The sequence below is a fragment of the Podarcis raffonei genome, chromosome 12, assembly GCF_027172205.1.
Source record: "Podarcis raffonei isolate rPodRaf1 chromosome 12, rPodRaf1.pri, whole genome shotgun sequence".
Taxonomy (NCBI): domain Eukaryota; kingdom Metazoa; phylum Chordata; class Lepidosauria; order Squamata; family Lacertidae; genus Podarcis; species Podarcis raffonei.
This window is the reverse complement of record NC_070613.1, coordinates 20,681,947-21,223,491: the sequence shown is the minus strand read 5'-3', so window position 1 is coordinate 21,223,491 and position 541,545 is coordinate 20,681,947. Positions and strand designations below refer to the sequence as shown.

Below are 541,545 nucleotides of genomic sequence, written 5' to 3'. Positions count from 1 at the left end.
AAGGCAAAACACCATTCAGTTTGTTAGGGGTTGTAAGTAGACAAGTGTTCCTGCTTTTTCTCGCTTCTACTCCATTTGGTATAGATCCAGATTCTCCTGAAAACCATTAGTCTTTGTTGGGATTCACAACGGTTAGGGAAATATGAATTGGTTTATTTCCTGCTGGTTACTTTGGGCAGAAGAGAGAGAAATGGATTCTTCAATAATTTCACCTATTTTGAAACAAATGGAAATATTGAATGCTGCTAGCATTCCAGTTTCTGCACCAGTGATTTATAATTGACTGGTAGGTTCTCTGCACAGAGGGGAAGAGACAGTGACTCCCATTTTCAAACCAGGTGTTTTCTCAGAAGCTACTTAAGGTATGTGCTGCCAGCAAGCCCTTCTACCACTCTTTAGGCATACACACAACCATTTAAAAAGCAGCTCTTCACTTTCCATTCCATTGGTATGCGTGTGAGTGGGTGCTTTTTCTTTCTTTTACAGTGTACATTTGAAAGTTGCTGGAAGAAGAGGTGTTCAATTGCTGAAACTGAAAATCCCCTTTAAAATGTAGATTCTGCTTTCATTAACATACTTCTACAAAAAAGGGGGGAGGAAGCAAGACCAAAGGGGGCGACTGAGCCACAGTCAACCAGAGACAAACTCAGGAGATGACTTTTAGGAAGCTACGATCTCCCTTTGCTCCTGTTCCCTATCTGTCAACTGGGGAATATTAATGACCTAGATCAGCCTTGGCCAGTCTGGCCCCCTCCAGATGTTTTGGACTTTGACTCCTGTCAGCCCCTGCCAGCATGTGATGGAGGATGCTAGGTTGCCAAAGGCTGGCCTACATTGCAGGACTGCTGTGGCAATGAGTGCACCTTGCATACTGGAAGTCGGAATATGTTTTATTTGCAGTTTTTTATGTTTGTATTGATGTCTTTTATTCCTGTATGACTAGTTCAGCCATGCCCATTAGTATTTTTTTATGAATTGCTAAATAAACACAAATATAAAAATGACCGTTTAAAGTGGGAACCTCAGTCCAAGCAACATTTGGTTTACTTCCAGTGAAAGATAAATCTATTGGGGGAGGAGAATGTACAAGATTCTCTTGCACTGGAGCCCATGTTCCTCTTTTACTTTTATGTGCTTGTCAACTGGAAGCTTGAAACAAACTCAAGCCAGACCTGCCCTTTCATAAACACGAGTCTTGTTTCCCCGTCCAGGCAGTTTTAAAAGGAAACCAAGAGACTGCCTGCTTCACTGAACACAAGACTTAAACTAGCTTCAGGATACAGGAAGGTGGAATGTGTGCTATTGATGCCCTGCAAATCCAGCATTGCCTGAGGTCTGCAAGAGTGGCTTTCTCCCAATTGAAGTGCAGAGTGTTTGAGGACTGGGACATTCGCAGGGAAACCAAAATGCTTGTTTACAAAGCTATTGTACTACCATCCTTACTGTATGCTTGTGAAACATGGACCACTTACAAACACCATCTCCAACTTTTCAAAAGATTCCATCAATGGTGTCTCTAAAAAATCTTACACATCACTTGGGAAGACAGGCAAACTAATATCAGTGTACTGGATGAAGCAAAGATCACCATTGTTGAAGCAATGATTCTTCAACATCAGCTTTGTTGGACCGGTCATGTTGTGTGGATGCCTGATTATTGTCTTCCAAAGCAACTACTCTATTCCGAACTTAAAAATGGAAAGCGTAATGCTGGTGGTCAATAAAAGAGGTTTAAAGACTGTCTCAGAAATGTAGTATAAACACCGACAACTGGGAAACACTGGCCTGCGAGCGCTCCAGTTGGAGAACAGCCTTTACCAAAGGTGTCGTGGGCTTTGAAGACACTCAAACTCAGCACGCAAGGGAGAAACATGCTAAGAGGAAGGCACGCTTGGCAAATCCACACCATGATCAGTTCCCACCCGGGAACCATTTTCCCCACTGTGGAAGGACTTGTGGGTCCAGAATTGGCCTCCACAGTCACTTACAGACTCATTGTTAAAACCGTGTTTATGGAAGACAATCTTACTCGGCTAAGAGTGATCACCAAAGAAAGAAGAAGAAGAAGAATTCAGAGAACAAAGGAAGAGAGGCTGCTGGCAGCTTTAATATCTGCCTTCCCCAAGAGGTGTCTTCATGGGGGGGGAGCGTTGTCCCCTAACTTCAAATATTCAGATAACTCAACCAACAGCATGTTAGCATCCACACTGTCTGGAGCCTGCACCCTTGTTTCATGTGCATTCTTAACTTTTTGCAGCTCCTGAAATCATCTGTTATATTGCACTGCCAATCTCCATGAACCTGGCATGGTTCATAAATGAAAGGACCCTCTGCTTTGAGGCTGCTGATTAGTCTTACTGTTAAATTGGAGAACTGAGCAATAGCTTCAAGAGGCCCTTGATTTTGAGGGAATGTGCTCATGCTTTCTATATTCACAAGTTTTGCAGAACATTACAGGGCATTGTCAAACAGATCCCCCCAAATTCCACAGTGACTCCTATTTCCAGCTCAAAACAAGAGCCCAAAATAAATGTATACATTTTGGAAACTGATACCCTGAAACAGGGACCTGGTGTGTTTGCCATGTGTACTTCGCTGGCTTGCAGTCACCCCAGAGATGGTCCTTAATGCCTCCAGCATAGCTTGCTGGAGAGACTAATACATTTGTCTCTGCAGTTCATTAACTCACAAATGTGTTCTTCAGTCAGCCAGCTGAGGTCCCTCTTCGTACCACCTGTTTAGTGACATGCTGAGCCAAAAGCTACTTTGGGAGAATAAGGGCAGGCAGGAGGCAAGAAAGAAAGGTTCTCTGTTTCTCTCTCTCTCATTCTGTCTCTTACAGAGGCCTCAGCAGTGCTAGATTATATGGAGAGCACACCTGACTATATCTGTGTTATGGTCCTACTGCTGATTTCACAGTGCCCATACAAGTGCACAGTCCTGACCCCACACTTGTGCCATAAGGCTCCCAACTTCCACTGCCAGCCAAGTTCATCAGCTCTCTCTGAATTCTGTGATCTTTCAGTGAAAGCCATTATCTGGTTTGGGATGCTCCAGAAACAAAGCCCAATGGAACTAAGATGTATTGTGCCTTTCGTTTCTCTTTTCACATACTTCCACATTTTTCTAGAGCAGGGCAGCCTAACAGATGTCATTGGGTTACAGCTCTCATCATCCATGGCCATTGGCCATGGTGCCAGGGCTGATGGGCGCTGTATTCCAGCAACATCTGCAGGGCCACAGGTTAGCCATTCCTGCTCTGGAATGTTCATAGTACCACATTTTCCTCCCATTATTTGGGGTGTATTTAGTTCCAGCTCATCTGTAAAGGTTACAGGGGTACCAGAACCTGACGTGGAATTGAAGAAAATGAATATAATTCATGGGGAGCCTTAGTAGTTCTTCTGTTCAGTGCACTTTTGCCCATCTGCCAGACAAGATGTTGGGGGTGAAGGAGCTCAGGAGCAGTCACCATGGTAAGAGGGACAGAGAGAGAAAGGGAAGGTGAACCAGGGGTCTAGCCATGGTTTAGGAGATGGGGACCTAAGAGCTAGTCTTACATGGTACAACCAGCCATATGGGTGTTGTTTTGAACCAGGGTTGGGGAACCTTTTTCAGCCTGAGGGCACATTCCCTGAACCTGCAATTTCCTGGGGACCCAGCAGCAAAGAGTAGCAGGGGCTAGAGGCAGAAGTGGAGGACATAAAAGATGCGACTCTCATATCTGTACAGTAGGCTGCATTCCAGCCATGCAAAAGTCAGAGGTTGATGCACACCCAGGCATTATCACAGATCAAGGATGTGTTCCAGCCGGGCTTGAACCATCCAACTTTTTGCTCTCACTGCAAGCTGACTTTGTACTCTTCTCAGTTTCTCTCTAGCTGGGCACGGCTGTGGTGGGATGGTGTTGAACATTTCAGGAACCAGAAATGTTCAGAGAGTTGCTTTATTCATTGTCCCCAAAGGTCTGTGGTAGGAGAGTCACAGCCCAAAGGCTGCTCAAATATGACTGCTACTTACACCTCCCCTAGCTTCTTCCTAGCTGTCCCTGCTTTATGGATTGTTCTGGTGGGTTGCTATTTGCAGGCAGAGACTACTGGTGACACTCTGAAGGTTATGATTCACCACGGAATCTTTAATAACTGGGGCATATGTGATGTGTGAGTGAGTTTGTTTCCTGGCACCTCCTTTTGTTGGGAGACGGCTCTGCCACAGTCTCCATCCCCTTCACGATGACGCAGAAGACTTGAAGAATCCATTTCCAGAGGAGCAGCAGGTTGCAGCAAAAACAACAGAGTCTTGTGCACACCTTAAAGACTGACAAATCCATTACGGCATCAGCTTTTGCGACTCAAGCCCACTTCATCAGATGCTAGTCCGTTGTGGCATCTACACTGCTGCGGTAGGCAGGGTGGAATCCAATGTGTTTTCCCCAATAGGCAAGGTCACTTCCAGACAGAGCCGCCTGAAATCCGAACGCGATCAGAGGATCCCTCTCACTTTTCCATGCTGATCCTGAAGCAGCATCCCAGCACCGATCTCGAATGTCTTCCCTTCCGAATGTCTGAATTCCCCGTCTGAGCGCACGAGCCGGAGTCCTCAGCCACCACGTCTCCTATACCTCTGCGCTGTCCCTGCGAGGCAGTTCTTCCCGCGAGGGGTCAGCGCGTTTGTCGCCAGAGCCCGAGTCGGCCAGCGCTGCCCTTTCCGCCGCCTGGAAGGGAGTCGTGATCAGACGCACAGGCAGCGCGTCCCTTCGCCATCCGCGCCACAAGTCCCGGGGCTAAAGAGGCGATCATCTGGCGGAGCGCAAATAAATGCACCCCGCCGCCTGCCCGCCTCCTCTGTCCGCTTGGCTGTGAAAGCGAAGGGCGAGCGGATCAGCACCATGGAGAGCGCCTAGCGCAGCCGCTCGCTCGTCTCCCGCCCACCCAGCCAGCCAGCCAGCGCCGGTGTCTGTCTGGAGCGCACAGCCAGAGCGCCACGCTCAGCTGCTTCTCCCGGCGCCGTCGTCGCCGCCATCGCCACCCGCCTTGCCCGGCCCTCTCGCCCAGCCACAACCCCGCCACACGCTCATTCACACACACACGCGCGCGCGCTCCCTCCCTCCCCCGCCCTCCCCGCGTCTCTCTGTCTTTCGCACACACAGCCCCGGCGCGCTCGCTGCACTTCACCGGCTCCTCGCAAGCACCGCAGATGGCAACTCCCGGCGCGGGTTTTTGGTCCTTCGGGTCTGAAGATGGATCCGGAGACCCTGAGAACCCCGGTCCAGGTAGGAGCCCCCACTCACTCACTCACACAGTCACCCCCCAGAAAGACCACGACGCATCTTTCAGCGCCTGCCTCCTGTGCAAAGTTGCCAGCCCAGATCCTGGAAGGGCTGGCTTGACCCTGACCTGACTTTTTTTTCCATCCCCCACCGCTGCCACCGTCGTCTGGTTTTATAATCGTTCGTGCCTTTGGCCGCCTTGAGAAGATCGAGGGGGCCTCCCGTGCCTGCCTGGAGAAGGCGCCCCTCTAAGAAGGGATTCATTTGGAGGGGCCAAAATACCAGGACCTAAAGAAGACGCAGCGGGCCGCCTCACCTGCGCGCAGCGAGGGACCCGGAGCGCCCCTGGCCGGCTCGGAGAAAAGCAGCTCAGTGGAATATCTCTCAGGATGCTGCTACCCGGCTGGGACTCACCCAAACACAACTGGCCCTAAATAAAGGGAAGGAGCGGGGTGGGCAGAAGGGTGGACACAGGTTGCGTCGCTGAGAGGGGACGGGAGCGCTTTTCGCTTAGAAAGTGTCCTGGATTGCTGAAGGATCCATATGCTTGCATCGCCAAGACTGCTTGCGCGCATTTGTCCGCTTGCTTCATTCTAATGCGCCTCTTCCCATACGGAGGGCTTGGGGGCAGCTAGCAATACGTGCGCAGCTCAATCCTAAGCATCTTCTTACTCAGAAGTAAGGACCCTCTGATTTCATTGGGGCTTTCTGCTGTCTAAGTATGCGCAGGATTGCAGCCCTTACATTACCCATAACATAACCCATATACCATGCGCCATCCTAAGCAAGCTCCCGGCGAGGGGGAAGCATCATGTCTGGTCTGCAGTGACCCTGTTATGTGTGCTTGCGTGGGGGGCCATCTTCCTCATCGAATCCACACGAAACGACCCGTCTGATCCTATATTCTTGTTTCTCCCCCCTCAGCAAAAGCTTGGTGTCAAGCTGCCCAGAAGTTTACAGGAGGCATTTCAACCAAACTCTGTGGTAAGCGATGAGAAGGAAATGGGGGAACCAAATCGCAGGAAGACGCTTTAATAAAATAGGGCGGGGGAGGAAACAAAACAAAACAAAACAAAAAATACATTCCCTCTCCCACCCCACCCCCCCCGCGCGCGCACCCTCCCTTTTCCAAAGGATCCGAGGAGGACTTCCCAGAGTAAGTTGAAGACTCGCTGATGGGTCTATGGAGCCGCCTTGAACGAACTGTACTGGGTCCCCCACTCCGTGCTTTTGAGTCTCCTCTGTGCCACTTAGGCTTCGCCCTTTGTGTCTTTGTTAGCTTTGCTGTACGGAGATGGGGAGAAGCCCATGGAAACGGGGGCTGCGAAGGAGGACCCGAGCTCGGCCGCTAGGAAGGCCCCTTGCACCTGCAATAAAAAGCCCTGCGGTTGCCAGAAAGAGGATGTCAATTATGCGTTTTTACACGCATCAGGTAACCATATCCTAACTGGGGTGGGGGTGTCAGAATGGGGTCAGCCGGACTGAAGGCTTCGGAAGCCACTCATCAGCTGGTATATGTTCCAAAGGAGGAAGCCTTTTGGTGGAAAGCATAATAATCCTGGTTCATTAAATCCAATGGGAACTTTGCCATTGACAGAGGCTTGGTAAACATCTCTGTGCGACCACCCTGGCTTCCCCTTGCCAAGAGGATTTCGATTAGGCAGAGGCTGAGCAATGCATAAATACGTGTGTGTGTGTATACCAGGACACAATTGATTGTCCTTAGCATTCTAGGTTCTAAAGGCAATAAATGTCGTTATCCCACTTTAAAGCGTGTGTTCGGTGGTGATGTGTGAATGGGTGTGCGGCGAGAGGGAAATCCAGCAGTTGGAATCAGGTTGTTAATTCTGGAAACTCTTGCCAAAAAGCTTATTGACAGGATATGAATCTTTCTGCTTCATCAAATCCCTCCGAAACCTTCTACGCCGAGTGGCAATGTATTAAACCGATAAATGGCCTTCCTCGGAATCACAGGCGCTGGTTCGACATTCTCAATTAGTCAGCGCCTGGAAATATTGGAGACTGATAACGTAGATTCTTTTCCTAACTACCTTATGGTGGTTTCAGCACCACTTGGAGGGACAGCGACTAAGAACAATTTAAGCCTTAACTGCGGGGAGAGGCATATTGGTAATTGACGACATAAATGTCAGAATTAAGGAGAAATTAGTGGTGGGAACTCATTACAAGACATGGCATGCACGAAGTACAAAGATGTTTACTATTTTGAAAGCGAGGCAATTGCACCTTGATTTCTAAATTTTTCTTTTTCATTTAATCTGCTTTTTGGTAGATGACTCTTATTTTTATTTTTGTTTTTTAAAAAAGCTCAAATATCCAGTACAATTAGAAACATGAGTAGGAGCAATGAGATCTTTAACGGACCCATTTTCAAGTAATAAATCAACTTCTAAGTACGGGGTTTTGTTTACTAACAGAGACATAAAAGTACAGTATTTATATTACCAGGAAATGAACATTTGTAAAATAAAGCTTCATTGGCTTTTGTAGTCGTCTGTACCTCTGAATAATATTTAAAATAAAAGAGACCAATTTCGATGGTCCACCGTAAGTAGAAAAAGTGTCCCAAACCTAACTATGAAATCAATGTCGTATTTCACCGCTTTCCATCCTTTCAGATCTTCTGCCAGCCTCGGACGGAGAATTAGCTACTTTGTCTTTCCTACAAGATGTTATGGACATTTTGCTCCAGTACCTGGTGACAAATTTCGACAGATCAACCAAAGTTATTGATTTCCATTACCCAAACGAGCTACTTCAGGAATATAATTGGGATTTGGCAGATCAACCCCAGACTTTGGAAGAAATTCTGTCGAACTGCAGGATCGCGCTAAAATATGCCATTAAAACAGGTAACAGCTACCTTCGGGTGTTATAATGTAAAATGATTCTAGATTAAAGTCACAGGCGCCCCCCACCCCCACCCTCCGACTCTTTGTGCTTTTGGAATCGGGAGAGAAACCTGGTTGGTTTTCAGTATTTATTGTCTTGCGCTGAGGAGCAATGTCTGACGTTTGGAACAAACAAGCAGTAATTCCTGCGCTGAAAGAGGTAGAGAGGGGAGCTCTGTCTATTCGGTGCAGATCACTCATAGCTTCTTGGCTGAAAAGATACTACTAGCTGGTTTTGTTTTATGAGATCATGTAGCGATGGCTTGTGGTGGTGACAACAGGTTCTTGAATTAAAGACACACATTTTTGGCGTAGTGTAAATTACAGATTTCCTTATGACTGAGAGTAAAAGCCGTCTCAGAATTGTACAGTCGCTTCTTTTAGACGTCCTCGTCCATTTTTTTTATTTTAATGGAAATTGAGCCAGCAAGTGAAAAATAGTTTCTTCTTCTTTTATTATTATACCATCACTAAACATACCCAGGTCCATAAATGAGGTCCCGATCCTTCTTTCTTTCACGTTTAAAATCCTAGCAGGGACTTCCAGAGCGCAAATCTGGAGGCAAACCGGATTTACTCTACTACGGCCCTACTTGCTTACGTTGGAGTAAGCTACATTGAAAACAGAGAGGCTTACTTCTGAGTAGACATGGATAGGGTTGCGGTGTTATGCCACTTAACGGAAGGAGCTCCTCTAAAGGAAGGGTTGCAGCAGGTGGGTCAGTCAGTCTTCGTGAAGAAAGGAATACACCCAGATGGGCATGGGGAGCAATCTGGGCTGTTTGGGCAGAACCAACAGGGCAAGAAGCAGCGGGTAAATTGAGCTCTGGCGCCTGGAGCAAAGTCCTGACCCCTGATGGCAAGTCTGGGCATCCTGAGCGGCACTGAACTGATTCGTTCTCCTAAATGGACGGCGGCCCAATAAACAAGGTGAATTAAATGCCAAATGGCCTTTTCAGCTCCACTTTGTCGCCCGGTTCAAAAAGAGGTTGGAACCTGATTGCTGGAAACATGAGCTAATAATCCATTGTGTGTCGAAGAGATTTCTCTCTCCCCCGCCCTTCTCTCTCTCACGCACACATACACACACGTAAGAGGGTGGACAGCCATGAAGATACAAGCTTTGGGCTGCAATTCTACCCACGCTTACCTGGCTGGGGCTAAACCCACCTTGGAACCTAGTAGGACATTTCTGAATAAATAGGACCCAAATGATTCTCTCGCCGTTGATATCCCCACCCCACCCTCCGCCTATATATATATATATACTCAGAAGTAAATCCTATGGTATTCAACGGGCCTTACTTCCAAGTAAGTGTCCATAGGGTTGCAGCCTTTGACTACCCTACAGAATCAACAAACACGGAGTGTGAGGTTTGTATTGATTTTGCTTCGAGCTTCTTTTCTTTTCTATTATGGCATATTTCTGATGGGCTGGTTTCATGTGTGATTTTCATTGTGAGTGATGGTTTTTGCCTTCGATTCTTTCCCTCCCTCCCTCCCTCCCTGTACCTTTTAGGGCTTGATCGTGTTTTTTAATAATAATAATAATAATAATAATAATAATAATAATAATACTTCCTGTCAAGAAAACTCAGAGCCAGACGTCACGATTGGTTGCGTTAGCGTTTGACGTGCTGATTTACGACCTTGCCATCTATCAGCGGAGATGAGATTATTTCATGCCTTAAAGTGCCTCGTTTTGGATGCAATCCATAACACCAGTTAAAGGCGGCGCCTTAAAACGTGCCATTGGTTTCAGGGTGGTGTGGGTTGGCCTTTGGCAGTCGGATCCCAAACATAGTCTCTTGGAAGTAAGGCCCGTTTTTTTTCAGTGGGATTCATCCTCAAGCGTGTATCTGACCGGAGCCTTAACTTAATAACAAATCCAGAAACGTGACGGAGAAAGGGACGGCTAAGACAGCAATCTTATACCCGGGAATAAACCCTACTGAACTCAATGCTTGCTTCCGAATAGACATATCTAGATCCTTGGGGGGTAAGCCTCTTTGAAACCAGTGGAGCTTATTTCTGAGAAGACACGCGTTGAGCCTTATGTCTGCATGTGTGTATTTATAGGCATCGCTGTAAACACATTGGAAATTAATGGGTTAGGCGATACAGACGTGGGGGGGGTTCTAGTGTCGGACACACACGTGCACACATACACACATTTACGTATAAGTCTTGGGTATAGAGAGGGAGAAAGCGTAAACATTGCGCGCGTGTAGTCAAAACGCCGCGCAATCCAAGAGGCAGGATGCGACAAGGCGCGGCTTTTACGGAGTCGGGCTCTCGCGACCCCCCCCCCCCAAAGGAAAGTGACATTAAAGGCGATGGGACGTTGGCGAAATCATTGAAAGCAGCGAAGCCGGCAGAGTCTCGTTTGCCCATTCTGACCAATGTTCCCAAAGAAACGCGAGCAGATAATCGGAGCACGTCCAGAACATCATTTAACTGCCAGGGGGATGTACCGGGAGCTGAGCTCTCCCCCCGCCCGCCGGGTGTGGAGGATGTAACGGGAGAAGCGCTTCACAACGTCTTGGGGATGACAACCTCCCAATCGAAATGATTTGTTAGCCATTATCGATCATTTCCATCGCGCGCTCCTTAGTATATTATTTCGATTCCTTCAACGGGTGTAAATTCTTCCAAATGAGGTTCCTACCACAGCGTCCGCCCTTTCCCGGGATACCTAGAGAGAAGCGTGGCCGATTAAAAACCAGCAATTAGGAGTGTAATGTTGTCAAGTGACCGGAAAACCGAGCCGCGTATAAATTAAATGTATGACGCGCACACTACATATATAGGTATTATTACCTGACTCCAATTTAATCATTTTAAAACAGTGTCTATTCCATCTCCCTCTCATAGATATATAGATATAGATATAGATATATAGATATAGATATAGATATAGATATAGATATAGATATAGATGATTTTCCTTAGGAGCAGTTTTGGGAAAAAATGATTTAAATATTTTAAATTTGATTTTAGTAGTCCTTCTTGTAAAATTGGTGTCCCCTTCCTAATTATTTTGTTGAAAAGAAAGTGCACCTGTGAGTTTGCGTTTATTAGGAAGGAACCATCTTTCGGTTCATTCAGTGCCCAAAGCCCTCAACTTTACGGCCCTGAGGCTGAGCCATGTTTGTTTCGACCCGATTCGTTTATTAACTTCGGCTGAAATCCTAAACACGGTCCCTAAGGAGTCCTTTCCATTGAACTCAGGAACACTTAGTTCTGCGTAAACATGGATAAGATCCAGCTATTAAAAATACAAGATTAACAGACCCAAGATTTGCGACAATCAAATAGCAAATGCTATTTTGCGTATGACATTTCTGTCCACAAATCGGCCAAACCACCAGTAAACCCTGAATGTTCTTTGGTAAACCTTTTCTTTGAAAGAAAGGAGAGTCACTTCGGAATAAGTAAAGGATCCGACGGCTGTAAGGCTATAGAGCCGAGTTTCTTGGAAGGAAGCGCGGTTGAAATCAGTTTGAATGTCTTCCCAGTGGCTCCGAAATATTCTGTGTTTTGCGCAAGCAGGGAGAGGTCAAGTGTGTCTACGAAAGCGCAGCTCTCATTTGTAGTCAGTCGCTCTGGGATCGTACGGGCGATTGAGGATTGCGTCGATTGAGAGGGTGGGGCTGGGGTTGGTGGTCTTTTGTTCTCTTCCCATCTGGGTCTCTCTAATCCCACGGCTGCCAACCTGGCTACTCCGGTTTAAGCGTTTTGTGGATCGCAATCACGGTTGCGCGTATTAACATCCGTGCCTAAAGAAAGATGTATTAATTAGGAGTGGCTGTGGGGGGGGGACGACTTTTGCCACTGGGTATTGAATCTGATGCACACAGATGGATCTGTCGGATGTCTCCTGTACTTTAAGGCTGCGTTATAAAGCGAGTCGGTTCTGAAGGGTCGCGATCCGCGATTGGCGCCTCTCCAACGCTCCGAAATGAGAGCAGTTACCCGAGCGGCGATCGTCACATCCCATTTGCGCGTTTCCTTTCCTCAGCGCGTTTCCTAACGATCGCCTGTCCCAGAGGGGATCTTATTCATTAGAGCGCCTGGAGCAAGATGGAGCGGTCGGGCAGCCACTACCTGCCTGCTTGCGCCTCCAGGGAGCCTTTTCAGAAGGAACCTGTTATAGTGAGGATCGCGGTGCGCGGATATGGCAGGCGGGCCCGCCCGTGCGTGTTTTGGGGGAGGAGGGAGATGGCGAGGAAGAGAAACGAGCCAAGTAGGACGCGCGCAACCAGGGGTGGGAAAGGCAGAGAGACACTTTCTTGCAGGACTCTTCGCATTTCTTACTGCGAGCCAAGCAGCTTGTGGTGAGTCACAGAGCGACACTGCACGTGGGAATGGAGGAGCCGAGCATTCCATCCTAGGAGGAGGATGGGCAGGTGCGTTAGCAGAGGTACAAGGAGTCGGTTATACCGAGGAAGGACTGTGATCATATGTGTAAGTGTACACACAACATCTTAAAAAGCAGAGACATCACCTTGCCAACAAAGGTCCGTATAGTTAAAGCTATGGTTTTCCCAGTACTGATGTATGGAAGTGAGAGCTGGACCATAAAGAAGGCTAATCGCTGAAGAATTGATGCTTTTGAATTATGGTGCTGGAGGAGACTCTTGAGAGTCCCATGGACCGCAAGAAGATCAAACTTCTCCATTCTGAAGGAAATCAGCCCTGAGTGCTCACTGGAAGAACAGATCCTGAAGCTGAGGCTCCAATACTTTGGCCGCCTCATGAGAAGAGAAGACTCCCTGGAAAAGACCCTGATGCTGGGAAAGATTGAGGACACAAGGAGAAGGGGACGACAGAGGACGAGATGGCTGGACAGTGTTCTCGAAGCTACCAGTATGAGTTTGACCCAACTGCGGGAGGCAGTGGAAGACAGGAGTGCCTGGCGTGCTCTGGTCCATGGGGTCAGGAAGAGTCGGACACGACTAAACAACAACACACACAACGGGATGCACCGATGTGGCTGGCTCAGAGAGAGCGAAAAGACCCCTAAATGAGCGCAGCAGGGAGGGGATTGCACCAAGTCTATCTCTCCGATGTGCCACGTAGAAGGTTTGTTCGATTCTGTAGCAGAGAACGAGAGAAACACTCGAAAATATGATCCCCTGCGATACTAACATGGTTCAGTCGGTAGCGCGGGAGACTCTTAATCTATGATTCGACTCCACCCGCTTCTGGAAGGATCACTAAAGACCAAAAGCCTGGTTATGAGAGGAAAGTTTTTGCCTGGCGCCTAAAGGCTTAGGAGGAAACTCCATAGAATTCAATGAGATTTTATGCGCAGGATTACATTGCCAAGCGCTCCAGTCCGCTCCATCAGATGCATGAAGAGCCTGAAAATTCAATTTCAGAGGGATTGGTTTTCCAGCAATCAGGCTCGTGGCAGCTCAGTTACTCCGGAGTAAGGCCCTCTGAGTTTTCAATAGGTCTCGTCCCACCGCTGGTCTCAACTGGATTTAAATCGATCAAGATGTATTTCAGAGATTTACGTTGTTGTCCCACAAGCCCCATAAACTCAACCTACTCCTTGCCCATCGGTTGCGCTCTTCTTTGTTTAATGGGAAGTCAGGTGAGCTGAGTTCGATGGGGTTTTCTCCCTGGTAAGGGATTCCAGTTTTGTATTGCGCTTTCTTTGCAACCCTGAATTCGAAACTTGGGAAGGAAATACAAAAGCGACAACAGGACTCAATTGTGTAGGAAGCGATTGTAAATCGCCCCATCCCTTTTTTTATATTCTTTTAAAAATCGTCTGCCATTTGGGGTAAATTATGCCAATCAAAATGCTAGACTGGATTAGGAAAGGAATTGGCTGCTTGGCTGTAATTGGCCAGTGAAATCACGTGGACTGTTATTTCAGTTTCCCTATGGGACAAAACCGGGTTTGCGTCCCCTTCACCAGATGAACTTTAGAGCAGTGTTTGCGCGGCTGGACTCCAACTCCCATCAGCCCTAGCCAGCGTCACCAATAGGCAGGGAGGACGGAAAGTGTAGTTCATGGAAATTCAGCTACTCCCGATTTATAAAAGCCCTGAGTGGTTGCGTGAAGCAGAGTGGTTTCTTCATCCGGGTCTGTCTCTGGTTTGGCGGGGGACGGCTGTGAGCAGAGTTCGTACTAAATGCATTCTAAAGAGCAATCAATCCGATTTAAACCATGTATTGCGGGCTTTTGCTGTAAAGGGAAGGAGGGTGAGGGAGAAAAGCGGCAACATAAGCGGCAGATGCAGTGGGGGACGAGCAAGAACCAGAACAAGGCCTAGCACAGTGTGTGAACAGGCCCGCTGCACGTCCTTGGCAAATTGGACTCGCTTCGGAGTAAAGCACGCGTAGAATTGCTCCGTGGAATCGGTGTATGTCAAAAGCAGGAGATAAACATCAGGCCGCCAGGGGGCGCTGCTGTGAGCTTGGCTTTCTGAAATCGTTCTTTCGTGCTGCAAATTCCAAACCAAACATTCCTCTCGAGAAGGCTTGGCGTTGTCAGTTTGCCTGGTTCCCGCTTTCCAAGCAATGAAATTCCCATCCAAAGCTGTGAGGATGGTGGCTGCGTTTGATGTTGAAAAGTAATAGCCAGTAATGATAGCCCTACTACACATGAAGGTGTCTTGCTTCTGGTTCTGCAGAGCACGTTGGCTGAACTATGTTGTCCTTTGGCCTGTTCCAGGAAGGCAGTTTTAGTGGATGAGGAATAGCCAGTTCTGGTGAATTTTATCCCCCCACCCCCACCCTACATCAAGGATGGGGAACTTGTGGTCTTCCAGACAATGCTGGACTGCAGCTCCCATGACCACTGGCCATTGGCCATGCTGACTGGGGTTGATGGGAGTTGGAGTCCCAATAGCATATGGAGGACCACTGGTTCTCAGCCATGGTAAGATCACAGCCCCTTCTGGAGTTCATTTGAATTGGAAACTGCGGAGCTGCTCCCATATAATCCTATTTTTTCTTTCTCCTGCTTTATGGCTTGTGTTGCAGTACTTCCACATTTTGCCTTTCTGTTGTTGTCTTCTTCTTCTTCTTCTTCTTCTTCTTCCTGTATGTTTGAACTTTTCCCATCTATGAAAATCAACAAATAGATAGATAGATAGATGATAGATAGATAGATAGATAGATAAAGGTAAAGGGACCCCTGAGCATTAGGTCCAGTTGTGGCCGACTCTGGTGTTGCAGCGCTCATCTCGCTTTACTGGCCAAGGGAGCCGGCATACAGCTTCTGGGTCATGTGGCCAGCATGACTAAGCCACTTCTGGCAAACCAGAGCAGCACATGGAAATGCCGTTTACCTTCCCGCCGGAGCGGTTCCTATTTATCTACTTGCACTTTGATGTGCTTTCGAACTGCTAGGTTGGCAGGAGCTGGGACCGAACAACAGGAGCTCACCCTGTTGCGGGGATTCGAACCGCCAACCTACTGATCAGCAAGTCCTAGGGTCTGTGTTTTAACCCACAGCACCACCCGCGTCCCTAGATGATAGATAGATAGATAGATAGATAGATAGATAGATAGATATAGGTAATGGTCCTCAAACTTGGTACTGGATTTTAACCTGGAATCTAAAAAGAATGCATGTGAAAGTGATACGAATTTCCCATCTCCTGCTGTTCCAGTGTTGTTGCAGGGTCATTGTTGGCTAGGTGAAGTAAGGGCAAGTGAGGGCCCATAGAAGGGGTGGGGAAACTGTGGCCCTCCAGATATTGTTGGACCCAGCTCCCAGCATGTTCAGAGATCATGGAAGCTGTAGTCCAGCATCTGGAAGATGACATGTTCCTCACCCCCTCCTTACTGCCTCTGAAATAGATTATACTGGAAAATACACTTGCAGCACATTTCTATCCATTTTTACGCTGATGGTTTCTATTGTGGTCTTCTGTTAAACGGCTGCGTGCTGTTCTCACTGACAGAAGAAGAAGAGTTTGGATTTGATATCCCGCTTTATCACTACCCAAAGGAGTCTCAAAGCAGCTAACATTCTCCTTTCTCCCCCACAACAAACACTCTGTGAGGTTAGTGAGGCTGAGAGACTTCAAAGAAGTGTGACTGGCCCAAGGTCACCCAGCAGCTGCATGTGGAGGAGCGGAGACGCGAACCCAGTTCACCAGATTATGAGTCTACCGCTCTTAGCCACTACACCACACTGGCTCTCCACAGGTGGATCTGCAGGGGGACCAGGCCAGTGACTCATCTAGCCTGGCATCCTGTTCTCACAGTGGACAACCAGAATCCTGGGGGAAGCCCTCCATCAGGGCATGAACGCAACAGCTCTCTAGCTACCTTTGATTCCCAACAACTGATATTCAGATACAGTGGATTTTGGCTTTGATCGTGCTGGGAAGGGAAGAAGTCAGCCTGACCTTCCTGTGTGTGCAACCTTCCCTGTGCACAGTTATTAATGAAGGGAAAATGTGTAGGCTGCATATCAAGCAAATGTCTAGCTGGCCTGGGTTCCATGTCATGTAGGAGCACACCTTGTCGGACTGGGACCAGGGGGACCCACAGGGTCTCTCTCACTCTAATCTTCCTCACAGGGTCATTGGGTGGTTGCCAAACCATCTAGGCCACCTTGAACTTAAGGGCCAGTACGGTGTAGTGGTTAGTGTGTCAAATAGGACCTGGAAGACGAGAGTCCAAATCTCTCTCTCGATCATGATGCTCACAGGTGACCTTGAGCCAGTCACTGCCTCTCAGCCTAACCTGCCTCACGGGGCTGCTACAAGGATAAACACATCACCTCAAGCTCTTTGGAGAAGAGGTGGGACATAACTGTAATAATATAAAGCAAAATTCCTTGGTAGCTGACACGTGCCTTCCGCCTGGCATAGCATGGCCAAGGGCTAGGGAGGATGGGAGGGTTTCACATTGCCTACCCCTGCCTGGTGGAAGGAGACATATTGCTCGTATTATATTTTAAAAAACACAACAAAGAAAAAGGCCAAGTAGCAGAACCAGTGCTCTTCTGCAGCTGCTAGGCACTTCTATCCAGTCAACATCATTTAAGCGAAAGTAGCTGCCTCAGAAGGGTGAGGCAGAGACTCCATTTATAAGAGAATAATGAGTTTTGCTGCTGCTCCCCCCACCCCTAATTTCCCTCCTTTTGCTTCACCCACACAACCTGATTTCTGAGCCTTTGTGTGCCCGTACCATGAATGACGGACAGGGCTGAATTCTTTGTGTGGAGTGTGTGCCTGACTGATACAAGACTGCTGGAGACTGATAATTTCCCTCTTAGGTTTTTGTATGCCTTTCCTTAATAGCTCCACTGTATCTCCCACCTCACAGGCAGGCAGGCAGGCAGGCAGGCAGGCAGGCAGCGAGGCAGCGATGTTCTTTTTGCCTGGGTTGGAACAGGTGTTCCTGGCCTGCTTTCGTAATCATCAAATGCTATTGAAGCGCCTCTTAATCTTTCTCTCTCTTTGCTGGTATCGAAACCTAGATAGGGCTTTATTTCGGATGTAGCCAGGCAAGGGTGTTCCATGGCCCTACTGTGCTTTGGGAACATTTCTTTTATGTTTCAAAACCTCTCTGAAACGGCTGCGAAAGATCTGCAAATCAAAACAACGAGAAGCCCTGTAAATGGACTTATCAGGCCACTGACTATTTTCTCATGCATCACTCTGACACAGCAAAGATGTTGACTTGAATTGCATTTATTTGTTGTTGTTGTTTGTTTTTGTTTTTAAAATCACAATTACCAGGAGATTCAGGGCTTCATAACTGTGTGTTCTGACAAGGGAGAAATGATCTGTATTTTCTGGTGTCTGGGCAATCTGCGTGCCATCCTCAGCCCCTTCACTCACGGCGCAAAGCAGTCGGCAGAGAGTTCCATTTGCTCATTTTGCCCTGTCTCTTGTAATCATTAGAGGTTATTACAAGCCACAGCAAGCTCCTCAGCTCATAGGCCTGCTTCCGCCTCTGAAATATAGCGTTCATTGACAACATGTGGCATGTGAGCAAAGGTCTTCCAAAGGGCTGTTGCTACAAGGCACCGTGAAGATGACTTTAAAGAGGAGAAGGAAATGCAAACCTCGGTTTATCATTTCAAGCTTTTCTTGAGCTGTGGTTAGATAGAAAACTGCTTCCAGAAATCCATTTTTCTGCTCAGGTCCAGATTAAACATTTTGATAAGTATTTCGTAGAGCAGGATAAGTATTTTGTAGAGCAGGATCATAGCCCAGTTGCGCTCCCTGGTTTGCTCCTGGCAGTGTGCACATTTTTTTACACTGTGTGCCAAGAGTATCTAGAGACACCTCCCACCTGCCCATCGTCCTGCTTACATGCAGTCCAGAGGCTGGCCCTGCCTGTCAACTTCCTGCTCCTCCATCTCAGTGTTTCCCCTTGAAGAACTTAGCAGAGAAGTGGATGGGGACAAAACTGGAAAGAGTTGACTCCACCCATCTCTGGCTCTGGCTCCACCTACCATGCGGGTTCCCTTCCTACCAGTCCCAAGGATCACCACCCCTGAGAATAGCTTTGCAAATCTGCACCCTTTCCTGAGCAACAGGACATGAAGGTCAGCCTTGAAAGGGGCACTTTGTAGTGGAAGAGAAAGCACTACAGACTTGGTTGGCATCTGTCTGTCTTGGGAGACAATGGAGGAGTGCGCCTTTGTGGGTGAGGTCAAGCTGTTGGAAGGTTGCAGGCAGCACTTGCTGTGGCTGTAGAGACTGATATGGGAGAGACAAGTTTTGTTGCAGCTGGGGCAGATGAAGGCGTCCAGTTGTGCTGCTGCAGATGCACCATGGCGTTTCTTCTCGTAGGCAGAGAAGATTAGTCTAGCTGAAGTCTCATAGATATTAACTGGATGTCATTAGCTATACAGTAGGTATGCATGGGGTTGCCACTAGGTCACTAGCTTCCTCTGGATCAGGGCATAAGGTCTTTGTGGCAACCTGCCTATTCATAACAGCACAGGCATTACAGTTTCATTGTAATGTCTGTGTGCTGGTCCTGAGGGTTAACCATGAGGCAAGGTCCGAGTCCAGTCCGAGGTTGAAGGTGCAGTATGGAGGCAGCCTGTCAAAGCTGAAGCTGGGTGCAGGGCAGGGAATTGGGTGAGGTCAGGAGCTCCGGCAGGGAAACAGGACAGGTTTCAGGCAGGAACTGGCTACCAACAATGTTGCTCCGGCAACTTGGGACTGGGGCTGGCTGGTTTTTATCTGCCCTGAGACATAGGGCGGCCCCGGTCCACAGGTGACTCGCCTCTCCTAGCCTGGAAGCGAGCACTCCTCCTGCAGGAACTTAGTTCCCTCCACCTCTCTGCCCTGAGCCTCTGCAGCTCAGGAGAGGCTGGAGGGTTACTGGACCCAGAGGCAACCTCAGCTTCCCCTGACAGGGCTGAGAGTGGAGCACCTGCAGGCAATGGGTCCTCCATCACTTCAGGGGCCAGAGCAGACTCAGCTGGTGCCTGCACCTGAGGATCCAGCACAGGTGAGGACCCTTCAGGCTCATGCCCCAGCTCCGGCTCAGCTGGTTCTGGAGGTGGGGAATCCTGTGCAGGCTGGGATTCCTCAGGTTCAGCATCTGAGTCCGAATCCCAGGCCATCACAGCCTGTTTACTTCTCCCCCCCCCCTGCCAACTTACCTACCAAGACCTGGATTGCTCATTTTCAGTTCTCTTTTCACACTCTCTCTCTGCGCCTGAGCAAACCAGTTTTAGCCTCCTGTGTTTGCATGTGTGTTAAAGAACATTCCAAGGTGACTTTGACAAAAGACCAGCCTAATTGGCCAATTAATGTTCCCCATTAATGTTGAGGCTCAAGGGAGACCCACTTTGTGCAACAGAACAGCATGGTCGGGAAATAATACAGTTGTACTCCACAGAAGGTCAGGGGATATTTGTCAAGCACAAGTTCTGTACTAGCATATCATTCTTCCAACACTACCTGGTCAGCCATTTTCTGGCTGCCTCCTTACATATGATTTTTCAAATAGTGACAGGGAAGTAGGATGGAGCAGGGCCTTCCAATGCTGTGTGTGTATGCACGCCTGCACATGCATGAACATACCCCTTGCATTTTGGGAGGAACACTTGCATGCTGGGAAATACAAGGAAAGTAGGCTGACCACATATCCTGTTTTACAGAGGGCAGTCCTCTGTTTGAAGGCATCTTTTACCAGAAGGGAGAGGAGGGGCCCCCAGGGGCGTCACATGAGCTCATAGTGCCCGGGGTGGGCATGTGCGAGTGCTGGGGGCACACTGGGGGGGCACGGAGGGTGAAGGAACCCACCAGCCCAGAAACAAGCTCCCTTGGCCACGACGCCTCACAGGGTCACGGTCGATGGAGCTTGTTCTTCCACGTGCTGGCAAGCAAGGAGGCAATACAGGTACAAAGGACAGCTCCCAGGTAGCAGTCAAGTTGCCCTGGCAATAGGCAATCACAGGCTATAGGCAATCACATATCAACAAATTCAGGTCACACAGTTATAGTTGGTAGGTCTTGCACAACAGGTCCCCTGGAAAGTGTGGGATACCACTTGTCTTGATATAATGTTGTTTAACTTCCCTGCAAAAAAATCAGAATTAATGCTCATTAAGTATAGTGGTACCTTGGTTTACAACCATAATCCGTTCCTGAGGTCCGCTTTCGCCAATGGGGCCTCCCAAAAAAATTTGTTCGTAATCCAAAAAAAAAAAAGGGTTGTAATCCAAAAAAAAGGTTGCAAACCGAGACACGCACTTCTGGGTTTGACATGTTTGTAATCCAAAGCGTATGCAAACCAAGACGTATGCAAGCCAAGGTACCACTGTAGCCAACATCATCTAATCTCCCTAAAAACAAATCCAGTGGAATACTCAATGAACAGGTTGTCTGGAAGCGCCCTGTGTCCTGCTTGCTGTTTGTGTCAAGTTCTGCCTCCTCTCCAAGGACTGTGAATTTTAAAGGGCAGGAAGCATCCTGACTGGGATATGCCACATTGAGTAAGACAGGTCATGCTGATGGTTCCTTAGGTGTGTCTTCAGTAAGGGTTGCTGGGGATGGGAGGTGAAGACTTGGGACAGATGGTGTGGCACTTCTCAGAGGATTTGTGCTTGGCAGTTTAGACGATCAGCATGTCACTGAGTTCTTGGGGGGTTGGGGGTTTTTTTAATGGTTCATATATAGCTGATTTTAAAAGCTTGGAAGCTGGAGCTGTTCAGTCCCACCACCACCCATTCTGTCTCATTCACACAAACTAGCATTGCTTAAAAGAGTAAATAAAACACAAAGAGGTCTTATTGGCAAACATTTTTTTATTATTACAAAGATGTCTACAGATCCTAAGCCTACGTGGCAGACTTGAGTTTCTCAGGGCTGCATTCTACAGCAGATAGAGAGAGAGAGAGAGAGAAAGAGAGAGAGAGCACAAGGAACAGGAAGGGGTGGAGCTTGGGAGATTGAGAGGAAGCCACAAAGTGTGTTTTCCCCTATCTGTTAGTCTCAACCCTGCCCTCTGCTGGCTGGAGGCCTGCAGGGTTGCTTACAGCCAACAGGAGTCTCATCTGCTTGGTCCTGGTCCAGGAACAGTTAGGGTTTCTTCACATCAGGTCTGGTACTCAGGTTTTCTTTGGATAGAGTTATATGACTACAGGGGTTGAGTCACTGCTTATGTCAGGGAAGTGGGAACGGCTGAAAAGCCGAGAGGGGAGAGAGGCAAATACAGTGGTGCCTCGCAAAACGAAAAACTCGCGAGACGAAAGAGTTTTCCGTTTTTGAGTCGTTCCGCAAGACGAATTTCCCTATGGGCTTGCTTCGCAAGAAGAAAGCCCATAGGGAAATCTCCGCTGGCCTTCAGAAGAGGTCCTGGACCTCTTCTGAAGGCCGGCGGGGGGCAAAAGTCTTTGCTCCCCCCGCCTGCCTTCCCGGGACAGCGGAGATTTCTCCGCTGTCCCGGGGCGATCTGAAAATGCTGGCGGGCAGCAGCGAAGGCTTCGCTGCCGCCCGCCAGCATTTTAAAATCTTCCCGGGACAGCGGAGAAGTCTCCGCTGTCCTGGGGGCTTTTAAAATGCTGGCAGTCAGGAGGAAAGCCCTCCTGTCCCCGGAGCTTGCGGGGTGGGAGGTGGGGAGAAGGGCTTTTCTTCCCACCGCCAGCCTTCAGAACAGCCTTCTGAAGGCTGGCGGTGGGAAGAAAAGCCCTTGTCCCCCCCCCCCCAGCCTTCAGAAGAGGTCGGGGGACAGACTGTCCCCGGACCTGGTCTGAAGGCGGTTTCCATAGGAACGCATTGATTGATTTTCAATGCATTCCTATGGGAAACCATGCTTCGCAAGACGAAAAACTCGCAAGAAGAAAAAACTTGCGGAACGAATTAATTTCGTCTTGCGAGGCACCACTGTACAGAGAGCCTAAAGAGCTCATCAGCAGTCTCTCATCCGACTCAGAGGAGGAAATAGGGAGGGGGGAGCCGGTGCCCGGAACTAGCTTCTCCCAGATCAGAGGAAGTAGGAGGCGGGCTCTGCGGCGATGGGCCTGCTGGGTGAGGAGGAGTAAAAGATCGGCAGTCGAGACATCTGATTAAGCTAGGCATGGACGTGTTTTTTGAACTCTTGTAACTTCTTTGAACTTTTGGCAATAAATTTTCAAGACCGAAATGGCTGTGTGCCAGGAACGTTATCTCTGCTAGCTTTGGCAGCATAAACCCCTCACTGCTTAAGTCTAAGAATTTGACATCAGGCAAAACCAGTCAGTTCTCTCTGGCCGTTTGCCCTTTAAACGTCTCCTTTCTGCTTGTGGCACATTGAAGGCTGGATGGATTACATGGGTCAATGAGCTGGCAGGTATATGGTGCAAATGTAGGTAGACAAGAAGTTCAGCAATGTGGCATTCGTGTCTCATGCTTTGATCGCTTTTCCAGTGCAGTGAAATATACAGTTAACGTTTCAATAAAGTGATTAAGAAAACACGATTCACTGGAAACAAAAAATTCCATCCACTTTTTCAATGCTATGCAGGACATCCCAGATATTTCAATCAGCTTTCAACTGGACTGGATATGGTCGGATTGGCTGCAGACTGGCTAACTTCTACGGCCAACACTAATATGTAAGTATGTGAATTTGCTGGTGCTTTTAATTATGGGGTCTGTCTAAGCTTAGTATTGAGTCCAGATATCTTTTGAAAAAATTAGTCTGGCCATTACAATCACTGCAATCATGTTGTTTCCCATTGGAAAAAAAATACAGTTTCAAAACTTAGCAACTTTCAAGAAATGCAACAGAGAATTATTTTGTGTTTTACGTGAATAAATGTATTATTATTCTGCTTCTCCGCCAATGAGCATACAGCCTGTTTCTCTTCCCTGCCCCTTTAAACCTTACAACATCCTTGTAAGGTAGGTTAGACTAAGAGATAGTGTCTGTCTCAAGGTTGCTGCATGAGCTTCATTGCTGAGTGAGGATTAGAACATGGTTTTCCCTGGGCCAAGTCAAAACCTTTATTTCCTACATCACTAAGCCTCACTAGATAGAGGTAAATCTTTTTACAGTATTTCCTCTGGGATTGTGTGAACTGGTAACTTGTAGGTTTCAGTTCCTTAATCTGCCCTCTATTTACATCTCACACTTGTATCAGTCTTGTAATGCCTGTTGTTGTTAATTAAACTTATTCATCACTTCTTTCTAAGCGACTTGCAACAAATACATAAATAGCACATGCATTAAAAACCAGCACAAAGCAAAGCAGAGAAAAATCTAAAACACATTCATGTTTTTAAAAGGCAGGACTAAAACATCCCATTCCACTAAAGGAGGATATGTTATACAGTGGTACCTCGGTTTACGAACTTAATTCATTCCAGAAGTCCATTCTTACACCAAAAACATTCTTAAACCGAGGCGCGCTTTCCCCAATGAGGCTTCCTGCAGCTGGTGCCCATCCACCAGTCGGCTTCCATTCGTCTTCCAGGGCAAAGTTCGCTAGCCGGAACACCTACTTCCGGTTTTGCAGAGTGCATTGCTCGAATTGTTTGTTAACAGGATTGTTCTTAGGCTGAGGTACGACTGTAGTTAAATCATGTGGGGGGAGGGCATTCTGTTTATATCTTAACCAGGTCAATAAAATATGGGCATTGCTGTGTTTCAGGTTCACCTATGAAATTGCTCCAGTGTTTGTACTTTTGGAATATGTCACCTTAAGGAAAATGAGAGAAATCATTGGTTGGCCAGGAGGTGCTGGTGATGGGATATTTTCACCTGGTGAGTGATCTTTTTTAAATCTATTTTAAAAAACCTATTTATGTCTGAAATGTATGATGTACTTTGCAGTCTGCAAGATTCAGAAGGGCGCTCGTTCACTCATAATCCTGAGTATCCTTTCCTGGGTACATAAAAAATGCATATTTATGGCAGTCCAGAGACATGATTATTAAAGACATTAATATCTGTCCCTGCTGAATACTTCCTTCTGCTTTGTAAACAGCCAAAGTGGGGAAATTAATCAGAAGAGACATTTGCCCGGTTCTTCTGTTACATTAAATATTTTTGAAGTGTTCTGAAATGAAAGAAAGGAATTACAGCTATTTTATTTAATATTTACTAATGAGGTAGTGGTGCTCTCTTGAGCCCTTTAGTAAATAGGAATAGAAACACAAATAACAAGGAATATGTACTCTCTCTCCTGTCCTTAAATCCAAGTTGCCCTGTAAATTTGTGTTTGGTTATTTTGCTTCTCAGGCAAAAGCAGCCTCTCAAAATAGTTTGGGGCAGCCTTCTCCAACTAGTCTGCTGGGGGGAATCCTACACTATGTGAACCCTGCAGGTTGGGACAGCCAGTGTGCATATAGATATTGTTGGACTCCAACTCCCATAAGCGCCAACCAGCGAGGCTGATGGTCAAGGATGATGGGACTTGTACTCCAACAACATCTCAAAGGAATCATGTTGGTTATCTGCCATACAGGACTTGACATTTGACCAGAAGAAAGAGGTGTCCAGACACCTGGTCCCTCACCAGAGAAAGTCAGTTTCCCAATGGGACAGTTTCCCCCCATTCATTCCAATGGGAGAAGTACAGCTAACTAGGCTAGAATCAAACCCAGTGTATGTAGAGCCATTGGGCAAGCAGGATATTTCCAAAATAAATATGCAGCCACAGGCACTTGAAAGTATCTAAAACAAGGGTGGGGAATCTTTCTAAGTCCAAGGGCCATGTTTCCTTATGGGCAACCTTCTGAGGGTTGCATGGCAGTGCTGGGCAAGGAAAAGAAGCCACAGATGCAACTCTTACCTTAGTATGGTAGGCTACATTCCAGCCATGCAATAATGAAAGGTTTCCATGCACACACCACATCTCTCCATTCTCTGTCTAGGGAAGCAATAGGCATAATAAACGTGGGTGGCGCTGTGGTCTAAACCACTGAGCCTCTTGGGCTTTCCAGTCAGAAGGTCGGCGGTTCGAATCCCCACGACAGAGTGAGCTCCCATTGCTCTGTCCCAGCTCCTGCCAACCTAGCAGTTCAAAAGCATGCCAGTGCAAGTAGATAAATAGGTACCGCTGCAGCTGGAAGGTAAATGGCATTTCCATGCACTCTGGTTTCCGTCATGGTGTTCCATTGCACCAGAAGTGGTTTAGTCATGCTGGCCACATGACCCAGAAAGCTGTCTGTGGACAAACGCCAGCTCCCTTGGCCTGAAAGTGAGATGAGCATCGCACCCCATAGTTGCCTTTGAAAGACTTAACCGTCCAGGGGTCCTTTACCTTTACCTTTTTATCTATAATCTCAGTTCAGGAACACATAGCCTGGGGAGAGTCCCAAGGGCCAGACAGAGTGGTCTGGAGGGCTACTTTTCACTCCTGGGCCTGAGGTTCCCCAGCCCTGTTCTATAGTACAGACGAAGGTCCAATCTACTGTAGGAGGACTCAAGGACATGCTCAGTGGGTTTTCTCCGTGGTGGGTGGGAAATGGAGCAACGGGTTCCCTTACCTAAGATCAAGCCAGGCCCTCTGTATGAGAAATGTCTCTTGTTTTGAAAAAGTTGCATGACCAGTATAGTTTGTGCTTAAAGCTTTTGTCCCGTTATGAATAGAGGAAGTAACGATGTATTACTGTGGACTCCAGGTGGTGCCATATCTAACATGTATGCTATGTTGATTGCACGTTTCAAGATGTTCCCGGAAGTTAAAGAGAAAGGAATGGCAGCTATTCCAAGACTGGTTGCCTTCACATCAGAGCATGTAGGTGTTTTCTCTTTCAACCTTTTGCTAGCCTCACTTCTTTGCTGATTAAACCAGACTCCTTCAAACACCCTTTGGGGAAAGACATAGTCACTTTCCTACTGTAACATGAGAGTCCTCTGTTTATTTTTTGCATACAAATGAGTTATGAGCTATGACTCCCCTCCTTCTGAAATGTGCTGTGTCGGTTATGCTGGGAAGGTGTGTTTTTATGAAGCTGTCGGATCTCGTGGTGACCTCTTGTAGCTTCCATTTATGTCCATCTCATCCAGCCTCCCCCAACATGGCGCTATCCATGCTGACCACACTGGCTGGGACTGTTGCTGTAGTCCCAAACATCTGAAAGACACCAAGTTGGGGAAGAGTAGACTAATGTAACTCCTGTGGTGTCCAAGAAAAGGACAGCCATCTGAGAACATTTAGCAACATCAGCACTTCAGAGTTCAAAGCTCTTCCACATACGTTCTGTCAGCCCTTATTAAATTGCATTCGGTGGCTGACTAAACACCTAATCACCGAACAGTCAAGCTATAGATGTTTAAGGTCTCCACGCAGAACTTCCCATTCATTTCACCAGGGCTTGCAAACAGAGCCTCATTTGCACAGGAATAAGGGCTTGCTGGATTGTTCCCCTAGGTGCTGCTTCATGATTCTTTTACAGCTGAAGAAGCGAAGCTGCTGTAAACATTGCAAAAATAACCCATGTGCTTTTTCAGAGTCATTTTTCTGTGAAGAAAGGAGCAGCAGCCTTAGGAATTGGTACTGACAGTGTGATTTTGATCAGGTGTGATGACAGGTAAGCACAGCCTTATGAATGACAGCAGGAATAGCCATTCTTTGAAAGCAGCAGAAAGAATGATATTTTTTTTAAAAAAAATCAAATGGCCTGTTCATATAATATAGCCTTGCCCTGTGTTGGGCTAAGGAAGCTCTGCCACATACATGCTGGGCATTTTTAGGAGAGTTCAAAAAGTGGTTTATAGCAGGTTTGTTGAGCCAAGCTCATGGCCCCAGGGCTGTACCAGCAGAGTTATATATGTTGTGACCTGCACAATACATTTTTGGATTGCAGAAGGTCTGTCAAGCACCATGTGGACATTAGTTAGTGAACTGTGAGTTCAGGAGCAAGGGCCCTTGAGTACATCAAATGTACTAAAAAACCATAACTCTGCATTCAGTCTTTTGGTGTTTTCCACCCACTTCACTATGGATAAGTTGAGATTCACATAAACATTCAGATTTGCAAAAAAACAAAACAAAAGTATACATTATTATTAATAGTACTGTACTAAGAAACAGTACCTGTTTGCAAACCTCTTCAACTGACTCAAATTTAGTTAAGGGAGGCAGGTGATGGAGAGTGGAATGAATCGCTTTCCAAGTGGCTAGTTAGGTTTATAAATGTTGCGTAGAACTTTTCATAAATCACTATCTTATCTAAATTAACTAACCTGAGTAGCGGACAGAAAGAGCTAACAGCAAAGCCATGGTATTTTGATTATTTTTCCCCCTTTTCTATTGCAGAGGCAAAATGATCCCATCTGATCTTGAAAGGAGAATTGTTGAGGCAAAGCAAAAGGCAAGTAGATTTCCACCTACAGTCAGTAATCTGTAGGTGTATAGGAAAGCATGCCGTTTTGGGGAGTGAGGCAAGGGAATTGCCTATGGAATTTCAATCATTGTTTTAAAAGTTGAGTTGCCTTATAAATCTGCACACAAAGATTCCCCCCCCCCCTTGAAATGCGAGTTAATGATGAGTTGGACCAATGCACTGAAAGAAACCTGTCCAAAAAACAGACTATTCCGAAATAATGTAGGCATCACAAAGTGATTCACTGAGTGTGCATGTGCAAGAATGTTGGGTCACCCCAACTCTTTTGAGGTCTCTCCATGCTCTAGACCCTGTGACTGTAGGAGGTGCAGGCTCATTGTCAGAGAGCATCCATTTTTGCATGTAGAAAGTCCCACATTCATTCTCAACGATTTTAAAAAATTTGAACTGTCTGGTTTTCAACAAACTGTTTCTTACACCACCCAGCTGAGGCCAGAAGAGTGTAAGTCACTCGTTCAACAGAGTTCAGAATTGCAAAGTAAACCTAGCCTTTCCAGATGCTCATTTTTACTCCCTGCCAGGAAAAGCCTTATGCAGAAGCCAAACATCTGGACACATTTTGTCACCTTAGCAGTTTGCTGCCACCTGCAGGCAGAAGCATCAATGACATAAGCAAATTACAGTAAAAGGATGTCGATGGGTCGCAACATTGGGCTTATCCACACTTAACTTTTGCCCCACTTTTGCCAGGCATAGGTCTGGGCTTAAAACTGCATGTTTTAGCGTTTTGGGGGTTTTTTTGGTAGAGCTTTTTGTCCCAGAGTTTTCCCTACAAAAACCCGCTCTTTAGTGCTCAATTGAGTTTTAAGCAGATTGCCCTTTGCACTGATTGAGATTTAAAGAGCAAGTTTTCACAGGGAACGCTCTGGAGCAAAAGAAGAAGAAGAAGAATGTGCACTCAAACACATAGCTTTAAAGCTCGGACGGTTCCTTGAAAGAGCGGAGGAAAGGTCAGTGTGGAGAAGCCCATTTGCTAAGGGTATTATAGGACAGTGTGCAAATAAAATAAAATAAATAAAAGGTGTCAGTTTCAGTCCCTTCCAGCATCTCTAGATAGGATAGTAAATAGATAGTAAATAGCCCTGCCTGAAATTCTAGAGAGCTATTGCCAGTCCGTGTAGGAAGAGGAAGCCAAGATGTGCAAGTGGCAGTCTCTTATAACATCTAAGCTTTGCTTGGCAGCATAAATCAGGCATGTTTCTTAGATGTTGAGTCTGTGATTACTGGTATGCCTTGCCCTAATGATATTGTTTCACGCCGCCCCAATCTCTGCTGAGCAGTGCATGTGATTCCAAAGATCTCGGGTGCTTATCTAGGGTTCGTGTTTCCTTTTGGGAATGAGGCACAGCGGAGACTGTGGTGTCTTTAGGATATATGGTTTATTTACACACATATATACCACCTGAGCCTATGATGGAGGTGTGGATAGCATTACACCCCAAGGGGGTCTCTTGCTTCTCCCATAGGTGCAGCAGTCTTGGGTCTCAAAGACAGAAAATCAGTCATGCTCTCTGTCTCTTTGTTACAGCCTATCACAGCCAGCCAATATGATGTCCCCGCCCCCCGCCTTCTTCCTTCTCACAGCTAACAGACTCAAACAATTTCCCTGGCTTATCCCCTCCAACCCAAAACCCTACACCCTTTAATCCCCTTTGGTCTATGTCCTCTAACAGACACTGAAGGAGAGCCCCTACCCCTCCTGGTCTGGCATAGATTTCCCCCTCTTGAAGGCTTTCCTGGTGAGTTAATGACTCGGCCATTCTCAGCTTTGTTCCTCCACTGACCCACACTCTCAGGCTGGCTTGGCTTGTTAGCATTCAATGCATCCAGCAGGGTATGGCACAGTTTAATCAAACCTTGATTAATTCTAACTTTCACTAAATCTAGGAAAAACAAGGAGGATTTGGCACCCAGGAGTTTCAGGGATCCTTGCCTTCCCCCAAAACTTATAACAGTATTAAGCCTCTGTCCCACGCCACTTCCCAACAGACCTGTTGTGACTGAAAGACACTCAATTTCAGAAAATAGTCTCTATGTCTAAAGGAAATTTTCTCCGCTGGAACATTTTCCTGTTGTTGTTTTTGTTGTTGTTTCCTTCCTGCAGGGCTTTGTTCCTTTCCTCGTGAGTGCCACAGCAGGAACTACAGTCTATGGAGCATTTGATCCACTTATAGCTATTGCAGATATCTGTAAAAAGTACAAGATCTGGATGCATGTTGATGTGAGTACAGAATTACAGTCTAAAAGGGCTGAGCTACAAAACAGTAAGCTGGCAGAGCCAAAACCATGCTGTTTAAAGCGGAAATGCATTTCCTAGCAGAGTCTCTGAAGGATGTTGAGAACCCCAGATTCTAGAAGCTGACAAGGAGAGCAGGAAGGTCTGGGCCATCTCATTTTCTTTGTCCCTAGTTTTTGATATTCAAAGCTTTATTGCCTTGAGCTCTTGTGGTTAGTAGCAAGTAGTAGGGGCCATCCTATACGAATAATAATAATAATAATAATAATAATAATAATAATAATTTTTATTTATACCCCGCCCTCCCCAGCCAAGACCAGGCTCAGGGCGGCTAACACCAGGTAAAAACAATAGATTAAAATACAACTTAAAAACAAGATTAAGTACAACATTAAAATGCAGCCTCATTCCAGTAGAAACTCAAATCAAAAACTTTTTGGGGATGAAAACGTCAAATCTTCACCAAGGCCAACTATCCAGACTGGTCCTACGTGGGCCAGAAAAAAGCCAGGGAAGTCAGGGAATGTGACTGTTTATTTAAGAACATTAGAAAAGGCTACTAGATCTGGCCAAAGGCCCATCTAGGCCAGCATCCTGCTCTCACAGTGGCCAAACCCGCAAGCCGAATTTGTGTACAACAACACTTTCCCCACCCAAAAACTGGTATTTGAAAGCCTACTGCCTTCAACAGTCAGAGCTAGTTCAATCTAGGCAGATGTGTAACTTCTGCTAGGTTGCTAGGTCATGTGACCAAGTTGGAAAGGGTTTGGAACAGGTGTGAGTGCGCCCCTGCCCCACTGTGCCCCCATCACTCCCTTGTTGGGGGACTTGTCTTGGCCAGGGGTATAACATGGGGGTTCCATTTTTTCTGGGGGGCACTGACCTGCCAGTGTGAAGAGGATGCAATGGGCGTGCATGCCCCGGACACAGTGAAAACATGCTCTGTCACTGATCCTGGCCTCAGCTAAGCCAGCTGCAGACTTACACCTCTAACTGAGCTGGAATGAGGGACTTGAACTGGGTTAGCCCCAGTTAAGCCCAGACTCAGACAGAGATTCACCTGTTTCAAACTCCACTCATCCCAGAAGATCTAGGGTTTGGGATTGCTCCCTTGTTTGTTTGTTTTTTAAAAAAGCTGGGAAAGCAGCTTATGATTTATCAGGACTTCCTCCTCTTCCACCCACTGAGATCCAGTGTGGTGTGTGAGATCCAGTGTGGTGTAGTGGTTAAGAACGGTGGACTCGTGATTGGTGAACCGGGTTTGCTTCCCCGCTCCTCCACGTGCAGCTGCTGGGTGACCTTGGGCTAGTCACACTTCTCTGAAGTCTCTCAGCCTCACTCACCTCACAGAGTGTTTGTTGTGGGGGAGGAAGGGAAAGGAGAATGTTAGCCGCTTTGAGATTCCTTAAGGGGAGTGATAAAGCGGGATATCAAATCCCAACTCTGCACAAACATCCACACTTCTCCCTGACCATTGGTCCTGTTGACTAGGGCTGGCAAAGTCTAACAGCATCTGGAGGGCCACAGATTCCCCTCTGCTGTTACAGCACGACTTTTGTCTGCATGGAATTGACAAAATGCAAGGGGACAGTCACTTGAATTGAAGGGCTTAAGGTATTTCTTTCTTTTCTACAACCACTTAAACCAACGGCGTCATTGCATCATGTGGTTGTAAGTTTCAAATGTTTCATACACTTCCCCTGTTTTGAAATTTCCTCAACAATATTTTTTTGGCTGCTTCCCTGATCACACAAGGAGAACATTCAGAAGTGACTTGTGGGCTTGGATATTAGAGCCTTGAAATCCATACGACTGAGTACAGTTAATGCTTTTTTCTTTTCTTTTCCAGGGAGCGTGGGGTGGTGGGCTACTGATGTCAAGGAAACATAAATGGAAATTAAATGGTGTTGAAAGGTAGGGATTATGGACATGTCATTAAATATCACTTATGAGCTGCAGTGACTGATGGAAATATTATTAGACACTACTCATATGCTGTCTTGACTGCCACCAGAATTCCTGCAAATTTAAAACCAGTCAATATCCTCTTGTCAAATGTAGCTGCAGAAACTATTTTTCAAGTTCCAATCACTATTGAAATATTTGACCAAATCTTTGCAAAGCATAAGAGCCTGCTGCTGTTCCTTTTACGTTGTTGTTGTTGTTGTTGTTTATTAAATTTGTATACCGCCCTTCATTCAGAGATCACAGGGCAGTTCACAACATAATAAATACACAATAACAAATCAATAACCCCCCTCCCACAAACACGTTTAAAATATTTAGCCAAAGGCCTATTTAAAAAGAAACATTTTCACCTTGTGCCTGAAGATATGCAATGAAGGTACCAGGCGGGCATCCCTGAGGAGAACATTTCACAAATGGGGAGCCACAACAGAAAAGGCCCATTCTCATGTTGCCACCCTCCAGACCTTTTGAGGAGGAGGCACACAAAGAAGGGCCTCAGATGATGACTGCAGGATCTAGGTCTGTTCATATGGGGAGAGGCAATCCTTAAGGTATTGCGGTCCTGAGCCATTTAAGGCTTTATAGGTCAAAACCAGCACTTTAAATTGGGCCGGGAAACAAATTGGCAGCTAGTGCAGTTGGGCCAAGATTGGTGTAAGATGCTCAAACTGTGTGGCCCCGGTGAGCAACCTGGCTGCTGAATTCTGCTGATGTTTCCCAACCATCTTCAGAGGCAGCCCTGCGTATAATGTGTTGCAGTAATTTAACCTAAAGGTTACCAGATCATAGACAACAGAAGTTAGGCTATTCCTGCCCAGACAAGGGTGCAGCTGGGCCACCAGTCAAAGTTCCCTGTGACATCCAGACACAGGGAACTGTGGTTTGTTTGGTTAGTGAAAACAAGCCAGGATACCTATTCAGGGTACCACTCTCTCATTAACCATAGTTTTAACAACTATGGACTTAGAGAAAGACATCTACTGGAAAAGCTCTAAGCTGAAAAATCTCTGTCATTTCTAAGGAACATTATCTGTGCCAGTACATTTATATTAACTGTTATTGGATGTTTGTAAAAAGCCTGATTATGACATGAAATAGTGACTTTCTTTTTTAGCTGCTTGGCTTATTTTCAGCCTTACTGTTCTGGCCATACAAGAGCCGCCTTTTTATTTTGGTTTTTTCTGTTTGCATTTTACGCCTCTGTGAATGCAATCCGCCATTGCCGCACCTCATGCTAAAGTTTGGTTGCTGTTCTAGGGCCAATTCTGTGACATGGAACCCACACAAAATGATGGGAGTCCCGCTGCAGTGCTCTGCTCTGCTCGTTCGAGAAGAGGTATGTTTACATCCATATTGACATCTTTCGCCTGAAAAAGAATAATAATAAATCTGTAGTCAACCTGAAATCACAAAATAAAATTAAAAAATGGGTGCAGTGGTTGTTGCCTAGAAATGGGGATATCAGGAGGTGGAGTCAGGCTTAGGTCAGCAGTAAAACAAAAAGCACCCAATGGCAGTGAAGTTAACTCTTTATTCAGAGAAACAAAACAGCTTGGTCACAAGAACCCTTCTCAATAGTTCTTGCCCCAATGAGACAGCTGTAAGGACTGATGTTCTCCACCTTCTCCTGCTCTCCAAAGCTCCTCCTCCAGTTCCTTCCCCAACAGCGTAAGGCTCCTTCACCCTATCTTTCTTTTCCCAACTAGTATGGAATATTATGGGGGATTCCATGATGGGGGCACTATGCTACTTTAGCAGACGAGTGAATATGAGAAGCAAATGGGGTTTCCAAAAGGTTCCTAGCTTTCCTTACTGTGGATTTAAGAGCTCAGCAACACACAGTTGGTTACTAGGTGCTTCCATCTTCACAGCTGCCAGGGCAGGAAAAGCCAACATGGTGTCCTCCAGATGTTGTGGACTACAACTCCCATTATGCCTGACCGCTGGTTGTGCTGGCATGGGATGATAGGAGCTGGAACACAACAGTTTCTGGAGGGTGCCCCATTGGCTACCTCCAGCCTGGGGGTTGCATGGTAGGAGGTGAAGCAGAAAATAGTACATATATGTTTATAGAGTTGGCAAGAATATATTTATGTGATGATATTGCAAGCAAGTCTGGGCTATGTGTATGGAGCCTGGGCTGCCCTCTCAGCCTCACTGATGTGATCACAAGGAAAGCAGAACAATACATTTGGCACCAACTTGGTTGCAGGAATTTCCAGAAGGAGGCTGAAATATACTCAGAGTCGAGAGTGGATTTCATGCTCTTTATTCAGCTCATAGTGGTGAGGAGGAATGAAAGTTCCCCCAAAGTATCTGCTTTATATACATTATTTACACAATGGGCTGCACGTGATTGGCTAATTCCAGAATTCTCCTGTAGGCCAATCAGGTTGTGGATTCACTTCCATCTGGAGCTGGATTGGGTGGCTCCTGCAGACCAATCATACTGCTGCATTGTTCTAGGACCAATCAGACTGCTGCATTCTGAATCCTATTGTTCTAGGACCAACCGGACTGCTGCATTTTGTATCCTATTGTTCTAGGACCAATCAGACTGCTGCATTTTGGATCCTATTCCAGTCAGTACATAACAGAGGCGTACAAGACGTCATCCAACCCTCTTAGGGACTCCACTCCAGATTTGTGTAGAGCTCACTCCTAAGCCTTTTCTTCTCCCAAAGCTGTCCCACAAGCATGGACGAAAATAATGCTCTTGACTTCATAATATAGTCTAAAGATACAACTGATGCCCCCTTCTGCCAGCACTGGAGTCTGCATTCTTTCCTTAGGAAACCTTACAAAGTCAAAGTTACGAGGCTTTCACAAACACACATCAACTGTTCCTCGCAGCCCAGCCAAGGATGGGGAATTGTTTGCAAGTGCTTTCTTGAATCAGTAAAACTTCCATGTTATTCCACTTGCCCTTCAGAGTGTGTCTGCTTCTTTAAAGGGCCTGATGCAAAGCTGTAACCAAATGCACGCTTCCTACCTCTTTCAACAAGATAAGCACTACGACCTGTCATACGACACTGGAGACAAAGCCTTGCAATGTGGGCGCCATGTTGATGTCTTCAAGCTATGGCTGATGTGGAGGGCAAAGGTGAGTATTTTCAATGGAAGAGGGAGCGAGGGAGAAAAAGAGAGGGAAAAGTAGGTGTCTTATTTCCCTCAGAGAGGTACAATTCCCAGAGTTCCCTGGAAAGAGTGATAATACTATCATCATCATCATTTATTATTATTAGCAATACAGTGGTACCTCGGGTTACATACACTTCAGGTTACATATGCTTCAGGTTACACACTCTGTTAACCCAGAAATAGTGCTTCAGGTTAAGAACTTTGCTTCAGGATGAGAACAGAAATCGGGTGCGGCGGCAGCTGGAGGCCCCATTAGCTAAAGTGGTGCTTCAGGTTAAGAACAGTTTCAGGTTAAGTACGGACCTCCAGAATGAATTAAGTACTTAACCTGAGGTACCACTGTATTATTAAACTTACTGGCTTCTTTACAACTCTCAGCATCCTTAGCAAACTACAGTTCCCAGGATTCTTTAGGGGAAGCCATGACTGTTTAAAGTGGCCTGATGCTGCTTTAAATACATGGTATGATTAGGGCCTTTGCCATATAAAGTGACTGGTTGGGATTTTGTACTGAGGTATATATAGATGAGTCTGTAATTGTGAGCATTATTGGTTGAACAGCATAATGTTATATTGATAGGGGGGTTTTATTTCATTATAAATGCATTGTATTGCGTTTGAGTTCTGTTTTGTACACCGCTTTGCGATTCTTTTGAATGCAAAGCAATTAAGAATTTTGCTAAATACGTAAATGTTGGTTGCTAGGTTGCTAGGCAACTGCGGCTGAGCATTCCTACAAGAGCTGTCTCTGGGTAAGCCACTGCCCTCCCTAACACGAGCTTTCTGTGCGTGAAATAAATGAAAAGCACAAACCTGGGAGTGAACAAATGAATAATAATTGGCAATTCACCTTTCAGCCATGAGGAATTGAGTGCCGCTTTCAAGCTTCGAGCCTGTGACATCATGGAGCAGTTGCTGCACCTCGACTCCAGCCAATTTGGCAACCTAACAATTCTGTTTTAGCATAATCAGGCTAAAAGCTTTTGAGAACGACAAGAGGATTTTGTTGTATGAATTCTTAAAACTAGACATGGCAAAACTGTGACTAGAACACCTGCTTCCATTTTATGCAGCAATTAGGAGCGGGCGTAATATAGATGTGGGGAAACCAATTATAAATCTGTTGTTTTCTAGGGGCATATTTGTAAAGACTCTCCGAGGACCAGCTTATTTTGCAGTTTGGAAATATTGCCAAATATAATGCTTCCTGCTGAGTGGTTTCTGATTCCTCCCCCAAGATTTCCTTTAAGATGAACAAATCCATTTACTACAATGGCCTGCAGGAAACACACATTTCATGCAGCTGTTGATGTTTTTGCCACCCATTGTTGGCATCATCTTATAGCTAACCTTAACCAGGTTGCCACTGCTTTAAGTCAGGTGTGCATCATTTTTGATCCAACAAGGAAATGCACACCATGTCCCAGTTACAGAGGCCTTACATAAAGCTCCTGGTTTCTCTGTATGTGGATGCAAAAAGAGGAAATGAAGGAAATGATCCAGGACCTAGCAGCACCACAACACATGGCTGGTGGGTCACGAGTTATGTAGGCCCCACAGACTGAATGAAATCAAGGTGATTTAACTCATTGATTTTATCCACTCAGGAAAAGAAGAGGATGGTTTAAATCAAGTTTCACCCTGACTACATTCATATGCTGTATTTTTTGCTCTATAAGACGCACATTTTCCCCTCCAAAAAATTAAGGGGAAATGTGTGTGCGTCTTAGGGAGCGAATGCAGGCTCCTTGGCTTCAGCGATAGCAACGTGAAGCCTCCAAAGCGCAGTGGGAGTGCTGCTGCCACGCTCCGGAGGCTTCGTGTTGCTTTCGCTGAAGCCTGGAGAGCGAGAGGGGTCGGTGCGACCGACCCCTCTCAGTCTCCAGGCTTCAAAGATAGCCACCTGAAGCCTCCGGAGGCTTCGGGTTCCTTTCGCTGAAGGGTAGGTGCCCCTTCAGCTAAGGCGCAGCACCCCTTCAGCTAAGCGGGAGAAGAAATGGAAGGGGCTCCATTTCTCCTGTCGCTTCGCTGAAGGGGCGCTGCGCAGAGAGGGGGAGATAATTTTTTTCTTGTTCTCCCCCTCTAAAACAAGGTGCGTCCTATGGTCAGGTGCATCCTATAGAGCGAAAAATACGGTATTTCTCGAATTGTGAAATTAAGGGTTTATGTCCTGTGATCTCTGTACACAAGTAAGAACACAAAAGGGTGCATTCTAACTTTGCCTACTCAGAAGGAAGCCCTACTGGATTCAATAGGAAAACTTTGCCCAGAACTTTCCAGGAGCTTGAGCAATAATAAATGCAATATGCAGCCTGCTGCTTTTGCTACCTTTTAAGGAGGACCTTGAGCGAGGCCTCCTGAAGGGAGCAGAGAGGGTTTCAAGGTGGGAAGTGGTGCAGATACCCTCCCATTTGTCATCTTCAATTAGGTAGCCTATTTCTGATTCCCATACAATTCAGAGACCTCCAGCATCTCCTGCTAACAGATTGCTGTATATTAGAGAAGCAGCACCCTTCAGGTCATATGCTGATCTGTTGCATAAGGATTCGAACAAGGCAAGTGTTAGTTTCTTCTTAAAACAGTGCCTGCTGTGATGCTTTTTTTTTCCAGTGCATCCTCCAAAATCAGAAAAAAAAATATATTTTGTTCTCTTCTGTTTGTAAATTTCTTCAGAGGTTCTTGTAGCCAAGCGATATATACATTTAACAAACCTAACCCTCCGTTCCTCTCTCTTTCTTCCTTTGTTCCAAAGGGCACTGTAGGATTTGAAGCACACATTGACAAATGCCTGGAACTTGCAGAATACCTGTACAACAAAATAAAGAACAGAGAAGGCTTTGAGCTGGTGATTGAGGGAAAGGTGTGTGTGTGTTTATTTTAACATAGCTTTGAAAAGCAAATCCCTCCACACTTACTTAAGAGTAAGCATCTCCAATCATAGAAAGGCAGACTTCCAAGTAAAAGTGCACTGGGATTGCACTGCTCCAGAACATCTATTACTATACCGTTTTATAGATTGGGGATTTTATTAATTAAAAAGTCTGCCCTGTACTTGCTAATCATAGAGATCAGACTGTTACCAAGGGACTGTTTGTCAAGTAATCTTCCTGCCGAGTGTGCTAGAAGGAATCGACGTAAGCACTAGCAGAATGATTACCATGCTGATTTATGAATCAGTTGCAAGATCAGTGTAAGAAGCCCAGAGAGCACCTGAATTGACCAGAACATCAATCAGCCTTCCTGCCTAGCAGGAAGACAAGAGTGCAGGCTTCCCATAGGCATCTGGTTGGCACTTTGCCATTGGCCTAATCCAGCCAGCTCGTATTATGCTCTTAGGTTGTAAATCTAACCCAGTGAATACATATGTGTATTCCCTGTTACATAAAAAGGTAAAGGACCCCTGGACAGTTTAGTCCAGTCAAAGGTGACTATGGGGTTGTGGCGCTCATCTCACTTTCAGGCCAAGGGAGCCGGCGTTCGTCCACAGACAGCTTTCCACGTCATGTGACCAGCATGACTAAACTGCTTCTGGTGCAATGGAACACCGTGACAGAAACCAGAGCGCACGGAAACACCATTTACCTTCCTGCCGCAGCGGTACCTTTTTATCTACTTGCACTGGTGTGCTTTCTAACTGCTAGGTTGGCAGGAGCTGGGACAGAGCAATGGGAGCTCACCCCGTTGCATGGATTTGAACTGCTGACCTTCTGAGTACAGGCACCACAAGTAATACAGTCAAACCTCAGAACTCAAACAGCTCCGTTGCCGAATGTTTCAGTTCCTAGACTCTGAAAACCCAAAAGTGAGTGTTCCGGTTTTTGAACGTTCCTCGGAACTTGAACATCCAACGTGGCTTCCGCTATGCAAAAACCTAGCTGTCAACCAATCAGAAGCCGAACCTTGGAACGTGAACGTTTCGGAAGTCAAACGGTCTTCCAGAATGTATTACATTCAAGTTCCAAGGTTTGACTGTAGATCTAATTGATGTCAAACTATGGACACCTAGGGAATTAAAGGAATCCATAGGAAAACTCAAGTCTGCTCTTGAAACCCTAATATATCTCAGTCTCCTCTAACTGGCAGTGGCCCTCCAGGAAGAGATCTTTCCTACCCTTGCTGCCAGATCTTTTTAAGTGAAGACGCCAGGGACTGAAGCTCAGACATTGTGTGTTCAAAGCATATGCTCCCATCACCTTCTCCCAGTATCTATTATCCCTGCCATATTCCTTGGAACACATTAGGTTGGATCCAACATACTTGAGTTGCACTTAGGTCCCATTGAAATCTACAAGTTTCATAACCTGGAACATTTCAAAATCAAAGTTAGTCATGGCTATGTGAATACCCATTCATTTCAATGGGAAACAAGTTTAACTAGCATATTCTGAATCCAACCTGTTGCTACTGCTGAGTGCAGAAGGTAAGTAAACAGCACAACCCTATGCATGTTTACTGAGAAGCACTTCTCACTGGGTTTAATGGGGCTTATTCCCTAGGAATTTATACTGGAGACTGCAGCCTAAATTTATCAGTGGAGGAGCTGAGGTTCAAAAAGGTTGAGAAACAGCACCCTACTCAAGCTTGGGGTTGTTGGTTTTTTGCTCTTGATCTATTATCATAGGAAGAGCTATGTGTGGGAAAGGGGAATGCATGGACCTTGTGGCAATTGAGTTGCTTGTGCAATCTAAGATGTTATTTTCTTTCCATCAGCCTCAGCACACAAACGTTTGCTTCTGGTATGTGCCTCCCAGTTTACGAAATATGGAGGACAATGAAGAAAGAATGAACCGTCTTTCAAAGGTAAAAAGAAGACAATGTGCCCATTTCTGTTACAGAATGCACTTTCCCCCTTTTCAAATGAGACCAGACTAGTCTACATCTGCACATATATGCATTTGCGTATGAGCAGCAGTTTCGGTCTTTCCCATTCATACCTGTCAGCATTCCCTTCTGTGTTTGCCCCTGCTTTCTAATTTGTTGACTCAGTATCTCTGTATCAGGGAAACTGAATTTACAGACAAAAAGCACTGAGACTGGTGTTATTTGGGGGTAATATCATGTGGACTGCACAAATTAAATGGGAACGCTAACAGCTGCAAACACACAGTAAACTCCAGTGTGGACAATCCCTAAATAGCATTGGAGGCCAGATGTCCAGCATGAACTCAGATCCTTTGCAACTGAAGAGGGTCCCTGATGCAGTTATTGTACAAGGCTGCACAGTTTATGGGAGCTTGGGTTGGTTGCTGAGCCAAGTAGGACAAACGCTACACTGGTGTAAACCCAAGAAGTGGTAGCCTATGAAGGGAGAGACATAGAATGTGGCCATATATCAGAACACAGGTCAGCCAATAACGTTGAGCGGGAGGGGAGATCCACGGAATGTTGTGACATCAGAACACAGGTCAGCCAATGATGTGGCAGGGGAAGGGAGAGCAACAGAATGTTGCGATACAGGTGAGTTCTGCTGGATGCTATAGGGAGAGGACCGCATGTCTAGCTTACCCCTAAGAATATGCTCAGAACAGAGGCAGTAGAATATTAATTTTGTTTTTCATACTGTGTCTGTGAAGGTGGCTCCAGTTATTAAAGCCCGAATGATGGAGTATGGGACCACAATGGTCAGCTATCAGCCCCTGGGAGACAAGGTCAACTTTTTCCGCATGGTGATCTCCAATCCAGCAGCGGCTCACCAAGACATTGATTTCCTGATTGAGGAAATAGAGCGCCTTGGGCAAGATTTATAATTGTGTGGTCTTCCAGACCCTTCTGAAATGTCTCTCTAGGTAGACAATTAAGTTGTCACAAACTGTGGTGAATGTATTTGTAGTTTGTTCCAAAGTGAATCTATTTCTATATTGTGCCGTCAAAGTAGAGTACAATTTAACACTTAAGAACATTGCTCCTCTTTAAAAGTATTTTCCCCCCTCCCCGTTGAGTTTGTGAATATTTCCCAATTAGAAAATATAAAAAGGCTGCATTCAAACTAATCCAGAATAATGAAATGCTCATGATTCCACCCTCCAAATTTTAGTACAGTTAGTAAAAGCGATAGTTTGCATTAAACGTAGCCAAATTTGCCCCCAGACAGTCACAGAACACAGTGAGGGGCATTGTAAAGCATAAAACAAAAAATGCTTTCAAATAAAGAAATGTTGCCTTTTTTTTCTTGGTATATTAGAACAGAATTTCTAATTTACATACATTTCAGATGTATTTAACTACATATAATTTTACAAAAGAAATATATATATATATTATATATATTAAAAAGATCCTATTTTGTAAAATATAGATTTTTATTTTCTATGGGTTATGAAGACTGCAGGGGCAAAAAATAGTAATAGTAGATATTAAGATCCTTTATTTTCCTTCAGAGAAATTGCATTGAATGCTTATTTTGAGACAGAAGCCCACATAAATTATCCAACAGAAATGTCTCCGTTCTGCTTGTCACTTTACATCTCCAGAGTTTAGTACAAAAACCTACAAAAACCTCAAGAGATTACTGCAGCTCTTCAACAACAAAACAAGATCAATGACAGTGAAATTATAAAATCTTTACAATGTTTCTCTAGTGGCCTATCTAAGCAGACGCACAGTCATCTTAGAAAGTGCTACCCACGACTTAACATGGCGTTGTATTTGGAGTCTTCTCAATAATAATAATAAAAAGGTCAAAGTTCAGATCAGTTGCTTGTGCCATCAGCATTTTAATGAGCTACTTCTTAACATAAGTAGACCAAACCATAGGTCTTACCAGTGAGGGAGCCAAATTGCTGGGTTGACAGCTATGGGGTGAGGTAAATCTTGGAATCATATGGCCAAAATTCACCAAAGCAGCCAACCAGAATTCCTTTGTGCAATCCAACCTCTATACATAGATTCAACGCGAGGTGACATAGCTGCAGAAGCCCCTATAATTTTTGCCCTACCATTAGGCAGAGTGAGGCAGCCAGTTTCCGGTGCCATGAAAGGGCAGCAATTTGGTTTGTTGTTTCATTTATTATGGTTGCATTTTTCCCCAACCAGGGAGGCAAGAGAGAATTTGGGGTTTTTTCTGCCTCAGGTACCAAAATAACTTGACCAGTCATGGGTCCTACGCACCTTGACACTAACCTGGGGTTGGTGAGGCATCTGCTGCTTTGCCTCGGGCAACGAAAGATCTTGGACTGGGCTGTTGGTCCTTCAAGCCACTCCCTGCACTTATGCAGAGATGGAGGGTTGCAAGATATGAAGGAAATGCCTTCAAATACACATAAAGCACTTTAGCTTTACCTCTTTGCGGTTTCAGGCACTGTTCCTGCCTTCCCTAGCAAAACCCTCTTCTGATTATGAGGGCCATTTTTATGGCATATTGAAGGCCCACCAAGACTTTACACTTGCAAGTTAGGCCATATTGCAAGCAGGCAGGTTGGGGGTGGGAAGGAGGGAGGAAAATTCCATCTACCTGAATTTCTCACCTTGGAGTTGTCTCTACTTATAACACTGGCCAAGTTTTGGGTTTTAGCTTTAACTAGGATCAACATGGCCACATGGGTTTGTAAAGCAATATTGTTTTACGCTCTCTCAAAATACTTGAAGTAAACCAGTGCGATGTCGTCAGAACTGATTGAAAATATTAAATTTTTTTGGTACTGGCTCATTGTAGCATTGCAAAATAGAAGAGCAAGGAGATGAAGCTGTGTCTGTAATTTGTGTTGCCTTTTAAATTATATTGATAGCAAGGTTTTATTTTTATTTTTTTGTCACCTCGGACTGAGGCTGTGCACTTTAGACTTAAAACTGTACAGTGTTGCCAATCAAACATGTATCGCTGTATAAGCTTGTACAATATATTAACTGAGCCGTCCTTATTTGTGTGGTAGCGGTATTGAACCTTGATATTGTAAGAACTGCATCCGTTCTAGTTTCTCTATTGCTCACCTGCTTCAGATCACAATCTCTTCCACCCTAAGCTGATTCCTGTGAAACGATGTTTAACTCTAGACATTTAACGCTTAAGAGTTGGAAAGTGAAGAGCTCTGCCAATGAGATCCCTACTCAGATAACAGCAGAGACTATAGAAGCCTCTGTGCATAATGGCTTCTTCCTTCCATTCACTTCATTGGAGGAGAGCAGCCGCAGGATTGGGGAGGGCAGCCAGAGGATCTCCACGAATCAGGGCATTTGAGGACCACCCAGCAAGCTCTGCTGCTGTGCAATCTCCATTTAGTTGGTGCTACTGCGACTTCCACTGAATGAAACGGACAGTTGCATGGCAGTCAAACTTGGGATAATAGCTAGTTTGCAACACACCAGCCAAATGTTCCTGTTGCCCCAGGGGCAGGGAAGGTACAGGGAGCAATGGCAAAGAGGATTTATAGGCCTGGGTTACATCTTGCATGTGATTTTTTTTAAAAAAAAATTTACTTGTTTGCTTTGCTTAATAAAGCTAATTACGGTCCGTGTAGATATTACTTGTGTGTGCCGATCTGAGATCTTCAACTGGTGTTTTCATGTGGATAATCACCGGCAGGATTTTCTTTTCCATGTTAACTCTGTTTGTTGCATCTGGAGGGGGGGCGGGGGGGAGAACTACATGGCAACCTGTTCTTCTTGTATTTGATTAAAGTATTTTATCTGTGATGTCACTCAGAACCCAAATAAAAAGTGTAAAAATGTGGCTGACATGTCTCTGGGGGTTTCCACACACCCCTCCCTCCCTTTTCATTACCGACCTGGGAGATTGTAAGAAGCAGGAACATCTTTTGTGCCATCTCTCACCAAAGGTCAGGAGGACTAGGGAGCTTTATTCCAGCTGTCACCCGTTGTCAGGTTGTTGCTTCAGCACATTTTCTATTAAATGTGATAAGCACAGAAATAATGGGGGACTGTCACAGGCTCTTGAATCCCCTCTTATCTATATATACATAAAGTGGTTTACCTGTTTCATTATCTTATAAGGGGTGTGGGATCACAAATAAAAGAAAATGTGTTTTTTGTAAAGGAGAGGAAAACCTGTAGCTCATTTGGCAACTTATGTTTCTTTTAACAAGCAATCTCTTTCTCTCTCTCCTCTCTCTCTCTCTCTCTCTCTCTCTCTCTCTTTCTTTCTTTCTTTCTTTCTTTCTTTCTTTCTTTCTTTTCCTTCCTTCCTTCCTTGCTTCCTTCCTTCTTTCCGCCCTTCCTCTTATTGCCTTTCTTTCTTCCACTATCGATGGACTCATAATCTGGTGAACTGGGTTCGCTTCCCCGCTCCTCCACATGCAGCTGCTGGGTGACCTTGGGCCAGTCACACTTTTCTGAAGTCTCTCAGCCCCACTCACCTCACAGAGTGTTTGTTGTGGGGGAGGAAGGGGAAAAGGAGATTGTTAGCCACTTTGAGACTCCTTGGGGTAGTGATAAAGCGGGATATCAAATCCAAACTCTTCTTCCTCTTCCTCTTCCTCTTCCTCTTCTAGCCAGTCTCCCATTTGGTCCACAGCAATCTCCAGTAAGGTTCCAGAAGCCTTCAGCTCATTCAATGTAATGGACCCACTGAAAACCTTTTCCCCATTTTAATGCTTGTCTGCACGGTTGCCACTGTATCAGGGACTAGCTGGACAAAGAGGAGTGGTGGGAGGTACCAGCCAGGGGGATACCCAAGGGAAACACCAGAGGAGGAAGGCCCAGAGCCTGGGGATTGGTGGTGGGACACTGAGGAGAAGTCAGAGGAAGAAGATTGGGAGGAGGTACCTGATGCTGACGCGGGTGGCGCTGTGGGTAAAACCTCAGTGCCTAGGGCTTGCCGATCGCATGGTCGGTGGTTCGAATCCCCGCGGCGGGGTGCGCTCCCGTCGTTCGGTCCCAGCGCCTGCCAACCTAGCAGTTTGAAAGCACCTCCGGGTGCAAGTAGATAAATAGGGACCGCTTACCAGCGGGAAGGTAAACGGCGTTCCGTGTGCTGCGCTGGCTTGCCAGATGCAGCTTTGTCACACTGGCCACGTGACCCGGAAGTGTCTCCAGACAGCGCTGGCTCCCGGCCTATAGAGTGAGATGAGTGCACAACCCTAGAGTCTGGCAAGACTGGCCCGTATGGGCAGGGGTACCTTTACCTTTTACCTGATGCTGAAGGGGCAACAGGGAGCCGGGAGCAGGGAGCAGGGAGAACCAGTGACAGGGAGCAGTTCAGACTCTGAGGCTGAAGCAGAGGAGGGGAATCAAGAGGCTGCTGAAGAATCCTCTCCTGCTGCAACAAGCTAACAAGCTCCCCCCCGCCCCCGCCCCCCCCCCCGGTTTCCAAGAACACGCAGGATAGTGAGGAGAGTGGAACAGAGGTCAGAGAGGCTTGAGACTGCTTGGGAGATATCCTGGAGAGGAGGAGCCTTAGAATGGGTGGAAGGCAGGGACCTTCAGTCCTGGAAACTGCTCTATAGGGGCAAGACAGACTGGGACGTGTTGCTGTTTCCTTGAACTTCACTGACAACTGCCTCTGCTTCTATGTGCTGACCTGCCTCTGACTCCAGCCCTGACACACTGCTGGCATCCCTGTTCAGTGTTCACCATGAGGGCTAGGAACGTAGGAAGCTGCCTTACACTAAGGCCATTGGCCCATCTAGCTCGGTGCTGTCTACACTGCTTGCCAGTGACTCTCCAGGGTTTCAGGCAGGGGTGTCGCTCAGTCCTATCTGGAGATGCTGGGGACTGAACGTGGGGGTCTTCTCCATGCACAGCATATCTCCTACCGCTTAGCCTTGTGGTCAGGTTTATGTGGTCGGGTGCAGGAAATCTGTGGTTCTAAAACCATATGGAAATGTGAGCTGCATGAATGCCTCTCCCATCTCCTAGCTGTAAATATCCAAATATTAAAAATGGTTGGTAAAGCAGCTGGGGCAGCTAGCTTTCAAATATCTGAGTCGGGTTTTTGTTTTAAAGCAGATGCAAAGGCTTGGATTCTGTGCCCAAATTAAGCCAATTCCAATGCTATTATCCAAAGTGTGTGCACAGCCTTAATTAGCACCCTTCAGGATAAATGGGTAGGAATCGTTACAGCTGGTTTGAAATGGCTAGGAGGAAAGAGGGAGGGGGATCGAGAAGTATATAAATGGAAACATTAGCTGAGCACTGACTCACAGCATTCAATCTTCAAAGCTCACCATCTGTTTGCTCTCCCTTCTCCCAAATTCTCCAGCTGCCAAGTACAATAAAGAGGAAGGGAAACAAAGCAATGTTGACCACCAAGAGCAAGCAGAGGGGTACTGCAGCATGTGGGACAACCTGTAGGATCTCCTTTTATCTCAATCTCCATCATCAGATCATCTGTTTAAAAATGGGTAACCAGGTATCATCAGCTCAGCCTTCCCCTTATCTAGATAGGTGTGCATGCAGTATGCCTCTTAACCAGTGCTTTTTTTCAGCTGGAGAGTGCCAGAGTGCAGTTCCGGCACCTCTCAGGCTGGCACCATTGCAGGCAGGCCCTCCCCCTGCCCACTTTTTGCCTTTATGTACTTCTGAGACCATAAAGAAGGCTGATCGCCGAAGAATTGATGCTTTTGAATTATGGTGCTGGAGGAGACTCTTGAGAGTCCCATGGACTGCAAGAAGATCAAACCTATCCATTCTTAAGGAAATCAGCCCTGAGTGCTCACTGGAAGGACAGATCCTGAAGCTGAGGCTCCAATACTTTGGCCACCTCATGAGAAGAGAAGACTCCCTGGAAAAGACCCTGATGTTGGGAAAGATGGAGGGCACAAGGAGAAGGGGATGACAGAGGACGAGATAGTTGGATAGTGTTCTCGAAGCTACCAGCATGAGTTTGACCAAACTGCAGGAGGCAGTGGAAGACAGGAGTGCCTGGCGTGCTCTGGTCCATGGGGTCACGAAGAGTTGGACACGACTAAATGACTAAACAACAACAACAACTTCTGAGAAGCCCAAAATGAACATTTCAAGTCAAAACTCCACCTAGCTCCTAGCTGTTCCTAGCCACGATTGGTCAAGCTATGGGCAGGGTCAACTCACTTTTCCTTTTCTTCCATCCATCTCCCGTGAAGCAGGCTTTAAGCTTTCCAGACAGGCCTCAACCATTGCATGCTTCTGTGTTTGCACAAGGGCCATTCCAAGCTGCCCTAGCTATTTGCCTGAATCTTAGAGAATGAGGGAGGCAGAGGCACATTTATTTGACCTGCACCAGAACGAGGGGCTACCTATGAAAATGGTGGCATGTGGCCAGTCCTAGACCCCCTAAGCAAGTCTGACACCCTCAGGTGCGCTGGAGGACATTGTTCCATTCCCGATGTTGAAGAAATATTCAACAATTTTGGTTGGCATCTGTATGTGGAACTGGGGAGGTGGGTATCCTTCCCTTCAGGAAGAGAAATGTCTTGGATCAGGCCTGTGCATTGACCAGACTTTTCAATTCAGCAGTCTTACAGCATCAGGTGTCTGCACACCATGGCCTGGGGCTGAGGGTGTCCCTTTCAGAGAAAGCATAAACAACCTCCTAAATGAAGAATGTACCCTAAGGGTATATAAGCCTCCCAAACACCTTTACTAGTAAGAATCTCTAGGCCACAGAAATAGTGGTGCACTGGCCAGAGTTCCTGATCCATCTTCAGGAGTCACAACTGTTGCTAATAGGGTTCCCAGCAGCCAAAGACAGAAGGTTTGCAGGACAATGGGCTATTTCTCTGGGCTATTTAATAAAATATTTAGCCTTCACCCCATCTGTGTGTTTACTGTGCTCCTAATCCAATAAGAACCATCACACCTTTGGGCAATAGGAGGACCCAGGCAAGAAAAAGACTAACAGAGAGCAACATGTCGTTGGTATTTTCTACAATAATTCTGAACTGGAAATGCTGTGTGTGTTCTCTGAGAGTCTAGACCACATGATAGCTTAAACAGCCTCACAAATTATTCCCTGACAGGTAGATGATAAATCATAGCACTTACAAAAAATGGCAAGTGACTCCACGTCTCACTCTGTCCTTGTACAGAACCTCAGGCAGAGATGAATTATGAAGCTGCTGACAATATGGGTACCTTCCATGCTCTAGCTGGTATGCCTCCTGCTTCCTTCTCTCCAGCCTCCCTGCCAGCAACTCACACCACTTCAGAATAAAATGGAGTGCAAGCTGATGCAAACCCTTTATTTTGCACATGGTTTGTGCTTCAGATAATCCATACTTTCTCTTGGGGCTTGTTTGACCATACTGAATTCCCCATAATACAAGGCAAGTAATTTGTTATCACGGGACGCGGGTGGCGCTGTGGGTTAAACCACAGAGCCTAGGACTTGTTGATCAGAAGGTCAGCAGTTTGAATCCCCGCAACGGATGAGCTCCCGTTGCTCGGTCCCTGCTCCTGCCAACCTAGCAGTTTGAAAGCGCGTCAAAGTGCAAGTAGATAAATAGGTACCGCTCTGGTGGGAAGGTAAACGGTGTTTCCGTTTGCTGCTCTGGTTCGCCAGAAGCGGCTTAGTCATGCTGGCCACATGACCCGGAAATTGTACACCGGCTCCCTCGGCCAATAAAGCGAGATGAGCGCCGCAACCCCAGAGTCGGTCACGACTGGACCTAATGGTCAGGGGTCCCTTTACCTTTACCTTTTAATTTGTGATCAGGATTTCTTCACTCTGTTAATGGCTGAACTGGCAGAAATTCAAATATTCATATGTCACAGCTAAAGGCTTCATCCTTTAGTGGATGTTTGTCACCTTTTCCCCTGGCAAGGCTCCTGTAACTTTACTAGTTTAATTTTTACCTGACATGCAGCTGTTAAAGTTTCACCACCACAGCATATCCACGTGCATGACAGGAAGAGCATCACCTACTGCATTTCTGCCTGCCTTGCAGGGGTCCCTCAGACCTTGTGGGGGGCTGGAATTTATTTATTTATTTTGGGGGGTTGAACGAATTCCTATGCCCCACAAATAACCCAGAGATGCATTTTAAATAAAAGCACACATTCATGTAAAAACACCAGGCAGGCCCACAAATAACCCAGAGATGCATTTTAAATAAAAGGACACATTCTACTCATGTAAAAACACACTGTTTCCCGGACTGTCCGCGAGCTGGATTTAGAAGGCGATTGGGCCGGATCCGGCCCCCGGGCCTTAGTTTGCCTACCCATGTTTATATCTTTCCCTAGTATTGTCAGGTACATTGTAGCCAATTACCACAGACCAAAGGGAGTGCCATTATTTGAAACTTGCAGCCCCATACACTAAAAATCTTCCAGAAGTTTTTCTCTCACTAGATGCATGCAAATTTGAACACCTTTCCAGGAAATTTGTTCTCTGGTCTCATGCATATGCTTTTGACGATCTGCTGTCTTATATTCTGAGTGTCACAATGATGACAAAGATGATCAGTGGCAAAAAAAATACCCTGCAAAGTGAACAGGGTGTCATGTTAAGCAAACAGGTCAAACTTCCCCTCCCTTTGGAATAGTTTAGGTTTATTGAGTTGCTTCCAAAAACAAAAGTCTTGAAGTGATTGCAAGAAGAATAAAACACGTTAATAAAATCACAGGCCCGTTTAATTGTTTATAGCAACAGTCCCTCCTTGTGTAAAGCTAGAGAGACTGTGGGAGATCAAGGTGTTCTCCCCAAAGGAACAATCCCATATGGTCTAAAACACGTAACAATGTCTGTGCCAGATGTCCAAAAGGCCCAGTTAGAAGCCATTTACACCTCCATCAGAGCTATTAACACTTCAGAGTGACAAAGACATTAAACAGGGTCAGGGGAGGGGGAGAGCTGGGAAATAATCTCTCCTGGGATTTCTGGCATTAACCAGTGTTTTATAAGTACAGTGGTACCTTGGTTCTTAAACACCTTGGTTCCCAAATGCCGAAAACACGGAAGTAAGTGTTCCAGTTTTTGAGCTGAACATCCAATGTGGCTGTCGGCTATTGTTTCCGGGGCACCTGCACTAATCAGAAGTTGTGCCTTGGTTTTTGAACATTTCAGAAGTCAAAAGGACTTTCAAAACTGATTAAGTTTGGCACTTTTGTTTTTGCTATTTATTTTGCGTTTTTGTTTTTAAGGCTTTTTCACTTAATTTGTTTTTGTGACTGTGTGGAACCCAGTTCAGCTACTGATTAATTGATTATGTGACTGCGGAAACAGATAAAAGCCCCCCATCCAAACAATGACTATCATCAGTGCAGGTAAGAAAAGGAAAAAAAATTAATTTTCATCATCTACAATACTGTCTTATTTATTTTATAGTACAGTACATTGATTTTTGCTTTCATCTTATGGCTCAATGGTCTCGTTAAATAGTAAAATTCATGTTAAATTGCTCTTTTAGGGGTTGTTTTTAAAAGTCTGGAACAAATTAATCCAGTTTGCATTACTTTCTATGGGAAAGCACGCCTTGGTTTTGGAACGCTTTGGTTTTGGAATGGACTTCCGGAACGAATTAAGTTTGAGAACCAAGATACCATTGTATATCATGAAAATAAAGGAACAAGGTATACATCACACAGGACAAGTTACTTCCCCATGCAGCTCAAGAGCCCAAATGAGTCCAGTATTCTGGGACCGCATTAGATTTGGCTACCTAGGTCACCATCTTTTTGTTTGTCTGTTTCAAGGATACAGTGTGTACCTTCTATGCATTTGACAACAGCCTGGCACACAAAAAATGTAGGTGAGCCTTTTGGCTGATCTATGCTGAACTTTTAAAGTGCATTTGAAGCGCATTCTTGCCCTCAGAGAATTCTGAACATTGTATCATAGAATTACAGAACTAGAAGGGACCCCAAGGGGTCATCTAGTCCAACCCACCTGCAGAGCAGAAATCTTTTGCCCAACGTGGGACTTGAACCCGCAAGTCTCATGCTGTACTGACTGAGCTATTGGTTGCAGGGAAACTGTAACTCTGTGTGGGTTAAACTGCAGTGGCTGGAATGTGGGAAATGGGTGCAGGCCAAATTTGGAAGGTCAGAAGTTCATCATGCCAGAAAAAGAGCTTGGACCCCAGGAATGAATGAGGTGGGGGAAATGGCAGCCTCCCATCCTGTTACCCCAAAGGGTTGGCGGTGGGGTGGTCTTCTCAAGGCACCTTACAACTGCCCAGAGACAGAACCGTTTGACCAGTGATTTCAAGTATGTTTTCAGGTGTGTACAACATGCCATCTGGACATTAGTGTGGTGGTAGTGGTTAAATTGGGACGCGGGTGGCGCTGTAGGTTAAACCACAGAGCCTAGAACTTGCCGATCATAAGGTCGGTGGTTTGAATCCCCGCGACAGGGTACCTTTACCTTTACCTTTTTAGTGGTTAAATTAGGACCGAAGAGACATTAAAATCTCATCAGTTCTTCATCCTGAAAATTACTTTCAATTTCACTGAAGTGGGCACAATCCTGAAATTAGGGGCACATGTTCCCATTCTTAAATGCCTGAGAAAAGAGCCTTGTGGTTCCTCATTTTTCAAGGTGCATTTCTCTCCCTCTTTGTCAATGTCACTTTAAGAGACAAAGAAAATATTCTGCAGATCTCAGCAAGCCCCAGGGCTATGCTTTGTCATTCATTCTGCAACTTGACCTCTAAAGCTGAGTTGACTGTGGTAAGGGCCATTTTAACACCCATCCCTGAGATACATAATCCACAAACGGCTGCCTGTTCTGCTGTGGGAAGCTTCCTGCAGCAGCAATGCTAATAAAGTTGCCATTCCAATAAGTTTAATGAGAATGAACTAATAGGCTTTTAATGCTGTCACTCCCAGTCATAAGAGGTAAGTGGGTTGCGTGCCCTCTATACTGCCTAAGTGCCTAGCTGTCAGTGGCAATCCCAAAAATGCTACTGCAGCACTAAACTTGACACAACTTTATTGTAATTGGTAAAGATTGTGTGCTTGGTTTCTATCATTTGTCAACAGGGAGGGGAGCAAAAACATATAGGGCATGCACAGAATTGAAAAGGAGACTGCTGTGAAGCTGTAAACTTTTTTCAAAAATTGACAAGCAAGATTTGACTGTCACCTCTGATTGATTGATTGATTGATTGATTGATTGCCATTTATAGATCTCATCTTCCCTCCAAGCAGTGCCGGATTTACATATAAGCTAAACAAAAGCTATAGCTTTAATTTAAAAAATTAAAGAAAAAAAACCCTGGATGTACATTTCCAAAATATAAGATAAAAAACAAATAAAATAAAACCTACATACAGCAACAGTGTTTTGTGTTGTGTAGGCTCCTATGATGTAAGTAATGGGCCCCGCCTGCTAGCCTGCTCCCTAAAATATCACTGGTTTGCTCATTTCCATATATAGGGTGCCTAAATTCTGCTTGGACTGGTTGCATGGAAACATGTGCAAATGGCTTTAGATCATAGCTGTGAACTTTTCCCTTTTCTTGCGAGGAATCCTATTCGGAATAAGGGAATTTCCCTTTAAAAAAGGGAAACATTGACAGCTATGCTTTAGATACCTATTAGGTCCATAAATTACCATATAGCATATATTCAACACAAAAAACAGCGGCAATTTGTTGTTGACAAAGGACAGCTGGACATAGAAAGGGCCCCATTACCTTCTAGCTTAGGGCCTCATCAAACCTAAATCCAGCCCTGCCTCCAAGAAGCTCAATGTGGCACACATAGTTCTCCTCTTTCCCATTTTATAATAATAAGAAGAACAATAATGTTATTATTTATACCCCATCCACCTGGCTGGTTTCCCCCAGCCACTCTGGGCAGCTTCCAGCAAAATAATAAAATGTCAAACATTCAAAACTTCCAACAACCCTGTGAGGTAGGTTAGATTGAGATCACCCAATGAGCTTCATTACTGAGTGGGGGTTTAAATCTTAGTCCAATACTCTTATCTACTACCCTACCCCCTCAAGGAATTATAGAGAATATATATATATTCCAATTTATAATATACATTCACATCATAACACTCCACTTTATGTCCCTGCTGCCTCATGGCTTTCAAAATTAACCTTTTTGTCATTGCATTTTGTACGTTTTCCAATTCTAATTACACATATTATGAAATAGCTCAAAATTTAACTAAAAATATAGAAAGGTAGAGAATTTCTCATTACAAGTCTTCAGACAACCCTGCTAGTGATGTTTATTACTTACAATAATCTTTCAGATATCGTATAAATTTACTCCAGTCCTTTTGCAATGCTTGATCTTACTGGTTTCAGATTTTTTCCTGTCAGCTTCGCCAGTTCTGCAAAGCCCATCATCTTCATCTGCCGCTCTTCTTTCGTTGGTGCTTCTTGTTGTTTCCATTTTGGGGCTAAAAGAATTTTTGCCACAGTTGCTGCATACATAAACAGTCTTTTATCCTCCCTTGGTATCTCTTCACCCACTATACCCAATAAAAAGGCTTCTGGTAAAAGTAAATTCCTTTCACTTGCCCCCACCCCCCAAATCCCCTGAAAATATTTGGCAGACTTAATCCACTACGGAGGGACTCCTCAGTGTGTACATTTCATCCACTTTAGCCAGAAGGAAACGCTATAAACGTTTTGAGAGTATCCGTTATCATGAACTGGGAGCGCTAATCAAAGCAGAGAGAGCACAGAGGAACTCAGAAACAGATAAGAATTTCTAAAAAGCACAGATAGAGATAAAAGGCATGTCTTGGAGCCTGTGCACACCAAGACAAGTCCCTTACACTTGAAATCATGCTTAGTCATTCTGCTGCCAGTCAAAGGATTTCACTGTCAAGAGGCACAAGAATTCTCAGTCCTAATAAACAGGATGACCTTGGTTAAAGACACAGCTAAACCTTTTTCAGGCATGGGACAAAAGATCCCAGAAGGAGCCAGTGATAAGTAACATGATATTTGAGGAACTGACCCCAATCTTTGGGTAATGACCCGTATCGTGCACATTGCTACTACAGAAAGCTCAGGGAGACGGAGGAGGAGATTCCAGCATTGATAAAGGTAGTAAATGTAGCCTTGTACCCGAGAAAATAAATTGGTTACTATTGATTCAGCAAAACAGAGCTTCATCAAGTCTGCTTAAAAACCTGGAGGACACATAGGTGAAATTGAGAAAATTGGTGTTTTAATCTAACTAAACGTCACCCACTGAATATGAAAGCATCTTGGAGGATACACTAAAGCAGGGATGAGAAAACGGTGGCTCCTAGATGTTGTGAGACTACAATTCCCATGAGCTAGTGGTCAGGGATGATGGGAATGGTAGTCCAACAACATCTGGAAGGCCACAAATTCCCCATCCCTGCACTAATGAAAGCATGCATTCCACAACTGGTTCCAGCTGCAAACTTGATTGGTGGCAGAAGCTAGGCTGGCAAGCTGCTGTTTGAAATTTCACACAGTGCCCTGGAGCGACACTACACATAGACACTTTTTTTTTGGGCAAGCAACTTTCCCAATATAATGCATTTTTGTAAACATTCATTGGCTGGAGGACTGCGCCAGAAGATTCAGAGACGTGCATATTTCCAACGACAGCTATGTTTTGGTTTGCATATTAGTCCAAGGTAGCCTCCCTTGAAAATGCAAACAATGTCAAATCTTCCTCCCAGTTCAAATTTAGGTGATAAAACTTGTTGGAGGAGGTTTCCTACGAGAGACAGTGGCCCTAGCCTGTCCTACCTTACAGGGCAACCTGGAGAAAGTGTGTGTTTTTTCACTCACCTGGCTGTTATTCATCTCATTCAGGAAATGTTGCTATTGTGCCTTAAATGACAAAATATTGACATTTTAAAAAGAATTATTGGCTGCTACTGGAATGCCAGCATATCTTACACTGAGCTGTGAAGCCAGGCTGCGTTCAGCTCCAAGGGTCATGAAATGCAGGACAGAATTAGCAGGCCTCAAGCATAGAGAATTGGCATCATGCACCTATTCCAGCCTCTCAAAATAATGTTTTGCTGTTTCCCCATGGAAGAAAAATCAAACCAAATGCAGTTCTTAATGCCAATGTTCTTGGCATGGCTGGAAAAGATGTGTTGAATTTGGACACGGAGAGGTTTTTCACTATCAAATGTAAAATTCCAGGGAGACAGGAGCACATTTCCAGACTACAGCTTTTGGCAAAGAATTTGAAGCTCTTCTAGCATTGGAAGGTATTCACAGATGTTAAACATCTGTATAATGCAAGGCGAAATTGCTGGCACCCAAAGTGCAGGAAGGGTAATGTTACGTTTGTGTGTAGACATTGGAAGGAACCGATGCTCTTCAAAGGAATCCAGTTTTGCCCACTCACATATCGTTTGATTCATCTTTCATCTCAACCTCAAATAACAGCCAGTTTCTTAAACTATATTCCCTCCCCCATTATGTTCACTGATATTCCCCCTCCAGCCCGCAATCCTATAGCATAACATTGCAGTCCAGCATTTTGCAACTGAAAATAACCTACAACAAAACTGAATGGAACTTAGTGGTTTGTTTAGTGATGAAGAAGTAGAACTTTTATTTCACCCAAAGTTACACCAGGAATGTTGGAAGTTGCCTTATTATACTGAGTCAGAATATTCGTCCACTTGGTCCAGTATTGTCTACACAGGTTAATAGGTTTTCTGGAATATCTGTTTCTCCCAGCCTTGGAAATGCCAGCAACTGAATCTGGAACTTTTCATATGCAATAAGTTTGTCACTGTACCTGAGACTAATTCCATCTCCTATGTCCAGGGGCCTCTAAGCAGAAGGCAGTTTTCCCTGGGGAGATGTATGCAGCTGGGGGAAATGGAGTCCAAGATGCTGTCTGGTCCAGTTTTGAATTTTGGGTGCTAATTCTCAATCTAGTAACTTTCTAAAGTTATTAGGGATCATTCAGCAAATTACCACCAACAAAGAACCAATGAAAATAAGACATGGTTATATTCTTCTTTTATTTTATTTTATGAATGCCCCATATTAAAGAGATGCCTTTTTCTTCTTATGTCTTTGCAACAGAATTTCTTGTTGGCATCGACCTGTCTGGAGAGACCACAGAGGAGTGCACCTTTGGGGGTGAAGTCAAAATATAATTATTACTGCTGCTGATATTCTTGTTCTTATTCAAGGTTCTGGGCCAGCCTTTGCCAACCTGGCATCCTCCAAGCATTGTTGGACTACAACTCCCATCAGCCCCAACCAGCATGGGAGTTGTAGTCCAACCAAGGCTGGACAAGGCTGATCTGGACAGATGCATTTATGGAAGCTGGTTGAGCAATTCCAAAATATTCCACTTAACATTAGCATTCAATATGCTCCCAACTTTCACCCAGTCATTCAAAGGACTCATAATCCACTTTTTGAGAACATGCTTTACACGTTAAGCTCACAGCATACATAAAAATGCAAGCATTTTATTTAGCTGAGTTGTTCCATTGTCTCCTGTGGGACTTATTGTAGAAAAACTTGACAAAGGGCAGGAAAAGTGATGGAATCACAGTTCACATGGAAAATGCAAAAGGATTCCTGCGATGTGTTGCTGTGTACATTTCTCCCAAGCACTATGATTATTTTAAAGACGGGGTTGGGGTGGTTTTATGTGCGTATCACATAGATGAAAGCAACACAACAGTCTAATCCTAAGGCAAAGATCACAAGGCTATCACATCCATCTGCTGGCAATAACAGATGGCAATGCTAATTGTCGTTCAAGGAATTCATATTGTTCTAATTTTCTCAAGGGCAAACTAGGGAAGCAGACGTGAGGCTTTTCCGAAAGCCACGTTTTAACGCTAGTCAGAAAAGGGTTGCAGATTATTTCCAGTTGGTGTCGACAAGCCACCATGGGAAAGAAAATCATGGCACAGGCCTAGGGGACCTGAGGCTCATGTTGTCCAACCCCAACTTTCCTTCTGACTAAAAACACATCTTCCTAGATGAAATCAGCCAGGTATGAATATTCCGAAGAAACAAGGGCAGGGTCTGTCTCTAGCACAGCCCCAGGCAACCTGGTAACCTGGTGGCCTCCAGATGTTTTGCAGTCCCACTCCCATCAGCCCTAGCCAGTACAGCTGGAGGGAACCACATTAGCGAAAGCCAGTTTTGCAGCCCCATTCAGTTTCCTTTACCTTATTTTTCCTTCCCCCACGACATAATTTCCCCCAAGATATAGTGAAGTCATGAAATCCTCCACCAAGCACAAAACCTCATCAAGTTTTCTCTTTTTTTGCAGCCATCGTATATACTTAGTGAGCCAGACACAAGGCTTTTTAAAGGCCTCCTCCTAAAATGTATTCAAGGCCTTTCCTGCAGCCTCTCCTTGCCGTTCTTGTCTAAGCTGTTTGCATACATACAGACACACGCAATAGACATGCTGAAACATGGTCAAGGAAACAATATAGATCCCATAAAAATGTCAGTGACTGTGTTTCCAACACTTATTCATTCTCAGATAAATTCTGACAAACCAACAAAATTAATTAAAATATATTCTATAAATCAGCCCCAGCAAAACGAGAGATTAAGTATGGAGTTATAACTAAAAACTTATTTTAGCAAGTCTATCTGCACATTTAATTTAGTTATATGTACTTCTTTCTTAATTCTGCTGATTTTATCTCATATTTCTGCTTTATGTACACCTCTTAAGAGATTTCTTCATTAAGTGGTTTATAAATTTAAAGAGTGGGTTTCTTGTTCTCAAGCTGTACATATTGAGACTATATGAAATAACTAGGTAGAAAGATAAAGGTAAAGGACCCCTGGACAGTTAAGTCTAGTCAAAGGCGACTATGGGATTGCAGCGCTCATCTTGCTTTTCAGGCCGAGGGAGCCAGCGTTTGTCCACAGACAGCTTTCTGGGTCACGTGGCCAGCATGACTGAACCTCTTCTGGAGCAAGGGAACACCATGACAGAAGCCAGAGTGCACAGAAATGCTGTTTACCTTCTCGCCACAGTGGTACCTATTTATCTACTTGCACTGGCATGCTTTCGAACTGCTAGGTTGGCAGGAGTTGGGGCAATGGGAGCTCATCCCGTCGCGTGGGTTCAAACCACCAAGCTTCTGATTGGCAAGCCCAGAGACTCAGTGGTTTAGACCACAGCGCCAGCCGTGTCCCTTTTACCTTTACAAAATAACTAGAAGAGTTTTAACAATATAGAAGCCTAGGTAAAAAGTAATCAGGCAAGTAATTGTTTAGCTGGGTAGCTAAGCTGGGAAACTGTTGAAAGGCTGGAAAGGAAGGAAGGGAGATTTCTAGTGAATCTTTCCATGCAATCCTATGCACGTTTACTTAGAAGGAAGTTCCACTGTATTTGGTAGGGCTTGAACCACAGTAATAGTACAGTCCTGTACACGTTTACTCAGAAGGAAGTCCCATCAAGTTCAGTGAGTTTACACGTAAGAATCTGGGCAGAGAATTGCAGCCCAGTTGGGTTTAGTTACTGTTGCATTCCTGTACACATTTTCCTACACACACAGAACTCAATAGGGCTTGCTTCTGAGTAGACCTGTATAGGTTTGCAGTCCATGGAAATTATGAAACTACTCGTTGACAGCCCTGGTGAATGAGTTTGGTTTTTTCCTTTTTCTCAGCTTAAAATTATTTTGTGAGCTCCAACACCTCCAACCAAAGAGGAAAAATTATAATTCCTGTCATGCAAAATATTTAATCGTTGGCAATGCATAATAAGCCGAATCCAGCGAATAAAATAAATTAACTCAGAAGTCTGAATGAAATTGCCTCCCAAGAATTTTAATGCTCTTCCAAGCATGAAAATAAAACACATTTGCTTCAGGTACTTGTAACCACTTGGCACAAGATAAATGCATTTCCTCTCCCTCCCCGTTCTCCTTTCTTTCTTAATAAAACCAACAAAACATCTCCTTGACCAAACAAAACATTTTATAGTATATACTAAATCCTTGTCCAGTTTTGGCCTCCCAAAAGGAACGTGAGTTTTATTTGTGTCTGATGCAAAGCATCTGTAACTCTCTTTTGACGCCACCTGCTTTCCATCTATCAATATTCCCAGAAGGCTTTTATGCTGCTCTCAGGCGAGGGCCGCAGTCATGCAATTCAGATGCGATTACCAGCTTAAATCACTAGATGGGCCCTATTTGCTTTGAAGTGATTAGATGAAAGCTCCTCTGCATACATCACAGGGGTGTCTTTAGCTAGACTAGTTTGCAGCAATGAAGCAAGCAGGTGAAAGTCACCCTTAAATAGTGGCACAGGCGATGCACCTGTGTTGAGCAAATGCCATACCAGCAAGGACAGTTCCAAATATTACACAATTCCTATCCAGAAAGCATGCCTGTGGGATAATCAGCAGATAGAATGCAGGTCAAGGGACGTAGGGTCCCCTACGTCTTGTTGGGCTGTAAGTACTTACAAGAACAGCAGTGATGAATCCTTTGGTTGTGCTCCCATTGAGTCCAATGAGGCTCAGTTCCAGGTGAGCCTGCATAAGGTGACAGTATAATTCTGCACATTTCCATTCAGAAGAAAGTCTCCCTGTTTTCCATGGAGCTTATTTCCAAGCAAGTGTGTACAATACTTCCCCAACCTAGTGCCTTCCAGAAATTGTTCATCTACAGCTCCCATCATCCCTACTGGCCATCCCTATTGGTCCAACAATAGGCAGGAGAGCACAAGACTGGTGTATCAGGCAACTTAATAGGACCACTCTACAGACAACTTCTTCATATCAGGCCATTAGACAGTAAGTAAAGTTAAAAATCTTTTATTTGAATTAAATTTCCTCAATTCAATATATATATATATAAACAGATCAAGAGCTGTGCTTTTGCTTTTGGTTTTAGAATAATTAAAGTCGTATTTGGCTATAAAAAACAAACATAAATATAGTTTTCAGAACGTTCCATATTTTGCATAAATGCCCAGCACAAAGCACAAAACCAAGAAAACAACAGTCACAGTTTGCATACTTTAAATTAATATACTAGAAAAAGCCCCCATGTCGGCACACTTTAGCCAATATATAAAATTGTCTTAAAGCATAGAAAAGGTATCCCAATAAAATCTGTAAAATGTGACACAAGTAATTAGAGGATTAATATTATACCTTTTATAAAATGGCGAATGGATATAAATCAAACCTCTCTGTTATTTTGCATACAATTCCTGGCAGACCCTCCAAAGTCTGAGAGGAGAATTATGCAAGCAGAGAAGATTTGTGGGGGGGGGGGGTTGCCTTTTTTAATGGTCACAACTGTCCCTAGTGCAGCCTGTGTGGTTGCAGAGGGATTGCTTTGGTACGGCTAGGACCCAATAAACAACAGAAGAAATGTCTTGATCATAAGAGGATTTGATAACAGGACTAGATACCTAGACTAGTGGTTCCCAAATTGCCCCCACAGACTACCTGAGAATTGCTGAGGGTCTTGGCAGAAACCTTAACGATTTCCCTGCCTTTTGTAGCAATTACAATGCACTGGGCTTGATCCACTGTGATCCATTTTAAACTGTATTTTAATTGCTTCTTTTACTTCTTACATGTTGTGTTTTATTGTGTTGAATACCATAGTATACAGATTTTGAAACAATGCAATAACATAAGAAATCAAAGAAGCTGGGAATCACAAGTGGGGAGAGTGCTGTTGAACTTAGGTCCTGCTTGTGGTCTTCCAGTAAGCATCTACTTTGGCCTGATTCTGCAAGTCTCTTCTTATTTCCTGCATCAAGCAAGGGGCAGAGGAGGGTTTTAGGGAGCATGACCAGTTTGGTACACTGGGTGCCGAGCCTTGGAGGCGCCACAACTATGGTGTGGAATGGAGCGTGAGGGGTGGGGGAACTTTGGCATTGCACAGGATGCCACTGATATTTGAGACCGCAAGGTCCACAACTGCAAGGGGTTGGATTACATCAGGAGTAGGGAACCTGTGCAGCTTTCCAATGTCACTGGACTACAATTCCCATCATTCCTGAACACTGGCCATGCTGACTACAGCAGATGGGAGATGGAGTCCCCAGCCTTGGACTGGACATCTACAAAGCTCTTCCTAATTCTTACATTTCTATGATTGTATGAAGCATGGCTCCCAAGGTAATTGTATGGACTTACATGCAGGGTTGGCCCAAGACAATTTGATGCCTGAGGCAGAGCAGCAAATGGTGCCTCTCTTCCTGCCCCAACTCAGAGTACAAATATCCATCCCAGCCGTCAAAATACAATAATAATAAACTGAAGATCTAACAATTTGCTGCCTTTCGTAACACTCAAAAGGCATCAGCATCACTCTATTAATGTTTGAATGGGCAACTGCACATCCAAGGCATTGCTATGTCTCAGCTAGATATTAGTCCTATTGAAAATCAGCTGATTGGACTCCCTAGAAAAGTTCACCAACAGAGCAGAGGCAGCCAACAAACTGCCCTCTGGGTGTTCTCAGACTCCAGCTCCCATCAGCTCAGCCAACGATAAGGAACAATGGTTCCCCATCCCTGTATTCTGCGTTTTGTCTAACTGCAGTTCTGTCCCAACTGCAGCTGGAAAAAGGAGAAAATGCCCAACATGAGCTTACCCATCACCTTTCCCGATTCCTTCCATACTTTTTATCAACTGTCAGTTTCCTCCTGGGATAGATGAAACCCATAAAATGGACAAGCCGGTTCCATGCTGATGTGCAACGTGGTTGACCCTGCCACGCACACAGTCCAAAGAAACAGATATCATTGTACCATTATGAACTTCAAAGGAGGAGCGAAGCGCAATGCTGGTCCAGATGCTTCCTTCTGGCATTTGCCCTCCAACCTGCTGCGCAACTGAATGAGGCTGCCCATGGTCACCCAGGAGCTGATTTAGAGTCACCCGGAGCATATTACATGAGTGGATCAGCTTTATTGAAAACACAACACTGGCGACTCCCCTTTCAGTAAAGACAAAGTATTTCTGAGCAAGTTGCCCAGTAGAAACCAGACGGATCTGCTTCTCAATGGAGGAAACCTGAGTAAAATCCAGTAATTTGTTTCTGACAGCTCCTGTGGGCAGCCCCTTAATGGAGACCGAGGCTGAGAGAGCAGTGGAAACTGCAGATGGGATCCAGATGAGGCTCAGCGTACTAATTCCAGAGCTGTCTCCAAAATAACGAATGTTGCATTGTGCTGGCGAAAGGATCTCAAAGCTAATCAGATCCCCGGCTTCAACTTTGGTGGCCCCGGAGGCAGATATCGACGTGTCTCGATAATTGACGCCAGACTTGTGCACGGTCATTAGTTCTGCGTTAGTGCCGTTTCGGTTGAGATAAGACACCAGGGAAAGCCCTTCGCGGATGCAGGTGGGGCCCATGGAGTACAAGGCTTGGTGCAAAACGAACTTCACCACGCCCCTTTCCGTAAACTTGACGGCTCTGCCATCGTGGGACAAGGTTAGCATGTAAGGGTCGGAAAGGGAAACCAATCTGAAAGTTGGCCGGTAGTTCGTTTGGTAGTGCATCGCGGTGGACAGTTGCGCAGTCATGGCTACCGCCCCTGTATCGTGGGATAACCAAAGCAAACTGAGGGGCGTGTTGAGGTCGTAAACATTGAAGTCTTTACTTTGGTTGCAGAATTGATTGGGGCTCTTCAGAAACACCCAGAGAGCTTGGCCTGGCTCTACTTCCACCGCGCCGCTCACACTGACGCTCTGGAAGATTTTGCCTTCCGGCTGCTCGATGCGGACCGCGCTCAGCTCGCAGCCTTCTTCCTCCTGGCTGCTGACTTTCAAGGCAAGCTGGAGGAAATTCCTGCAGTTGTGTTTCACGGCAAAATTGAAGTCGGCCCACATTAGGCCGTGCTGCTTGAAGACCAGGCTGTTCTCTTCCACCGCGATGATGTCCCACTCGTGCTTCCCCTTTATCTTCAAGGTAACGCCAGGATAAATTTGAGAAGCGCCAGAATTTGCCATGGGTAAAATGGCATTCGCAGTCCAGGACTCGGAAAGCTTGTTCTCACTGGCTGTTGAGCAAACAGTGTCGCTGACAGTGGAGCAGGGGAGAACAACCGCCCTGTCTTCACACATTAAGCAAGCCTGGCACTCTTGCAGCTCTTTGTTAAAGAAATACTCTTCTCCGCACAATCCCAAGGCAGCTTCTTTTGCTGCAATTCCAAGGCATCGGAATCCTCCTGTCCACACACAGGGAAATACAGTTTCAGTCGCAGGCCCATGTGGCATTATTATTAGTCTACCATTATTATTATTATTATTATTATTATTATTATTATTATTTGCACTTATTAGTCATGCTGTTTTTTCTCTTTTACACAAAGTAACCTGAAGCAACTTACTATGTTTTCTGTTTTACAATTTAAGATACTCATTTTACATCCTTAAGTTATCAGTGACTTCCCTTCTTCTCTTTCAATGGTTCATTTTACATATAATAAATCCCTGCATATTTTACAGAAACATTTAGTATTTCATCATTGCATCCATCAGAACTTATTTACACTGTTGAATTTATCTTGATGCTGTTAGCATTTTCAGCTGTACACAATTATTTCCCATATAATCCATAAACGTTTCCCCATCTTCTTTAAACGTATGTTTTTCTTGTTCTCTTATTCTATATGTTAAGTCTTCAAGTTGTGCATAGTCTGTCAACTTAAGTTGCCATTGGGACCTCGCTCATTTTCCATTTGGGGGCTAACAAAACACGGGCCGCAGTAGTAGCATACATAAATAACCTTTTTTGACACCCAAAGCAACAAACAACCTGAAAATATTTATATCCTGTCTGTCCATGCTCTTAAGGCACCATACAATAAAAACATAATGTTGCAGAGGCAATATATACCCCAAGAGGGCGGTCTCTGATTTTAAAAACATTTATCCCCTTCTAAAACTGCTAGCACATTTGCAAAGCTAAGCAGGGGCCGGCGTGGTTTCAAATTAGATGGGGGACCGCATGATGAGATCCCTACATTGCAGGGGGTTGGACTAGATGACGCAACTCTACCACTCTATGCTTCTGTGTTGATTAAATTGCATGCAGTTCTATTGAACTATTGCCATTACTTACATACAAATATAACTGATAGACCCAATTTTTAATTTGCATGCAATAATTCTGAAGCACAATGGCTGGAGCTGATGGGAGTCCAAAAATAAAAAATAATTTAGAGGGTGTAGTGAGTCCTGTTGAAGCGGCTTGAAGGGGATGTTCAGGGAGTGGGATATATATGTAACTGAAAACTTGTATATCATCAAACTAAATTGGGAGGGGCTCCCCATATTTCATGACTAAGTATGGCTGCCACTAAATTATTTGCAATAATTCTATAAATGCGGCACTTGTAAAGAGATCATATTGAATTGAAATAATGCATTGCTACATAAGTGATTTTTTTCCCTAACAAAGAGTCTTAAAAGCTCTTACTCTTCAGCCCAACTCCACAATTTCCACTTGAAACTGCACCATGAGGGAACGTTCCTGCCTTCATGAATGGCTTCATTCACAGAAATGCAGCAACTTACCTGGAGTGTTCAGGCACTTGATCCTTTCTCCACAGATGTTTGGTGATTCAATGCACTCATCTCTATCCTATGAGTAACAGATAACAGAGTCAAGTTCAAATACTTAGCATTGCTCTGGGGCATCGTGCTGCTTGGAGCATGACCAGAGTGGCCAGGTCAGGGCTCATCGACTGAGGAGGGAGACCCAACGCAGGACACTTTGCCCAGGGGCCCATCAAACTTGGATGTGGACCTGATTGTAGAGGCTTATGGAAGTAAAATATAAATTGTCTGAAGGGCCGCAGCTCAGTGGTAGAGCATCTATCGGCCTTGCATGCAGAAGGTCCCAGATTCAATCCCTAATGGCATTTCCAGGTAGAACTGGAAATAATCCTGCCTGAAGACCAGGAGAGCTGCTGCTAATCGGTGTGGACAATATGGACCTAAATGGACTCAGCATAAGGCAACTTTCTATGTTAAATGTGTAATTTGTGCTGGAGCATACAGGCAAAAGTTAAAAGTGATAAGACTACAGCCATAATAAACGTCGTTTGCACAAAGAATAATGCAACGAAACCCAAAAGTATATAATACTGAAACATGGGTACAGTGGTACCTCAGGTTACAAACACCCCGGATTACAAACACTTTGGGTTACAGACTCCGCTAACCTGGAAGTAGTACCTCAGGTTAAGAACTTTACCTCAGGATGAGAACAGAAATCGTGTGGCAGCAGCGGGAGGCCCCATTAGCTAATGTGGTACCTCAGGTTAAGAACGGTTTCAGGTTAAGAACGGACCTCTGGAAGGAATTAAGTTCGTAACCAGAGGTACCACTGTATTTGTACTTTAATTTTAGTTGGTCTGTCTGTGACCTTTCAGTGGGGCTGTTCCTTTTTGGGGGAAAGGTACCATTGAGATTCCGAGCACAATGATCTTTCACCTGGCATATCCGATCAGCATTTGTAGAGCACTCAGACAGCTGGAAAAAGCCAGCAGGGCATAAGGTGCATTTTTCACACTGCGAGGGTGTCTTTTGGAAATTACAAAATTCGTCACTTTCACAAAGGCCACAGTCCATTAAAGGTTCCCCAACATCAATCACTTTGGCATCGACTTCTACTTTATGCATGGAGTAGGACTTCTGGAGATGGTTTCTGACTTGGTTCTGAAGGCCTTGGAGATTGGCTTCAAAATAATGTTGAATATTCTCTTGCAAACTCTGAAACGACATTTGCTTCACCGTGTCAAAAAGCATGCCATACTGGACCTTGATCAGATCCATTTGTTCATACATTTTCCTGTGTTGCTCTACGATTTCCCGCTGCTGAGCCACCAACATGCTCTGCTGCTCTGCAAGTTTTTGCTGTAAATCCACAATCACCGCCTGCTGGCTTTTTAGCAAGTCGACAAATTTCTCTTGTCCTTTCGTAAGCTGAAGCTGCAGCACAAGCGCATCCTCAGATGGAACCTCATTTTCCCCTAGAATACAAACAACCTGGCATTAAAACATAAATCCTTGGTGGTATTTCTCAAAACATCATCAAACGAGGTCACAAGAATGTGTGACAGGACTTGCTGGCGCATTCAGATGGGTGCAAGCAAATAGCATTCAAGGGCAGAAATAAAGCAAAGCTGGGTGTGTGTGTGTGTGTGTGGGTGTGTGTGGGTGTGTTTAATCCATATGGGGAAATGTCCTACCATTAAACCAAGATGATGTACCATATTTTTGATACCCAGAAGTCTTCATCAGGCACTATTTGCCTTATGAAGAATTCAGAATATTTTAAAGCTTGAATCATTTAGTTATGTATGTGTTTTTCTATTGGCCTTAGAATGTTGTTGTGCTATATTATTTGTTGCATGTTAAGTCCAGCCTCGCACCCAGAATCAGCACACAACATCCTTGGGCAGGTGACAGAGCTTCAGGGCCTGGCTCCGCCAGAGTGCTCAGCCTCCTTCAGAGGATGCAATCTCACCAGTTTGCGCGGTGTCGGGAAATGTGTGAGATGTCATGCAATGCATGTCAGAGACGTGCGCTGTGCGACGGTCACCCTCAGTCTTGGGAGCAACCTGACGCCTCTGCAGATGCCTGTGGGAAACCCACAAATGGGATTCGAGTGCAACAGCACTCTCCCCTCCTGTGGTTTCTTGCCACTGGTATTCTGAAGAATTACTACGGAAGCAGAGCATAGTCATCTTGGCTAGCAGTCAATGAAACATAGGGAAGCTGATCAGAAACACAGAGCTAAACTGTGTGTGTGTGTGTGTTTTTAATAAATTTTCTGTTTTACCATTTAGAATACTCATTTAAACATCCTTAAAATATCAATGACTTCCCTTCTTCATTTTGCATATCATAAGTCTCTGCATATTTTACATAAACTAAACCATTCAGTACTCCATTATTACATCCATCCAAACTTATTTACACTGTTGAATTTATCATAATGCTGCCAACATTTTCAAGTGTACACAAGTTCCCCCATATATTCAATAAACATTTTCCAATCTTCTATAAACACATGTTCTTCTTGTTCTCTTATTCTATATGTTAAGTCCGCATGCTGCACATATTCCATCAGCTTAAGTTGCCATTCCTCTTTAGTTGGAACCTCGCTCGTTTTCCATTTTAGAACTGGCCTAGTTTAGACACCACACCTACCTGGTTTGACATCACAGGTCAGCTGAACGCCCAGGGCAGCACCGCCTAGTTCTGAAGCTGTGTAGGCAAGGTCTTCCCCAATGAACTGGGCTGCCCTCTCAGTTGCTCTGACCAAGGTGGGCTCCTGGCAACCTTCCCCCTGGTTTGGAGGACATGGGATGGTCTGGACAGCTGGTCTGGACTTCTGGCGAATGTGCAGAGGCAGCCTGCACTCAATGCCTTTGCAGTCCCGAACGGTGCCATTGGGAGCGCCAGCACTGCAGTCTCCTCCTCCAGAGCAACTCTCTTCTGCGCCCCTCGTGGCGGCCAAGGCAGCATGTCCCAGGCTGCTGCCCCCTAGAGGCTGCTGCAGCTGCCCTTGCACAGGTGTGGTGGAGTGGGCAAAGGCACGAGAAGAATGCCTTGCCCTTCCTGAGCAGTGGGGGCCCTGGCAGTGTTGTCTGCTGGGCTGATGTTCGCTGTCACTGCTCCGGCTGCATGGGGGGCTCCGGCAGTGTGCAGCGCTGATGCATCCTCTTTCGCCAGCCAGAAGCCACAGGCAAACCCCTAGCCAGCAACAGAAAGCCCAGTGGAGCTGTCTCGCCAGCATCTCCAGCGTCACCTGCAAGAGAAAGAGAGCTTGGCAGTCCCTGGGGCAAGGAAAGAGAGACCAAGTCTGTGCTTTTAGGACATTGGCATACAGGTCCAATTTGCAGGTAGCACTCTGCCTTAATATGAACCAGCAAGTGTGCGGATTCCTGGAGTGAAGATCTCCAGTACTGATCACCTTACTCAGTCCGACTGCTGCAAGTCTACTCAGGTCTAAGCCATGATTTGGTTTAGCTTTATGTTCAAACTCAGGCTTACGTTCGTCTCCCCCAGAAAAACCACAGGTGGTAAATGAAAAGCAAACCCTGGTTATAACTTTCAGTTTTCCCCCAAAGCAATACAAACCTCAATCATGGAAGCAGCAGGAACTGGTGAGTAATACAGCAGCTATGAACCTGCATGTTTGCTCGTTCATGCTAAGGCATATTTTCGTTTAGCATGACGTGCATATTGGCTCAAAGAAAGAAAACAACAGCTTTTTAAAAAGATGCTGTCTGTTAGAAACTAGAAAGCAGTGGTGTGTTAAGACCGAATTCTCGGTCTGGATGGACCAAGTGCAAATCCCAGTGGGAAAGGCAACCATTGTTATCTCTACTACCTCTCAGGATTATTGCAAAGGCCCATGGGAAAAATGGTAGAAGTCACTGTGTCATAGTGGTTAGAGGGCCTTATGCCACACCAGCAGTGATGTCACAGGGTCACTGTCCAACTGAAGTGTGTGTCTAGAACAACTGCTTTTCCTACCCCACCCCAAGATGCGATAGCTGTGCTTGCTAGGGGCAAAACAACCATTTCTTCTGCCTTAGCAGTGATTTCCGAAACAACATTAACTAGGCTGATGAGCAGAGGCTGACCAATGTTTACAGATGCCCTAAAACAAAATCCAGATTCTTAGAATAGAGGAAGGGATATTGGACATACCATATTTATCCTGAGGAGAGAAATATCCATAAACAATACTGATATTAAAAACGGAGAACAACAACAAAACAGCAAAGCATAAAATGTTAGGAAAGCCATTGTTGTTAGTGGAAAAGGGTCCAGATAGGAACATAGGAGGCTGCCTTATACGGAGTCAGACCATTGGTCTACACTGTCAACACTAACTGACAGCATCTCCGCATTGTTTCAGCCTGGAGAACACTGGGAATTGAACCCAGAACCTTCAGCATGCAAGTCAGATGCTCTACCACTGAGCTATGGTCTTTCCCCCAAGGATTACGTCCACAAATGCAACTGACAAACTTCCTTAGAGAGGGAGCTCCACACAAGGGTGCCACCACAGAGAAGGCCCTCACCCCTCAAAATCCTAACAGGAAAATCCAGAAAAGGACCTTACTCCAGGGATGGGTGACCTCTCTGTCCCTTCAGTAGTACTCAGCTCCCATTAGCCCCAGGCATCATGGCTAATGTGGTCAGGGATGATGGGAGCTGCAGTTCAACAGGTTCCATATCCCTGCCTTAGTGGATTTCACTAACAACAGTCAGGTTTGGATGGAAGAAGACAGCTTTTAAATCTTGATCCTGGAACGGAATTAATTTTAAAGATGAGAAGCAGCACCTCTGTGCCCAGAAGCAAACTGTTGATCAATTGACAGTATTCCAAGGTATCCCTTCTGAAAGGCTCAAACTTCTCTTCTGGTGTTAAGGTGGGGTAGAGCTGGCAGGGAAGGGGTGGGGGAATCAAACATACATTTTAGACCGTGAATGTTTTAAATTTGCATTACAGGCAGAGTGAAACATAAAACCCAAAGGGAGTCTCGCAAATGTTGAAACCAAGTCAACAACCACAGCAGCGAAGGAACTTCCTCTCAGCCACCCAACCGCATCCTAAACATGTTCTTTGGAAGTTAAGCCCCACTGATTACTACAGGCCTCACATTCCTATACTTAGTAGGATATCACACGTTTCTATTCATCTGCCTTAGAAAAACAGAAAAGATCAGATGCAGCAGATCTGAGAACAGCCCATCTGCAAGAAGAATTCTCGTTAGGTTTTAATACCAAGCAATATTTTTTTTCTTATTGTTGTTATTTTTATTCTATTATCCTAACTACCTTTCCCATCAACCTTTCAAGAAAGCTCCAAAAGGGTTCGCTTAGCACAACTTCGTTGAATTCAGGGAAAATAACTTTATTCTGGCAGATCTATCCCCATTTGGAGAAGCAAAGCTGCAGTAAAAGTCTTTCTCCTTACAATATAGACACCCCCCACGCCTGGGCTGCGTACATTCGCCTATGAACTTTTAACTGACTGTTAAAGCATTTGATCCAACCAGTCTTACGGGAGCAAATGAGCTGCTTACCTTAAAAAACAAAAAAGGGCAGATGGAGCCGAAACCAGTAGCTTTGGGGAGATCCAATGTTCGGCTCTTTGGATCTGGACTGAGATGAATCAATGATCGCGTGAAGAAGGCAAAGTTTGTTTTGCCTCCACGGCGGGAAACTGACCTGCTCCTCAGAAACCCTGGAAGGGAATGTTAAAGTGCCACATTTCTTTTAGGCATCATTAGCATCGGGTTTCCCAGGACCCTCCCTTTAACTCTTTAAATCCCGCGCTGCCGCAGAGGCAGGAAAAGGTTCAAGAAGGAGGAGGCTCCGCCGTTCAGATGTGAGTTGTGATTGATTTAGTCTCCCTGGTTGCAGCAGCTTCAGGGGGGGGAGGAGGCAGAGCAACAATGGGAATCTGGTTACGGAATTAACTGGGGAGCGCGCAGGTCTTGACTGCAGGGAGAGGGCGAAGAACCGCGTTTGGGCGAAGATGAAAGGCTCCTCCTGTCACCCCCGAGTCAAAACAAAAAGTGACGCCGGTATTAGCGTCAAAGCCAATCAGCATCAGGAAGGGACTCAGCCCGCCTCGGCCGGCCACTCTGACCCCTGTCTAACAATATGTGCAACCAGTGCTGAATTTACGTATTGGCTAAACAAGTTATAACTTAGGGCCCCACTCTCTTGGGGACCCCCCAAAAAAATTAAAGAGGAAAAAAACCTGGATGTGCATTTCCAAAATATAAGATAAAAAGCAAATAAAATAAAACCTACATACAGCAACAGTGTGGCTAGCTGTGGGAAAGAATCTTCCCGGAAGTTCACACTAATGGGCCCTGCCTGCTAGCCTGCTCCCTAAAATATCACTGGTTTGCTCATTTCCATATATAGGGTACCTACATTCTGCATGGACTGACTGGTTGGTTTGCTCATTTCCATATATAGGGTGCCTACATTCTGCATGGTCTGGTTGCACGGCAACATGTGCAAATGGCTTTAGATACCTATTAGCTCCATAAATTACCATATAGCATATATTCAACACAGAAAACAGCGACAGTTTGTTGTTGACAAAGGACAGCTGGACATAGAAAGGGCCCCATTACCTTCACTAGCTTAGGGCCTCATCAAACCTAAATCCGGCCCTGTGTGCAACGTTGGTCTGCAAGTTAAAGAACCCAGATTTAGCCCTTGGTTTCTCCCTTTCAGACAGGGTTAAGTACCTGTGGCCTTCCAGAGGCAATTGGGATTTGTCCACAGTTCCGCATTATTTGGCTGTTAAGCCACTTCCTTCGGTTTAAAAGAGAAATCCACACACATACATAATAGGAATTTATATATCAGGAACCACTTTGGATTTTTCTGTTCCCACCAGTAGGTGTTCCCTTTTGAATTTTGTTCCCTATTATGCAGATTCAGTACCAACAGGGCATGCAAAGAGATAGGTGAGTGTGCACCTTGTTTTTTTTATTTTTAAACCCACTGTGCAGGTAGTGTTCAAAAGGACACAGTCAGGCAATTATAAATCCTCAGCACTCTCTTCAGTGTGGGTTACCTGTGCAGTATTCTGGTTTTCTGCAAATATGAGGAATCAATAGATAGCTATCTATGCAGGAATCTATTTATGCTCCTGCATCAGAAATACTTACCAGCACCTCTGGAAATGAAATGACATGAATTGCAAATTCTTAGCATACACTTCAGGTTCATGTTGCTGCTCAATATCTAGTGCAATCTTTTTTTTTTAATATGATTTGCTGGTGCAGTTTTCTGGTTTTGTGCAAATCTGAGGGATCAAAAACATTTATGTGCTTGAGTGCCATAAATAGTTACAAGTACTAAGGAAATGAAAGCACTGAGGATATACAGTGGTACCTCTGGTTACGAACTTAATTCGTTCTGGAGGTCTGTTCTTAACCTGAAACCATTCTTAACCTTAGGTACCACTTTAGCGCTCGATTTCTGTTCTCATCCTGAGGTAAAGTTCTTAACCCGAGTTACTACTTCCGGGTTAACGGAATCTGTAACCCAAAGTGTTTGTAACCCGAGGTATAACTGTAAATGGAATGGTGAGGAGGAGGAGAAAGTAAAAATTAACCCACCCACACCAAAACAAATAATCTACAACCCCAAGTGAAGCAGTTTGGAGCCTGATTTTCCCCAGTTTGTAGAATTATCCCTATATAAGGTAACCCCAAATTTATAGTGGGAAAGCACTGAGATTGGTGTTGTTTGAAGGTGGGCTTCCTCCTATCCGCCCTCACAATTGGCTGTGTGGGCTGGGGCTGATGGGAGTTTTGAGTCCCAGCAATATCTGGAGGGCCACAGGTTTCACATCCTGCAATGAAAGATCAGGTGGCTTGGAAAGACCTTTACCTGAGACCCTGATGAGATGCTACCAGTTAGAGTAGGTAAGACTGTACTAGGTTATGGTATTTGCAAAAGCATGCACGAATCTTTGCTATACTGTGATTGCTCTGTCCTCAGATATTTGCACATTTAAATCCATGTGCCAGTGTGAAACTTAATTCCATCTTTTCAGTTTCTCTCTAGTATTTGTATATATTGGATTATTTTTTATGTTCAAATCAATTGTACAAAAAGTAGATGGTTCAGTACATGACAGTACATGAATAAAACAAAACAGTAGAATGCTACAACATCCAGCATTCTGCCCTACTGAAGTACATAAAAGAGTACGTAATAGAAGAAGTGTGTTGCTACCATTTATAATTTAACTGAAAATGAACTTGAAAGATTCCTAGAGATAGATAGGCAGTTTTGCAATCCCGACTCTGATTTAAATCTCTGAGAGATTTGTAGTTGATCTACTGTAGGGAGCCATCTGGTCTATATTTTATTCAGCGTTTGAATCATAACACTATACTTTTATTGGCCGTGCAGAGTTAGCTCTGCAAATGCATTGTTTTATTCTCTGCCTGTTAAATATGAAGTTGGTGTTTCATTTTTGCTAGCAAAGTGTTATATTTGAAAGCTAGACATGTTTTAGTTCTCAGCAGTTCCCCTAAAGTGACACCAAAGCTACTCTGGACATCGTCAGCCTCAATTTCAACAAAAGGTTTATATTTCAGTGATTTCTCTCACATTTTGCAACTCACATTTGTATAAGTTATATATTTTTTGTACTCATGGGGTGATATTCAACGTTAGTCATACTCAGAGCCACTGAAATCAATGCACTTAAGTCATTTTAGTCTGAGTATGCCTAATGTCAGATATTTTCCTATACATTCTGCATTCCATTTGTGATACCAAAAACTAATAAATAATTTTTCCCCCAAAGTGATAAGTTTCATTCAGGCTTCTGAAAGAAACCAATACCAATACCAATGCTGTGTCCTTGGAACATCTTACTACTACCAGTGAGGTGAGCATTACACACAGTGGGAACTCAGCCGAACTCAGTTTGGGCACCTCTTAGCTGGGCTCCATTGCCATTCTAAGAGCACGAGGGTGGTGTTCACGGTGAGTTCCAACACTTCTTTTTCTAGAAAAATAGCACTGATTACACTCAAATTGCCACCAGCCGCTGATTTTCCTCAACTTTGAAATCAGATAAGGAGGCAAGGCAACACTTTTGTTAGCTAGAAAGCGCTGTCCTCTGCACAGAAATAAGTACCAATCAATTGCACTTGCTTTCTAGCGAGTGAGTTTAGGATTGCAGCCTTGATCATCTGAAGCTACTTGCTCACGCATTTAGGGAGTTGGAACAACACCTCACTTGCATTGCAGTTTCAACTTCAAAGGAAATGTCTTTCTGATTAAAATGGCCCTAGCTCAAATACCAGTAAAGAACAAAAGAAGTCTCTTGTTTTAGATATGAGTTGGAGCCATTCCAGTATTGGCGTTTTGTTTGGAATAAGCTGGTTGATACCAGCATACTCATGTGCAAAGCCAGAATCGTAGAAGTTCCCACCCATGATCAACTATTTCTTAGTTGACTTGCCACTAAAACCCAGATATCCTACTCCTGGATGAAATGCACTATTCTCTTTATATTTTTCCTCCAGTCTAGATTTTCCTTCTCATCTTGCTTCCATATGCTTGTGCAAAATGACTTTCATATACGCAACATAATTATTTTTGAACTTGGTTCCAATCATTTGGGCGTGTATTGACTCCATATGAATAGCAAAGTCTGGGCTGAGATCCCAGTTTCCCTAGAGGAATGTCGCATTTAAGAACTGAATAGAGGCTCAAGATAACCTAGGCAAAAAAGAAAAGGAAAAGAAGAGCACCAACTCAGAACCAACAATTATTATTAGTATTAGGACAGTTCTCATTGTGCAAATATGTATGATTAATCATAGATCATATCTGCACAAACTGGGATGTATACTGTACTAGTATACAGGAGTTTGAATGGTAGAGTTGGATTGTTTTTTGTCTCCATGGAGGAAGGCTGGTTGGAGAGAGGCTGAATAATCAAAGTGGTAGGCATTAATCAGCTTCTGTCCAAACATCTTTCCTCCACCCCAAATCACAGCCTGATGGGGTTGGTCTTCGCATGTAAACAGCATAGAGCAGCATGGGGGGGATGATTTATAGCTGCAAAATAAATCATCCACTGCAAGCTGATCTTTCATTGATGGTGGAAAAGATACAGGGACCCTATACCTTCCTTCTCTCTTTCCTCAGGGGATGAGAAACGATCACTCAAGGAGGCTTCAGAAGCCATCATACACACACACTGGGGGAAATCTGGATCTCAGTGGCAGAACACATGTTTTGTTCCAGGTTCAATCCCCAATAACTGCAAGCAGGTCTGAGATAGACCCCTGTCTGAAATCCTGTTGGCAGTCAGTGTAGAGTCTACACCAGGGTTTTCCAAACATGGGTCTCCAGCTGTTTTTGGACTACAACTCCCATCACCCCTAGCTAGCAGGACCAGTGGTCAGGGAAGATGGGAACTGTAGTCCAAAAAGAGCTGGAGACCCAAGTCTGGTCTACCAAATGGTCTACACTGTAGGCAATGCTGAAGGCTTGCCCTGTGTCTAGAATGCATGGGGGCCTGAGTGGTTTCCTGCTTCTCCCATGCTTTCTAGCCATGGGTCTGAGAGGTTTTGCCTCTACCCCACTGCTTTCCCTTGGGGAAACCTGCTCTTTAGTGTCAAATCAGAAGAAACAGCAATCCATGGGAAACTCGCTTGCTGTTTGTTCCAGTTCAGTGCTAAATCACAGGTTTCCACAGCAGAAAGCAGCGGGGCAAACAGAGGTGTGGCTGAGTCCTGAGCGAGGTAGATCAATGTCTAGTTCCTTATGAAGCAGCGTCTTATGTTCCTGGTACATAATTGTTATGCTGTTTTAATGGCCTTCGCTTTATTGTACATGGCAATTGTTATGTATTCAGTGGTCTGTGTTTGCCTGAGCTTGAGTCTGGACTAAGGATTCTGAGCCCCTGTTTTTCTGATTGAATACATGATATCCAGTCACAGAACATTTCAGGATTTGGGCCTCTGCCATTGGCCCTTAAACTCTGAGTCATGATTCACAGCTTGGAAGTTTAGGCAGCCAATCACGTTTGGAGTGGGAGTGGCCCAGGCTTTCAGAAATGTAAATAAGCAGTGGCTTTGCCCCTGTTGTCCAGCTCTGTTAGTTCAATAAAGGTTCTTGCTGTTAATCACTGTGTCTTTCCTCGTGGAACCCACCTACACTTCAGTAATTATGGATATTTAAATGTTTCAGTGAAGCTGTTTTATTTTAACAATGTGTGGATATGTATTTATAATCGGTTTGACACTTGTAAACTGCTTGGAAGCCATTTTGGCAAGTAAATTGTATATAAATTAATTAATAATGGACACATGCTATGTAACCCATTGCTGCCTTAAAAATCAACTAGCTTGTTATTTTTCTCAGTTTAGATAGAAGCTGGTTAGTGGTGGGAATGCAATAAAAGCACGGGATGTCATAACAGCAACAACAGGAAAGACACAAGATAGATATGGATTGTGGCTGGTATCGTGCATACATCACTTCCCACACCAGCGGTGGGAGCACACTAGATGCAGAGTGAAGGAGAGGGTGTACACAGCCACGTACACTTATACAGTGGTACCTCTGGTTACGTACTTAATTCGTTCTGGAGGCCTGTTCTTAACCTGAAACTGTTCTTAACCTGAAGCACCACTTTAGCTAATGGGGCCTCCTGCTGCCGCTGCACCGCCAGAGCATGATTTCTGTTCTCATCCTGAAGCAAAGTTCTTAACCTGAAGCAATATTTCTGGCTTAGCGGAGTCTGTAACCTGAAGCGTATGTAACGTGAGGTACCACTGTATAACACAAGGTGAAAAGTCAACAGTGAGAGGATGATTTTTAGAAGAAAACTGATGGCAAATGGTGCAGCAGCCTCTTTCCATCAGACCTTTCACCCCCAACTCAGAGCCTGCTAATACTGATTTGGGCTTTGCATCTTTGATTTTGCGTCTTGTTTACAACTTACTCCTCCTCCTTACTCTTCTCTCTCTCTTGGACCTCAAGATGAGTATCCTGTGAGAGAACAAAGGCACAAGCATGGCTGCCTTGTGCTTCTCTAGTCTAGTTAAACTAGAACTAGAAACTTTTCTACAATTTCTATAATGCAATAAACAACCTTATTATTCCCATACCTACAACCATCTCTGTGTTTGTGGATGCAACAGGTAAAGCCTACTCTCTAAACAAGATTCACTAGCCAAATATTGCTTACTCTGCATAAAAAAGGGTTTCAATAGGTAATTGACCCAGTTATCCCAATATTAGCCATGCTGTGCTGTGGGACAGAGCACTAAGGGTTGCCAAAGGTCAGCATTTGTCACACTTTTTACTACCTACCCATGAGACTCATGTTTCTTTCCCTGAAGTTTTGGGATAACCAGCCTCATATAACCAACATGCTTAAATCTAATCAACAAATTAAGGGGTTGATACCAGAAACTGTTGGAAGAAATAGGTGAACAAGCCTATTGTTCACCCCACTAGTCTATTTGAGAAGCTCAGTGTGTGAAGTGGTTTAAGCTGTTTTCTCCAGCTTAGCTTCATGGCTCTTACCAGCCACTTTTGAGTTCCTATAGCAATAATCTAGGAACTTTTATGGTTTAGGACACAAGTGGCGCTGTGGGTTAAACCACAGAGGCTAGGACTTGCCGATCAGAAGGTCAGTGGTTCGAATCCCCGTGACGGGGTGAGCTCCCATTGCTCAGTCCCTGCTCCTGCCAACCTAGCAGTTCGAAAGCACGTCAAAGTGCAAGTAGATAAACGCTCCGGCGTTTCCGTGCGCTGCTTGGAAGCAGAAGCAGCTTAGTCATGCTGGCCACATGACCCGGAAGCTGTACACTAGCTCTCTCGGCCAGTAAAGTGAGATGAGCGCTGCAACCCCAGAGTCGGTCACGACTGGACCTAACGGTCAGGGGTCCCTTTACCTTTACCTTTTAACTAAGCTAAGTTTCACTGCCTGTGCAACTTTTCTGACTTATGTAGGAGAAAGCACATGACCCAGACCTTTGAAGAGTTTTTAACTAAAGCCATTTTTAACGTACCAAATATGTGGCCTTTTCCTATGCTGGGGGAAGGGGGAAACTTTGGAAGGGACTTGGAAGGGTGTGTATTAAAGGTCTAACAGCCTATATTTCCATGCTTTATTTGCTGCATATTTTGTGATTTTAAATCTCTGCTGGGGTTCTCTCACCAAAAAGTACTTGCTCCAAACCTGGATCTTGGCATCTCCTTTCTCTCTATATTTTTGTACCAACAGAAACTCAAGTAACAAGCTATTCCCCCTGCCCTCCTGCTTCTAAATTTCAGTGACTTCATGATCTAGCCAGTGCTTTCTGTATACAGTATACAATTCCTATTACAGAAGTCAACATTCCTCATCTTTAATCCTCCCCTTTCATCTTATTCTTTAATATTTATTTCTACAGAGCCATTTTACAATGTAATGTAACTAAGACCTCATTAGAGTGAGACAACAGAATGGTACTTTCTAGTCAGCAAATTTATTGCTTCTTGATGAATGAGGTTTTTTCAACAGAACCATTGTTCTCCACAGTTTCAAAATGTCTAGAATATATATTTCCTACTTCTCTCCCCCACCCCAACTTTATTCATTACAGTATACTAATGGTTTTACGACTTGCAAAATGATATGTCACAATATCTCTTGAGGCTGCCTGTCACCTTTTTCGGCAGCTGTTTGTGCTGGGATGGGGAACTAAGAAAAATCAGTGAAGCAGTGACTCCATGTGGTGGTATACCTGCTTTGCAAAATAATAATAAAAAAGGCACCTAATCACAAACCACTTGAGAGCAAATTCACACAGCCTTTAGTACATGCCAATTTGAAATATGCATGCATGTTGCACAGCGCATTAGACTATTTATCATGAGCAAGTAGCCCCCATTCCTTCTGAATGAGGACCCCTTCAGATCTACTGCACAACTGATACTATGACACCGATATACAAGCATGTGGAGAAGTAATGTCATAGAATAGTAGAGATGGAAGGGGCCACAAGAGTCATTTAGTCCAGCCCCTGCAAAGCAGGAATCTTTTGCCTAAGGTGGGGCTTGAACCCAGGACTCTGAGATTAAGAGTCTCATGCTCTTAATTTATCCCCTCCCCCTTATCTGCAAGGTACATACAAGGTACACACATATATTCCGGGCAGGGAGGAGCAGAGCCTTTGAGGTGGTGGCAGCATGGGAAAGTTAAGTGATGTCAATTACATGAAAAGAACTTGCTGCCCAGGAGTTCTTTCCTTAAATTTATTTTGACTTTCTGCATTACTGTCACCAAAATCTTTGAAGACCAATTAATAGAACTACCTTTTGACCAGTAAAGATCAAGAAAGTCATCAGGGCCTATACTGGTGACTGGGAGTTGCCGCCGGGACCACATAACATGGGTCCTGAGAGATCTGCATTGGCTCCCAGTACGTTTCTGAGCACAATTCAAAGTGTTGGTGCTGACTTTTAAAGCCCTAAACGGCCTCGGTCCTGTATACCTGAAGGAGCGTCTCCACCCCCATCGTTCAGCCCGGACATTGAGATCCAGCGCCGAGGGCCTTCTGGCGGTTCCCTCATTGCGAGAAGTGAGGTTCCAGGGAACCAGAGGGCCTTCTCGGTAGTGGCGCCCGCCCTGTGGAACACCCTCCCTTCAGATGTGAAGGAAATAAGCAGCTATCTTATCTTTAAAAGACATCTGAAGGCAGCCTTGTTTAGGGAAGTTTTTAATATTTAATGCTGTATTGTTTTTAACACTTGATTGGGAGCCGCCCAGAGTAGCTGGGGAAACTCAGCCAGATGGGTGGGGTTTAATTAATTAATTAAGGGTCGGTTTCACATTCAGCTTGTGGCCCCAACAAATCCCACCCATTGTTTGCCAGATTTCTCCTAAACTGCAGTTCAGAACTAGCTCCAGCTCCTAATCCCAGGGGTAGGGAATGTTTTTCAACCTGAGGACCAAATTCCCTTGGAAGTAACCTTCTGGGGAGCACATCCCACAGGTGAAGGGAGCGAGAGGCAAAAGTGGGTGGGAAACAAGGTGATTCTCAGCTGTGTACTGTAGGCTACATTTCAGCTGTGCTAGAAGCCCGAGATTTTGGCATAGTCTACTCCCTCTCCCATCTGACTATCAAGGTATGCCACAGGCGTTATCCCTGGTCTAGGGCACACATTCACACCAAGTGAAAGCACTTGAGGTTAGCAGAACAGGGCTGATGCTGGTGTGGTCTGGAGAGGGAGCATAGCTTGGTGGGAGAGCCCTAGGGGTCAGACAGAGGACCACAATCTGCCCCCAGGTCAGAGGTTTTCCTATCACCAGCAGTCGGATGAATGTAAGTCAGCCTTCCTAATGTCTGCCCAGGATGGAGATACAGTGGTACCTCGGGTTAAGAACTTGATTTGTTCCAGAGGTCCGTTCTTAACCTGAAACTGTTCTTAACCTGAAGCACCACTTTAGCTAATGGAGCCTCCCACTGCCGCCGCACCGCTGGAGTCTGATTTCTGTTCTCATCCTGAAGCAAAGTTCTTAACTTGAGGTACTATTTCTGGGTTAATGGAGTCTGTAACCTGAAGCGTCTGTAACCCGAGGTACCACTGTAAAGATGTCAGTGGTATTTGACTCCCGGTAAGTTAGCAAAAATTTATAAAAGTTAAAGGTAAAGGGACCCCCTGACCGTTAGGTCCAGTTGTGGCCGACTCTGGGGTTGCGGTGCTCATCTCACTTTATTGGCCAAGGGAGCCGGCATACAGCTTCCGGGTGATGTGGCCAGCATGACTAAGCCGCTTCTGGCGAACCAGAGCAGCGCACGGAAACGCCGTTTACCTTCCCGCTAGAGTGGTACCTCTTTATCTACTTGCACTTTGACATGCTTTCGAACTGCTAGGTTGGCAGGAGCAGGGACCGAGCAATGGGAGCTCACCCCGTCACGGGGATTCGAACTGCCAACCTTCTGATCAGCAAGTCCTAGGCTCTGTGGTTTAACCCACAGCGCCACCCATGTCCCTTCCAAAAACTTATAAGACAAGTACAAATACCTGCTGGAAATGTAAAGAGAAAGAAGGTACCTTTTATCATATGTGGTGGTCATGTAAGGTAATGAAAGCTTTCTGGGAAATGATATATAATGAATTGAGGGGGGGATGTTTAAAATAATTTTCGTTTAAAAAAAACACAACCAGAAGCTTTTCTATTAGGAATTGCAGGTACCGACATCCTAAAGGAGCAGGAAAGACTTTTTATGTACGCGACAACAGCCTCACGGATGCTACTAGCCCAAAGATGGAAAGAAGGCAAAGTCCCCATGAGAGAGAAATGGCAAACTAAGCTGTTGGACTATGCCGAAATGGCAAAACTGACCAGAAAGCTCAGGAACCAAGAAGACAATAACTTTAAGAAAGAATGGGGAAAATTTATTATTTATTTAGGAGACCACTGTAAGCAGATGAAAACATTATCAGGATTTTAACATCACTTGTAATGTAACAAATACAATGGATAGCTTGGAAAGATATAAAATATGGGTTAGGTAATAATATGCAGCTGAAAATGCTGACAATGGAACCCATGGAGGGAATGGTGGGAAGTCAAGGGATTCAGAGAAAATTCTACATATGGTTATATACCCGTATTTTTCGCTCTATAACACGCACCCAACCATAACACGCACGTAGTTTTTAGAGGAGGAAAATCCGTAGGCATGCCACCCGTAGGCATTCCCTCCATAACACGCAAAGACATTTCCCCTTACTTTCTAGGAGGAAAAAGTGAGTGTTATGGTGCAAAAAATACGGTATTTGGTAATGTGATAACTTTTTATATGTAAAATCAAATAAAAAATATTTTTTAAAAAGATGGAGACAGCAGCCAGGATTCTGCAACACACAATGTGAATTCATTAATGTTATACAACAGGGTTTTAATTGTTGGATAAAGATTTTGTTGAGTGGTTTTATTGCACTGAACCTTTTGGAATCTTGTCTATAAAGCTTTGAGATCAAGATTCCCTGTTTCTGTGCTAATCCCGTCAAGGGGTGACATTTTTTTTTATCTCAAACCCTGTAACTTTGACACATGCAACATGTATTTTAGATGGCCGTGGTGACAGACTAGGGCAGGGAGTGGGGGACGGTAAGGCAGTAAGGACAAAAGAAAAATGAAAAGGGGTAGCAGTTAGCAGCCCCAGGTGCGTCCAAATGTTACAACACAATGCTGTGCCTATGTACCCAGATGCAAGTTCCATGGTGCTGAATGGGGTTTGCTTGGCAGATTGCAGCCAGGTTAAATCTAGCTTTGAACTTATTCAGTGGTTCAGATCCCAGTGCTGAATTGGCTTGATCTGGGGCTTCCAAGTCTCATTCAAATTGCATTCACTGGATAATACTTAGATGACCTATGTAAATTCATGTAAATGTGATTGCATCCAAGATGTTTCATATTAACTTCTTTCAAATGACTGTCAGACAATTTTTTTAAAAAAAACATGCACCAGGTAAAGTGATATCCTTTATTGGACCAAAACATCATAAAGAAAAATACCTTTCCCCCCTTTGTCATTCTGTGCTCTGTGAGAGATTCCGCTTCTTTGGTTGCTAATGAAAAAATCTGGGCCTTCTTGCAGGGGATTTACTTTAAGACCCCCATTACTCAGCGTCTATGTCCATGCACAATGAATGAAGTAGAGGACTTCATACACTTCTTTTTCTACTGCCCTATTTATGAGCTAATAAGAACTAAGCTCCTCCTCTTGATCCTGCCCACCATCACATCTAAGGAAGACTGTTTGAAATCACTTCTTGTGGACGCAAATCCCCAAATTTCACGTGGGGTGGCAATCTTTATAGTGCAGGCTTTGAAACTTAGGGCTACACTGACTGGGTAGTGTGTCCCAGACCTGGACCTGTTTTAATTCTTTGTATTACCTTTTTAACCTAATGTGCCGAGCCTATTTTGGGGCCATTATATGTTTTATATACATCTGCATTTTAGATTCCCGGCGCTGGCAACTAAATTTTTACATTATTGTTTTAGGGTAATTTAAATGTCACAATGCCAGTAATATCGTTTTGAATTTTGTTAGGTTGCTTCTCTCTAGCATTTTTGTCTTATCCTGCTATGGCTGTATGCTAATGCAATAAAGATTTGATGATGTTGATGATGAAAAAATCTGCAAGAATTTAAAGGCTTCCACTGCAAGGAGACATGCTCCATAATCTGATGGGCTCTCAAAGACCCTCTGTAAACAGTTTACATTTATCTTTGCTCCAAGCTGTGTGGTATTTATGGTTCAGGGTTTATTGTTTTAGTGTGGTTTCCATCCTAGCATGAGACTCCAGGACATTATTTTGGTCACGCGAAAAACAGATTAGAATTTCAGTGATTGACTTTAAGCTATCAAAAGCTTTTTCTTTATATAATTTATGTGCAGGCTAAAAAGTCCTGGCAATAATTGCATATCATTCACTTCAAATACTCCAGATGCTTTTGGGAATAAGCCAAAAAGCAGTTATTCTCCTTCTCTTCTAGATATATTTTTCTAATCAGATAGTTCAGCTGGGAGATTGTTTGGTTTGGCCTCTGGAAAGAGAAATAATAGTAAACTGGCAAGGGGACTATTTTTCTAAAAGAGGGCAATAAAGCATTTTGAATAAGTTTGTCCCAGTGGTATATCTCTCAGCTTTACTTCCCCATGTGCCTTTTTTATAACACCCCCAGAAGATGTATTAACATTTATTTGTTTGTTCAATCCAATTAATCCGAGTTAAGTAATTTGCTAACAGCCATTGTGACTTTGTTCCACTTTTGCAGGTGGTGTTCCTTTATTGGTGCTTTCCATTTGCATCACAGTTTGAAAGCAGGCTGTATACAAAACTCCCATTTTCCCTGCATCCATTGTGCTCCTACCGCTGCACATGTGATGCTAGGCACAAATCACATCTCTCCTGTGAAATACTGCCTTGTGATGCATCTTCCCTCAAACCAACTTTGATCTGATTTGAAAAAAATAAGTCATCTGATGCTACTGGTGTTTTTTTAAATGTTTTTATTGAAATATTTTCATGAATAGTAAGGGTACATACAATGTCTCTGATTTCAATTCCAAGAGTCCTTTCTACAGGTCGGTTACATTTGGTGTGAGACATTGATGTCAAAAACAAACAGACAAATAAAGAACCTATCCTCATGAAGTTGAAGCAAAACCTCTGCACATACACTAAGCAAAAGAATGAAATATCATTACCCCCTTTTTTCTCTCCCCAATTGTCTCCCCCCTAACCTCATATGATGATATTGTTTCCCGCCACTCCAAGCTCCGAGCGGTGCAAAATTCCAGGGGTTACAGTTGCTTACCCGGAATGAGGTACAGCAGAGACTGTAGTGTCCTTATGATAAATGGTTTATTTACACAGATATACAACCTATGATGGAGGAGTTCACAGCATTAACACCCCAAGATGATCTTGCTTCTCCCATAGCTACAACCTTGGATTCAAGTAGAAATCAGGCATGGCTCTGACTCCTGGTTTCCCAGCCTACTTCTTGCTTCCAGCTTCTAGCTCATATAACTCAACCCTCCACTCTGGCCTTTGTCTTTCTAACTATCAGTGAGTTGAGGGTGAGTTGATATTGTGTGCCTACGCATGCCTACTCTGGTGTCTGCTACGCTATCCTTACCCTTGCCACATAATTCCTCTGAACTGGGCTGTTGAAAAATGGACCTTCAGCATGTAGCAATCTGTGCAAATAGGCACACTTGCATTGTTTGAGCAGCTGGAAACAAAATGGCTAGGTTGTGCTAGGGGAGTGGGGAGCAAGCGAAAGTAGGGATGCAATGATAGGGACCACTCACTGAAACATCATCACACATATGATTACACACACACACACACACACACACACACACACATGTGCCAATGAGCTTCCACAGCTGCAGTGACTATGAATGTGTAACAAGTTATTTTTAGTTAATGGATTTTCCATGGTAAGAGGAAATCTGGATTAAGTGTAACAAAAAGTATAGGTATAACATCATGTGGACAGTGTGAAATATTTGGGTGCATGAGCAGTACTAATTCCACAATAAACCTCAGTCTGGAAGCACCTTAGGAGGTGATCAAAGATACCTTGATTTCCAGAGGCAAGCCCCCCGAAAATTTTTGTGCTAAGGTTGGATGAATGAAAGCCAGTTGGCAGAGTTTAATTTGAGCCATGTGATGTTAAGAGGAAGTTCCTTTGAATATGCTTAGGGTCTATTTCCCCTTCCCACTGTGTAACTGCAACTCATTGTTTTCATCTGGAATTTTTTCAATACTTCCATGTTAGAAAACGCAGTTTCCAGGCAAGCTTAAGCTCAGCCCAGCACTTCTCTTTTTATAAATCTGCTATTGCCTTCTTCACTGGATTAAAAAGCAGAGCTGAATGTAAAAGGAAACTTATCTGTGCAGAGGGTGGCATGCCATTTAAAGTGGGCCACTATCAGCCCATGCTTGTGTTCACAAATAATCCATGGCCGGGGTCACCTCACAGTTGCACTACATGTGTAAGAAGCAACACCCACTTTGAAATGTAAGAGTTTGTAAGTTCCCCACATCCACATGCATGGGGAATCCCCTTTAGAGAACAAAAAATCCCTCAAGATTTATGTTAATGTTACTGGAACACATCTGAGATATTAAAAATGCTAAAGAAGAAAAAAAAATTGGGGTAGTTCTCCCCATAGGTCAAACACTGCTTATCCTTCTGAAAGGCAGAGGTGTGAGTGTGACTGTATGATAGAGCAGGCTTCCTCAACCTCAGCCCTCCAGATGTTTTTGGCCTACAACTCCCATGATCCCTAGCTAGCAGGACCAGTGGTTAGGGATGATGGGAATTGTCGTCTCAAAACATCTGGAGAGCTGAGGTTGAGGAAGCCTGTGATAGAGGGAGAGATATGGAGATGGGAGACTAGAGACGTATGATGCATTGCAAGTGGAAAGTAACATTCCCTCCAGCATTTTGCAGATGGAAACTGGGTATTTGCATCACTTATTCTAACAGAGCAGGTGATGCAAGAATAACTAACTCCCCTGCCTGCACATAACCCCACCCCAATATATGGAACTGGCTGTAGTGTTAATAAGAGTTGCAATTTGAATGCACTTATTCCCACTCAGTTATTTAATTTTGGAGGGTCCGGGATAGAAGTTAAACCTAAATACTGGGTTTATGCTAAAAATGGGTTGTGTGAATAGATCCTGTGCAAACATCTCAAAACAGCTAAAATGATGCTTAAGGCATCTCCCAGACCCCCACCCCCTATGCTTGCCTCTTTCAGCAATCCATTCATGAGGAGGGCAGGTAGAATTCAAACAAAACAGGGAGAGAGAAAACAAAATTGGGCCACAAGTTACAAGCAGCCAGGCATGGAGTTATTTGGGCGAAGGTTACTTTTCACCCAGGAGGAATGTATGGTGGTTGAGAACAGCGCTTCCCCCTCACAATCCACATGCACCCGTGAGCCCTTTGGAGTGTCCGACATCCAGGAAGCGAGCAAGAATAAAACACGGTTGAGTCTTAACAGTAGTGGTTTTTGTTTTTAAGGGTGACTGCTGCTTGCTTCCTGAGAAGGTTCCTCCTTCCCTTCCTTCTTCTTTAAATCTAGAGAAGGCTTCCTTCCCCTCCTTTCGTTCCACGAGTCGCCCGGGGAAGTTTCCCTTCACCTCGGAGGCCAGCCCTTCCTCTCAGCCTCGTGCTTGTGAGAGGCCCAGCAGCGCCCACTTGGCCGCCCCGGAGCCACTTCCTTCGCCGGAGAGGAGCTGGCGGGAGCTGAGCAGAGGCGGGCTCGCCCCACGGGTTGCCTGCTTGCCTTGCCTGCGTGAGTCACCCGTGTAGTCCCTGCGCGCGCTTCCTTGACCCTTCTCGCCTCGCCTGGACGCCGGGCAGGCCAAGGAAAGCAGCCAAGGTAAGCCTCGGGGGGCTTCCGGGGCTTCTGTGGGGCGCATAGACTGGAACTGCATTTCCCCTCCCTCCTATCGCAGCAGAGTGGGTTGGGTTGGGTTTGGGGCAGTGAGCCCCTTGTTAGGAGGGGGGACATAAATGTTATTAGTCGTGGGGTCAAGGGCGAAGCTGAGAAGACTCGTTCCTAAAGCAGTGGTTCCCAACCCTTTTTTGACCATGCCCTACCTAAGCACCTCTAAAATCCTGATCCCCCCCCCCCCGTTTTATTGTACAGTGGTACTTCGGGTTACATACGCTTCAGGTTACAGGCGCTTCAGGTTACAGACTCCGCTAACCCAGAAATAGTACCTCGGGTTAAGAACTTTGCTTCAGGATGAGAACAGAAATCGTGCTCCAGCGTCCCGGCAGCTGCAGGAGGCTCCATTAGCTAAAGTGGTGCTTCAGGTTAAGAACGGTTTCAGGTTAAGAACGGACCTCCAGAACGAATTAAGTACTTAACCCAAGGTACCACTGTATTTTATTTAAATATTTTGTTGGAAGCCGCCCAGAGTGGCTCGGGAAACCCAGCCAGATGGGCAGGTTATGTATGTATGTATGTATGTATGTATGTATGTATGTATGTATAAACAAACAAACAAACAAACAAACAAAATTATTATTATTATTATTATTATTATTATTATTATTATTATTACTACTACTACTACTACTACTACTACTGTGACATGGGGACGTGGGTGGTGCTGTGGGTTAAACCACAGAGCCTAGGGCTTGCCAATCAGAAGGTCGGCGGTTCGAATCCCCATGACGGGGTGAGCTCCCGTTGCTCGGTCCCTGCTCCTGCCAACCTAACACTTCGAAAGCACGTCAAAGTGCAAGTAGATAAATAGGTACTGCTCCGGCGGGAAGGTAAATGGCGTTTCCATGCGCTGCTCTGGTTCGCCAGAAGCAGCTTAGTCATGTACGCTGGCTCCCTCAGCCAATAAAGCAAGATGAGCGCCGCAACCCCAGAGTCGGTCACGACTGGACCTAATGGTCAGGGGTCCCTTTACCTTTACTGTGACATAATTCTTATTATTCAAAAGGTAAACTCCAATTCACGTGGAGGAAACCTAAAAGGGCATTAACTGTTAATAACTCATTCTCAAATTACCCCCCTTAAAAATCAAATTGCCCTCCCCCCGTTGGAAACCATAGCCCTAAAGGCAGCTGGACCTAACAGGCAGAGAGGCTCTTTCCTTCACCAGAAAAAATGGATTTGAGTGAGGAGGAGCAGGAAATTAAAAGTCAGAAAAAGTTTGTGGCTGTCTCCTGCACCCTGTGAGTTTCCACCTTTCTTTTGGGGGAACAGGGGTTCATATACAATGTAATGCTCCGAGGGTGATTTTTTCTCCCTCATCCTTGGCTAGAGATGAAAACGAGCATTTTCCAGGATCATTCTAGACCATTCACTCAACAACCATCATGCTATTTTTTTAAAAAATTGAATACCGTATATATGAAAAATACACACCAAAAACAATGACAGTCTTTAAAAAGTCCGCTCCTTTCCCTAGGTCCACTAAAGAAAATTTATTGTAGGATAGAAATTTCTTTTTATCTGTGTCTTATAGGTACTGTGTCCAGAGAATATCAATAATATCAGTAACAGTATGCGGCTGCTGTTTTGTTTTATGGCATTGTGTGGTTGGGTGGATTTTCATTGATTTGGAAGGGTCTTATTGGGCATTGCAGGTCACCTTTTGAGGCTTGGCACAGGCTGTGTAACATATTTTAAACAAATAGATTTCTGGACATGTCTTGAGTGTTTTTCCTCAGGTGTACAGGGACAGTTTTTCTTTACCCCTCCTTTTTCCTCTCCCCCCCCCCCGCCTCCTGAAAACTCTGATAATTGGCTTTCAGTCAGCATTGCTAGGTGTTTCTGATTTTAAAAATTCAGTTGTGCTTAAGAATCTAATTTGAAAGTTGTTTGGGTATATAGGTGGAGAAGGGTTGAAAAGGCGGCTCAGTTTCCTCATAACAACCTCTCTTCTGAGGCTGGTTTGTAAAGATTTTGTATGCTCCTTTCTCTACCCCTCTCAGCATTCTCAGTTCTCTACAGTGGTTTTGCCAGCTCTGCAAAACTTCCTGCCACAGAAATTTGCAATCGCTGGTAGAGGCCGGAATAGCAAACCTTCTTGCGACACAAGGGGAAGAACCACAGTGTTGACTTACCACACCTAAAGTTTCTTTTAAAAAAAGCTGTGTAAAAAAGAACAAGCAGAGTTTTCTTATTATAAAGTGTTATAAGAAAAATACTGCTCATTTTACCTTATGGGGTATCGATGTGCCCATATAGAGTGCCTATCGGAAGGAGAAAATAACAGAGGCCATCGAGAGAATCTTGAGAAGCAAGGCAACAGGGTGCTCACAACCACACACAGGAGGCAGGAGGGACCCAGAACAATGGTGTGCAAGTCCTTATATCGACTTTTGAAATTGCCCACCCCGTAGCTCAAGACCACCCCCCAAAACATCATACCTACATCACAGGAGGCAGGCTACAGCAGAAATACATCACGGGGGCAGTCTACAACAGAAATGCTGTCTGGCAAGATACTGATACAGTGGAACCTCAGGTTGTGAATGTCATCCGTGCGGGAGGCACGTTCGCAACCTGCAGCGTTTGCAACCTGTTGCATTTGCGCACGTGCGGGTTGCAATTTGGCGTTTGTGCGCAAAGTGCAATTTAGTGCTTCTGCGCATGTGTGAGCACTGAAACCCAGAAGTAACCCGTTTCGGTATTTCCAGTTTCAGCGCGGTGCGCAACCCGAAATCACATAACCTGAAGCGTCTGTAACCTGAGGTACCACTGTAGTGGTCACTTGATTGCTTTACCTGGGCAGCCTGGCCATTCCTTTTGAGATGCTAAATAGTTCCTAAATCCAGGTCACAGACTCACCCTATTCATGCACAAATACACCTTTAAGACAGGATTTGTGAGCAAAGAGAAAATGGGGAGGCTTTTCCCATTTCCTTCCTCACTGCAGAGAATATTTGAGGTCACTGGAAGAGTCCAAATGGCTACAGGATTGCTCTCCTGTACTATTTCAGACATGTGGTTTATATACTTATGTATGTATTTGGACATAAAAATAAAAAAGGGACTGCCCCTTTTCCTTTGAGGGCATAAGAGCTATTCTCTTATTTCAGATCACCACAGAAACACTGTATTCAAGAGAACAACTACCGGTACTTCTACTCTACCCTGTTCCCATTATCTATGTAGCTATCTGTCTATCTAAGAAAATGTATATGTTGCTTGGTTGTAATAATACCTCTTGATGGTTTACAAAACACATGCTACACACATATAAACACAGCACACACAAACCCACATACAACTACCTCATATGTATAACTGTTCACAGATCGTATGTATATTGTAATAACAACCAGTTAAGTCAATTGTCCCACACTGATGAAGTTCAAGCAGAGCATCTAGCGAACAAACAATGTTTCCCCACCTTTTGCAAAAGTACACAATTGGAACTACCTGTATTGAAGACCTGGAAAAACCATTCAGCTATGGGGCACATCTGCATAGAAGTTTCCTGGACTGGTATCTAAAAGTCATAGGCATATAGAAAGACTGTCCATCTAGCAAACATTGTCCTCCTTCTGTTAAAAAAGTGCAGGTGCCAGGGATTGAATTTAAGACCTTCTGCAAGCAAAGCATGTGGCTTGTCACTGACCCACGAAGCTGGACTCAGTTCAGTTCACCAGTCATGTACTGTGTGAGAGAGACACAAATTTGCAGAACCTACTACCTGGCTTTTAGCACCTTGGTATTTTTCTATAAGATTGCTAACTCCAAAGAAAAATATTTTCATAGTCCTTTTCCACGAGGCATGGATTGTATTGGATTTAGAATGGAAAAGCATAAGCAACACTTGTGGCCTCAGTACAATTGAGTAAAGATATTACAAAACCTTGATTGCTTATTTCCTGCTTTGTCAGCGTTGAACATTATCCTGGAGCAGAAAAGAAAGAAGCTGGATTCTGTATTTTTCTCAAAAACTGCACTTGCATCCGGGGGCTTTCAGAGCTGAGCAGCCATCAGGCATTGAGAACGTGTTACAGACAAAGTACACTAAGGACAAATAGGCAGAAGTTTCACCACACTTGCTGGGAATATATACTGAAGTTTATCCAAAATAGCTAGCTTCCATTTTGCAGGCCAGATGTGATGTGCACATGCCTCAGTCTATGCTTACCTTTATGGCTCCTAAGAACTGTCTGAGACTAGAGATGCCTGCTTCTCTCTCTCCCTGCAACTTTCCCCTCTAGTGCTAGTCCTGACCGTGTACCATAGCCTTGGACCAGAAGTGCAGGAAGCTTGGGTCAGTTAATATCATTGCCCAGGATCAGTATTCCATGCATTCCAGATAAATGTTGTTGCTGCTTTGCATACTGATATGAAAATTGATGTTCAAAATAGAATTACCGTATTTTTCGCTCTATAAGAAGCACCAGACCATAAGACACACCAAGTTTTTGGAGGAGGAAAACAAGAAAAAAAATATTCTGAATCCCAGAAGCCAGAACAGCAAGAGGGATCGCTATGCAGTGAAAGCAGCAATCCCTCTTCCTGTTCTGGCTTCTGGGATAGCTGTGCAGCCTGCATTTGCTCCATAAGATGCACACACATTTCCCCTTACTTTTTAGGAGGGAAAAAGTGAGTCTTATAGAGCAAAAAATAGGGTAAATAATTGCCTACCTGGTGCTTGTATGAGGATGCCTTTCTTATTTTACTTTTCTGGAGAATTGTGTGTTTTTCAGTTCCTCCTTCCTTATTAGAATTGGAACAGAGGAACTGGTTTAAATAACCCCACACCCTTTTCACCTTTAGAAAAAGGAATGAGGTGGGGGATTTTTTAGGACTTAAGATACCTGAACCTAACTTAATTTTTGTGTGTTGGCATTCATCTGTCTCGAGAAACAATGGAAGAGTGCGCCTTTGGGGTAATTCAGACTCACTACTTTGTTGAAATTACAGAAAGGTAGCCGTGTTGGTCTGCCATAGTCAAAACAAAAAATTTTTTTCCTTCCAGTAGCACCTTAAAGACCAACTAAGTTAGTTCTTGGTATGAGCTTTCGTGTGCATGCACACTTCTTCAGATAAAAGTAGAAGTTGAAAGTAGAAACTGTTGAAAGTAGAACTGATGTGTATTCAGTGCACTCCTTTCTTATTAAACTTACCAAGGTTTACAGTGTTAAATGTTATCTTTCTTACACTGCAGTCCTGTGCATGTCTTCATGCAGGAAAGTATGTTGAGAACTGCACTCTCAAAAACCATTATACCCATGAACAGAGCTACTTGTGTCAAGCAGTATTTGTTTATTTATTTGTTCATTGTGTTTTTAGTCCATGATTCCTCCCCAAAGAGCTCAGGGTCATGTAAAGAGCCTCCCCGCCCCCCAACATTTTATTTCACAACAATATTGTGAGGTCTGTTGGTCTGACAGATAGAGATTAGCCCGAGGCCACCCAGTGAACTTCATAGCTCAGTGGGCATGTGAGCTTGAGCCATCCCTTTTAGGTCAACACACTAATAACTAGAATAATAAACCATGGGGCTTCTAATCTCTTGATGCATTTTGAACAAGAAAATCTGGTATTAGGGGAAGACTCTCTGTCTCTGTCTTGCACAAAGCCTCATCAGGCTTCAGAACTGCAAACTGGTTTGATGTTGCTTTTGCATTATCGTGTGTTTTATTGTATGCATTTAAAATTCGTTTTTTGCTGCAAGTTACCCCGCGAACCTGATTCTAGGGAGGCTTATTGATGCCTCAAACAAACCCACAGGATGATAGTGGTGATTCAGGGGGTGGTTAGCGGTTTGTTTTCTTCTTATTTTTATTATATATTTTGTGCTTTTTATCATGTAGTTTTCTGTTGGGAACTGCCCTGAGATCTACAGGTGAAGGGCGGTAAACTAATAATAATAATAATAATAATAATAATAATAATAATATCATTTCTAATTTAGCCTTTGTACTTTTCTGTGTTTTCCTGTGCTTCTAGGCAAAAATAAAATTAAAAACAACACCCTTTTTCTTAAGGTGAAAAGCTCCATTTTCACATGTAAATCTTGATATGCACCAGTGGTTTTTGATATTTCAGTTGCATGCAAAACTCAACAAAAATTTAAAAGGTGGGTTATCGTTAGGGGAAGAAAGAGTCTTGCTTGGCAGAATGTATTTCCGGTTTGTGTGTGTGTTTCTGACAGAACAGCAGACTTGAAAAGATATGGAAATGGTGCAATAACCATATAGAAAAATATAAATATGTAGAAAACAAAAGGAGACAACTTGTTTGACCTTGATTGTCTGAATATTGCATCGGATACAGACAAGGCCATATTCTAGTGCAGCTAAAAAATATAATCATTAATATACAGAACAGTTATTGAGTTAAAAAAAAGCATGTAACTACGGTATGTTGTAAATTGGATTGTCTTTCCTCTGCTGCTAAGCATATACTGTGTCAGGTTAATTTCCATTAATAAAGATAAAATGGGCCACATTTCAAAATGTTATGACTTTAGCATTGACTTCACTCTCAACCTATGACAGCATTAAGCAAAAATACTTTGTTGCATCAATTTGCAGAAGGAGCTTCTTATCATAAGGAATGATTATTTAGGGGGAAATAATTTCATTACTTATGAATAATATCAGTAATGTCCATATTCTAGTGTGAATTGCTTCTTTTTAGCTTTTTATTCTATTACATTCATTATTCGATTCAAGCAGGCCTTTCATATTCTGTAATCTGCATTTGCAATGTAATTGACAAATCCACTTGCTTTCATTTTCTCTTGGCAGAGCAGTAAAATTTAATACTGTCCTGTTCCTGTTACCTTTTGGGGGGGGTATGTGCTTTTAATTTGTATTTATTGCCTAGTAAAGACTGGGTTTGGGGTTGGTATGCTGGTTTAGCTATTTGACCCCTTACATTCCTTAAATCATAAGAACACCTGATCCTGACCATTGTCCAATGATTTGTTTAGCAAACAGACACTTCCAACAAATTTTTATCACAATTGTTTTCGTGCGTCAGTGAAAGGCTCTTCAGATAAAAAATCATAGCATTGTGTAGTGCTTCAATATACATTATTTGTGTATACAATACACAATATAGCCTTACAATCCCTAGGAGAAGGCCATAGTTCAATGGAAGAGCCTGTGTATGTGTGTCATATGCCCCATTGATGTGTCTCCTTCACTGTAAAATCTCATTTCCCAGTGCACATGACCACAAATCTGAAAATACAACCACAATATGAAAATACAACTAAAACCAAATTGCGCCACCTTGGCTTGCCCATATTCTATAGACATAGCCTCTGTACCTTTAATAAGTACACAAATCAACAGATGACTTTCCTTGGCATGGAAGTGTAATCTTTAAACTGGTCCTCTGGCCTGTGAGCGCTCCAGTTGGAGAACAGCCTTTACCAAAGGTGTCATGGGCTTTGAAGACACTCAAACTCAGCACGCAAGGGAGAAACATGCTAAGAGGAAGGCATGCTTGGCAAATCCACACCGTGATCAGTTCCCGTCCAGGAACCATTGTCCCCACTGTGGAAGGACGTGTGGATCCAGAATTGGCCTCCACAGTCACTTATGGACTCATTGTTAAAACCGTGTTTATGGAAGACAATCTTACTCGGCTACAAGTGATCGCCAAAGAAGAAGAAAAGAAGATTCTATAGACATAGCCTCTGTACCTTTAATAAGTGCAGAAATTAACAGATGACTTTTCCTTGGCATGGAAGTGTAATCTTTAAACTGGCCCTCATTTATATTTCTAGGACCCACCCCATTTTTGTGAGTATAAGTTTTAGGTTTATAAAACTGTTTTTAACATTGTGTTTTAACCTGCGCTGGGAATGTAGGGTGGAGGGCAGGTGATAAATTCATAATTAATTGCCGCAATAGCTGCACTTACGGATTTTTACTACATTAGTGCACCCTAAAGATAAGTTGCTCAAGGGGATCTTTTCTGTGTGTTTTTTCTTTCAGGAGATGGCTTTAAAGAAGGATTAAGGAAATTCATGGAGGATAAGGCTATCAGAGAGTACTAACTATGATAGCTGTCAGGGGCGGACCTTAGTAATAGGATGCCTTGTGCAAGGCCCAAATTTGATGCCCACTCCCAGCCAACAACTGCCTTCCCAAAGCCGGGTAAGGTGCCAGGCTTTAAGGAAGGAGGCGTGAAGACTCGGGCAAGGTCCTAGAGCCCTCCCTCCTCCTGGGAAGGGGCTGACTAGGCTTTGGGTAGGAGGAGGGCAAGCTATATAGGACCCTGTCAGAACCCTCACTCCTCCTTCCAATTGCAAGTGGTTACTACTAGGCTTTGGGAATGAGGCAGGAAGGCCCCACCTTGGCTTGGTGCCTGTGTGGGGGGAAACTGGTTGCACTGCCCTAAATCTGCCTCTGTAGTTGTCCAAGGTCAGAGGCGGCTTGCTAACTGACGGGAAGCAATAGCTAGAGATGGCTGTTATTGCCTTCACATCCTGCTTGCGGGCTTCCCCTAGGCATCTGTTTAGAAACGGCAGGAAATCTTACGCTGGACTAAATAGGCATTTGTTCTGATCCAGGCACTCTCTTCTTATGTAACGTGCGAGTCTAGGATTTAAAGGCAGGTGATTGCATTCCCTGAAAGTTTTGATAAGGGAGGGAAGTTAAAGAACTAAATTCCACTCATGAAACTTGTGTCCTTACAAGTTAACCAGAACTACATGTATGCATATTGGAAAACACTGCAGTTCATATAATCTGTACTAGATGACTTCCTACAGAATACATAGCAACATTTTCAGATATTTGGATTTTTGATCTTTTGTACAACAATGTGAAATGGCAGGTTCATGTGGATCACAGCATAGGATGGGGAATAGTCATTTGAGAGTGACTTTAACAGATTGGATTTTTTTAAAAAAATATTACCATTTCTAGTTAGCATACTTTTCCTGCCACAGCCTTGCTCCACCCCCCACCCCCCGCAACCCAGTGATAGAATTTTGACTGAGGTTGAGTCAGTTCTTGCCTCCCTAGTATCAGGTAATATATTTTCTAATTTCTGTGAACTAAACATAGAGCCTTATTCCTGTTCGCCCAATGACAACCAATGGACATTTTTGAGGAGCCTCATATTGCTTAACCAATTAAACTTTTTTTTTCTGACTTCAGTTTTCTCTTCAAGGAAATTTCTCAGAAATATAAGAATCTCGCCAGTTCAATCTGTCATGCTACTTTAGACAAATCACCACTGAGGTCTTCTGATAGGTCATGCTATGGAAAAGCATTGCAATTTTTTAGAGTCATCATATGATCAGCCAAGCACCCAGATCTTTCCGTGTTCTGAATACATTAGCAATAGCTGTTCCAAAATGGTTGCTAAGGACTGGACATTGCTTGGCATTATTTCTGTAGCCCCATGACCAAGCAAGAGAACAAGTCGGTTACACTTGAAAGCAGACTTACCTCTGAAGAATCTCTCAAGTAGAATGCCCAACAATAATATAGTATATATTAATATTTACCGTATATTAAGGTGGAGAGAATCTTCTGTCCTAGAGAACTCTCTGTGACATGTTTTATAAGGGGTGGTGCATTTGGTTATATTCAGCAATTTTGTTTTATTTTTCACCAGTCCATGGGTGTCTCATCACAAGTAAAAACACGTGAAGTGAACTTTCACATAGGAAGTTGCCTCATACCAGGTCACTCTATTGGTCTGTCTCGCCTGGCATTGTGTAGCTTTCTAGGATACTAGACAACGGTCTTTGCTATCCCCTTCTACCCAGTCTTTTTTAATGGGAGATGCTTTGGGTTGAACCTGGGACCTTCAGCCGTGGACACTTTGAGGCTGGGGAGTGGTGCCTAAATATAAGTCACAAAGGGAGGTGTTGTGGGTCAACTGGTGACGGTGATGGTGATTTGCATTTGTCATTCACTTCATTACAAAAAGTCTCAAAGCAACTTAGCAACGAAATAAAACAACAGACATACAAAATAAATTGAAAGCCATTAAAAATGATGTGCTGCACAAGGAGTGCCGAAGTTCTTCCGGTTTGCACAGTATGATGCAATTTTAGGCGCTCGCACAACCAAAAAGAAAAAAATTGTGTAAAATGGGCCTAAAGTTGACTTATTTTGTGTTCCTGTGGAATGGATACAAGTGGCTTTAATGAAGGTAATCACCGGTCATTGTGAGTCCTCCTGACTGCAAAACCCTACGCAGTTCATCATGCTGAAGATGTGTGCTTTATACTTTCACGCAAGGACAGTTACATAAAAGGACTCCCCCCCCCACCAGCTGCATTTGCCCTCCCTCCCCTTCCTTCTGTCAGATCTCAGGGAATAAAGGCTGCATTTCAAGATAAGACTGTGCACTGTTTAGTGCACCGGTGAGGATTTGAGGCTCCCTGCAGGGAGAACTGATGAGAGCAGTTAACTAACCGTTGATCCAGTGAGCCGCAGGAGGGGTGTGGGAGGATCCTGTCTACCAATCAAAGAGAGAGGCATAACTTTTTAATGGTTAAACAACAACAATGTGAACTTTTACTTCAAAGGGAGAGGGTAAACATCTTAGAAGTAGAAGCTTTTTTTGTTTTTTGTTTTGCCTTCTTTAGTCCTTGGGCTAGAAGCAAACTCTGGGAAGTGGCAGATGGAAGGACATTGCTTTGAACACATAGCTCTGCAATCCTAAGGGGGCAACCCCTTAATCTGCTTCCACTTTGATTAGATTACACAGATAAGAGGTAAACCGAAATTTGCCATAGGTTAAATTTGGGGGGGGGGGAGTGCTGTAGAGTAAGCAGTGTATTTTAAAACAACTTTATACTGTAAACTACCCTGTGAGCTTAGTATGAAGGGCAGTATATAGATTTAAATACTACTACTACTACTACTACTACTACTACTACTACTACTACTAGGTTATTAGCTATAAGTGAAAACAGTGGATAGGCATTTACTTGCACACCATTTAGATGGCAAGAGAGTTACTACAGCAGCCTATGAACACATGGAGGGCAAGAGCAGGGATAAAGGAATAGCAAATAAGTTGCCTTCCAAATGCTGTGGACTCCAACTACCATCAGCCCCAGTCAACCTGGCAATGGTCAGGGATGATGGGAATTGTAGTCCACAATGTTGGGAGGCTATTTCTGCTTTACATGATTTCTGATTATGAAAAAACAGCTATGCATTGTCTTCCTGAGTGATTGTTTCCTACCTGAACTGTTCTTTTAATTACTTTATTTATACAGCTATGGTTCATTTTAAATATAAGTATTGCTAATTAAACTTAACTGAAGGTGTTTCTTCAGTCCTTCCCCACCCCTATCGAACAGGAAGCACACAGAAACGTTAAAACAGATGTTGGGGCAAGCCTGTTGTTTTACAGCACTGACTGCAGAGGTGCTTTGTGCTACAATTGTATGCTGCGCTGCTCTGAATTAGAATACCCTCCAGACTATAGACAACTGTTCCTTTAAGATAGTTGAATATGGCAAAATTTTAGTGCAGAAACTGCTGAATATTCTCTCCCATGCCTCTCTTATCAGTCACGTGCAGGCCTCCTGAATCACAAGATTTAGGGGTTTTTTTGCTCAGTTAATCCCATGTAAAGCTAATTAATAATTTTGCTGTGCTGTTCCTGCCGGGGCAAAGCAGCTACAGCTGCAATATCAGGAGCTAACTGCATGTTATGTGTAAACTGGTATAATAGAGTAATCTGAAAAGAAAACAGCTTTGGTGCCAGTAATTTTGAGTGGATAAGCACTAAGGGGGAGTGGTGGTTAACCCTTTTTCTGTTCCTTTTCGGTTTGCCAGCTGCTTTCCTTAAAAAAAAAGGCTTTGGAGCTGCAAAACACATGACATGTAGTTACCCCCTCAGCACAGGTGATATTTGCAAATGAATTGAATAGTTTTGCTAATTTATTGGTGTTAAATAACAGTTAAGGAAGAAAAAAATCAATATTCGATAATGAGGCTTCCTGTATATCTGTTATGGAGCATTATCAATAATCATGTACCCATTAAAAAGTTTCATAGTATTCATAAGTATTCTTATTAATGTGTGGGGAATATAGCCAAGGGTCATTTACTGCAAGGCCATTCAGATAGTCTTTGCTTTATGAACACTAGGCATTTTAATTATTATTATTATTATTATTATTATTATTATTATTATTATTATTATTTGTTAAGCCAGTGACATCTCTTTCCATTTCATTCTATGCAAGAACTTTTATGATTTTTAAAAAATAAATTGGATGAATCTGTTTGGTAAATCGTGGCAGTTAAATCATGGAGTTAAATTAAGCCCCCTGCCTCCCTTTTAAAATTAGTTGCTATACAGCACAATCCTCTGCATGTTTACTTAGAAGTAAGTCCCATTGTGTTCAGTGGGTCTTAGTCCTTTGTAAGTGTTTATAAGTTTGCAGCATTACTAAGCTGGATAACTGGATATCTTACACTTTATGTTGGTCTGTTCATCTTAAGTTGGCTAAGGTTTTCTTTTATGTCACTTGCTATAATAAATTAAATGTGTGTAGGGGGAAATATGAGGTTCAGGCAGTTACAGCATAACCAGCAGCTTCATGCATGTGCTTTGGTGTTCAAATAAATTCTTGCAACACATTTCAAAAGCAATGTTGTACAAAGTTTCCTTTTGGATTCCCCCCCCCCTTTTACATGGAGACAAAGTCCATGTAGGGTGGAAGGAGAGTGGAGCGGCCCTTTTTTTCCTTCTCCTTAACACTTCACAACTATAGGTCATAACTTTGGCCGTGTCAATTAATTGTATTCGTAGTATAAAACTGGAAGAATGGCAGATGAAAGTGATGGACTATATGGAGTTGGCGGAAATGACTGGCAGAATCTGAGACCAGGGAGAAGAGTCGGTGGAAGAAGATTGGAAGAAATTTAAAGACTATTTGCAGAAATATTGTAAAATTAATAAATGTTAAAATGATGTTGGTTTGAAATTAAGTGGTCTTAGCAACAAGGTCAATAAGAATATGTAAAAATGGATTGATAACGGATGAAAATATAATGCTATAATATGTTGAGATATTGAGTTAAGTTAAAAGAAAGAGGGCAAGGATTTGCTGAGTTAACTATGTGAATGGGAATACAAAAAAGGGAGGTGCGAGGAGGTCAGGAAAATAAGCTAAGGAAAACTTAAAAATTTGAGAAACTGATTTGTTTTTATTCTTTTCTTTGTTCATTGTGTTTTATGTATTTTTGTATTTTTTGTATTTTCTTTTTTCTTTTTCTGTATTTTCTTTGTTTTGCAATTTTTGTCTTTTATAAAACTTTAATAAATATCTTTTAAAAAATAAAAATAAAACTGTGTATCAATAATCATTCACCTGCGCTGTGAATCTGCCTATTAAAGGTAAAGAGTTCTGCAAGTGCGGCTTTCTCCCTATTGAAGTGCAGAGTGTTTGAGGACCAGGACATTCGCAGGGAAACCAAAATGCTTGTTTACAAAGCTATGGTACTACCAACCTTACTATGTGCTTGTGAAACATGGACCACTTATAACCGCCATCTCCAACTCCTCGAAAGATTCCATCAATTTTTCGGTGTCTCCGAAAAATTTTAGAAATCACTTGGGAAGCAGGGGCCAGCTGTATTGTCCTGTTCCCCAGTTGTTCAGCCAATCCCAGCTCTGTGTAAGTCAGCTGATTAGGAGGACAGGGAAGCTTCCTTCATTAGAATTATGCATTGGCAAGGGAAGCTTCCTGTCCTCCTAATCAGCTGTCCCTTCCATTAGAAGCATCTTTAGTTTTTCCTGTTACGAATTGTTCAAAGATTTAAACCTGTTTACTCATTAACAGTCAGAAACTTGAGTCACCGAGATACTTAGTAGAGAACCACTTCCTTTTTTTAAAGACACTTCTGTACACTTCTGTGACACATTAGTGAAATAATGTGTCGGCTTCAGCTGTAGCAGCAGTTGCGACTGTTACTGGGCTGGGATAGCTTGATTGCATTATATCAGGCATTGGTAACTTCAAGAATGGATTACAGTACTGCATTGCATTCTATGTGGGGCTTCCCTTGCGGCTGAGCCAGAAACTGTAGCTAGTGCAGAATGCTGCAGCACAATTGCTGACAAGAGTCAGATTCTGTCAATATATTCCACCTCTGCTCAGTGATCTGAACTGGGTGCTGACCTGTTACTGGTCCAGGTTCAAAGTGTTGTTATTGGTATATAAAAACCTCAACAGCTTGAGACCAGTTTACTTGAAGGATCACCTTTGACCCAGATGTGCCTACTTGACCACTTTTGTCAAGTCTACCCAGACATGCAATTTTATTATGCATACTTGTTTTCAAATTACTTTAATATTAGTGGCATTACAAATGTTTTTGATAATTTTTTTTGTGTGTGTGTGTATTCGCTTTTTTTTAATGTTGATTTTATCTGTAATTTCATAACTATTCACACTATTTTATGTAAACTGCTTTAAAGATTTAGAATTAAACAGTCTACAAATTCTGTTAAATAAATAGATGGATTTTTGTTTTTAATAGAACGCAGCGTGGTTCTGTGGTCAGGTTTCAACTATCACTCTTGAAACTGCCACTCCCAGTGCTGCTCATTGGGTATTACCTCACCTCAGATTTTGAAATATTTTTCTAGCTCTGTCAACAATCCAGAATTCTTCCTGGTGGTAATGTTCAGGAAGAAGAAAAACCCTCCTTCCTGTATGTGCGAAATTCTGCACCCCTTTTCTTGACATGACTCCCGCTTCCAGTTTTTTGAAGAGAATTTGGAGCCTGGACAGAGGAAGTCTGTTCTTACTATTCAGCAGTGACTAGCCTCCAAGCTAACAGCAACTTCCATCAGCCCCAGTGAGCATGGCCAACGATGAGGGATGGTGGGAGCTATTCAACAATGCCTGGATGGGCACACGTTTCCCCGTCTGTACTGTGGTAGAATCAACACTGTTGGAAGGTGAAAGATTTCAAAATAGAATACAACCGGCTTGAACGAAGGAAAAAGTGGAATATGCCTATTCATTGTCAACAGCACCTCAACATGAAACAATAACAGCCCCCCTACCACCACTGCACCCATCTACAATGCAGATAGGGTGTGTAATAGACCATGGCATTGCACAAATTGGGTGGCTCGCTGTTGAGAAACAGATTTGCATTCATGCTAATGTAGCCATTGTAATGGCAGTCAAGAGTACTTCAGTAATACTACTAAGGGCTCATCCAGGGAGACCTCATGTTCAGGATCAAGAGCAGCTTCAGCACTTACTGATCTCCCACAGGGTAAATATTCAGGATGCTTCAGTCCATAATGGTTGCTGATGATCACCATTGTTAATAAAGACTGCAGCAGGACTAGCTGTTTGGCTCTCTCCATACTAATAGCATGGCTTCTCTGGGGACAAGGTACTTTTCTCCTCCCACACTCTTTGTTGTGTGCCGCGGTGCCAGATCAGAAAGAAGGACTGGGAGCTGTTGCCTAGATGAACCTTTGCTTTCTTGCGTCTTGCCTCCCATCAATCAGATTAAAAAGGAAACCGTACTGTACCATGTTCCCTCCCTGCCCCGACCTGCTGCTGCTTCACAGCTCCAGTTCGTCAAATTTATCTAATTCCTTCAGTGGAACAGGGGCATAATCCACAACGTTAGTCTTGTAAAAACAATATCAAATTCAAGGCATTGTTACATGTTATTAATAAACAAGATCTAGGAAAGCAGGCAACATGCCACATTATCAAATTCCCCTATTACAAATATACTTCGAAGCTCATGTTGCCATTTAATATAAATAACAACCCCCAAATATCTATAAAACCAACCTGCCTGAAGGGCATGCTTTTATTTGATGTCATGCTAATCAGTTTTGGTGTGCCAGAAATTACAGTTCCTGATGGTCCATCTGTTTTGTATTTATCTTATGTGATAAGTGGTGTTTATTTGATAAGAATCAATGCGATGAATGTTTATGAAACGAAACAATTTTTTTTGTCTCACTAAATCATAAAATCAATTGTTTTTGTCTCACTAAATCACACCCACGAGTGCCATAAAGTATATTCTGGCATTAATTTAACAATGAATACCTTGAAGTAGTGTTAGAAAGTGGAGACGCATTTTTCACGCTAGCTTTCAGATGTATAGTACAGTGGTACCTCAGGTTAAGTACTTAATTCATTCCGGAGGTCCGTTCTTAACCTGAAACTGTTCTTAACCTGAAGCACCACTTTAGCTAATGGGGCCTCCCGCTGCCGCTGCACTATTTCTGTTCTCATCCTGAAGCAAAGTTCTTAACCCGAGGTACTATTTCTGGGTTAGCGGAGTCTGTAACCTGAAGCGTATGTAACCTGAAGTGTATGTAACCCGAGGTACCACTGTACTGCACTTTCTATACTTCAGTAATCCTGCTGATTATTCATTGTGACTTAACAAACCTTTAGGTTAAGTATGCTCTGGGGTGATTATCTGGAAATGCTCCCGTATTGTTTAAAACTCATCTCAGTTTAAAACAGCCTTCACCAACCTAGTGCCTTCCAGATATTTTGGATTCCAGCCTTCCAAGTTGGCAAAGGCTGGTTTGGAACATGGTTGGTTCCTGTCCTATCGCATGAGATTGAGCCAAGCGCCATGCTCCAAATTCTGGAGGAATTTTTAAAAATATTGGTGATCTATATGTACAAGAAGCAAATTCTGTATGTGTGCCATGCTGTGGAGTGCTGTGGTCATTTGGAGAAGAAGAATGTTAGTTCTATCAGTTCTATCAGTTCCTCAGCACTTTGCTACCATTAGTACCTTAGCATGTATGACTGCATCTGCAGTGGTATACCTTGGTTCTCAAACGCCTTGGTACTCAAACAACTTGAAACCCAAACACTGCAAACCCATAAGTAAGTGTTCCGGTTTGCAAACTCTTTTCAGAAGTCAAATGTGCTCCATTTTGAGTGTTATGCTTCTGATTTGAGTGCCACACTTCCATTTTGAGTGCCACACTTCTGTGCTGAGGTCTGTCTGTTTTTGCTATTGATTTTGAGATCTGTTTTTGTTTTTTGTGACTGTGTGGAACCCAGTTCAGCTACTGATTGGTTGATTGTGTGACTGCACATTATTTATTGATTTCATTTTATGGATCAGTGGTCTCATTAGATAATAAAAGTCATGTTAAATTGCTGTTTTAGGGGTTGTTTTTAAAAGTCTGGAACAGATTAATCCATTTTGCATTACTTTCTATGGGAAAGCACGTCTTGGTTTTGGAACGCTTTGGTTTTGGAACAGACTTCCAGAACGGATTAAGTTTGAGAACCAAGGTACCACTGTATGTCTTTTTTTTTTTTGTAAACACCTTTCCAGGCAGAGGCAAAAGCGTGGGATGTAGTAGTTCAGAGGTAGGACTGTCTCCTCTAGTGTGGATTTGGAGAATGGGAAAATTCTATTAAAGAAACTAAGGCCAAGCCTAATATGTGCATTAAAGAATATGATTATTATGGCATGTTTCCACAAGTTACTGCATTGGGCCATTTTATTGGCTTATAGGAATCAAGCACCAGTGCTCAGAGTCTGTCCATTCTCTTGCATGGCTATAGTACTTGACCCAATTTCTGGTACTAACAGGAATTTATTAGCCTGTGAACACCTACCCAGCAGAGACAGAGACAGAGACAGGGGGGCAGTCCCAAAGGCTTGCTGAATGTTTCCGTGCCAGTTTTTGAGGCACTGTGCAGTGCATCATATTCTTCGTAATTTGGGGGATTTCGGTGAAACGTGACTGATTCTGACAGGCAACGGGCAGCCTAGCTGGCAAGAGGAGGATGCCGTTTTAGCCGCAGTGGTGCAAAACTTCAGTTATGCTGCTAAATTTAAGCAGCCTTTTAGAACGGAGCTGCCCAACTGATAACCTCATATTTATCTCATAAATATTAAACAGCTTGAACTGCATATTAGTCAGCTATGCCTAGCGGGGCTTGGCGGCTCTTTCTCTCCCTAGCAATTACCATATCAGGGCAGATCATTGGCCTGTTCCTTCGCCTACTGCTCATTTATGGTAATCGGAGGCATGTGGGGGCTGTGCTGCAAAAACGTTCTTGTTACAGGGGCAATAGTCATAAACTCATGGCTGAGGTTGTTTCTTTCCAGGAGAGAACGGGGTGATTCTGCTCCCTATTAATCAGAGACTGGTTAATTTTTCTTCACAATTGGCAATGCGTTAAAAAGCTGTTTGCTAGGAGAAGCTAATTAGAATCCTCAATTGCAGAGTGTTGAATAAATAGCTACCATTCATCAAGTAGGGGTGTTTTTTCCTTGCAGCATGGAATTATTCTGAGTCCCGTCCTGATCCATGTTTATTTTGAAGTCCATTTGATTTCAAAAGGGACTTACTTCCAAGAAACAAGCCTGAACTTGTTTTCCTGGATACTTTTTGAATTCTTTTTAAATAAACCAACTCAGCCACACTTCTGAACAGTGATTAATGATAAATAAGAACGGGTGATAAAACTAAAGTCAAACCTCAGGTGTCAAACGTAATCCGTTCTGGAAGCCCGTTCAGCTTCCAAAACGTTGGACAACCGAATCACGGCTTCCGATTGGTTGCAAGAGCTTCCTGCACTCAGCGGAAGTCGCATCAGACGTTCGGCTTCTGAAAAATGTTAAACTGGAGCATTTACTTCTGGGTTTTCAGCGTTCGGGAGCTGAATTGTTTGAAAACAGAGCTGAAAACAGAGCCGAGGTTTGACTGTATTTGCTATGAATTTTGCATGCCAACATTAACGTCCTCTTTTTCGTTTCATTTTACAAATGGGGAGGGGGGGTGAAATAATGAGAGTTGACTGTCATTTGATCACATGTATCATGCATGGCCAGATACACCAGGAAGCCAAGTTTGTAACTGCTGCTAGATTACAAAGCAGCATGGGAGGTGCTGGAATGAGTCAGAAGCAAAGCACCTGCAATTCTGTCCCCAGAATTGTGCATTTGCTTGTTCACAGTCTGACCTTGTGTAAAGTGTGAAGCAGGCCACTTTTGCACCTTATTTACAAAGAAAGTGAGAGTGCTTTTTTGCTACAGAATAAATGAATATATATATATATGGCTATGATTTCTTTGAGTGATAGCCCTAAGAGAAATGGGAATTAGTTTGGAATTGGCTAAATTTTATTGGGGGGAGGGGAATCAGGAATGATTTTGCCTGCTACTGAGTTTCCACCCGGCTGTATATTGAGTCATTCTCACATGTAACAGTAACAAGGTTATGACTTATGCAATCTTCCCCGTCACAATCATGTGTCTGGTGTGTGCTTTCTTCGGTACTTTAGTATTCTGCAGCCTTTGCTGTATTCCTTGCCTGCTAGGAGATAATTTTGCTCTTTGTTACTGTTTTGAGCAAGGCATGTTGGCTAGAAAGGGTACGCTCCACAAAGCAAGCTGGCTTTTATTTCTTTGACAGAATAGTGTAAGCATCAGAGGTGAATTGAAAAGATTGAATATTCTGTGGGAATTTCTCCATACATTGTTTGGGTGGTGGTCTCCAATGAATCAAACTTCTCCAATGGCCAATGAAGTCATGTTGGATCAAAAGGAAAGGGCTGAAATTACTCCAGGACATGCTTTACTGAACTCTGACGCTGGGGTGCCTTCAGATTGTCAGCATTTTGTGGGAGGGATTCAAGCGTACTGGGAAATTTAGGTTTGTGCATTTAGAATGGACTTAAGTGATCTGTTGCCTTCGTGCGACAAATCCACTTAAAAAAATAAATGGGCTTTTTGCTGTTAGGAAAGTGACTAAGAAATACATTGAAAGGCGTGTAATGAATGAACGATTTAAAGGAAGACATATAAACACCCCACATGCTAATTAGGATGAGTGCTCATTGATTTATAACCTTTCTACAAACAAATCAGAACAAATGTTCAATAAAGACTAAATAAAATCTAGTTTTGATGTAAGCTTTGTGTGAGCAAATCAGGATGACTGCTGAGTAAGTAGGATATTATTTCTTTGGAGTAGGAAAAAGACACTGTAAGACCAGTATAGGTGATTAGTGACCTACCTTAGAGGGGGGCTATATCTGAGAACAACTAGTCTTATCAGAATGCTTTGAAAATGAAATGGTTTATTTCAGTAATAATAATAGGAGAAAAGCTACAGTTAGTAGTAAAAGAATGAAACTTGAGGGTAACCTTTTTATGTTGCAGAAAAGTGTGTGACGTTTTTGGTAGGCCCTGAGGCTCCCTGCTCTCACCCTTGCCTGATTTTTGTTTTCCAGATGGAGGAAACATGTGAAGATATAGATCAGATGTTCAGCGATTTATTGGGAGAAATGGATTTGCTGACACAGGTATGTTATGCTTTCTTAGCTGATTTGGAGAACTGGTAAAAGAAAGTAAAAAAGAAGGAATAAAGAATCATTCTTCCTGTCTCCATTCATCATTGTTCTTTCTTACTAAATATAATTATTTCAACATACCAAGATTGAGTCCTCATCTGCTGCTCCCACGTTGCCCATGAAATAACCAGTATGAGAGACTTTTTGCAGCTGAAGCAAAACATCACAATGCCTGTTGTGCTAGACCAGCACACCTATCCACATTTTTAAAAAGAAAGGACACTACAGTCATACCTTGTAAGTCAAACAGCTTAGTTCCCGAACGTTGTGGCTCCTGAACTTCGCAAACCCGGAAGTGACTGTTCCAGTTTGTGAACTATTTTTGGAAGCCGAACGTCCGACAGGGCTTCCACGGCTTATAATTGGCTGCAGGAGCTTCCTGAAGCCAAACAGAAGCCATGCTTTAGTTTTTGAACGTTTTGAGTCAAATGGACTTCTGGAACGGATTCTGTTTGACTTCCAAGGTACGACTGTATAACTATCCCTGCATGCATTATGTGGGAATGGGGGATTGTATAGCAGAAACAGGTTACTATGTCGTTGGAGCACATATTTGCTCACTAAATTCTGCTTTCCCTCTTGTGGGGGGTGGGGAGACCTTGTATACAGGGGACCTTGTGTCTTTCATTTTCAGCCATTTGTCTGTTAAACCCTTCACCCAGCCCTCCACCAAGCTACTTTCCTTCCTGTAGGGGAGTTTAATTCCCTCCCTGGCCCACCTCTCTTCTGCTTCTGATTGCTGAGTCCTGCGGCTGCTTTTCCTTTAGAAAAAGAAACCTCTGGGAAATGGGTCGCATATATCCTTTGTAATGTCAAGTTGGCCTTTAGACTTCAGCGAAATGCTGGCAACGTAGCAAAATAAGAATCTATGGCACAAATTACATAAATTTTGAAAGTGTAACTTGAAGCACTTAACCTGCCACTTCGGTTTTATATATGAGTCCCTTGGCATAAAGCTTTATTTCTGATTTTTTTTTTATGGTGTTCAGATAGGTTCCGTCAGTTGTATTTTACTCTGTAGATTAGGAATTCTGCTGGAAGGAGCTTGCAAACCAATAAAATAAAATAAAATATTGTTCGTATCACCACGACCTCCACAGCAGTGCAAAATTCCAGGGCTCCAGGCTCCTACCCAAGGTTCATGTTTCCTTTGGAAATGAGGCACAGGGGAGACTGTGGTGTCTTTATGGCATAGGGTTTATGGACACAGATATATATAACCTGAGCCTGCCATGGAGGGGTTCAGAGCATTGCCACTCCAAAAGGGCCTTGCTTCTCCCATAGGCACACTCCTGGATTCAAAAGAGAAAATCAAACATGCTCCAAAATGTGGCTCTGACCCCCCCTCTCCAGCTTGCTGATCTTTTCCAGACTACAACATCACTGCAAAAACTCCATCCTAAACTTTCCTTTTGTCTTTCGAACTAACTGACCTTTGGTAGGGGGGGGCAGCACTGAGCCACTTCCATTTTCCCAGCTAATGACTCATCCTGACTTGTATTTTTACATGCAAGAATAAATATCTAGCACCTCAGAATTAGAAGGGGAGTCCAGGCACTCGACGAACTTGTAACATTATGATTTAATGGCAGAGTGTTGGCTATCAGAACAGTAACCCCAATTCACTACAGTGGTACCTCGGGTTACATACGCTTCAGGTTACAGACTCCGCTAACCCAGAAATAGTACCTCGGGTTAAGAACTTTGCTTCAGGATGAGAACAGAAATCGCGTGGCGCGGCAGCAGCAGGAGGCCCCATTAGCTAAAGTGGTGCTTCAGGTTAAGAACAGTTTCAGGTTAAGAACGGACCTCCGGAACGAATTAAGTATGTAACCAGAGGTACCACTATATTAAGTTTCTGGCTTCTTAATAATGGATTAGGTGTAAATGAGAAGATAGAATAGCTTGAAAACTAATAAATAACCTTTTCTATGTAGATATTGACACTGAGTCTGCTTTGTGACAGTGGCCACCATCACTGTTTCCCCAGTTTTGTCTCCCCACCTGCCCTCTAAGCTGCTATTTGTCTTGCTGGGGAAACAAACAGCTCTTTTGTGGAAGGTGGTTTAATCAGGGAAACAGCACAGGGGAAAGGATTTTTTAAACCCTGCAAGTGCCCTGGCAACTTAAGCTGTTGCTTTTAAAAAGATATATCAACATCAGGAGGTCCAATCATGGATCTTACATTTTTATTTTTTATTTTTTTGCCCTAAGACAAACTAGATAGTATGCGAAATGCATGACATTTCACTTGCTTGTGTTTTGTTAGTGACTTGGGGAGTTGGGGGGATGGTTGAACACAGCTGTGGAAGCGGGGAGGGGGAGAATGGTTTATAGTCAAAAGTTTCCTGCCCCCCTTATGTTGTTCTCACTGAATACATGATAAATAAACAACTCAAAACTCATTTCCCCCATGACATATGAAGCAGCCTTCAAATGTGTTTGATGTCAAAGGTGGGGTAAGTTATTCTGGAGAAAGCGATGTTAAGACTACACTTCCAATCACAAAGCAAACCTCTTTATTTAGAGAATAACCTGCGCAGTAGATAAGTTTCTGGTCTTAGGATACCTTGAATAACGTTTCTACCATGACTAATGCCATTGACAGTGATATTTCCCCCCTTTCTTCATCAGAGTTTGGGAGTAGAAACACTCCCACCTCCATCCAGCAAAGCAGCCAATGAGGAATTTAGTTTTGCAGTTGGTTTTAAAGATTTAAATGGTGAGTATTTGTATTTTGTATTACTATGATCTGTTTGTGGAGGGAGGGGGGAAACAGTATTTCGCAAAAAGCTAAATGGACACTTTTCTCTTTTGAAACAATTCATTACTTTTGAATGTGTAAAATGACTTTGGTCTAACTCTTGAAACAATGAAAGGTTAAATTTTCTCTTTCTTTCAAAAAAGCGATCCTGTAAATTTTACCAGAGCTATTATTTGCTTTTGACTATGGTACTCAGGTTATTATATTTCATTTCTCTATGCAAATCTTAGCCTGGCTTTTAATACTCGGATGTAAATTCCTCTAGTACAGTATTCCCAGGTGCTCTTTTAAAAACTTGCCTCTGCCACCTCCTTGGCTAGAAGCCATCCTTATTGTAATCTGTGGAACAGCATCTACTCGCACTAGCGGAGCAAGTTGATCAAGATCAGTACTGAAATGATGCCTGAGATATCTTGTATTTCCCGCCCCCTTAACAGAATCCTTAAACGCATTGGAAGATACCGATTTGGATGCTTTAATGTCTGATCTTGTAGCAGACATAAGTGAAGTGGAGAAAGCCACATTCCAAGAACAGAAAGATGCATCTCATTTCCAACATGCTGCCAAGACTCAGGCTCCAGCAAATGCTTCTGTCGCCACTTATGCCCAGTCAAGTTTCCCAAATATTGCCGTTACCCAGGTTGAGGATGATTTGCCGCCACCTCCCCCCGAACTAGCCTTTGGTTTTCCTCCTCCTCCACCACCTGCTCCAACCCAGCCTCCTGAACCACGCACTCAGGTGAGCAGAATCTGTCACGGCTTAAAATTAGCCGCTGTTTCTTCAATACGAAAGGAACTGAGTCAGCATGAGTCAGCTGCCTACAATGAATCGGCAAAGCCTGCATGACTCATGCAACCTTTCACCTACGTATATATAGAGTGGTCATTGATTGTATGTGGTGTGGGTTGGTTGGTAGCTGGTTGCGTTTGATATATATAAAGCTGTCGGTCATGGTTGGAGAAGACTTTTTTAAGAATAAAAGCAGCATTCTGCAAAGTACTCTTTCTCAAGGACTCTTTGTGTCAACTAGGATCCGAGGACCAGGCAAAGGAGATCAGAACCTTTTCCTTTTCAAACAGTAACAGAATCTCATTTCAAAACTCTGCTAGGCTCTTGTTTTAATGTAGCCCTTCACCAGCCTGGTGTCCTCCATATACTTTGGACAGTAAGTTCCATCAGCCATAGCCAGCCTATAATGAGAGTTGTCACCTGGTGGAGGGCACCAGGTTAGCAAAGGCTGTTTTAACGATTCTGCAGATGTTTTCCCTTGCACCAAAAGAGAGAACCTAGAATAGCAAAACGAAAAGCCCTTCTGTTTTAGAAGCAAAATCACTTTCTCCTGACCTTTTCAAGTACAATCCAACTACCCAGAAAGTTGAGACAGCCCCATGTGGAGAAGTATAGTGTTTTTTTAGTCCAGAGAGCTACCACGTCCCCTTTGTCTTTCTGGTTTTGCCTGAGATCACGAAGCAGAGAATTGAATAATATGGAAGTTTTCCTGCTGAAGAGGCAGACTACTTTTCTGTGTAAATTGAAATGTTAAGCTAAAACTGAGTTTGCACCTTCAGCAGGGTGAGAAACTTCAACGAATGGGTGTAAGAACATATCATCCTTGAATCAGACCAAAGACCTATTGAGTCCAGCAGGACCTGAGTGGGATAGCACTTTCCTGCTCCTATTCAGAGAGCTACCATCTCTGATATTGGAGGCAACATATAGCCATAACAAATGTTGGAAGACTCAGGACAGATTTAAAAAACAACAACTGTATTTTTCCATTTATAACATGTCCCCATGTATAAGACGACCCCTATTTTTGGGGACCCCAAATTAAGGAAATGGGGGGAGTTTGCCCAGAGTTGTGGGGCTTTGGGGGGGATTGCCAAAAATCGCTCACCAGCCACCAATCGCCCCAAAATTGCCGCAGCAGAATCCAATCAACAGCAGCCCTTGTTGTAGCCACCAATCACACACCAAATTGCTGCTGACAATCTCTGGCTCACAGCTACAACCAATTGCCCGTCCACCCTTTGCACTATCAGTGTATAAGATGACCCCAAAATTTTAACATTATTTTAGAATAAAAAACATTGTCTTATACACGGAAAACTACAGTACTCATTTACGCAGCACATAGTTTAACTAAGGAACTCATACAATTGTAGAGTTGGAAGGAACCCACGGACTATTTAGTCCAGCCCCTTGCAATGCAGGAATCTGCAGCTGTCCCTTACAAGGATTGCACCTGCAGCCTTGGTGTCATCAGCACCCTGCTCTAACCAACTGAGCTATCCAGGCTGGATTGTGGTGGTCACCAACCTGGATGGTTTTGAAAGAGGATTACACAAATTGATAGAGGAGAAAGCTATCAAAGGTCATGCCCTGCTTCTGAACACCAGTTGCTGGAATTCGCAGAAGGGCAGAGTGCTCTTGAGGTCAAATACTGTTTGCTGGTTTCCCACAGGCATCTGGTTGGGCACTGTGAGAACAGGATGCTGGTCTCTTCTTATGTTCTTGTGTGATGGCCTTAATGTCGGAAATTATAGCGGTCCGCAAAACGAGAAGAAACCAACCAACTAGAAGAGTGGTGTTCAACATAATGGGATGCTGTGCAAACCCATCCTGGAGCAGAAAGCGCCCAAAATTAAATTTTAAAAGGGAGAAGAAATGAAAATGTTCATGAAATGGAAAGGAGATAGAATGCTTCTTACTGGGGTGTGGTGTCTTTCAAAGGGGCTTTACAGTCTTTCTTCTTTCAGGAAGAACAAGAGGCGCAAGCAAAAGCGGACAAGATTAAGCTTGCATTAGAAAAACTGAAGGAAGCCAAAGTTAAAAAGGTAGCAGTCTCTATTTTATTTTATTTTTGCAAAAGTATTGACAGTCAAACCTTACGATTTTAAACAACCATTTTATACAGTCAAGTATTGGCTTGTTTCATGTACCTTCCCCTCCATTTTGTTTGTCTGTTGATTTGATGATTTGCCAATATGTCCAGATCACAAACCAGACTGGTCATACCTGTTTTCCACCAAGCTGTGGCTATTCCACTTCTGTTTACTGAAGGCGGTTTTTCCTTCATAAATATTTATTTCAGAACAGTTAAAGGACAGTAGCAATAAAATATACACAAAACAATTAAAAAAAACAAATAGATGTGTTTGATAACATTAAACACATTTAGAACAGGAGTGTTATCATGAAAAATAGCCGTACATGGGAACTGTAGCCCTAAGGACTGCTAATGACTTTTTAAAGAAACGAAAGTAGCTGCCCTTTCCATGAGGTGTAAAAATATGTCACCTTGGCTTAGATCCTACCCTCTTCAGTGAACACAACAGAGAAGTCTGTTTATGAAATCTGAATGGTCAGCCTCCTTCTGCAGCTGTAATGGCATGTGCAGCCGAGTAGAGCCGTGGAGCCTGACATCCGCGTTGCTGCTGTTTAAGTGGATGAGGCAGGTATGGGACTTGGTGGCAGTGAAGTTGGGGCTGCATGGGCTCACGGACAGGACAGCAAATTGACTCAGCCAACATGCCTGCACACCTTGTTGCTGTGCTGCCCTGCTCCACTCTGGCCCAGGTAAGCAGCAACAATGTCAGGCTCCAGAGCTCTGGCCCACTACTTGCCCCACGATTTCCCCAAAAACTCACTGTGCACCCACCCACCCAAAAAATCTGCTCCTAAGGTTGGAGGAACCTTGTGAATGGTTTCCGTGCTGTGATGGCTGCAGGTGGGTGGGAAGGTTAGCAGTACCGCACAGACACACGCTTTTGCTAAATAGAAGAGTAATTGAGAGTCTTAAGTCTTTGGGTTTTATTTAGAATATCACCAAGGTGCTACACTAAATGGATTTCCACTTGTGCAATTCTCCCCAAATCTGTTATAGGGGTTCCCCCAACCCTCTGGAGTAGAATATAAAAATGCTATCACCATATTTCTGGGCAATCCCAAATATTGGCCTGGCATTATTTCCACTACCCTTTACCTTTTCTTCTCAAGGAATTATGATAGTGTATTCAAAACAACCAAATATTCTGCACAAGTACCAAAGTACAAGTTACTACCAAAGTACAAGTTACTAAAGTGGAGGGACTTGGAAAGAATACAGTTAGTTTCTCAACACTCCTTGCTTTTTATAGTTTGAGCAAAATTCAACACTGCACTGCCAGAGCTGTTCGTGCAGAGATCTTATAATTAGAATTAGCAGAACTAAAGTAACATTTCCTGGCAAGGAACTGACTTTTTTATTTTCTTAGATGCAGACAGATAGTAGGACTGTGATTATTTAGGAAGCCTCAAGTCTCCTTCCAGTGAACACTTCTCTTTTCACTTTGTGGAAACAAGCGTTTTGATCATGAAGTAGTAGATAGGAACCTCTGTTTTACCAAGACCCAGTAATAATTGAGAACCATTGTAGCTGATCGTAGTAAACGCAAACATGAACAACATGTGCCAATTGCTTAACATGTGAAAAAATTGCTTAACATGGGGGGGGGAAATGCACAGCCTGTTGATTGTAGCTATTATAAAGTCAAAAGGTAGTTCTGGCTGAGAGCGAGAGACTAACTAGTCCAGGATAGCCCAGCTTGCTTCATAGCAGAATGAGGATTTAGACCTTTATTGCTAACACTCTAACCACTAGACCACATTAGAGCACCTGCTCCTTTCATTGTTGTGCAGCTGGAGGTATCTCAGCAAATGCAGCTTTTTTGTGGCAGAGTATTGGAGGGCTTTGAAAAGCTGGAAGTGCCCAAATTCCCATGTCTGCAAAACCATTAAAGGTTCAGTGTCTCTAATGCAGAAAGGTCAGTTACCCCTGAATTGGTGCATACCTGAACAACGGCTTCCTATTTCTTCCGACAGAATGCTTTAATATACAAGTGAGATTCTGTCCTGGTGAAAGGCAGGTACTATATTCTCTTAGACACAGCCCTTTCTTCTGCACAGTCTATGCCAATCCTAGACCTGTGTAGTCAGCCATGCGGGTCATCAGAAACAGTCACCAATTAACAAATCTCTCAAGCAGAGATCAGAAGATCTGGTAGGTGTTTTTTATCCCCGAAGTCAATATAAAATGAGATTAGGTGTTGAATTTCCAGCCAGTTATAACTGGATTCTAGATTAGGTCTGATCTGATGGGTTTGTTGTTCCTTCATTTTATATTAACCCACCCAGTATTATGTCCTCCTCTGAGAAGGTTCTAAAAGTAAACCACACAGAGAATGTGAGAAAATAATAATAATTTCAGGGAAACTACATAATGTTGCCAGCTGATGAGGAAAAACTAGTGCAGCCTGCTTCTGTGTCTTTAATAGTAGCCTGATTTGCTACCACCAGGAAGAGGAGCTTTTAACGAGAGGGGGAAATGCATTAAAACCTCCTAATTTTTGCTGAAGCTGATGCTGTTAAAGATGTAGGAGCAAGAGCTGGTAAAAATGTTGGCAACTCTGCTATCATGCAAACTGTATGTTTAATAATGTTTTAGAGAAACGATCTGTATATTTACATGACATTTCAGTTACTCTTTACTCAAAACATGAATTCTGTCTTGGAAAGGGGCAGGGAAGTAGAGCTGTTGACTTGGTAGTGTTCCCAAGACATAGTATGTCCCCCACCCCCCACCCCCAGGTCCAATTTTCTGATACATGATGGATTTGAATTGGCAATAATCTCTCAGATCAGCCCAGGCAGATTCTTGACCACAGTAGCCTTTTGGTCCACATTGAAATTAACTGCCTCATCTATTATTCTCTCTGCAGCTTGTTGTCAAGGTGCACATGAATGATAACAGTACGAAATCCCTGATGGTGGATGAACGGCAAGAGGCACGTGATGTATTGGACAATCTCTTTGAAAAAACCCACTGCGACTGTAATGTGGACTGGTGCCTTTATGAAATATACCCAGAGCTACAAATAGGTACGTTGCAAAGATTTTGGATCTTCTTACGCTATATTTTTAGAGCTTTACTAGAAAGCGTTTTGGTGATGCCACATCAGGCAACATTTTGCCGTTGTCATCCAGCGCCCATCTCTTTGTTTTGGTGGGTTCTTGTTTGTGTCCAATAGATCTGAGCTCCTAGTTTTGGTATGTCTTCTTTCCACTAATGGTGTGTGTCACACACTAGGGACGGTGCCCCCTCCCTTTACTCCTTGCCAAAGCCATCCCACTTCCCCGCTTTCCTTACACTTCACCTAGGCCACCCGTCTGCCTGCTCACCCATCTGGGTCTGCCCACCTCAGTCTCTGGTTGCCTGCTTATCACCCTCCAATGTGGTGCCATGCCCAAGCAGTTCTAAGAGCCCAGCCTGTCATAATGCTGTAGTTCACAGCGCCACCTACCTGTAGGTAGCAAACTGCTGCATCACGACAGCCTTACATGTTTATTATATGTAAGGATATATAAATATATACATGCAGGGGAGTGTTAAAAGAAAAAGTCTGAAATATCAAAGTACCTAGTGAAATCTAGGGAATTCCTTTGCAAACTTTTACAAACTGGGGAAAAAAGAAAATCTGGGAAGTTTTTCTGTTTTGGCAAAGATGCTTTCGTATGGTCTAGTCTATCATGGCTCTTGGGGTCTGAATATTATGGATAAGCAATTGCTTTGAACCATTTTTAAAAGGTAAAGGTAAAGAACCCCTGACAGTTAAGTCCAGTCGCAGATGACTCTGGGGTTGTGGCGCTTTCTCGCTTTACAGGCCAAGGGAGCCGGCGTTTATCCGCAGACAGTTTTTCTGGGTCATGTGGCCAGCATGACTAAGCCGCTTCTGGCACAAAAGAACACCGAAACCAGAGCAGGGCACGGAAACACCGTTTACCTTACTGATGGAGTGGTACCTATTTATCTACTTGCACTTTTTGTTGTGCTTTTGAACTGCTAGGTTCGCAGGAGCTAGGACCGAGCAACAGGAGCTCACCCCATTGCAGGGATTAGAACCGCCAACCTTCTGATCGGCAAGCCCAAGAGGCTCAGTGGTTTAGACCACAGCGCCACCCGCGTCGTTTTGAACCATTTTACTACATTTAAATATAGGAATGTGCTCTGATGAAGGAGCATGTGTGTAATAGATCTATCTGTCTTAACATTTCTGGTTTGGGTTTCCCTAGAAAGATTTTTTGAAGACCATGAAAATGTGATTGAAGTCTTATCACATTGGACCCGGGACACTGAGAATAAGATTCTGTTTTTGGAAAAAAAGGAAAAATACGCTGTGTTTAAAAACCCACAGGTAAAGTAACATAACTTAGGCAAGCTGGTGGATAGTAAGATTTTAGTTCATACAGTAATGACTAGATATTTTATTTGCTCTGCAGCCCAAGTGACAAAGATTGAAGGTGCGTCCAGTCTTGATATATCAAAGGGATCTTGAGTTGTGCTTCCTATGTATCAGAGCACAATATTGGTTACTAAACACTAAATAGTCATTCTCAAGAATAGTCACTAAAGGTCAAAACTGAAGTAACACCAAAGTGCATTTTAGCATCCAACAAGGAAAGGGAGATTTCGGTGGATTTCTTGATTTATCCATTTGGTGAGCCCCACTTCACTCATTCAGTGTGCCATGGGCTCTGGGAATCACTCTGTTCATGGGATAATTAGTTTTATTTTCCCAGGGAAATCGTGTTAAAAGGCTTTGCTCCATTTTACTCCAGTGACTCATTAAAATGGATGGTCACAAGCTTGTGTTGGAAGCTGCAACATCGTTAGTATGTACAACTCCACATCCTCAAAATATCTTTATAACGTGAAATTTAATTCACTTTGTAAAGTGACTGCTATGACAAATGGACTGCTCTTTGGGAAGATCAGTGTGTTTCCCAGACCTGGCTTAGCAGCATTGCAGAATAAACTTATCTCACACCAGCTGCTGCTGCTGTAATTATTTCTCTCAGTGCACCCCTGTTAATGCATCTTCACTGTAGAACTGGGGTGACCATGGGGTTTTGTATGAGGATGCAAACTCAAATTCCTGGAAAGCATAAGAAAACCAAACCATCCAACCCACATTTAGGGGGGATGCATAGTGACCTTGGAGGCCCGTGCTGCTTATGATAACATAGTCTTAATTGTGTGTGTTTGATAAAGTTTCATTTGGTATACAGCCTGCATGCAGAGCAATGGACCAAGGAATCCACCCCTCTTTCAGTTAATTAGCTGGACGTTGTGTGGTTAATAAGGAAGAGCCAGGTGCAGTCACTCAACAATGAAAATACAGATAATTACTACACAGCTGCCTCAATCACTATGCCCCAACCTTCCTGTGTACTGGTGGGTGAAGGATGAGCTGGAATAAGTAAATGGGCTAGCTTATTTATGCTTGCCATGACACATAAAGGAAAATAACAGCAGAAGGACATCAAATTCCGCTTTTAAAAAAATAAAATTCATTGCCTGCTTTTCATTCTAAAATAATCCCAAACCTGGGTACAACGCCAATAAAAATGGGGGGGGGGAATCATATAAACTTGTATTCAATTAACTTTTACTCAGAGTAAGCCCACTGAATAGTTGTGACCAACTTAGGCCCATTAATTTCAGTGGGTCTATCTACTCTGAGCAAAGGCTAGTTGACTACAACCAATAATTAACCAATAATCAGTAACACGATAAAGCATTGGTTTACAAATGTATTGTTTTATTTATTTATAAATGTTGTTGCTGCTTTTTACAATAAAATTATGAAGTGGGGTACAATACTGATAAAATGCAACAAAACATTCCCATCAGTAAAACACGCAAGAGCACATGCACAGTTAAATAGCTTTTTACAAAGTGCCGTGGCAAAGATTCAACCAAAAACCTGGGTGAATAAGTAGATTTTCCGTTGGTGCCAAAACGTTACATCTTGGCATAAACTCTTTCTGAGGGCCACTAGCAATTCTCTAGTTAAAGTAAAAGAACACAATGCACAATGCTTGTTTTGAGAATCACATTTTCATATAACGAAAAACAGTTGTCCGTGGGAATCACAGAAATGGAGACCGTTTTGCTCCCAACCAACAACTACCAATTGTTAAGTGGGAAAGCTGGTAGAAAAGAGAAACTAAACATTAGTTTTTAAGCTATACTTCTAATACTTAGGTTTGTGTTACAATCCCAGGAGAATCAACAAAATTGTTAAGCGACCTGCCTTTTCACAGAGATTTATTTATTTAATATATTTATACCCTCTCCATTAGTATATCTCATAACAAGATGGCTTACAAGAATGTATAGTCTCTCCTTTGCATGCATGCGTGTATAGGCAATATAATGCTCACCAGCATTTTTACGTTGTATAATTTGCAGCAGAACTAAGCTGCATATAGTGTCTGCTTTGTCAGAGAATATTTCTCCTCATAGTATTTTCAGAAAGGAACCACAGACGTGTGGTCTTCTTCAATGGTGCTATAGTCTATAGGAGATCACATGACAATATATCCACCTATATAACATGCAGCCTCATCCTTTGGCCCAGCCTGCTTATTGAAGGATGGTGAATGGCAAGCGTTTTCCCTTTTTAGCAATGGAAGAGTATCAAATAAGCAACAATGCATAGCAATGCTGAAAAATGAGACACAGGAAAAAACAACACATCTGTATTAATATGGGTTTGACAAGCAAGGTCATATGCTGTTGTCAAAAACTCCTGTCAATTATCCTTCTTGTTTACCAGTACCAAAATGTGGTCTATAGCAACTGAGTTAAAGATACAGGGTTTCCCCTTTAAATAAATACCAGATGCTCAAATATAAATTGCTTGTAGCCAGAGGAAGTTCTTAAAAAAAGAAAAAAAGGCTGTGAGCAGCTGTTTTGAGTTTGTTCCATGGTGAAAATAGCAAGATGAGAATTGGGTTTGTTCGTGCATATGCAAACATAAACAAATGCAAACAGCTTTGGTCGTCTTTTAAGGGGACATTAGGTGCAATGCATGTGTTTTCCGCGCAAGCCTCGCTGAAATTTTGGTTTCCTGTGCAAGTCTCAGTGTCCAAGAAGAGCATGATTGTTCTATGTATATGGTACTTCCCTGGAAGTTAATTCCCATTAAAATTTCAAGGACTTTCCCAAGTAAATGTGATTAGGGTCGGGCTTTGGCAGCATAGTTGTATGGGATTTACTCCTGGGAAAATCGGCATAGGATTGAAGTGTTAATGGCTTTCATATGTATCATGAATACACTGCTTATGTACAGAAATACCTTTCCCTCTCTTTCCATTGCGGAGACTCATATTCAAAATGGTCATGTGAAGTCACATAAATTTGTTTCCATGTTTAACTCAGACTTCTCACCTCTTGCGCTTCTTTGCCAAATTCCTCACCAGCCTTCACTGATCATAGTCTGTATAATGAAAGTAGTGATCATAGGATACAAGTAGTCCACTCTAATGAATGAGGAAACACACACTGAAAATTATTTTGCATAGAAAATGTGTGATAGAATGCAGGTGTTATTTTATTGCTAAGTTTTTTTAAAAAAACATCTGTTTTTTGCACCTTCCTGAGAGCTCTGATTGGCTATCTGACTTGTCCAAGGCCCTCACTTTTTCATCATAGTTGTCACCAGCTGCTCCTCCAGCTCCTCCCTGCTACCACCTGCTTGTTTGCTAGGCAAATGAACAGGCACACAGCGGTACCTACTGCTCCTGAGAGCTCTGATTGGCTGTCTGATTGGAAACTTTATATGGACTATGGCAGCTACTGGGACTTTGACGTGAAATGCAATTTGGTAGACACAGGTATAGCACCTGCTATTTGCACCTGTTGTTTTAGGTCTAGTGACCTTCCCAGTTTATGGACATTGCCTTATCATCATCACCCTTCTTTGCATTTTTAATTAGAATTTCTACTTGACCAATAAAGGGAAAAATGAAAGCAAGGAAATGAATGAAAAAAGCAAAGAGGCTTTACTGGAGGTAAGCAAAAGTTTGGGATAAGCAACACTGCATTTGGCTATGAAATGGATGGATGTCTTCCTAAGACCCCAAAAGCTATAGACGTTTTTTTAGCAAAAACAGAAAGCTCTAGCACAATAGGATTAAATGCACAATTCTCACAATGGAGGGGTGTGAGATGTGAGGTCCCCAAAGAATCAGTATTGACTTTGTAACTCTAAATCACAAATGATTTAGAGTTAAAGGTAAGCAGTGAGGTAAGCCAAGTTTGCTGATGACACCAGATTGTTTAAGGTGGTAAGAAGAACAACAACAAAGGATTAGGACATCCTTTCTAAAACTTGGGCCCCCAAATGTTGTTGCACTACAACTCCCATCATCCCTGACCACTGGTCCTGGTAGTTAGGGATGATAGGAGTTTGAGAAAGGCTGCCTTAGGAGATATTATTTTTGTATAGTTAATCTGCTAACCTGTGGCCAGTGTGCTGCTCTTGCTAACATGACTGCTTGTGGGCAGGCAGTAGCTTAGTGGCAGAACACTTGCTTTGCCTACAGAAACATCTGAAGTTCAGTCCTTGGAAAGGCTCTGAAATATCTCCATCCATTGTGCTGTTCCCCTGTGTGTAGTCCTTTTTTGAGTGCGCAAATCATTTGTGTACATAATCTCAATAGCCTTTGCGACCTACAAGGGGCCATAGCTCGGTGATAGGGGACATGTTCAGCCCCTGGCCTCTTTAGGTAAGGCTACGAAGGACTCCAGTCTGGAAGCCCCGGAAAGTGGCTACCAGCTCGTGCAGGCAGAACAGAGCTACCTGGCTCTGACGTTTCCTGCGTTCCGCTTCTGTTTTGTCTAACCCCATTTTCACTCCACAGGAAAGCTTCTGTGGCACATCTGTCATTGTACCAGAAGTTGAAGGGGCCCTTTATTTAAAAGAAGACGGGAAGAAGTCTTGGAAGAGACGTTATTTTCTCCTGCGAGCTTCTGGAATTTATTACGTACCCAAAGGAAAGACCAAGGTCAGGCAAGTCAAAGAAATCCTTTCAGGCAATAAAGCAATTCATGAAGGTGAAAGTAAAGAAATCCCAAGGTGACATTCTAAGGGCAGCATCTGGTGCACCTGAGAGGGGTCCTTCTTTGGGCTGCAACACTTGTGCAAATATTAGAATAGAGTTGCTGGGCTCCTTTGGGGCTACCCCCACCCCCACTCCCTCCAGGTTTGTTTTTCCAGTTAGATTAAAAAAACATTTCGTTTCTTTAAAACCCAGACATGAAAGGAAACCAAAAAGGCCAAATCTGTAGTTGCCCATTCAAAGTAAAAAGGTGCCATTACTTTTCGTCTAGTTCCCTATGGAAACGTATCTCAACAGTTTGCAAACATTCAGGGGGTTTTTTTGGCACGAGGCAAGCAGAAGAGTCTTGCCATTGTTCAAGGCAGGCTAAAGAGAAAGTTAGAGAAGTATCAAATTTGGCTTTGATAGCCTCTTTCCTTCCTTCCTTCCTTCCTTCCTTCCTTCCTTCCTTCCTTCCTTCCTTCCGCACATCTGCCATGCATTTTTTTCTACCAAAGATTGTTCTTTGTTTGGATAATAAAGGTAAAGGTAAAGGGACCCCTGACTATTAGGTCCAGTCGTGGCTGACTCTGGGGTTGCGGTGCTCATCTCGCTTTATTGGCCAAAGGAGCCAGCGTACAGCTTCCGGGTCATGTGCCCAGCATGACTAAGCCACTTCTGGCAAACCAGAGCAGCGTACAGAAACGCCGTTTACCTTCCCGCCGGAGCGGTACCTATTTATCTACTTGCACTTTGACATGCTTTCAAACTGCTAGGTTGGCAGGAGCAGGGACCGAGCAACGGGAGCTCACCCCGTCACGGTGATTCGAACCGCCAACCTTCTGATTGGCAAGTCCTAGGCTCTGTGGTTTAAAAGCGTCCCTAGGATGTAGCTTTTGAGGGGAGACAAGGAATCCCTTTTCTCTCTCCTTTTGTTTTGGTTCCACACCCCCCACAGAGGCTAAGGGATTCTCTGAATCTATGATTTTGGTATATTACTAACAAGCTTGAGCTTCCTATACTTACCACCCATGTGCCCCCTCCCGCAAATGCATAAGGGAGAGTAAAGAAGACTATAGCTGGAGGGAGGGTGGAAATCAGCTTAAATTGGTGGGGGGGTGGGGGGAGGTCCTCACTTCAGCAGATTTCCGTTCTTTTCACACACATTTTGTTGAAGTGAATGGGCACAGTCTGGCAGTATCACGTCAGAAAATTCACCTTGAATTGCCATCCAGAAATACATAAGGAAAGTGAACAGCAATTCATGGCTGGAGGGACATATCTCTGTTCTGCCAGTAACATGTGTGCATATATTCTTCACTTAAAACATCACAGAGCATGTTACAGTCTGGGACCTGTAAAGATGCAAATTCATTATTTGCACCTTTTACAGGGCTCCTCTTAATTCGGTTATGGAAGGGGTCATGAACAGTGCATGGCACTGAAATCCCACCCACTGACAACTTGCCCTGCCCTTCCTAGCTTCGTGTTCTTAAAGTCTACAAGCATGCTTTTCTCTCAGGTCCTAATGACCGGTTACCTGCAGCTATGCATAACTGAACTCCTAACACACCTTTCCCCCATCCTCAGTCCAGGAAAAGCTGGTTTGGGAGGAAGCCATTTGGAATGGATGGTGGGGGGGTTAACAGTATTAAAACACAAACAGAAGGCACAGGTGTGGTTCTGATAGTTATCAGGATAGCATCAGGTGTGGAGGGTGAGTTTAACCCTTGCTTCCTTGCTGCGGAGCTGAGAAAATTGCAAAGAACTTCAGAGAAGGGACTCTTGCTGCAGTCGCCATGGCTCTTCAGACCCGCCCCCAGCAGAGCTTCCATTTACAGTCTTTATAAATGTGCATGTTAGATGCGAATACCTATTTAATGCCGCATCTAGTTTGTCATCAGTTGGCTTAAAGCGTAGCCAAAGTCAGGAAGAATTCTGAGACTGTGTTCCATTTCCATTAAAGAAGCATCACATGAATGCCTGTCTTATGTGGTTTACTCACAGTCCCTTAGCTCGGAAATTGGGTGCACTACTGCACTAGTAAGAAAAACTTCGTTGCCATAGCAACCCGTTAAGAACAAGCAAGGACTATTTCACAGCACTAGACAAAAGGCTACTAGAGGTGAGAGGGAGATTTGCCCTTTTAATGCAGCCTGGAGCAGAATCACAGATCAACATTGCACTTGTATACAAATAAACCTTGAACATGACTGGAGAAAAATTCATTATTTTATAAAGATGCTTGAACCCATGCTGGCATTTTCCAGTGAACATGAATTATATATGTGGTTTTCTTGCACATGTGGGCATTGTATTTTACCCCTTAAAGTGACGATCCACCCAGTGTTTTAGCATTGGGGAGGCCACAGGGGCGGTTACCCTTGGTGCAAAATTATTAGGGGCGCAAAATTTCAACAACCGGTGTTGCCTCAATACAGACTGCGCCCTTAAGTATTTGAGCAGAAGAATGTGCTTTGAATGTGTTTTAAAGGTGGTGTGTTTACACAGCCATTATAGAAACATCTAAGGATACATTGGTTCCAGGGGATCACAGTAACTTGCGTACCCTTCTAAAAAGGAAACTAAAGTCAGATTGTGTTAGAATACGTGGGTAAGAAATCTGTTTAGGAAAGTTCATGGTACCGCATTAGGAAATAAAAAGGCTACACAGCAAATCAGTACACAAACTAGCTTCTGATAGTGCAGCTACTCATTTTTAACTTGAAAGCTCAGGAAAAGCCTCAAGTCTGATATTCTCTCTGTTGTTGTTAACACTTAAAAGTCTTTGCATTAAGAAACAGGATCAGACTAACGTGATGACCATGTTTAGTGGCATAATGTAATTTTGTATAATTTTTACCTTTTTTACCTTTACCTATAATAATTTATGGTGTGTTTGGCTTTAATTTTGTAGACATCTCGGGATTTGGCTTGCTTCATACAGTTTGAGAACGTAAATGTTTATTACGGTGTTCAGTACAAAGCAAAGTATAAGGCACCTACAGACCACTGTTTTGTCTTAAAGGTAGGTACAAAAGATCATGCATTCTGGAGTGGCTGTTGTAAGCATGTGTCACATTTGTAGTGCAATCCTGTTGTTCTGTAAAACTCTACTAGTTAGAGCCTAGAAATGGAAGTGAGATTTCTAGAGTTTCTGGATATAAACAATCTTTAGAGGGCAAAGGTAAGAGAGGGAAATAGCAGGGTTTCAACCTCATATGACTCTAGCCTGTTTGAATCTAATCAATGAAGGGCTTAAACCATAGAGTAAGCTGACCTGTCAGGCCTAAGCCTAAGCCTATGCCACTTCCTGCCTTGAGAGGAAAAGGTCACCAAGCCTTTATTATATTCCTCTTTTCCATGTGACTCAATATGTAAGGAGCTCTGCATGGCTTTAACCAGCCTTTTTTGTTTCCGACCAGATCGGAGTCTGAAACTAGTATTTTTTTCTTTGCCAATAGTTTAGAAACTTTTACCTTTTGTAATTAAATCATATTTTGGCTGCCTGTGCATCTTTTCTGACTGCTGCATGGAATAGCACATGAATCTGACCTTTGAAGATTTTTGTAGGTAAACCATTTTATGTCTTACCAAAGGTGTGGTCTATCTCTGTGCTGTGGGGTGTGGATTAGCTTGGGAAAAGCTTTTAAAAGGGGACATTTGGGCACTCAACAGAAGAGCACATTTTAAAGTTTTTACAGCTTATATTTCCATGCTTTTCTTTGCTTCATGTTTTGTGATTTTAAATCTCTGCTGGGGTTTTCTAATCAAACAGTACTTGCCCCAGACTTGGGTCTTGGCTTCCAGGATTGCAACACAAATTAGGTATGACAGTGTGAAATGGAGTTTTAGATGAACGTTGATTGGAAAAATGGCATGGTGGGAATGCTAAGTGCCCCCCCAAGCTCCATGATCCTGATTTGAATTATTGAAGTATAAAAGTTTCCCTCATGATACACTTCACATTACACACCAAGTTTCTTCAGTTTCCCAGGCTCCTAGCTGCTATTAACACTTTTTTTAAAATGCAGAGGATCTTTTGAACTGAATATCCTGCATCATGTCTAGTCTGGCTGGAAAGCCTGGCAGACTCCAGAACTGTTGAAATATTTGAATGATAAATCCCAATTTGCACTGATTTTAAATGAACAGTTATGCATGCCAGACACAGAGCTTTGAGGATTGGCTATGTACAGGCCTTGGCCTTGTTGCAATGAAGTCCTATTTATTTTAATGGAACTTCCAAGTATGTTTGTAGTCTGTCTTTTTTGCCAACAAACAACTAGGTGTTTGCCTCCCCATGTTCCACAGAAAAGCCTGCTAAAACTTAGGGCATGGTAGTACCTTGTCAGGAGCATTTGCTTTTGAGTTCAAGTTATGAGCACTATGCCATTACTTTTGGAAATTCAACGAGTCACTAGCATAAAATCTTAACCCCAAGGTTTTTTTTTAATAAAAAATATATTCACAGTTGACAGTAGCAAGGTAATCTAAATGTAAATTGGCTCGTTTAGTCAGTCTGTTGTGTCTGATACCAGGAGAATTTAATTATGCTTTATTGGCGCAGGTTTTGCATGAGTAACCTGAGAGTAATGGTGCATAATGTGGAATTAATCTAGGGTGAAAGAATTGGTGCCCTGGGAACAAGCTGGCACAATAGCATCATCATACCCTATTTCCACGCCTTAGTACCTGCCATTGCAGCCTATCCAGCTGGGCTTTGGTAATAATCTTTAGAGACATCTTTCAGATGGTGCTTTTGAGAATTGTGTTGCCATGTTCTTTAATGCTGGCCTTCTAGGGCTAGTCCATGTGATCTGGTACATATATTTCCATATATTTCGTAGTGTAATAAACTCAAAAACTGCATAAAGCTGAAATCCGGAGTTCGTCTTGTTGCTTCCCAGCCTGCTTCCCCTAGCAAACTGGTTGATGTGGTGCAAAGAAACAAACTGTCAGGGAACTGCCATCAGCTCAGAGGCGAGAAATAGAAGGGCAGTTGTGTTATAGGGAGCCTCCGAAAATCTTGCAAAGCAGTTCCTCTTCCGGGGAGGGGGAAAGCCCCACCTCTAGTGGGGAAGAGGTGCAAGGACCAGAGGATGCTAGTGAGAGCCTTAACACCGCTCCTGAGCAAGGCGGAGAGGGTGGAAGCACGTCTTTGCCATCGCCCATCCTGTGCAGTAGTCTGTGGCACAGAGAGGGGCGGAGACGGTTGGGGGTGACAAGACTTTTATGCTGGGGGAGGTACAAAAAAAGACCACTGCTAGCAATTGAGCCAGACATGAGCTTTGGGGCTCTTCACTGTAAATAGTTTGCACCAAAATAAAGCCTGTAAAACACAGGTCAGAGTCCTGCCTGGTTACTCTCGAGCAACCGCAACAGCACCTGACACAAACTGAGGTATTTGACTGGTGATAATATAATCACACATTCAAACAATGAGAGCTGTTCCAACATTCAATGAGAACTGTTCCAAGTTAATGTGCCAAGTTAATGGGAGGTCATGCCCACCATGTGCTTATGACCAGGACAGTAGTTTGTATTTATTATGTACTTGTTTATGTATTTCTTTCACAAAAAGCATACACAACTTGATTGTGAAAAACACCACCACCACCACCACCTCAAAGCAGTTTACCAAAGATAAAACAGTAAAATCAAAGGCTGGGCCCACAACCAGACTTTAAACATGCAAAAGCTAAAATAACGAAACAGATTAAAATTACCCCAACATTCTAAGCATCTGGGCAAGTTTGTCTAAATAAGAATGCTTCTATCAGGCACCAAAGAGTTTGTAGGCTTCTGCTTTGAAATGTAAAAGTTTAATGGCTATAATGGAAATAGCTACTTCTCCTAAAACGCTCCCTTCCATACATTAATCCAGTTCATACATATGGCTAAGAGTGAATACACAAGACACATATGCAGTTTCTCAGAGAGGAGATCCCAGCCACATCTTGGTGGTACTGCTGCAGAGCTTCTGAGAGATATGGCGTGGTTTAGCTGAGCATGTCACCTGAACTTGGGTCTCATGGTTTGTCTTGCTTCAAACAAACCATGATCTATAACCAAGGTTTCGTTCTTGGGTTTACTGCTTGTGGTTTGCCTGAAGGAGACAAACCACAAGCCCAGGTTTGGAGGACATGCTAAGCCAAACTATGGCTTAGGACTCAGGGGTCCCCAAACTTTTTTCAAATAGGGCCAGATTTGATGATCTGAACGTGCGTGAGGGCTGACCAAAGTTATTAAGCTTTTTTAAAAAGGATTTTCCCACAGGACATATTCTGCTACGGGGGCCGGATTAAATGATTAAATCGACCGGTGGGCCAGATTAGACGCCCAAAGCAGACTTTGGACATGCCTGGCTTACGTCAAAGCAACTGGAGAACGTGAGGGGGCAGGCACTCTCACACACTCAAGCTTTCACGCTAAGCCATGTAGCCACTGATTTGAAGCCCTTAAGACAGTGGAGCCCTGCCTCATGTTGTAATTGGCAACTAATAACTAATAAGAATGCTTCAGAGAGAAGACAAGAGAAAGGAACTGGAGGGCATAACTAAATATTACACACCAGCTCGGGCATCAAAAACCCTGCCAGCCTTTTTATTTCTTTAAAAAGAAAAGCTGCTTTCATGAGGGGAGTTTCAAGTGAAGATATTTGAATTTAAAGACACTTCAGAAAATCTGCATTGCTTCCATATGGAGCCTCTTAAAAATAATGAATATTATCTGGAATATTAAGGAAGACTGGCAAAGGTTAGGGTCATGGTAATGTTTGTTTTGGTTAAAAGAGATCTTTAAAAATTGAAAAGTATCTGATGCCATCTGCTGGATTTAACTGATACTTACAACGCATCAAAATTCTTAGTTCTCTGGCCCAATAGAAGATGGAAAAATCATTTCTAGAATGGAAGTACAGTACTCATCAGCATTGAGCTGACCAGTCTACTTAGCATGCGAACATTTTAGTTGCCCTACATTTTTCATGGTGCAAAAGATACATTTTGAAAAAACAATTGTTGCAACAGTGAACAAATAATTTGTCCTGATAAAATTACAGACTTTTGTCATGCTATGTAATAAAGTTTCACTTGATTATTCTAAAAAATCACACCACATTTTCGCTTGTGTGTGGGGTGCATTCCTGCCATAGTCTGAACAATTTATGTATTCAGTAAACATTTGCCATATGTTATAAAAGGAATAGATGTCATGGGCCAAATTGGGTCAAGGTTTTGTGTTTACCTTTGCTGCCATGTACTAGTGATTAGGTGGAACAGGTTTGTCATGAAACTCACCCTGGGATATTTTTTGTTAAAGGGTGGCACATAAATTAGCTAAATAGTAAATGAATTAAATACAGAACTCGGAACACATTGGGCTTCATGATCAGGTGTATTTTTATAGTCTACATTTTATGCAGATTTTCCAGTAAGCATTTTCCATTAAGAACTAAGCAGATTTTCCATTAAGCACTAACAAGGTTATACTTTGAAGTTAATGCATGACAACCTCAAAAATTAACACACATAGTAGGGAGGCGGTGAGGGGCAGGGATGGGTTTGTTGTTTTTTTAACGAGTGCAGAAAAAATACTGGGACCGGGGAAAATATGTATGCAAGCTGACACCAGATCCTAAACAGAGACAGAGAAATCCTAAATTGGGATGTGGAGCAGAGACTACTTCATATGCTTCTCAAAAAATTGCTTGCTTCTTGGAAACTGCAGATATGTTAATCTTCTAGTTTATACAACTGCCAGATGACAATCCTCAGTGGAGACCTCAATTTACACACTGAATGCTAAGCTCAGAACTGTGACATGCCTCACATTTACTTGGCTGGAAGTCATGTTGAAAGTAGGCCGTTTCAAGCTAAGCTTCCACCCAACAAATATCTCCTTACAAATGTGTTTATAATAAGCAGAATTTTGTTATTAAGCATTTTGTGACTTGTTCACAGATGTATGTCTAATTTGTTTCCTGCTAATGTAAGACCATCCTTTTTTCCACTTATTTTAATTTCAATCTATTTTAATGATAAAATTTATTATTATTATTATTATTATTATTATTATTATTATTATTATTATTAGCATCCCCAGATACAGAAGGAGTCTCAGTATATCAGATATTTGTGCTGTGATGACCGGCAGTCTCTACATCAGTGGGTAACTGGCATAAGAATTGCAAAGGTATGTAGTGCAAGATGTGCAGTCGTTTTTTTAAAACACACACACAAAAAATAGTTGTATAATTTGTTGATTTTCACAACGGACAAAAATAACTCTTGTTCCTTTCCAAGTAAAATTCGGGCACGCAATGGATAGACATTTGTGTAAATGTGAGATAATACAGATGCAAATGTAATTAGGTTGTGGGAGCCTAGAGAACTCTCATCAGCCATCTGAAAAATTATGAATAAGCTGTTCTAACTGCAGTAAGGAAAAAAAGACAAAGATAAGTAATGTGCTCACACATAGTTTATACCTGTGGATCAGGATTCCTTTCTGGTGAAGGTTGCTCTTCCCACTTGCAGCATGCATCAGCTCATGCATGGACTGCATTGCCAATGGGTGAATTCAGGTAATAATTTGCCAGCTGGTAACTCACCATGATGTGCAACCACCCAGCAAGCCAGTCTTCTGTATGATCATGCCAGATGTTACCACCCCTGTTTCACCACATTTCTGGTAAGGTGCAGAAGTGTAATAGCAAGACATTTCGTGTGGTAGGGTTAAGTCCTGGTTGGCCTAATGCACCAGCCTCCTCCGATCAGTGTTGTAAGCCACCCTGAATGAAGCATCAGAAGAGTGTGGTTGGAATTCTTACATAAGCAGATAAAATAGGATGGGCTAGGTCCACAAGTGAGTTCATCCAGCGTGTGAATTTAAGCCATTGTAAACCTAGGGATTCAAGGTTTAAATTGCCTCTTGCCAAATACAGTACTTAATAGAATGGGCTGTAGGTGATCTCTGAACCCAACAAATGGAAATGACTTTACAATCTAGACACTCATCTGCTCTGATGTGTTTAAACAAATCCTTGCGCCTGTAGTTTTATAGTACTGACATTTATATTAGATGCTATAGGCAGACCTAGTACCATTCACTGGAGAGTATCTCTGTGGAGGGTTGGTTGTATTAGTCAAAACATCAGGTAGCAGGAAAGTGTGCTTTTATTCCTTTGAAGGGGCATTGGTGGTAATATTCTGTATATAGGCTAAAGCATGTGCTTATTTTCTCAGTATGGAAAGACGTTGTATGATAACTACACCCGCGCAGTGCAGAAGGCTGGCTTAGCTTCTCGACTGACCAAGCTAGGGGATGTTCAATCTTCCACTGCTGCAATATCAGCTTCAAAAGGTATATGATATATGGTAAATGTTAAATTGTGTGTGTGCGCGTACATAAGTTATGGAAGAGCATCCTGCATGTTGGGTTTTCTGCAGATTGGCGTTTGTTCTGATTCAGCAGTAAGCAGTGCGTTTTCCTGGGGAAAAGGGTGGGACAAGAGAAAAACTTATTGGGCTCATGCCTTGAAATCACTGGAGAAGCGAAAAAGTAGATGAGCCTTCAGTGTAGACAATTCTGAGCTAGATGGAGCAGTAGGTCTGACTCTGTATAAAGTAGCTTCCCATGTTCTTAACATTTGGACATAGGTGTACTATAGTTCCCAAAGTGCACTATAGTTCTTCTGGATTGTATTTTAGTTATAGCATAACTTGGCCTCTTCAACTTTGGGTCTTCAGAAGTTGTTGCACTAAAACTCCCAGGATCCCTGACAATTGGCTAAGCTGGCTGGGGATGATAAATGTTAAAGAGTTGAACAACAGCTGGGCTCCCAAGGTTGAAGAATTCTCATTGAAACATATTCTTGTTTTGCCAATTCAACGTTTTCTAAAAAGGGAAACTAGAAGTTCAAGGGGGGGGAAGAGAGAGAAGCTGCTGCATATCCTAAACTGAAGAGTAAGATATGACACTCCTGGCCAACTGAACAAGTTCACATAATCCTCTGCAGAACAGTACAGTTCAAGCCACAAAGATTTCTTCTTGGCTTTGTTCCCTTACTTAGTTCGTCAGGAGTAGGGCACCTCTGCAGCTCCACAGAGAAGCATCAAAAACATACAAAACTATTCACAGGGTGCTTTAGTATCCTATGGAGATTAGTGTATTATTTCAATCGTGATTCAAAATAAGAATGATTTTTGCCTTTAATCACTAAAATTTGGTTTTGCAAGCCTGTTGTTTCTTTCTTTTTAACTGTGTATCCTAGGTAGTACTCATGCCAATGGACAGGTCCCCCAAAGCACGACCCTCGCTGCTGCAAATTCTTCAGAACCTGAGAAACCTGCTGAGATGCCAAAGGTACAAATTAAATTGAACGTATCATCATAAATTCAGCATTAACATAAATACATCTGTAGGCAGGAAGCCTAGAGGTCCACGCAAGGTCCATGCATCCTTGCAACTTGACTAGAAGTCTACGCACATTGGCTGCAGCCACCCACAGCCCTTGTAATGCACGAAAGGTACTTTACTTCTTTTGTCAATCTTGAAATCAAATAAATAAATAAAATGGCATGTAGGAAATAAAAAGCAATAGGAATACTATTAAAAATCAATATGAATATTTAGTGCAATGAAAATGTCATTCCCCATCTTCAACCACATCTACTTTAGACCACCTAAATGAAGCTCATGGAGCATTGGTGGCCCACAGACCCCAGTTTAGGAACCCTTGCTCTCCATCTGGCTTGTAGCACCTGTGCCAAAGTACCTGTAAATGAATTAGGAACTGGAGATGTGCAAAATATAAACTTCGAGTCACCTTTGGTGGTGCTGTGGTCTAAACCACAGAGCCTAGGGCTTGCCGATCAGAAGGTCGGCAATTCGAATCCCCGCGATGGGGTGAGTTCCTGTTTTTCGGTCCATGTTGCTGCCAACCTAGCAGTTCAAAAGCACGTCAAAATGCAAACAGATAAACAGGTACCGCTTTGGTGGGAAGGTAAACGGCGTTTCCGTGTGCTGTTCTGGTTCACCAGAAACGCTTAGTCATGCTGGCCACATGACCCGGAAGCTGTACGCCCGCTCCCTCAGCCAATAAAGCAAGATGAGCACTGCAACCCCAGAGTCGTTCACGACTGGACTTAATGGTCAGGAGTCCCTTTAACCTTTAAATAAGTTTGTTCCTTAAATAGCCTGCCTTGGTTACTTACTGAACTGAAACAGTTCATTCCACTTACCCATTTTGTGTGCATTTGCTCAATGTAAGGGAGACGAGGTTTTTTTGATCTACCTAGAAACCGTTCTATAGATGACTAGAAGCAGGAAGTGCTTAGAACTCAGTTAAAGGTTACCATGCAGACATAACTCTCTTAACAGCTACCAGCTGCCACCTGCAAATGAAAAGGAGAGCACATTCCTTACACTGCCAACGGGATTCTATTCATCTTAAGAACATAGTCTAGCAGCCACATGGTGAAGGCAAGCTCACCTAATATTCTGCCAGGGCAAACATTTACCTAACGAACTGCTAGCCTAGACGACACTTTCATTTAACTTGTGTGACAAACGCTTTGGAAAAGATCAAACATTTTATCTTTCTGTTCAGTTTGTGTACATTGTGCGGCCAGAGGTTAAGACATTCCAGTCATCTTTCATTATAAGAGAATGTGGAGGGAAAGTGGCTGTGATTGGTACAAAAGGGCAGGAAAATGTATGGAAGCCAGCTTGCTCCCAGTTCTTAGCAAAATGCATTCAAGGTTAAGCTCCAGTCACCAGCCTCCAGCAGACTATGTAAGTGCAGACCGGAGGAGATACAGTAGGTATTAACTACTCTGTGTACAGGCCTTTTTAGTGCTCCTATTTCCCCAATGGTTTCCCAGAGGCTAAAGAGAATGCAGTAAGCACTAAGCTTAATTCAGCAAAGCAATATATCAGTTGTAAGGGCTAAAGTAGCTGCATTCACACTATGTGAGCACTGCACTGTGTTTGCAAGCCAGGGAAATATAGCTGTGTGCAATGCCAGGTCAATGCAGGGCCAGAATGTAGGGCCAGCCCTATCATTTGGCAGAGTGGCCCAGCTGCCTCAGGCAGCAGAGGCTGTAGGTGTTGGTGATGACTAGTGGCAAAATGTTGAAAGGCAGGCTTGTCTGTGTCACACAGCCGCTGCTCCGCTGTTGTGGACACTGTAAATGTTCAGGTAAGATTCAGCTGCCAATCTGCTTAGCTTCTGTTCCGCTTCAAATGTTTATACCATTGAAATGAAAATTGGCAACTGATTCCTAGTCCTGGAACACTTGAGGAAAGACTGGATTTTCTATCAGGCTGCCAGGAGGTTGTCCTTCTGTTTAGACTCCTTGTAGCTTCACATTCACAACAGATAGTACCTACGCTAAATCTCCCTACATCAAATGGGTATTAGGAAATGGTAATATAATTTGAGGCACTGAGATTGTAATTAAACTTAAATGTCCATAGACAGGAGGGAGTTTTTCAGATTGTCTGGTTTTGCAAAAACCAATCCTTGTAGTTTTGGAAGGCATCTATTTTTACTGCTAAAGGGACACAAATGGAAATCCCAGTGTTATATATTCTCCCTGCTGCCTTGATACCAAGGAAGACATAATTCATGCTGGACCTGCAGTCTTTCTTTTACTATTCACCTCTCATTTTGAAAACTGCTTCCTTTGTTTTAACAGGTTACGAAACCAGACAGCACCACTGACACCAGGCGAGCGCCACCATCTCCCATGCCACAACCGAAACACCTCCGTAAACCTGGTGGGCTACACCCACCACCCCCTCCTCAAAGAAGATCTTCTGCTTTTACTGGTTCGTTGAACCTGCACCAAAATATGGAGAGAAGAAACACAATTGCCACATCAGATCCAGATGAATTTCCACCACCCCCTGAATCAATACTGCTTCCCACTGCGTTGGAGGACTTGCCGCCACCGCCGCCACCGCCTGAATACTATGAAGATCCTCCTGATTTCATTCCAGCCCCACCACCTGCCTTTGCTGTGGGCGCTGGCACTCCAGAACTGCCGCCGCCACCTCCTGCAGTCTCTGCCCCCACGATGCCTCCGCCTATCAGAAAGAAACCTCCACCTCCTCCTAAAAGACAGGAACAAAGTACTGGGCAGGCAGGAGGGCCTAGGCAAAGTGGGCTTCCTCCAAGGGGAGATGCAGGTGAACAAGGAGGAGACTTAATGTCCGATTTAATGAAAGCACTGCAAAAGAAGAGGGGTGAGACATCATGAAACAAGCAGTTTAAATGAAGATTAGTGTGCGGTTTTAGTTGGATCAGGGAGAGGGTGGCCCAGATAAATTGTCTACAGCTCTTCCTGGTGGTCCAAAGGAATATGTGCTAGAGAAAGGCATCCCAACATATCCCAAAGCAATGCATTTCCCCCCTACCCACCCCTGCAACTTGTTCCGAAATGGTGGCTTCCCATGTTCCTGGTTTGAGGCTGAAGACAACTAGAAGCATGGGAAGTGTCCCAAGGGAGAGGCAGATTCCCAAGGAGATTTTGATCTAGCAAAAAAGAGGAAAGAACCTTACAGCAAATTAAAGGCTGACTAATATTAATCAATTGAAGGTTTAATAGGCTATTTAATTGGATTTTCCCTGGGCATGTGTTCATGTAGATTGCACAATCTGTTCTTACCCTGTAAATGTATGGCAAATGTATGGGCAGGCATGACCTGATTTGCAAAAATAAGGAGACTGAAAACAGTACTACAACAGTTGCAGTGACAGCTGTCTCAACAATTCCACCCACCAGTTGATGTTGTTTAGTCGTTTAGCCGTGTCCGACTCTTCGTGACCCCATGGACCAGAGCACGCCAGGCACCTCTGTCCTCCACTACCTCCCGCAGTTTGGTCAAACTCATGCTGGTAACCTCGAAAACACTATCCAACCATCTCGTCCTCTGTCGCCCCCTTCTCCTTGTGCCCTCCATCTTTCCCAGCATCAGTGTCTTCTCCAGGGAGTCTTCTCTTCTCATGAGGTGGCCAAAGTACTGGAGCCTCAGCTTCACGACCTGTCCTTCCAGTGAGCACTCAGGGCTGATTTCCTTAAGAATGGATGCGTTTGATCTTCTTGCAGTCCATGGGACTCTCAAGAGTCTTCTCCAGCACCATAATTCAAAAGCATCAATTCTTCGGCGAGCAGCCTTCTTTATGGTCCAGCTCTCACTTCCATACATCATTACTGGGAAAACCATGGCTTTAACTATACGGACCTTTGTTGGCAAGGTGACGTCTCTACTTCTCAAGATGCTATCTAGGTATTCAGCCTTTTGATGAGGTGCTGCAGTCGAGGTTGCAGGACTGGGGAATAGTGGGATAGGAGAGGCCTCATTTTTAAAGTATCTTGATATTTTTACACCACTTGTCTTTAGGTGTTCTCTGTGTTTATATATCAGTTTTGCCAATCTCCGATCATGGAATGTAGCCACCGCCCTGGCAAGCAAGCCATCAAAATATAGATATTCCACTTTGTCCAACTCCGAGGGATTACTCAAAGTACCTGGCATGTATGCCTTAAGGAAGTTCAGTAAATGGACTTTGCGATCCTCTTGTGATATAAATCCTGGAGGCTTAGGATAGCTTGAAAAAACAAGCTTGTTTTGAAGCAACACCAGCTTCCAGTTCTTATTTGTTGGAATGCTCTCCTTATTGGATTTGGAGTTGTCTATGGTTAAAACGTAGGACCATGGGTCTTGGGGCAATAAATCTTGCTTAGAGCTTGGTGGTGGAGCATGCGCTGAAGGGTTTAGACAATCCAGAGCTTTATCAGCACAGACGTTTGGGGGCAAATCCTGTTTAACTGACTTCTTGGCTAAAGACTTCACCAGGTTCCCTCTAGTCCCAGAGGCTGACGGAGACAGCAGCCTAGTCAGACTCCTCTGCTTTTAACTAAGCTTTTAAGTAGTTTTTAGCCACTTCCTGGTTTTAAACTCTCAGTTCTTTTAATTTCGTGGCTGCTGTCACCATCTGCAGTGATCATGGAGCCCAAGAAAGTAAAATCTCTCACTGCCTCCATTTCTTCCCCTTCTATTTGCCAGGAGGTGATGGGACCAGTGGCCATGATCTTCGTTTTTTTGATGTTGAGCTTCAGACCATATTTTGCGCTCTCCTCTTTCACCCTCATTAAAAGGTTCTTTAATTCCTCCTCACTTTCTGCCATCAAGGTTGTGTCATCTGCATATCTGAGGTTGTTGATATTTCTTCCGGCAATCTTAATTCCAGTTTGGGATTCATCCAGCCCAGCCTTTCGCATGATGTATTCTGCATATAAATTAAATAAGCAGGGAGACAAAATACAGCCTTGTCGTACTCCTTTCCCAATTTTGAACCAATCCGTTGTTCCATATCCCGTTCTAACTGTAGCTTCTTGTCCCACATAGAGATTTCTCAGGAGACAGATGAGGTGATCAGGCACTCCCATTTCTTTAAGAACTTGCCATAGTTTGCTGTGGTTGACACAGTCAAAGGCTTTTGCATAGTCAATGAAGCAGAAGTAGATGTCTTTCTGGAACTCTCTAGCTTTCTCCATAATCCAGCGCATGTTTGCAATTTGGTCTCTGGTTCCTCTGCCTCTTCTAAATCCAGCTTGCACTTCTGGGAGTTCTCGGACCACATACTGCTTGAGCCTTCCTTGTAGAATTTTAAGCATAACCTTGCTAGCGTGTGAAATGAGTGCAATTGTGCGGTAGTTGGAACATTCTTTGGCACTGCCCTTCTTTGGGATTGGGATGTAGACTGATCTTCTCCAATCTTCTGGCCACTGCTGAGTTTTCCAAATTTGCTGGCATATTGAGTGTAGCACCTTACCAACCCCATACTTTTTAAAGAGCTAGTACTATTAGATACAGCAAGAACCAACCATTTGGATAACAGTGAACACTTCCACTTGAGGCTTTATTATTCACAGGTTGTCCTGACTATAATGTGCCACACCTGTTTCCTCAATTGTTTTGAAGTGAGAAATCCCAACCAAAATGCTGCTTTCAGCTGTCGTATCTGCAGGCTATGTCTCTGGTTATTTATCCAATATAACGCAAGGCCAAAGATACGCAAGTTTCAGTTCTTCTTCCCACAGCAACCAAGTTAGCAATTGTCTTTTAAGTGATGCCTAAAAATATTTCTCTCCTAAAGACTTTATGATGATCGGAATACATTAAGGCATTTATGAGTTCTTACGCCTCTTTCATCATTTATGATTCACCTTAATCTTCCAGTGTTCATTTTGACAGAGCTTGTTTTGACTGCCAGCTCCTGAATAAAATCCTCTTCAATGCCTCATAAAAGTGTCAAAGTTAATGAACGAGCAACACAGTTTGTTTCGAAGGCATGTAGCGCATGCATACGCAAAACATTCTTTGGAATGGCAATTGCTTTCCTTCTCTAAACATTCAGTTCAGGAGCACAACAGTTACGCCTAAAATTGGGAAACAGAAACGGACAGCATGGAGGCTAAATCCTACCCTTGGAGAGTTGTCAGTGGCCAATCCTCAAATGGCTTACCAGCAGAAACCAGATATTTCAACACAGTTGCAGAGACCCTAGGAAGAACCTTGGCTATAAGTGGTACTTGGATCAAAAGCTGTTCTTGAAATGAGAAAAGCGGTGCTTGATGCAGTTCAACTATTTGCCCTTACTGCCCTATGCTTTGTCAACTTAACTCTGTGTGTTTCTCAGATGGGTTGAGATTTTGTTGTTCTAACAAAATTAGAATCCTGGTTTCTAGATCCATTTATCATGTGCCAAGGTTATTTATGGGACCCTCAAGAGGCAGACTCTGCTGCCTTGGAGACTACAGAATTTGGGATGCCTCTTGTACAAAGCTGAATCGCGGACAGTCACAAACAATTCCTGTGATTGTGGCACAGCAAGAGCAAAGAGAGTTGGTTACGAGGAAATTAAAATGGCAAGCAGGAGGGAAGAGGAGCAAGTGCTTAACTCTGCTTCCAATAATTCCAGATAAGAATGGATGGATTTGCCTGTTTCCCGTCTGTCAGTTCTGCATGAAATGATTCAGAATTATGTTCCACCTTGTTTCTGTATCAATCTATTGATTTTAACTGCATGAAAATTGGCATGTTTGTATGCTTTTTACCCAGTAATACACATTTTTTTACACAGATTCGTACTATTTTTTGAGCTAAGAACTGTAGTACAGATTTGGCAGCACATGGAGGGGAGACTGTTCATATATATATATATATATATATATATATATATATATATGTCTTTAGCTTACAGAATTATAAAACATACCTCACAGTTTATCACATACACATTCTTATTGTGGACTTCCATCAGCACCTCTGATAATCCTCCATCTTAATCACTTCTTATGCCTTTCTTAACTTACTATTGCCATTAAATCTTTTAACATATCAACTCTCTTTTTCCATTTTTACAATATTTCTAATATTACTCCTCACAGAACTTCTTGCAAACCTGGTGGGGGGGACGGACTGTTCTAATCCATGTATTAGCCTGGGAAGGGTGTATCAGATCAATTCATTTAAAATGCAGACCAAATTAAATCCTTGACGTTACCAAGTTCAAGTGTGAGAAACAGAGACTGCAGGAATTGCTGGAGCCACTGATCTTTTGACCAGGAAATGCAGAAGGCAGCTAATTTTACATAGAAGTGGTTGGGCAACATTGTTCAGTAATCGGCCATACCAGGGGTATAGCCAAAACAGGATGATCTTGCAAGAGGAAGAGGAGAATTGAGCCACTGAATGACACAACAGGAATAGGAGCAGAGTGCATGATTGACTAAAATTCTAAATGTGTCCTTTTATCGTCGTTTGGTGTTACTTGAAGGCTATATCCCTTCATTTAATCTTGATCTCAGTTTCTTTTCATCAAGATGAACAACTGACTTTAATGTCTTTAGCCCAAGCGGGGGGGCGTTGTGCATAACCAGCTCTCTCAGCCATTGCCTGCCTCTGAAAGGGGTGTTGCAAAATCTGCTGCAAGAGGTGGACCTGAAAGTAAAACATTATTATTATTATTATTATTATTATTATTATTATTATTAAAAAGCATTATACATAGACAAAACTACAGAACAAACCCTGGCATCCCAACTGTACAATTCTATGATTATATACACTTTTCTACACAGGTTACAATTAAGCGGTTTTTTCACTCAACAGTTTGTAGAGTTTATGCTTCTATTCCTTGATGACTGTATCTTTAGTCTCTTGAGCATTAAAAGTTAAAGCAAGTTAGCAAGATACCTCAGAAAAGTCATTCCTTTCTGCCTTTTGCGCAGCTGACTCGGCCATCCAGTTTCTGAGCACGTACCTAGGATTTATACCTGTAGCCAAAAATAAGAATCTATTTGCACATATAAAGAATCAGCAGGGGCTTTTCTCTTGAGATTTATTATACTGACATCCACATCTTTTCTTAAGACCGATATAAGGAAGTAATTAAGGATCTGAAAGAAATGGACATTAAAACAGGAAGAAAAATTCATGCTTACAATTCCTTCACCACCCTGCTACTTTCAGAGTGCCTAGAATTAAGTGTGAAATTGCCTGTATTATCACAACACAACAACTTACAGCTGCACTAGTGCAGGAAAAGAGTGTTCCCAAGTTTTCCTGAATCTGAAATATTTAAAAGGTGACAATTTATGATAGGCTTCTTTCATCCTCAATCCTTATTTCTAGGTTATACAATTTTTATATAACTTTACTTTTCAAAAGTAGCACTGATTTCCCATTCTTAACAAGCAAAAGAATGCACCTTCTGTTTTCCCACCACTAGAAACTTGTCAAAGAAAGAGAAGTTCGAAGGTGGCCACTTTCAAATCCCTTTAAATTAAAACTTAACAAGTAAGGCACTCGAGAATGTTCACGGTGTATGTAACAAATGTTTGGGAGGAACGTAATCACAACCAAAGATTTGTTACAGCTCCTGGATGGGGTGAGGGGCTCTGAAACAGCCTTATTTTTTCTCTCCAACTTGTCCCAAACTGGTTAGGGTTAGAAGTCAGACAGCATTTGAAAATGAAACCACCCAATCTATCCACCAGAACAATAAATGCTCATCTACGAAGAGGTTTACAGTGAATTGTGGGATCAGTGGAGATTCTTGTAAACAGACCGAGACTTCAAGTGCGTGTCTGGTAATATTGGGCCAGATACCTACGCAAAGCCCAGAAGCCAGTCATGGGAGCAACCGCCCTCTGTTGCAATTGCTCCCTGTGATATGATGAATGCCTCTGATCTTGGAGGTATTCCAGGATCCTAGAGGTATCCTGAAGCTGATATGGAATGAAAAACCAATACAAGCCTGCAATCCTGGCAGATTAATGTCATTAATATACAACATTAATATATACCTGATGGTGCTTGCTCAACTATCTGTGTTTTAAGTCCTGTAATTCTTCAGGGCCAGCAGGGCAGATGAATGGATTTTGGAGATGAAAGACAAATCTGTTTCTTTTTATATCCAATATGGTAAGCAGCATTAGGAGGCACATATAGCTGTAGCATAATGATAGCTATATGAGGCTTTCCTTTTCAAAGCTATTTTCCCAAATGCTTCAAAGTGCTGCTCAAATCAACCAACCAACCAACCAACCAACCCTTATGTTTACCACCTTAGCCCATGGGAAATGATTAGTGCAGAAAATCTGGAGTTATTCAGGCTTAGGAGCTCGAGTGACAAAGTTATAAGGAGTCATGTACTGAGTGATCCATCCACTCCAGTGTACCTCATCCAGCAGTGCTCTCTAAGATGCCCGGCAAAACTCTTGCTAGATTAGTTTTTATAACCAAATCACTAAGCCCAGAAAACCAAACTGGTAGCAGTCTGGTTGTGAACACAGCAGAATAAAGATTGTGTGGGGAGTCTTTGGACTGCCATGTGTGGCTGGTCATCATCCCTGACCATTAGCCGTGTTTGCTGGGGATCATGGGAGTTGTAGTCCAACAAAATCTGGAAGGCAAACGGTGCCTCACGCCTGATCTACACTGGTGTGCCACAGAGGCAGGTTTCTTGTAAAATCGCTCACTTTCCCCAAATTGGCAATTATTTCTGTCTCAAGAGAGCCTAGAGGAAGGGGCTACTGGTTTTCAAGTCCCACCCCAGCAGAGTTAGCTCTAGGGAAACAAGTATATGGTATATGTGACATGTTAGGTCCCAGCCTGATACCTACTGCAAACATGGCATATTCTACATGGGTGTAAAGTGGGTGGGAACTCAGGAATGGGGGGGGGCATGTTTGCCCTCAGGGAATGGAAATCACAAGAGTCTAAGGTGCTTGGAAACCCAATGTAATGTCACATCAGTTAAACAACTATTGAAAGAAATATCTGGCCTACAGGAAGGGCATGTGACTTAATTGTTGAGAAGAAAATAAATTATTGACTCACTCACTCGTCATTCTTTTGCTTCGCTTGGAATCAGAATCACCTGGATTCCTATATTGTACACACAAAACAGGGTCATGAAGATTAGTTTGTGCCTCTTGCTCTGGGCTTGTTCAAACATATTGATCTCAGGTGGATAAACCATGGTTTATTAAACTGAGAATAAACATCAGGCCCATGCACTTCTCCTTTGTCTTTCCCCTTGTTCAGCAGCCTTAGTGCTTCCATTATTGTTTGTTTCAATCACATTCGGCATTACACCTGAACTGGAAAACCGTGGCTAAGGCTTGACATATTAACTAGGATACTTGATAAGGCTCTGATCTTAATAAATCATGGTTTATTAAGATTGTTACATCTGAACCACAGCCTCTGTCCCATGTCTACAATTCTGCATTTAACTGATACACTACTTGCTATTTTTCCAAGACAACATTAATAAAGTTATTCACAGAAATGCATCATTAATAAAGTATGGGGAAAATGAACTATGCAGGTTTCACAACAGTTTATATTCTTCATGACCAGAAACTGATGATCACGGAATATGCCCAATGCTTTTTTTCTTTAAAAATATTTAGGGGTACTCTCATTTTGGCTCAAGAAACCCAGCATTTTATAGTTCAAATCGGAAAAAATAAATACAGTAAATGGACAAAAGTACAAAGATTCACAAAATGTTTAGGGGTATGGGTACCCCTGTGTACCCCCAGAAAAAAAGCACTGAATATGCCTATGGAATCTACTGGTTTAAATATTCAGTCTATTTCATACACAAGTCTCAAAGTAATACATAAAACACTTAATACACAATGCACAGACTTGAACATGCACTTCCCACTGAAAGGCAACTCCAAAAACATGTACCAATTGTTGGGAAGGAAAATGCTCAAATTTGTAAATCTGGGCGGTTGGGGAGGGGAGAATCATGAGGGATGCTTTTCTTACAGATCCTTTTATATGGATTTGATGACTGGCATGGATAGACCAAAGGGTATTATCAGCAAAACCCTAAGTTGCCTTATAGACAGTCAGGCCATTGGTCAGTCTAGCACAGTACACTGACAATGCTACAAAACTACCATGATTTCAGACAGGAGTTATTGCAAGCCCAACCAAGAACTTCAAGAACACAGTGGGACAAGGGGAAGATTGGCCCCACTGGTATTATTTCTTTGCACTTCCCCACCTCCCATCCTAGCTCTTCAACATTCTCATATTACTACTAAGTTTGCTTAATTGAATTTCTTCTGCTTGCATTAATTGGGTTAGAATTTGTGTGTGTTTTTACCAGGGTTGGGAGAAATCAAAGGACCAACCCGTCAATAATGAGTATGATCATCTGATATAAAGATATCTGATGCATATATTTTTCAGTTTTACACATTCACTTAAAATAAATCAAAACTGCATTATTTTCACAGAGGAGAAACACATTTTAGGATTATTTTTTCTTCAATGCTAATATCTAGCCATTATAGAAAGATGAGTGCTGAGTTAGTGGCACAACTGTTCTGATCCTGATAAGGTATCTGGAAGGGGGAAGGGGGGATCCAGTGAAATTTGAAATTCCCTCCACCTGTAAGTGTCCAGAATTGCATTTCTTTACCTTTTTAACCTCAAGAGGTACAACACAACCCAGCTGGAAAAAAGCTTGTGTTTAGCCACATCTTGCAGAGCCCAAAATTCCTACATGGAAATAATTGATCACACACTATTACTTAACATCAATAATAATACACACATCACTTCCCAATATACGTATAACATGCAGCAGTTTGGGTAGCATATAGCAGTGATATACTCTCCACAAATATTTCTGGTGATCTACAACAGCACTGCACCAAGCTAAGGTAAAATCTGTTCCTTAAGCCAGGAACTGTGGTTTCTCTGTGTATTATAAGCTACAGGAATCATTTCACTAGGCAAAAATCACACACTAGCAAAAAATAGTTCCCCAGAATAAGTAATTTAAATATGTTGGAAACCTGCCTATAAATCAAATGAAGGCATACAAGACATACAAGAAGGCATCCCAGTTGTTTTGGGGTACTGTATATGAATGTCAAACATGCTGGTTTGGGAGGAAGCAAAACTTCTTGCAAGGAAGATGGATTGATTTATGATTCTTGCAATATCTGTGCTGGATTTTGGCCATTGATCCTCTCTGGAAATAAGAACTATCTGCAAGGGAACATAACTTGCCACTGGCAAATTCTTTCCACAAAAAAACAGAATAAGCTATGTTTATTTTTCTCTCAATATATAAAAAATCCTTGTTTGGGAACAGGTCATCTTTTAACCATGCAGGATATTACATCTGGCATCACAAAGCTTATCATCTGGGAGTAATCCTTAGGGCTAGTATTTTTATTGTATCCAGTGCTCCATCTTTCACACCACCAATGATAGTGACTTCCCTCAATTGCTCAAACAGAACATGTAGACAAAATATTCTTTATGCTTCTGGTGAACATGTCAGGCCATGTGTTGAAGTGAGTTTAGGCACATTCCCAGGTTGCAGAGACTTATATGAACCTCTACACTCTGTTGAGCTGCAGAAACTCGTGCTGGGACAATACGTGCCCCAACAGCCCACAGTTCAAGCTCCTCAACACTGAGGGATTACTCTGTTCTTGCTAATGGTGAGACTGTGCATTCCTTTGTAGAGTCCATCTAGCATGGAGGGGAATGTACAAATAGCTTTGCACTGGGCAAGTAGAATCAAGACAAGGTGAAGGCTCAATACCTTGTGGGACCAATCTATTCTAAACCTATTAATAGAAACAGACTACCAAAATACGGGATCAAGGTGAGATAACAAAAATAAGTTCTCAAACCCTTCAAAATCTTCGTAATAGCTGTCACTGCAAATGATGGTCCGTCCATCCCCCACCATTTGGCTTACCTATCAGATTCCTGCATGATGCGCTGCCATGGAAACAGGGACTGAAAAATGTCCACAGTGGAACATGCAGCTGTTTTACTAAGCTCAGCTATCCCTTTTCTTCCCAAAACAAACAAGCGGGCCCCAGTATCCAACCAGTCATTTTCACCCAGTCCTGAACATAATTTCAGTTTCAGTCTCCAACCAATCCTACTTTCACAATTGAATCTTAAAAGTATAATGAGCATTTTCTCTTAATGTCATTATGATGTATTCAAGTTTAAGGACCATTTCACATGTATCCTCAAATACTTTAGGAATGCTGATGCTCTTCAGCTGGTCTTCTGAAATCTCACTGAGCTCCCGAAAAGTCATTGTAAAATCCGCTTTTGTATCTTCCATGAGCTAATAAACATTAAAAGACTTCTGTCAGTTTCGGCTTTAGTTCTTCTGTCAAAGGGCAACTCAAATATTTAACCAAGGAAAGAAACTCACTTTTAGAAGGAATGCAATCAAATAGTTATCGTCCTGATTGTTGCCTAGGAGACCTAATTTTGCTTTGAATAGTTCTGTGAAGCTGCAAGTTAAGGAAATAAATGCATTAATATTACAAAACTAGAGACTCTTTGAAAATTAAGATGCTGACATCTTTTTAAAAGATGGGTTCCAACAATTACATACCGTTTATAATACTGTTCTGGGTATTCCTCAAGTATCTGAGAAGCCCTATTAAGAGAAAATGTGAAATGTTGCAGCAAAATAATTAGATTTGTATAAAACTCACAGATTATAATTCTGTTTTGTCATTCTTTTAAAGAAATCAGAAATTTTCTATTGTTATTCTGAAGGGAAACACATTACTTTGCAACTGAATTGCGCTTTTTTGTCTTTGCATATTTTCCAAACAATACATGAGATACATTTCACATTTAATTTGTTGTTGCCACTATTATATAATGAGTGAAGCTGTTACATTGCAAGATCGAGCACATGTAAGTCAGTAAATGTAAGACCTGGTGCTGCTTTTCTACATTAGTTTGAATCATATCACTTATGGGACTGCATGAGTATGTTTTGTTACTTGAAATTAAAAATCAATTTTTAAAAAGCAGATAGGGGAGTATTAACATGTTGACTGCTTATCACACCAGGTAGTGACATCTCATTATAATGAGGCCGCTTGGGCTTTTCTTCTTAGAAAAACCAATGCAGCATTTCAGCCACATAACGTATAACAATACTAGTGATCTAAAGACCTCTTTTCCTTTTGGCTCTCAAACCCACAGCCAACAACCTTTAGCATGAAAACTGCCTCCTGGATTTGCCTGGCTTTCTGATGTTTCTGTTTTGTCTTCCCAGATTGGCTGACAGCAGCAATTCTGGGGCCCAGTTTATGAAAAAAACTCTGTGATTATGTAGAGACCGTTTACCACCCATCATAAAGGCCATCTTTTATTTTCCTTTATTTATTTATTATTATTTTTTGCAAGCCTAGCATGGTCTAAATAATAATAATAATTTGGTTGAAAAAACAAACTCCCCACTTCCCAAAAGCCCTCCTTTTTTGTTTAGCACATATGGTCATTAAAGAATGTCTCATCTCACGAGCTCTTTTAAGCATGAAGACACTTTTAAGGATTACTTACAGCTGCTTTTGTCTGGGAGCCAATAAAGGGTTTAGAGCCTGTAACAGCTTGTTCAGATTAAACAGTCCGACGTTTGCCTGGTTTCCTATTTTATACCGTCTTTCATCATCAGATGTGTTTGGGACGAAATCTGAAACAAAGTAGTATTCAGAATAAACAACCAACCTTAACATATTTGAGTAAACTCGTATTTCGTGTTGATGCCAACTAACAAAAAGTCCTGTAGGCACTAAAATATTTTGCATAGAAGTCTCTAAACACCAGGATATTAGTTTACATTGGATTAGCCAAGGTCTGATATTTTCCAAAGAAAAGGATACATTGTCAGCATACAAGTTTAAAGATGGCAATGAGTTATTTTCTTATTTCAAATGCAGAAAACCAAAACCAAAACAGAAATCCTTCACAACAGCAGTTCTTACTCCCATCTCCTTGACCTTTCTCCTCCACTTCTTCCAATCCTATTAAATCCTTTTACTGCTCAAATCCGTATAAAGCCCAGAAATTAAAGAAACAATGCATTATAAGTGAATGCATACAGATCTAGTCAAATTCTGTAATTTTTAAAATATTTAATACTTTATATCCCCAAAATAATACTGCATTCACTTGGGCTATACATACCTGGGTCATAACAGTCCATAAAACCAAATGGACCATAATCTATAGTTATGGCTAACAGGCTGAAATTATCTGTATTGCACACACCTAAAAATTAAACAACATTTATTTATTTCAGGTATGCTTTTCCTCCATATTGGCACATAAGGCAGCTTACAACACAATATGCAATATAAAAAGAATACAAAATAAAAAACAAAAACTATCTATCTATCACTACACACACACAAAAGAAAAGCATGAATCCATAATAAAAACGGTCTCGAAACTGACCAACATTGTCATCTAAACAGCATGGTGTCATATCCCAGAAAATGCTGATTTCATATAAATGAAATGTGTGTTACCATCTGAAAGATTTCTCCAGGAATTACAGTCTAGAAACCAGGTTCATTCCTCCATTCCATAGTTAAGAGGTAGTTTACTATTACAATTAAACTGCCCAGAATGGCTGGGGCAACCCAGTCAAGATGTGGGGGCAGATTAAAAATAAATTATTATTATTATATAGTTCTACATGGAACGAGCAGTATGTTTTTTTGCAATGCACCTTAATTGAGGTACAATCCCATTTTCCAATAGATATTTTCTTCCAACCTTGCTAGAAAAGGACAATGTTGTATTTTCCTTAACTGTAAACAGCTTAAAGTTAGGGCCCCATTGAAATCAATGTGAAAAGATAAGTCAATATGAACTTAAATCCCACTAATGTCCATGGGCCCCAACCTACAACTAGCTTATGTTGGATCCGGTCCAATGTTTTTCTTAATTTAGTTTTATTCCGTGCAAATCTGGTTTATTCACATAATTAGTCAACCATTTTGACACCCTCCCAATGTGTGTCCCAAAATGGCTGAAAACAACTAATGAGTACACACACACGCACACTTCAGAAATGAGGAGCCAAGCCAGGCGCCAGGTTGTAAGAAAGGGCTGTAACTGCATGTAAAAGATCTCAGGTTCAATCCCTGGCTTCTCCAGATAAGGCTAGGAGAGACCTTTGTTGATGTCCTGGAGAGCAACTGCTAGTCAGTGTAGACCGTACTAGACGAATGATCTGACTCATTATAAAGAGGCTCATTATGTAGGTTTTTTTGGGGGGGATGGGAAAGACTACACCCTGTTTGTATTTTTTAACAGAACCTAAATATTTCATACCCTTCACTCACAAAGCAACAACACAGTACCGAAAACATATCTCACCATGAGCAAAGCCTACCGACATCCACAAGGCAATCAGACCTGCAGTCTCAGACACTACTCTAGAGAAGAAGGCCTGAAAACAAACACAATTTTACCATGAAAGTTGCTTTAAGAAAATTGTGCAGGGCCCAAGATGGGGAAACGTACAAATATATTTTTCAAGAGTGGTTTAGACACAACGTGGAGCTGTGTTGCCTTTCAGTTCTGCAGTCCCAGGTAAACTAAGAGAAGGTTTTTGCTTTTCATGGGGGAAGAAGGAGCTGAGACTGGGGGGTCATCTACACTTCCACGTGTCCCATGATTTCTAGGCTCAGGTCCAATAGGTTTTCCTTTTGTCCTGCAGCTTTCCTTGAAAAGACCTGCTGTTTACCACAGAATTGGAACAATTGTCAGCCAGGTTTCCTGTGTCTAGAAATCACAGGACAAATTGGGGTAGGGTAGCGGGAACAGGACAAAGAGAATGTGGATGCCCAAGACGAAGTTAAACAATCTCCGCCCCAGTGCTACTTCCACGTTCTTCAAAGGGCTAATTGGGATTTCTAATAAAAAAAATAAACAAGAAGAAACTGATCATGCTTTTCCCACATCATGTCTAGTTTGGCCCATAAACTGTAAACCTCCTGGATAAAGATGATGTCACTTTTGCATTCTTTATATGTTATTGCTAAATACATATTAAACAGAAATAATAGACAGCATACACCAAGTTCTGTTGCCTTTTTAATTTGAAGGCAAGTTTGGATTTGTCAATAAATCATAGATTACATATTCTTCTTTTGTTGTTGCCGTTGCTGTGTTCACAGAAACGCAAAGACTTACCAGATATCTGTTTGAATCATTCATGTCTATTGATGGAAAGTGCTCATCTATGATATGGTCTAACAGCATCCTAAATTACAAATGAAGAGTTTCTTCCATCAAAGACAATTTCGAAACAACACTGAAGGAATTACTCTGTTTAAGATTATATCTGATGCTTGGAAATATTCCTTTAGGTGCCTACGCCTACCTATAAAAGTTAAATTGGGTTGTAGGAAATACAGTGGTACTTCGGGTTACATAAACTTCAGGTTACAGACTCCGCTAACCCAGAAATATTACCTCGGGTTAAGAACTTTGCTTCAGGATGAGAACAGAAATCGTGCTCCGGCGGCATGGCGGCAGCGGGAGGCCCCATTAGCTAAAGTGGTGCTTCAGGTTAAGAACAGTTTCAGGTTAAGAACGGACCTCCTGAACGAATTAAGTACTTAACCCGAGGTACCACTGTATACACTCTTTAATAAGAAGCAATTTTTCTATAGCCAGATTGCAAGTCCATACTAAGTTTTTAGCCACATGTGGTTCCCTCAAGTGAGATTTTATATCTTATTGGGATGGAACAGCATGGTGGATTTGGAGACTTTTGAGAGTTAACACCCAGGTGGCTGCTAGCACTACTATTGAACTATCAACTAAATGTCTTGCATTTTCCCACTCCTTGTACAAGACTGGCACCTGAAAATCTGATGCTGGCTCTTGGAAATTTTCTAGCCTTCTACGTTTGAATCCATATACAGTTGAACAAATTGTTTTGGGTCAGGATCCAAGTGCTCAGTCTGTTCCACTTGGCTATGGGGGTTCTGGACTTGGATGTTTTTGAACTGCAGCATGACAAAAGACTTTTGAAACTGAGAGGAGCTGTAAAACACAACTGAAATGGCACTGAGTTGGAGGAGGGAGGGGGACGCCTGTGCTATTATAAAAAAAAAACCCAAAAACCCAGTGGATGAATGCGAGCCCTTTAGTATCTCATAAAAAAACCCCAATAATATCAGTGACTTCACAGGCCATACAAGAATTTGCAGTAGTTGTAAATGCTTATTTCAACACTGACTCATGGAAAACTTAGTATCAAGTATATGCAATGGCCTCTATACAGGGAAAGCTATTTGCCATACACATTTTTTACAATAACTCTGTATTGTGAAAGGCATTCCACAATTTAAAATGGAATTGCATGTTACCAGTGCCCATAAATTAATACTTTGGAGGGCTGCAAATCTATCCAACGCCTGCTTGCCTAAAAAGAGGGTGCAGGTACACGTGTGTGTGTGCGCGCCAAAGAACTGGTATCTAAAACTCTGAAGTTCTTTTCAACATTTATATTCGTCAGGATCCAAAGAGGCCTGTGTGTAAGTGCTAAGCATTTCCATACACTGCCCCACACAAGTTTGTGTATTCTAATATTCCCATATGGTGGCAGTCCCCTGTACATCATAGAATGCCTCTCTACAGAGTCCCCTAATCTTCTGGGCCAGATTTTCAGGAGATGCAGAAGCCTGTGTTAAGAAGGGGAAGGCTGAAAGGTCCCTGTGCATATGTAGCCTTTTAGAACCCCACTATTTTATTAAATTATCCAGAAGTAAAAACTGATGCAATAAATAAATACTTTCATTCTAACCTTAACAAATCCAGTTCTCCAGAATGAGCTAAAATTTCTAATGATCCTATTCGAAACCATGATTGGGCAACACGCAGAACTATAGCACCTGAAATACAAGTATATGCATGTCAATAAATAAAAATGCACTCTGTTCCAGAGCCCTAGATGTGCTTCCATTTGCATTCAGAACTTCTGTGCTTGTAGATTTGCCCACTCGCGTCAATGGATGGAGCCAGTACATGCTGTCTCTTTTAACTTTTGATTAATCACAGGTTAGCAATACATCTGAACTCTGTACTGTGGTTAATCTTAACTATGGCTTTGCCAAGTGATGACTTTCAAAGCTGACAAATATAAGAGAACAGTAGCATACAAAGAAGAAGCCAGCAAACAAAACAGTCTAAAACAGACAAGAATTTTGGATTATGGCTTGGTCAAGATCGGTTGGAACTGTTTTAAAAAGGATTTATAAGAAACTGGACATAGAAACTGGATGAATACTAATTTGTATTATTAGAAAATTACTGTGAGAGTCCTACTGTGCTGTCTGAGTGGTTAAAATCTTAGCGCTTGGCTTGGGAGGGAAATCTAGGTAAAGTGCCATCTTGCTGAAGGGGGGGGGGGGAGACTGGATTTTAAATCCAGCTGTGATTATTCTGGAGTGCATATGTTAAATATTTAGAATAAATGCTTTTATAGATAATTGTTAGGGAGGCAGGAGTTCCTTTTCCTTTTTAGCTTATAACAAGATTCCTTTATTGTGAATTAAGGAGGGTACACCCTGGAACAAGACATTTGGAGGTGGGAAGTATCTGCAAAAAAAGGCAGGGTGGGAAGGATCTCTCAGGGTGGGAGACTAGGAGACCCAGGTGAGAGCTGGGGGAATCTGCCTAGCTATGTGTGGATAAATGACATGAACTGTACAACATAACTGTGATAAAGGGTCTTCTTGGTTCTTCTTTCTTTTACTTTTTCCTATATAACTGTGTTTTGTCTTTTCTTATAAATGAGTTTGATACAATGACAGTATTCCAAATAGTAATCTGAAATGCAGGAGTTACCTCTTTCTTTCTTAACATTCCCATTGTAGAACCGATCCCTCCACACGTCATCGTCACTCACAACTAAACTGTGCAAAAAGAGAAAATGAGCCGTTAGAATGAAACACCTTAAAGTTGCTTGACATAAGAAGCAGTTTTAAACTGAGTCAGACCATTGGTCAATCTAGCTAGCATTGCCTTCACTGACTGGGAGCAGCTCTTCAGGGTTTCAAACCAGGAACATTCCCAGCCCTGCCTGGAGGTGCCAGTGGCTGAATCTGTGACCATCTGCATGCAAGGCAGATGCCCTATCAGTTTTCATTTCTTCATACAAGCCTACACACAGGAGAGACAGGATGGTGGAAATGTGGCGGCACAAAGAACCCTGTACCTCTGTGACTATGCAGAAAGCACTTCAACGTTGTTATTTTTTGCTTATCAAGCTATTATGGGTGTCTTCAATCCAGGCCATTCAAATAAAATTTGTTTGGCAACATATGGCAGAAGGAGAAGGAGCAAACCACAGGGAGATGGTACTACCTGCATTTGTGATTATTACTGCCTGTAGTGAAGCGAGGAAATTCTAGTAGACAAAACTTTGGTCAAGTAAGAAGCAAAGCATTATGGAAAAACCAAAGGCCAAAGGATTTATGGGGAATGCGTTCTTGTTGCTTTAAGTGGAGACTTGCTGTCTATGGGAGTGAGAATCCTTATCGTGGGCATCTGCAGGAAGGAACCTCTCCAAGTTGATTAGTGGTATTATAGCACCTGGTACCTAAAATGCTGTGTGGGTGTGAATGAGCCATCAACACTAATCACCCCCAGGAATGTGTATCTGCTAAGCCTCTGAGAAATTTAGGAAGGGACTCTTTGATCCAAGGTCCTGAGAACTAACAAGCTCAGCTGTCCCAAGCTATGATATCAGCCAACTAGCTGATTAGCCAATAACTGATTGGTTCAAAATTGGGAAAGGAGTACGCAAGGCTGTATATTGTCTCCCTGCTTATTTAACTTACCGTATTTTTCGCTCTATAGGATGCACTCCCCCCCCCTCCAAAAATTAAGGGGAAATGTGTGTGTGTCCTATGGAGCGAACGCAGGCTCCTTGGCTTCAGGGATAGCCGCCTGAAGCCTTCGGAGTGCAGCGCGAGTTCCCTCTGCGTTCCGGAGGCTTCAGGTTCCTTTCCCTGAAGCCAGGAGAGTCTGGTCTTTGAGCCCCACAAGCTCAGGAGCAGCAGGAAGGCGGCACGCCGCCTTTGCACTGCTCCCCGACCTGGTTTTGAGGCTGGCGGTGGGGGAAAGCAGTGCTTCCCCCCACCGCCAGCCCCACAAGCTCGGAGGGTAGCGGGAAGGCGGTGCGCAGCCTTTGCACTGCTTCCCGACCTGGTTTTGAGGCTGGCGGTTTGCTTGCCTAAGGCCTCCAAGTGAAGCTGTAAGGAAGATGGGACTTCAAGTTCTGGACCTTTCAAAACCAGTTCTCTAGCCGTAGAAGCACACTGGTAGATGCACCAGTTCATACATCTCGTAAGAACAGGTGCAGATAGAGGCAGATGCCACACAGATGCCTAAAAACAAATGCTAAAGTTTTGGGGAAAACATATTCCTTGCTCCCAGCTCCCAACATTTGCAGTGCTTAAGCATCCTATGATCGGTCTGGAGCACACCATGAATATTCATCACCCAACACCATGTGTGCTGCTTCACTCCACTGACTTCCTGTACTCTGTTCCAGAAACCCCAATCTTCAAAGCATGAAGGTTCCGCATACGAATGTTTTCCCTTCTAGCATCACTCTGTGAATGGAGCTTCCTGTTGGCAACACAGGAACACAGAGCTAATAGAGTGGGCCCATCTCCAGGGTGCTCTTGGATAAATTACATGCTCTTTCCCACACTTCTGCCAAGACTCAGCAAGAACGTTGTCAATTAACCGTAAGAGCTGAGATATGACGGCTTCCTATTGCCAGCAATCTAGTGATCAGCTGGGGTTATTTGAGTTAAATATTTATGAAAAGAAGTCTGGAAAGCTTTCTGGAGTACTGCCCTCCTTCCCCACACGGCCTTACCAGGACACCGAGAGTTTCAAAAACAGCAGGCTAAGCAACAAGGCCAAGCAATCTCCTGAACTCAGCGAACTTGGTACACCAAGTTCACGCTGGCTATTGTCTTTGAATCAAACAGCCTGTCACAGCATCATCCAAGAAGGGTTGTAACATTGCTATGAGCTTTCATGCTCATTCAGACAGCCTCATGGGTTTTGCATCAGTCACTGAGTTTGCAAGACCTTCTGCCGAAGCAATTAAGCAGGCTTTCCAATAGGTCATTTGTAAAGGGTCTCTTCTACAAGCAAAAAGTTGTTTCCTGATTGATGCTGGAGAGAGAGAGTTCTGCATGTTCTCAGCAAGCCAAAAACCTGCACAGGCAATCAGAAAGGGTCTTCATAACCACACACTGAATGCCCACCGAATGTCAGCAATATCACACACTTAACAATTCAGCAACAATAGCAAGGCATCTCACATGGTATAAGTGGAATATTAGAGGGAGTTGCAGTGAAGTAGCGTGGAGCTGCTGTTTGAGAACCCTTCTTAACTTTGTGAAAAGTGTAAAAGCTAAACAAAACGATGGTCACAAAATGGCAGTAAATGAATAAGTTGCGCTCCATCAGAAATTAAATCACACACTGTACCTGGCAGGTGAGCACAACACTCATACAAACAAAATCTACTTCATATTTACAAAGATTGAGGAGAAGGCAGATTGGATTTCTCGGGCACAAGCCAAAAAGCCCACAAGATACTGTAAAAAGTACATAAGTGGTCTCCTCCTGATGTAAGTGGAATCAAGTAAACATCAGATCAGGTTCTAAATAAAGTACAAACATGGATACAGTACCTAGCTGCTCTGCTTGTAGGAATTCCAAGATAATGCATAGCCTCACTTCCTAAGAATTCTCGAACAGAAGAGTGGAGCACAGCTCTGCCGTCCCCATTCCTATGAAGAGGAAAACAAGGAATATAAACACTACCCTTTCCTTTTGAATTAGGAAAAGAAAAAAGAAAATGCTTGAGTGGGCAAGGAATTCTGATATAGGGATGATTGAGGAACTTCATCTTGGAAACTTCCTATACGAAGGGATATGATCAACATCTCTGGATTAATGTGTGGATCAGCTTTCCACAGATTACACATTTCTCCAAATGCTGCAATGCATTTCATGAAAGTTTAAACACATCAAAACACATATTTAAAAATAATATTTATTTATTAGATTTATTAGATTTATTACCCGTCCTTCACTGCAAGGTCCCAGGGTGGATCACAACAATGAAGTATACAATTATAAAACAAATAAAACTATTACAACCACCAAACAAGAAAAGTGTATTAAGAAAACGAAAGCACATGCTATCTATTAAACAGTTTAAAACAAGGTTGTGGGTACGAGTCCTGTGTTGGGCAGGAGATTCCTGCATTGCAGGAGGTTGGACTAGATGACCCTCGTGGTTCCTTCCTACTCCATGATTCTATGTAATTCTATATAGAAAGCCAGTTAAAAACTGGGCTAAAGATCTCCTCTTAAGTAGGAAAAATAGGAAATACATGTTTATAAATGGATTTTGAGAGAACCTTTTAAAAAAAGTTTATAGATTAATGTGAAATTCTGGAAAAGGGAAAACTTGCAAAGATGGCATCAATTTACCTATCCTTAGTTACATGTAATGTTTGCCACCGTAGGCCCTGAGCGAATCTGAGCGATGCTCATGAAATGCAGGCCAGGAAAATCAAACCGCTGAAAGTCCAATTCACCCCAAAATTACCCTGCTTTGCACAATTTAGAAGACAGCATGTGGTACAAAACAGAACAGGGAGCTTGCAGAGAAGGAAGCATGGTAGTTCTTTTCATAAGCTAGGTTTCATAAGCTAACGTGAGAAGAGGAAAGAATCACAGGACAATCGCTTTGGGATTAAATAGGCCACAATTTTATTGATTACAGATGTAAGTAGGTCTTGGCATAGGCATTGGGTGTGTACCTGAAATCAGCAAATGCTTTGGCAACACTGTGGCCCACGCTGGGCTGCAACCGCCACTTACTGGTAAGCGGTCCTCATCATTTGAACTATCTTCCAGCTCCTGATGTTTTAATTTTGCCATGCTAGCCTAAACCTGTTCCAGCAAAAAACGTTTGGAAACTTCTTCCCAGGCATAGGCATCATATAAAGCAGGAATTTAAAAGCTGCATGTGAGTCCTTATTTCTACCAGAGAATAGCAGTTTCAGCTCTTAAAAAGATAGCAAGTGTGCAACTAACATCACCCTATGAAACATGTTCAAATGAAATCAGATGTAGACTATAAAGAACCTGCATACCTCCACAAATCCTCCAAAATCCTCAGGACTCCTACAGTTCTCTGCTCAGCATTAATGTGATTTCCCCTAATTACCAGGCAATGCAAGACAGTAAGAGCTCCCCAAAATTGGTATGATGTTACCTTCCGGTAGTTAACATTAAAAGTTATGCTGCCTTCTAGCTATCATGGTTAATGCTGACTAATGGACCTAGGCCCCATTAAATTATCTGGTCCTTCTTAAATAAATAGATAGGTTACAGCAGTGATCGTCAAAACATAAGGCAAAATTCTTTTGCTCCTGATAATTTGAACAAAGGGGTGCTACATGCTACAATTTTATGCAGACAGATAATCTTGTGCTTTGAGGTTGGGATGGTTTTTTAAGCTGGCCAAAGTCATTGAAATGAAAGGTTTCAATTTCAGAATTAAATTAAACAGAAACAAGACCAAGAGCTATCAAGGGTGAATACAGAATAATACACAAAACACATGACAAACCTAGAGTACGGAGTCCTTCCTGAACCTTTCAGCTGCAGCTCCCAGCTGTCACCAAACCTGCAAAAAACCATTGGCATTAGTAATATTAAGAACTGATACAGTGCAGTAGGTAAGGATGTGAGCCCAGAAGTCCCAGGTTTAAATCTTCCCTTAGCCATGAACACTATAAATCAGGGGCTGGGTAGGGCTGCCATACACCCTGATTTTCCAGGACATGTCTTGGAATTCGCCTCAACAAAGCTCAACGAATTTGGTTACCCTAAAAAAAAAAAAATCACCTGCCAATCACTTGGATGGATGGTGATGTCAGCTGATGAGGGTGGGTGTAAAGTGCGTGTCTGTGAGAAACCAGCACCTAATTCATTTGGAGCCAGGGCTTTGACAGCCATAAAACCTGATCCTTAACTTTAAATCAGAACAAACAGCAAACCACAGCATTTGTGTTTGGTCAGCAAGTTATTCCAGCCCAAGTATTTTAATTATCAGCAGTAATATTTCTTAATGTACTTTCTGAAAGATCAGTGCCAGCCATATATCATTTAGAGACCAACTATTCAAAAAGAAGAATGCAGTACCTGTTTGTATAAACACCAATCAAATGGGCTCTTCCGTCACCCAGCTGACCTGCCCAGCTACCAAACTAACAAGGAAAGAAGAAATTAAAAAATCCCAGTCACTATTCGGTATTATTTACAGCAGATTTATAACTGGAAAATCATTCCTAAATCTTCTGGTGATGGTGAGATTCAACATGTTAGAAAAACAAGTCCTGCAAATTTCCTAAAAGCATGCTTCAGAGACATAGAAACAGATTGGAGCGGTGTTAGCCAAGTTATATTTTGTTCTGTTCTATCATGACAGAGAAATATGGCAATAATAGGAATCAGAGATGGAATTCCTGAAATATTTGCAGACTGTAAGTCAAGGCAGAGGAGCTAAAGCTCAGGTAAGATAGAGCAAGTATTATTATTGACCTGATGGCCACCATATCTGTGGGCCAGAGGCAGAGATCCCAAGGCAATTTTTGCACCAGTGACAAGCTGTATAAAGTCCTCTGAGTCTGAGATGGATATATCCAGGTCCAAAATATCTTCCAAGACTTCCTGGAGGGAGAATGACAGCACAGAAATCACTTAGAATACAAAAGACATTCCTTATAGTTGGAAATGCCACTTAATTAGTGATTATATATATATATATATATATATATATATAATATAATATATAATATAATTATATATATCTATCTATCTATCTATCTATCTATCTATCTATCTATCCCCGGCTGCTACTCCTCCCTCCTCTCATAACACACATTCTATTTATCAAGAACACAGTGAGCTGAATCTATCTATTGTTTAGGGCAAGGCTAGCAACAGTTGGGCACTGTATTTAGTCACTGCAATAGGTTTGCAATTATGTGAGAAACTGGAGCACCTCCAGTGCTAAAGTTCAGTGTCCTCAGCTTCACTCATAGGATTACTGTGTGGGCTTAATGGAATGAGAATTGTAAAGCATGGCGTTTCCGTACGCTGCTCTGGTTCGCCAGAAGCAGCTTAGTCATGCTGGCCACATGACCCGGAAGCTGTACGCCGGCTCCCTCGGCCAATAAAGCGAGATGAGCGCCGCAACCCCAGAGTCGGCCACGACTGGACCTAATTGGTCAGGGGTCCTTATAATACACAAAAAAGTGATGCACCCAGACTCAAATGGAAATTCATGTCACATTTTCAGCACAACAGTTGCCAAAGAGCCATGTGGCAACTCCTCTCTGTACTCCACCAGCAGTGTAGTCTTTTTCTTTTCCTCTTAGTTGTAATTATAGTAAAAAAAGAAAAGCATCCTTTCTGTCAACAGCTTGTGGAATATGTAAATCAGGCCCCATAAAAATTAAGGAGATTGGGAGCGCACTCACTGGGCTCACACACACCCCTCTTCCCCTCTAATACAGACCTTTCCCCCTCCCCTTTTATTTTGGAAACAATGCTGATTAGCATCACACCTTTTCAAAAATCAGAGTTTACACATCTTTTTTTCACCTGTGGTTGCAAACTGGTTTGGTGCTAACTGTGGTGAAAACTCCAATGCAGGTGTCATGCTAAACAGCAAGGAAGAGAGGTGCAGTGCTTGTATGACAAGCATGTCCAACAGGTTGACTGCAATCTACCAGTCAAAAAAGAAAGAAAATAAAAATACGTAAAAATAATTTTTCCTCCCTCAAAAAAAAGAATCCGGGGACACTTTTTTTTTTAAAGAGGAAAAAAGTTTTTTAAAAAAATTATGTAAAAATATATTAAGAATACTATCTTCTCTTCTGTGGTCTCCTCTGCCGCGTGGCCTTCCTCTGGGCCCCAGCCTGCTCTCTTGGAGCGCTAGACGCCGTGGAGTAGGCTCAGTCGGACCTGGGCTCGGCCATGTGTCCTTGTCCTCCCGGTGCTCTCCTACCTCTCTTCCTCAGTGGCAGCAGCAGCAGCAAGGTCAGGGCTCCCCTCTTTTTTCTCCTTCCTCTTCCTCTTTCTTCCTTCCCCTTTCCTCTCCTCCTTCTCCCTGCGTCAGCTCCAGGGTTTTCCTGGCCCCGGAGTGCCGCTGGGCAGGTGGCCGGGGGCTCTCACTCCCAGCTTGTTTTGGGTCATGGGGGGTGGGGTGGTCAGCGGTTTCCCCCAGCTGACGCGCCGGGCATCCCCGGTTCCCCCTTGGCAGTGGCGACGGCAGTGGCAGTCTCAGCAGCCCGGAGCCAGCCTGGTAACGCAGTTGGCTCTGGCTGGCTTCAGGAGATACTCACTGCTCTGGCGCCTGCCATTTTGCCTCGCCGGTAGTCCCCATATGATGTGTCTTGTGCCGTTGAACTAATCACGCAACATTCATTTCCTACTAATAAATCTACAACACTTAAAATATAAATCCGGGAACATTAAATGAAATCAGGGGACATTCCGGGGACGGATTTTGTCCAGGGACTGATTTGTAAATCCGGGGACTGTCCCCGGGAAATGGAGACATCTGGTAACCATAACTTTGGGTCTTCCTCCCCCCAAAAAGCTCAACAACTTTGGTCAATCCAATGGGTAGATCACTGCCAGTTTTTTTTTATAGTGGGAGTAGATTGCAGTCTCTTGGGAGTTGGACATGCCTGTTGCATGAGAAGGGAAGGAGGCAGGAATAACACATGAACCCCGGAGGTGTTTCTGAGCTGGAATACATGCAGTACAAATCTTTCGTGTGTCATTGGAGCTTTGGACTTGAGTAAACTCAATAAATTACTCAGTTTGAAGCCTTGGGGCATTGATCTGAAGTGAAAAGGGAGGTGAGAAAGAACAAAAAAGGGTGGTGTTTGATCTGTTCTGTAAGATAAAGAATAATTACTTCCACACCTACGTCCTATGCACTGAGTTCCACCAGCGCAGAGGCGGGGGAATTTTAAGGGATCTTCGCAAATGTTCTAGAAAGTTTTCTGGCAAGGAGCTGAATGATGAATGTAGAAGTTCAATACGCCCAATGCAAACTGGGCCACAATATAATTCTATTCAATATGCTATGCAGCTTAAATTTTGTGTACTCAACAGATTCCTAATATTTTCTAAAAGTTGCAAATCAGCAACCTTGCATCACACAGTTAGAGGAATTCCAAATAAATAAAATGAAGCCTAACCTTTGAGACAGCTACAAGCAGAACTCTGGATTTAAATGGTGTAGGGTAGACAAATGAAAAAATGACGTCTCGCACTTCACGAATATAATTCTCTTGAATATGATCAATGGGAAGTGTGGCTAAAAGGAACAAGCAAAATATTTTCACATACCATTCCTGAGGACTAGCTGTATTAGTCATTTGACTAAAAACAACAGATTCCTGTTTGTGAACTGCATCTAATGATGTGGAGTTTTTGACAATGAAAACCAACAGAGTTTTAGCTACTGAATTACTGCTACTCGAAATATATATTAAAAAGTAGTGCTGTTGATTCAAACCCAGGGAAAGTGACGCACACTTAAATGCAGCAGTGGCTGCAAACTCATTTGCCACTAACAAGTGTCCCAGTCATCTGCTAAGTAGAACACCTGGCAGCACCCTTCCCCAAAGCTTGCATTTGCCCCGCTGTTTGGAAAAAGTAAGAAAAGAAAGTGTTTCTTATCTCCTCTGTACTCAGCAAATTAAAGAAGATCCTCTCTCCAGTTGCTGGAAGATTCGGGAGGTTGGCTGAGACCACAATAAATGACAGACTATGCCTACCTGAGCTTTTGGGAGCCGTATATAAATCACATTTGAATCAACAGGTCCCGAAAATAATTTTTTTCTTGTTCCGGTGAAACTTAAGCACAGCTAATTCTCTCTGGTGTTCAGCTATTATGTAATCAGGCAAAATGTTCATCCAGATAAGGTGACCTTTACAAGTAATTCTGCCCAGTTTTTCTTTTTAATATGCTGTATGCAAAATATTATATTAGTATGCCACTAGTTGAAAAGTACCTGTGAATTTTTCTGTGGAAAGTCTCCAGCCACCAAAATGAGATACTTTTCTTTTTCTTTCACAATAGTCTTGATCCCAGTTTGATTTGTTGATGTAATCATGCACATGGCTAAAACCACTTGCAGCGGTTATAGAGTCCACGAGGCAGCATCCAGACTGACACACCAGCATTAACCAAATGGGAAATGCCAGAGCTGCACCATACCTTGACATACTGAGTCCTAGAACTTTTCTTAATGAGGTCTCAACTTTCTAAAAAAAGAGAGAGATACAATTACAGTGAAACCACGGTTCTAGCACAAAACCTTTCGTATTCAGGAAAATAGCCCTTCAACACTTCCCTATATATATATATATTTTTAAGCCATTGAAAATTATTTCACATTATTTGGCAAAGGATGACCCTGGGAATTTTCTTTTTTAAAGTCTTTCTTTGTTTTCAATATTATAGAGGCAGCTATCCACCAGCAACTTTTGCTGGACTTGGGAGTGGGAAGGCCCGAGTTCAAACCCCCATTCTGCCATGAAGCTTGACTGGGTAATCCATTTTCTCTCAGTCTAACTCAACTCACAAGAGTCGTCGTGAGAACAAAATGAAGTAGGAAGAAAGCCATATACGTATGCATGCTGCCTTGGGAGAAACGGCAGAACATCAAAAAAGGAAATAAATATGGAATAAAAGTCCAACTTGTCCTCAAATATAAGAACAAGACAATGGGCCACAAAGGAAGAACCTTTAAAGGATGTTTGTAACTCTCCTCATTTCAAAACACAATTCAAAGTGTTGGTGCTGACCTTTAAAGCCCTAAACAGCCTCGGCCCTGTATACCTGAAGGAGCATCTCCACCCCCATCATTCAGCCTGAGGTCCAGCTACGAGGGCCTTCTGGCGGTTCCCTCACTGCGAGAAGTGAGGTTACAAGGAACCAGGCAGAGGGCCTTCTCGGTGGTGGCACCTGCCCTGTGGATGCCCTCCCACCAGATGTCAAGGAAATAAACCACCATCTGACTTTTAGAAGACATCTGAAGGCAGCCCTGTTTAGGGAAGTTTTCAGTGTTTAATTTTTTTTGTTTTTAATATCCTGTTGGAGCTGCCCAGAGTGACTGGGGAAACCCAGCCATGTGGTCCAGTCACGGATAACTCTGGGGTTGTGGCGCTCATCTCTCTTTATTGGCCGAGGGAGCCGGCGTACAGCTTCCGGGTCATGTGGCCAGCATGACTAAGCCGCTTCTGGCGAACCAGAGCAGCGCACGGAAACGCTGTTTACCTTCCCGTCTATTTATCTACTTGCACTTTGACGTGCTTTCAAACTGCTAGGTTGTAAGGAGCAGGGACCGAGCAGCGGGAGCTCACCCCGTCACGGGGATTCGAACCGCCGACCTTCTGATCCTAGGCTCTGTGATGCTCTCTGCACAACAAGGCAGGAGAAACTCAGTGAGCGAATCAGCACCTCCTGCCACCAAAGCACAGGAGCCCGAGGACCACTTCACCTGTGGGAAATAAATATGGAATACAAGTCCCTATTTGTCCTCAGATGTAAAGAACAAGGCAATGGCCACAAAGGAAGAACCTTTAAATGCCCGAGGGATGTAGGGGGCATCAACTTCACCTGTGGGACCTCTGCCTGGGCCGCACCTGCTTAAAGGCGCAGGAGGAAACGCGGCAAAACCAGAGGCGGCTCTTCTGGAGAGACACGCGGGAAGCAAGGCGGCCTTCCTCCTCCCCTTCTCTCTCTAAGCCGGGCTCCTTCTCGCACAGCAGGCGCGGCCCTCCGCCCTCTGCCCCGCCGGCCACTCCCTCAGGAGCGTCCCCCTCCTCGCTCCGGGGCTGCAGGCCGGGGCGGCGCCTGAGGGCGGCGTGGGCAGCCTTCCTCTCTCGCCCATCTCCCGCCGCGCTGCCTAGGCCGGGTATTTCCGCGTCCGGGTCGCCTCAGCTGCTCGGCGAGGGGAGGCGGCCCTTGAGCAGCGGCGGGAGAAGCAGGCCTGGCGCCGAGGACGACGCGGCCATGGCCTTGGGCTGGTGGCACCGCTGCTGCTGTCGCTGCGCCGGCTCTTCGCGGGCGGCGTGGCTCGCCGGTTCCGGGCGGGCCTTGGGCTCCTCCGCTAACGGCGCCGGAAGGCAGCGGCGGGCTGTGGGGCCGGCGGCGCCCGCGTGGAAGGCGGAGGTAAGTCGGCGGCGCGCCGGGGCGAATGGAGGTCACGTCGGAATGAATGTGAGGAAATGCTAGCGGGATCTCCGCGCTGTTTCGTTTTCAGGTTCAGGGAGGGGAGAGAAGATGCTTAAGGGTCCGTAAAATGACGAGGGAATAAAGGGAGAATATTGGGGTGGTTTTGGTGGTGGTGTTTTCACCTCTCCTCACACTCCATAAAATGATGGGCAGTAAATTCAGGACTGAGGAAAAGGACTTCCTGCTGCGTTTGCTGCGAGGAGGTGCAGGGATGATGGCCACCGGCTTGGAGGGCTTTGCAAGGGGATTTGGCAAATCCGCGGAGGATGCATCTGTCCGGGGCTACTGTCCAGGCGAGCTAAACTGCATTTGCATCTTCAGGGGTATCCCTCTCTAGAGCAGTGATAACAAACCCGTTTTTGGCCATGCCCCACCTAAGCATCTCTAAAATCTTGATCCCCCCCCCAATATATATTCAAAAAGTGAACTCCTATTCACACGGAGGAAGCCTAAAAGGCCATTCACTGTAAATAACTCATTCTCAAATTGCCCCCCTTAAAAATCAAATTGCCCCGAACCAAGGCTCTAGATATTTAAGGCAATGGGGTAGCTCTCTTGCCCTCCATACTCTGGGCTGCTTTGGTCACTGATGCTTGACCAGATGGACATTTTGGGTTGAGGCAGCATGGGATTTTCATGTACACAAAACCTTGGGAAAGATAGGGGCTGTTTTTTAAAAAAGAAAAGGTAGGGGTAGGGAGTTAAAAAAACGAGCACAAACCTGAGGGGATAGCTCAGTCTGCAGAGCTTGAGACTCTTAATCCCAGGGTTGTGGGTTTGAGCCCCACATTGGGCAAAAGATTCCAGGATTGCAAGGGGTTGGGTCTAGAGATGAATCTAGACCACGATGATCCTCGTGGCCCCTTCCAACTCTATATGGTTCTACAATTCTGAGGAATGTTTTTATTTCATTCATTTATGCTGTTGAGATAGCCACCAGCTTGGATGGCTTTAAAAGACTTACTGTATTTTTTGCTCCATAAGACACACTTTTTTCCTCCTAAAAAGTAAGGGGAAATGTGAGTGCGTCTTATGGAGCGAATGGCGCTTCTCAGGAGAGGCGCTGTGCAGAGAGGGAGAGCTGCGCAGCGCCTCTCCTGCGAAGCGGGAGGAGGAACGGAGCCCCTTCTGTTCCTCCTCCCGCTTTGCTGAAGGGGCGCTGGGCAGAGACAGTGGCCAGCACTGTCCCACAAGCAGTACATGAGCATCATAGCATCTCTAAAAACTAGGTTCGTCTTATGGTCGGGTGCGTCTTATAGAGCGAAAAATACGGTAAGAGGTTGGATGGCCATCTGTCATGGATGCTTTAGCTGAGATTCCTGCATTGCAAAGGGTTGAACTAGATAACTCTCAGGGTCCCTTCCAACTCTACAATTCAGTGATTAGACAAAATAACAGAGGCTAAGGCTATCACTGACTACCAGCTTGATTACTATTTCCTCCGCTGTTGAAAGCAGTATGCCTCTGAACGCCACTTGTTGAGAAACACAAGCGGGGAGAGTGTTGTCCTTGGGTCCTTCTTGCTAGCTTCCCATAGGTGTCTGCTTGGCCACCGTCAGAACAGGATGCAGGACTAGATTGGCCTTTGGCCTGATCCAGCAAGCTCTTCTTTTGTTCTTAATTTTGTTTAGAGAGAAGCAGCATAGCTGACTGGGATGTTCATGATACTTGCCAGGCACCAGATTTGGGAAGGCAACTCTTGGTTTTCTTTGTAAGGCTGTAATTAGCCTTCCTTGTGAGCATGAGGTTCCACACTTTCAGGTGAGACTTCAAAGACATGATAGCAAAATTAGTAACCTTGTTGATTTTTTAAAAATAAATAAATACTGATTTTACCATGACCTTCAACAGTTTCCCAGGGTGCCGTGTCATTTTGACCCAGAACTGTGGTTAATCTTAACTGTAAACAAGCTAGCTTCAGTAACTATGGATTGAAGTAGGCTTTTCAAAACCAACCATAGTTAAACCATAGTTATGTTAACCATAATTTGCAATTCCAGAAGTTAATCAAAAGTAGTGATTAAAGCTACAAACAGAAGTTAAAGCTTCTGAACTGTTCTTGGTCAAATGGGAGAGGGAAGGAAGAGTGTGTGAGCTCAAAGCTCATGCTTGATAATTGTCCGTATGAAATTTCTAGGTAGGAATCTATGAGGATTTAGAGCTTGGTGTCATCAGTAAACTGATGGCACGCAGGTAATCTGTTTCCCCAAATACCAGTGTTTCAGTGGGGTGTCTGATCCAGCAGTGGGATAAGTAAGAGCCAGTAGGCTATGCTCAGTGCAGATAACATGGATACATAGAACAGCTGGGCCATTCATCACCAATGTAAAGTCCCTTTCAGATGGCGGTCTTGGAATAGAAGCCTTTTATCTGTGCAATAGTTGGCTGCCTGTGCAATATTCAAGAAGTTGTTCAGTGGGGACAGGGAGTGAAATTATTGCCCCACAATTTGCTGTGCTTTTATGCAAGATGCATTATAAAGCCCTTCAGAATATTGGTAGCAGTGTGTGAGTGATAGATTTTGAGTTGTGAGAAGGAACAACAGTGAACAAGTCAATACTCATCCGTTGAATGGGCTTGGAGCTTGGGGGAAAGTACAATTCATTGGCTCTGTTCAGATGATTGTATCTTCATAAACCATGGAAATGAATGTTCGGGCCAAGCATTTCTTCTCCTTATACACCACTTTGCGTCAGAAGCGTTTAGTCATGCTGCCCACATGGCCTGAAAAGCTGTCTGAGAACAAACGCTGGCTCCCACGGCTTGAAAAGTGAGATGAGTGCTGCACCCCATAATCGCCTTTGACTGGACTTAACCATCCAGGGGTCCTTTACCTTTACCTTACACCACTTTGGCACTTCATTTGCATTCAGTCATAGTTTCCTGTTTGATTCAAACTGATGAACCCTTGTTGAATGTCAGTTATGTTGCTGATGTTATGAATAGGCTTTTAGGCTTTTAGGATTGTGCAGAATGGTTCTAAGTGATTGTTCCCAAGATCTCCAAGCATCTATCTTAAAAGAATCTTTGGGGAGCCCATGGTTCTAAAGCAGGTATGGGGAACCTGTGGCCCTCCAGATGTGTTTGGCCTCCAACTATCTTCAGCCCCCAGACAACATGTCAGGAATGATGGGGTTGTAGTCTTCAATATTTGGAGGCCATGAGGTTCCCAATGCCAGTTGTAAGGGCTGCTTTAAATAATTTTTTTAACTTAACCTTAAGTACACAAGAACATGCCTCTACTTAAAAAAAAACAAAAAACATGAATATCCTGCCTATTCTGCAAAGGCACTTGGCAGCAGCTAGTAACATAAAAGAGCTAAATATAATAATTAAAGGTATAAATCTAAACAAGCCACAAACAGCAAATTAACAAATAATAATACAGAAGAAAAAGCCACCCCCAATACAGCAGCTCAGAATCCCAAGTGCCCTCTGAAATGAAGCTGCTTGCTACCAAAGGCTGACAGCAAAGCTGGAAGGATGTTCTAGCACCTCAGTGTGGAAAAAGGCCTGCTCTAGATCAGGGCGGCTCAACTGTTCATACCAAGTGGGTCCTTTGACACAGAACCTGCAGGCCGTATGCTGCCTTGGTAGGGTGAGGCTCTGTCAGGGTCCTATAGCCTTCCTACCTGCTTCCCAAAGATGGGAAAGTACTAACTAGGCTTTGGAAAGGTGGAAGAAGGACTCTAGGACCCTATCAGAGCCCTCACACCTCCTTCCCAAAGCCTTGGGCCTCACTTATCTGGCTTTAGGAAGGCAGCATGAGAGCTGGGGTGGGCATCAAATGTTGCTGAGGGCCGCCAAAAAAGGCCACGAGGGCCACACATTGAACTACCCTGCTCTGGATGATCCCATGCACCTCATATGATGAGGGACCCATAGTAGAGTTCTGTGCTGTGAGCCTTTTGTGCTATTGAATTCTTGTCTGGGCCACCTCAGAGCTTGTGTAACAGCTTTCGGATTAGTCTCATAATAGAAACCACTTTGCATCAGAAAAAAGAGGTGTGGACTTAAACTAGTTTAAAGTAGTTTAGGGAAGGAATTGCAAAACTTTATGGTTTTGTTTTTATAACACTTTCCTTATAGAAGGAAATGCTGCAAGAATTCATGTGTAATAGAGTTCAATAAGGTTAGTTTGTGTGTGGTTTTCTGTTTTAGGTTTTGAGGTCTCACAGATGTATGGGCAGACAGGCTAGTAACTATTGCTGTCTTGTTTGCAAGGCACATATTAATGCAGCCTTGGAAACAAGACAACATTATCACTTGCCTTGGTTGCATGTAGGTTGAATTAATGCAACTCACTCTACATGGTGCTAACTTTCAACAATCCTTGCTTCAGAAGCTTCTGTTCACCCAGAATGTAGCTACAAACACAGGATCACATTGCACCTATCCTGAGACTGTTGCAATGGTTACCTGCTTGCTTTCAGGCATAATTCAAAGTGTTTGGTCATTATCTTTAAAACCCTAAATGACTTAAGTCCTATATAGATTGGGGATTGTTTCCTCCCATACTGTCCTGGATTCTCCCCAATATTGTCTCAACCTTTTCTCAGACTTTAAATGGGTAAGAAGCTCACTGGTGTGGAGCCAGGCACACAATTTTATCTGGTAAAACAAATGATTAGAGGTTTTGGGGCTGAAACAATCTCAATCCTAAGATCAGAAGTAGAGGATCTTTTCTGGGTCTGCAACCACAAGGGTGGAAGCACAGCTGAGTGGGACAAGAGAAAGGGCCTTCTCAGTGGTTGCACCCAGACTATGGAACACCTTGCCCTATGAAGTGTGGTTGGTCCCCTCTCACACTCCTCCACCCCTGCAGTTATTGAAAACCATTTTCTTCCAAGAGGCTCTTGCAAGTTAGACAATATTCTTACACTTCTTTTAACTGTTGGCACTGTCTTTTTGCAATCGTTCTGCATTGTTTTAATGAAATTATAATTTAGAATGCTGTAAGATGTCCTAAGTAGTGTAGAAGGCAGAATATAAATACTCAACTAAAATAAAATAAAAGTTAGGTGAAATGTGGTTTGTAAATGTATGCTCACTAATGTTTCATTTCTTTTTTCCTCTGGACAGAGACCTGATTTTCTTGGGAGAAGTTCGGCTCTATCCATTTTAAAAATTCGTAGTATATTTTGGCGGTAAGTTGAAGACCTTGCCATTGTATTGCACCATATATAGGAGTGGGTTTTAGGTAACCTGGGTGAATATTTTTAGAAGTCCTACAGTTATGGGTGCTATCATGAGCTATATAATGCTGTAAGTTGATAAAATATAACCAAAGCAGGTTCAGGGAAGCAATTTATACATTCAATAAACTAACTGGTATGGGATCAAGCTATTTCTCTCTTCCTCTTTGTTTAATACGACATAAGTGTTCATCTTCTATTTCATAACACTGATTTGATTTCAAATTCCTCCTTGCATATTGTAACGTCTTTGAGCTGGTTAGCTACCATATTTGGAGCATATCCTATTAAAAGGTCCTCCTGCACAAGCCTGCTAGGACAGCAACCTGCTTTGCCTTTGAACATGTAAAAGCTTCACCAAGCGACTTTACTCCTGTTTTTAAGTGGAAGCTGAAGAACCAGTGGCAAGGTATAGTAAATAAGTGCAGTAGGAATGTCAGGCCAATAACATGCTCCTTAAGTTGAAACAATACTTAGATTGAGGTAAAATGTGTCACTTCAGAATCAAGAGAAGGAAGTTTCCCTGGCTCAGCTACCGATTGGTAGGGATTCTTATCCCAGTGTTACATATTGAAGGGAAGGCCCCCATCAAGTGCACCAGTTGCAGTATTCACCTCATTCACCTCTTGCTGAAGAGTCCACATTTCTTAAGTGCACAGCAAGTCTTTCTGCATACCTAGTTGCGTGTTCCAAACATGTCTTCACTTCTGGGTGACAGAGTACAGGCTGTATCCGTGTTCCTGAGATTTATTGCCCAGCTGTCCTCTTCTGAATACTGTTTGAGTTATTGGGAACAAGCTGCTGCAAGAATTCTTCCACACTTGCCACAAGATTAGTGTGGGTACAATATGGGCCCACTGCTCCTGCACTATAAGCTTAAATAGGCTGGCTTGCATGCACAAGTTCCACGTAAACAAAATGAACTAGAGTGGTACCAGATACTCAATTACATATTGAGTGCCTTGATTGCAGCAAATATTCATTAGTCTATAATTACCATTTATGGTGTAGGGTGTAATAAAGCAAGACAATAAATCCATATCTTTTGACCACCAAACTAGATGTCTGGAAACTGACTGCTTTTAATGAAAGGGCTGGTGCTGTGCTATTTTTATTGTAATTATTTATGTGTACACACCAAAAAAGGGAAAAAAAACTATCACGCCATAGCTCTAGCACATAGTGCAGATGAAATCTTAAATGAGACCTCTGTTTTGTCCTGCCCCACCTTTGCTGCAATCTCAAATTTTTACTGTTTGAAAGCCTGTTGATAGCATTTTACAGGTTACAGCTGTCTAAAGGAGCTTGTAGAAATGTTCTGAAAGTAAGAAAAAATATTTCAGCCAAAACCTCAGCTTGTTAAACTACAATCTGCCCTCAACAAATTTATCTTACGCTCTCCCCCCACCAGAAGCCAATTAGGGGATTATCTCCCACCCCCCACCCCTTTTAAAACACTATTTTCTTTCCTGCCCTCTCCTATATCCACATTACAGCGTTTGTCTACTCAGAAGTGAAACCCATTAAGTTCAGTGGCTAATTTGAGTACCATCTAAGGAGAGGAGTGATGGGGTAATGTAACAGAGTGATGTTGAGGTGGCAGGTGCAGGGATAAAAGTTTAAGAAAGGAAAGGTTTAAAAAACCACTGTGAAATTTGGGTGGGACTCTGTTATGCATGAGAGCAGGCACAGAACTCGGGGACAATTTCCCTACCTCTGCTCTTGCAGCTGCCCAGTAGGAATGGGCATAGAGACATGAACACCAGTACAAGGTGCTGCAAAGGCTTTTGGGATATAGGGTGGCAAGTACAAAGTAGGTGAGAAGTTAGAAAACAAATCATCTGGGGCAACTTGTGATTTTAAGCATGGTTTGTTTAATAAACTATGCTTTAGCTTTGGCTTAGCATGACATGCAAATCAGGCCAGTATTTTGTATGCTCTGTAAAATGAAACACAAATCCAACCTGTATTTTACCTCTCTAAATTCTTTCAAATAATACTATCCCCAGGTTTCACCACACAACGCTGCGATTGTACAGCTGTGGTACAGCGGTTAGTGATGAAAAATATAAGGATCCTTTTAAACTGGGAAGCAAAGACTTGAATAATCTCTATGAAGATATTAAAAAGGTAAGGGCTCTTTGGTGTCTGGTGTGAAGGGCTGTAATCTCTCTTCCAAAGAGGCATAACATTGCATCAAACTATTTCCAGACTTACTGCTCAGCTTTAAAACTGCATTTTTGTTTGTTTACAGGAATTATGGGTATCTACTACAGAACTGAAGGAAATGTGTGAATATTACTTTGATGGCAAAGGGAAGGCTTTTCGACCAATGATTGTGGTGCTAATGGCTAGAGCATGCAATTTTCATCATAATAACTCCGGGTAAATACCTAACCTTTATTTTTAAAGTTCTTACAATTTCAAATCCACTTTCCTTGGCTCAAAAAAAAAAAAAGTCACCCCCTAGCAATAACAGCAGGAGTTAAGCAGCATGTTTGCAACTGCACAATTTATGCATTTTTCAATATCTTTCCCAAACTGTACACAGCATTGCAAAGGCTGCCACTGTCCCCCTTCTTCCCCTCAATTTCTTTCTAAAAACAAGAAAGGAAAAGGCCAGAATTCCATTAGCCCAATATATAAATATCTAGAGTTGTTGGCACAAAGTGTCCACAGCATTGAGCATAGTATGGGCAAACCTTTGCCCCAAATTGTAGTGTGGCAGAGGAGTTGCTCCCATTGTTTTTTGGCACACTCATATGTGACACATTAGGAAACTGGTATAAAAAGCGAGGGAAGGAGCAGCAGGCACAGCTCCAGGTGAGTCTAAAGTGGCCATATGGCAAGGAAAGGAAGTGTGGGATTTACAGTGGTATTGCTCGGAGTGGACCTACTGTAAGTAATAGACCCAACTTAGGCGCTGTGGTCTAAACCACAGAGCCTAGGGCTTGCTGATCGGAAGGTCGGCAGTTCGAATCCCCACAATGGGGTGAGCTCCCATTGCTCGGTCCCTGCTCCTGCCAACCTAGCAGTTCGAAAGCACGTCAAGTGCAAGTAGATAAATAGGCTCCGGTGGGAATGTAAATGATGTTTCCATGCACTGCTGGCCACATGACCCGGAAAAACTGTCTGCGGACAAACGTCTGCTCCCTCGACCTATAGAACAAGATGAGCGTGCAACCCCAGAGTCATCCGTGGCTGGACCTAATGGTCAAGGGTCCCTTTACCTTTAATCATGTTCATTAGTTTCAATGGGTCTTCTCTGAATAAAACTTAGCCCTTACAGCGCTGTCCTAACCATGTCAATTTGGGAGTAAGTCCCATAGAATTCAGCAGGGCTTACTCCCAAGTAAGTGGGGTAAGGATCACAGCCACAGGCTGACTTGATGCCCACTTTATAGCTTTTGGCCATAGAAAGGTTTTTGCTTTGTTTGTTTTTTTGGGGTTTTTTTTGCGTGGGTTTCAGTAGGACAAGTTAATATCTTGTCCCCTTAGTGCTGCCGTTGGTGCTCTGGGAAATTCACTGGCCAAGAGTTTTAAATTTCACTGACAAAATGTTCGAAGTGGATCTTTAGATAATCTAGCACTGGGTTCTGTTTCTGTTGTGGTCAGCTGGATTCTGCAGGGAAACTTTTAGCAGAGGTTGGTGGAGATAGCTGTCTCTTTGCTCCTGTCACCTGGAGGCATATTGCCATGGAACATGAGAGCTCCATTTTTTGCTTCCATCGCTAATATTCAACAATATATGCTGTCTCAGTCTTCCCCAGCCTGGTGCTCTCCAAAGTTTTGGACTGCAACTCCCATCAGCCCCAGCCCAAATGGCCATGCAAGCTGGGGCTAATGGAAGTGGTCATTAAAAATATCTGGAGGGTACCAGGTTGAGGAAAGCTGGTATATATAATCCCTTTTAAAAGCTAGTTTAGTTGCCAGCCCAACCTTCTGTAAAAAACTGATTTCCTGTGTTTTATGAATAAATAATTTCAAGTTTGCTTCATTAGCTTACCAAGTTCTTATGTTCCATATAAGAGGGAATAATTTATCTTCATGCGTTTTTCCTGCACCGCTGTGTATTTCTGTAAATTATTATTCAATTTATTACCCAGGTGCCCTTCTATAGGGAAGGAATGCTCTCCTGAGCCACCCCACCCCCCCAAAAAAATTCTTAGGGCAGGGGCCCCTCTGCTGATCTTAACACCCAAGACAGCCTGTAAGGAAGGTGGTCTGATGATGATGATGATCATAATAACTTCTGACTTCCCCATACCTGCTCATAAAAACCAACCGCCTGATGCCGCTGGAGAAGAATTGGATTAAGTTTGGATGAGGAAGTGAACTACAGAGACACTGAATTTCAAACGATTTGTCACAAATGCAGAACGAGTCATTGCTATCCAAAACTGCATTTTCCTGAACTGGTGAACGTGTCCTAGCGTGTTTGGTTTGCTCAGCTTCCGCTGTCTCTTTCACTCCGATTTTAGGGAAGTACAGGCAAGCCAGCGTTCTATAGCAGTAATTACAGAAATGATCCATACAGCTACTCTCCTTCACGATGACGTTATTGATGATGCAAATTCACGGAGAGGAAAACAAACAGTCAATCACATTTGGGGGGAAAGGAAGGTGAGTGTGTTTGTAGCGATGCAGTGATTTTTATTTTTATTTTGTATTTGGAGGGATGTTTACATGGGAAGTTGTAGGGAAAGTATACAGGCTGTGAGAATGACTAAAGCAAACGAGGCAGGTTTTATCTATTGCTTTTAAGATTAAATAATTACGGGTGTTTTTTATTTGCAACAGTTTATGTTAATTGCTTGCATGCTTTTGAATTGCACAGAACACTTGGCATGCAAAATTAAATACGTTTGTTCTGCATACGGCATAGTCTAGCCAAAGTTGAGCACTTCCTGAAATGAAGTGGCAAAAGTGTTCTGTGCACCCTGAGGCCTGCCTCCTAATTTGCCAACAAAAGCTGATCATATAAAAGGTCACATTCAGAGCTTTTAACTTTCCACATAGTTAAGCACTTTAAGCTCCCATTCATTCCAATAGGAGATATTTAAGCACATGTCTCTCACTATCCCATAGAGATCAATGGGACGTCAAAATGCTTAACTTTTACTGGGTAGAGCCCAAGCAATAATCTGGATATGATCATTCTCTGGGACAAACACAGCAGTAGTTCTAACCAAGCTTAAATATTTTGCAGCATAGTTTGAGATATTCTCCCAGGACCTTTTGACACTTAAGTCGGGTGTGTGTGCAAGAGGTGCCCCATCGTACTTTCCTGAAAATGGAATCTTTGAATTAGTCCCGAGAAGCAGGTTTAGCAGAAGGCTGGAAAAACAGGAAATTATCTGAAGAGAAGCTGATAAAATAACCCGTCTGGGCAAATACCTTGAATTCTTGGAGTGTCCCTTTCCTTATCTTGTGGGTGGAGTGATGGGGGGGGGGGGGAACCAATTTATCCAGGAGTGGGCAACACAGTTCCCTCCAGATGTTGTTGGACTGCAACTCCCAGTGGCCAGAAAATATGGCCAGTGATCAAGGGTGATGGAAACTGGTCCACCAACATCTGGAGGGCACCACATTGACACCATGCCCGATCCAGCACCTCCTTCTGCAGAATGTCCTCCCCACCCTTTGTCTTTTGGCCCCAGTTTGTTACAGCCCTGCTGCCCACTCACCTCTTCCACTTTCCTTGAATTCTTGAAACACGTGAGCTAGAATTATGGGTGGGAATTGCAGTAGTAGTGGGGAGACGAGACAAGATAACAGAGCAGGAAGGACAGTTCAGATATTTATGTGTTTAGGTTAATAAAAGGGGTTCTTTGAGCCGAGATCTTGCTGTGTTTGTGTCACAATCTTCCCTGATAGCCAGCGGGAAAGAAAGGAGCACATCTTAATGGTGCACCTGCTGGTTCCAATTTAATCTAATCCAGCAATGGTGCTTCATGTGCGTAACTGACACCGATGCTCTTTCAGGCCCCATTGACTTGGTAAGCACACCTGTTGATCTGGCTGGGCTGGGCCTCCTCATCTGCATACAGCTGGTTTGGAGGCATGAGAATGACGTGGACTTAGCCCTGTCCTTCAACTTCTGTAAGCGAAAGCAGCCATGGAAAATTATCTTTGTCTGAACAATTAAAAGCTGTACTTGGCATTTCAAGTAATAAATATGATGGCTGAAAGTTATTGTTCGTGGCAGCCTTGAAATTATTTAGCTGTTGGGGATATTTTATTGTTTCTTTTTGATTAAATGCTTGTATTGGTTTTTTTGTCTGCTGCTCTGGGCTCCTTTGGCAGAAAGGGCAGGATGACTTTTCAAATAAATAATAAAATCATCATATGCAGCAGCTGAGCTGACCTCTCTTTACACTGCTAGCGAGCATAATAGCAGACTCCTGACTTGGAGGTTCTGTTCTGTCCCTTGAGCAGCCATTGTGTGTGGTGCCTTCTACCATCTTGAACTGTTGGCCCAGCTATACCCATATCTGGACAGGGATAGCTTGGCTCCAGTGACCTATACTGTGGTAATCTCTAGGTTAATTACTGCAATGCACCCGCAGGTTGCCCTGGAAGGCTGTTTGGAAACCACAGTTGGTGCAGAGGGCAGTCGCCAGGCTGCTGCTGATGTGGACCATATCACACCAGTATTAGCACAACTGCAGCTGCTGCTTACACCTTTTTGGACCCAATTCAAAGTGCTAGTTTTAAGCTGTGAAGCAGCAGTGGAGCACCTCTTGCCCGCTGGCCAATCTTGGCACATCAGGCTTCCCCCCAGGCTTCTTTAGCCTGCCAGACTGTTAGAGGAACGGCACCCCCACCTTATTAGGACAGATAAGGGCAGGGTTTAAAATGAACTCTCAGAAGCTTCAAGTAGGCTCCTGATTGTTCCTCTGCTGGTGGGTGGCAAGAGTGTGTCGAAACCACTTCCTTTGCCTAGCACTGCTCTTTGAACTTTTGAAATTGGAAGTTGAAAAAGCAGTGTGCAGCAGCCTCCAAGGAACTCAGTTTCACTGTGTGTGCCTGTCCCGTCCTGGGAACAGGCATGGGCAGCCAAAGCAAGCATCCCTTTGGGAAGCAGCTACCTTTTAAAAGGATCAGCTATGCAGGCGATTCCCTGCGAGTAGCCGGTCCTTCCAGAAGGCGGGTTTCTTTCTCTGTCCTCCTGATCACCTGAGGAAAAACACCTGCCTTTTCAAAGTATTGTCAGGACAGTTCCCCTCCCCGCACCTGCTCCCATTTGAGCTTCCAGAGGATCAAACAGGAGTGTAGTCTGAAAGCCCTTTCCAATAGCAAAAGTCTTTCAAACAGCATTGAAGGTCCCAGCAATTGGGACTTCAAAGCACATCACTTGCCATCATAGTGACTGACAGGGGCAGCCCTGCCAGGGATAACAATCTGGCCCACTACCCAGAAAAGGTTCCCTACCCCTTTTATATAGCCTTATATGGCTTGGGACCAAAACATCTGACTGACTGCTTCTCCCATCAAGAATATAGCTGGATATTACAAGAGTTGTCTAGTGCCAAGAGAGGCTCAGAGGCGCAGCAACGTGGAGAGGCTTTTCAGTGGTGGCCCCCACACCTGTGAAATGCTCTTGCTATTCAGGCCTGCTTGGCACCGACACCGACATCTTTTTGGTGCCAGGGTAAGACTTCACTCTCATTCAGGTATCTGTAAAGGGAATACCTTTGAATAAATCCGGAGAAAAAAATAAATCACACAAAAATGACTGTAAATTGAAAACGCCTCTCTTCCCCCGCCCCTCCTGCTGCATTAAAGAGAAAACCGTTTCAGTATTGTATGTATGCTGCTTCTCTCTTAAAAGCAAATTCTTCCTTTCCAGGCAGTCCTAGCTGGGGATTTCATCCTTTCTGCAGCCTCTTTAGCATTAGCACGTATTGGAAGCGCAACCATTGTTTCTGTGATAACATGTGTGATTGAGGATCTGGTGCACGGTAAGGCATTTTAGCAAAATCTCTAGAAGCAACTAAGACATTTTTGTCTAGGCAGCAGCTGAATGACAGTGTTGGGCTCTTCATCTTTTTTTAGGCGAATTTCTTCAGATGGGTTCCAAAGAAAACGAAAACGAGAGATTTGCTCACTACCTCGAAAAGACCTTTAAGAAGACTGCGAGTCTTATAGCAAACAGCTGTAAAGCAGTATGTACGTTCCATCTTTCTTCTTGTTCATATACCATGATGCACCAGTGGGAAACTTGGGGGGGGGTGCAGCCTTTTCACAGCTTTCTCTTACTAGCTCTTCAGGCTTAAGGGGCCCAAAGTCCTGGAAGCCTCTCCAGTGTGTCTCATGCTGAAAGAAGTGAAGCACATCAGTAACTTAGCACTCTTTGCTTATCTCAGTCTCACAATATTAGGAAATGAGTCAAAGGAGGACACTAAAAAAACCGATGTCTTGATGGCTAGTGCCATTGGTCATTGGTGGCTGCTGTACTTTGCCATTCCTTGTTGTAATGTCATCTTTCTTTCTTTCTTTCTTTCTTTCTTTCTTTCTTTCTTTCTATGCATCTATTTTGGAAGACTTCCTAACTTAAAGTGCAGTTCTGAGCAGACATGAGTCCTGTTGAATTCAGTGGGGCTTATTCCCAAGTGGGTGGAGTTAGGACTGCAGCCTAAAACGTCCAAATAATATATTGCCAAAACTTCAATGGGTATAAAGCTGCATTTTAAATCCTGGTTTGGCTCTTCCTTTGTCACAATGGCTGATTTCCATATTGCTTTCAGATACTCATTTGTGCTGTTGCTTAAATTGTACCAGAGACACTTGAGCTAGGATGCAGAGTTCCCTAGTATTGTTCGTTCTTACTGCTATTAGCAGACCTCTAGGGTTGTTTAAGTGTATAGAGTGATGCACATTGGAACAAAAATGCCTGACTTCACCTATATGCATCGATGAGGTCTGTACATAAAGGAGTGACTAACCATGATAGTGATATTGAGTGGTGGATAGTTCATTGAAAACATCAGCTCTTGTGCAGCAGCTGTGAAAAAAAGTCAAGTATTGGGAACTATTAAGAAAGGGATTGATTGAAAATGATGCTGCGAGTTGTCACAGTGCCCCTATACTCTGGCCCCATCACAAGAGCAGTTCCCAATGATGTAACAGTGAAACCTTGTTCCCAGGATTCTGTTCAAAGTGGTCCAATATTGCTTTAAATGTATAGTCTAGTTCTATGTCCTAGATGTGTTAATTAATGCAACTGTTTGCATTGGGGGTGGGATTTAACATGATGTACCTGTCTTCTGAATATATTGCTTCCCAAGGGACATCAGACATGATCACTATAGCATCTCTCTCTCTCTCTCTCTCTCTCTCTCTCTCTCTCTCTCTCTCTCACACACACACACACACACACACACACACACACGTGAAGACCAGCTTGTAGCAGCTTCAGTGCAGATAATGGCTGCCTCAGGCAGACTTCACATGAAACAATCACCTATTTGACAGTCGTGTCCACTTTTTACATGGTGTTTTGCGAATTTAACTCTGCCCTTTTTGTGGAGAAGAAATTGCTCTCGAGTTGCTGGCAATTGCTGGGACCAGAGTTGCCTCAAATGACATGGCTGCCATTGCATTAGTAATTGGCAAACAATCAGTTTGCAGCCCATCATTCTGTATCTCGGAGACTCCAAGCCCTGTGCATGCAATGAAGTTTGGCCATGATGAATATTTGATATATCCAATCTAAATTCAGAGATATATATATATTTAATGCTGTAGTTCAGATGGGCCTTGTGTTCTTTTAAAGAGGTCTAGTTTGTACGTGCCTGGGTGTATAAACAGGGACTGGGGGTGGTCAACAGTGCAGCCTGTCTTCTCTCTTCAGTTGTTTACTGTTAATGTGCTGCATATACAAACAGTGGATGCTAATGAGATAATTCTTTTGTGTTTCCCTTTCAGGTTTCCATTCTAGGCTGCCCTGATCCAGAGGTGCATGAGATTGCATACCAATATGGAAGAAACCTCGGGATAGCATTTCAGGTACTATATAGCAGGCACGTCCAGCTCCCAAGAGACTGCGATCTACTCCCAGTATAAAAATTCTGGAAGTGATCTACCCATGGGGGGGGGGGAGCAGCCAAAGCGGTTGAGCTTTTTTAGGGAGGGGGAAAGCTTAGCTTTATGGGGGGGGGACATCACTCACCTAGAACGACGACGCAGCAGTGAAGACTACTTTCATTTTCTAACTTGTCAGCTAAATACCAATTTCAAACACCAGAAGAAAAGAGCAATAGCAGTGGGGAGGGGGAGGGACTTCCACTCCATTGCTCATCGCTGCTGCAGATCAATAGGGACCCCGTGATCGAACAAGATCATCCGGGGATCGACCGGTTGACCAGTTTGACATCCCTGGTATATAGAGATACTAAGGAAATAGGCTAAGAAACTAGCTTTCAGACTTGTGAGACAACAAATGACTGGGGCCAGTGCCATAAAGTAGTAAGATCAGCAAGCTTAGACTGTCCCCTGTTCAGCAGGCAGAAAAGAATTGAAAGCTGGATACCATTATTATAATTGTTATGAACTAATTCTAAGATCCTTGTTAACTGGTCTCAACGTGTGTCTGTTTGTTTGCAGTTGATAGATGACGTGCTGGATTTTACATCCTGTTCTGATCAGCTGGGAAAGCCAACGTCAGCAGACCTTAAGCTTGGTATAGCCACTGGTCCTGTCTTATTTGCTTGTCAGCAGGTAGGATTAATAAAGATACTGTCTTCACCCCAAGTTAAACTTGTACTGCTGGCTACTTGAGAGACATCTACAGTGGTACCTCGGGTTACAGACGCTTCAGGTTCCAGACTCCGCTAACCCAGAAATAGTACCTCGGGTTAAGAACTTTGCTTCAGGATGAGAATAGAAATCGCGTGGCAGCAGCACAGCGGCAGGCCCCATTAGCTAAAGTGGTACCTCAGGTTAAGAATGGACCTCCAGAATGAATTAAGTTCTTAACCCGAGGTACCACTATTTAAGGACGAGTAGGGGTGGAAGCGTTTCATGTTACCTTGTTCAAGCCATATGCCTGCCTTTTCATAAAAATGCTTGTGAGATGTTTATAGGTGAGAAAAGATAATAGGTAGTTCGTCTCTCCTATTGCTTGCTAAGCTCTTGCATTTTGGGGGAAGTTACATGTTTTTCTCCTTCTCAGTTTCCAGAAATTAATGCCATGATAATGAGGCGATTCAGTTTGCCAGGAGACATTGAACGTGCCCGGGAGTATGTATTACAGGTAAGACCAGACTAAAATAAACACTAGCTCATACACGTATCTAATACTGTTAGACAATAACGTTCAGTACAATAGATTTAGTTAATAGGAATTCATCTGGAATTAAGTTTTATGGTTATTTTTGAAGCCCTGATGTAGGATTCTAGCCTTTACTCTTAACACTTCATTTTACAAAGCACATTTATATTGGGTATCACCAATCAATGATATGTGTGGTTTTCTCCAACAACTTAAACACGAACTTCAGAAGTTTTAGTAAGCCCCGTGTTTTAATATTCGTTGTGAGCTATCTTGAGCAGGGTATAAATATTTCAATAAGGTGACTGTCTGCAAGAACAGATTTTCACCATTAACCTCCTATGGAGAACACGACCTGTTCACTTAAGTCAGAACACTTAATGCAGAAAATGTGAGCATGATACGTTCTGTCCAGTAAGCATTGGTGTAAATTAGTTTTTGTGCTTCTCCTTTCCGGTGCATTCAGCTCTGTTGTAATCTAGATGTATTTACTTGAAGCGTTAAGTACAGATAACCACCTTGGAGGAGTGTAGAGGTAATCGAGCACATTCAGACAGCGTATTTGCTTGTCCCTCAGCTTTTAAACTGCTTGGAGCATAGAAAAGCTGCCTTATGGCAAATCTGACCATTGGTCCATCTAACTTAACATTGTCTACACTGGCAGTGGCTCTCCAGGCTTGCTGGCAGCAGGTTTATCCCAGTTGGTTCTGGAGATGCAAAAGGTCCCAGATTCAATCCCTAGCATCGAACCTACAGAGCCCTTGAGCTCTGCAGAATGGTGGTTTTGGACAGTTCTAAAAACACCTTTGCTAAAATTTATGTTCTAGAATCAATTTCAAAATCTGACAGAAAAGAGGGAGCAAGAAAGATCCCATGGCCTCCTAACTTCTCCACTTAAAAGTCTTTGGGTGTTTTACTTTTTCTTTTTTAGAGTCATGGCGTGCAGCAAACAACCTACCTCGCCCAGCGCTACTGCCATAAAGCAATGACAGAGATCAGCAAGCTCAGACCATCCCCTGAAAGAGATGCCCTCATTCAACTAGCAGAAATAGTCATCGCCCGAGACAAATGACACAGCTGCCAGGATGAGTTGCAATGAAGGAGATATTTACCAGACTGTGCCTAAATCTACATGGTGAAACATCTTGGCTTGCTTCCAGTGCAGTTACCAAAATTTAAGTTATCCTCACTGAAATAAATATAACTAGGTTTATGAAGTAAAAATGTTTTATTGAAGGAAGCCATACAAAAATGATGAAACAAGATCAGTCTGTTAAACTGGTAGCAATGCCTTGTGCCTGTATTTTTAATGGGTGGGGGGTTCCTGTTTTTGTCATGGGCACTGTTTACATTGTTCAATATTGACACCCAAGGCCACAATGAATAAATACAATCAACGTGTTGAAAATCACTTTTGCAAAACGCCTTGGTGTGTGCTGGGAGTATAAGAAAGATACCTTAAGAATGATCTAATTGCCTATTAGTTTCAGAGTACCAAGAATATTAAAGGAGTATGGTTTATTATAAAAAGACTGCACATATTTTTTGTAAATAAACAGGTTATATACAATTTTAAGATGTTCCAATTTATAAAGGGAATACAGATAGGTTTTACGGATTGCTAACTGATCTCAGAAATAACAGATTAACAATTAGGAAAAGGCAAGAAAGCATTTAATATAGTTAGGTTTGTTTAAGGTAAGGCGGCAAGGGATGCTTCAGTATTTTATGCCACACTAGAAAACAACTGTAACCACTCGAACAGCCAGTAAACCTGCTCTTTCATCATTTAATTTTAATACCCATTAAGACAGTTCAGTCCAAATAAATCTTTACTACATACAGTAAAAAAAAAATCCCTTACTAAATCATAATCTGCCTTAGATTATCTAAGTAATACAAGTTTTGTACAAAGAGACCAAAAAAAGTCACCTGACGTTGTGCTCAAAATGGAGGTGTCAAAGTGCATGTGTTGCTTTCTTAGAAGAGCAAAGTAGGCTGTGACTGCTCATGTCCTTCCCTACGTGAGCGGATATGATTAGCTCCTTTCAGTAGGACACCTGGACCAGGATCATCTCTCCTGTAGTATCTGCCTCCACCTGGGCTCACATGCTGCTTGTATTTTGTGGATGGCTGTGGCAGCAACCGTCTTTAAATACAGTGATGTGGACAAGTCAGTAGCAAATCCCTTCAGTGCTACAACGTCATCTTAGCAGGACATGCAACCTTCCACGTTTTAAGTGAGGTGGCCGATAGGACAGTGATTTGTGATAAGTTTCCTCACAACTCTGCATGTTGTGGAATGTGTTAAGATCGGAGAACAAAACTTGGTAGCCTCATAACCAGGGCCAAGTGGCTTCATTTAATAACCACAGTCACCCTAGCTGGTAAAGGCAATCACCCCTAAGGAAGCTCCACTGCCAGAGTAAAAGACTACTGGGTGGAGGGAAGAATGCATTGTTAATTCCTGGTGTTGCAGCTGTAGTGCCAAAGATGCAATTAGATGGCATGACGTTGCCCATCTAATGCTAAATCAGCACTATCAGCCTGGACAGCTCTGGTCATATGTGGATAGCTGGGACTAGTCACAGATTTCTGTTGCGTGTCAGTCCCCAGCTAAGTCTAGCATCCAAGAACTATCAGAAGAGATGTTAATGCAATTTCCCAGGCCCAGGCCTCCTTTACTCTGCAAACTCCCCTATAAGCCTTTTAGCACTGTGATCCTCTGTTTAAAAGAGTAACAAGAGACATTAGTTGCAAGTATCTAGCAGTTATCACTCACTGTTGCAATGAATGAAGCCAAATAGTTTTGTGTAATTTTACGCATCATGAGCTTGCAGAAACTTGGTTTCCTATCTTGGAGGATGTTAAGTTTTGCACTTGCATCAAAATTGTCCCTGCTTATAAGGGGCGGGGGGATTTTTGCCAAGTCAATGTTTTAGTATTGCTTTGCAAGGCAAGCCAACAAATTAATGGACAAGACCTTTGGTTCACTTATGTATTTATGAATGGAAAAATTCAATGCAAATTTACTCATAAAAAACTCAGGTACAAATTACACATACATCATAAGACCACCCATCTTTGATTCATATGGACACCTGAGAGACTCAAATGGACTAATTGGAATAGGTTTTGTGAAAGAGTACTCCAGGCAAAAGATTACAACAAATTGGAAGCATCTTGGATTTTTTGGAGAGAAAAAAGTATAATTCAATACATAAGTTTGTATGCATGCTTTTAAACAAATACTATAGTTTGAGGATGAGCAAGAGTCTAAACAAAGGTAAATGACCAGCACTATCAGACTTTTCAATCAGATTTAATGTTAGTCTAACATAGTTGTTAGTTTACCATGCTGCACTGAAAAAAGAAAATAATGGCACAATTTGAATCATGAGTCATTAAATATTATATACCCTACTTCCCCAGAATATTTAGGCTGGTCATAAAAATCAACAATGCATAAGTAAATAAGCATAATCAGTAATAAACAGTTGCTCGTTTTACAAACTCTGCAGAGACAAATGCTTACAGATGAACATTCAATCATACCATTTAAATAGTATGGCCTGAAAGGATGGGCACATTTTAAAGAGCATTAAGACAATTGTTAACCTTTTAGTTACCCTTTGTAAATAATTATGGCATGATTGAATAAGACCTGACCTGAAGAGAGAACTTAATCCGCATAGTGCATGATTGACTCAACATAGTTTCCAGGAAACAGGCCAGTCACTCTGTTGCAAACTCCTTCATACCAGCCGTCATCATTCTTCTTTATAACATAAATGATTGCACCCTCCATGAATGACAGCTCATCATCCTTGTCCTTTGTGTAGTCATATATGGCAACAACTGGGAATTGGGGAGAGAGACAAAATTACTTTCCTGTAAGTGAGTCACAAAGGCACGTGAAGTTGGGGTAGGGGCTATATTGCTAATTCAGCCACTTCCAAATCTAACTTGCAAACCAAAATTACAAAAAGGGCAGGCGTATGATAATGGCAACATGAAAAAGACTAACCTGACATTTAAATTGAATCTTCTGTATTCTAATCATAATGCAATCTCTCTAATACAAAGTCCCAAATTCAATCCCCGGTACTGAAAACCTGTCTGATGCCTTGGGAAGTGGTGGCAAGTCAAAGGACATAGAATTGTAGAAATGGAAAGGTACCACAAGGGTCATCTAGTCCAACCCCCTGCAATGCAGGAACCTTTTGCCCAACATGGTTCTCAAACCCATGACCCTGAGATTAAGAGTCTCCTACCAACTGAACTAGGGACGCGGGTGGCGCTGTGGGTTAAACCTTGCTGATCAGAAGGTCGGTGGTTCAAATCCCTGCAACGGGGTGAGCTCCCATTGCTCGGTCCCTGCTCCTGCCAACCTAGCAGTTCGAAAGCACGTCAAAGTGCAAGTAGATAAATAGGTGCCGCTCCGCCGGGAAGGTAAACGGCGTTTCCGTGCGCTGCTCTGGTTCGCCAGAAGCGGCTTAGTCATGCTGGTCACATGACCCGGAAGCTGTACGCCAGCTCCCTCGGCCAATAAAGCGAGATGAGCACCGCAACCCTAGAGTCGGCCACGACTGGACCTAATGGTCAGGGGTCCCTTTACCTTTACCAACTGAACTATCTACCGAGCTACATTGGCAAACATGACGCAAGACAGTTTCATTTTGTTAGCTTGCGCCCAGTTCTCCAATCTGTTAAGGTCATTTTGAATTCTGATTCTGTCTTCTGCAGCATGAGCTAACCCTCCCAGTTTGGTGTCATCTGCAAATTTAATGAGCATCCCCTCAATTCCTTCAACCAAGTCATTTATAAAGACGTTAAACAACAATGGGCCCAGGACAACCCTGCAGCACCCCACTTGTCACTTTTTTCCAGGATGACAAGGAACCATTAATGAGTACTCTTTGGGTTCGGCCAGTCAAATCCACTTAACAGTTACCTCGTTCAACCCACATTTTACCAGCTTCCCCGCTGGTAAAATGGACTTTGTCAAAAGCCTTACTGAAATTTCCCTGATCCACCAAGTTTGTAATTCCATCAAAAGAAGAAATCAGATTGGTCTGGCATGACTAATTCTTGAAAAAAAACCATGCTGGGTCTTAGGAATCACAGCATCCTTTTCTAAATGCTCACAGGCCAACTGTTGAATTCTCTGTTCTAGCACCTTTCTTGGTATTGATGTCAAGCTCACTGGTTGTTAGTTACCTGGGTCTTCCTCCCCGCCCCCCCTTTGAAGATGGAGACAACATTTGCCCGCCTCCAGTCTGTTCTCCTCTCACCTGTTCTCCAAGAATTGTCAGAGATAATAGACAAAGGCTTCTGATCATGAAGTCAGTTTCTAAGCATGTGGAGATAAACATGCTTTGAAAACATCTTCAAACCTTTGCACTAATCAGACAAAGATCTAAAGAGTGGGTGCCTCTGCCCCCTTCTCCACTTAACCCTTAATGTGTTCAGACAAGCACCTAAGCACAGCTATGGTGACACATTTCAAACAGAACAGATTATTTAGATCTACTCCAATCTGGGTTCCAGCCTGGCCATGGGACTGAGCCACCCTTAAGTCACCCTGATGGATGACATCTGCAGAGAGCAGAGCTTCTTGAGCTCACTGCAGCTTTCAGTACCACTGACCATGATAACTTCCTGGACCTGCTCTGTGGAAAAGATATTGGGGACACTGTGCTGCAATAGTTCATGACCAAATCCAGAGGGCAGCACTGGGGGAGTGCTTTTCAGATCCCCGGCATTTATGCTATGGGGTGCCACAGGGCACTATTTTATCCCCAGATAGGAGACACTGTGGGTGATTGGTTCCCCCACCCAAGAAACTTATCCATTGTCTGCCCAAGACAAGACTGAAGTTCATCTGAAGGAACAGGTACACCGTTTGGGGGTGCTTCTGGAACCCGCTTTGTCACTGGGTGCCCAGGTAGCCTCAGCAGCTAGCTAGAAATGCCGTTTGTGGACTGGGAGAGCATGACCACAGTAGTTCAGGTGACTTAAAAAATGGATTGCTGCAATGCGTTCTACGCAGTGCTTCCCTTGGTATAACATCATCTCAGTAATTTGTATAAACAACCCTATAAGATAGGTCAATATTATTGTCCCCCATACTGCAGATTTGCAGATGGGGTGGAGAAGGGGGATATATTGAGGCTGTGAGAATAAGGCTTCATACAGGGATGCACGGCATGTTTGCAGCGAAATTGGGATTTGGAGGTTAAGCCTCTTGTTTTTAGCCTTGCTGTTAAAGGGCTGATCTGCTGCAGGCACAATAGTGTTCGCCCATTACCTTTCTCAATATAGCTTTTAGGTGCCCAAGCCGGATCGCCGTCTGCATACGGGTCATTGTACTGCACGACTGCAGCCTCCTCATCTTCATAATCCACAGGTGGCGGAGGTGGCGGCGGCGGGGAGTCATCAAACATGGGCATCTCATCGGGAGGCGGCGGCGGAGGTGGAGTTGGACTGTCAGCAACTAGAAAGTCAGTGGAAAAGAAGACCTCTGTTAGGTTTCGTGCAAATGGAAGTAAACACATGATCAGGGAACCACATCTTCTATCAGATGCTAACAGCATGCACTACCCGTAGCATGCACAGATTAGAAACAAAAGCTCTGCGTGTTAAAATGCTATGATAGATGGGCTTTGCAGGTTACTAGCAGCCAGGTAACAACAGGTGCCGTTTTCCACACAGACACTCCAAGGCATCATAAGCAGCACGCTAACGGAGAACAGGAAGGGTATTCACTCAATAGCTACACATTCCAAGGGCTGCTGAATATTGCAGCCCATTATCAAGCATATCGTGTGTGGGCTCAAGACAATTTTGTTATTTTTGCTCTGGGTTAGCAAAGTACCTGAAAAACAGAGAAAGAGCCATCGCTAAGAGTCCTGGCTTGGTTATATCCCCCTTTAGCATTCACTGATGTCGATAAGAAGAACAGAATCAAGGACGGAGTTAGAATCAAGAGCCTGACGCAGACCTTGGCGGTCATTTGTGCAGCATCTGCAAGGCATCATTTCATGCCTACCAGATGTTGTCCAGCATCTGCTTAAATACCTCCAGTGAAGCACCCATCTCCCAAGACAGGGTGTTCCACTGCTGAGCAAGTATCTTCTTGATAGGAGGTTTCTCTTACACTTTAGCTGAAATCTGCTACCCTACAGTTCCTACCCATTTGTTCTAGTCCTGCCTGCCCTATAGCGCACCAGAGAACAAGTCTGATCATCTTCTGTGCTCCAGCCCTTCGGGTATTTGAAGACCGCCATCACATCTGCCCCCTAATTTCCCTCTTCTCCAGGCTAGACATACACAGCTCTTTCAAAGTCCTCATAGGACTTGGGTTTCCAGACCCGTCACCCTCTTCTGGACCCACTCCAGTCTCCAGAAGAGAGGCCTGTCTCAGTAAACGTGCAAGATGAGCTCCTGCACTTTCATCCTCTAATAAGAAGGTGAATGGCTACCTACTCTCTATGGAGCCTCATTGCAGTGCTGCAGACTAACCCTGCAGGGAGAGAATCCTGCATATTCTCAATCATGTACCCCACCATGCACAAACAGATGCCATTCTGAGTAAGAGAATTTCACAACAAAGTGGCTGCGGCTCAGTTCTCACGTAACACTAAGCTTAATCATGGCTTAGCATGAGCGCACAAAGATTGGGGCTCCGGGTGACAAGATTGTGGGATATAAATAATTAATAATAATAATAATAATTTTTTTCCCCTGCCCAACTGCTGTTGTGCCAAATACTTCAGAATACCAGCTGCTAGAGGGTCACCGCTTCCATGCCTTGCTTGCGAGCATCCTGAAGGCATCTGGATGGGCAACAGGTGCTGGAACTGCAGGGCTCCAAAATCTAAACCCTGTTCAGAATCTGACTTCAGTAGGTAAGCAGTAGTATAAGCTGTTGTTGTTGTTGACAATAGGCCCATCGTTCCTCTGGGAACGTCTGCCGCAAAATCCACACTGAAATGGATGTGTTTGCTGCAATACAACAGCTTTTCCAATGCAAGACTAGACAACGTTCCCAACGGCTTACACCCCATAATTTATTGGTCCAATCCGTTTAGCACGAGAGACAGACATGCACATGAAACTGTAACATTTTCCGGACTGGATCCCTTTCATATGGAACTGGCACAGGGGGTTTAAAGAGAAACGATGCCCATTCCACAATTTTCTTTAGCTTAAGAACAAAATATAATGCTCATTCAGAATAGAGCATTCTTGGTTTTGTCCAGCTAATGAAAATCTTCATTACACAAAAGAGCCTCAGTATTGACATGTGCTTTTAAATCAGAACCTCCCTTTCCCTGAAAAAAAACCTTTTCAGCAGATACAGTGATATCACTAATGATACCTCTGCGTGTTTTACGAAACACCCCAAATTCAAGCTAGCATATAATGAAGAGAAACCAAATAAGGCATATAATAAACTGAAGTCTCAATGCCCCTTTCATTTAATTACTGAGATTTTAAGTGGTCAAATTTTTAAATGGCACTAATGCCAAATCGTTTTCCGTTCATTCATTCTTTTAAAATGTTGTAGCGGGGGAAATGCAAAACTAATTGCTTGGATTGATCTGAAATATGAAATGTATGCCCTGATATTCCATATCTCTAGAATGTCACTGAGCAGAACTCATTAGCCACAGTTAATTTAAGCTTCGTGAAGTGCACTCGTCACATCTGTATTTCATATAAGCCAATACAGGCTCCCTTTGCGGCTTCACGTGCTGGTTTCAGCTTTGGAATGCCCAGGAAAATTGTAATCCATCCAATCTCAACCCAGCAGTTGCATTATTGGCAAAACTAGGGCAGGGATGTCTCAAGATGCACAAAGTGTCAGCTGATGTAATTAATTCTAAACTATTTACCAGCTTGCTTAATGTTTGACTGTATTATTAGCATTGTATATTTATGGAATGTTTCTTGTGGGGTAGGATATGGTGATCACTTCTTATATTTATTTTAAAAACTGGAGTATAAAGTAATTTTAAAAAATGCACAAAGCATCTCACTATCACAACCCGCTTCTTTAAAAAAAAACACACCAAAAACCCCCTGGGGGATTATCAGTACTTCCTTCAACCAGGGTGGAACCTTTCGTTTATCATTTCCAGAAAGCGTTGACAGTATAGAAAAGCCTGGGGTGAGGGGGAAGAGAGGGATATGGTTCAGAGGGCTGCAATATGTTGAAGGGATTGGTGAAAACTGGAGAGGCCCACCCTTCAGTGAGCAGAAGTGTTTTCACTTGCCTAATGTCACCATAGGATGACACATCTGAGATATACCGTATTTTTCTGTGTACACGACGCCCCCATGTACAAGACGCCCCCTTTTTGGGGACTCAAATTTAAGAAAATGGGGGGAGGATTGCCCAGAGTTGTTGTGGGTCCAACACATCTTACATTGATGCCTTTTTGTGAGAGTCTCCCAAGTCAAAAATGTAAGTTTGGGGATTTCACCAGTTTGCAGGGGGAACTACCTTGACGACTTTGCAGCCTTCCCTGGTGGTGTTTCCCTTGTAGCTAATCTCATACCAACTCTCCAGACTGCATTTTGAACAAAAGAAAGCAGTTTCTTCTGGGGCAAGGGTAACCAGGTGCACACACACATATCCCTTTGAGAAAAGCCACAGTTCCAAAAATGTCATTAGTAATCATCATGCCAAAATAAATAAATGAAAACACCAGAAGAGAAGGCACTCCCCTTCAGTTCCATGTTGGCACTAAAATGAAAGATGGAGTTAGCATCTCACAGAGGAAAGAAAACAAATGAAACGACTCCCGCCCCCCCCCCCAAAAAAACACCCAATAAAGACCAAAGGAAAGAGCCTGACTGGCCAACCATGCATGCTAGGAGAGAGAAAGAGAACCGGCTCTACTCTTTGGAGAAGCTGAGCTGCCAAACTTACTGTTTTCCTGCACCCTGGCCACGAAGCCTGTGAGAGGTATCTGTGGAGTCAACTGAGGCATAGGGGGAGGGGGTGGAGCAATAGAAACTGGAAGCGACACACACGCCATAAACGGGGAAGTAAACACAGATACAGGAAAAGGAAAACAAAAACAAAAAGCAGCTGTCATTAACAATGGACCACAAAACAAGGTATGCAATGAACAACAGGAATGCACACAGCAGGACCTCCTTCAAAGCTTGCTTTCCCAGCAATACAACTGCTGAACGGCTGAACGGCATTTTTAGCCAATTTGCAACTCCATTAAGGGGCGGTGGGGGGCCTACTAGGGATGAGGCTAAAAGCCACACTTCCCGTTTCAGAGCTTTCACTTGTTGATTTGAACAAAACTCCTCTTCTTCCTGCTTTAAACCCAAAAGTCCTGACATCCTGCAGCAAAATCTTGCAGGAACTGGCAGAACATGAGGGGAAAGTGCAATTTGTGTTTTAGCAAGAGGACACTTTTCACAGTAAAATACCATGGGAAAGAGCTCGATAGGAGCTCTGCTTTGCAGCAAGCACTGAAATAAACAAGCCAGAAAACGGCAATGGTTACGCAGGTGATTTGTGTAAGGCTGAATATATTACGTTGTTTTATAATTTTATATTTTGAAGCAGTTTTGCGCTTCTCTTCAGGAAGGCTTTTAGGAAAGCAATTTGTTTTCAGAAGAGATGGCTTTTTTCTGCTGAACTGCAATTCAAGAAAATCCACAATTCAAGTGAACTAGCAAATAAACATGTCAGCATATCCCTAAAAATAAAATGACTTTGTCTCTGCCTTTCAGTCAAGCTTCATGGGACATATTTGTAAAGAGCTTCATTTATTATTGCATTCCAGGGGTATCAGAATGGTGCAGGATGAAGCTACCTGGTTTTCAGCTTCTTACAGCAAGGATTCTGTGCTCATCTGTTCAGCATCAACAGGCTGAATCACCAGTCACTTGCGGCTGACAAGGCAGTCAAAAAGCACAGAGAATCCTGAAGGCCAAGCAAAGGCCCATGTTTAAAATACGACAATGGCATGTTAAGCAAGCCAATAGCGCTGAATCTGTGTTTTGAGTCTTCTGCAGAGGGACCTTCAAATTTCCTTCCTTCCTTAGGCTCATGGGAAGGAGAAAAGAGGTAATTTAAAGGACTTGTGAGGATAGCCAACAAGGTTTGACTGCGTGTGTTGGCTGCCAGTCTTGCATGTGCATGACCGCAAGCCTCCACAAAGTCTGTTGCATCTACATCAGATGGAGACAGAAGTTCTATCTCATTAACAGCCATGCCACCAGTCCTTCAAAGTCCACTTCGCCAGGGCCTGAGCTGCACGCAGAATTAAGGGACCATTTCATCTTTGAAATGAGCTTTGAATACACACCCACCAGAGCAAGCTGTGTATCAAGATGTTGGTCTCAAGAGGAGTTAGATGGGACAGCAGGACGGGGCCAGAATTTTTAGGGGATGGGAACATTTTTATTTTAGCATTTCATCCAATCTAGATTCAAAGCATCTCAAAGGCCCCATATTCAGCACAGTAGTAGGACCGGGATTGCAATTTTGAAACAGGTTCTAGACTGCCAAGTACGCAGTAATTTTAAACAATGCTGGAATTCAGCATTCCTCTTTCGACAATTAAATCTGAGCACCGAGTTAACTTTGAAACAAGCTAGCCTCCCCTATGTGCCATTGTAACTGAAAGACACCATGATGGACTGTTTTGACGAGATCTCACTTCCAGTCCTGTCCCCCCCCCCCACCTCCTGAATTCTTTCTCCTCTCCCCACAAATGCTAGAAATTAGGTCTGTGCCTGGCATGAAAAATGCAGTCCAAGGGAACTGGGAAACCTGGAAGCTATACTGTCAAGACTGGGATGTTAAATCATTAAGTTTCAGAAAAGGATGAAAACAACTGACAAGTTAAAATTAGTGGCTAGAGGCTATGGTTTAAAGCACGGCACACTACTCATATATCAGCCTTGCGCCTGTATTTGAACAAAAGCTTGCAATACAAAAAAACACATACAAAAACAAGAATGCTAAAATGATTAGGACATTTCATGAGGATATTTCTGTCCTACTGAAAGCCGCCCGCTGAACGTGACAGGACCGTTTCTCTGTATTTTCACATACTTTACCTCTGAACATGGACAGGCAGCCAACTAACTAGTAGTGCAAATTTAATTCACCATGTCAACACAATGGGCTGGATCAGACAATAGGTCCCTCACCGCATGTTGCAGTACAATGGGTAGAAGGGAACAAAAGTGTTCCTGAACATCTGATGTGAACCACACGTACATGGGGACACTGCATTCAGCTGCAGCGCATACAATCCAATATGCAGAGACCCAAATTGCAAAGCTGATCTCCTCTACAAAATATGGTAATCAGTAGTCTGAATCGTGAACTATATGTGTTAGATTGCATGTGTCTATACCATATTCAAATGTAACATCTTCATATAAACAGGGAGGAACACTAAAGGTGGCTGTCTGAATGGGGAAAGGAGGCCTACTCTTCCAGGTTATGGGTCAGATTTCTAACCTGGCTCCCTGATAGTTTATAGTTGATCATAATAGGAACAAAAACACTATAGCTGAAGCTGGGGACAAGGAAAAGGTTAAAAGGGAGAGAAACTAAACAAGTTTTTAGGAAAGTCCTTCTAACACCATGGACGGTTATTCAGTGCTGAAGAAAAAAACACAAGTCACATTCACTCCTAGTTTAAAAACATATTTCTTTCAAACAAATTATTATCTAGCAAAATATACTGTGTGTATTTTCTAGGCCCAGTTCAGGTGTAACAATCTTGGTCTAATAAAACCATGGCTGGATCCTGAGATGTAATCATAAGAGATTAAACCACAGTTTTCTGGTTCAGATGGAACAGGAAACAGTGATTTACTAAACCACAACAGAAGTGTCAAAGCCAAACACAGAACAGATGAAAGAGAACAGAGAGACTATGATGGAGCGTGCAGACTTGTTTCATCTGAACCAGACCTTAGTCACCAAATTATAGATAAATCAAGAGAAATGCAAAGCTATCAAATCACAAAAGCGACCCCAGGAGTTCTGGGCTCTGTAGTAACCCAGCAGCTTACTTGAGTTTTGAGAATAGAGAGGACCGCCATTAACATGAGGCTGAGCAGAAAACGAGGCAGTCACAGAAGGATTCCGCCTAAATCCGCCAGAAGAGGCCGAAGAAGTGGTAGAGTTGTGTCGGGATATCTGCCTGGTCATAGTGCCATACTGGGAACCAGGAGCTGACCCAGGAGCAGCTGAAAAGCAGGCACCAAAAGGAACCAACAAAAAGAGATAAGCAAAAATGATAACACTTGGGGAGAGAGTGCAGAAAACCAGGAGGGAGCACGTACAAAGCCCACAGTACAGCAAACATATGGAACCCCAAGACCCCAGTGATGAAAATTGATGGAGCAGAAGATTTGGAAGGAGGCTACTTAATGTTGAAGGGGCAGGGCTGAAATTTACTCTTCTTTATTTATAGTTTTAACTTCTGAAAATGCACAATGCTATTAAACTCTGAAACTTCATTAAACTTGATCCTTATGGCTTCCAGAGCTACTGGAACCATTTAATATGCAGGATGTGCTGCAGATAGAATCCTGTTACCTACACTGAATTCAACAAGTATAAATGTATTGTTTTTTATATTATCTGGACAATAGTGGACATTATTTCTTCCATGCTGTTACAAGTATGACTAGTGTTCTGAAAAACAGTCTTCAATGGACTAGCCCTTGAACTCTTCTCGGCATAAAACAGAAGGCATGAGGTCCCACATAGAGTTGACATCATTAACACATCAGAGCCCTCAGTACAAATCCAAAATGTGTTTGATATCTCCCAGGTTTCAGATCAATAAACAAGGTAAAAACTTTGCCCAAGGGAAGTGCTATAAACAATGATTATCAGTTGTTATCTACTTAGCTATGCAAGTTTTCTCTCTTTGGTAAGGTAAAAGTCCACATTCACTAGTGAAACTTGTAACTCTCGTTTGCTAAAGCTGTCTTAATTAAGACAGTCAAACACACCATTACTTTGAACAGGTGTATGTGTGCCGTAAAGCATACCATTAGGTTATACAAACTCTATTTCACCTAGTATTAGAACATTTACCAATGTTATCTGGGTCAAAGCCTCTCAAGTTCATGACAAAGCAAAAAGCATCCTCCTGCTGCCTGCCTGTTACAGAGCAGCCTCCCCCAACCTGACGCTCTCCAAATGGTCTTTGCCCATTGCTACCATCAACCATGCTTGCTGGGGCTACGAAGAGCTGGAGTTCAATCGCATTTGGAGGGCAAAAGGGTGGGAAAGGCTGCAGTAAAGCAATCAGAATAACTGTATGAGTAGTGCCTGCATAACTAGTAGTTGTTTCAGCTTTTAACATTTGTGAAATCAAAGGCATGCTAAAGAGCAATGCTAATGCAACACAAATCATCAATGCCGTGTATTGTGCTATTTAATATCGAGTCCCAACCAAAACCATTATTCGGTTTATTAGGTAAAAGGTAAAGGGACCCCTGACCATTAGGTCCAGTCGTGACTGACTCTGGGGTTGCGGGCTCATCTCGCTTTATTGGCCAAGGGAGCCAGCGTACAGCTTCCGAGTCATGTAGCCAGCATGAGTAAGCCGCTTCTGGTGAACCAGAGCAGCGCACGGAAACGCCGTTTACCTTCCCGCCACAGTGGTACCTATTTATCTACTTGCACTTTGACGTGCTTTCGAACTTTTAGGTTGGCAGGAGCAGGGACCGAGCAATGGGAGCTCACCCCGTCGCGGGGATTCGAACCGCTGACCTTCTGACCAGCAAGTCCTAGGCTCTGTAGTTTAACCCACAGTGCCACCCGCGTCCCTTGTTTATTAGGTACACCTGGTTAAATCAAGGAGGCTCAATCTGTGGCCCTCCAGATGTTGTCAAACTATAACTCCCATCATCCCTGGCCAATGGCCCTGTTGGTGGGAACTGATGGGGTCTTGGATCCAAAAGCTTTCAGGGGGCCACATCTTCCCCTCCTTGGATTAAATTAAACATTTCAAGTTAACAAGTTTTAAAAGTTGCACTTTGAGAGTCAAATGCTGTGTGGTTTCAAGAAAGCACAAGACTACCTATGGCTAAGCCCCACTCTGGTGGTCCAATTTCAAGTTAATTTATAATGCATGCTAAATGTAGTAAAAAGCACTGCTCACCGCTTCAGGGCAAGCCATCAAAAAAAGGCAGGGTCACCCCAATGTGCTTTATGCACATATATCACATTTATGTGATATATCCAAGGACATAATAATGTGTGAAATTGACACATGGTCTACACATGAGTTACTTTTGAACACAAGACTGAAGTAGGATCTGTACCCCACTGAACTGGTTATATTTAATTATTCTGAATACCACAGTACCAATGTACAATTACCTTGGGAAAGTACTGCCTAATAGCATAATAGGCCAGGCATAGGCAAACTCGGGCCCTCCAGATGTTTGGGACTACAATTCCCATCATCCCTAGCTAACAGGACCAGTGGTCAGGGATGATGGGAATTGTAGTCCCAAACATCTGGAGGGCCAGAGTTTGCCTATGCCGGTAATAGGCAATACTAGGCTATTTGGAATAGGTGTCACTCACTATAAAGGCAAGCTCCTGTGTCTATATTTAAACTTTCAGAGGCTTTCACCACAGAAAAAAATTAGTTGGGGTTAGATTGGTTAAACCCCCAAGCTTCTATTATTGTAGCAGGACAAATGCACACAACACAACCCAGGATGTATACATTCATTAGTTAACAAAGGGGGAGTTGATTAAGTATTTTTGTTAAAGAACTGCAATAATGCCAGCTCTTCCAAGAGGTCTCACCTATCACACTGCCCATGACCAGAGGTGGGGGCACTGGTGGTGCTGGTGGAGCTTCAGGAGGAGGAGGAGGAGGAGGAGCAGATATGTGTGCTATTAAAATAGATTGCCAAGTCAGGCCTTGATCCAGAGCTTAACCTTTTGACTTATGGTGAAAATGCTGGGCAGATGAAGGTGCCCCATTTACAATGCTGTGTTGGCTGCTTGTGAAGTCACTGGGAGGCCGATTCAGCCAAGTGGAGGTCCATTTCCACTCCATCACGTGGCGAAGCATATTTTACCATGCCATCAGACAGAACTCATCAAAAACCAAGAGAGGAGGAAGGGCAGGATAAAGCGCCCCCTCCAGCATATGGCATCATATCTCTCTGCATGGTTACATGCACTCTGTGGTTGAGTTCCCAAGTGGACGCCATGACATCTAGCTTTCCCCCAACCGGGTGCCCTGTGGATATTTCTGGACTATAATTCCCACCATCCCAAAACGGCATGGCCAATGGTCAAGGATGATGGGAGCTGCATTCCCAAACATATGGAAGACACCAGGTTGGGGAAGGGAATACAGCTGCCTGCATCCATTCCACAACACTAAATGGCCTACAACTTTGAGAAGGCTATACAGCCATTTAAATCCATCTCACAATACTCAATAAGAGAGTCATTAGTCAATGGGGGCACAAAATATGACCCTTGGCCCAGATAATGGTCCCATGTCTGTGTAGACTTGCAATTCCTTACCCCCAGGCTGAATTAACATTTCATCTGACATTTGCATGGAAAGGGCTTATGCACATGCAAAAGAGGTATTCAAAAATTGTTTGTACACCCAAAAAGGAGGAAGCATACTGTAAATCAAGATGGCAAGACCAAGAACAATTCAGTAGCAGAAGTCATGAAATTCCAGCTTAGCTTTAGTTCCACATTTGTCTGATTCTGCTCAGATAAATGGTTTCCCCACCACAAGGAAGTAGTTTCCATTGAGAAGTAAGAGTGGTTGTTGTTGTTTAGTCCTTTAGTCGTGGTCCAACTCTTCGTGACCCCATGGACCAGAGCACGAGTGGTAGTCAGCTGAGTTTTACTAAGAGTAGACCCACTGAAATTCATGGACCTGACTTGGCTTACTCCAAGCAAAACTTAGTTGAATGCCATCCTAATACATTTCAATCCCCTCCAGCTTGTGCTTGGATCATCATGGTACCCCTACGTAAAAAAAAATTCAACATGATGACTCAGCTACCCTTTGAAAATTGAAGAAAACCTGCAGCATTTCCTCAAGGCCTCTTTTAAAAATAAACTACACCCACTGAATAGACGACTGAATTCTATCTGCTTCTCTGAGGAAATCTGAAAGCTTTTCTTTGATTATAATCTTTCTGTGTTTTCTGGTCCTAACATAGTCCACGTTCTCAGCCCTTCCTAGAAATCCAATTGAATGACAGGACAATCTACGTGGAACAAAGTATTCTCCACCTCAACCCACTTAATCATTTGAATTAGACAAACTGAGATAGCGTGAGAAAGAATAATAGTTGAGGAAGCTAATCTAAATTGTGAAGGAAGGTGGTTTATTGCATAAATCCACAATTTTTATGAGCCGAGTTCCCTATTGTGGACAAAACTGCATTTTACCATATTAATGCAATGTAATTTTTTTGGCATTCAACTCAGGGCTGGAGAACTTGTGGCCCTCCAGATGCTGTCGGACCACAACTCCCATCATCCCTGACTATTGGTCATGCCGGCAGGGGCCGATGGGAGTTGGGAGTCCAACAACAGCATCTGGAGGGTACCAGGTTGGGGGAGGCTGTGATATAACTATATGAGTAGTGCCTGGATAACTAGCACTGAATATTTATTTTGCTTTTATTTGAAGACACATTTCAGTAGCAGCCTACTGAAATCAACACCTGCGAATGCCCTTTATTGTGCTACTGAAGACTGGAGTCCTATGTTGTGCCTGTCTAGCAAGCCAGTGGGTCCTGGTGGTCCCTTCACTTACTTGCACAATTGAAAACTATTAACTTCATCCACCATCTGAATTAATCCCGTCTATTACATCGGATATTGTTTAAGGAAGAAGAAGAAGAAGAGTTTGGATTTGATATCCCGCCTTTCACTCCCCTTCAGGAGTCTCAAAGCGGCTAACATTCTCCTTTCCCTTCCTCCCCCACAACAAACACTCTGTGAGGTGAGTGGGGCTGAGAGACTTCAGAGAAGTGTGACTGGCCCAAGGTCACCCAGCAGCTGCATGTGGAGGAGCAGGGAAGCGAACCCGGTTCCCCAGATTACGTGACTACCGCTCTTAACCACTACACCACACTGGCTCTCGAAGGAGCTTCTTGGAAAATACCTTGGCCAATAGTCGGAGGCGAAGGTGTAGGCACGGCAATGGGAATGCCAATACTGCTGCTTCCGCTATTTTCTCGACTGCCACTTCCGCCGCTACTGCCACTGTTCAAAAAATAAAATAACAAAAGGTCCAAGCAGATAAATAGATGTCTTTCAAGAACAATTATTCTAATACATGTTATACTTGAAAACGAATCCAGGTCAATAGTGTGACAAATTACCTCCGTTTCACGACAAAGCCAAGAGCTATAAATTAAATCCGCCCCCCCCCCCAAAAAATAGGAAGGAGGGAGAGATCCTTGCCTCTTATTATCATATCAGCAGAGCAGAATGCACAAAATTCTAACAGATACAGATGTAATTAGCTAAGTCATTACGTACTCACACACATCCCCCGTTTCAGCTATCAGAGTATTTAATTAAAAAGTGTAAGCAACCGTTCTGAGAACTAAAGAACTGTTAGCCTAATATAATGTTCCTAAATGGTTACAGGCACCCTAAAGTAATTAAGGGTGATAAATTGCATGTTAAAGGTGTCAAAACATCAGCAATTTGCAACTCTGATGCCATGTACTCTGGAAAAGGTTTCCTTGTTCCCAAAATATCAGAGTGGCACTACACATTAGGACTGTTGTGAAAAAGCACTGGAAGAAGGTGAAGTGTTAGGAGTGTCGGTGAATTTTGTTTAACACTCTGTTCATTAAGCTGTCAGCCAACCTAATGAGAAAGAAAACATATCTCCTAAACACATCTGGTGGGGACAGTGGAGAACCGGGCTTATTTATAGATGTTTAACCCAACAGCAATTCACACCTAAGGACAGGTTTCTCTGGGTGAAACTATACTGGTAGTGATATAATGTGCATTCATCAACCTATCCATGACCCCAATTTATGACCCCAATGTTGTCTGAATAGGGATGCGAAAGGGACAGAGACCCTTTAGAGAAGCTGAGACCTTGATATTTGATCAGAGTAACTTGGTCCTTGTCCAATTTGTAGTTGGCAAAGAAGCAGTGGGTAGAGAACATCTAGGACCGGGCAGAGACTGTTGAGATGCCCTTGTTAAGTTTGCTGCTGCCAAAGGGTGTAACATTACTCCATTTATAGTACTGAAATGTTGTTTTTGCTGCATGCCGTTACATTTGCTATCACTTTCCTGTTTCATTATGGCTACTGTTATCAAATTGTTCTTGCAATGGTTGATTTTGTGATGTGTCACCGCTCTCACTGTTGTAGCAGCTTTGAGAAAATGTTTTGTTTGCGCAAAGGCGGCGTGCAAATAAAGTGACAGTGATGATGCTATCTGGGTGAACATGGTCTCAGTCTGGCCCTCCAGCTTTGCTACGTATTGGAGTAGTGCTGAAGTGTGCTTTTGGGTGAGTCAGAAGCTGGAGAAAATGACCCACATGGATGCAGACCAGTCAGATACAAAAAGAAGGAAGTTAAGCATGCTGCCGGCTAACTTGAGAGCCATTGAGACAACAGTACAAAAGAACAAATTAAAAATATACTACCCACTGCTTCCAATTATCCACAAACATCACAAGACAAAGCGGCAAGCAACAAGCATAAAAAATCAGTCTCTCTGTTTCTCTCTCTCTCTCTCTCTCTCTCTCTCACACACACACACACACACACACACAGAGAGCTACATGAAAGAGAAGAAATAAAGATTGCTACCATGATCAGAGATTATTCCCAGAAAAATTAGTGCTCTGCATGCCAAGGATCTTGAACCTGTTGCCATGGCTGCAGCTGAATCCCGTACCACAAACCACTTACATGACACTGAAGAGTCCATTTCCGCTGCCTCAAATAATGAATGTACAAAAAGACATTTATGCAACCGTTTTAAATAAGACAGTGTTTTAAGTGACTGCAGCCTCTCTCAAAATAGAACTATTGTCATTTTTCAAGCTCGGCAGCAAGTGCTGGGTTTATAAGCTACCATTACGCTGCTCCCCCCAAAAAAATCAAATCACACCCCGCTCATTACAATGACCATTGGTATGTCTTTAACCATTAATGCAGCATAAGCCACAGTGCTGAAAATTCTAACCTCTATTCCACTACAGCCAGCAGCTGTGCTCTATTCTTCTCCAAAGTTTTATTGACACTCACAGGAAGCCAATTTGGAATAAGAAGGTGGTTCTGTTCATTCACAAGAAACCTCTAATAAAAGTCTGGGAATGTAGACTGAAGAATGAGGGAATAAATTTTACATGCCATTTGTAGATAGTGGCCAAATTATATGTCCAGAAGAATCACATGGAATTTTACTACATCAAACTACAGGTGTGAGAAGCTCGGCATGTCTGAACCCTCCCCAATCAAACTATCATTATTTATTAGTAATTTATATTTAGTAATATGCAATTATTTGCATGTTTTAAACAGATTTTATATATGTCTATGGTTTTAATTCTATTCATGTTAAATTGCTTTTTAATGATTGGTTTTCCCCCTGCGTTTTTAACGATTCTTGTTTTTATCTGTAAGCTGTTTTGAGTCCCATCAGGGAAAAAGGTGGAGTATAAAAAAATAATAATTCAATAATTAATCGACACACTGCTTCATGCCAGAATAGACTTCTAAGTGGTTCTGACCAGTTAAACAAACATTAAAATGTGCATCAAAACACAGCAGTGATTAAAACAGGAGACTCAGGTCACAGGATGAAGGGAATGCCTGTGTACACAGGTGTGTCTTCAAAGACCAGCAGAATGCCAATACAGGTACAGATACGATCTCTCCTATTTCTGCAGAGAGTGCGTTCCAGCGCCAGCAGTGAAAAAGCTGGCTTCTATGGCTGATAGCTATCAGCCACAAGTCAATAATTATCAGACTGTGTCAAGACTAAACGGGTTCCATTTGTTGATCTTAATGCCCTTGCCAGGAAATGGATATTCCCTGCAGTGGAATCTGGGAAGGGGCTGACCTAAAATCCCCCAAGATGGACTGCTAGATTTCCAGAAACAGGGTTGTTGTTTTTTATAACACAGTGAAATATTTAAGCATGTAATCTGCCTACCACACCCACACACCCCAAGTCTGAAGTGGGATTTCTCATATTTCAATCGACTACTCGTAACCACGAGACTATATAATTATCTGTTTCTGCAGTTGTCCTAGAATTAACACTTTCTCTACCTAGAAACAGCAAAACACATTAAACTTGTTGCTTCACAGAAGCTTGACAGAAATCTGGTATGTGTGAGCCACACACACTAACTTACTAAGTGTGATCTCACATTATACCGTTAATTTCAGAGTTATAAGTATGACAGCACAACTATTTTCTACTCCTTAAACCATCTATCATCAAGAATTCTCCCTCTCAAAGTAAAAAAAAAAGGGGGGGGAGAATGAAATTGCTATTGGTGCATTTGTTAAAATGGTTAGCAAATATGAATTTTTATTTAGGAAATAGAGGAATGGTTAAGGTATAAAAACAAAAGGTCCTGAAGATCAAGCACTCGAAGAAGATTCGCTCTTGATCTTGTCTTTACATTTTAGGGTACGAAGTGATGGTGGTTATTCAGCAGTGTTACATTTGTTTTACATTTTTACCCTGCCATCCTTCCAGATGAGGCAACAGACATGTTGGTTCTAGGGCTGGGTGATATCTGGTTTTCAACATCACATGATATCACCAGCTAAACGTCACAGTATCTCGATATATTACAATGCATATCTGCGGTGGCAGAAGGTCCCGCCATATCTCCCTGCAGTGGCAGAGGGCCTTGCTGCGCCACCCGGTGGTGGTGGAGGGTACACCACTCTGCCCTGCAGCAGAGGGCATTAACGAGGCTCCCTGCGGCGGTAGAGGGCTTTAAAATGTAAGGAAGTAGTAGATTTAATAAAAATATTAAATAAACTTCCATATAATATATTTATTGTATTTTTAGCTAATTTAAGAGTAGTTTAAGTGATTTACTAGTCAAGTCGCATCTGCTTCCACACTCAGGGGTTTAAGTGGAATCTGTGCATGCATAAGCCCCATTCACTGAGTTCAACTAAACTGACTTCTACTTTCCTTCATTGAATTCAGTCAACTCTTCCCCCTCCTTGCTGCAAGTCCTGCAAGACCTGCTCTCTGTCTAGCCCATTTATAACTGGTCCAGTAAGACAGGGCCCTGACTGTCTCCTGACTGACTCCAGCTGCAAAGGCTGCTTCTGCTGTTAAGGGGTCATCAGCGTATTGATTAGGGGCAGGATCAAGATTTAGTTTTGGAGATGTCCTATTTTAGCTGCTGTCTGGATTATGTCCTTGTATTTTCATTGTCAAAACCTTGTTAGGAATTATTATCAATAGTTTGCTACATAGCACATAGGAGGATGGGTGATATTGTTATCAACAGGTGGGGCAGGGGAAGGCTCAAGATTCCTTAGGCTCACAGAAACACTTCAATATTTATTTGGATCCTGGTGATAGTCAGGATATAAGTCCTGTTTCAGTTTTCTCCCAAGCAGCTGTTCCTTAATTGTGGGCCGGAAGAGACCACGAGTGAATTCTAAAAACCAGGCTCACATATCAATGAGTTCCACGGGCTGTGCTGGAACCACAACTGAATACCCTTTTGTTGCAAACAAAGCAAACTTTAGAAACAGGAAGTGCTTTGAACTAAAAAGTCTTTGTTCCGTATCTCTTATCCTCCAACGTCTTTTATCATGCTTGGTTGGGATCAAGTTTCAGAACAAGCCACCTGCAGAGTCTTGAACTGTACCTGTGTGTTCTGGGCCTCTGGTTCAAGGATGCCGTTCTCCCAGGACTGTGCTGGCTTCCGAGCCTTGCAGGACTGGTCATGTAATCATTAGGGACTGTTGGTGGCTTAACAGGCTCCAAGGTCTTATAAGGTGTGTTCCGTCTGGCAAGATGAAACAAGACACAGAACAAAAGCGGGTGGGGAGAGAGAGAGGGAGGGAGGCTTATTAATTGACTAAGGAAACAAGTAGCTTAACAGTGTTTCTCAAGCTTGGGGGTCCCCCAGCTGTGGTTGGACTACAACTCCCATCATCCCTAGCTAGCAGGACCCATGGCCAACAAACTGAAGCTCAGTCTAGGTAAGACTAAAGCACTGTTAGTGGGAGTCTCCCTAGACCAGATAGCTGGGAGAGGCTGCTTAATGGAGTTACAGTCTATTTGAAGGAGCAGGGATATGGCTTGGGGGAACTTCTGGCTCCTTTGCTGTCACTTGAGACTCAGGTGGTGTAGAGTGGCTTCCATCGGCTTCGACTGGTGGCCTAGCCGCACCCCTATCTGGACAGGGATAGCCTAACGTCCGTTGTCTATGCTCCGGCAATCTCTACGTCTGATTATTGCAACGTATTATATGTGCCTACCCACATTTCTTACCCTTCAACGCAACTGAACCTAACTTTCCACCCCCCAAGCAATTCATTGCCTTCAAAGGCATCACAGAATTCTCCCTTCCTAGCATTAGAGTTCAATAAAATAAAGAGTTCCTTCCAACCCTGTCGGCGCTAAACAGCACTTATTGGTATTTCCTTAGATTTATAACCCTCACGCTCCTTTTTCGAGTTCCCAGCAACTGCTTGCTGCTCTGCGTAGGATTTATATACTCATCTAATCCTTTCTTGTGTCATCTACAGCGCATAATGCCTTTAATACCAGTGGCTAGTTTCTGTAAGAGATTGCCTTTTCTTAAACTTCCACCTACAACCTAAAGCAGGAAGTTTCTACTCTGCTGGGTGTCCAACTTGGCAACTTCTACTTTTTTAAAAAAGAAAAAGCTACATGCTTCATTAAATAATTTGTTTAAAATTCTGTTAAAAATAGCTCCTGTACTTTATGAGTAATCTAGCTTCCTAGATATATATATATTTTTAATCTAAGGAAAATTAAGCAAGCTCACGAATGAAAATTTCTCCTTTTTCTGTATTAAAAACCACTTCCACCCCAAATCAACAAGTCAACTATGCAGTGGGAAAACCATAGAGCCAGCTCTAAACCACAGGTGACTGTTAGATATTAAATATATTTGGATACTACTGTTCAATAATTCAGGTGGTTGTTGTTTTTTATATGCCACCAATCTGACTGAGTTACCCCAACCACTCTGGATGACTACCAGCAAATTATAAAACCACACTAAGACATCAAACATTAAAAACTTCCCCATATAGTGCTACCTTCAGATGTCTTCTAAAAGTCAGGTAGTTGCTTATTTCCTTGACATCTGATGGGAGGGCATTCCATAGGGCAGGTGCCACTACTGAGAAGGCCCTCTGCCTGGTTCCCTGTAGCTTCACTTCTCGCAGTGAGGAAACCACCAGAAGACCCTCAGAGCTGGATCTCAGTGTCCGGGCTGAACAATGGGGGGTAGAGATGCTCCTTCAGGTATACAGGACCGAAGCCATTTAGGACTTTTAAGGTCAGCACCAACACTGTTAAACTACTACTGATTCCATGCCAGGTTACTGGAGCATAAATTCTCTAGTCTGGCTTTCCATGTTTCCCAAAGATGGTGGCATTGTGCATTATTCTAACAACATTCTATATTCCTAGCAATAAACCTATGCCTATGCCTCTTCCACATGCATACACCTCATTCCAAAGCTGGAGCGTTGCTCATTTTTCCACGTTCAACATTTGACTTCTATCCAAGTCAGTCTTCCTCAGACTTTTTGAATCTGAATTTAAACTTCTTTTACCTTCTATATTTTTAAATTCTTATATATGGATGTTTCATGATAACCTATATTTGTAACACCTAGTAAAAGGTTTGGCAAAGAAGATTTTGTGTTTATTTCTTTAAAAATAGCTCAAAAACTTCAATTTTTTGGGAGATTTTGCAAAAAAAAATAATCTCATCAACTTTGCCCAAAAAAGAAAGAAAGAGAGCTCAACAACGTTTGTGTCTGGATTTTCATTTTTTGAAATATGGCAACCCTATCCAAGAGAGGGCTTTCAAGCAGACGCTGCTAATCTCCTTGAAGTTTATTTCTTAGTGTGTCTGAGAAATCACAGCACATCCCCACACCATTCCCTAGGGGTTTTTACCTTCCCAGAGCACCCCAACCTATAGTTTGAAGACCTAGGAATGAATGGTCTAAGACTGGACCAATATAGCAACTTATAGTGTAAAAAAAAGGATGCTCTGGTATGCTATAGACCTCATTCTGGCCCTTGCAGTAGAATGTGCTTGCTTGTAACAGGAATTCAGTTTCTCACCCTCTTCCCACAGCCTCAAGGCTATTACAGATCTTAGCAGGGCTCTGGAGGAGCCAGTCCTGTAAACAGAAAATACCCACCAGGCAAAAACAGATGGACTGATATAATGCCGATGTACCAATTCAATCCACTTAAGGTGTCAGACTGCATAAACAGAACATATTTCAGAGTGGGTGTTCTGTTCACGCATTGGAAACTTATTTTTTTTAAAAAAAATCCTCTTTGGCTGTAACAGGAATGAAATAGCAGTCATCCCTGCCACCCTGGGCCAGCTCTACTATGAGGCAAAGTGAGGCAGCTGCCTTAGGCAGCAGGTGCTGGGAGCAGAGGTGGTAGCAACATGTTGGAGTTACATGCACTCTCTAAACTAGCCTTCTGCACTCCTGTAAAATACCAGAGCTGAAGTAAGACCAGATACTGAAGTCTGCTAAGCTTCTGTATGTGCAACTGGGTGGGTGGGTGTGCCATTCCCCCCCCCCTTCGCCTCAGACAAATATCATTCACTGGCCCCAGCCTCCCTGCCCAGGTTGCAATCCTAAAGGTCACGCGCTAAGGAGATGGCTGTATTGAAACCTGTTGAACCTACTATAAGAAAATGCGCTTTTCGGATTGAGTCAGTTATTCAGTGTAGGCGGTAGTCGCATGGAATGATTCTCAGTCCAAAATATTAAAGGTGATATCCACTTAAATCATACCACTGTAATCAGGGAAACTTCTGAGTGCATTGATTCCATGGGTCTACTCTGAACATGATTTCAGTTGGATACCACCGTGGTATTTTTATAACAGAAGTGCAACTGTACAAGTTAAACAAACACTAGGAGACAGAGACCTCAAATGCTAGAAAACTGTTGACCCAAGCAATTAAAACTATGTTCTTTGTCAACCGAAAAGGAGAATGAAAGTCTTATTCTTACCCCAGAGTTCCCCGGCCCGACATAGGAGGACTTGGTGGTTTTTGTGTGGGCGGATTTGTTCTTGACAGAGTGCCAGTTCTCGCAGGCTGGTTATTTCCATGCTGAAAACCAGAATAATGCTTTAATTTCTTTGGACAGAAATAGCCCCAACTGTTATGTCGATGCAATGCTTGAATACACTAATATATGAAGTGAGGATTCCCAGACAGCTTTTAAACCACAGCTTCTTTTGCTGCATACGGGATTAAAACACAAGAAGAGAAATCCATGCCTAAGCTTTTTAATTCTAAGCCCCCCACCCCACTCCTTTTGCACATTTGCACCCACAGTGAATGAAACCTAAGCTGCGCTAAGCATAAATAACGGCTCATGAACCAAATCTCATTTTAGTGAACGTGTCAGATCCACTGAATTTATTTTGTATTCAAGATTTACATAGGCATGCAAGTGTTTCTGCGAAGCCTGATCTAAGGTGTAAGTCAATAAGAGATAAGCATCTACCTAATCAAAGCAAAGCACTATGTATGTTAGAGAAAAATTAAATTGTTATCTATGGATAAAATGCACTTTGTCAATATATCAGTGATATATTAACTGTCAGTCGGAGCTGAGGTTCAGCACATGTAAACAACCTATGAAGTTGGGGGAAGAGAAGAGAGGAGTATAGGGGAGAAAGAGAAGAGGGGAAAGGACTAGCTTTCAGGTGTAACGGCTCAGCAGCCTCTATTGTCATGGGACATTGTGGGTCAAATGAGAAATAACTCTTCTTACCTTGGCTTTTAGCCACTTACGTTGGCAAAAAGAAAAGGAGGAAGAAAAGTAAAAATTAATGGCAAAATCTCTTACTGTTCACATGGCAGGTTTAAGTACTAATGGCACAATTATTGGCAACATTTGTTTTCTTCACTGTAATCTACAACTGCAGGCCAGTTCAGAGAATAGCTTTCGTTTGCCACCATTGAGAAAGCAGACCAAGTTTCTACAAAAGGAGGAAGTTTTGTCCGTCTCAATTCAGCATTTTTTTAAATTTAAAAAAGTTTCCATCCCTCTAGCAATTGTGAAACGCTCTCCAGGTTGACACTTAGAACCATTCAATGCCTGCAAACACCTGAAGCAGGTGAAGGCAGATGGGGCTGGTGAATAATGCCCACCCCACCCCAAAAGACCAATATTTTGGTCCATGCCTGCTTGGTGCCTTAAAAAAATGGAACCCTAGCCTGTGAAGGTGGATTACATGAGATCACATACAAAAGAGAAAAAAATTGATCTTCCCATCCGGGACATAGCCAGCACACACAAAGATTAATTCTTCCACATAAAGCAATATGAAGTTGTGAATTTCCTGCATTGGCAATGGGGTGGACCAGATGATGTTTTAGGTCTCTTCCATCTCTTTCGATTCCCTTCAAGAAAGACGAATGGACTGCAAGTTATATATACCCAGGGAAATGGTAGTCATTCTGGTTGCATCACCGCTAGCATCCATTCACACAAAGAGATAATCAGCAGCTCTCTGCTAGCCTAGTTCACAGCAACCTCCCTGCATGCAGTTATGTACATTAATATGCAACAAGCTTGAGGATGTGGACTTTTTTTGGGTCAGAATTTCCAAATGCATCATAGACTTGTTGCAGCTGTATGCACACAAGACTATCCACACCAGCACTCTCTTTTCTGATTGGTAGTAGTTCTGAAGCTCAGGAAGAGAGGCTTTTCCAATTCCCAGAAAGAGGTCTTGGCTGGGCCTGTTGTTGCACAACATTTAACTAGAAATTCTAAGGATCAGGCTTGTGACTTTCTACCTGAAAGGCATGTTCTCTGCACCACTGAGTTATGGCTCCACCTTTATACCGTCTGCCCCTTTCACAATATGCTTTGCACACCCAATGTTGCATTTTTGACCTTTTGCTTCTGACGCTAGAGCCTTGGGGGGAATAAAGCCCAGCTAGGAGAAATGGGATGGCAAAAAAGAAAGCGAATGTCAGCACAGCCGAAGAGTCAGATCAGATATGAATTCACTGGGTAGCTGTGGTCAAGTAATTTCTTAGTCACACGTTACCCCTCTGTAAAATGAAAATTATTTATGACCTATCTCAGATGGAGGCTAGGAAGATGCATTAGGGCTGTGCAGCGTTTTGGATTCCCAGGACAGAGAGAACATGAAAAGAGGAGTATAAAAAGATATACCGTATTATTCCGTGTGTAAGACCATGTTTTTTTATTATAAAAAATGTTGAAATTGGGGGTCGTCTTATACACGGATAGTGCAGAAAGGGGAACGGATGACTGATGGCAGCTGTGAGTAGGAGATTGTCAGTGGCGATTGGGCGGGTAATTGGTGGCTGCAGCAAGGCCTGCTGGTGATTGGCTGCTGCTGTGGCAGTGATTGGCAGCGGCGGTCAGGCGGGCGAGCCAAAAAAAGCTGAACAACCCTGGGCAATCTCCCATTTCCTTAATTTGGGGTCTGAAAAAATAGGGGTAGTCTTATACACGTGGGTGTGTTATACACAGAAAAATACAGTATGTGGTGTGGAGAAAAAAGCTTCCATCTTCCCTCTTCCTCTCATATGACTAGAATCCAGTGTAATCTAATGAAGCTGATTGGTGGGAGATTCAGAACTGGCAAACAGAAGTACTATTTCAATCAGGGCACAGTTAGCCCACGGAATTTGATTCCACAAATTGTAGCGCTGGCCACTAGCTTAGAGAGCTTCAGTGATGCTTGCCCAGCATGGTGCGCTGGTCTTATTTAGCTGCTCACCAGGTCTTACAAAGGACCTTTGAACACAGAGTTTGATTTCAAGCAGGTTGTCTGATATTATTGTGACTCTAGGTGCCTGACAGGTTGATTTGTGGAGGGTGGAAGGGGAAAGGATAGGGGACAAAGTTCCCCGCATCTGATCTCAGGCTAAGTGTAGGGCTTTTTTCTGTCTAAGTGGATTTAGTGTAAGTATATTACACTTTAGTGTAAGTATTATATCAAAAAGCAATCTTCTATTCAGGCAATGTGCGCTTTTAAAAATTAGGATTAATATTAAAAAAGGCACACAGCTTTGTACACATTTGCATAAATATATCTCATGAAAGAGAACCCGAGGGAAATTCTTTAATCACAAACTAGTGCTGGATTGCAATGCCAGATTAAAGAAATCTCTTGTCTGCACAGGTAGGCAAGTTTTCCATAAGATGTGCAGTGTGTTTGCAATAAAATAATTTAAGGAGTTGTTTTCCCAGTGGGTGACATGCAATTTCTACAAGGAAGTGCTTTCTGCATAGGAAGTTGGTTCCTTCTAACGGTGCCTGGAAAATTAAGCTCTGTACCTTCCCCAAGTCCTCAAAGTACTTAAAATGGTAACTCAACAGCATCCCTTCCAATATGATCCTGTCTGAGTATTAAAATCTGCAAGGGGGGGGGGCTTTTTTCATTTTTCCACAGGTGAGGAAGCTGCATTGTGTGGTGACCCAAGACATGTCTTTCCTTGACTACTGCCCTAGCTATTGAGCTCCTGAAACACAACTGGAATAATCTCTGTTCATCTTATACACCAATTAAATACATTCATCCTCTCCCTGGGAAGAATGATAGATATTCTGTTGTATGTAATTCTTAATTACTGTTACAGCTTTCTTGATTGCTGTTACCCACCCTGGGCTCATGAAAGTGATGAAGGGTCAGATATAAATTAAGGCAATACATAAATAACAAATCCTTAAAGCATTCCATAAAAAGATAGCCCAGTATTACTCCTATATTGCAGATCAGGGACCTGGAGGCGAGAAAGAGTAGCTTGCAGAAAACCACCCCATGAGTTCATGGCAGGAGGTGAGATTTGGAGTAAGAAGCTTCCAGCTCAAGCTGAGTTCACTTTACTTCTCAATATGTGCTAGTAGTGTGATTGTGTTATCATCACCATCAGACAAACACACACACACAGAGCCATACCAATTTTTATATTTGACAGACAAACAATGAGCTCCTGAAACATTTTCCAATTCCAAAATTTGGTATGGGCTGGCTTGCAAAATCATCAGATCAGGAATCAAAGCAGCAGCAACAAGAGAAACTGGTGTAAAGAATATGCTCCATTATTAAGCACAAATTCTGTAGACACAGAAAATGGAAAACAGTAAGGAAGGCAGGGGGCATTTTTACACTTTGGTGTGTCATGAAAGGAGTGACAGAGTTGTCTCCACTCTGAAGCCCACTACTGGAAATCTGTGGAACTGAGTTCTGATCACCCTTTCACAAGACTCACAATAATATACATACAGTGACCTTTATAAAGAGCCAAAACCTTTCCTGCAAAACAAAAAGCAGCACTGTTCCAACATTTCTTCTTTTTCTTACAAATGAAAGGCATGTCAAGAACACTAGAGGAAGAGAACTGGTTATGTTGTCAGTTCTCTTCAATTTGAATTTAAACACACAGGGCTTTCCTTTTGCGGTCACTCCTAAATACAACTGCACAACCGCTTGCTTTCAACACACCTTTGAGAGGATTTAAGAGGCATTTAAGTGCATTCAAGGAAAACGTATTTCATAAATTGCTTTCGCGAGGGAAAGGAGCAGCTCCATCGAAGTCTGCCTGCTTCCTTGTTTCCCTCCTCCATTTTTGCATCACTGCATCTGTTCTCAGCTTGCCAGAGCTTTTAACAAACAGATGCTAAACACATAGCACTATCACAAACAATCACAGCTTCAAAATGCAGTGGTAGTAACATTTGGCTGGCACAGCACAGATGTGACTGAAAGGACTGCCTTTATTTTAGAGAAAAGATCTAATGATATATTCTTCCAGGAAGGACCAAAACAGGAGAAAGCAACTGATATTCTCAGAACTCAAATGAAGACTAGCATTCTGGCTGAAAATACAATTGGATTAATAAATTTATTTATACCCTTGTGATATGTAGACTTTCTTGTTCAGATGTAATGAGATGCAGCAAATCTCAAGTCCTCCCAATCCACTTCACCTCAGTCAGTTGGAGGAGTTTGCAAACCCTTTTTGTTGCTTTGGTCTAACCTTAGTTAAGCGATATGCCCTAACTGGGGAAAACTGCAGTTAGCCCCTAAAAAGCCAACTGTAAAGAACAGTTTAACTATGTCTGCTCCCACTAAACATAATTAAAATTAACCACAGTTTAAGGTTCACACAACACTAAACTGTGGTTAACTGGAACTGGAAGCGGAAGCTGTGCCAATTTCCTCCTTACGATCAATGAAACAGGAGGAAAGGGAAGACTGTTTCCTAGTTTTATTGCAGTACTGTATCAACAGAATGGTGTACTACCAAACAGATGCAGTAACTACTTAAGAGCTATTTTAGAAAATCTAGAATAGCAACTTAAAATATCATTTGGTACCCCAAATACTTGAGGAGGGCAGGGAAAAGAACTAAATTCTTACCTTTACACCATGACCCACGTCATCCAGCACTGTGTAGTCTATAGGTTTTCGAATATACCTTACAGGACGCTCCATGTTTGCTGGCGCAATGATTTTGTGTGTTCTGGATGTATTCTTATTGGTTGTCAAAATGCCGATCTCTCTACGGGCCACCTTCTCTTTATGTATGTCCACCGTCTACAAAGAGGAAAAGTCAGAAATTCATGCCTGTGATATAAAACTTAGCCAAACAATTTTCCCCGCTCATCATCATCATTTATTTTATTAAAAATGTAAAGCCAATATAAATGGTAATATTTGCAATGTTTTTGGACACCTCTGATCATAACCAAATTCTGCTTGATGGTTCCTGAGATCAAGCAATGGGTTTTCATCCTTCATTTCTTTACACCCTGTTTGATCTGAGACTTCAACCATTCAGGGCTTTTCTGCATTCAGTTGGTAAAATCTGGGTTGATCCCAATGGACACAGTAGGTTCCAAATATAATAGAGTAAAGGAAATAAACTGGATGTAGAATGGTGAGCAGTCATAAGATGCACTATTGTTCTAAAAATCAGTTGCTGAAATGGTCACGTACCGTATTTTTCGCACCATAGGGCGCACCGGACCATAGGGCGCACCCAGTTTTTAGGGGGGGAAAATCAAGAAAAAAAATATTTCCCCCCCAGCCCCAAAGAGCAGCGTACAGGCTGCGCACAACCTCTGCCTGCCGGAGGGGTTGCGCACAGCTATGGAGCAAGCCAATGCAGCGAGCGGGATGGATCCCGCTCGCTGTTTTGGCTTCCCCTTTAGCCCCGTGCAGCCTCTCCTTGCCAGGAGACGCTGCGGAGGGCTAAAGAATCCATAGCCCCGTGCAGCCTCTCGTTGCCGGAGGGGTTGCGCACAGCTATGGAGCAAGCCAAGGCAGGGGGCGGGATGGATCCCGCTCGCTGTTTTGGCTTCCCCTTTAGCCCCGTGCAGCCTCTCCCTCCCGGGAGAGGCTGCGTGGGGCTAAAGAATCCATAGCCCCGTGCAGCCTCTCCTTGCCGGGAGACGCTGCGCAGGGCTTTCCTGGCACACTTTAAAAGGGCTGCACAGCTTCTTCTGGCTTTCCTGGGAGGTGGGAGAAGCTACTGATGCGGCCAGTCAGTCCCTTCTCCCTCCTGGGGAAAAGCCTGCAAGAGCGCACAGAGCTTGGGGGCTTTTCCTGACTGCCTCCCCCCTGCATTCGCTCCATAGGACGCACACACATTTTCCCTTGCTTTTTAGGAGAGAAAAAGTGCGTCCTATGGTGCGAAAAATACGGTAATTGCAAGGAAGCTAGTATTTCCATGCTCAGATATCATTTCCCCCCACGCTGCCTTGTAATTACATGATTATATAGTACAGTTACACTTATACTTACAGCATCATACCTTTCAGCTTATGTAAAGTATACACATGGAAAGTGGGAAAAACAAACATCACAGGAAATAAATTCTTTGTTATAAGGACACAAACCAAGAAGTGAGCCACAGAACTGCGAGACAGTCAACTAACGGAGCTAAATGCTAAATTTCCAGAATTGGAAAAGCAAGAAGAGAGAATCTAGCACACAAGGAATTCAAAGAATCACCCTGGAAAGGCTCGAATCCTGACACCAAACACTAATCTCAAAATATAATTCAAACTATGTACCGTATTTTTCGCTCTATAGGACACACTTTTCCCCTTCTAATAAGTAAGGGAAAATGTGTGTGCGTCTTATGGAGCAAATGCAGGCTGCGCGGCTAAGCCCAAAGCCAGAACAGGGAGACGGAGTGCTGCGCAGCGCTCCGTCTTGCTGTTCAAGCTTGGGGATGGCTGGCAAAGCCTCCGCAGGGCTCTGCAGAGGCTTCAAAGGCTGTCCTCGAAGCCAGAACAGAGAGATGGAGCGCTGTGCAAAGTGGCTTACAACAGACCATAGGAAGGAAAACAAGTTTGAAGCTGAAACAAGTCTATAGGGCAAAGGAATTTCATAAAGAAATGCAACACAGCAAGGAAGCCTTCCTCACCCTCTAACTTGTTTGCAAGTAACAATAATCTTCCTTGCCCTTCACTGGGCCTCCACGTTCACCATCTCTCTCTATAGCTCTTTGCAATGAATGTGCCCCTATAAATCTGGTGCATCAATCACTTTGCATATCATTGGCACACATAAAACTGACCCCACAGCTCCTCTTCCAGTAAAAGTTGAGTTAACAAGATTTCATAGGCCACTTTTGGTGCACTGGGAATGTTTTTACCATAAACAGCTATTTTATTGCCTCTAATAATGGGAATATGTGGCCCACGGAAGGTTGTGTTTTTGCTTGTTTTTGCTTTAATCACGTTAGGGAGGGAATGCTACCACACTGCTACTTAATCAAGTCTTACTCAAACTTTACTATTCCAGGCTGCCATTTCAGTCAAAGAACTGCACAATTGTAGTATGTTTGGTTTTGATAAATACCTGTTTCAACGTAAACAGACAATATTTGTTTGTGTGCAAAAGAGAGAGAAGAGGCTTACATGAGGAGTAACACTGATGCAAACCAACAGGAGGATAAGGTAAAGGGACCCCTGACCATTAGGTCCAGTCGTGGCCCACTCTGGGGTTGCGGCGCTCATCTCGCTTTACTGGCCGAGGGAGCCGGCGTACAGCTTCTGGGTCATGTGGCCAGCATGACTAAGACGCTTCTGGCGAACCAGAGCAGCGCACGAAAACGCCGTTTACCTTCCCACCAGAGCGGTACCTATTTATCTACTTTTGCACTTTGACGTGCTTTCGAACTGCTAGGTTGGCAGGAGCAGGGACTGAGCAACAGGAGCTCACCCCGTCGCGGGGATTCGAACTGCTGACCTTCTGATCAGCAAGTCCTAGGCTCTGTGATTTAACCCACAGCGCCACCTGCATAGTTTGTTTATTAAATGACAAATTTCCCAGTTTTTGGTGGGGGCCTCATGGAGCACATGGAGTCAGTGGCATTCTTGCAACAGTGGGGCTGCTCTCATTAGGATGGGGTAGTTGTCATATCAGAGGTGCGGTCACTGCCATCCACATCTCACTATTGCCTCTCACTGCCCCATCCTTGTCTGGATATGCCAGGGGTCGGCAACCCGCGGCTCTTTTACACCTTTGCCGCGGCTCCGCAGATCCTCGGGGACCCTGAGCAGAAAAGCAGAAGCGCCAGAAAGAGGAGGGGGATGGAGCTGGGCAGCCGAGCCGGGCAAAGCAAGGCGGCGGCTGCTGGGATGGAGGAGGAGGCGGCCGGAGAAGGGCTGCTGCTGCTGCTGCTGCTTCTGCCGCCGGAGGGAAGTTCTGCCAGGTGGCTTCATGGCTCATAGCTTCGCCCGGGGTAGGACGGGCGGCGGCGAGGGGGACGCCTCGCCTGGAGGACGGTGAGGAAGCGGCCGAGCAGCTCACGGCGGCGCCTCTTCCCTCATGGTGCAGGGAGCGAGGAAGAAGAGGAGGAGGGCGGTGGCAGGAAGGCACGCCAGGGCGCAGCGGCGGTTCTCCCCTCAGGTGGACGCGGCTGCCACTGCCACCGCCGGCACCTGCCACACACAGGCGCGCTCCCTTTCGCCGTCGCGGCAGCCTGCCCGCCCTCAGGCCCCGCACGCAGCGCCCCGTGACGTCGAGAGCCGCCCAACCAGGCCACACTCTCCTCAGCCCCGCGCGCGAGGCACCTGAGGCGAGGGAGAGAGAGCGCGCGCTCGAGGGAAATGGCGGGGTGGGGTTTTTGTGTGTGTGTGTGTGTTTGTGAGGGGTGGCGGTGGTGCTTCGGGATCCTTTTCCGTGCCTTGCTTCTGAGTGGCCGCCGAGTTGAGGGAGAGCACCTGAGGTGAACCACAAAATGGGCCCGCCCTCCCTGTCAGGGAGGAAGGGGTGAATTATGTCAGTGACGAGGAGGGGGTCCAGAGGTAGTCAGCAGGTGCCGTGATGCAGCATCTCGGCCTGAGAGAGAGGCGGGGGAGCACGAGAGCAATTGCAGGGGGGGGCTGTTAGGCACCAAAATCCTGCATGCGGGATTTCCCCCGTTCTCTCGTGCCTATGCAATTCCTGCCCTTCTCCCTTCCCCCTCAAGACAAGCAAATGAAGAAGGGAAGAGTATTAGCTGACATGTCCCCGAATCCCATGGAAAGCACCACAGATTCCTTTGCTTACCAGCTCTTTTTATTTTAAGTTGGCTTCAAACCTGTAATTGTGTAGGTGTATGTATGTATACATATACACACATAAATATTCATATCTCTTCCCTCTCACCTTCCTTTCACCCAGTTTCTCTGGCACTGGTTTATAAATGCTGCTATGTAGAAATGATGAGAAAGTTGCACCAGCAGAAGGAATGGATATGTGCTGTTAGTAAAAAGAAAGGGAGTTGAACTGCAGGGAGGGACAGACACTTTTCTATGTATTAATTTGTATAATGCCCTCTATGCACATGGTGCTTTGCAAAAAATGGATATGAGATGTACCATACCCCTCTTTGCTATCTGAAATAGACTCAGGGAAAAGAGAGAGAATGGGGGGAAGGAGAAGAATGTGTGGTTATTTACATTTGGCTTGTTTTGCGGCTCCCAGTTTGTTTTTTTTCTTCGGAAACGGGTCCAAGTGGCTCTTTTTGTCTTAAAGGTTGCAGACCCCTGGGATATGCGAAGGATGTCTGTTGAGAGGACAGTCTCCACTCACTGGGGGACTTTGTTGAATTTCTAACCCAAGCAATCACTTAATTTAAAATTATAGGGTACAAAAAATTCAGGACTCATTTACTCCTGATCCCTGAACTACTACAACTCTGCATGCCAATTCAACCTGGAGTATCTAAGCAGACTGCACAGAACAACAACATTTGTTTAAAGGTATCAGGAGCCAGCCACAAAGAACTTGCATTCCCTCACCAACGCATACTCCCCTTGCTGGTATTTTTTTTAAAAATATTTTTTTCTATTGGTTTTACATAATTTTACAAGTTAACTTTAACCATTTCAAACATTAAAATAAAAGGTTCTTTCAAACCTTCGGACCTCCCTCCCTCCCTCCCTCCCTCCCTCCCTGGGTTCCATATTTAAAATAAAGTATTCTGCATCTTTTACCCTTATCCATGTATTATATATCCATAGTTACCATAAGTGATTCCACATTACAAGTGTCATTATATCCCTGCCAATGATTTTAACTGTTTACTGTGGTCTTTTAAATATATTGAAAAACCAGTCGTTTAGGAATACTTGATCTTCCTGGTTTCTGATCTTTCCCATCAGTTTCGCCATCTCTGTGTACATCAGTTTAGTCTGCCATTCTTCTCTGGTCGGTATCACCTTGCTAGTCTTAACCATGGTTACCAACTTTGAATCCTAGTTTCAAAACCTAGTCTTGGATCCAAAAGTGTGCATGTGTATATGCGTGTATCTAATTTCTGGTCTAGCAGCCCCTTGTGCCAAATGGAGCAGCAATCTGCCAACCTATGTGGGCAATCTTTTGGGGAGGCGCATAAGCGTTGCGGTAGGAAAACGGGTCTAGAAAGCTGCACTCCAACCTTTGTACCCCAGCCCTGGTTAAAAAGTGAAGCCAAAGAGGAGGAGATATACAATATCTCTCTCTCACACACACACACACACACACACACACACCATGCATGTACAGTGGTACCTCAGGTTAAGTACTTAATTCATTCCGGATGTCCGTTCTTAATAATAATAATAATAATAATAATAATAATAATAATAATTTATTATTTATACCCCGCCCATCTGGCTGGGCCTCCCCAGCCACTCTGGGCGGCTTCCATAAAAACCAAAAATACAGTAAAATATCACACGTTAAAAACTTCCCTGAACAGGGCTGCCTTAAGATGTCTTCTGAATGTCAGGTAGTTGTTTACCTCTTTGACATCTGCTGGAAGGGCATTCCACAGGGCGGGCGCCACTACCGAGAAGGCCCTCTGCCTGGTTCCCTGTAGCTTTGCTTCTCGCAATGAGGGAACCGCCAGAAGGCCCTCGGCGCTAGACCTCAGCGTCCGGGCAGAATGATGGGGGTGGAGACGCTCCTTCAGGTATACTGGACCGAGGCCGTTTAGGGCTTTAAAGGTCAGCACCAACACTTTGAATTGTGCTCGGAAACGTACTGGGAGCCAATGTAGGTCTTTCAAGACCGGTGTTATATGGTCTCGGCGGCCGCCCCCAGTCACCAGTCTAGCTGCTGCATTCTGGATTAGTTGTAGTTTCCGAGTCACCTTCAAAGGTAGCCCCACGTAGAGCGCATTGCAGTAATCCAAGCGGGAGATAACCAGAGCATGCACCACTCTGGCGAGACAGTCCGCAGGCAGATAGGGTCTCAGCCTACGTACCAGATGGAGCTGGTAAACAGCTGCCCTGGACACAGATTTGACCTGTGCCTCCATGGACAGCTGTGAGTCCAAAATGACTCCCAGGCTGCGCACCTGGTCCTTCAGGGGCACAGTTACCCCATTCAGGACCAGGGAATCCTCCACACCTGCCCGCCTCCTGTCCCCCAAAAACAGTACTTCTGTCTTGTCAGGATTCAACCTCAATCTGTTAGCCGCCATCCATCCTCCAACCGCCTCCAGACACTCACACAGGACCTTCACCGCCCTCACTGGTTCTGATTTAAAAGAGAGGTAGAGCTGGGTATCATCCGCATACTGATGAACACCCAGCCCAAACCTCCTGATGATCTCTCCCAGCGGCTGCATGGGAAGTACAGTTTCTTAACCTGAAACTGTACTTAACCTGAAGCATCACTTTAGATAATGGGGCTGCCTGCTGCTGCTGTGCCACCAGAGCACGATTTCTGTTCTCATCCTGAACCAAAGTTCTTAACCTGAAGCACTATTTCTGGGTTAGCGGAGTCTGTAACCTGAAGCGTATGTAACCTAAAGCGTATGTAACCTGAGGTACCACTGTAACACTTATCCTCACTACAACAATCAATTCCTTGAGATTCCCATTTTAGAGATGAGGAAACAGCAGACAGATTTCCTGGGGGAGAGCATCCCATTTTTTTCAATCCAGAACAGTGTTTCTGAGGCAGTGGGCCTCAGTGTCACAGTCTTCCCAGTGGTGCCTTCTACCTTGCAAGCCCTGCCCCCTAGCAAGCAATATCAGTAATTATGGGCTCATTATGCCAAACTCTCCCTCCATTTTGTGACTATCTATGCCCCACCATTTTGCAACTGTTGGGCCTCAGTCATCTTCAGCCCTATCAAGAGGGAAGATCAGGAACCACTGCTCTAGAAGACTCTTCTGTAGCATAAGACTACACCTGGAAGACTCTTAACTCTCATATCCCTTTACATGTTTGTATTATTATTTTTGTGGGGGGGGAGTGTTTAAAAATTATGTTCCAAAAGCCGCAGCCAGCACTTTCAACCGAAGTCTCGAATAGACCCACTTGTCCTTAAAGATTGCAATTTCCCTTTCTTCAGTTGAAAAGGGTACAAAAACACAGCCAAAAGAGCTAAGCACATGCTGTCAGAGTTAATTCAGCTTCAGCATTCAGAAAGGGCAATAGGACTTTGCATGTGCCCAAATGGTTCTTTGGTTTGGCACACTGCAGTGCCTGTGAAGTACAGCACTCTCTTTTCTTCCAGCCTCAGAGAAAATGATTTCATGATTGTTACCATGGAGCAGGGAAATGCCACTCAGGAGAGATGTCAGCAGGTTAAGAGTTTTTGCCGGCGAGAAAGTAAAACAATCTATCCAACCAACTTTGTACAGTCGCTGCCATTAACTGCACTTCCTATGTGTGCATATTCTTCTAGGAATAGTTAGAGACTGGGATACTGGGCCTCTGCTGAATTTTCAGGCGTTTCATTTTTTAAAAAAAATAAGCCTTTTAATATTTTTACCTGCAGCAATATCAGCAGCAAACACAGGCAGCATTCTGCCAAATCTACTTCCGTCTGCCAGGGTTTTAAACGAATGGATTCAAGGCACTCTGATCACTTACATTAAAAAATAAACTACTGAGTACTTGTAAGTACATAACAGAATGCAATATTAGCACATAACAGAATGCAAAAAAAAATGCATAGCAGGGGGTTGGACTAGATGACCCTTGGGTTCCCTTCGAACTCTGATTCTATGAAAATCAAAGAGAGCTGTTTGATTTCTTCATTCAATTCAAGCTTCTTCTTTTTTTAAGAATATGTAAGCTGAGCTTTTGTTAATTGCACTCCAGCTATGCTAGCTATAAGCACCAAAACAGAAACGGAATGCATGTACAGCTTGCAATCCTCAATACAGAGAAGTGAACTCAGTCAACAGGACTTGCTTCTGAGTGAAAACACATGCACAGGATAAAGCGAAGGGAAAGTGTCACTGCACAGAGCTTCATATCTGCTGGGTAACCAGCACAGCTGTAAAATGGAAGTATATATTGCTGCAACAACCTAAATTAGGAAGGAATGGATGAAGAAATATGATAACATCATCTCTCCCAAAGACACTCCCCGCACTCACTCAACCCAAAAGTGTTATGAAGAGATGGGGCCTGAGATCAGAATGCAACTGTTTACAGAGAACAGAAGAAATGCCAGCTTAGTTTTGCACAGCAACTTTCTCTCTAGCTTCTCTTAGCTGCCTTACAAAATCAGTTAAGATCAGTCTTTGCATAAATACAGCTGCTTTGCGTCAGCAGGTCACCAGCTCTCCAAGAGCTTGCACACTTCCCTAAGTCTGAAAAGCTGACATTTCTGCAGAACGTTAATAACAAACTGTTAATGTGCTACTTAATTTTCACAGCGTACTTAGAAAACGTCTAATATTAGAAACATTCAGTGGGGAATGGATATGGCCAAAAGAAATCTTCTTAAAATTGAGTTTACACAAGAGTTCTCCGGGTGTTCTGAGTGCAGTACAACATTTTACTTTGGATACAGAATTCAGCATTTTGAGAACCACATTTCTAAATTATGTCTGCCTGTGCAGAGAAGATTACCGTATTTTTCGCACGATTGGACGCACCGGACCATAGGGCGCACCTAGTTTTTTTGGGGGGAAATAAAGGGGGAAAAATTCCCTTTATTTCCCCCCCCCAAAAGCAGGTCAGGGAAACCGAACCAGGTCGAGGAACAGCGGGATAGTGGTGCTGCGCCTCCCTGCTGTCCCCCGAGCTTGTGGGGCTGGCTGATGTCTGCCTGGCGCGAGGGGCGCTCTGCTTCAGGGCGCCCCACCCGCCGGGCGGCAGGCTGCTATCCGCAGCTTGGAGAGCCTTGCAGGGAACTCCTGCAGGGCTCCCCACCCTGCGGATGTCTGCCCGGCGCGAGGGGCGCTCTGATTCAGGGCGCCCCGCCCGCCGGGCGGCAGGCTGCTATCCGCAGCTTGGGGAGCCTTGCAGGGAACTCCTGCAGGGCTCCCCACCCTGCGGATGTCTGCCCGGCGCGAGGGGCGCTCTGATTCAGGGTGCCCCGCCCGCCGGGCGGCAGGCTGCTATCCGCAGCTTGGGGAGCCTTGCAGGGAACTCCTGCAGGGCTCCCCACCCTGCGGATGTCTGCCCGGCGCGAGGGGCGCTCTGATTCAGGGCGCCCCACCCGCCGGGCGGCAGGCTGCTATCCGCAGCTTGGGGAGCCTTGCAGGGAACTCCTGCAGGGCTCCCCACCCTGCGGATGTCTGCCCGGCGCGAGGGGCGCTCTGATTCAGGGCGCCCCACCCGCCGGGCGGCAGGCTGCTATCCGCAGCTTGGGGAGCCTTGCAGGGAACTCCTGCAGGGCTCCCCACCCTGCGGATGTCTGCCCGGCGCGAGGGGCGCTCTGATTCAGGGCGCCCCACCCGCCGGGCGGCAGGCTGCTATCCGCAGCTTGGGGAGCCTTGCAGGGAACTCCTGCAGGGCTCCCCACCCTGCGGATGTGTTCCCGAAGCGCCGGGCGCTCTGCTTTCAGGGCGCCCGACGCTCCGGGAAGCAGGCTGCTATCCGCAGCCTAGACATCCCTGCGGGATCTCCCGCAGGGTTGCCTAGGCTGCGGATGAGTTCCCGAAGCGCCGGGCGCTCTGCTTTCAGGGCGCCCGATGCTCCGGGAAGCAGGCTGCTATCCGCAGCCTAGACATCCCTGCGGGATCTCCCGCAGGGTTGCCTAGGCTGCGGATGAGTTCCCGAAGCGCCGGGCGCTCTGCTTTCAGGGCGCCCGACGCTCCGGGAAGCAGGCTGCTATCCGCAGCCTAGACATCCCTGCGGGATCTCCCGCAGGGTTGCCTAGGCTGCGGATGAGTTCCCGAAGCGCCGGGCGCTCTGCTTTCAGGGCGCCCGACGCTCCGGGAAGCAGGCTGCTATCCGCAGCCTAGACATCCCTGCGGGATCTCCCGCAGGGTTGCCTAGGCTGCGGATGAGTTCCCGAAGCGCCGGGCGCTCTGCTTTCAGGGCGCCCGACGCTCCGGGAAGCAGGCTGCTATCCGCAGCCTAGACATCCCTGCGGGATCTCCCGCAGGGTTGCCTAGGCTGCGGATGAGTTCCCGAAGCGCCGGGCGCTCTGCTTTCAGGGCGCCCGACGCTCCGGGAAGCAGGCTGCTATCCGCAGCCTAGACATCCCTGCGGGATCTCCCGCAGGGTTGCCTAGGCTGCGGATGAGTTCCCGAAGCGCCGGGCGCTCTGCTTTCAGGGCGCCCGACGCTCCGGGAAGCAGGCTGCTATCCGCAGCCTAGACATCCCTGCGGGATCTCCCGCAGGGTTGCCTAGGCTGCGGATGAGTTCCCGAAGCGCCGGGCGCTCTGCTTTCAGGGCGCCCGACGCTCCGGGAAGCAGGCTGCTATCCGCAGCCTAGACACCCCTGTGGGATCTCCCGCAGGGTTGCCTAGGCTGCGGATGGGTTCCCGAAGCGCCGGGCGCTCTGCTTTCAGGGCGCCCGACGCTCCGGGAAGCAGGCTGCTATCCGCAGCCTAGACATCCCTGCGGGATCTCCCGCAGGGTTGCCTAGGCTGCGGATGAGTTCCCGAAGCGCCGGGCGCTCTGCTTTCAGGGCGCCCGACGCTCCGGGAAGCAGGCTGCTATCCGCAGCCTAGACACAGCTAGCGGAGCGCTAATCCCGAAGCTTGGGGCTGCGGAGCTCAGCGCGCCCCAAGCTTCTGGGTGCCGGCAAGGTCTAGACGGCTAGCGGAGACCTTGCCGGCACCCAGAAGCTTGGGGCGCGCTGAGCTCCGCACGCCCCAAGCTTCGGGATTAATGCAGCGCTCCGCTAGCCGTGGGAGAGCTGGGTCTCCCACGGCTAGCGGATAGCTTCCTGAAGCCTGGAGAGCGAGAGGGGTCGGTGCGCACCCACCCCTCTCACTTTCCAGGCTTCAGCGAAAGCCTGCATTCGCTCCATAGGACGCACACACATTTTCCCTTGCTTTTTAGGAGGGAAAAAGTGCGTCCTATGGTGCGAAAAATACGGTAGATTAGCGCCTTTAATCTTTAAGATTTGTAGAGAGCTTCACTTCCATGAGGTGGATTGAGGCACTCGCCGCAGGTGGCAGATGGGGGAGATCAAAGTGTTCACCCCTCAGTTTTAAGCCTGAATATGCCCAACATGGCTGTTCACCAGTTCCTGCCTGCCACCCCCTCCCTTCCCCCTGGCTATGGCAGTGTGGGTGCTCCCACCTTTGCTCTGAGGAAAGGGCCCTTCCTTCTACTCCATGAATTCTTCTTCCCTTCAGGCACTGAGTACTGACTGAAATACAGTGGAACCTTGGTTCTCGAACACCTTGGTACTTGAACATTTCAGCTCCCAAACGCCAAAAACCCAGAAGTAAGTGTTCCGGTTTCCGAACACTTTGCGGAAGCCGAACGTCCGATGCTGTTGTTTCCAGGACACCTGCGCCAATCAGAAGTCGCGCCTTGGTTTTCAAACGTTTCAGAAGTCGAACGAACTTCCGGGATGGATTATGTTCAAGAACCAAGGTACCACTGTATTCCAACAAGGTGGACAGTATGCAGAAGAAGAGCAACCAAGGATATAACTCACGCTAAAATGTAACATCATCTGCTAGCCTTTAAGGGGTCACAAAGCTCTTTGTCGTTTGCGATCCAAAAAAAGGAACTAGAATACTAAGTGAAATTTATTCCACTGGGCAATAAACTCAATGCATGTGTGCAGAAAGAATTTAACTGGCCTGTGACAAAAGCTACATCAGGAAGCACACATATTACGGCAGATAAAATACCAAGAATATCTTCCTGCTGTTCCCTGGCCGCATTGTTGAAATACTGGGAGAGCTCTGCTAAAGTTCAGCTGAGTACAAAGAAATGGAACTTTAAACATATGAAATGGGGAGGTCAGACACAGTGCTGTAAAGACAGATGGCTTTCTTGAAAGCAAGAGTGGTATCGTCTATGAACATGTCATAATCTGTCAACGTTGTGTGGCTGAAGCACGAAGACAGGAAAACAGGAAATGTGTCCTTTATTTCTAGCTCTGAAATCCTACACAGAGACAACTGCTCAACATCTCTACTGCCTTTGACTGGAATTAACTGCAGCACATCCAGATTTTTTCTGAACAGGATAGCATAGTGTTATTGTTGATTATTATTTATTGATTTATATACCATTTACATGCCAGAATGGCTTCTAAGCAGCATACAAGCATAGAATCGTGTTGTCCAGGAAACATATAGAGACATCCTTGTATGCCCAGTGTGCAAAATTTTGTATTTCCCATTCGAATGATATGTATTTTCACCTTTGATATACCCTTGTGAGATTACATACATACATAATTTTATTTGTATGCCACCTTTCCACAGTTCAAACCATGTAAGGCATCTTACAACATGGGGAAAAAAATATGTAACTGCAACATAGATGTAAACAACAAATAAAAAAACCTACACAACCAAACTGAACTATTTCCACATGAATTGCAACAAAATCCAAAATAAATATGCAAAAAACCAACAGCAACAATCTCCCTCAGTGAAACCCGGCAAACAACACCCAAGCCCAACAGCCTCAGCTTTTGTAGCTGGAGTCAGTCAGGGCCCTGCCCTCCCAGGCCAGCTGGGAAAAGGCCTGCAAGGTCTTCCAAGACTCAAAACCAAAGCTACTTAAATGTTAATAAGGAATTCAGTGACCCTCCTCTCTGGCACATCATCAGGATCAGAATGGCAACCACCATCAGTGCTGACACTGTAGTTGGGGGAACTCCCTCCTCTGAGAAACGTCTCATTCCCCTTGCCTTCTGTTGAAGTGTTGTGAAGACCCTTTTGTTCCAGAAGTCTTTCCAATACAAATGTACCCTTTAATCGTTGTTTACTATCATGTTACTACTCTTAAGACAGTGGTGTTTTGGGGGTGACTACTCACCATCATGAAATACTGCCACTTTTTCTTTTTGCAGCCCAGGGCAGCCATTTTGTGCTGCTACCCACAGTTCTTTTATCAAGATATGAGCACCAGCGCCTCATTTTTTTTTTACAAAAAAAAGCATTACTCTTTTTAAGTGATCATGGAAAGATCCTCTCTTCAAAGCCAGTGTACAAATGAACAAATACACATTCTGAGAGAAAGATTAAATGCAAACTTCTAAAGAAATCCAACTGCCTCCAGTTTCTTCTCCAGAAGTGAGACAGACTTTAACATTAAAGAACATTGAGGGACAGGTTCTGGGATGAAAAGAAAAGAAGAATATGCATACTGAGCATGCACAGCCCATTCAAGACACACGGAAACCCCCTCTGCCTGCGACAGAAGCATGTGTGCAGGAGAGAGAAAAATAAGGGAGGACACTGTATCTAATGGGCTTCCTCTTGTTTCAAATTTATCTGAACGGATCTCCGTCTGTGATCAGATTGCTCACCAGCTGTGTGTACTCCAGATGTGACTCCTACTCAGAGTAGATCCATTCAAAACTAACATAACTAACTTAGGTCCATTAATTTCAATGGAATTTCAGTTGCTGTGACTTAGCTCGATTCCAAGCCCATGTTTCTAATACTGCACTGGCCAGGATTTCTTACCTGGTATTAACTACATTAAGTATACAGAGGCAAAATGCACACAATGTGCCACAAGACTCCTGTTGCTTTCTCTGCAATGAACTAGCATGAGCACCACACTATAAGTGCACAGAAATGAAATTCAGCTAAATTTCTAGAGAATTCCCCCAAAGAACATTTTCACATATTCTAACACTGAGTACAGAAACAACTTTTCTGGAATAATTACTTTGGCATAGTCTCACAGTCTGCACCCTAAAATCTCAGACACCTTTTTTTTTTTAAGAAGTTAGGTTTACTCTGCTTCAACCCTTAAGACTGAATTCTGAGTTTTTGACAAGTTACAATGATGCATTAGGTCCACTGCTTTTGTTTATTAGGTATGGGAAAAATTAAATAAGGTTCTAAAAATAAAGTTAGAAAATATACAAAAAGGAAAAGAAAATCTGATCTCATGCACCAGGAAACTCACAACTGCGTATTAAATATGTATATCTGGCACTGAAATCCAATCACACGTTCAGGTAAAAGTTTAATTTCCTCTGGGTACACATTAATAGAGGAGCTCAAGGCCAGAAAAACGGTTTAAAAGAACAGTTTAAGAAAGAAAGTATTTTTGAAAATGGCACTCCATTGCTTTCTGAAAAGCTTTTTTCAAGCGTTCAGGAGAATAAATATGTATCTTAGTTCCTAACATACCATACATGACAACATTTAACTGAATGCATAATTGCATCCCCTGGATTAGGACATGGGAAGCCAGGGTTCAAATTCTCATTCAACTATGAAGCTCACTAGGAGACCATGGGTCAATTACAGTACCTCAGCATAACCTACCCCACACAGTTCTGGTGCAGATAAAATGAAGAGGGGGAGAACTAAGTACACCTTGAGGTATACTAAGTTGCTTGAGGTATAAAGGCAGTATTAGTACAGGGCTGCCCTGCGCCCAAAATTTCCTGGACATAGCTGAGATTTGTCCTCCCAAAATGACGTCCTGGCAGAATTTTCTGAAACTTGTTAAAAATGTCCAGGTAAACCCATGATATGGCAGCCCATATCAGAAGTGTTGAATTTTTGGCAAATATCCGGAAAAAATAGCTATAAAAAACTACAGTGGTACCTCGAGTTAAGAACTTAATTCATTCTGGAGGCCCGTTCTTAACCTGTTCTTAACCTGAAGCACCACTTTAGCTAATGGGGCCTCCCACTGCCGCTGCCGCACAATTTCTGTTCTCATCCTGAAGCAAAGTTCTTAAGCCAAGGTATTATTTCTGGGTTAGCAGAGTCTGTAACCTGAAGCGTCTGTAACCCGAGGTACCACTGTAGTCCCTCGCCTCTCACCTGGGTATGTGGTGATGAGGCTTATTCTGGGTGTGGAGGTGCCACTCTGCTCCACTGCAGACACACAGCTGCTATGTTAGTTTTCCCCAAGGGGCAATGTGCAGCACTGCGGAATTTAGAATGGCAGTCACCTGCTCAATGCAGATCTAAGCAGCATCCACACAGCTACACTAAGCACTGTAGCTGAGATAAATGCTTCATGGGGTAATGAGAATATGATTGACTGGTCAGAGCGGCCACTACTGCATCTGTGGAGGTCTGATGGCAGGAGTGACACTGGACAAGGGTTGGCACCACACAGGGGCATCTTAGCAGCACCACATCAACTTGCCCACTAAATTTGGGTGCAAACTTTGTCCCGATCTACAGGTTTGGAGCTGGTGCGGGGCTGGGATTTTTCTTTAGTCCTTCTGAGCTAAGGTTACCAGATTTTTTTCCAATGAAGCCGGGGACACTTTTCAACTTCAATGGATTTTGTATGGGGACTGATTTGTAAATCCGGGGACTGTCCCAGGGAAATGGGGACATCTGGTAACCTTATTCTGAGCACCTCAGAAGCACCATGCAGTGCTGGGAATATCCCATCCCAAGAAGGCCGCTTGCTGTTGTGTTTCAGTATGTGGTGTTTCCCAAAGTGACTGGAGCACCTCTCTAGCGCACATTGGAACAGTGTCTATTCCACCCCCTTACCCAGTTCCAAGATCACCAGAGGAGGCACCGTGGCAAGCACTGCAAGTGAAACTGTGGGCCCTGTTGTTTTTCTTTTTCTTTCATGAAGTCAGTGCTAGGTAAAAGGCTGCTATAAAAGTGTGAATGAGTCACTGAACAGTTCTTCCACTTGGCTTTTATCCCAGTAGATCAAGCCAGCCTACATGGGAGGGAAAAGCCTACAAAAAAGGTAAAGGTGACTATTTGCAACACGTCGGTTTTTAAGGACAGTTGAGTTCATGGCAAGCTTAGCCATGGTCAATTAATAGGTTACCCCTTTTTGCAACCGGGTAAACTTTTTTTGCTACTCCAGCTTCAAGCTCCTCGCTTTCTTCAAGGAACAAGAAGCTGAAGCCGCAGAATGGTTTCTGTTTTTAACAGTTTTCCAGCATTCATGACTAGAATACTAAAGTTATACTTGAACATGATGGACATGTTTTGCAAATCTATTAAAGACAAAGGTAACCAAAAGGCTTCTCAAGCAGTTGGGACTTTTCTTCCCCTCACTGCAGTGCTTCACAATGGGAACAGAACACCTTGTGTATGTTCTGTGAATAGTAGCTTGCATGCCAAAAAGCCACAGGCAACTTCTGTACGGAAACATATGCACAAATTGTAAAGAGAGTAGCAGGTGGCTGTAGAAGAAACCAACTCTGAGGATTGGGGGGGGGTGAGGGGGGGAAGGCCTCCTAAAAATAGGTTCAGGATAGTTACAGACCAAGAAACGACAACTGGGCACCTGAAATGATGGGCAAGAAATGTAATGGAGATTTCCCATTTTTTGTCAGTCAGATCTTATTTTTGCATTCAACCATCAGTCATTGCAAATAATGAAAAAATGAGGTTAACCAGGGTGTACAGAGCGACATGCTGCATATCATAGTCCAACTGAGAACATTTCCATGTTGAAATACTTGATTTTGAAAACACACTGCATTCCAGCTTAACTTTAACTTTAAACATGAAAGCCGTTTGCAGATTTGGGGCAGGATCCAATGGGGCCTATACCCAAATGTTTTGTAGTGAGGGGGACAGGGTAGCACTGAAGCCCCGGCGAGATATACATTCATGTAGCCTATGGCAATAACCAGTGTTGTACTTAGAATTAGCCAAATTGACAGATATAATAAGACAAAAACCAAAAAGTGAAGTAAAAAAAGAATGGGAGTGCCTAAATGAATACCTCAAAAGCCAAGGTTCGAGGGCAGAAATCTGGCTGAGCCTGGAATAACCTTGTGAAGTGAAAGGATATGAAAGAAGGATTTATATCTAGATGTTAGGATAGAGAGGATAAAGAAAACAGGAAAACAGGAAGACAGAATGAGAGATAAAGGAGGTGCTGTGGGATTGGTGAAGGTCAATGTCTTGTTGTTGTTTTAGTGTTTATAATATTAACTTGTAAGATATGGATTTGTTTGGTTGGTTTTTTTGGTTTGGTTTTTTGTCTTTTTTAGTTTTCGAATGTTGTTTTTTGTGTGTTGTGTATTGCTATCTTTTGATATCTTTCGTGTTGTTGTTGTTGTTGTGTGGAAAATACTAATAAAGTTCTTTTTTAAAAAAAAACCAGTGTTGTGCTTGGGAGTAAGCCCACTGACATAAGTATGACTTAGTTGGATTTCACCCTATATATAAAATTGTACTACTTATTATGGAAACTTTTCAGCTATTTTTTCCAAAGGAGGTAGAAGTAGCTGATTCAGTGATGAGGCCTGGAATGCCCTCAAGGAAAAGAGGCTTTACCCTCTCCCTCTAGGTACAACCCTGCTCATGTGCCACATTAATGCACCAAACATGCCTTTCCTTACACACCACCAGCAGCCATTAGAAATTGGCCTCCATAGGGCAGCTGCTTTCTCTGCATCTGATCATACAGGAAAACAGTGCACAGATTTGACCTTCTTTTTCTTTGCTGAAAGTCCCATTATATTAAGCAACCAGCAGTCACAAATCCCTTTCAATTAAATATAATGTACCGGTAAGCAAACACCCACCATGTTAATTGCCTAATTCCACATTTCCACTGATGGCATTGCTCTTATATTTTCCAAAAAAAAAACAACATAAAATGAGAAGGCCTAGGCTGCAAACATTCTCATCTCTATACATCTGCCAGGTTGAGAGGGTGGTGGTGATTTAAAGAGAGAAAACAAGTTGTTTCTGATCAATCAAGTTAACATGTTGCAGATCATTTCACACAGATTTTAGAAATGGGAGCAGCTTCTGCGTATGACGACAAAATTATGGTCCTGCAGCAGGCAGTACATGGGGCTCACATGAAGAACAGGTGTGACACACACACACACACACACACACACACACACACACACATCCCTTAAAGACCAATACATTTATAGCATAAGCTTTCATGGACTAGTGATTCCATGTAAGATACAGGAAAAGCACCTAGGTGGTGTCCGGATGTAGCCTGCTTCACTTTCTGCGAACCAAATCAAAACAAAAGAGTTCATAAAAGGAACTAAGACTAAGGGCTCATGCATTTCAACATCGCTTCAAACAAAAAACAGCTGTACAAACGCCTTAGTTATTGGCTTATTGTTCCAATACTACTGTTCTCAATAAACAAGGTCAAGTTTATTCTCAAACTACAAGCGCTGTAGAGCCAGCCAGAAAAACACAAGGACGTTTAATCCATAAAGCAAATGCAGCTGAAGACTTTGCATGTGGGTTTTTTTAAAGTGTTGAAGTAGGTTGAGCAGGTGCTGTACGCTGCGCATAAATACAGAGACAGAGTGGTCTCCCTTGCATATCTGATCCAAGCAGCCTATTTGGGCAGTTTCTACAGTGGGTGAGTGTTCAGCAGCCTTAGCTTTTGTAGGGACCCAGGAGACTTCAGAACTTTTTGCTATAATAGGGAGTAATAGGCACAGCAGACTAGCCTAAAATGGAAAGTCTAAAATCAGGAACCCCTACATTTGTATGCTGCCTTGCCATCAAAACTGAACTCAAGGCTACAACAAAAGAGAGCCCATGCATCCCTACTACTACTACAGTGGTACCTCGGGTTACATACGCTTCAGGTTACATAAGCTTCAGGTTACAGACTCCACTAACCCAGAAATAGTGCTTCAGGTTAAGAACTTTGCTTCAGGATGAGAACAGAAATCGTGCTCCAGCGGCGCGGCAGCAGCGGGAGGCCCCATTAGCTAAAGTGGTGCTTCAGGTTAAGAACAGTTTCAGGTTAAGAACAGACCTCCGGAACGAATTAAGTACTTAACCCGAGGTACCATTGTACTACTACTACTACTACTACTAAAAGGTAAAGGGACCCCTGACCATTAGGTCCAGTCGTGACCGACTCTGGGGTTGCGGCGCTCATCTCGCTTTATTGACCGAGGGAGCCAGCATACAGCTTCCGGGTCATGTGGCCAGCATGACTAAGACGCTTCTGGCAAACCAGAGCAACGCACGGGAATGCCGTTTACCTTCCCACTGGAGCGGTACCTATTTATCTACTTGCACTTTGATGTGCTTTCGAACTGCTAGGTTGGCAGGAGCAGGGACCGAGCAAAGGGAGCTCACTCCGTCGCGGGGATTCGAACTGCCGACCTTCTGATCGGCAAGTCCTAGGCTCTGTGCTTTAACCCACAGCACCACCCGCGTCCCACTACTACTACTACCACCAAAAATAAAAATTTTAAAAATCCAGCAGCCAAACCACTGACAGACCAACACACAAACAGAACCGAACAAACAAGGCAAAAACTACAATACATCAGTCACCCAGAGAGTGAACTATCTTTAACCTAAAGACATTCCACTCACTGCCTGGAGCATAAAAGAGAGTAATGATGGCACCAGGTGGGCCCCCTTTGGGAAACAGTTCCAGATTTCAGGGCACAACCAAAAAGGGGAGCTTGCTTCGACAACCACTTGCCTACTAGTCTCCACAGTTAATGGCACACGGAAGACAGCTCCCTGCGATTAAGTTTGCATATTCAAAATCAGAAGGGCAAAAGCAAGAGGGCTGTTTTTTCTCCATTTTCAAGTTTCATCCAAGTGTTTAGTAGAAAATAATAGCACAAGGTCAATGGGTATTCTCCATGTCCAAGACCCACACTCCATCATCGACCCAAAGAGGTGGTGAAAACCTTATTTCCATGCCGGCTTTCCATACGCAGGAAGGCAGACCATATGCCACTTTTGTTTTTTTGGAAGAACACAAAGTACTCTGAACACCATCTCATTCAGGGCTTCTACTGCTGCTCTCTATAAAAAGAAGCAGCATCCAGAACATTTTAATATTGCCACAATACAAAAGCCTACTTCATACAGCACCCAAATGTCATAAAGCCATTAATGGCAGATCCCACCAGTTACAAAAGAAAGGGGAAATAAGTGTATTCAAGAAATGAAGCGTAACATTCGACATCTCCTATCACTGAGGTAATACAAGCCGCAGTTTTCAAAATAGGGTAAGCAATCGTGCCCAGACGTTAGGACTACCACCAAGTACGCTGGATATGCAATAGGGAGAAAGAGACTCAATGGGATATGGCAGGTTTTTAAATTAATGCTTTTTATATGCCTTTAACAGTATCTGACCATTCAGTTTATAGTTTTGGTTTGCATTTGTTTTTTATTGGTCAAATGCCAACTTCTTTACTTGTTTAAAGCTAGTTCTTACCCAATGGTTACCACAAGGTCCCAGGGTAGGTTACAACCACATAATCATAAAATTTCTAAAAACCAATGGAACAATTTGAAACAAACCAAAGAATGCATATCAGAGAGTAGAGTTGATCTATGGGGAAGGAGTTCCACATTTGGGGAAATGCCACAGAGAATTCCATCTTCTGAAGCTAACAAGATAGAACCCTTTGCTGATCTCTGCAAGCAGGAGGGTCTGTATGGGGGGAGGCAGCTCTTCTTAAGTTGCATCGAGCTTTAAACTCCAATATGAAGGTGATAAATTGGGCCCAGAAACTAAATGCCAACCAATGCAGCTGTTTCAAAACAGCTGCGACTTCTAAAAGAAACCCTGACCACTAACCTGATCCACTAACCGCTGCATTTTGGACCAGCTGAAGTTTCTGAATCATCTTCAAGGGCAGCCACAGTACTCCGGAGGCAACTAGCAGCATGGAGTACTTGAAAATCTGGCTAAAATTATTGTTAATAGAGTGCAGTCTCTGAATAAGTAGTGTACACAAATTCTGGCACAGATACCCAGTGCAGAGATTGATTTATTACTTCATAGCAGGAGGAATTGGAGGTTAATTAATTGGAAATAATTAATTAAATTAATTGGAGCAGCAGTTGGTGGCAGATGCTGATTTGTGTGTGTTTTCCAAGGACTTCAGTCCTACTAAGTAATGGATGAGTAACCGCCCCCAGTGGAAAACTAATTTGCTAGAGGTGTGTAGAAAGAAAGGTGTGAGATATCTGAATGATTTCCAGTTTGATCATAATAGCTCCATGAATTTAAGCTTCTTCTGGAACATTCGTGAAGAAAGTAAAGGACAATGACATGCTTTCAAGATTGCTGTGCCTGTAGAGCACAGAGTCCTGTATTTTTCAAAGGAATGAAACTATGAACTAGGAATGAACTAGGAAAATGCCTCAGGTTTCACCTAGGTCTGTGCCAGAGGTCACCAATATGGTACCTGAGGATGCACCCTTGAGGATTATCCCTGGCACCTAAACCTCCAAATTTTCACTTTGAACTATATCTAAGCTGCTGGTGCTCCTTGGAGCACAATAAGACCTGCCCTTTTTTCTGAATTTTTGCTAAATTACTGGCTTTTCTTCTTTGAAGTTATTGAAATGTTTTATAAACTGATTTCTTCACCAACCTACACACACACACATGTTTTGTATTTGATAATGAGTGGTGTCTGTTCTAAGATGCTTTCGGAACAGTTTACTGTGGAAAAGGAAGAGCCAGTGTTAGAAACTGAGATATGACAGCTAGGAGCTAAACGGCACCTTAAACATAGGTTATGGGCACAACAACAGAAAGTTTAGGTGCGCTTTTTTAATAACAAGAATACAAAGCTAAAAATGAATGAACTGCAGCTAAAATATTACGTTCATTTTTCACATGGTCTAGTAGTCCTTCCCCTGCCCACCCCCCACCCCAATATTCTTAAGAGGGTCTCTTCTCCAGTCTTCATAGAGTAGCTGGAAGTGGGGAGGCAGAAAAGGGTCCTCCTTTCCTTCCACTCTGCAGTTTTTAACTGCAATCTTAGGTGTAGTACTGTGCCTAGAGCTCAGAAACTGTTCGCACTAATGGAATGCCATGTCGCAAAACAATGCCTAGAACAATGGGAGTTTCGAACACTGGGCAAGAGCAACCAAGGGCAGTAAGGAAAATGGGGAAAGGACAGGAGGGGACAGGACACGGAGGAAGGTGGAGGACAACAGGAGAGAGAGAATGATGTGCTAGAAGACAATATGCATGTCTGTATACACTAGTTGCATCCAGTGAAACAGAACTTCCTGAAACTGCATAATTTCTTCATGGATTCCCAGCACACAACTTTTGGCTATGTCCTTTTGCAGTAAGGATACTTACCAGCAGCAACACCTGAAAATTGCTGTGGTCACTGGGAGCCCTAATGATCTTCTACGTGTATGATTCACAATGAGAGGAGTCAATCCTTGAGACCGTCCTGAAATGGCTTACAATATTTTTTACCCACTTTCTGAAATAACAGAACCAATTTTTAGAAAGCGTGTGCACAGCCTATGATTCCTCAAGTAGCGATGCAATAAAGATGTACCTCCATTAGGCAGAACAAGATCTACAGTACAATTCTACACTGTAGCGTTGCACACAAATCTGGTTATGTCTTAAAAGAGGAAAATTTACTGCAATGCAAAATAAAGGAGCATCAAAAACATGTTTTAAGAAGATATGGATACTAAAGCCAATATGGCATGTAATAAAAACCTATTCAAAATAATAAAAGCCAACCATTTGTTTATCTCTTCCTTTCTAGTTATTGTCAGATGTTAGATTAGAATAAAAGACAACTCTTAGGACTTGCATGATCCAGGAGGAACATAACTCTTGACAGAGTAACATCTCCTGACAAACGAGGGTATAGTTAATTCCAGACAGAGCACCTCCTCTCAGTACCGAAATGAGTGACTGCAAAATCTGCCTCCAATGCTACGGGTAGATTTTCAGATTGAGATGTTTTGCCAAAGGCCCATCATGTAATATTTATGACACATAAATAATGGTCCATATCATTAGACTAAGGGGAAACTCCCAAGATTTATACTTCACTCTTTCCCTCCCTTGAAAGCAGCTCTTTCTACAATGTCACCATGACTTATTTAGCATAATAAGAATAAGTGAATGTGCTTACCTGCAGTGAATACTTGGCTTTTCTGTTTATGGCATGTTTCCAAGTTATAAGCGCAGGCCTTTGCATAACTTAACCTAAGCCAGAGGTGAGGCTGTTTTGGCCAAGCCACCCTCACCTGCACCTCATTTGATGTTGGGGTCTGCAGCTGATCAGCAATGCCTGAAAAACCCTGTGCCTTTGCATGCATGGTTGGACTTCAAATCACACAGGCAAAAGAAAATGGCATCACATGACGCCATTACGATGTCAGGTGAGTGTGAATCCTGGAAGACCTGTTCCCTGCCCTGCAGGCCTTTTCCCTCATGGCCTGTGAGGGCAGGGCCCGGACTAACACTAGCTGCAAAAGCTGAGGCAGCTGAACAGACTCTTGGGATGGGATGTTGTTAGAGGTTTCTGGGGTGGGGGGCATTGTTGCTGTTGGTTTTTTGTATGTTTTAAAACTTGTGATATATGTGGAAATTGCCCAGTTTGGTTGTGTATTTTTTAATGTTTTATTTATCGTTCATAACTATCGCTATTGTTGTTGCTGCTGCTGTTATTCTATATGCCACCCATTTTACTGGGTTACCCTAGTCACTCTGGGCAAGTTTCCAACAAATTAAAACAAATTACGACATATGTATTTTTAAACTATGTTGTAGTTATGTATTTTTTCATGTTGCAAGTCACCTTGAGCATGGTTTGAACTGTGGAAAGGCAGCATGCAAATAAAATTATGTATGTATGTATGTATGTATGTATGTATGTATGTATGTATGTGTGTATGTATGTATTGACAAGTGACCTATGGCAAAGATAATTCCCCATATTTGCCATAAGCTCTGTAGGTGCTTACATGGGAAGTGACAATTCTCATGTGGCAAAAGTACACACAAGATGAGCTCTGCAGCCACTCAGTGTAAAGGGCCACACAAGCAACTGTATGATTCTTCCTTCAAAAAAAGTAGGGGGACTTATGTTTTCATGTACACGGACTGTGATATAAAAGACCCACCTCACATGTTCCCCTTTGGAGGAAAGGGGCACAGGTATGTGATGACGGCCACTGACCAGCTAAGTCCCAGAACGGAGCAATAGAAAATCATGACATCATCTACTTCAAGCCCAGTCCTTCCAAGCTGTGGTAAACATCATGCTTGCCAAAGGGAAGCTGCTCTGAAACAGGCTCCTCTTGACAACTCTCACACAAATACGCGTATTTCAAAGCTCTTAGTCCTTTGCACATTGTTTCTCCTCACAATCAGCATGGTAACACACACACACACACACACACACACAGAGCCTGGTAGCCTCCGGAGACATGCAGCATGCTCAAGCACACTGTGCTACAGATGATCCCCACAGCAAGACCTTTTAAAAGCTATGCCAGAGTAGTGAAACACTCTCCACAGGCTTGCCACAGAATAACTGCACAGCAGAGTGTGTTCTTAAAATGTTATGCTAGTATGAAAGAAAAGCTCCTCCGAGTATAATTTTTGACAGCATCTCCAAGCATGCACACCAGCTCTCTCGAGTAGGCTAAACACACGTCTAATGCAGTCTTTAGGGCAGGGAGAGGAGATTTTTGGCACTCCAGAAGATGTTAAGACTCCAACCCCCAAATCATCTTTGATTGCTGAATATGCCGCAACCTGGGCATTATCAGCAACATGCTCTATCCAACTGAGCTATCTGAGTCAGATTTTTTATTTTGCAATAGAAATTTCAACAAAACAGAGAAGGCGCATTCCATCTTTCAAGTTTGAATCACTATGTAATAAGTTCAGAAGCCTAGGATTAAGCAAAATGAAGTCACCTTTATATAATGCCTGGGAAACGAACACTGTTTCAACAAAACAATTTCACTCTCAGCTTGCAGCCTTCTTTTCTTTCTTCCCCACCCCACCTTCCACACGTGTTCTTGTGACCATTGGGGAGAAGGGATGGGGAAAGGTGAGCAGCTGGGGAGAGAATTTGGAGTGGGGGGGGGGAGAGAGAAAGGGCTATGTCACCTGTTCCATTTCTTTGCTCCACTACTGCTCCCTCTCAACAACAAAGAGACACATGCCGGGACTGCATTACATTGTGTTTGTGTCTTAACAATTAATTAAACCTTTAGGAAGCCTCAACACACCTTTTGGTAATTTAAACTCACTACTTCTTGCGCCTCCAGTTATAACAGTCAAGAGCACACACTTTCATCACCATCAGGTTATGTTAAGGCTGCCATTAAGTCCCTGTCTTAATTTTCTATTTTTCAAACGCTGAAAGCATACCTACTTCGTCTAAACTTTTCCTCATAAAAATTGCTGAATAAGCCTTTCCTTTACCTCCCACCCCTGCAAATTTGCTCAGTTTTGCTTAACTTCTTCTTAAAGAACTAAGTGGAAGACAGGATTCCTAAACTCCAGCTCTCTCTTTCTCCATCTCTCCACGAAACTCTCTCTTCAGCTAGAGCTTTGAAGCTCTGGGGCTGGCTGGAGGCTGCACGGGAAAGCAGTGGCGGCTGAGATACCCCATACCTCAGCTGTTAGACGGGGAGGCTGAGTAGCCTAAACAAAGCCCTACTGCTCCTCAGGTCTCTTTGGGGCTTCCTCCACCCTTACTGACATCCTCTTCAGGCTCCAGGGAGGGTATCTGGATTCTCCAGCTCCACTCCCCCCCCCCCCAATTTCCTCGTATGATTCTATCATCTATCTATTTCCCAGCAGATAAGGGGGGGGGGAGATGCCTGTATATTCAGAACTACTTGCAACAGTGAAGTAACAGTAATGCACCATCCGCTTTGGAGACATTCTACAACAGGTGTGGGAACCCTTCAGGCTTTCCAATGCTGCTGAACTACAACTCCCATCAGCCCCAGCAAACAAGGCCAATGGATAGGGATGATGGGCACTGTAGTTCAGCAGCATTTGGAGAGCCAATGGTTCCCCACACTGTTCTACAAGAAGCAAAGGACCTTAAGTCCAACAAAACTTTTGCAGCAAACCTGCTATATTCTTTTAAAGGAATCTCAACTCAGAAGAGACTGGTTGTCTGTAGCTTCATTCCAAGTTGTTTTATTTATTTATAACATGGCAAGGTGAGGTGAGCGGGGAATAACTGTTCATACTCTGCAAGAACGTATAGCATGTTTAATGCTATCAATGTCTTCCTCACTTTACAGCAAGGAGGGGGAAAGTGTCACTCTGCAGATGTTGGGACACCTAATTGCATCAGTCCTAGCCAGAATGACAGGTGGTCCCCTGGAGAAACATAGTTCCCCCACCCTTGCTTACAGCACAACAATGCAAAGTGTTTTGAACACTCTAAAAGCACCATATAAATGCTATTGTTCCATTTACATGATGGTAATTATCAAAGGTCACTGTAAAATGTGTTCATAACTCCTGCTCCTGTTGTTATTACATTCAATTTCTTACTCACCCTTCACCACAAGTTCCCAGGCTGGGTTACAGCAATTTAAAAATACAATATTAAAATCGGTTTAAGACAAATACAATCAAAAGAATATTATGATCATCGACATCAAGTGCCCAATTTTAAAACGTTGATTCTCATCATCACGGGGCAGGAAGAGACACGGGGAAACTGGAATTCACCCAGAGGACAAATACCACATACATCAAGAACATCTCATGCCGAAGACAATTGAGGCCTGATGTGATTTCAGAACATTTGGTGGTTTGATAATACCAGGTTACATATAAAAAGGAAAGCATTGTTCAGAAGCAGCTTTTTATTTTGTGATAAATTATACACCCACCCACCCCCACCCACTGATACAAATCAGAGCTATAATTGCATGAAAAACCTTGGGTATCAGAGTTTTTAGTGCTGAATATTACGCAACTTTTTGAAAAGAAGTATTAATTGTGCATTAATCATAGCAGCAGCAGCATTTACGCTATTTCAGCACTAATTGATGCTTTTCTGGTAACTTTTTATGGATCAAAAATTACATATTGAAAATATAATCCTAAAATAGAGCGCTGCAGAGAAAACTCTCTTGAAGTCTGTTCCATAGTTATAACACAACAGCTTCTGGCTTTACAAATCCCTGGCATTTGAAAAAAAAATTCATATTTATTTTTTTAAAAAAAACCAACAGATCATAAGCAGGAGCTTTCAAACACCACAATGCATTAAGGCTGCACAAGATATTGTTTTTATTCCTGAATCTGTGCTTTAAATAGTTTGCATTAAGCAAGACACTGAATACTCCAGAAATAGCTCTAGCTACAGAACTCCTTCCTTGATACTTGCTGATGCTCAGACATCTTTCCAGAAGTGTCAAAGGGGCTTCCCACTTATGTAGCTGGAAGTTGCCAGGCTTAGAATGGTAAGACCATTTTAGAATATAACCTTCCTGTTTTCATGCAATTCTTTACAAGCAATCCAAACATCCACTAAGGCTGTGAATTTCAAACAACTGCTTGATTCCATGCATGTGGGTTTAGTCAGAAGTTCCCAAACTGTGGCCCACAAGAACTTCACTTATGTGTGCGTGCAGATTTGTGGTTGAAGATGTGAGACGGATGGCACAGCCGTACCATTAAGTATTTATATTGACTTTCAATTGTATTTTTATTGCTTCTTTTATTTCTTATATTGTATTTTTAATTCAAATTATAACACAATAAAATACAATACGTAAGAAATAAAAGAAGCCATGAAAATACAATGAAAAACCATACAGCGCCTATTGCAGCACATTAGAAAAGGGGAATAAAGTCATAAAGGGGTCCACCGAGACCCTCGGCAATTTTCAAGTGGTGTGTGTGGTGGTGGGGAATTTGGGTTAAGTAATAAACAAAAATGCCCCGATACTCTTTAAACTCTCAGTTTTTGCAATAAAGTACCGTACTTTTCGCACCATAGGACGCACTTTTCCCGTCTTAAAAACTAAGGGGGAAAGTCTGTGCGTCCTATGGAGCGAATGCAGGGGGGAGGCAGGCAGGAAAAGCCCCCAAGAGCCCCACACAAGCTTCGCGCGGCTCTTGCGGGCTTTTCCCCAAGAGGGAGAAGGGACTGACACCGCCAGTCAGTCCCTTCTCCCTCCTCTAGAAAAGCCTTGCACAACCTCTCCAGCCGGGGGGGGAGGGGGAGGCTTCGCAAGGCTAAAGAGGAAGCCAGGGCAGCGAGCACGATCCATCCCGTTCGCTGCCCTGGCTTCCTCTTTAGTCTTGCGAAGCCTCCCCCGCCATCCCGTTCACTGCCCTGGCTTCCTCTTTAGCCTTGCGTGCCTCTCCAGCCGCAAGAGATCTACCAGAGGTAGATCTTAACCCTTGCCTCACCTGGGAGCTTCTCTGGGCAGGAATTCCCTCAGCTTAAGTGGGGTGGGGGAAGTGTGGCAGGTAGGGGGGTACCTACCTAGACACTGAAGCCACATGTCTCTCAGATGAAAATTGGGAGTGGGCATTGTGTGAAGTGGCTGTGGATCTCCTGCTGCAGAACTGTAGGACTGTATAGAGTTGGGAGGGCCACCCGAGGGTCATCTAGCCCAGCCCCCTCACAATGTAGGAATCACAGCTAAAGAACGCCAGGCAGATGGTCCCCCAACCACTGCTTAAAAGCCTCCAGTGGTGGAGACCCCAAACACCTTCCGAGGTCATAAAATTGCAGGGTTGGAAGGGAACCCCAGGAGTCATCTAGTCCTGCCCCGGTGGACAGCGGGCGCAATCCATCCCGTTGCGCAAGACTAAAGATGCTGCGCAAGGCTAAACAGGAAGCCAGGGCAGCGAGTGGGATGGATCGCGCTCACTGCCTTGTCTTCTTGGCTGGGGGGGGGGGATAATATTTTTTTCCTTGATTTCCCCCTCTAAAAACTAGGTGCGTCCTGTGGTCCGGTGCGTCCAATAGAGCGAAAAATACGGTATCACGCACCTCACACATAAAAGCATACAAAACCATGGTCTTCATTTCACATGGATACATCTGCCAAAAAAAAACCCCTTCCATCCATCTTCCACAGAACCTACTCATTGCAGAGTATTCTGGGGAATGTATTCTAGGCATAGCTGTCAACTTACAGATTTGAAAATAAGGGACCAGCAGCCTTGAAAATAAGGGATCAGCAGCCAAAATAAGGGATTTTGCTTAGCTTATGAGTTCCATCGGCCCTTCCTCACCCGGGAGGGAGGGAGAGAGACTCTCGCCCATGCCACCCACGAGCTCGGCATGAGGTGGTTGCGGCGCTGCGGCGGCCGCTGAAGCGCCGCCCTTCTATGTCCCTCCCCATCCCCTCCTCTTCCTCCTCCCTCAGGCTGCCGCCGCTGCTGCCACCTCTGGCTTCCCCTGGCAGCGCGGCGGAAGCCTCGCAAGAGAGGGGCTGTCTGTCTGCCTGCCTGCTGCCACCCGTCTTTCACAACGCGCCCCTGAGGGGGGAAAGGGAGAGACGGAGACGCAGCAGCTCATGCGTGCTCTCTCTGGAGGCGGAGGACCCCAAGCCACTGCTTCCCTCCCAAGCCAGGTGAGCATGAAACCCAGGAAATTTAAGGGACATCATCAATCCGGGACAGCAGCGGGACACGGCGCTGGGATAAGGGAGTTTCCCGCCAAATAAGGGACGGTTGACAGCTATGATTCCAGGGTGCACACTATTCATGTCGGAATAGCACAGACCTCTTGCAGTCATTGTAACCTCAAACGAACTGAGAGGGCGCCCCAGAACACATTCACACACACTGCTTCACTGTGGCTACACAGTTCAATAGCGGTGGAAGTTTGTCCTCTATTCATGCCTTTCTGTGAATCTTGCCCTCAATACAGAAACTCCTAAGAGGTTTCTAAGGAATTCCGGGAGCCCCCAGAACAGTCTGAAAACTGGTGCCTTAAAAACCACACTTGAAGTACATGCCATTATCCCAAATTGATGGCACTTAACCAGGCAAGCTGGGACCTATTTTGCTAACAGTAACTGCCCAGGTAAGGCTTACTGAAAATCTGGGACTTCAGTAGTGCATATGATTTCGCAACCAACTTAGCAAAACCCTTACTGGGAAGACCCTAGGAGGCCCTGGTAGCGGCAAGCAATTTCCCTTTCAACAGCTCTTTCAGAAAGTCCAACTTCCTCTGACATTTCTGGTAGAGATGCTGAAATGTGGAAGAACAGCAAAGTCCGACAAGTGTTTTGAACCCCAAGGGAAACCTAACAATAAGTATAGTAGCCTAGCAGGAGAAACTGCTGAAAGGAAGTTACTTAAGAGTTAACAGCTATTGGAAATGCAACAGTTGATTCCATCTTGTAGACGAGCAAGCCATGCTCAAAGGGAACCACAGTTGTCACACTCAAGCCACAAATTAGGAGGAAAGTAGTTGCTAAATGGAGGATGGAGCAGAATATGCAGACGTTTTTGCTTTTTTTGTGTAAATCCCAACCCAAAGAGGCCTTCAAAAAATCTCAGAATGCAATGCACCAGATCTGCCTTCTACAACTTCCACTGCAGCACATTGCACTGCGAAGTGCTGGCAAATAAATAATTATAGTTCTTCCTATCCATGTAGACAAAGTGGCTTAACTCAAAAGACAGCGCGCGCACACACACACACACACACACACCAGTGTTTGAAACTCCCATTGTTCTGAGTGCATTTTGCAACAGGGAGTTTCATTAGTGTGAGCAGTTTCTGAGCTCTGGTAGCAGTACTACACCTAACATTTCAGATAAAAACTGCAGAGTGGAAAGAAAGGAGGACTTTTTTCTGCCTCCCCACTTCCAGCTACTCTCTGAAGACTGGAGAAGAGACCCTCTTAAGAATATTAGGGGAAGGACTGAAAAATGAACATGTGAAAAATGAACAAAATATTTTAGCTGCAGTTCATTCATTTTCAGCTTTGTAGTCTTGCTATTAAAAAAAAACGCACCTAGACATTCTGTTGTTGCGCCCATAACCTAGGTTTAAGGTGCCATTTGGCTCCTGGCTTTCATATCTGTTTCTAACAGCGACACACACACACACACACAATCATAGAGGTAAACTAAGTGGAAAGCAAAGGCTGGGTATAGGATTTTGTTTTTTAAATAAAGTTAATGAAGAACAACTGGCTAACTTTTTAAAAGAACCTCACAATGCTAGAGCTAGATATAAGTTAAACTTTTATAAAGAAGTCTGGGGAGGCTTATACAACAGAGATTAATTTTCAAAAGGCCTAACGACCAAAAGAGCTACAAGTGTCCTTGCTAAATACTCTCAAAATGCTTTACAAAGCATTAATTGTTCACAATCTTTTAGCAAACAGTTCATGTATCAGGTGACTCAAAAGCTTTCTTCATAGCAAGGCCTTCAGCTCAAGCCAAGAGCTAAACAAAACAAGAGGCTGCACCTTTTGTACCAGCAGAGAATTCAGACTATGGCACAATTAGTATTAATAAGCAGCCAGTAAGATATAAAACAAGCTTATAAGATTAAAGACAATCTGGCTAGGGGAGGGGTGATCAGTGACGCCAATAACTTATGTCTACTGATTTCAGTGCTCTTAGTTTGACTTAGCTGGATATCACCCAACATCCACAAACCCGCTGATGTCCTGCCATTTCAAAAATAAAACCAAAAAATGTATATTTAAATGTATCTGCTCTTTAGCAGTTTGTTTTATGTATCTAATGCTAACAGTCTGCAACTGTAACAAGAAGTCCATTCACTCAGTAAACTATGGCTCTCGCTTACCCCCCAAACCAAAATCTAACATTACAGTCGTACCTTGGTTTTCGAACGGCTTAGTTCTCGAACGTTTTGGCCCCAGAAAGCTGCAAATCCGGAAGTGAGTGTTCCGGTTTGCAAACTGTTTTTGGAAGCCGAACGTCCGACGGGGCTTCCAATTGGCTGCAGGAGCTTCCTGCAGCCAATCAGAAACCGCATTTTGGAAGTCGAATGGACTTCCGGAATGGATTCTGTTGAAATTCCAAGGTACGACTGTAGTTTGATTGTGATTTGAAACACTGGTTCGAAGGGCAAGTGAATGTAGTGACTGTTGTTGTTGGCATCCGTCGGTCTCAGTTGGCAATGGAGGGGTGTGCCTTTGGGGGTGAAATCAAACTGTTGGAAGATGGCAGCACTTGCTGCGTCGGTAGCAAAGATGCCAGCTTGTGAAGGCGATTGGGAGGGGGCAACATCACACTGCTTCGGCCATCCTCCCCCTCTGCGGAAGGAGAAGAAGCTAGCCACTGAAGGAGTGCCGCGCTCAGCTCCACCCCCATGTTCTTTGGACATGGGAGGGGTGCAGCCCCCCCACCCAAAAATATTGGGAGGGCCCAAAAGGGCTCGGACCCCCAAGAGCTAGTGCCCCTGGGCTGTAGAAACAGATACAGAAGAGATGTGCTTTGTTGCAGCTGGGGCAGATGAAGGCGTCCAGTTGTGCTACTGTAGATGCACCACGACATTTCTTCTTTCTGTGCTACGACTATCTACAAAAGGTGATCCGAACACACTAGAGAACGAAAGCATATGCAAGCCTGAGGCTTATTTACATTACTTATTATGAGTTGGCATTGCACGTGAACCATCTCAAAAAATCTCTCACATCTTTGGAACACCCAAGAAAAGCATATCTTTAACATTTCTGGGGGGAAATTACCTGGGAAATATGATTGATTGAGGACTCCATTCTCCGGAGCTGGGACGCTTGGATATCCAGTAGTTGGAGCACATTGTTGGCCAGTGCATTGATCTGATAAGCAACACTGGCCAAAGACTGAGTTGTGTATGCTTTGGTCTCTTCTAATGCTTTCCTTTTGTCTGGAGCCTGAAGGAACGAAGAGAGAGAGATGTATTATTTTTCGAAGTTCAGAGAGAGGGAGAAGAACCTCTTTAATAATTTAGATCACCCAGAAGACCTTATTACTGGATGTGCAGTCTGATAAGGTGGAACCAGAAATCCGCAACACAGAGAGAGCAGAAGGAATAAGCAACTAGCAGCATATGGTCTTGTTTAAAACTCTGCTGCAGGATCAGTAGAAAACCTCTAATAATTTACTACAGCAACACTTTTATAGCTCTCCCATATCTTTTATTCTAGGCAGCGAATGGAGGATGGTGGAATAAAAACTCCCCAATATTCTTGAAGTGTAGAATTTCAGAAATCCTGCATAAATCAGGAGGGCACATTCCTTCCCTTTCCCCGCCACCCTTGTGCTAGATGTTCTCTTTCCCACAATCCTCCTAGAAAAAAAACGGCATTGGATCTAGATTGCCTACTAAAACTTTTGGAGAAATGTTGTTAAAGCTTTCCTTACTGCTTAAACTAGTTACATTTCTTATTGTTTTACAAATACAACTTGCTAAACAAGCATCTTCCCAATATTATTCATGAGTTCCACTAAAATTAAAAAGGCCCTCAGCATGCTGTTAACTTATTGAATTAACTGTAACAAGAAGTGACTGATGGCCACTCTTTTAGATGGCTTCAAAAGTGGATCAGACAGATTCATGGTCTATCAATGGGGCATAGATAGATTAGATAGATAGATAAATGATAGAGATGATAGATAGATAGATGATAGATAGATAGATAGATAGATAGATAGATAGACAGAGATACACACATGTCCTCCAAGTTTAGAATCAATATGCCTCTGAATACCAGTTACTGGGGAGCAACAGACCTTGGCCTACTCCAGCAAAGTTCTTTCCCCCTAAAAGTTGGGACATATATGTCATTACTCCAATAGTACATCAGTACATCAGTCTCAATAATTTCGAGAACTTAAAGGAACCACTCCATCCATTCTTGGAGTGAAGTTCCGATACTACAGAACATAGATTTTTTGCCAGAACTAGAAGATTCCTTGATTGCCCACCACAAAATGTCAGCCTCCAAAATATTCAACAGCAAATTCAAAAAGTTTGAATTCTAAGCTTTGGCTCAGCATTCATAACATTGGACTCACACTGTTAAGGGTGTTGCTTAAGCAAAAGGGCAGCTCCAAAACACAACTTTTAATTATGAAAATTAAATTTCCTTGTGCATGTTGGGAAGGGGTAAAGAAAGCACTTCCATTCATGTGTTTCACCCAGCTACATCTTTGCTCTCTTGCCTTCCTCTGCAACACTAACTACAACTTAATCAAACAAGTCCCATCCTCCTGCCTCCCACAGAACAGCTGTTCCAAACGTGAGTGGAATATTGCAGGGACTTGAGACCTTCAACAGCCTATTGCTAAAATGTTGGAGAGCACATATCCGAGCATCCAATGCCAGCAGCTATGAACAGCCCGTTTGCAATATAGGGCTGATACATCAGATATACTTTCCTAAGGCTATTAAACAGTTCAGAGCTGGAGTAGGATTTGAATCAGGGATTTTCTGGTTTCCAGATTATATACTGTGCCACAGGATTCTACATCACTTCTCACAAACAGGAGAAGGCAGACAAGCGGAAGAAGGGCAAGCAAGAAGAGACAGTGCAAACAGTCAAGATAATGGAGAGACAAAACCTCTAAGCTATCTAGAACCAACATTCAGCCTGCCTTCTAATAGATAGGTACAGTAAAAATATTTTAGGGCCAAATAAAATTGCTTTATCTTCCTGCAAAGATGGCTAAGCCAGCATTTGGGACTGCTGCAGCTGTAACATCCACGCACGGCTTCTGGGCTAACCTAAAGGCTTTATGATCTCCAGGTCTCTCTGAATTGTGGCACTTGCAACCTTCCCAAGTCTCCTAATGTCGCTTAGATCGAGAGCATGCTGCAGCTGATAGACATGCACAGGAAGCCGTACGCAGGAAGAACAGCCTTTTGCTTTTCCGGAATGATAAGCATATAGTTCAGACAGGTTGCTATCAAAACGCTAAATGAAGCACACCATTTCCGTTTGGCACAGCACTTTATATCTACCAGAGTGCTTCTTTCAAAGGAAGAAATACTGCTATTGACAAACTGAAATGTGCAAACAGGAAGACATAGAGAAACATACAGACACAGGTTCTATGCAGCCTGAAAAAAACCAAACCTAAATAGCAAGCTTAGCCAGGAAATGGAGTGTTCAATTGGCACTCAAACCAAGCTTTGTATTTCCTGACTGCAGTGAGTGCAAACCGGAGCTTTCAATGTTGCATCATTAACCCCTCCATCTAAATGTCTTTCCCTACTATTAAAATTGCAGTGGAATCGAAAGTCTGGGGCAATAAGGAGGGAGGCATGCAGCAAAAATGCTTCTTCTATTCACAAAGAAGCAAAAGGAGCTGGGGTGCAGGATTATAGGTGTGCAGTGCGATTACCATCTCTTCTCAACACACCAAACAAGGCTTTTCCATTGGATAACTACATTTCTCTCAATGGCCAGTTTAATAAAAGAATGTTTGTGCTGGCTGGGAAAGTTCCAACCAACAAGTAACTGGAAGCCGGGTGTCCTATGAAAGCATTCGAAAGGGTTAGAACTAGCGAGTAGAGACAGGTCCACCCACGGACTCCCAACCTTTCTGCATTGAGCAGAAAGATCTGAGAGGGTCTTCTGCTTGAATGCACTTGCAAGTCTCCAATGGTCAGGGTTCCCGATCACAAGGGGCTTGCAAGTGCATTCAGTCAAATGCGCTTATTATGAGCCCCCTTCAGACCTTCTAGGAAGGTCAGGGGTAAAGCAGATGTCTTCAGCACATTTGTAGCATTGGAAGTTGAAGCCCTCTAGCATTCAAAATAATGGAGGACTAAAGCTAGAGAGAAGACAGTAGTTTTTGTACTTGGAATCATAGAATTGTAGAGGTGGACGGGACTCTTGAGAATCATCCAACCCCTTGCAATGCAGGAATATGCATTGTCCCATACATGAATCAAACCTGCAACCCTGGCATTATCAATACCATGCTCTAACCGACTGAGCTATCCAGGCATCTACACTATACACCTTCCACATTAACCTCCAGCTTTGATAAGATAAACCGCTGTTGCACTTTGGATGAGGCTTTTACCCCTCACTTCCAAGAGTCCCACAAGGCCTGGATGGGGATATAGCCATGCCTCGCACCTAAGTAGTTCTCCCTCTGGAGGAAACACATTTTTCATTTACTACTTTGTCCCTGGAGGCAACTTTATGAACAAACTAATTAACTGTCTGCTGCAACATACCCCTGTGCTATACTTCCAGCTTGTCACAGATGAAAACAGGGATGTGCTACACTATAAAACTCCTATTCTCAAGTCAAGGATCACTTAGTAAGCTCCACTATGACAAGTCTACAATACTATCACTTGGACGCTATATTCATTTAATCTACAACAGCCTTGCCCTTCACAGGTCCAGCAGCCAAGAGGGCAATGGTTATTATGATGAAAATTATAGCCAAAAAAACACACCCCTATTTGTATACAATACTATCCTCCGTGGTGAAAGAGTACTGATTGCAGTGAGTGAAATGGCAAGCTGGTACCTCAATGCTCATGTGGTACGCAATGAGACGCATGTGTTCTAGTCTTCCATGTTTTCAGATCTGGGGCCCACTTTGAACTCAAACATGCATTTGAGGACCTATTTCTTTTTTTAAAATTTACCGTAGATTTGTATACTGATGCTGTTCCGGGTTGTGACCCATCTTAGATGACGCTGCAATCCAGCAGCGGATCCTGGTCACTAGTTAAAGATCAATGAACGAGCAGACAAGGTGAATGATAACATTAAGCAACTTACACTAAAAAAATACCAAAAGCAAGCAAGCTCGCATGGCAGAAATGGGAATGGCAGGATAATGGTTTACCAGAAGCAGGGACAAGGCAATAGGGACCTTCTCTGTAGTAACTTCCTTCCTCTACTTTGGCACTGAGGGATGCCTCCAAACATTGTTGACAAAAGCCAGCCAGGCGCCATTATCTTCCTAATTATTTGGCCCTAGGAAGAGAAGCCCTGTGTGTCTCAAAAGCTTCCTTTCATCATGTTTAATACCTGTGGGTTCAAATAAATGATTTTGTATAGTCTGCTTTTTTTAACAAGTCTTTTTTGAAAAGGGTTGCTGTAAAGAGTTGCTATAATTTTTGCAACAAGAACTACAATTTAACCTGTACTGGGGCTGTGTAGCTGAAAAGCAGCACAAATGTTCATACGTAAATGTGCTGAGGAATCAGTTCAATTGTTGTAGGGGGGGGAGCTGCAGCTAAACTTCTTTCCAACAACCCCTTGGATAAACAGACCTGTACAATTTAAATGCATGCAAGCCTACAAAAGATGCTGAATGAATTCCTGCTGAAAAGAAATTGAGAAGTTTTGCATTGAGCCCTGCATACGTTTTCATGTAGCCCAGTCTACTTAGCACTGGCTGGTGAGAAACAAATTAGATTATTTTAATCCATTTACACACGACTTAAACAATCTGTCCACATCACATTTTACTTAGCACAGGATGCTGTAACCTACAGAACCGTGCCAAGGAAAGACAATGGTCAACGTGCTTTCATTTAAGCAATTCACTTCCGCTAATTCACTTCACTTATTGCTTAAGCTTTCTGAGAAACCTACAGAATTCAATTTACATTTCCTGGCAAGTGGAACAGTTTAGCTAGTTATGTTTGTCCTCAGGTTGTAGCAGCACTTGCAGTACATTAATTGTAGATTGAGGAATTAAATTCTACTTCCACCAGTTTTAGTATGTGCCAGCTTATTGGACAAGCCTATGTCAATATCAACGTTTCAGTGTAATTCAAGCACCCCCTATCTACATGAAGTGATCCTCATAAGGGCACTGGAAGGGAATATGTTTCCACTCTCAGAACTGTCAAAAGCCTGTATGTTTAGGTGTATGCTGCATACAGCTATATCTTTTTTAAAAAGTACAAGACCTGGAATCCACAGAAACCTAGTACATCTGTAAATACAAAAAGTACTTTCTTAGTCCTCATTGGGGCAAAGAAAGGTTGCAAACACTACGGCAGCATTTGCTGTAGACTCAGAAACCAGAGAGTCCATTGGCCGTGGGCACACATTCCCCTTCTCTTTCTCTCGTCATTTCCTAGACTCCATAGGCTTCCTGTTTCCTCAGATATAAACTTGTAAATAGCCACTTGCCTAAAAACAAGCTCTGAGTCCACAATGCTCCTGTGCTTCCATGCAGAAAAGGGGAGCAGGGAAATCCTAAGCAACTGAGTGGGCAAGTCTCCCCAGACAGACCGACTTTTGATCTAGAGCAGCGGTGGTTCCCAAACTTGTTTTCCCATGGATCACCTGAAAAATGCTGAGTGTCTTGGCAGACTACTTATTGATTTTGCTGCCCGTTGTAGAAACTGCAATGTGCTACATTATATACTCTCTGAATTTTAATTGCATTTTTACGGATACTTCATAGGCCACCAGAATGAAGCTCATGGGCCATACTTTGGGAACCCGTGATCTAAGGGCATTTCCCCTCCCCCTACTACTATTATATTGCTAATCACAATATTTTAATTTATTACCTGCCCTTCACCCTAAGGTGCCAGGGTAGGTTATGGCAATAGAAAATGCAACATTAAAACTGCTTACAATCACAAAAAAAGAGTGGGTCCCAAAAATGTACACGCCCACTGCCAGGTTAGAGAGGTGCAGCTATGAGCCAAGTGTAAGAGCTAAACTCACCCTGCCCAGAACACAGTTCTCTGATCTAACAGCTGAATGCAGAGCTGCCTCCCTCTTCCTTCTGGGCTCGGAGGATGGGGCAAGAAACTGATCATCTTGACCAGGGGTAGGCAACCTAAGGCCCGGGAGCCGGATGTGGCCTAATCACCTTCTCAATCCGGACTGTAGACAGTCCGGAAATCAGCGTGTTTTTACATGAGTAGAATGTGTGCTTTTATTTAAAATGCATCTCTGGGTTATTTGTGGGGCCTGCCTGGTGTTTTTACATGAGCAGAATGCGTGTTTTTACTTAAAATAAATCTCTGGGTTATTTGTGGGGCATAGGAATTTGTTATTTTTTTCCCTTCAAAATATAGTCCGGCCCACCACATGGTCTGAGGGACAGTGGACCGGCCCACGGCTGAAAAAGGTGGCTGACCCCTGATCTTGACACTTCAAAAATGAAGAGCTATCTTAAATCAGGATTCCATTGTAGATAGGGTGCCCACCTACTGGATGTGCCTTCATTCTGTCTCTGCAAGGAGGGGCAGGCACTGAAAGCGTGTCTGAGGAGAAGTGGTTTCATTTAGTTCTGTGCTTCTTCTGCAAGAAGAGGATGCAGCCAGAGTTGGCTAATTTTGCTTTCTCTCCCCGCCCTCCGCCGACCTCACCCCTGTTCAGACTCCATTTGGGAGGCAGCCACAACACCAGTTTCTCCCCATCTCGCTTCCCATGTTTCCCCTCCCCTGACAGACTAGCTTTTTCAATGTCACACTAGGGAGTGTGGCACTCACATGGCAATGGGCGCGTGCAGCATCTCCTTTCCACACACCGCACCACAGAAGCAAGACTGAGGCTAACCGTGAAGGAACAGGCGAGGTGTAGCCAGGCATTTGCAAATGCTGTAACAGGCACGTTTTTCTTGCTAGCCTCAAGTATTGCTTAACTTCTACACTATCCTGGAGGGGAAAGCGGGGGCACTGTTCTAGACACTTTTCTTTTTACCTGAATAGAGTAGGAAGAGAACTGCTGGTGCAGGTGGTGGTAAAGGAAGCCGCAGAAGGCCAGGGCATGGAGAAAAAGCACCGCTTCCCCAATTTGCAAGGCTGCTGTAACGACTTCCACTGTGCCTGACCAGCATATTTTGGAGAAAGCAAAACCTAAGGGTTTGTGAAGCAGTTTAAAAATAAAATGTGCACAACTGAAAGCAATTTTCGGTTTAAGGTTCATTCAGGCGTTCTTAACAGGCAGAGGGCCTTTTTGGTAGTGGTGCCCGCCCTGAGGAATGCCTTCCACCAGATGTTAAGGAGATGAGTAATTTGATAACATTTAGGAAACTGAAGGCAGCCCTGTATAGGGAAGCTTTTTAAAATTTTCTATGTTTTTCTAATATGTTTCTAATATTTTCTATGCTGGAAGCTGCCCAGAGTGGCTGGAGCAACCCAGTCAGATGGGCGGGGTACAAATAAAAAAATATTATCATCAACAACAACAACAACAAAGCCCAGGACTTTAGTAAGCCTCAGATTACTAACTGAGTGACCCTTCCCTTCCTGCCTCTAAAGACCTGAACAGGCAGTTTTCATCACCACCACCTTAGCATGGCTTCACCCAAACTCTCCGGTGTTGAAGGAGTATCAAGGGATTCGTTGCTAGATGGACATTGTGAGTCTAGCAAGGCTGCAAGGAGAAAGGATGCTGAACTCTCTAACTCAGCTGGAGTCATCTGGTACGCAGCCAAGGGAAGACTCTTGAAAGAGGAGGGGGAGAGCAGGAAATAGCAAGAGAGTTGTAGACATTTCATTTGTCATTCCTTCCACAATTTTCAGGCTGCAACTAACTGCCAGTGCCAAAACAGTACCACTAAGGCACAAGAGGGAGGTCTCAGCAAACTTGAGAGAAGCCCAAGGTTTGCAGAAGTACGAAAGATATTGGATGGCTTCAAAAGCATGAGGGGGTTTGACAAATTCATGGAAGATAAGGCTATTGTGATGGCTACTTAAACACAATGGTCATGTTTTAAGCTCCACTGTTGAGAGACACTATGCTTCTAAACACCAGTTGCTGGGAGTCACAGATGGGGAGGGCATTTGCAACATTCCCCGTGGAATTATTTTGAGAAGAAGTTATATTGTTTCAGATCACCAACCAGGAAAGTGCCTTTCCTCTGCTAATCCCCAATACTGAGCATTAACTTCCCTTATTAATCAGTGCCTACATATACAATTAATAATCACTGGGAGAGAGAAAGCCTCACTCCTATAGTAAGTGGTTAGATAAACTCTATACAGCCAGTTGCTGGCATCTGTCTGTCTTGGAAGACAATGGAGGAGTGAGCCTTTTGGGGTGGAGTCAATCCGTTCGAGAGTTACAGTGCCTGCTGTGGCTGTAGAGCATGGGTAGGCAAACTAAGGCCCGGGGGCTGGATCCAGCCCAATTGCTTTCTGAATCTGGCCCACAGATGGTCTGGGAATCAGCATGTTTTTAATAATAATAATAATAATAATAATAATAATAATAATAATAATATATTATATATACCCCACCCATCTGGCTGAGTCTCCCCAGCCACTCTGGGCAGCTCCCAATCAAGTGTTAAAAACAATGCAGCATTAAATATTAAAAACTTCCCTAAACAGGGCTGCCTTCAGATGTCTTTTAAAGATAGGATAGCTGCTTATTTCCTTCACATCTGAAGGGAGGGTGTTCCACAGGGCAGGTGCCACTACCGAGAAGGTCCTCTGTCTGGTTCCCTGTAACCTCACTTCTTGCAATGAGGGAACCGCCAGAAGCCCCTCGGTGCTGGATCTCAGTGTCCGGGCCGAATGATGGGGGTGGAGACACTCCTTCAGGTATGCAGGGCCGAGACATGAGTAGAATGTGTCCTTTTATTTAAAATGCATCTCTGGGTTATTTGTGGGTCCTCTCTGGTGTTTTTACATGAGTAGAATGTGTGCTTTTATTTTAAATGCATCTCTGGGTTATTTGTGGGGCATAGGAATTCGTTCATTTTTTTTCTTTTTCAAAATATAGTCTGAGGGACAGTGGACCGGCCCCCTGCTGAAAAAGTTTGCTGGCCCCTGCTGTAGAGACTGATATGGGAGAAACTTTTTTTGTTGCAGCTGGGGCAAATGAAGGCGTCTGGTTGCGCTACTTGCAGATACACCATGGTAATTCTTCTCTCTATGCTCCTCCAAAAGGTCATTCCTCTGCTGGTCACTGCTATGGATGCAGGACCTGATTTCCTAACTCCAAGCAGCAGCCCTATATATGCCCTGACACAAGAGACTCCTTGGTGTCTCTCAGCAGTTTGAAGTAACCCTCTAATGCAGCCTGTGTCAGCCCTGGGTCCCCAGATGACAATGAACTAAAACTCCCATCATGCCTCTCTAGCAGGAGCAATGGCCAGGGATGATGAGAGTTGTAGTCCAACAACATATGGGAACCCAAGGTTGAGAAAGGCTGCTCTAAAGTGTTATCCGTCCACCTCTCATGTTTGGTGTTTTGTTTTTGGTTTTTTAAGAACTTGGAAGACTGGCCTGCACTTTTAAGGCATTATTCAACTATTTTCATTATTTGTTGTAGAAACAGGTCGCAGTTTCTCCAAGTTCCTGTTCAGCTCAGTCTAAGCCTTCCAAACGTGATCTGTGATAATGTGTCCCGGAGGTTTAATTATCCCACTTGCGCTAGCTAATGTTTACTGACTACGAGCCAAGAGTCCAATTTGCAGCAACGATTAAGAACTGTAAATCCAGAGGTCATTTAAAATAATTACGAGAGAGCTACCTATCGAGTGAGGGTTGTGGGTTTTTGTTTTTTGAGGTGGGGGGCTTGAGATATTGCCGGGCGTTTCTTCACGTTTCCACAAAGCTTTTAAGAGCTGCTTAGCAGGAGCCCAGCTCCTGCCATTATGGCCCAGGAGCAGGTCCGCCATGACCTCAATACATAAGATAGGAAGGAAGAACGCCAGGTCAGCACTCACTAAGGCAGCAGCCACAGAACTCCTCTGCACCGTGGGGAGCAGTCTGGAGATTAATATTTAACAAGGCAGAACAGAAACATAGCTACGTAAGTCTGCTCTTAAAATACTCTGCTCTGTACAGAGGACTACAGACCTAGCCTATAATGGAGAAAGATCTATAGCAGGCGTGCGGAACCTTTGGCCCTCCAGATGTGGCTGAACTACAACTCCAGCAATGCAGTTGGTCAATGGCCAGGAATGATGGGAGTTGTAGTTCATCAATATCAGGAAGTCTCCCACACCGGATCTCTGGGGTTGGGGGCATGAGGGATCCAGACAGAAGGCCCTGCCAGCACTGGGAAGCATTCCAGAACCTTTCAAACACTGTTTTGGCTATATAAGAGCAGCAGCTCCTGAGAAAGTCAACTCCACTGCAGCTGTGGTCATGGTTAAATGGCCCAGCCACCCACCCATGGGTGGGGCCCAAAAACAAGACAATGAGCTCAGCATCCTGCTGGGAGGGTCCACCAATTCTATTGTTTGGGAAAGGCCCACGAGATCAGGTCCTGAGCACATAGCTGCAAGTCAGGATCAAGAGCGAACCGCAGCTTGAGCAAGTCAGCCCAAACGGCAAAACTATATGTTTGCCATGAGCAAGAATTGGTTGGAGGGGACTGTCATGCAGAGGGAAGTGGGCGAGCCTGAAGCGTTCAGCTACTTTGCAGCTGTGTGAGGATTCAAACCTGGGTCTCCCTAGGCCAGCACCCCACTGAACCAGCCTGTTAGTCCATCTAGTTCACCACTGTCTCCTCTGACTGATAAGGATCTCTAAGGCCTCAAGCACAGATATTTTTTTTCCTAGCTGCCCTACAGAAGATTCTTTTTGAAGTGGAAATGCCAGACATAAAAAATTAGCTCCCTGAAAAGGGTGGGGGGAGAGATCTGATGAGAAAGACACATTTACACTTTTGGCTCTGCTTTGTAGTGTGTCTGTGTGTGTGTGTGTGTGTGTGTGTGTGTGTGTGTGTTCGCCCCACAGAATGTGGGAAAGGGTCTCTCAGGAGCCTGGGAAAGGAGGAAGGAGGCAACAGGCCAGCTTGGACATTCCAGCTTTTTGCTGCTACAACTGCTTGTAAAATGACCATTAACATGTGACAGGGGGAAGAATCATTTTGATGTCCACTTGAGGATGAATGTAGATTACAAAATGGTGGTTGCTCAAGGGCCCTTTCCAGCTCCACAAGTCTATATTCTTCTGTGCTTAAAATACTATTAAGAGTTTAAGGCAGATAGGAAGACAAGGGAAAGGAACAGAAAAGCACGCCAAGTTTGCCTTAGGAAAATGTTTACATTTCAGCTCAGAGTGATTACATTTGCTTAGTCACGCTGATTCATAATAACTGCAATTTTTGAGAGGACTGAAGTTCAGGTCATTAAGCTAAACAATATGCATTTAGACCACAAGAATGTGAAAACAGCGGGTTAACTCCGCACTGGTTAATTTCAGAGAAGTACAGCATTAACCAAGGGAAAGCAAAAGTAATTTTCAAGAATTGTGTGCATGGCTGTTTATGCCCTTCAACTAATAAAAATAAAACAACTCTGCACCCAAGTAGAGCAGAATTCTCAATCATGAACCATTAATTATACAATCAGCATAAATTATGTAAATTAACCAACTTGACAACCTTCCCCCTCCCTTACTGTATTATGTTTCTGCCAGTCATGAGAAAAGGGTGGGGGAAATGAGTGGCCTTAAGTTTTAACCCCTGTTAAAACTGGGAATCCTTCCTAGTATCTTCTACTGTCAAGTATAACTTCAGAGCCATTGGTAACTAGAAACTTGCTTTTATAATGTAAGAAGTCCACAGGATGCGGAATTCTGCACAAAACATCAAAATTGTTGCTTGCACTGCAATGCAAATTACACAGAACATTCTGTTCTGAGGATCTTGGCTTTATCTCCTATTTTGCTGTGTCTTACAATCTCAGCTCCCAAGTTCTTTAACTGTTTGCATTTTTTAGTTAGTAGCAACTCAAGCCTGATAACAAAGCTGGGAGTCTACTGGCCTTATCAGAACAGGAGATGGTAAGCAGGAACTACGCTATTAGGCAGGAGTCTCAGTGAGAACATGGACCCACACAGAACTGGACTGGCACCAAGCCTCACCTACCACCACTGATATTAGACCACATTCACACCCTTCATTTAAAGCCCTGCGATAGACAACATGGCTTCCTCCAAACAATTCTGTTTGTTAAGGGTGCTGAGAGCTGTAGTGTAGACAATCTATTGCAGCCAATACACCTGGTGTACACCTGGTGCCTGCAACACTTTCTCCCATTTGCAAACGTGAACCCCCAAGAAAGTTGGAAACCTCCTGCTATAGGACTTGCCAATCAGAAGGTCAGCGTTTTGAATCCCTGCGACGGGGTGAGCTCCCATCGCTCGGTCCCAGCTCCTGCCAACCTAGCAGTTCGAAAGCACATCAAAGTGCAAGTAGATAAATAGGGACCGCTCCGGCGGGAAGGTAAATGTCGTTTCCGTGCAGTGCTCTGGTTCACCAGAAGTGGCTTAGTCATGCTGGCCACATGACCTGGAAGCTGTACGCCGGCTCCCTCAGCCAATAAAGCGAGATGAGCACCACAACCCTAGAGTCGGCAATGACTGGACCTGATGGTCAGGGGTCCCTTTACTTTACACAGCGGTCAATTGGTAAACCCAGAAAGAAACCTCCTAACAGTCGTCTTGCGGAATAAAGTAGGTATAGCCGAACTGACTCGAGGGGCCTACACCAGCATGGTTATGGAACCATCATCAAATGAGAAGCCAAGGAAATTGAGCCTAGATGGACGGTTAGGTTTAGGCTTCAGGGCAGAAATCCATTGCCCAGAGGCCTTGAAACAATGCCACCAAAGCCTAGCCAACCTATGGAAATGTGTTTTTTTTAAGGAGGGGGGAGAAGACCCCTTTCCAATGCTTGGTAAGCCTATGTGGGGAGAGAGTGGAGCAGCTACAATGGGGTGCCCAGTGGGGAGCAGAAGGCAAAACAGTAACAGATGAAATGGGGTGGGCAGAGTGTTACAGGAGGGGAAATGGCTAGGCAGCAAGGGGGACCTCCAGGGGGTACCTTGCTCAAAGCCCTGTTAAGCCCATCATCAGCACAGATTTCAAAAATGTTCAAAACATAAGTCAGTCCAGGAAAGCCTGCCCAGGATCAGAGCTGCATGTGGGTGGTGAAATATCACAGTCGCTTGGCCATATTCCAGGTCTACTAAACAAGCCAAGAAGCACCTTTATGTGATTTTTAATGTACCCTTCTTAATATACCATGGTTGCAGGGGGTGGGGAGTTTCTTCTGCAGCAGACTCTAAGAAGCCATAAATTGCCCAAGGCTCTGGGAGACTACAAGGTTAGGTTACATACAGCTTTTTTTTGCCCAAAAACGTACTGACTAAAATGTTGGGACTCAATCTAAAATGCAACATATCCCTTCTCCCCCCCCCCAAACTAACTACTGGTAGAGCCAACTAATAAAAATCTAGCAAACAAGAAAAAATATCAACGCACATGCAGTCTCCAGTGAAAGCAATGATGGAAGTCTGAAGTGTAAGCTTTTATATTCCAAAGATATAAAGAGAGATTTTCAGTAGCCAAGGCCAAAAACTTATAAATATAATATATCAAAAAGATAAACAAAGTCGGGGGGGGGGACGTGAAGAGAAACAACTATCTTAGTCACAGAGTTATTCAAATAATTAAATTTGGCAGGGGCAAACTGTGCCATTTCTGTGTCCATGGAAATTCAGAGCAAAGAAAATGGCAGGGGATTTTGAAAGTGTAACTGAGTTGAGAGACTGCTCTGTTAATTTAGTGGGCCCTTAAGATTGGAACAACGAACTATACATACTCCCCTTTATGTCTTACAAAGGATCATACTGGTATGGATGGAAGGAAAACTATTAGCCATAAAGAAAACACTCTTTCAGTTACACAAAGACCCAGCAGCATACATTTAGGGGGTGGGGGGTGGGAGTTATATGGTATGGATTTCAAAGACATGAAAAGGCAATGCTTTTTCTGGTAAAAAAATAAGGTGCTGGTGCTCTTGATAGAAGTGTTGTGGGTGCCAGCACAAAATGGTTGCTAATAGGTTGGTGTGGGTCTAGCCAGTACTCCATCCTGATAAATACTGTCACCAGATAAGAGCATTGCTTATAGAAGAGCCTTCCACACGTCAGCATGGCAGCTACAGTGTGTAGGTGGGTTTTGCGAACGCTCCCTGTGCTCCTCTCAGGGCTGAAAAGGGGTTAGCTTAACCTCCGGTTTGCTAGCAAAACTGAATTACTGTGTTGCGAAATGATGCGTATCTAAAAAAGTGTGTCACCAACATGAAAAGTTTGGAAAGTCCTGATTTAGAGGAATTACTATTCCCAATAAGAAATTATTCCCAAACAAAATACAGTGGCACCTCGGGTTAAGTACTTAATTCGTTCCGGAGGTCCGTTCTTAACCTGAAACTATTCTTAACCTGAAGCACCACTTTAGCTAATGGGGCCTCCTGCTGCTGCTGCGCCGCCGGAGCACGGTTTCCGTTCTCATCCAGAAGGAAAGTTCTTAACCTGAAGCACTATTTCTGGGTTAGCGGAGTCTGTAACCTGAAGCGTATGTAACCTGAAGCGTATGTAACCCGAGGTACCACTGTAAGGCCTGCTGGTGTCATAATACTAGAGCATGGTTAGGTAGAAACCATAGTATGGTGCCTTAAATGTTGTTGACATCCCAGAACACATGCAGTAACAAGTTTAGCTAAGCCTGCAGATCAGTTCACATCAGAACTCAACAGGGTTAAATTCCTCAGCATCACTCACTTTGCATCATGGTTTCCAATCCTAGTTTGAAACCAGTGCTTAACCTTAAGCCTAACTGTGGTTAAGGGGAAAAACAAACCACGGTTACACAGCATTGGGGATCCATAGCATTTTAATATTGCTACTTCTTTCAGAATCAAGAACTGCATGAATTTCCTTACTGACTAGCAGAAACTGTACTAAAGAAATTGGAGAACCCACGTTAGAAAATGAAAGTGAGGACTGTGAAAAAAAGGACTGACTCAAGAAAGAAATATAAGTATATTTTTTCCAGTTGGATAAAGCAGAGCAATCACTTCAGGCTTTTAAAACCACCTCCAAATGACAGAAATATTTACCACTATATGTGAAGATTATTCTTGTAGGCAGTGATCTACAAGAATAATTTTCACATCTAGTGGTAAACATTTCAGTCAGTTGAAAGTGGTTTATCCAATTGGAAAAATATATAATATACACCGGGGTTCAAACTAAGGTAAGTTGGAATATCTGATGCACACCAAGGACACTTATTACAGGAATATGTCAACATGGTCATTCACCATCATTGCCAAATTACCAAGCAATTACTTGCTTCTGTGTTCAGCCAGTTTATAGACAGATTTGTTCAGCACGACTATCTAGCATCAGACGACACACAAGCCATCAAGAGCAGTCTCAGTGGCCTGGAAAGCGAGACACAGACTTACCATGTTTACAATTAGGTCTGGGAAGAAGAGATAGAGTTATTAAAAGAAGCCTTTTGAGCAGGAACAGGTATGTTTATAATAAGCCTGTAGTAATTGGGAGACTCAAGGTTGGATTATACGCTGCTAATTATGTATGCATCTACTTTTAATTCTCCATCTGCGATTTCTCAGAGACTATTTACAAAACGGTTTCCCTATAGACTGTCTAGATATTATTGATTATTTTTTTCCCCTGTTACCATTGTTGTCTGTTACTAATGGGGCTTGAAATTAAAACAGCTTAATGTTTACTTTGCTTGCAGGCCGCCATCCATAACACAAGATTGTCTCCAGGATCAGAGTTTATCTAGAGTGTCAATCCGGTTTACCAGCAGAATCGCAGAGAAATGTAACAAAACACACAAAATACAAACAGAACGTATAAAATGTCTATTAAATTGCAATGTGCCATACAAATAAAAAATAACCATGCCAATTACTATGGAATAACCAGTAATGGTCTATTTCCACTAAATGTAGTCTTTATCATGTTAGTATGACAAAGCTAATTTCTTGTGAAAAAATGGACTATGGAGTATTCCATAGCAATTGCTATTATTTATGTATTGTTTATATGACACTTTGCATCTATAAAAGTATTAAGATTCTCATAAGTTCTGGGGCTTGTTTGTGGAGTTGCAGAAACGACACACAGTGTTAGAAACTGGGGTAGAAGAGGTAGGAGCCAAATGACTTCTGGGACCTGGGTTGTGTGTGCCAAAACAGACTGTCTAGTCGCCACGGGACAGGGGTCGACAACACTTTTTATTTATTATATTGATAAGTATGAATTAATATCCAATTCACATAAGTGGCACATTGTTAATATCATATTTTAAGCAGAAATTTTGCTTAATGGTTGCCATTAATTTGATTTTAATTAATTTTTATAATGAAATGTTTTTAGAATGTTGTATTATTTTATTGTTGTTAGCCGCCCTGAGCCCGGCTTTGGCTGGGGAGGGCGGGATATAAATAAAATTTGTTATTATTATTATCATTAAATTGTTAATGCATGTTTAGTGTTTACAATAAAAATATTGGCACCAGTTTTCAAAACACTCTACTCTTTATTGTTAAACTCCTTAACATATTGTCTATCCTTAACATTTACTTCAAGGCTTCAAAGCACATACATTTCAGTAATCCTTGAGGGTCAGCAAGGCACAAAAAATGGCACCCAGACTTTTTGAGGTGCTCACAGATGGAGAATCTAGGCAAAAAATGCACCTGGCGCCCTGCTAATTTGGAACCCTGATGACACGGGATTAATAAAAACTTGATTTAAGATTATTCAACTTCTAGTTAACCACAGTGCAATATACTCCATCCCCCGAAAGAGTATCCAAGTAGCCATCACAAAAACTGGGAACAGCATGAGCTTAGCTATGTTCCGCCATCTTTACGCATGTTAATCTTGGCTGATAATGGAAAACAAACAAAATTTTAAGCCTAGCAGAGCTGACCTGAGTAACAATATATATTATTTAGAGAACACACGCTTGGCTAAATTAAAGACTAAAAAATAAAGTTCACTTTTCAAAACCCTGGGTCATAAAACTCCCATTAAACAAGATGTTCAAAGAGGAGTAGCTAAGGATATTGTAAGTTTCCAAAAATAGGGAAATATGGCCCTTATCTGTTAATACACCAATTTCTAAACCTATTGAAAGCAATATTCTATGAGTGGTTTATATTCTGCTCTTGAGTCTCCCGTTTCTGTAATTTTAATTACACAATAATAAATATTTTATGTTCTCTGTGCTAAAGGCAAAGCCTTTTGATTTTGTAACTAGTTAACACTACCCACACTCTAATTACCACAACTGCAGTGTCTTGAGAGCAGCTTCCTTCACATGTGCATATGCCCGCAAATAATAGTAATAAAATAATAATAATAATAATAATAATAATAATAATAATAATAATAATAATAATAATTTATTACTTGTACCCTGCCCATCTGACTGGGTTGCTTCAGCCACTCAATCCATTACATATAATAGTATTCTGGAGGGGGTCTACAAGCACTTGGCCCAATTTAACTAAGTTTCCATAGCACTCTCCCTACCCTGGGGGTGGGGACCCTTTTCAGCTTGAGGGCCGCCTTCCCTTAGTGTGCAACCTTTTGGGGGGCCAGGGATGAAGAGCAAAAAGTGAATGGGACCAGAAGCCTGCCTTTGTACAGGAGTCTACATTCCAGCCGTGCAAAAGTCAGCACTTTCTACAAACACATACTTCATCAGACAAGCTTAACATGCCACAGAGCAGGTGTAGCCTGAGTTGGGGGAAAGGGCCAGATAGAGAAGTCTGGTCTGGAAGGTCACGTCTGGCCCCCGCAAGGTTCCCTTACCTGTGATCTATTCCATTTAATGACAGTTGCAAAGACCACAGCATTACACAGAGCTCAATAAGAAGAGACAGCTACAGCAGACAGAGGTTGGGGGTGGGCAGAGTAGACATGCTGAGTAAGTTGTCCTTAAGGCTGCCATGCACTTCCGTAGCCTGCTGGCACAGCTGAGCCACTGTTAAGAGATTACAGAGCCTCGCAGTGACACTAAGCACATGGCAGGTCATCATTCATTTATCAGCTTCTATCAGAACAGGGCCTTTGATGGCATAAGTGTCAGAACAAGACTTACGCTCATTTGATCATCATCACCAAATGGCATGTTCATCTAAACCAGAACAGTGTTCGATAGACCAAAAGAACAACTTAGTTTCTCTAAGATGAGCCTAAAGCACTGAGGGCAGCTATCTTTAAATTCCAGCCAACCTTACATGGTGTGGTAAGAAGAAAAACGAACACGTTCTGCTCCCCACTGATCATCACAGTCACTTTTGTGTACAACAGGTGCATCTAAATTAAAATTAAAAGCTCTCGGTTCAGTGGAGAGGCAGGAAAACTTCAGATTAAGTCCCAACCCAGTACATAAGCACCAAGCAAATACAAATTTCCAGTCACAAACAACCACTTGGCAGAAATAAATGGTGTCCCCCCTAAATAACATTCCACCTCTACTTTGTTTCTATCAATGAAGTAGTAAGGATGGTCTATAGCAGTAATTTATGAAATTTGAACCTTACTGTTCCCAAAAATTATTCCCTCGTCATAAAGATGGTGGTGCACTTGCCTTTCCATTAGATTTACTGCCTATGTGTCATTATTGGCTATATGGTTCAATTCTTGTAATAATTTAATAAGATACAAGAATATTAAATAATTCATTTCCTTCATCCTCCCTCCCATTTTAGTTCTTTCAGCTGCTTTATTTCCTCTGTTCATCTTTGCAAAATATCTCTAGGTTTTCCATGGCTACACGGGCTATCCTTGCCTGCCTCCCACTTAAGTCAGACTTTTATCCTGTGATCTGACCACAAAGATCCCCAGAAAGGACCACATTAATCTGGCAACCACAAACCTAAAACTGGAAATGCTTGGGCAGGAGGATGAAGTGGGGAAATTAACATGGTGCCTAAATACTAAGTGCTGGTGACTGGCAGGTTTTTCAAGGGAGAGTTTTTCAGAATAGAAAAATGTCTGTCTCTGGTGAGGTAGCAGCCATCACCTCACCTCTAAAGCCAACACAAACACACACACACACAGAGAGAGAGAGAGAGAGAGAGAGAGCGCACAGAACATCCTATCCATTGGGTATGTTCACATCATATGGCAGCAAGAAGTCCTTATACCAGTCCCTGAACTTTTTGGGCATTCTGGCTCAAAACCAACACCCTGCATTGTGCTAAGCACTCATAAGACAGCTAACATATTTTGAAACCACTAAAGCTTTCTAACACCAGAGTTGGGGGTAACAGTCTTTCTCCTGCATTTCTAAAATGAATTTATGAGGAAGAGGACAGAGAGCAGAAACCTCTTCTGAGTCCAAATGCCATTTGGCTACTAATCTCCAAAATGTGTCTCCTCTGCGGCCGCTCCAACTGGTCACTATCGGATCAGTTTTTAAGAATCGGTCCCTGTGTGTTTGGAATCTAATCTTTCCTCCTGCCTGTTCATTCCTGTTTACTAAGAGTGAAAGCCTGTGGGGGCAGAGATGGTTCCCCCCCTCATTTATTAAAACCATTTATATACCACTCTTCCCCTTTTAAAGAAAATTCCATCAGGGCAATATACAAGAAAACAGCAGAAAAAAGTGCACTGAAATCCAAAGTTAAAATAACATTAATTTTTTTATTAAAAACCCCCACCAAATTACAACAGTAACAATAATCCATGGTAGCAAAACAAGTTCTTAAAAATCCATCACCAGAAGCTGGGTATTATTTTTTTATTAACCCCTCCCCCAGCAATGTGTGGGTGAAGATGTGAATCTTTAATAGTCACTGAAACACTGTCGCGGATATGGGCAAGGGGTTAAATCTCTGTCCAGCACTTTTAGAACTGTTTTGGCACTCAATCACAAATAAAGCAGAAAAACAGGGATGCAGTTATGAGGTCTAGGTGGAATTGCAGGTACGTACTTCATTGTCTCCGATCTTATCCTTCCCCCCATCACATTTTGCCATCAGAAATTTGTCATTTTAACTGCCTGGCCCATGGCATTCATTCCGCCATTCCACCCAGTTCCATGTGGCCGTGCCCAGTCTCTGTAACCTTCTCCCGACAACCCTGCCTGTTACATTAAGTGTCTATGGAGGTTTCCCTTTCACATCTCCACCACCACTCCCAAAGACGCAACTCCGCTGTAGCCTTTTGCCGTCGCTTAATGGCCCCCGTGAGACACAGGATTTTGTTCTCAATTAGCATTGCTGCTGCACTCCTTCCTTAAAATGTACATCACACCCCACTTGCTCGCCCCCATCACTGAAGTTCAACAAACAGTCTTCTGTTTGCTCCAGGCTCTGCATAACCCTCAGCCTGCAAAGGAAGGTGGGACTTACAGACCCAAAAGCAAAATGTGGATGCATGGAGCCTGACCTACGAGCGAGCGAGCGAGCCTACACAACATCCTCACCCCCAGCACAATGCAAAAGTTAATCAGGAGTCCCAATGGACAGGTGTCTGTGTTTTTCCTGCCATGAGTGTTAAACACACAGTTTGTTTTATCCTGGAAAGTGTTGATTTGCTCAAGAGGCATAGATTTCTAAAAGTAGGCAAAACAGTTGCTTTCATACCAACAGCTGTAAACAGCAACTGCTCTCCAAGGGTACTGGGGGGGGCAGGATTCCCAGAGAATCCTATTTAGTCTTCCGTTTAGTTTTGCATTTGTGCCAATATACAAGGCAAAAGGAGCAGAAGAGGTTTAGATTTTCCATTTGACTCCTGCGTGTGTGTCTTTAAAAATGGTATTGCATTTAACTAATAGGGGCAGAGAAAGCCAGGCACCAGGTTGACACATAATCATAGAATTGTAGAACTGGAAGGGACAAGGCTCAACTAGTCCAACCCTCTGCAACGCAGGAATCTTTTGCCCAACATGGGGCTCAAACCCACGACCCTGAGATTAAGAGTCGCATGCTCGACCAACTGAGCTATCCATCTGAGCCCCGGCAAGGAGTCTTGCCCTCCCGGACAGCCAGCACAACTACTATAGGACCTTCCCAAACTAGACTGGGATGGGGGGTATCTCCAAGGCAGTCATAGGACCAAGAAGTTTACAGGCATATCAGCTGGGTCCTTACACCAGCAGATAACACCAACTTGCCTTTTCCAAATGATTGCATTTGACAAGAATGGACTGACAGCTCTCAGGTGAGAGGAATATGCTACTACAGTGGTACCTCGGGTTACATACGCTTCAGGTTACAGACTCCACTAACCCAGAAATAGTGCTTCAGGTTAAGAACTTTGCTTCAGGATAAGAACAGAAATCATGATCCGCCAGCACGGCAGCAGCAGGAGGCCCCATTAGCTTAAGTGGTGCTTCAGGTTAAGTACAGTTTCAGGTTAAGTACAGACCTCCGGAACGAATTAAGTACTTAACCCGAGGTACCACTGTAGTTCCAGCCAAGGGCCAGTCAGGTATTAAGGAACAGTAATGGACTAGATGAGGGCAATAAATTGAAACTCAATCCTAAGGAGGCAGAGATGTGCTGGGGGGTGTTTCAACCAGTCCTGAGTGATACCTGCATTCTCCCTAGAGCAGGAGAGACCTCCAGATGTTGCAGGCTGTAACCCTATCATCCACTATCACCCCCAACACCTGTCACAATGAATGGGGGCCTGGTAGGGAGTTGAAGTTCAACAGGGCTACAGGCGAGCCACCTGGCACAAAGGATCAGGTGCTCAGTCTGGAAGCGCTATCAGATCTATCTTTATCACCTGTGGCTACCTCGGAACAGTTTCTATTGAAGGTGCAAAATACAGTGGTACCTCGGGTTACAGATGCTTCAGGTTACAGACGCTTCAGGTTACAGACTCCGCTAACCCAGAAATAGTACTTGGGGTTAAGAACTTTGCTTCAGGATAAGAACAGAAATTGTGCTCTGGCGGTGCGGCAGCAGCGGGAGCCCCCATTAGCTTAAAGTGGTGCTTCAGGTTAAGAACAGTTTCAGGTTAAGAACGGACCTCCAGAACGAATTAAGTTCTTAACCCGAGGTACCACTGTATACAAGTTTAGGAAACAAGCAGCAAACAGCATCATGCAACATGCGGGTGCATTTTCTATTGTAAATAACTGTCTTGAAAGTTGCAGTCTTCCCCCTCACTCAGAACATCTGCCCATGTTGTGTGATGCCAATATTACTGCTTCTATACTCAGCGAGAGTGTTCCTGACTAACCCATCCTCTCTTGTTGCACTTCCAATGAAAATAAGTTTTACTACTGTTTATGCTTGCTTTGCTCTGTAGACAAAACAGAGGAGCAGCTGGAAACCTATCTGGGGAGGTGCCTCTTTGAACAGAAAAGGCTAAACTGCATTCCAGCTTCAAAAGTTCTGCTGTCCTGGAAGACTTACAAGGGGGAGGAGAGGATATTTCAACACTTTTAAAGGTTACTTTGTAAGATTTAATTTGTGTTCTAGCATGCACTTGCACTGATGAAGTTACTAATAACAGGCTGCAGAGTGTACGAGCATTGCAGCCTAACACCCACCAGTGATTAGGTAGCGTTTATTACATATATATATTGCCTCCCATTAAAAGAAGTCTGGAATCAATTCATCACCAAGAAAGAAAAAATCCATGATAAACTCACATAAACAGATTAAAAAAAACAGATTAAAACAGCACAACATCGTATCATTTGTGCTTCACAAATTCTTGGGGAACTACAAATGTATTTGCCTGGATCCAAAATGATGGCAAGGTTGGTGCCAGGCAGGCCTCCCTGAGGAGAAATTTCTATAAACAGGGGGCTACTACAGAAAAGACCTATTCCCATACTTCCACCCTCCGGACCTCCCTTGTGGTGGCACACAATGAAAGGCCTCGGATTATGATCTCAGGACCCAGGCAGGCCGGGCTCTTGAGGACTGCATTTTGGTTGATCATTTGAGACTGAGTTTTATAGTTCCCTTTTTTTGTACCTAGTAAACACTGGTGGCACACCACACATATACTATGGTTAGCCGTTATTTATATTTTTAAAAGAAACAGTGCAATTGGGATTCTTAGTTATTGCAGGGTTAGCCTTTTTTTAAAGAGAGGGAGAGCAGACGTGCAGCATAGTAACAAATTCACATCTCTAGTTCACGATAAGAAATTCCGTAAAATTGTTAATAGCACCGAGAAATTACATTAAGGCAACAGTGAACATTTATTTCCATATTATTCATTCACACAGTCATAAGCCCTACCGTTTGTTGTTCAACCTGGAAAAAAGTATGAATGCCCTTCCCTGACCACCAAAAGGTCCTGTTCCATGAAAAATTAAATCCTTAAGGAGCACCTATCTGTATACAGTGGTACCTCGCAAGACGAATGCCTCGTAAGACGAAAAACTCGCAAGACGAAAGAGTTTTTCGTTTTTAGAGTTGCTTCGCAAGACGAATTTCCCTATGGGCTTGCTTCGCAAGACGAAAACGTCTTGCAAGTTTGTATCCTTTTTCTTAAAACCGTTAATACCCAGGGAATCCGTGCTTCGCAAGACGAAAAATTTGCAAGACGAAAAAACTCACAGAACGAATTAATTTCGTCTTGCGAGGTACCACTGTACTGAATAGCACATTGCAAGTACCATGGCAAACGAGCTATGCTTAGTAAAGTGGCAAATGTCAAAAAGTTCTTTACCTCAGCGAAGTGGGAGGTCGGAGTGGAGAATTTCTGTGAGAATATGTACAAGGTTCAATTGGGCAATATAAAATGGCCAAGATGGCTACAGCATGACTGATTTAGTACAAAGCTTGTTTTTCTAGCGTGATCACTCAAAACAGGAATGATAGTACATTCATTTCCAAATATGAGGCATTTGGAAGAGGAGTAGGAATCAAAAGTTTGGTTCCCTTCCCAACCTCAATGACTCACACTTAATCATCAACCTTACCCTTTACTCATCTGGAAATTAATTATAGTACAAGTGATTACACAGAAACATTGGCAGGCCTCACTAGATGACTGGCAAAAATAAGGACACTTTCTACTTCGACTACTATGCCTGTTTGCCCTTCAGGAACCAGCACACCTTGGCTTAGCAACATCACATAGGATCTTCAACTTTAAATTTCGTATCTTTCAGCTTCACCCAGAGGCACACTTACTTGGAAGTAAGCTCAATTAAACCAGTGTGGTGTAGTGGTTTGAGTGCTGAGCTGGGATCTGGGAGAGCAGGGTTCAAATTCCCACTCACTTAGTGAGCTCACTTGATGACTTTGGGTCATGCCCTGTTCTCACACTAACCTTCTTCACAGGGTTATTGTGATGATAAAACAGGGAGGGGGTTACAACATACTCTACCTCTTTGGGGGGGGGGGGAGTGGGATAAGTGTAGTGCAGAAAATAAATACATACAATGCGAGTTCGTTCCAAGTAAAAATGCATCAGTTTGCACTGTGACTTTCTGAACACGTGCTTTCCAAGAAAGTCCCATTGTGAATACTAACGACTACCTTAAGCTCCAATTGGGTTGGATCTAAACTTATAGTGCAATCCTCCACATTTACTCAGAAGTCCCACTGCGTTCAATGAGGACTTTCTTTCAGATAAACATAAACAGGACAGCATTATAATTTAGACTTGTGATGTTTGTTTGCTTGCTTGTTTGTTTGTTTGTTTGTTTGGCTGTAAACTGCTGTGGGTAAAATGCTCTTGGGTAAAATAAAGCAACTATCAAATTTAATAAATAATGATGATGACTAAACCTCATTGAGTTCAAAGGGTTCTTTCCTAAGCGTGACTAAGTTCCCATTCAACCCACTGATTTGTGTGGGACCAAAATGCAACTACAGTGGTACCTTGGTTCTCAAACTTAATCCGTTCTGGGAGTCCTTTCGACTCCCCAAACCATTTGAAAACCAAGGCGTGGCTTCTGATTGGCTGCAGGAGCTTTCTGCATTCAATCGGACGTTTGGCTTCCGAAAAACATTCGCAAACCAGAACACTCACTTCCGGGTTTGCAGCATTCGGGAGCTGATTTGTTTGGGAGCCAAGCCGTCCGAGTACCGAGATCCCACTGTAATTTGCTCTAGGTCAAACCCAGTCACTTCAGTCTCCCCATCATAATTTCATACTTCTGTATGGTCCTTACTTTAAAACAGGGATAAACCAATATGATGCCCTCCTGATATCGCTTGACTACAGTTCCCATCAGCCCTAATTCTTATCCTTGGCCGATTGTCAAGGATGATGACAGGTGTAGTCCAACATCACCTGGAGGACACCACATCGCCCACCACTACTTTGAAACGAAGTAGACTAAGTGGAAATGCGGAAAACATCTTAGTCCTTACTCTAAACCCATCATTCCATGCTGTCAAGACAAAATCCTCTATTGCCAGGGCCTACCAGAAGAAGGCCATCAGAACAGTAGTTCTTAGCACACTAGGAATCAGAAGGAATGCCATCTTCTCCAGGAGGCAGCAACACAGCCTGAGTATGGGAACAGTACCAGAATTCTTGACAGGATCTTATGCTCCAGACAAGGGAGGAACAAGACACTTCGATGGGGGGTGATAAAAAAAGCCAAATGACTTCTCCCATAGCAATTAACATCTACCATCAGGAAGATGCCTTATGCAAGCCATTACATTAGGCTGTCACAGAGGAAGGGAAGAGAAGGGATGCAGGACCCATCATCAGCTCTGCTCCCCCCTCCATCAACTGTTGCCTGGCAACAGCCATTATATCAGGCAGCCACAGAGGAGGGAAGATATACAGGACCACCCCACAGCTGAGGAAACAGCAACTTTTCCTCTCCTTGAACCCCTCAACCCAAGCTGATTATTAGAATTTATAACTAAAAACTCATCCCCTTGTTTGCTTTCTTCCTCCACCCTCCTCCTCCTCAACCCATTTTCCTTTTGTGTCATGACATTCTACAGTGTACAGGGACTGGTCTTCTTTTTTTCCTGGTCTGTAAGCCACACCAGGAGCCTTGGTGGGTTGAAGAGTTGGATAAATAATTCTTTGATTAAATACATAAGCCTTTATTATCATTATTTGAAATGAGGTTATAAGGAAGGGACTACAGATTAGTGGCAAAGCACATGCCTAGCACAGAGAAGGTCCGAGGCTCAGTTGGTGGGGTGTCCAGGTCAGGCAGCGAGTGATGGGAAAGACTGCCTGATACCTTGCAGAGCCAATGCCAGTCAAAGTAGACACAATGGGCTGGATGAAGAAATAGCCCATACTTTATAGCAGGTATGGGGAAACTTTGGCCCTCCAAATATTGCTGATCATCCCCATCATCCTTGGCCACACTTGTTAGGGCTGCTAGGAGTTATAGTTCAAAGGTTCCCAACATTAGAGGATTTCCATATGTTTGGACAAGAACACCATTATGTTTTTCCAGTGTTTCCATTCCTTTCAAATGGGGCTTGCATAGGATAATGTCCTGATGGATGGTGACCCACAAGACCCACAGCCTGCCAGTCTTCACAGCACCCAAGTCTCTCATTCAAGATGGCCACCTCACCTTGCCTCATGGCAGGGCTCCCTTTGCATTTCAACCCTCACTCATTTGCAACAACCCACACTCCTTTGTGGCATGCTTACGCACACATTTTTATCACCATCTCTTTAACCTCTGCTGAAACTCTAGATGGAATAAACTTTGGGAGATTTTATTTAAAGGATGTGAATAATTTAAGACCATAAAACATGAGGAAGTGCCTAGGAATAATGGAAGATGATGCATCACTTTCTGAATTAGCCAGAGGATTGTTTGCAGAGCTTGCACCAACTTCAGAACACATCAGGTTTTCTAACTGCCACTAAACTATAAACAGACCTTGGGAGTTCATCTGTCATGAGAGTTTTTAAAGTTTGGAATGCAAACACAACTGTGGAGCCCTTCCTCGCCATGGTAGGTACAGGAGTCAAGCATGCAGAACAGGAACAGGGAAATGCTGTTGGACTACAGTTTCTATCAGCCCCAGCCATTGTGGATTATGATCAAGGGAAGAGTCCAACAAGGTTATCACATTGCTGCCACTAGAGTACAGATAGCCAGTGCAGATGCCCAGTGATGCCTTCAAAGTTAGACTCTGATTAATGCTTTAGCCAAACCTAATCAGCTTGGCATGGCTTTCCTTCACCCCTCCCTTGGTTGCCAGTCAGCAATGGGGACCCATAAGAAAATGAACACCCTTCTCCATGCAGAGAGAACTAGATCTAACTTAAAGGAAAAACAACTCTAACATCACAGGAAGAAGGCAAGTCATTTTTTGGGTGAAGGGGAGACAATGCAGCCCCCCCATCCCCTGGCCAAAAAAACCAGAAGAAGTGTGCATGCACATGAAAGCTCATACCAATAACAAGCTTAGTTTGTCTCTAAGGTGCTACTGGAAGGAATTTTTGTGTGTGTTTCAAACCAGGGATCATCTATGATAGGATAAGGGATGAGATGCCGACTGCACTCATTTTTCACAGACAGCTCATTTGAAAATGAACTGTCACAGATGTACCCTTAATGAACTGCTCTCTTTCAAACTAGCGATAAAACAGTCATTGATACCGAAGGAGGAAAGATCTCGAGTCATACTAAACACAAACGTTGATTTGTTGTTAGGAAGGAAATCTACTGAATGTAGGCTTAGATTAAAATTGTTGTATCTTTTGAAGTCTCTTGCTCACTAGTGCACTACAGTCCCTTCCATACTGCTGCACACAGTCCAAGGAGACCTGACCTACGAAAGGGCTCCCCCCCCCATGAAATTAATGTGTTGGATTCAAAAGTGATGCGTTTTTAATGCTGTCGGGGGAAATTGGTAAAGAGAGTTACCTACAAGAATGCGTACCAAAAAAGCCAAGACTTCTACGCTAACATAGTATTCCCTTACATATTCTCTACATCTCTTACATCTTGGGTCAGCAGAAGATAGTCTATGGGCAATAACCAGATTCCCTTAGAGCACCGAGTGTTGGGCTAGATTGGTCTTGGCCTGATCCCAAGCCCAAGCCATGTTTTTAAAGCAACAGTACAGGTAGAAGCAAGGATGCTGGCAGTCACTCCCGTATCGGATTACATAATACCTGTTCTGCAAGGGCTATACGGATAACAAATTTGCTTCTAGGCACAGTTCAAAGTGCCTAGAATGATGACTTTTAAAGGCCTTGATGATGGTTCAGGTCCCAAATAGCTTAGGGACCTACTCCTCCTATACCAGCAGTTGATGGGAAGCCTTTTAGACCTGGCGGGTTACATCCTTATATCCGCCTATCCCCGCAGGCCAAATTTGACAGGTAGGTGGAACCACCTTTTTCTCAATCATATGACTTCATAAGGGGACAGCAATGACTTTCAAGCACCATGCAGGGCTTGCAAAGAGCCCTGTGCTGTGCTTTGAAGCACTACTGTTCAGCAGGCTTGCCTTCAGCTCCCCACCCATGGTACACAGGCAGGGAGTTCTGCAAAGATTTGCTGCGCAAGTGAGTTCCGTGTGGGGAACTTGCACAGCCAGACCAGGCGCGTCCCACACCTGATTTGTTTAAAACATTTTTACCCTGCCTTTCAAACCTTCATTCATAGTCACTGCAAACAGAATATTTATTCAGTGATACCCTCCAAGATGGTCTAGCCATACATGCTTCTTTTAAAAGCATGGAGCCAACTGTAAGAGGATAGTACTGTACACCCTCATAAAATGTGAGAAAAAGGCTGGAAGTTGTTGCCCCATCACCCAAATTCTAATGTTCATTATTTATACACTGGCCTGGATAAACCTATACCCCATTCATGAACATACACATCCCATACAAGTCAGGGATTCACAAGTTTTAAAGTAGTATTACCAATAACAGCAGTCATTCATGTACTGAGGTTGATCTGTTTACAAGTGTCACATTATTCTAACCCGACTGAAACTAGAATTGAATATGACCCTAAGTTTACATTTGATCTAATTAGTAGATTTTCCTTAGGCAAACTGCAAACACTGAAGCAAATAATGCATCTGCCCAGCATGAGAGAGAGAGGGAGGGAGGGAGAAATGGCAAATGCTTCCTTAAGTCTTTACTTATACTTATATTAATTAACTCTTAATGAGACTTGTTGCAGGAGGATCCAACATATTACCCAATCTCCTGCAGCCAGGTGAGACAATACTCAACTGAAAACTGCTATGCAAACCAAGTCATCTTCATAGAATTGTAATTCGCCACCAATCTGATTAATATAATTAAATGGCTATGCTGTCTAGCCATGTCTAAAAAAATCGAGGACCAAAATGATGAATTGTGACTTGTATTTTAAGAGACAGGAATTCCCCTAAGGACTTCTGCTCACAGATGGAATATCATCTACCATCAACCTTGAGCCTAGAACAAGTCCACACAAGCGGCTCAGTTTCTGGACACTATTTTGCAGCTACATAATGACACACAAGCACCACCTTATTATACAGAAAATCCACTGAGTGCTACACATACTTACACGGGTCCAGCTTCCACCCAGAGCACTCCACAAAATCAGCTGTCTGCCCCGCGCTCCTGGCTGCATACCATAAGGTCGTGAATATAAGCTGCACTTTAACTTTTCACAGTGGGAATTTTGGGGGAAAGTGATGCTTATATTCAGGGCAATATGGTAATAATCCATACAACAGTATGTATGTATGTGTGTGTGTGTATATATATATATATATATATATATATATATATATATATATATATATATATCACAAGCAAAAAGGAGCATAAAGAAGGTCACAAATTCATTCCCCAGCATTTCCATGTAGGGCTGGGAGATCTACTTGTCTGAAACCCTGGAGAGCCACTGCAAGACAGCATGGATGATATTGAGTAAGATGGTCAAATGGTCTGACTGGGCAGTGTAGAAAAACTGATCAAGACACCCACTTCTCTCTATCTACGTCCATCACAGAAGTAGCAGCTAAGGTTCTCTATTCTACAGCAGCTTGGTTATAAAATAAATTACCTCACTCCATTTCATCTAGACATGTTTTTATCTCTCTCTTTTTTTTCACAGCAGTGAAGCCTACAAAACAAGATTTGGAAATTTTAAAGACAGATTTGCAATAATTCAGCTGTGCAATCTTCCCCCCATTAGTCAAATCCTAAAATCCCCGCAGAATTTGCATTAGCTTCCTTTTATTTATATTCAGTTCCTCATGCCTTCTCTGCATCCAGCAGCTGACACACACTTTTAATTTCCTCCATGCTTTGAACCTCACTGGCTCCTTTCAAGTCTCTTCCACCATCGTCCCATTTTCATTCCTCTCAGATAAAGTGCTGATTACCTAGAAGGCTTATCTGACCCAGAGGGCTAGGGGAGGCTACTATCTAGAATTCTGTTTGGCTGCTGCTGCTTGCGTCACTGCACATGGTAGCCAGAAGCTTACTTTCCAGTACAATACAATATTGGCAGCTACAGCTTCGGCAGTCGGAGGAAGACAGAAATAGGATTCAAATCCAGAAGATTTGGACGTAGTAGCCCTTTGTCTTTTACAGTGATTAAATTTAGACTTTCACAATGAGAACTGGCAGCCTGGTTTAAGCCACACTTGTCCAAGCACACACACAGAAAAGCAAGATGTCAAATGGCTCTTTCAAGGTTAGGCGTCGCCAGAAGATCCGCATGTGCTCTGATCAAGAGACAGTTGAGAGACAAAACCTGTTCCATAGCCGCTCAGCAGTATGGAGGTGGCAACAGAAGACAAGCCAGTCCCTTTCTATAGGATGCACTCCGCGCTTTCTTTCTCTTAAAGGCGTGTCGTGATTCTGAGAGCTCTAAGGCAGGGAAAGGAAATTACAGCTCTCCAGATGTTGTTGAGGATACAACTCCGAACATCCTGACCGCTGGTCATGCTTGCTAAGGCTGCTGGAGGCCCACAGGCACCTCATCCCTGCTTGAAGCTTTCATACGTGGAAATTCTTTTGGTAGATTAAGCCAAGAAGTAGAACTAGGATCGCCCAGTGAACTTCACTGACGTGCAAGGATTCAACTGTGGACCTCCTCGATACAAACCCAAACAGTCTAACCACTAAAGCACATGTTATGGTTGTTACTTTCATTCTTGTAGGTATACTGGATATGGTTTTTTAAAGTGAAGTGGGAGCAAAGCATTTTTCAAAAAAATTAAGCAAACACATCTACAGTGGTACCTCGGGTTAAGTACTTAATTCATTCTGGAGGTCTGTTCTTAACCTGAAACTGTTCTTAACCTGAAGCACCACTTTAGCTAATGGGGCCTCCTGCTGCTGCTGCTGCGCCGCCGGAGCACGATTTCTGTTCTCATCCTGAAGCAAAGTTCTGAACCTGAAGCACTATTTCTGGGTTAGCGGAGTCTGTAACCTGAAGCATATGTAACCCGAGGCACCACTGTATTCTTTAACTATGCATCTCCCTCATGCCTCCTTTTTTTTTAGTCCTGCATCTTGAGCTGCTACGACTTGCTTTCCACAGGGAAGGAAGTTGGGACAAGAACGTGCAATTCAACAAGCACTGGAAACTCAGCTTGAATCCGATCCAAACACCAACTGCAGAGATTTCTTTCCCAGCCCCCAGCTTGTATGCACACAGGCACACACACACACACACACACACACACACACACACACAGCCCTACATTGCCCTGTGTGTTACATTCTCTAATCCTGGGGCAGCAGGACCACAGACATTGACACTACTAGCAAATTCAATCCCCTAGAAAAGTAATCTCTACACTAGTCCAACTGCAGAGCAGATGGCTTTGTACAACTGCTGGTATAACTCTGTCTTACACTAAAAATCAAATCAGTATTATCAACTTGTTTATCACTTTATACTGAATTGGGCTAAATCCACATAAAAGCAGAAAAATTAGGTATTAACCTAAAAACAACAACCCACGAGTTCTTCCTTCTACACCTTAGCATGGGGAAATACCTTTTCACCCCTCATTCACCCCCAGCTGTTGACATTCAGTTCTGTTTTAAAAGCAGGTTATGTGAGCTTATATGAGCGAATGCTAGCTATAATTTGGGGGGGGGGGACGACTTATCCACACTGGGGTAAACGTATTTACAAGCTACTGTATTTGAAAAAAGCACAGTGCTGGACAGGTTTGCCACAACAAGAATGACACACAAACACCAACCAACAGGTCAAAACATGTGCTGCAGTTACAACACCACAGTATGTGTCATATTTCCCATGAGTAAAACCAAAAGCAACCTCGCCTTTTTCAAGCATTTGTATCAGCAGCTTTCTTTGGGTGGAGCAAGAAAACTCTGAAGCAGGAGGTAGAAGGGGGGGCAAGGAAACTGCTTAACTCTTACGGTTGTGGAAAGGCAGGTCAAACTTTTAGCTGCTGGCAGTGCCAAGACGTAAAACCTGTTCTCCTCAAGCACTTCATGTGTAAACGCCAGTGTGGTCTAAACAGGAACAACATGCCAAATCATATTCAGGCTACATCTTGCTTGGTAAACGAAGAGGAAGACAGCTTTTATGGGGAATTATGGGGGAAACCACTATGAAGGTTCACATAATATTACAAATGTGGGTACATTTGCAAGGATGGTTTGCCCTCAAGGCCTATTGCTGACACAGCCGTACCCCTCTAGGATTCCCACACATCCTAAATTAGATCCAAGTTAAACTAAAGTGGAAAAAATGTGCAGCAAATTCCAAGCAATCCTGAGAAGGATCCATGCTAAGGTCATATGGCAGGCACATCAGCAGGATGAAATAAGTGCTCCCCAAGCTTTTAGTTGATGGATTAGTTAGAAGTTATGAAACCTAATGCAAGAATTGTGGTCTCCCGAGGATTTACAGAAGCAACAGAAAGGGGGGGGGGCGACAAATGGTGCAAAGCAATAGCTATCCCAAGAGTCCCAATGCATTGTGAGCTCTTCCTCAGGAGAGTCATGCTTAGTTATAGAAGATTCAGAGCATCATTGCAAAAAGCCTGTTAGCTGCTGAATGGCACACCAGCCATGCATCTGTATGTCACTGTATAGCTTGAACAGAGAGTCTAGCATCTTTCTTGCTTGGAACTAATGCTTAACTATCTGAGGCAAGGTGACCTACTCTAAGTTTTGTTTTCCCTTTTTATGCAAACTGCTTTGAGCGCAATTTGAATCGTGAGTGAAGGGCCCAATTAGCGTTGGTGCATTGCCAAGACCTTGGCACGATATGCACTAGAGCCAATTAGATATCCAAATAAATAATATATTTGTGGGAAATGCGGTATATAAATAAATTGACTAAGACTATAGCCCCTCCTACCACAACTGCACAGGACAGAACAACAGGAATTATATTCAAAATGCATTTCTCCACTTCTATCAATACTAATAGCACTTTTCGTAAGCCTTCCACGTCTTTACAACAGACATGGAAGGTAGGTTAATGTTATCCCCATATTACCGGGGGTGGAGGGTTTGGGAAGGGGGTAGAAGAGGCCAAGTGAAGTCACAGCAGAAGTGATCCGGGACATTCCCACTATAGGCTCAGTCACTTGATCCTTGTAGTATGTCAGATGCAGAGTTTCCTACAGAAGTTCCCCTTTAGATGTTACCAACAAGTGCCACAAGCTGATTTTTTATTTTTGGGGGTGGGCAAAAGGAAAAAAATATTGAACACTCAGTGGGAAGCAGAAAATACTTTGCTGCCTATCCTCACTTGACACCAGGTGGTGATGTGGGGGAAGCAGAAAGTTTGGTCACATTAAGGGAGAAAGAGCATTTAATTAATAAACTCACATTTGATCACAGCAGATTGATGTGTTTAAGCATAGATCTGACCCAAAAATCTAGAAAGGTGGATTCCTTTTTCAGAAAAACAGTACACAGTTACAGAATGACTTCCTGCTTATTTCCCACAGATAGAAAAGAAATTTTCCAAAAATCTTAATACTGAGCTTATCCGCACACTGTATCTTTTCCAACTCTCATCCCACTCCTTGATCAGTAAGAAGAGTGGGGGTTTTTATTTTGTGCTTTAAAATATCATGCACTTAATATTTTATGCACTCCAGGCTTCCTAAAGTACACTGTTATATGCAACTGCATAAAAACACACATATTATATACATGCTTCTGTATATAATTTTATATATACTTAGGCTTTTTAGAAAACTGACAATGCACAAGCAGCTTGGATATAAGTGGTTACTTGTTGCAAAGAGGTGGTCCAAAGCTTGATCGGGTCAGAACTGCCAATTGTGTTTATAAATCCATTCAAAGCAGATTCCTACCCCACAGCCTGTCTCTACAGACACTTTTCTTCTAGCCAAGCACACACTGCTACTAGAGTTCAGCTGAGGAGAAAAACACCACAGGAGGACAAACTGTGATGAGGCAGGCAAGCATAGGTTCTGCACTCATCCACGTACTCCATTTGCTGCTCAAACATGAATCCCCAACACCCTTCATTCTGTGTGAATGGGGAAGGTAAGTGTTTAAGCACATAGATCTGCCATAGTCACAACTAATTTGGGCCTCAACATTTCAATGAAAAATGTTACTTGGATGCAGAGAAATATTCCAAGTAAAGGCAACGTGGAGAACATTCAGATAGTGATACCAAACCACTCCCGAATTCAGTGCAGGCCATAATAAAAAAAATGGGTATGAGAGGGAGAGAAATCTACTGTACAGTCATACCTCAGGTTGAAGTAGCTTCGGGATAAGTATTTCCGGGTTGCGCGCTGCAGCGACCAGGAAGTAACGGAGTGTGTTACTTCCGGGTTTTGCCGCTCACGCATGCGCAGATGGTCAAAATGACGTCACGCGCATGCACAGAAGTGACGAACTGCGACCCGTGCATGCGCAGACACATGCACGTGGGTTGCATTCACTTCTGGATGCGAACGGGGTTCCGGAACGGATCCCATTCGCATCCAGAGGTACCACTGTATATACTTATCACTACATAACTTTGCATGCAGAAGTTAGGAAGGGTAGTTAATGCTGGAGGCAAGCCTAAGGAAAGGTACTTGGGAGGAAGCAGCGTGAAGCCTAGATTGTAGCCAGGCAAACATATGCAGCATGCAACAGGTTCCACAGTACTTTTATCTAGATTTTTAAAAAATAGTGAAGTTGCTGTAGCCTTTTCCTAAATATTATCCCCACAGAAATGTGTGTAAATAATCAGTGGGGACAGTGGCTGCAAACCTATGAGCACCTAGCGTAGGACTGCCATTCAACTTAGTGGGGCGCACTCCCAAGTAGACACACACAAAGGATTGTGCTGCTTAAGCCCTTTAGAAGTTACAAAGATCATTTAGACGGGTAGATGCATTTGAAGCACGTACACATACACAAGGATAGAAGATTGACTGGAAAAAGGAGTAACAAATAAGATTCTTTTCCTGAGTAACGTAAAGGCCCCATCAGCACTATGTATTTAAAAGCAGTATCAAGCCACTTTAAACAGGCATGGCTTCCTGCAAAGAATCATGAGACCTGTATTTTGTTAAGGGTGCTGAGAATTGTTAGGAGACCCCCATTCCCCTCACAGTGTTACATTTCTCAGTGTAGTTTAATAGTCAATCCCTTTCCCTAGGGAACATTGGAAACTGCAGTTCTGGGAGGGGAATAAGGGTCCTCCTAGCAGTTCCCAAAATTGTCTGGGAGAAACCATACCTGTTTAAAGTGGTTTAAAGTAGTGCAGATGGGGGCCTTAGACACAGGTTCTCTTTCATGGAGCCTAAATATTTCACTCCAGAATGTATTAATTATATGAAATAAACAGGTCAGCCCATTTTGAGGAGAACCAGCGTTATCCTTTTAAAAAAATAATGCTTTACTTTTCCTGGCTGTATACCTGCAGCTTCCTTCTCTCAGAAATTTATCGTTTCAGCAATCTAGCACCATGCCAGGAACACAATTCATTTGGACTTGGTATGAATTACACACCAAATATTAAGTAAACAGTGTCCACAGAGAATTCGCTTGCATTATTAAATTACATGAAGTAATTTATAAGTGTGTGCGGCGTGAGCATGCATACACAAGCGTGAGACGGGGTGGTTTTTCCCCACCCCCACCCCCCTTCCCTTCTTTCACAAATTCAGGATTTCACATTACTACAGTAAACAAGCCAAGCAAGTCTCACTTCAAAAGTCATTTCGCTGAATTCATTTCGACATATTTGAAGTGGGGGGGAGGCATAACCCTCACACCACACCGCTCCCACCCCTCACCTCACCCCTCAGAAAAAATAACCCTGAGAGAAGTCTGATGTAATATACTCTCTCTTTCTACTTCCAGTTTTCTCAATGGCTTTTAAACCGCACACAAACACATACAAATTGAGATATGATCAGAACCCCAAAGGGAAACTAATGGAGAGAGGCAGAGAGAGAGAGAGAGAGAGAGAGAGAGAGAGAGAGAGAGAAGATATATATATATATGAGGGGAAGCAGTCTGAAGGTAAACAGGCAGGGCTCTTGCTAAACCCATGAACCATTTCTCCGCCACCCAGCCAGCCACTTCTGCCTCCAGACGTTCACAGAAACACAGGGAGGGCTGTAGAAGAAGATACCCTTACAGACACACCCTCAGATCGGAGCAGACGGAATAGCCACCGTCCATTAAAACCCCCCACCCCACCCCAGGCGCTTCAAGGGAAACACAGCCCCGAGGTGGAGCTGGGTGGGTGGAAGAGAGGAAGCCCTCGTTTGGTTCAAAAGTTTAAAGGGAAACGCCGAGGGATTGGACTGGGGGAGGGTCGGGGTGGAGGGGAGAAGAGGGCGACACCATGTCTCGCAGCCTGGGCTGGGCGCTACAATGTGCCCGGAGAGGCTTGCCCAGTGTCTGGGCTGGGTGCTTCTCTCCCCTTCACAACAGCCCTTGCCCACTTCCTGTGTGTGTGCGTGTTTGTGTGTGTGTGTGCAAGAGAGCGAGTGTGTGTGTGTGTGTCTAGGGGAGGTCCTCCCCCCCTCTTCCCCCTGCCGTGAAGGCGAAGGGAGGCGACTGGCTTCCCCCTCCGCCGCCCCCCCCCCCCCAGGAAAGGCAAGCGAGGTCTCCCCGCCGGCGCTGCCTTCCCTCCTGCCTACCTGGATGTAGTTGTTCTCGCAGTAGTCGGCGACCCTGGTGAGGTTCTGGTAGCTCTCGAGCAAAGCCCGCTTGCCAGAAGGGATTTCCTCCTCTAGTAACATCTGCAGCTCTGCCATTTTCCACCCCTCCGCATCGCTTCCTCTTGCATTAAAGAGACAGCGGGAGCTCCGCAAGCTCTCCAGCCAGCCCGCCTGGTATTGTGGGATTCCTCCTCCTTCTCCTCGCCTCGCTCTCGCCACAGAGACTTCGCTTCCCCCCGCCTCCCACCCACACCGAGCCGCTCTCGCTCTCGCCCGTCCCTCGCCTGCCTCCTTTTTCGCCCGCCTTCCTTCTCAGCCGCCGTCCCCCTCCCCCCCGCCCCGCAGGAAAAGGCGACCGCAAGGCACGCCGGGAGATGTAGTCACGGCTCTTTCTTGCCTCCCTCCCTTCCTCTTTCCCGCTTTGCTCGGTCTATATTAGTAATAGGACGCGGTCGCCGTCATCTCCTTGCGCTCTGGCAGTGGCTTCGTTTCCCTGGGATCCGCGCGGGCGAACCCGGCAGGGTTTCCCAGGGATGGGAGAGTGACTTGGAAGGGATCCTGAGGGTCATCCAGTCGGACCAGTCCAACCCGCTGCAATGCAGGGATACGCAGCTGTCCCGTGCGGGGATTGAACCTGCAAACCTCGGCATTATCAGCACCGCGCTCTAACCGATTTAAGCTGCCCTCGAGAGGCAGAAAGCTTTGAGTGCTGACATGCGCGTGCCGGAAATACTGTGGTTTCCCCACCCCCCAAGCCTAGCAAAATATAAATAGTAGCCTCCAGCCCCATCCCCCCACAAACTGGACACCCGTCAGGAATTCTTTAGCTGTGGTTCCTGCAGTGCAGGGGGGGTTGGGCTAGATGACCCTCTAGGTCTCTTCCGACTCTGTGATTCTGTTGTGAACCGCCCTGAGATCTACGGATGAAGAGAGATACACAAATTTAATAAATAAGAATAATGATGATTCTATATAGAGAAGATATATATATATGATTGTGACACAGGTGGCGCTGTGGGTTAAACCACAGAGCCTAGGACTTGCCAATCAGAAGGTTGACGGTTCGAATCCCCGTGACAGGGTGAGCTCCTGTTGCTTGGTCCCTGCTCCTGCCAACCTAGCAGTTCAAAAGCACGTCAAAGTGCAAGTAGATAAATAGGTAACGCTCCGGCGGAAAGGCAAATGGCGTTTCCGTGTGCTGCTCTGGTTCGCCAGAAGTGACTTAGTTATGCTGGCCACATGACCCGGAAACTGTACGCCAGCTCCCTCGGCCAGTAAAGCGAGATGAGTGCCGCAACCCCAGAGTCGTCCATGACTGGACCTAGTGGTCAGGGGTCCCTTTACCTTTACCTTTAGTCCTTATGATTACAGGGGGGGAAACAGCAACGTGTATGATGTAGACAGCCAGGTGCACCCACCCAAACCTCCAAAAGTGAAGTTTCCACAGTACACAAGCGGGTTGGGCAGGACTATGCAGCCATAGTTGCAATTCATACAGAATTTGATGGACCTAAGCCTCCTAACATCAGTGGACTTTCAGGACATCTCATTCTGCAACAGAGATGGGAGTACAGCTAAATAAAAATATTTGGGACCTATGAGATAGCTTTACCCTACATGTGCCCAGTCAACCACTTTGATCAGCAGTTGGCACTACTACCTGTATAGGTGCCACATAATATCGGCTCTACGTTTGTGCAAACTCGGTTGTTTGGTGTGGCAACAACCACACTTTGGAACTCCCTGCCTATTGAAATCAAGCAGGTGCCTTCACTACAGTGGTACCTCAGGTTAAGTACTTAATTTGTTCCGGAGGTCCGTACTTAACCTGAAACCGTTCTTAACCTGAAGCACCACTTTAGCTAATAGGGCCTCCTGCTGCCGCCGCGCCGCCGGAGCCCAATTTCTGTTCTTATCCTGAAGCAAAGTTCTTAACCTGAAGCACTATTTCTGAGTTAGCGGAGTGTATAACCTGAAGCATATGTAACCTGAAGCGTATGTAACCCGAGGTACCACTGTATACTCTTTTCGGAGACATTCCTGTTCAGACAAGCCTACTCATATGCTTAGGAAGTTGAGGTAATTTTAGTCTGTTTAGTAGTTTAACATGTAAGTTTAAAAGTAGAATTGTAATTTTTTCTTGCTTTTACTGGTTTATCTTTTGTAAACCACTCTGTTATTATTATTTTTTACAATCTAACAGTGTACAAATTTTATAAAACAGCTATATACATGTATGTATATGATCTCTGCAGTGGTTTCCAGGCTCGCCCCGCCCCCAGCCACTTGAAAATTGCTGAGAGTCTTGGCAGGTCACAATTTTGCTACTGGTTGTAGCAATTGTAATGCACTGGGCTAGATGCTGTGTGATTTTTAATTGTATTTCTATTGCTACTTTTATTTTTTATAGTGGGTGTCATTGTATTGCAATCTAAATTCCATAGAATTCAAACTGTAATACAATAAAATGCAATATAAAGATAAAAGAATCAATAGAAATGCAATTAAATAATCAATATGAATATTTATTACAGACACACCGTGGATCCTGAAAGACACTGCAGAAGGCCAGTATGTGAGAAGGGCAGAAATAATAGTACGAATATATAAAATGTTATCTTTGTGAAAGAGGAAAGCACTGAGGATTCTGACACTCACTTCATTGTAGGACTTTATAGCAAAGCATCTGCCTTCTCCATAGCTGGCACAAATGAATTTTAGGACGGAAGCCTTGATTATGAAACCTCACCATCTGCTTTGCTTATGGCTTCATGCTGATTGATTTTCATATGGAAAGAACATCAAAGGGATTGTGGCAGGACATTCCGTTTCAAGGCAGTCCCAGAATCCTCTGCTGCTGCTTCTTTTCCTGCAGAAGTCACTAGCAAGAATGCCAATTAGTGCCAACTGCAAAGATGATAATAATGTGTAACATAGAGCTCAATGTACCCTCCTTAAACGTGGCAGTCCTAAAACCAGGAATATCATTTCAAATTGTAACTGGTAGGTGCCACAGCACCTACTTTAGGGATGGGTGAACAACCTTACTTCCTTCAGATTCACATTTTTCTGATCTTAAGTTTGGTTTTCCACATTTTCACATCAGCCTTGGTTTGTATCTTTTTGGGGGCGGGGGAGGGAAGTTCTAATAAAAATCCAGCAGCATTTTAATGCAAAATTCTCCTAACATTTGTTTGCAATTTTTCCTACTATACGCATTTTTGCAAAGCTATTTCTCCTACTGTAGTACAGTCTAGTTACAGGTAGGTAGCCGTGTTGGTCTACTGTAGACAAAACAAAATAAAAAAATTCCTTCCAGTAGCACCTTAGAGACCAACTAAGTTTGTCACTGGTATGTGCTTTCGTGTGCATGCACACTTCTTCAGATATCTCTAAGGTGTTACTGGAAGGAATTTTTTTATCTAGTACAGTCTGTATGTTATTTTCACTAATAGATGCACTTATATATTGGAAAACTGCATTACAAAATTCAGACAAGTGTGACTTTGGAACCATGACTGTTTCTGTTCACGTATTGTTTCGGGAAGTGTGACAACTAGGTGGATTAGGTAGGTACAGATTTTGGCAGTGTGCACCTTACCAGCTGCCCAGTAGTGCTGACCCTTAATGCTGACCCAGGGTAGGGGAACATTCAGCCACTCAGAATGTAAAACCAGTGGAATTTTAGAGATACAAATAAGAAGTTGTATCCAGCTATGTTCTGCTCAAAGTAGACCCATTGAAATGAATGGACCTAATTTACTTGTGCCCATTATTCATTACAGTGGGTCCGCTCTGATGATGAGTAACAGCGGATGCAGCCCAAAACTGACAACTTTTGGCTGGACCATGCAGCTTTGCATTTTAACGGTGGTTGGGATTAGCAATTATGATGCTTGCTTCCAAGTTGTAGAAAGCTTGATTGGGAGGGGCCAGCCAGGGGGCAGGACGTTCTGTGGGGCCTCCAAGGAGTCTGCCTGCCTCCTCCCACTCAGCCACCCTACAGCTGAGGGGGAGGCCACGGGCGGACCATTTGGGGCAGTGTGGAGCCTGCGGGCACCCAAGCCTCTGCGTCACTCCCAGGAGAGATGCGTGGCTCGGGCGCGCTGCAGGCCCCGCGTTGAGTGCCGCCCAGCATTTTGTCACCCCCTCAGTGGTGACACCTGGGGCGAACCACCCCCACCGCACCCCCCTTCCTCTGCCCCGATTGTGCCGCAGTTAAAAGCACCACTGTGGGGACTAATGGAAAAGTTGGCAGCCCTGCTAGATATAGGCACTCATGAAGCCTAAGCACACATGGCCTGAAACACAGGTACTGTCTATAGCTACACCCTGCTTTGCTTGACAGTTGAAACCACAAACTTTGGTGTGCTCCTGGATTACTGCCACTGAAATATAAAGTCTGGAAAACACAGCAGTAATTGAAAGGTGTGTTGATACCTGCAACTGAACTAATTAATTTCTTACTGCCACAGATCAGTAAGATTTGATCTGTGCAGAACACAAAAAGAATACTAGAGAAATTTACAGAGGGGGTTAAATGGGAGTTCTCAATGCTTTATATTTTCACTCAAGATAGAGGGAATTTAGCTGAACGTTACTAGAATAATAAAGATATCCATGTTTCAGTGGGTCCTCCAGTTAGAGATCATAATAAATGAAGAATCAGTCTCTTCCCCTAATAATACAAATTGCAGTAGAAGAGGGCATGAATAACAGATATAGCTCCAGTTTCACAACAATGAAGGTCACTTCCAGATGACCTGTTTATTGAGCGTTCATTCTGATTAGTTTGTGCAAAGTTTGCGGGGAGGTTAGATGAGATTGGCTATTTATTGAACATTCATTCTTATTTGCTTGGGGGAAGCTGATACAATGTTGCATCTTTTCATCCGATAAATGCTGCAGAACAGGTATGTATTGGTAAGGCAATCAGTTCCGTCTGTCTCGTGTGTGTGTGTGTGTGTATGTGTCGCCAGCCCCAGGGCTTTAGTGTACAGGGATTTTGGTTCTAGTTCAGTAAAAAGCTTCCGCTTATTCAAGGTGAGTCGCCAGCCTGGGAAGGAAAGGAGCCCACCTTTTCTGACTTCCTGCTGGCTGTGCTTTCTAAATGGGCAACGCAGCCCACTCTGATTGCCTGTTGCTAGGCAGCCTGTAGCATTTTGCAGTAGCAGGAGCAAGCACACTCCAGCCAGGCATTGCTAGGCAGCCAAAGCTGGTGGGGAGCCCAAAAATAAATGCAAGATTGCTGGTCTGAGAAGGAACAAAAAACAGAAAGGACAAAAATAAGCTGTGTGACAGCGCTTCATTATGCAACTTGCCCTATCTCCCCTAATCAATGAATACTGCAATTGTTTGCCATCTCTGTTCCAATCTTTCCTTTTCCTATCTTTTCTCTTCTATATTCATGCCTTAAAATAAATAAATATAAGTCTAGACACTTCTGGGTTTTCTTCCACCCCCCTTTTCAAATATGCTGTGTGGAGGAATGTTATCTGTCTACAAACGCCATGTCAAGAAGCGGATGAGGTTGTATGCTTTATTACAAAACAGGGACAGTGAACCATCCCCCCCCATGTTGATGGACTCTAATTCCCATCAGCCCCAGCCAGCACAGCCAGTGGTGAGGGATGATGGGAGTTGCAGTCCAACAAAATTCTGGAGGTCAACAGGTTCTCTGTGCCAATAAGTCAGATAGTGAGGAAAACAGAGATTAAATATTCATTTTTATCAGAGGTAAATGGGTTTTTAAAAATAAATAAATTGGCATTTCTGAATCATTCTTCTGCCAGGTTGAAGGAATTTGGTAAGTTTAGCCTGGATAAGAGACAAGTAATATTGCATATTCATAAGGGATTTGATTTAGATTGTATCTTACTGGCCCGGTGATTTTTCCTACTTTCTTCAGTTTAAGCTTGAATTTTGCTATAAGAAGCTGATGATCTGAGCCACAGTCAGCTCCAGGCCTTGTTTTTGCTGACTGTATAGAGCTTCTCCATCTTTGGCTGCAGAGTTGTCTCTTGTGTTGTTGGAAAAGAGTGTTTGTGATGACCAGCTTGTTCTCTTGACAGAACTCTATTAGCCTTTGCCCTGCTTTGTTTTGAACTCCAAGACCAAACTTGCCAGTTGTTCCTTTTATCTCTTGACTCCCTACTTTAGCATTCCAATCCCCTATAATGAGAAGAACATCCTTCTTTGGAGTCATTTCTAGAAGGTGTTGTAAGTCTTCATAGATTTGGTCAATTTCAGTTTCTTCAGCACCAGGAGTTGGTGCATAAATTTGGATTACTGTGATGTTAAAAGGTCTGCCTTAGATTCATATCAAGATCATTCTATCATTTTTGAGATTGTATCCCAGTACAGCTTTCAGCACTCTTTTGTTGGCTATGAGGGCCACTCCATTTCTTTAATGGGATTCTTGCCCACAGTAGTAGATAATGATGGTCATCCAAACTGAATTCACCTATTCCCATCCATTTTAGTTCACTGATGCCCAGGATGTCAATATTTATTCTTGCCATCTCATTTTTGACCACATCCAGCTTACCAAGGTTCATGGTTCTTATATTCCATGTTCCTATGCAATATTTTTCTTTACAGCATTGGACTTTCCTTTCGCTTCCAGGCATATCCGCAACTGAGCGACCTTTCGGCTTTGGCCCAGCCGCTTCATCAGCTCTGAATCTACTTGTCCTCCGCTCTTCCTCAGTAGCATGTTGGATGCCTTCCGACCTGAGGGGCTCTTCTTCCAGTGTCATAACTTTTATATGCCTGTTGTCTTTGTCCATGGAGTTTTCTTGGCAGGGATACACAGTGGAAGTGAGGAACAGGTTTAAGGATTTAGATTTGGTGGACAGAGTGCCTGAAGAACTATGGATGGAGGCTCGTAACATTATACAGGAGGCAGCAACGAAAACCATCCCAATGAAAAGGAAATACAAGAAAGCAAAGTGGCTGTCCAACGAGGCCTTACAAATAGCAGGGGAGAGAAGGCAAGCAAAATGAGAGGGAGATAGTGAAAGATACAGGAAATTGAATGCAGATCTCCGAAAAATAGCAAGGAGAGACAAGAGGGCCTACTTAAACGAGCAATGCAAAGAAATAGAGGAAAATAATAGAATGGAAAAAAACAGAGATCTGTTCAAGAAAATTGGAGATATGAAAGCATGAGTCTGACCAAACTATGGGAGGCAGTGGAAGACAGGAGTGCCTGGCGTGCTCTGGTCCATGGGGTCACAAAGAGTGGGACATGACTAAACGACTAAACAACAATAAAATATTGCATATTCATTGCATATCCATATAGGTCACCATTATGCACCTTCAGCAGTACTGGAGACCTTACAAGAAATATCTGAAGTGGATTTTCAGAAGAAAGTGTGTATGTGTGCCTTTTTTATCCCACTTTCCATCCAAAAGAGGCTTCTAGAGTGGCTTGTAATTGCCAGTTATATGGCAGTTCCCGCCCTCTGGCTTACAGTCTAAAAGACATCACACAAAAGGAAAAAGGAATGGAAGAGAGGAGGAAGAAGAAGAAAAGCTCACACCCGGTATCTTTGTTACAGAGTGCACTTCTTGCAACGACCAGCGGGAATGGAAAGATTTCAAGGTGAGGCGGAACCAAAAGTTGCTTGTCTTTTAGCAGAGCAGCCCCATTTTTCCCAAGCACCTTATGATCATAAGCAGTTACTAAGCAGAACAAGAAAAACAAAGGAGGCCAACTGGTAGAATACAAAGGAATGAATCTCTCCTGTGTTTGTGTTTTTGCTGTAGCTGTATAATAAAGACACTCTCATTTGTTTCAGAATTCAGCTTCTCATCTTGGCTAATATTGCTTCTTACAGCACAGTGTGAAAGTTAGAGCTCTTGTCTTAATTACCATGAATGGATTCCTTGTGCTTAAAAGGTTTATGGCTCCCTGGGGAAAATATAATGGTTGTGGGGAAGCAGAAGACTCTGGTTCATTCCTCAGATCACATCCATTTCTTCAATACTTTTTTATGGTGACTAGCCAAGGGCATTTTGATACCTGAAGCACAGAATCCTAAAGTCAATCCTTCCCACTAATAAAAATTTCCATTCTTTGGAAATAATTTGTGTTTCCTCTCCTGTGCAAGGGTAACACATATAGCTGCTTTTTAAAGGGGTTCAGTAGCAGCATGGCTATCCTTTCCCCCCATATTGATGGACCATTGCTACTGGGCCAAGAATAAAAGGGATTAAGCTGGACTTCAGGTGATAATGCACAAGCAGCCTTTTAGTATAACAGTTCTATATTCCAGCTTCTCTTCTTTCACCAAAGCTATCTGCATTTTTAAGCATACACTGATCACTGTGGTATCTGATCATCAGCACAAGATATCTTTGGCAGTCATGTATATTTATTAGAAATACCTCTGCAATACTTGATTAATGCAGCAGATTTAGATTTCAGTTTCGGTATAAATATGAAAGGGAATTGGATAATGTTGATATAACATAGAAAATGCTTGTGTTTGAATATGAACAAACAAGTTTATATGCTTGAGAACAGCTCCTGTTTATCAGTCAGCCCCAATTTCCTGTCTTTGTTCCTAATAAATAACTGTCTCTGTTTTGTTGCTAAGGATGACTTGTTTTAATGTTTGTGTGAGTTGCTGGATTTATAATTCTACAGGCTTAAGTTCCCTCCCTCGGGGTCTCCAGAAGTTAAATCTTGGAGAGGAATAGATGGCTGGATGCCTCTTGTCTAAAGTGCACACATGCCTATTTACCAATGTACAAGCATGAACACTAAGACACCACACAGAGTATAGCTTTGCTGTTTAATAAACTGCAGGTGCTGAGCTGTTGATGATAGTCTTCTATCGTGCAATGATTATTTGTTTAGAGAACTTATACACTGCCTTTCCAATGCAGTTGCTTTGCTCAAGGCTGCGTACAATTAAAAATAAAATGATCCTACAAAAGAAACAAAGCAGCAGTATAAAAATGGAAACAGGCTCAACAAATGCAAACCTTCTAAAATGAGGGTCTCCTACTTTTTAATTTTTTTATTTAAAAAATCTGCCTGGTAATGTTTTTAACCAGTTAGTACATTTGCTAATTGAGAGCTAGTGGCCTTGCCCATCTCTGTCTGGCTTTAGATTCACTCTACTAACCTTCATCCATCCCATAACCACCTTCAGACATTTGGTTCAGGACATCAACAGCTTCCCTCGCATCAGAGAAAAAGTAGAAATTATGTTTCCTTAGAATTTCTTAATAAAAACAAACACCTAGCTTTAACAAAAAAAAAGTACCGGTAAGTGAAAAACAGGCTATTATACACATTATAATGAAGACACACTTATATGTGGAGTTACCTTATTTTTACAATTCCATATTTGCTGTATCTCACTGATTTAGCCAAAGAATAATCAGATCATACAAGCAAAATGTATCTGAAATGTTCTATTAATATTTAAATGGTGTGACTGTTCTTAGTGTTGCCATTGTTAAGCACAAAAGGCCACAATATACCCATAATGAGGTCTTTTAAGTTTTACAGTGTGAGAGGTGAAAGGGTATGAGAGAAAACCAATTAACTCTGAGAACAGATTCATTCTCCGGCTGCATTTGTTCCTCAAAGCCACTTGGTGGCGCTTCAAGCTTAATGTGTACCAACGCGTAAGGCCTTGGGCAATTCCTGTAATTCAAGAAGCAGCCCCAAACAAGATGCATTGATGTGGATTTCATCTTGTCTTGAGAAATGCTCTAAGAAGCAGGAAAGAGAAGATCTGACAGGTAGCAAAATACAGGCATCTCATTTGCTCTTAGCACACGGAAGTTGCTAGGCAATAGGAAAAGGTCTAGGACCATGACACAAGTTTGCCACTGGCAAATTAAAGATGGCCTGTGGCTGGATCTCAGTAGCACTGCATTCTGCAGCACATTCAGTCACCCTGGGTGAGTACAGTTTAAAGAAACTGTGGTTAAAGGGGGGGAGAGCTAGGTTCCACCCCCAAAACACCTCTGACTACTCACCTGGTTTTGCAGAAGCAAAAGGCAGAGGTTCTCACAAGGAGCAACTTTTTATTCAGCAGCCTTCTTTGCCTATTTTTTACCCAGAAAGAATGGAAGAAAAATGTCATGTCATTCAGCCCTTCTCTCAGCTGGTGTCACAAAGCACATTGCACTTTTCAGTGGTAAAAAGCGGTAGAATTCCAGACTATATCTCTTCAAACAGTGTGGAGTCATCTTATTTATAGCCATCTATGTATACGGTAGGGACGCGGGTGGCACTGTGGGTTAAACCACAGAGCCTAGGGCTTGCTGATCAGAAGGTTGGCGGTTCAAATCCCTGCCACGGGGTGAGCTCCCATTGCTCAGTCCCTGCTCCTGCCAACCTAGCAGTTTGAAAGCACGTCAAAGTGCAAGTAGATAAATAGGTACTGCTCCGGCGGGAAGGTAAACGGTGTTTCCGTGCGCTGCTCTGGTTCGCCAGAAGCGGCTTAGTCATGCTGGCCACATGACCTGGAAGCTGTCTGCGGACAAACACCGGGTCCCTTGGCCAATAAAGCGAGATGAGCGTTGCAACCCCAGAGTCAGTCACAACTGGACCTAATGGTCAGGGGTCCCTTTACCTTTACTATGTATACGGTACTTTGGAAAAAAACAGGCATTTAACATTCCCATCTTTCCCAAGTTCAAGGTGGCTTACGAAAGTGACAAAATCACATTGGAACACAATATGAAAAACAAACAATTACCCAACAACTAGCTGCTGAAACTAAGTAAGAGCACAAGAAAAGCTCTGCTGGATCAGGCCAAAGCTCCACCTAGAACAGAATCCTGATCTCATTCTCATAGTAGCTAATGCCTATCAGGAATTAAGTGCAACAACACTCACACCAATTCCCAGTAATTGGTATTACAGTCTCCAACAATGAAAGTGAAACATAGCCATCATGATAGCCTCACCCTCAGTGAATTTGAAAAATTCTCCCAAAAGCTAGCAAAGAAGGGGGTGGCTATTGATGTTTTGTTTTATTAACCACCTTCACCACCCTAAAGTTCCAAAGTAAATAACAACAATTTAACAACAATTTAAAACACAACATTAAAAACTGTTTAAAACAAATTACAAATCAGAATAATAGGGTGGGTCCTAAATGTGTGTGTGTCCTCTAGGCGTAAAGAGCTGCATCTTCAGATTACCACAAAAATTGTATAATTCCTCTTGGGGGGGGGCAAATTGCAAAACTAGGAGGCTGCCACAGAGAATGCTCTCTCCTGGGCCATCTCCCCCACCCCACCCCCTCTGAGGGCAGTGGAAATAGCAAGAGGGCCTCCTCTGTTGATCTTAACACCTAAAATGGTATGAATTAGGCCCAGAAATGAACTGCCAACCAATGCAGCTGTTTTAAAACTGAGGTTAGATGACTTCTAAATGGAAACCTAGCCAGTAATCTGCATTTTGGAACAGTTGAGGTTTCTAAATAGTCTTCAAGGACAGCCCCACATAGGACACATTGCAGCAATCCAGTCTGGAAGTTACATGGCATGAGTGGAGAGAGGTACCATCCCACAGCCTTTGAGTGCCCTCTTCCACATGAGCCTGCTGTTAAATCCCCCATCATCTTTAGAAACCCTTCTCCGATTGTCCTTGGCTCTCTCCGAGATCAGGCAGCTGGCAACTGTGACGCTTGCTTTTATGTTTTGTGGCTCACTCAACACCCACTCTTATGCCATTTCAATGTTAAGTAAACACAAAGGCCATTACCTCATTTTCCAAGGCCTTTTCGGATACTGTTTAAATATTTTTTACTTTGTTTCTCTGACATTTATGTTTTTAGTGCTCTGTTGTTCATATTGTTTGATACATCATTTTATTTTTGTAAAGAAACCTTTTGTATATGATAGCTAACCATCCCGGGAGGAACAGTTCTAAACAGTGTGGCCCCATTTATTTAAAACAAACTGCTGTAAAGGCCCTGACAGTGCGGACCTTGCCGATACATAGGAACATAGGAAGCTGCCTTATCAGACCACTAGTGCCATCAAGCTGTTTGTGCAGTGGCCGATAGTAGCAATGCAGGCTTTCAGATGGGGTCTGTTCCATCCCTACTTGGAGGTGCTGGGGTTTGAAACTGAGACAAAACAGATGCTCTAGCATTGAGCATGCTCCTGTTTTAGTTGAAAATGGTTAGGCATAGTTTTTTTAAAAAAATTATTATACTAATTTGAAGATGCCTTTGGTAGCATGTAATTCTTGAACATAAATGTACTAAATATAATTTCCTATAGTAGAGATACTAAGGGTTGTTTTTAGATGGTGTGCAAATGTGAAAAATAATAGAGAGACAGAACATACAATATGAATACGAGCATTCAATAACTAATCCCTGAAGTATTGCCTTGATGATTTTAAGTGTGTAGGGGGTTGTAACTGTGTTTTGATCATTTTGAAAGTGATTTGAAGATTTTAGCAATTTGTACAATAAAACCCTGATGTTTCTACCTATTGCGATAAGAGTATAAATAATTACTATTCCCAAAGGAGTCTAAAACTGGTATGTTTATTCACTGAAAACAGAAAGAGCAAGGTTGAGCAGGAGGAGGGAGAATTCTTTCTTCTTCTTCTTCTGGTGAACCACATTTAATGTTCCAGCAATGAATTACAGCCGCCCCTCCCCACACCCTTGACTTTAACCTGTGAGAGTTTCTGCCTGAGAGAGGAGGAGGAGGAGGAAGGTGGCTGGAGGAAAGTGAGGGGCTCCCCAACACTATTTGCAGGTGCTCTCAAGGAAGCCGGGAAGGGCAGAGAGGAGGACGAGTACAAGGAGGCCATTAGGCTAGTAGCCGTGTTTCCTCATGATCATCAGAAACTCCTGCTCGCTCACTTCCCCGTCTCCATTCAGGTCCGCTTCGGTGATCATTTCCTGCAGCTCCTCGTCCGTCAGTTTCTCCCCAATTTCGGAGGCGACGCGCTTGAGGTCTTTAAAGGCGATCTTGCCCCTTTCCGGGTCCTCGAACAGCTTGAAGGATTTCAGGATCTCCTCTTTGGGATCCGTTTCGGACATCTTCTTGGTCATCACGGAGTAAAAAGCGTCGAAGCCGATCTTCCCCGAGCCTTCTTTATCCACTTCGCCCACGATCCTCTTGATCTCTTCTCTGGTGGGTTCAAAGCCCAGGGCCCGAATGGACACCTTCAGGTCTTTCACGTCGATGGTCCCGGTGCCGTCGGAATCCAGCAGGTCGAAGGCATCGCGCATCTGCTGCTTTTGAGCGGGGCTGAGTTCAAGCTTAGGGCCTTTCTTCTTCCTCTGGGACCACTTGCTCCTATAAGCCATCCTTCGGGGCCCTCAAGGCAGCGCCGCCCGGGCTCCTCAAGCCGTTCTGCCCGTTGATACTGGCTGCTCGAAGGGAGAATGCTTCTGCCTATGGGGAGAAAACAGTTGAAGGTTGCCATGGCAGGGAGGATCATGGATGCCAGAGACCGGAAGTAGTAGAGGGACGGACTACATTTCCCAGCATGCTCCTCGAGGAGGCGGGGCAAGAATGAGCTGATCGCTGCTGTTGGGAGACATTTAACAGGAGAAGCCTGAGCCTTGGGCAAAAAAAGGTGAGCGAACCTGTCACGGAAGGTAGGAGCGAGGAACAACTTGTGCTGTTTGTTATGTTTTGTTATTTGGGAAATGAGGCGGAAGGTCAGCTGTTCTTCGGCGCCGCCAGCCTTCTAGGCCGTGCTTAGGGATGACGCTTCGCTCTCAAAAAGTTGGAGGAGAAAAAACATTGTATTGTTATTTTTGTCCTTTCAGCTGTCAGGTTCTGTCTGTAATTGAGGGAATTGGGACCAGATATGTGTTGCTTGGAAGTCTCGCCCCCGATCCCCGCCCAAAGAGTGTGTAATAATAGATGCCTAGTAATAATGGGTGGGTGTATATCGTTGTGTGCTGGGAACAGGAAATCACTGGCGCTGAGGCTGGCTTTGCAAAGCTTATCTAAAAGCCCCTGCGAGTGAGGATGGGGTGAGTGTAGATAAAAGTTGTTGAGAAGTTTTGAATTGCTTGTTTAGCTGTTCGCCAGGGGTGCGTGATGTAGCATTTGTCAGGTCACAACAGACGTCTAAGAAAGGAAATGGCAGGTGCTGTTAAGTCCTGGGAAATAGCAATGGGATGGGCTGGAAAAAGTGGAATTTAACGGAGTACTGGTGTACGAGTGAATTCAGTGTATATCAGCAGTTACTCCAATAGTCTTTTAAAACCACTTGTTTGAACTTCCTGATCAGGCTGGCGAAAGTAAGGTGAAACGATTAACCCCCCCTCCGTCCAAATCCCTTTTATTTTAGCGCATGTTGCTAATGACACCTCTCATCCACTTTGAAGACGAAAGTACAAAATCTAAATGATATGATCCATTTAGGCTGCAATTCTGTGCATGCATATATGGGAGTAAGCCCCTCTGAACCCAGTGGCTAAAATCTGAGCGTAGCCAGGATTTTTTTTGGGGGGGTTGCTTTTGTTAGTGGGGGCAGGACCTCAGTTTGCTATGTATTTTAATTTATTTTTATTGATTTAGGGGGGCAGCTGCCCCTCTCTGCCCCCCCCCACTACGCCCATGCCCAGTAGTACTTACTTCTGTGTCAGCATTGGGTTACGAATCGTTAACCCCCCTAAGTATAATGATTTCGGAGCAAGCCCCATTGACTTCTTTGGGGGTCGGGCTTAAAAACATTCAGAAGGACAGGTCACGCGAGCTAAGTAATTGGGCCGTAATTGGGAGATGAATCTACACAAGACTTGAGCGAAAGGAGGGTAGTAAACACCCCTTTCCATGGCGCCTTTGGCACAGCCCTTTACTCCCAATTCCATACTGTAACTGGGGGGGAAATAGTTTATTATTACCCGTTGAACCTTCCTCCCCTTCCTGTTCGCTGCCTCGCGTCTTTCATATTGTAAGCCTCTCGGGGCAGGGACCTGTCTTCTTTCCAAAGCTGACATTATATAAATCAATAAAGATTAAACCGACAAGTTGTGTGCTGTAGAAGGGTGAAGCCGGGGCACTGTAAGGAGTGACAATCCAGGGTGGACTTTGGGTTTAGTTAGTTTACATATTTCTTTTCCACCACCACGCCAGAGTGGAACCAAAATAGGCAAGCCTCAAAACCACAGGCGTACGCCTTATAATTATTATTGTTATTATTATTCCTTCACTTCGGGCTGTTTTACGAGGGAGCGAACACCGTCGCCTCCACGACTCCTTCACGAGGCGACCGAGGGGCGACTGGGGCGGGGGGAGCCCATCTTCTGTGGGGCTGGGGCGACTGGGGCTGTGAGGGGAGCCGCAAAGGCCTGCCCTGGCTTTCCTGCCTCTCCTTGGCTGAAGGGGGCGGAGGCAGCCGCGGCCCTCGCGTCCCCTCCGCCACCGCCTCCTTCGCCAGACCCCGTTATGTCCTGCGTTCACTCGGTTACAGGGAACTCCTGGGCGAAGGGAAGAAGCGGCGGCGGCGGCGGCAACGCGATTCCGGCGGCCGACGCGACAAGGGGCCCATCGGAGGGAAGAGGCGGGACATGGCGGAGACGGAGGAGAGAGGCGGCGGCGGCGGCGGCGGCTCGCTGCACGAGACGCGCTTCGAGGCGGCCGTCAAGGTGATCCAGAGCCTGCCCAAAAACGGTGAGTGAAGCCCGGGAGGAGCGAGGAGACGGTTCGAGGGCCAGGAACCGGGAAGGTGGGGCTGCGAAGGCGACAGAGACCCTGAGGAGAGGGTGGGAAGCGCCGCCTCATTTCTGTGCCTCTTGGCGGGGCGAGGAGAAGGGTCCCCCTGAATTGGGGTTTTCCTCCATCCCAGCCACGCCACACCCACAGGAGCCGCTGCGAAAGACCTGCATCTTTTCTCTCCCTCCGCCACCCCCCTGCCTTCTCCTGCCAACCAGCTCTATTATGAATTCACTAGCCAATCTTGAAAATTTGCCATTTAAAAGACGGTCAAATTTAAGATTGTCAGATTTAAAAGACGGTTAAAACTGTTTGGAAAAACCGGCACAATATCTTGGGGAATGGCCTTTCCTGGCAAAAGCATTTCTTTAGCAAGAACTCTAGTGCTCCTGGCTTTTTTTTCTACCTAGGCAACCATTTTAACTTGTTTACCTTATCATTTGGAGGATTTGTATTCCGCCCCTTGGGCAAGCTGACTGGCAGAACAGCTACCATAAGATTTCTCTAAAAGTCTTTATGGTACAGTAGTTGGTTATTTAAAAGCAGCAGGCGGAAGAGCCTGTAGTCGGATAAAAAGGCATGCATGCAATACCAAGAATCTAAAAGCAGGGAAAGTTGTCCCTTAGCACTGGTAAGGAACAGTTGGAGCCAGGCAAACATCTCTGGAAAGTACATTCTGGCTACCGCAGCTCAGAAGGCCTTATTGTAGGCCTCTTCCCACCTTGCCTTCTAAAGGTATCAGACAAATTTTAATGGCCTGTCGGGCTGCTGAGGGAATAGGTGGTCCTTGCAGTTCTATACATCCCTACTCTGAAGCCAAATTTGAGTAGTTATACACACTTATGTGTATATAGAACTGCTGCCTTGATGCTCTTTGTGCATATTAAGTTCCATACAACAATTGTTCCTCTCCCCAAAACGAAACATTCTGCAATCTCTGTGTGTAATCCTGATACGTAGTTTAATATTTACAGTGAAAAGTTGATAAACTTAAATTGAAAGCAGAACTAAAAATAGTATGTCCAAAAAGAAAAGCTTCCATCTCTATTTAAGAGAGCCAAATACTCAGCCAACTCTGCTCCAGAGGTTTTTTTTTAATGCCTTCAACTATTTTATTTTTTTAAAAAAACAACAACCACCATGTTATCCCAAGCACTGCAAGCAAGGAGGGGTTTTTGCCTTGAGCGTGTTATGTTCATACTTGATTTTGCGTTGGTACAGCTTGTGGGTGTAAATGGTGTGATTTTCAAATCCCTTCTCTTTCCCACCCCACCCTTCTGTGAAATTGGCGGAGTCGCATAACACTGGAAAACTTAAGCTGCATTCGCTTCATACTTAAGAATGGTGTGAACATTTGAGACAGCCGTTGCACATGCGCAGATGACAGTTTCATGAATAGGAGCTTGGGGGATGGGGTTGTAGGGATGGGGAAATCAAAATGTCCATGCACACATTGAGTGAATACACCCTGCTCTAATGTTAACAACACTATGCAAATGTGGCCTGAAACACAGTGGGATGAAATGACCTCACTGTGTTTTAAGTCGCCAATATGAACATACCCATAATATTAGAAAATGAGAGGTGTCCTTCATAGTGTGCATGCTACAAATACTTTTCTTTCTCACTTTAGTAACAGAATCTTTAAAAAATGTATCAATCTAAAATTTTGAGCTTGTGCAAGTTCCATTCTAAGAGCTAAGGATTGGCTGGTGGTCAGGCACACCAACCATGTATAAAGTGGTAGCATAAGCAGCCAAGAAATCTTCTCCTTACCTGGTTTTCAGTAGGGCAGATAGTATTGGGGTAGCCATGGGAGCAGGGCCTATGATGGAAACTGCTTGAAGCAGTTTGACTGGAACAACCTAACCATTGATTTAGGTAACCATAGTGGGGTAAAATGACTTTGGGGGTTTTTGTCACAGGAGGATCTGCTGTGGTATTTTGATCCTTGACAGGGATTTGAATTTCTATAGCTTTTTTCCAGTACTGCAATATGTCTTCAACACAGGATGTGTGTGAGCTGCACCACAGTAGGGACAATTCTGCCATAAAGCTAGCATGAGAAGTATCAGCAGTCATGTTTTTTTCTGTTTGTTTGGACACATTACTTTCATTAATAGGAGAATCAACAATAGGGATGATATCATTACTTGAAATATAAAGGTGACTATGTTCCTTTGCACAAGTATACTTTACTCACTAGAGTATCCTTTCTGATTATAGAATGAAAATAAACATAGACAGAAGGTGCAATCAGTTGATTTTTTAAAATCAGAAATTGGTGTGCATAAAGTCTTGTGTTTAGTCCTTGTTATGGGTGTACTTAGTTCCCAGTAGCTGGTGCTGTAAGTCATGCAGTCATATTCTATTTATTTTGGACTGGATCTTTAACTTTGGACTGAATGCCTTAACTTAAGTTAGTTAAACTTTGGTCTCATTGAATTCAGTGCGAACAATAAGTCATGGTTTAAGTTATGGCCCCTTGATTTCAATGGAACTTCAGTTAAATTAACCAAGTGTGAATCTAACCCTTTGAGTTGGTACAGAAAATTAGATGTTTAAAAATATCTGTCATTTATGGTGTTTCTCACTCTGAGATTATTTTCTCTAGGTTCATTCCAGCCAACAAATGAAATGATGCTCAAGTTCTATAGCTTTTATAAGCAAGCAACTCAAGGACCCTGCAGTAGTCCAAGACCTGGATTCTGGGATCCTATTGGTAGATACAAATGGTAAATATGATATGCAAGAGGTGTTTTAAGTTCGTATGTACACAAGCCCTGCTGTAGTGGGGGGCAGCAGGAAGGGTGAATTACTGACTACTTTTTTTTTTCATGGGACACTGCTACAACTCACTGGTAGACCAAAGGGTTTGCGTGCAGAACGTCTAGGTTCATTTTCCTACATCTCTAGGTAGGACTGGGAAAGACATCTCAAACTCCAAAGAGCCACAGCCAATCATGGTAGACAACATTGAGCTCGATGGACCAGTAGTGTGACACTGTATAAGGCAGCTTCCTGTGACATATGGAGAAAAGCCTTAGTTATAAAGAATATAAATGTGCACCAGATCACTGGTAGTAGGGGATGTTCTCGTCTCTCTTTTTAAAAAACCAAGGCCTGGTATCATTTCTGAGATTTATGTTCCAGGTATTTTACCTTTGTTACCTGGGGAATTGACATGTGCATCCTGCTCTGCCTAGCACACCATGATTACCTGAGCACTGCCACCTTCCCAGCTATTTCTGTTTAAAAGGTACCTAGTTCAGGAAAGAACTCAGTAGCTGTGAGGGTGCAGGCAAGATTAAGATAGAGATAATAATTGCGCAAAGAGACTTTCGGTACAGAAAATGTTTTTTCTGAAACTTGAAGAAGGTTCATTGACCATTGTCTACCAGCAGACTGCAAACTGACTTTTAGCAGACTGTCTCTGCACCTCTTGCTGGTCTCCCACTATTGGGAAATATCTTAATAAAGATGGTGGCAATGTACATGTAAAATTGGTGGTCAGCTGATGGAAGTGCAGTGTTGCCCCAATTCTTGTGCAGCATATGTTGGAGGTGGAGGTAGCCGGATTAGATTCTGCAGTTTGGCTCTCCCTAACAGAGACATTGTTGCCTGTAAGCACATGTAATAATTTCTCTCAGTTTACAGAGTTTTCTTGTCAAACAAGTTCTGCATGTTTTTGAAGCTCAAGCGTTTTTACCCATTAGCTGTAATAGGGCAGAAATAAAAAACATGTATATGTAAGAGGAATCTGTATTTTTTAGTGACTTTTGGGAAGTATTATAGAGCTATACACACCCCAGTAAAAAACAATGACAAAAGGGTTGATATTTGTTTTTTAGTTGCTGTTATTCTCAGTGCAACCCTCCAGAGGTGTTCTTTTTTAAAAACTTGTGTTATAATTTATATTCATAGCAGATTAGCAAAGTACACTTTTTATTCAGGCAAAGGTTAAATCAAATTAAGTGCTCATTCTTGTCTTTGGAAAGGGGAAATAATAAAGATAATAATAAAGATAATAATAATACTACCAGGAAGTAAGGTATTTGTGGGAAGAGTGCTGCATGGAGACAATGCAATCTTGCGAACTAATATTTCTCTTAATTTTTTTTTAAGCTTCAGGAAATCACTTGCAGGGATATTTGGCTATTTTAAGAAGTAAACAAAACAAAACCCCAAATTCTAAATCTGTATTTTTTGGGGGAAGGCAAAATAAGTCAGAGGAGTGTGTCATAGGTCCTTGATACATCTGGAAGGTTTCTGTGACACTTGTGCAGCTATAGTGTACAGGAGAATAGGAAAATGCAGTTTGAGGCAGGGAATAGGTTTTGGGCAATTGCATTTTTGCAGCAGCAGCAGTGTTTTTTGCTCCAGAGCTGGATAATTGTGCCCCCCCCCCCGGTGACTGCTGTGCTGTCTGTGACTTTCCCACACAGAGATTTGACTATGCACACAATAGACAAACTCATTTGAAAAGGCCATCTGGGTTATTGGATCCAGCTATTTATTTACTTGTTTCAGCTTTATATCTTTGACTTACCTGTTTCTCAAGTCTATTGCAAAGAGTTAGTGCAAGTTATATATTCTGCAAAATGTTGTGCATTTTGAACTGGGCATGCAAGCCGAGTATAAATTACTCATAACTGTGGCCTACCATCAGACAAAAAGTGAGAAGGAAAAGATGGAAACGAGGCCATTTATTAAATATTAAAAAGCACATTGTTTGAAGACTGAGAAACCAAGCCTATGTCAAATCTCAATCTCAGAATTTGTGTTACTCTACAGACAATGAGCACATATTTATGTACACAAAACTAGATAGATTGTAGCGAGTTCTGTCATTGCAGAATCAAGGGCTCAGTAAGAATGAGCCTATTGAATCTTACAGGAATTATAATTTTAAATGTCTTGAGGATATTTGTGATATTTATTGTAGGGATGCATGGAGCGCTTTAGGTGATATGCCCAAAGAAGATGCTATGATTGCCTATGTTGAAGAAATGAAAAAGGTAAGAGTTGCTAGGTATGTTGAAGAAAGCAAATATTCCGCAATAATTTCATTTCTAGGCACATGAAGCTTGAAACTTGATTAGCTTCTAGCCAAGCTTCAAAAGGAATTGCTGCAAATTATTTGATGGACTTTACCCTAGGCAGCCTGGCTGTCAAAATGCTGAGCGCTTTAGGGATATTGCTGCCATGAAAGAGAAGTGAGCAATGCTTATGCAGTGCATAATGGAAGTTTATGGTAAGCAGCCTGCAGTGAATCACTGGAACTGGAGCTAATTCACAGCAAAAACAGAGATGGAGAGAGGCAATGGGCTGTGCCGTCTCTTTTAAAAACACTTGTACTGTAATATCAGTTGGAAGAGTTTCAGCTCTTTTGAGCATTTGTTAAAAGGAATGCATTACAAGAGTACTAGATGACTCAAAACTGAAACATGCAAAAAGCTAAACCTTGGGTACTTGTATACAGCTTGCACCAAGATTTCCATTTTGGTGTGTATTTTCGATTATGTGGGGTTAGGATAGATGACAATACTCTTTATATATTGGAAATCAATAGAACTATCCATCTGTCGATCTATAAATGCTTCATAATAGCTAAGAAAAATGAAAACATTGAAAACCTGCTTAGAGTACAAAGTCAGAATTCTGACTTAATATTTACGCTAATATTATAGTGAACCGTGAACCCTAGTGTTAAGGCCATTGGAGGGTGTAGGAAGGTTAAGAGATATGGCAATCCTCATATGGGGGGGGGTGAAGGTGCTGGATTGAGGACATAAGGAAAGGAAATTTCTGATGGGGAGAGAGCAGAAAGCACGGGGAGAGCATGTGCAGGATAGGAGAAGGAAGGGCCTGTGAGCGATGGAGGGGTGCCCAGAAGAGGTGCTGCAACAGCCTGGCAAAGGGTCTAGCTTGAGGCTGATGGAAGCTCATCAGTGAGATGCTCATCAGAGGAGATTGAATGTTAAGGTGTTGGGAAATTATGATTAATTTTGAGATTTGCATGGGAGCTTTAAATATTCATTAGGGCATTGTGCAGTTTATAGTTAACTTCAACATGTGATTTGGTAGTATCGCAAAGCACATAATAAAAAGAAAATAATCCACTGTGTTGTTGTTTTTTGCCATGGCAAATGTATTACTATTTCTTCATATCTGAATCATGTCATCCACTTTTGGTAATCAGTATTGCTACTCTGAAGTAAGTAGGCTGGGTATTGGAGTAAGCTGGTTAGAATAGAAATTGAGTAGGCTTGAGCCTAAAATGAAAAGAAACATACTATACTTAAACTACTAAATGTAATTTGGGGCGTTGTTAGGATTAATGTAATACCACATGTGTTGAAGGAGCTTCTGATGAAATAATTCCAGTTAATGTGTTAAATGTTTCCAAATTATTGTTGCTACAATATTATATATTGCCTAATTTTTCTTTTGGGAAAGCATCTTTCATGCATATATTTAACAGGCTTAAGCAAGATAAACCTGAACCTCTGCCTTCCTTTCTGAGAGTAGTAGATAATAGAATGGAAGAAAGCAAGAAAATATATCAGAATACTCTTAATCTGCTGATGAATTTAGTTTCTCTGTATTTCCTGTACTGCCTGTTTTGTGGCGCCTTTATTCTGATAAATGTATTCATTTTGTAAAGGAGTTATAAATTATGAAAGAATATGCTAAGAAAAGGTTGTAATATTTTTATTCTCAAACAAAATCTGCTTTTGGCACAAAACCATGTGCTGAGTTACTTGAAAGTAAGTCCTACATTTGGTGGAACTTGCTTGTGAGTAAACAAGGATGGATTCTGGTATTTAAGATGTTGAACATGTTTGAGCCTAGAAGTTTTTTGAATAAGCTCTTTGCTGCAGTGGCAAACATGATTCGCCATGCAGAGTTATTGGGAGAAACAACAGGAGTTTTGTTGTAGTAGTATTGCCTTTCTCATTTTCTTCAAAGGAAATTTATTTTAAAAATTATGAATGTACCTTCCTTAGCCAGCAATCTTCATTCTGGCTTAGTATTCATATCCTTTACACAAACACATAAAAATGACAAATCAAGCCTGTTTATATTTGTGAGATTGGGCTGAATATACATAAAGAGGGGTAGTGATATTTGATAATGATATTTATTTATTTAAGGATTTATAAACTGCTTCCCAATGAATGTTTCTAAAGTAGTGCAATGTAGAAATACCAAAAGAACAACACATATAGTAAAAATTAAGTATACTTAACAATCTATAAAACACTATCTTAAAAACACTAAATTACAAGGTTCTGCATAGTATAAAGAATCAGTCTTCAGGGAAAGGCTTCTTAAATAGATACGTTTTCAAACAGCTGCCTAAAAGTTAAAATGCTAGTTGCTTGACTTAGTTCACTGGGAAGCTGATTCCATGGAGCTGCAATCAAAATACTAAATGTTTGGTTTGATGCCAGACATACCTATGGGGCATACAGAACAACACCCTATCAGAGCAGAGGAACAGTTCTCAGACAGCTGTATGGGGCAAAGCAGTCCCTCAGGTGAAGTTGATGTTGCAATTAAAGGTTTTCAAAATCATCATCTTCTCTGGCGATCACTCGTAGCCGAGTAAGATTGCCTTCCATGAACATGGTCTTCTTAACAGTGAGTCCACAAGTGACTGTGGAGGCCAATTCTGGATCCACACGTCCTTCCACAGTGGGGACATAGGTTTCCCTGCGGGAGCTGATCGCAGTGAGGGTTTGCTGAACATGCCTTCCTCTTAGCATGTTTCTCCCTTTCATCCTGAGTTTGAGCATCTTTGGTAAGGCTGTTCTCCAGTTGGAGCGCTTGCAGGCCAGTGTAGGTGGTGCAGGTTTTTTTTATTTATTGTGATGCTGTGTTCTTGTGAAGTATTGCAATATTATTAACTGATAAGCAATTCATAAATGTTTTGTATTCCTACAGATTCTTGAAACTATGCCAATGACAGACAAGGTTGAAGAACTCCTACATGTAATAGGCCCATTCTATGAAATTGTTGAGGATAAAAAGAGCAGAGGATCTGGCATAATAGCAGGTTGGGATATAAACTCTACTTATCTTAATTAACTGCAGGTTATATTAAGCTATGGTTTTGCAATTTGTTCAGCTTCTGTGAATAATTTTAATGGTAATTGCACTAGTTGTTGCAAAGCACCTCAGAGCCAGGAGCAAAACACCTCTCTCCATTTTCCTGACATGCTCTAACTTCCATGCAAACGTGTTGCAAGTCTGACTTGCCACAGCTTTCATAATATTAAAATACCTGCATGTCCTTAATTAATCCTGTTGGCTTAAGGTTGGCTGGTTTCACATAAACCACAATGAAGGTTAACCTGTTTCTTGGTTTGGACACTTCAACAACCCATGGTTACGCAAACTGGAAGCAAAAGCTTCTGAGCTGGTGGAATGCACAAGGCCATGGTTCTGGGGCTCATTCACATCAGTGTTTAGTGTAGGGTGTGAGAAACCTAAGGCTTGTTGTTGGACTCAAAATTCCATAAATCCCAGCCAGCTTGGCCAGTGGCGATGGGGGGTGTTCTTGTTTTGCTTGTTTATCTAAAACACACATATCAGTGATATGGAACCTTCGGCCCACATACCTAATGTGGACTGCCAGGCCTCCCCATTTGGCTCCCAGTGCAATTTCAGCAAAGCCATGCCTACCTGTCCCACACCTTACCAGATGTGGGGCAGGTAAAGGTAGGACTTGGTCACCCCGCTATTCCCCAACCTGGTTTGGAGGTGGTCGGTGGGGAGAAGCAAGCTTGCTTCTCCCCCCCGCCAGCCCCACAAGCTCGGGGGACAGCGGGGCAAGCCGCTGCCCCACGGAGGCTAGAGAGGCTGCCCCTGAAGGCAGAAGAGGGAGACTGAGCTTTCTGTCTCCCTCTTCTACCTTGGCGATGGCTGCGCAAACCTGGGGGGAAAATAAAATTTTTTCCCTTGATTTCCCCCCCCCAAAAAAAACTAGGTGCGTCCTATGGGCCGGTGCGTCCTATAGGGCAAAAAATACGGTATATTCTCTAGCCAAAAAAGTATTCCAGAGTAGTTCACAGAAATCAGTAGTAAAGTAATTCCTATTCTCAGGTTTACAATCTAAAAGAGATGAGCATATGAGGAAGAAGGGGTGGGCAGAGAAGAAGAGAAAAAAGAAAGCTCAAACACCAGTCCAATAATATCTGGAGGACTTTAGGTTCCCCTTCCTTGGTTTAGTATGATGTCTGAACATCTCTTCTATTGATCCTGGCTCCTCACTGCATGTACTGTACATGTAGCAAAATACATGTGTTTATCTATTTAGCATATTCAAAGTACTGGCATGTCCAGTAGCCCTTACTGGTCAAGTGGTCAGTATTGAGCACCTCTGGCATGCTGGGCTCTGCACTTAAGGTACAACTGATGCAGTCTACAGCCAGAACTACATTATTATGCAAATAGCCTGACATCAATTGGTTTAAAATATTGTCTCTGTGTATGTATTTGTGTGTGTGTATACTTATATATGTATATATATCTAGTAGGTTCTCTAAAATTACATTTCTTGTCACTTGGCACAGAATGACAAACACTGCTGGCACATTTTAAAGACTTATTCCAGTCAAAGTACTACTCTTAAGAGGAAAAATAATAATTATGTGGCATGCAAATATTCACTGGCATTAGCAACATTGCAGTGAGTTAGGCATAAATAGGTTCTCCACTACAGTGGTACCTCGCAAGACGAATGCCTCGCAAGACGAAAAACTCGTAAGATGAAAGAGTTTTCCGTTTTTTGAGTCGCTTCGCAATATGAAGTTCCCTATGGGCTTGCTTCACAAGACGAAAACATATTGCGAGTTTGTTTCCTTTTTCTTAAAGCCGCTAAGTACCGTTAATAGCCGTGCTTCGCAAGACGATAAATCCGCAAGACGAAGAACCTCGCAGAACGAATTAATTTCGTCTTGCGAGGCACCACTGTATTTCCATTCCATTTTCATGCTAATGTGCAATAACAGATGTTAAAATTTTTACCAATAACTGATTATTTCCTTGCAATGGACAAAATATATGTGTCTCTGTTGCAACAAGCCAGCAGGAAAATTCAGAGCACATGTACTTGGTTCTTTGTGAATGCTAACATCCTTTGGTTTTGGAACATGTGATGGCCTCAATTGATAGCCAAGTCTGGTACGACATTTTATTATGTAGTCCATTTCTCCATTCTAATGGGTATTCTACTGTTTACCTCAGAACTGCTATACCACTTGAATATTTTGCTTACAAAATGTGCTTGAATCATTTCCCAGTTATGGTTTTTCTTATTGTAGATTAAATATACATAACCTAAATTCATACAGGAAAATTCAGTATCAAACAGTGGAACCTCTATGTAAAGTATTTAGGTCAGTGGGAGAAGGGAAACAGAGGCTGGTAAAACTGTTGTGGTGTATTAATAACTGAGATTACATACAATACTATGCTATATATGCCTACTCATAAATAATTCTCATTGAGTTTAAAAGGACTTACTCCTGAGTAAGTGGGTATGTATAGGATTATAGCCTTGGGTCCCACTAACATAGGACTTACTTCTGAGTAGACATATGTAGCATTGCATTGTTAGTCGTCTTCTTGTTCTCCTTGTCTGAATAAGTCAGTTTTGTTACGTTTTCCTTACCAAAGTGCTGAACAACCTCATAGCTCTCTAGGTAATCTCTGTCTCATTTATTATTTTAAGGCACCTACTATAAAGGTTCAAAATTGAAACCATACATTACTGTGCCAGGTTGATTTCTGACTGTTACAAACAATTTATGCAGATAATTTATAGACTCTTCTTTTGGTTCTTATTATGCTAAATGTACAAAACCAGGATACCAGAACAGAAAACTAAAAAAGGGAATATGTGAGATTAGTCTCTGTCTAGGAAAGTGTGGGGAGAGTTCTTTCATGGAGACCCTTTGCTGCTAGAGAAAGAGCTAACTCTGTTTGCATTGGGCATTTTTTAAAGCGCTTATAAGGGCTGTAGTCTGCAGGTGCATCTCTTTTAAATGTATCCTTGTCCCACTGATGTGCAAAGTTATGTGGTAGTCCTGATTTTAAAAAGCAAAAGGTGGTACTCATGTGGGACATGCTAAATCCACACCTACCCATGGTTGCTTCCTTGCAGAATATACCCCGAAGGCTGTTTTCTATCAGCCTTGCTCTAATTTGAGATAAAAGTTAAGCTGAAATTAAAGTGTGGGAAAGATAAGCACTGGACATGCAAAGAGGAATCTATATATCACTTGCCTACTCGCTAAAGATAAAGGTAAAGGACCCCTGACAGTTAAGTCCAGTCACGAACGACTCTGGGGTTGCGGTGCTCATCTCGCTTTACTGGCCGAGGGATCTGGCATTTGTCCACAGACAGTTTTTCCAGGTCATGTGGCCAGCATGACTAAGCCGCTTCTGGCAAAACCACAGCAGCGCACGGAAATGCTGTTTACCTTCCCGCTGGAACGATACTTATTTATCTACTTGCACTTTTGGGGCATGCTTTCGAACTGCAAGGTCGGCAGGAGCTGGGACCGAGCAATGGGAGCTCACTCCATTGTGGGGATTCAAACTGCCAACCTTCTGATCGGCAAGTCCTAGGCTCTGTGGTTTAGACCACAGTGCTACCCACGTCCCATACATAGCCTACTGGCTATTTGCTGTTTAAATCAGATTCTCCCAGGCTGGTTTGGCCCTAAATTCCACATTGTTGCCCAGGCAGTCCTGCTCACCCTGGAAACAAAACTGAAAACAAGATGACCAAAAAAGCAACAAAAGCTCCAACCAGTAATTGTATGGTCATGGCAGAGTGGAGATCTCCATTATCATCTGTTTTAGCCACAGGTGCTATCAAGTACAGTGGTACCTCGCAAGACGAAATTAATTCATTCCGTGAGTTTTTTCTTCTTGCGAGTTTTTTGTCTTGCGAAGCATGGTTTCCCATAGGAATGCATTGAAAATCAATCAATGCGTTCCTATGGAAACCGCCTTCAGACCAGGTCCGGGAACAGTCTGTCCCCCGACCTCTTCTGAAGGCTGGGGGGGGGGGGACAAGGGCTTTTCTTCCCACCGCCAGCCTTCAGAAGGCTGTTCAAAAGCCGTCGGGATAGTGGAGAAACGCGCTGCACTTCTCCGCTATCGCGGGAAGGCAGGCGGGGGGGAGCAAAGACTTTTGCCCCCCGCCGGCCTTCAGAAGAGGTCCAGGACCTCTTCTGAAGGCCGGCGGTGGGCAAAAGTCTTTGCTCCCCCCCGCCTGCCTTCAAAAGCCGTCCGGGATAGCGGAGAAACGCGCTGCGCTTCTCCGCTATCCCGGGAAGGCAGGCGGTCGGGAGCAAAGACTTTTGCCCCCCGCCGGCCTTCAGAAGAGGTCCAGGACCTCTTCTGAAGGCGGGCGGTGGGCGAAAGTCTTTGCTCCCAACCACCAGCATTTTAAAAGAGGTCCCCAGAGATTTCCCTATGGGCTTTCTTCTTGCGAAGCAAGCCCATAGAGAAATTCGTCTGGCGAAGCACCTCGAAAAACGGAAAACTCTTTCTTCTTGCGAGTTTTCCGTCTTGCGAGGCATTCGTCTTGCGAGGGAGCACTGTAGGTGCATTTGAGAGTCGCACCTTCACATACACAGCTTCTCCTAGCAGCAGTGAAAACCTTAGTTGCAAATTGAATGTTCAGCTCTCTGTGATGGAGCTGTGACCTTGGGGGAAGACATAAGTATTTCCAATAAGAATTAAAAAAATAAACATGTGCACAGCCTCATTTATGCTTGGCATAGGGACAGTGATGTATTTAATTGGGTCAGGTTTTGCTCATGAGAATCAGTATGCTTTTGAGAGGCACAAAAGTCTTCTAATTCCGGTGCAAAATAAATTTACAAAGCTAAACTTTTAGATTAAAAAAAAATGCTCCTAAGGGAAACATTTGAGGTGGGGTGCAGAAAAGTATGTGGAAGTTTAGAGGCTTGTTGATGCTTACAGACAGAACTTAATGCAACAGAAAGCATTATTTTCCATGTTAAGTAATTTTTTTAAAGCTTCTTAACTAAAGCCAGTTATTTCAGTGTGCTGACATACCACAGAGGAATGAAATACTGCTCACAGTTTACATCCTTGGATTGCCATCTGTGTAACATGTGCGAGAGTGGACAAGAGAAGCTTAGGAAATTACTTTCTTGTTGCTAATGTTGTGAAGAGTTTGTTTTGAAGGCTTGGTCTGATGCACTTCTGTTTTCAAAGCAAAGGAGCGCAATCTGTTCTGCAAGGGACGAACCCACTCTTAATCAGTAGCTGACCAAAATATTATTTTCAGGTTCGTAAAAAACACTAGACTCGAAAGAAGAATGTGGCTTCTACATCCAGCGCAAGAGGCCTGGCCGGCCTGCATGAACTTAGGGTAGGCTTGGGAGAGGCATGTGGAGCACTGTGTTTGCATTATCTGGGTTCTGCAGAAGGGAATTGGGCAACTTTTTGCTTGAAGCGCTTGGGGCATTGAAGGGTTCAAGGGCCTTATTCTTTCTTTCTAAACTGCATTGCTTTCTAAAAAATTGCGTTGCTGCTCAAAATGGAGCCAGGCTTTCAGAAACATTTTCGTGGTGGTATTTTATGTGCCTTCAATTTCAGCTGCACTGAAGAGAATGAAGGGAAATATCAACATGGACTTATGTGCTCATAGGGCTGTGTGCTAATTTTATAAAGAGAGAGACCAAGTATAAATAAAGAGGCCAACTAGGTGTCGAGAGTATAAGCAAGTGACTTTTTCCAAGTCTTTCTTTAAAAGCATGCTTATGAATTTTTTAAATAAATGAATTAAGCTACACCATTCATTGGGACTATTTTGTTTCCCCCTTCACTGGTTTCAGTGCTGCTTTTTATGATGATGATAGTTATATGTTGAATTTATGACAATCTTCGTGCTGGTACAGGTTTTTTTTTGTATTGATTGATTTTTCATTTGGATTGTATTTATATTTTATTTATTGTGAGGACTCGATTAATTAGGCAGCATATAACTGGCAAAACTAAGCAAAATAAATCCAGAATACCATAGTTCCATGAGCCCAAAGAGACTTTGGAGTTGTTTTTCTTGATTAGCAGCAACCCCAAACCCTGGCCATGCCAGATGGCAAAGCATGTAATTGGAATGAAATGCGAAGAAAAAAGCCAACTGTCTCTTGCATAAGCCCAAGTAGCATTTTTTGTTCTGACCATTATTTGCGTAAGATCTGTGTATTCATCCAGAAACTGAGTCTTAAAGTAACAGCCTTCAGTATAGCTTCTTACAAACAACAAAAACTTAACCTATACTTATTTTTGCAGCTTCCAATTGTTATATGTGGAAGTTTAGTATGAAGGTTGTATTAAAGAAAATATGAAGAAATACTCATTACATGCTGCAACTTCCCAAATAGTGGTACTGTGTGTTTTAATGCTCCAAATCCCCTTATTGGGGTAGCACCTCATTTGCTGGGAATTTGTCCCAGTTTCTAGCACCAACATAACTGGACTTATTTCTGTTTTTGTTCTTTTTTTATGGACCTTCCGTTCTGATACTGTGTTTGCATGTTGCATGGACCAAGAACGTAGTTGTATTGGAAATGGTTTGGCAGGGGGAGTGTCGCGACAAGGGAAGTTGTAATCCTGTTCTTTTTTGTATTATTGCTATAAAAAACTTAAATTAAAAAAAACACCTCGATTTGGTTTGCCGGTAGTTAGTAAATATGTGTCTGTTTCTTTATGAACATTTCTTACCCAATTCTAATAAATAGGTTTTCCACATGTTTTGTATTGAAGTTCCCGAAAAGCTAATTTCCTCCACAGAGAGTCCTTGCATTGCAGGAAGAGACTTTCTAGCAGAGGAGACTTGTTTCTGTCAAAGGAATTTTTGCTATTCTACAATAGTTCAATGAAGTTCTGAAGCTGCAGAAAACATGTAACATCTTGTTTTGAAAATGTATCCCATGTTAGCTTTGAAACTTATTAGTTTAGTTTCTAGGCTTGTGTGCTCGTAATACTGCACTGTTTGTTGTCTTTGTTTAGCTTGGTTTATCTCACTTGGAGGGACGGAGGAGAAATTCAATTTTGTATTATTGTTGTTTATCATTTATTAAATTTGTATACCGCCTTTCATCCGAAAATCACAGGGCAGTTCACAACATAAAATTGCAAAATGCATAATAAAGAACAAACAAAAGCAAACTCAATAACCCCCATCCCACAAACACATGCATTTAAAGCTGAATCTATCAAATTTACACTGCCCAGAATAATATTCAAACTGAAACAAAGCTATTCTTTGAAATGTGCACTTATCTGAATTTTGTGATGCAGTCCTCCTGCCAACTGATGTCTATAAAATGCTTTTACCAGGGAAAATTATGTATAAAAATTAAGACAGTGGTGAAAACAACCAACATAAATGCACTGTATTAGGGGAAATTGCTTGCCAAAGTGTGTACATTAGTCAAAACTACATATAACATGTTTTTCTTAAGAGAAATTAGCACTAAAATGGTGATGAATTTTCATGAGACTTTTTAAAAATGGCAAATTTCTGCAAAATGTGGAGAATGAGTTTAAGGGGGGGAAGTAAGAAACTTGAAGACTCCCTTTTTTCCCTTCTTGGGTCCTGTCTATGAAAAATATTGGCTGAATAGTTTGACGACATGTTTTCCCCATTTTCCTATAATGTAGAAACTGGTTTGTGGTCCTGCAAACTCCTTTTGTTAATCTAGTTCTGCTTTCACTTGTTGTATAATCAGCAACTTCAATGCAGATTACTTATTTAATAGTAAATAATAAATAAATGCCTGTTCCGTGTTAAACACAATCACACGTGCAAAGTTGTTTCTGTCAACACAAAACTATTTAGAAATTGGAAAGACTCCTTCTGGCAACTATGAATCTGTGGAAGAACTATATGAAAACACCAATGCAAAACTGGTTACCGGAAAGAGTTCTATGGTTTTCCAGAGCCATTTCTATTCCTGCACTCACTAGCAAATATTCTATGCTATTGGTTTTCAACTAGCAGGTTGAATTGAACTGAGTCACAGCCTGGGGGTGGAGGTCGTCTGGGGTGGGGGTGACACCAGCAGCACTACCACCAGACACAAACATGGTAAAATTAGAAGCTGGGGCCCATAATGCATATTTATGTGAAAGTGGACAGCAGGTCTGAAAAAAGTTGAAGTCTACTGCTGTTCTAAATTTTATGTAGACCAGAAAAAATTACAAAGATTATTAGAACCTTATAAAGCAAATATTAAGTGGTTTAGAAATACTTTTTAAATGATAGATTGGAAGCAGAAAAACCCAAAGCAGATTACTAAACTGTGAGATATTTTATGAAATGACTAAGATCCTCCGTACATTTAAAGCACATCCAACCCATATTCAAAGCCCGTTACTTCCCCCTTTGAATACTGGGAGCTGTAGTTTCCCCATCACATAATTCCCAGCATCCTTAATGAACTACAGTTCCTATGATTCTTTGTATGGTGTGGATATGTGCAAAGACTGCTATAACCTGCTTTGAAGCTGAAATCAAAATATTGGGCAACAGAAAGAGATTAGGTACTCTTCTTCCAATGCATTGGAGAGGCTAAATATCTTGCATTACTACAGGCGCGCGCCCCCGAAACACGATTTACTTGCTTGCTGCCACATATATGTGTGGGGCCAGGAAATAAACCAATAAATCAATTCAAACATGGAAATGGCGGGAGAGAGCTGGTGTCAGGAGTAGGTCAGCAATAAAAAAACACTGGCGTAAGTAAAATTAACTCTTTATTTAAAGAATCCAAAACTGCACAGACCTAGTGATCACAAAAACTCTTCCCAGCAGGACTTGCCCCAATGAGGCAGTTGTGAGGACTGAAGGTCCCCGCCCTTCCACCGCACCATGGTTCCCTCCCCAGCAGCCTAAGGCTCATTTGTTTTGTCTCTGCTCTGCTCTCTTCAGTTTTCTGTCTTCTGGGAGACCACAGGAAGCTTCCCTGGCTTCTTCGGAAGCCTACTTCCACTCAGTCTCTAGATCCTTCTCTGCTTCTGCTTCTGAGTCTGGACTGCTCTCTGCCACAGCCTCCTCCTGCTCACTAAACCCTGTTACCTCTTCAGGTTCCAACACTTCCTCCTCCCAGTCTGCTCCCTCTTCTCCCTCTGACCACTCATCATTGTCCCACCACCAGTCCCCTGGCTCTGAGCTGCCTTCTCCTGAGGGCTCCATTCGGAGTTCCCCAACTGGTGCCTCCTCTGCATCCAGCCAGACCCTCCCCAGAGTCTGAAGAAGGCAGAGGAAGCCCCAAAGAGTCTGGAGGCACAGCAGGGCGATGCACGTGGTAGCATCCTCCAGCTGCCTGCCAGCCCCAGAGCTTTAATTCCAGTTGTGGATATTTTTGGATACAGTATTTTTGGTCTAGGTTGGAGCGAAAGAGCGGTGGAGAGGGTGCTCCTGACTACTCAATTTTTACTTATGTACGTGGCGGCCTAGAACATAACCACAAGTGGGGGGGCATATGCATGCCAAGGCACATATGATTTAATTAGGGAACTATTATTTAATGAACACCATTTGTCAACTTCACCTAAATGGGTGGTAATATGATTCCACCTCATGCTTTTGTTCCCAAAACTTATAAGAGAGGGTTATAAGAGAGGCCTCGGCCCAGTATACCAGAGGGAGCGTCTCCACCCCCCATCGTTCTGCCCGGACGCTGAGGTCCAGCGCCGAGGGCCTTCTGGCGGTTCCCTCATTGCGAGAAGCAAAGCTACAGGGAACCAGGCAGAGGGCCTTCTCGGTAGTGGCGCCCGCCCTGTGGAACGCCCTCCCATCAGATGTCAAAGTGATAAATAACTACCTGACATTCAGAAGACATCTTAAGGCAGCCCTGTTCAGGGAAGTTTTTAATCTGTGATATTTTACTGTATTTTTGGTTTCTATGGAAGCCGCCCAGAGTGGCTGGGGAAACCCAGCCAGATGGGCGGGGTACAAATAATAAATTATTATTATTATTATTATATGAGAGAAGTAGTAAAGTAGTAAGAAGGGATATCAGAGGTCAAGGATAGTGAAGGGAGGATGGGGAGAGAGTCAAAACTGGTACAGGTGGGTTTTTTGTTTAACTGTATTCCATGACTTTGTTTCAAGTCAAAGAATGGCTCTTCTGCAACCTATGGAGGTTTGAGCCTTTCTCAAAGAAGGGTTCTGATTGGACTTTATAGCAGAGTTCTTGCATCCGTGAAAGATAGTTCAGTTGGTAGAGCATGAGACTCTCAGGGTTGTGGGTTTGAGCCCCACATTGGGTGAAAGATTCCTTCATTGCAGCAGGTTGGACTAGATGGCCCTCGTGGCCCCTTCCAACACTACGAGTCTTTGATTCTGTGATCCATTGAATTGAACATAATCCTATTGTCTTCCTCTTCAGTTCATATGTGGCTAGGTAGGGAATGTGCTGATGCTTCATAGGAAAGCCATGTTGAGCATAGATCCTTACTAAAGTTCTGCATGCCATATTTCTGAGTGATCCAGCAAATAAAAATACTTTAGCCATTTTCCTTAAACATCATCAAAATGGTTATTATTTGGGAATCATATCTATTTGGGGAGCTACTGTTTTGCACGGGACTGCTTTGTTTATCAAACAAATTTCCTTGTCTGAAACGTTAGTCTTCTCTGTTGCGAAAACGATCCACCCTGGTCACAGTTCCTGGAACAAAAGTATGGAAACTAATCTGCCTCGTCACCCTTTAATTTAATCATATAGATCTGAGTAGCAAAGTCCCTTGCAGACAAGGGGAAGCAGCAAAACATGTCTAACAAGTCCCAGCTATTGATTTGCACAACAAGCAACTTGAATCTAAAGATTAAACATGCTAAAGTTTTTGGTACCGCAAGTAAAAGTTATGCTAATACCGATCACACTCTTCTTGCCTCTGTTGTTTCACTGTTGCTCTGTTGGTAGACCTCCCCAAATCAGACTGAAATTAGTAATAAAAAAGAATCTTATTGAATTGAAGTGGCATAGGTGCATACACACTTCTGTTATTTAAGGCCAGAACTAAATAATTCATCCCTGGAGTCAAGAAGTGACCAATTTTAATACCCTCACAGACTGATTATTATATATATAATATTATGTTGGTACAAATACCGTATTGGCCTGAATATAAGCATCACTTTTTTCCAAATTCCAGCCGTGAAAAGTTAAAGTATGGCTTAAATTTGCGACCTTACAAAAATTGGCTTTTACGATTTCGCTGCTGAAGCAGACATACGGTAAAAAGGAACTGGTGTGAGTGCCTGCGGAATTTTAAGAGAGCGGCTTATATTTGGGTATTGTCTTTTTTTCTTTCCCCCCCTTGAATTTAAAAGGTGCGGCTTCTATTTGGGCCAATATGGTAATAGTGTTTCAGGAAGACGTTGAATTTTCTTCTGGTTTCAAAATAGAGAATATATGACTGAATACTGAAGGCTTGCTTGACATTTAAAATTGTTGGCTTAGATAGTGACGGCCTATCTCACATTCCTGTATCTGTAGCCATGTAATAATAATACAAAACTATAAGTTCTTTACTGACATAAATGTAGTAGATATAAAAGCTGAAGCATATCTATATCTGCTCTTCTCACACAACACTTTGCATTGAATACTTTTATAATGAAGTATGCCATTGCTAAAAGAAGCTTTCTAAGCCATGGAGAAGTTTGGCTTCTGAATAGTATTGGCGTACCTACGGTTTCTTGTCTAAGCAATGGATTCTGAACCAATAGCAAATAGTTAAGGGTGTGTTTTGCCCGAGAGTAGAGAGCCTGTGGCCTTCCAGTTGTTGCTGGACTCCCAACTCCCATCAGCCCTAGACAACAAAGTTCATGGCCAGGCATTATGAGACCTCAAGTCCAGCAACATTGACAAGGTCACATTCCCTGCCCTTGAACACCCTAAAAAATCCAAGTCTGGTTTCAAGCTATGATAAGGAATTTTCACTTACCAGTACAGATGCTGTGAGCCAAAGGAGGGAAAGTTTGGGGAAAATATATATAATATATGAGAATTATATTTAAGGACAAGAGGTAGAAATTGCCTTGAATGGATTTATTTTTTAAAAAAACAAGTATTTAATAACTACACAATTATTTTAAATCTTCTATAGTAAATATTCATTTTCTGAACTTGCTTTTAGATCTTGGATATTCCATAACGTCTATGCCAGCTATGAATGGCAAATCTGAAAGCAGCGACAGTGGAGCAGAGTCGGAGGAGGAACCCCATCAGGAAGAAATAACAGAGCTAAAGCAGGTTGAGAAAGGTACAGCTTTATTTCTGAACCGCACCCACCTTTTCACAGCTGTGCTTCCTTTCAGTCTTGCTCAATCAGACTGTGGCTGCTGTGGAACACAAAAAAGCAATGGTCCCGTGTCTCCCTGCCCTACATTATTTTGTAAGAGTGAGCCCTGTTTGGAAATTTCAGATTTCAGAAGAGGCTTGGGAATCTGATTATCAAGATGTAATCCTGCCCCCACTTACCTAGGAGCAAATTCTGAACATGATGGAACAACATGTGTTGTTGGGATGTATGCTTTTGTGGACAATTGTGCTTTTTTTTAAATGGAAAGATATTTAATAGATTGGTAATAGGAGTGATGAGTGAATGCAGGACATGTACCGTAACTGCAGAGATGGAATAGGTGCCCACAATTTAAATACAAAGTAAGACACAAAAAAGTCAAAAGCAACATGCAGGTAGTTGGACTTTGGGTGGTTCAGCTTTTCTTCCTTTTCTTTATTATTTTGTAACCAATGGAAAGATTCCTTAATGAATTGTGTAGTACAAGTAACTTAACGTTGCAATCCAAACCTTGGTCGGGGCTTAACTGGCTATCAGGCCCAGAGCCACATCTGTAGCTCTGCCACTCACACAGCTTGGTGCAGAAGAGGAAGGGGACCACTTGAAGTCGTTACAGCAACAAGGCCCACATTGGGCCCAGTGCTGACATGTCCTTGCAGTGGGGCTGGCTTGATATCCAGCAGATCCTGTGCTAGCTCAGCCCCTCGCTGTTTCAGGGCTTTCCGTAGGCTTTCACCAGTTGGGATCCTGGCAGTGGGGCTTCCACACATTTAGTTGGCAGAATGGAGGCTTCCATAGTAGTGGAGTAATGCTGCCCACTTCATGGACAGAGACTGTCAGAGATGAGTAGAGTCAGTGCCTATATATAAGCTATATATACATAGCCTATGTATAAGCTAAACAAAAGCTATAGCTTAGGGCCCCACTCTCTTGGGGACCCCCAAAAAAATTAAAGGGAAAAAAACCTGAATGTACATTTCCAAAATATAATAGAAAAAACAAATAAAATAAAACCTACATACAGCAACAGTGTTTTGTGTTGTGTAGGCTCCTATGATGTAAGCAATGGGCCCCACCTGCTTGCCTGCTGCATAAAATATCACTGGTTTGCTCATTTCCATATAAAGGGTGCCTACATTCTGCATGGACTGGTTGCATGGCAACATGTGCAAATGGCTTTAGGGTGCATGGCAACATGTGCAAATGGCTATTACAGTGGTACCTCGGGTTAAGTACTTAATTCGTTCCGGAGGTCCATTCTTAACCTGAAACTGTTCTTAACCTGAAGCACCACTTTAGCTAATGGGGCCTCCTGCTGCTACCGTGCCACCGGAGCGCGATTTCTGTTCTCATCCTGAAGCAAAGTTCTTAACCCGAGGTAATATTTCTGGGTTAGCGGAGTCTGTAACCTGAAGCGTAACCCGAAGTACCACTGTAGGTCCATAAATTACCATATAGCATATATTCAACACAAAAAACAGTGGCGATTTGTTGTTGACAAAGGACAGCTGGACATAGAAAGGGCCCCATTACCTTCAGTAGCTTAGGGCCTCATCAAACCTAAATCCAGCCCTGAGTAGAGTTCATTAAATCTATGAACAAATAAAAAAGCAAATTTGTAAAAACTAGTATGTTTCATAGTATAAGTCTATTTGAAATGTTGTCACCTTATTTATTGGTTTTACAGAAAGTGAGAGTCTGGGACCAGATTTGACGCCTGCTCAGGAGCTGGACTGTGTTGTCGCCAATGGCTGCTGTGAAGATGTCCCGAATACTGACATTCACAATGGCATACAGACTAAATCTGCTCTGAATGGTATAAATGTGGATGAAGAAGTAAAGAAGAGAGACAAACGCCTTGAACTACCTATAATTTCTAATTTTGGGTCTTCTCACCAAGGTGCTTTCCTCACGTGCATTTTTCCAAATTAGTCTATATGTTTGTCAAGCAGAATTTTCCAGTAGTGAAGACTACCCTGGGTATTTGCTGTCTGGTTTGTAAAGATTATTTCCTCACTTTTACCAAGCTGTAGTAGAAATGATTGGAGATTTAAACATTGGTCTGCTTGATACTATATTCTGTAAACTTGTTAAATTTTATATGCCATATTTACTCGAGTCTAATGCGCCATCAAATCTAATGTGCACCTCTGTTTTCAGAACCTTGAAACAAAACAAAAAAAGTATTTGCCGGCGAATGTATATGTGCCATTGAATCTAATGCACACCTTAATTTTCGCAATGTAATTTTGGCCAAAAAAGGTATGCATTAGATTTGAGAAAATGTAGTATTTGACTGTAGTGTGCCCTCCGTTCATATACTTACTGTGTCTTTATGTGATGGAGAAGCAATGTAAACTCCTCCATGTACAGTAAATGACACTGAGGCTTCTTCTCATCTGACTGACAAGTTTCTTCCTCCTCCTCCCAAAGTGGTTGGGAGATTCATGAAAAGTGCTTACACAAAGGGCATCCATGTGGAAAATATAATTGAGAGAGGTGGGGTTCAAAGTAATTAGGATAAATTAACCTCAACAATCACATCTAACAATATTGCCCCATTGTGAATAGCTATTGCAAGCAGTGCTTTCACCTGATTTATCTTAAGCAAATAACTTACATTATAAGCTTTTTAATATTTGAAGTGTGATCATGTGCTCACTGTTTAGACCAGCCTTTCTTAACCTTGGGTTACCAGATGTTGTTGGACTACAGTTCCCATCATCCCTGACCAGTGGTCTTGCTAGCTAGGGATGATGGGAGTTGTAGTCCAAAATCTGGGGACCCAAGATTGAGAGAGGCAGGTTTAGACTGATGAAATATTTATAAGTTGATTGTAACTGGACTTTTGCACTGTCATTGTTTCATTCTTGCCCAAATTGGCCTGTTTGCACTTATTAAGTGTTTGGTCATATACCTGTACACACAGGTGCAAATGAAGATACCGCTGAAGAGGTCTCTGGCATTCAGCACTTGACAAGCGATTCGGATAGTGAAATATACTGTGATTCTATGGAGCAGTTTGGACAAGAAGAGGTACAGTTTATCAGGTTTTGTACTGAATGTGAAAAGGTAACATAAAATGACCAGAATCCAAAGAGACATGAAATTATTATTTGAACCTACATAAACTTTAAACTTGTTTGATTGAACAGCAATCCTCTCATGCTGCAAGGCAGACTGATGAAATCAGTTCCTGATATAGCATGAAGATAACTGCTCAAAGCCCAAAATTCCAGGGGTCTCACATAACTGCCTTCTGTCAGCCTAAGCAATTCTTTAGATTCTGCTAAACGGATGAAGGGTTAGAATCTGGAAGAAATAATAGAATGTACATCTAATACAACGCTTCCACAGTCTGTATAATGGTCAGCCTAGGTGTGGTTTTAAATGTGTCTATTGCTTTTAGCATGCTCTTTTAAAATATATATTCAGAAAGCAGCTCCTAGGGGAGCTGATAACTACTCTGATTGCAGCAAATGAGAAAGGAGAGTTTAACTCTTTCTTACCGTGCTGAGGTCCTTTCAAGCTGCTATTTACTTTAGAAAGAAACCTACATTTTTCACAATATGCATATTAAATGCAGAGGTGCCCCTGGACCACAAGAATATCCACAAAAGATTCTAACATAGGTGGTATGTTAGGTATATTAGGTATCCCAGCTTTATGGGAAATACTTTACGGAAAATATAATAGCTAATTCTCTTAACTTGTAGATATTGGAGTCAACGAAAGGACTTTCAAAACATCCATTACATTTCTCAGAAGTAGACCACAGCAGTCTTCTGGGTGCTTCTGGTTTTCTTGAACTTGGAAACTACAAGACAGACGGTATAATGGTGGCTGCAATTGAAGGAAAAGGTGAAGTCAAGTGTGGTGGAGAGGATGGCAAGGCAAGTGATGGAGGTCCTCACAAAGAAAAGAAAGGTGGTGAAAAGGTGGATTTCTACGGAATCAGAAGAGGGAGAGGTACTGTTGGAATATTTGTTTTGTTATGTACTTATGTAGATAAACAAGTCTAGTGCCATACTTAATTTTTTTTTTTGTAATTTACAAAAAAAAAGTTTTCATAGTCTGATTTTTATATGGATTAAAAACCATGCCTTATTTCTCAGTGCTTTCTCTTTCCCCTCCTAAATTTAGGTCATAGAATGCACCCTTTGGGTGATGGTGCCCAAGGTGGACAAATGGGTAGTGGTGGAGATGGAGAACGATGGGGGTCAGATAGAGGACCAAGAAGTGGCCTCAATGAACAAATTGCAGTAGTGCTTATACGATTACAAGAAGACATGCAAAATGTCCTTCAGAGATTGCATGCATTGGAAACACTGACAACTTCACAGGTACGATGTGCTTGTATTCTAAAAAGTTAGGGTGATGTCCAGTGTTAGTCCTACTTGACCTCAGTGCTCCTACTTGGAGCATGACTTAGTTGATCATCCTTATTCTTTATTTTAAAAAGCGTGATTATTGGAGTAATGTATGTAAGCATGTGTGTAATGTAGGGGAGTCTGTATGTAAGCAGGCTTAATTGCAAAGGATGGATGGCAGGGAAGAGGTGGCAAAATCATCACTCCAGGCAGAAGTGTTCTGTTTCATTATGTGAGTAACAATGTTACGTTACAATGTTTCAGAAACCACAGTAGGAATATAATGTGAAGCTGTGAGTATAAATTTGAAACATAATCTGTCACTGTGTTAAATTTATGTTTTATTTGCAGGCAGGAACTGCAACTGTACATTCAAATAATCAGACTCCCTCACCTGCAAAGGTAAGATCTTACCTACTTTCAACAGAGCAGCTTTGATTTTTATGTTGGCTTTCCTTTGACTGTATGAAGATTAAAATGGAACTTTTCATAACACAATTATCTTAAAAAGAGGCCAAAAAGCAGCGTTTTAAATGCTGTTGCCTTTTGTCTCCTGTTAATTTGATCCATTTGTTTTAGTTATTACCCTGATTAATCTCAAATATTTTTTGCAAGACAGATCTACAGGAGGAAATTTTAAAGCAGTTCTAAATGTAGAGACTAGGGAGGAATATACAGGTGACACAGTGCCCATTTGGGGCAGAACATATAGGTTCCAAATATATAATCTTAGATAGTTCTATGTCTATGCAGACATTTACCAACATCTTATATAACTGGAGAAATTATTTTTTGTGTGTGTTATTTTAGAGACCTTCCTGGTGGCCGTTTGAGATTTCTCCTGGTACTTTAGTCTTTGCTGTTTTCTGGCCATTTGTTGCCCAGTGGCTGGTACATGTGTATCTTCAAAGGAGAAGGAGGTAAGACTGTCAATCCTGTTAGATTTGCTAATTTACTCTGCTAATGCACGAGTCCATGCTGCCCTTTGGATCTTTGGCCTCTCTCAATTTCCTTTCTTGATTGTGTATAATCTTATCAGCACACAAGGATTTTTTTCACAAGGACCATAAAGATTCCATTTTATGTTAGGGATATATATTTTCACACAGATAGTGTTTTGCTGGAATAGTACACTAGTCAAAGCAGAATCTTATGCCAAGCTGCCTCATGTGTTGCACTTTCATAGTTTGTTGAGTAGTCAGTGTTGTCCAGTGGTCGAGTCTTAACTTTTTTCTGAAGAAAATAATGAAGACATCAGGCTTATTATTAGGTATGAGAGTAATGGACAGACAAGTGGAAGATTTGTCCTGATATCACTCGAATTTGGGGAATACTTCTCTTGTTTAGTAGGAATTTAGAAGCACAAGTTTAATGTGAAATACGTTTTGCCATGAATGTATTTGAACTATTAACAATAAGTATTTTTTGTTGAAAAAGTTTCACTAATTTTTCCCCTCAAGCCAAGCCTTGTATATATATTATATATAAAAGGGACCCCTGACTGTTAGGTCCAGTCACAAACGACTCTGGGGTTGCGGCGTTCATCTCGCTTTACTGGCCGAGGGAGCAGGCCGGCGTACAGCTTCCGGGTCATGTGGCCAGCATGACTAAGCCGCTTCTGGTGAACCAGAGCAGCGCACGGAAATGCCGTTTACCTTTCCACTGGAGCGGTACCTATTTATCTACTTGCACTTTGACATGCTTTCGAACTGCTAGGTTCACAGGAGCAGGGACCGAACAACAGAAACTCACCCCATTGCGGGGATTTGAACCACCGACCTTCTGATCGGCAAGCCCCAGGCTCTGTGGTTTAGACCACAGTGCCACCCGTGTCCCATATATTATATATACAACACATATACAGAAATGTGTAAAGCAGCTTATTCATTTTAGTATTAAAATGAATAAAGTGAAACAGTAAAAGGTATTAATCAGGGATAGTGTAATTCTAAGCATTTTAAGGCTTAGAACAAGAATATTGTAAAATGTTTATGGGTAAATGAAAGTGTTGGAGTAGCAATTTTGCATGCAATTCCATCAAACTCAACAGACTGCTAAGAAGAAATTCTTAGGATGGCATTTCAAGTTGGTGTTTTCTTCTCCCCTTCTCAGAAAACAAAACTGAGGATTCAATTCCTGATTTTACTTAATGACTGCTAACGTGGAGACTCTGGAAGGTGAAGTAATTTAAAAGACCTGCAAGAACTGCAGATGCTGGGATGGCTACATCTTTCTTCTATTTTTTCCCCTTTTGCACTACCTGGCATACCATACATGAATGGTCCCTTGCTCTTAGGTTACAAATAAATACAACTATCCCATCCAGCAATCACATGAACCCTAAATTAATTGTTTTGGAATGTACTTTTTGGATGAACAGTCTGTAGAGTTGAAGGCTATTACTGCAGCATCTACTGAGAGTGTTTCTTCTTCCCAAAGCTGGAATGAAGAAGTTCATTCAATTAATGAAAAACAACAAAACAATAATGAAAGCCTGTGAATTGTTACTTTTAACATGATTTATTTTATAATGCCGCAGAAGACTTTCCACATAGCATACAAAACATACAAGGAAACATACAAGAGGAAACTTTAAAGTCTGGAATAGTCCAAGTATCTGGATTGTATGACTGCAATTAACATTGTAGCTCTGGGAGATCTAATATATAAATTGCTGCTACATATATGAGGTAGTTTTTTAGGAAACAAATCAAGTGTTTGAAGCTGTAGGTTGTACTTCCATGGGGACCATCAGTGCTGCTTTAAAAAACAAGTCAAGCATCTTAATTTGTTAGATCAGCAGTCAGAGCTTGAATATGGCACGATAGATTCAGAACTCAGTACACAGAATAAAGTACGTAAAATGGCCCTGGCACCCCCTAACCTACATTGTCTTATTGAAATCAATGGAACAAGAATGTAAGTACAGTTTATTGTAAATAGTCCTTAATGTTCAGTTTTAGAAGTTGCATAATATTAATTTAGAAGGTGTTCAAAATGCATGTTAAAAACTTACACTGCTGTCCCAGGAAATGTATAGAAACGGGTTGTTGTGAATGGATTGGCTCCAGTGCTAGGGCAGTAAGAAGCTGCTGCTGCAGGAAAACCCTGCATCCAGTACCTTAAAGGTGACTAAGCTGTGCTACATGTGCAGGCTAGACCTGGTAAAAGGGCCTCTATTATATATTTTCTCACTAGGGTTATAAACCTATGACTATTACCAAATACAGCAGGTGAGGCTTGTATGATTGAATGTTCCTCCATACCAGAAATTCCACATTATTTTAAATAAAAAAAGAGAGCTTTTCCCTACCATGTTTCTGTGTGGAGGGTTTTTTAAAAAATTGGGACAAGCATTCAGTCTTCCCATCTTCTGTTAGAAGTAGTGACAGTCCTGACGCAGATTCAGCTGGTGTCAGTGTAATTTCGCCCCTCGACTCAAGCCAGTTAGCCCCTTCCTGCTCCCATGGCTCATCAGCACTGTCAGCTTAGACCACTGTGTGCGTGTCTGCATGTGCACACGAGTACTCTAAAGCAGCAGTTGGCACCCAATCTTTTGTTGCATTTGCTTCTTAGGGCCATTGCTTTTTAAAACTTTAGGGCAATATTTCTATTGTTTTAATTTTTTTTACATACCTAATTGCTGCGGCATTTTCTCATACCCGGGCCCTTTACAGGTGCAAGTCTCTTTCCTTTAAACACTTTCAAGACAATTTTAGCATTGTCACTTTATTAGATTTCTACTTGATTAGATACCTATTTGGATATAACAGCCCAATAATTTCAGTAGTAACATCTCAGACTACAACTAGAAGGGACTTTTCTATAGCAAACGAGAAAGTTAGCATTTAACTAACATTACATTTCGTTATATGATGTTATAAAAATCAACCTAAAGTGATTGCTTTTCAGTTTGTGTATTGAAAAAATAGAAAAACATATTCTAGACCTGTGAAAAGAGCAGCAACTCCACAGCTGCTTACTCCTTTATGAACCTACTGCAGTCAACTAATCTACTTTAAAGTAATTTCTGGACTGTGACATTTTTTGCACTGTGTAACACTTCAGAGTGATGCATTACAGAAAGCTCATGGGCAGTGTTGCATCTGCTCTGATGGCAAGGTCTTGAAGAAAAGCACCTTCATACCTGTTATATGCTATATAAATAATGTAATTACAGGAGTTAGAATTTCTGCCTTGTTTACTAGAACATGATTTTGAAGTTTAGTTTTAAAAGTTAGATCATCTTAATCTACTGTAAATAACATTTAATAAAGAATGACAGGCGCATTATCCAAGGACATTTTATAACTGAATGATTGAATGAATGAATGTAACATAGGACTGTTTGAAGTTTAAGATTTCAAGGTTCTCAAAACAGTGACCGGGTTGGAATATGACAATAAGAACACTCTTGTCCTAATTGTTCCAAGTTGCTTTATTCTCATCAAGGATGAAGGGGATCAGCTTCAGAAAATACTCTTTCTTAAAAAGGACAGTCTTCCTGCTGTTTCATGGCTGGTTTTCACCAGAGCTTCAGGGCACAGCTTAAGGAAGGGGAGGTAGGAGAGCAGTTGTGGAAATACAAAACTTTCAGTCTTCCCCAAAGGGTGGAGGGTGACAGCAGCAGGTAAACCAGGTAGTGTGTCTCCAGAACAGGTAAGTACTCCAGCAGATTGCCAGGTTTTGAGACTCTTTCCTCTAATAAGCCATTGGGGTTCAACTGGTGGGTTGAGAATCACTAGTTGGTCATGGCCTGACCCAAGGTGGGTCACAACAGGAGTGCTGTCACCGTGCAAATATATGGTAAAAGATGAAGAAATGGGCCCCCATGTCTGTTAAAAGTGGGTCCTGGGCCTGAGAAGGTTGGAGATACCTGAAGGTACCATCACCACTGGTTATATGAAGGAGGAAGCTAGCTCACAGTTCTCAGTTTATTCATTTGCATTGGCAGCTCAGTTGTTTCAAAGTATTGCTCTATACACCTTACAGAATACCAGTACACCTGCTGAAAATATTGTGTAATCATTTATTCTGGGCTGTTAAGATCAATGAATAACTTCACACCTTTATCATTTATTTATCGCATTTACTGGCAGCAGTATGTAGGCAGGTGTTAATTGCTGAATTACTCATATTGCCTACAGGCAGAAAACTGGCATATTCCCTACAGGAAGAAAACTGGATAACCTCTGTAATGACTGCTAGATCATTCAGATGATAGTTTCATTTTGAACATGATAATATTTTGAATTAAAGATAGGTAACAACACCAAAAATAAAATGACAGTTGACGAGATAGGTAATAGGCTGATTGATGGCATTGGTGAGGACCTAAACAATGTTCATAGGTAAGGTGGGTGGGAGAAACAGACCTTGACAATGACATTAGAGATAATTTAGTACATTGGCAGCTTAAGCAGCAGGGCAGGCAGTATACAAATTACCTAAAGTATGTGGAACACAATGGGATAGGAGCATTTTCGGGCTGCTCTACAGGCACAGCTTGAAAAGTCAGAAAACAGTTTTGAATTGAGTCTGTAAAGTGGCTGAATTGGAGGCACCAAAATAATCACTATGCACTTAACCTCCCAGGTATGCTCAGCAACAAAGCAGCTCTTCCTCCCAACGTTTGACATTTTGTTCAGTGTCACTGTGTTATACCACCATTAAATACGTAATACTTAAAGACTTACATAAGGTGCTGTAAGTAGACTAAAAATATAGTTCAGAAGCTGTTTGGAATGAATGGTTTCAATACAGCTTGTAAGAAATATATATAAATATATATGCAGAGTTAAAAGCAAATCAGGTTTTTAAAAAACTCAGGTGCGTTAGAAAATAGAGAGTAAAACTTATGTTAAGGAAGCTTCTTAAATGTGCCGTTCTCTGGAAAATAATTCCATTTTCCCGTACTATAAGCTGAATCCAGATACTGTTAGATGCTGAGCATTATTCCTAGCTTCAAAATAGGAAGTATCTGTTTCATCATTTGGCTGTGGTATGAAGGGCATGGTCTGATTATGCAGATTATCCCAGTCCACACCATGAAAGAGGGGGTGAAGTTTCAGTTCTGGAATAAATTTTTTAACAAAGGTTAGATTTCTTTGCATGAACACCTTGCACTTTCCAGCTTCTTTGTCTGATTCTGGATGTCTGCAATGTATTTTTTCTTAAATTTGTCTGACTGTATTTAGAGTCATAAGAACTGAAATTAAACGTCTGTCTTAGTAAGGGTTTGCCAACGTACTCCTGCCCTTATAGATTTGAAATGTTTTTGTAAAGCATTCATCAAAGTTCTCTTTCTACACTAGGTAACCCTAAGCCAGCAGAACTTGCATGCTGTAGACAATATGAAGCACTCTCTAGACAGCAACTCCATGATGTGTGGATTTGATAAACCAGATTCACACTAACAGGAAAAAACAGAAGCAGTAAGGCAATGTGGTGTAGTGGATAGAATGTGAGGCTGGCTCAGGGAATCTGGGATTCAAACCACTGCTCAGCCATGAAGCTGAATAAACAAGCCATGGCTGTATCTCAGCCTATCCTACTATTTTGAATTGCTACAAGGGTAGAACCACATACACTGCTATGGGCTCCATGGAAGAATAAATAAAATGGTTCTTGCCTTTCACTGGATTTTCATCTTGTGAATTTTGTAACCTGGCAGCTATAGTGTTGGACTGACCATCTTCATGCATAATGACTAGAAATGGCTATAGCAGATAGTCTTCCCTCCAATAACATATGCACTCAAACTGCAGGTTTCTAAATTGCTAAAGAAAAATCATAATGGTAACATTAAAGAGAGAACTAACATATACTAACCCTTGAGTCCAGCTCGCTTACTGCTCTCAATGGTTAAAAGAACTTCTATTGCATTCTGAGCACCATCTGACAATTTCTCTTCATCTTCAGGCCACGGAATATCTAGAAACACACACAAAACGTCTCTGTACTTATGCTGGACCAACAACCTTTGAAATTAATTTTGCTCGAAAGTATGGTAATTTACCCCTTTTCAGAATATTCTGGAATACTTGTTGTGGTGTTTCGTCATTGAATGGTGGAATTCCAGTTAAAAACTCATACAAGCAAACTCCAAGTGCCCACCAGTCTACTGCAGGACCTGAAGTGAAGAAAGCCGACATAAATTGACCACCATGAGAGGTATTATGTAAAGGTGTATTGCCTGGGAAGATACCGAGCGCCCAAACACCTGTTATTCACGAAAGCAGCATACAAGGCAGAAATTGTTTTCTAATCGCCTTCCATTTTCCCTTCTGCTATTCCCAATATGTTAATGTTTCCTTAAAACGACGGAAGGCAGAGCAAAGCAAGTCACCTCCCATTCTAAACCACCCTGGGACTTTCAAAGACCAGTTGTGTAAACAAAGAAAAATTCAAAAGTCTGCATTTCCTAGGTTTTAAAAAGGAACCAAGCACATAATTTAGAGCAGTGGTGGCCAAACTTGTCTCTCCAGCTGTTTTTTGACTACAACTCCCATCATCCCTAGCTAACAGGACCAGTGGTCAGGGATGATGGGAATTGTAGTTCCAAAACAGCTGGCGGGACAAGTTTGGCTACCACTGATTTAGAGCCTCATATTCAAAATAAATTCTGAGTTGACTAATGATTGCAGAGAACAAGTCATTATTATAAAAATATTGTACTTTTCTGTGTATAAAACTATAGGTTTTTTTATTTAAAAATTATGTTTAAAATAGGGGCTTCTTATACATAGATAGTGCATGGAGGGGACGGACGTGGGATTGGTTTATGCCACGAGCTGGAAATTTTCAGCAGCGTGTCATTGGTGGCTGCGGCAAGGGGTGGTGTTGATTGGCTGTCGCTGCAGTAGTTGGGCAGGCAATTGGCTGCTTCTGCCAGCGAGGAGACATATGTTAGGAGGGGCAATCCTCTGCCCAAAAAGCTCAACAACTCTGGGCAATCTCTCTCCATTTTCTTAATTTTTAGTCCCGTCCCCAAATTGGGGGCATCTTATACATGGGGGGGGGTGTTATACACGGAAAAGTACGGTAAACATTTATGTGAATATCTAGTGTAGAAATAGGCACCAGAGAAGCTCAGACTCAACAGGAAGTTCTCTCTGCAGTGCTAATAGGACAACATATGGTGAACTTCCACTTACTTGCTCTTTGACAGCTTTAAGGTTTACAAAATTACGCCTAGCATGGAGAAGGTGGACAGAAAAAAGCCCCACCCCCTTTTCATAACACTCAAACTTGTGGACATCCAACGAAGGAGAAGGTTGGAAGAATTAGGACAGATAAAAAAATACTTCTTCACTCAGCTCCCCCAGGAGGGCAGTGATGGCCACCAGCTTGGGTGGCTTTAAAAGAGGATTAGACAAGTTCATGGAAGAGATGGGTATCTGTGGCTACTAGACATGATGGCTTTGCTCTACCCTCCACAGTTGGAGGCAGCAATACATCCACCCACCAGTTGCTGGAAACTACCCAAGGGGAGAGGGTTCTTGTGCTCATGTTCTGCTTCCTGGTTTCCCACAGGCATCTGGTTGGCCCCTGTGAGAACAGGACACTGGACTAGATGGGCCACTGGCCTGATCTTAACAGGCTATTGGTATGCTCTTAATGAAACTGAATACTGATCAAATGCAGTCAAAGACCAAGCAGGCAAAGCTGTTGAGACACCACAAGCCATTAAAAAGCAACATGCACCCTGCAGCTGCTGCACAGCTAAAGCTCCATACAGCCCATCATGTCAGGAAGGAAGGATGCACTTGCTGTGAAAACTTGCTTGCATTGCAGATGCTGGTACATTTGCCTGCTGTTTCACCCACCCCCACTGTCCAATGGGTTCTCAGTACACAGAGGTGAATACGACAGGTGAACTGAATGACCCCAGTCATCAGACCGCAGCCACTTCGGTAATTGCAGAGGTTTCTGCCAGCTGGTAATAAATTGTTTGGTTCATACATTCTATCTGTATTTGAATACTCAACGGCAGATAGTCAGGAGCATACACATGAGAAACCAGCCCATTCATTTAATCAATATGGTAGTTTTCATATGAAATAAAAACTAAAAACTAGGTGTATCAAGTTACCTAAAACCTATTTCTACAATTCAGTTTACCTCTTGATTTCTAATAAATATATATCCAGCAATCAGTGAAGCAAGTAGCATTTAATAATGTGAGAGAACTTGGATTTTTTTGTGGGGGGGGGGGAGTAGCAATATGCATAAAGCTGTCAAAGTCTAATAAGATCACATCCTATAGGAAGTGTTGAGAAACCTGTATTTCATATTTGATAAAATGGCCACATTTTTCAAGACAAGTTTCCTGATTTTCACTACAAGACAACCTTATATGGTTAAAAGTCTAATGGCACACAATTCCCACACTTCTCCATTTATAAATGACACTGTGTCCATAACTCCCAGCATTATTACTTTTCTTCCTGTCAATTCTGTCCTTAGACTCTGCTTCAATATATCCTCAAGCTGTCATTCTCCCCTGATGGATCTGTGCAGATTACACCAACTTCTTTACCCCAATCTTAAGTGCCACTGTAGATGGATCCCTCTTGGTATCCATGACTAGACAAGGAGCTGCAGACAGCACAGGACCCAGTTTGCCCACCTCAGCTCTAGTATGTGTTTTGCTGAAACCAGATTGTCCTATTATAGGGAAGCTATGTTCAAAAGAAGGATTGTAACTTGGGTGTGTTGGTTTCCTCCTGTGAGAAGCCAACATTAATTCTACAGATTTTTCCAGGTGATTAGTTACATGCTATTGCTACTGCATGTTAACCTTTGCAGGACAGACCTACTTACTGCAATTAAGAGTGGTAAAAGGAATTCGTATGTTTCCACCCTCCACATGAGATTTGTTCTTTAAAATATCACCACCACCATCATCTCTATGCAGCACGCTTCAGAAAACAAAAGAATGGAGAACTCTACTAGGATTACAACACGGCATTTGTAAGCAAGAAAAGAAGGACAAGGAAATGTTTTACTTATTGCCAGTATGGCCTGGAAAGAACAATGGAATTCAAGATCTTCCATGGAATGGGTCTTATGCCATATTAAATGTGCTGGACATTAAGATGCCACAGTGTTTTCATTACTTCTTGTTGCTGCTGCTGTATAGTTTATTTCTGCCCCGCCCCTTTCCCTGACGGAACAGGGAAGAGATGCAGCAGCAGAAGCAGATACAACTATATGCCAAGTCATGCGGATCTCTCACTTTCTTTCATCTTAAACAGTGTGATCAAATTATGCTTTGACTGTTCTGTTAAGTGCTATAATCAAACTTACCAGTGACCTGAACTCCTGTGAGTAAAAAAAAAAATACCAGGGAAACATTTTGATAAATATATATTAAAAACTTCATTACATTGCACTCAGTTTTAACATTTTTCTAATGAGTAACTTTTTTACAAATTCACCAACACATGGTATTTTTCTAAGACAAGTATCCTAGCTTTGCTTCCTTAAAATGGTTAACTTAATATATTAACGCACAATGAATATTTTGCTACATTGTCTATTTATCACATACTAGCAGAGATTAGCGGACGGTTTATAAATTTTGCAGGATCAAATGGCAATACTTGCAAACTATACAGCTCCAGGGTGCAACTCAAGGGTTGTATGTATGAATGCACCTGCTTAAGCTAACAGTGCACATACAAAAAACAGTGTGTTAAGGATAACCATATTTTCTTATGCACTTGTTTCTCTAGCATTGGGTCATACCATTTTTCTTCCTGACATTCTGAACTGGTGCAAATCCAGAAAAACCTAGCCAGGAGAACAAACCAAACTATTAAACAATGGTTTGATCCTGTTTTGTTCCACCCCAATGTGGGAATAAATCATAGTTCAAATTCATCTGCAATGGGATTTAGACCATAACTGTGATTTAATGAAACGCCGAAACCAAAAACTTTCACTTTCCCCCCCTCTTGTGCAAAGAAAATTGAATTTAGGAAACTTTTTGGATAATAGTGCAATGGAAGACTAAATAAGGAAAAGAAAAACCCCTTAACTCTTAGGAACGTCTAAGATTAAACCCAGATTCCAGTAATGTCTAACATCAAAGTGCTCTCAACTGCAGTGAGCCAGATCTCACTACAAAAATGAGGAAATGTGTGTAACACATACATGAAATTATACTGCAGTTTGCTTACCATGAGCCTTTGCTAAGAGGAGCTCAGGTGCCAAGTAGTCAGGGGTTCCTAAAATGCGTTCTCTCTCTACTGGAGTAGCTCCTCTTCGGACACTCTTGGGGGTCCTGTATGGTGTTCCACTGTTTCCTTGAGGGGTCTGATGTCCAAGAATAGATATATCAAACACAGGTATCAAACAAGCTATACGTTTATACTTTCACACTGGCTGTAGGCTCAATTACTTGAGCTGTGGAGCCAAAAAAAGCATCCAGCAATGATGGCCCCTCTGAATCTAAGCCTCTCAACACTCGTGTGAATCCAAAGTGTTCATTACTACCTCATCCTAATGGGGACTTCTCAAGCAAAAAGGTTTTCCAATTGCCTCCTTTTGTGCCAAGTCTTTCTCACATTCCATTAAGAAATGCCTTCACTGAATATGACCGTTTTAAATGGTTTTTAATAATAAATGACATTTGTCTTATCGAGGCCTCTTGCTACACATGAACAATGAGTGTGAAAGGAATGAGAGATTCTGAATCTTTATTTCTATAATCCATTATGAAGCTAGGCTAACCACTCAAGGACAATGATCAAGCTATGGATGTGTCAAATCTCCAGAAGAGATGCACTCATGAAGACTGAAAGATGTGCCTGGGAACTGCATCGCTCCCATAAGATGCACACTTGGGAACTTCTCACCCTTCTTCAAAGAGTCCACCAGCAACTCTTATTGAATAGTCTTAACCCAATGACTTCCAGGGATCTGTAACCTGAAGCGTCTGTAACCCAAGGTACCACTGTATAAAGCTGAGCTAGCCGGTTTAAGATCGGAAAGCCTCATCATGTGTTCATACGTATGAAGAGGACTTTGCTTAGTTTCACCCACTGATTTGTCATTTGTGTAAATGGGATCTACATTCAACTAAACTGTCACCAAATGAAAAGAAGAAATGTATACCCGTCTTCTTCAAGTTAACTGCCTCCTTCAGAAACTCCCTCAAGGCCTACAACCATTTCACACACAATGACTTTCCTGCGCAGGAAATTATACTGTAATACTCAAAACCTATTTCAACAATAAGTGGCGCCCATTGACTGGCAGTGAATTCCCCATGGTGTGGTCACACACACTTTCACCAAAGTACATACAAGGTACTCACAACTTCTAAATCTGTGTAGGAATGAGTTAGGTGTGGAACAGCTAGAGCCTGTTCCTTCTGCCAAGAAATATCATCAGTGATGTATACATTTTTCTCAGTATTTTCATATTGCAAAGTATTGGGGTGGGGCAGAGTTAATTTCTCCTAAATCACTTTGGTTATTTGCCTTACAACCAAGTATTATGTTCAAATACACCATTATGAATCAAATGTTGTTGGAAGAGGGAGGAGGAGGGAGGATCAGGCTAAGGAGCCTGCAGTCCGTCCACCCCTTTGGGGAAGCTGGATCTGCTGGCCGCCTAGCAGCGTTGTCCCTGCTGGGGGGATTGGAGGAGGCAGAGGAGGAAAGGAAGGGAGCCCTTTCCTTTCCTCCTCCCGCTTCGCTGAAGACGCGCTGCGCTGCTTTGCTCAACCCAGCAGAGCAAGAGGGAGAGCTGCGCAGCGCCTCTTGGTCTGCTGGCTTCCCAGCGAAGCAGGATGAGGGGCGGAAGGGCCTCTGTAAGGGCTCTCTTCCGCCCCTCATCGTGCATCGCTGGGAAGGCATCACAACAAGAGGCGCAGCTCTCCCTCTTGCTCTGCTGGCTTCAGCGATAGCTGCGCAGCCTGCATTTGCTCCATAAGACGCACACACATTTCCCCTTACTTTTTTGGGGGGGAAAAAGTGTATCTTATAGAGCGAAAAATACGGTAACTGAAAAGGCAGCTCTAACTCTGTCCCTTCAATAAGGGCATTTGACTTGTATCAAGTGGCCCTTTGATACTGCACAATGTTCAATAAGCCTGTTTCGTACCTACCTGAAATACGTTGTAAGGTGCTCCCTTTTGTGCAGGTGTAACAGTCATGGGATAAGAGCCACTGCAAGCAGAGATATCCATTCCTTCTACAGTCATCCAGCTAATTCTCGAAGGCTCAGATGTATTAGACACACTGATCTGACTGTTGTAACTCCGAAAAGCAACCACATTTTTCTTTAAGAGTTTCAGTGCCTTCATCTCCACAGATGAAGAGCAGTTATTGTCAGTGTGCATTTCAGTGACACCTTTCAGGTTTTTGTCCTGCTCATGATACAATGGTTTGCTCTCCTGGACAGCATGTACTTCTTCACTTCTTGGCAAGGCATCTGAGCAATAAGGTGATGTTGTTGACATGTTCTCTGTTTTTAGCTCCTCAAAGGTGAGATCTTTAATGCTTCCATCGAAATCAGAAAGGCGCTTTTCCAAGTGACTCTCTGCAGTAGATACTTCTCGAAGGGACAGATCCGAGTCTACACTCATGCTTGCTAAAGACTTTTCATCATCAATGCATAAGAAACTGGAATTCATGTGTTCCTTTTTCTCATTTTTTTCACAATCTGCATCTAGATCATGCATGAGATTCTTTGCTATTAGAGGATTGGCTGGTTTGCAACCCCTGTTTTGTTCAGTGCAACAGCAGTCTTTTGCTTGAGCTTCATTTGTACAGGTCTCTTGCAGGTGCCCATCAAGTTTTAAAGAACAGATTTCAGTTGTTAAACCTGTGCTTTGTTTCTCTGGAATTTTATAGCCCCGTTTGTATTCTGAATTGCTTTTTTTGGCAAGGATCCGTTCTTGTGAAGGGCTGGTGTCAATTGATTCAAAAGATCTTTTGACACCTCGCATCTCCAACATTGTCTCCTTATCTCCCAAAAGGGACAAGTGGTAACTAGATTTTGCAACCTTTTTAGTCAGAGCAGGTTGTTCTGTATAGCCCTTTTCTTCCCATTCTTTATATTCTGAAAGACATTTTCGGCCGAGGTCTTTAATAGCGCTAGTCCTTATAGAAATATCACATGAGTCAAAATGTCCAATCCGTCCTTTGCGCCTGTTCCCAGAGTCATTGCTACTAATAGGGGAGATGACAGACTCCAGTGTTTTCTGCTTTAAGCCTTTAGCATCACTGACAAGCAGAAAATTTGTATCCTTGGCCTTCTCTGGTACATTCTCTTTGCCTGGGGCAGATGAGAGTATATCTTCTGCTTCCTGAAAATCAAGTACTTCCAAATGTATGAAAATGCTTAAATGAATTAATAAATTATACAAACTTATTACACTATTCCCTATTCCTCCTTTTAGTCGAGAGACCCTGTCCCAGGGCAGCTTAACAACATACCATATATTAAATTTGCAGTAATTAAAACAAAAACCATACACAATAAAAAGGAATACAACAGCAACACAAAACTGTTTCCCTCCAAATTCAAGTGCTTGCAGAAAGGGTTTGGTCTTGGCTGCTTGCCAAAAGGCAAGCAGGTTTCTCTAGGATGAAAATCTAGACACCAAGACTGAGAAGGCTTTGCTTTGTGATACATCCATCATACTTCAGACAGCTTCTGGGGTCGAAGGGGGCAGGAGAGAGAATAGAACTGGGCCCTCAATACAGACCTGAGTGCCCAAGAAGGTTTGTATAGAAAGGGGCAGTCCTTAATCATGGTGGTTTCTAGTTTGCATTTTCCCAGCCAAAATCATATCCACCATACTGAACACTTAACAGGTGGAATAAAACACTTTACGAACAATGCACTCTGCTGCACATACCGTATTTTTCGCCCTATAGGACGTACTTTTTCCCCGCCAAAAATGAAGGGGAAATGTGTGTGCGTCCTATGGGGCGAATGCAGGCTTTCGCTGAAGCCTGGAGAGCGAGAGGCATCGGTGTGCACCCTCTCGCTCTCCAGGCTTCAGGAAGCTATCCGCAGGCCTTAAGAGCCCGGGGGAGTTCCCGCGGGCTTGCAAGGCTTGCGGGCAGCAGCCTGCAGCCCGGAGCACGGGGCGCCCTCCGGAGGACGCCCCGTGCTTCGGGAAGGTGTCCGCAAGCCTCCCGTGCCTGGCGGGAGGTCCCGCTGGGCGCGTGAGGCTTGGGGCGGCAGCCTGCATCCTGAAGCATGGGGTGCCCTCCGGAGGATGCCCCGTGCTTCGGGAAGGTGTCCGCAAGCCTTGCGCGCCCGGCGGGAGGTCCCGCCGGGCTCACAAGGCTTGCAGGCAGCAGCCCGTTCTGGGGGGAAAATATATTTTTTTCTTTATTCCCCCCCCCCCAAAAAAACTAGGTGCGTCCTATGGGGCGAAAAATACGGTGCATTACACTTGAAAAAAGAGCTGTGTAATCGTACAGCAAAGAAGTCCTAGGTGCCTGTTCTGGCGATACTCCTCTTCCCCTTACCCCAAATCTCCTATGCATCGCAAAATCAAGGGCAGATCTAAGGGTTCTTCATTCTTACAGGAGCACCATAATCTTTCTATTTAGACCCTATGTGAAAGCAGAACTTGATTTTTTGCCCCAAGAGACTTTGTGTTCAAACCCACAAGGTTTCTCCTAGTTTGGGGCTTTTGTTTCTTTACACAGCAGGATGTTTGAAAGAAGGAGAACAGGAGGAGGCTATGTGAGCCCTAGGATTACTATATGCCTACCTTGGAATCTGCTTGTACCTGTACTGAAAAGCCCAAGAAGATAGAAGGTTTAAGGTCTGCCCTTCTGGGAGGTTAACTTTTTTAGGCTTTGGAATGTGGTGCAATGCCCTCCCTCACAGGGTAGATTCTGAATGATTTATTTAGTGGAAAGTTAGAGGAAGAAAAAAAGAAACCACCAGAAAGAAAAGAAGTCGTCCTGACCTGCACGTCTTTTTCCCACCTGGGGCTGCTGCAGCACTCTGACTCCATGCTGGATAATTGGGTGCGGGAATGGCTACTGGCGCTGGAGGTCCCAAACCTTTTCCTGCACTGATGCAGAGTTGGGGTCAGACTCCTCACAGGCATTCCTGGTGTTAGAGCCGAAGAATCTAAACCTTCAGAAATAGCAATTCATGTTTTTATGAAGACACAAAAAGCATTGTAGCCAGTTTCACGGCAAATCTGCTCAACAGTGAGGGAAGACTAGATAGAGTATGTAATTATCAGCTTGTCCTGCCTTACAGGTCCCACACCCACCCGGCTCACAATTCCAGAAGAATTCTTGATAATTATTCTTACTTGAGAGAGTATTTGAGAGAGTGGTTGCTGAACAGCTTGGTAGGTTTCTGGAGAAAACATCAGCTTTAGATCCATTTCAGTCCGGGTTCCGTCCTTGTTTTAAGACCGAGATGGCTCTGGTTGCCCTAACAGATGATCTCCATAGACAACTGGATCGAGGCGGGTCAGGACTGCTGATTCTTTTAGATTTGTCAGCAGCCTTTGACATGGTCGATCATGATCTTCTGGACCACCGCCTCACCGACATGGGGATACAGGGCATAGCCCGTAACTGGCTATGCTCTTTTAGCTCTGGTCGGGGACAGAGGGTGGCACTAGGGAGGGAGATGTCGTCGTGCCACTCCTTGGTGTGTGGAGTGCCGCAGGGCGCAATCCTCTCCCCGATGCTTTTTAACATCTTTATGCGCCCCCTTGCCCAGACTATCCGGAGCTTTGGACTGGGCTGTCACCAATATGCTGATAACACTCAGCTCTATCTGCTAATGGATGACCACACCGACTCGGCTCCGGACACACTGACCAGATGCTTGGAAGCTGTGGCTGGATGATTTCGTGGGAGCTGATTGAAACTAAATCCTTCGAAGACAGAGGTCCTATGGCTGGGTCGGGATGGCATGGGGATGAGGGGCCAACTCCCTTCTCTTGTGGGGCCCAATTAGTGCCATTGCCTTCCATTAAGAGTTTGGGTGTAATCCTTGATGCCTCCCTTTCCATGGTTACAGCAACAGCCAAGGTGACATTTTTCCACCTTTGCCGCATCAAGCAGTTGGTCCCTTACCTTTCCCGCCCCGACCTGGCCACAGTGATCGATGAGACGGTCACCTCCAGGCTTGACTACTCTAATTCGCTCTATGCGGTGCTGCCCTTGAAGCTGTCCCAGAAACTCCAGTGGGTGCAGAATGCTGCAGCGAGGCTCCTCACATGGTCTCTGCCATGGGAGCATATTCACCCAGTGCTTTTCCAGCTGCACTGGCTCCCGGTGGAGTACAGGGTCAGATTTAAGGTGCTGGTTTTGACCTTTAAAGCCCTTCACTGCCTAGGACCCTCGTACCTACGGGACCGCCTCTCCTGGTATGCCCCACGGAGGACCTTAAGGTCCATAAATAGCAACACCCTAGAGGTCCCGGGCCCTAAGGAAGTTAGATTAGCCTCAGCCAGAGCCAGGGCCTTTGCCTGGTGGAAAGCTCTGTCCCATGAGACCAGGGCCATACAGGATCTGATTTCTTTCTGCAGGACCTATAAGACAGAGTTGTTCCACCTGGCCTTTGGCTTGGAGTCAATTTGATTCCCTCCCCCTCTTTCTTTTTTCCTTTCTCCTCCTGTGATGAGGCTGCATTTTAATCTTGTTTTTAAGTTGAATTCATTCAACTTGTTTTTATTACTGTTTGTTAGCCGCCCTGAGCCCAGCCTTGGCTGGGGAGAGTGGGGTATAAATAAAATTTATTATTATTTACTATTACTGCAACATGCAATATGAATAATACATTAGAAGTACATTATGCAAGTGGCAATGAAGCAAGGTCTTCTTTCAATTATTATAAAATACACTCAAGCTATAAAAAGCAGTAATATAAATGCAGTCAAAAGACAAAAAGGGGGAAATGGAATTAGTGTGCAATATGGAGTTCTGCCTGGTGGAGAGGGTGTGAATGTGGTTGCTACACTTGGTTGCTACACTTGGTTGCTACATTACACTGGCACTAAGATTAGCCAGTTATCAGGAAGAAAGAAACCACCTCAATAGATAGATAATATGAAAGAGAAAAGAAAACAAGGCAGTAAAGGCAGTTAGAATGCCCACCAATCTACTATCCTGGAGAATAAAACTGCATTCACATCACAGCAATTTGGTTTCTCTGTTGAAGGCTGAGGCTAAGACAGGCCCCAAATCTCAAAAGTTTAAAGACTATTCCAATAAAACAATGTGAACCCTAGTTCTGTAAATCTGAATTTCTTTGGGTTCAGCTGCCAGAAACCTTTCTGGGCAGCTTACAATACAGAAATACAGTATACAGGCAGTGACCATTTTAGGCGTGTCCAGTACGTGCATGACCACATGCATGCACACCACACTGAACCTGGAAGTGTCACAAAAAGGGGCAGAACAGGGCAGGGTAGAGGCAGAATGGGGTGTTTGCAGGCTTTCTCAATGGTGTTTCAAATACAGGTATACGCAATTTCACTTAAATGCACATAAACCCCACATAAATTGGGAGTTGCCTGTACTAATAATAAACACCTACAAAGCACAACCACACACAAATCTCAAAGCTGCACAAAAAGTAGCATAAATGATAATGAATAAATTAAAAGTTAAAAGAACCTGGAGCTGGGAGGAGACCACAATAGACACTGATCAATTCCTGGGAGTGGCCTTTTGTTCCAAAAATGGGTCACCACCGCCAAAAAGGCCCTTCCCCCAATCACCACCTGCCACATCTCTGATGGCAAGGGCATTCACAAGAAAGTATTTAGACACATGAAGATAGGAAACTCTTTTATACTTACATGCTTTCAGTAGCTTGTTTGACGCAGAACTGTAGTCTTTGTGGTTCACGGATAGCGGGGAAACAAATCGTTGAGAAAGCTGAGGTGTATTTCCACAAAGAGGGCTTGGACTAGGTGCATGCACTGTCCCTGCCACTGGAGTATACTGTCAAAATGAGAGAAGCTTGTTCAACAGATACACAAATAACCAGATACAAGACAGTCCATAACATTTTATTATTTCATATCCTACACACACATCACTTGATGTAACTGGATCTTTGCAACAAAAGGTTCTTGTAACATGCTTTATGCCAGGGACAAGGAAGTTGTAGCCCTCCAGATGTTGTTGGACAAGAACTCTCATCATCCCTGGCTATTGGCCATGTTAGCTGAGGTTGATGGGAGTTGGGGTCCACAACATATGGAGGACCATAGACTCCCCATCCCTGCTTTACAGGGAGAAGGAAACATCAGCTGAAATTCAGGGACTGTCTAATGCTCCAAAAGATTGAGAACTTTCTCAGGAAATTTATTAGAACCAGGAAAAGAGTTGTGCTCACAGGTTGAGAAACATGCTTTCCATGCAGGAAGTCTCAGGATCAATCCCTATCGTTCTGTCTGAAACTGCCAGTCAGTGCAGACAAAACTGAGCTTTATGGACCAAAAGTATAAGTCAGCTGCCTATGTTCTAATCATCTGGGAAACAGGAAATTATTTTGCCTACTTACAAAACCCAAGGAACTGATGAGAGACAACACTTGTCCAGGAGTGCGTGAATAGTCTTGCATAGGCTTAGACATGGATGGTGTAGTGAGAATATCCATCATATTTAGTTCTGAAGAAAGAGTAAGAGTATTAGGACCTACTTTATAATTGGGTTTTAAAAAGTGTTTGTAGACTGCGGTGAAACGCATGTAGCTCTAACTTTAGACTTGGCTATAGGCCGCATATGAACAGTAGAAATGGTGACAGGAGCACCAGAAGGTTGAGGAAATGATTTAACATCATGAGCTAGCTTGTACATAACACTAAGCCAAACAATGGTTTAGTGTGAATATGTGGTTCCTGGAGAGAAAATGCTGTAGCTACAACACTCTTCCCTCAGTCATCTTGAGTCAAGCCATCATTTAGCTCATGGTTTGTCTCGCTCCAGGTAAACCATAAGCTGTAACAGAGGCTTAGATTTACAGCAGAGGTGGGGAAATTCTGGCCACCAGGGGGGGTCTAATCTGGGCTTTGAGGCAATTTTCCCACCCATCCCCTGATGCAGGGACGACAGGGCTTAATCCTGCACCGTCTGCTGGGGGAGACAAACCACAAGCCCAGATTCAGATAGCACACTGAGCCAAACCATGGCTTAAGCTTATGGTAGTACAGCAGCAAGAGGTCCTGGGGAGGAGCACAGTGGTCACAATTTCCTCTCTAGGAACCCTCAGACTTGTGCATTTGTGCTAAGCCATGGTCTGACTTAGTGTTATATTTGAACCAGCTCTACATCCAAGTCTTTCCTCCACCCCCAACATCTCCCTTGGATGTCCCATCACCTGAGGGAATTAATGGTGCTGTACTGAATTGTTATAATCTGTGTAAGATGCGCTGGGAATTATCTGATCAGATGGTATAAATCTTAGTACATTGTTTAGCTATTTATACTTGCACTTACCAGTAGAGGTCACTGCAAGCCAAAATATTATTTTATTCAAATTCCATAAGCTTGAGCATAGTAAAACTAAAAGCAGCTCCTTACAATGTTGGTTTTTTGGCAATGTGGAGAGTTCCAAGCTTCTCCAAATGTTTAAATAAGAAAAAAATATAGGCATGTTAAAGAGGCTTGTTTTGCATGTAGCTGGCAGCAGTTCCCACACTGTGGCTCTTGGAAAATAACTCTTTGAAGAAATTGCTTCTTTTGATCTACACAGAAGCATATACCTAAGGAAGGTCAGGATTGCTACTGAAGATGAAAAATATATGTGTATCAGATTGAATAAGTTTTACAGGGGGGGGGGGAACTTATATTGAAAAAGCACAAAAATACTTACATTACACCTTGCAAATATTTCCCTAAGAGTCACCAGCCTGAAAAACTATTTGACTTTCACATGTGCCAGCATTTAACTTATGGCACAATCCTATGCTTGTTTGCCAGGAAGCAAGTCCTGCTATTCAAGGAATCCAACTTGCTAGTGAGTGTTTATAGCAGCTTTCCTCCTCCTGGCATTTTGGATGACCATTCCCATCAGTCAGAGGGGAAAAATTAACTTCTCCACCTTAAAAAAAATGTCCCTGTCCGGTCACCTGCAGGTGACGAGGCAGACCTGTTAACAATGAATCTTTGTACATCTAAACTAATGTTAAGCATCAATATATATCTGGGAGAATTCCAATCATCTCTTAGATACACACACGTATACACATGTGTACGCATGAGATGGGCTGCGGTGTATACATGTCTCACCTCTATTCAGAGTAACTCTGGAGAGACCAAAGTCTGTCAACTTAATGTGACCCTCATTAGATATCAGCATATTGTCTGGCTTCAGGTCTCTGCAGGTATAAAGAAAATGAAATAACATTGCAGCACAGATGCAGGTGGCTTATTGTAACATGGGGCACTGTTTTCAGAGGTCACTCCCCACTTCCCACAAAAAGCTATCAAAGGAACATTCATCCATGCTAGGTCAGCAGGTCTATGCACCAAGTAGCTTTCATAAGAAATAAGTCTTATGAAATAAGTTTGCATGTAAAGGACACAAATCCCTGTGCTTCAAAAGAGGAGGGAATATTTGTCCTATGTTAGTAGGGTTATTTTTTGCCATTAAGTATGATATAAATGCAATAAATAACAAAAAAATAAAAACAATAAGGAGGTGGTAGTGTAAACTCAGCAAGACACCTCAACAGGTGCAAAGGATTTTTTCTTCCTTTGATGAGGTTTTGCATTTATGTTAATATCACTTATTGGAAAACAAAATACCATTAGGAGAACAAGCTAGGTGACAGATTTGATTCCTTGAGGAACTGTGTTGAACTGCAAAGGCAACAGCTAGACTGACATTAAAAGTAACATAAGAAGGGAATTCAATTCTGCCTTGTTTAAACACCCGCAGTCTCCCTGTCTCAACTAAAAGTGAATGAAATGCAGCAAGAAAGGCATAAAAAACCAATTTTACCTGTGGATTATCCCATGCCTGTGAAGGTAATCAAGAGCCAGTGCTACTTCAGAAATATACTTCACTGCCATTTCTTCATCAAAATAGCCGTATATGTGAAGAAGAGATTTAACATCTCCACCAATGAGATACTCCATTACCTGCCAGTGAAAAATGTTACTATAAAAGACATTCATTGTTCTCTTAGATCAGAGATAACATCTATTATAATTCTATACTTGGAGTGTGGGTGAAGTTCCTGATTTCCTTATATTACTGTTTTCTAGAATGCATGCCAGTTTCTAGAGAGGCCATGTCAGAAGTCATGATATAGGCAGAAAAGGAAATTAAATTATGGGGACTTTTAACAGGGCCAAATCAATGGTGCCTTAATACAGAGATATACTTGGGGTCTCTACAGCTTGTTTCTTTTCCAAGTTGACTATCTTGAAAAAAGTCAAAGTTGGTCAAGAAGAGAACAGAAAACAAAAAACAAATTTGAAATGTTTTTAAATGCTACCTTTCAAAGAAGACAGACTTCTCTAAAACTGGTTGGGGAGCATATTTTGGAAGCTGCCTTAAGGCACTGTAAGTAGTTTACTCACCAAGTAGACATTGTTGGCAGACTGAAGTGAGTAGTATAAGTGCACAATGAAAGGACTTTTACTGAGAGCCAGGGCATCTCTCTCTGCCTGCACCTGATGGACCATATTCTTATTGATCAGGTCAGCTTTTTTTACTACCTGTAAAGCAATACATGAATAGGTTGATAAACGGAAGAGGGAGGAATTCATTGTTTGTTTGCTTTTTAAAATGTTTTCATCTATCCAATGTGTCACACTTTCAACAGATACTTAGGTTTCCAGCATATCAAACCAAGTAGTAAGAAATAACTGAAAATGCTATTACTGATAACTGGTAAAATAAAGGCATACAAGCTAATACAGCAAATCTGAAACCTAGGGGCTAGTCTCAACTCACTTACCTGAGAATAAGCCCTACTGAATTCAACAGGCCTTCTGAGTGGACCTAGTTAAGATTGCATTCCGAAACAGTAACAGCCAATTGAAGCCCAATGAGTGTCTAGCTAAAGTGAAAGAAAGTGTATATTTGCTGTTATTAATAGCTTGTGGAAATAGTTGTGGGGAGAGGGGAAGGAGGCCTGGAGCATAACTGACAGCATGTGACACCTGTAGGAGGGGCCTCCTTGGCTAGGAGCCACCACAGAAAAGTCTCTGTCTCTGGTCTCCACCCTCGAGGAGGCGGGAAGGCACCAGTCGGATGGCAAACAGATGAAAAATATAGAAGAAGAAGAAGAAGGAGGAGGAGGAGGAGGAGGAGGAGGAGGAGGAGGGCCGGATTTAGGTATAAGCTAAACAAGCTATAGCTTAGGGCCCCACTCTCTTGCGGGCCCCAAAAGAATTTAAAGGAAAAAACCTGGATGTACATTTCTAAAATATAAGAAAAAAAATCAAATAAAACAAAACCTACATACAGCAACAGTGTTTTGTGTTGTACAGGCTCCTATTTTTTATGTGCAAATGGCTTTAAATACCTATTAGGTCCATAAATTACCATACAGTGGTACCACGGGTTAAGTACTTAATTTGTTCCGGAGGTCCATTCTTAACCTGAAACTGTTCTTAACCTGAAGCACTACTTTAGCTAATGGGGCCTCCTGCTGCTGCCGCGCGATTTCTGTTCTCATCCTGAAGCAAAGTTCTTAACCTGAAGCACTATTTCTGGGTTAGCAGAGTATGTAACCTGAAGCGTATGTAACCCGAAGCGTATGTAACCCGAGGTACCACTGTATAGCATATATTCAACACAAAAAACAGCGACAATTTGTTGTTGACAAAGGACAGCTGGATATAGAAAGGGCCCCATTACCTCCAGTAGCTTAGGGCCTCATCAAACCTAAATCCGGCCCTCATAATAATAACAATAATAAGATAAGGAAGCCGGTGGGCACTGCAGCGCGGAGGTCGCTCACCTTGACAGCGTACAGCTTCCCCGCTTTGCGGCCCAGGTAGACCTTCCCGAAGGCGCCTCGGCTGATGGGCTTGACGATGGCGAAGTCCTCGATGGAGGGCGGCTGGGGCGCCGCACCGCGCCTCGCCCGGGACGAGCCGGGCGCCGTCTCCTCACGCAGGCTGCTGTCCTGGGGGGGCGCCGCCGCCGGCTCCACCGACCCCATCCTCGCCTCCCTCCTCCTCCTCCTCCTCCTCCTCCGCCCGCTCGCTTCCTCTCCCGTCCCCCCACCCGGCGCGGCCCCAGCCCCAGCTTCGCCCCGCGACAAATTCAAAGCTAAGCTCCGCCCCCCCAGCGTGCGTACGTACGACGCCGGACGTCAACTGAAGAAAAAAAAGGTGTGGAAACGGTCGTCACGCCGGACGCCCGGCCAAGTCGTAGAGGTAGACTCGAATTAAGAGGTTTTCGATCAACACTTCCGGCTGAGCATCGGCGTCTCTCGCCCTCCCGTTGGACTTCGAAAAGCGAAGGATATTGTCGCTTTTCAACACCACAGGGCGGGGCTTCTGGTCTGATATTCAAGAGACAGGGCGTGTTCGTTTCATCAGATGTCAAACAGATAAACAACTACAGTATATGGCTTTTAGAAGACATCTGAAGGAAGGGGTGTTTTTAATGCTTGATGTTTTACGGTTTTTTTATATTTTGCTGTAGTGGCTGGGGCATATAAATAGTAAAATCATCATCATCTCATCTCTCTGTCCGGAGAGAACCAACATAAGACCAACCACAATCATATCATGCAAGCTTTCAAGTTTTGCTGAACTCTTCATCAGGCTGCATGCTAAACAAAACAATGAGGTGGGGAATAGAAATGTCCGGAAGTCCTTTATCTTTAAGGGTGTGCGAAAGGCAGAAATTAGATGGGTATTGGTGTCTAATATCACCATTGGAATGGATGAAGCATCACCAGTTCAATTGCCGTATGTCATGCACCTGTTAAAGGTCAAGGAACCTGGAGTGGGGGAGGGGGGAGTTTATTGGAAACTTCTAATTGTATACGTTTTAACAAAGTGTAAAGAGTAGGGTTAAATGTCAATAAAATGTTAAAAATAGAGTTTGCAACAACTCAAATGAATAAAGCCAGTGCTTTTTTTTCTAGGGGTACGCAGGGGTAAGCATACCCCTAAACATTTTGTGAATCTTTGTACTTTTGTCCATTTCCTGCATTTATTTCCCCCGATTTGACTATAAAATGGTGATTTTCTTGAGTCAAAATGAGAGTACCCCTAAACATATTTTTTAGAAAAATGCACTGAATAAAGCAGATGTAAAGGTAAAGGTAAAGGTAAAGGGACCCCCTGACCATTAGATCCACTGAAGACAGCAGATGTAGTTGTTGCAAAATGCACGTTTTGCATTTCGTTGTCATTTAACCCCACCTTCTACCTGTCAGTTGAAGAAAACACTTTATGTATTTGAGTTCAAGGCCAAATGTGGTTTTGGGAGAAGGGCTATAGCTCAATGTTAAGATGTATATACCTTGTATACAGGACCCAGGTTCAATCCCCAGCCTCCACATAGGGCTGGGCCACGGTGAGAACAGGATGCTGGACCTGGACTAGATGGGCCTCTGGCCTGATCCGGCAAGCTCTTCATATTTATTTATTTATTCGTTTATAACCCACCGTGCCTCCCCATTTTATCCTCACAACACCCCTGCGAGATCTGAGTGAAATACGAGCTGCTCCTCTGCACCCCAAAGCATCTAGCTCTAGGAACCCCAGCGGCACATCCATCCCCGCTGAGTCTCAAGCGCCGCTCCACGTTGGCTAAGAAAAGGGGAGAGAGCTGCTGGTGACCCGGAAGCACTTCTTCCTGGGCCACCCACATCCGGGCTAGCGGACGAGCGTTCGCGTAGGGTTCGTCGCGGGCTGTGCCGGCGGCAGGAGGCGGCCATTTTCCATGAGAGCGGAGTAGCCTCCAAGTTCCCCTTTTCCCCTGCCCAGGAAGAGCCCGGAAGGGCCGAGAAGCGAGGCCCCGGCCTGAGGCTTCGGAGAACGGGCCGGTCCGTCTGCGGGGCCGGAAGTGGCGACGATGTTTTCCTTCTCCACCACGGTGCAGCCTCAGGTAAAGGCCTGGCGGGGGGAGGGCGGGGAGTCTCTCTCCGGGAGGAGCAGCTATTGTTCTGCGTAGCTACTCGGGCTGCTGGGAGAGCCGGGCCCAAGATGTCGCCGGCGGCGGCGGCCGCGGCTGGAAAGAGATCTGGGGCGGAAGGAGAAGTGGCCGCCGGCCGCCCGGCCACTTAGAGAGAGGCGGGTTTCGCGCCGGCTTTTCTTTCTCGGGAGCGAGTCGAGGTTTCGCGACCCTACAAGAAGAGCCCAGCTGGATCCTGTTTCCGAACAGACAGCTTCCTCTCACGAAGCCCGCAAACAGCCTCCGGAGGACAGTGGATTGGCCTAGTATCGAATATCCAGGGCTCTGCTGCTGCTGAATATGGAGATTCTGCTTAGCCACCCGTGTTTAAAGTCTCCGTGGTTCGCGGCGCCGTTCTCAATGTTATCACTTTCCCCTTTAAAAAAAGTAATCAGCGCAGCATGTCTTTGGAAATTAAACCGTGACGTATTATTTCCATTTGCCAGTTCGGACGCTGGTGCTTGTGAATTTCATTAGAAAAGGGACAGATTACTGTATTTTCCCGTGTATAAGACTATATTTCCTCCCAAACTTTTTAAGTTTAAAATTGGGGGTCGTCTTATACACAGAATGTTTAAAATACTTATTTCTTAATTTGGGGCTCAAAAAATTGGGGTCGTCTTATACATGGGAGCGTCTTACAGATGGAAAAATATGGTATCCATGCACCTTACTGAGTGACATTCAGTGTCATGCAAATAGACTTCTCTCAACCCCTTTCCCTACACAACCCTCCACATCCGCAGTGGAGGCCCCCCTCAAAATAATAAAACCTCTGAAACAGGTTTGGGGGGAATAGCGGGGCTCAATTCTTCCAGTCTGTTTACTCCTAGAAAAACACTATTGAACTTTATCAAATGCTAATAAAATTATGAATCTTCGTTTTAGCCTACCTGCTTAATTGTCTTTTTTCTGAACTAAAAAAGCCCAAGCACTTCAACTTTTCCTTAATAGCATTGTTAGACACACAAGTTCTAGGTAGGCAGGTCTTGGGTTTAAAGGTCAGTTGGGTTGGTGTATTTGTTGTTGTTGTTGTTGTTTAGTCGTTTAGTCATGTCCGACTCTTCGTGACCCCATGGACCAGAGCACGCCAGGCACCTCTGTCCTCCACTGCTTCCCGCAGTTTGGTCAAACTCATGCTGGTAACCTCGAAAACACTATCCAACCATCTCGTCCTCTGTCGCCCCATTCTCCTTGTGCCCTCCATCTTTCCCAGCATCAGTGTCTTCTCCAGGGAGTCTTCTCTTCTCATGAGGTGGCCAAAGTATTGGAGCCTCAGCTTCAGGATCTGTCCTTCCAGTGAGCACTCAGGGCTGATTTCCTTCAGAATGGAGAGGTTTGATCTTCTTGCAGTCCATGGGACTCTCAAGAGTCTTCTCCAGCACCATAATTCAAAAGCATCAATTCTTCGGCGATCAGCCTTCTTTATGGTCCAGCTCTCACTTCCATACATCACTACTGGGAAAACCATGGCTTTAACTATACGGACCTTTGTTGGCAAGGTGACGTCTCTACTTCTCAAGATGCTGTCTAGGCCTGTCATTGCCCTTCTCCCAAGAAGCAGGCGTCTTTTAATTTCGTGGCTGCTGTCACCATCTGCAGTGATCATGGAGCCCAAGAAAGTAAAATCTCTCACTGCCTCCATTTCTTCCCCTTCTATTTGCCAGGAGGTGATGGGACCAGTGGCCATGATCTTCGTTTTTTTGATGTTGAGCTTCAGACCATATTTTGCGCTCTCCTCTTTCACCCTCATTAAAAGGTTCTTTAATTCCTCCTCACTTTCTGCCATCAAGGTTGTGTCATCTGCATATCTGAGGTTGTTGATAATTCTTCCGGCAATCTTAATTCCAGTTTGGGATTCATCCAGCCCAGCCTTTCGCATGATGTATTCTGCATATAAATTAAATAAGCTGGGAGACAAAATACAGCCTTGTCGTACTCCTTTCCCAATTTTGAACCAATCCGTTGTTCCATATCCAGTTCTAACTGTAGCTTCTTGTCCCACATAGAGATTTCTCAGGAGACAGATGAGGTGATCAGGCACTCTCCATAATCCAGCGCATGTTTGCAATTTGGTCTCTGGTTCCTCTGCCTCTTCTAAATCCAGCTTGCACTTCTGGGAGTTCTCGATCCACATACTGCTTGAGCCTTCCTTGTAGAATTTTAAGCATAACCTTGCTAGCGTGTGAAATGAGTGCAATTGTGCGGTAGTTGGAGCATTCTTTGGCACTGCCCTTCTTTGGAACTGGGATGTAGACTGATCTTCTCCAATCTTCTGGCCACTGCTGAGTTTTCCAAATTTGCTGGCATATTGAGTGTAGCACCTTAACAGCATCATCTTTTAAAATTTTAAATAGTTCAGCTGGAATACCATCACTTCCACTGGCCTTGTTATTTGCAGTGCTTTCTAAGGCCCATTTGACTTCACTCTCCAGGATGTCTGGCTCAAGGTCAGCAACCACACTACCTGGGGTGTACGAGACATCCATATCTTTCTGGTATAATTCCTCTGTGTATTCTTGCCACCTCTTCTTGATGTCTTCTGCTTCTGTTAGGTCCTTACCACTTTTGTCCTTTATTATGGTAATCTTTGTACGAAATGTTCCTTTCATATCTCCAATTTTCTTGAACAGATCTCTGGTTCTTCCCATTCTGTTGTTTTCCTCTATTTGTTTGCATTGCTCGTTTAAGAAGGCCTTCTTGTCTCTCCTTGCTATTCTTTGGAAATCTGCATTCAATTTCCTGTATCTTTCACTATCTCCCTCGCATTTTGCTTGCCTTCTCTCCTCCGCTATTTGTAAGGCCTCGTTGGACAGCCACTTTGCTTTCTTGCATTTCCTTTTCATTGGGATGGTTTTTGTTGCTGCCTCCTGTACAATGTTACGAGCCTCCATCCATAGTTCTTCAGGCACTCTGTCCACAAAATCTACACATGGACATCACCAGATGGGCAGCATCGAAATCAGATTGATTATATTCTCTGCAGCCAAAGATGGAGAAGCTCTATACAGTCAGCAAAAACAAGACCTGGAGCTGACTGTGGCTCAGATCACCAGCTTCTTATAGCAAAATTCAAGCTTAAACTGAAGAAAGTAGGAAAAACCACTGGGTTGGTGTATAGTAGAGAATAAAGAATTTTATTATCCGTTTAACAAAATTTAGAAGATTTTGTTTAGTTGTCATGGCTAGCAACTGTTGGTAGGCTAATCATCCGTGAATGCTTTATATGGTTTAAATTGATGTTACGTTGTCATGTTTAATGTCCTAACATCTCAGAAAAGCATCTGCACCCTTCCTATCTAATGCTGTACAGTGGACCCTCGGGTTGCGAACGTGATCTGTGTGGGAAGCACGTTCGCAACCTGCAGCCCCGCATTTGCGCACGCGCGGATCGCAATTTGGTGCTTCTGCACAAGCACCAAAACCCAGATGTAACCCATTCTGGTACTTCCGGGTTCGGCACAGTGCACAACCTGAAGCGTCTGTAACCCAAGGTATGACTGTAGTTGCCTTTTTGAAGAATTTTGTATGATGTAACATTGTTCATGGATGACATTTATTGCATTCCTATGTAGAATGCTTTTGGGGGGGGGCACTAAATCATGCACTTGAATTGGGGCAATGTTGAAAGCAAGATGGGACACCAAACAGGTATGTCAAGTTTCCAGTTAGAGTAGTATGTAAAGAAATGTGTTGTTGTTTTAAAAGTCCAGTTGTACCTCTTGTTACGTCAGTCTCCGGTTGCGTGTTTTCAGGATACGAACACGGCAACCCTGGGAGTGTATATTTCCAGGTTTTACCATGCGCGCATGCGCAGAAGCACTCTGAACTTCGCGTGCGCAGAAGCAGCTCTCTAGTTGCAGACTTTTCGGGGTGCGAACGGCACCCTGCAACAGATTGAGTCCGTAACTAGAGGTACCACTGTATGTTCTGTTTTGTTTAAGCTTATGCAATTAAGCAATTTCTTGTGATCAGAAGAAAAGCCAATGAGAGATGAGCCCGGAAGCAAAAACAGTAGAAATTGATTCTTCTTTGAGAACTGCTGAATGCACAGCTAGACAGAAAGAATACTAAATTACATTGAACCCTGCCTTTTTGTAAATATCAGGAAATTTGTGAGAGGCTGTTTCTCCTAATAAGCAAGACATGGTTTCTTGGTACTGAAGGAAATTAACTATTTCCTTGCAATAATACGTTTATTCTTTTAAAAAAGTTGTTGCTTTTTGTTATAGAAAACATGCCCAAAGCATTGTTGTTTTTAAAAAAAATAGGAAAAAAGATTTGTTGTAAAAATTCAGATTAGATTAACGTAGTCATTTTAAAGATAGTGCTTTTACATAAACTTTCTTTTATACTAGGTCACAGTTCCATTGAGTCACCTCATCAATGCCTTCCATTCACCCATAACTCCAGCTCCATCATTTGCTACACCATCTACCCAGTGTGTACAAAAGGAAGCAGCACCCGAACATGAGGTACAGAATAGTGAGGTAAGAATCTTCTGATAGGAGTGATAGGTTTATTTGTGTTCATGTATCATTTAGCATGATCTAAATTTGCTTGGTGCCTTACATGTGGCATAAAAAGGAATCTTATAAAGCGAATTTTGATACTCCTTTTAGTATTCTATATTGTGCTGTAACAATCCAGATGGAGTAGTATTATTATATACAAAGCTCTCCACTTAGTTTTGAAAAGATAGAATTTTCTGATATGCAAGTATTCATTTGTGCACAGCTGGTTAAATATTTTTTGTGCACTGCAGTTACAAATATAATGACAATTGTTATTAAATTTATTACCCTGTTCTGCTGAAGTTGCCTTTTTGAGGAATAAGACAACTTACTTGGTCTCTAAGGTGCTACTGGACATTAAAAAATTTTTTTTGGAAGGATTCTTTTAAAGACTTTTTTAGAACAAAAACTTTTTTTAAGGACTTGATTCTTTTAAAGGATTTTTTTCTGGGAAGAGCTTTTTTAATAATCTTTTTTAAGATTTTATTTCTTTCGACTACGGCAGACCAACACGGCTACCTACCTGAATCTAGAGATTTGGGGTTGGGTTGCAGTCCTGCATGCATTTACCTGAGAATAAAGTTCAGAGTTAACATGCATAGGATTGTATTGCCAGTTACAGCAGAAATTATAACTCTTTGAAACTGTTAGTTTACGAGGATAACTGATGTAGAGCTACAGCCCTTCAGTTTGAATTAGCGATGTATATTTTGCAATAAGGTCAATGATAGTTTCTTGATTAAATAAAGGCTTTTATTGTACATAGATACTACTTTCATTTGCTTTGAGTAAAGAGCAGTGACTTCAACTTAGAAATTGGAAATTGGAAATTAGTGACTGCACAGTTTAAACAATTGATGGAAATAAGTTGATATTTTGAATAGCCTTAATGATTGGGGCTTGCGGGAATGAAATGGGAAAAGTGTGTGTGTTCCAATCTGCTTCTACTTTGGGGACCCTTTTTAGAATCATAATAGTTGGACATTTCTTCTCTTTTTCTTGTTTTGAGTAATCTGATGATCTTAAACATTTCCATTCTTCATCTGTTCTTTTTACAGCCAGTACTTAATATACGAGACCTAGGACTTTCTGACTTGAAAGCTAGCCAGTTTGATGAACTAGTGGACAGGCTACTACCTGGCTATCGTGTAGAAAACAAAATCTCTTCACACTGGCAAACATCGTATATATCTGCACAGTCCTTCTTTGAAAATAAGTATGGTATGTCTTAGGATCTTATGGCAGCGAAAAGTTGAATCACTTACTGAATTGAAGCCAAGGCAGCATCACATTCCACCTCTTAATTTATGGTTCCAGTGAGATGCTTGCTTTCTGCTTCATTTCCGTGCTTATTTCTTCTATGAGGCCCCTGTAATGCAGGGATGGCAAAGACATTTCAGCATGAATCCTCTTTCCCTTCTGGGCATCCTTCAGGTGGATGTAGGAGTGTGTGTGTCATGCCTCTGCTGAGCAAGACCAGAGGCAGAAGTGGGCAGAGCAACAAACATGAGTTTGTGCACCACAAAGTAGTTGCACAATTGTGTTATTAGACATAAAACACATAATGCTCACATCAGTGGCCATAGTTAAGAGCAATAAGAAACATGCAAAGAATCTGTGCACACCCATTTAATTCTATATGGGACTGTACCTGAACTTAGACATGTAAAGAACCACTTCCCTGATTTCATATGGTGAGTAAGAACTTTCTTGAGGCAACTGAGTACTGGAGCTTTTATATACTTAAATAAGTGATTCTTTTACAGGCTGTTGACATACTATTAAGTACCAACGTAGTTAAGTGTGGCTAGTAAACATTTTTGTGGACCTTTTTTTCAGGGCTGCTTTTCATAATATTACTGAATAAAATATTATTTGCAGCCTAAGAATACAAAAAGCAATCTGGTTCCCAAGAGGAAGCTCTGTTAAGCACAGCAGGACTCAGAGATAAATGTGGATAGGATCAGCATGTTCATTTGAGAGTGAATCAGACTGATTAACTCTCAAATGAAATTAAAAATATTTAAGTTACATATGTTTTGAAATAGATTTTGGAGACTCATTTTATCCTGTAAAATACTTTAGACCTATAAAGTTTTTCTAAAGCCATTGTTTAGCTTAGTGATTGCAAAAAAATAAATAATGTTTTATGGTAACTTCCTAGGTTTCGCAGATGTCTTTAGTGTCTTGCGCTCATCTTACCTGTACAGACAGCATCCTAGCCCCCTCCAGAGTGTATGTTCAGATCTTCAGCGTTGGCCAGGTATGAAGTAAGAATATTCTTCTTGATTAAATTGATTTATCTGGCTGAAGAACGTAGTATATACTACAAGATGAATCCTGAGTTCCCATCAGTGGAACTCTGCTCATGTGATGCTTATTAGAGGAAGGGGGTTATTCTCCCTGACTAATTCCTGTGCCTCTGAAAAGCTGTTCCAGAGGGTTGGAACTTATCCCTGCTTCACAGGAGGTGGACCTGGAGGCTGAGAATGGGACAACTCTGGATCCAACTCTCTAAAATTACTTATAATTTGTATGATATAGATGAAAGTATTTTGCATTTGAACATATTTAGAGTATATTATTATCTTTACTCAGTAGTCATAATAATTAGTTGTATTTTTGAAATTTTACTTTCATTGGCAGTGGTTAATGTAACACTTGTAGTGACAGTCAAGCCTTCTCAGATTTCAGTTTCTCACAAGTTTAGAATTCTCGACTGAACTTCATTGAAGGGAAGGGAGTTAGTATAGTACCTAACTAGCAATTGCCTAAATTGCAACTGATGCAGGTATAATAATAATAATAATAATAATAATAATAATAATAATAATAATAATTATTATTATTATTATTATTTATTATTTATACCCCGCCTGTCTGAGTTTCCCCAGCCACTCTGGGCGGCTCCCAATCAAGTGTTAAAAACAGTACAGCGGTACTCTTATTTGTCTGTTATTTGCCGTTTCTACGAAGTTTGGAGACTCCACAGGAGCTTCTGTACATATGAATGTTCTGTATTTAGCAAGATCTTAGAACGTATACATTTCCAAAATCTCCTTAAAAATTGCTTGCTTGAATAGAGTGAATTGTTGTTGCTATAGGATGGCGAGTGTTGCTGTTCTTTTAAATAACATGACTGGGATCCAAAGAGCAGCCTGAAGGGTGCTTAAGGGGGGGCTGTGTTTTCAAATTTGAACAGCAGCCCCTTCCCTTCTTTTCCTGTGCTGTATTAAGCTGCTTTGAAACTCCAGATATTTTTTTATGTGATTGCTGTACAGCATGGAGGAGTACTGTTTTGGGGAAACTACTCAAAACACAGACACACCCACCCACCCAAAAGCACAGACCCTGGTGTTTGGCTCTTTGCATAGGCTGTGTTTCAGGACTTACACTAAAAAATTAAATAAGGAAAGAATTTGCATAAGAACTTCTGTGACGTTATCTTGAAACAATGTGTTATGTGTTTTAAGTTTTTATTCAGACACGAGGTTTTAAGACACTGAAATCAAGAGCAAGACGGCTGCAGTCTTCATCAGAACGATTAACAGAAACAGAAAATGTAGCGCCCTCATTTGTAAAGGCAAGTCTAAAGATGTGTGTGTTCCGATCATAACCTCTTCTGATTTCTGTTTTATATGGTGTCTTAAAAAATACCTGACCCATTAAAAAACTGGAAGCCAAGTCCCTCTTCTCAGGTGTTTGTAGACTGAAGTAATTGAGGACAGGTAAAAGGGGATTGAAAGGGAGGGATCAGGAAGAGATAAGGGATTTATGAATCATGATGGTAGTTGTTAGAAAGCTGATGTAGGAAAAGATTGGTAAAAGGGATAATTGCTGATAGGAGGTATAAAAGCAGAATCCTTCTGAAATACATAGATGACTAACTATATACCTTTTCACATCTAGAATGTTAACAATTTCAGCTGAATGGTACTGTAATCCAAGCACTGTAAAATCCAACAGACAAGAATGTCCCAGAGACTGATGGATAATGAGATTTCACTGTAATTATTTGAATTGCTGCACAGAATTCTAGGGTGCTGTCCAGTTACAGTAATCTGCTTGTACAACAGACTTTCGCTCACACCAGCTTTCCATTCCTCCCCACTGTGGCCTCCTGCTCTGGAGGGTTCCCCCGCCCCAAGCAGGAGGGGGTGCTTCAAGGTGAAGGACAGAAAAGGGAAGTCTCATCATATCCACTGCCACAGGGCTGGCTCTCACCCCGCATGATGCACTTGCAAGCCTTTCCCTTGCAAGTGGTAGCATTACTACTCTAATTATCCATTCATATAAAATGGAAAAGGTCAATGCATGCTGAACCTTAAGAGAGAGGAGAGTGCTCTTCTGCTCATGTTCTGTCCCTGTTTCCCACATGCATCTGGCTGGCCACTGTGAGAACAGGATGTGGGGCTAGGTGGCCTGATCCAGCAGGCTATTCTTATTATGTGCCCAAAAATCTGACCCCTGGTTTAAAAACTAATGCAAGTGTTTTCTCCATCAACTCCTTAGGGTCTCCTACTGAGAGATAGAGGACCTGATGTTGAAAGTGTAGATAAACTAATGAAAACAAAAAAGATACCTGAAGCTCAACAAGATGCCTTTAAAACTGGATTTGCAGAGGGCTTTTTGAAAGCACAGTCACTCAATCAACGTAATGGTTTGTTTGTCTTATTCAACGTGTTCTGTTTTGTATATGCGGTGTTAGAATGGTGTTACAGGTCGCATTTAAAATACACGGTAAATGAACCCCCTTTGTGTCGTATCCATATATGGTAGAAAAATAAGAATTAGGAGCAGTTCTTCATTGTCATTGTCCCACAATGTCATCCCCTTAGCAATTAGTCTAGCTGATTCAGTTTCCTTGGATTTTATACAGTACAAAAATTGCTTGCCTAATACATATTTTTCTTCTTCAGATTCCATAAGACGAAACCGTTTCTTTGTCCTTGTTCTGATCCTGCTTGGCCTTTATGGTTTGTCAAAAACTCCTTTTTTATCTGGTAAATGCCCCTTTATGGATACTGGTTTGTTAACTTTTCATTCTTCTTTAATCTTTCATTTCCTGTTTTGCTTTGTAAGGCTAGTCTGTTATTTTAGGTCTAGATTAAAATCACAAGTTGAATGGACTCACAAAGTGGTGTATGCTACTCCAGGTGAAAGCATCTAGTGTTCTTTTCTCTGAAATGAGTAATAGTTGGGGAAATATATCTTAGTAAAATTTGAACAAGAACATTTCACAGGCATCACTTTTCTTAGGACAGTTGCATAGTTAGTTTTAGCAGTCTAAGTAGTTGTGTCTCCTACTGCTTTTCAATACAGTCGTACCTTGGTTCTCGAATGGAATCATTTAGTTTCTCAGATCAGACCATTATTTTTAAAGACAGAGTTGTATATATCTAGTGTGTCATAGAATTACATCTATGGATATTTCTTCAACATTCTTCCAACCCAAGTAAGTTCTTGCATTTCTTCCAGAAGCTTTGGCAAAACGTTGGCAGTGAGTTCAGTATTGGGTCATTGAGAGTTCCTCATTGTAGTGATTTGGTGTGCAGGTGATAGGATTCAGATGTTGGAGATGGGCATGGGGGTACACTGCACGAGTCTTTATAGGTATAAATATCCGTTTAGCTGGGACTCAGTGAATGGCCTGATAGTATTTGATGCTGAATCATTACTTCAGCTAAACAGATGTGGGCATAGTCAGGTCCGAGAGCCACACATAAGAGTATGATACAAGTAAACTAAAGAATTTATTTTTTAAAGAAAAGCTTAGTTGAACATTGGTAGGTGCAAAAATTGCTATGACAAATGATACTGACAAAATGACTTGTCAGTACATTAATCTGTTTTAACCTTTGCTTTTAGTGCGTTTTCGAACAACTTCTGGGCTTGATGCAGCTGTGGACCCTATTCAGATGAAAAATGTTACCTTTGAACATGTCAAAGGGGTAAGTTCAAATGCTTGAGGTCCACCTACTATTGAATAGAAATTCATTTATGTAATATATTTATATACCACACAATACTTAAAACAGTTTCTAAGCAATTTACAAAAAACAGCAAACAGTGACACATGGAAGCCACAATGTAATGCAATGCAAAATTTGAAGAAAACTGCAACAGATCACTATAAAACATAAATCCAAAAACAAACAAGCACAGCAGCACATGTTGAAACATTTTTAGGGTACAGGATCCTTTCCTTCTTGAGCCTTCCTCCTGCTTGTGACTGACAAATATAGAAACCACTGCCTGTGAATGTACCCTGAGCTCACACACATCCAGACTTGCTTTTCCATGTGTATAGATCATGCAATAAACCCAAGATGAATATTGGAGTGGGTCTACCAATATAGTTGGATAGTGGCCTCTCACACTAGCTTTTCTTCCTATAATACTTGCCAATATATGATGTGCCTCTTGTGGCTCAGCTTCTGGCAGCTTATCTTTGCTGTGCCAGGAACTATTCCATGAAGATGCAGTGTAGCGTTGCCAGCGTAGGTGGCTACATTCTCCGTTTGCCTCCTGTAATGACTAAATTCCCCTCTGTTGATTTTCACAAAAGAATTACCCGTGGAAAACAAATTCTACAGATGGATCCCTGTTACTTTTTTATAAATCAGACTAAACAAACTACTGCTTCCTTACATGCACCTCTGAGCATTGTGTTTTCTTTTAAATTGTTCCATCATAGTCTTACATGTGATCACAATTGAGGTTTAATTGCTTTTCCCCCTCAGCACTGTACTCTGATAAATTATGTAGGAATTAGTTCTTTTTTCCCCTTTTACAGTTCTAGAGGTTTTACCTAGTATATGTCATTAACTGTATGCCTTGGTTTTTCAGTAAATGTTTTATGTTAAATAAACAGGCCAGAGACCAGTGTAGTTCTGTGTCTGTTGTCCAGTGGGACTTCGGACTTTACTTTCTTAAAATAGCAGCCTTCCTCTTGCCACAGGGCAAACTGCTTTGGGAAGCATGGGAATTTCCAGGCCAGCTGACTATACAGCAGGGGACCTTGTATTTTATAAGAAAAAAAGTTATACTGGGGGTGCGCATGAGCCTTTGGCTGTGCTTAAAAATAGCTCAGGATTGTGACCATAAGTCTACCTAAAGCTAATTTGGCCAAATTATAAAACCGGTCTTTTAAAAATGTTGGCATAATATATTTATTTTTAAATTTTAATTGAATGAAGGTTGAAGAAGCAAAGCAAGAGTTGCAAGAGGTGGTAGAATTCTTGAAAAATCCTCAGAAATTTACTGTACTGGGAGGTAAACTTCCTAAAGGTAAGTGTGAGCTTTTGATTATTGACAGGTGCTTTCATGGGGGTGTTCATACCACTTGTTACATTGCAGTCCTATTTGATTTATGTCAGGCAGGTAATAATGTGTTGTCCCTGAGAGGGATATGTAACCTCATGTGCCTCTTTCATGAACATCGTTAAAATCCTACATCAGGTCTTCCTCCACTGTCAGAGGCATTCCATAGGCTCCCCTCACTCCCCCAACACACCCCTGCATTGTGGGATAAATTATACCAGTCCTGACATACTGGGAAGGAAACAACAACAACAAAAAAAGAAAACTGCAAAGGGAAAGGAAGAATATATCCAAAGCAGGCATAGAAAAAGGCAGTTTGTGTCCACCTTTGCTACTCCTCTTTTTGGATTGCTCTGCCCTTTGTGTCTTTTAAATTTGTATTTAGTTCACCCTCCCCTTTTGTAACTCTTGTGAATTAACTTTTTTCACTCAGGGGAGTGTGTTTGTTGTCCAGATTTTCTTTATGTATACTCTTTGTATTGGGTGGGGAACCTCTGGCCTTTGGGCCTAATTAAGCTTTGCCATTTGGCCCAACAGCCTAACGACCTGACATCATGTATGATATCAGAACCGGTGTGGGCTGGTAAAAAGGTAGCTGGGCTCTTCGAAAAAGGGCTTCTGAAGTTTACAAAGAGCAGCACAGGGTTCTTTGCAAGCCCCGGGTGATGCTTTGAAATCCTGACAGTCAGCTGATTGTTGGGGTTGGAAGCGCTGTGTCACCTGACATTGTGATGTAAGGTGATAGACAGGTGGGTGGTCCTGCCCTTATATTAAATACCTGCCAGATCCAGATCCACATCCCTAGCCTGCATAGTTGTCCTTCTAGCTGGGCTGAAATCTGCAGTGACTAGAATTACTCGTTGAGAAATTATAAAAATTGGGGTAAACATGGGTGATAATCAGTTCTCCATATGCTTTGTCATAATTTTATTTCATTCTTTCCCCAGGTATTCTGTTGGTCGGACCACCTGGAACTGGCAAAACTCTTCTTGCCAGAGCCGTAGCAGGAGAAGCTGATGTTCCATTCTATTATGCCTCTGGATCGGAATTTGACGAGATGTTTGTTGGCGTTGGAGCCAGTCGTATCAGAAACTTGTTTAGTGAGTACAACTTAGTTTCCCCTTGAACACTGGCTATTTTCATGAGGACATGTATACCTGAAGGAGCATCTCCATCCCCATTGTTCAGCCCGGACACTGAGGTCCAGCTCTGAGGGCGTTCTGCCGGTTCCCTCATTGCAAGAAGTTAGGTTACAGGGAACCAGGCAGAGGGCCTTCTCGGTAGTGGCACCTGCCCTGTGGAATGCCCTCCCATCAGATGTCAAGGAAATAAACAACTATCTGACTTTTAGAAGACATCTGAAGGCACCCCTGTTTAGGAAAGTTTTTAATGTCTGATGTTTTAATGTATTTTTAACCTGTTGGCAGCTGCTCAGAGTGGCTGGGGAAACCCAGCCAGATGGGTGGGGTATAAATAAACTAATTATTATTATTATTATTATTATTATTATTATTATTATTATTTATTATTATTATTATTTCTTCAGGAGTGTGGATGAGCACACTTTGAAATCTAGCAGTTTCTTATTGAATAAATGCTCTTAAGTCTAAGCTCTCTATTAAAATAAAGAAGGCTCTAGCTGGCATCAGGAAAATTCAAAAACATTCTCTTATTATTATCATTATATCAAAAGTCTGAATTCTGTCTGAACAGTTGTAACCCAATATACGTATGTATATATTCATTCCAGTCTGGACCTTTATCATGGGCCCATTGTTTTATCCCTAATTCAGAGAACAGTTGTTTTCCTTTTGACTGTTTTCTAGCTAAAATAGCAGTATAGACACCGAAAAGCTATTTTTCTGGAAAAGTGCAATTCATGGGGGTAGCCAGAATAAACTTGTGAATCTCTTATTAGAAATGTGTGAATAATACAGAATTGTGTTTGTAGTATAAAGAAATAAATTTGACATGTTGCATTCTTAGGGGAAGCCAAAGCAAATGCACCATGTGTTATATTCATTGATGAGCTGGATTCTGTTGGTGGCAAAAGGATAGAGTCTCCTATGCATCCCTACTCAAGACAGACTATAAATCAGCTCCTTGCTGAAATGGATGGGTAAATACTAATTTTCTTTCTGAGCCAAGGGACTATCTGTTATATAGGAACATCAACATAAGGAGAATGAGCGTGGGGTTCAGAGGGAGAGGTGTGTGGCCCCCCAAGCAGTAAAATAATTTGAAATCTGATATGTCACTTGGAAAGAATATCATAGCCATTTAAGGTGTGTTCAAATTCCTGGTATCCCCCTATATAGCAGGGTAGCCAAGCCCTGGGAAACCCCAGATTACTATACTTTATACAGTTTCTACTGATGCTGCTATTCCAACTAGTTGGTAAGCCTGCAGCACCCTCTTCTTTCTTTGACCAGGGCACAAAGTGGTTGCTATGCAGGCAAGGATTGTCTAGGTGCACAGCATAGTATAGTTTAGTTAGTAGGGATGATGCCTTGGTGGTTACACTAGAGTAGCAGGTCTACTGATCATGCTTTGGGCTGGTGGTGTCACTAATTACAGCCTACCTACAAGCCTGTTTCATTGAGCCATTTGCCTTGATCACTTCTAATCCAGAATTAGGACATGTCACTCATAACTAAGTTTTCAAATTTGCAGCTATAAGATGGCCATGAAAAGAGGATAGATTCTGAATCCTCTGAATGCCAGTTGCTGAGGGGCAAAAAATGGGAGGGCATGCCCTGCTGCGAGGCTTCCTAGCAGCATCCAGCTAGCTGTTGTTGGAAATGGGATTTTGATTCACTGGACCTTTGGTCTGGTCCAGCAGGTCTGTTCTTACATTCTTACTAGTATTCTTCTGGCATGGCTGCAGATTTCCAAACGAATGGATGAGCCCCACTCTGGAGCCTTAGATTGCTTTGAGTCATGCCCAAGAAAGGGCTTGCAGTGTGCGTTAAGCCCTCACTGGACTGCATGGACATTGCTGTACTCATTGTAAGAACAGAGAAACTCTTCACACCTATTAACAAAAGCTCTCCTCTCTCTCTCTCTCTAGCTTTAAACCCAACGAAGGCGTCATTATCATTGGTGCAACAAACTTCCCTGAAGCCTTAGATAAGTATGTGTGTGTGCGTATATATGCATAAAACGTAACTTTGCATGGTTTGATTTTGTGCATATATGACTTTGAAAGCGTAGGTCAGTAATAGCTATTAAAATTTACATGGTACTATTCTTGCATCATGTCTATATTTTTATCTTTGAAGGCAGCACTCAGAAGGACTAGCCCCTTCTAGCTATCGTTATCAGGAACAGCAAAAATGACAGCAATGGCAGCCGGAATGTATCTATGAAGTGTTGGTTCATAAAGTACCTTTTGCCTTGGGGGTTCCTGTAATCCAAGGAGGGTAGTGTGGAGGCCATTTGCTTGTGTGAAACAATCTTTAGTAGGTCAGAAATATATTAGCTGCTCACTTTACCCCACCATGTTCTTAACTCTTAAAAAAATAAAAATCTTTTAAGTCATCTGGTTAGCAAGGATCTTAAATATATTGAATCATTCACAGAATTGTTTTTCCTCCCCAATTAGTGCTTTGATACGTCCTGGCCGCTTTGACATGCAAGTTACAGTCCCCAGGCCAGATGTCAGGGGCCGAACAGAGATTCTGAAATGGTACCTGAATAAAATAAAGTATGATGAATGTAAGTATAAATATGCAACTGTTCTCTTGGGGGCAGGCGATACAGAAAGTTGTTGTAGAGTGGCTGTAAATTTTAATCTGTTTCTAAGTCGCTCTGTGACCTTTCTCATTTAGATCTGTGTTTTGAGTTCTGAATCGCCTTGAATAAAACAAATCTCTCTGTTCCCCTTTCACTATACTGAGCAATCTGAAATGGCTATAGCTTAATTTTTCCCTTTTGGCCAAAGTGGATGAAATTTAGGGCACATGAGCTATTCCAGTGGATTAGGTAAAGTAAAGGGACCCCTGACCATTGGGTCCAGTCATGGCCGACTCTGGGGTTGCGGCACTCATCTCGCTTTATTGGCTGAGGGAGCTGGCGTACAGCTTCCAGGTCATGTGGCCAGCATGACTAAGCTGCTTCTGGCGAACCAGAGCAGCACATGGAAATGCAGTTTACCTTCCCGCCGGAGCGGTGGATTAAAGCATGCTAAATTGCAAGCAAATAGGTGCAGGGGCTTCTTGAAAGGTGGGGGGAGTAAAACAGATTTATTCCCCCCCCCCAAATAATCTAATTGGGTGGTGGTGGATAGGGAATACCTTCTTAATAAAGAAAGCATAACTGTTGATGTGCTTTAGCAAAGAACAATTCCAAGCTCTTCAGTACTCCACAGGCAACCTTTTGGACAGCCTCACTATTTTCAATGTCCACAAACATATAGGAAAATACGGAGCTATAAGGTAAAGAAAAGTATAGAAACACAGCAACACAAGACTTTGTAGAGGACCTGATCTGTCTGTTTATTGACATTTTGCTTTGATGTGAGGAGGGAAGGAAAAACCCCAATTCACTCCAGTTTTTGGCCCATACACAAAACCCCTAGTTATTACATGCTTGGGATTGAAATTCGGAATCTTGTCACTAGTGGGAGCCAGAGTCTTTGATTCTGCTTACAGTATTGCTTGAATAAATCTGCTCTGTTCTTGATCCATATTGTGATTATGTGAAAAGCAGATTTAAAGAATATTGTTAATTTCTCAGATTAGGTTGATATAGGACTTTGTGTGTGTGTTTTACTGCAGCTATTGATGCAGAAATCATTGCAAGAGGAACGGTAGGATTTTCTGGAGCTGAGTTAGAAAACCTAGTGAACCAAGCTGCATTGAAAGCTGCGGTTGATGGGAAGGATATGGTTACTATGAAGGAGCTGGAATTCTCAAAGGACAAAATTCTTATGGGTAGGCTATTTCTGAATTTGAATTTCTGAATTCAGCGAGGTAAGTATTTTGACCGTGGGCACTTCATTGGAGTTAAGTTACAAATGCAGCGCTTACATGCTACACTGAGGGTTTTTGGGTTTGCAGAAATACAAAAAAAGGGGGGAACCCCCAAATAGCCCAGTGAAGACAGAACATGCTCAATAGCCATGGAGCTCTGATTGGTGGCTGACTATTGAGAATAAACAATAGCAAACTGGGGCGGGGTGAATGGAATGGAGTATTCTGGAATGGAGTATCCTGGCTGGCTGGCTGGCATCTTGAGAAGAGCATTCCCCAGTGCAGTGTTTTGTTTGTTCTCCCCCTTGGATATACCAATAGCAAAATTTAGTGCTGAGTTATGGCTGTGGAGCCCAGGTGGGACTTCTGAGCATGCGCAGGGGAATCTCAAGATTTGAAGAAGTAGAAAAAATATTTGGGGAGGAAACAAATAATGGGATAAAAAACCCTTCAGAACAGTTCAGTGAGGACTGAGCCTGCTAAGTCTCCAGGGCTGTGGGTGTGCGTGGGTGTTACGAATAGAATGGAGCTTCTGCTTGCATTTGGTCACTTTTCAGCTTCTGTGATTTCCTTTCTTTGATTTCAGGCCCTGAGCGTAGAAGTGTAGAAATTGATGATAAGAATAAAACAATTACAGCCTATCATGAATCTGGGCATGCCATTATTGCATACTATACTAAAGATGCGATGCCAATCAACAAAGCTACCATTATGCCACGAGGGCCAACACTTGGACATGTGAGGATTTTGATTTTGTAGAGAATACCCACTTTTGACTGGACTTTGACCACTTTACTGCTTTACTTTTTCAACAGTGCTGATATCAAATACCTGGCAATATATTTCCATTATTTAATGTAATTGAAATGAGAACCTGGTTGGTTGCCGTGGCATTTGTAACGGAGGTTCACCTTCATTACATAGGCGCCAGGCGAAAATCTTTCTCTATAACCAAGCCTTTGGCTGATTAACATCCTGCGGCCTTTTAAATGTGTTTGAAGGGAGGATTTACTGGTTTGTTTTTGTTTTGCTATGTATTTTATGTTTTCATTTTGTATCTTTATGATCTGAACCACCCTGTGACCTTCAGTTGAAGGGTGGTATACAAATTTAATAAATAATAATAATAATAATTGCCATTTTAGAAATGTTTTATATACACACTGCAGTGCTGTCAGTTCAAAAAAGACATCCACATTGTGGATGAAAACATTCATTCATCTGGCTCTGCTGCATTTTGAACTTTGGGACTGTATTGCCCAAATACATTCACAAAATTGTTTCATAGCAGAGCTGGAGGTTCCCTACTCCTGCTGCGAGGGATGTGTGTAGAAGGGCTGTTACCTTTAGTGCACCGTAAGCCAAGATTGGCCATCAGCAAAAAGTTGCTGTTGATTTGTTTCTCGCTAAGATACTGCACGACCATGACAGGTTCGGACAGAGCCTGCAAGGCTGCAGGTGTCTACTCTTTGGGAAGCAGGTTTTAGTTTGGGGTAGAGAAACCAACAAATGTCTCAGAAGAGTATCACGGCAGTTAGTATCCCCCAACTCGCCTTTGTTTCAAGATTGTCAAAGCAACTACAAAGTGTAATTTGCTATTTTCATGAACTTTTTTGTATTAAAGGTGTCTCTGCTGCCAGAAAATGACAGGTGGAGTGAAACTAGGTCCCAGCTGCTTGCCCAGATGGATGTTAGCATGGGAGGAAGAGTTGCAGAAGAACTTATATTTGGGGGTGATTACATCACAACAGGTCAGGAAAACCCCGAAAGAAACAAGATTAGTATTCACAACGTTTAACTTCAAAATCTGAATTACTTTTGTATAATTTCTTCTGTTGCTGTTGTTCATTTAGGGGCTTCTAGTGATTTTGACAACGCTACTAAAATAGCAAGGCTCATGGTGACTAAGTTTGGAATGAGTGAGAAGGTAAGATCTAAATATCTCCTGTTTGAGTTTTGGGTGCTGTCCTCTTTTCTCTCCGCATTGATTAGGAGTCCTTCAGGACGTGGTATCAGATCCTTGTATTAAATTGCTGTTATCCCTCTCTGGATCTTTAGACGGTAGTGCACTATAAAGCGAAATGTACATTATAAAGTGAGAATATGTATGTGACCAACTCAGCCTTACAGATTATCAAAGCTATAACACATTTTGTCATTTTTCCTTGGAGATTATACAAAGCAATTTACAGTATGGACTTGACAAAATAGTAGTGATAAGTGAGAGACTGCTGCTCTCCTGGCCTCACAACGCAGGGTCACTGGCACTTACCAAGAGGGGTGGGGTGAAGCATGGGAGTATTAGATTGGTGCAGAACAATGGAGCCAGTCTCCCCAAGCTTCACCCCACCTCTTTCCCTCTGTGTTGGAAGTCAGGAAAGCAGCTGTGCCCCACCCACAGCACCTCACCAGCCACTACTGTATATGTTACACTGCCATGTTCATTTCACAGCACATTTGGGGGGTTGGGGTCTGCACATTTTTGCTCTATACCACAGGGAGAGCTCAATCACGCATCAGTAAGCATTTACTCCTTCTGCCTGTATTCCCTTATATGTTTTGTTTCCTCCTGGTCTGCCCCTTCCTTTCTGTCATCACAGATAGTGAGATTTCTCTTAGATGCATGTTCTTTGTAATCTTTTTAAAAAGCAACAAGTTAAGACGATGATTAAAAATTAATAAAGTGTGAATAATAGAATTACCCAGCAAAATGTGTGATCGGTGACGAAGGCTGCAGTCGTATACACTTGCAGGGAGTAAGTCCAGTTGTGGACAGTGGGACTAACTTTTGAGTAGACATGATTAGATTTATGCTGACAAACTCCCTCCCATCCAGATTTAACAAGAAAGCTGTGATATGGTGGTGGGATACTTCTGTGTACAGCTACAGCTGCTTAAATATTGGACACCTTGGGGGCCTGTTGCATCACAGAAGATATTATTTGCAGGATGCTGGGATGTTAAATTGCACCACAATTGCAATGTAAAATGTCTCTTTCTCTTGTCTCTTTCTTTTGCTTTCTATAAGCTTGGTGTCATGACCTACACAGATACAGGGAAACTCAGTCCCGAAACTCAGTCCGCAATTGAACAAGAAATAAGAATGCTTTTAAAGGTAAGAAAAAGTGTGGTGGACTAACTGGAATAAATATTGGGTGAATAAAGTTTTCCTTCCCTTGGGTTTCATGTATATATCTAGTAAACCATAAAAATGGCCTAAATTCTAATTCAGTTCATGGCCCTGTTAAAAGTTCAGGAACTTCCTTTACCACTTATTAGCAGTAGAACATTCTTCTAGCTCCTTGTTGCTAATAGATTCCTTTTTCATATTCAGTTATTTTGCTATCTTCTTTTTCCCTTCCATCCATTGTGTTTCTTACTTGTTTTAAACTAAAACATTTTATGGAGTCTGGTTTCTGCAATGAGTATACAAGAATAAAATTGAAACGTAAATATTTGTGGCTTTATTGAAAATATTAGTTCAGGGGTCAATCTTAAAACAGTTTTTAGAATACATGTCTTCAATTTCCAGTTTCATTGCAAATGATCCTTAATGTGTGTGTGTGGTTTGTTTGTTTTTCTGTGATAGGAATCATACGAACGAGCGAAGAATATATTGAAGAACCGCACAAAAGAGCACAAGAATTTAGCGGAAGCATTGCTGACCTATGAGACTTTGGATGCCAAAGAAATTCAGATTGTTTTAGAGGGGAAAAAACTAGAAGTGAGATGATAACTTCCTTGTTAAGCGTTCTAACGGATTACTTGCAAGAATGCAGTAGTCTCCTTATGCAGTGTAGCTCTCCCTACCCCCATGCGTGCGTTGTAATAATCACATTTCTTAAAGATAAGCAATTTGTCTTGTGTGCTTTTGTTACATTTTACCTAACTTTTTGTATTTCCTTAGAAAGAGATGCCAGGAGCAAAAGAAGTTCCCACAAGTATAGATAATACGATCTCAGGGTTGAATCCCGCTTCTTTGGAAACCTCAAATACTGACGCTGAATAGTATGTTCTTAACATATCTTCCCTAGCTAATTGCTCCATGTGGACTTGGACATGTTCAATCTTGCGGCTTGAGATCCCTTGAAATGCTGCAGGATTTACAGGTTGCAGAGGGGATGACACCTCCATTTAGTCTTAATTCCATGGGCAGTTTATAAAACCACCACTCATCATTTAGAAAAAAAACACAGATTTTATTTAGCAGGTCACATAAGACTACAGGAACCTGGGAACTGGCATTGCTGTAACAGAGCTGCTCCTTGCCACCCCCCCATTGGTCTTGTTATAAATGCCAGGGTGATGGAATCCTGGAGCACAATAACTGGGCAAAGAATGAATAGGGTTTTCTGTTTGGATGCCTTTAGATCACATGACGGGGGACGGACGGAGTGGAATTTAATAGCTATGAAGAATTGCACTGTCTCTTTGGAGTCAGTTGGGAAGACAGTTCCAGTTTAGTTTAAGTGGTATGGGGGTGTAACTGCATTGCTCTGAAAGGTGCTGTCCTGTTGGATTTTTAAAAATGAGATTGTGTACGGCTGTTTTGAGAGCTCCATCAATTTTCTTAGAAGGCCGTATTGAATCAGTCGGAGAGTATTTTAGATTCCTCTTTTTGTTCCTTTTAAATCACAGTCCATTTCCCCCAATAAAAATACAATTTTTTAATTTGAAATCTTCCAAGTCCTTCAACCCAGGTTATGAGCACATAGTACCCAAACAGTAAAATGTGTTCAGCTATCTTCTGAAATGCTAAGAGTTGGGCTAGGGTGGAGTGGGAAAACAATTGCTAGTAATACTAGTGTTTTGTGGGAGGATGGGCAATGGGTGGGTTATTCTCACAACTTTAACCCCTACACTTCTCCATTCAAAATAGACATTTAAAAGAGAAAAGGTTTTGTGCCAGTCAGTGGGGGGTGTGTGTGGAAGAAAGTTGGCAGTGAACTTTCAAACTAGTGCTAACATGACGTTGCTGTGAATACAACTTGACAGTGTACTTAACTTTTGAATTGGTTTAAGAATTCTTTCATTCAGCAAATCCAGTACTTCAGTGCAACTTTCTTTTTTTGCTTTTCCCATTCAGCTAATCTAGTAACACATGGAGGGACCTCAAGACCCTGTCTTAAAGCAGAACACCAAGCTGCTATGCTGACACATTACAAATATACTCTTTGTAGTGACTTACAGTGAAAGATGTGCAAATAAGGCATGCGTGGCACCTTTTTTAAAGACAATAAAGGTTTGTTTTAATTATGCAGAAAGCTTTTCCTCATTGTAAATTGCTTTATCTCTGGTTTCCCTCTTATGTAAATTGAGGTGTACAAAACATATCTTAAACCTGTAAATAAATTTGAGAGTTAACCGAAATGTGGAATTTTTTTAGTGGATTGGATTTCCAAAGAATCTTTTGTTTGTTTCCTTCTTTCCTTCAAAATTGATTTGTTTGCTGTTACTTCAGCATGTTAGAGAAAAATAATGCAAGTGGGGAGACAGGAGAGGAAAAAATCCCAACATTCCCTGGCTTCCCATCAGCTGGAAAATGTACCCATGGAAAGTTCCCTATTATACAACAGACTCTGCTCCATCTCAGCAAATTAATATCATATGCCTTTCATGCTATAAATTTGAACTGCATCTGCACACCTAGCTACCATATATGCTAATAATATAAAATTTTAATTAGCAATAGTTCCTACTGATTATCCAGATTTAATACTATTCCTCACAAAAGCTGGGATTCTGAAGTGAGATACCCACACAGCAGAAGTTGCCTTGAGTTCCAGTCGCAACAGAGAGACAGCTTAAGGTCCAAAGAGTTTGGCTGCTGCAGAAGATCAGGCTTCAGTAATACAGTTCGGGACTTGATATATTCATACACTTTGTAGGCTTTGCAGGTAAAGATATGTACAAGTAGAAAGTATTTCTGTTGCTCCAGCAATTCAAGACATAACACAGATTCTGACAGCACTGACTCACTGACTCTCAGGACAAGACACTGGACAGCTGAGCAGAGATGCCTCCATCACCTATATCAGGCATCCCCAATCCATATCAACAAAAAGGAAAGAACTCGCTCTGAAACTCACCTACAGGTGGTACCTAACACCAAGGAAATTAGCGCTAATACGCCCAGGAACCTCACCAAAATGCTGGAGAGGGTCACCTCCACAGGCACATACCTCCACATGATGTGGGAATGCCCCAAAATCCAACTATTCTGGACAACAGCCATACGAGAAATAGGTAAAATAACTAAACAAGAATTAGAAATCACCCCAGAACTGGCCCTACTAAACATCTTCCAAGACAATAATGCTTACTCACATCACAAAGAACTCATAACCCACCTACTCTCAGCAGCCAGAAACATAACCAGACACTGGAGAGGCCTGTCAGGAGTAAGCATGGACCAATGGTACCAAATAGTATGGGAAACAGCCTTACTAGAAAAATTAACCAATAAACTGAAACTGACATGGGGACAAATAGAAGAGGACAGCACAGGTTGAAAATTCTCAACATTTCTTCCAGTACATCACCAGTCTCTAACCCAACCCAAATGGAGGCCCATAGTTTACAGCAGGGCTGGAGAACTTGTAGTCCCTAAGCATAATTAGCAGGGGTGCATTTTTGTAAACCATTTTGAGGTGGTTTTTTTGCTTGTTTTTTACATTCAATCAGTATAGAATTTTAATGAAATAAATAATTAGGTCTGTGAGGCCTCATTTGGCCCACAAGACTCTTTCAGCCAAGCCATGCCTGCCCGCCCTACATCAAGTGTTGACCAGGTAAAAGTGTGGCTCAACTGAAAGGGGTTTTGAGGCGCTGTTAATCAGTGGAATGGTGGTGCCTGAAATATCCTAAGCAAACTGCTGCGTGCAGGGCTTTGCAACACCTGACAATCAGCCAATCATTGGGTCTTACAAAGCCCTATTAAAAGTGCTCTGCAAGACCTATGTGGGCAAAAGGGCCACCTGATGTAATCGTGATGTCAGTGGTCCTGCTCACTTTCCAAAGTTGGCCGGCAAGTGGTGGGAGAGAGAACACTGAGGAACAACAACAACAACAACAACAACAATAATAATTGTTATTTATTATCTGAGGCAAAACTGGGCTCAAAGAGGCTAACATCAAATATATGACATATTACCATAAAATCAAGCAATCAATTAAAATACATCCTACCTCCTAAAATCAAGTCAGAATCAAAGTAAAATCAAATCAGACGGCAGCCTGCAAGGTAGGGATTGGGACCTTAAATGCTCTCCAGGAAGAGCCCACTCCTGCCCTCTAGGTAATTAGTTCCATTATCAAACTGCTCTCATTGTAATATTGTCATGTTTACATTAGGCGGTTTCATAATTTTTTTATCTTAGAGAGGAACTCCTTCAGCACTGGAGCTCTGGGCACTGACTGGAAGCTGTCTATTTGGCATTTTACTACAAAAGCCAAAGAAAGTTAAGAACACAGGAATAAAAATGAGACCATGAACAGCCCCAAACAAGATCACCAGAAACATTATCTTAAAAAAGGTTCTGAAGATGTAAGAGGATGCCATGGAGAGTACAATAACTCCCAAGATAGTGGAAATAGCTCCCTGTGTAACAGGGTAGCCAAGGTGGTACAAAGCATCCACAGCCTTGTCATTCACTTTGTGTTTCTCACTGGCAACAAAAGCATAGGAAATATGGGCTGAGAAGTCTACTGAAAACCCTATGCAAATTACAAGGTTGATCATGGATATGGAATCAAGATTCACATTCCAGAAGGACATGAAACCAGCTACACCAACAATAACAGAGGCAATAGCAAAGGTTACCCACAAAGAACAAAGAGGATTGGGAATGAGTAGGAAGGAAATGAGTAGCATGGCTCCAGCAGCAATCACAACATTTTGAACTGTGTTCTGAACAATCACAAGATATTGATCAAAGTAAATAAAAGCTGGATGATAAACCATTAATGGTACCTTGCAGTCCTTAGCAAGACCTCTCAGCTCATTTAAAAGACTCCTCTCATCCACTGCAGTAGTAACATTGACTGTCTGTATGAAAAAACGTGATGCTATTATTTCTGTAGCAATAAGATAAACATCCCACTTGAAGTCTGGAAAAATCCCAAAAAGGGTGGCTAAATTGTCAATGAAAAGCCTAGAGTCATCTATATTGAAAGACATACGTTTAGCGACATCTTGGTAAGTTCTCAACCAGGATACTGATAAATTCTTGTTGACGTAGGATGAGCTTTCTAGTGCATTCATACAGTTTTCAACATTTGCACGGACAGATGAATTCCAATAAGCTTCGCTTTCAGTAACAACCACCATAACCCTTGGGCCGTATTCTGAAAAATATTCCTTTTCCCATTCATAATACTGGATGACATAAGAATTATCACTAGCTAGATTTCGAAGATCTATACCTTCTTGGACTTGAGTGCAGCCAAAAATACTACTACCCAAGTACATGAGATAAAGGACTACCACAAGCACCTTGGTCCAGCTGTGCATAAGGAAGGGACCGTAATACTTTCTAAAGAATCCATTCATGGGGTGTTCAGTCTCTGCTCCAGTGGACTCATCAAAAGACCCTCCTACACAGCACATGTTATATGTGAAGCCCTGAGAGTCCTGAGGCTCATTGTTCACTTTCATGAATGTGAGCCAGTGTCTGTTGCTTTCTTCTCGTCTCCCATTTAAAGCAAGAATGGCCCCAAGAATGTCAGGTTATATAAGTAGCAGAACACAAAGGCTGTTCCTGTATAGATGCAAAATGCCTGAATGGACTGGAAAGAAGTTGCAATTCCAATGTAGAAGGCTAACACGTCTGTGAGGGTTGTGATGGTAATGGATACAGCTGCTTTTCCGTAGGTGTCAGCCATTCGATCTCTGACACTATCCTTCACTTTAGTCTTCTGCCAGCAAGACACCAGGATGAACATGTCATCAACACCAACCCCTGAAGAACGGCAAATATATAACCTATTAGTTCCTATATGTCATGCAAGAAGAGAAATACAGTGGTACCTTGAAACTCGAATGGCATGGCTCCCCCAAAAAACGGCTCCTTAACGCCGCAAACCCGTAGCTATGTAAGAGAATTTTCACCCATCATGATTCTTAAATATATTAATGAAAAGCCCAATGGAGAAGTCAGGAGGAATGTGTACATTTGCTCACTTACCAAGGATAAGAAATGGCGAATTTGCAACTGTGACAACAAACGGCACCCCACAAAAGAGCAGCAATCCAAAGCTGCTGACGACAGATAAGCCTGCTGACAGCACCCCAAAAGCTGCAACCCACACTTTTGTCCGTACACAGTCCAGCCTGGAAAACAGATTAAGAAGATTCTAATTTGATTCCGAGTATCATGGTACATGTACTAATCCCCCCTCCCACTGAACCAAGCTAAACCCGTTAGCACCACATGGATCGGCTATGCATGCACTGAAGCTGTGTGAAGCTTTGTTTTGAAGCTCTAGTTGCACAAAATATCTCAAAAAAGGATGCAAGTTTCCAAGCTCCCCAGAATGCTTCATCAGCTAGACAGTAAACAAACTGGGGGGGGGGGGAGAACAAAGTTGGCTGTTGATAAGGCCATTGAGTCTGCATTCTTCGATGGAATGTGGGAAAGATGGCAGACATTCAGATGAAGCTTGGTAGATATACTACCTCCTCCTAATACATAATAATAATAATAATAATAATAATAGTAATAATAATAATAATAATAATAATTTATTATTTCTACCCCGCCCATCTGGCTGGGTTTCCCCAGCCACTCTGGGCAGCTTCCAACAGAAGGTTAAACATACATTAACACATCAATCATTAAAAACTTCCCTAAACAGGGCTGATTTCAGATGGCTTCTAAATGTCATATAGTTGTTTATTTCTTTGACATCTGATGGGAGGGCGTTCCACAGGGCGGGTGCTACTACCGAGAAGGCCCTCTGCCTGGTTCCCTGTAACTTCGCTTCTTGCAGGGAGGGTACTTCCAGAAGGCCCTCGGTGCTGGACCTCAGTGTCCAGACAGAGCAATGGGGGTGGAGACACTCCTTCAGGTATCCAGGACCAAGGCCGTTTAGGGCTTTAAAGATCAGCACCAACACTTTGAATTGTGCTCAGAAATGTACTGGGGGCCAATGTAGGTCTTTCAAGACCAGTGTTATGTGGTGGCCACTCCCAGTCACCGGTCTAGCTGCCACATTCTGGATTAGTTGGGAGTTTCTGGGTCACCTTCAAAGGTAGCCCCACATAGGGAGCGGGGGGTGGGATGGGGGAGAAGAGAAGATCACATGTGAAATATTTTCTCTCTCTTAATATATAAATCTAAATGCTCACAAGAGTATAAAGACAGGGTGCAATTAGCAGAATATATTAGCAGAATATAAGTGGGACCTGAAATACATTTTGCAGCATGGAGTGTTCCTGTACAGAGGCCCAGGATAGCAAACAATAAAAACATCCTTAAAACAATTCCAATACAGATGTAGACTGGGAAAGATCTCTACTTGCTAAGAGCAAGGTTCTTCAGCAGACACTTAAAAGACAGCCGATACAGCATCTGTGTATTATTCAAGCAGTGGAGAATAATTCCAAAGGACAGGTGTCACAGCACTAACGGCCCAAGTCCTACATTGTGAGGAACTGACCTCCTGATCAGGTGGTATCTGCTGGAGGCCCTCAGTGACTTGACTTACCATATAAGGGGTGAGGTGATCTTTCGAATAGCCCTTCCTAAACAGTGCAGGACTTCATACACCAAGGGTTCAAGTTAGCCAGCCATGCCCTCTTTCAGAATAATTCATTCTACCCCCGCATCCCACTGGACACTCAACATTCTGAGTCCGCCCAGCAATTCTCAGTCTTCATTAAGCTGCTTGGTTGGGTTGGCTGAACAAAGTCTCTAATGCCTCAAGTCACCAGTGTGTGCACAGCCTATGACTGGCAGAAGCTTCAGCTGAGCACCACTGTCTGGCTTCCAACTTCTAGAGACAGCCACTAGTTTACATAACTTTTAAAATGGGATCAGACAAATCCACGGAGGATAATAATACCGATGACAACCAGTCATGATGCTATTCCATGACTCCAGTTTCAGAAGCAGCATGCCTCTAAGTAAGGTAAAGGGACTGCTGACCATTAGGTCCAGTCGTGGACGACTCTGGGGTTGTGGCACTCATCTTGCTTTAATGGCTGAGGGAGCTGGCGTACGGCCAGCACGGCATGACTAAGCCGCTTCTGGCGAACCAGAGTAGCGCACAGAAACGCCGTTTACCTTTCCGCCGAAGTATTTATCTACTTGCACTTTGAGGTGCTTTCGAACTGCTAGGTGGGCAGGAGCAGGGACCAAACAACGGGAACTCACCCTGTCGCAGGGATTCAAACTGCTCGGCAAGCCCTAGGCTCTGTGGTTTAGACCACAATGCCACCCATGTCCCTTATGCCTCTAAGTACCAGAGTGAGTTCTGTTTAATAGGGTGAGAGGGAAAATACATGCTAATGAATGAAAAGCTGCAACAGACTAACCCAAATGGAATAAAACTTACTGTCTGGAGCAGTTCCTTTACTTTTCTTCTGGATGCAAAGAGGCATATCAATAGCCTTACACTGAACAGTGTTACTGGCTCCAGTACTCAAACCACATAGTGGTGGGGGGAGGGGGAAGGGAGGGAGGAGAGAGAGAGAGAGAGAGAGAGAGAGAGAGAGAGAGAGAGAGAGAGAGAAAGGGTTTAACTATTCAGGCCTGGGTAGCACAGATAAGCAGAACTAGTTGCACTAATAACCACCCTAGCTGAGAAAACAGATACAGTACAAATTTTGCTTGGGCTTGTTAGCCAACCCTCATTTTTAGCAGCCAGTGCGGGTGGCGCTGTGGGTAAAAGCCTCAGCGCCTAGGACTTGCCGATCGAAAGGTCGGCGGTTCAAATCCCCGCGGCGGGGTGCGCTCCCGTCGCTTGTTCCCAGCGCCTGCCAACCTAGCAGTTCAAAAGCACCCCAGGGTGCAAGTAGATAAATAGAGACTGCTTACTAGTGGGAAGGTAAACAGCGTTCCGTGTGCTGCGCTGGCTCGCCAGATGCAGCTTGTCATGCTGGCCACGTGACCCGGAAGTGTCTGCGGACAGCGCTGGCTACCGGCCTATAGAGTGAGATGAGCGCACAACCCTAGAGTCTGTCAAGACTAGCCCGTACGGGCAGGGGTACCTTTACCTTTACCTGAGGTTCTGCTTTCTGTTCTACAAATGCTAAAGGAGCAGGTCCTTTTTTGTTTTCATTTTCGCAAAGAAGGGGGAGGGGGTTCCTATGGGTGAGGAGCTGTGGGTCGGATGATATGCATTTCGAACAAATCAGCCCATCACACTGACATAATCTGGCGGAGGTGTTGCTAAAGGTTATATCAGGGCACCAAGCTTTTTGCAGTGGGGCCCAAATCTCAATCCCCTTGCTCCCCCTATTTAAAAATATTTTGAAAGCTTTATTTATAGTGCAGTTGGAAGTCCTGCAAAGAATATTATTGTATTGTCCAAACCCCAGTCAACCACCATATTAATTATGGGCCTAGGCTCTGGATCATTTAAGTATTCATTTATTTATCTACATAATTTATTAATCATTTTATATCAAGGGTGGGGAACCTTTTTGACCAGATCTCTCCCCATCCTATGGTCCAACTGCGACATGTGCGTAGAGGCAATTGACAGATAAGGTGGTCCTGTCAAAGTTGGCCCACGGGAACGGGGGAAGATGGTGCCCAAGCAGAACTGAAGTCCCAATGCATCAGCTGATGGGTGCTCCCTTCTGCTGGGATTGGTTGTATGTGCAGCTGATCTAGCCCTATCTCTACCTGCCCTGTGCCTGTGACATCAGATGTAGGGCAGGTGGGTATGGTTTGGGTAAAATGGCCTTATGGGCCAAATGGTGAAGCTTGGCAGGCCAAATTTGGCCCATGGGCTCAAGGTTTTCTGGATTTACATCCAAGCATGTCCAAGCTGTGCAAAAGAAGTAATTCAGGAAACAGCAAGTACTGTATAAAAGCATAAAATGCATTTTTTAAACCTAGAGATTGACACAAGGCATAGTAATAATGTGCATCATTTTGAAAGAGGCACTCCTTGGCATTCTTGTTGCCAGAGATGCTGCAATAGCTTGTTTTCTAATTACTTACTAAAATTAAATGTTTGGCCGCCACTGAATGCCTCCACTTGCTGATGCAGGTGCGTTAGGCATGGGGAACCTCTGACCCTATTGATTTGATTTCAGATCCTGTTCGCTCCAGTAAGCATGGCAGCATGGATCACAGGCAGACACAGGGAGTCATCGCGGCTCCATCGTGCGTGCCAGGAGACGCTTACCTGGATGGTTGTAAGGTTCAAGGATTTCACCACGCCCGGGATGCGCTCCAGAAACGTCCGGAGCCAGAGCGCGCTGTAGTTTTTGCGAGAAGCCTCATCTTCCTGCAAGTAGTAGAAGAGGCGCAGCGCTTTGGCTGCCCGGACGGGGCGCGCCGGCCCATCCCCGGGGCCCAAGTCGAGGCCTCCCAGAAAGGGGGGCAAGTAAAGGGGGTTGGCAATGAGCGGAGCGAGGTAGAGCGGGAAGGTGAGGTCGGGCAACAGCGCCTCGATGCGCGACCCGCCTTGCACCAAGCTGAGCAGCGGGTTGGCGCTGCTGCAGTTGTGGCCGGGGCTGCTCCGCGCGCAGAGCCGGGCGAAGGGGAGCGCGGCGCCGTCGGGGCTGCGGAGCCCCCGCACCGCCTGGTCCAGCGCCAGCAGCTCGGCGAAGGCCTCCCGGGTGAGGAGCGAGCCTCCGCCGCGGGCCACGGCCAGGAGGGAGGCGAAGGAGCCCTCGGTGCTCAGCCTCTCGGCGGAGAAGCGCCGCGCGTCGTCGGTGGGGAAGTGCGCCTGCACGAAGCGCCGCTCGCTCTTGGCGGGGCCCCCGAGCGGCGTGAACTGGCCCTCGATGTCGTTGTACTCCAGGCTGCTCAGGAACGCGAAGCCGGCGCCCAGCCCGCCCGTCAGCGCCAGGGGCACGAGCAGGAAGGGCCACGGGTGCGCGCCCACCAGGGCGCCCAGGGCCCGCAGCGCGCGCGACAGGGGCCTCTCCACGCAGTCCGTGTGGCAGTCGAGGGGCGCCATCGCCTCATTTCCCTGGAACTTTTTCTATTTCTCCTCACAGCGGCGAAGAGAGCCGGACTCAGGACGGAATTAAGACCGTTATCCGAGTAAGTTAGGCGTTGGGCAGCCCGGCCCCACTTAGCACGAGTGTGCTGGGAAGTTTCTAAAACATCTCGAAAAGGGGGAATTGAGCGGGAAAAGAGAAAAGGTGGTAAAAATGGCCGCTGGGCGGAGGTTCGCCGTTCGGGAAACGCCCACCCGTTAACCGCCTCAGAAGTCGGTTGGGGGGGATTCTGAGGGAAAACCCCGTTCAGCGAAGGCATCAGTTTCTTGGCTGCAATCTGGCTGCTATGTCTGAGGGAAACTCCGGAGAAAATCCAGAACGAGAGGGCGCAGTGCCTTTTTAAGCCAAGATGCAATGAAAGTGATCTTTTAACCAGTAGCCCATTTAACTGGGAATTTCCTTCTACTTGACAGTCCTTTTTCCGCAAGGGTGGGCGACTTGCGGCTCTCCAGATGTGCTTGATGACTGGCCGTTCTGGAGAGGGAGTCCTAACATCTGGAGGGCCACTGGTTCCCCACAGTTAATCTAGGTTGTGTTTAGAAAAACAGATGCATATATACCATATTTTTCGCCCCATAGGATGCACTTTTCCCCCTCCAAAAATGCAGGGGAAATGTGTGTGCGTCCTATGGGGCGAATGCAGGCTTTCACTGAAGTCTGGAGAGCGAGAGGGGTTGGTGCGCACCGACCCCTCTCGCTCTCCAGGCTTCGCGCACCGGGCTCCCACGGCTTGCGGAGAGTTGCCTGCATGCTGAAGCCTGGGCGCGCTGAGCCCAGACTTCGCGCAGCTCTCCGCAAGGCGCGGGAGCCCAGCGCCGGGCTCCCACTGTAGCCCTATGAGGCTTTGCCCTCGGGTGGGAAAAATATTGCGCCTGGGAAAGGGAAGTGGGAGTCAACAGACACTCAAGGAATAGTTTCGGAGAAAAGGCTTTTATTTCTACCATCCATGAACTGGTAGAAGGAGCAAGTGTGATAAGTCACAAAAAGCATGCACAAAATTCACAGTCATGTGCACAAGCATATATACCCCTTTCCAGTTCCCTCCTCCTTTCTCATCCCTCAGGAGTCCTCTGAGCATGAACAGAAAGCTGTCTTGGGACTATTGGGACTCTTGGCAGGAAAGGGGGTGAGGGGGTTTCAGTGTGTTCCAGTTGTTTCATTCTTGTGCTTTGGCATGGTTACCGGACAGAAAGCAAGTTGCAATGTGGTTCTTTAGCAAGGCCAGAAGGCATGAGAAAGGCCTGAGAAACAATGGACTGTGTTCCCTACCTTTGTTGCAATCTTTTTAGTTACAGCAAGCGGAATGTTTCTGATGCTTAGCTAATGCCTTTTAGCTGCTGAGAAAAATGATTTTGAAAAGCTCTGAGAAGCTTTGAGCCTGCTTTGGTGGGGGGTGACTTCGGGCCTAGGTGAGGTCACCTGTCCTCACCTTCCTTCACCACGGCTTGCAGAGAGTTGCCTGTTCTGGGGTCGGGGGAAGCTCGGGGTTCCCCCGCGCCTGGGGGGGAAATAATTCCCCCCCTTTATTTCCCCCCCAAAAAACTAGGTGCGCCTTATGGGACGGTGCGTCCTATAGGGCGAAAAATACGGTACTATATTGTTACAGACCGGAACCATTTGTTATCCTCAGCAAACTTAGCCGCTTCCCTGTTCACCCCCAACTCCAGATCAGTGTGAACTGGTTAATTTATTTTTCCTCACTTCACATAAGCTTTCCTGCTTACAAGGAGGAGCAAGTACTTATTCAGGACATTGAAATTCTGCTACCTATACACACCCTTCGGAGTCCTGTGGCATTAGAGGCATCACCAGAGATCATCCACACATTTTCAAGCCTGTCGTTGCAACCCTAACGACTGGAACATTTCCAGGGAAAAAAGAAGCTGAAAATATAAAGGCGCCAAGTAATGCATTTGCATTTTTTGTGTTTGCACAGCACAATCGCAGTACTAGCCAGATTCCCTTGATTTGCTAGCTCATCATCATTTGGATGAGCTCCAGCCTAATGAAATGCTGGATCAGGGAGAAAGTTGGGTTATACTTTCAGTCCTTCCAAGAATTTTACTATGCAAGCTGGTGTATCTTTCAAAGACTATGTTCACACTTCTGTTTACTGTACACTTGCCGCATTTCCATTGCAGAGTTTTTAATTCATGTTCCCATGACATGTTATGTATTTTGTACTCCATTATAAAATACTGCTGACTGGAGTCCTTAAGCCACTCCTAATTTGTTTCTCTCCTGCCATCAGCACCCTCAAAGAGAAACAAATCTGACAGTAATGAAGCTGTCCTGATGAGAACAGTCGAAGGCAGAAAGAGGCATGAAACACACTGGCGGGGGGACGACAACAACAACAACTTCCCGTATTTTTCGCTCTATAACACGCACCTGACCATAACACGCACATAGTTTTTAGAGGAGGAAAACAAGGAAAAAAATATTCTAAACGAAACAGTGGATGTATGATTTTTGTGGTTCATGCTGTGGCCACAGACATGTGATCTGACAGTGAGTTTGGAGTAGCCCAATGCAAAAATCCTGAGGATCCATGTGGATCCATGCTTTGTAACCACGTTTTTGCACCACTGCGGCCCCAGGCAACAGTGGGTGCGTGATTTTTTTGGTGCAAGATGTAGCCATGGACATGCTATGTGATCTGATGGTGAATTTGGGGTGACCCAGTGCAAAACTCCTGAGGATCCATGTGGATCCGTGCTTTGTAACCACGTTTTAAGTGGGGAGGGAAGGAAAAGCACTCAAGGGACAAGAAGCACGCGTGGGGTGTGTGGAGAAAGGATGCTGCTAATAATGCAGAAGAGGGGTATAAGAGGAGAAGGCTCCTCTCCTCTCCCGCTTTGCTCCTTTAAAGAAGCAGGCTCTCTGTCCCTCTCTCCTCCCCACTCAGCGGCTCTTCTCCCGCTTTGCTGTTTCAAAGCGAGCCACAGAGGAGGGAAGGAAGGGGAACCATGGATCCTCTGCTCACGACTGCAGCAGATCCCCCCCGCCACCCATAGGCATTCCCTCCATAACACACACAGACATTTCCCCTTACTTTCTAGGAGGAAAAAAAGTGAGTGTTATGGTGCAAAAAATACCGTAATAGTGTAGCCTTATGAGGCTTTGCCCTCGGGTGGGAAAAATATTGCGCCTGGGAAAGGGAAGTGGGAGTCAACAGACACTCAAGGAATAGTTTCGGAGAAAAGGCTTTTTATTTCTACCATCCATGAACTGGTAGAAGGAGCAAGTGCATGCACAAAAAGCATGCACCAGGAGCAAGTGCATGCACAAAAAGCATGCACCAGTTCACAATCATGTGCACAAACATATATACCCCTTTCCAGTTCCCTCCTCCTTTCTCCTCCCTCAGGAGTCCTGCCCCTGAGTTCTTCTGAGCATGAACAGAAAGCTGTCTTGGGACTCTTGGGACTCTTGGCGCCCTTCCCAGGAAAGGGGTTTCAGAGTGTTCAGATATGTTTCAATCTCTTGTTCTGGCATGGTTCCCGGACAGAAAGCAAGTTGCAATGTGGTTCTTTAGCAAGGCCAGAAGGCATGAGAAAGGCCTGAGAAACAATGGACTGTGTTCTCTACCTTTGTTGCAATCTTTTTAGTTACAGCAAGTGGAATATGCTTTTGGTCTTGGAGGAAATGCAGTTTTTAATGCTTGAGGCGAGACCTGGCTGGGGGGTGTGTGACTTCGGGCCTAGGTGAGGTCACCTGTCCTCACCTTCCTTCAATAGTACTCTGAGGCAGGAATGTGAACACACCCCAAGTATTTAAAAAATTGTATTTTACTTTCAGTTTTACTTCTTATGCACATGACCTGATTGTTTAAGGAACTTGCTTGCTGCTGCATCTGCTGTTTTGATAGTATTCAGCTCCTTCTGATAAAAAAATTAATGATGGGTGTGCCACGTATAAATATATATATATATATTTTAAAAGCTTGCTGAAGACCAGCTAGGATCCAGAAGAGCAAAAAGGCACAGTTCTTTAAAGCTAGCACTAAGAAGATTTCACAGAGGTTGAATGAAGCAGTTTCGGAGTAAACTGTGGTGAGAAACTGCAGATTCACAAGAGTTCATGAATCTAGAAATGATTATAATTATGTGGTTGGCAAGCAAGTTCTGTTCAATGCCACAGTGAAGGGTTTTTGGGTGAAACGTAATTTGGGACACAAGTAAGGCTTATATGAGGGGCTTCGGGATACAACAAATAAATGGCATGGAAAAATAAAAGAAAGGAAAATAATATTCAAGAAATAATAAGACAGATAAGAGACAAAATGAATTGATCAAAAACCCAAAAAATGAAAAAGTAAGCCAAAAATAAAGATCTTACAATCACATATTTCCAACTTATTAAAATAAGGAAGTAGAAAGTAAAATAAAATGCATGAGACAAAAGATATTTTGAATTGGCCAATAAAGCCAGCAGGATGCTGGCTTGGTTAATAAAAGAAAAACAGATAGAATCATAAACAAAATAATAGATCCAGGAGAAGAAACTACTGACCCAGAAAAAATTAAACAAAGTTTTATAAATTACTACAAAAAGCTGTATAAAACAGAGTTTAAAGATTAAAACAAAATAAAAAGAGTATTTGTTACAGAATAATTTACTGTCAATATTAGAAGAAGAATATAAATATTTAAATGCCGACATAGAAATAGAAGAAACTGCCCAAGTAATTAAAAAGATGACAAACGGGAAATCGCCAGGTCCTGGCGAAATTTCAATGAGAATCATATGTATGTATAGACATAATGTATGGATCACACAATTTTACATGTACCACCTGCTTCCCCTAAAATATTGCAAAGAATCATGGCAACAGCACAATGATGAACAAATGTGAGTGATCCAGGAGACCACCCAGAAACTTATTAAGAGGTGTATAAATCACCTAAGTAAATACATAAATCTATTTTTTAACTGGGGCTGCATTATCTTTCTCTCATGTGCTAAAGAAAGCAAGTAAGGACATAGAGGAGAGCAAAATTTCCAAACATTCCTTGGCTTCCCATCAGCTGGAAAATGTAGCCACAGAAATTTCCTTATTATGCAACAGACTGCCCCAGCTTGACATACTAAAATCATATGCCTTTCATGCTATAAATATAAATGAACCGCATCTGCGCACCTAGTTACCATATACGCTAACAATCAATATAAAATGTTGATTAGCAATAGTTCTTACTGATTCTCCAGATTTAATTCTATTTAATTCTTGTCCCCTAGGCAGTCCAGGGCCCCTATGCACACTGCCCAGGCATTCGCCCTGGGGAGATCACTAGGTGGTGTGACTTCAGACCCAGAGGTGCACTTGATAGTCTCTGGAGACAGATAGATGCCAACAACAGTTCCTACAACAATAAATTCCACAATGCTTTGAAGTTGTAAAAGATACGGAACAGTAGGTAGAGAAATAAATGTCGTGACAAAATCAGTCCCATATTTCTGCTGTAGTTGGTTAAGATAATTAAATAGCAACTATAATTCTCTGTGTGCTTGTTTTTTAAAATAAAAACCATGTTTAGGACTCTCTAAGATGATGTACTTTCAACACATATGGAAAAATCTGCAGGCCTCACTAAAGCTGAAAAGGAAAAAAAAAGGGTTTTGTTTTTTGCCAAAATCCAGAGGAAGAAAAATAAAAGCCAAAGCCTTAAAACGGTTCAGAAAAATAAATCTTCCTGAAATCTTTAGTTTCAAAGTCTCTGACAATCTTTAAATGAAGCGAGGTACCAGACTTTGTACGATGAAAGACAAGCTGTGAAGTTTTGTGTATTCAGCAAATATGATGTCCAACACTGAACAGTGATTCTGGATATTGACTACTGTTACGTAGAATTCTTCATCAGCGTGGTTAGTAGCACATTGTTAGTAGCACGTTGTTAGTAGCAGTGACTACATTATTACATGTACAACTCCCATAAGCCCCATTGCCCCGTGTGTCATAACCATGCTGGATGGGGCTGATGGTGTAGCCTTATGAGGCTTTGCCCTCGGGTGGGGAAAATATTGCACCTGGAAGTAGGAGTCAACAGACACTCAAGGAATAGTTTCGGAGAAAAAGGTTTTTATTTCTACCATTCATGAACTGGTAGAAGGAGCAAGTATGATAGTTCACAAAAAGCATGCACGAATTCAGAGTCATGTGCACAAGCATATATACCCATTTCCAGTTCCCTCCCCCTTTCTCCTCCCTCAGGAGTCCTGCCCATGAGTTCCTCTGAGCATGAACAGAAAGCTGTCTTGGGACTATTGGACTCTTCCCAGGAAAGGGGAATGAGAGTGGTTCAGCATGTCCAAGCATGTCCAAGAAGTTGCAACTAGGATGAGATAAGATTCATTTCCCGGGCCTGCTATGAACAGAGCCTATTCATTAGCCTTTAAAAGTAACATTTTGCCTTTTGCCACAGCATCTTGTGAGAAAAGCAGAGAAGAGCAGAGAAAAGCTGTTTTGGATTTTTAGAAGACAAAAGGAGTTTTGGACAGTTTTGAGGCCTGGTGTGATTATTGAAGCCTGGGGTGATTTCACAGACAGGATTTGGGTATTCTGTCCCTTCAATGGGAGTTGTAGTCCCAAACATCTGGAAGGCACCAGGTTCAGAAAGGCTGGTCTAAAGTGCTGTTTCATTTCCTAATTAGGTAAACTTACTTCATAGGGGCATAGAAAAGGGAATATGTCACATGCAAAATCATCCAAGCTTTTGTAATATGCCACATCTAATTTTGTTTTGTTTCCTAAGATCCTTGCTTGTTTCATTAATATAGCAGCAGTATGGGATTTTATCACTTCCTATGTATTATATTTTTATCCTACTTCTCCATTTTAAACATTTGTTGCAAAATAATAGAATGCCCCTTTTGATTTGGTTATTAGTAAACTTCACAAAATGAAGGTTCCTCATCTTGTGTCTTTGAGGTGCATCACCAACCAAAGCATGTTGGCATGTTATTATTTTACAAAGATCAATGATTTCATGAGGATTTAGTTTTATGAACCATTTTGAATCATCTTCTTTTGCTTCTTTTGTTTTTGGTGTTTTCCCTTTTACTTTTGCAGCTTTACCTGGAGTGGCTGGTTTTTCCATGTGTGATGGAAGTATATCACCTTAGAAAGTCATGAACATGGTTATTAAAAACAAGCACACATAGAATTATAGTTCCTATTTAATAATTTGAGCCAACTTCAGCAGAAACATGGGACTGATTTTCATCACGGATACCGGTATGTATTTCTCTACCTATGGTTCCACATCTTATTTTAAAACTTTGAAGTATTGTGGAATTTGTTTTTGGAGGACTCAGACATGGAGGAAGGGGTCAATTTCCTTCATCTTCATCTGTCCTCATCTTGGTATAAGGAAACATTTTTTCTATTTATGGATTTATTCTAGGCATAACCAAATTTTGCTTGTTGAATCTTGTCTCGTTAGATAAGTGTTAAAGCATTCCCACTCCTTTTGAACTACATTGATTGGTTTATTCCTTAATGTTTTGGTCATTTTTGCGAGTTCCAAGTACTCGCTTAACTCTACTTCCCATTCTTCTCTAGTAGGGATCTGTTCACTTTTCCAGTACATGGCTACCAGTATATATATTGTTCTTTCTTTTGGGATATCCTTGGTTAAAATCCCAGGAAGGAATGCTTCTGGTTTTCTGGGAAATGTGAATGTTAATAGTTTTTCCATTTCTTCACAGATCGTGCCCCAGAATTTTTAAATTCCTGGGCACAACCACCACATATGAAAGAAGGTTCCCACTTGTGATTTACATCTCCAACATTTGTTATTGTGGCTTCTGTTGATTTTCGCCAGTTTTACCAGGGTTAAATACCACATGAACTGCATTTCCATGAAGTTTTCTTTAATTTGGTGACATGCCGTGAATTTTAATTTTATCTTCCATATCTTCCTCCATTTTTCTAATTCTATCAGATGACCTAGGTCTTGTGCCCACTTTTTCATTACATCTTTTATTTCTTTGTCTTTTAAATTCCAATTTAAGAGTAGCCTATACATTTTTGAAAGTTTTTGTTATTATTTTGTAATCTATCTTTCTCTAAATTTGAGGTTTTGTTATTGAATCCTTTCATTTTTTGTCTTTTTCTAGGGCTGCATATAGCTGGTGGTATTCTAGCCAGGTTATTCCTAACTTTTTTAACTCTTCATGTTTCTTCAATTTAGGGCAGTTGTTTTGTTCTTCTACTAAGTCCCTATAAACTGGCCAGTTATTCCTCGTGTGTTTTTGTTTGTGTGCGTATTGCTGTTGCTTCGATAGGTGAGAGCCACCATGGGGTTTTCAGTTCAGTAGTGGTAGATATCTTTCCCATACAGTGTACAGGGCTTTCCTCACTATATGATTCCTCTATGGTTCCTCTATGGTTCCTAACTTTGTCATGTCCTAAATAACCATGCCAACCATAGACATTGTCCCAGCCCTCTATGTCCAATATTTCCGTATTTTTTTAACAACATCCAATCTTTGATCTAGGTCAGACTTGACGCTTCGTAATATAATTTAAAATCCGGGACTGCAAAGCCTCCTCTATCCATAGTCTTCGTTAATAGTTTAAATTTTATTCGTGGCTATCCCCCCCGCAAGATAAATTTTGCAAGGTCTTTCTGCCAGTCTCTAAAACATTTAACCCCATTAATGATTGGTATAGTTTGAAATAAAAATAACATCTTTGGAAGTATTGTCATTTTGATTATTGACATCCTTCCCCACCAAGACAAATTTAGCCTTCCCCAGGTGTCCAAATCTTTTTTTATTTATTTGTATAAGTTTATATTTTTGTTTGTAATCCAAACGCCCAAATAGTTCACTTGGTTATTTTTAATCCTGTTGCTCATTCTAGTTCTTTCTGCTCTTTTTTGTTCATATTTTCCACTAATAATTTGGATTTATCTTTATTTAGTTTGAACCCCGAGACTTTCCCAAATTAATTCATTTTTAAAATGGTTTTCTGTATACTCTCAGCCGGATTTTCAGTGGTTATGATGACATTGTCTGCGAAGGCTTTAAGCTTGTAATATCTATTTCCTAAATTGATACCTGGTATTTTTGGTTCATTCCTTATGGCTGTTAATAAAGTTTCTTGTATAGTAATAAACAAAAGCGATGACAGAGGGCATCCTTGTCTTGTTCCTTTTTAAATGTTGAACTCTTCCGTAATTTCATTATTTATAATTAATGTTGCTTTCTGATTGGCATATATAGCTTTGATTCCGTTAATTATCTTGTTTCCTAGTCTCATTCCTTCGATAGTTTTCAATAGGAAATCCCATGAAGCACTATCAAAGGCCTTTTCAGCATGTAAGATTGTGTGATCCATACATTATGTCCCTGCTTTCCCTAAAATATTGCAAAGAATCATGGCAACAGCACAATGATGAACAAATGTGAGTGATCCAGGAGACCACCCAGAAACTTATTAAGAGGTGTACAAATCACCTAAGTAAATACATAAATCTGTATTTTAACTGGGGCTGCATTATCTTTCTCTCATGTGCTAAAGAAAGCAAGTAAGGACACAGAGGAGAGCAAAATTTCCAAACATTCCTTGGCTTCCCATCAGCTGGAAAATGTAGCCACGGAAATTTCCTTATTATGCAACAGACTCTGCCCCAGCTCAACATACTAAAATCATATGCCTTTCATGATATAAATATAAATGAACCGCATCTGCACACCTAGTTACCATATATGCTAACAATCAATATTCTACTAAGTCCCTATAAACTGGCCAGTTATTCCTCATGTGTTTTACATGTTATAATGTAGTCACTGCTACTAACAATATTTTTTGAACAACATATAAAGTCAACTACAGGTGGTATATGAGCACTGTTCCACAGCATTTGATATTTTCATTTACATACATTCATTCTAAATATGATGGGGTATGTACTCTTTATCATTACTGTTTGTATTATAATTTATAATTTTTGTAAAGTGATATGTGCATGCAGGTCATCGTCTGTAAATTTTTATTTTCAGTTTATGAAGCTATTCTATATCCTCCCACCACGCTGATGAAGAATTCTACGAAACAGTAGTCAATATCCGGAATCACTGTTCAGTTTAGGACATCATATTTGCTGAATACACAAAGCTTCACAGCTTGTCTTACATCGTACAAAGTCTGGTACCTCGCTTTCATTTAAAGATTGTCAGAGACTTGAGACTAAAGATTTCATTTAGTACTTATGGTTTGAAGGAATTCTATAAAGATTGTTTATTGCGTATGTATATGGTCATTGTGTTGCCTAGACATTGCTGACATACTCTCTGCAACACAGGGGTTTGTTTGGTTACTTCCAGATTTTTTGGGCTACAACTCCCATCAGCCCCAGCTAACATGGCAGTGGGGTTTACGGGAGTTGTAGCCCAAAACATCTTAAGAGCATCAGGTTGGGAAAGATGGCTTTAAACTACAGCATTTTATCATACTAGAACGGATTTAGAACAGGGAGCAAGAGACTATCTCACTTGACTAGTCCAAGCCTTCTCCCTCACCACAAGGCAGGCCCACTTAGCCACCAAATACCCTAACCAACTCTTACCAGAAAGACCACAGCCTGTCACAAGGAGAAAATAGGTGCACTGCATGCAGAAAGCTGCTTATAAGGCAAATACCCCAAGGTGAAATCTTCCAAATGTGAGTGATCAAGAAGCTGTGTAGGAAACCTGCTTGGATATGTTACACCCATTATCCATCTGCTATTTTTGTGCCCTTGATTGTTAATATATGTAGGCAATCCATTTTTTTATTTTAAAAAATGTTATTACAGTCTCATATATTGATAAGAGTGTTGTGAGTGCCAGAACCAAAAGAACATTTAGGCAGCCGCAAAACAGTTGTTGGCACTCCATAATGTTGAGTACTGCCACAAAAAACCCTATATGCAGAACAAACCAGGAGAGCAGTAATAAGTCAGATTAGTGAGCAGAAGAGCAAGATTCACATTAATATCATAGAAGCTCTGTTAACTACATATATTGTCCAAACATACTCCAAAACAGCTGAATGTTTTGTCCTAGGACAAACACTTAGTATTATATAGGTGTAAGGCTTACTGGATTTTCACTTTAAACTCTGTAAATCCTAATGGACACAATGATTTAGCCTCATACTTGTAACATCTTTTTGCAGTTAATCACATGAGAAGGTATTATCATAGCAATTATAAACTATGACTCCCAGAAGCTGAGTTTATTCTGTTTTGCCCTATGTATTATTTGAGTGAAATACTTCATCTTATAAGGGATGCGGGTGGCGCTGTGGGTTAAACCACAGAGCCCAGGACTTGCCGATCAGAAGGTCGGCGGTTCAAATCCCCGCAACGGGGTGAGCTCCCGTTCAGTCCCAGCTCCTGCCAACCTAGCAGTTTGAAAGGACGTCATAGTGCAAGTAGATAAATAGGTACCGCTCTGGCGGGAAGGTAAACGGCATTTCCATGTGCTGCTCTGGTTCACCAGAAGTGGCTTAGTCATGCTGGCCACATGACCCGGAAGCTGTACGCCAGCTCCCTCGGCCAGTAAAGCGAGATGAGTGCACAACCCCAGAGTCGGCCACGACTGGACCTAATGGTCAGGGGTCCCTTTACCTTTATTTACTTCATCTTAGGTAAGTGCTCTAATTGTGTTTGTGTAGATCTGAATGTATGGCGAGAGAAAGATAGTATGTATTATTATGCTGTATGTACATAGCACATTGGACTTACAGCTAAGAATTCATCAATGCAAAAATGCTACGTGGTAAAAAGAATTTGTTTTGGTCAGATGACAAAGCATACATTTTTTTGGAGAAGCAGAAGTTTGTATTCAATTGGAAAGCAAAATTTGAAAGTTGCACTCCGTGGGAACTTCCCAAGCATGATGTAATGGAAAGGTGACCATGAAAAAATGATGAGCTAGCCAACTCGAAACCTTTATAAATGAAAGATGCAAGGAAGTCTCAGCAGTTCTAGCACTTACAGAACCTTAGTATATGAGGACTTGCCCCCACTACGGTTATAGCTACTTAGCGAACTTCAATGTATACACAGCACAGAAGATTTCACCAGCAAACTTCAAAAAGCTGTGTACATTAAAACAACTGGAGGTGAGTCTGAATAGCCTACTCTTGTATGTACTGATGACTTTGATTGTTGTGCATGTTTACTTTACATAAGAATATAGTCTGTTCCTTCAATTTTTTTGCATTTTTATTTTATTGTTTGCAGTTTACAAGTATCTGGGACCCAAATAGTTTATTTGCTGTGGGCACGCTGGGTAAAATTTTGAAATCCTTTGTATTCTAATAGCAGCACAGCTTCCTCTATTCTATCCTTTGCATACCTCATACCTTACAGAAGCCTGGTTGTGCTGGATGTGGCATGCAATTTGCACCAAGTGTTGTTTGAGTTCTTTTTTTACAAAATGTGGCCATAGAGGTTGCAGTAGAAGAGGCTATCTGCTGTTTTGCTGCTACAAAAACAGTAATAATTCCACTTAGCCTTATATACACTAGTGGCTAAAATTGTGGAAACCTTTTTTAAAAAGTGTATTTCCGAGGTTTGATGGCTCATAATGTAATGAATGATATGGTTTGAATGGACCGGAAATGGTTGAAGACCACCACCACAAAATAGATGCTGTTGATGAACTAATAATGAACTGTGTTGATCAAAAAGCTAATGGTATGTGCATGTTCTGGCCAAGTGAACGGTACACGCAAAGAAGCATAAAGACTGGCTATACTACACTGTTGTTGTTGTTTAGTCGTTTAGTCGTGTCCGACTCTTCGTGACCCCATGGACCAGAGCACGCCAGGCACCTCTGTCCTCCACTACCTCCCGCAGTTTGGTCAAACTCATGCTGGTAACCTCGAAAACACTATCCAACCATCTCGTCCTCTGTCGCCCCCTTCTCCTTGTGCCCTCCATCTTTCCCAGCATCAGTGTCTTCTCCAGGGAGTCTTCTCTTCTCATGAGGTGGCCAAAGTACTGGAGCCTCAGCTTCACGATCTGTCCTTCCAGTGAGCACTCAGGGCTGATTTCCTTAAGAATGGATGCGTTTGATCTTCTTGCAGTCCATGGGACTCTCAAGAGTCTTCTCCAGCACCATAATTCAAAAGCATCAATTCTTCGGCGATCAGCCTTCTTTATGGTCCAGCTCTCACTTCCATACATCACTACTGGGAAAACCATGGCTTTAACTATACGGACCTTTGTTGGCAAGGTGACGTCTCTACTTCTCAAGATGCTGTCTAGGCCTGTCATTGCCCTTCTCCCAAGAAGCAGGCGTCTTTTAATTTCGTGGCTGCTGTCACCGTCTGCAGTGATCATGGAGCCCAAGAAAGTAAAATCTCTCACTGCCTCCATTTCTTCCCCTTCTATTTGCCAGGAGGTGATGGGACCAGTGGCCATGATCTTCGTTTTTTTGATGTTGAGCCTCAGACCATATTTTGCGCTCTCCTCTTTCACCCTCATTAAAAGGTTCTTTAATTCCTCCTCACTTTCTGCCATCAAGGTTGTGTCATCTGCATATCTGAGGTTGTTGATATTTCTTCCGGCAATCTTAATTCCAGCTTGGGATTCATCCAGCCCAGCCTTTCGCATGATGTATTCTGCATATAAATTAAATAAGCAGGGAGATAAAATACAGCCTTGTCGTACTCCTTTCCCAATTTTGAACCAATCAGTTGTTCCATATCCAGTTCTAACTGTAGCTTCTTGTCCCACATAGAGATTTCTCAGGAGACAGATGAGGTGATCAGGCACTCCCATTTCTTTAAGAACTTGCCATAGTTTGCTGTGGTCGACACAGTCAAAGGCTTTTGCATAGTCAATGAAGCAGAAGTAGATGTCTTTCTGGAACTCTCTAGCTTTCTCCATAATCCAGCGCATGTTTGCAATTTGGTCTCTGGTTCCTCTGCCTCTTCTAAATCCAGCTTGCACTTCTGGGAGTTCTCGATCCACATACTGTTTGAGCCTTCCTTGTAGAATTTTAAGCATAACCTTGCTAGCGTGTGAAATGAGTGCAATTGTGCAGTAGTTGGAGCATTCTTTGGCACTGCCCTTCTTTGGGATTGGGATGTAGACTGATCTTCTCCAATCTTCTGGCCACTGCTGAGTTTTCCAAATTTGCTGGCATATTGAGTGTAGCACCTTAAAATTATATATCAATGGAAAGATAATTTAATGAAGAATGCAATGCAACAAAGTTTATTCAACTATCTGTATTCTATCAAAAGTTATAGCCAAATAACCAGAAAAAGGAAGCACAACTTGCTTAGGTTGATATGCAGTAGCTTTCCTTCATTTGAATGTAGCCAGTGAGAATGAGTGTTTAGAGAGCCAATCAGGTGTCATCTTGTTTTGGTATTACTGGTGTGGGGGGAGAGCGGTGTTATGAGCCATGAAACCTTGGAAATACACTTTTCCCAAAAGGTTTCCACAATTTTGGCCACTAGTGTAGATGCCTTAATATTTTACATTAGGAAGACGGGAAAGCACCTGACAGGTCAGACTATCTGTACATCTGGCCCAGTATTTTTTAACTACAGTAGCTGGCAGCCGGCACTCCTCAGTCTTTCCCATCACCATCTGATGGTTTTGGCCTGAGATGCTGATGCTTGAACCAGGGACTCTTTGCATGGAAGGCATATGTGCTATTACTACTGAGTTACAGCGTCTCCCTTGTGCTCTCTTGGGGGGGGGGGAATGCACTAGGAAATAATTAAGGAGCCCCTACTCCCAGCTGTTATTTAAAAAGGGGGGATGGGACAGATGAAGATGTATTTAATATATCTACTTTGGTCCCCAGTGGTAACTAGAATATATTGGCTCCATCTAAATGTACACTTTCTGGCTGGTGCTTGCAATTAATTAAGCCAATAATGATTGGTCATTGACATTATGTTCCCTAATGATTATCCCCAAATGACCACACAGAAATCATAGAATCGTATCATTGTAGAGTTGGAAGGGATCCCAAGGGTCATCTAGTCCAACCCCCTGCAATGCAGCGCTCACCCTGTTGGGGAAACATATTTTAATTTTAGATGTGGATTCATTGAACTAATTATTTTATACTTTTCAGAATAAAAGTAAAAAAACTGATGGACACTGAGGATGAAATTGCCATTGTGGGGATCGGATGCAATTTTCCTGGAGGTGAGCACTGCTCCTTTGAATTACATATTAAGTCAGTGTGTAGTGGGTGCTACCAGAGATCTTTATATTAGAACTAACAGGGAATATGATTATACTTCTAGTGCAATGATACAGCAGCATTCATATAGCAGCTTTTTAATGATCATAATCGGTATCGGCTCACGTGGGAAGGCTGAATCATGGATGCACACTTCTGATATACAGTTCTATGATAAAATAATATAGAATCATAATATCATAGAACTGGAAGGGGCCAAGAGGGTCATCTAGTTTAACCCCCTGCAACACAGGAATCATTTTGCCAAACATGGGGCTCAAAGCCATGACCCTAAGATTAAGAGTCTCATGCTCTACTGGCTGAGCTATCATGTTGAGTTATTTACTCAGAATTTTTTAATTGTCTTATACAATGGAACTTTGGTTTTTGAGCATCTCGGAAGCCAAACGATTTGGAAGCCGAATGCCAAAAACCGGGAAGGGAATGCTTCCGTTTTCGAATGCGCCTCAGAAGTTGAACGGCTTCTGAGGTGCGATTCTCCATTTTCTCAATGGACTTTGCTGATCGCCCATCGGTTGTCGAACGTTTTGGAAGTCGAACAGTCTTCCAGAACGGATTATGTTTGACAACCGAGGTTCCATTGTAGTTTCTGTCGAACGAATCACACCAATATAATTTAAGTTTCTATTTTAATAAATAAACTATTGGGAAGTAAATTCCAGCTATCTAAAATAATATATTTTCAACAGGTGAAGGAATTGATAATTTCTGGCGAGTTCTAGCAGAAGGCAGAAACTGTGTTGTAGAAATACCTCCGGAAAGATTTGAAACCAAAAGCTGGTATGATCCAGACAGTCTCAAACCAGGAAAGACGAGCACAAGACATGCCGCTTTTACCGAAGAGTAAGTGTTAACGCTTAATCACACGATGGTGGAAAATAAACTGTGAATCAGCTCCAAGGAAACAGAACACTAAACTGTTTTTAATATTTTTTATTGTAAAGTAATTTGCCTAAACGTACACATTTGGTGTATGTTAAAGAAAATAGATAATGCATTTCAAATACACTTTTCTATGTGTGATACCAATCATTTTTCCATAGGAAGCAAAAATGGTTTTGGTGCTCTAGGCAGTTTTGTTTTAGCTTAATATGATCGTCCCATGAATGGTACAATTCCTTAAGAGTTCAATGGGCTTTGCTCCCAGGTTACCTGGGTATAGGATTGCAGCCTGAATTACATAACTATTTAAGTCAGTTTATTTGGAAATAGAATTTACTGCAAATTGTTTCTTAATCTTAATTACACAGTATGTAAATTATTTTCGGAATCTGTGGCTACAGCATGTGGGTGCGTGAGATGGTGGACACTGGCTTAAAAGTAGCTTTGAAAAAGAATTGGATCATAGAAATTTGTCCATCAATGACTATTGCTCAGGATAACTAAATGGAACAGCTATGGGTTTTTTGTTTTGTTTTTAATCCACAAATTTAAACTGTTTCATTTAGTATTTTAATAGATGTGCAATTGTTTCTTGAACATCTTAACCAGAATATTTTTTATATAGCCTGTTTACTCATGGAGGTTTTTATTGTATTTCCCTTAATCATATGGCAAATCCCATTTTATCTCATTTTTTGGCAAGTAAAGCATCCATTTAAACTGGGCTATCAACTTGTTTTGCTGCATCTACTTGTTTTATATATAAAACAATGTCCATAAGTTATCATCCAATTTTGAGAATAACTGCATATAAGCAGTGAACACCTGAATACCACTTGTGAGGTAGCAGAAGAGGACTTTTGCCTTCCTAGCCTGCTCATGAGCTTTTCAGAAACATCTGTCTGCCCAATATTGCAAATAGGATGCTGGACTAGAGAGGCCTTGATCCTAATGGCTGCTTAACCAGTCATAGGGTGGGTGGCTTGGAAGCCAGTCGCAGCAAGCTCCTATCCCTGGGGAGCAAAGCCTGAGCAAGGTGGTCGGCTATTGGGGAATCCCCAGGCCGGCTGCCAGGGATATGTGGGCTTTCCTGCCATCTGTTTATTTGAATTTCATTTTATTCAGTGTTTTGATAACAGCTGAAACTAGTGTGGAATCTGAAATATTCAGGCACGTGCAACGTTATGACTAGGATCCAAAATCTAGAAGAAAGCCTCTTCCCTTCGTGGAAGGCCTGCTTCTGATTCAACAAAAGAGAGTAGTCCTAACTCTAAATCAGTCCTTTCATTTGCAAGAACTCTTGCACAAGACTTTCCACTAGCACTTTTCAAAACCTTTGAGTGCCCTTCTGTACAGTGGTACCTCGGGTTACATACGCTTCAGGTTACATGCGCTTCAGGTTACATGCGCTTCAGGTTACAGACTCCGCTAACTCAGAAATAGTACCTCAGGTTAAGAAATTGCTTGGCAATGGCATGGCAACAGCGGGAGGTCCCATTCGCTAAAGTAGTGCTTCAGGATAAGAACAGTTTCAGGTTAAGAACAGACATCTGGAACGAATTAAGTACGTAACCAGAGGTACCACTGTATTCTAAAGCTTGTATCTTTATTTACCATGTGTTTAATATAGCCTTTTGCTAGTATAAAGGTTCAGAACAGCACCCCTACAGTTTCTCCCTCTACTCATGGTACTTTGGATCCAATTCTACAAATATTTATGTCCACTATCCTAAGCCACTATTAAGTAGTGGCTCTAAATATTCTTCTATTTTCATTCTACCTTCCCCAAGAACAAATGACCAAATTATTAAAGCCTTTTATTTTAAAATGATTAATGGAAATAATTTTCTAGAAGTCAAAATATTTGATTGTCTTATTAATGAATGTGCCATGAGTTGGTTGCATATTATTTTCTCCTACTTACAATGTTATTATCTGACTTCTGTTTTGTAGGTTTAATGCATTTGACAACAGACTTTTTGGAATTAATGATGTGGAAGCTGAGCGTATGGATCCCCAGCAGAAATTACTCCTGGAATGCACATATAGAGCACTGGAAGATGCAGGAGTCCCTAGAGAAAACATAAGTGGTTCAAAAACAGGGGTTTTTGTTGGTGAGATGATAATTTTAAGCTTAAAACAGTTGCACTAATTTAGGAGCATAGACTGGAACATATAGGGCTGGTCTACATAATTCTCTTAGGTTGCAATCCTATACACACTTAAAAAGGTAAAGGTAAATGACCCATGACAGTTAAGTCCAGTCGCGAATGACTCTGGGGTTGCAGCGCTCATGTCTGCAGACAGTTTTTCTGGGTCAGGTGGCTAGCATGACTAAGCCGCTTCTGGCGAAACCAGAGCAGCCGTTTACCTTCCCGCTGGAGTGGTACCTATTTATCTACTTGCACTCTGATGTGCTTTCAAACTGCTAGGTTGGCAGGAGCTGGGACTGAGCAATGGAAGCTCACCCCATTGCAGGGATTCGAACCCCCAACCCTAGGCTCAGTCTTTTGAACACTTAAGGTTCATTTGCAGATCACTTAAAAACCCCCAGAAAGTGATTGGTAAGGGTGAAGTAGCACCCAAATATACATCAGAACATTTGAAAAATGGGTTCAACATACCAATATTTATTGAACAAATGAACTTTAATTGATGTCAACAGGTAACACATGCTAATGTAATTCAGCCCACTGTTAAAGATAATTGAGAGTATCTATTGCTGACTACACAATATTTTTGAAGAAAATGTGAAGTTGTCTAGACAGTAAATATAACCGTGCTTAAGAGCATTACAAGCTAAAGAAAGGTTAAACTGATATAACTCAAGAAACAAACATGTAACTATTGGTTACATGAACAACGCTGTTGATGGTGATTAATCAGTTACATGATATGCAGTTTTTAAAAAATAAAGTCTAGTGTATTAAGAGAGCTGTTGGACTTTATGATCATTAAAAGAACTTCTGTCACTATCAGCTGCTTTGAATAGAACATGTAAATATGGATTTTATAGTAAATAAAACACATAAATAATACTATGCTATAAAGCAACATTTATGCAGTATTTCCAATATTCAGTTCAAATTTGAGGAATAATACGGTTTTCATATTATTAGTGATGTATGTAAAACATTCTTGTAAAACATGATCATTTGTACAGCAACCCTGTTAGGTAGGTGAACTGCATTCAGATTTTATATACTAGAGACCTGCGGAGAGATTAGCAGAGAGCTAGGAAAGGCAATTTATGGTGGATTTATTTTTTTTAACCCTAGTCTCACAACTCAAAGTCTATCCACTTAGCTGATCAGTACTCACAAACCTGAATAGCTGCATATCATTCCCTTACAAAGATGACTCAATGAAAAGCCTAATCTTGTTGTGTAGATTGAAGCATGTTGTGTGTGGCAGAGCTAGAGCAATAAATGCAATCAAGTTGTTCAGAATGAATACTGTACTCTCAATGTACTATGCTGGTAACATAGTACATCTTTGGTATTCACAGGTATGATGAATCAAGACTACAGGCTAATGAGTAGCAGAAACCCCACTGAAGCAAGCCACTACGATGGCACTGGGACAGCAATGAGCATAGCTGCTAACCGGATTTCATATACATTTAATCTGACTGGGCCATCGGTTGCCATCGACACGGCTTGCTCCTCATTTGCTTATGCTTTGCACTTTGCTTTGCATGCAATTAAACAAGGTAATGAGATCTAATAGTTTTTCATTCGTTCATTTTCTTTCTTTCCTCTAAGGACCTCAAAGTGGCAAACAAGTCCCCACTCCACGCAATATTGCCTCTCATATTTTATTCCCTATTTAGCAGCATCAGTTGCAAGGCACAGTAAAATATTGGAATATGTTTCTGGAAAGGTCTGAAGTTTGTATGTTGTGAAAGCCTCCCTCCCCCAACCCCCAGCCTTCTGAAGGCCACAGGCACTCACAAATAAGACTGACATATTTCGAAGTATAATTCTGGGATTTATCTTGGTCTTCCTTACACTATGCTCATTGCGGACCAGTTATATTATGTCATGTCACACAGGGTGCATTTTGTAATTTAGGTATGTTGCCTCACAGACCATAAACTCCAGTAGGCAAGCACTGAGTGGAAGTGAGAGAGAAAAGAGCTTATAGGAATGATGTAGCTAACCGTAAGTTAGGAAAATAATTTTATATTAATTTAGTGACAAGACATAGACATTTGCTTTATTCACACTAGAACATTTTAAAGAGAACTACAGATTTCCCCTCACAAACAATGAGAGACTTACTGTTGCGTGTTGAGACCCCGAAACCACCCCCTCATTGATGAATAAGACACAAGGGCACAGGTATTAGGTTAAATGTTATTGGGCAAATTTAGGCCACAACTTTATTGGTTACAGAATATGAGCTTTATTGGCTTAGGCATTGGATTGACCCGACTACATCTGACTCGTGCTCGTCACACAGGGAGTCTGTTAAGGGTCAACCACGGATAGGGGGAGCCCCATCCATGCAAACCAACTCGAGCTAAGCCAGGGTTCCTCACAGGGTCATGGCATGGCCCTAGCCCTGCCCCAGGCTTCGGACAAGATTCACACCCCTGGATTCCTTTAACAGAATGCCCTTAAGCTTGGAGGGGCAGGTAAATGTGTATGTTTGTATAGCGATGTAATCTTTTCAGAAGACTAAATACTGAGCCTTATGCTGAACAGAAATGCATTCATTATTTTACCCTACAGGAGACTGCGAAGCTGCTCTTTGTGGAGGAGTGAGCTGCATAATGGAACCACAGGTCTTCGTCGCTCTTAGTAAAGCAAAGATGCTATCCCCTGAAGGAGTCAGCAAACCCTTTTCTATAAAGGCCGATGGCTATGGAAGGGGAGAAGGTTGTGGAGTTCTTTTGCTGAAACCATTAAAGAAGGTATGAGTATAGAAACGGGATTCACAAACTCCTGACTCTTAATTCATTAAACCTAGGAATTATGTCTAATTCTATTTATAAAATAGTCATAGCTGGTAGAATGCTCACCATGTCTCATAATCTTTGTTATAAGAGAGAGAGCATATCATAAAATGTTGACTGAGTTATATTGCACTGGCTGTGTTTGCCATCCCTATGTTTCACAACTTTAAGAAGCTTTACCTCTTTTCATCTTCTTTAAAATAGGCGCAGGAAGACTTCAGCAAAATATGGGGTGTCATCAGTGTGAGTGCAGTCAACCAGAATGGAAGATCCGTCACACCGATCACCAGACCATCTCAAGAGGAACAGGAGAAGTTGCTGCTCAGCATCTACCCAGATCGTGTTGATCCATCTGTTGTGCAATATATTGAAGCACATGGCACAGGGACACCTGCAGGAGATCCTGTTGAGGCAGAGAGCTTAGGTAATGTCATTGGTAAAAAGAGGTCTCCTAATCTGCCCCCTCTCAAGATTGGCTCCGTTAAAGGGAATATTGGGCACACAGAGTCAGCTGCTGGGGCAGCAGGCTTAATCAAAGTTCTTCTCATGATGCACCATGGGAAGATAGTCCCATCCTTGCACTTTTCAGAGAGCACCAGCAGCATAAATACAGGGAAACTGAATCTCTCCATCCCAACAACAGTGGAGAAGTGGGATGAGTCTGCTGAATATGGCAGAGTTGCTGGGATCAACTGTTTTGGATTTGGGGGCACCAATGCCCATGTGGTTGTCAGACAGTTTAAACAAACGCAGGTTATTTCTCCAGTCCAAAGGCCTGTCGAATTATTTGTCATTTCGGCAGCTTCAGGAAATTCTCTCAAACAGGCAATGGAAGACACAGCTAGGTACCTGAATACCAGTGAATCAGCGACACTCCCAAATCTGGCCTACACATCTGCTTGTAGAAGAAGCCATATAAACTACAAGTACAGAAAAGCATTTGTGGCATCTTCACTACAGAAACTAGAGCAACAGCTTTCCCCTGCGGTTGAACTGGAAACAGCTCCGCTGAAGAAACCGCCACAATTAATTTTTGTATTCTCTGGTAACGGTCTGGATCTGAAAGGGATACCTGAGATATTGCTAAGGACTGAGCCAGTGTTTAGAGACAAATGCAAAGAAATAGAAAGGCTGTTTCTAGAACACCTTCCCACAGGAATCCTAAAATCAAAAGAAAATGAATACAAAGATTTGTCCAGGCCTGAAGTTGCCCAGCCCTTACTCTTTACACTGCAGGTGGCCTTGGTTACACTCCTGCAACACTGGGGCGTTAAGCCAGTTGCTGCTGTTGGCCATTCAGTTGGCGAAGTAGCTGCTGCCCATTGTGCTGGCTTGATTTCCCTGGAAGATGCTGTCAAAGTCATCTACCACAGGAGCAGGCTGCAGGCTAAAGTCACTGGAGGCAGAATGCTGGTGGTTGGCAACATTCCCATTGCAGAAGTGTCAGCAGCCCTTGGAGCATATTCAGGGAAAGTCTGCGTTGCAGCGTTTAACAGTCCTTTGTCTTGCACATTATCAGGAGATGAAGCGTCTATCCACGCCATTCAGAAAGATCTGGCTGAGCACTTCAGTAAAAGAAACATATTTCTTCATGTTTTAAATGTGCCAGCTGCATATCACAGCCACATGATGGATCCAGTACTAACTGAGATAGCAGAAAATCTATCAGAATTAAAGAAAGGGAAGCCAGAGATTGACCTAATTTCGACAGCAACAGGGAAGGCCGTTTCAGATGGTGATTTTGTTACAGGCACCTACTGGGCCAGACAGGTTCGGGATCCTGTTTTGTTTGCAGAGGCTATAACAACTGCAGCAAAAAGCAGAGATGATCCTGTATTTGTGGAAATTGGTCCCCAGCGTGCACTGAAAAGATATATTATTGAAGCATTAGGGACACAAGCTAAAGTTTTTCCTTCCTTGCACCTTGACAAAGAATATATGACACTTCTCACACTTGTTAAAGGCCTTTTTGAATTGGGAGTCAATCCAGATTGGGAGCACATCTATGCAGGATATCAGGGTGTACCAGCAGCCTACCCCAGGTATCAATTTGATCATAAGAAGCTCATGTCATTTTTAAACATGCTCCAGCAGCCAACTCAAACCAAGCTGAACACAAACCACCTGTCAATTCATAATGTCAGCAACGGCAGTTCAGAATTCAAGTATTCCATATCTCAGACAGTGACTCCCTATTTGTACGAGCACAAGCTCAATGGTGTTGCTCTGGTTCCTGGTGCCTTTTTTGTTGAACTTGCTTTGTCAGCTGTGATGGCTAGCTCAGGAAGAAAGGAGCCCTTAAGTTTGTGTCAGATGAGCATGAAGTTTGAATCGCCTTGTGTTTTAAGTGAAAATTCTCATGATTTGAAGCTAAAAGTGGTATCACAAAAGGAAAGGAAAGATTTCAAAATACTATCCTCATCTGGTGCGGTATATGCATCTGGACAGATCATATGGAACCAAGAAACCTTTCTTGAAGAAAATAACATTTCATATAGGCATGTTTTTCAGCGGTGTAAATCAATTGTCAGAAAGGATGAAATATACGAAGCATTATCTCGTTTTGGATTTCAGTATGGTTCAGTATTCAAGCAGCTAAGTGATGTGTTTTATTTTGAAGAGCTGAAGGAAGCCATAACCACCATTAAGGTGAACAAGCAAACCAGGGAAGAACTGCACAAGTATTTTATTCATCCAGTGATATTAGACTGCTTTCTACAAATGATTGGTGTGATGACCGCAAAAACCAGGAACAACTGTACAGGGTTTCCTTCCAACATAAGCAGCCTTGTAATTGTCCGACCTTTGGAAGAGGAAATGATGATATATCTGAAAACAAGTAAGTCTACTGAGAACTATTTAGAATTTTGTGGATGCTTCACAGATAAACAAGGCTCTGTTTTGGTTGAGATTAAACGTGTTGGGTTCACTCTTCTGAAGAGAACGTCCAATAGTGATGATGCTTTCCTTTTTGAAAATCAGTGGAAAGAGGTAACCCCTTCCCACATTATCCAAACCTCAGGAGATGCACCCAGAGCTGCAGTGTTTGCTGACAAAATTGGAGTTTCTCAGCAGCTCAAAAAATATTTACATAAAGATTCTAGGTTTTTGATGTATGAAGACTGGGAGCGATTACTGGTGTCAGGAAGTGCAAATTCAGCTGCTCAGGACAAAATTAGGCTAGAGGTACATGACTACAATGATGTTTTGTTTATGTGGGGAATTCAAAGATCAAATGGAGAAAATCCTGAGAGTGTTGTTGCAAGCTTATCCAAATGTTGTGAAGCTTTCCGGCAACTTGTCGTTGCATTGAGAGAGAAGAACAGTCATGGTTCCATCAAGATAATTACATATAGAGCAACAGGCAGGACTGTAGACCACATTAACCCTGGCTTGGCTTTGTATGGGATGGTAAGATCCTGCATTCTTGAAGTTCCTGAAATCACATTTCAGATTATTGATATGGGTTCAACAAGTACAATGGACATAGCAGTTTTAGCAGATGTTTTAGTAGAATATGAAGCAGATAAATATGCTGAAGTCTGGATTAATCAGGGGAGAATTTACACTTCTGAAATTAGATGTACACAGGTTAATGACAAGTCCTATAATGATCCTTCTCAGTCTCTTCAAGAATCTGAGCTGTCAACTTTTTACACTTCTGAGCCTCATGAAGTAAGAAATCTATTTGCTGAGCCAGCTGACCACATTGAGATTTCTCCTGATAATCACAATGTTGAAGTGCAAGTTGAGAAAATAAGTATCCATTCTGAAGACTATTATCCTGTTAGTGTTTCCAGCTGTAACTTTGGAAACACATTATACTGGAATTCACAGACCATTGATAAATACAGGTTCTTGGCTCTGGACTACAGTGGAACGGTGGTTGCAACAGGCAGTGATGTAAAAAAGATCAAAGTGGGAGATCATATTGTTTCATGCTACCCAGTGGCTGCATCTTCAAGAATCAGGATTCCAGAAGCAGTGTGTTTCAAAACCCAGAAATTTCCATGTTTTCAAACTGTACCCTGTGTCTCCTTCTTCAGGATAGGATGGGAAATTTTGCACCAGATGTTACCAAAGATGAAACAGAATAGATTTTTAGGCATTATTTCTGATGAACCACAATCGGTTTTGTGTAAAGTGCTTGCTTTGTCAGCTCAGGAACAGGGCTGGAACACCTTATGTACAGCACTTGACAGCAGCCTGGAAAAAAGAGTAGCTCAATGCAACGCCCTTGTCTTTCTGCCCTTCCTAGAAAGATTACCCAAAGACGTCTTAGCCCGTCTTTCACATCTTCAGGATGTTGTGGTAATCGATGGCAACCACCATTCTGAACACTTGCGATCTCTAATTGGAAGCGGTCATGAAAACTTTCAAATTCATATTCTCAGTCTTGCAACCATTTTTCAGAAATCATCGCTGAAACATTCCCACAAGCCTTTCAGTGACTGGTTGAAATCAATGCAACGCAGGCAATTCAAGGACTTGCCTTGTTCCGTTTTTCAGCCGACAGAAAACAGTGAGAGCATAGACACGATAACATCCTACTTTACCTGTAAGGCTGTCTCATTTGCTGTGCTGAAAAACAATGGGCAGAACAGGTGTATTTCTGACATACCAGTGCATGAAGCAAAGCGGAAGATGTTTAAGCAGAATGCTGTTTACATAGTCATAGGAGGACTCACTGGGCTTGGCTATGAAACTGTTAGATTTATTGCTCAAAATGGAGGAGGATGCATCGTGATCCTTTCAAGGAGAAAGCCCAGCACTGAAAAACAGAAGGAAATAAGTGATTTGCAGATTCAGAACAAGTGGAGCAAGGTCATCAGTCTGCAGTGCAATGTGACTTTTTGGCCTGAGGTTGAGAAAGCAATCAGTTCAATCAGCAAAATCTTTCCAAAGTGTCCAATCAAAGGTGTTTTCCACGGTGCTGTGGTTTTGCATGATGGGCGCATTGAAAATATGACGCTCACTAGCTTTGAGAAAGTTTTAAGCCCAAAGGTTGCTGGTGCCATCAATCTGCACCACGCCACTCAGGGACAGGCTCTTGATTATTTTGTATGTTATTCATCTGTTGCTTCCTTCCTTGGAAATTCATTGCAAGCAAACTATGCTGCTGCCAATTCCTTCCTGGACCTTTTCTGCCAATTCAGAAGAAACTGTGGACTGTCGGGACAATCCATCAACTGGGGTGCCTTGAATCTGGGACTACTGGATGGTAAAAATCAACTTCAAAAATTGGTGGAATCAAAGGGTATATCAATTCTGCAAGTGGATGAGATCCATGAGAATCTTAAAACAAGCTTAACTCTGAACCACCCTCAGCAAGCTGCCGTGAAGCTGAACTTCAAAACAATGCTCAACACTTACTATCGTCAAGTTCCAGCAATCAAAAGTCGCCTGCATACAATTATGATAGAACATTTTGGCAGTCAGGCTGAGCTTTTTGAACAAGCCATCTCCAAGGATTTGGCTGCACTAAACATTGAAGACTATATCATATCATTGGTGAGTCAGCTCATTAGTACAGATCCAAGTGACATTGCAATGAATACACCCCTCTTGTCCCTTGGCATAGATTCCATGTTGGCCATGACTCTGCGCAATCTCATTTATATAGAACATAAGGTTGATATACCACTTGTGAAAATTCTTGATCCTCATAGCACAGTGCTTAGTTTAGCACTGCTTTTAGAAGAATGTTCTAAGGAACCTGGGGAACCTACTGTATGTACTTGAGTATAAGCTGACCCGAATATAAGCCGAGGCACCAAATTTTAGCACAAAAAACTGGGAAAACTTATTGACTTGAGTATAAGCCGGTTCACCACACCACAAACCTGGTGGCGGCAGCAGCGGAGGAAGAAAGGGCTGCTTTCTGGCTGCTCGTTCCTCCTCCGCCGCCTCTGCCAAGAGCCTCCCTATAAAACAAAAAGAAGATCTTATTATGGAAAAACTAATACTGAACCATCTTCAATAAAAGCATCCTGGGCCGCTCGTCCTTCTGCCACCGCCTTTGCCGCTCGCAAGAGCAGGCATAGGAGCCGCGGTTGGGAGAGGCATAGCACAGCTCCTGTGCCTGCCCTTGCGAGACATGGGCGGCGGCGGCAGGACTAGCGGCGAGAAAGGGCTCCTTTCGGGCCGCTCATCCCTCCGCCACTCCTGCCTCACTCAAGTATAAACCGAGAGGGGCTTTTCCAGCATAAAAATATGTGCTGAAAAAGTTGGCTTATACTCGAGTATATACGGTAAGTGATTCCTGAGGGGAAAATGAACTGTGAAGTAGTAACCTGAAATATCTTTTCCTAGCTTCAGTGTTGATTTTATTTGCATCATTTAAAAAAATAAAATCTAATTTTTCTATTAATAGTGACCCTCAACAAGAACCATAATTTGGATTAACTAAATAGATGTAATTATAGTCTTAGTTAGTGCCAGCTGCTATTTTACCACAATCATTTAAATCTGCTGACAGTTAAGCTTTTCATGTGAGGACTTATCCATACTTACCTTGTGACCCACTCTTTCCAGACACAGGTTCGTGCTTTAAAGCTCTGTCTCCAAGCATGTGTGGTTTTTGCCCTGGAGCTTTCCCTGCAAAAATCCACTCTTTAGCTCTCAGTCGGTGCACATGTCAATTCAGGCTTTCAGTGGGTTGAAGTTTGCTCTGATTGAGTGCTAAAATGCAGGTTTTCATGGGGAAAGCTCCACAGTAAAAAAATAAAGGGGTGCTGGGACATGGAGCTTTAAAGTACAGCATGGAAAGAGCAGAGGAAAGGTTGATAAGCCCAGAGAGTCCTGAAACAGCTTACTCTGAACCATTTTGGGGCATTCTTGGTTTGCCCTTCCTAATGTTTTAGCATGCTTAAGACAAGTAAAGTGGTTTACGGGGATCACTTGCCCTTTATGAAAGGGTGCAGAGGCTGAGCTTGAATTTGAACATTAAACACAGGATTTTAAAATGAATGTAAAATGTGTTTCTGATTTTTTTTTAATCTATGAGTCATTTGCTCCACTACAGTATGTTTTGTATGTTTATCTTCTCCCTTTTGAAAACTGATCAAGGAAATTCAAACAACCATTACAATACATAGCATTTTTCACTGTGAGCTCACAGTTTCCAAGGGAGATACGACATAGTGCTTTGCTTCTGCCTCTCCTGGGTCTTTTAAAAAGTGAACTGAGCAAAGGGCTGTATTTGGAGTTCAGTCCTCACTGCCATTGGCTGCCTTCATTCCCAGGTCTGTATGCAGTATAATTAACATTACACTTTATATTTTGCAGACTTTGGAGGTTAGTTAAGTACCATATTAGTTAACTTTGCATATCATGTTTAAAATTGTGAAGTTCATATTCCCCCCCCCTATTTTTAATATGGAAGATGTTTTTACCTTCATTACTACTTTGTACTTGCATATTTTATAATTTTATGCTATACAGCGAAGTCATTTTGCTTTATTACTACTTTGTATCAAAAATAACCATTATTACTCTTTGTGTTCAAATAAATTACATTGTTTTTAATCAGTTAATAAAGGTGTACTTGTTTTTAATCAGTTAATAAAGTGTACTTTTATGTGATTAAATGGAATGTTTATTCTTAATACAAAAAGAGGGGTGTTATTTCAGAGATTTGTTGAAGGGGGACAAGACTCTCAGCATGTTTTAAAGATTCTTTGTAGGTATGTTTAATATTATTGAGAATTATTTATTCCTAATAATATTCTTTATTTATTCTTAAAGAATTTAATAAGAATTATTGCATTACAAAATATATTTCATTTTTTTTCAGCTGATACATATAGATTCTTATACATGTGAGTGTACAAGGAAGAAATTTATGTTTAGTGCCGAACAGGGATGGGAAACCTGCAGCTCTTCAGCTATTGCTGGACTCCAATTCTTATCTGCTCCAGCCAGCAGGGTCAATGGTCAGGGCTGATGGGAGTTGAAGCTCAGCAATGCCAGGGTGGGAACCAGCTCCCCATCCTTGCTGTAGGACTTGGGAGCTGACCATGGCCCTAGTGGGGATTCCTTCTGCATCTCAGTCAGGGTACTCATTCCTGAGGGTAGCTCATACACTGAAGCCTCTTAACAGTGAGTATGTCTGTTCCATTACACTGGATTTGCTAATGGTTTGCCAAGTTTGTAGCATGCCCTGAGTCCTCCTTTATAATGGAGAAAGGTAGCCTAGAAATGGAAGAAGTCACATTGTGTCATTGATACCCCAAATGTGGGTGGAATAAGGCCTACTTACTGAGGACAGAGTGCAGCAGGGCTTATTCTAAACTACACCCCCCCCCACTGCAATAGTAGTTCCCCCTCCTCAAACTTTTAGTAAGCAAAAGGAAGGGAAAGGAAGGGGTGGAGAAATGAAAATTATCAGCAAAATAAAGGAAGAAATAGACTGCAAGGCTGAGGAAATCATTGGTGGCAAGGAAAATATAGGTACATAAAAGAAGAATTCACTGGATGCGAAGATACAGGTTTGGGGCAAGTTCTCTTTGGTTCACTCATATGCGCAACTGCACAAAAAATTATTTCACACACTTCCTCTTTTTCTTCTTCTACACAGCACAGAATGTGTCTAGCTGCATGTTAGAATAAACCATGCATAAGTTACAGCACACAGATGACTTGATCATGGCCAGATCAATGTTTTCTAAGACATGTTCCTGTAGATGTCTAATTAAGGCCCAGCCAACCAGTCATTTCTAGTAAAGTGGCTTGAAAACATGTAAACAATATGAATATACAGATAGACTGTTCTGATATGACTGACATTTTTTGTTCCACTGAGCATCATAGGAGAGGTATGTTAGTGAACATTGGCCTTATTAGTTAACTTTTATGTGCACAGAAATTCACCCCTAAATGCCAGACACTGAATAAAAACAACAGAGGATGTGCAGTGCCTATGTACTCTGTTCTTGACGTTACCAGAGAGATCTGTGCAGCTGTATACGGTAATTTTTGTGGTAGTATGAAGATTTGTAAGAGTGGAGTAGGGGATATAAATTATTTATCATCACATATTGCTCTACAGTGGTACCTCGGGTTAAGTACTTAATTCGTTCCGGAGGTCCGTTCTTAACCTGAAACTGTTCTTAACCTGAAGCACCACTTTAGCTAATGGGGCCTCCTGCTGCCACAGCGCTGCCAGAGCACGATTTCTGTTCTCATCCTGAAGCAAAGTTCTTAACCTGAATTATTTGAAAACTGATAGGTTTATGGTACTTGTGCAACCAAAAAGTCCCAAGTTCTCAGAAAAGTACTTTTATACAAAGCTAGTAAATGCATATTAATAATGGTGACTACAACAACAGAAACAATGAAAGGGGGGGTGTACTGTGGCAGAGAAATGTGCCAAAAATTCTGCTGATGTGGCCAACAGAAAATACCTGTATACAAACCTGACACTTAGATTTGCGTGGACAGGCGGAGTCCCCCAAACCCTGGGCGGCCCCCGTGTGGAATAACGACTCAAGACAACATGCTATGGGATTAAAAGTGGCCACAACTTTATTATGTTTCAGATGAGGGTAGACCTTGGCTCAGGCATTGGGCGTTTATCCCTCCCAGTCCCCCACCGAGGATCTGGGGAACATCAGGGTTATCCAGAGTGTGTGTGGGGGGGGATAGGCTGGCTCTGGAGAACATATGTTCAAGCAGAGATAACCCACCCCCATTACGCCGTCATCGCAGGGGAGAGCAATGATGACATCTAGGCGTACAGCCAAAGCCTCCGCTCAAAACAACCCCTTTAACGGGGAACCCTGGGATTGCCGCCGCAAAGAGAAGGGGGGCGTGGGTCACCGCTACACCCCCACCCCCATTTAGGGAAGATAGACTAAAGGATTCCTCCCAAGGCCTGATACCGCCAAAGTTGTGACGTTTTGCCACAGGAAAGGCAAACCTGCCAATGCAGGATAATTCCTTTCCAGCCCTTCAACAGCGACCTTACAGTAGCAGGGCCCGCGTACCTGTGGAGAAAAGGTTAACCTGCAAAAGAAGTCTTAACTGAGGATGGGTAGGGTGGGAGAAGCTCTGGAGCCAACTGACAATTCCCAGATAAGATCTTCCCCCTATTGTGTGGGCAGGGTGGTCCCTCCCCCTACCTGGCCTTATCACCTTGGGAACGTCTCCCCAGGCGGGATTGGGCAGCTGGCTGAGGTAGGCGGAGACCTCCAGGTATCCCATCTGGGGAAGGCGAAGCCAAGCCTGTTCTAATGGTGCCACATAGGGTCCAGGGAGCTGCGCACGACCACGCAAAGGGTGCCCCCCATTTAATGTGGGGAGCATTCATTCTGACAACAAGCAGAGACTGAAATGGAAACTATAGGTTTCTTTGTGCTCTTTCCAAGAAACTGAGGCTGTGTACACATTAGTGGCTTAGACTCATAGAATTATAGAGCTGAAAGGGCTCTTAGGGTCATCCAGTCCAACCCCCTGCAATGCAGGAATCTCAACTAAAGCATCCATAACAGATGGCCACCCAACCATAAAAGTTTGCCCTACCACCGCTGCATTTCAAGTCACGGTTGCAAGTTTCTGTGCACACCAGAGATGGGGCAGAGATGTCTTTATCCAATGTACATCACCTGTTTGGTCTCCCCATGTCTACAACCCCTCCCCCTCGCCACTTCTAATCACGAAGCTGTCATTTGCACATGCACAATGTTGGTCTCAAATGCGCACACCAGCAGATCAAATTACAAACTTGCTTGGGGGGGGGGGAGGTGGCCTGTGTGTTTTTCTGTGCTTGTATGAATTGATGTTTGTGGGGTGTGGGGCAGAATGGATGAATAGGCTGCGAGTCACAGGGAGGAGGGTAGGGCAGGGAGAGGGAGCGTGGGGCAGGGGCGGAGGAAGGGGGTGCGATGGGGGCGGGTCGGCCCGGGTGTCACCACTGAGGGGGTGACAAAATGCCGGGCGGCACTCAGCGCAGGGCCTGCAGCGCACCCGAGCCACACGTCTCTCCTGGGAGTGACGCAGTGGCTTGGGCGTCCACAGGATCAGCCCTGCCCCAAACGGTCTGCCCACCACCTCCCCCTCAGCTGTAGGGTGGCTGAGTGGGAGGAGGCAGGCAAACTCCTTGGAGGCCCCGCAGGCGACTGTCCCCGCCCCCATGGGCAACTGGCTCCACCCTGCGGTCACGAGCGCTGCTCCAGGCGCCCGATTGGTTTGCTCCACCGCTGAGAGCAAGCATGAGGAGGGAAATAGAAATGGATAGCTGCTGACTGCTATGTGAGTCCCCCCACCAGGGGCAAAACTAGGCTTTATTTCACCCAGGTCAAAGACCCAGCTGGGCACCCCCCATGCGCTTTTGTGCACGCACGCACACACACACACACCGCGCACACACACACACACACACAGGCCGGGAACCTCAATTGTGTCCCTCTGGAGGCTTCGCCTTGGGCAAACAACCTGGATAGTCCCCCCTGTAGCTACAGCTCTGCCCACCACCACCACTTTGCCCCAAGGGATGCAGCCCTCAACCCACAAAAAGTTGATTACTTCTTATTTTAAAAGCACACAGGGACATGACTGGCAATTATACATTTAGCATCCTATCTAGTTTGACACTGAGGAACGCTTTCGGTTGGTCAGGGTGGAGATGACATATACTGACAACTGGCTCTCTTTCTGTAGCTCCCTTAACATATATGAGTTACAGCAACTGACCAGTAAAACCAATCTATGCCTATTACAATATGGGACACTTATAATTATGATAGTGTTATGCACTGTGCTAAAAAAGTAAGATTTATTTATCTTGCCTAGCATCTCATTATTCATTTGGTGGTCTGAGGCTGCTGCTTCTGCCACGGCAATTTTATCTTTCTAAATCTTATTCATGTTTCATTAGCTTCTGCAATCTCTGACTGTTGAAATACAGTGTACAAAACCACGTGCTGTTTACTTGCCAATTAAGCATGATGCCTGTTCTGGTATAACCAGACAGCCTAGCCTGAATGCGTCTAGAAAATATGAAGAACAACTAAGGAAGCCATAGACTTTTGTACAGAGAGTAAGGACTGGGGATTCGTTGACAGTGTAACTGATAACTGATCCTTATAAAGAGAACATGGAACCTGGGAAATCAATGCCTAAGGTAGGTGTTATTAAACAGAGGAAGTATTGGTTGCAGAAACAAACAAAATGGAGAAGCACATTTTAAAAAAAAGCATGGGCTTTATTTATATGTACTTGTGTTTGTTGTTGGTATATCTTAAATATGTAAACTTGGAAAAGATAACATTCTGTTCTGTAGCTGATTAATTCGAACATAACTTTTATTGACAATGTTTTGGAGAAATGGGCACCCAGAACCAGTTTGCCCCCATCACACATAGGTGGTGTATATATCTCTAATGCATGCACACCTGAAGTTATCTGAAATCATAAAGTCGTTGAGCAGTTAATATTTTACTTGAGTGTTGCTAACTGCTTATAGAAACTTATAGGATGTGCTTTATTTACACCTACAAAGTTATTCAGCTACTTTTTTTCAATGTGCCCAGGATGCTTTTATTGAAGATGGTTCAATATTAGTTTTTCCATAATAATATCTTCTTTTCGTTTTATCGGGAGGCATAACAATTGTTTCATAATTTCATAATTTCCATAATTTCCATAATTTCAATAAGGCATGAATCCAGCCAAACTGAGTTCCGGCACCTTTTTTTTTCTTTAATAAAAGACTGGTCTTAATGCTATATGATATACTTAGGATAAATATGCATATTTGCAGGCATATGTGTCCCAGAGAACATGAGTAGAGCAAGTGGAATTACCACTTAGCTGAAGCATGTTACTTCAGGAATTTCAAAGCCTGGCACCTTCATTACATATTTATAGGTGCCAGGTGAAAACATCCCTCTTCACCCCGGCCTTATGAACTGTGTGGGGCCAGAGCGCCAGCTCCTTGGGGCCAAGGCACTGGGGGGCCCCTGATCTTTTTTTTTTAAGGAGCTGGGCCCCCTCACTGGTCAGATGACTCTCTCAATCCGGAAAAGGTGAGGGGCAGGGGGATTGCTTTGTTTGTTATTACATTATGTACTTTTGTGTTTTTATATTGTAAACTGCCCGGTGATCCTTGTAGGTATATATATTTAATCAATAAATCAATAAGTAGGTATATACATTTAATCAATAAATTATTCTGCACTTTCCAGTGCAATTGCCCATCAATCCCCTTATCCCAAAATTCTACCTTTTCTGGCGTGTGGGGGGGAGTGTTTTTGTTGTGCAAGAGCACCATATCAACTTTAATTGTGCAGCCTGAATTTTATGGTATGTGACGGACGCCTATCCAGAAATAGCAAATCTGAAATAACCCCGGGTACAATTTTACAAAACTTTCCAGAGGCATCTGGTTAGCCACCGTCAGAAACAAAATGCTGGTGTGCAAACAGGAGAGCTTCCATGCTCTTCTGAAAACACCTTGTTTGTGTGGGAGCTGGGAGGATCCTCAGGTTCATTACGCTGTGACTACATTGTTAGTCATCAGTTAAAGGAAGAGACTCTGTGCATTCCATCTCAAAGGGAGGATGCCTCCGTCCCCTGCTCTTGCCGTAGCAGAACTGCTGCATTCCTAAACTGTTGGTAGCTGTTTCTGCAAACTGGTTCCGATAATCATCTCACGCCTTAATGTACTGATACTCAATTACGATTTGTCATTATAGAAAAATTGTCCTGGGGAGTAAGGAATTAAAATTGTTGTTTTAAATGTCAATAGCACAGTGCAGAAATAGACCAGGTTGAAATTTCTGCAAAGGGCAAAGTATAGGCGCTTACACAACAATTGCTTGACATTAACATAAACAGCCTCTTGCAAACAATGCAAGTGTGAAATACTTCACAGAGGGATGGGATGTGAGTGGGATATTTTTATTTTTATTGGACTTTCTTCGATAGCTCCTAATAAAAGAGAAAAGCTCATTTTACACAGGAACGTCTTTTGTAAGGAGTAAAGTGAGTGCAGCTGCTCAATTTATATATCTAGGCCAGCCAAAACAGGATGTTTATAAACAGAAGCTGGAAAGAATTGGGGAGAAAACTCAAAAAGCTGGAGGTTTACTCTGTCTTATAAGAATAAGTATGAAATCTAACCCCATAAAGACTAGATGACTACATTCCTCCCCAAATGTAGCTTTCTGCCCTTCAAATAATTAGGACCACTTCATTGTCTCACTTGATGACAGCCGATGTCCACAACAGGATTCTCTTTTGCTGTGAAGACTTAGCCATCTCTGGCTTCCTGTTTATTAAAAATTCATTCTGATTTGTTTGACAGGAGATTATACATTGGCTTTTCATAGAGCTTCCATTGTGATTTGTTTGCAGGGAATAAATAAATGAGGATGGATCCTGGGGTGGAAAGCATATCAGTACAGTGGTACCTTGGTTCTCAAACTTAATCCGTTCCAGAAGTCCGTTCCAAAACCAAAGCTTTCCAAAACCAAGGCGCGCTTTCCCATAGAAGGTAAAGGTAAAGGTACCCCTGCCCGTACAGGCCAGTCGTGTCCGACTCTAGGGTTGTGCGCTCATCTCACTTAAGAGGCCGTGAGCCGGTGCCGTCCGAAGACACTTCCGGGTCACGTGGCCAGCGTGACGAAGCTGCAGCTGGCGAGCCAGCACCTGCGCAGCACACGGAAACGCTGTTTACCTTCCCGCTATAAAGCGGTACCTATTTATCTATTTGCACTTAGGGGTGCTTTCGAACTGCTAGGTGGGCAGGAGCTGGGACCGAACGACGGGAGCTCACCCCGCCACTTTCCCATAGAAAGTAATGCAAAATGGATTAATCTGTTCCAGACTTTTAAAAACAATCCCTAAAACAGAAATTTAACATGAATTTTACTATCTAACGATACAATTGATCCATAAAATGAAAGCAATAATCAGCGTACTGTACTATAAAATAAATAAGACAATTTTGTAGATGATAAAAATTAAAATTATTATTTTTTTCTTACCTGACATTGTTTGGATGGGGTTGTCTGTGTTATCCATTTCTGCAGTCACTCACTCACTCACTCACTCACTCACTCACTCAATGAGTAGCTGAACTGGGTTCCACACAGTCACAAAAACAAATTAACCAAAAAAGCCTCATAAACAAAAACGCAAAAGAAATAGCAAAAACAAAAGTACTAAATTTAATCTGTTCCGGAAGTCCATTTAACTTCTCAAATGTTCAAAAACCAAGGCACAGCTTCTGATAGGTGAAGGCGCTCCAGAAACAATAGCCGACAGCCACATCGGATGTTCGGCTTCCAAAAAACACTTACTTCCGGGTTTTTTGGCATTTGGGAACCAAGGTGTTTGAGCACCAAGGCGTTTGAGAACTAAGGTGCCTCTATAATAGAAACATTTTATTTTATTTTTAAAAGGTTAGATGTTATGTGAGAGGCGCCAGGTTGCCCCCCAAGATTGGGGTGTGTGTGTCAGTGTGTGTTGCACCAGTCGCCCTCAACATTTGGGGGGGGGGCGCTGGGCCCCTTCAAACAAATATTGAGGAGGCTGAAGACACCTCCACCCCCTAGAATTGGCGTACCTGTAGTACGTCAAGTGTAAGTTACCTCACGCTCTCTAGAGCACTTTCCCCATTACAGTGGTACCTCAGGTTAAGCACTTAATTCGTTCCGGAGGTCCGTTCTTAACCTGAAACTGTTCTTAACTTGAAGCACCACTTTAGCTAATGGGGCCTCCTGCTGCTGCTGTGCCGCCGGAGCACAATTTCTGTTCTTATCCTGAAGCAAAGTTCTTAACTTGAACCACTATTTCTGGGTGAGCAGAGACTGTAACCTGAATCATATGTAACCCTAGGTACCACTGTATACTCCTTATTAAAAAGAGGTAAGAGGGATTTATTGTTTCGCCGCCCTGAGAAGTGTAGCGGCGTGAGGGGAATAAGGGTCTCTCGGCAAGTACCATTGACAGGATCCTTTGGGGGATGCTATGACTGTTTAATGGGGCAAGATTCTGCTTTAAATGTAAAGTGGAAGGTGGGGCCTTAGAATTCCCCTCAGTACTCACAGTCTGCCCCTCAGGAGAGTCTTAAGTCTCAAAACATTGACTTCCTCTTCAACAGCCAACTCATGTATGCGTATCAATCTTTATGGAACTGCTTACTTTTCTTATACAGGATTTTGATGTCAGTCCTCTTTCTTTGACCTCCACAATATACCTTGAACTTTCCCTCCATCTGTGCTTGGTTGCCTAGGTAACCTGTAGGTTGCCACCTGCTGTTCTGTTTGTTTATTGCAACAGGATCAAATCTGAATCTCAATGTACCTCAGAGATTGCTATATATAGTAAAAGGTAAAGGTAAAGGTACCCCTGCCCGTACGGGCCAGTCGTGTCCGACTCTAGGGTTGTGCGCTCATCTCACTTAAGAGGCCGGGGGCCAGCGCTGTCCGAAGACACTTCCGGGTCACGTGGCCAGTGTGACGAAGCTGCTCTGGCGAAACAGCACCAGCGCAGCACACGGAAACGCTGTTTACCTTCCCGCTATAAAGCGGTACCTATTTATCTACTTGCACTTAGGGGTGCTTTCGAACTGCTAGGTGGGCAGGAGCTGGGACCGAAAGACGGGAGCTCACCCCGCCGCAGAGATTCGAACCGCCGACCATGCGATCGGCAAGCCCTAGGCACTGAGGTTTTACCCACAGCGCCACCCGCGTCCCTCTCAGATATATACTACACACACACAAACACACATATTTATGAACTGATCTGCTCTACATCGAAGAATATTACTCTGTGGTCATCACAAAGGGTTGCTTATATTTCAAGGAGTAGTCACCAATTAAAAATAAATATCTGGTGAACCGGGTTCGCGTCTCTGCTCCTCCACATGCAGCTGCTGGGTGACCTTGGGCCAGTCACACTTCTCTGAAGTCTCTCAGCCCCACTCACCTCACAGAGTGTTTGTTGTGGGGGAGGAAGGGAAAGGAGAATGTTAGCCGCTTTGAGACTCCTGAAGGGGAGTGAAAGGCGGGATATCAAATCCAAACTCTTCTTCTTTTTCTTCTTCCTTCTTTTCCACAGGACGATTGCCTTATTCAGTGACCAACGCAAATAGAAAAATAAAATAAAGATGGCATCTGAGAATGAAATAGCTATTGTGGGTATAGGATGCAACTTTCCTGGAGGTAAGTCTTTGGGGGGGGAGTGATATAAGAAAGTTATCCATGTTTCTTTCACTATTTTTATTGTTCTATGGCATAAAGCTTTCTTGTGATTTAAAGTAAAAGTAAACTAAGAACTCAGCACTAGTTATTGACAGATACCAATATTTTAATTCTTGCTAGAAATATTTTTAATACTGTATGATCCTGTCATGAACATGGAGAAGTGAATGTCTGTGATATTATGAAGTCCACTAGAAATTCAGGTTTGTTATATGACAAATCTTGGAATTTTGCATCTCATCAATACTTTTTAAATGTCTGATCTAACTTCCACAACAAGCAGAATAGCACATATCAATTTAATTATGTATTTTGCCTTCCTGAACTTGGAATATGCTAACGTAAACCTTATGCCTTCACAACTAGGTGGCTCTCATCTGCAAGATGCCATCCAAACAAACATGGTAACAGCTGAATGCAATTTTCATAGGAACATCATGCAGAAAAATTACAGACAGTATGATAAGATTGTGTGATTTAGGAAAAGGTCCAATTTTCTATGAAATTTGAAATTTTGTAGCACTTGAAATGCAAATTTAATTTGTATCGCATTTTGAAAGTTGGAATTCTCATTTAAGTTCAGATAAACTGAACAAGACAGGTTTGACATTTTGAAAACGGAAACAGTATATTTTAATACATCTAAAAATGTATATTTAAATCTTCATGCAACAGGTGAAGGAATTGACAGTTTCTGGAAAGTGTTAGAGAACGGCAGAAACTGCACTACAGAAATACCTCCAGAAAGATTTAACATTAGAGAGTGGTATGATCCAGGTGACAACAAACCAGGTAAAATACGTACAACTCGTGCTGCTCTTCTTGATGAGTAAGTCATATATTTTGCTAATAAATCCTTCAGACTTTCTAAACTTGCAGATTTCCCCCTTGAAATGACTTGCTGATGTAATACTGTATGTGTTATTATATGAACCTTTCAAAAGATCTCTTAAAATTAACGAGCAATCTCAAAGTGCTGCGTTATAATGAATGCATTTCCACACTACAGGAGCTGCTTTGGGTGCAAATCTTATGCTGAAATTGTACACTATATGAACTTCACAAAAAAATGTGATGTCATCATAATACTAATGTCCCTCCACATTCTGCTCATCAGCTACAATTCAGAGTGTGGGTATTGATCTCTTTTCCAACTACATGATCGGAAGGCCTTGAGGGCAGGACCCATGCTGAGGTGGTGTTGGTGAGCAGCATGAGCAGAGACACATTTTAAGTCTCTTTGAGTTCTTTTTTTTCTGAAAAAGTGACTAGTTAATAATCGCCACAACAATAAGAAATTCATTATTATCATTATTATTTCCTTACACTTTATACCCCGCCTTCCATCATGGAATCCAAGTTCCCAGGCGGTCACCAACCCAGGTACATCTGGACCTGCTTAGCTTCTGTAAGGAGATGTCCCTAAGTGCCTTCAGACCAGATATTGTCTCTGTGCTCCTCCAAATGTCCCATAAATCACAGCCAGTGTGCCCAACAAATACTTCATTCTTGCTTCAGATCATACCCTGGGACTAAGGCAGCTATAACCCATTTTAGCACTGTTGTCTCCCACATGAGAGTTATCCTTATTCCCAGCGCTCTTTTTCTAGAAAAAGAGGTGGTGGAACTCACCATGAACACCTCCCTTGTCCTCTTATAATGGCAATGGCGCCCACCTGAGAGATGCCAAACTGAGTTCCAGTGAGTTCTGGTGGGGGAGGGGGAGCCCTGATTATACTGCAGTGCAGCTTTTCCTGGTGCAATAGTTTCAAGCCATGGTGTTTCACTGGTATTTCCACCAGCTTCATACAGTGGTACCTTGGTTTAAGAACAGCTTAGTTTATGAACAACTTGGATTTAGAATGCTGCAAACCTGGAAGGTGTTTTGGTTTGTGAACTTTGCCTTGGAAGCAGAACATGTTCTGCTACCTGTTGAGTATGTTCCATTTGCAAATTGAGTCCCCGCTGCTATGGGAAAGCACACCTTGGTTTAAGAACGGACTTCCGGAACAGATTAAGTTCATAAACCAAGGTACCACTGTGCTATGAAATGACATAGGCACAGTGTCCTATCTGCTGTGTCCTATCTTGACAATTTATGTGCTGGTACAACATGTAGTATTAGGCTTCAATGAATTTTAAGTATATCTTACTTACTTACTTACTTAATTAATTAATTAATCCAATCTTACTTGGATTAAGCAGTATGTGAATCACACCGTATATCATGTCATACCTCCATTAATTTTTTTAGATTGAATGCATTCGATAACAAGCTGTTTGGCATCAGCAATGAGGAAGCTGAGCGTATGGATCCTCAGCAAAAGTTACTCATGGAATGTACCTACAGAGCACTGGAAGATGCAGGAGTCACCCCTGAAAACATTAGTGGTACCAAAACAGGGGTTTTTGTTGGTAAGATAATAGTTATGATGCAGAAGATTTTGTATATTTACATTGCATACCATATATCTGCTTTAGAACGGGCCACACAACGATTGGTAACACCATATCTATATGCGTTTACACCTGGCAATTCCAAATAAAATGATGTTGGAAGACCCTAGATAATTGCTTTATCAGAATTGACAATATTGCATAATATTGTTAGGCCTTTAAAATATGTCTTTCCAAGTGAGTTCCTAAATTCCTCTATTCCCCAGCATAGGAAAAGGCCACCAGTTTGGTAATTTAAAAAGGTTTACTTACAAACTCATCCAATATCAGCTTCATGTGCTTTTCCATATGTTCATCAGAAAACATTGCATAGGCAGGAAAACTTAGGTTAGTTACAAGGCGGTAAAAGTTCCTAGATTTATTGGAATATGAACACAAGGGTGGCTGGTGAGAGCCATATGGCTGAGCTGGAACAAGCAGCTCAAACCTCCTCACACACTGAGTTTCTCAAGTGGATGGGACAATAAGCCTGATTACCTATCTCATCCCAAGGTCAGGGGAAGTGACATAGCTAAGCTTGGCAGGAGAGCTCACTCTGAGTTTTTAACCCCTTCATGCATTAATAAAACTTAAGCATGTTGGTTGTGTGAGGCTGGTTATCAGATTTACTGTGAAGGGAAACTGAGATGGGGAAACACATGCTGCTTAAGTGCCTTAGAAGAAACACAGAATAAAAGTGAAATAATAAATAATTGTAGGATAGGAGGTGAAGAATAAAAACCAGTACTAGATGTAGATTTGAGTGTAAATTGACCTTAAAAACAAATGTTCTGTATTTACAGGCCTGATGAATCGAGACTATGAATCTATAACCAGCAGGGCAGTTGCTGAAGTAAACCATTATGATGCCACAGGGGCAGCAATGAGTACAGCTGCTCATCGGATTTCATACAGTTTTAATTTGACTGGACCATCAATTGCCATTGATACAGCTTGTTCATCTTTTCTCTCTGCTTTGGACCTTGGTTACAAAGCCATTAAACAAGGTATTCTTGGTTACTAGGCTTCTTATGCATACCATTAACCATGATTCCCAAACTCTGCCCCCCCCCCATAGACCACTTGAAAATTGTTGAGGGACTTAGTGGATCACTAAATGATTTTCCTGTGTATTATATCAGCTGTAATGCACTGTGCTAGGTGTTGCATGGTTTTTATTTGTAAAGTGGAACCTCGGTTGTCAAACACTTCGGAAGTTGAACGTTGCTGCTTTCAAACGCTGACAAACCGGAAGTGAATGCTTCCATTTTTGAACGCGCCTCGGAAGTCAAATGGCTTCTGAGATGCATTTCTCCATTTTTTCAGTGGATTTTGCCGACCGGCAATTGCGCCTCAGTTGTCGAACGTTTTGGAAGTCAAATGGTCTTCCAGAACGGATTACATTCGACAACCAACGTTCCACTGCTTATGCCCTGCCTGATCCAGGAGAGGCTAGTTTAAAACTTGGAGATGAGAGACAAAGATATGCCCAACAAAGGATTTTGCAAGAGAAATCACCATGACGACACAGATGGTATCAACACCTCATGGCTACGTGAATGAAATATCCGTTTTCCCCCTTTCATGATTTCAGGCTCGTTTTGTTTTTCTGTACCTTTGATATAGGAGACTGCGAATCTGCTATCTGCGGAGGAGTAAATTGCATCATAGAGCCTTGGAAGTTTGTAACTCTGAGTAAAGCAAACCTTTTATCACCTGACGGAATTAGTAAACCCTTCTCTAAACATGCAGGTGGCTATGGAAGAGGAGAAGGATGTGGCGTTCTTTTATTAAAGCCACTGGTAAAGGTAGGGTGTTTATACTGAACTCTCAATTTCCCAAATGTCCCAGGGATGTTCATTGGAACTAGTGTGAACACCAGAGACTTGCTGTCTTTGTAATATTTGCTTTTTAAAAAATATGCCCAAGCAGAACCTAAGTGGAGGCAAACAGGCATTCCTTCAAGGTAGCACTGATGCTACTCTTATCTCAAATCTCCAGAAACAGTTCCAGAAAGATTCTCTGCCTATGTCACTAAGCATTCAAAATGGCCATCTACCTTTGGCTGCTGTTTCTTGGCATGATCCCCTGAACTAAAAGTTTTAACCTCCGAATTCTGATTGGTATCTAAATTAGAAGTTATTGGAGAGATTCCCAATTATCATGAGACTCTCTTCTAAACAGATACTATTTATTTATTATATTTATAGCCTGTCTTTCTTCAAAGGAACTCAAGGTGTCATACATACATTGTGCTCTACCCTGTTATCCAATGACTGAAAGATGGTCACTGATCTAAAGCCACAAAATTAGATTAATGACTGAAAGCGGATTTGAAACTTGATCTTCCCAGTACTAGTCTGACATTCTGATTACGCCAGACTGACCCCTTAATTTACTCACTAATGAAGTATTCTAAACTATTAACCAGAAAACAGTCCAACAAGAAATAGTTAGCCACTAAAAAATGCGTAACTGCCACATAATAATTACAAATTTCCCCAATATCCCTCAAAATAAATGGCTGGAATAACTTGCTGCTCTTGTACTATAAGTAATGTTTAAGAGTAATACCATGGTGCAGAAAAAAGTGAATTCTGCATAAAGCTGTTAAAACAAATCTAAATATAATCATGCTGCAATAGCTACTTAATGTTTGATAACATTGTGTATTCCTTTGTCCACAAATAGGCACAGGAAGAATTCAACAAAATATGGGGCATCATCAGCATCACGGCAATCAACCAGAATGGAAGTTCTGTTGCTCCAGGCATGCAATCATCTCAAGCAGCACAAGAGAAGTTGTTACTTAACATTTATCCCACATATATTGATCCTTCAGCTGTTCAGTACATTGAAACAAACGGTCTAGGAATCCCTACTGAAGATGCCACTGAAGCAGAGAGTTTAGGCAATGTCATTGGCAGAAAAAGGCCTCCCGATTTGCCCCCTCTCAAGATTGGCTCCGTTAAAGGGAACATTGGGCACACAGAGTCAGCTGCTGGGGCAGCAGGCTTAATCAAAGTTCTTCTCATGATGCACCATGGGAAGATAGTCCCATCCTTGCACTTTTCAGAGAGCACCAGCAGCATAAATACAGGGAAACTGAATCTCTCCATCCCAACAACAGTGGAGAAGTGGGATGAGTCTGCTGAATATGGCAGAGTTGCTGGGATCAGTTGTTTTGGATTTGGGGGCACCAATGCCCATGTGGTTGTCAAACAATTTAAAGAGGCCCAGGTTACCCTTCCAACCAAAAGGCCCGTCGAATTATTTGTCATTTCGGCAGCTTTAAGAAGTTCTCTCAAACGGGCGATAGAAGACACAGCTAGGTACCTTAATACCAGTGACTCAGCGACACTCCCAAATCTGGCCTACACATCTGCTTGTAGAAGAAGTCACATAAACCACAAATACAGAAAAGCGTTTGTGGCATCCTCTCTCCAGCACTTACAGCAACAGCTCAATTCAACTGAAATGGAAACTGTGTCACGGAAAAAGCCTGCAGAATTGATCTTTGTGTTCTCCGGTAATGCTTTGAATTTCAAAGGGATATGTAGAATCCTGCTGAAATCTGAGCCCGTCTTCAGAGACAAATGTATTGAAATCAAGCAATTATTTCAACAGCTTTCGCCCACTGGAATTTTGAATTTAACAGAAAGTGAGCACAATGATTTGCCCAGGCCTGAAGTTGCCCAGCCCTTACTCTTTACACTGCAGGTGGCCTTGGTTACACTCCTGCAACACTGGGGCGTTAAGCCAATTGGTGCTGTTGGCTATTCAGTTGGCGAAGTAGCTGCTGCCCATTGTGCTGGCTTGATTTCCCTGGAAGATGCTGTCAAAGTCATCTACCACAGGAGCAGGCTGCAGGCTAAAGTCACTGGAGGCAGAATGCTGGTGGTTGGCAACATTCCCATTGCAGAAGTGTCAGCAGCCCTTGGGGCATATTCAGGGAAAGTCTGTGTTGCAGCATTTAACAGTCCTTTGTCTTGCACATTATCAGGAGATGAAGCGTCTATCCACGCCATTCAGAAAGATCTGGCTGAGCACTTCAGTAAAAGAAACATATTTCTTCATACTTTAGATGGGCCAGCTGCATATCACAGCCACATGGTAGAACCAGTACTAACAGAACTCTCAGAAAGCCTATCAGAATTAAAGAAAGGGAAGCCAGAGATTGAGCTAATTTCGACAGCAACAGGGAAGGCCGTTTCAGATGGCGATTTTGTTACAGGCAGCTACTGGGCCAGACAGGTTCGGGATCCTGTTACTTTTGCAGAGGCCATAATGACATCAGTAAAAGGCAAGGACAACGTTGCATTTGTGGAAATAGGTCCTCAAAGAGCTTTGCAGAGATACATCGTGGAAACATTAGGGACGCAAACCAGAGTTTTTCATTCTTTGCAAATGAATAGGGAATATGTGACTCTTCTTAATCTAGTGAAAGATCTTTTTGAATTGGGATTGAATGTGAATTGGCAGCATTTTTATGAAGGTTATCAAAGTGTACCATCACCTTATCCCAGGTATCACTTTGATCATCAGAAACTCATGCTGCATCAGAAAGCAAATAGCAGAGGTGTAAGCTCAAGCCATTCTTTAATTTGCAGTATAAATAAGGACAACTCAGAATTCATTTGTTCTATCTCTGAGGCTCTGAAACCACATTTATATGAGCACAAGAACTACTGTGCTGCATTAATTCCTGTAGCTGTTTTGGTGGAACTTGCTCTGGCAGCCGTGATGACGAGCTCAAGGCCAAAAGTACCCTTAAGTTATTGTCAAATGAATATATTTTTCCCTGCACCATGTGTTTTAAATGAAAATCTCCATGCTTTGAAGATAAAGGTTGAGCCACAACAGACAGTGTCAAAGTTCAGAATACAATCAGGTTCAGCTAATACAGTTTATGCTTCAGGACAAGTCAGAAAGAATCCTGAAACTTCAATTGAAGAAAAGAATATTTCCTTAAAAGACATTTTTCAGAGGTGTAGATCTGTTGTTTGCGAAGATGAGGTTTATGAAACACTGGCTCAGTCTGGATCCAACTATGATGCTACTTTCAGGCAGCTAAGTAATGTATTTTATTGTGAAGACTTGAAAGAAGCTGTGACAACTGTTACAGTGAAGAGACAAACAGTAGAAGAAATGTACGAGTATTATATCCATCCAGTCCTTTTAGATTGTTTTCTGCAAATGGTAGGTATTCTGGCTGCAGTTACTTCCAATAACAAAGTAGTTTTACCTTCTGGTATAAGTAGTCTTGCAGTTGCTCGATCATTGGAAGAGGAAATGATTATATATTTAAAAACAACCAAGTCCACTGACAATTTCTTAGAGTTTTGTGGATGCTTCACAGATAAACAAGGCTCCGTTCTGGTAGAACTGAGATGTGTTCGAATTAATTTGGTACAGGAAATTCCCAGGAAAGAAAATGAATTGTTGTTTGAAAATCAGTGGAAGGAAATAACCTCTGATCAAGCAATGCATAATCTGCCCAAAGCACCTCGAGTTGTGGTGTTTGCTGACAAATTTGGAATATCGCAGCAGCTCAAGAATTACTTACATAGCGAGGCTAGATTTGTTGTGTATCAGGAATGGGAGAAATTGTTGGCAGCTAAGAGAACAGATACCTATGCACAAAGTAAGATTAATATGGAACTGCAGGGATATAATGATGTTCTGTTTATGTGGGGCATCCAAAAACTGAATGAAAATTTGCCAGAGAAAGTGGTGAAACATTCAGTAAGATGCTGTGAGGCATTTCGCCAAGTTGTTATTGCATTAAAGGAGAAGAAGTCCCATTGCTCCATTACAGTAATCACTTACAGGACATCAGAAAGGAAAGTAGACAATATAAACACTGGCTTTGGTTTGTACGGCATGGCTCGAACATGTATGGTTGAAGTCCCAGAAATAACATTTCAGATTATTGACATCAGCTCTACAAATGCAATAGATATCTCGGCCTTAGCTGATGTTTTAGTAAAATATAAAGCACAGGATTATCCAGAAGTCTGGATTGATGAGGGACGAATTTATAGTTCTGAAATTAGGCGCACACAGATTGAACCCACAGCCTTCAATACGCCTTCCCACCCACTTCAGAACTCAGACTTCTGCATTTTGTATACAGGAGATCCATACTGTATGAATGATCTGTCAGTTAAAGTTGCCAATTCACGTACTCAACTTGGCAACCACAGTGTTGAAGTTCAACTTGAAAAAATAAGCATCCACTCAGAAGACTATTTCCCTGTTAGCGTGTCCAGCTGCAAGTTTGGGAAAACGTTGTATTGGAATTCAGATACTATAGATAAACACAAGCTATTAGCTCTAGACTTTACTGGCACTGTAACAGCAACAGGTAGTGAGGTGAAAAAGGTAAAAGTGGGCGATCATATTGCTTCATGTTATCCGGTTTCTGCAGCGTCAAGAATTAATATTCCAGAAACAGTTTGTTTCAGTACTCAAAAATTTCCATGTTTCAGAAATATACCATGCACTTCGTTCTTCTGGGTAGCAAGGGAGATTTTTCATCAAACGCTGCCAGTGCCAAAACATAATGAAATATTAGGTATAGTTTGCACTGAGGCTGAGTCAGTTTTGTGCAAAGTGCTTACTTTTTCAGCTCAGGAATTAGGTTGGAAAATAATAGTTACAAACCATACAACTGGTCTATGGCAACGTGTTAATCAGTGCAATGCCCTTATTTTTCTACCTCCACTAAATGGACTATTTAAAGAGGGCCTAAGCTGTCTTTTCCATCTCCGAGATGTTGTACTGGTTTATGGCAATGAACAACCAGAATGTTTGAGGTATCTGGCTGGGAGTGATCATGAAAATATCCATATTCACACTGTCAGTCTTATCCGCATTTTCCAGAAAGCATATCTGATACGATCTCAGAAGGAGATGCATTGTTGGCTGAAGTCAATGAATATGAAACAATTAAAAGATATCGCATATTTCATTTTTCAGCAAGCAGGAAAGCATCTGAGGCCTGATGTTGCATCCTATTTCAACTGCAAGAATTTCCCAGTTGCAGTACTAAAAAGTGATGAGGAAGACAGCAAGATATCAGATATACCCGAGACTGAAACAGACAGGAGAATGTTTAAGCAGAATGCAGTTTATATAGTCGCAGATGAATTCACTAGGCTTGGCTTAGAAACTGTAAAATTTGTAGCTCAGAATGGAGGCAGGTGCATTGTGCTACTTTCACAGAGGAATCCAAGCACTGAGGAGCAAAAAGAAATAAATGCTCTCCAGGATCACTGTGAAGGGAGCAGAATAGTCAACTTGCAGTCTAACATTGTTTGCAGTTCAGAGGTTGAGAAAGCTATCAAGTCGATCAGTAAATTTTTCCCAAACTCTCCTGTTAAAGGTGTATTCCACAGTGCTATGGCTTTACATGATGGGCTTCTTGAAACCCTCAACATGTCTAACTTTGAGGAAGTTTTAAATCCAAAGGTAGCAGGGGTAATCAATCTTCATCGTGCCACGCAAGGCAGGGAGCTTGACCACTTTGTATGTTATTCTTCTATTTCATCGTTTCTTGGAAACGCAACACAGTCCAACTACGCAGCTGCCAATTCTTTCCTGGATCTCTTCTGTCATTACAGGAGAAACAATGGCCTTCCAGCGCAGTCCATTAACTGGGGTGCTTTAAATCTTGGAGCCTTGCAAGATCAACAACACTATCAAAATTATAGGTTACAAACGAAAGGAATAGAGGATCTGCAAGTGAACGAGTTTCATGAATATCTAAAAAGAAGCTTAATTCTGGATAAACCTCAGCAAGCTGTGTTAAAATTCAATTTTCAAACTTTAGTTGATCATGTTTTATCTCAAAATTTGTCGCTGAAGAGTCGTTTTTATGAACTTGTTTCTGAAGAGGCAGGTGGTAATCCTGAGCTTGCTGGTGAAGCTGGATTCAAAAACTACTCTCTAAATGAGCCTGTAGATTATGCAATCGCACTTTTGAAAAGCCTGGCTAAAACAATCCCTGTTGATCTTTCAATGCATACGCCACTTTCATCATTGGGTGTAGACTCTACATTAGCCTTTACTCTACAGAATCGTATCTTTACGGAAAGGAGAGTGGAAATACCTCTCACGAAACTACTTGATCCTCAGTCCACTGTGTCAACTTTAATCTTATACTTGAAAGAAAATTCTGACACAACCGATTCTCATGGAGCTGAAGGTACTGATGTTGGAAGCTGGTTGTAGAAATGCATTTCCAGGAATTATACTAAATTAATTATCAGTAATGGCTTAGTGTTCAGGGTTTGTTTTTTGCAGTTCAAAACCTCAAAACCCCTTGATCGCCACGGTACTACTAGTCCCCAAAATGGAAACCTCTCTCTATACAGGACACGTTCTGGCCATGCCTATCACCACAGTCTGACGGGTAAGACATGAGCACAGTAGGTGGCTTGTGGCAGAAGATATAAATGCATATGACAAATGGAGCAAGTCCAATGTCTTTTCAGTTCGGTGCACAATACAGAATTTCTGTTTAGCTATGAATCTCTGATTGTGCAAAACAGACGTATCTGTATGTAACACCGCAGGCCAACACAGACCTACCTGGCATGAAGCTCAGTTGAAAAAAAATGGTGTTTATTTCTAAGTAGGCATGTAGAGTGTTGCTCTGGAGGCATGAATATGATTGCAGCCTTCAATTTCTAGCATTCAATTATTTAAGTACAATTGATTATTATTTTTTACTGTTATTTGCTAGGTGGAATATGAATTATATGGGAAATGTATTGATTGTAACTTTAGTACAGATAATTAATTTGAATGAAGAGTTATAATGGGGTCTTTATGCAAAACATATCCTAATTTGTATTAATAAACTCTTGTGTGGTTCTAATATTTGTATTGGCCTAGGAACAGGAACAGCAATGCTTGTGGACGTGTGGAAATCAAAAATAACTTCAGGGCACATGTATTGTGGGGGAATTCTGTATTCGGAATTATGGAGCTACTGTATGTACTTTCCTTACTTGTAAGATACGAGAGGGAGGTCCAGCAGCAGCTATTTTAACCAGCTGTCATTGAAAATCAAGCCTCCACATCATGTCAATTGACTGAATTCAAATTCAAACCACGGAAAAATTGTGTGTGTACACAAGACAGGAATTCAGAAGAGGCCAAGAAGACACCATAACGGCAACAAAATGGGACAAGGACCATTTTCAAAGATGCTACAAAGGTTAGAATCAGATTTTTAGATGATGAGACAGAAGGTAGGCACAATATGCTTGGAGAACACAACCAAACTCTCCCTCCTCCACCCCAGCCGCAACATTCAAAAACACCCACCCAACTCACACATGAAAACAAAGTTGACCACAGGCAAAACAAGCAACCACACCCTAGGCAAACCCCAACTTCTCTCACCACCAAAGGAACACAAGCGAACAGAACCTGCACAAACGATGCTGACACAAAACCCCACACATACATTAAGTAAAATAGAAACATCCCCACCCCACCCACCATGGCCCCCTCCACCTCTTCCCCCCTTTTCTTCCTAATGTAACACTAATGTCTCAACAAATGAAACTGACCTGTAGAAAAGGTAACTCGAAAAAAGAGACATCACACATATTTTTGTAAACCAAGAAATCTTTAAAAAAATAAAGAGAACATCACAGAGAGCATAAGAGATTCTACCTTAGTAGGCCCCTACAGATCTGGGATAAGGAGGGGTACCCACTTCAATGGGTGGTATTTCCAGGCAGGTTTGAAACGTGGCTCAACTGAAAGGGGTTTTGAGGCGCTGTCAATCAGTGGAATGGTGGTGCCTGAAATATCCTAAGCAAACTGCTGTGTGCAGGGCTTTGCAACACCTGACAATCAGCCAATCATTGGGTCTTACAAAGCCCTATGAAAAGTGCTCTGTAAGACCCATGTGGGCAAAAGGGCCACCTGATGTAATCGTGATGTCAGTGGTCCTGCTCACTTTCCAAAGTTGGCCCGGAATTGGTGGGAGAGAGAACACTGAGGAACAATAATAATAATAATAATAAATTTTATTTATACCCTGCCCTCCCCAGCCAAAACAGGGCTCAGAGTGGCTAATATCAAATATATGACATATTACCATAAAATCAAGCAATCAATTAAAATACATCCTACCTCCTAAAATCAAGTCAGAATCAAAGTAAAATCGAATCAGACGGCAGCCTGCAAGGTAGGGATTGGGATCTTAAATGCTCACCAGGAAGAGCCCACTCCTGCCCTCTAGGTAATTAGTTCCATTATCAAACTGCTCTCATTGTAATATTGTCATGTTTACATTAGGCGGTTTCATAATACAGTATTTCTATCTGAGAAAGGAACTCCTCCAGTACTGGAGCTCTGGGCACTGACTGGAAGCTGTCTATTTGGCATTTTACTACAAAAGCCAAAGAAAGTTAAGAACACAGGAATAAAAATGAGGCCGTGAACTGCCCCAAACAAGATCACCAGAAACATTATCTTAAAAAAGGTTCTGAAGATGTAAGAAGATGCCATGGAGAGTACAATAACTCCCAAGATAGTGGAAATAGCTCCCTGCGTAACAGGGTAGCCAAGGTGGTACAAAGCATCCACAGCCTTGTCATTCACTTTGTGTTTCTCACTGGCAACAAAAGCATAGGAAATATGGGCTGAGAAGTCTACTGAAAACCCTATGCAAATTACAAGGTTGATCATGGATATGGAATCAAGATTCACATTCCAGAAGGACATGAAACCAGCTACACCGACAATAACAGAGGCAATAGCAAAGGTTACCCACAAAGAACAAAGAGGATTGGGAATGAGTAGGAAGGAAATGAGTAGCATGGCTCCAGCAGCAATCACAACATTTTGAACTGTGTTCTGAACAATCACAAGATATTGATCAAAGTAAATAAAAGCTGGATGATAAACCATTAATGGTACCTTGCAGTCCTTAGCAAGACCTCTCAGCTCATTTAAAAGACTCCTCTCATCCACTGCAGTAGTAACATTGACTGTCTGTATGAAAAAACGTGATGCTATTATTTCTGTAGCAATAAGATAAACATCCCACTTGAAGTCTGGAAAAATCCCAAAAAGGGTGGCTAAATTGTCAATGAAAAGCCTACGGTCATCTATATTGAAAGACATACGTTTAGCGACATCTTGGTAAGTTCTCAACCAGGACACTGATAAATTCTTGTTGACGTAGGATGAGCTTTCTAGTGCATTCATACAGTTTTCAACATCTGCACGGACAGATGAATTCCAATAAGCTTCGCTTTCAGTAACAACCACCATAACCCTTGGGCCGTATTCTGAAAAATATTCCTTTTCCCATTCATAATACTGGATGACATAAGAATTGTCACTAGCTAGATTTCGAAGATCTATACCTTCTTGGACTTGAGTGCAGGCAAAAATACTACTACCCAAGTATATGAGATAAAGGACTACCACAAGCACCTTGGTCCAGCTGTGCATAAGGAAGGGACCGTAATACTTTCTAAAGAATCCATTCATGGGGTGTTCAGTCTCTGCTCCAGTGGACTCATCAAAAGACCCTCCTACACAGCACATGTTATATGTGAAGCCCTGAGAGTCCTGAGGCTCATTGTTCACTTTCATGAATGTGAGCCAGTGTCTGTTGCTTTCTTCTCGTCTCCCATTTAAAGCAAGAATGGCCCCAAGAAATGTCAGGCTATATAAGTAGCAGAACACAAAGGCTGTTCCTGTATAGATGCAAAATGCCTGAACGGACTGGAATGAAGTTGCAATTCCAATGTAGAAGGCTAACACGTCTGTGAGGGTCGTGATGGTAATGGACACAGCTGCTTCTCTGTAGGTGTCAGCCATTCGATCTCTGACACTGTCCTTCACTTTAGTCTTCTGCCAGCAAGACACCAGGATGAACATGTCATCAACACCAACCCCTGAAGAATGGCAAATATATAACCTATTAGTTCCTATATGTCATGCGAGAAAAGAAATACAGTGATATCTTGAAACTCGAATGGCTTGGCTCCCGGGAAAAAAAAGGCTCCTTAACGTCGCAAACCCGTAGATATGTAAGAGAATTTTCACCCATCATCATACTTAAATGTATTAATGAAAAGCCCAATGGAGAAGTCAGGAGGAATGTGTACATTTGCTCACTTACCAAGGATAAGAAATGGCGAATTTGCAACTGTGACAACAAACGGCACCCCACAAAAGAGCAGCAATCCAAAGCTGCTGACGACAGATAAGCCTGCTGACAGCACCCCAAAAGCTGCAACCCACACTTTTGTCCGTACACAGTCCAGCCTGGAAAACAGATTAAGAAGAGGGCTTTAAAGACCAGCACCAACACTTTGAATTGTGCTCAGAAATGTACTGGGGGCCAATGTAGGTCTTTCAAGACCAGTGTTATGTGGTCTTGGCGGCTGCTCCCAGTCACCAGTCTAGCTGCCACATTCTGGATTAGTTGGGAGTTTCTGGGTCACCTTCAAAGGTAGCCCCACATAGAATGCGTTGCAGTAGTCTAAGCGGGAGATAACTTGAGCATGCACCACTTTGGTGAGACAGTCTGCGGGCAGGTAGGGTCTCAGCCTGCGTACCAGATGGAGCTGGTAGACAGCTGTCCTGAATTGAAATGCACCTCCATGCACAGCTGTGAGTCCAAAATGACTCCCAGGCTGTGCACCTCCTCCTTCACGGACACAGTTGCCCCATTCAAGACCAGGGAGTCCCCCATACACTCTCACAAAATGAAAAGATAAAAATGATTTCCCTTTCCTCAGCAATTACCTTGAGCATGAGATAATTGAGAAGGTTATTGTTAAGGTATACGTGATGGAAAACAAAGGGACCACTTCCTTAGTATTTTTTTCAAACTCTTCTTGTCTGGACAATGAAGTAAAATAAGCCACCTGCCGTAGGGAGCGGGGGGTGGGGTGGGGGAGAAGAGAAGATCACATGTGAAATATTTTCTCTCTCTTAATATATAAATCTAAATGCTCACAAGAGTATAAAGATAGGGTGCAATTAGCAGAATATAAGTGGGACCTGAAATACATTTTGCAGCATGGAGTGTTCCTGTACAGAGGCCCAGGTTAGCAAACAATAAAAACATCCTTAAAACAATTCCAATACAGATGTAGACTGGGAAAGATCTCTACTTGCTAAGAGCAAGGTTCTTCAGCAGACACTTAAAAGACAGCCGATACAGCGTCTGTGTAATATTCAAGCAGTGGAGAATAATTCCAAAGGACAGGTGTCACAGCAATAAAGGCCCATGTCCTACACTGTGAGGAACAGACCTCCTGATCAGGTGGTATCTGCTGGAGGCCCTCAGTGACTTGACTTGCCATATAACGGGTGAGGTGCTCTTTCGAATAGCCCTTCCTAAACAGCGCAAGACTTCATACACCAAGGGTTCAAGTTAGCCAGCCATGCCCTCTTTCAGAATAATTCATTCTACCCCCGCATCCCACTGGACACTCAACATTCTGAGGCCGCCCAGCAATTCTCAGTCTTCATTAAGCTGCTTGGTTGGGTTGGCTGAACAAAGTCTCTAATGCCTCAAGTCACCAGTGTGTGCACAACCTATGACTGGCAGAAGCTTCAGCTTAGCACCACTGTCTGGCTTCAAACTTCTAGAGACAGCCACTAGTTTACATAACTTTTAAAATCTATCCATTTGCTCATGCTTTGAGTCACTGAGAATATAAATCCAATATTGCATACATGCGTACATACATATATATGTGCAAAATTCATGAAAGATTTAAGAATTTTATGAGCAATATGGGCTTTATTAATAAATGATGGCTATTTAAGTACCTTTCCTTACAAAGTACTTAAGAGAGCTTCACCGAGGATAATAATACCGATGGCAACCAGTCATGATGCTATTCCATGTCTCCAGCTTCAGAAGCAGCATGCCTCTAAGTACCAGAGTACTAATTGCTGAGAAACAAGAGCAAAAGAGGGATACAATCCTCATTTGTGGGTTTCCCATAAGCATCTGCTTGACCATTATGGGTGAAAAGGATGCTTTGGTCTAATCCAGCAGAGCTCTGAAATTATTGTGCTCACCAACTGAAGGCCTTGAATCCACTTATTTTAGGACTGGTCTCGAGTTGTACAGAAACTAGTAGCGCTGAGAACTGAATTAACTTTCAACTTGGTGTCCCCAACCTCTCTGTTAAAAATTTACTGGAGCAGGAAGAGGAAAAAAGAATTCTGTGGGAAGCAGCATGGAACTGAACAATTGTCTCTTTATTTCCCCCTTTATCTGGGGGTGGGCAGGGCAGGGAACAGAAGCAGTTAGTCTTCCTGTTAGGCCTGCCAGTAAAACTAACCAAATGTTGAGGATTGTGAGGGAGAAATCCCATTTCTGCTGAAAGATACATCTTCCATATATTGTTTAAATGTGCGTATTATACCCCACCTGATATTTATAATAAAATAATTGTCCAAAGGAGGCAGGATAATTAACTTTAAAACAAATATAGCCTTTCAATAAAATGTCAGGCATTGATGTCTGGTTGGATGCTACAGCAGAAGGCGTAAGATCAAAGCAATGAGTTCTGTTTAATAGGGTAAGAGAGAAAACACATGCTAATTAATGAAAAGCTGCAACAGACTAACCCAAATGGAATAAAACTTACCTGTCTGGAGCAGTTCCTTTGCTTCCCTTCTGGATGCAAAGAGGCATATTAATAGTCTTACACTGAACAGTGTTACTGGTTCCAGTAGTCAAACCACTTAATTTAAAAAGATTTTTTTAAGGGAGATTGAAATATACTCAGAGTTGCAAAGTGATTTCATGCTCTTTATTCAGCTCATAGTGGTGAGGAGGAATGAATGAATGTCCCCTCAAAGTATCTGCTTTATATACATTATTTACACAATGGGCTGCACATGATTGGCTAATTCCGGAATTCTACTGTAAGCCAATCAGGTTGTGGATTCACTTCTATCTGGAGCATGATTGGGTGGTTCCTGCCAACCAATCATACCGCTGCATTGTTCTAGGACCAATCAGACTGCTGCATTCTGAATCCTATTGTTCTAGGACCAATCAGACTGCTGCAGTTTGGATCCTATTCAGCTCAGTACATAACAGAGATAAAGGTAAAAAGAAGAGAGAGAGACAAAAAGAAAGGGAGAAACTATTCAGGCCTGGGTAGCACAGAGAAGCAGAACTAGTTGCACTAATAACAACCCCAGCTGAGAAAACAGATACAGTACAAATTTTGCTTGGGCTTGTTAGCTAACCCTCAGTTTTAGTACGCAGTGAGGTTCTGCTTTCTGTTCTACAAAGGCTAAGTGAGCAAGTCCTTTTTTGTTTTCACTTTCGCAAAGAAGGGGGAGGGGTTCCTATGGGTGAGGAGCTGTGGGTCGGATGATATGCATTTCGAACAAATCAGCCCATCACACTAACATAATCTGGAGGTGTTGCTAGAGGTTAAGTCAGGGCCCCAAGCTTTTTGCAGTGGGGCCCAAATTCATTCCCCTTGTTCCCCCTATTTAAACATATTTTGAAAGCTTTATTTATAGCGCAGTTGGAAGTCCTGCAACGAACATTATTCTCAAGACCCCAGTCAACCACCATCAGGTCAGATCCTGATTCTCCCCATCCTATGGTCCAACTTTGACAGGTGGGTAGAGGAAATTGACAGATGGGTGGTCCTGTCAAAGTGGACCAATGGCAGTAGGTGAAGATGGTGCCCAAGTAGAATTGAAGTCCCAATGCATCAGCTGATGGGTGGTCCTTTCTGCTGGGATTGGTGGTATGTGCAGCTGATCTAGCCTTATCTCTGCCTGCCCTGTGCCTGACATCACATGTGACATCAGATGTAGGGCATGTGGGCATAGTTTGGGTAAAATGGCCTTATGGGCCAAATGGTGAAGCTTGGCAGGCCAAATTTGGCCCATGGGCTCAAGGTGTTCTGCCCCTGATTTACATCCAAGCATGTCCAAGCAGTGCACAAGTAGTAATTTAGGAAACAGCATAAAAGGATAAAATGCATTTTTAAAACCTAGAGATTGACACAGGTAAAGGTAAAGGTACCCCTGCCCGTACGGGTCAGTCGTGTCCGACTCTAGGGTTGTGCGCCCATCTCACTTAAGAGACCGGGGGCCAGCGCTGTCCGAAGACACTTCTGGGTCATGTGGCCAGCGTGACGAAGCTGCTCTGCGAGCCAGCACCAGCACAGCACATAGAAACGCCGTTTACCTTCCCGCTATAAAGCGGTACCTATTTATCTACTTGCACTTGGGGGTGCTTTCGAACTGCTAGGTGGGCAGGAGCTGGGACTGAAGACGGGAGCTCACCCCGCCACAGGGATTCGAACCGCTGACCATGCGATCGGCAAGTCCTAGGCACTGAGGTTTTACCCACAGCGCCACCCGGTCCAAGGCATAGTAATAATGTGCATCATTTTGAAATCATTCTTGCATTGCCAGAGATGCTGTTTTCTAATTCCTGTGATGAAGCACATTGTTTACTTACTAAAATTAAATGTTTGGCCGCCACTGAATGCCTCCACTTGCTGATGCAGGTGCGTTAGGCATGGGGAACCTCTGACCCTATTGATTTGATTTCAGATCCTGTTCGCTCCAGTAAGCACGGCAGCATGGATCACAGGCAGACACAGGGAGTCATATCGCGGCTCCATCGTGCGTGCCAGGAGACGCTTACCTGGATGGTTGTAAGGTTCAAGGATTTCACCACGCCCGGGATGCGCTCCAGAAACGTCCGGAGCCAGAGCGCGCTGTAGTTTTTGCGAGAAGCCTCATCTTCCTGCAAGTAGTAGAAGAGGCGCAGCGCTTTGGCTGCCCGGACGGGGCGCGCCGGCCCATCCCCGGGGCCCAAGTCGAGGCCTCCCAGAAAGGGGGGCAAGTAAAGGGGGTTGGCAATGAGCGGAGCGAGGTAGAGCGGGAAGGTGAGGTCGGGCAACAGCGCCTCGATGCGCGACCCGCCTTGCACCAAGCTGAGCAGCGGGTTGGCGCTGCTGCAGTTGTGGCCGGGGCTGCTCCGCGCGCAGAGCCGGGCGAAGGGGAGCGCGGCGCCGTCGGGGCTGCGGAGCCCCCGCACCGCCTGGTCCAGCGCCAGCAGCTCGGCGAAGGCCTCCCGGGTGAGGAGCGAGCCTCCGCCGCGGGCCACGGCCAGGAGGGAGGCGAAGGAGCCCTCGGTGCTCAGCCTCTCGGCCGAGAAGCGCCGCGCGTCGTCGGTGGGGAAGTGCGCCTGCACGAAGCGCCGCTCGCCCTTGGCGGGGCCCCCGAGCGGCGTGAACTGGCCCTCGATGTCGTTGTCCTCCAGGCTGCTCAGGAACACGAAGCCGGCGCCCAGCCCGCCCGTCAGCGCCAGGGGCACGAGCAGGAAGGGCCACGGGTGCGCGCCCACCTGGGCGCCCAGGGCCCGCAGCGCGCGCGACAGGGGCCTCTCCACGCAGTCCGTGTGGCAGTCGAGGGGCGCCATCGCCTTTTCTCTTTCTCCTCCTCCCAGCGGCGAAGAGAGTTAATAGAGTTCAGACCGTTATCCGAGTAAGCCAGGCGTAGGGCAGCCCAGCCCCACTTAGCACGAGTTTATAAAACATCTCGAAAAGGGGGAACTGAGCGGGAAAAGATGCTAAAAATGGCCGCTGGGCGGAGGTTCGCCGTCCGGGAAACGCCCGCCCGTTAACCGCCTCAGAAGTCGTTTGGAGGGAGGGAGCGAGGCGATGCTGAGGGAAACCCCGTTCAGCGAAGGCATCGGCTTCTTGGCTGCAATCTGGCTGCTATGTCTGAGGGAAACTCCCGAGAAAATCCAGAACGAGAGGGCGCAGTGCCTTTTTAAGCCAAGATGCAATGAAAGTGATCTTTTAACCAGTAGCCCGTTTAACTGGGAATTTCCTTCTTCTCGATAGTCTTTTTTCCGCAAGGGTGGGCGACCTGCGGCTCCCCACTTCTGTTTGCTGTACACTCACCGCATTTCCAGTGCAGAGTTTTTAATTCGTGTTCCCATGACATGTTACGTATTTTGTACTCCATTATAAAATACTGCTGACTGGAGTCCTTAAGCCACTCCTAATTTGTCTCTACCCTGCCATCAGCACCCTCAAACAGAAACAAATCTGACACTAATGAAGCTGTCCTGATGAGAACAGTCGAAGGCAGAAAGAGGCATAACATACACTTGGGGGACGGACAACTTACCGTAATTGCACTCTGAGGCAGGAATGTGTACACACCCCAAGTATAAAAAAATTTGTATTTTACTTTCAGTTTTACTTCTTATGCACATGACCTGATTGTTTAAGGTAATTGCTTGCTGCTGCATCTGCTGTTTTGATAGTATTTAGCTCCTTCTGATAAAAATTAATGATGAGTGTGCCACGTATAAATATATATATATTTTAAAAGCTTGCTGAAGACCAGCTAGGATCCAGAAGAGCAAAAAGGCACTGTTTTTTAAAGCTAGCACTAAGAAGATTTCACAGAAGTTGAATGAAGCAGTTTTGGAATAAACTAGTGAGAAATTGCAGATTCACAAGAGTTCATGAATCTAGAAATTATTATAATTATGTGATTGCCAAGCAAGTTCTTTTAAATGCCACGGTGAAAGGTTTTAGATTTTTTAATTGTACAAAATTATGCTTGTGCCGGATTTCAGATACCACAAGAATATAAATAGATTTCCTGCTCATATGACATACTAGTAGATATACTTAGGATGTGACATAGGCTCTGAACATACCAGATTTTTAATGTGCATGTGGCTTGCACAGCCCTGACTTTTAATTGCACTCTTTCTCAATGTTTTCCATCCACAGCTGTGGATGCACTGCTGTTCTCTCCCACCCCCCAAAAAATTCCAGAAACCTGTGGTCCATTGTGGGCATGCCTGCAGGTGTTTGTTTCCCTGTGCTTGCAGTCACTTTATATATATGTTTATGTATATGCACGTTTTCCAAAATATCAGACATGTATTTTTTCCCTCCTTACTGTACTATCCACAGGTCAGTAAAATCTATTTACTCTTAACCGTATATCATTTATGAACAGGTTAAAAAGCACTGGTTCCAATACAGATTCTTGGGGAACCTTTCTTAGTACATGACTCTCTGTACCAGCTACAATATCTCAACCTGATTTATCTCACAGCATTTTTGTGAGCATAAAATGGAGAAGAGGGGGCCATGTATGCCACACTGAGCTCCTAGGAAGAAAGGTGAGATATAAATTTAGGAATGAGTAAATCCATCCCTCCATTGTGAGAATTGTCCATTTATTCCTCCTCTGTGCTTCCAGCTACTGATGCACAACTACTAAAATTGCTCAGGAGCCTTGGGTGAGGGACTTTGTCAAAGGCTTTTTAAATATCCCAAGTGTACAGTGCTTACTAGATAACCCTGAGGGATAGCTCAGTTGGTAGAGCATGAATTTGTGGGTTGCAGGTTCAAGCCCCACATTGGATGAAAGATTCCTGCATTGCAAGGGGTTTGGACTAGATCAGGCATGTCCAACAGGTAGATCGTGATCTACTGTTAGATCACTGGACGTCTGTGGTAGAGACTGGCTCCCCCTAAAGCTCAACAAGTTTGGCTCCTCTAAAAAAAGCTCACCAACTTTGACCTGAACCGCAAGAAAATGGGGCTTTCCTCCTCCCTAAAAAAAGCTGAACAACTTTGACCTGAACCCTCCAAAAAGGGAGTAGATCACTGCCAGTTGTTTACTTTGTGAGTAGATCGCAGTCTCTTGGGAGTTGGCCACCTCTGGACTAGATGATCCTACTGATCCCTTCCAACTCTATGATCCAAGCTTCAAGCAAGTCCCATGCACAAGCTTATTAACACGCCCAAGGAACTGTGAAAGATTAATGAGACACAACTTACTTTTGCGAAAACCATGTTGATCCTGCTTTGGAAGATTTGGGTTTGCATATTTTTCATTAACTTTAATAATGCTTTCCACCCACCAATTTACCTAGAACACACGTTAAACTAAATGGCCTACAATTTCCTGGATTCCCTCTGGATCCATTGTTTAAATTGTGTGCTACATTGGTCACTTTCAAGTTCTTAGGAATGGAGGCCAATCTTAGGAACTCATTACATATTATTTGTTAGGTCAGCAGTTTCACGTGTGAGTTCTTTAAGAACTGTCACTGTTGGGCTAAAGTGGGGGGCTCCCATTCACATCCCCTTCCGGTCATGAAGTTCATGGGGTAACCTTGGGCCAGTCAGTTTGTCAGCCTAACCTACATCAGAGGGTAGGCTGGAAAGATAAAACAGCAATGTGGTGGAAATAACCATTGACACCACAATGAGGAAAAGTAGGTGTTGTTTTGGAAAAAACGCCCCCAAAGATATAAAAGTAAAAAGCAAGGGAAACTAGTCCTATACCAAAATTAAATGGTATCAATAGGGTTCATGTGGAGGACAGCAAGGCTCACTTTAGATCCTCACCCTTGAGCAATGCCTACAAGTAATTACAGTGGTACCTTGGTTCTTGAACTCAATCCGTTCTCGAAATCTGTTCGACTTCCAAAACGTTCGCAAACCAAGGTGCGGCTTCTGATTGGTCCTGGAAACAATGCCGACAGCTGAAATGGACATTTGGCTTCCAAAAAACGTTCGCAAGCCAGAACACTTCTGGGTTTGCGGCATTCAGGAGCCAAGCCATTCGAAGGGAAAGAGACGGTGGAAGAAGATTGGAAGAAATTTAAATTTTATCTTAAGAACTGTTGTAAAATTATTGAGTGTTAAAATGTCATGGGTAAGGTGAAGCAGATTTGCAGCGATAAATGATTGGGTAAGAGAAAAAGGTTAAAGAAAGGGAATTACAAGTAATTTAGATCAGGGGTTGCTGAAAAAAGTTTAAAACAGGGATGCAGAAAAGGGAGGCATGGGGAAGTCGTCGAAATTGGGTATAACGAAAAAAGGTTATGAAATTATACATGTTTATATGTTTGTTTGTTTTTGTATTGTTATTTGTAATGTGTTATAATATATGTTGGAAAATCAATAAAATTTTTATCAAAAAACAAAAAACAGGAGCCAAGCCATTCAGCAGCCAAGGTACCACTGTAATCCTTGCATGGACATTGGGGTGGGAGTCACTGACAAGAGGTGAGGTTTTGCTCTGCTCCACGTATTAGCTCTATGAAGGTCATGCAATTTTCTGATGAGGGCTACAGTCTGCAGTGGGGTAGCCAAGATGATGCCCTCCATGTGCTGCACTTCAACTCTCTTCAGTCTCCAATTCCCATCACCCCCAGCCAGCATAGCCACTGGTCAGGGATGATGGGAACTGTAGTCCAACAAACATTGTGACTGCACTATGTTGGCTGCCCTTGGTCTCCAGAATGTGTGAAATGTCAGTGGATGAAATATTGCTTCATATGAGCTATGGAGACAAAGATGTTCTCACTCGTATTTCTCTTTGGAGAAAAGATTCGGAGAATATCATAGGCATCAGTGCACTTCTTACTCCATTGGCTGATTTATAAGCGTTGCTGTGCAATGGATTCTGGCGATCAGGAACCCTTCACCGTCACAACAAACATGCACAAATGCTTGGAACAATGTTTGCTGGGACTGGGACAGATTTGTCCGCAAGTCCAACATCGTGGCTATGGGGGATGACTATGGTTCAGTGGCAGAACCTGTATATTGCATGCAGAACGTCCCAGGTTCAATCCCCAACTGGGAGAAAACAGTGTCTGAAATTTTGGGAAGCCAATGTCTATCAATGTAGACAATACTGAGACAGATGTGCCAATGGTCTGACTCAATAAAAGGCAGCTCCCTATGTTCCTATGACCAATGTTTTTCATATGTACATTCAATGGTTTTACTTCTAATTACAGTATTATATATTTATTTATACCCCACCTTTTTTCCTGATGGGACTGAAGGCGGCTTACATGTAAAAAGGAAACACTAAAGAAAACAATTAAACATTGTTAGAAGTAAAACTACACACATATATAAAATCTATTAAAACCACACAAATAATTACAATAAAAACAGCATGGCACCAGCCCTCTCATCAAACGCAGACAGTTCCCAAAAGCCTTTTGGAACAAAAGCTTTCACCTGGCGGAAGGACAACAAGGAGGGAGCCAGTCTAACGTCTCTAGGGAAGGTGTTCCAAAGTCTGGGAACAGCCACCGAGAAGACCCTCTCCCTACCAAGTGTGCCTGGGAAGGTGGCAGGACTGAGAGAAGAGCCTCTCCCAAAGATGTCAACATCCAGGCAGGTTTGTATGAGGGAATACGGTCTTTCAGATAGCTTGGACTAAAGCTGCGTAGGGCTTTAAAAGTCATAACCAGTACTTTGAATTGTGCAAAGAAGTCATGTGCTCTCCGGTCTACGACTTGGCTATAGCTTTTTGAGCCAGTTGAAGTTTCTGAGCACTTTTCAAAGACATCCCACATAAAGTGAGTTATGGCGTTTTCATTTAAATGCTAAATAGCATGGGGGCAGAATAGAACCCTGAAGGACCCCATAAGCCAGGCATGGCCAAACTTGGCCCTCCAGATGTTTTGAGACTACAATTCCCATCATCCCTAGCTAACAGGACCAGTGGTCAGGGATGATGGGAATTGTAGCCCCAAAACATCTAGAGGGCCAAGTATGGCAATGCCTGCCATAGGCCAATAGCCAAGATGTTGAACAGGAGTCCCCCAGCACCACCTCCTGGGTTTACCCATCCAGGAAGGACAGTGCCACTGTAAAGCAGGACCTCCAAGTCCCAGCACAGATACCATAGTCCAGAGCTTTCCAAAATTTGCACGTTGGTGACACTTTTTGGACATGCATCAATTTGCAAGACAGTAATTCAGTTTTACTAGCAAACCGTAGGTTAAACTAACCCCTTTCTAGCCCTGGCAGGAGTGTGGGGAGTGTTCGTGTGACACACCTACACACTGCAGCCAACACACTAATGTGTTGCAATGCACATTTTGGAAAGCTCTGCCATAGCTGATGGTATCAAAAGCTGCGGAGACATCAAGAAGAACTAAAAGATCTAGCACGCGGTAGCTCTCACATTTTCAAGGATCCTGTCCACATCCTTGGGCTGTAGAGTTTGAAAAGTCCAAAGCAGAGTCCAAAGTTACATCTACTGGAGCTGTATCAACTACAGCATCCAAATCTGAAGAAATCTGAGAGGTTTTGTCAACAAAGTGTTGAGCAAACTGTACACAGTGGTCACATGGACCAGAGTGTAAAAGACCACTTGAATGAAACAGCTCTGCTGGATGGCTCGTTGCTGATGCAATGGAGGCAGAGAAAAAAGATTTCATGGAGGTTTGTCAGCGATGCATGAGCTTCTCGTTAAGGAACCCTACCAAACTTACAACGAACTTCATAGTTCCACAGAATGTGAATTGAAAACCATTTCAAAAGCTACTTGCGTGACTAGCACAACTGTATTCTGGGTCAGGGGTCAGCAACCTTTTCCAGCTATGGGCTGGTCCACCATCTCTCAGACCATGTGGTGGGCAGGACTATATTTTGAAAGAAACAACCAAAAACAAAAACAAATTCCTATGCCCCACAAATAACCCAGAGGTGCATTTTAAATAAAAGCACACATTCTACTCATGTAAAAACATACTGATTCCTGAACCGTCCGCGGCCGGATTGAGAAGGCAATTGGGCCGCATCTGGCCCACGAGCCTTAGGTTGCCTACCCCTGTTCTAGGTGGTATTTACAACTACGTATGCCAAACTATTGTAAAAGGAGTGAGGGAAATGGACTGTGATTTTCCAGTGGCAAAATAAAACAGTTTGAGTATTACAAAAATACAATATATTTGAACGGAAGCAGCATCTTAAAACAAATGGCTGTAACAAATTTGTAAAATTTGCATTTATAATGCTGACCTCTGCTGATTCCCCACCCCCCAAAAAACATTTGTCATCAACGTCACCAGCCAGATTAACAGACTGATCCTAAAGATAGTGTAAGTTGTAGCTGAACTGGTGCACAGGGCAACACACTGCGATATAGCTGTCAAGTTACTCAGAAGCCTTGTTCCATCTTGAGATGAAGCACAAAACTGAACTTTATTTTCCTGTTCAGTCTAGTCTTCTTCCACAGTGCCATCTAGTGACACTTGCGTTCAAACAGCTAACTCCTCGCCCTCCCTGAAGTTAGCACAGAAAAGTAAACACAATAAATAAATAAACTGAATTATTTTAATAGTATACATTACAATTTTTGATGAAGGTCTGGAGAGATCACCTCAGCTTTCAACTTCATTATGTCCTGTTGACAGTCATCCCTGTTTCACATGAGAATTGCCCCTCAGTGCTTTTAAGGATTGAATCCACGGCACCGATTTCAGATCTTCTCTTTTGACAAACATCACATCAACGATTCTGTTTCCTTTACCGATGATGATGAAGTCTGAACTGGGGGGCACTCCAGAATACAAACTCTCCCATTTAAAAATGGTTTACACAAATACAATGAGAGCCCAGATCGTATGAGATTTGGGCCTGGACTTAATTTGCCTCATACAGGGACCCACACTGCAACCAGCTAGACTTCTCCCCACACTGCACCCCCTTATCTAGGTGCCCGCCATGGCTCTGAACCCAAGGCACAGCTGGGACACCAACACAAAAGAGGAGAAGCAAAGTGCTTCTGTAAAGGCAACCGTCACAGCATGTTGTTAAGCTCCTTACAGGCCCCCAAACCATATTTATCCCATTCTACTCTTATCTGGGGCGCACCATTGCTATGGTGTCTGAACCATGCCATCATAAACAGGCAGGTAGTGTTTTTGGAGTCTGCAGATGAACCCGAATAGTTGATTTTAAGGAATAATATCCCCAAAAAAGAATGTTAAAAACACAGGAATAAAAACGAGACCGTGAACGAGTCCCAACACGATAACCAGAAACATTATCTTAAAAAAAGTTCTAAAGATGTAAGTGGATGACATGGACAGCACAAGGATACCCGCAATGGTGGAAACAGCACCCTGTAGGACAGGGTAACCAAGGCGGTAGAGAGATTCCACTGCCTTGTCATTCACTCTGGGTTCCTCACTGGCAATGAAGGCATAGGAAATATGGGCTGAGAAGTCTACTGAAAACCCTATGCAGATAACAAGGCTGATCATGGATATGGAGTCAAGGCTCACATTCCAAAAGGCCATGAAACCAGACACACCAACAATAACAGAGGTAATAGCAAAGGTTACCCACAGGGAGCAAAGAGGATTGGGGATGAGCAGCAAGGAAGTAATTAACATGGCACCAGCAGCGCTCAAAACACTATGAATGGTGTTCTTAATTATTACATTGTATTGATCAAAGTATATAAAAGCTGGATGATAAACCATCAGTGGTAACTTACAGTCCTCTGCAAGCTGTCTGAACTGGTTTAAAAGTTCCTTCTTCTTCTCTACATTGGTAATATTGATGGTCTGTACGAAAAATCGTGACACTGGAATTTCCATAGCACTAACATTAACATCCCACTCAGATTCTGGATGTGCTCTAAACAGGGCTGATAAATTGCCAATAAATGAACTTCGGTCATTTAAATTTGAAGAAATGCCTTTTGCAACAGTTTCGTAAGTTCTCAACCATGACTCTGAAAGATCCTTGTCCACATAGGATAGCTTTTCCATTGATTGCATGCAGTTCTCAAGATCTGCACGGACAGATGAATTCCAATACGGTATGCTTTCCGTAACGATAACCATGACCCTGGGGCCATACTCAGAAAAATATTTTTCTTCCAGGTCATAATACGGAATGACATAAGAACGATCTACAGCTAGATTTCGGACATTTATTCCTTCTTTAAGTTGTCCGCACCCATAACTACTACTTACCAGGTATGCCAGATACAGGACTGTCACAAACAACTTGGTCCAGGTGTGCATCAGGAAGGGGCCATAGTAATTTTTAAAGAAGCCATTCATGGGATGCTCAATCTCTGCACCAGTGGACTCATCAATAAACCCTCCTATACAGCACCTGTTATACATAGGGCTCTTCGAATCTTGAGGCTTATCCATCACTTTCTGGAACGTTAGCCAATGCCTGTTGCTTTCTTCTCTTCGGCCATTAAGAGCAATAATTGCCCCAAGGAAAGTCAGGTTGTAGACGTAGCAGAACACAAAGGCTGTGCCTGTATACAAGCAAAATGACCGAATGGACATGAAGGAACTTTCAATTCCAATGTAGAAGGCTAAAACGTCGGTAAGTGTTGTGATGGTAACGGAGACAGCTGCATCTGCGTAGGTGTCAGCCATCCGATCTTTGACACTCTTCTTTACTTGAGTCTTCTGCCAGCAGGACACCAGGATGAACATGTCATCAACACCAACCCCTGAAGAATAGGAACTACTGATCATGCCAGTTGCAAACATGCCACAGGAGAAACATGTGAATATATAGATATATACAAGAGGCATTTTTTATTTACAGATTAGTAAGTTATATTAATATTGCAATTCTATATATAAAACAGAGAGCCCTGTGATGCCTTAATAACAAAAGACTTCCGTTGGAGACAATGGCAAGCTTTTCCCCAGACTTCACTGTAGTTACGGACAGGATGCCAGGAGCTAGACAGAGACATCCAGCCTGTGTTCTACCAGTTCCCCACTCTGGTGCACACAACTGGAACCTTACAGTGCAATACTATACCTCTCTACTCAAAAGTAAAGGTAAAGGGACCCCTGACCATTAGGTCCAGTCGTGGCTGACTCTGGGGTTGTGGTGCTCATCTCGCTTTATTGGCCAAGGGAGCCGGTGTACAGCTTCTGGGTCATGTGGTCAGCATGACTAAGCCGCTTCTGGCGAACCAGAGCAGCGCACGGAAACGCCGTTTACCTTCCCGCCGGAGCGGTACCTATTTATCTACTTGCACTCTGAGGGGCTTTTGAACTGCTAGGTCGGCAGGAGCAGGGACCGAACAACGGGAGCTCACCCCATCACAGGGATTCGAACCGTCGACCTTCTGATTGGCAAGTCCTAGGCTCCGTGGTTTAACCCACAGCCCCACCTACTCAAAAGTAAGTCTCACTAAATTCAATGCAGCTTACTCCCAAGTAAGTGGGGATAGCTGATCATAGTGCAGATCATAGAATTGGAAGGGACCCTGAGGTTCATCTAGTTCAAGACCCTGCAATGCAGGAATATGCAGCTGTTCCGTAGCCTAAGAAGATTAACCATGACAGAGCACCACAGAGCAGAGCTTTCCAAACTGTGTGTCGCGACACGTTAGCGTGTTGGCTACAGTGTGCCGTGCAAACGCTCCCAGTGCTCCTCTAGGGACTGGAAAAGGGGTTAGTTTAACCTACGGTTTGCTAGTCAAACTGAATTACTGTGTCACGAAATGACACATGTCTAAAAAGTGTGTTACAAGTATGAAAAGTTTGGAAAGCTCTGCCATAGAGAAACTAGAATTCTTAGCACAGTTCAGGAAAATAACAGATGGGTGAAAGTTCTCTTTCATATTTAGATATTCTCATCAAAAGCCCGCTGGATAGAGCATGAGGAATGCATATATTTGCCCACTTACCAAGTATAAGAAAGGGTGAATTTGCAGCCGTGATAACAAATGGCATTCCACAAAACAGCAGTAATCCAAAGCTGCTGATGACAGATAATCCTGCTGACATCACCCCAAAAAATGAAACCCAAATTTTTGTCCGTACACAATCCATCCTGTAAAGCAGATAAAGAAGAAGATATCTAGATTCAGAGTTTCAATGTGTATGTGCCAATTTACGCCCTTTGCGAAATGGAAACTGGTAGAGGTATCAGTACTGGATTACCCAATAGGCAGACTAAGCATGTGTTTAGTGTACCAATGATCAAAAGCCACTCTAGGTAGTGATAACACCGTCTCTTCAGTCTATGTGTGGGCTTCGCTCTGTCTACACTGTAGAAACTTGACCAGTAGACACCCAAAAAGCATGGAAAACAGATTTAAAAGCATCTAGTGGAATATGGCATTACTGTACATGGTACATGTGCCAATTTGCTCCCTCCTGCGCATTAAAGATTTGCCCATGTTGAAAAAGAGGGATGTTCCCTGCAGAGCCGTAGCTAGGTGATCTTGCGCCCCTGACAGAACCGTCCAGATTGCACCCCTTAGCCATGGACAAATTAGCTCTTCTTTCCGCCTCTCTCCAACGCCCCCTTCCACCCATTCAATTCACCCTTTATTTAAAACCATTTCTTATAAGGCAATAATCAATATTTATATTTATGGACACATTTTTAGCCTATTTTGCACCACCCCTAGCTACGGCCCTGGTTCCCTCCCTCTCCCAATAATTATGCGGTGAGAAGTTACCTTGCACATGATACAATTGTAAAGACTATTGTTAAAAAATACGCGATAGTGGCCAATGGGATCACTTTGCCAGTAAGTTTTTCCAGTTCTTCTTTTTTTGATACTGAGGCAATATAGAATACCTGTCAGGTTAGGGGTGGGGAAAGAAGGAAGAACATAGAGTGTTAAATAATCTGTCTCTTAATTTATAGCTTAATGTTCTTAAGGGCTAAGAAGACAGGCTAAGAATAATCATAAAATGAATAGTTATTATTATTGCTCGTTCCTTCACAGTATTTTTTTTTTAGTGTGATTACTGATGAGCTCCAAAACATGGCAACTTAATTCCAAATTAAAGCGTGTTGCATGGCGATCTAAAATAATAATAATAAAAAATTCACTTGCCCAGTTTTCCCAAGATGAGTTTCATTTCAGAGGACCCTCCTACAAGTGTCAATTTAGGAGCGGCTCGAAGAAAGCCACTTACCCGGATGAATTTGAACTTTAAGGAGTCCAGCACGCCGGGGATGTGCTTCAGAAAGGCGTTCAGCCAGATCTTGCTGGCCTCGCGCCTCGAAGACACGTCATTCTGCAAGAAATAGATGAGGCGCATCGCTTTGGCCGCGCGCAAGGGGCGCGCCGGGCCGACTCCGGGAAGCAGCTTCTCCCCACCCAGGAAGGGGCCGAGGAAAACGCCGCCTTCGGCGATGGGGAAAGTCAGGGTAGGCAGCAGCGCCTCGATCCTGCCCGGGTCGCCTTGCACGGCGCTGAGCAGCGGGTTGGGGCTGCTGCACGTGGCGTTCCCAATGCGCGCGCAAAGGCTGTCGAAGGAGACGCCGCCGATGGCGATACTCCGGAAAGCGGCGTCCAGGGCCAGCAGCTCGGCGAAGGCCTCCCGGGTGAGGAGCGAGTCCCCGTCGGCCACGGTGATGAAGGAGGCGAAGGAGCCCTCGGTGCTCAGCCTCTGCGGGGAGAAGCGCGCGGCGTCGTCCGTCGGGAAGTGAGCCAGGACGAAACGGCGCTCCGCCTTGGCGGGGCCTCCGATGGGCGTGTACATGCCTTCGAGGTCGCCGAGGTCGTTGCGGGGCAGGTACTTGAAGCCGGCGCCCAGCCCGCCCGTCAGCGCCAAGGGCACGAGCAGGAAGGGCCACGGGTGCGCGCCCACCAAGCCGCCCAAGTCCCGCAGCATGCGCGACAGGGGCCGTTCCACGCAGTCCGTGTGCAAGCGGCGCAGTCCCCGGGCCGCCATCGCCGGCCTGCTTCTTTCCCCGTCGAGACAGCCGCTTGCGGCGTCGGGGCCGGCTGCTCTGCGCGGTGGGCGCCGGCCTTCCCGTCGCAGGGTGGGCGTCGCCGTCCGTTGCCGGGCGGGCGTTATTTCTCCTGACGTGGCTGCGTTCCACGCGCCCGCCGCCGTGGCCTCCTGCTCGGGCGTCGCATCAGAGGGAAGCGGGGCTGGCCCTCGGCTGCCTTTCCTCGGGCTCGCGTTCCATCTGGCAATGCCAGGGCCGGATTTAGGTTTGATGAGGCCCTAAGCTACTGAAGGTAACGGGGCCCTTTCTATGCCCTTTGCCAACAACAAATTGCCGCTGTTTTTGTGTTGAATATATGCTATATGGTAATTTACGGACCTAATAGGTATCTAAAGCCATTTGCACATGTTGCCATGCAACCAGTCCATGCAGAATGTAGGCGCCCTATATATAGAAATGAGCAAACCAGTGATATTTTAGGGAGCAGGCTAGCAGGCGAGCCTATTACAGTCATACCTCATGTTACGTTTGCTTCATGATACGTTTTTTCAGGTTGCGTCTCACAGTGACCCGGAAGTACCGGAAAGGGTTACTTCCAGGTTTCGCTGTATGCGCAGACGCGCAAAATGACATCATGCGCAGAAGCGGCGAATCCCAACCTGCACGGGCCGCTGCGGGTTGCGTTCTGCTCATGTTGTGAACGGAGCTCCAGAATGGATCCTGTTTGCAACCAGAGGTACCACTGTACTTGCATCATAGGAGCCTACACAACACAAAACACTGTAGGTTTTATTTTGTTTTTTATCTTATATTTTGGAAATGTACATCCAGGTTTTTTCCCTTTAAATTTTCTGGGGGCCTCCAAGACAGAGGGGCCCTAAGCTACATGAATCTGGCACTAGGGAATGCCCACCTTTTGGCCAAACAAATCTTTTGTACTGTTGGAAATGGTGAAAATATTTGCAGAGGCGATACCAGCAATGTATATTTCCATCCCCCAAGCACAGTTACGTGCACAATGCGAGTCAACGGTATAAAGCTTGGTATAAAGTGAGCGGTATAAAGCTTGGGATGTAAAGTGCTGAGGGGTCAAAGATGTGGTTTAATAAAGAAGATTTACTTTTAGCAGGTATGTTGGTGACAACCACAGTGAAATAGGAACAGTGTGTTTACACCTTTGGGCCGATAACATGCCTCTGCTTTTGGTAGGGTGTTCGTCCTGGAATGACAAAAAATTAAAAGGAAAAGTACTGCAGAGGTAATTAAAACACACCAGTTGAGAGAAGGACTTGACTATTGGTCTGATTTGATACACTGGGCAAACTATATTGGATATAATATACAACTTAACTTGTGAGAAAAGTTGTGGAAAGAGGGTTTAAAATTTATGGCTTGTTGTGCGCTGAAAGAGAAGTATATGAAAATGATGTACCTTTGGTATTTGACTCCTAGAAGATTAGCAAAAATGTATAAAAACACTTCCAATTTATGCTGGAAGTGTAAGGAAAAAGAAGGCACGTTTTACCACATGTGGTGGGCATGCAAATTGGCAAAAGAATTCTGGGAAATAATATATAATGAACTGAAAAAATGTTTAAGACAAACTTTGCCAAAAACCCCCTCAGAATCTTTCTTATTGTGAATAATAGGAGAAATAACAAAGGACTTTAAAAGGTTGTTTATGTATGTGACAACAGCTGCAAGAATGCTTTTTGTCCAGAAATGGAAAGAAGAGAAGGTCCCAACCAAAGAAGAATGGAAAACCATTATGACGGACTATACCAAAATGGCAAAAATGACCATGAAGATCAGACACTAAGATGACAAGAAATTCAGCAAAGAGTGAGAATTTTTTTTAGAGTATCTTAAAGATCATTGTAGATGATTTTAAAACGTTAGCAGGATTATTATAACGCTTATAATGTAATAAGACTAAAGTTTTAAAAAAGGATTTAAAACGAGTTTGAAAAATAGTTAAATATTGGAAAGCAGGGGGTGAGGTGGGGGGAAGTCTGGGGATTCAAGTAATCTCTGATATGAAAAAATTGAAATGATTTAAATGTATAAGAACACTGTCAAAAAATGAAATATATATATATATATATATAAAAGACCATTGGTCTGATTATGTGAAATTACCATATTTTTTGCTCTATAAGACTCATTTTTTTCCTCCTAAAAAGGGGAAATGTGTGTGCGTCTTATGGAGCGAATGCAGACTGCACAGCTATCCCAGAAGCCAGAACAGCAAGAGGGATTGCTGCTTTTGCTGCGCAGCGATCCCTCTTGTTGTTCTGGCTTCTGAGATTCAGAATATTTTTTTTCTTGTTTTCCTCCAAAAACTAGGTGCGTCTTATGGTCTGGTGCGTCTTATAGAGCGAAAAATACGGTAGTAGTAAAAAGTATTGCAAGAAGGACCTCAGTGCAACAGTAGCCTCCTCCTCTTGCGGTTCACATCAGTTATGCATAATCTGTGGATTTAAAAGGGTAAATAAATACTGTGAACAAATATGGTTTGTGTTCACCATTCCTGAACCTGAGTTAACACCTGAATGGAGGGAATTTCTGTATCTGTGTCCGCTTAGAGCAGAAGTCTTTGGAGGAAGATAAGAGAGTGTTGTGTATGTGCAGAAATTAGCCTATTGTCCTGAGGTAAAATTTACTTTCTGCCTTCCATCCATTTTGCCTCTGGCCCTGCCCACCACTGGCGTGTGTTCCCCCACTCAGAATGTCGTCCAGAAGGGAACCTTTTCTACTCCCTATTTACATTGTATACTGCAATAATGAATAAAAGTGAAGGTACCCCTGACCGTTAGGTCCAGTCGCGGACAACTCTGGGGTTGCGGCGCTCATCTCGCTTTACTGGCCGAGGGAGCTGGCGTACAGCTTCCGGGTCATGTGGCCAGCATGACTAAGCCACTTCTGGCGAAACCAGAGCAGCGCATAGAAACGCCGTTTACCTTCCTGCTAGAGCAGTACCTATTTATCTACTTGCACTTTGACGTGCTTTCAAACTGCTAGGTGGGCAGGAGCTGGGTCCAAACAACGGGAGCTCACCCCATCGCAGGGATTCGAACCACCAACCTTCTGGTGGGCAAGCCCTAGGCTCTATGGTTTAGACCACAGTGCCACCCGCATCCCTGCAATAATGAATACAGTACTGTAATATTGAAGTTTCACACTGCCCTGTCTTAACATGGAAATTCCCTTCTCACGAAGAAGAAGAGAATCCAGATTCTGTGCTGTTGGAATTTCCCTGCTGCCAAACTTCACATTGACTGTCCTGTGTCTTCTACTTATGGGAAGGAATTCTGGACCAGGGGAATCTCAGAATACAACCACCTCCAGTTGAAAAGGGATTTCTTGATTTGCCTCTTAGAAGCATTCATAACACCACCATCAATGCAGACAGTGCTCTCTCCTTTCCATACCGCATCCCCCTATACATAAATCGTTTCGTTTCATTTTGCCGACTTGGAACCTGAGGAGCAGCTAGGACAAGAAGCCAGGAGTTTCTGCTAAGATTAAAGGGCAATCGCCACAGCATGTTGTTACAGAATGAGTCACCTGAGCAATCTCTATCCCACATTCATTTATTTTGGGTGTGCCATACTGTCAGCAAATGACTGGAATGTGCTTTGCCAAATAAACATGTATTGTTTTGGAGTCTTGTAACAAACCATAACACCTTTCAAGTGAAAATTTTAAGCCAAGTGGTGTATTTACATGACATAAATAGGAAGATTAGATAGCTATGGAACATAAGGAACAACTGAACATATTAACAAGCTATTTACAGGCAATATAGATTGATTATGGTTTTTCCTTCCATGTTCACAATCACTAGTTCCATTTTTCATTCTAAAACCTCAGTTTCCCCATAACATTTCCTTCTAGAAAACCGAGTTCCTCAATCTTGTTTCCATATGGACAATGTTTTCCTTAAACATTGGGTGAATTTTCAATGCCCTTGCTATCATTTTGGTCCTCTTTGTTTGAAACTTCACCACAAAACCCAAAGAATGTTAAAAATACAGGAATAAAAACGAGACCGTGAAGAGACCCGAAAACAATAACTAGAAACATTATCTTAAAAAAGGTTCTGAAGACGTAAGTGGATGACATGGGCAGCACAAGGATGCCCACAATGGTGGAAACAGCGGCCTGTAGGATAGGGAAACCAAGGCGGTAGAGAGCTTCCACTGCCTTATCGTTCACTTTGGGTTTCTCACTGGAAACAAAGGCATAGGAAATATGAGCAGAGAAGTCTACTGAGAACCCTATGCAGATGACAAGGTTGATCATAGATATGGAGTCAAGATTCACATTCCAGAGGGCCATGAAACCAGTAACACCGACAAAAACAGATACAATAGTAAATGTTACCCACAGAGAGCAAAGAGGATTGGGGATGAGCAGCAAAGAAGTTACTAACATGGCACCAGCAGCAATCAAAACATTTTGAATGGTGTATTCCATTATTACAGCAAATTGATCAAAATATATAAAAGCTGGATGATAAACCAATAGTGGCGTCTCGCAGTCCTCAGCAAGTTGTCTCATTTGGTTTAAAAGATTTTTCTCATGTACTGCAGTAGTAACATTGACGGTCTGTATGAAAAACCGCGATGCAACTATTTCAGTAGCACTAATATTCACATCCCACTCATACTCTGGATTTGCTTGGAAAAGAGTCTTTAAGTTAGTCATAAATGACGTACGGTCATCTAAATTTAAAGATGCCCCTTTTGCAACCATTTCATAAGTTCTCAGCCATGACTCGGATAATCTCTTATCCACATAGGAGGACTCTTCAAACAACTGCATGCAGTTCTCAAGATCTGCACGGAAAGATGAATTCCAATATGGTATGCTTTCTGTAACAGCAACCATGAGCCTTGGGCCATACTCAGTAAAATGTTTTTCTTCTGAGTCGTAATACGCAACGACATAAGAACGATCTACAGCTAGGTGTCGAACATTTATACCTTCTTTAAGCTGACTGCACCCGTAAACACTACTAACCAGGTATGCCAGATACAGGACTACCACAGACAACTTGGTCCTGGTGTGCATCAGGAAGGGGGCATAGTGATTTTTAAAGAAGCCATACATGGGATGTTCAGTCTCTGTTCCAGTGGACTCATCGAAAGCCCCTCCTATACAGCACCTGTTATACATAGGGCTCTTCGAATCCTGAGGCTTATCCATCACTTTCTTGAACGTGAGCCAATGCTTGTTGCTCTCTTCCCTTCGGCCATTAAGAGCAAGAACTGCCCCAAGGAAAGTCAGGTTGTAGATGTAGCAAAACACAAAGGCTGTGCCCGTATACAAACAAAATGACTGAATAGACACAAGGGAACTTTCAACTCCAATGTAGAAGGCTAAAACGTCGGTAAGTGTTGTGATGGTAACGGAGACAGCTGCCTTTGCATAGGTGTCAGCCATCCGTTCTATGACTCCCTTCTTCACTTTCGTCTGCTGCCAGCAGGATACCAGGATGAACATGTCATCAACACCAACCCCTGAAGAATAGAAAAATATGTAACATACCAGTTCCAAACATGCCATAGGAGAACAACATGGATATTTACTAGGGAAACACACCTAGTCATTTATTGACAGTGGTACCTTGGTTCTCGAACGCCTTGCGACTCAAACGTTTTGGCTCCCAAATGCTGCAAACCCGGAAGTGAGTGTTCTGGTTTGCAAACGTTCTTTAGAACCTGAGCGTCTGACACGGCTTCCAATTGGCTGCAGGAAGCTCCTGCAGCCAATCGGAAGCCGCGCCTTGGTTTTTGAACAGTTTCGGAATCTGGAACGGATTCCGTTCGAGAACCGAGGCATGGCTGTATTTACAAATCGGAAACCTACTTTTCTTTATAAAATGATATTTGAGTGCTTTACAAAGAATGTTCAGGAATTTATAACAGCAGGGATAGAAAAGCATTGGCTTGCGTAAACACACTGCACACAAAGCAAGCTTTCCTTGTTCCACACAAGTTTTCATTTTGGCGACATTCCCCTCATGTAGGAGGAGCAATCAAGGCCAGATCTGCCCTTTGCTAATAAATGTTTTGAAGGCGTGTAATGAAAAATGTGTGCATATGCCCATTGATAGCATCATAGAATTATAGTGTTGGAAGAGATTGGAGGAGTCATCTGGCCCCGCCCCCTGCAACACATGTGATATAAAACTTTTCTGCTTACTTATGTAATTTCAAATAAAAAAACAAGAATTAGCATTAAATTCTCCAAATGATCATAGTTTTATATGGGATTACTGCCCAGTACCTACTTTAGGCACACCCATCGAAAGCCCAATGGATAAGAAGGCATGAGGAATGTACAGACTTACCAAGTATAAGAAAGGGTGAATTTGCGGCTGTGATAACAAATGGCACCCCACAAAACAGCAGTAATCCAAAGCTGCTGACGACAGATAATCCTGCTGACATCACCCCAAAAATTGCAATCCAAATTTTTGTCCGTACACAATCCATCCTGTAAAGCAGATAAAGAAGAATTATGTTTGGGTTCAGAGTTCCGTGGTAATGTGCCAATTTGCAGCTTCCTTGAACAAAATGACAGTGCCACATAGCAGTTGCACGTATTTCTTGCAACTGTGAGAAATAGAAATTCTCTAGGGTTTAATAATGATGGAGTTCACAGATGGCGAATACTTGCATTTTTAAGAAACTTATCTTTATGATTTGTAAAGGAAACCTTTGTATGGGTTAACACTTTATTATCTCTTTGGAACTGTGTTGTACCTTTGTCCTTTGGTTTTTACGGGCTGTGACGTTTCATAGGTTACATTTTTAATTTGTTTTATTTTTGTTATTATTGCACTTTTTATTATTAACTTTTATTAAATTTATATACCGCCCTTCAACCCAATGATCACAGGGGGGTTCACAATATAAGAACACAAAAATACACACTAAATCAAGAAAATATTATGGGGGGGGGAGGAATAAATAGAAACAGTAACTTTGAGAAATTGAAACTGACAGAGAGTGAACAAGCCACTCTAGCTATTGAGAACATTGCCTCTTCCGTCTACTAGTGGGCTTCACTCTACATAGTAGGCCTACAATTGGGCCACATCTCTGACTCCATTTTGCTGCAGTGTTTTTCATGAGACTTTCACTTCATTTGCTGAGTGACACTTTACCAATTAGCTTTCAATACAGTGGTACCTTGGGTTACACACGCTTCAGGTTACAGACTCCACTAACCCAGAAATAGTACCTCGGGTTAAGAACTTTGCTTCAGGATGAGAACAGAAATCGTGCTCCAGCAGTGTGGCAGCAGCGGGAGGCCCCATTAGCTAAAGTACCTCAGGTTAAGAACAGTTTCAGGTTAAGAACGGACCTCCAGAACGAATTAAGTTCTTAACCGAGGTACCACTGTACTGGGATTTCTTTAAGCAGATCTACCCATCTACAATACTTCACTTAGCTAGTGCATATTGCAGATCTACCTGTGATGGTGGGGTGGGGGGGACAGGGATTTTCCCTCCCTCTCCAAAGAATTAAGGTGGGGAGATTACCTTGCACATGATACAATGGAAAAGAATATTGTTAAAAAATATGTGACAGAAACCAATGGGATCACGCGCTTGGTAATTTTTCCAAATTCTTTCTGTCTGGATTCTGAGGAAAAATAGGTCACCTGCCAAGTGAGGAAAGAAAGAATAAGACAAACTATTGCATAATAGATCTCTTAAGATGTAGCTTAATATTCTGGAGGGTATCAAGGCTGGCTAAGAAAAATCATAGAATGAATGGTTATATTGTAATTTCCTTCACTGCATTATGTAAACAACAACAACAACAACGGTTAGTTGGAAGCTCCAGAAAGTGGCAACTTCATTCCATGGAAATACTTTTTGCACGATAATTTAAAAAACTCTCTGCCCAGTTTTTTCAAGCCTGTTTAATTTCAGCAACCCTACATGTGTCCACTGAGAAGAACATCACATTTTACTTCCATGTTTAGCGGACATGGGACTGCAGCCTAAAAAAAGCATTCCTCTTCCATATCAGTTTAATATAATCTAAAAGATTGAGGGTGGTCTGATTTAAAGCTCTGCCTTTGCTCATTCTGGGTATGGAGGGAGGGAAGGTTTCCAATGGTTGCTCATCTTCCACTGCTCCCCTTCAGAGCACCAAGCCATTCTTTAATAAAGGATATGCATATTTTTAAAATGTGTATTTTTGAGGTTAGAGAATATAGGTCATGGCACCTACATACATCTTAATCATAATGCTGGACTCTGATCTCAGGCCTGGAGAGCCCTCTGATGTCTATTTACCTGGGCCCCACAATATTTTATTCAAGTTGGCACCCATGGCTGTATGTATATAAATTCGTTATTATATTGTTATGCAAGGGGAGGGTTGCATCCTGCAGGTGCTAGCTAGCCCCATCCTAACATATAAGCCACAGAGTTTAATATAATCTAAAAGATTGAGGGTGGTCTGATTTAAAGCTCTGCCTTTGCTCATTCTGGGTATGGAGGGAGGGAAGGTTTCCAATGGTTGCTCATCTTCCACTGCTCCCCTTCAGAGCACCAAGCCATTCTTTAATAAAGGATATGCATATTTTTAAAATGTGTATTTTTGAGGTTAGAGAATATAGGTCATGGCACCTACATACATCTTAATCATAATGCTGGACTCTGATCTCAGGCCTGGAGAGCCCTCTGATGTCTATTTACCTGGGCCCCACAATATTTTATTCAAGTTGGCACCCATGGCTGTATGTATATAAATTCGTTATTATATTGTTATGCAAGGGGAGGGTTGCATCCTGCAGGTGCTAGCTAGCCCCATCCTAACATATAAGCCACAGAGTCAGCGCAGCTCTGAGCTTCCTCCGCATCCCTTTTCCGTCCCGGCTTTTGGATGGCAAGGCTGGGGCAGGGCCTGTCCTCCTGCTTCTATTGCCCTAGGAGCCTTTCGGGCGAGGAAAGCCAACCCACGCTTGAGAACCTCGACGGCTTTTTATCAAAGCGAAGGACGCAACTGCCGAGCACAAGGCAGCGCCGTCGCAAAGTGGTTTGACCAAAGTTGCCCGCCTCCCGAGACGTGCACGCGCGGCCCTTACCCGGGTGAAATGGAGGTTCATAGTGCTCAGCACGACGGGGATGCGCTCCAGAAAGGACTCGATCCAGACCTTGCTGGCCTGTCGCTGCGAAGCTCCATCCTCCTGGAAGAAGTAGAAGAGGCGCATCGCCCGGGCTGCCCGGACGGGGCGCGCAGTGCCATTTCCCGGGCCCAGCACGACGTCGCCCAGGAAGTAGCCCAGGAACACGTGGCTCTGGTAGAGCGGGAAGGTGAGCGAGGGCAGCAGCGTCTCTATGGCGGCCGCGTCGCCCTCGACGGCGGTGATCAGCGGGTTGGGGCTCAGGCAAGTGTTGTTCCAGCGCGCGCAGAGGTCCGCGAAGTTTCGCTCGCCGGCGGTCATGGCCCGCACCGCCGAGTCCAGCTCCAGCAGCTCCGTGAAGGCCGCCTTGGTGAGCACCGAGTCGCTGCCCCCGGAGGCGGAGGCCACGGCGATGAAGGAGGCGAAGGAGCCCTCGGTGCTCAGCCTCTGCGGGGAGAAGCGCCGGGCGTCGTCCGTCGGGAAGTGCGTCCGGATAAAGCAACGCTCGGCCTTGGCGGGGCCCCCGACGGGCGTGTACTGGCCCTCGATGTCGTTGGCCTCGCGGCTGCGCAGCATCACGAAGCCCGTGCCCAGCCCGACGGTGAGCGCCACGGGCGCCAGCAGGAAGGGCCACGGGTGCGCGCCCACCAAGGCGCCGAAGCGGCGGAGCGCGCGAGACAGGGGCCGCTCCACGCAGTCCGTGTGGCAGCCGCGGGGCGCCATAGTCCAGGCAGCCGCGACGTCCGGGCCGCTGGGCTCTGCGTGGTGCGGCCGCTCTTCCCGGCGCGCCGTCGGAGGGTCGGCGCCGCCGTCCGTTGCCCGGCAGGCGTTATTTCCCCTGGCGCGGCTGCGTTCCACTTCCACGCGCCTCCTTCTGCTCGGGCTCCCAAGGCGCTGCAGACTTGGACGGGAGGGGCGGCAGTGGGGGTGGTGGACGGCCCCTGCTTGGGCTCGCGTTCTATCTATCTATCAATGCCCACTTCTTTGTGCAATAAATATGATAAAAGGCTCCTTCCTTTTCTTTACATTTCCAACATAGATTGTCACAGTTATGATATATCTTTGCTAATTTTACAGGAGTCAAATACCATCTCTACATCATTTTCATTATATTTTCCTTTAACACAGTACATGCAGTGAACTTGACCCCTTTCTTCTACAATCTTTCCCAATCCTCAAACATTATATTATGTCCTACATCCCTTGCCCAATCTATCATCACAGATTTAACTTGTTCATCTTTTGTATTCCACTCCAACAATGACTTGTACATTTTAGATAATTTTTCAACTTTAGTACCCAACAACTCCGTCTCCAACTTAGATTTTTCAAAAGCAAAGCCGTTTTTCTTATCCAGTTTATACAATTCATTAATTTGGTGATAATGTAACCAGTTTACCGTATTTTTCGCCATATAGGACGCACTTTTCCCCCTCCAAAAATGAAGGGGAAATGTGTGTGCGTCCTATGGGGCGAACGCAGGCCTTCGCTGAAGCCTGGAGAGCGAGAGGGGTCGGTGCGCACCGACCCCTCTCGCTCTCCAGGCTTCAGGAGAGCCCCAGTGCCAGCCCCGCAAGGTCGGGGGACAGCGGGGAGGCGGAACGCCGCCATCCCGCTGTCTCCCGATGTGGTTTGGAGGCTGACGGCGGGGAGACGCGTGCTTCTCCCTGCTGCCTGCCCCGCAAGCTCCGGGGACAGGTGGGAGGCGCAGCGCGTCTTCCCGCTGTCCCCGGACCTGGTCTGAAGGCGGGCGGCGGGGAGAAGAGCGCTTCTCTCTGCTGCCGGCCCCGCAAGCTCCGGGAACAGCGGGGAGGTGCAGCGCGTCTTCCTGCTGTCCCCAGACCTGGTCTGAAGGTCAGCGGCGGGGAGAAGAGCGCTTCTCTCCACTGCCGGCCCCGCAAGCTCTGAGGACAGCGGGGAGGCGCAGCATGTCTTCCCGCTGTCCCCGGACCTGGTCTGAAGGCAGGCTGCGGGGAGAAGAGCGCTTCTCCCCGCTGCTGGCCCCACAAGCACCTGGGGGGGAAATAAAATTTTTTTCTTTATTTCCCCCCAAAAAAACTTGGTGCGTCCTATGGGCCGGTGCGTCCTATGGGGCGAAAAATACGGTAATTTATCTAACAAATCTTTTGCATTGTTGGAAATGGGAAAGATATTTGCAGCAGGAACTGGAGGTTTCCATCCCAAACACAGAGTCGACATGAGTTAAGCTCTATAAACTGTGGGTGTTTAATGCTGAGGCATTAAATATGTGATTTAACAAAGATTTTCTCTTAACCACAACGCAGTACGAATAGTGAGTTACACCTTTGGGCCTGACACCCCACCTTTGGGGCAGGTGCATCCAAAAGTTGTTAAGCTTCTTTTAAGGAGGTCACCTACAAACCTGCCCAGTGTGGACTGCACACACACATACATGCCCCCCCCGCAACAGCTTAGACACTGACACACAGGATGAGAGGCCAGGAGTTTCTGCTAAGATTAAAATGCAAATACTGCAGCATGTTGTTGCAGAATGGCTTCAAACAGTCATCTATAAATAGGAAGATTAGTAGAAAGGGAAAATGGATCATATTCCTTTGGGTTGACAAGCTATATCTAATTTCAAGGCCTTCAGAGGAGAGATGGATTGGCTTTAGCTGCAGGTAGCTTTGGTGTACTTTCCCATATTGACACTAGGTAGTTTCATAATGTCTTCTAAAAGCCAAGTTCCTCAATCATGTTTGCATATAAGCAGTTTTTTCCTTAAACATTGGGTGAATTTTCAGTGCCCTTGCTATTGTTTTGGTTCTGTCTGCCTGAAAATCCCACCACGAAACCCAAAGAATGTTAAAAATACAGGAATAAAAATGAGACCACGAAGAGACCTGAGAAAAATAACTAGAAACATTCTCCTCAAAATGGTTCTAAAGATATGGATGACATTTATAGCGCAAGGATGCTCACAATGGTGGAACAGCTGCCTACTTGGACTACTGCAATGCACCCTACGTGGGGCTACCTTTGACAGACAACAAGGTTATCATGGATCAACAAGGTTGAGCATGGATATGGAGTCAAGATTCTCATGCCAAAGGGACATGAAACCAGTAGCACTTGACAATAGCAGATGCAATAGCAAATGTTACCCACAGAGAGCAAAGAGGATTGGGGATGAGCAGCAAGGAAATAAGTACAGTGGTACCTCGGGTTAAGAACTTAATTCGTTCTGGAGGTCTGTTCTTAACCTGAAACTGTTCTTAACCTGAGACACCACTTTAGCTAATTGGGCCTCCCGCCGCCGCCGTGCCGCCGCCCTGTGATTTCTCTTCTCATCCTGAAGTAATGTTCTTAACCCGAGGTACTATTTCGGGGTTAGAGGAGTCTGTAACCTGAAGCATCTGTAACCTGAGGTACCACTGTAACATGGTTCCAGTAGCAATTCCAATCATTCCATGGCTGCGGAAGTAGCTGCCCCGTTAAATCTGCTCAGGTTTTTAGTTCCTTGTCATTATAAATCTGAACATTTAGTTCACCATAAGCAAATATTTACTCTCTTGTTATGAATAAATCTGGCAAAGAACTAAGAGTTGTATTTTCATTCACCAAAATGATTGTATTGTCGGTGTGCATTCGATGCAAGAAAGACTACCGGTAGTTTCAATTCACAAGTGAAGATGCTGTACCAACACTGCTTCAGTCTCTATTCAAATAGCAGGTAGTGACATAAATTGCATGCTGTGCTCTCTTCTGATCTCTTTATCTAATGCTTTGGTTGTAGCCCAGAGCAATTATTAGCAATTGCACCTTGTAACATGAAGAACAGATATATCTCAAGAGAGGGAGATTTGACACTCCTTGGAGAAGGAAATTGTATGTGCTTAAAGCTATCTTGTGTATGTATTTAAAAGGGATTGTTTTGAAATTTGTCTGGCTTTGGGATGCAAGTCATATATAAGGTTTCTCAATCACCTCATCTGTTAGCTCATGCCTTACAGCTGGGATGGGGGACCTTTCCCCCCCCCCACCGAAGTTGGTGGGCTCAGATTCTCATCCGCTCCTGCCAGCATGGCCAGTGGTTAGTGATGTGTGGTGGCAGGAGTTGTATTAAACCCACTCGCTCAGATATGTAAAATTAAATTGGCCACACGATGGCACCAAATACTCAGCTGTAAAAAACTGATAGTCATTCAGAATAGTCAGGATTGTTGACCACCTTTGAAAGATTAGTTTGTTGACTTACTTAGTTTTTAAGTTTTGTTCTCACACCTTGGTGATGTTTCCAAGAAAACGTTCCCTTTAAGCTAACTCTGTAGGCACCTTCACATTTCTGATGGTAAAGGTAAAGGGACCCCTGACCATTAGGTCCAGTCATGACCGACTCTGGGGTTGCGGCGCTCATCTCGCTTTATTGGCTGCGGGAGCTGGCATACAGCTTCCGGGTCATGTGGCCAGCATGACTAAGCCGCTTCTGGCGAACCAGAGCAGCGCACAGAAACGCTGTTTACCTTCCCGCCAGAGCGGTACCTATTTATCTACTTGCACTTTGATGTGCTAGGTTGGCAGGAGCAGGGACCGAGCAACGGGAGCTCACCCCATCGCGGGGATTCGAACCGCCGACCTTCTGATCGGCAAGCCCTGGTCTCTGTAGTTTAACCCGCAGCGCCACCCACATCCCTATTTCTGATGGTACATCTGCTGATATTCCTAGAAACACACCTGCCGAGGAATTTCAGACGCATACCTTCTAGCTTCAAATATTGCTCCAGTCTGACAAATTCTAGTTTCTTGTACCCATGGCTTATTTCATGTGGAATCGTTTACACGACAAGATAGTTCCATGGGGATGAACATGAGAATGCAAAAGAAAAATCACTTGAGCAGAGAGAGAACTGAGTAGTCCTTAACCCTAACCAGACTTACTAAGGAGCAAGCTACTATGAGCAAATTTATTCATTTATTTATCAAAGGTATACCTGCTCTTTCTCCCAAAGGAGTCCAAGGCAGCAGCATTAGAACTGCAGAAAGTTAGATTTGATTGCTGTTTTGGCAAAGGTGGAGCTTTAGAAATTATCTGCTTTGAATAGTAAGCACTTTTACTGCAGCTACTATATTATTATACCATCAGCTTCATGAAGTGTAAGATCTAGGATCTGAAATATATGTCTGCATGGATATGATTGGCTGCAAGTACCTGGCATCTGTGCACGGCATCCTTCAGGCAGCACTATATGTTCATTATGGTAAATACCATTGTAACATTTGTGGATCAATAGCAAACGTGCAGGTTTGAGTGAACAATCCTAAGCATAAAAAGCAAAGATAGCTGTGTTCATCTCTTAAATAAAAACTCAAAAGTCCACACACAGGTATTGCCTTTTTTCAGAGTGACTTTGGAAATAAAAATGGCTTATCCAGACATTTCCAAAATTCCTGACATGGTTCCAAAAGTCGGAAGGTATATTGCGTTCAATAGTTTTCCAGAAGAGAATCCATAATACGCTGCTGGAAACAAAAATGAAAAAGGTACTGCTGAAAGCATGCTGGGCATTTGAGCAAGGAATTATTAGGCTGTCGGGTGATTGTTAAATTATCAGACTGGTGAAGGGTGCCATTGAAAGGGTCACTGGGAATGATTGATTGCACCACTTAGCTATACCTTGGTGGAATAGATGGCTAATATTTTATTTTATAATATTTTTTTATTTCTAATTATTAATTGGCAGAAGTCCCGAAACAATAAAGAACACGACCAAATAATGTATGCGCTGCACAGGAAAAACAAAGCAAGCTAATATGCACATTCTATTACAAAACTATGCTTTGGTTTTAAATCATTATTAGCCACTTTAAAGAAAAGAGGGATGCTTCCCTGAGATCGCAACCACAGTGCTTTGTTTACATAAAACGTTGCACTACATGTTGTTCTCCCCGATAACATCTCTTCAATATTTCTTTAGAGTTTAGACATGAAACTATTTTCATGTCTCTAGGAGAGATGTATTTTCTTCTTGGAACTCTGATTAGAGTTAATGGAAATTTGCTTGTGTGTAAGAATGTGGTTGGCTGGGTCCGCCTTGCTTGTTTAAAGTTTAGGCTAAGGATTCAAGTCAAAGAAGAATAGTTATAGAAAACACACAGAATGAGTGGGAAAGAAGCCAAACACCTTAATCTTTGAATTTAGGTCCAACATAATCATAGGAACACAGTGGCTCAGTTTGCATATCAGGGTTAAACCATATTTAATGGTTTACCATGAACATAGAGATTACGTCTGCTTTTCTCCTTCCACAGCACGTACGAGTAGCTTAGCACTACATCTGAACCGGGGATCGTGGTTTGACTTAAACAAACCATGAACGTTAAGCCAAATCTGTGTTTCAAATAGTAGTCTGTTTTGAGAGAAGCAAGCTATGATCCATGTTTCACACAAAACACTAAGCCAGGCATCCTGCTTTGTTGCTTTTGCTTGCTCTGTTTTATTTATTCAGTGTTTTATCCTTCCATTTCTCCCTTTTTGAGCATAGGATGACTTAATAAAACACTAAAACAACCACCCAACACAAATAAAATAGTGTTGCAGTTACAGAATAACAATAAAAATGCAATAGAACAGGAGCTGTAGAACCACAAAAGTTAGAGGAGGAAGTGGGAGCCATCTATGCATTCACAGCAGCCCATTAACTATGGTTTACTGTGTTGTGTGAACCCAGCTGAGATGTGAAGATTACAAATGTACAGGGCAATATTTCCCAACCTGGTGCCCTCCAAGCGCTTTAGACTACAACTCCCATTTTCCATGCCTATTGCCCATGCTGGCTGGGTCTGAAGGGAGTTGTAGTCTAAAACACCTGGAGAGCAAGGCTCACCACATAAGGAAAGGGGAGAGAGGTGTGGTGAGCAGAGGAGAGAATATCTAAATTACTTTCCACTACCACTATTTTAAATAATGATTAGCCTTCTCTCACTCATCATGCAAGGACTCTAATCTGGATTGGGGCTCTGGTGGTAATCTAAGGGGGTTTGGCCCTTTGTCTCCTACTATGGTCTTGATCAGTCCTCGGTGACTGCTATCTGCATTTCAAGAAAAATGTCCATTGCCATGAATGGGAGCTTTTCTTAAAATGCAGATAGCATAAGTCAGGGACTGGAACATCAGGGGTGCAAAGGGTTCAAGCAGAGGTCGGCAAGGTTTACCTTGCCTGGGCTGGTTCACTCCAGCGGAGAGCCCTCCATTGGCCGGATTGCATGCGCGCCCACAATTTCTGGCATCTGCACAGACGCAATTTTTGGTGTTGCGAAAGTGAGTCCCTGTGCCGGTTGGCGTTGCGAAAGTGAGTCCCTGCACTCGCTGAGCAGGCAGCTCATGGGCCGGTTAAACAACCCCCGTGGACTGCTTGTGGCCCATGGGCCTTAGGCTGCCGACCCCTGGGTTAAAGCTCCCTACGCCCGCAACCAGAATCCTTATCCTGCTTTCCATGTAAAATAATAGAGTTGGAAGGGGCTCCTGAGGATCAGCTGTCCCTTATGAGGATAGAACCTGCCACCTTGGCATTATCAGCACTACCCTCTAGCTAACTGAGCTATCGCATGATGTTTCCTTTTTAAAAGCCATGCATGCAGTTTCTAGTTGCATGAATGGTATCTTGTCTAGTTCAGCAAGCACAAAGTAAAGCGAAAGGGACTAATTTTCATAGAAACGAACCAAGACTTTGCTGCTGGTTAACTCCCTGGACCCCTGTTGATGCAAACACGATGTTTTTGTAGGTTTGAGTAGTTTTCAAATGTCTGCATCCCCCCCCCCCATGCCCTAGTAGATACTTAGAAACTATGTACTGGTCTCTTAATCATAATATTCAAATGAATGTTACTTTTTTTAGCAAAACCGAATCTTCCTACAGATGCCCATTTAGTTTACAAAGAGTTATTTATTAATGGTCACTGGAGATGATGGATTACCTATCACTCACAATGCATGGACTCTGATGAGAGTTACTGCACAATCTAAAATGCATTTTCCCAGCAATTTTTTCTTGTTGACACAAATAGGCTTGAGACTGTTCCACTAAACTCCTGACTACATAAGGAAGAGAGTCTGCATGAGCTAACTCAGTAATTTGTGTTGATTTTGAGAATTGTAGTGTATGAACCAGGATGTCACCGACAGCCTTTTCACGATTGTGTGAACACTTTTTAGCAGCCTCTGCCCACGTGTTAGGAAAAGCTACAGGATAAGCCCAGGTGTGTGAAGCCAGCATTTCCAGCAGTCTTTTCACAGCATCCAGCACCTCTTGAGCCAGCCCTTAGGACAGCAGTGAGTAACTTCCAGCCCGGGGGCCTAAGCAGGGGTCCAGTTAGGCCAGCAATGATGTTTTTCTGAAGTAACACCCAGGTGTGGAGCAAGCAGTTCTATTCTAGAAAAAGAGGTGCTGGAGCTCACCACTAATTTCCCTTGTTCTCTTATCATGGCAATGGTGCCCACCTGAGAGGTGCCAGAACTGAGTTCCAGCGAATTCTGGCTGAAAAAAGCCCTGCTCTTATATTTGTGTGTCTAAATTTGTTAAATACAGTGGTCCCTTGGTTTTCAAACATCTCCATTGATGAATGTTTCGGAACTCGAACGCTAGTTTTCGAACACTCTTCGGCAGTCGAACAGGAAACACGGCTTCTGTTTTGAGTTTTCCATACTGAGGCTTCCGTTTTGAGTTTTGGGTTTTGGAACTCGAACGGTCTTCCAGAACGGATTACATTCTAAAACCGAGGTACCACTGTATGTGCATTCATAAATGGAAGGGTTTACACACACACACACACACACACACACACACACACACACACACAGTGTTACTGTTGTATCTTCCCTGCCCATCCACTTAGTAGCACAGAAATTAAATCCAAGTAGTTGAGCAACACAGGAAAAACAGTTGGCAGCCATTGTGTATCTGTAGGTGTAATGCTGAACTCAGCTGAACCATAATCTCTTTTCCACCATTGTATATGTGAATGTGCTTAAACACATTCAGTGTCCATTGTTTCCTGCTCCCCCTCTCCATATCACGTGACAAGAGACCTTTAAAAGCCATATTATTAGGTGACATCATTTCTTTTATATTTTATCTGTTGGACAGCAGTGTGGTGTTTTGAAGACTATAGCAGCTGTCTCAGTGGTATATACAAAGTGTTTCACAACAAAGATGCAGTGTTTGTCCTTAAGAGCAGAGCAATGTGTTTTTCATGTAACTACAATCTGATAGGAACTAGAGGCTTCCTGAAAAGGGAATAATATGAAGCACATTTTTAATAGCTATCCTGCAATGCAAAAATTGTAGTGAGGCAGTAGGTAGACAGGAGCTAGCCAAAGAATATTGAAATCCTTCAAAATATGGTATGGAGGATCCAGCACATAAATCCTTCAAGTTATAGAATATGGATATATAGACATGATTCTAGACAAAATGATGCACGGAAAATTGTGGGCATGTTCACCTTTTGCACTGAAATCTAAGAAAGGAAAGAGCTCAACCAGTTCTGGGCATGGAGCTGAAAGGGCACTGCAACAATGACAAACAAGGGACGGTGCGAAGTGGGGGCAGGCATAGAATTTTTGGCTTCACACAGGGCGCCGCTGAAATTTTAAAGCCCCAAGTCTGCTACTACTGGCAGCCACCACTATTTTTTTACCTGCAACAACTCTAATTGCATGCTGTAGCATCACTCTAGGACAGTGGTTCCCAACCTTTTTTTGGCCAGCCCCACCTAAGCATCTCTAAAATCCTGATACCCACGCCCCCGACATATAATTCTTATTACAGTGGTGCCCCGCAAGACGAATGCCTCGCAAGACGAAAAACCCGCTAGACGAAAGGGTTTTCCGTTTTTGAGTTGCTTCGCAAGACGATTTTCCCTATGGGCTTGCTTCGCAAGACGAAAACCTCTTGCGAGTCTTGCGATTTTCCCCCGCTCCCCCCCTTTTTCTAAGCCGCTAATAGCCTTTTAGCCGCTAAGCCGCTAAGCCTTTAATAGCCGCTGAACCGCTAATAGTGCTAATCTGCTAATAGGATTGCTTCGCAAGACGAAAAAACCGCTAGACGAAGAGACTTGCGGAACGGATTATTTTCGTCTTGCGAGGCACCACTATATTCAAAACGTGAACTATTCACGTGGAGGAAGGCCATTCACTGTTAATAACTCATTCTCGAATTGCCCCCCTTAAAAATCAAATTGCCCTCCCCCACGTTGGGAACCATGGCTCTCGGACCATTCTAGGGGAAAGAAAATGGCAGCAGCTGCCCAGTGACTGCTGTTAGCAGTACTGCTGCTGGCAAAGGGGTGGTGCAAGCAACAAAAACAGACAAAAAAGCTGTGTAGTACCAGTAGGCAACACCCTAAACTTTAATTTTGCTTTGTGCCTCCTGTTTTGGTTTTTGTTTAACAATATTGAACTAGTCAAATGGAGAAGTGAAGTCAGGTGGTAGGCATAGTCAAGTTTGGCCCTGAGAATCCCTGGCCTGAATAATACATATCAGCCTTTCCCAACGTGGCACTCTTCAAATGTTGTTGAACTATAACTCCCATCCTCCCTGACTGTTGGTCACGTTGACAGGGAACCCTTGGGATTTGTAGTCTGAAACATCTGGAGGGATAGCTCAGCCTGAGACTCTTAATCTCAGGGTCGTGGGCCCCAGGTTGGGAAAGGCTGATGTATGTCTTTATGCATTTGTTTCTTTAAAGAGAAGCCGGCAGGTGGCAGTAAAGAACCATTAGTAACATAGCTTCACTCCTGGGTTTTGTCAGACTGACAGTAAACTTTGTGTTTACTACAAAAAGTTTTTCCCCTCCTGTACAGTTCTTTGCATAATCTCTCTGCAGCTATCATTTTTCCAGTGGAAACACGTATGGTGCATCTCCTCCCTGCAAACAATCACGTTGACAATTACCTTAATGGAAAATCAGATGGCTACTCGTGGCCTTTGTCTGGGTTGAATCCACAGTGGAAGCCATCCAGGAAAATCTATTGGCCACAATTACGGCACTGACGAGTAGCGTTAGTAGATTTAACTCTCTCTAGAGAGACCTAAATCTAGACCCAATTCAACAAAAGGCTTTATCTGTGTTACTCTTGCAAAATAATAATAAGAAAAAGCCTGACAGAAAAGCCTGAGGCACCAATAAACCACACCATGAGCCCCACAAATATCTGTATTCCTGGTATGAAAGGTGGGACTAACAGTGCAGGGAGTTTACCGAAGGGATAGGAGATGTAAGCAAAACCTCATTAGATGAAAAATTCATTCCACCTCCTCTCAGTAGACAAAGGTTTCATATGGCAAGTCTCCTAACAGGTGCACAAAATATCAACGGTGGAGACAGAGAAATTCAGCCGTGACTTATTTTCACTGGGACAAAGAGAAGGTTATTAAATACTAAACATAAAATAGTTCTGTTTCGAGACTGTCAAGACACGTATTTCTGCATCTGGAACATATTGTATGCCAGCCTCGTGTGTTAAGTGGGGAGCCTTAAGCATATATGAGAAAATGGAGCGATAGAAATGCATGCTCACGCTCAACCCACTTGAAGAAAAGCAATAAAGGAAGAACTGAAGAAATAATAAATCAACCCCTTCCTCACCCCTTGGAATAAACTGTTCCTCAAGTGATCAGTTTTCCCCAAATAGGCTTCTGTTCTTACAGATAAACAGGCTCTACTGTACTTCATGGTGCCACTGCCCAGGTCCGTGGACACCAGTGCAAAGGCCTGTCCCTTAAGCCCCTTTGTTCTCTTTTTAAAAACCTTTTTCAAAATATTTCTAGTTTTCCCTTTCTCTCCATATAAAGCAGTACTGCTGTCTTATGGCTAAAGGCCTCTCAGGGCTAAATTAGATGACAGTGGTACCTCGGTTCCCGAATGCTTCCGTTGTCATAAGTTTCGGCTCTCAAACGCTGAAAACCTGGAAGTAAATCCTTCAATTTTTTTAATGTTTTCGGAACCTGAACGCGCGATGCAGCTAGTGAGGTGAGGTGAGAATGTTCTCCGCTAGAAAATTCTCTGGAGAATATTCTCCACAAACTGTAAAATCTGTGTCGACTGTCTACACAGCTGCTTTAAATGTACACACCTCATTAACCGAGAATATTCTTGAGAATATGCTTCAAAAGATTATTCACTAGATGCGGCTTCCACTGAGTGCAAGAAGCTCTTGCAACCAATGGGAAGCTACGCCTCAGTTTTCGAACATTTCTGAAGCCGAATGGGCTTCTGGAACGGATTATGTTTGAGAACCAAGGTACCACTGTATTATGACTTTATACGGCTTCCATATTGTCCAGTACCAAAATTCGGGAATGTTATACTGACTGTTACTGAGAATTTCTACTGCAGCACTGGTCACCGTCAGGAATGTGTAGCTCTGGCGAGGAGGTTCTTTTTGTGATCAAACCAGCCTATGTAACTCACTCAGGTTATGGTCCTCAAGTGGAGCTGCAGCAACATTGTCCTCTGTTTACCCACTATTAACCTTCTACTGTATTCTGAGAAAGATGAACTGGAGTGAGCGGACGAATTCAGGGATATGGGCATGTAAGTGCAGGTTGTCTTAAAAAGCTGCATCAGGTACATCAGTGGCAGGAACCAATCTCTGGCTGACTCCCTTCTGGTCCAAGGGTGTCTGTACAAAGTCTAATAATAATGATAATAATTATATATTTATACACCGCCCATCTGGCTGGGTTTCCCCAGCCACTCTGGGCGGCTTCCAACCAAATATTAAAAATAATACAGTGTCAGACATTAAAAACTTCCCTAAACAGGGCCACTTTCAGTTGTCTTTTAAAAGTAAAATAGTTGTTTGTTGCCTTGACATCTGGTGGGAGGGTGTTCCACAGGGTGGGTGCCACCACCGAGAAGGCCCTCTGCCTGGTTCCCTGTAACTTGGCTTCTCGCAGCGAGGGAACCACCAGAAGGCCCTCGGTGCTGGACCTCAGTGTCCAGGCTGGACCGAGGCCGTTTAGGGCTTGAAAGGTCAGACCAACTCTTTGAATTGTGCTTGGAAACCTACTTATCTGGATGTCTTCCAGGAGGGGCACGGAAGCCTTTTCGTTCTGAGGGCCGCATTCCTTCTGGGCAACCTTTAGGGGGCCACATGACATAGTGGGTGGGGCCAGGAGCAAAAGTGGATAGAGCAAGAAATGTCAATTGTGTCCTTGCACCATAGGCTAGTTTCTACACACATGCACGAAACCTCTCAACTGTCCCCAGAAAACTGGGACATTCCGCTTTTTTCATGCAAGAGTACAATGGTCATTTGGGATGTCGTGATCTCACCCCCCCAAAAAAAGGTGCTTTTGGGGGAGCAGTGACTAGCACAGGCGTGTGGCCCCGGAATACGGCACCCCAGTTTTCCTCCTCGGCTGAGCGATTTGTGACCATTAATGTTAAAAATTCGGCCATGGAAAATTTCTGTGGTGTCCCCCTTCCCTTGATGCCCTAAGCATGTGCTTATTTTGCTTAATGGTTAATCCAGCTCTGGAAAAAGCAGGATCGTCTTAAATTCTTATGTTCCTACTAAGGGCGTTACTTAACCTTTCAGCTGTATGTGCGGTTTCAGTAAGGTGCAAAGGTCATCTGCTAGATGCATTCAAGGTTAAAACATTAGGAAAGAACCTGATTCCCACCCTAGTAATACCTAGAGCAATATTATCAAATACAGTGGTGCCTTGGGTTACATATGCTTCAGGTTACACACGCTTCAGGTTACAGACTCTGCTAACCCAGAAATAGTACCTCGGGTTAAGAACTTTGCTTCAGGATGAGAACAGAAATTGTGCTCCAGTGGCGCAGCGGCAGCAGGAGGCCCCATTAGCTAAAGTGGTGCTTCAGGTTAAGAACAGTTTCAGGTTAAGAACGGACCTCCAGATCGAATTAAGTACTTAACCTGAGGTACCACTGTAACCATTTAATAGTAACCAAACAGGTCATAATTATGATAGTAACACACACACCCTGCCTTTGCGAAGCATTTTGCAAATAGCAGTATAAAAAGACATAAGAGCATAAAAGAAGATTAAAGCATTTTAAAAGGAAGATACAAGTAACTGAAACCGAGTGAGTAAAATTATTTTCAGCTGGAAGCATTCGTCTCCGTAAGCTTCCCCCAATATTGTGCTTATACCGTAGCAAAACTATTAACACAGGACAAGCAGCCGCTGTTATTTTAAGCAAGGAAGCCTACGCTTTTGGCATGCATACTAATGCTTTTGGCCAATTTCAATGTTCATAACAATAATTATTCAGTGTAAAGAACCACTGAGATGGCTGGAGATACTGGGCACCATGTGCAGTCTAAGAAAATCTCTGTGTGTGACTGCATCTCCAATAATTCTCCTAAATGGCGGTTTTCCTTCTTAAAATGGTCCCTTCCACAGCATCTCATAGGTCTGGAGACTCAATAATGGAGAAACTGGAAGAGTGTGTACTGCAATGATAAGGTATGTGTGTTTGAGGTGCTCTGGTGAATATGGCTTGCATCAGTTGGCCGATGCAGGGATGGCTCTCCTCAGTGACAAGTCAATCAGAGAGAGCAAAAGCAGTACAGTGGTACCTTGGGTCATTCTGGAGGTCCGTACTTAACCTGAAACTGTTCTTAACCTGAAGCACCACTTTAGCTAATGGGGCCTCCCGCTGCTGCGCACATTTTCTGTTCTCATCCTGAAGCAAAGTTCTTAACCTGAGGTAATATTTCTGGGTTAGCGGAGTCTGTAACCTGAAGTGTATGTAACCTGAAGCGTATGTAACCCGAGGTACCACTGTATCTAGGAATCTATATATCAGCCAGCGGCACCATATTGGCTCTCTGCCATCAGGCCCCAGCTGGAAGCATATTGTTTAGAGTTGCTTTTTGGGGAGGGGTGATGCTGTATGCAGAGACCCTCCTAACCCCTGGATCCAGCAACTGTTAAAATATGAGCGACCCTAGCTTCCTGTTGAGGCAATTGCCTGGGTGATGGGCCATTAAGGAAAACGAAAGGCTCTGTGTGTGACGACAAGAAGATGAAGTCTGAGTTTAGAGTTGATGGTTTGTGGTGAAATGACCTAGAAGTAAAGCAGCTAGCTAGAGAGAGAACCAGGCCTGCTTTCTGCTGGAATCCAAACTACGGGAGAAGCAAGATCCGTTTGGGGTTGTCAATGCTGTGAACCCCTCTATGGTAGGCTCAGGTTGTAGCAATGTCTAAATAAACCATATTTACAGTCACTGCTGTGCCTCAGGAGACAGAGGAAACGCAAAGCCTCAGTAAGCGCCTAGAAGTCCTGGAATCTCTCACTGCTTGGAGACGGGTTGCATTCAACATTTTTTTTTAATATAATTTTTATTAACAAGCCAATCACATCACATCACATTAATTCCAAATTACACAGCCAAATTTTTGTTGGGGGTACCCATGCTTCGAGCTCAGAAAGGGATCCAAACATCTCTCTTGCTGCTGCTTTGATGTTCACAGTTCTGTCCAAATAATATTCACAGTTCTGTTCCATCTTCTCTTTGTTATTTTCCTCATCTTCTTATTGTTGTCATTTATTCCTTTCTTTGTGACCTCTGGTAGTCTCCACAAGCGGGTTGAAAACAAACGTTATTATATCCTGTGTGGATTTTGCAGTCCTCCAAGAGCCATATCAAAACAGACAGACGCCATTTCCACACCTCCGTACAAAACATTCCCAAAGCCTGTCCATTAATTCCCACAGGACTGCCAGGGTGGCATCCAACATTATGTACATTCCCCCCTCTGATCAGCAGACCTGGCAGAGCGGAGGGGAAGAGAGCAGTCCACAAGGCTTCCCGACTGAACCCCATGATTCTGCGAAAGTGGCTGTTCTAGAAGCAACAGCACCTATCAGGTCCCTTAGGGGGACTTGAGTTTTGAATGAATACATGCTCCCTTCCTTACAGAGGGTTTTTTTGGGGGGGGGATTGCGCAAAATATTTGCCAATGTGGGGTCACAGGGTCACAGATGGCATAGTCTTTGTTGCTAGATCTGCAGGTTTTCAGCTCTTTTTTTGGTCTAGGTACAATAATGACAGCCAAGAATTCTGCCCTAAATGGAGAACAGAAACTTTAAAATGTCTCAAAAGTTGTGTAATAAAAGGAGCCATTATTGACACACACACTCGTTTTACCTAATAACGATGGGGCGTTTCATTCCAGTCATTTAAAAGGCATCTTTATTTCTGCAGAGGAAAGGGAGGAAATCTTCTAAGATTCTGTAATGTAAACATGTGCTGACATTAATTATTGTAATATTTATCTGCAAAACAGATGGTAATGCTTTCCAAAAATGTGTGAGCAGCGATCAGAATGAATTTATGGAGGCATTACTGCTTCTACCGTGCTCTCATCTAGGTGTAACCTTGGTCTTTGGTCCATGCAAAGGGGCTGCCTTTTCAGTGAAGTTCTACCAGACAGATGGAAAACATTATTAACTACTGTTTTCCTTTCTTGTCAGAAATGTTTTGTCTAATCATCACATAATTACACATCCATATTGTAGTAAATCACGCTATATAAACATTTCAAACAGAGTGGAACTATTAAGGTGAAATGCAAAATATTCCAGACTTTAAAACAAAACAAATATGAAGTGAACCGTGCTGAGTAAGAAAACGCTAAAATCAAGGTCAGACAAAAATATAACTCCATGATTTTGGCATTTGGCTTTCACAAGAGCTACATTCTGTTAACCCACAGACGTTAATATCCTGGGTGCTTTGATAGACTCTCCCCCCCCCCGCTTCCTTTTGATATGCTTGGTAAAGAAACTTCTATTTCTAGTTGGTGTTCCCTTCAAAAAAGTGAATGAGTGGCTTGGATTGGGTCCATCTTCCACATGGTTGCCCTTTCCTTGAGTACAAATGGCCTGTAGCAATTCTCTCTCTCTCTCTCTCTCTCTCTCTCTCTCTCTCTCTCTCTCTCTCTCTCTCTCCCCCCCCCCCCCGGCTTCTTCAGCTGGTCACCTATCATGGGCAGAGCCAGGATTTTTGTTGAGGAGGGGCAGGACTTTGTTAGGGGGGTCCAGAACTGATGTGATTGGTCAGTTAGTTAAGTACAGTGGTACCTCGGCTTAAGAGCAGTCCGGTTTAAGAACGATTTGGTTTACAAACGCCGCAAAACCGGAAATAGTGTCTTGGTTTGAGAACTTTACCTCGGTCTAAGAATGGAATCCGAACGGTGGAAGGGCACCGGCGGCAGGAGGCCTCATTAGGGAAAGCACGCCTCGGTATAAGAGCGCTTTCGGTTTAAGAATGGACTTCTGGAACGGATTAAGTTCGTAAACCGAGGCCCCACTGTATTTCTTTTGTTTTACTTGACCTAGGAAGGTCAGCTGCCCCCTGCTCCACCTTGGCTATGCCATGTCACCTGTCACATACTCTGCAACATTCCACCAATGAAAATACAGTAGTAAAGGGCATGTTTCGGACATCACCAAGGCCCACCACCATTTATCACTGATGAAGATTCTACTCCACATACTCTACAATGGTCAAGAGCTGCTGGAGTTTGAAATGAGGAGTCTTGGGGTTTGTGAGCACCACTGTGTGGTGAACCACCGACCTGCATGTTTCAGCTTTTGCAGTTTAGTGCCCTCAGGCCCTGGACTGACTCCACTCACCCTGGCTGGTCATTGGATCCTCCTGGACCTGCACCTGAGGACACTTGTAGTGATTTATAAATCCCTGAACAACTTGGGATGGAGATATCTGAAACTGTGTCTCCCACAAAGAGGTGGGGGGGGATGTTCTTTCATATGTGCTGGACTTGTAAAAGGGTAAAAGAGTACTGGGAAATGATCCATAATGAATTTGAAAAGAATGTTTAAAAGTACTCCCCCCCCCAAAAAAACAGAGTCCTTTCTGTTGGGGATAATTCAGACTGAAATTCCCAGGTGTAAAAAAAATGTTATTTATGTATGCTACTACTGCGGCCCGTGCCTTGTTAGCCCCAAAATGGAGGGAGGTTCCAGTTAAAGAAGAACGGCAGCTTAAGTTGACAGAATATGCACAACTCGCAGACTTAACATATAGAATAAGAGAACAAGAAGAACATACGTTTAAAGAAGATAGGAAAACGTTTATTGGCTATATGGAAAATAATTGTGTACAGCTGAAAACGCTGGCAGCATTAAGATAAAATCAACAGTGTAAATAAGTTTTAATGGATGCAATAATGGAATACTGAATGGCATAGTTTTTTGTAAAATATGCAGGGATTTATGATACATAAAATGAACCATGGAAAGAGAAGAAGGGAAGTCATTGGTATCTTAAGGATGTAAAATGAGTATTCTAGATTGTAAAACAGGAAAATTTAATAAAAAATTATACAAAAAAGAAGAAGAAATTGTCTCCCATACCTGCTTTTGCATTAAGATCTACACCCTGGGTATAAGACCTGTTTTACAATGGCACCCCAGTTTTGCCTTCCTTTGGATATTTGACCAGCACCAATTTTGTTCTTCAATGCCATTTGAAAGCTTCCCCTTTCCAGCAGACTTTTACTGGGATTTAGGGAGCCGCCAAGCTGCCTTTCTTTTCCTTTTTGCAGGAGAGATTCAAGGACATAGTGGGAAATTTAGGGTTGCACAATTAAAGTTGATTAAAGTATTCTATCATCCTACTGCTAGAAATTCACTTTTGAAAAAACAAACAAAAAACCCCACATTTTTTCTGGTTAGGAAATGGTTGGCATCCATCTGTGTTGGGAAACAATGGAGGAGTGTGCTTTTGGGAGTGAAGTCAAACTGTTGGAAGATTGCAGCACCTGTTGTGGCTGAAGAGACCGGTACAGGACAGACACGCTTTGGTGCAGGTGGTGCAGATGAAGGTGTCTGGCTGTGCTGCTGCAGATGCACCATGGCGTTTCTTCTCTTCATGTCATGTTTGCAGACATTTTTGTAATGCAGAGTTGGTCTGCGAACGGGCTTGGTGCCTGAAGCACCAAATAGTGTATAATGAATAAAAATAAAAATTTATTTATATCCCGCCCTCCCCAGCTGAAGCCGGGCTCAGAGCGGCGAACAACAGTAAAAGTAACACAGTTTACATAAAATCACAATCAATTAATAGAAATACATTCTAAAATCAATTCATTCTAAAATCAATTCAGAATCAAATTAATGGCAACCATTGGGCTAGAGTTCTATGAGGATTACCAAAGGTCTGGTGGAACAACTCTGTCTTGTAGGCCCTGCAGAAAGATGTCAAATCCCGCAGGGCCCTAGTCTCCTGTGACAGAGCGTTCCACCAGATCGAGGCCACAGCCAAAAAAGCCCTGGCTCTGGTCGAGGCCAGCCTAACCTCCCTGTGGCCCGGGACCTCCAATATATTTTTGTTTGAAGACCATAAGGTCCTCCATGGGACATACCAAGAGAGGTGGTTCCATATGACTAATGGGAAGACCTATAAACACTCTACAAGCAAATCACGACGAACATTCATTGCCATATAACCTCCCCACAAACAATTCAGAATAAATGTTCAACAAAGACCAAATACAACCTAACCTCCGTATATGCTTTGTGCAGAATGGTCAATAAATAGGTCACCTGGAAGAGACCTTTATTACATGTTTTGAATGCTTGTGCTGTGATTGTTGGGCTGTGTTTTTAATCTCCTCTTTGTATTTATTATTGTATTGCTGTAGTTTTAAATTTTATTATTGCATTCAGCCCAGATACCACGTTTAACATATTTTAAACAAATAAAGCCACATTGCTTTCTCACAGACACAAGGTCTGTCAGGAAATGGCTCTAGGTGACTAGTCAGCAATGTCCTCCATCTGAAATGCAGACTCCTGTTTATGAGCACAACAAAGAAATTGTCCCGTCTCTCCCTCAGCTTGATGGAGGCAGGCTGTGGTCTGGTCTCACAATGGGTCTGGGGTGGAAGCAAAAGGGAAAGAATTATTGACAAAAATTTAAAAACCATCTAGAAAGGCAGTCTATGGCTAGACCAATTCAATATGTAGGAAACAATTTATGAACCTATAATGTTCCCATCTTCAGCAGAAAGTGAACTCTGGCTGTCCGGACAAATCTCTTATTTCACCCACACAAACAGACCTCTTGCTGTGCTGAAAGGCAATGCACTAAACAGAAGGCCAGTAGACTTGCAAAAAAATAAAAAGTAAACGGGGAAATTATTTAAGCAGAGAGTACCTTGTTTACAAAGGGCAAGTCCCAGGGTTTGAGTTAGAAGTAAAATCCATAACCCAGAGTACACTTCAGCACTGAAGTGAGTTTTTCATTCAGAAGCCTGAAGCCTAGACCAATAGCTTTAGGAGCTGTTTATTGAAAACCATATATCTGCAGGACAAGGTCTCTGTTAAAATTGAAATACTAGTTTTGGGATCCAGATGTAACAGCTGGAGACTAATGTTTGGGCCTTTAGATTGAACTAAGACAGTCCTAGCTACGTTACAATAGCTTACGTTGCCTAGATAGACATTTGGAGAATGTAGGTCAAAATGAATCTTAACAATTTTCTCACACCCTGAGCTCTCCCGAGTTATGGTGGCTTCAGTGAAAATTCTCAACCAACCTTCTTTAATTCATCCATGATTGATATTGCTTGTTGCCTGCTCCAGATGTAATCTGTTCATTGGCCTGCCCCTCTCCTTCGCTCCCAAACCTTTCCTCTGAAAACCACTCATCTCCTGCCAACTTACTGGTGTCTCAATTTTGCACCTACTACCCCTGGTTGAAACTTCAGCAGGAGCATGTGATAGAATTGTACCTTTTATTCTCAAAAACTTGGTCACCAGGAAAGTTATCAGGGTCATCAATCAGACAGGGTGTTCGTTGGCAAGAAAAACAGTAAAGTTAGCATTTAACAGGATTAAAACCAAAGCTCCTTATGTTCTTTTCTTCTGTATTGAATTAAAGTAATGTCATTTGGGTTAGAAGATGATTTCAGTGTTTGATGTCAACAAACAAAATGACTGTGTGTAGTTTATCTGTTTTATTTAGTTTGTTAAAAGATGGCATTTACTTCAGCCACAATCTTAACATGGTGTGCAATGTGCCTGCATCACATTAATGTTTAAACATTAATGTTGCAGTGTACAAAGATTTTATTACACACCCACATCTTTCGGAGGATCAGATACTTGGATTGGCTGTAAGACAGAAAGTTAAGGGGGGAACTGTATGTCTACTTGTTGTGGGGCCTAAAAGTTCTAAATTTCATCCTTCATGTTTTCAGGAATAGAATATGAGGTGGTGATAATAACTCCATTCTGTGCTGCATGCTGTTTAAAGTTGTATTCATTAATTTATTTTTAAATCACATTCAAATGTTTTATAAGCTTATGAAATCAACCTAAGGGCTGGATCACATTTTTGCAGCATTGGGGAGTCATTAAGCCTCTGAAGTGAGGCAAATGTGCAAATTGGTAACATGTGGCTCTTCCTCATATTCACACTTGTAAAATTCAAAAGTCCATTTGGAGAAAATGTGCATCATGGGTTTTGCTAACGGGTCAGATCAGTTTGTTATCATTCCAAAACATAGTGTGTGACATTGAGGCTAATTTCATTGAAATCAATGAGACTTAACACCCATGCCACCTGTAGGTGTTTAACAGTATATATTTAAATGCACTGCCTCTTTTTCTTACAGAAGTATTTAGCTGCTCTGCATACTTCGCAGTATTGCAGCAAACCTGAAACATGGACATACGTAAGAAGCAGAAGGAAGAACAATGGGTCATTGTAAAGAAAATGAAAGTTTTGGTCATCACAGCATCAGACATGTGTTCTTTTGCTGCTCTAAACGCAGCATTGCTGGCCTTTTTGTTTCTTTTACTCCAATGGCATCTGGACATCTGGAAATAGTACGACTTGTGGCAAGCATTAATAAAAATTTGAAAATGCCATTAAAGTAGCAGTGTGCCAGCAAAAAAATTAAGGAAAATTAGCTGAAACTAATCAAAAACACATAAACCTGAAATCGTAGATTGCCAATGGAAAATTCTGGGAACACACTTATTATGATAGACTAGGAATATGTATTTACACATTTGTGAATATTAGTCAAGCTGTATTATATTACCTAGAAATATATAGGAGAAATATAAGGAGAACATTTGGATGAGAAAGGGGAGAAGATTGTTAAAAGGTTAGAGGAGGCAGGAAATGATTCATAATGCAGCACTGTGGAACCCAGAATCACTCCCATTGGCAAATGAAGTGCAGATTATAATGAAGGGATGATTTAAACGTAAAATGTCTCTGGAAAACAACTGCTAATGCTACAGACATTAGATAGCTCTAGAAATCCAGTGAAATCCAATGAAACTGATCTGCTAAGATCTGAGATTGTGCAGTTCACTGTTTTGTAAGACAATGTAGGTGGGTGGCTTGAATGGCAGAAGTTTAACATTTGCAGAAACCACTCCCATCTTGAAATATAACTAAACATCGCATTCAGTGCTCCAAGTGTTGTGGGGCTGGGGGGGAAATGCAGGAGTCCCTTAATGAAATCCACAAGCTCTACCTCCTGACTCTCCCCAATTTGAGCCAAATCATGAGGTACTCCCACAAATGTGAGTTGCTTTGTAAAAACTCTTGCGGAACACAAGGAAGAATATTCAGTGCGAAATCTCACACCCCGGCCCCGGTAACTCTCTTCTAGTCACCAGATGCTATGAACATTAGACAAGTAAGATAGATTGAAATGCTGAAATCAAAGAACCAAAGGGAAGCAGAATTGGCTGTGGATGCCGGAAATCCAGTGGGACGTCTGCACTAATCACCAAGCAGCGCAGGAATCTACAATTCTGTAATGCTCTTGCTTTCAAGGACTACTTAATAACCCTGTTCAAGTGCCTGTCCCAGAAGACATTTTTTCCTTTGCAAGTAGTTCAGGCTTAATATCATTATGGGAAGATGGGGAAAGGCTCTTTGCTGAAGTAGTTTAACCAGTCCCCATCCCATTTGGTCCCAGATTCCACCCCCCTTTTTTTCTTGGAGCAGGACCTGAGACGGCTGAGACCTTAAGAAACTCATGCCCTAACTAGACAGTACAGGCATTGTGTAGCTGCTGCTGATTCTTGTCTGCCACATATTTCTTTCCTGTAGTGTCTAGCAAGAAATGCATGAGCCACCATTCTATTCAGCATTTCCTCACTCCTTGCAAATGGGAGGCAAGAATCAGGCAGGTGTCGCCAAACTTTTTTAGGCCTGTCAATACATTTGGATTTTTGAGCAAGGGCTACCCTCAGGCCACTTCAATTCCATCTTCTTAGGTCAGCCGCCCCATCAAAGATACAGGGAAGACACCCATACGTACTTTGCTTTTCAAAGCCATCTGGGTAAAAGTTGGATCCAGTAGAACGAATCTGAGCATTGACATGCAGAGATGAAAGAATAAATGGGAAAGAGGGTCATTCTTCCTTCTTCCGCTCTTTGTTCTTTCCAGAAGAGAAGATAACCACTCTCATTATTTCATGTCATGACAAAGACATGGGGAAAGGACTCCAAGGTCTTGGAGAACTAGAGGGAGACCTCAAGAGCACCATCTGATCCACAGGTGCCATGCTGGCAACCACTGAATTAAGAGTGGAGAAATATTGTATGAATGACGTCATGTCATTCAGCTCCTTTATAAGGCATAAGCAGGGAAATGCATGGGGTGGCATGGGTCAATGGTAGACAAGATAGTGTCTGAAGGGGGATTCAGCTGTTCAAGAATTAGTGGGATAGGCAGAATACTGATGTGACTGCTAATATTGTCTCTTTTGATAGTCTCTGTTTTGTTTTTAAATGATTTGTTATGTGGTATGGTGCAGGGGCTACTATACATCACATTATCACAGAGTTCTCTGGATTAATAGCCCTACGTTTTAGCATAATTTTGGAATGTATACTTTGCAAGTGCATCCATGTCTGAATTTTACCTCCAATTTGTAGATGTACAGTGAAATGAGTCTGACAATCAATTAAGCTAATAAATTGGGCTATCTTAAAAAGACTTCCAACACATGGTGCAGTTTACTGTACTATTTATATTTCAGTTATTGTGTTTACATCTTAATACATGCTTCAATTTGAGAAAGGTGGTCAAGAATTTTTAACAAATGAATAAATTAGCCTTCATTTACATTTGATGCCATTGATGCTACTTCACATGTGAGAACATACTCATCTACAGCTCCTAGTTGCTATTATGATCCAATTTACTATTATGGCATTAAAATTGTTATGAAATTTATCACTACAGCATTTACCTTGAGTCATGCATGCTTTGCTATTGGTGCAAGTTTAAGCAAGGTATGTGCCATCACTGTTTAATATAATTATTCTTGCTGTGCTTATGTCATGTGGCCGTTGTTAATTAACCTTTCACGAGAGGAACAAGGCTGAACTTCATCGTGGGAGAAGACAGGCCTGAGGAAGTGTTATGAGTCAACACATGTAGCTGATCACAAAGGAGGTCACTGTGTTTTTCCTACTGATCCATAGAAGGTTTCCAAGTAAGATGGGTATATTTCCCTAAGACAATTCATTCTGTGGGCAAAAGCTACAGTCACATGAAATGAATTATCCTTCTCCCCTTCCTCACCCTTGTTCAACTTTTGGCATACATACCAGATGTTGTTCATTAGATCTGTCAACAAACGAACAACTGAACCTCAGATTTTCAACACATGTTGCAGTGAGAGAGTGCAGAGATGAAAGGCTGTTAAGTGACCCAGAGACTCTTGCACGAATATGACAGAGCTATATATATGCCTGGTATATATGGGGCAAGCCCTTTTGCATGGACTTGGTTTTCAGAGGCAGAGTGGGCATTAAGCATGTAGGGAAGTCGGGGTATTTCAACACATGATTTCACTACATTAATATCCTCAGTTCCCTACATGATTAAATCTCATTTGAACAATTTTGGAGGCAGAATATAATGTACCGTATTTTTCGCACCATAGGACGCACTTTTTCCCTCCTAAAAAGCAAGGGAAAATGTGTGTGCGTCCTATGGAGCGAATGCAGGGGGGAGGCAGGCGGGAAAAGCCCCCAAGAGTCGCACACAAGCTTCGTGCGCTTTTGCGGGCTTTTCCCCAGGAGGGAGAAGGGACTGACTGGCCGCATCAGTCCCTTCTCCCTCCTCGGGGAAAAGCCCCCAAGAGCGGCGCCCTCTTTAAAGGCTGCGCGGCTGCTGCGGGCTTTTCTACGAGGTGGGGGAATCCCCCCACCTCCCAGAAAAGCCAAAAAGCTGCGCAGCCCCGTTAAAGAGCGCGCGGCTTCTGCGGGAGGTGGGGGAAGCTGCAGCAGATTCCCTCCTCCCAGGCTCCCTTTGAAGCGGCAATGTGGGAGGGGAGCAGCTTACACTCGTGTAAGCAGCTCCTCTCCCACTTTCCTGCTTCAAAGCAACTACGGAGGAGGGAAGGAAGGGGACCATGGATCCTCTGCTAGCGAATGCAGCGGATTCCCTCCTCCCGGGCTCCCTTTGAAGCAGCAAAGTGGGAGGGGAGCAGCTTACACTTGTGTAAGCAGGTCCTCTCCCACTTTCCTGTTTCAAAGTGGAGGGAATCCACTGCAGTTGCGAGGAGAGGATCCATGGCTCCGCTTCCTTCCCTCGAAGCAGGGTGCGGGGGTGCAGGGGGGAAAGACGGCAGGAAATAGATGCTGGGCAGGAAGACACGACCACACTTTGACCACTGAAAGTCCACCCCAGATTTCCACTGAGACGGCCAGGCTAATCTTGATGGCCATAAGTCAGACTCAGCATTATTAACTGGACTTAGATAAGCCATGGTTCCCCTTCCTACCCTCCTCTGAGGCTCGATTTAAAGCAGCAAAGCGGACAGGAGCCACCTGCTTTGCTGCTTTAAATAGTTTAGTGCAACATTTGATTCAGAATATTTTTTTCCGTATTTTCCTCCTCTAAAAACTAGGTGCGCCCTATGGTCAGGTGCGCCCTATGGAGCAAAAAATACGGTATTTGCTAAACTGATTTTTAAAAAACCTAGTTTCACGGTGAACCTAGTGGGGTAACCCTAGGGAAGGTGAAAATACATTTTTCTTTGTAAGGAAACATATTTTTTATCTGAGCTAGGGTTGCCACAGAACTCTCCTGGACACTGGCCTTTTAAAATGCAAACACAATGTTACAACTGTTCATCCATTTATCTAATAAATGTCTATTATGTCTCCAAAATTGTTCAGGGTGGCTTACAACAAATAAACTCAATAACAAGTATAAAGGAGATACTAAAATTTAGTTAAATATTATTGTTACATTGAAGAATTCTGGTTTCTAGCTTACATAGTCTTAGACGTTGCTACAAAACATGTTAAACATGATTTTCTTCCTTTACTACATCAACAGGAAGATGATGTCATTCATTTGGCCAGATACTGCCCATTATGAAGAACTGACATTCCACACAAATAATGCCAACAGGAAATGGCATTACATAATGCACGGTCTTTTTAATTTCTGGTACATTTTGCTACAGAATCAGCTCCACAATTTCCCCCCAAACAATAGCTTCTTCCATCCATGTTCACAGGAATATTATATTTTGATGATCATGGATTATCACTTGAAAAAAACCCCAGAAACAAAGTTTGAATGCAACCGCTCCTGTAAGACATAGATTCTACTTTAATAATTTAAGGTCAAAACCTGCATTGCGAGATCATGGCTACAGGGTCCAACACTAAAATGGTGGCATTCTTGTTAGAATGATGGCTTCTTGTCAGCAAGGTTGCTTAATTAACACAGACAACCAGAGAGAAAAGTCTTGTTAATACACAGGCCAGGTGATCTGGGAAGCCAAGAGGGCGCCAGTTATGCTTGTATGACTGTTTGGTCCCCCACTTTGAGCAACTTATTGGACAGAGCAATGGCTGTCCTTTCATTGCATGTCTGCTTGCCTTGGACTTGCAGCTGCTGCCCTTAGAACATGGGTAGGCAAACTAAGGCCTGGGGGCCGGATCCGGCCCAATCGCCTTCTAAATCCAGCCCATGGATGGTCTGGGAATCAGTGTGTTTTTACATGAGTAGAATGTGTCCTTTTATTTAAAATGTATCTCTGGGTTATTTGTGGGGCACAGGAATTCGTTCACAAGATCTGAGGGACAGTGGACCGGCCCCCTGCTGAAAAAGTTTGCTGACCCCTGCCTTAGAATCTGATCTTTTCCTTGTCTCGGACCACGGACCACGCTACTTGTCTGTGGCCTCTTTGATTGCTGCCTATGGAAATATACACAGGCTGCATCTGCATGCCAATTCCCTCTGTCCCCCTTCAACTAACAACCAGTCGCACTGCAGCCTTGACACCAGACTGTTCTAACTGCCCTGTTTTGGACTCCCCAACACTCATCACAACAAAAAAAGCTTAAATTACTGTAGTTATTTTCCTTAATGCAGGAGTGATTAATCTGCAACACTTAAGATGCCGCTGAACTATAATTCCCATAATCGCCAATAATTGGCCAAGGCTGATGGGGAGTTGCCAGTCCAACAACATCCCAAGAGCCACAGAATCTCCCGCCCTGCCTTTAAAGGCCACCTGGACAATTTGGATGCCAAATGATTGCAAAATGTGTGCCCACCTTCTCTAAGCATTCAAAAAAGGGGAAGTGAACCCCAGAAGATGGGCAAGGCTTTTTAAAAAATAAGCATTTTAAAAATAAGCATTTCTGAATAACTGATGTCAGCCATATACTGTACTGTACTTGTATGCTGTTACTGTATAGTTAAAGCTATGGTTTTCCCAGTAGTGATGTATGGAAGTGAGAGCTGGACCATAAAGAAGGCTGATCGCCGAAGAATTGATGCTTTTGAATTATGGTGCTGGAGGAGACTCTTGAGAGTCCCATGGACTGCAAGAAGATCAAACCTCTCCATTCTTAAGGAAATCAGCCCTGAGTGCTCTGGAAGGACAGATCCTGAAGCTGAGACTCCAATACTTTGGCCACCTCATGAGAAGAGAAGACTCCCTGGAAAAGACCCTGATGTTGGGAAAGATGGAGGGCACAAGGAGAAGGGGACGACAGAGGACGAGATGGTTGGACAGTGTTCTCAAAGATACAAACATGAGTTTGACCAAACTGCGGGATACAGTGGAAGACAGGAGTGCCTGGCGTGCTCTGGTCCATGGGGTCACGAAGAGTCGGACACGACTGAACGACTAAACAACAACAGCCTCGGTGGCTCCGTGACTCATCATGACAACACGCAGCGCAGCCTCTGAAATGCGTTTTAAGCAGACCCGGCGCTTTGCAAGCCGTTTCGCCTCCAAGTGCTGCCAGGGAAGAAAGGCTCTTGTTCTCTGAATCTCTGGGGAGCCTGGGCCAAGTCAGGCTTGGCGCCATGCAGCTTCCTTCCCGTGCTCCCAGCTAGCTCTTCTCGGGACGCCTCCTTCCATCTGCCGCTGCGCTTTGAAGGCTTATTCCGAAGCTCACCACACAGGCGAGGAAACAGCCCGGGCGTCGCGCCTGCGCCCCAGGAGCCGACCGGCTCGCGCGACGCACCACACCACCACCACCTACGGATGGGCGGAGCCAAGGGCTGGGATGCGGAAGGCCGCTTCCGCGCGCAAGCGCACAAAGGCGGCGCCTGGGAAAGGCAGATAAGGGCGAGTCGGAGGGGGTGGGGTGGGCGCATGCGCAGAAGACGTGGCAGTCTGCGTAGCAGGGACCGAGGAGCTGGGTCGGTCGGGGCAGAGGCCTCCGGTTGTCGGGATGGACGAGGATATTTTGACCACGCTGAAGATCCTCATCATCGGAGAGAGCGGCGTCGGCAAGTCTAGGTGAGGCTCCTGCCGGCTAGGCCTCGCCTGAGGCCTTGCCTTTCCTCCCCTGCCCCACCCCGAGTAGGCCTTGCCTGGCAGACGCCCCCCCCAGCAGCCCCCCTCAGGCCTGAGGGCGCTTCCGCCCCCCTTGTCGCCGGGGAGGGGCAGGGGGCCAAGACCCCCCCTCCCACTGCAACTGCCTCCCTTGCTCATTAGGGGCTGTTGCCTATGGACTTGGATGGGGTTTACTCCCGAGGAAGCCTTGGCCGGATTCAGGCCTTTACTCCTGAGGAGGAGGGAGGGGCGAGTGGCGGGGCTCCAGCTGGACTGGACGCCACGCCCCCTGCCTTGGGCCATTCGTCCCTGGGGGCGCCCCCTCCCTTGGCTGCGGCCAAAGCTCCCCCTCTGGGCTTGTTGTCTCCGCAGATCAGGGCGACGCCTTCTGCATATGCACAGAGGCTCGGTTTCCTCCACATGCCGGCCTGTTGCTTGATTATTGGAGCCTTTTGGTTCTGGAACAACATTCCGGGGCTCAGCCCCTTACCTCGCAGCCATTTCATCTGGTTCTTGGGCAACCACGAGAAGGTTTCTTCGCCCCTTCTCTGAACTTTGCCTTTGCAACGTGTCTGGGGAGAGTAGGGCACTGTCAGGCTTGCTAGGCTTGCTAGGTGAGGAGCCAAAGGTAGGATCACACGCCAAAGTAAGAGTTGGTAACCTGGGTTTATATTGGAGAAATCAGGATTCAAATGGTCTTGTTTCCTCTCTCATTAAAATATTTATAGCCCTACCCGGTGCTGTTTGGCCTTGCTGTGAAATGTAGCTCGTTTATAAAACAGTAACTCAAAATGGCACAAAAACGATAAGTAGATGCCACTCTTAAAATAAACAAACTGCAGTGTTAGGCAACAAATGCCTGAGGGAATATAACCAGGACTTGACCTGGTTCTGGAACCAGTTTAGAGTTGGTGCCAGGCAGGCCTCTTGGAAGGTGAAAGGGCGTTTCACCATGGAGCATAGGGCCCTTCCCATGTTTCCACATAATGCACAGCAACTGAAATTGGGACAGCAGATGTTTGTGGAGAACAGACTAAAGTCTGTCAAGCAGGCGCTCCTCGTGAGTCCCACTTTTAGAGAGATACTCCAAGTACCTAGATATGAAGTTGTTTAAGGATCTGCATTCCCTCCCTAGTGGTGTTTGCTGTCATAAATAAATATTCTAGCCCCTTGTTCTAAAGGGCCTCCTTTGTCTATCTGTGTCTTGCTGAGCTTCTGTTCATATCTGGGCTCCTTCTCATTTCTCAATCACAATAACCTTTGCCTTGTCTACAGTGTCTCTCTCACAATTACTAGCTAGATTCCACATAATCCCTGTCCTATTATTGCTGGGTTGTGAAGTACAGCCCATTGTGCTTTGTCTGTGTCATAAATTGATCATCAATTTATTCATCATGTGAACTCTTAAAGTATTTGGACATCCTTTAGGATACAAAGGAAAGTATGCAGAAGAAACAGCCTATATTGAAAAACTAATTCATGACCTTAAAACCACTTACATAACTTTTTCACATACTGTATTTTTTGCACCATAACACTCAGTTTTTTCCTCCTAAAAAGTAAGAGGAAATGTCTGTGCGTGTTATGGAGGGAATGCCTACGGGTGGCATGCCTACGGATTTTCCTCCTCTAAAAACTACGTGCGTGTTATGGTTGGGTGTGTGTTATAGAGCGAAAAATACGGTATATCATGTCTGTATAAATGGCAGACATTTGTTTCTACCCATCAGTGTGGTGTTTGACTCCATGGTAGCACCATCAATAATGCTTCATGTTATCTGAGGCCAGTGTTTTGTATATGTTACACCAGCATATTTAGTAACCAAGTCTGCTATTTTGAATTTACAAAATTGAAGAGGCTAACAAATTTGTGGAGGATGTGTGTATAAAGTGCAGAGTCAGTGCCCCGCCCCCTTGTACATGACTCTGTAAGATGTTGCAAGGACTCGGTGCTGCCAGCCAAGACTTTACATTTTTTCTGGATTAGGTCATCTCCAAGTATGTGACCTCAGAAAGCTTCACTTTATTACAGCAGGCTGCTTACCTGTAATCCGCTGTAAGGAGAGCTATCAACTTGTTTTTTGGTTCCAAACTAACAATTAAGCCTCTGGAATTCTTGCACTTTGGAAAGTAGTTTGATGCTGTGTTAGCTATACAGTTGAGATGCTTTCACAGACCTTTGGTTTCCAATAGGACTGCAGATGAAGGACTGGCAGGGGAGGAGGAGAGGGAAGAGTGGTGCATTTTTATGCGCACAGTCCAGTGTCATATACATGCTTTTGAGTGAACTGTTCTTGGTGAGAGAACTTGATACTCTAGTTATTTAGAAAGAGTGATACCTTCCAGAGACCTGAATTCTGCTACTGTTGGACCCTGGACATTTTCCATCAGCAGTGTAAAAGAGTTTCATGTTTAAGTAGAATTTCAGTAGGTGTGTTAGACTTTAGCAGACTTGTAGGTGTAACCTTGTGACCAGTGTTCAAAACTCCTATTGTTCTAGGTGCATCTTGTGACAGGGCATTTCATTGGTTCAAGCAGTTTCTGAGCTCTGGGTGCAGTACTGCACCGAAGATTTCAGATTAAAACTGCAAAGTGGAAGGAAAGGAGGACCCTTTTCTGCCTTCCCACTTCCAGCTACTTTCTAAAGACTGGAGAAGAGACCCTCTTAAGAATATTAGGGGGATGGGCAGGGGAAGGACTAGACCATATGGAAAATGAACATATTTAAACTGTAGTTCAATCATTTTCAGCTTTGTATTCTTGTTATTAAAAAAGTGTGCCTAGATATTCCGTTGTTGCACCCATAACATAGGTTTAAGGTGACATTTAGCGCCTAGCTTTCATTGTTTCTAACACTGCTTGTCACTTATTTAGCATATTTTGTGTGCTGTGCTGTGTGTGTAAACACATACAATATAGTAATCCTTACAGCAGAACCATGACCACATGGTGAACCTTTGGTCCTCCAGCCACCATGACTAGGGATGATGGGAGTTGCAGTTCAACAACATCTTGAAAGCCAGAGGTTCCCTAGCCCTAGAAGAGTGATTTGTCGTCCAGTTTTAAAACAGAGCCTTTCTTTGCAGCTAACTTCTAACCACTCAGTATTACACAGCACATTCACAAGTCCAATGGGTATCTCCTGATGTTGCTGTCTCAACATTTTAACATTCTTCTACTGCTGTGCAGTATCAGCAGTGTAGATTTCCTTTTTGGAATATGGCAGCCCTAACATACCCTAGGTGTGAGTTCAAGAAGTCTAGAATGGAACTCTGTGGCACTGTCTTGGCCAGTCTTTCTCAATAGAGCTGCAAGTTTGCTTGCACAAGAGTTAATTGATGTTGAAAGAGGATAAGCTTATTTTCTGGAGGAGGGAGAGTTGACTGTCCTAAAAAAAAATTGAAATCTGGTAGGGGAGAGGGTGAATGTTCTGTTACAATCATGTTACTTGGCAACGCAAATCTGAGATCTGTTACAAATGTCTCTGGTTGGATAGTTATATCTCTGAAATATAATTATTGCAATGCTCATTTTCTCCTCCTTTCTCCATCAAATGCCCTTCTCCTTTGTGCAGCCTTCTGTTACGGTTTACCGATGATACATTTGATCCAGAACTTGCAGCAACAATTGGTAAGTTTGTGATGCCTCTGCTATTTAGATCACTTTCAGACTATTTGATAGTAATGTTGTTAAAAGTGGAGATACTGCAGTGGAGATAGTTGATCCCTAATAAGGAAAAGCCGCAGCACTGGCACAAAAATCAGGCGAGATTTGCTGTAAGAAATTTGCTTAAATTGGAAGTTTAGACACCTCTCACCCCCACCATGCCCCCATTGTAAAAGGGAAACATAAGGAAGCTGACAGTGTAGTTTACTCACCTTTTTGTCAGCATTGCAGCTATGTCTGAGGTTAGATTCTGACAAGTCATATTCTGCATATTCAGAACAAAATAGCTGCTAGTAATTTGAAAACTGCAAGGATCAAATATATTGATATCAAATATTATAAATTGGCTGAACCATGAAACACTTCATAGTTAATTCTGATTTTGACATAAGCCCTGTATAAGTGAGTGATGGTAGGAATTTGAAGTATGTCAAGTGGAGACACTACTTGGTTTGGAAGCCCACAAATAGTAAAAGCACATGCTTTGGTATCTGCAACTTGTCTTAAAAACTTTTCAGGAGGAGTTGAACTTCTTAATCCTTCTCCTTGTCAAAATTGATACTGTCTTTCAAGCATTTAGCATTTTAACGTGGGCATTTCTACAGAAACAATGTAATGGTCTCTGTTTTTTGTGTTCATGTATTCTGTATATGTTGCTAAGACTGTACAAAGATCATGGCTATATTTAGCATTTTGGTTTGTTTGGGAGAAGATGTTAATAGCTTTGAATTGTGAGGCCTGCATAGTTCAGCAGTGATGAGGTCAAATAGATCAAAGGATAAAGCATGGAACTATAGCATTTGAAATTTACAAGGCAGGGCTGTTGGAGAGGATTCTGTAAGGGAGAAATATGACGCTGGTGGAATTTGTCATGATCAGCAGGAGTTGCCACAGCTGCCACATAAGATTTTGATGAGAAGTAGCAGATTCAAATTTAATGAAAATCACATGTAAACAAGTAGAGAGCTTACATTTGTCTACAGGGGACTTTTTTACTCCAGAAGTGAACCTCTTTGTGAAAAAGAGCTCTTGAGTACATATTTTTGGTTGCAGAGCAGGCACAAACCTTCCTCATTCATTCTGGATGTTTGTCTTGACTGCAAGACAACATAACCATATAACACTGGTCCTAAAGGATCTACATTGACTCCCAGAGTACAGTTCAAAGTTTTGGTGCTGACCTTTAAAGCCCTAAATGGCCTTGGCTCTGTATACCTAAAAGAGCATCTCCATCCCCATTGTTCAGCCCAGACACTGAGATCCAGCCCCGAAGGCCTTCTGGCCATTCCCTCATTGTGAGAAGTAAGGTTACAGGGAACCAGACAGAGGGCCTTCTCAGTAGTGGCACTTGCCCTGTAGAGCACCCTCCCATCAGATGTCAAGCAGATAAATAACTATACAACTTTTAGAAGACAGCTGAAGACAAGGAAGTTTTTAATGCTTGTGGTTTTATTTTTTTATCTATTGGAATCCTTCCAGAGTGGCTGGGGCAAACCAGTCAGATGGGCGGAGTACAAATAATAAAATTATTACCACCACCACAATTATCATTATTAGATGCGGCTGAAGCTGATTGTCCCTTCCTTGACTTGTGTGATGACATTATGGGCCCTCTTACATTTCTATCTCAAAACAAATAGCTAAATGAACAGAGGTATATCTATCATTCTTTTGCTGCCTCTGTTTTGTGAATGACTTCTGCCAGCCAAGCAATGCAGAGATGGGTAGTTTATTATGGAAGTCACCATAGATAATTTTCTGGGCAGCTAATTACAGCATTTGTTACACAAAGGTTACTTCGGTATTAGAACCAGTTTTTTATGATGTAGGGTTCATGAAAATGTACACTTGCTTTCTTGACTGTGTTGCATGTGGCAAATTATACACAAGATTCAGTTTTCCTATGTGAAATTGATGTTTATATAGAAGTTATGACCTTGTGTAAAATACGTCGCTTGGTTCTCTGCAGTAGTTTGCCCTCAACATTTAATGTTCTTTGTGTTGGTTTGCTTTTGAGCTGTATTTAATAGCAAAACTTACAGCTAATTAAAACTTGCTGCTTTTGTCACCTATATCTTGCCACATGTTGCAATCTTGCAGTTCATCTGAAAGCATAACAAGTCATAAACACACGGAATATTTGTCTATCTCCAAATTATTGTGCTAGAATATTAGGTGCAGATAGAATAATGATTCAGAAAGAGCCAGAATTAGTATGATTCCTATCATCCCTGAATATTAGCCATGCTGGCTGGGGTTGATGAGAGTTGTAGCCCACAATATCTGGTATGTTTTCTGTTTTAACTTCTGTCCTTTTCTGGAGAGAGCATTAAGTATTCTTCTCTTGCAGGTGTTGACTTCAAAGTGAAAACAATATCTGTTGATGGAAACAAGGCTAAACTAGCAATCTGGGTAAGTCCTAATAACGCATGTGAAGCTTGCATTATTGAATGATGTATGGATTGACTGATTAATTGATGTTACTCATATGTTGCTTTTCCACAATGGGCCATTGCCAATGTGGCTTACAGCAAAACAATATTGATACCTGAAGACTTTTTCCAGTGTTATCAAAGCCAGTCCTGGCAAGCAACAGTGTACCTTTTGTGCTGAGCAACTGGTCAGTAGGCTACAGTTCAATAAAACATTGCTGTCGGGAAAGTGAATGTGCATATTGAAAACTTCTGCAGGGTTCAGGTACTTCAGCACGCAAGTTCCCCACAGGGTAGGGCTGGGCGATTTAGTGATACATCGTACAAAATAGGTTTGAAGTGCACATTGTAGTAACGGTTTCATAATATTTGACATGGCAAATCACAATGTGTCCATGTGCTATGTAAAAAATTGTGATGTGGGAAAAACCATGAAGTCGGTCATCGCTTCTCTCATGATTCCTGCTACCCCTGTTGCTCTGTACTATAAAATAAGAGTTGTAACAATATGCTAAAGGTAAGTGAAAATGTATCAGTTTTAGAAGCCTAAGTAGTAGCAGCTGCCAAGACAATTGCCCCATCACCTCCAAATAGTTACATCCTTATTTCAGACATTGTGGTATATCTGGATATCACAATGTTTAGCTGGTGATATATCACAATGTTGAAAACAGACATCAGTCAGTCCTGCCATGGGGGGAACTAGCTCACATGCACAAATCAAGCAGCTTTGAACTCCCAATCAATCAGCTGATGCATGGGAAGTTCAAACCTACTTAACAGCTGCAGGACCAAGGTACATCTCAACCCAACTCAAATTCTAAGAAAAGTATATGCAATAAAATAAATATCAGTATATAATCAACATTTATTAATCAGTTATTTATTAATCATTTCAATCATTGTGACTCTTAAAAGTAAAATAAGGAAGTTAAAAGTAGTGAAACAATACTATTCTCTAATGAGATGATTGGGGTTTTGAATATTGGGCTGTAAGTTTGTGGATTTGAGCCTTAAGTCACAGCATTGTTTGACATTCAGCCTGTTTATTTGTTAAGAAGAACACAAACATGGCCGCACCCAGCTTTAGCCATGCATGATGTTGAAAATACCAGCGACAGAGGTTCCTTATTGGCAAGGGAAGTGCACAGTGTACATGCTCCTGCCCTTTGTTCCTGAGGCTCATAGTTCCTATTAAAAATGTTTTTGTACTGTGCCTCATAAAATTCTTTTCTATCCCAGGCCCTTTTTAACCCCCCTTCAATCCTTTAGTCTTTATTTGCCCTCTGCACAGTTCTACTGCCCTCAGGAGGATCAATATTGACCACCTTGGGAAACCCTGCTATAGAAGAAGAAATGGCTAGATAAGGTCTATAGCACATGGAAGGAGGAACTTTGTGCATATTTGTTTGTAATGGGCAAATAGAATTGTATGTCTATTGCCATAGGCTTTCACATAGTAAAGACCTGCTGTACTCTGCACATGATACCTTTGTAGAATCCAGGAAGTGTATCCTGTTAAGCTTTGGCATGAAAAGGTTTGCAGTCTTGAAGATGCAAATCAGAAAGTTCTTTCTAGGTGAAAATACAAAATATCAGGATGCATGCTGCCTGTGTGGGATTTGCAGGAAAAATCTGTTTAACTATGTCAAATCAGTTCTCAAAATTGTCTGAATTTTTTAGGACACTGCAGGTCAGGAACGGTTCAGAACGTTAACACCCAGCTATTACAGAGGAGCACAGGGTGTTATATTAGGTAAGCATGCAGCTGGTTACTGCTTATCTGTACATTTTCTGGTATAGGGCATGATACTGAAACGCTTGGCTTCACTGTAATTTTACCATTACACAGGCAAATGGGTGGCAAGTTAGAAATAAGAACTGTGGGAATTGCTGGAGGGTGGAGTTCTGTAGGTAGCTCTTGCTGTTTCTCTTCCTTCCCTGTCTGCAGGCTTTATTTTACTGTGTGAAGAAGCTGCAGGTGTTTTTTTTTTTCAGATTGAGTGCAGGGCGATGTTTTTTTCCAGCCACTGTGCTCCAGTTCCCCTCCCCAGCTGCTTTTCTCCCAGGGGACAAGATACAGGCTCTTGAATTTCTCCCTGTGTGTGCTCACATGTAAAGCAAGTGTGGAAGGAATTTTGAGCAGGCACATGACTGACAGGCTCAGGGTTACACATCCTCGAACATCTGCTCAATCTGATGACACAGGCATCTGCTTCACTTAATAAGAGAGGGGAGAAAGGGAAGCTACAGTGCATTTCTGGCCAGAGTTAGCTCTTTCATCGAAAATGAAGTAACATTCCTCCAGGTAATCCTTGAGGTGCTTGCTTGGGAACCATCTCCAACTTGCTGTAGTAGTACATTTTAATAGGTTCCTCCCTCTTCGCTTCATTATCTACCCCAGGGGTGAAGAGACTTCAAGCATTGTGTTTTAATACTACCCTGAGATCCACCAACTGGAGCCAGATTCAAAATAAGACATGTCTATAATTAAACAATTCTGAACCCATGAAGTTGTGTTGAGTACCAGAACTGAATGGAGCTTGCACCCCATCCACACAAAATCCACTCCCCTCAATCAACATAATTTAGAGGGGGAGGAAGTAATTTTTTTGTCAATATACCTCAAATCACAGAGAGAGCTTTTGTGCGTCCCTGATCTCCCAAAGGTTCACGAACTTACAGCTACTGAAACCTTTTGTAAACAATATTGCAGTTGTGTTGGCTTTTCAATGAGGAATAATGCAGTTAGGTTCTCAGTGAGATAACTACCTGGATTGGAGGCCGGAGCCATCCAGTCAGACTTCTTTGTCTAAATACATCACCTGGGCTGAGTCCCTTATAAGAGATTAAGCAGATGTCTAGTTGTCAGCAGCTACTTAGCTTTGATCAGTCAACGGCTGGCAATTCAGAGGAGTCTCAACCTTGCAAAATGGACTTCTGATTCTATTGTTTATTGTTATTAATAAAAATATTTGTATACAACAAATTCATGTAAAATGCCAAGGTGTTGTACAACAACATATACAATAAAATACCATAAAACAATAGAAAATAATCATTAAGAAGACTAGGCAATAAAAAAAAAAGTTTGAATAACTACATAGGCCTGTTGGCATAAAAAGGTCTTCAGGTGACAGCTGAAAGTCAGTAGCAAGGATTACAGTGGCTGATTGCAGAAGAGGACTCAGAGGTAATAAGGGAAGAGCCACAGATCAATAAGTCATTTACTGGTATCATGGCTCTGTCTAGTTTCTAAACTTTGTTGTCATAACTAAATTCAAGGCTGGCCATCTCATTAGGCAAGCCCCTTCCCTGAGGTGGCATGGGATAGGTGGAGGATTGGTCCCACCTGCAGATCAGGCATTCTCCAGAGCCCCTTCTCGGTGCTCTGGTGGGGTGGGTGGGTGGGTGGGTAGGTGAGTGAGTTTTGCAGTGCTGCAACTAATTTGGCAAGAGAAAGGGTTATAAATTTGAAGGTGAAATATTTGTTTTGTTCTTAACCTTGAAATACATGCATCACTGACTGCTATTAATTATTGATTTCAGTTTATGATGTCACAAGAAGAGACACTTTTGCTAAACTAGACAACTGGCTAACTGAACTAGAAACATACTGCACAAGAAATGATATAGTTAAAATGTTAGTAGGAAACAAAATCGATAAGGTGAGTAACTCTGAAATACATTTCCCCCCTGTGATTCATAAGCTTATTTTTATAAGTGTCTGACAGTTCTGCTTGTTGTAGGAAAACAGAGAAGTTGACAGAAATGAGGGTCTCAAGTTTGCCCGAAAACATTCCATGTTGTTCATAGGTAAGTCCTTAAAAAGGAATGCAAAGTGTGGTGGAATGTTCTGTTTAGCTGCATTTGTTGTACGACAAGATATAATGGCTGGGGTTGTGGTGGTGCATGTTTTGGAGAATCAAGCTGTATTTTACAACAGCAGGATTAATGTAAGCTAAGTACCATATTTTTCGCCCTATAGGACGCACTTTTCCCCCTCCAAAAATGAAGGGGAAATGTGTGTGTGTCCTATGGGGCGAATGCAGGCTTTCACTGAAGCCTGGAGAGCGAGAGGGGTCGGTGCGCGCCCCCAGCCCTGCAAGCTCCCAGAGCAGGCTTTGCGCAGCTCTCCGCAAGCTGTGGGAGCCCGGTGCGACTTCGCGCTGGACTCCCACGGCTTGCGAAGAGCTGCCTGTTCTGGGGGCTGGGGTCGGGGGAAGCTCGGGCTTCCCCTGCCCCAGCCCCGCGCCTGGGGGGGGAAAAAATATTTTTTTCCGTTTATCCCCCCCCCCCCCCAAATCTAGGTGCGTCCTATGGGCCGGTGCGTCCTATAGGGCGAAAAATTGTGGAACTAAATTTGCAAAGTATATGCCACTGCATTGTTACTTTATGTAGGCCATGAAATATGACGGCTGTACAGCTGATGTCACATTGGTTCTTGTTTGGATGCCACGAGTGCCATCCACCAGGCTCTGTTGGTGTCCTTTTATTTCAATGAATTGCACAGAGGAATCTCTCGTGGGTCCCATTAATGGGCAAAGGTGGTGAAACGGTCGCAGTTGCCTTGATTTAAATACTGTTACATTACCTTCTGCCGGGACGTGGGTGGCGCTGTGGTCTAAACCACTGAGCCTAGGGCTTGCCGATCAGAAGGTCAGTGGTTCGAATCCCCGCAACGGGGTGAGCTCCTGTTGCTCAGTCCCAGCTCCTGCCAACCTAGCAGTTTGAAAGCATGCCAGTGCCAGTAGATAAATAGGTACCACCCTAGTGGGAAGGTAAACGGCGTTTCTGTGCACTGCTCTGGTTCGCCAGAAGCAGCTTAGTCATGCTGGCCACATGACCCGGAAGCTGTACGCCGGCTCCCTCAGCCAATAAAGCGAGATGAGCGCCGCAACCCCAGAGTCGGTCACGACTGGACCTAACGGTCAGGGGTCCTTTTACCTTTGTACCTTTACATTACCTTCTAGCTTGATTTCAAGAGTCTCCCATTTCATGCACAGCCCTTTTTTGCTAAGAGAGGTAAATATAAATCTGCTTCTCTCTCTGCATCCCTCTTCCCTGAGGATGCAGTTTCAAAGAGAAAGGTGCCAGATGCTGCCAGTAGCTCCTGTGGGAGTTTCAGTGTGCTTTTCAGCAGAACTGGTATTGCTGCTGTTGCCTCCTCCAGGCACTGACGCCCTCCTTTCTTCTGACATGACTTCAGTTAGCAATCTGTCTCTCCCTGAGAAGGCCTGAGACCATGTTTGTTCACTTACGGTTTGACAATGTGTTCATGTGTACCGTTTGATGAAATCTTCACGAAACACAAATCTTGGGGATGAGAAACTCAAAGAATATTCTTTACTTGCTGTGATGCAAAAGCCTTTTTCCAAACTATCAGTTTCACTAAGCTAAGTCTTCAAGAATTTTGCACCTACACTGGTGTGCAAATGACAGAGCCATGGTGCTGTCTGCTTAATGGTGCACCCATGGAAGAGGAAGTTGGGGCAACACACAGTGACACATGTCTAACATTTCATCTCTTCTCCCTGCCCCCCCCCCCCCGCAGAGGCAAGTGCAAAAACGTGTGATGGTGTACAGTGTGCCTTTGAGGAGCTTGTTGAGAAAATCATACAGACTCCAGGACTGTGGGAAAGTGAGAGCCAAAACAGAGGTGTAAAGTTGTCAAACAATGAAGAGGGCTATCGAGGCGGCTGCGGTGGCTACTGTTCTGTGTTATAAACTCCGGAAGACTTATTCTTTGGTGTATTTAAATGGATAGTGGTGTCCTCTGTACATAAACTTACATCTGCTATTTTAGGGACCTTGCGGTTTGCACATATTTGTGTATCACGGCAGTGAACATTTTTCTAGGAAAATGTGCTCTGCAGCTTTTCCAGTTGAGAAGTGTTATGGTTAGCATGCCTAATTTGAAACGTATAGGTTCTTTTTATATGTAGCATAAGAACTTGTTGCAGGAACAAAGACACTCAAATTTCATAATTATCATGGAATTACTTTGGGGAAATATTTCAAACACATGTTGGCTTCATTCTGTTTAACTCGGGTCTTTAACTCAACTATCGCACTGTTTGAGGCACACAAATCTCAAATGGTACAAGTCGATACATGTAAAATTTGCACAATTTTATTGGCAAAGGCCTTTTCTTACCAGTTTAACAGCATGGATATACAATCCCTTTTTAGCTTTAAGCAACACTTTTTCTAGCTTGTAACTAATCCCAGTTAAAATCTGTGATCTTGAAAGAGGTGCAAATTACTTTTGGCGGGGGTTGGGTGAAAAGAGATTTTAAATTTTTTCACTTCAGTGAATACTATGATTGTCTAATTGGATTTTTTTTTTAATCCTGAATGTGTGTGTGCGTGGCACTCTTGCACCATGGCATTTATGATGTAGTGTGCTATGGACCTGCAGGAGAATTTTTTTCTTTAGGTTACAGGCTTAATGGAGTCTCATTGTGAATCACTTTGCCAAGCTTTGAATGCTTGTTTCTAAATGTTAGCAATGTAATTTAATTTCAGTAACTCAAAACTGTTGCTCATATGTAATTTGAATGGTCTGAAGCAGATGACTGCTCAACTTGTGGCTGTTGGTTCTGAAGCTTAAATAATGTTTAAAAGCTCTGTCTTCTGGGTGTGTATGTGTAAGGCATGTGCTATTTCATTGGAATTTGCTGTAACAAACAGCCAGTGAATTGCTCGTTTCAGAGAACTTGTATAGACTAATAAATTTTTTTCACAGTATTCACTTTTTTGTAACATCTTCCTCATGTACAGGTGAATTTTGTAAGACACAATTGAAGATCTCTTGGACTATTGATCCTGTAATAGACAACACTAATGACTTAAAATACTGTGGGGTACTGATATTTCGCAGTATGAGCTACTGTGCAATTTCCTGTAAATATATACAGTAAACTGAAATACCTTTATAATGTTGCTTTTTTGTACACTTATGGGCTGCACACCATCTGGTCTTTCACCAAGTATATCAGCTGTTGTCACTTTAAATACATTTTACTTAAACCTTTAATTTCGACTTTCTACACTTGCTGGGAAACTATTAGAGTTTTGAAGTTCTATAGCCAAACATTGTAAGTAAAGGTTCACACTCCTTAGGCTAAATGAACAGTTTTCAGATGTATGCCGCCATTTTAATATATGACACATTTGCTGAACTGCTTATTGCCCAGTGTAAAGATGGCAAAATGCCTCTTGAATAGATGGGAGAGAATCATATATTATTGCAGAGAGGTGTGTTCCTAACTACAGAATAAAGATTGAAAAGCATCTGCCATCTTTTTATCATAGGATATGTGCTTAAGTTTTGTGTGGTGTCTTGTTCTCCGTATTCCTGTTCTTCAACAACCAAAGGAACCTTTGCATTTCACTTGGGATGGAGGCTGAACTGATTAACTGAACCAGTTGTTGTATTTGCAAAGATAAGAGGAGTGGTCAGTGCACATCTTTTTTTGGAGGCCATGCTGTAACATGAAACTTGCAAGCACCCAAAAGTGCCTCATTTTGAATTTCTTCTAGCTTTTCCCAAAGTTAAACTTTTTTTGATCCCCATGTTTTACTAAGGCAACGTGGAACAGAAACAAGGTGCCAAGATTTGACTTTTCCATATCAAAGCAAGTGCTAGGCAAGTAATAGTTGGGTCACAAATTTTCAGCTTGTATCACACATCTTATCCCTTTGTGGATATGTTTTGGTATTGCACTTACTGCAATGGCTTTTCCAGTTGATGAAACTGGATCAAGTAGCAGCTGCCTCAGTTGTTTACTTTTGGCACTTATCCAATTCTCTCAACCATTCCTCATAAGGCTTAGTTTTCAGACTCTTGATCATATTGTCACCTCTCACACATTCCAGCCTTTCAGTATCTTTCTAAATTGTGCCCAGAACCAGACACAGTACTCCAGGTGTTGCTAAGGCAGAATAGAGTGGTACTATTACTTTCCTTGTTTGGGACATGCTACTTCTGTTGATGTAGCCTAGAATAGCATTACCGGTATTTTTCTTTTTTGCTGCAGCACCACGCTGTTGACTCATGTTAAGCTTGTGGTCTACTGAGACCCCTCAATCTTCTTCACATGTACTACTGGTAAGCCAGGTGTTTCCCATTTGCGCAGCTGGTTCTTCCTGTCTTAAGTGCAGAACCTTACTTTTTTCCCTATTGAAGTTCATGTTAGTTTGGGCCTAGTACTCCAATCTGTTAAGGTCATCTTGAAGTCTGATTCTGTCTTGTGATATTAGCTACCCCTCCCAGTTTGGTGTTACTTGCAAATTTAATGGGCATTGCCTCAACTCCTCCATCCAAGTCATTTATAAAGACATTGAACTACAGTAGCCCCAGGACAGAACCCTGGGACACCCCACTTGCCCCCCTTTTCCCCAGGATGATGAGGAACCATCAGTGAGCACTCTTGGGGTTCGGTCAGTCAACCAGCTACAAATCCATCTAACCATTACCTCATCCAGCCCACATTGTACCAGCTTCTCTGCAAGAATACCATTGGGGACTTTGTCAAAAACATTACTGAAATCCTGATATACTATGTTCACAGCATCTCCCTGATCCAGCAAGCTTGTAACTCTCAAAAAGATTCATCTGACACGGCTTGTTTTTGAGAAACCTATGCTGGGTCTTAGTAATCATAGCGTGCTTTCTAAGTGCTCACAGATTGACCGTTTATTTGTTCTAGGGCCTTTCCTGGTATTGATGTCAAGCTGACCAGTCAATAGTTACCTGGGCAATCTTTTTTTGGTGGACAATAGTCTGAAAAAAATCATTTTCTGTAGGCATCTTCTAGGATGTGTGGTCAGTTTATGAGAAGCTGTCAAGCAGCTGGTTGTTGCCCTGCCAAACAGAGTGCTCTAGAAAATATCCCATAATCCTTTTTCTGTAGTGCAGGAACTCAGTGGCCTGAAGCGCTGTGTAAAAAGGACTCCCTTTAAGGCAGACAAATTGGAAATGCTGAGCTATATAGCATTGTGCTCTCCCGAGAGAAAGACTATGGAGACCTACAAGTCAGTCACATAAATATGTTCAAGCTTTTTGGGTTTTAGTTTTGTTGCCAGAGTTCAAAAGTTCATAATTCATCAACAGTTATTGTAGCTTGCTCTCTTCCGGGAGCAGAAACTACCAATCAATATGAAAATACATTAGGGGAAAACATAACTTGGCCCCACACGGAAATGCATTTAGAGGAAAACAGGCAACTCTTAATTTCTCTGGCAGATGTGGAGTTGAATTACTAGATTTTTAAAAAAGAAAACGCCACACACATTTATTTTAAATTCTAATTTGAAGAGGACTTCCACTTATTTTGTGCCATTTTTATCTTTCATCTGACAGGAAAATCTCCCCTCCTAATTTGAACAACTTCCCTTCCCCTCAAGAATATAGTCTTGTCAACACTATATAGTTGAAACCACATTAGAATCGTTGCTAAAAATACATTATCAGCCACATGTAAGTAATTAGCATTAGTGCAATGCTTAGCATGGTTGGTGAAAGGTTCCATGCCTAAGTTGAAATAGTAGGAAAAAGTGATGAGAGCAGGAACTGCTCAGCTGCCCAGACCTCTCCAGCCACCTGAGGCTCAAGATACAGCACTGTTAATGGTGGCGTTCACAATCTTGGCAAAGGTGCATGCGTGCATCATGCAAATCTATTGCATAATATTTACAAGCAATGAGCACTGGGTTTTCCTCTTTTGATTTACAGTTATTTTGCAATTTCCCTCCTTAAAAAATTAACTAGCATTTAGTACAGCATGAAAAGGTTGGGTTTGTTTTTGGCATATCTGTTTTTGGGAAGAAAAGAGCTGTTTGGTGGGCAATTCCTACACCCCATCAAGAGCCCTGTTTCCCCAGGATGGTAGCGGTGGCTTCTTCAACCCACCAGTCTATTTGGGGCTACAGCTTTCCCTGCCCTTATTTTTCCCCTCCAATGCATTCCAACAAGACCTAGTCTCCCTAGGAATGTATAGGGATAATGATGGATGACAGCCCACAAAGCTGGTGAAGAGGGAAAGCTTTCCAAGGAGCCTTTTGCCCTCCCCACAATGTCCTTGGCAGGGGTGTGCTTTCCCCCCTTTACCAACCATTTGGGGGGTTACTGTCCATTTTCTCCCCCCCCCAATTAAGCCCCTGTGCATTCTATTGAAATGCATTGGAATAAAAAAGAACTTACACTTGCATTCAAGTTGCCTGGGCAGCCCCACGTGGCTTTGAGAGGCTGTGATAGGACTCTCTGATCCCAGCCTCACAATGCAGCGTGGGGTTGCCAGGGCTGTGTAAGAAGCAAAATCCAGCCCCCAAAATTGTGCCTGGGGCGACTGCCCCTCTGCCCCCCCCCCCACGACACCACTGAACCCGGGACCTTTTCTGTGGTAAGAGTATGGTCCTCCATTGAACTATGGCTCATCTCTAGGAAGCAGCGAGGGCAAGACAGAATTGCAGCTGCAGGACTCATTGCGTGCTACGCCAGAAATGAACTGATCCATTGTCAGGGTTTATTTTTACGATCGTGTGGCAACTGCCCTTTTCAGCCTGCTTGTACTAATATCCATCTGCGGTGCCCTAAGCTGAGGCCTCTGCGCATGCTGGTGCCACATGCAGAACTTTGCACAAACGAGCCGCTTGCACATCACCCACCGCCACTTGAGAAGTTACTCATTTCATGCAGCAACATGCAGAAAGATGATCTGGAGTCCTGCTATTTATCTAGGCATTTCTATGCTGCACAGTCAACTGGGTCCTCTGTGCAGTTTGAAACTTGAAATCCACAAAATGCAAATGCAATCAACCATACTCAAAACAATAATATGCCTTCTAGATCATTATCTGCAGAAACTGTAGAGACTTCCACTGGTGCTCTTTTCCCATTTGCTGCGGAACAAAAACCGGAGAGGTGATTGGAGGCCCAACAAGGTTTTTCAGGTACAGTAAGCCTGTTCATAGACTGACATGGGGAGTGTCCATCTTCTCACATAGCACTTCATGAGACACAGGATTTTGATCATGGTACCTGGATTAATTAGCTGACTGACATCAGGCCATTTGTGCTATCTGTGACTGTTTCTTGCTAATGCTTCCCTGCCCCACTACAGGTATTAATAAATACTCTCAGTAACGCTAAGTAAATAATCTCCAATCTGCTACAAAGAGGTGTGCCTATTTAACATCCATTTAAGCTCTACCGATCATGACTGTAATTTTTGCTGGTCAATTCCTACCATACAATGTTCTCCTTTATATACCTGCCAACTGAGCTTTTACTTCATTCATCTGACGAAGTAGACCTGAATTCAGGAACACTTTTTTTGGGGGGGAAAGGGAGGGAATCAAACTACATTTATGCACATTTGAAATTGTATTCCAGTCCTGAATAGAACGCAACAGAAAGACTCTTCTGCGGTTAAAATGTCCTAGAAGACAACAAGGGGCAGATCCATATGCTTGGCAGTCTCTTCCAGATGTCCTGTTTGTAAGGAGGTTAGATGATGGTCTGCCAAAGCACTTGCCAGTGCCTTGTCCTGTCATTTTCCTCATCGCGAGGAGTCTGGTCATTTGAGGAGGCAGGTTTCTTGTTCAAGAGCTCTCAATACCACCTATAAGTAAATGCACAACCTGAATTTGCAGGCATGCGATGGAATCTCACCTGAAAACAGCGATGGTCTGGAGGTGCCCTGACTTGGTCTGTCTTTAGCTTCGTGTTCTAGCCTCAACTCTACATTGGCTGAAAGCTAGCCTGGACATTGTGGAGAGCTGAGCAGGGCTGGTATTTTATAGCCCCCCACTATTATTCACGGGCATTTGCACATTATAGACAAATCTACTCATGTTGTAGTGTTTAAAGTAGCTCTGGGAGACGTGTGTTTGTGTATTCTTTGCTTTTTCTAGCTCCAAGCCTCTGGAACCTTTCATGCAGGCTTAGCTTTGGCCATTTAAGCTTGCCAGCAGTCCTTGCCTCTTTTCATGCTTTTATCTTTTAAAGGGAACAAACGAAAACATACCTCTGTGGCTGTGTAGCACTGATTTTTTTATATTTTTTTATGAACTCCTGTCAAATCTCTTAATCCCATTTTGGTGCTCTGGAGCAATTTATTTCTGCCCCCAAATCCCCCTTTTCTTGTCTGCCAAAGAAAACACTGGGCACTGTGCAGCCCATTTCAAAATGAAGTTGTTGTTCAGAGGAGTCTGCTAGTAGTAAAGTTAAAAAGGACAAATTCAAGCCTGTTTTTCATATCTTAAAAATAAAATAAAATACAAAAACACTCAGTTTTTAATGCCCAGATTACAAAGCCTAGGTGGAGCTTGGAACTGAAATTGATTTCCTTATTGAAATTTTATACAGCCTTTTAATCCTGGTCCTTTTCTTTTCTTTTAAAAATCTGAATTGAACGCTATTTAAAATACTGTCACACATGAATATGCTGTAAAGTGCATCTAGATTACGACGAGAAAATAACACTCCTCTGCTTGTCAAATTTCCAGTGTTTGAAGCCAGTGGCTACTACAATGTAAGTCACACACACAATAGCCAAGCAAGACAATGCAAGAGTAAGTTAAAGTATATACAGTACCTCTTCAAAGCTGCAAATTATCAAAATATAAAATTGTAAAAGTCCCCAAATCTTTTAGATTTTTTAAAAATCATCTTTGCAGCTGGCACTGTTGGGGGTCAAAAATGAAAATGAAAAAGTACCCTGTAATTTTCTCACTGCTAGTGGCTGTACAGCTATCCTATAGATAACACCAGCCAGCAACCATCTAATCATTTGAAGTCATCTGCTTAACCTAGTCTATTCTGAAATACAAAGGGAAATCTATCCCTGAATTATATAAAGCGTGAGACCAGATAATAGTGCACAAAGTCGTCTAGCTGGCCTGCTCCAATATGCAAAGACAATGAATTTGTAGCTTTAAAGGTAAAGGTAAAGGGACCCCTGACCATTAAGTCCAGTTGTGACCGACTCTGGGGTTGCAGCGCTCATCTCGCTTTACTGGCCGAGGGAGCTGGCGTACATGTGGCCAGCATGACTAAGCCGCTTCTGGCGAACCAGAGCAGCTCACAGAAACGCCGTTTACCTTCCCACCGGAGCGGTACCTATTTATCTACTTGCACTTTGCTGTGCTTTCGAACTGCTAGGTTGGCAGGAGCTGGGACTGAGCAACGGGAGCTCACCCTGTCACGGGGATTCGAACCGCCGACCTTACGATCGGCAAGTCCTAGGCTCAGTGGTTTAATCCAATATTCTGTGGGTATGGTTTGAGATATAACTGTCTAATTTCTACAGATTAGATTAAATCATAAAGATTCCAGAGTGCTAGTTCTTCAGTTCTCCAGAAATAGCAGCTGCCTTGGAATTTGTGGAAGGGAATTAATGGGAATCCAGATGGGGAGATACGAGTGACATATGTATCAGCATTTTAAAATGCCAAATGGCCAGAGTTTGGTTCTTGGGGTGCCCTAATGCTCAGTTGAACCCACACAGAAGGGAATCCAGTTGAATGAGTAGGAGAAGTATGCACAGGGGTCCCTATCCTGTTTGGACTTTTGTAGCCCTTTCTTTTCCTTTTAATATGTATAAACAATATTTTCAATTTGCCAAAGACAGTGTACGTAGTATTTACAAAGTTTGAAAAGTGAAATAAGCATGGGATTTCCTTTCTCTAAATCCACCAGCCACCCCCCACCCTTGCCATAAATAAGAAGAGGATAAGCATGACAATGTTATTTTTCATTGTTATCTTATGAGCAAGATCAGAATTATCTTAGAAGGATAATTATCCCAACAAGGCAGAGCACAGTTGTTTTAAAGAAGAGTGTTTTTCAAAGGCACTTCCATAAGATGGCAGCAATTCTTTAGGTGAATTCAAGAGACAGGCGGCATAGGAGGATGTCATAGGGAGGAGAATTGCTGAAACCCAAAAGAGGCGTTTCATTTTCATGGGCTTTACTTTCATTTGCTTTCTGACTTTCCTGCCATCAATCAGTCAGGTATCTGACTTATTTATTTCCTCTCTTTCCATTTTCATCTCTTTCTGTGTGTAGATAAAAGAGTCAGGCGCTTTTACCATACTATTTTTTTATCAGCTGTTGTTGAAGTTGGTTTGGGAGAAAGTGACAGAGCAGAACGATTCAAAATATTTGATTGTATCGAGGAAGAGTTTCTTTTGAAAGAAATACTGATGCTCTCTATATAACAGCATTATAAAAATACACAAACATATACCAAGGTGAAATCTGATGATAAAATTAATGTTTCACCAATTAAAAGTCATGTTTAGAGTTAAATATTTTTAGGGGTGAGCTAAAAAAAGGAAACATTGTTTTTCAGCCACAGAGCATTTAAAGATTTGTTTTTAATATTTCTTTTTAATTTCCCACCCACACAGGCTAGTTCAACACTTATTTATATGTGGATTCATTGCCTTTAATTAATTTGAGTTTGTTCATTTCTTTCAATTTGTTACATTTTATTATTTAATGAGTTATATAGCTTCCATAAAACAGCTGGAGGAATGGATGTTGATCTAAGATTAGAAGATTGTGCTCTTTTTAAATTTATGAAGTGCTTGTGAAGAGGTCATCATATGGCAGGTACTTATGCAGAGGGAAAGAGAGGCATGAATTTAAACACAAAGCAGCCACCATTTTTTTAAGGATAAGTCCCACTGCAATGTGGGTGATTGCAGCCTTAGCCTTAAGGATGGGATGGATAAGAGCCAGCATTTCGAATGTTTCTGGGTTTTTTTTTCTTTAATTCACTAGCTGGCTTTTAATTGCCTCTTCTGGTTTACAGTAAACCAACCTAGCAAATGTACAGGAATCAATTTTAGAAGTTAATTACAAAAGGGAAAAGTTGGGAATGGAAAGAGACACTTAGAATGTGTATTACAGATGAAGCTTTGCCATTTATTTTGGGAAAGGATCCAGTCCACGTTATAAGCATAAATCTGAAGGGAAACCATTTCAAGATTTCATGTCAATGGCATCAAAATGACATTGTGTATATATGTAGCCTAGTTGTGGTTCAGCAGATTGGAAGGATGATATGTTTAATGCTGGTGGTTATGTAATTGGATTACCTTATAATAATAATATTTTTTAAATCGCTTTCAAACAGATGCATTGTCATGCACAGTGGATTGATTTGGAAATAATAGTTTATGTATCTTAGATTACAAGGCCCTGCTTGTAGGCATGCAATATAAGAAACAAAAAGATAGTCAAAGGGCATGAGCACAACAGGGAAGGAAAATCTATTTGTGGGTAAGGCTTGCAGTATATTTAGAAAAGTTATATATATATGCTATTCCTATACTCATGCACTTACCCAGAGACTTGAAAAGCAAAGTTAGATTACAAATCATGAATGTAGTGGTGATGCAAATGGATATTATAAGATGCCTTTATATCAACAGCTTTAAAACAAACCATGAAATAACATGGAAAAGATTTTTAAAAACCCAAGCAAATGAATGCAGAAGTATGATTTGGATAAAGAGTTTTAAACATTTTTTGAAATGCAGGTATATAGTTTGACAGACTAGATATGATCTTTCTTTGAACAAACTTGTGATTGTGGCTTTATGTATTTTGTAAGCTTTTAAGGGGAATTTTTGCATGTTTTAACGCCGCCTCTTTCTTTCCCTTAAAATACATAATGCTCTATGGAATTTTAAAGCAAATGCACAGATACCTAAAGCATATTTAGGAGCTGATAAAAACATTAACATTAAAAATGGTCACACTCCAGCCATCCACGATCAATCCAAAGTTAATGAGACTGAAAAGCATCGAATTTCAATTGGGAGAGTTAAACACATGCTTAGAAATTTTCCGAATGAGACAAATGAGGGTTAAGAGGGCTCTTGTCACGTTTAATATCTGATGGGGGCTACAGGCTGTTATTTAGTGGTTTACCAATGGCATTTTCTTTGAGATCTGAATTTCCAGTTTTTAAGGGATTTTCCTAACAATGTTAAGTTACCAAAATAACAATGATGCTTTCCTAATATTTTTCTTCAGTTCATGGTCTGGTTAGCTTTATTAGGATAAGTAGCACATTTATTTCAAATTCCTGCAGACTGATTACTCCTTGTGGATAACCAGCCCAAATATCAAATAGTATCTAATTCTGTGGCACGTTGTGGACTGTATAATACTTTCTCTAACTGCATGCCATCTTCTAACAGTACTTCCACTGAATCACTACATAAAGACAATGCTGTGTTTCGCTGTCCTAGTAATTATCTCCAACGTTTTGAAGAACATGAAACAGGCAAGTTTTGATTTTTAGGATCACATCCAAAGAGCTTGATTGAAATGTTAAGAACACACCCTTGCTGGGTCAGGCCAAAGACCTATCAGTGGCCAACCAGGACCTCTTGAGAAGCTCACATGATGGGGACAGAATGCAGACAGCACTGCTCAGACCATTGGACCAGCTTCAGGGTTCTTGTATTAATAGACATAGCCCCCATTCCTGACCTTTGCATATTCTGGCTGGGACTGATGGGAGTCAAAGTTGAACAACATCTGGAGACCCTATCTCCCTATCCCTTATGTAGACAGTCCTGGGGAGAATCCAGAGATGAATGACTTGAAGGCAGGAGTGGATGTGTGAAAAATGCCTTCACAGATCCAAATCCACTTTAATGGCAATGCTTTGCAATGGACTCACATGTTCAGGCACAAGGTGGTGTCTGACACTTGATTTGTCAATCCATTTACAGGCTGATGCAACGGGGGATGTGAAGGATTAAACGGCTCCTCATCTCCCTCCCAAACAAGGCACACTACTTCAATAAAACTCTGCTTCTTGCGTAGTTGACGGCAATAATTTTGTTCTCTTAAGTCACTCCGGCAGAATAAAGGACCTTAAGCAAACTGCTGTTGTACATTACCACATGTTACTTACAAATTCGATTCTGAGGTTAAGCCACAAAAGGGGAGCCTGGCAATTTGAGGTTTTGATAAGGTCCTGTGATTTACTCTTGATGACAAGTCTGGGAGACAAAACTGCATTCAGCCAATACGTATGTTCTTTGGTGAATTTTATGCTTAGTCCAACGCGGTGAATGGAATTGAAAGCTTGAATGTCATTCTGAAAGAATGCGTACACACAGCTTAAAAAGAAGAAGAAAAAGAAACAGACCATGGAAATAATTTGTAATTTAATGTGATCATAAATATAGAGCCTCATTATATGATGCCACAGCAGTCCTCCACTGTCTCCTGCAAACCCTTTTAATAGGGGAAATTCGTATTCCATCCTTACTACAACACACAGGCTCTCTCTCTCTCTCTCTCTCATCCATGTGTGCATGGATGTGTATACATATCTTTTAAACTGCAGTAAGGGCTTGATTGACGTGGTATTCATTTCATTAAAAAGAAACAGCAGATGTGGAAGGGAAGTCAGTACAAAGCCAAATTTCTTTGGTGGGTTATTTGCACCAAGTATGCAAGCCACAAGGGCATTGCTCTTCTTGTTCTTTTGGTTGAGATTTGGAGAAATAGAGGAGGAGGACGAGAGAGTTTAGTGTCACTGTATATTTGGGCCTTTCTTGTGATGAATGTATTCTCCAGTAGCACCTTTCTGATCTCTTTTTCAGGTGCTGAAAAATAATAAATACATAGCATGAGCAATATGTTAGGTTCTTTCTGTCCTCCCAAGTGAATACAGTACCATGTTATGCATGCTTACTCAGAAGTAAGTCCCACTTTGTTCAGTGGGGCTGGCCCACAGTTATATGTGCTTAGGACCTGAATCTGTATAAATGCATTTGTCTCTTGCTAGCCTTGCCCTTCTTCCCCCACCCTTTGACGACCCCCTCCTCCCAGTCTAAATTTTGATAGAAAATTCTTACAGCCCCTCCTCCCAGTCTAAATTTTGATAGAAAATTCTTACAGCAGGAAACGCTCTCCGTTTTATTGCTTTGTAGATGTATACCAAAGATGGTGAATCTAGGATTCCCCCACCACTATAAGACATTTGATCTGATTCATTGAACTGATTCTGTTCCTAAAGAAATTAATTGTGCTTTATCTCTGAGTCTAAAAATAGTCCATCCAGCTGCATGATCTGGGATAATTAAATAAAATTAGATCATAATGCAGCTGCCAGAATTCCGATTAGAGCTAGATGAGATGTATATCATATTATACCAGATTTGCTGATTGCCAGTTTCATTATGGACTCCAATCAAGGTGCTGATTTTAACCTTTAAAGCCATATACAATTTGGAGCAAGAACATCTTAAGAATCATCTTCCTCCATATCAGCCAGCCAATCTGCTTTTTGTGTTTCGATGAGTAGCAAAGACTGATTTATTTGAGAGAGTTTTTGTAGATTATTGTCCTTTGATTGATCTAACGTCAGAGCAGATTAGGGGGGGAACACAGGTTGATCTGCAGAGTAGAGGATTGTGGTTCATGTCTTCCCAATCCAGCAGTGGGGGCTTACTGGATGCAGAGTAAACAGGAATGTTGTACACAGCCATTAACTTCACAGCCATTAACTGCATCCACTAACTTCAATTGGTCTCCTCTGACTATGACATTGGATATTACCCAATGTTATAGCCACCAAGCTTGACAATAAAGGTAAAGGGCCTCTGACAGTTAAGTCCAGTCGCGAACGACTCTGGGTTTGCGGCGCTCATCTCGCTTTACTGGCTGAGGGAGCTGACGTTTGTCTGCAGACAGTTTTTCCGGGTCATGTGGCCAGCATGACTAAGCCGCTTCTGGTGAAACCAGAGCAGCGCACGGAAACGCTGTTTACCTTCCTGCTGGAGCGGTACCTATTTATCTACTTGCACTTTGATGTGCTTTTGAACTGCTAGGTTGGCAAGAAAGCTTGACGATAGTGCAGCCTAATGCAGCACAATACAACAGAATTTTGGACACAATCCATTCGGAGTTTTCTCTACATTTAATGGATGAAATTTTTTGAAAGCAGCACATATTTTTCACAGCTCTCATACATTTCAGTGGGTCTTGCACAAAAGACATTCCCAATTGACTATGTCCATTGTTGTATACAACTCTGATAATATTTTTTTAGTATAGTGCGAGGAACAAGGTTAACAAGCAAAACAGAAACATATATGATCTCTGCCTACTGTACTGAAAGAGCATTGCCGCTGTTTTTAACCACATCCTCATATCTGTCTTTCCACGTATAAAGATGGGAGTTCCTTAAGGAATCCACGTATGGCAATAAAAATCCAGTTTATGTACCCCAAATAACTACATATGTTACATAATTAGAATACCTGCGAGGACTCTTGAAAAGTATCTCAGCTATGGCAAGCTTTTATTTGAATGTCGTCTCTTCAGATTGTGAAGTGAAATGTAGCTCTCTCTATGCCGTGTTATGAGAACCATCTGGAGAGACTGGCAGACTGCTTAGCTTGACTTTAAGAACACTGCTGGGTGCATATTGTGTACCTTTCTCTGATACTTTAATCCACGATAAAGATAGATGGCTCACTTTTGCAATATTAAAACCATATTTATTAGCGATAACCTCTCTCAAGGAGGAAAGAGAGAAAGAGTAAGTCTGAACAGAGGGAGGCATTTAAGTGTATTTCTTTGGGAAGAACTGGTATCAACGGAGTTCACTTAGCTACATATGGATAAGATAAGATTGCTGAGCCACCTAATAAATTCATTGGAGAGTGGAGCTACTCCAAAATGTTATATATTCAAATAGTAGGGTGATGTATTGCCCTGCTGGGAATTTTGCTTCTCTTTCCTGATATCTGATCAAGATTTAGCTAACATAGATAAAACTTATATATTCCTGTGAGCCTGAGAGAGAGAAAATATTTCAATTTAATTCAGATAACTCTGCCATCTCCTTATGATTAATGCGTCTTGGATTAGCAGAATTGGTTCTAATGCAGTCAGAAAGATGGGATTTTAAGACTATCCTGGAGATGTGTGTGTGTGTGTGTGTGTGTGTGTGTGTGAGAGAGAGAGAGAGAGAGAGAGAGAGAGAGAGAGAGAGAGAAATACTATAGTTAGTATATATAAGTATATATAATAACTATATATTTTAAGAGATATTTTTATTAATAATATTTTTAACTGCTGATTTTGTGTATACTTGAAATTTTGTTTAGGTTTACTCCTTTTTGTCTTCTGACTCTTATGGATAATTCTAATGTATATATAATATTTTCTGTGTAAATTGCTTAGAGGTTCATATACCAATTGAGAGGTATATGAATGATAATGAATAAATAAATATTGCTACATGATAGAATGCCAGTTGAAGTCAGAAAACTCAAGAAGAAAATGTGTTATAAAAATGCTTACACATCAAAATTTTCCTTTTGTCCTGGAGGGAGAACATTCAGAGGGTTATGAACTAAAGTAAGAAACCAGACATTTATTAAAGAAAACTGTACTGATAATTAGAGAGTATTGTAAGCCAATGTTCAAAGCCTTTATTTTTCTAGTTCAGAGTCTTCAAATGAATTTTTAAATGACATTTTATGTTTTTTGCATGGGCGAGACAGATTTTTAAAAGTAAATAAATAGAGTTTATTATATTTAGGAGGATTGTGTGTGTGTGTGTGTGTGTGTGTGTGTGTGTGCGCGTGCATGTTGCATTCTTCATTTGACCACATATGATTTCTATAAAAGTGCAAATTAACTTTCTGAAATAGATTTATCAGATAATAAACAGTATCAGGTAAAAGGGGAACATAAGTACTGTTTCTAATTAACACCAAAAGAATCTGTTCTCCAACAATGCTGAGGTGATTTATTTATTCAAGGTTCCCAGCATTTTTCCAAGCAACTAAATGAAGTTTAACAAAGAGAAAATCAAGCATTGAACTGTCAAGAGTGGAAATGCTATTTGCAGCCTTGGGGCGGGGGGAGGAAATACAAGAGCTGGAAAGGTTTAATATCAGGGGACTTCCACTTCATTTGATATCCGCGAGGTATAGATTCTATTCTTCGGAGAGTGCAGAGGTAAGAACGGAGTCTGTTCATAGAAGCTGCCAGACCAAATCAGACCATCTAGCTCTGCATGGACTGGCGGCATAAACAAAGGAATCTGCCTTTTAGTGAGTCAGATCATTGATCCATCTAACTCAGTATTGTCTACACTGACTGGTAGCAGCTCTCTAGGATTTCAGACAAAGAGCTTTTTCCAGCCATACCTGGATATTTTGGGGCTTGAACTTGGGATTTTTTGCATGCAAAGCAGATGTTCTACCACAGAGACTTTTTTTTATAACAAAAATATTGTCTTCGGTTTGTGCTCTTGTAATTTTGACATTGGAAAGAAGGTAAAAAGTGTCAACAGAACCTTTTGTTTTAAGGTAGGGACTTTTTTCTGAAGGAGTTTTTTTCTTTAGGATTAGCAGCACAAAACCTCTTGGGGCAGCATCTGCATCTAAAGCAATTCCCATCATCCCTGACCACTGGTCTTGCTAGCTAGGGAGGATGGGAGTTGTAGTCCCCAAACAGCTGGAAACCCAAGTTTGGGAAACACAGATTCTAAAGCATCACTCTTTGTCATCTGGGCACTGCATCCTGCAGAATATGCCTGTCCCCATATGATCCTTTTGTTGTTGAAATCACCTGTTGGAGTCTTGCTCGAGTGTCCTGAAAATGATGAGATGGAACTGCGGATATTATGGTGATGGACCCAGGAATCTGGATTTTGCTCCCTGTTTCCACCAGCCTTTGCCATTAGGAAATTATAGAAAGCATTTCTTCTTCCAGAGGCATAGCTGCAGCAAAAGCAGCCATGTGGCACCTTGAAGACATAGCACATTTATTATGGCAAAAGCTTTTATGGACTACAGTCTACTTCATCAGATGCAAGAGGTGTTATCCCGAGTTGCAGAAACATTTTGTTTAGATAGGGTGATTCTTTATTTTATTTTGCTTTAAACACAGACAGATTTGGGACTCATCGAGTAGCTAAATTGTTAAGACAGCTCCATTAACAGACAGAGAGCTTGATATCTGGTATACACATAGTTCCAAGTAGCCTGATCTGAAAATAAAACCTTTTCCTTCCTATGTTTTGCTCAAAACTTGAGGCATGGGATTAATCAGCTTGTTAATAACAGCAGAAGCCAAGCCAAGCCAAGCCACTCATGCAATGGAACAGGTCTTCTTTCCTCCTCACACACTTTAATAATAACACATTCATTTAGGAGGAAAGAGGTTTCTAGACACATCTCTCTACATCATTCTATTATTACAATGCAAACATGGGGCAGTTATTTAGACAATGGTCTTATAACACCTGTCTATACATCCTAATTCATTTTACGTTGTGGTAGCCCTCCTGTTCATTCTGCGGAGTGAGGCCCTGCCCTCTGCCCCAAAATCCTTCTCTGATGTCCCCACTGCACAATTAATGTAGCTCATGAACCACCATTTGACAATCCCAACTGAAGAAGAATCTGTAGCAGCACCGAAGAGGAGGCCCATACCACAAACAGTATTGTTATAGGGGTTTTTTAAAGAGGGGAACAGTCTGGATGACATCTGGTTGATGCTGGAAGCTGGAGACAGAAAGAAACATCTTACTCTGGGTTACTCAAGAGCTGTGGTTTGGGGTTTCTCTGGAACCCTAATGGGGAATCAGTAACTGTTGGGGTGTTGGGTTCTGTGAGCTCCTCCATCCTATGCTCAGGTTGTATATAAATGTAAATAAAACTATATATCCTAAAGACACCACAATCGACCTTCATTCCAAGGAAGCCAAACCCATGGGCCCCGGAAGTCTCTCGCTGCTTGGAGATCAGGGTTTACGCAACAGTATTTTGAATGTGTGAGCAGAAAGTAAAGGATACATTTCTAGAGAGAGGGAGAGAAAGAGATTTACTCCTGTCATCTATATCCTTTTCTTTGGGTCCTTTATAGCTTTGGCTGAAAATGATATCACCACGGCTCTCTGCATACCACATATTTAAATGTAGTTGTTGATGGTGATTGTACCCAACATCTCTGAGGTTTTGGAGCGTGACTTTGTATTTCGATTCAGTGATGCTGTTCCATGAGATTTCTAAAAACTTGTCAGCTGTTGTGGATTATATAAAATAAATAGATAGATAGATGGAAATATCCGTTGACAATGCACCAGTCTAGAAACATAACCCTTCCCTGGACCCCGTGATTATGAATAGAGAGGAAATACTTAGACTGTGGCGCTGAATGAACTTATTCAGAAGTGCCAGTGTCTTTGATGGTATTTCCAAGGGAATAGAAAGCTGCAAGATCACAGGATAAGTATTTTATTTATGTGGTTGTCAAAGAAAATCAGTATCTCAGCCTTAATACAAAAGTGAGTGCAAGAATTCTTGAAGAACACTCTAATACCATATTAGAGACTCCAGTTGTAAACCTCAAGGTAACACAACATCACTGTTTAATTTTTAAAAAGGTGTTGTTGTTGTTGTTGTTGTTGTTGTTGCATTTAAATCCTGCCTTTCCACCCAGGAGCTCAAGGTGACATACATGGGTCTCACCCTCTTGATGTTCTTTTTCACAACAAAACTCCCTGTAAGTAATAGGAAATCAAGAGAGTTCAAGATTATGGGGATGTAGAAGCTGCTCTCAGAGGTTTGTGGTGTAATGGCTTGTTAAAGGGCTTTCTTGTTGATGGCCCCCCAAACATGGAACTCTTGTTCCCCCAGAAGTTCATCTGCCACCATCATTACAGCTTCCATCAGTTGCTGACAATGCAACCCTTTACCTTGGCCTTTGAAAACAGAAGAATTGATTTTGGTGTCCTCCTTGTATTGTGTAATATGCATTATTTGGGGGGGGTATTATGGGAAGGAGTTTCTGTTTTCTTTTGCTGTTTTAATTGTGCTTTTGTATTTTGTAACCTGACCTGGGACCTTCTGGTGGAGAGCAGGAAAGAATATATTAATTAATAATAATACCCGTAACCTTATAGGAAGAGAGGGGAGCATGTAATGGGTAGTGATGCATTTATCTTACCACCTTATGCGCTCTAAAAATATAGACGGTCTGTTTCCAGTCTTAGCGTTGGTTGTGGAAAATAGATCTTACTGCTTTGATTACGTCAAAATCCAGTGTCTTTGGGATGAAGGCAGGATTCCAGCTTTCTGATTGACTATAAACATCACCATCATGGCTCACCCACAACAGCTGGCGCCCACATTGGGTAGAGCGAGTAGGCTTTTAGCGCTTGCAGCTTACTCCGACGTACACAAAGTCGAGAGTCCCCTTGGAAACATTGGCTGTTTCAGGAACCTGTGGATAAACATGGGGTCTTCCAGGAGCTGGCAAGCCTTCCTCTACTGCTTGTTACTCTCTTTGTCTCTCCAGCTCGACCTGTAATTGAAGACAACTGCTTTGGCGGCTCATTTTCGGCAGCTGTGAGATGAAGTGGAGAGTGAAAGTTTCCAGACGTGGCACCCAGTTGCCAGTTTTATTCTCCTCTCTGTCTTTGGGGGTTTTTTTAACTGACCAGACAGCAGTGGGTATAGCTACAAGGCAGTGTGGAAGGCATTATTGTATGTCTGACCTGCAAGGCCTTCTTGTCCTTAGTCGCATGCGAGTTGGAGACTGGCTCTGCACCTCTTCCATTCTTCTCTCTTCCTTGACCTCCTCTCTTCCTCCTCCGTTCCTTTCCTCTTCATCTTATCTGCCCCACTGAAGAATGTTGTCCTGGCTGGTACCAGCCTGCATTACCTAAAAGCATAGAATTTCAGCATTGCAAAGTTGGAAGGGAACCAAACAGATGTCTAGTTCACCTCCCTGCAATGCAGGAATCTCAGCGAGAGCATCCATGTTGCACCCCACCCCACCCTGGACACACTGAACCATGAAAAGCCCATCCATCACATATAAAGGGAACCAAATCATTTCAGAAGTCAGCAATCTTTCTGGGTCGGTGAGTACATTTGGGATTTTGAGGTAGTACTGTGGGTGTTATCACAAGATGGCTGATGCAGGGAGTCATGGACTGGCTGGATCCCAGGAGAGATGGGAGGCCAAGAGGCAGAGATGAGTCGGGCTGGTGGAAAAGCCATGGTGTCTCCCGCTCCTGCTGTGACAAGCTCACCTCCCCCCTGGTCTCCCAGGACCAGGAGAGGTATGAAGTGGGAGGAGCAAGGACAGGGGTGGCAGAGTAGTCTCAGCTTGCTTGGGAAAGATCTGGGAGAGGAGGAGACTTAGGTAGCTGTGGGAAAGCGGGGACCTTCAGTCTCTGCAACTGCCTCATAGGGGCAAGAAAAGTTGCTGTGCTCATTAGGCCTGGCACTCCTGAGCAGAACTTGGTTCTTCTAATATAGAATTAATTTCACTTATTCCATGTGATTTATTGCGGGCTCACTATACAAAAAATGGCTGCCACAGAAAAAGAAACAGGACCACAAAAAAGTGAAGCCCCTACATCATAAGCCCTCATAATAATAATAATAATAATAATAATAATAATAATAATAATAATAACCACCCTATACTCAGGGGTCTCAGGGCAGTTCACAGAATGAAATCAAGATATAAAAATACAAAATACATAATAAAAATAAAAGCAACAACCCAATAGCCCCACCCCCACATATCAGTGTGGGGCTGGGAAGACTCATATATCAGTCACCACCACACTTGTTCACAGAGAGAGGAGCTATTTGCACCCTGCCTCTGTTCAGATCAGAAGGTAGGGTGGGTGTCTAATCCCAGCATCTGATGAAATGGGGACACATCTCAAGGAAGCATGTTCAGTGTAGGAGAGGCCAAACCACTGCAAGTTGAGCAGGAGGAGCAAGCAGTCTGTCATGGATTGTGAATTTTTAAGGGGATATATATACTGCAATGTTTCATATATGCCACAGGATGTACCAATGGGCATACTGGCAACCATTCATTCATTCATTTAAAATATTTATATCCAACCTTTAATCAAAAGCTATTGGTGTGAGTAGCAATAACCTCCTAAAATAATACGTCACTCCAATAAAATCAACAATATATGAAGCATCCTATTGCTGCACATTAGTGGCAAACATTAAAAGCCTGTATAAAAAGCCATGTTTTACCTGGTGCCTAAATGTGAAAAACAGGTGCCCGCTGAATTTCATGGGGCAAGAAGTTTCAGAACCAGGGTGCCACTCCTTGGAAGGCCCAACTGTCACTATATTTGCATCTAACTTGCCCTTCTAATTTCAATGGCTCAGTATGACTGACTTTCTCTGGATTGAGGCCACAAAGGCTAGTTCCTGGGACAAATGTCTCATTCATCATATAGGTGGGTTGACCCTGGCTGCACTTGCAGCATAAATGCAGAGGAAAATCCCATGTGATGGTGAAATCCTCTTAGAGCACGAAACATCCCAGCTCACTTGCTTGCTTATTAGCAAGTGAGCACCATATTCGAAGGGTTTGGTTTATTTCCCAGACCTCAAGCCCTTGGCAATTGTGCGAAATTGCTGGGAGCTGGAAGAGTCATCAGAGACTCTGCATACGAATGAACAGCCTGTGGATCCTTGTCTTTGTTCTGAATCCTCATGCAGTTTCACCCTGACATGGGATGGTTTTCATTTGTGCTTTAAATAGGGCAGGGTTGAAACTCCATGTTGATATTAAGAGGCAGAGGGACGATCTTTCAAATGGCTTCAGGATGCCACAGAAAAAAAGCTGCAGATGGTTTAATAACTAAATAGCAATGATTTAGCTGGAGAAAAGCAATAAAAAAACTGGCAGGGTCATCTGGGAATGAGGGTGGTGGCAGCAGTAGTCAGCTGGATATAAATGGGTTTTGGGTATTGTTGAAAAGCTATACACAATGCCCAATCCGTTGTGAATATGTTGTGGAATTTTTGTAGAATAAGACACATAGATGGTTGGGGGACGCAGTCCTGAAATGCATGCAGATACTGAAGTGGGAACTGAACATATGCTAAAAGAAGACAGTTTAGTATGGATGGCCCTGAGTTGCAGAGTTTTGTACTTGTGCCACATGACAGGCATTTATCGGGTCTAAACAGTACCACCAGACCCTCCAAGTGTCCCTATTTTCCAGGGACAGTCCCAGATTTACAGGAGCAGCCCCAGTTTCTGATTTAATCATGGAATGTTCTAGTTTTCCTCAGGATGTCCCTGTTTTCATCAGAGAAATGTTGGAAAGTATTTACCATGTGCACAGTTGTTATGGCAAATACAGCTCTCAGAAAACCTAGGCTCTTGGCCTGATTTTGCTGCTTGGGTGGGTATTGTTGGTGCAACTCTATGATCCAGGGACTGCTGGTTTGCCGCTGGAACAAGGGCTCCTAGAGATGCAGGAACTTCCTTGAGTCGTGGTGGGGGGAAAGAGGAGTTGTGCATCAAGGAGTTGCTGAAGGCAAAGACACACCAAGGTAGGGAGAAAGGGAGCAGGTGAAGAAACTTCTGGTCCCTCTGTACCTCAGGCCTGTAACGAAAGGAATGCTTACCATGGCACTTAGCTGACCTGATGATTGTCCCACCTCAGGGCTGGAAACATTACATGAACCTAGAACAGCTTGGTGAGCCATCCACAAATATGGCACTCCTATTTTTCAGAGGACAGCCCTGTATCTGAAGGGCTGTCAAGTCTAAAGAGAAGGAACCATCAGAAGGCAGAGCATCAAGAGCCTTGAAGACGTTTATCACCATTTATCACCTGGTCAGCAGCAGCAGTTGAGGTCACCTGTGGGATGTTACTCTACAGTGGTACCTCGAGTTAAGAACTTAATTCGTTCTGGAGGTCCGTTCTTAACTTGAAACTGTTCTTAACCTGAGGTACCGCTTTAGCTAATGGGGCCTCCCGCTGCTGCTGTTCTCATCCTGAAGCAAAGTTCTTAACCCAAAGTACTATTTCTGGGTTAGCAGAGTCTGTAACCTGAAGCGTCTGTAACCCGAGGTACCACTGTGTTTCTGTGTGAACTATAGTAATTGTTTCTAAATTTGCATCCCTAAAATGTACATTAGCATATCCGTCTCATCTTTTGTCATCCTTTTGGGGAATATGTTTCCTCTTTTGTTGGCACTGTGCAAGTGACCCCACCCTTACAAAGCTCCCACAATCCCCCACTGGCAGCAGCCACCGTATTTCTAGAGTGTCGTTTCACATAATTGAATGTGCATTATTGTCTGTTTCCGAACAACAACAACAACAGCAACAGCAGCAGCAGCAGAAAGACTTCTTCTTTTTTCAAATCTGTTTTTATTTATGTGAATATTTGTGCACTTACTAATACTCAGCCATCTGACTTATTCAGTTCTGTTGACATGGCCTGATTTGTTGTTGAGAAGGGCGTGTTCTAATGTGTCATCAGCTACTTATTGTGCGGCTGGGTGTCTGTCTGCAACATGCGACATTTCTATTGTTTTCTAGTAACCAAATGTTCAGATTGGAGGATAACGTGGAAATACAGATATATAACTCAGCAATATTTGTAAACATACATTTGCAAATAAAGCACCCAAACCACCAACCCTGCTTGTTTCAGTGAGGTTTTGAACATGTAAGTGTTCTCTGCTACTTTCCCAGTTTCCTGATTAATACTTTTCTTAAATTAGGTGTCCACCATTCATTATGGATGGTAATGGTAGCAGCTGTTCCCTGCCCTGCTCCCTAACTGGAGACCTTTTGAGTTGCGGCCCAGCTGTTTAGCCAGCTGTTCCCAACCCCAGTGGTTCCTAACCTTCCCCCACTCAAAGACCATTGAAAATTGCTGAAGGTGTTAGCAGACTACTTCATGATTTTTCTGCTTGTTGTAGCAGTTGTAATTCTATAAAATACAATATAAGAAATAAAATATACAATATAAGAAATAAAAGAAGCAATAAAAATTGCAACTAAAAATCAATAGGACTATTTAATGTGATGGATGTGCCATCTCCTATCTTCAACCACAAATTCCAGGTAGACACACAGCAGATGCCTTGCAGGAATCCTGAGGACCACTGGATGTTCAAGGTTTCCTTTCTCCTATAAAGTAGCTGCTGCTAACCACGCTGATGGCTAGTTTTAGAGTGTTAGAATCTCTGAATTCTATTAGCTTTTGGGGTGTATTAATCTGCCTGTTTTGGTTTCTCTCAATTTATTCTTTTTCCAATCTAGATCTCCACACATCTGCAGCGATTTGCCATTTCCTCATATGCTGTTTTGACTTATGTGCACATTTTGTGCAAGCAGTTTCTCCCAATTCTCCATTTTTGTATGCTGTATTCACTAATATATGCATCTTAATGCAAATTTCTCCCAAACGCATACACTTTTGTACACGGTGTTTGATTGGGCAATCACACCACAAAATTCAGAGAATAGTGAATTTTGAAGGGCAAGTGTGTGTTGGTTCATGTATTAGTTTCAAATGTGTGATAAGATGGGGCTTAAATAAGATGGGAGAGAGCAATGGGAGCTCACTCCATCACAGGGATTTAAACCGCTGACCTTCTGGTCAGCAAGCCCAAAAGGCTCAGTGTTCTAGACCACAGCACCACTCACGTCCTCAGTGAAATTAATAGACCTCAGTTCATCATGGTCATTAATTTAAATGTGTCTACTCTGACGAGGAATAGCATTGGATAAAGGTAAAGGGACCCCTGGCCATTAGGTCCAGTCGTGACCGACTCTGGAGTTGCGGGTCATGTGGCCAGCATGACTAAGCCGCTTCTGGCGAACCAGAGCAGTGCAAGGAAACGCCATTTACCTTCCCACCGGAGCGGTCCCTATTTATCTACTTGCACTTTGATGTGCTTTCGAACTGCATTGGATACAGCCCCTTATATTATTCACCTAACATACACACAGAATCACACACACACACACACACACACACACACACACACCCTTGGTTAAAAATGTAGAGATATTATTGTTTTGTGAACAGCAGTTTAAAACAACGTTGAGTTTTCATTATGAGGAAGAGACAGAGAGCTGTGGTGTGGCTTTTCCAATAACATCTTGAATGTGTAATTTTGCAATATTGTCTGTATGTCATTAATGGGATCCTTATTGTAGGCATAGCCTTGAAGTAGAAAATGGAAAGAGAAAGGCTGCTGTCTCAGTGATTTCTTGACCCTGTGTTCTTCATTATGCTCTTTTGTTTTGTTTTGTTTTTCATAGTATTTTCTGGGGCAGCTCATCATGCTGCTTGATGATCAGAGAGAAGGCAGGTTAGGCATCCCTGCTTCGTCTCACTCTCAAACATTTCAGCCGTGACATTGCAATGTCTCAGTGGAAGCAGAAAAGTGCCTCAGATGTACAAGGCCCTCTCCTGTGTATGAGGCGATGCATGCAGATGAAAGCATTCTGCTACAAATATTTGATGCAGAAATGCTAAATGGTTTGGAAGAGACTACAAAGAGCCACTTACTGGAATTAGTACCAATGCCAGAGCTGACCTAACAAAAGCAAGCGTTTTCCGTGGCTACTGGCCGGTTGTACAGGAGAATGTGGCCTGCATTTATAGTGCAATCCTGTACATTTCTAGTAAGTCACATCTATTTTTCTATTTTTGTGTCAAACATCCATATTTTAGCTTGGGTGAAAGCTCTTTCAAAACAAAACATTGCTACACATCGGGGTTGGCTAACTTGAAGGCCTCCAGAAGCTGTGGACTCCATTTGCCCTCAGCCACACCCAGTCGTAAGGGGTGTTGAGAGTTGCAGCTGAGCAACACCTGGAAGGCCACAGATTAGGCAGTGTGGCATAGTGGTTAGAGTGTTGGACTAGGACCTTGGGAGATCAGGGTTCAAATCCCTACTTTTCCATAAAACTCGCGGGGTGACTTTGGGCCAGACAGTCTCTCCATCAAACCAGCCTCACAGGGTAGTTGTGAGGATAAAACAGGGAGGAAGAGTGAGTTCCACCTTTTCCTGTGTTGCAGGAGGTTGGACTAGATGCCTCTTGGGGTCCCTTCCAACTCTACATTTTTATGATTCCATACACCGTATATTTTAATCAGTGTTATACCTCAAACAGTTGTGAGGAATTCTGGGAAGGGTGGTTAAAGGGCGCTGGGAATTTTAGTTCTGTGAGGTCAGCACCCTTAAGAAACTGTTATGTACTGAGTTGAATAGGATCCAAAAGGCAGCAGTCTGATTGGTCCTAGAACAATAGGGTCCAGAATGCAGCAGTCTGATTGGTCGACAGGAACCACCCAATCCAGCTCCAGGTGGAAGTGAATCTGCAACCTGATTGGCCTACAGGTGAATCCTGGAATTAGCCAATCACGTGGGGCCCATTGTGTAAATAATGTATATAAAGCAGACATTCTGGGGGAACTTCGATTTCTTCCTCACCACTATGAGCTGATTAAGGAGCATGAAATCCACTCTCGAAACACTGGCAATTTTGACTCCTGTTTTCACTGGAATTCTCCATGAACCCTACACTGAAAACAACCGTGAAGGTTATTGGATGTCACCCTTAAAAAACAAACAAAAAACAACAACCTGCATCTCAAATAGGGACTCTTTGTCCAATCTACCTAACATTTGGCATGCATGGTGCTCCAAGAGAGCATCTTAAAGCATACAAATTTTATTCCGCTCACATTTGAAATGCCAACGTTATAGGTAGCAGAAGTCAGGCTGTAGCTCCCATCAGAAAGAATGATTCCTGAAAAATGCATAGAAGCCTGAAAAATAGATGAGCGTGTTCTGAAAGCACTAAATGGAGAGGAAAGTTTTATGAAATAAATACGGTAAGCTATAAAAAATAATTTTTAAGGCACCTGCCACCCCAGTGCATATGCTTGGCTGACTCACTGAGGAACTTGTAGCCGTGTAGTTTTTCCTGATAATTTTGTGTTTTAATGTTGTGACCCTGAGCTGGGATCTTGGAGTAAAGGGCAGGTAATAAATAGATAAATAACAACAGGGAAAGGTGTTAATGACATTGTAGTACGTCCGGCACAGAAGCTGCTGACTTCTTTCTCTGGGAACAGAATCACAGAAGAAGAAGAAGAAGAAGAAGAAGAAGAAGAAGAAGAAGAAGAAGAAGAAGAGGAGTTTGGATTTGATATCCCGCTTTATCACTACCCGAAGGAGTCTCAAAGCAGCTAACATTCTCCTTTCCCTTCCTCCCCCACAACAAACACTCTGTGAGGTGAGTGAGGCTGAGAGACTTCAGAGAAGTGTGACTAGCCCAAGGTCACCCAGCAGCTGCATGTGGAGGAGCGGAGACGCGAACCCGGTTCCCCAGATTACGAGTCTATTGCTCTTAACCACTACACCACACTGGCAGCATTTGTGCAGGTTAAGGCAGTCTGTAGGATCAGGAGTGTAAAAATATACAGTGCTAGGATAAGCATGTTAGAAGAGGACAGATAGGTGACAAGACTTCATCAGAAATGGTTCAGAAAGCGCAGGGTACCAGTTAGACTTCAGGCAGGCTCACAGTTAAATAGGTGCCCGTCTACGATTTCCCCTTTCTCTTTGCTTCTTGAGTACATGCTAAACTACACAAACCCTGCAGTACGTTTGCAACTCAGACTGTTTTACTGCACATTAAGGTAAGAGTGTTTATTTATGCAACCTCACTTCCAATAAAAGCTGAACTTTACAGAGCATTATATGGTGTGCGCTGTGGATGCTGTGTATTGCTAGGTCACACCATAGATCAAGCCTGAGCTGCCAAACACCCAGCGAGGAACTTTGAAGTAAACTCTCGCAAGAGGCGGAGAAGAAAATGGAGCCAGAAACAATACAGGTTAGAAAAATGTTTATTTTAGTTAGCAAAAGAAGAAAGAGTTGGACTTATTAGATGTATTTTTCCTACTGTATTAATTCTGGGTTATGTTCCTGGAAATAATGACTGGCTCAGGACTTCCTGGAGCTAGCCCAGTTCTGTCCTCAGATCGCTGCATGCCATTAAAATGGGCTAGTGGCTGTGCTGGAGTGAGGGCCTGTTTATAGGGTTTTGCACTGAACTCTCTCCTTCAGTTCAGCCAACCTCTGGTCTGTGGTAACAGACATACATTGCGCCGGGGCGAAGGTGACAAATGGTTCCTTCGTTGGGGTATAGGTCTGTTGCAAAGTGAAAGATTTCACTAGCTCATAACTTGACTGTGACTTTCTATCCAAGTGGAACAGAGAAAAGTTAGGGGAATCTAGCTCTAGAAATGTCTAGAATAATCAGACTCTCACGAGACACCTCAAGACAAGAAAAGGTAACAAGGTAAGTGTATTGTGTGAACCAGGCCATGATGGGATCACTGACCGAAAACCCCACAATCTTAATCTAGTTGTGATAATTGTAGCATTATATTTGTAGGATAACTAGCCTCATATAACCGAAATGCTTGAGTCTAATTAATGCACGTGCAGGTTTATGTTATAGAATAAGCTGTCCTACCAGGCTTAGCTAGGCACCGTGGGAGGAAGGAAATCAAGACTATTGTTCCCCTCCATCTACCATGTGAACTCAGGCATGTAAAGAGGTCTGAGCTGGTTGCTCCCAGCTCAGACCACATAGCTTTCTTATAAAGCCATTGTTGTGTTCCTATACAAATATTTTAGGAACATTCACCACACTGGAACTAATATAAGTTTTACTGCCTATGTTTTCTGACTGCTATATGGAAAAGCACATGAACCTGACCTTTGAAGAGTTTGTAAGTAAATTATTTTTAACTTACCAAATGTGTGGTCTTTTTCTATGCGGAGGAAAGAAGAGAATTTTGGAAGAAACTTAGAAGGACATATTTTAAAGGTCTAATAGCCTATATGTCCATGCTTTATTTTGCTGTATGTTTTGAGATTTTAAATCTCTGCTGGGGTTCTCTCACAGAAGAGTATCTGTCCCAAACCTGGATTTTAATTAACCAGGAAATTCTCCTTTTATACCTATTTTTCAATCCCAACCAACAATATTTCCTATAAAGAATGTCATGTTTGTTTTTCTACACATAATTCAGAGGCAAAACATATGCCTCCCGCCAACGCCATTCCCATCCTTTTGCTCTCACTACTAACAGGAGATCTTTCCATTAATCTAGTAAGTGTGGTCATCTGCTTTAGCCAGTTGCTCACGAAATGAAGGCCAAGTCACATGATCATGATGAGTCACATGCTGTGATCTCATGAGAAGTGAATGTGAGTCACATCTGAACATGTGGCAAAGAGGTCATTTGATCACTTTGTCACTCATGCAGATTGCTTTTCCGTGTGTGATAAAGTGAGTTCATTTTTCCGCTCACCTCATTACGCACTAAACAGTGATCTTAGTGGGGAATGGAGCAATCAGTGGTGAGAGTGACAAGAACTTCCAGGTACTGAATCCTGGCTAGACATAATAGACTTCTGGCAAAACATTCACATCTGACTTTCTGGTACAACATTATGGGAGTTCCAGAAAACCATAGGTCTAATCCACTTTTGTCATTAAGAACAATCAAACAAGCAGATTTGCCACACAATTTGCTTTGGTAATACATTCTCTTCCTCTGGGTTTTCCACATGTTGACAGCCACATTTCCCTTCTTTTCACTGTCCTTGGGTCAGCTGAAATTTATGGAGGGTGTCATTGTTGGCAACATTAAACATGGAGCATAAAGCTAGCCTAGTATCAGGGTTTACATTTTGATCAGTAAGTTCAGATATCTTTGTAAGGGTCTTACTCAAAAATATTGTGACTATTTTGTGGGTCCACCACATATGAGAACATGAGCCTTTTATTTTGCAAATTTTCCAGCTTACTGGGCTAACTATTTTGTTAATGTGGGACAAATAAAGAAGGGTAAGGATTTTGTTAGTTTTCCCCTCTGATTTCTGCTGGCAATTATTGTAAGGGTTCCCACCACATCGCTGCACATATTTCTGGTTGCATCCGACAGCCCTCTGTCAAATAGTTCCTTGGATTTTTAAGGCTGCACAGTTTTTACAATGACCTTTTTACCAGTAGTCGATGATCAATAAAATGGTGTTCGCATGAGAAGTGAGCATGAGGCTCATCTGCACATGTGGCAAATGTGATAGGTAAAAAAGGAAAAAACACATTCTGTTTCTGTCATATGGTGCTGATATGTTGACTTTGTTCTAATTTTTGTCTATAATTGAGTTTTAAAGTTTTTTTTTTAAAAAAGTGGAGTACACCTTTAAAAAAATAAGTAAATTAAACGGCTTCTAGTTAGCTACTCAATAACAGGAAGGGAAACTATGGGTTGTAGACAACCAACAAACCTAAGTTTTATTTCCATTAATTTCATGGGGTCTAAATAATCTTCATAGAATAAACACTGGATACAACCCCATGTTTATTATTGAGGATCATTCAATGACTACCTCAGGAGGAAAAGAGGTACTTTTAAACTATGGATTTTTTAAACTGCATGCTTTCAGAACCACCACCTCTCTTGCTATACATAGAAACATAAGAAGCTGCCTTAAACCAACTTAGACCATCAATCCATCTAGCTTAGTGTGGTCTAACACTGACTGGCAGCAGTGCTCCATGGTTTCAGAAGGACACATTCCCATGTCTACCCTGGAGATGCCAGAGATTTAACCAGTGACCTCCCGGGCTGAGCTTGGGCTCATTTTCAGCACTCCGTATCTTTTAACGCTTTAGGTAAGCACTCCACAACTATTTCACATTTCCATCTGTTCAGTTCTGCTCTGATCTAATTAGCTGAAGAATAGCATATCATATTCTCCCCTCAGGTTCTTGGTGTGTGTGTGTGTGTGTGTGTGTGGCATGTTGTCTATCATTTGTGTACTTTTCACATTCACGTCGCTTTTCCTAGTTATCAAATGTGCTGTGTGGAGAAATATGCGCTCGCAATCGTCTTCATGGCGATGTCACAGCGGCTAATGATGGCATTTCCCTCTCAGTGTTGGCACATGTCAGCAAAACTGAACAGAATGGTTTTTGTGAGGAAGGAATCTTGGTTTGGGGTTGAGTCTCATACCAGTTCCATGCAGCTCTTCATTAAGATGCTGCACACATTCAGCAACAGAAGAGAAAATGTTTGTCTAATTCTTGTGACATAATGTCATGAAAAGAAATTGTTTCCATAATACTCTTTTTGTTGATCTTTCCACTCTTGGAAATGTGAGGAAGCACCATAACTATACTTCTGCAGTCTTCTAATGCTGCAATAACTGAGTAGTTTCTCAAAAGGAAAACTATGATATGAATTTGGCTGAAACAGTAAAAAAATAATAATACAGGTACCTCTTAGGCTTTGAGTTATTTTCAAGCTCCTGGGGTGGTTGGTCTCAACAACCATGCTGCGGTAGCTTGTAATATTTTGTCCTTCCCAGCAAATTCACACTACGGATTGTTTAGGACTATATAAGTTTGCTCATGGTAATGGATCTGGTCTAGTGAGTTTTAAAAAGCAGTCATTTGGTCACGGTTTCCAACTCCATCAATCACGAATCCTTTAGCATCAGTAAACCCATCCTTGAATTTCAAACGTTTGCTAACGTCTGGTTTAGGAATATGTTTAATAAAACAAAACCCAGATTCCTTAAGCACAGGGGAGAAGAACCTGCAACCCTCCATACGTTGCAGCCACCTATCTAGCAACATCTAGAGGAGGGGTCATCAAACTTTTTCAGCCGGGGGCCGGTCCACCGTCTCTCAGACCTTGTGGGGGGCCAGACTAATTTTTTTGGGGAAATGAACGAATTCCTATGCCCCACAAATAACCCAGAGATGCATTTTAAATAAAAGCACACATTCTACACATGTAAAAACACCAGGCAGGCCCCACAAATGACCCAGAGATGCATTTTAAATAAAAACACACATTTTAAATAAAAACACACATACACTCATGTAAAAACATGCTGATTCCCAGACCATCTGCGGGCCGGATTTAGAAGGTGATTGGGCCAGATCCCATGATCTAGAGCGCCACAGATTCCTCACCCCTGCCAAGTGAGTGAGCAATGGCACAGGGGACTTCCGGGTTGGCGCCATTGTTTAATGGCGGATTCCCTCCGAGCTCCGGAGGGAATCGGCTCCGTAGCGTCTGGGTCTGGCCGCTGCGGCGAAGCGGAGACCCTTAAAATCACAGGCGCGGATGCCTGTGAACACAGAGACTTGGCGGGCACCATTTGCGCCCCCCCAATCCGCGACGGAGCCTTTTTAAAGGCTTCGGAACGGAGGCAGGGTGAGGCGTGGTGCTGAGAGTACTCCCTCGCCTACGGAGTGAAGCCGCAAGCCATTGACGGAGAGCGCCAACTTCTTCCAAGATCGATTGGACTCTAAAACATCAACCCGTGAGTAATACAGAGATTGGAACCTTAAAAAATTTTTTAATTTTCGATTTGGAACGAGCGGGAAGGGGCTAAAAAGGAAGTCCACCCCCCCTCTTTGTAAACAATTTAAAGCAAAGGACTGGGCAGCTAAGGTCGAGAGAATCTGTTTCTTGTTTTTTAATAAAAGATCCTGACTTCACGGTTTTGACATTATAAGAAGATTTACTGGAGGATAAAAAGAATTTTGGGAGCTGAAATTTCACCCCCCCCCTAGACCCGGGAACGTCCTATGAGAAAGCCTGTTGCATTGAAGATTTTGACAGCTGTCAAGTGAGCTGTTAGTCAGCTAGTTGTCAGCTGGAAAAAGAGAACATTGTTTCTGCTGTTTCTGCTGGTTTATTCGGTATAACTTGTTGAAAATAAGGAGGGCTGATACAATATAACTGGACTTTTGGTTTTGAGCTGAAAGGAACATTAAGGAACTAAAATCCCCCTAGAGGGGTAATAGGGACACTACATCACAAAAATGGCTGGAGTATGTAAAATCCAAGCAGAATTGGACAGAGCACTTGTTCTCTTGGGAAACTTGCACGATGAATACAATGCTTTGTCTACAGAGGTATCACTACTACACTGGACAGTAAACAACAGTTTTGAGCCTGATAAGGACTTGAAACAGGAAGCCTATTCAACTGAACAAATAAATGAAACTGAAAGTGTAGATACGATGGAGCAATATGTTGTTTTTGAAGAAAATGAAGGAGGAGCTGGAGGTTTGCAGGAATCAAAGGAGAGTTACAATATGAGGCCTGACATGATGATAAAAAAGGACAATAAAAATTGGATGCGGAAAGCCTGGTCTGAATGGGAGTCTGGAAAATGGAGAGATCCCCTTTGGAGGAGATCTGAAGACCTGAGGATTACAAATTTGTTGAAGGTGAAAGCTGGAGCTTTGGGGACATCTGGATCTGAAAGAAATTTGAAACAAGAGTTGGAGCACCCCATAGGCTTTGCTTTTAAGTATGGAGGACTGGCTGGAAGCAACATGGACTCTGTTGGGCCGGAGCCCCTCCGAGACTTGGGGCTTAACATCAAGGACTATCAAAGAGACCGGCAGAAAGGAACTGAGAGAGATATAAGGGCCTCGGACGTGAGATCTCCAGGCTAAATAAATAACATAAAGACTGATGGATATTGGTTGGGGACTGGAACCGGGAAAAGGGTGGGTGGAGGTTGGGAATCCAAAGGGTACATAAGGATAATTTGCTTTTTATATTTTGTTAGTGGTAAGGAAATTGGGTAAATCGTGGAAGGGAAATTTTGGTCGACTTTAGGAAAAAGGTTTAAGAATAATTAATGAGGTATAAGTATTGATGTGTAATTTTAATAAGGTAAAATTGGTTTTTTCTTTTTAAATTAATTGAAAATAAGGCTGTTAAAAATAAATTGAGGAATTGGAAAAAAGAAGTAAAGTAAAATAATAGTATGTTAGAACAAATGTTTAAGCTAAGGTGAAGAAATAAGTTAAGGACTTGCTGAATTGACAATTTAAATTGGAATACAAGAAGGGGAGGTGTGAGGAGGTCTGAGAAATAAGGTTAAGGATAATAAGTATCAGAAACTTTATGTGTTTTTTCTATTTTTTTGTTTAGTTTTGAATATTATGTATTTTTGTGTTTTTTTGTGTGTTTTGTTTGTTTCTTGCTTTTGTTTGTTGTGTGTTTCTTGAAAATACCAATAAATATTTAATAATAAAAAAAAAAGAGCAATGGCACATATTAGAGGGGGAAATGAATAAACAAACACAGAGCTTAGTTAGGTCATATGTATGAGAGTGGGTCACTCTATAGAACAGTACAGCACAGCATAAGTGCATACATTGGTCTCCATGTCTTGGAGCACAACCTGACTCTTTGCAATGCCCAGGCCCTGTCCCATCATCAGACCACAAATGCTCTCTGCCACTTGAGATATACATGCTGTAGGTTAGACCCTCACAGCTTAGCATATGACTGAAATTCGCACGAGGACTTTGCACAGGCCAAGCAACCTGCATGCAAAGATTTGCCGGTGTATGTTGACATGGTAAGTGTGCGTCCTTTGTCACTGCACACATTGTTATCACTTAGCTGGCTTAATTTGGTTGTGAAATTTTGTTTCTGGAACATAGTAGTTTGGTTCTAATTGTCAGGTGTTAGTTATTACTTGTAGAGCTTTGGAAAGACTGTGAAAACTGGCTGCGCACAAGGCTTTCTCTCGCCTGCTCGTTTCTGGCTGAGATCAGGTTTAAGGCTTATTTTCATATGAGTGACTCCAAAGAATAGCTTGAAAAGCTTACATTGTGGCATATTTTATTTGGATTTATGGACACAGTAGATCTATTTACATGTGAGTATGTGTCTAGAATATGCATATGACAATTGGATTGTCCTAGTAAAATTCTCAGTTCGTATCAATTTGCATGACACAACAGTGTTGCTACATTACAGCTTCCAGATGTGGAATAGAAACAATAAAATCACACGTCATGTAAGTGTATTTAGTTTCAATTTGCAAGCTGTTCAAATGCCAGCCATGATCCTTAAGAAAAAGCAAATCCTGAAACAGCCAAAGAGGGGGAAAATGAGCTGACCTTATCAATTTTCCATTTCACCCTGTTTGCCTATACTTAAACAACTTCTACCCACTAGCTCCACTACCAATTTTTTAAAAAAATGTAAAATGTATTATCATCTGGACTTTTCTCAGATTTTTAAAAGCAATTAGTACATATGGAAATAAGCCCTATGCTTGATCATAGCCAAGAGAAAAGGATTTCTGATCCATCTGAGTAGCCAGTTTTCACAGCCTTTGCTTCCCAGTTAATAAATTACACCTGACCACTGATTACTAAGTTGGTAGGATGCTTCCTATAGCTTGGTCATGATTCAGTTTGACCGTGCAAAGATTGAAGCTCTGGATAGGCTGACAGTGGATTTAGTTGCAAAGAACACTAACATTTTTGGTCGTGTTTAGAGGTCTGATATTACATGGAATTTTGGGAATGTGTCTTGTCTCATGATGTCGCCCAGTGTATTCCTGTCTTTAAGAAAACATCTCACAGGAATGTGACTGATGCCTTGCTCTTTTGAGTAACTCTACCAAAGGTGCTGGAACTTAACTCAGTCCCCATCACCAGCACAGTAACAGCCATGTCAATCATTTTCAGCACCTATTTATAGGAGAAGATGACCTCTAGCTTAGATGCGTTTTTTTTAAAGGATTAGGAGTTTCCAGTGGAGCTAAGAGGAGGGAAAATGTACTTTAACCGACTACCCAGCAACATGAGTCAGGATTGCCGTGCCAGTCTATCAGGGATTAGTCAGTCAGTCAGTTAGTTTGTTTCGTTTGTATACTCCCCTATACCCGCAGGTCTCAGGACAGTTCACAGGATAAAATCACAATATAAAAACACAAAATACATACAGTGGTACCTCAAGTTAAGTACTTAATTCGTTCCGGAGGCCCGTTCTTAACCTGAAACTGTTCTTAACCTGAAGCACCACTTTAGCTAATGGGGCCTCCTGCTGCTGCCGCACCGCCGGAGCCCAATTTCTGTTCTTATCCTGAAGCAAAGTTCTTAACCCCCCCAAAAAAACATTTTAAACATAAGAGCAACGCTGATGGCATCAGTGTGGGCAGATTAAGTCTATTCAAGGCAAGGCATGCTGGCTTTGGCTGTGTATACACTCCAGCTGAATGTCACCCCAATCTCAAAGCAGTGAGAGATTCTAGGGTTTGCAGCACTTTCCCTGGGTTTGATTCCCTTGGAACGAGGAGCAGCAGAGACTTTCGTGTCTTTAGGATATACGGTTTATTTACACATATCCACAACTCGAGCCTAAGATGGAGGAGTTCACAGCATTAACACCCCAAGAGGGCTTTTCTCATAGCCACAGGTTGGATTCAGCAGAAAATGAATTATGTCTCTGTGTCCCAGCTCAGCTCACCCGCAACTGTCTTGGTTATTGTGGAGTGAGAGGAAGGCGCACACATTTTCCCTCTAGCTCAGAGCAACATCTTTGGTTATACTAATGAAGGTACTTAAGTGGCAAGCTAAGGCTATCTTACAAGTGCTGAGTTAGCAATAGAATCCTCCATTCGTTTTTACCTTAACTGGGTACAGGTCACCAAGAATTGGAAAGGGACTCAGAGCATCATGTAGACCGACCCCACAAACCTATACTTTTACAGCACATTTGAAGCACATTTTCTCCCTCAAAGAATTCCGGGCATTGTAGTTCATTAAAGGTTGCTGGGAATTGTGACTCTCTGAGGAGTAAACTACAGGGCCCAGAATCCTTTGAGGGAAAGAATGTGCTTTGAATGTGTTTTAAAAGTATAGTGTGCTTGCAGCCTAGGTGAATAATTATATCCCTTTTGGGAGAGAGTCCTTTTCACAGTGACCAAAATGTCCATGAGAATCCTTTTAGGATGATATTAACTAAATACTCTCAGTTTAAATAAGGTTTTTAACTGACAGTTTATATAAAATGGTTAAACTATTACTTCACTCAGCCTCGTGCGTGGGGCAGGCTCGAAATTAAAATAAGCAAATAAACAGATTATAGCTCTATCAAATGTTTTCTTCATTAAGTGGCTGATGTGGAATCGGAGCAAAATTCCATACATGGCGATAGGCTAAAAGGCCAGAAGGTCAATCCTTTATGCCAGGCTAAACATGGATATTCTCCGAATCAGAAGTAACTGGCTCATGGAGCAATGTTTATATCCCACCTAACCTCAGATTACTCAAGTCACAGCCACTGCCAACCACAACAGCTCAGCCTCCTCTTTTCTAAATCATGAGCTGCCACTCATCTCTGTATTCCAAAAGACATCCAGGAATTTTCTCCTGAGCGTGTTATTTAACGCAGAAAACTGGTGCAAACAGTCACCCTGTTTGTGGATGCTGCGGTTTTTTCTATGTGTGCCCCTGGGGTGGCTACCCCTTGCTCTTAGCCAATGAGGGTGCTCTTTGTGAGCAGGCAACCGCTTGGCAGATCCTCCTCAATGTGGGAAGTGGGCAAAGTCGCAGCTTCTGCAAATGGAAAGTTCACCAGATGCCCCACTGATCAAAAACAGCAGCATGGATGTTAACCACAAGCAGAGAAGCTGTGCGCTTTTAACTATCTTGGACATAAGTAGCAATTCTATCAACCGATACATCCACAGATTCTGGGATGGGCTCAGGATCAAAATAGCATAGCAAAGACAGCCTTGGGTGTCCCCAAACTTCATTTTGATCTTGAGTCTGGAATCTACGCTCTCCTCTGAAGGAAATTTGCATGGCACAGTTCTCTTGGCTACCATGAACCAAAGATATGAATTGGATTGGCCCTAGGTAGGTGTCATGGACTGGCTGGTTACAGAGGCATGGTAGGAGGAACCAGCTGGGGATCCCCCAAAGGAAGAAGGCTCAGAGCCTGGGAGTGGCAGTGGGATGACAATGGGTGGTCAGAGAGAGAAGATGGAGAAGACAGGGGGGAAGTGGTGTTGGAAGCTAAAGAGATAAAGGGCTTAGTGAGCAGGGAGAGTCTGTGGCAGAGAGAAGTCTAGAATCAGAAGGAGGAGAGGAGGGAGGCCCAGAGGCAGAGATGAATCAGGCTGGTGAAGAAGCCAGGCTGTCTCCCCCTCCTGCTGTGACAAGCTCCCTTCCCCTCTTATCTCCCAGGAGCAGGAGAGGTATGAAGTGGGAGGAGCAAAGGCAGGCATGTTGGTGTAGTCTCAGATTGCTTTGGAATGACCTGGGAGGGAAGGAAGACTTAGGCAGTTGTGGGAAGGTGGGGACCTTTAATCTCCAAAACTGTCTCAAACAAGCAAGACCTACCAATAAGAGTTGTTCTGCTCATTGGGCCTGGCCCTCCTGAGCAGACCTTGGTTCTTCTAATAAAGAGTCAACTTCATTTATGTGGTTTATTTCTGGTCTTCTCCTGACAGCAATGAGTGCTCTCAAGGCACCTTATCAGTTGGTGATATTTGACTTTTACTCAATCATTAGGATTCCACGAATCAACAGCTACAAAGTAGATGCAGTTTTCAATCCACAGTGTTATATTTGTTTTTCCATGGTCATTCTATATTTTTTTTGTGAAATTTATCCAAAGCCAGAAAACTATTTTCCAGTATTAATAGATAGCTTATGTACAATAGCAAATATTCTACTTGGAGAATGTGCAAAGAAATAATCAGGTTTCTTACTTTGAAATAAGCAGTTTAAGCAATACGGTCCTCTTGCTTTAAACAATACAGCCCTAGTTATTACATTACAGACAAAAATTACTTTCACAAGGTCAAAATCAGCACCAGATTGGCTGAGTGCAGAATCACTTTAAAGACAGATTTGTGCCATGTGGAAATTACATGTCAAAATGGCGATCAGGAGACACACACATCATGTTCCGATTTTTGTAAAGCAATTGCCCAGACTCCTCTACCATCCTATTACCATCCTGACTAATATCCTGCACATGGGATGAGTATATATGATATGAAATGGAAGACAGTATGGCCTTCATTCATACTCAACCAGGGCAAAGTTTGAATAGTGCCATCTAAGAAATCTGTGGCAGTTTGTATACCTTATTAAAACAATCTGGTCATTGTTGTGTAGACAGTGTTGTACCAAGCCCTGTGATGGAAATTATCGAGAGTTCTGCAAAGAATTACTGTAGAACAATGCCCAAATCATTATTCCCTCCAACAGTGAACTAAGGTGGTTGAGTGCCAATCAGGTTGGAACTGAAATTAGGACATCCCCCACAATATACAATATAGTGGCTTCTACATATTCAGGCCTAGACACATAGTGGCACATAGGTTTGTGGATTAAAAGAAACAACTATAAACTGCACCTGATACGAATCTCTGAGCTAGAGGAAAGTAGCAAGCTGATCCAAAGAAACTGGGGGTCAGGCAGATGGTGTAAATCTGAGGGAATTGCCCACTTACTCCCCCCCTTCTCTCTCCCCACTTCTCTTTCCCCCGCAACCCCATGTTGTCTATAACAATAATGTCTCAAACTGAATGTCATCGTCCTGTGTGAAATACTCTACGATTTGAAAACAGAGACACCGAATGTACTTTTGTTACTCGTTAAAATCTTTTAACAAAGACATACCGGTATTTAAATCCGGGTGGAATTGGAGGCAGCAGATCTGTAGGGAACTGGAGCTGGATACTTCCATGTCCCTGTCCCTCACCCTCCGCAGGCCAAGTTTTGCAGGTAGGTACAGTCTCCCACCTGTCAACCAACTGACATCTTAATGAGGTCAGGTGACCCATTTTATTTTGCCCGCATGCTTTGCTATCAAATTGCACAGGCCAAGGTCCAGTGCTTTATAGGCACCAGCAAACAGCTGATTCTCCATGCTTGCAAAGCCCTGTGCTTTTGCAAGCTCCAATAACCACAGCAGCACATAAAAAGACACAGAGCTTTGCAGGCATCACCATTCAGATATTTGGTGGTGCTTCTGCTAGACCTTGATTTCAGCTCAGTTATATCATCACAGGCTCCACACCTGACATCATTTATCATTTACCAAGTTGGTGTGTGGACCAAATGGACTATCTATAGCCATGGAATCTTCTACATAACTGGCACCACACACTCCTTTTTCTTTCCCCCATTTTGTGGTTAGCGGGACCATTCTGTTATTGGTGGGTTTGGGATGCAAAGTAATAATTGGTTTCATTTGAATTGGTTCTCAGCTTCTTACACATTTCAAGGTGGTTATATAATCCGAAATTCCAATACTACCTTCAGCTCAGGAGAACAGAGAAGGGAATGAAAACATTTGGGAGATCATTAGTGATAAGTGGATGACTGGAGAAGAAGAAGAAAAGTTGAATGGCTTCTTTGAGCAAGTATCTAGGGGCAGACTCCTCATAAAACGCAATCGGCGATTCGTCCAATCCACTTTGACAGCTTTTCAAATATTCCACCTTAAATATGTAGCAAAGTGATCTCACTTCAGTCTGTGTGTTTTTAAATAACTTGGACCCCGAAATCCTCTTAATCCTTTCTTGGAATAGCCCAAGCAACCAAGTAGCCAAACTGGTAGTCACCGTATTGTGATGCCATTCAGGCTTGCAGAATTCTTGTGCTTCTTCCCCTCTTGGATCAGCTGCAGCCTAAGTCACTTTCTATTAGCTCAGCAAAGCACAGAAAATCATAACAATAAAAATGTTAAATGTGCTGTGGAATTTCATTCTGCTTCTATAATGAGCTTAGCAAACCCCTAAAGCAGAAAATGCATAATCTCAACCAGATTTTAAAGAGCATTTTTGCCTGCTTTCTTGGAAGAAGAGCCAGTCAAGCTGGACCAGACATTTTCTTCAGAAGCAAAAGCAGCGGCTTTATGGGTCTGCTGCAACAAGGCCCCAAGAGCCATTGATTCCCATTAAAGCTATAGGCAAGTCAACGCCATGCGCAACTGCATCCAAGAAGAGTAAAGTTAACAAACCGCATGTGTGCTGTTAGCCTTTAGATATAGCGTAATGGTCTGGATTTGGGTGGCAATGAATGGAACTCTTGGTACTCAGACATGGAGACAGAGAGCTGGACTTTGTAGCAGCACCAAGTTCTGCTTTTTATTACTGGATAATATGCAGCCCAGCAATAACTCTTGATTTCAGTAATGCCTCCACCAAATTCCCCTTTATTCGCCTTCACTTAAAGTGCCTCGCTTCCCAGCTATGGAGGTAGCTCTCGCCATCAAATTCTCCAAGGAACTTATCCCATGAGAAATTGTAGCAGTCATCTCCTTAATTAACAAACCTGACTGTGGAAGCTGTGATGAAGCTTTTCAGTTTCCCCAAGATGTCATAAGTTTGCAAAACCACAGGTGAGAAAGGTGTTGAATGAGGAAAGGATGGAGAAGATGCTAATCAGAATGAGTGTGTGAAAAGGTTTTTTTTTTTTAATATACATGATCTCTGAATATTGAGAGAAAAAGCTTACATGGTGTAGAAAGAGATACTTTTCATGTGAGCAAGTTAGTTGCAGTCATCTTTGAAGAATCATCCTTCCCACCTCTTCTCACCCTTTTAACTATCTCTATCTTCCTACATATCTGATTCAAAACAGAAGACCGTATTTCCAATAATTCTATGGAGGCCGAGCGCTGCATCAACAAGGACATAATTTAATTATTCCAAGCTTCGATTCCCCCCAGTAGTTTTGTACCACCCAAAGGGATGGCATTTGTTTTTTCAGATCCACTAGCTTTTGTTCAATTTTAAAGGGGGGAAAGGCATTTCTTTGAAAAGGCAATATGCAATTAATTTAATCAATAATAGTTGTATAATTTTCTCATTCATTGCTGTTACAAGTACTGAAAAATCTTAATAAACTACTGATCTGATCTCTGAAGAACTTGACTGTCTCTGCACAACCAATAATTTTCAAGAAGGAAGATGAAGACTGCCTTGGGAACACCTGTTTGGATGCTATCTGCAGTTGCCAGAATCTGACAATAGTTAGTCAAACATTTGATTGGATCAAGCAAAGGTCACTTTAGGAAGAGGGGACCTGTTGCACAGAAATACTTGCACATGTGCCTAGAACAGAAAAAGGCAGTGGAGAGAAGGCAAAAGTGACTGAGGGAAGGAACAACTCCTTCCTCCATATGCAATCCTGTCTAGCTACCCCTATTGGTGTGGATGACATGTGAACAGCAATGACTATCCTAGGCTGGAGAAAAAAATGGGAATGGAGGACCACCAATGTCCCAAACACATACACAGAAAAACCAGGTCCAAATACAGGTCACTTTAGAAGCACCCTGAGTCTCTAGTGCTCTTTCTCCTCCAAGTGAAACTAAACCTGATCACATTGGCATTGCAACCCCTCATTGTCCAGGGTTGCAGGGAGAATCAGACTATTATTTTGCCTTCAGCCTTGGTGGATTATGCAACATCATTGATAGCAATTGTTTCTTTTTCCATTCATTTTGGATTTATTTTCCTTCATATCCAATACAGATTTTTTTGGATACCTTATTTGGACTACCTTTCCTTTGTAAAAGCACAAGGGCACAGCTGATGTTGTTATATGTTAATAGTATTTTTTCACAACTAATTCAAATAATTTTAGTCTATGATAATTTTAAATAAATAAACGTGTGCTTATTCCATTCGCAGTGCATTTTACTTTTTTCTCCTCCTAAAAATGTATAAAAGAAACCCAGGGGCCTGAGCCACATTTTGATCCCCATTTTCATCCTGACCCACTTTGCTGCTGCTCTAGCTGTGTATACACCATAAAAGAAAGTTTCCCATCACTTCCAAATAATCCTGGGAACTGTGGTTTAATTAAGTAGCCAGTGTGGTGTAGTGGTTAAGTGTGATAGACTCATAATCTGGTGAACCGGGTTCGCTTCCCTGCTCCTCCACATGCAGCTGCTGGGTGACCTTGGGCCAGTCACACTTCTTTGAAGTCTCTCAGCACCACTCACCTCACAGAGTGTTTGTTGTGGGGGAGGAAGGGAAAGGAGAATGTTAGCCGCTTTGAGACTCCTTAAAGGGAGTGAAAGGCAGGATATCAAATCCAAACTCTTCCAAGGGCACTTGGCATTGTAGCTCTGCAAGATGTAGATTACAGTTCTCAGGATTCGGTGGCAGCGGCAGGGGAATATGTGCTTTAAATGTATTATGTGAAACAGCCTAAGTCTCACAGCAACATGTGCACAATATTTTTCTTAACTCTTTGGTCTATTGAAGGTATCAGCTTACCAGCCCTACCAATGGTGCGGTGATTCTATGAATGTTGTGGGGATGCCATATGACCACACCCTGATATGTAAAAGACCCAGTGTTTGATACTACTGACCCACG

At 43.0% G+C, this 541,545-nt stretch overlaps 16 protein-coding genes and 1 pseudogene across 44 annotated transcripts; 8 read left to right on the top strand and 9 right to left on the bottom strand.

Annotated features, from left to right (window-relative positions):
• The first annotated feature begins 4,072 nt into the window (after positions 1-4,072).
• GAD2 (glutamate decarboxylase 2) lies at positions 4,073-41,300 on the top strand. Its single transcript, XM_053410122.1, has 16 exons — positions 4,073-5,272; positions 6,194-6,253; positions 6,549-6,701; positions 7,909-8,142; positions 23,134-23,224; positions 24,263-24,375; positions 26,238-26,353; positions 27,070-27,149; positions 27,878-27,932; positions 30,070-30,186; positions 32,051-32,115; positions 33,427-33,505; positions 35,123-35,272; positions 38,063-38,170; positions 40,021-40,110; positions 40,884-41,300. Exons 1-16 carry the CDS (start codon positions 5,197-5,199, stop codon positions 41,055-41,057), a joined length of 1,761 nt encoding a protein of 586 aa, XP_053266097.1. The 5' UTR covers positions 4,073-5,196; the 3' UTR covers positions 41,058-41,300.
• A 20,373-nt stretch (positions 41,301-61,673) lies between these two features.
• Positions 61,674-67,917, bottom strand: LOC128424198 (uncharacterized). The gene is made up of 4 exons (XM_053410100.1): positions 67,285-67,917; positions 65,563-66,101; positions 64,642-64,708; positions 61,674-63,290 (listed from the first exon to the last, which is right to left on the bottom strand). The coding sequence occupies exons 1-4, from the start codon at positions 67,871-67,873 to the stop codon at positions 61,753-61,755; spliced, it is 2,733 nt and encodes a 910-aa protein (XP_053266075.1). The 5' UTR covers positions 67,874-67,917; the 3' UTR covers positions 61,674-61,752.
• An 18,203-nt stretch (positions 67,918-86,120) lies between these two features.
• Positions 86,121-135,501, top strand: APBB1IP (amyloid beta precursor protein binding family B member 1 interacting protein). 2 transcript variants are annotated; one of them, XM_053410101.1, is made up of 14 exons: positions 86,121-86,582; positions 106,906-106,977; positions 109,660-109,747; positions 110,227-110,528; positions 112,550-112,627; positions 115,550-115,709; positions 116,901-117,022; positions 120,612-120,686; positions 121,539-121,682; positions 124,633-124,743; positions 129,813-129,911; positions 130,964-131,081; positions 131,992-132,083; positions 134,420-135,501. In XM_053410101.1, the coding sequence occupies exons 2-14, from the start codon at positions 106,906-106,908 to the stop codon at positions 134,981-134,983; spliced, it is 2,025 nt and encodes a 674-aa protein (XP_053266076.1). In that variant the 5' UTR covers positions 86,121-86,582; the 3' UTR covers positions 134,984-135,501. The 2 variants fall into 2 exon arrangements, with proteins under 2 accessions (XP_053266076.1, XP_053266077.1); XM_053410102.1 differs by lacking the exons at positions 86,121-86,582; positions 109,660-109,747 and having other exon boundaries at positions 106,904-106,977.
• A 4,016-nt stretch (positions 135,502-139,517) lies between these two features.
• LOC128424200 (protein adenylyltransferase SelO-like) lies at positions 139,518-161,793 on the bottom strand. 8 transcript variants are annotated; one of them, XM_053410103.1, is made up of 19 exons: positions 161,270-161,606; positions 160,451-160,569; positions 157,776-157,904; positions 157,377-157,441; positions 156,802-156,858; positions 154,847-154,945; positions 151,974-152,041; positions 150,931-151,018; positions 149,310-149,379; positions 148,491-148,563; positions 147,291-147,374; positions 146,667-146,796; positions 145,702-145,746; positions 145,516-145,597; positions 145,333-145,425; positions 143,743-143,822; positions 142,141-142,184; positions 139,989-140,068; positions 139,518-139,733 (listed from the first exon to the last, which is right to left on the bottom strand). In XM_053410103.1, exons 1-19 carry the CDS (start codon positions 161,481-161,483, stop codon positions 139,611-139,613), a joined length of 1,743 nt encoding a protein of 580 aa, XP_053266078.1. In that variant the 5' UTR covers positions 161,484-161,606; the 3' UTR covers positions 139,518-139,610. The 8 variants fall into 8 exon arrangements, 7 of the variants coding, with proteins under 7 accessions (XP_053266078.1, XP_053266079.1, XP_053266080.1 ...); XR_008332949.1 differs by having other exon boundaries at positions 139,630-139,733; positions 142,137-142,184; XM_053410104.1 differs by lacking the exon at positions 147,291-147,374 and having other exon boundaries at positions 161,270-161,793.
• A 1,038-nt stretch (positions 161,794-162,831) lies between these two features.
• Positions 162,832-181,378, top strand: PDSS1 (decaprenyl diphosphate synthase subunit 1). The gene is made up of 11 exons (XM_053410111.1): positions 162,832-163,434; positions 168,580-168,644; positions 170,702-170,822; positions 170,947-171,077; positions 173,174-173,315; positions 176,545-176,656; positions 176,751-176,860; positions 178,623-178,703; positions 179,301-179,414; positions 179,869-179,949; positions 180,899-181,378. The coding sequence occupies exons 1-11, from the start codon at positions 162,847-162,849 to the stop codon at positions 181,037-181,039; spliced, it is 1,686 nt and encodes a 561-aa protein (XP_053266086.1). The 5' UTR covers positions 162,832-162,846; the 3' UTR covers positions 181,040-181,378.
• Positions 181,177-281,880, bottom strand: ABI1 (abl interactor 1). 9 transcript variants are annotated; one of them, XM_053410120.1, is made up of 12 exons: positions 281,578-281,880; positions 244,522-244,689; positions 211,670-211,846; positions 207,034-207,048; positions 206,263-206,363; positions 202,878-203,018; positions 198,150-198,250; positions 195,803-195,892; positions 193,036-193,212; positions 189,908-189,994; positions 186,278-186,463; positions 181,177-183,825 (listed from the first exon to the last, which is right to left on the bottom strand). In XM_053410120.1, exons 1-12 carry the CDS (start codon positions 281,692-281,694, stop codon positions 183,650-183,652), a joined length of 1,536 nt encoding a protein of 511 aa, XP_053266095.1. In that variant the 5' UTR covers positions 281,695-281,880; the 3' UTR covers positions 181,177-183,649. The 9 variants fall into 9 exon arrangements, with proteins under 9 accessions (XP_053266095.1, XP_053266088.1, XP_053266089.1 ...); XM_053410113.1 differs by lacking the exon at positions 189,908-189,994 and having other exon boundaries at positions 281,578-281,796; XM_053410114.1 differs by lacking the exon at positions 195,803-195,892 and having other exon boundaries at positions 281,578-281,796.
• A 12,238-nt stretch (positions 281,881-294,118) lies between these two features.
• On the bottom strand, positions 294,119-295,010 carry LOC128398508 (centrin-2-like). Its single transcript, XM_053359668.1, has one exon. It carries the CDS (start codon positions 294,909-294,911, stop codon positions 294,414-294,416), a length of 498 nt encoding a protein of 165 aa, XP_053215643.1. The 5' UTR covers positions 294,912-295,010; the 3' UTR covers positions 294,119-294,413.
• A 62-nt stretch (positions 295,011-295,072) lies between these two features.
• On the top strand, positions 295,073-326,317 carry ACBD5 (acyl-CoA binding domain containing 5). Of its 4 annotated transcripts, XM_053359663.1 has the most exons (13): positions 295,074-295,183; positions 297,035-297,234; positions 299,891-300,011; positions 302,222-302,294; positions 305,227-305,338; positions 317,485-317,610; positions 319,337-319,549; positions 320,579-320,685; positions 321,366-321,618; positions 321,793-321,992; positions 322,371-322,421; positions 322,830-322,939; positions 324,132-326,317. In XM_053359663.1, the coding sequence occupies exons 2-13, from the start codon at positions 297,132-297,134 to the stop codon at positions 324,142-324,144; spliced, it is 1,482 nt and encodes a 493-aa protein (XP_053215638.1). In that variant the 5' UTR covers positions 295,074-295,183; positions 297,035-297,131; the 3' UTR covers positions 324,145-326,317. The 4 variants fall into 4 exon arrangements, with proteins under 4 accessions (XP_053215640.1, XP_053215638.1, XP_053215639.1 ...); XM_053359665.1 differs by lacking the exon at positions 324,132-326,317 and having other exon boundaries at positions 295,073-295,183; positions 322,830-322,943; XM_053359664.1 differs by lacking the exon at positions 295,074-295,183 and having other exon boundaries at positions 296,898-297,234.
• On the bottom strand, positions 322,344-346,195 carry MASTL (microtubule associated serine/threonine kinase like). Of its 4 annotated transcripts, none has more exons than XM_053359661.1 (12): positions 345,958-346,194; positions 344,570-344,707; positions 343,986-344,125; positions 343,271-343,359; positions 341,544-341,650; positions 340,834-340,978; positions 337,969-338,141; positions 335,140-336,342; positions 333,206-333,341; positions 329,038-329,151; positions 328,851-328,952; positions 322,344-323,252 (listed from the first exon to the last, which is right to left on the bottom strand). In XM_053359661.1, exons 1-12 carry the CDS (start codon positions 346,159-346,161, stop codon positions 323,242-323,244), a joined length of 2,562 nt encoding a protein of 853 aa, XP_053215636.1. In that variant the 5' UTR covers positions 346,162-346,194; the 3' UTR covers positions 322,344-323,241. The 4 variants fall into 4 exon arrangements, with proteins under 4 accessions (XP_053215636.1, XP_053215634.1, XP_053215635.1 ...); XM_053359659.1 differs by lacking the exon at positions 322,344-323,252 and adding an exon at positions 327,035-328,092 and having other exon boundaries at positions 345,958-346,193; XM_053359660.1 differs by lacking the exons at positions 322,344-323,252; positions 329,038-329,151 and adding an exon at positions 327,035-328,092 and having other exon boundaries at positions 345,958-346,195.
• A 1,632-nt stretch (positions 346,196-347,827) lies between these two features.
• Positions 347,828-370,311, top strand: YME1L1 (YME1 like 1 ATPase). Of its 5 annotated transcripts, none has more exons than XM_053410484.1 (21): positions 347,828-348,065; positions 352,490-352,621; positions 353,704-353,866; positions 354,810-354,908; positions 356,119-356,228; positions 357,158-357,305; positions 357,565-357,648; positions 358,514-358,596; positions 359,845-359,935; positions 360,916-361,068; positions 361,955-362,087; positions 363,039-363,101; positions 363,573-363,685; positions 364,747-364,902; positions 365,528-365,679; positions 366,566-366,692; positions 366,795-366,868; positions 367,970-368,056; positions 368,531-368,665; positions 368,849-368,949; positions 370,028-370,311. In XM_053410484.1, exons 1-21 carry the CDS (start codon positions 348,033-348,035, stop codon positions 370,029-370,031), a joined length of 2,241 nt encoding a protein of 746 aa, XP_053266459.1. In that variant the 5' UTR covers positions 347,828-348,032; the 3' UTR covers positions 370,032-370,311. The 5 variants fall into 5 exon arrangements, with proteins under 5 accessions (XP_053266459.1, XP_053266462.1, XP_053266460.1 ...); XM_053410482.1 differs by lacking the exon at positions 347,828-348,065 and adding an exon at positions 348,157-348,518; XM_053410483.1 differs by lacking the exon at positions 347,828-348,065 and adding an exon at positions 348,159-348,518 and having other exon boundaries at positions 357,158-357,299.
• Positions 370,312-372,014: 1,703 nt separating this feature from the next.
• LOC128398382 (patched domain-containing protein 3-like) lies at positions 372,015-379,103 on the bottom strand (annotated as a pseudogene).
• An 11,697-nt stretch (positions 379,104-390,800) lies between these two features.
• Positions 390,801-407,674, top strand: LOC128424400 (uncharacterized). Of its 2 annotated transcripts, XM_053410478.1 has the most exons (7): positions 390,801-391,241; positions 394,223-394,296; positions 395,044-395,197; positions 397,190-397,350; positions 398,745-398,948; positions 399,973-400,154; positions 400,401-407,674. In XM_053410478.1, exons 2-7 carry the CDS (start codon positions 394,242-394,244, stop codon positions 405,936-405,938), a joined length of 6,294 nt encoding a protein of 2,097 aa, XP_053266453.1. In that variant the 5' UTR covers positions 390,801-391,241; positions 394,223-394,241; the 3' UTR covers positions 405,939-407,674. The 2 variants fall into 2 exon arrangements, with proteins under 2 accessions (XP_053266453.1, XP_053266452.1); XM_053410477.1 differs by lacking the exon at positions 390,801-391,241 and having other exon boundaries at positions 393,516-394,296.
• Positions 407,675-417,247: 9,573 nt separating this feature from the next.
• On the top strand, positions 417,248-429,171 carry LOC128424399 (uncharacterized). 2 transcript variants are annotated; one of them, XM_053410475.1, is made up of 6 exons: positions 417,248-417,364; positions 418,079-418,232; positions 419,658-419,818; positions 420,643-420,846; positions 421,466-421,647; positions 422,531-429,171. In XM_053410475.1, exons 1-6 carry the CDS (start codon positions 417,310-417,312, stop codon positions 428,072-428,074), a joined length of 6,300 nt encoding a protein of 2,099 aa, XP_053266450.1. In that variant the 5' UTR covers positions 417,248-417,309; the 3' UTR covers positions 428,075-429,171. The 2 variants fall into 2 exon arrangements, with proteins under 2 accessions (XP_053266450.1, XP_053266451.1); XM_053410476.1 differs by lacking the exon at positions 417,248-417,364 and having other exon boundaries at positions 418,117-418,195.
• A 702-nt stretch (positions 429,172-429,873) lies between these two features.
• LOC128424401 (patched domain-containing protein 3-like) lies at positions 429,874-437,437 on the bottom strand. Its single transcript, XM_053410479.1, has 4 exons — positions 436,530-437,437; positions 432,629-432,750; positions 432,000-432,145; positions 429,874-431,772 (listed from the first exon to the last, which is right to left on the bottom strand). Exons 1-4 carry the CDS (start codon positions 437,307-437,309, stop codon positions 430,166-430,168), a joined length of 2,655 nt encoding a protein of 884 aa, XP_053266454.1. The 5' UTR covers positions 437,310-437,437; the 3' UTR covers positions 429,874-430,165.
• Positions 437,438-444,000: 6,563 nt separating this feature from the next.
• On the bottom strand, positions 444,001-449,488 carry LOC128424403 (patched domain-containing protein 3-like). Its single transcript, XM_053410481.1, has 4 exons — positions 448,614-449,488; positions 448,148-448,269; positions 447,368-447,513; positions 444,001-446,170 (listed from the first exon to the last, which is right to left on the bottom strand). Exons 1-4 carry the CDS (start codon positions 449,373-449,375, stop codon positions 444,642-444,644), a joined length of 2,559 nt encoding a protein of 852 aa, XP_053266456.1. The 5' UTR covers positions 449,376-449,488; the 3' UTR covers positions 444,001-444,641.
• A 3,675-nt stretch (positions 449,489-453,163) lies between these two features.
• On the bottom strand, positions 453,164-459,252 carry LOC128424402 (patched domain-containing protein 3-like). Its single transcript, XM_053410480.1, has 4 exons — positions 458,491-459,252; positions 456,932-457,053; positions 455,735-455,880; positions 453,164-454,901 (listed from the first exon to the last, which is right to left on the bottom strand). The coding sequence occupies exons 1-4, from the start codon at positions 459,250-459,252 to the stop codon at positions 453,319-453,321; spliced, it is 2,613 nt and encodes an 870-aa protein (XP_053266455.1). The 3' UTR covers positions 453,164-453,318.
• Positions 459,253-487,163: 27,911 nt separating this feature from the next.
• On the top strand, positions 487,164-500,201 carry RAB18 (RAB18, member RAS oncogene family). The gene is made up of 7 exons (XM_053410007.1): positions 487,164-487,317; positions 490,928-490,983; positions 493,370-493,431; positions 495,135-495,207; positions 497,001-497,119; positions 497,201-497,267; positions 499,006-500,201. Exons 1-7 carry the CDS (start codon positions 487,250-487,252, stop codon positions 499,176-499,178), a joined length of 618 nt encoding a protein of 205 aa, XP_053265982.1. The 5' UTR covers positions 487,164-487,249; the 3' UTR covers positions 499,179-500,201.
• Positions 500,202-541,545: the final 41,344 nt, after the last annotated feature.

Excerpts from the sequence above, each read along its gene's own strand:
- LOC128424400 (XM_053410478.1), top strand. The coding sequence starts at position 394,242 with ATGGACACTGAGGATGAAATTGCCATTGTGGGGATCGGATGCAATTTT. Across the intron at positions 395,198-397,189 it reads CATGCCGCTTTTACCGAAGA|GTTTAATGCATTTGACAACA; the intron begins GTAAGTGTTAAC and ends TCTGTTTTGTAG. Across the intron at positions 400,155-400,400 it reads TGCTGAAACCATTAAAGAAG|GCGCAGGAAGACTTCAGCAA; the intron begins GTATGAGTATAG and ends TCTTTAAAATAG.
- LOC128398508 (XM_053359668.1), bottom strand. The coding sequence starts at position 294,911 with ATGGCTTATAGGAGCAAGTGGTCCCAGAGGAAGAAGAAAGGCCCTAAG.
- ACBD5 (XM_053359663.1), top strand. The coding sequence starts at position 297,132 with ATGGCGGAGACGGAGGAGAGAGGCGGCGGCGGCGGCGGCGGCTCGCTG. Across the intron at positions 300,012-302,221 it reads CCTATTGGTAGATACAAATG|GGATGCATGGAGCGCTTTAG; the intron begins GTAAATATGATA and ends TATTTATTGTAG. Across the intron at positions 320,686-321,365 it reads AGCAGTTTGGACAAGAAGAG|ATATTGGAGTCAACGAAAGG; the intron begins GTACAGTTTATC and ends CTTAACTTGTAG.
- LOC128424399 (XM_053410475.1), top strand. The coding sequence starts at position 417,310 with ATGGCATCTGAGAATGAAATAGCTATTGTGGGTATAGGATGCAACTTT. Across the intron at positions 417,365-418,078 it reads AGGATGCAACTTTCCTGGAG|GTGAAGGAATTGACAGTTTC; the intron begins GTAAGTCTTTGG and ends TTCATGCAACAG. Across the intron at positions 420,847-421,465 it reads TTACAAAGCCATTAAACAAG|GAGACTGCGAATCTGCTATC; the intron begins GTATTCTTGGTT and ends CCTTTGATATAG.
- YME1L1 (XM_053410482.1), top strand. The coding sequence starts at position 348,432 with ATGGAGATTCTGCTTAGCCACCCGTGTTTAAAGTCTCCGTGGTTCGCG. Across the intron at positions 359,936-360,915 it reads GGGAGGTAAACTTCCTAAAG|GTATTCTGTTGGTCGGACCA; the intron begins GTAAGTGTGAGC and ends TTCTTTCCCCAG. Across the intron at positions 365,680-366,565 it reads GAGGGCCAACACTTGGACAT|GTGTCTCTGCTGCCAGAAAA; the intron begins GTGAGGATTTTG and ends TTTGTATTAAAG.
- LOC128424198 (XM_053410100.1), bottom strand. The coding sequence starts at position 67,873 with ATGCTGGCGAGACAGCTCCACTGGGCTTTCTGTTGCTGGCTAGGGGTT. Across the intron at positions 64,709-65,562 it reads ATGCTGATCGGATATGCCAG|GATAGAGATGAGTGCATTGA; the intron begins GTGAAAGATCAT and ends TGTTACTCATAG. Across the intron at positions 63,291-64,641 it reads CAAGTGCCTGAACACTCCAG|GAGGATTCCGATGCCTTGGA; the intron begins GTAAGTTGCTGC and ends GTGTGTGGACAG.
- ABI1 (XM_053410120.1), bottom strand. The coding sequence starts at position 281,694 with ATGGCAGAGCTGCAGATGTTACTAGAGGAGGAAATCCCTTCTGGCAAG. Across the intron at positions 211,847-244,521 it reads CAATCAATCATATTTCCCAG|ACGGTGGACATACATAAAGA; the intron begins GTAATTTCCCCC and ends TCCTCTTTGTAG. Across the intron at positions 193,213-195,802 it reads GGTCATGGGCAGTGTGATAG|CTGCTCCTGGGTCAGCTCCT; the intron begins GTGAGACCTCTT and ends CCTGCTTTTCAG.
- LOC128424200 (XM_053410103.1), bottom strand. The coding sequence starts at position 161,483 with ATGTCAAGGTATGGTGCAGCTCTGGCATTTCCCATTTGGTTAATGCTG. Across the intron at positions 145,426-145,515 it reads TGATTGCATTCCTTCTAAAA|CTCATGGAAGATACAAAAGC; the intron begins GTGAGTTTCTTT and ends AATGTTTATTAG. Across the intron at positions 140,069-142,140 it reads GCGAAGCAAAAGAATGACGA|GTATAAATCCTAGGTACGTG; the intron begins GTGAGTGAGTCA and ends TTTTGGCTACAG.
- LOC128424403 (XM_053410481.1), bottom strand. The coding sequence starts at position 449,375 with ATGGCGGCCCGGGGACTGCGCCGCTTGCACACGGACTGCGTGGAACGG. Across the intron at positions 448,270-448,613 it reads TAAAGTTCAAATTCATCCGG|GTATTCTATATTGCCTCAGT; the intron begins GTAAGTGGCTTT and ends CTAACCTGACAG. Across the intron at positions 446,171-447,367 it reads TTCACCCTTTCTTATACTTG|GGGTTGGTGTTGATGACATG; the intron begins GTAAGTGGGCAA and ends CCTATTCTTCAG.
- APBB1IP (XM_053410101.1), top strand. The coding sequence starts at position 106,906 with ATGGAGGAAACATGTGAAGATATAGATCAGATGTTCAGCGATTTATTG. Across the intron at positions 106,978-109,659 it reads AAATGGATTTGCTGACACAG|AGTTTGGGAGTAGAAACACT; the intron begins GTATGTTATGCT and ends TTTCTTCATCAG. Across the intron at positions 121,683-124,632 it reads TACCCAAAGGAAAGACCAAG|ACATCTCGGGATTTGGCTTG; the intron begins GTCAGGCAAGTC and ends TTAATTTTGTAG.
- LOC128424401 (XM_053410479.1), bottom strand. The coding sequence starts at position 437,309 with ATGGCGCCCCTCGACTGCCACACGGACTGCGTGGAGAGGCCCCTGTCG. Across the intron at positions 432,751-436,529 it reads TGAACCTTACAACCATCCAG|GTGGCTTATTTTACTTCATT; the intron begins GTAAGCGTCTCC and ends TCCCTACGGCAG. Across the intron at positions 431,773-431,999 it reads TTCGCCATTTCTTATCCTTG|GGGTTGGTGTTGATGACATG; the intron begins GTAAGTGAGCAA and ends GCCATTCTTCAG.
- LOC128424402 (XM_053410480.1), bottom strand. The coding sequence starts at position 459,252 with ATGGCGCCCCGCGGCTGCCACACGGACTGCGTGGAGCGGCCCCTGTCT. Across the intron at positions 455,881-456,931 it reads TCCATTGTATCATGTGCAAG|GATGGATTGTGTACGGACAA; the intron begins GTAATCTCCCCA and ends TCTGCTTTACAG. Across the intron at positions 454,902-455,734 it reads TTCACCCTTTCTTATACTTG|GGGTTGGTGTTGATGACATG; the intron begins GTAAGTCTGTAC and ends TCTATTCTTCAG.
- MASTL (XM_053359659.1), bottom strand. The coding sequence starts at position 346,161 with ATGGGGTCGGTGGAGCCGGCGGCGGCGCCCCCCCAGGACAGCAGCCTG. Across the intron at positions 344,708-345,957 it reads GGAAGCTGTACGCTGTCAAG|GTAGTAAAAAAAGCTGACCT; the intron begins GTGAGCGACCTC and ends ATTGCTTTACAG. Across the intron at positions 336,343-337,968 it reads GGTGGGAAAAAGACGTGCAG|GAAGCAGAAGATATACTCTC; the intron begins GTCAGGACGACT and ends CTTGATTTTCAG.
- PDSS1 (XM_053410111.1), top strand. The coding sequence starts at position 162,847 with ATGCCCGAGGGATGTAGGGGGCATCAACTTCACCTGTGGGACCTCTGC. Across the intron at positions 163,435-168,579 it reads CGCCCGCGTGGAAGGCGGAG|AGACCTGATTTTCTTGGGAG; the intron begins GTAAGTCGGCGG and ends TCCTCTGGACAG. Across the intron at positions 178,704-179,300 it reads ACCTCGGGATAGCATTTCAG|TTGATAGATGACGTGCTGGA; the intron begins GTACTATATAGC and ends GTTTGTTTGCAG.
- GAD2 (XM_053410122.1), top strand. The coding sequence starts at position 5,197 with ATGGCAACTCCCGGCGCGGGTTTTTGGTCCTTCGGGTCTGAAGATGGA. Across the intron at positions 8,143-23,133 it reads AAAATATGCCATTAAAACAG|GACATCCCAGATATTTCAAT; the intron begins GTAACAGCTACC and ends AATGCTATGCAG. Across the intron at positions 26,354-27,069 it reads TTGCCTTCACATCAGAGCAT|AGTCATTTTTCTGTGAAGAA; the intron begins GTAGGTGTTTTC and ends GTGCTTTTTCAG.
- RAB18 (XM_053410007.1), top strand. The coding sequence starts at position 487,250 with ATGGACGAGGATATTTTGACCACGCTGAAGATCCTCATCATCGGAGAG. Across the intron at positions 487,318-490,927 it reads AGCGGCGTCGGCAAGTCTAG|CCTTCTGTTACGGTTTACCG; the intron begins GTGAGGCTCCTG and ends TCCTTTGTGCAG. Across the intron at positions 490,984-493,369 it reads AGAACTTGCAGCAACAATTG|GTGTTGACTTCAAAGTGAAA; the intron begins GTAAGTTTGTGA and ends CTTCTCTTGCAG.